Source organism: Amphiprion ocellaris, chromosome 7, assembly GCF_022539595.1.
Source record: "Amphiprion ocellaris isolate individual 3 ecotype Okinawa chromosome 7, ASM2253959v1, whole genome shotgun sequence".
NCBI lineage: Eukaryota > Metazoa > Chordata > Actinopteri > Pomacentridae > Amphiprion > Amphiprion ocellaris.
The window spans coordinates 958,880-1,513,908 of record NC_072772.1 but is presented as its reverse complement, the minus strand read 5'-3'; the positions used below and the strand labels follow the sequence as shown (position 1 = coordinate 1,513,908).

At 39.9% G+C, this 555,029-nt stretch overlaps 10 protein-coding genes and 3 long non-coding RNA genes across 20 annotated transcripts in view; 4 read left to right on the top strand and 9 right to left on the bottom strand.

The window, feature by feature from the left end:
- Positions 1–68,077: 68,077 nt before the first annotated feature.
- LOC118470412 (uncharacterized) lies at positions 68,078–94,056 on the bottom strand. Of its 2 annotated transcripts, XR_008602355.1 has the most exons (4): positions 89,820–94,056; positions 88,267–88,328; positions 88,066–88,107; positions 68,078–81,210 (listed from the first exon to the last, which is right to left on the bottom strand). It is a non-coding gene; the product is annotated as an uncharacterized LOC118470412 (long non-coding RNA). The 2 variants fall into 2 exon arrangements; XR_008602354.1 differs by lacking the exon at positions 88,066–88,107.
- Positions 94,057–96,432: 2,376 nt separating this feature from the next.
- Positions 96,433–164,468, bottom strand: dph1 (diphthamide biosynthesis 1). Its single transcript, XM_023272064.3, has 12 exons — positions 164,372–164,468; positions 160,810–160,959; positions 149,392–149,455; positions 126,082–126,203; positions 120,926–121,080; positions 118,490–118,611; positions 115,144–115,212; positions 114,287–114,443; positions 109,495–109,595; positions 103,186–103,264; positions 100,664–100,798; positions 96,433–100,312 (listed from the first exon to the last, which is right to left on the bottom strand). The coding sequence occupies exons 1-12, from the start codon at positions 164,439–164,441 to the stop codon at positions 100,232–100,234; spliced, it is 1,305 nt and encodes a 434-aa protein (XP_023127832.1). The 5' UTR covers positions 164,442–164,468; the 3' UTR covers positions 96,433–100,231.
- A 1,294-nt stretch (positions 164,469–165,762) lies between these two features.
- On the top strand, positions 165,763–322,613 carry rtn4rl1b (reticulon 4 receptor-like 1b). 3 transcript variants are annotated; one of them, XM_035948956.2, is made up of 4 exons: positions 165,763–165,979; positions 166,399–166,803; positions 318,968–319,419; positions 319,842–322,613. In XM_035948956.2, exons 2-4 carry the CDS (start codon positions 166,791–166,793, stop codon positions 320,727–320,729), a joined length of 1,353 nt encoding a protein of 450 aa, XP_035804849.1. In that variant the 5' UTR covers positions 165,763–165,979; positions 166,399–166,790; the 3' UTR covers positions 320,730–322,613. The 3 variants fall into 3 exon arrangements, with proteins under 3 accessions (XP_035804849.1, XP_054868365.1, XP_054868364.1); XM_055012390.1 differs by having other exon boundaries at positions 165,763–166,323; XM_055012389.1 differs by lacking the exons at positions 165,763–165,979; positions 166,399–166,803 and adding an exon at positions 192,670–193,182.
- LOC129349340 (uncharacterized) lies at positions 242,363–243,758 on the bottom strand. Of its 2 annotated transcripts, none has more exons than XR_008602323.1 (2): positions 243,499–243,758; positions 242,363–242,601 (listed from the first exon to the last, which is right to left on the bottom strand). It is a non-coding gene; the product is annotated as an uncharacterized LOC129349340 (long non-coding RNA). The 2 variants fall into 2 exon arrangements; XR_008602322.1 differs by having other exon boundaries at positions 242,363–242,550.
- Positions 322,614–360,930: 38,317 nt separating the features above from the next.
- On the bottom strand, positions 360,931–389,527 carry rpa1 (replication protein A1). The gene is made up of 17 exons (XM_023272036.3): positions 389,379–389,527; positions 388,952–388,999; positions 388,434–388,512; positions 387,877–387,985; positions 387,710–387,798; positions 387,504–387,578; positions 386,152–386,266; positions 383,511–383,613; positions 383,345–383,413; positions 382,832–383,024; positions 380,745–380,881; positions 379,394–379,542; positions 372,848–372,977; positions 369,100–369,276; positions 368,155–368,262; positions 367,798–367,884; positions 360,931–361,750 (listed from the first exon to the last, which is right to left on the bottom strand). Exons 1-17 carry the CDS (start codon positions 389,406–389,408, stop codon positions 361,646–361,648), a joined length of 1,803 nt encoding a protein of 600 aa, XP_023127804.1. The 5' UTR covers positions 389,409–389,527; the 3' UTR covers positions 360,931–361,645.
- A 3,148-nt stretch (positions 389,528–392,675) lies between these two features.
- On the bottom strand, positions 392,676–398,424 carry serpinf2b (serpin peptidase inhibitor, clade F (alpha-2 antiplasmin, pigment epithelium derived factor), member 2b). The gene is made up of 10 exons (XM_023272026.3): positions 398,285–398,424; positions 397,741–397,843; positions 395,502–395,570; positions 395,314–395,388; positions 394,917–395,190; positions 394,607–394,750; positions 394,312–394,500; positions 393,860–394,002; positions 393,573–393,777; positions 392,676–393,461 (listed from the first exon to the last, which is right to left on the bottom strand). Exons 3-10 carry the CDS (start codon positions 395,553–395,555, stop codon positions 393,109–393,111), a joined length of 1,437 nt encoding a protein of 478 aa, XP_023127794.1. The 5' UTR covers positions 395,556–395,570; positions 397,741–397,843; positions 398,285–398,424; the 3' UTR covers positions 392,676–393,108.
- Positions 398,425–398,975: 551 nt separating this feature from the next.
- Positions 398,976–413,199, bottom strand: wdr81 (WD repeat domain 81). Its single transcript, XM_023272022.3, has 12 exons — positions 412,930–413,199; positions 411,674–412,181; positions 407,394–410,971; positions 407,203–407,310; positions 406,856–407,055; positions 406,496–406,677; positions 405,632–405,797; positions 404,932–405,097; positions 403,993–404,808; positions 403,745–403,890; positions 403,405–403,587; positions 398,976–400,818 (listed from the first exon to the last, which is right to left on the bottom strand). The coding sequence occupies exons 2-12, from the start codon at positions 412,033–412,035 to the stop codon at positions 400,492–400,494; spliced, it is 6,234 nt and encodes a 2,077-aa protein (XP_023127790.1). The 5' UTR covers positions 412,036–412,181; positions 412,930–413,199; the 3' UTR covers positions 398,976–400,491.
- Positions 413,200–420,229: 7,030 nt separating this feature from the next.
- Positions 420,230–429,477, top strand: slc13a5b (solute carrier family 13 member 5b). The gene is made up of 12 exons (XM_023272017.3): positions 420,230–420,387; positions 421,268–421,396; positions 421,480–421,616; positions 421,846–422,066; positions 422,187–422,367; positions 422,461–422,583; positions 422,721–422,933; positions 423,036–423,139; positions 423,248–423,369; positions 425,372–425,533; positions 426,606–426,743; positions 428,072–429,477. The coding sequence occupies exons 1-12, from the start codon at positions 420,289–420,291 to the stop codon at positions 428,195–428,197; spliced, it is 1,755 nt and encodes a 584-aa protein (XP_023127785.1). The 5' UTR covers positions 420,230–420,288; the 3' UTR covers positions 428,198–429,477.
- Positions 429,478–438,268: 8,791 nt separating this feature from the next.
- On the top strand, positions 438,269–451,888 carry slc47a3 (solute carrier family 47 member 3). Of its 2 annotated transcripts, none has more exons than XM_035948965.1 (17): positions 438,269–438,539; positions 440,326–440,427; positions 440,502–440,570; positions 440,663–440,811; positions 441,224–441,266; positions 445,469–445,513; positions 445,956–446,053; positions 446,130–446,227; positions 447,737–447,850; positions 447,939–448,006; positions 448,104–448,212; positions 448,399–448,474; positions 449,277–449,346; positions 449,460–449,592; positions 449,739–449,833; positions 449,924–449,966; positions 451,364–451,888. In XM_035948965.1, the coding sequence occupies exons 1-17, from the start codon at positions 438,408–438,410 to the stop codon at positions 451,573–451,575; spliced, it is 1,656 nt and encodes a 551-aa protein (XP_035804858.1). In that variant the 5' UTR covers positions 438,269–438,407; the 3' UTR covers positions 451,576–451,888. The 2 variants fall into 2 exon arrangements, with proteins under 2 accessions (XP_035804858.1, XP_054868521.1); XM_055012546.1 differs by lacking the exon at positions 438,269–438,539 and adding an exon at positions 438,577–438,944.
- On the bottom strand, positions 451,882–457,581 carry LOC111569718 (multidrug and toxin extrusion protein 1-like). The gene is made up of 17 exons (XM_023272021.3): positions 457,435–457,581; positions 456,964–457,065; positions 456,671–456,739; positions 456,418–456,566; positions 454,424–454,466; positions 454,243–454,287; positions 454,030–454,127; positions 453,852–453,949; positions 453,649–453,762; positions 453,497–453,564; positions 453,285–453,393; positions 453,118–453,193; positions 452,958–453,027; positions 452,683–452,815; positions 452,501–452,595; positions 452,271–452,378; positions 451,882–452,184 (listed from the first exon to the last, which is right to left on the bottom strand). Exons 1-17 carry the CDS (start codon positions 457,540–457,542, stop codon positions 451,897–451,899), a joined length of 1,773 nt encoding a protein of 590 aa, XP_023127789.1. The 5' UTR covers positions 457,543–457,581; the 3' UTR covers positions 451,882–451,896.
- A 1,662-nt stretch (positions 457,582–459,243) lies between these two features.
- Positions 459,244–463,452, top strand: LOC129349242 (uncharacterized). The gene is made up of 2 exons (XR_008602165.1): positions 459,244–459,484; positions 463,051–463,452. It is a non-coding gene; the product is annotated as an uncharacterized LOC129349242 (long non-coding RNA).
- An 11,538-nt stretch (positions 463,453–474,990) lies between these two features.
- Positions 474,991–479,847, bottom strand: LOC111569730 (multidrug and toxin extrusion protein 1-like). The gene is made up of 17 exons (XM_023272042.3): positions 479,648–479,847; positions 479,216–479,317; positions 478,929–478,997; positions 478,685–478,833; positions 478,115–478,157; positions 477,965–478,009; positions 477,731–477,828; positions 477,542–477,639; positions 477,334–477,447; positions 477,154–477,221; positions 476,851–476,959; positions 476,664–476,739; positions 476,502–476,571; positions 476,264–476,396; positions 476,070–476,167; positions 475,803–475,910; positions 474,991–475,582 (listed from the first exon to the last, which is right to left on the bottom strand). Exons 1-17 carry the CDS (start codon positions 479,753–479,755, stop codon positions 475,295–475,297), a joined length of 1,776 nt encoding a protein of 591 aa, XP_023127810.1. The 5' UTR covers positions 479,756–479,847; the 3' UTR covers positions 474,991–475,294.
- A 10,024-nt stretch (positions 479,848–489,871) lies between these two features.
- pitpnm3 (PITPNM family member 3) overlaps positions 489,872–555,029 on the bottom strand; it is a 109,840-nt gene continuing 44,682 nt past the window's right edge. For 2 of the 3 annotated variants that reach the window (XM_055012250.1, XM_055012251.1), the window contains exons 4-20: positions 536,376–536,446; positions 536,003–536,223; positions 521,030–521,219; positions 519,154–519,276; positions 518,234–518,415; positions 514,579–514,736; positions 513,487–513,657; positions 501,888–502,079; positions 501,587–501,735; positions 498,844–498,960; positions 495,336–495,452; positions 495,084–495,232; positions 494,700–494,849; positions 494,290–494,473; positions 493,973–494,101; positions 493,460–493,826; positions 489,872–492,653 (exon numbers count right to left, since the gene is read on the bottom strand). In XM_055012250.1, the coding sequence (XP_054868225.1) occupies positions 493,515–493,826; positions 493,973–494,101; positions 494,290–494,473; positions 494,700–494,849; positions 495,084–495,232; positions 495,336–495,452; positions 498,844–498,960; positions 501,587–501,735; positions 501,888–502,079; positions 513,487–513,657; positions 514,579–514,736; positions 518,234–518,415; positions 519,154–519,276; positions 521,030–521,219; positions 536,003–536,223; positions 536,376–536,446 (2,615 nt within the window). In that variant the 3' untranslated portion in view covers positions 489,872–492,653; positions 493,460–493,514. Of the gene's footprint in view, positions 493,827–493,972; positions 494,102–494,289; positions 494,474–494,699; positions 494,850–495,083; positions 495,233–495,335; positions 495,453–498,843; positions 498,961–501,586; positions 501,736–501,887; positions 502,080–513,486; positions 513,658–514,578; positions 514,737–518,233; positions 518,416–519,153; positions 519,277–521,029; positions 521,220–536,002; positions 536,224–536,375; positions 536,447–555,029 lie in introns of all 3 variants that reach the window. The other variant, XM_023272056.3, reaches the window with a different exon arrangement.

The following is a 555,029-nucleotide window of genomic DNA, read 5'->3' as shown; positions in this document are numbered from 1 at the left end:
CATTTGTAGGTCTGTATCGTATCTAAGGAACCTTAGTCAGCAGGCGGTTTGTGTAGCTTAGTGTAAAAATACTAGAAACACGGGGAAACAGCTGTTTCCAACATTGTCTAAAGGTCAAATAATAAACCATCTACCTGCACCTTCAAAGCTCAGTGGTTCACTAATTAACAAGGTACATGTTGCTGGCTTAATCCATACTAGTCATATGTATTTTAGTTTATCTTTTATTATCAACAATACAAAAATAAATATCAGTTCAAATGTATATTTTTTAAACATTAAAACTAAAACATAAATCTACAACAGCGATAATAGACAGTAATAACAAAATAATGAACTAAACAGTGCCCAAATTCATGAGGTTACAGAAAGATACGGTGAATCACACAAGAACATGAAAGCAAAAAAGTAAAGTACCCAATAAAATAATAATAAATTAAAAGATTTACCTTTTGACTAATTTAGCTTTCTCCATAAAACCTGTCTTGAAAACAAGAGAAAGCACTTACAAAAAAAAATCTTCATATGTTAAGTGTTACATTCTTGTATGAAGCAAAGTTTCTTGCTACAAACAGGGTAAAAACAATATTTATTCAATTGTATTCACCGATTCCTCCTTTCTTCAAGTTCCAACAAAAGAGTTCCATTTCCAGTGACTACTTCAATACACAGTTGTGCTCCTAAGTTTACATACTCATGTAAACTAATGAGCACAACTATACATTCTAGTTTAAAAAAAAAACCTCTGATTTGTGGTTGTGAGGATGGCGGCTGTAACACAACGAAAGGTGAATGTAATCTTTTACAGAACCAATCAAGTGATTATGCAGAGCTAAAGTAACCATCAAGTTTTAAATTTAATGGAAATACTGTGTAAGTGGTGTCAATACTTTCTTCTTTAAGACTTTGCAAAAAATTAAAAGCATATTTTCCAGAATATTAACTTGGTCATTTAATTTGGATCCCAAGCTGAAGACAGCCAGTGTGATTCCGTGTGATTCGCTGCGTTGAGGTGTCTGCTTGTATACAGTGTATGACAGTCAGACCAGCGCATGGACATCACATCCAGCCAGGGGACATCTTCAGCCAGTTCTGCCCCAGTTTACTGGCAGCGGCCCCAACCGTCTGTGCTAAAAGTCACGTCGCGAGGAGAGAGAGGAGCCCGGAGAGGCAGCGAAGGAAGGAGGAGGGGGTGTAAGGGGCACAAGGAGCAGGACACAGGAAGTGGGGAAAGATGAAGAGCCGGGAGACAATGTGATGCACAGGGTGCTGAACCGGAGGGGAAGAGGAGGAGGGAGGAAAAGCAAGCAGAGGAGAGAGACGAGGGAGAGAGAGGAGGCAGGAGGAGGAATGTTGGGAGAGGAGGAGGAGAAGGAGAGAGCTCAGGGTGTGTGCATCTGGCACTGGGAGGCAGGGAAAGATAGCGTGGGCCAGGCTGGCCGGACGTGTGTGTTTGTGTTTGATTGAAGAGGGATGTGAGACAGAGACCCCTCACTGGCTCAGTTTTACTGGAATGCTGCCATGGAGAGATGGACACTGACACACATGCTTCAGACACACATTAGTACAGCGAGTGCAGAACACGGAGACGGAGGAAGTAACTGGAGAGCACAAGACGAGGGAGTGAAGAGCGAGGATGATTACAGAGGAGAGCATCTTTTTAAAAAAAAAAAAACATACGGTGCAAACATACAGAACTTTAATTTTAAATCCATAGGGAGATCCCGTAGTTTTCACAGATATCAGATATGTCAAAATTTTGGAGGAATGTATCTAAAGTGAAGTGCTAAAATACATACAAGTGTACTTTTTGGTCTCACCCAGAAACAAGCTCCCATTTTGGGGCCTAACTATATACTGTAAAGCCTTGTACCACTGTCTATAAAAACTGAAATGTTTGAAGCAATCAAAGAAAAAAGGAAAGGAAAACCTCGAGCTAGACACATACTACACAGGTGGCAGAAGCAGCTAAATGTGGCTTTGAACTGTTGCTTCATGCACCTTATTTACTCAACGTGGCACTGTCTGACTACTGTGTGTTTCACAATCTGAAATCCTGCTTGCACCATTTTCAGTGATGATGAAGTCATGCATGCTGCTGAGGAGTATCTGGATGCTCAAGATGTGACCTTCTTCTGCAAAAGGATAGTGAAGCTTGAACATCGGTGGATGTTAAAGGAGACAATGTTGAACAATAATGCTCAAACAATCTTTCTCCTTTAATGTTTTCTGGTGAGGCCAAGAAATTTTTCAAGTATCCTTGTACACTTGATGAAATAGCTTAAACAGCATCTAAAAACCTGGAAACAATCCAAAAAGAGTAGGTAGCTGACACTCTAAAACATAATGTTCATTAAAAATTTGTGAAGACAGGGTTGAAAAACACTTGTGCAACTGTTCACATCAATGTTGTCGAGTAAGGACAACCTCTAGTGAAATCATGTTGAAACAACAAACTACACTGAGTTGAGGGAATTAGTTTTCTCCACAATCAAAGGTATTTCAGGGTTTGAAATCCTGAACTCAGAGAGACGTAAACTCTAGTTATCAAGCCGATTTCAATAAACTAATGCAGAAATTTGAGTTTAAATTAGAATATGCCACAGAATATTAAGTTGATGCAACTGTCAGTATTATTATTATGTCAGAAGAGCAAATTAATGAAAAAAGAAAGAAAAATTCAAGCTGGCTGGCATTTTTTATTGTGCAACCTGAGAATTTTTATCTCACTTGATCATATTGGTGTGGCTCATGTTGGACAAAAATTAGAACAGACTTGAGGCGAAGGTTTCCACGCATTAGCTACCTGGTAAAGAAACAGTGAAACAGTACAAAGGTAGTTCTTTAGCTATGTTTAATCACTGAAGCTAACTCCTCATGTAAAAAAGCATTGTAATTGCAACTCTATACAATAGGTAATTATTATTATTACTATAGCGAATATAATATTATAGTATAGTCTTGGTGTTTCAATGATGTATGGGTATGTATTGTTAGATAAAATTAGACTATTGAGACATTCCTCCCAGGGACTGCATTGTCTTAATATGCTGGTTGTGTCGGGCCAAACTCTAGTGCTTCTTTAACGTCCCTTTAAACAGCTGGCCTGGCTCTATCCAAGACAGTCTTACAACACAAGCAACAAAATCCATTTACCAAAACCTGTAAAGCTCACCAATTAACACCAAAATGTTAAAATGTCATAGTCGGTTTATGCAAAGTGCAGTTTTTCAGGCAATCAGCAGAGACTGTGGGAAGTCGTGGTCATGGTTAAGATTCAGTTCTGCATGCTGGTTTTGCATTTGATTAAACAAACAAGATATATTGTATTAAGTTGTGTGGTTAGAAGGGGGCTAGTGAGCTGATTTTCTTACATGAACAGAGCCAGACTGGCTGCTTTTTTCTCCCACTACACTTACAGGCTATATATTTATCCCTGGAATATAAAGTGGTGTTAATCCACTCATCTATTGCATTTATTTCCCAAGTTGCAAGTTTTTCCCCTTTAAAATGCAACAACAAAAAGTGAAAACTGCATGTTGGGTGGTTGCAATGTCGGAACAGAGGAGGAGAGCGAAGAGGAAAAGAGAAAGGAGGACAGAGAGGATGAACTAATGAGCTGCCAGCAAGGCTTCCTCACAAACGGTCCATGATAACAAACGTTTTGTTTTTACCAAGACACTTCAGGAAAATGACATGTTTCAAGGTTGCGGTCGCACACCAAAACAGGATGAACCTGAGATCAGACCAGCAACTCCTGTTTGTGTGCTACTGTAGGCGGCTGTGCCCTTCCAGAGTGGCAGCAGGATGAAGACGCTCAGATAGGGTCTTCGACGCTGACACACGATGCCTCGCCTCTGGATATTCATGGCGCTGCTTACATAACCTGATGAGTTAATGGGTCAGTCAGAGTTGGACAGGATTGATGTAAACGTGTCTGCTGACAGGCACAGATATCCTGTCCAAAAATTTCACAAGCTCGCTTCTAATGGCATATTTTATACGTCACTTTGAGCCCGCTGTCTGAGAATTCCTTCGCCCCCGAGTGTCACTTCCTGTCCGCCGAGGCACGGTGTCCCCATCGCCACGGAAACGACACTGCAAAGCGAGTACAGGAGCCACTAAACACTCTGTTCTTCCTTATGGGACTCCAGAGGCCAGATGGACTCCAAGTGCACACACAGATGCACACCCAAATAGGGAGAGGCGGCATATCCAATAATGGCACAGGGTGTGTGTTGGTGTGTGTGTGTGTGTTTGTGTGGGTGGGGGGGAGGATGGAGGAGGGACATAGGGGGTCCATTGTTTCAGACTCGAAGGCAGAAGTGTTGGGAGGGGAGAGGGAAAGTCAAGGGGAGGCTAAATTTAGAGCACCTCCGCTCAAGTATTCCAAATATTCTTACGTCTATTCGGATGCTCACGTATACAGTTTATTACTTCATCCATTTCCAAGAATTACATAATTCTGCAGCCAGATCATCGTCAAAGATTTTTAAAAAATTCCCTTTGATAAATTTATTTTTTACCTGCTTTACCCTCAAGAAAAAATATTCTTTAATGATTGCTTTAGATCATTTTACTGATGCAAAATTCAAATCTGTGGCAATAAGTTTCGTCCACATTAGAGCCTCAGATGAGAAGGCGACATGGCACACACGGGGTTAAATCTTCATGTGCATGTTTTGGGTAATTTCCTGGCAGGCTGTACGGCCTTGACCTGCTGCTTGCAGACCTGGCCACACACACAGACAGACAGACAGACGCACACACACACGTCCAGCGCTGACCTACACTTCCTGTCAGACAGGGACACCCCCTCAGAGAGAGAGCCTGATCTGTCTCCGCTACGTCCCCTCACAGAAAACACTCGTCCAATTTTGTCCGCCTCATTGTTCTTTTCACACTTGGACTTGAACACTGGGGACCTCGGCTGCCTCTGAAGCAGGTGTGGATTGTGAGAGAAGTGTCAGAAAAACAATTCTACATTGCGTTTGTCACCTCATTAAGGACCTCTGAGATTCATCTCCCAAAACACTCTCTTGCAAAATAATATCAATAAGCAATGAATAAATGATTTTTAACATTACACAAATGCATATGAAAACAGAAAGCAAATTGCGACCAAGATACATTTAAAAATGGCCTATATGCTTTAATAGCCAATCACACAAACATATATCTTGAATTAAACACAAAGAACAAGGCTCAATATTATATTTTTGTCACTCTAATATTTCTTTTGCCTTGTTTCTCTGCAATTCTAAATCAAATTCTGGGTTCTGCAGGACTGTGGCTATGATCGATTACGGTTCATCGTGTGTGTCGTCTGGTATGCATGGGTGTGTTTGTCCGTGTGTGCATCTGGTTTATGCATTACAACTCCGGCGTCAAGTCTCTGACCTGGTGAGGGGCATAGATTTGCCGGTGAAGCTACGTGTGTTGCGTGTTTCCGTCCATTGCTGGGTTCTGATGTCACCCTGTAAGGTGTTAGGGTCAAAGCAGACAGCAGAAGAAGTCTAGTTTGAGAAGGTAGAAAATAGGGGAGAGTTCAGGGTCTGGACTGAGTGGAGGGAGATAGAGTGCATATATAGGTAAAGGGGCTGAGGAGCATGTTTTTAACAAGGTTTTAATGACATGCTGCAAATGACCCATGATCCTGAACGCAACACAGACGTGGTGGATGCTACTCACCTTGCCTGAGTTGTCATACATTGGTCCGCTGTTTAAATTTCTCTGTTGCAAATTAGTCTCGTGTCCCTCAGGCTCGCTCATTTCTACCTCAAACACAAGCACCTCCTCATCTCATTGCAGGCAAAGCGACCACATGCTGTGGTCTGTGATTACAGCCGAGTGTTTACAGTCCTCTCATATTAACACTTGTGTTAAACAGCATGGGGTACCATCCTGAGCTAGTGTTCTTTTTTTTCTTAAAAAATGCACAAAGTTGACACCAGCACCTTGATAACACCTGCCAAACTTGAAACTAAATGAACTTTTCACGAGGAGAGGTTATCTCAGTCAACATTATTTTGTTGCTTTTATTGGACAGAACAGTGTTGTAAAGAGAGAAGAAGAAAGCTGAGAGAAAGTGTAACAATTTCAAAGTGGATCCGAACATGTAGAACCAATAAAATCAGGACTTACGAGGAGAAGAACACTGTTTACGCCTTTTATATCAGGAATCCACTCAAATGGGCATCATAAATACCGTGTGGAAAGTGTGCTGCATTCTTTCTTAATGGAATGCTTTTCCAGCGCTACAGCCGCCAATGCCCAGTTTCATAATACGCAGGTAAATTAGAAATGGCACTGCATGAGATTGCACAAGTCTGCATCTGCATCTTTTAGTGTGTTGCTCATTGTGTGCATGTGCAAGGGTGTGTATGTGTGTGTGTTTCCAGGGTGTGCATGTACATGTGTGTAATGAGAACCAAATGGTGGGGTGTGCGAGTGCATGGTTTCTCTCCCCCATCCCTAATCAGACAGCCCCCAGGAGTACGGTGTGAGCGCGGACTCGGGGCTTAGAGCGCTGAGCTGCTTCATAAATCAGTTCTGCCCATGGAGAAACCCTGATACATGCAGACTCCACTAACCTACCAATGGAGCTGCAAAATGTTGTTCTGTTCTGGTCACTTTTTTTCCTTTGAGGGGTTTTGCTCTTATGTTGACCTTCTCTAGTGATAAAAGCTGTGAAAAAAGCTCTGATTCTGATCTTTGTGGATAATTATAGCAGTAAAAAAAAAAAGAGGTGTGAAGCAGCAGAAATAATGAATTTAGCAGTATTTGATGACTGACCACTCCGAAGCCTAGTGTGGTCTGGGTAGGTGGTCTCTAATGACAAGGCCAGGTACTGTCTAAAGAGGAATAATTTATGCTTGTTCTCTCACATCAGATTCCCAGCTATGTTATTGCATTTTTTTATGTATATCTCATCCCCTCTTTCCGCAACTTTCTCTTTCCTTCTTTTTTGCTCCATGTCTCTTCCTTCTCTGCTCTCTATTTCAATCCTCATTTCCCGCAGGAGGTGGCCTCTCCCTGTCCTCCGTCTCTCCTTCTCCTCCCTTTCTTTCTCTTTCACATCTGGTCAGGCAGCTGTGGCTGGCCAGGGTTCAGTGGGGTGGGAAGGTGTGGAGGGAAGAAGAAGAAGAGGAGGAGGACGAGAAGGGGTGGTGGTTTTTGAGGAGACTATCAATTGCAAAGCCCAGGGCACAGTAAAAAAAAAAAAAAAAAAAAAGTTTGACACAAATGTGCACTGTGAACAAAAAAAAGAGAAGTTTGAACCAAATCTCTTTGGTTTCTCTCAGTCTATCTATCACACTGTCTCCCTGTGCACTATTAAACTCTATTAAAGAGAGCAGCAGTGCAGGGAGAAGGGGTGAGGGAGGCTGGGGGTTTAGGGAGAAGCAGGGGAAGAAGGGGGAGGATGGCGAGGGCAAAGATTTCAATATCTGATTTCCACATCTTAAATACATTAATTTATCTTACCCTGGGGCTCTTTTAAAGTCAGGAGAAAGGAGAGGAAGGGATGGGAGGAGGGAGAGGAAAAGGAGCGAGGGTACTGACATTTTCATTGTGGAATCCTGTTTCTATTGTTTCTGTGGTCAACATATTGCCCAAAGATTCCACATGCCATCATGGCCACACAGGCTCCGAGGCTGCTAAACGGTCACAGATGGTATAACACGCTTTGTGCACATGCAGATGACTTGATTCCTGTCAGGCCTTAGATGCTTTTTTTTTTCTGCAATATGCCAATGTCAGCAAGTGATTTACCGCTCGTGTGTGCGTCATTGTGTTCCACATTCCAGGATGTCATCTGCAGCACCTTTGTGCCAGCTAGCCTGTCTTTGCCTGATCTCCACCCCGAGTGCCAGATCTTCTGCACTCCAACTGAAGTTCTTGACCCCTTTTAGAGTTCATGTTGGGACGAGGGCCTTTTTCTGAAGGGAGAATTGAACTCTTCGCCGTGGTCTCACGTGACTCTCGCATATGGTAAGTCACCCCGAGAGTTTTAGTTGCTTGCAGTTCTTTCCAACACATTTTATGGGCAGTTTCAGAGCATGAACAGCCAAACAAACAGAGAGTGATAGACGGTCGCAGTGAGGGGCCAGAAACAGAGAAACATACATGGACGCACTGGACTGTATCCACCAAGATGAGCTGGAAAGTGAAAGATTGAAGGGGAATCTGCAAGTTTGTATGCATGAGAGCATCTTACTGGTGTGTATTATAATTTCTGTAGGTGTGCATGCATGTGTCTCTGTTTGTATATAACTGCTAGGGTACGAGGGAAGGTGAACTCATGCTCCTCTCAGTACAGGAAGCCCCTGATTAGTGCTAACGAGAATTGCAGACCATATTAATGCAACCACACACCTCTCCCCTCCCTCCCACCCGCCTCCTTTTCTCTCTCGCTCCTGCCATCTGCACTCTCTACATTCTCTGCCAGACATCATAAACCCACTGCAGAGGCCTGAGACACACCAGAGCACCGACGGGGGGCAGGCAAAAGGGGGCTGCCACGCACTCAGCCTCCCTCTGTGCACGTTCGACCCCACAATAACACATCTTGCATATCACAACACGTGTGGGGAAAAAATACATAGTACACACTCCAGAGAAATCTTCAAGCGTGTGACAGATAGTCGAGTCCATAACACAAACATTTACGCGGCTAAAAAAACACAGAAAGTATAATGAAAAGTGAAACATTATACAGGCGCAAACATTCACAGCTTCACTGAAACACACTTTTCTTTTCTCCCAAGTTTCCAGAATACTTGATTTGCATAGAAAAGAATTTGCGCTCGAAGATCAAAGATAACGAGAGCATGAAGCTTGAGAGGCGAAGAGAGAGAGAGGATGGAAAAAAGATCTGCTGGTGTGCAAGTCTTATTAAATGCTCCTGCAGATGGACAGACAGGGCGTTTTCATATTGAGACATGGATACCCTCTCCTCTATTCTCTTGACTCCCACCCACACATTAACATGTGTTTCGCATTCAAAGCGGAGATGTGCAAACCAACGGCCAACCACTCAGTGTGACTGGCAGGCCGTTCTCTCACACTCACTCTCTCTCTCTGTAGTCATAGGAATGAACTTACAAAACAGCATTATGCCTTTGTTTGCGAATGTTCTCTTGAAATAAACGAGATCAACCTGCAAACGTCTGTTACAAAACGAGCAAAAAGTCCCAGATGAGGCGTATTGTGAATGTGAAGGTTGAAAATGAAATTGCTGAGTCAAAATGTTCTACTCAGTTCAATCCAGATTTGTAGACAGATGTTTGTTCTTTTGAAAATGCTAACCAGTTGTAAAGCTGTTAAAGCACTCATTGCTATAAATGATACTAGGAAGTCATATTGTTTATGTGACATCAGTCAGACATTCAATCTGTTGCTTATTTCAATTAGATTAAAAATAGCCATCAGTTATTGCATTACAATGATTTCTTTGGCTTTAGTTGACTAGGAGGTCGCTTGTAACCAGGAAGTAACATACTGCAAATGACCTAAAGAACACTTTAAATACAAATAGGCCTAATATAAGAAAATTGATTGCCATTGCACAGCATTCCTTTTCCAGACTGCCCTCTTCCTTCCAGTTTTTCTTGTTTTGTAAATGAATTAGTTTGAAGTTTTTTTTATTTGTTGTTGTTTTTAAAACTGTAATTAGGATACTGCCACATTCCTTTTATATATTGTATTATATGATGTATTTTGTGCCCTGTGTTCCTAAGATAACCTGTGGTGGGTTCTGTAGGATTATGGGGGTCCAGGGCTGTTGCTACGAGTCCAAAACTTCGGTTCTTGTACAAAGTTATTTTCATATTCTCTGCACAAGGTCAAACACATTTCCAGTTTGTGTTGGACTCCAGCGGGGTTGGCCCTCATCTCTGATCCAGTTCCTGGTATTCATAGATGAGATCTCAAGGTGTAGTGGTAAGGGAGAGTGTCTGGTTTAACACCTTAGTGCATATCTCTTGTTTCTGTGTATGATGTGGTTCTGTTGGCTTTATCAAGCCGTGACCTTCAGTGCACACTGGGGCAATTTGCAGTCGAGGGTGAAGAGTCTCGGATAAGAGTCAGCACCTCCAAGTCAGAGGCCATGGTTCTCTGCCAGAAACCGGTGGATTGCTCCCTCCGGGTTGGAGGTTAGTTTCTGCATCAAGGAGTTAAAGTATCTCGGGATCTTGTTCACGAGTGATGAGAATATGTAGTGTGAGATGGACAGATGGTTGGTGCAGCCTCAGCAGTAATGCAGGCGTTAAACGGTACTGTCATGGTGAGGAAGGAGCTCAGCTGGGAGGCAAAGTTCTTGATTTAGCAGTTGAACTACATCCAAGACTCACCTATGATCATAAGCTCAGGATAGTGACCAAAAGAATGTGATTGTGGATACACACAGTTGAACTGAGTTGCCTCAGTAGTGTGGCTGGGCTCAGTTTTAGAGATAGGGTGAGGAGTTCAGGCATTTGGAAGGAGCTCAGAGTAGAGTGGCTGCTTATTTGTCAAGAATGGAGGAAGCATCTTCATCAGATGCCTCCTGGGCACCTGCTTTTTTGTTTTAGGCTTTCCAGGCAACTTGAAGGTAGATCCTCACTGGAGGGATTTCATATGTCACCTGGCCTGGGTACACCTTTGCATCCCAGGAGGAGGAACTGAAAAGCATTGTTCTAGAGAGGAACAACTGGACTGACCTGCTGCATCTGCTGCCATCCAACCCTGGGTAAGCGGAAGAAAATGGATAGATGGAAGGACGGCCATCAATCCCAAAATCTCCACTCTTCATTTCACAAGAATGAAGACTGTGGTACTAAAGAGGACTATTTGCAGCCTCCCAATCATCACTTAAGATTTGTTAAAGCATCCTAAAAATATGCTCACAAAATATACTTGTCTATTATAATGTGAGGTGACTGGACAACACCAGTTATACAAAAATCACCAATTGTATTAGGCCACAAACTTATGTATTTAAAGAACAAAACTTTTCTTAAGTTGATGCTGTCTGGGCAGACAAGGACAAACTCTTCATGTATATACAGATGTGTATGTTATGCTTTTATGTGTACGTCAGCGGGGGGTCATTGCTGTTTGATCACATTCAATGGAGATGAGAGGCCAGAGTGAGCGGATGAGGAGCAGACACACATACATACAAACATACAGACACTCACATAAAAAGAGAGTGAGATAAAGGGGGTGACAGCATGAGGAAGCACATTATACTGTAAGTCAGTGAGTCAGAGAAGGCATGAAAGCAGTCGTAATCACAGACAGGAGGGAATCGAAGAAAGGGTGGTGGGCTGACGAGAAAGGTGGAGATGAAGTGGTTGGCGGATGAGTAGGTGGGCGTGGAGGGTGAGGAAGGGGTCTCTCTCTGTCTAGTTTACCCAGCTGGAGGACCAACAGACCCAGACAGAGCCCTGATGTCACCTAGCGTACCCTACCCTCCCAATTCCCCAACTTCCTGCCCCAGCCAGAGTGATGTCACAGGCCAGCTGGAGATGTCACGTCCACACCCCCCGATCCCTTCTGTCCGTCCCCTCTCTCCCCGGCTTCAATCGCTGGCGTCCCACTGTGACCCAGGACAGTCAATGGAGCACGTACCGAAAAACACAGACAGAAAGCCAAACATGCAGGCGCTCAACACACACGAACATGTCCACAATTCACACGCAAGTCTTCCCTGTAAATATAAAGCACTTCAATTACATAATACAAGCAGAGCAAGCAAATTAAATGCTAATAAATACAGCAACAAAACCCGTAGCACATTATAATTGGTTTATTGTTCTGTGTATTTCACTTTTTTCTGAGAGGTTTACACAAGAGAAAAAAGGGAAATCGCTCAATCCCAAAGATAACAGCGAGAAAACACTGTAATATGACTTGAAGCATTACACCGGATCCAGTGACCTCAACATCCTTTGCTCTGAAAACCTCCAAGTGCACAAATGATCTAAACCAGTCATAACTGCTGATTTGATTATGTCTGTTCACAATAACAGGTGCAGAGCAAGTGAACCAAGGTAAGAAAGTGAATCTGTGTTTGCTTATATCAGTTGTAACCATTTATAATTCCATTTGGCTCATAAAGTACTACTTCACAAGTCTTTTTTAAGTAAAAAAACTGATTACTGGTCACCTCACAAGCATTGGATTATTGTCTTAAAAACAGCGCCACTACTGGGAGGAAGTAAGTGACAGATTTATAGCCAAAAGTGACCATAAAGGGCTCTCAAACACATTCCACCTCTTTGGGCCACCTCAAACTAATGAAATGGCTTTGAGTTCCTGTTACAGGAGAAACATGGAGGGGAGCATCTGTCGTTTTTATAAAACCATAGAGTTTTTTTTTGTAATGTATATCTTGTGTCATTTCCATAGTGCGTTTTCCACCCGGTGGCTGCACTGAGAGAGGAGAGTTATTAGAGCTGACAGGTTTTTTAAAGTCATTACCGAGGAGTGGCGGCGAGCAGCTGACGCTGCTGCTTCCTCAGGGCTGGTGTTTGACCTGCAGACATTCACCTCTGTAGCACACTCTCTAAGCAAGAAAGGGGAAGTTAAGTGCATGATTACAACATTTGCAAAACCATTTCACCTTTTGATTAAAATTTGTGACAACTGGATTGGATAACAGCAGGTTGGTACTGAACTGATACACCAGAGTGATCATTACAAGGTCAAAACTCAGATTTGAATCATTTATTCCTTCATTTAAATCAAGAAACAAAAAGGAACCATTGTTACAAATTTCCGCCCTAATTTAAAAAATTATTTAAAGACAGATCTGTTTAATTTAGGTATAAATTGATTTAAACCATTTAGTCATAAATGGGCATGTATTTGACTTTAAACAGAGCGTGAGACTAAATTACAGTGCATGTATGTCAGATAGAAACATGGTTGAATTTATTCCATAAGTCATTCTCATTTGGCATTTTAAATATGCTGTAAATGATTGTCCAGGACCTTTATTATTGTAACTTTAACATGCACCGAAACAAGCCAAAAAAAAGTTTCAGTCCTGTCCTTTCCCATCTCTCATTTACTTTCAGAGCCATTCAAAAATACCATTAGAGGGAGAGTTCCCTCATTCATTCTCCTGCTCATTTATAATGAAACGCTGCATGGCTGTTTCATTTATTTGTTGTGTGCCTGTAGTTTGACGACTGATACTGCTGGGACATAAATCTGTTTACACAGTTACATTGTGGGGACAAATAAGTCCCCATAATTTATAAATGATTACATTTTAGAGTGAAGAGTTGGTTTAGAATTGGGGTTTGGATTAGGGAAGTAGTAGTTATGGTTAGTCTCCAGGAAATGAATGTAAGTTAATGTCATACGCAGTGATGGAAACAGAACAGTGTGTGTATGAGAAAGTGAAAGATAGGTCCATGACCCCCACCCACACCCACACCCACACATACACATACACACACATGCATGCACAAACACACGGTGTTACGTGCAGGCTGACTGGACCCCCCCTGTAGAAACTCAACACCATAATCTTCCTTCTCCCCTGGCCTGAACGCACCCTGTCCCCTGCTGGCCACTGTCCTTAACCAAACACACACACATGCATGCAAGGATGCACACGCAGTCCTCTCACACAGCCACACACACTGTACAAACACTCTCTGAACTTTAATATCGGATCATGTTTCAGTGATGCGCATGTGTGCGTAACATACAAACACACACATACACACTCCGCGCGCCGGCCCTTCTGCAAACACATACATCCTTTCACTTTCTTTGATGGATGAGGAAATGCTCACACAAACAAATAAACAAAACCTCCATCTCGAACCCCATTACATCTGTATGCTTTTCCTGGAGCTTCAGTTGGGTCTTTGGCGACCTGACGTATCCAGCGGCTCCGCCTCCCCTCCTGTCCTCTCTTTCTCTCTCCCGGCTCAGGCCCTACCTGATTGTCTGCTTGTTTTCCCTGGCGGCTCCCAGCTTCCGTTCCCAGGCTGGGAGGTGGGAGGTGGGAGCACGGCCTACGACACATACTTTCCACCCCTGAAGGCCGGTGGCCAGCAGTGGTTCCTTCTGTCCTACAGGAAGCACTTGCTTTTGCCCACCAAACTGCTCCTCTGGCTCATGCCCAGGGTAAAAGATGAGATGGGTCGTAAGAAAAGAGATCAGAAAAGTACAAGTACATCTGTATTCAGCACAAGCATGCAAAGCCATCTTGCTGCCGCTACTGACGTGTATTGTGATCACTCATTTTAAATGTCAGTATAGCCAATAAAATAGTACAGAGGGTTGTAGTATGAAGCAACTTTAACATAGTCAGGCTTTCTTTGTCTTAGCTGGATAGACCAAACCTAAAACCCAATCACAGATGATGAGGATCACAACAGTGGCTATCAATTTTCCTTCAACCTAGGTTTTCTTCATCAGGTTCTGAGTGCAACCCAGAAAAACAGGCAGTTTGATGCATCATTTGACTCTTTGACTAATGGAACGCTATGATGGATATCAACATTTATTATGGTGAAAAACACTGCAAATTATGCAAGTGAGGAATGTAGGTAGAAAACTGTTCATCATATAAGTTACCGTAATATATTTATTTTTACCAGTCAGTGCACTACCACTACAGCTGATTATTTCTAATGTGTTAGAGTTCCTAAACTTTCAGCTTTATACCTTTAAACATGACACTCAAGAGAAACATGTAGGTCTGTCACGATCCTATAATGAAGGATACGTGGAAATCAATTAATCTTCGAAGTGACTACTGCCTACTAACTGCACAGCTTAGTTTAGTGGCATTACTAATGCACACCTCAACAAGTCTGCAGATATAACGTGTTCCTTCAGCTCAGAATCTGCATCGTTCATAGAGAATCTCTAGGAAGACAACTAGTGAAAGGATGGTGCTTCTTACAGCAGACTTTAATCTCAAAGTCAGCACAAAATCTCCTCCAGAGCAAGTTGACTGTGCAGCATCAGTTACCATGGTGATCTAGCAAGTTAAAAGAGAGCCACACTAGCACATTAATCTCGCTTTGGAGTACATCTGTTCTGTTTAATTACTGGTGTTACAATATATACCATCTGCTTCATCTTTTTTATTTTCATAACTGCTAAAAGTACAGCTGAGATTGACATAAATCATAATCATGTGATGGTTAGAATCACTGTAATTATTAGGAGCAATGTCGTTATAACTCTGCGTATATATTTGTTAAACATTATGGTCAGTTCTACTTAGAAATGTGCACAAGCTTGTCAAAAAAAACAACCTTATTATCAGTCATTTCATGCACTAGATTAGTTGTGTGAACATTTAAACAACAGTATCTGAAGTTTTGGTCATGGAAATCTTTGAAAAGAATGTTGAGAAATGCAACCACAGAAGAGCTGAGTTTGACATAAATCCTAATATATTTATGGTTCTACGGAGGGGGCATGAGAGTCTGTAATACATGTCAATGGAAATAATATAGGACACAATGTCTAGAGCCCATGAATGTTAGAATTTTGTGGCATTGCATCTTGGTGAAATGAAAATTTTGTCCTCCTGGTGGCGCTCAATAAAAAGCCACCAATATTGCAGGGTTTTTTTCCTGTTGGCACGAAGGGTACCTTTTCCACGTCTCATTGTGATCCAAGAACCCACTCCCAGAGGAAATGGGAACAACTTTGTCGTGTGTGTGTGTGTGTGTGTGTGTGTGTGTGTGTGTGTTGGGATAATCAGGTTTTTATTTTGGTGTTTTAATGGCGCACCTGTCGGTCTCTATCCCCCACCTTCCCCAGTGGGACTCCCTGCATCTTGAGGAGTGCTTCTCAGAGTCAACATGACCTCTGTGATTGGTACAAATGACTCTCATTATGTGGTAATGCTGTAATTACATGTCACAAAGTGCTGCCCTGCTGGAGCGCGCCACAACTTCTATCACTGTAAGTGACAGCACTCGCACACCCACCAGGCTGTGAAACTTGTTACTCATTTGTAAAGAGATTAATTTTTCCCCAGTTGTTTGCCTCTGGGCTTTTTCATGCTGGAGATTGTTTTTTTCTTCTCTGCTTGGGGCTGAGCCATTCTGTCACTGTTGAGCGTTTGATGTAGTAAGACATGGAGGTGAACCCAAACAATGACCGTGAGGCTCTCATGTTAGATTAGTTCTGTTTTATATGAAATGAGTGCTACGGTAATCCACCCAGATCACATAATGGTAATTTGGTACCCATTTCCTCGTTCAACAAGCTTTTATGTAGGCCCAGTAATCATCTGCAGAGAACTTGAACTGCACGTTATACCACTAAAGCTCAAAACCAGCTGCACAGGCCAATAAAAAGACAAGTAGGGATGTGTTATTAGACATTAGGACTTCTCTACCATGCACTGGGTGAGCAACAGCACTGAAAAAGCAGATTTGTCCAAAATCTGACTGCCGGTTCGCCTCAGCGCTTGGATCTGTTTTAGTGGTGACTTTGGAGGAAATGCAGACACTTACTGTTTCTTGCAGACACTGCTTAAAAGCAAGAGTGGCTTTTGTAAAACATGCGTCAGTAATAACACACTTCAGCGGTGAATGATATCATTTGGCAGCAGATTTGAAATTCTGAGTAGCGAATCAACAAAGAAAACTCCTGGAAACTGCCACTTTATTTTCTTTGCAGTTTGATGATTAACAGCAGATAAATGCAAAACCACACGTGGACTTGATGATGCGAGGAAAGGATGATTGTCATGAGCTAATACTGTGTAATCTGATAAACGGTTATTACGGTAGCCAGATAAGATGCCGCGCATCATGTGACATAATCATGCCAATAGAGGCAGACTGAGCAGCAGCAGATCAACTGTTTTGACGCTTCCGCTCTGAGTGACTGCCTCACTGATACCAAGCAAACCCACAGAGTCAACGTGACCAGTGGGTTGGGTGCTATAAGGAACTACAGTACACCATGAGATGACAGAGATTTGTATACTAACAGAGATTGTTCTGTTTCTGTTATCTGAAGTAGCAACGCTGTAACTACTCCAGTCTGATACTATGAAGGCCATGCATCATACAGATGTCTTTTAAGATTTATTTTTCCTCCTGTCAGCCGACATCGTGAAAACTACGAAAAATGAGTACATACAACATTTCAAATACACAAAGTTTCATAAAAATATCTCTAATTAGACAGATTGCAAAAATAAGTCTTTCAAGCTAGTTTTCCGTCTTTAGACAGGACCAATGTGCTAGCTGTATTAAAGCCATCCATACAAAGCACTGCAGCAAATAATGCCAACAAATATGACAGAAATAAAACTTCAATGTCACATTTACCGTGTGCACTTCTCAGATCATGCAGAATAGTTATGTTTTTTAGGCCATAATGTTTCCTGTCCAGCAATGTGGGCATATCCCTCTGCAGCCGTACTGCATGATCCACTTAACCCTTAACTACGACTTGTTTCAGTCTCCATCAAATAAGCATTGTAAAACAGCATTACATTGTAAACTAAACATCAGTTTTAAAGTTGTACATTTTCAAAGTTACCTTTTCTTAACATCTTGCTTACTGTGCTTTTAATTAGTTTTAATGACCATATGAATTCAAATATTTATGAAATGAAGACAATAATAACAAACTCGAAACTAGAAATCTCAAATATTACTGTCTTTCGGACAAACACTTGAAGAACAATATATGAAGTTTTGGTGAAGGAAATCTTTGAAAGGAATGATGAAAAATTAAACCAGTGAATGCATGCAGAAAAAGGTAGAGCTTTATACAGAAATGTTGCAATGCAACAGAGCTAAAATAGACAGTCCCTGGAAAAGTTTAACAAAAAGATGAAGTAAAAACAACAAGTGAAACCCACAGCCTGTCAGGCTTCCATCATGTATGGGAAATATCAAAAATATTTCATCACAAGTTGTACCAGGACCAAAATAATCAAAATCAACACTGGTCTAGATCGTTACAATTTCTCATTAAAGGTGGATAAAGTAATCATGCAGGGCAGAGTTCTTCATCATGAATTTGAGGCGAATGCACCAATACCTTCACTATTCTTTCTTTTATCACTTAATCACATGCAGTTTGAAATATTTAATACTGGCATTATTGCTGCATACCAACTCGAAATACCTGGGTAGGCATGCAGGGCCCTTCATCCATGATAATGCAGCAAATCTTATTAGTGTATCATATATTTTGCATGTAAAATCAGGGAAACTGGTAACTGTAGTGACTAAATAAATGTAGTAGGATAAAAAAAAGACACTATTTCTCTCTGTCGCACTGCAGAGTAGAGTAGGAGTATAATATAGCATAAATTGGAGATACTCAAAGTACAAGTACCTCTAAACTTATACTTAAAGTGCGTCACTACATGCACACAGAAGCAGCAGAAAGCAAACAATGCATATAGAACACAGACTATTCACACATCCAACCTGAGTACAGATACTCTAAACAACACTTTCAATCCATAAACTGATATTTTGGCATCCTTCTGCCCCCTCCCAGCTGTCACTGTCTCTTCTGTTACAGAGTAATGAGCTGTGTTCTTGAATGTTTAAAAATTGTGTCACTGTGCAGATACTGAGGTTTTGCAGCGTGGTCCTACTGCTGAGTGGGATGGATTCCCTCTTTGACACTTGGGGTTTATCCAAAGTGCTGCAGCCTATCTGGTCTCGTGTAGACATAACCTCCCTAAAATTCTCCCACGTACCCCAAACATTATACCACACTGGGTTTTGCTTTCAGGACGACCAAGGACACAGCTTCACATGCCTTCAGGCCATGACTTAAACCTGAACTCCGACATGAATAATATATTGAACTGCTACTGTTTGACTGGCCGTCCTTTGACTCCGACTGTCTGGATTCATTGCATTCCCACACATCAGCTCTTAAATCTCTTTTTTTTTAAGTTAAAAATCTCTTCTCACATCCTGATACAGCCTGAAAAACTATTTATGTGACCCGAAGTCCTGTCCTCTGATCCGACCATGACCCCTTGGCCTCAAACTGAAGTTCATATTCTGCACAAAATAGACACACACACACACACACACACACGCACGCATGCACTCTAAAAAATCAAGTGATTGTGTAGCTATCATGTTATTAGTCTATTTCTTGATTTATGTTGTAGCACTCACTGGTTCACGTATTCTATAAACCTTACTTACTCAAATACTTCTTAAAGACGTGTCACTGACGAATAATGTTGAAAATTGAAAATAAAACAGGGAAATCTCTGTAAAGTAGTGCTAGCTATTTAAAGAGCAATAATCTCAAACTACTTAATTTGTGGGTAACCAAATGAAATAGATTAAGGCAGAATTGTGTGTCACACTCACCAGAAACTGATCTGAAGCTTGATTAAACCACATTTTACTGTATAAACACATTTCAAACATGGACACAGAACTACAAGTGAACAATGCAAGAACAGTAACTGGACAGTATTAGTCAGTTATACTGTTTCTACCTGGCTGCCATTTCCAAAACATGATCTAATTTGTTCTTTCGTCATTTTGAAAATGAAAGAAACAAATTCACCCAAATTCTTGTGAGCTGAATTTGTCACACGATTAACAGAACAAGTCTATTTTAGTGTTTTTATTACATTATAACATTTTATAGGATAAGAAAAGTACCTGTGATTTACACCACCTTCTGATTTAGTTAGTTACATTTTTCATTCTTTTGTAAGATTGCATGGTGTAGCTTATAAAAAACAAATCCATTATTTAAGATGGATTATTATTTATGACAATGATCTGAATAATAAGCAGCTCTTTTGCATTTTCTATTTTTTCTCTTTCTATTCCTCTCTGATAAAATATTCTGAGCTGTGTGTAGGACTAGCTTACCGTAAGCTCCATTAGATCTGTATCTTCATGCGGAAAGAAAACAGGAAACAAGTGTTATCGGTCCGTCAAATCTGCATACATTTTAATGTACATCCTATGAAAATGCTTAAAGCATAACTGGGTTACCCCCGTCGTCTTTATTTAGTTAAACAATTTGCAATTTGGTTGAGAAAATGCTACATTTTCAACAACTTTAGTTGCACTTCTTCAATCCTAAACCTTCGAACTGTTGCATTGAAAACATTCATGTCATCCCAATTATGCTTACAGAAACCAATGGGGTGTCACCTCCAGTATTTAAAAAATAGAAAATGTCCCTCCCAGCATTTATAATGAAATAAAATGCATCCAAAAGCAAGAAAAGAGCTGTTTTTTCCTATCACAATTCAGTATTAAGCTCCAAAGAACATTGGAGTCTTGCTTCATGCCACTGCTTATGTCATACAGCATCAGTAAACTCATCAGCCCCTCACAGGTGTCCTGTAAATGTAAAACAGCCAGTTTTAATTGTGGTATCACTTCATATTAAATATAAACCCGAGTGTTACTGCTGTGGCTGGTGATGACGTCCGGTGAAGTCAGTCACTCGTCATTTGAAAACTCTGTGGGCAACTGTGTGCACCAGAGCGAGCTGTCAGTGGTGCACATTCTTCACCCTGTGTCTGTTTCACTCAGCATCTTGCATGTAGTAGCTGGTTAACTATTTGCATTTTTTTTTGTCCTGCCACGTTTTTACTCACTGTGGGATCATCTTCCTGCAATATAAAGTCCTGCGCATCTATGGAAACAGTACAGCCATGGCAAGGAATTCAAAAATGCTATACACTAAAATTACAATGCTATAAATCATAAAAAGGGGGGGAAAGGTTGATAAATTGATTGCCTTTGAAAAATTGGTGGCTTTATGGACATTTTACTAGTTACATTTTTATTTGGCTTACACACTTGTCTCCAATCTGCTCCAAGTAAACACATCCTGCAGTTCAGCTGAGTTCAGCCAAAAAAATAAATAAAAAAATCTACATATTTTGTCTTTTGACTGTTGATCATAGATGAATCACTAATAGCTTCTTTGTTTTGCTGAGGAACAAAGATTTTTTTATTATCTTTATTTTTTTTTTTACAGAATCTGGTTAGAGCAAATGGTTTATTTTTCAAATAATTTTTCACTGACACATGCAGAATATAGTAATTTTGATGAAAAATCACCATTTTAAACTTAGGTTTGGTGAATCTTTGCATGTCTACAATTCTACAATTTCATTTAGGAGATGCTTTTATCCAAAGCGACATACATGTTAGAGTAGATGCAACACAAGCAAGGATCTAGTCAGCAGGAAACAACCTGGATAAGCCATAAAAGAAGTTCAAATGTGACAGGACCTTAGTGCCTACAGGCAGTGTGGGAAGTAATAGGAATTTTACTTCTTTTTTTTGTCATTGATGAAAAGTGCAACAATGATTGGAAAGTAGAAAATCTGATGATTCAATCTATTTTTTAATAGTTTCTGAATCTGATAAATAGTCTTTTAAACCTGCTAGTGTGTTTTGGAGTTCAGTGGGTTAAAGGGTTAATAATGAAAACACAGAGAAATTGTTATTATATGTTATAAGTCCTTACAAATCTTGATAACTTTAACACTACACACAGCATTGGTGGGATGGTCCTTGAAAAGAACCATGTCTGGATGTGAAGTCGGGTTGATAAGATTGAGGAGATACAAATTTAAAGTTCAGTCTGGCCGCCTCCCTTTCACTATTATTAGAGGGCATGAGTGAGTGGACTAACCCTGATTGAATTACATAGTAAACTGATGAGCTGGCGTATCCAGAGCTAAGACAGTGTCCTCTGTGTACCCTCCACACAGAACAGGAAGCTGCCAGCCTCTCTGAGATTAGGCCTGTTTCCTCCTCCACAGTGCACTCCCAGCGACCTCGTGGCCCTGTGACCCCGTAACCTTCCTCCCAGTACGTATGGCATAAACGCCACTGGCCGAGTGGGAGTGTGCCAGCTGGCCTGTGACACACACACACACACACACACACACACACACACACACACACACACACACACACACACACACACACACACACACACACACACACACACACACACACACACACACACGCCACTAAATCATTCCTCAGAAAACGACACTTGAGTTCAATTCAAAAACAATATGGGCTTTCCTGGCACAGCCGTGGAATGCTGAAGTGTTCAGCAGACACAACACAGTCACGTATGTCAATACTGTATCCATATACAGCGCCACTCTCCAGTGCACCCCCATCAAGCCTCCCCCTCCCACTCTAACAAATTGTGGCAGTAATTTTTCCCCTCTTGCTGAGTTTTACGAGCCGTAATGTGAAGCACCTGTAGCCACAGAGGGGCCAGACGAGGGCTGTACGAGTTTGTCTGTGACCGGACGTCGGCCTTGCAGGACACACACTCAGGTACACTTAGGCATTTTTATCAGAGTGGACTGCATACTTAAATATCTCAACAAGTTGTAGCTGGAATACCATTGAAGGCAGTCATGGTCTCTAGAAGATGAGTCTTACTTCTATGACCCTTTCAACTTTCCTCTGAAACCACTCTGAGGTTGGTATTTCTGGTTAATCTTTCTATCTTTTGTTAACAGCCTCGCAGGTAGCAAGCATAGTCGTCAACTGCCAGGCTTGTTACTGTAAAAACCTGGTATTTACACGAACTTTCAAGAATATGAAACCATAAGTTGTCAAAGTGAAAGTAGATAAATAAAAGAAAAATTTCTACCCACTAGCGAATAAGCGATAAAAAATGTGAAGACCTGATGAAAGGATAAGACTTCCTATGAAGTGGTAGATGCAGGGCAATGAAGAAAACATTCAAAAGGAAATCTATATCTCACCAGTATATTGCTGTCAGGATGCACAATGACTGTACATGGTGCATCTCAAAACTAACTACTGAGGTCACATTTAACACTTTTCAGTGTTCATAGCAATTGGCGTTAAATGGAGGTGAGATTCCTTTCATCTGACTCTGTGTATGTGTGTGTACTGACGCGTTCTATTGAGGCCACATGTAACACCCAGGCACTCGCCTTGCTATGAAAACAAGGGGTCATTAGTCAGAGTACAAGACTATAACCTGCAGTTCTCTGAGGTTTCAGGTCAGCTGCTTTCTATTACCAGGAGGGTTGACTCGGTGTGGACTGAAAGCTTGTTAACCCCGACCGAGTCACTAAGTTTGGATACAAACACTGATGCTATTGATGGCCTTCTACTCTGAGTCACCAGAGAGGAAACCCAAGACAAAAGATGGTGCATGTGTGTGTCTGAACACAAAACACGCTTAACAGACAAACACTTTGACCCAGTCACTGCTGCGGTAATCACATTCATAAAAACACTCTCACTGTAAAATAATGGCATACGCTGCTATTATTTCCAGTCAACCATGCAGTAGGCTTGTGCCTGCGGTTTCTGGACACATTGTCTTTAATTATCAGTAAGAAGTCACGAGCGAAGTGAGCACAAACTCCTATTTAATTTGGCTAATTAAAGCATGACTGCCAATTGACTCAATTGCAGCAAGGGTATAATTGTCTTAAGAAGGCTGTCGCCGTAGTTTCACCACAGGCGATTTGCAGAGCAGGCGCTGACTTTAGCATAGCTTCCACTATGACTTCTGCAAAATATACAGAGGTGTGTGTCTGTTTTTGCATGTTCTGAGAGTCGTTTTTCATGCCACTTTCTCAGAATACTTTATTTAAGTCGCAGTTTCTTTTTCTGAAAATGCACCACATTCCACCAGTCTGTCTGAGTAAAAGTCAACCATCTAAATATGTCAGGCTGCACCACAAATGTCATCGAGAACAATGAAAAATATGAAAGGAACAGAAGAGGCAGGGACAGCAGGAGATCAGTGGTAAAAGGTTAAAAACTGAATAAAACGGCAAAAATAAAGAGGATAAAACATTCTGTAAATACTGTAAACCCCACCAATAGAAATTAAATTCATGCTATGCATTTTAATTACATTTACAGGTAATAATGAATTTTCTAAGCGCTGTGCTTTGAGAAAGCGCACAAAACATATATGTGACAGAGAAAATACAGCAACTTTTCAATAGGGGAAAACATAGCTCTTTGCACCCCATTGGGAGATTCTTGATGAACTGCCATCACTTGCAAGATGAGGGTCATATTACCAACGAGGGGCTTAGTTAGCACTACCGCTGGCAAGCTAATCTATTACAGTTTTTAATGCAGGATGTGTGTGCTATTATTGCAGAATTATCTGGGTTTGAACTGGGTTTGAAAGTGTTTTTTTATGTTTTCATGCTACAATATCTACAATTGCAATCACACTTTCTAAACCTGCAAGACATTCCAGTTGTGTGAATAAAACTGGATGAAAATATGCCCACTAAAGCCTTTGTAAACAGTAAAATTAGTCTGATGAATGCACATGTAGAGGCTAAGTACATAAAGCCACTGAGATGCTCCACCTGAATGATCTTTTTGATGCACTGCTTGCCATTTTCCGTGAACCAAATTCTAACTTGCTGTGAACATTTGGTTGATCACAATGAATCCCAAACATGTTCCATATCTCTAAATTACAAACAAATACTCACAGAACCAGCAACTATTGCAACAACCTGCCGAGTCAGCAGTAAAAAACTTTTTTTTTTTTTAAGTGAGACAAAGATTGTGTCCAAAATCTGTCATTACACACTATATAGTGCACTATATAGGGTGTCCGGCATCGTGTAGTGCTGTCTGAATGTTCTTATACATTGCAGAGGATTAGTGGTGCTGTATTTCCACAGATTTTTGATGGCTATCTTACAGTGTTAAGACATATTTTCTATGGAATATATCTTTTCTGTAGCTTGTCACAATGACGACATGTAGGAGACAAATTCCTAAGGTATGGTTCAAAAAATATATACAAAAATTAATGTATTTGATAGAAGCAGAACAATGTATCACAACAAAGAAAAAAACTTATTTCCATTCATCAATTCTGGAAAATACGCTTAGGTATAATATGAATTTATTACAGAAATGCAGATTGGTTCACTACCACAGCCGTCATTGATCTGATATGTTTTACTCAAGCAACAGAAGGGACATAATTAGTCGACATAGACTTGAGTTGGTCTGAAAGTGTTACTTTTGCTGAGGAACTCCCTACATAATTCACTATATAATAATCCCTAGGTAGGGAGAAGGAATGAGTAGATGATTTCAGACACAGCCAGATACTGGTTCCTCTTTAAGAAGTGAGAGCTCGTAGGCTCCTACAGCACATTTGAGTGATTTTTGAGACTATATGACGATCAGGCACAGCATTTACCAACATATACACTGTTTCTGACTAAGCATTTCCTATGACAACAATATTTCCCTGATAGCAGCAGCTTGCACACTACAAAAATCTGCTTCAGGATGTCTCGAGGAGCACAACACAGAGTCAAAGGTGTTGACCTAGCCTCCAATCCAAACTCCAATCATTCATGTGTCAGAACAAGTCCAACCCATAGAGGCTCCATCCCATAAACCCACAGGACCCTAAAGAATCTTCCAGAGGTCATGTATCAATGGCTCGGTGGGTCAGAACTGTTTTGGCAGCATGGAGGGGGACTTACACAACACTAGACAGGTGGTTTTAATGATATGGGTGATCGGTGTAGTATGTCTTTTTCCAATTAGGCCCATAAGCCAAATTTTTCAGACCCCAAAGTCAACAGTTAATAATAATATCCTTTGACCTTCATGACCTCTGGTAGTTTCCACATATACAAAAGCTTCCAACTCACGAATATTCGTTGCTTTCTGTGTTGCCACTTTGAATACATATATAGTGAAGGAATTAAGCAACTCACTTGACAATAAGCCAAAACTAGCTGAACCATTTCAAATACCAACTGTACTGTCAGCTGGGAGATATACAGTCAGAGCTGTCAATGTAAAATACAGCGTCGATGTTGAAATGTTATGTTTCCTGGCTGCAGTCAAGAGTTTGCTGTACTGAAAGACTGTACTGTTGGTTAAACATGTTTAGTGACTTACTCATACTGTAAATTCTTTGGTTTAAATAAGGTTCTGGCTAATTTAGAAGGAAGAACCAGTGATTTCAGTAAACTCTGTAATTGATTCTTCTAATGTCATCTGGTATCTGACTGCATTACCATACAAAAATGTCCAGTCAAATGCCAATGTTTAGCGTAAAAAAATATGTGAAACCGCAGACTTTAAATTGCTAATTTCTATTTATCAGTATTGTCGATGTTCATTTCAGACATTTAGTGTCTCATTTCAGTAGTTTTTACTGATAAATTGATGACTTTTTCACTCAAACGCACCGCAGGCATTAACCTTTTTCTTTTTTGCCTCAGTGTTCCTTCACTACAGCAGTGAACATTGTTACACTTGTGCATTTTTACACACTTCCAAACACACACGGCACCTAACTCTTCCCTCTCACACCTGGTCCCAACCTTTGGTCTGCGGTTTCTTTGGCCCTCAGTAGCTGAGGTCCTGGATGGTGTTCATCAAAGACCTTTTTTGATCCAGGTCCAGTTTATTGCACGAGGAACATGTTCAGTCAATGAGGATCCAGCTGCGGGGCAATGCAGCTTGTTTGAAATGGAAATGAGCGCTGCTTCTTCCTCTCTTCCCCACTACCAGGAGTCACAATGTTAAATCCCCTACTAATTTATCAGTGTGAATCAATTCCAAATGAATAGATTATCCCCCCACCCCCCCCACCCCCCCACCCACCCCGCGGAAGGATGCCATCTGTAACGGATCAAAGGCTTGTGATGGACTGCAGAAAGTGTGTTAAAGTGAGATTTAAGCATAGAAGCGGGCTCAGTGGAAACACTTAAAAGCCTTTGATAAACATTCTTATCTAGAGGTGAGATGATGAAATATGATCTCCTCAGACAGAGTAGAAAGCCAAAAGCCTGAGGCACGTGTGTGTGTCTATTAGTCTAATGGCAGTTGTCCCCATTTTGCCTCTCTTTCCCTTCATGTGCAGCGCTGAGGGCCTGTTTTATCAGCTCCACCACTGGAGCTGACAGTAATGTGTGCCCACCCATGTAGACAGCTCTCTGTGTGTTGATGCACTTTGTCTCTGTGAATATAACTTTCCGCGCATGTGCGTGCATTTATGCGTGTGTATGTGTGTGCCAGCTAGCAGGCTGGAACAATACTCAAAATATCTTGGCTGATTTATCGAGTCTCCTCAGGCAGCGCAGAGATCCCCTTTATGACTGAAGACAGTACGGGGTCTGTGCGGGGACAGCCAAGCTTAATGACTTAGCTGCTGCCAACTCATGCACACAAACACGTACAGGTATGAATAAACAGACAAAGAAGGAAATCAAAGTAACACATCAAATCTCTGAAGGAACTTTGAATAGATAAGTAGACCTATTTCACTGACGAACATTTGATCCTTTTGGCACACAGAACCTCATACACTCAACCACAATTTCAACCAGGTGAAACAATGTGTTTCAGCCTCGTGTGAAGTTTCTCTTCCACATACAAAGCACCTGAAAACTGCTTGGGGGATATTTGAGGAAAATTTGCTTTCCAGGTAAACAGACATAAGCTGACCACTGAAGTATCATCCAGCATCTAATACACTCATAGCAGTAGCTAGGCTTCAGTCATGGCTTTCTGAAAGGTGTGCAGATTTTTGTCAAGTCATGCTACTAATGTCTTTGCTAATAAACACAAAAAGTGATTTGTGAATAGAAAATCACATTTCAGTTCATCTCGTTGAAGGAGATTTAATATCTTGGGCAAAATATTTAAGGCACACTCATTTTTCAGAACTTTATTAGCAAATTCCTGAGCTTGAAGCCCAGAAAAAGACTTTGATTTAGTTACTGAGGTTTAAAGAAAGGTGAAAAGTAGGGTATAATATGTAACAAAGGTGCCTGGACAGAATAAATCTGACAAATACAGTTATAGATGCGTGTCTGGTCAGTCATCACAGACATGTGCACACAACTAGAGGGCAGTGCTCTTTACAGCAGATCTAGCAGAGCCAAGCTCCAAAGCAGTGTCAAGGAGTTGCTGTGTGGTAAATGGCAGCAACGGCAAAAAAGATGGATGAAAATTTTTAATATTTTGAGGGGATTATGGATCCAGGCACAGTCTGAACTTCCAACAGTTCCAATATAACCGGTGCCAGCCATTTCCTCACAGTCTCAGACCTCGCTAGCTGTCATGTCTTGCTTCTTGTGCAGTATATTTTGAATAGCTGTGAAATTGCGCTCAGCCGCTATAATGCCCTGAGTTGACGGTATCTTGTCGCCGACTTCAATTCTGTTATTATTGGCACAACACCAAACGGTTACATGTCAGGAAAAGCTGGCAGAGCAGTTCTCAGATATGTTTTGCTTTACTGTCTGTCATTTTTTAAATGATGCAGCACCGGGGTCCAGTGAGTAGGACTAGCATGATTCACAAACAGCAGGAGTACATTATGGACATTCATCTCTGAAGGTAATCCACCTCCTGAGGTCTTCTGTGGTGTTTTACTGGAGCCATATCGATTCTCGAGGAGGGAAGTCGACCCGGCCAGATACGACCAGGACACTGAAGTGACGAGAGGCCGGTTCAGGGCTGGATTGAGGAGAAGGGGAAGGGGGTGTTTGAAGTGGAAAGAGATCCCAGAACTATTTTATAACTTTTTCTTATGCCCTTCTGCAGGGAAAAAGCAAATGGTGTCCTTTTCTTTTTTTTTTTAGAACACATAAAGTTTGAGATTTTGATGATTTATAGAGAAAGGAAGAGAGAGAGAGAAAGAGAAAGAGGGAAGAAGCGGGTGGTGGCAGGGGGGTTTAAACATGATGCAAACCATTTGGAGTGGGGAGCGGAGGTTGCCAGCACAGCCTGCTCTGTTTAAACTGGAGAGGAAGTGACCGTATATACAGCATGCCAGCAAACTCGCTCTTTCTCTCTCACTGTCTATCTCTTCTTTCTCCTTCAGCACACACACACACACAAAACACACACAAATCTGAGTTTCAGAAGCTCGGGAGAGATTGTACGCACAAGTAGGTACACACTCACATCCACAGAGGTCAAATGATGGCCAGTGGTTCGAGAGAGTGTTTGTTATTCTAATATTATGTTTCTTTACATCACCGTCACCGGGCCCATCACCATTATTATCATTATTTCTATTATTACAGTCTGGAAAGGCTGGAGGTACATGGGAGAGCGAGAATAAAAGAGCGCTGAGGGGCGAAAAGGAGCCAAGAAAGAGAGACTGAAAAATGAAAGACAGAGCAAAAAGGGAGGAGAAGAGGTCAGCGTTTTCCCTCAGCACCCGTCCATGACTTAATCTTATTCCTCTCTATTGAGACCTTCCCAGGAATGAGGATTTTGTTGTAAGAAGTGAGACACAAGGAGAGAAAAAAAGGATGAAAAGTGAGGGAGATGATATAGTGAGGCTGATGATGATGAGGAGGTGAAGGAGCAAAAGGAAGAACTGGAGGTTGTTGGTAGGTGTGATCAGTTACCTAATGTCACCTTTAGGGATAATTTAGATATATTACATCATGGATTGGAGTTTTGACCAGAATTCCTATCGGTATTAATGATGCCACTTCCTACTTAAGATGCAGTGTCATTGAATAAAAGACTGATTTAGTGAGTATTTTTTGCAGCTAAATGATATTTATGATCGACTCAGTGCAGTCCATTGCATTCAGAAGTTGTTTTTATAGAATTTTCTACAACAATGTAGACGGTTCAGTCAAGTCAATTCATTATTGGCTCCTTTGTTGATAAAACATATACAATATTGTCAGACCTACCTTTATATTTATGAGATGTGGAAATGTGGCCACATGATTAAATAGAGTTTCATAGGACAACCTCGCCAAGCTGGAAATGTTCCTAAAACATTGGCTAACATTACCTACAAGTTCTAATAATGTTTGAAAGAAAACATTTTAATCTAATGTTCACAGAACGCTTTAAAGATATTTATATATTTTTTCCAAATAATGTTCCTATGAGGTGAAGAGTTTACTAAGACAGAACATTGCAGAGAATGTTTGGAGGATGTTTTCAGGTTATGTTACATGATAACCAAAGAAGAATGTTTGCCAAGGCAACATTCAAAAAATGTTTTCAAGATGTTATTAAGGACAAGACAGAATGTGTTTTTTATAAAATGTTCCTGTAGTTTTATATATTAGTAAAGGTGGAGAATTTGCCTGCAATGTTGTGAGGATGTTTGTAGGATGTTGCTGTTGAGAACGTTCTTTTATCAAACATTCCTACAATGTTATGTAATAAAAATAAAATGGAAAATACTTTAGGAAAACTTTTGGAGCATCTTTAGAGAACTTCATTCTGCCTTTAGGGAGAACATTTTGGGAGATAAAGGAAAACTTCCAGCTGAAAATATTACTAGAACTTTGCAGAACTTTTGAAGAACATTTTTTAGAACAAAAGAAATTATAGATAGGCAAGGAGGAATAACAATGGAGCACCTACATATAGCCAGTTTACTGCATTGATGGAGAAAGAGAAAATGCAGCTTCAATTTTAACTTCAAAGGAGAATCAGCAAGACAATAAGTTTCAACATGAACATCATGCTTAAACAGTACAGCATTTCATGATGATTGTCCATTCAGTTCTATAGCCCTGTGGTTTATTTTTAGGTATATTGCATGTTTTCATGTTGGTACTGGGATAGAATTGATTGAAATCATAAAAAAAATAACAAAAATAACAAAAAGATAATAAAATAAGAGCTCCCAAGTCGTAATAAATCTGGAGTAAAAGTGGTGGCCTCCCTAATATGCATTTTGTCATTGCATAGTTTCAGCCATCTGCTGTAATGGTTCTCAATGAAGCGTGATCCAAACTAAAATAGAACTAATAGTCCCTATACTCTTGTTTTGGGGTTTTTATGAAGCGAACACAGTTTCTGTGGTGTCTGCTTTGGCTGTAGCGAGTCGGTCTAGACCTCAGTAAACCGGAGCACTGTGGTCTGGTGATGTCATCCTAGAAAAATACTGTACAACTAATTGGTTTATGATCACCTCCAAATTGGCTCCCGGCGGACTTTATCAGACTGAGAGGGTAACAAGAGTGGAAAGGTTACTTGGCAGTTCAGAGGTTTGACAATCTGCCCCGATCTTCTGTATTTAGTTCAGACTGAGCAGAAAAACAAGCAGTAATATACCGCACGCTCGTTTTTACTGTTCTGTATTTCCAAATGAATTCTTGTTGGAGGGTCATAAAACAAAACCTCATAATTGGCTCCGCATAGGATCTTGAAGTAAGCTGACTCAAAATGTAAAGTGAAAGACTGGTAAACATTCAAGCATGACTCTTTGCATTTGATATCTTTCAATTAATGTGAAACTGCAATAGTTTCTGGATTAGAAATAAACTTTAATGCTGTAATTATACTGATTAAAAATGACTCATTCATTATTCAGTTTACAATAATTTATTCCTATTTCACCATGATTGATGCGATTTTGCTTTTTTGTGCTAGAAAAAAAACAAACCATCCACCTCAAGACATCACAAAACCTCACAGTAGACATAAAACATGAGATGAAAACATAAAATTGTTATTATATGCAATAACGTATTGCTGTTCTCTGTATCGCTATGTCGAGGCAACCCTTTTATTACCGCATGTACACTCTTCCATTAAAGTTGTCTACATAAGGAAACACAACACAAGCTGTAAATGCTTCAGAGTATGCAAACACACGCCCACACGTGTGTGTGCTTGTGCGTTTGAGTGTGTCAGTATGTGTGCGTGTTGTGTTGCTGGTGGCACGGCTTCAGGATTGTGTCGAGGCTGTCTGTAATAAATGTGCCCAGGCGAGTGGGCCTAAAAAGATATATCACAAACAGGAGGGGAGGCAGAGTGCACAGGGAGAGGAAGAGGATGGAGCGGAGTGGGAGCAGAAGCGAAAGAAGGAGATGGGGAAGAAAAGGGGAGGATCGATTGGTAAGGAAAAAGAAAAAGGGGGGCAAGGGGCTGTTTCTCCTGGGTCCTGCTATGTTTCCCATTATGTAAGCCCTGGTCACCGGCAGCATGCCAGCAGGCAAAATAAAAGAGTCTCTCTGGCTTGGCACGGCTCGTATTTTCCTATCCTCGGCGCGGGGTCAGGGAGGGGTCAGGCAGCTGGATGGGGCGCTGGGGGGATTGTGGGGTCTGGGCTGGCCTCCAAAACCCAAAAGGCCCAGGGTTCAAGTACCAGCTGAAAGCAATCAGGGGGAAATCTGGGAGTGCCACAGCTGCTCGCAGCAGCGTTGTTCTGTGGCTCAACTCCCTCTCCCTCTTTCTGACTCTCTCTTGTCCCACTTCTCCCTTCTCCGTTTGACTGTTTCCCCCCTTCTACCTCCTCTTACTTTTCTTGACACACACAAAAAGCTGCATACCTTAAACATGAGAAGTACACGTCTACTGGTATGTGTGCGCGCACATGCGTGTGAGTGCGTGCACTGACGTTGTGTGTGTTTACATGTGTGTGTTTACGACTGTGTACGTGGGGTCACTGAAAAGACAAAAGGAATAGAAACAATAGTGGCGGTCCAGTCTGCTTTGACCACAGCGAACTGTACACAGCGACCACAGAGCCCGAACATATTTGTGAACGTGCACGTCTGGTGCTGTATTTTACATCAGCATGCATTCAGTTGACAAAAAAAATGCAACAGCACTGTAAAAGATGCTTAGTGCTGGTGTTTTTGTGTCATAACTCATTACATGCCAGCTAAACCCCTCGACATCAGAAGTACCAGCCTAAAAATGAGGGATAAAAAGGTATATTGAAAACAGGTGGGGTGAATTTTAGTGCTCTGGTTTCAGTCTAATCTTTCCCTCAGAGGGCATGATAAATGCCAACAAACACAATACCATTCTCAGTGATTACTTCCATCCTTTGGAAAGTTTCTAAGTAGAAATCTTTTTTCCTCTAAGATGATAGAATCTACATCCACAGGGCACCAGAGGTCACTGAGCAGTTTGATGGGCCTGAAAACAATGCAAATCTTACACCAGATCCAGTCAGGCAGTGACATCTGACACCACTGCACAAGTAGGACTGATTTAGAAGGTGTATTTAAGTGTATTTCTCAAAACATGTCTGCTAGTAAATGTACAATCAAAAGCCTCTTGGAAATTTGGAAGGAAAACTTCAAATGTGTAGACAAAATGGAACAGTTATATTAATGAGAAGTGATGCAATTAGCACAATAATTTTTTTAAAAAACAGCCCCAATATGGCAATACTGTGCCTGATTTTTTTTCTGCTACTGTTGAAAAAACATTCATGTCAAACTCTCCAATTCCAGGTTGCATTTTCTTTTGTCCATTTTAAAAATTTGCTCAAACACAGCCAATAAACCACATAAACACATGCTTCTGTCTCCAAGAGGTGCCGCTAGATGCATAAAAACAATAGGAAAAGGAAAATACGGCTCATTAAAATGATGTTAATGGCGACACCGCTGCTGTCGGCCATGTTGCCTATTATCTAGGTGTCAGGACTCCGGATCTGCACCTTTCGCTGGCATTCTGCTGCACCATCAATAAAACATGGATTAACAGGATTTGAGGTGGAGGAGTAATGCTGCATGCCTCTTAAAGAGTTACGGACATGTGTAAATTTTCCCCCAGCGTACAATGAAGTTGCTTTTGGCAGATTGCAGCAGCTAGACACCCCATTAAGACACCTTATGTTGTTGTTTTCTTTGTCCAAACACTTACCTGAGAAAGCCGACTTATTAACATGGTCTTATGAGAAACACTTTCCTCCAAAACCCCTCATCGTCTGAGAGATTAGCAGCTACAGGCCCATTAAACTTCCCTCCATTCATCTCATAATGGGTCAGAGATAGAGCAGAGCATTCAGCAGAGCCATTAAGCTTTGCATAATGTTTATGATGGGTCATGGATCTCCGTTATGTCTTGTTTAATGTGCACAGCAGATTGTCTCCTGGCCTGCTGCGTATCTACCGAGCTGGCAGGGGTGCTGCTGCCAGAGCAGGAACCCTCCTTAGAGATGATTCAGGCCTGCAACCTCCGTTATCATCTGTATTCCCACTGCTGGTTTCTGGACTCCCTCAACTCATGCCCCCCATCCAGACACCTGGGAGGAGGAGGAGGGAGGAATGGAGGCAGACGGATAGAGCAGCAGTGTGATTGAGAGTGGCAAAAACAGAGGAAGTGATATAGACAGAGAGCCAGCCAGCTGAGCAAGACCCCAGACACAAAGGGCTGGGATGACACACACACACATGCATGCAACACACACACACACACACACACACACACACACACACACACACACACACACACACACACACACACACACACACACACACACACACACACACACACACACACACACACACACACACACACACACACACACACACGCTTGCTCATGGTCCAAGAAAAGGGGGGACTGACAGATTAGACTTGTGCATGGGGCATGTGCTGGAAGAGACACCCACAGTCGTCCGTTGATTCGTTCGCTTGCTTGGAGTGACGGAAGGAGCAGGGCTGGCTGTCGTCAGCCTGGTCCAGAGCAGGAAGTGTGCTGGGGATAAGGCGGCCATGTGGCAGGATGTTATGGATTTCTAATTAGAGCAATTCATCTGTCAGCAAGGGCGCGCTTTCACTGGAGCTTTCTCTGGCCCTTCTCTCGCCGGACCTCAATACTTCACACTCCCAACTTCACCCACACTTTACACACACATTCTTCACCCGGGGCGAGCGTGAACATTCGTGCATTTCCCTGGAGACTTCACAGTCATTGCTTGTCCAACATACTTCACCTCGGACTGACTGCACCAGAACAAATCATTCAATCACCACCCCTCACATCAACCAAACGGCCCAAAACAGGCTGAGGGATCCCCTGAGAGGGCTCATTCTTCAGCAGCGTAAAACCATAAGTGAGATAAGGACTCGCCAGTGTGCAGGGTGGAAGGGGTGGGAATGAAACCAGTTGTCTGCAGACCTAAACACCCCATGATGTAGCATTCTCAGCTTGCCTCAAGGCAAGTGTTGCAGAGAGTGCGCTGTTCCCTGGACAAAAGCGATAATGCTACACTGGATGTTCCAGTTGCCTTACAGCACAGAGCAGAGAAAGCTCCCCGGGGAACAGACCCTGCTATTGTGTTACACCAGATATCCTGCTGCTGCTCTTTTGGACAGGAGCTGATAATCATACAAATAAACAAACAAAGGGAGGTGGTGTTATATTTCTGACATGTGTGTATGTCTGCGTGGGTGTGTGAAAAAGTGAGAGATACTATCATAATCTCATGATGACATGATTGGTAGATAAAAACAACACGGTACAAAGGAAACATGTTTTATGAAGAGCTGTGATTGTCAGTATGAGTTTTTTGATTTGACAGCAATTACAGCCTCTTGGATAAGTCTCTACACGCTTTTGCACACCTGGATTTGGGGGGTTTATCCCATTCTTCTGGAATCTGGAAAATCCTCTCAAGCTCTAACAAAATGAATGTGAAGTGTCTATAAACAACCATTTTGGGTCGCTCCACAGATGTTCAATGGGGTTACAGTCTGGGCAGCCAAAGAGTGTCCCAAGGCCGTTCAAGGATTAGCTGGGAGTAAGACTGGCCATCAACACCAGTCATCTGCTCTATAGAGAAGAGTTTCTTCAAGAACATTGCTCTGTTTTGTTGCATTCCACCTTCTCTCCCTGTCCCTGTCACTGAGAAGCACTCGGCCAGCATGATGACGCCAACGCCATGCTTCACCATAGAGAAAAGATTAGATCGGTGAAGACCAGTCCCATCTCTGAAGAGAAACCTTGAAGCTCTGTGAGAATGACTGTTGGATTCTTGGTTACCTCTTTGACCAAGTCTCTTGTTGTTCGGTTACTCTGTTTGGCTGAATGGCCAACTCTATGAAGAGTCCTGCTGGTTCCAATTTTTTCCCAATTCACAGTGATATAGGTCACTGTGCTCCTGGAAACACTCGATGCTTTAGAAATGGTACCCTTGCCTTGTCTACTCTATGCCTTACCACAAATTTATCACAGAGGATTACAGAGAATTCCTCAGAATTCATGCTTTGCTGTTTCACCTTACATGCAGTGCAAATTGCTGGACCCATATATACGTATGTATATTTATACACAAGTGTTTACCTTCAACAAAACTATGTCCACTCAGTTCAGTTTATCACATTTGAACTCCAATCATGTATAAAGCAAACAGAATGCACCAAAACACAATTCTGTGTACCACAGAAAGGCATCTAGTTTTGTAAATTGTAGATTAGTTTGCAATTTTTGATAAATTCACAAAAAGAAAAAAAGTCTTTTCCCTTTATCACCATTTGTTATTGTGTAAATTGATGCTATTTTATCATTTTAAAATAAATCTTCAACATAATTAAGTGTGTATAAAAACAAAAGCTCCAAATGTTTTCTGAATCCACTGCATATCTGTTTCTCCTTGATTAGATACAGGCTTTCCCTTTTCAGAATTTTTTTGGATTATATGGGAAATATCTTTGCAAATATTGGATGGATTGCCATGAAGTTTGGAACTGACATTTATGTTCCTCTCAGGATGAATCATAATAGCCTGAGGGACCCTCAACTTTCCAAACAGTGCAATAATCAAATATCAATTTATTCAACACGTTGTGTTAATACCAAATATTGGCAAAGGCAAGGACATTTAGCGTCAGCTGTACTTTGTGTTGAACGCTAACTATCAAATGTTTGCATGCTAACATGCCAAAGTAGGATGCATCATCTATTAACATGCATCAGTTGTAGCTGAGCAACTGTCAGTATGTCTGATTAGTTTGCTTCATTGTATTGCATGTAACATGGAAACAACAGGCACATCCAGGCAAAACTGATATTAAAAAACAAACAGAAAAAAGGAACACATAGTGGCAACACAGGTAAACAAGTCTTGTAGTCTTAGATACAGTAAGTGTATTTTGAATTCCTCCTTCACTAAATTTCCCCAGCTTTTTCTGTCTTCTATAGCAAAACAAATTCAAGTGTGAAAGTGCAAGAGAAATTGAATTATAAGAAAAAGTAGCAATGAAAGACAGATTGAAGCAGGTTAGAAGTAATGAGGAAAAGAAAGTGAGGGTCAGGGAGAAAAACGAACAGATGGACAGCAAGTGGGGATAATGAGAGGACCCACGGTGAAGGAGTGATAAAGCAAAAAGAGGGTGTGTGAGAGAGAGCAGAATGAGCTGGGTGGGGATGAGGCGGGTGGTGGTGGAGGATGGGGAGGAGGTGGGGTGGAGGCTGTGCGAGGCCGGGAACACAGAGCAGCGGCCGGGGGGATGTTTAGATAGGTGCAGGCTGCCACTAGGAAGTCCACGCTCCAGTATAAACAGGCCGCCACACAACCCAGCACTCCCAACTGTGGGAGAAATCTGCCCTGAGACGCTCGGAGTGGTGCTGGCCAACAAAGCGAAGGAGGGAGGGAATGAAGGAGTGGGTGGTGGGAGGCAGGGGAGGATGGGTATTCGGCCACTTTCAGATCCCTGTAGAATATATACACAGCTGAATCTGGCCTCTGGACCCATTTCCTCTCGCTTGCCTTGCTGAGGTCCATGCAGGACTCCTGAGGCCATTTTGGCTGCTCTTATCTCGATGTAATCTCTACCTCATATACCCCTAGTGTGTGCGCACACAAGCACACAATTGCAAAGGGACCACAAAAGCACACACTCAGAGGTACACACACACAGAGACATGTCTGTATTACCATACTTGTTAGGTCCTTTACTGAGAGGAGTCCTTTCAAACAGCTTATCTCTCTACTAGGTGCCGACGATTTTCCACTACTGCCTTCTCATTTTTATTCAAAATTGCAGGACAAATCAATAATTTCATATAAAGAATATAGAAAATAATTATAAAATTTGAAAGGGTGACAAACATGCAAAAAATATCAGCCAATTGTTCAGCTGTGCAAAATTTTAAGTGCCTTTTACCTTTGAATTTCCACATTTTTTTTTTGTTGCATTGCCTTGACACTCATCAGCATTGTCCCTGCCAGTACCAAACACACAGTCAAAAATAGAAGTTATCTGATGAATGTAAGAAAGACTTTGTAGCTAAAGAACCACATATTTCCCCTTCGAGGGTTGGTGGTGATGTGGAACTGAAAGAAGAGTTATTACTGGACGTACATTCATCACGTGGCCAGAAACATGGGTCAAAATGAATGCTAAAGTTTCATTTGTGTCTGCTGGATGTGCCACTATTTGCTAACACGTTTAACATAGCAGCTTCATAAGGTGACAATATGTCAGCGTTTGCCAAAAATATCAAATAATGCAGCTTTAAGTGGCAATTTCACAGTGTTAAGACTTGGATCATTCTGTCATAGGTTTGGCTGTTGTTTCTATCAGTTCTGATGACAATGATAAGATCTGAGAAAGCGATGATATTACTAGTTCAGAAAAGGACTGAAACATGAGCTGTCAGGTTGAAAAAGAAAATGTCAGCATAGTGAGAACCAAGACATTAAGCCAAGACAACTAAGGCAGTCTGTAAATAATGATAAATGTTTTCAACAGGCAATTTTAATGCTAGCCCTTTGTTTTCAGTGCAGCCTACATACCAAAATGTGTAATAGCTACATTGGTTGAATGCAATATGTATTATTTTCATAAAAAAAGCTGCAAAATTGTAACTTCTTTATGTTTTTCACAGACTATTCTGGTGGCTGGAATCATCACCCTAGCAACAGAGACAACAATCAGAGCTGTGCGGTTGATGTTTGCACCAGTGTATTTCAACCCAAACCATGATCTATTCCTATGTCTAACCCAGTAGGTTTTTGCCTAAACTTAACTAAGTACTTTTGTTGCAACCAAAGTAAACAAGGATTGAAAATGCAATAAAATGTAAAAGCAAAACAAAAACTGTGCCACACAGAACTCACACTCCTGTTTGCTTATTGCCTCCATGACCCCTTCAGTCTCCTAATGTTGCTATGTTGCTTTTTAATATGCAAAGCAAAGAGAAAAACTCTTTCCAGTCATGTTCTGTGAATTTTGCAAGTCATGTGATGTGGATGCAGACCTGCAGAAAATAATATGAAATATAAAATAGCTTTTATTCATTTTGTGGTTAGACAGCATGGTCCAAATACACTTGATTAACGTTAAAGGTTAATTAAAGGGATGCTGCTGTGGGGAACTCACAAATGAGAAAAATGTTATTATAAAATGTAAAAAACTGTCATTAAAATGCATAACAAGCCTTTATACCCCATTTTTAAAGACCCCCTCTGGTGAAAATCCATCTTTTTAATCTTGCTAACATGTCCAAATGGTGTCTTTTGTATGCTAGAAAACACATAATGAGTAAAATAAACAGTTGACACCATGGCTGAGCATTTACACCTTGAAACTTTCAGAGTTTAATACATGACAAACACAGAGAATCAATCCTGTCAGCTTGCAGGGTGGGGCTTTCTATGTCACTGATCTTCGTCCGAATCTGTTTCCAGCTTGAAAATACATTGCTAAATTACTCAAGTATTCCAACTTGCAGCGCAGAATGGCTTTACAGTAAGAATCATAGGTGAGCTGGTGTGCTGAAGTACAATGAGTGAATAGGGATAAAGTGAGGCAGGGACTACTTAAATCTATGCACAATAGAGAAAGCAACAGTGCAGAGTTACATCAGAGCCATTCTAAAATATTAAGTGATTATTTTAATGGAATAAACCTCTAAATATCTGGCTTTGCCACACTGAGATAAGTTTCTAGGGGTTGAATTACCATCCGGAAAAGACCTTTAAATTATTATAATCCTAACTTATACAGTTCAGTTCGACTGGAGCTCTAACCTTACAACAAAATGAACAACAGAACGTCATTGTGTGGGAGTTTCCTCATTTTTCCACCAAGAAGTGGACATTAGGTCCTCTAAAGCATATAAATGCAAAAACGCCCCCACATCTACCAGACCACTTACCCATTCGAACACACTAGCAGTCAGATACACAAGTCTTGTGGTTTTTGTGTTACGCAGAGGGTTTTCTGGGGAAATTCCTTTGAACATGAAACCCAGTGAAAATAGGGACAGTAAGTGAAGAGAAACATTCAACATTCCATGAGAACCAATACAGCGGCAAACCCCCTGTGTCACGCCGAACACTCTGACTCCCAACTGACATCACGTCCTGCGAGGTGTCAGGTTCCCCTCCACATCACCTGCAGGACAACAGGCACACACATACAGACAGTCACGCTCACGTACAAATACTACACCTTTCAAGGGAGTCCATCTGCACCTGGCCCAGACACCTCCGAGCTTAGTGAGGAGAAAGGCCAGTCTCACCATGTTTAGTCTGGTATTCTGGCCTTTCAAAGTGTGACAAGACCCATGAGGGGCCGAGGAGTAACTGGGGGGACTTACAGTGTCATGATAGATACACAGCTCTTCTCCTGTAGACATATATTCAGTGGAATATTTACTCAGTCTCTGTCACTGTGAAATACCGTAGGCAGAATTAGGCTTGGAAAAAGGACAAGTTCTTAGTTACGAGTTTTGGACTTTATACCTGCTGTATATTACCTGCTGTGTATACTGCAGGAAATAGCAGCAGAATCTCAGACTTTTGGACTCGCTGGTTCAGCCTCATCAAACTTACTCTGCAGGCTTCAGGAAAGTCACAAACCAGAAGAAAATCACAGAGCTTTATTTATGTTGTATTGAAGAATCCAAAGCTCTTAAAGATACCAAATATGACAGAGACATTTTCCATTTGATGAAACCGCACAACCACAAAAAAAGCAAAACAAAACAAAGAAAAAAATGGAGTAAAGCAACTATGCCTTTCCATGTAAACACCATATAGCATCGCTGAGGAGCTGTACCAACCTTATATTTATGTAATACTGTCAATATATGATTTCTGTTTGACTATTGAGAGTTAAGGGTGTAATTATGGTAATTATTGATCTAAGAATTGGCAAACGGGAAATATTTTAATCTTTATCAAAGTACTTTAAACAACTTTAATGGAGTACGCAGTCCTAATCCAATATACATTATGTCAAATTGAGTGACTATCGACTCATGGTCCACCAGCTTTCTGTTCTTTATGTGCACTAAATGAGAAACAAACAAACTGGCTTAGATTGAACCACACAACACTATTCATGCGTGTCCTGTGCACATTCATGCTCGTGCACAAGGACGGGGGAAAAGGGAGAGGGACGGGACTCGTGGGGAAAGCAGCAGTCAGAGGGAGAGGAATGGTAAATCTGGTACATACTAACTATCTAAATTGCAAAAATATTAACAATCTTTCCCCAGATTCCAAGTCCACACAACAAAGTTAACTTTCTGTGTGCACTTGTTGCACATTTCAAATGTCATGCTTTCATTATTGCATGTTGTACTTGCACAATATGTCACAAATTGCAGTTCATATTAAGCATAACATTTTTGCATCTGTACTGGAAAAATCTTGATCACGTCCTTAATGTTGGGCCTTGCAGATATTATGTCTGATACACCTATATCTTGCTATATGTTGATTAAATATGTATTCAACAAAAACTGAAATATTCACTCTGACTTGAATTTTGAAAAAAACACTGAAAAGCCTTTAGTCAAAACCATTAAAGTCCCTCTTTGGTTATTAATTTATCCCCTAAAACTCATCTTTATCAAAGTTACATATTTAGAACTTATCTCAGACAAAACAATCCCTTCATGCCTTGTCCTCTTATAGAATATGCAGATCTCTATTTTCACCCACTTGAAGCTCAAGCACACCAGCTTACTCTGCTCAAACATGCCAAAACCTCTCAACACTACAACTTGCAATTTTGCAGTATTACAGATATTCAAATTAAAAATTGATTCTAAGGAAGAATAATTATACAAAAACTCTGCAAGTTGATAGGATTAGTTCCTTAAGTTTGTTCCATATGAAATACCCTGCAGAGTGTTTGCTGGAGAAAGTGGAAATACTGTAATAATGTTGACTTTTTATTTAACTCATGGTGCATCCTCCAGTATATAAAAAGCATTATATGAACATGCAAACAAGGTAAAAAACAACGTTTATTGGAGGGGGTCGTTAAGATCATAACATTAACTTTTTGATGCTATTTTGGTGAAAGTTGAACTGGGAGAGTCTGACTGCCATGGAGGAGAGGCATCACTCTGTTGGAGGTTTTGGGACAACAGAAATGTGGCTCGACGCCACCGTGTAACGTTTTTGCGAAATTCAAAGGAAGACCATGAGGAGCGTGAGGGCAGCTGAGGAAGAGGCCAAACAAGAGTGGATCAACACCCAGCCTAACACATCGATTGCAAAGATACACACACAGACACACAAACCGGCTGCCAGTAAACACTAACAAGTCCAGCAGCTCTTCCTGGAACAGCACCATGAAACAGCTGTGAGTCCCAGCAGAGCCTGACTCTCCCACTCGTTGGGCCTCTCACAGGCAAACACACACCCATGCCCTCACACACTGATATACATACCACACACTCTCACACGAAAACTCACACGCATTTTGCATGCTGCTCATTGGGTTTTCTACAGGTTCCAGTTAAGGTTAAAAAAACATGGCTATTATTTTCTAAAAACTGATTTGTTTCGGTCTGAGCGACTGTGTAATCACACAAAAACGCAGATGCACAGACCGGCCAACTGTAAATGGACACGGCGATTTTCAGACCTTATCACAATGATTTTTAAAACGACAAATGAGCAGAACTAAAGGAATATGAAGAGGATAACTCATGCAGTAGCTTCAAATTTAAAATCGTGACAAAGTTTCCAATTCAGATTCCATACATTTTTGGAAGTTTGTGAACCTCGGCACCAGGCCCAAACCTCAAAAGCTGCCCTGAGCGTCATATGACCCAACAGTTGCACTTTATCATAAAAATTCAAGGTTTCTGTTATAATCCCTAATCTTAACCCTGTTTTTTTGGTCAAATTTGCCTCAAGTTAATCTGAATATCACCAAAGACAAGTTTCTTGTTCTGGTTTACGCCACTTGCAACCTCATTTCACCCCTGATCGATACGTGACAGACTTTAATTAGTGAAGTCTCAGTGTGTCTATGTGGGTGTTGACTACAGTGTTTCAGGCAGGCAGACAATGCCAAGGAAGTCATAAAGACATAACTAAATATATCTAAATGGAGCAAAAGTCTTATTATGATGAGTACGATGGGTGCTGTCCCAACAATCAGGAAATACTCATCAGTATGTAAATGAACTCTCGCTGAAGAGGTTCTAATTCATCTTAGAGCAAAAACTGAAATTTTTTATTACTGCTTTTTGTGTTTCTACTACTCTTTGTCTATTGCTTATGATTGATTGATGGATGTATATCTATTATGATATGTGACATTAAATATATGCACATACAGTATGTATTTTCTGCTGTTCAGGGATAGCCCATCAGTTGCTTTCTAATCACTATCCTGATTACTGTTAAATGTCACACCCACAGAGGAAAGCCTCGGTCTGAAACAAGTGCATGTGTTTCTGATGCAATCCAACTGTCAAATCACTGCATGCTTAATTGTGAGTGCTGACAACGTCATTTACTCTAAATGAACACTGTTACCAAAAACTTAAACAAAGTGATTTGTGTCTATTTCATTTTATTTTGTTCTATTATCTCTTTTGGCCATCTGAACCCCCAAGGAGTTTGTGGCCGTTTTTTTGTCGTCACATTTTTACTCACTGTGGTCTCATTGTTGCAGCATTGTGACATCCTGTGCTTCCATAGAAACACCACCACCATGGTTAAAGTAGAGAGAACTAAAAAATGCCTTCTGTGCAGGATGACACAGCTATAATGCCATAAATCATAAAAAAAGAACAAATTAAAATCGAATTTTGTTGATTATTTATTCAAGAGAAACTGAAAAAAACCTGAATAAACAAGTAAAACCTTCTTTCTTAGAGGGATTAGCATACTGGAGAAACTGGGAAGTCCTATATACATCTTACTAGTTACATTTTATATTTGTTCACATGCTTGTCTGTGTAAAGGCAACCTGCAGTTCAGCCCAGTGTAGCTGAATATCTAAGACTTTTTGTCACATGTTGGTCTCTCGTGACTATTAGTTTATGACAAGTAATGCTTTTTCTTGTTTGTTTTCACAGAATTCACTTACGGCAAACATTACATTTTTGGTGAATTTTTAAATCAGACTGAATAAAGTGATGAAATGTCAATTTTAAGCCAACATTTGGTCTTTTTTGTGAAAATTAACATCACACATGATTACATCAAGGATTGTCTTAGAGATGAAAATCCTAAAATTCTCTGTTTTTACACTTTCAGGCCCTGATAATTACCGCTATTTTGATTTAAAAAAAATTTTTTTTTCATTACAAAATGCCGTTCAAGGTTCACAAGGTTAACCACACCTAATGAGAGGCCTGTTAACCCTCACATAACACAACTCATCGTGGCATTGTTGCACAAATGCCTCTTCCTGCTTAGGAAACCAACAGTGACTTATTTTGTCTGCCTACCACGTAATCTACGTATGAAACTTCATGCTCACGTCTAAACGTTTACTGTTTCTCCATCAAGACACTCGCACACACTCACACACAAAAGTGTCACAAGTTCATAAATATGCTCCTGATCACACACCACGTACACACACACTATTGCAACAATCATTTGAGCAAAAGTCAAGATATGAGGATAATACTTCCCTGTATCATGTTACCAAAGACAGTTTCATATGCAGAAATACAATAAGGAAGGTCATGCAGTATACAGAAGAAGCTGAACTGAAGACGTGTACCCATTAAACTGTGAAAACACCTAAAACTCCCCGTTTCTGGCACATACTTGGCAGTAGTGATAACAGAGAATTTTCCAGATATTGTGTTATTTCCAGATGCTGCCAGTTACAGTGTTGACTCATGGTGATCTGTGCCTTCCAAGGAAAACACCTCCTGTGTCTGTGAACTGCTACAGTGTCTTTCTCTGAGTTTTTACACCAGCTGATGCCAATATGCCCACTGCTTAATTCAGTATGGGAAACTGTGGGAGTGGTGTATGGATTTAACGGCTTCATCAGAGGTCATCCCTTTACCAAAACCAACGCTAATCCAGAATTTAAAGTTGAGTCATGTCAAAAACTAAGCAATTATTCAGCTGCCTTAAATTTCAGTATTGCTGTGGTTGCACCCTCCTGCTTTTAATAAAAAGTCCTGAATTGCATCATTCTGTGGGCAAGTTCAGGAATGTATTTGGACAAACAAATAATCATTTCTGAATTGACTAACATCCAAGCTTTAGAATGTTTCTGTCAACAAACATAAATATGCTTCGTATGGAGTTCAGTATTCTGAAAATATCATGTGCTGGTTGATGTACAGTGAACTGAAAGTACAGTGACAGAGGTGACCCGTTCAAAAGCTGGGATAACTTACCACAAAAACTGTGTAACTTGCTGACACTACTGAACATAAATGTCCCAATGTTTCATTACCAGGCAAACAAGAGACTTGAGGAGGATGTAAGATGCACTGCTGCACTTTCAGTGACACAGTTTCCCAGGCTTTGCTCAGGCGCACATCTTGCGTCACTGCCTCTGGTCTCATGTGGTTTTTCTGTGGTTGCAACTGCTCCAGTTCACAAAGTGAGCACTGAGCTTCTAAAACAGCTCTAATGATCACAGATCCATCCTCACATACTTTCACGCTGCAAGAAGAAAAAGCAGCTTCTGGTGCAGACTACCAATCAGAGCAAAGAACACCTGAAAGACATAATTCCATGTCTGGCGTTCCAATGTGGGAAATCTCCAGATTTCCTTGAATGAAGCCCAGAGCCACTCACAGAGTTTGGGTTCGGGCTCAGGCCCAGTCTAAATGGTTCTAGCAGATGCTTCAGTAGGAATGCTGGAGTCACTGTGACACTGTCTTGTGCTCCGACTATCCTCCGTACTGCAGTCATTTCATTACATACCACACTGCCCTGTGGCACGCAGACCTACGGAGCACGAAGAGTGATGAAATCCTCCCCAGACTCTCTGCTCTCTGCCCATACTGTATGTGGATCCAGATCTACACGGTACGACAGTTCAGTGATGAAACATTTCTTTGACACTGTGATTAAGGAGCGAAGACGAATATTGATATATAATTCTGCAGGTTCTTTGCTTCCCTGCAGCATTAAAAAAAAAAGAAGAAAGAAAAGTAATCCAGATAGAGTTGTGGAAAAGATGCTTCAATCCAGACGTGAACAGTACCTGGAATTACAGTCTTGTTGCACTGAACTCTAAGCTAGTGCTAAAAGGATTAACCCATTAATCAATTAGTAATTTGATAGATACACACTACACAGCAATTTATTTATTTAATAGCTGCTAAAGTAATTTATTCATTAAAAACTCAAAATGATCCCTGGTTGTAACCTTTTTATGCATAAGGTTTTGCAACTTTACTATATCAATTTTACTTTTGTTGGACTGTGAGTTGGACAAATCAAGCAAAACTTTTTAAATTGGTCACCCTGGGCAAATTTAATCAAAACTTTCATTCTTCTCAAAAAATCCTTGCAGATTTAACACATTTTTTTCTTTTTTTCTTTTTTTTAATCACTTACCCTTTCAGTAGAAAGATGTGGTTAACATGACACTGGAAGGTTAGAGTTGTTAACTCAGGTTTAAGCCTTTTGCTTGTGCATCTTTTAGCTCACAAGGTCACATTAACATGACGGTGGTAGTAGTAGCTGTCGTCTTTACAAACTGAGCAAGCAGCAGGAATACTGTGCCAGGCTAACAAGTCCTAAATGTGGTGCATGAATGAATCTGAGTGCATTTTCTTCTGTATTCTTAAGCATACAGTCAAACATATCAGCAAGTATTTACTGTACCCGGTATCAGCAAGAGTCGAGTCAAAGCAAGCAGAAAATAATTCTCCCAGTTTACAGTACTGAATAGTCCAAGCAACAAGTGCATATCATTACAGTAAGCATATAACAGTCAGTAACTGCCTGCAGACTAAAAATCATGCTTAGAAAAGTAATTCTAAAAAGAATCATTTGTTTATTTTTGCACAAACACTAATTTGTGCAGCTAACACAGAACAAGTTGTATTTCCAGCCACATGGAGGATGTCTGTGTATTTTTGAGGAAAATCCCTTAACAGCATAATGAACGTTTATCAGAGTTTTTTTCCAATGAAAAGAGCTGAAAACAATGCTGATTAGAGCAGCGAGGCCAAGCCAAACGTTAAAGTTGTTAAAGTGGAATCCACACCAGTGACTGGAAAGACACAAAAATGCTGAGCACAACCAGAAATGTCAGAGTTGTGATCCATCAGAAACATACAAATATTAATTTGTGCAGCTTTTAACAAATTCTGCAAAATAACAGACTGATTAAATAATGGAAAAACATTACTGGTGGTCTGTCGGCATTCTTATTTACTTTATTTACACTGCCTAATATAAAAAACTAACATTGTAATTGCTTGAAGCTCAAATGTGAGATGTATAAATGAAAATGCCTCCCTCTCATCCCATTTGAGGCAGGCTAAATAATAATGCTACTGTACTGTGTATGCACAGCATCAAGCACCACCTGCTCTGACAGCTCAGCACCCATCCAGGATTAGCTATAAACTGTTCGCTTGATGAGTCCTTTGTCATATCTGTGTGTGCACGGACGCACACTTCAGATGAACCAAGAGTAAACACAATAAAGGTGCACCTCTGTCTTCTGTAAACAGCTTCTCTAATCTGGGCGCCCATTCAGTCAGGGCAGTCAGCCAGGATGAGCTATAACAAGCCTCGTCCACCAGCACCATGTGTCTGTCCTGAGCAGTAAAGAGAGCAGTGAGACTACCCAGTGACCGCTGGTTTATAATCAGTCAAACACAGGCGTGTCAGCCTCCTGCGCCCTGCGACAACTGCTCTATGCACACTACACAGAGCGAGAAAAAAAAAGCCCGCTGAGCTCTGACATTCGCCTTGCTTTTCGCTCAACTGACTCGATTCATTCTCATGACCCGTGGCAAATCAACGTGACCCATTTACGAGGCCGTCTCAGTCATTCCTGTCAGCGCAAGCCCGTCTCTGGTACACCAGGCACAGATACAGGTCCTGCAACAGATGACAGTGTGGAATTTAAACATTTCAAGCTACGGAAAGTGTAATATTCATTTTTTCTCGTAACTTGGGCCATATGGGTTCTGGCGCATTCATCACAGGGACAGTAGAGAAGGACTAATGCAGCTGTGGCATGGTGCTTATCACAGCTTGGATTATTATTGGATCCTGAGACACAACTCTGGATTACATCTCAGGTCTCTTACAGATGTTTATAATGTAAAACTTGGATTGGATGTTGAAAGACAAATCAACAACCATCCTGTTACATTTTAGACCTTCTGCCTCAGACACCTGCAGGCACAGATATTAGTATGATCAGGTTTCATTCCCCGCAGGCTGTAAATGGTAAAACTGACCTTACTCTGCAGTTTAGGGTCTTGTTTAAATATCCAGGCATCCATCACTGCCGATGAGAAGGACGAGAAGTAGAGAAAGCAGAAAGTGAACATGAAGAGGAGTGTAAAAGATAAACACAGTTAATGGGATATAGCAGAGAGGGATAGAGCAAACAGAACAGATGATGGCCACTGAGAAAAATGAGGTAATTTATGATGGAAAATCCCACTTTGTCTGGCAGGTTAGCATTCTGATATGCTGCAAAGCAGATTTAGATGTGTTTCTCATGTCAGAACCAGAGGAAGCTGCAGCACAGTGGTTTCAATGCATGTCAGGCAGGTTATCAACCTGAATAGAGGGAATTATTTAAAAGGAGAAAAGAAGAATTTGCATGTAGCCTGGCTCTGATGTGCTGATAAAAAATATACACGTGTACAACTCCACATCTTAGAATAGAGTTAAGAGCTTCTCAAGAGGAAACAGTGCGCACTGTACACGCACGCATAACGCATGTTGCAATGAGCGTTGTGTGTCTGACTGATTGGGTTTTGTGTGCTGCACATTCATGTGTTTGTAAAAATGTGCGATTAAGGGGAGGAGGTGGTGGGGGCTTTTTTTGCAGGTGGCTCGCTCCGGTGTTCTGCCAAGAAAGCAGAATACCCTGGGGTCAGATGGAATAAATGAGAGTGGGAGAGGTGAGGGAGTGGAGCGGGAGTGCAGCAGGGGGAGGAAAAGCGAGTGGAGAGGACTTGATTTAGATGGTGGTTATCATAATCGATTAAAAATTGTTTTCGCTTTAGTCTCAGCGCCCTGTGTCTCTCACTGGGGCTCGGGTGTGGCTTCCAGAGAAGGGCCAGGCCAGATGACTTCATTGCCATATGGTATCTAACCTCTCAGTCACACTCATTTACAACAATACAGCATACCCATTCTCTAAACACTCCCTTTGTTATGTAGCTCTCAGTAATTCTGTTACTGCCGTGCCCATACACAGTCAGTTGAGGTGGAAACTACAGTGAGTGACCTCTAACCACAGTCGGCCTCCTTGAGATAGAGTGCTTACTGGTATCTCCTGGGAGTGGACTCCTAAATACTCACACAAGTTACTCATCGATCACTTTTTGACTCCTTTTGCAATGTGTAGTGAGTGAAGCTGCGACCTTGGTTGATCTCAGAAGCAAAATTTACTGATTATCTGAACTTTTTGTAGAACGATGACCAGATACATCTGTCTGGAGGCCTCTGGGCAACAGTTTGCTCTTGGGCCCCTATGGATCCCCACACATCTTACACTCTTAGTGGTGTACTTGTACAGTACCTGATACCGTCGAACTCCTAACAAGTATGATGCACAGCATCAGAAAACAGAATCCCAATGCCGGAGTAAACATCTTCGCTACTTTGCATTTTTGGCTGTGGGTGTATTGATGCAAACCTGCAAGTAACCATCTTCCTCATTAGAAAACATTAAAATAAGCAACCTGCAATGATCTCCAACAGAGGGAACCCTCAAATACAGTGACAATCTTACTTTCCCTGCATCACTTTTTCATTCTCAGCTTTTCAACAAACACACTTTGGAATATCAAAAGTGTGAATATCAAAATCACATGCATGAATCGAAACAGTATTTGGGTATATACACCATCTGAGCACAATGTTAATATGTTCTTCAAACTAGACTGGACGCAAGAGCATTGAAAAAACACAATGAGGTAATAATATGAGTGATTAGTTGATATTGCACTCCAGTGAAGCATATTTTGAGACAAATTAAGCAATTAATCAAAATACCAAATGGGTTTGGGGGCCCCTGGAGTTCTTGGGTTGCACCAGTTGCCTGCCTAGTTGATATTCCAGTTTTAAAGTTTTAAAGATTAGTTCATTTTCCGTGGTTTTTGATGTCTTTTGTGTTTCATCTCTACCATCCAGCTGGCTACTGGCATCTATTCAACAGCCAGTCCGCCAGTGTTATCTTCATGATACAACACCAAAAACAAATAAAACCACATAATTGCACGGCACAGCATATACCTGAATATGACAAACACAGGGCCACATATCTAATCCAGATTCCAGCAACAACCTCAGCTGCAACCATAACCCCAAAACCAAAAAGATCCCAGTGTGACTGAGTGTGCAGTTAAAGTATCACATACTTGTGTAATTACTATGTGTTTTAAAGAAAATGTTGCCTCTATAGAAGTCAATAGAATTAAAGGTTACAGTAGGCCATATTGACAAGGTTATGCAGAGAGGAGAGAGAAAAGACACTTTAAAATGCTATATCAAGCCAGTAAAGTCTTGCTGGTGACGGCAAAAAATATGGAATGCATTACGGAAGTGACAGAGTTGAGGACGAAAACACAAACAAACACATAAATCCGCCATAGACAGACACATAGATGATTGTGGAGACAGACAGGCACCCTCTGCCATTGCTATCACTCTACATCTGCTCTGTCTCTGCGTCTTTCCCTGCCTCTATCACACCATCTTGCAACCTTAACTATTATTTCCTTTTCTTTCCCCTTTTGTGCCTCAAATCATCTATCAAGCCTTCCTTTGGTTTCGATCTCCGGTGCCCAGCGTGGACCGACTCCCAATCCTTCAGTCCATCTTCCTCCTCTTGGTTTCCAGCCTGAGGCCCAGAGAAAGAGAAAGAGCGAGGTGGAGAAAGTATTTGCCCTGTCTCTCCCTCTTCTCTGGCTGTGTCTTGGCTGCTCTATAAAGGTTAGTGAGAGCATGGTGTGGGTGTTGGTGTCTCAGGGTGAGTTATGGGTACTACAGCCAGGGGACCCCAGAAAGAACCCAGTGAGTGTACTGTTGGGAGAAGGATGAAAGAGAAAGAGAAAAGAGGGAGGGATAGAGGGAGGGCAATTTAAGGGTTCAGAATGCCAAGTGCTGATGTGTTTGTTTTCCATCACTGCTGTTCCGGGCAATGACAGAGAGAGAAAACAAACGGCAACACTGATATATTACATACAGACTTTCAACTCCATTCTCAAAGCAATAATTCTGCAATGAAAGTGCCTCACTGAGGGCCAATCCTCGGTTATCTCTTCATATCATATCGTCACACGTGGAATTTTGGAGACTTGCTAGAAGGAAGAAAGTAAAGGAATCTAAACGTAACGTATCAAGAGCATCTGTGGGCGTGTCACAACTGAATGTGCAGCTGCGAACATGAGCAGAAAGGTGGTGCAACGTTGCATTAGCCACCAATGAACCGAGAGTGTGCGCATATTCACCGCATGGCGTCTATTCAAAACCCATGACGCTTACTGTATCACTTCAGTCGTGTCTGTCAACTTTTACACTGTGCAGTGGCGCTTTATGCTAAGTGTGAATACCTGTCTTTATAAGGTAGTGTGTTGCTCCTGTTGCGTGCAGAGGCAGCCGCAGACACGCTGGATTGTCTAGTCCTGGTGCTGTAAGATAACGTACGGGACAGATCGAAAGGGGCGGAGGAGAAGGTGGAGGAAATAGCAGAGCGAGAAGATAGTGGCTTTCCTCCATCAGTCCCTGACAAGCATGTGGATGGAGAGACATGAGCTGTGCAGCTGAATGGAAGCGAGGATGGATAAAAAGAAGAGAGAAACAAGGAATAGTTCAGCCTTTTAATGACCTGCCAATGGGTCGGTCAGTACAAGCTCATGCTGCGTAGCCAAACACAGTTCAAACCCATATAACCATATTCTAAGCTGTAGTCAAGATCCCAAAGTTTCCAAGGATACCGAATAGTACAGGGTGAATATTAGGAAAACATGCAAAAAAAATGATGTACAAATATTAGGTTTGTATCAACATTGTCGAGCTTTGGTAATGAGCTTGAAACAGAATATATGCGGTACTGTCAGACGGAGCGGAATAAGGTCATTTATCTGACCTTAAAGCCCCTCAGTGGGAAATGAAAGGAGGAAAAGTGGATGTTAAATGATAGAAAAAAAGATATAGCAGAGTAAAAAGTCAATGGGCCAAGGAGACAGAGGAAGGGGAAGACCCCCAGCAGCCCACTCAGACCCAACCTGTTTGCTGTCTGACCCACAGCTTTTCTTATGAATGGAAGGAAATTGTCTCCTGAAAAAAAAACATTTAAAAGGCATGAGCAATAATAATAGAATGAAACCAGCTTCTGAGAGCAGGACAACAGTGTATGGGGACACACTGCAGAGGTGAAAACGGAGAAAGAACAAGAGATAGAAAGGTAAAACGACAACAAGGGAGGTTTATTTTATTATCCTTTAATAAATATCTGACAGATTTCCTGAGGAAATATCGCAGATCACATGTAAAATAGTTTAAGACTGATGTCAACTGCAGCAACATATGAAATCTATTAGCGAGGAGCCACAGCAGACACAGGGTGAGAGGGAGCGAGAGAGCAACAGAAGAACAGGGAGAGAGAGAGAGAGCACTGCTGAAAGTCATGCAGGAGAAAAAAATCTCACAGCCTTTCCAAATTCTTCGAGAGGTAAAAAAGTCAGCCAAGACGCAAAATCAGAAAAAGGAGGAAAAAAAGAACAGAAGCACATGCCCGTGCGCGCGCGCGCACACACACACACACACACACACACACACACACACACACACACACACACACACACACACACACACACACACACACACACACACACACACACACACACTGACACACATGCACACACACACTTAAGCACTGATCTCCACATCCTGCTGAGTTCAGGGCCAGCAGTGAAACGAGTGCCCAGACATTGCTGCCAGCCCCAGGGAGGGATGGAGAAAGGAGACACACACACACACACACACACACACACACATACTTGTATTTCTTTCCCCGTGAGACCCCCTGACCAGGACCCTCCTCATGGGATCCACCCTTTCTGAATGGTCTAGAGACACCATTTTAACTCCTAAATTTTTTAAAAATTCCTGTGAGGTTGAAAATCACTTGAAACTTCAAACACTCTCACAAAAATTTTAGACCTGAAATTTTGTCCCCTCTGGGGTCCAGTCACCTCAGTCAGATTTGTAGCCCCCCATGGGGACTAGTAACTCCACCACCACCACTCAGTCATGTTACGTCTGTTAGCCTCACAGAAGCAGAGAGAAGCAGTTCTTCAGGTCTCCACTGATGGAACCAGAGAGAACAGCATCTCCTGTGACCATTAGAAGGATCATTCTTCTCTGTAAGGAAGTGTTACTGAACAAAAGACAGGCTTCTGAAATCAATCTGCTATGATTTTATTTTGTCCCCCATGTTACTCATAAGTAACCATGGTGATAAGTCAGCCATTTCACAACAACAGCTGAACTGAAAGGTACTTTAACAACACTAGATGGTTTAAGTACTATATATGTCCATACAGAGCTTTACAGTACTGTAACAACATCTCTTCAGTCCTCAACATGTCAACCAAACATGCACAATCAGTGCATACAGAGCTACACAGAACTGTAGAGAGGAGAGAGGACAGACAGTGGAGAGGTGAGACAGTGGAGAGGACAGACAGCAGAAACAGCAGGGAGGAGAGACAGAGAAGAGAGACAGGAGAGGAGAGACAGAGAAGAGAAACAGAGGAGAAGAGAGACAGAGAAAAGAGAGAGAGGAGAGACAGCAGAGAGGAGAGACAGCAGAGAGTAAAGACAGAGGAGAAGAGACAGCAGAGGAGAGACAGAGGAGGAGACAGCAGAGAGACAGAGGAGAAGAGGAGAGACAGCAGAGAGGAGAGACAGCGGAAAGGACAGACAGCAGACAGAAGAGACAGCAGAGAGGAGAGAGGACAGACAGCGGAGAGGTGAGACAGCGGAGAGGACAGATAGCAGAGAGGACAGACAGTAGAGAGGACAGACAGTAGAAAGAGTAGAGAGGAGAGACAGCAGAGAGAAGAGACAGTAGAGAGGAGAGAGCAGAAAGGAGAGACAGAGAAGAGACAGATGAGAGGAGAGACAACAGAGAGGAGAGACAGAGAAGAGGAGAGACAGCAGAGAGGTGAGACAACAGGGATATCGGAGAAGAGAGACAGCAGAGAGTAAAGACAGAGGAGAAGGAGAGAAAGAGGAGAGAGAGGAGAAGAGGAGAGACGTAGAGAGGAGAGACAGAGGAGAAGAGGAGAGACGGCAGAGAGGAGAGACAGCAGAGAGGAGAGACAGGAGGAGAGAGGGAGAGAGGAGAAAAAAGGAGAGACAGTAGAAAGGAGAGACAGGAGAAGAGGAGAGAAAGAGGAGAGACAGAGGAGAAGAGGAGAGACAGCAGAGAGGAGAGACAGCAGAGAGGAGAGACAGAGAAGAGAGACAGAGGAGAGGAAAGAACAGAAAGGAGAGAGAGGAGAGACAGCAGAGAGGACAGACAGCGGAGAGGAGAGACAGCGGAGAGGACAGACAGCAGAGAGAAGAGGCAGCAGAGAGGAGAGACAGCAGAGAGGAGAGACAGTGGAGAGGTGAGACAGTGGAGAAGACAGACAGCAGAAACAGCAGGGAGGAGAGACAGAGAAGAGAGACAGGAGAGGAGAGACAGAGAAGAGAAACAGAGGAGAGGAGAGACAGAAGAGAGAGAGAGGGGAGACAGCAGAGAGGAGAGACAGCAGAGACAGCAGAGAGGACAGAGAGGAGAGAGGACAGACAGCGGAGAGGTGAGACAGCGGAGAGGACAGACAGCAGAGAGGGCAGACAGCAGAGAGAGTAGATAGAAGAGACAGCAGAGACAGCAGAGAGGAGAGACAGTAGAGAGGAGAAACAGCAGAAAGTAGAGACAAAGAAGAGAGACAGATGAGAGGAGAGACAACAGAGAGGAGAGACAGAGAAAAGGAGAGACAGCAGAGAGGAGAGACAGAGGAGAAGAGGAGAGACAGCAAAGAGGAGAGACAGCGGAGAGGACAGACAGCAGACAGAAGAGACAGCAGAGAGGAGAGACAGCAGAGAGCGGAGAGGACAGATAGCAGAGAGGACAGACAGCAGAGAGGACAGACAGTAGAGAGAGTAGAGAGGAGAGACAGCAGAGAGGAGAGACAGTAGAGAGGAGAGACAGCAGAAAGGAGAGACAGAGAAGAGACAGATGAGAGGAGAGACAACAGAGAGGAGAGACAGAGAAGAGGAGAGACAGCAGAGAGGTGAGACAACAGGGACAGCGGAGAGGAGAGACAGCAGAGAGTAAAGACAGAGAAGAGACAGCAGAGAGGAGAGACAGGAGGAGACAGCAGAGAGGAGAGACAGAGGAGGAGGAGAGAAAGAGGAGAGAGAGGAGAAGAGGAGAGACGTAGAGAGGAGAGACAGAGGAGAAGAGGAGAGACAGCAGAGAGGAGAGACAGCAGAGAGGAGAGACAGAGGTTTAGAGGAGAGACAGCAGAGAGGAGAGACAGGAGAAGAGGAGAGACAGCAGAGAGGAGAGAGGGAGAGACAGGAGAAAAAAGGAGAGACAGTAGAGAGGAGAGACAGGAGAGAGGAGAGAGGACAGACAGCAGAGAGGAGAGAGGACAGACAGTGGAGAGGAGAGAGGCCAGACAGCGGAGAGGTGAGACAGTGGAGAGGACAGACAGCAGAGAGGACAGACAGCAGAGAGAGTAGAGAGGAGAGACAGCAGAGACAGCAGAGAGGAGAGACAGTAGAGAGGAGAGACAGGAGAGAGGAGAGAGGACAGACAGTGGAGAGGAGAGAGGCCAGACAGCGGAGAGGTGAGACAGTGGAGAGGACAGACAGCAGAGAGGACAGACAGCAGAGAGAGTAGAGAGGAGAGACACCAGAGACAGCAGAGAGGAGAGACAGTAGAGAGGAGAGACAGGGAGAGGAGAGAGGACAGACAGCAGAGAGGAGAGAGGACAGACAGTGGAGAGGTGAGACAGTGGAGAGGACAGACAGCAGAGAGTAGAGAGGAGAGACAGCAGAGACAGCAGAGAGGAGAGACAGTAGAGAGGAGAGACAGCAGAAAGTAGAGACAGAGAAGAGAGACAGATGAGAGGAGAGACAACAGAGAGGAGAGACAGAGAAAAGGAGAGACAGCAGAGAGGTGAGACAGCGGAAAGGACAGAGGAGAGACAGCAGAGAGAACAGACTGCAGAGAGGCGAGACAGTAGAGAGGAGAGACGACAGGGACAGTGGAGAGGAGAGACAGAGAAGAGGAGAGACAGCAGAGAGGAGAGACAGAGAAGAGAGACATGAGAGGAGAGACAGAGAAGAGGAGAGACAGCAGAGAGAAGAGACAACAGGGACAGCGGAGAGGAGAGACAGCAGAGAGGTGAGACAGCGGAAAGGACAGAGAGGAGAGACAGCAGAGAGGAGAGACAGCAGAGCGGAGTTGATGTCTGAGTGGATGCTGGTACACACTTCCTGACTTTTGCGGCACCGAGTCAGAGGTAAGGGAGAAACACACACCTATAGCGGGCCCCATGCCGACTATGGGGGATGGGCATGGTCGGCGTGGGGCCCGCTATAGGTGTGTGTTTCTCCCTTACCTCTGACTTGGTGCTGGTACACACCTTTACTGTCTAGTGGTCCCCATGGTGACTATATCATCCTCCACTCAGTAATGACATGGCAAAGCTGTGTTAAGTTGCTGTTAAGGAAAACTTAACATTTCCTGTTGGTATTCCTTCACAATAAAAGTGATCCATCAGGGAACAAGTGGGATACTTCAGTTATGAAGAAAGCAACAGGAAATGTGATGTTTATGACACTAACTTAGCAAAGCTTCATTACTGGTGCTTTACTTACGTTAAAATGGGTCTAGTTATGTAGTTTTTGGCCATTTTCTGTTGTTTAATCTGCAGATCAAGTTAAATATTGCAGGAGATCATAGTGCAGTGGGGATGAGCTGTTAGATGAAGAGATGCATTAAGCAGATTCACACAGAACGTGACCAGTATTTTCAACGCGTCAAACAGGACTTATTAAATGGCCATACATGGAGTGGAAAAACGAACAACTGGCCAAAAAGGCAGTACACAAAGCACCTCATTGTTTAAAACATTGCAAGAGGAAGGATTAATGCAAACATTTTCTGAAAATATGAGTGGAGATATACTTCAGCACAGAAGCTATACTTCTCCAGTTGTGCAAGACAGTCAAAGGTAAAAACCATAGCCATAACTTCAAAGTTAATGTGGCTTTTCATGTCAGTAAATGCATGATGTATGACTTGGTGTGGATGAAATTTATTAACCAGTCAATCTTTTTACCATGTCTGAATGCCCTTCTGCCAGTGGCATGTCAGGACTCTCCTTGTTTACATGATATTCATCTTGACTTACAGTGTAAACTGTTAAAGCTGGCCTATTGAAAATATAAACCTCTTGTGGTTCTTCTTCACCACACCATCACTTTGTTCATAATCCCCCAAATTAACAACAATACACTGCCATTCCCAGAATGATTGTTCTGTTTGTCTTTTGATTGAAGACCTGCTAACTATTGTGCAAACTAATTTTCTGGTTGCTTCATTTAAATCTCGCAATCAAATGGAGTACACCAGTACACTGCTTATTGTCTCTTTGGTAAAGGACATGTTCTGCTATTTGCCATTTTCATATTTGTGGTTGGAGAAAAGATTTCTTACTTCTATAACCTTCATCAATATGCCCAGCTTGTGTGTCCATTTGTATTTTTAATAGACTAGTTGACTGCGTACTTGTTTTTAGTAAGTGTTTGATATGAAAGTGTCATTCTCCATTAGCGTAACCATTTCAATTCACTTCAATTCAGTTTTATTCATATAGCGCAAATTACAGGTCAAACTGTATCAAGACGCTTTACAGAAACCATATGCCTGAACCCCCAGAGCAGTCCTAATGGGGCAGTGGCAAGAAAAAACTCCCTTTTAACAGGGAAAAAAACCTTGAGCAGAACCCGGCTCTTTATGTGGGGGGACCCATCTGTTGCTGGCCGGACGGGTTGAGGGGGACAGAAGAGGTAGAGGAAGCGAGGTAGAGGGGTAGAGGGAGAGAGGGAGAGGTAGATGTAGAGAGGTAGATGTAGAGAGGTAGAGAGGTAGAGGGGTAGAGGTAGAGAGGGAGAGGTAGAGGTAGAGAGAGAGAGGTAGAGGTGGAGAGATAGAGGTAGAGGAAGAGAGGCAGAGAGGGAGAGGAAAGGGGAGAAGGGGGGGAGGGGAACAAGGAACATATAACATACAGTTGGATACATGTATGAATAGCTAGATGATACATACAAGGTACAAGCTAGCATTGAAATTGATTCATAGTTTACTGTTATGATGTATGACTTTGGCATTAAATATACAACGTATATAGCTGGTAAATAAAATTCAAGCAGTGCATATGTGTGTGAGCATATAATTTCAACTTCCATAACAAACCCACATTTGTGTTTAAGGAGCCTTTTTGAGAGGTCTGTAGTTGGTCATGTACTCTAGCTGTAATCAAGGTTAATTTTTACCAGAGCATTGTATTCAAAATCTGAAATGCTCTTCTTCCTGGTTGTCCTAATTGTCTGACATGCTCATACCCATAACATTATGACCCACACTCCTGTTTGAACAGCTAGGCCCTGTCCTTGTGGAGTTTGCTTCTGCTCAAGCTAAAGTAGCACATCTTGCCATTTCAAATAGATTTCTTCAGTTTGGCTCAGCATCCCAATCTAATGGAGTGAGTAAGATGCAGAGGTCCCACCACTATGTTCCATAATTAGACAATATTTTATAGGAACCAAAGACTTCACACCAGATTTCGGTAAACATTAGCAAAGTTACCATTGCAACCACAGCTGGCAGATGAAGGCTATGCTAGGTTGGTAGCAAAATTCAGAAACAACTCATGTTCATGTTCAATGTTCATGCTTCAGGGTTCCTTGCATAACGCTTACTGCACAGGAAAGGACAGGTAAATGCTACATGCAATTGAGGTTGGTAGCTGACTTGAAGTGAGCCAGAAGACCCTCATGCTAATGGTTAGAAATGTGATGCCCTCAAGTCCCTCCACTGCTGAAACAGCACACTGAAACACTGTTAGTTACTGATATCCTGGCATGGTTAATCAGATGATGATCAGCTGTGATAGAAATGAAGGATGGGACTGAGTCTGAGTCAGTCTGCAAACATATAGGAAATATGTGGGAAACAGGGCATAACTATGGCCTCCAACATCACATCAGACTAAGAAATTGGTCAAAAGGCAACAGAATCATTGCTGTTGTTCAGACAGTTACAAGTGTGACTCAAGCAGAGCCCTGTTAAAGTCGTACAGTTAATGAATCAGTGTAAAAGTTTAAAAATAAGTAAAGGAAAAGGCCAGGATATATCCAATTGCTTTTTTAAATCTCCCATCTTAGTTTTTTGAGTGATTCACCTTTTCCTTTGACATACTTTGATATACACTGTAGGTGACTATTGTTGACAGACAAGCAGTGACATTGTACAAATACTGAATACTCAGTCAGGGAGGAGAAGGGCACAGAGGGCAGATTTTCTGTTTACTGCGAATTCAGTTTGTAGATATTGATATTATGTATTCCCAAAGGAGACACAGAGACGGATGCAGGTTTAGAGTTAATTACAAAAACCAAAAACTATAACTGAGGGAAAGCAGAGCTTAGTAGGAGATGGGGCAGTGGGCAAAATCCAGGGAGGAAAACTGGGTCTAATGAAGGTAGCTTCATTACCTATATGGAATTCACATTCAAGATACAATAAGACACAAAACAATGACTGTGTCTTATGGATTTAATGAGTGTGGGTTTGAGGCTGGCATGTGCTGCCATGTGCAGCCATGTGCTGTTTGGTGGCTTCTCCTTGCAACATTGGGTGAAAACCCTGCTGAGGCCTACAAGGCAGAAAGCAACAGTTTGAGTACAAGGATTAATTGATTGGACTTCATTTATAACTGAATGCCTGTAGAAGTGGGTGTGGGGCATTGTTTTGATAATGCATAAATTGAAAAGTGTGACATGACTCACCTGTCTTTTGTCACTGCAGGTGTTCCAGCCAAAGAGTCCCCATGGGCTGGAACATCTTTTTAAAGGTTCCGGGAGGAACCAAGTGTAGGTGAGGAGAGGGTGAGAAGAAATCTCTTCAGGTGATAAAATAAATGTATTGCTTGATGAGGATGTTGGTAGTCGTTTTTCGGAAATGGATATCCAGTTTTAATGTTTGTTATTATAGTTAAAATTAAAGACATTGCGTTTTTGGGAAATTCTTGTGTTTGATTATTTTGGTTAACCCTTATGTTGGTAGGCCTGAGGGGCTGATTAGGGGGATGCCTATAAAAGACTGGCAGTTGAGTGAGAGCGAGGAGAGAGGAAAGGAGCGACACAACACACCAGTTAACCACCTTTGCTATTTGTGTTCTTTTAATGTGAATGTTGGTGAACAAATGCCAGGTTAACCTGCATCTTATCTCGCCTCAAGCCTCCTGTTTTATCCAACTGTAAAACAGTCATCCTAACACTGGGGTGTGATGGGGAAGCAGTCTGAGTGAGGATTTACAGAACTGGAGGTAATAGCAGGGCTACAAGCAGAAAGAAACACACGAGGAAAAGAAACTGAACAGATAGCATGAGTGGATTTACAATAAACTGGTGGAGAGCGGAGGGAGAGATTGGTCTTTAAACTGCAGGTGTTGGGAGTGGCAGTTAGTGAGGATGAGCTGCAGGTGTGTCAGGAGCATGTTAGCAGGCACTGTCAGCTGAAGATCAGGCATTAGACAGGAGAACAGGCTTAGAAATAGACATCACTCATGTCAACTGATATAGGAACATGAGAGATGTTGGCCATAAACTGACATAAATAGCATTTTTGTGAGACAGTGTTCTGTTGTTGACCTTTAATCTTTCAGACATTTGTGTGTTTTGTCATCATTAACAAATTAATTTGACGTGATCTCATAAAACAATGCCAAAAACATGTTTTGTTAGGTCACAGTGACCTTGACCTTTGACCATCAAAATCTACTCAGTTCATCCTTGAGTCTATGTCAACATTTATGCCAAATTTGAAAGAATTCTCTCAAGCCTTTCTTGAAATATCTGACTATTAGGAATGAGCCTGACCTTTGACCTTCAGTGTTATACCTTGGATACATGTCATCACTTAATAATTTTATCTCAGTTGGTTTTGTTTGACGCTTTGTCATAATTAATGTGAATTCTTGAGTCATAGACAAAAACATGTTTTGACATCATTTGACCTTTGACCTTCAAAATCGAATCAGTTAATGTCCAAGTCTAAGTGGATGTTTAAATTCTTGAGGTGTGGCATAAATGTGAAGAAATTCCCTCAGGACTTTCTTGAGGTATGACATTCACAGTTTGCCTTTAACTAGTACATTCATTATATTTGTAAAAAGGATTCATTGCAGTTCTTGTGAGCCAGGTTGCATCCTCTCTCCCATGTGAGTGACATGCTCACCCCTCATGTCACCTCAGCCAACAGCCAATAGGATGTTACGGCTATTGGTAGTGTATCTGACTGTAGTGGAGAGGAGACTGAAGCTGTGGGAGATACAGAGCTGCACAGAATATGCATGGAATGTGTTATATGTGAGGCAGTGCTCAATAAAGACGTCAAACTACAGTGGCATCTCCTCGTGTTTCTGACCGAACACATTGCAGTGGAACAGCACAACAACCATCCTAACATTGGATAGTGAGAAGATCCTAAAATCACTATGACAATATTTATATGAAAATATGTATTTATATTTACATATACATACTGCAAATAAAACGAATTGACTGCTTTGACAGGATGCTATAGTGATTAAATTGATTCCTGAATTGATTTTAGGCAAAGTAATTCAATAACATTCGAGTTTAATCACTTGAAAATGCATAAATCTGTATGAAATATGAATTTTTTTGTCACACACACTTACACACACTCTCCGTTAATGGACCCCACGGATGCAAATTTACACACTGCAGTACCCACCAATGACCACTGGGGACGCTGTCCGACACACACTTTGTGTGAAGTCAGACTCCATGGGGTCCATTTTTTTTTTTCAAGAAAATCGCACCAGGCATGTCAGGAGGCCATTTTCTATTGATTGCAATGCTTGTGCCTGTGGGGCCCCGGTTTTGGGCCCCACGGGAAAAATTGGACCCCACGGCGTGAGTGATTTGTCAGGTTGTGGACCCCATCGAGATATAAATACAAACACACACACACACACACACACACACACACACACACACACACACACACACACACACACACTGAATTAAAAAAAAAGAGAAAGAAAAGAGAAAGAGAAGGGGTTGGCAGGAGGACCAGCCTGCCAAGACTGCTACCATCTGTAAAATAACATGACTTCAGGGCAACATCTTGAAACTTACCTCTCCGCTCTGCTTAACCTCTTCAACTACTATTGTTTACCTTAAAATTAGAGCTCACTGTGCATCATTCCAATTTTCCCCCCTTTTGCAACTGATGCATGCCTGTGTTTGTAATTCTGAATGAAACCTAAAATGCAAAATCCAGGACAGGAAAAACACTCTGTACAAGACAGAGGAGTTTCTCTTTTTTTTTTTTTGCTCATAGCTGTGAGATTCTACATGCAACTCATGTAATTATGCCTGTGAGAAAAGTCATCAGCTTTAGACAGAGATACTGAAAGCCACACAGGCAATCAGTAAATCTCATGATGGTAACACACACTAACTCCCTCCCACACACACACACACACACACACACACACACACACACACACACACACACACACACACACACACACACACACACAGTGGTTCCGTATTTTGGAAAGAGGAACTTGTACTGGCTCAGTGGTGCCAGTATGTCTGTGGCAGTGTGGCAGTCATGGTGTTCCGCCACCCTCACCCTCGCTCTCCACCAAGAACCAAACCACAAGCCAATACCCACAAGCCAGAGAGGCCTGGATGAATGTACCCACCACACACACACACACACACACACACACACACACACCCACACATGCACATGCACACACACACACACACACACACACACACACACACACACACACACACACACACATGCACACACCTCACACACACACAGTCAACCAACCACACATACCAAGTAAAGAGGTAGAGTTCTGGAAAATGAGAATGAGTGAGGTTTCTGTCTTTCTCTGTCTTTTCTTCCCCCTTTTTAATCATCCAGGCCTGAAAGGGCACACAGAGTTCAGCGGGGACAAGGAGGCTTGTAGGCGGGGAGGTGCTGCTACAGAGATGAGCAACGGGGCTTCACTACTACATACTCCACTGCTGAGCATGGGAAACAGAGGTGATGACTGGTCTGAGATATGTCTGCCACAGGGCACGAGGGTAAGGGTGTGTGGGCAGTCGGTAAATATTCAGATAAACTCAGAGTTGCATTTTAGACTTTAAAGAAAGGAAAATGTGATACAGTCAAGTGGATTTTAGCATTAATCCTAATGCACTACACGTTTATTTATGGACAAATGAGCTAATGCTCTCATTTACGTGTTGCTCCGGCCGGTTTAACATCAATGTGCCTGAGTCAATGTCTCCTTGGTGGGGATAGGGGGTGTGTCATGCTGCTACTTAATCTCTTCCAAGTCAACCACAAGGGGGCACATAGTCAGAAATAGTCTAATCAGATCCATAGTGGTTTAAAGCACAGTAGAACTATCAAAAAGTGTTCCATAAAAGTGCAAAAGTAATGTTAAATGGAGAACTGAATTTGCTTATTGTTGAACCTAACCTCACACTCCGTTAAATGCAAAGAAAGCAAAAACGTTTGAATGGTTCAAAGCAAATAAACAATTTAAAAAATATATCTCTTTCAGGGTGATTCAACAAGTTAAACTGTGCAAAAGTTATGTTGTATGAAGAACATTTTAAGATTAAAACTACATCTAGCTAGTGTGAATGCAGTTTATTTTGCATTTGCAATATATTTACCTGCTAACTGACCATGGCAGCTAATCTGCATAGAAGAATAAAAAGCACAGAATTTGATCTGAATTTAGGAGGAGTAGAACAGAAATATGGTAGATTAGCTACAAACCCCTTCAAATTGTACTTAAATACAACAGTTGAGTAAATGTACTCAGTTACTTTCCACCTCCGTCTCTTGTTTGAATGTGTTTACAATAAGCAGAGCTGAATGAAGTCCGCCTGCAGCGAAAGCATCACTTCACTTCAGTGTGGAACAGAGTGTACGCTAACCCAAGTTGTCCATTTAAATCTTACACCCAGGCCTCCACATCTCACCACGCAGTGTGTATATGTGTGTGAGCGCGTATGCTAAGTGTTGAAGGTTAGGGTTCCTGTATGTGTTACCCCAGTTGTGTAATGGCCCAGCGGAGTAGAAAGTGATGAGAAGCTGGTGTTTGAGCCCAAAGCAGGCCCTTATATGGAATGCTGGAGCTGTTTTCTCTCCTCTCCGCTGTCTTGCTTCGCTCCAAAAGTGCTACAAGGTCGGAAGAGAAGAGGACATCCTTCCAAGTCAACATATTTACATATTTGCAGTGATGTGGGGATATTGAGGCGAGTGTTGGCAGGCGAGGCAGTGGTCAGCCAGGACAGCTGAAAGTGGACATCTGGGCCCGGGCCTTGGCTGCAGCTCACTCGTTTACCCTTATCACCCTATCTCTTACAAACAAAACATTATACATTTGACAGTCCCATACTGCTCATTGGGCGTCTTAAGATTTTATCTTTTGCGAAAACTTAGAATGAACTTACAAATACAGAACCAGACCTAATATATGGTTATCATCCATAATATACTGTGAAGCTATAGAGAGCATATTTTATGTGTAATCCCATTTACAAGTTTTACAACAAAGATTGTCTTTCATGATCAACACACCAGGTCATGTCATGCCTTTGTCATATCTTATACATCTTATGGCGACGGCTCAGGGAAGTGCCCTAGGGAACCCCTCATCATCTTCTTCTTCTTCACCCCCCGCCTCCACACACACACCTTCTTCCCTCTCTCTCTCGCCTGCCCCTTCTCTCCTCTCTCACCCCCATAGCTCTTGCAAGGAACACAGCACCATGTTTCTCTTGGCAGAACTCTGCAGGCTGTCCCTGCGTGCCTGAAAAACCAGCGTTCTCCCCCTCATCCCTGCAGCCAACGCGCACATTTCTCACATTTTCTGCCTGCTCTCTGTGAACAGTTCACTTCAGCCTCCTCACATCATCCAGGCTCCCAGGCAATGCAGGACAGGGTGGGACAAATACGTCCTCTCGCTTACATTACATCCACATCCTCCCTCTCTATCTTCTTTTGTCTCCAAAGTCTCTCTATAATTCACTCTCACTCCATCCAAATCCCCCTCTCTGGTGGTTACTTGCCCTTTTCTGCTCTGTATGAGTGAGCCAGCTGAGCGCAGGTGTGTGAGTGTATGAGTTACTATAGCTTGATGAGGGAAAGCCACTAAAATGAAAGTTCCTGAGCTAATAGGGAGGAAACCGGGTGTCTGGCAGGGACTGTCTCACAGACAAGTGTCAGTCTTGGGGCACACAGACGTCTGAGCCGGTTAGGAAAGTGACTTTCAGATTGATCCAGTTGCACAGGTGCAAGACACGAGGCATGTTAAAAGCAGGAAGTGGCGTACCCGCTATGAAAAGGAGGGCAAGCTTGCAAGAGTTGAATGAAATAAATAGCAAGGCTGGGTGAATGTGTGGTCACACATTTGAGATGCTCTGGGTCTAATTCAAACAGCTGGAATTGAATCCATTCGCCTTCAACTACAGAGGATGGACGTTTAACCTCCATCCCACACACCGGGCTGTTTGGCAGCAGATCACCATTTGTATTTATTATTTAATTTATTTCTTCTAAACTTCAATTTAAACTTTATTTCCTCTGTGAGTCTGGGGTCTGGGCATTGCTACATAATTGAACGTTCTCAGAAATCAGGGAAGGGGAGAGAAAAGAAGAAGGAGGAGAGAGGGAGGGAGGGAAAAGAAAAAAGTGCAGCCTGTCTCTTGGGTGCCCTTTTTGCCATCCCATTTCCTATGCATCTGGTCTGTGTTTGTGCGGAGAGGGAGAGGGGGAGTAAAAGGGGGACGGCCGTCTGGGGCCGATTAATAACCAGTGATTTATAGGAACTTTTATAGAATAATACAATAAAAATGTGTGCGTACGTGTGTGCTAGCGCATGTGTATGCATGCATTTGTATGTGTGCCTGCCTTAGTGAGAGTGCGCACAATGCTTTTCTAATTCTGGGGAATCAAAAACAAATTATCGGGAAAAAACACAGGCAGTGCTCTGGATAAATTGGGCACAGATGGAGGCAGGAAATAAAAAAAAGAGCAGAGGAGAAGACACTCGAAGAGCCCAAGAGGAGGACAGTGAGGGGAAAAAGGAGGGTACCAGAGAGAGTGACAGATCGAGGGCAGGACAAGGTGAGGATGCGATGGGGAGAAGTTTAGATGAGAGAAGAAATAGGGGGGACACAGAGAGGACAGCAGGAGAGAGGGTGAGCAAGAGGACAGGGGATGATGTGGAGGAAGAGGGGAGAGTGGGAGGAGAGAGATCAGGGGAGTTCCCATGCCCTGTGCAAAGGAAATGGGCTTAAGCGAGGGGGTTAGCATATACTGCATGTGTGTCTATGTGTGCGAGTGGGCAATGAGATGAGCAGACCTCTCTGGCACAGAACAGCGTTTCCTTGCCAAAGTGCAATCTCCCCCCAAAATCCCTGTTCATCCTCATCCATTCTCATCACAGTGGTACACGCGCGCACACACACACGCACGCGCACATACACGTATGACATCAAAAAAAAAAAGAAGCCTGCTGGTGAACTGATGGGTCCTCTTGTCACCCCCACATGGCTTTTACATTAAGCTCATTAGACTTGGTGTTGCACCACGTATGGCAGCAGGAGCTCTCTCATGCATGTGCACTTATGGGGTTTGTCAAATGCTAAGATAGAAGTTAACATTTCTTATCATGAAGTGAGTCAGAAAGAAATCTAGCGCAAGTCATTACATTTCTGTGATGGTTGTCGATGGTTGCATTTCACTTACTCTTTATGTTGCATCGTATGATAATCTGTGTGCAGTATTTTGGGTGTAATAGTTCTCTGTAGACATTTGGAGAACTTTATTAACTAGCAAACAGTAATTACTGGACTACATGATGAATTGTGAGTGATATCGAACACATTTTTGGAATTTTTGGTCGTACTCAAGCTTATGACAGACATTTGGACAGCAGTGTGCATACTTGTGTACAGTTACACCACATAAATGCTAAAGATACTCTGTTTAAGGAAATTTATAAACTGAACACCTTAGTGAACTACCTAGTTTATTTTTCTAGCTTCAAAAATGTCTTGCTCCTTATCAAAAAATATACGTAATTTCTTAAAATTAGTTTTGTTTTGAATCCAGTTCTGGTTGAACTTTACAGAAAACCCAACGTAAAGACAATAGAATGAGAACTCTAGAGGAGGCCCTACCTGCACATGATCTACTTACGAAAAATGACAATATGACTTTATCAGTGTGTATAGAGGAGTATACGTTGTCATATTCAGGTGTCAGTGACTGGTCTAATGCGTTGAGTGGGAGCTGTTTTGCTACAGGATCTTCCAAAGTTGGGTAACTCTCACTCTGGAGTGGACAGTAGGAGCCGGCAACAAGCGCTTCACAATATGAATGACTTCCTGTGCTGTGGGCCTGGACTGTGGCATCTGTCAGCCCTCCCTTCTCTGAGTCTCTCCACCTCTCCTCTACTCTCTTTACTGTCCACCAACACTCCCTCCACTCATGCTTCCTCCTCCCTCCCTCCCTCCTCTCCATCCCTTTGCCCTCTTGCCCAATTCCCCCCTCTTCCCCCTCTCGACTGGGGCCTGAATCACACAATGTTTCACTCGATTTGCTGGTAAATCCTCCCTCTCTGCAGGCCTCCTGAGTGCCCTCCCACCTCCCTCTTCTTCTTCCTCTTCATTCCTTTGTCTATCCCTTGGCACTGCCACCCACACATCAGTTCCTGTTGATCCCTCTGACCCCCCCGGGACCCCCTGGGCCTAATTCTGGTTGCCCTTGGGTGAGGGCTAAAGCCAGGAAAGAGAAAGAGGTTGGTGGTTATTGGCAGGGCAGCAGAAAACTGAGAGGACCTTCGCTGGAAACTCCATCAATGGCTGAATCACTCTCAGCTGTGCTTTGCTGAGAAGTCAAAGGCTGGCTACACACTTCCAGCCCTTGAGTATTTCTCTTTCTGTCCAATTTTGATATCTTTATATCTGCATTATGACCGAATACTGCACAGTGGAAAATACTGCATTGGATACTTACACTGAGGAGAATGCTGCTGCTTTGGATTGTACTGTTGATCCATTTAAAGTGTAAAAGCATTTTAGATGCTCTCACATTGTTAAACATGAAGACTATTATGTGTAACGCATTATGGTGTTGTTGAAACGCATTGTCCATCTCTAGAGAGAGCACAATGAAGATGATTAACAAGAGAGACAGAGACATCTAATTAGCTTTTTTCAATCTTTTAAAGGCTCATATAGTGTGACATTCTTTCAGTATGGACTTGGACCCTGAAGTCTGATGTGGGATATGACAAATGGTGTAAAATTTAAGTAGTTGTGATGTTTCTGTTTCTGTTTGCACACTTTCTTTTTTGTGTTTTCAGGTTCAAGGTTCAATTTATTCATTCAGAAAGATCCCACAATTCTAATCAACCAAAACTAACTACAGAGAAATCCCACCTGTACAAATAACCATTTGTGTATTTTATCCCTTTTCTGATATTCTGTTATTCCTCTTTTTAAGATTTCACTGTTCTTACTAATGTGTTATTGTCTTCTTTTAATGTTTTATTGTCACTTTCAAGCTTTCATTGTAACTCCAGTTTTGAAAGGTGCCAGAGAAATAAATTCTTATTATTTTTTTACTATCATTATGTTAAACCACAGAAAACAAACGACACAAATTTATTTCAAAAAGCAAAACTGATGAGAGAGCACTTTGCTTGCTTGAACTCTTAGAAACTAACATCAACATCTGTGTTGATATCGTGTCATAACTAACCAGTTGTCTTTTTAAGATAAATGTATCCTTTGGGTGAATATTTCAGTGCAGTTCAATTTTATTGATATAGCGCCAAATCTTATCACAAATCAACACCTAATAGTGTTATAGAGAGAAAGCCATTTCCCATTTAGTGACACCAGGGAGGAAAAACTGGGTTTCAATGTGAAGAAACCTCCACCAGAACTAGACTCAGGGTGGGCGGCTGTTTTCCTCCAGCGGTTGAGGTGAGAGGAGAGCGGAAAGTGAATAAATGAGCATCGACAGACAGCAAACAATGAAAAATGGGCAGGTCTTTAGGTCTAGCTCAGAAACATGCATCTCTGGAGTAAGAGATACCTGCATACTGCATGTTCACACAAGTTGCCTTAAAGCATGTGTATGTATCATTATATTAACTGGTTGATGCTTATTTAGGCTTCTAGCCAACCGTCATGTTGAATTTTACATTTCCTTCGCGTTACAGTCTCATAATGAGGATATTTTCTCTTTCGTTCTACATAACGTGTGAAAAAAACTCCCAAACAGTTGCACTCAACATTCTCTGTTTCCCACTGTTTTAACTCTCACACTCTTACAGACCAATGGACAGCTCATGTTTCTCCCTGCAAACCACAAAGACACATGACAACTGTTATCACAAAAGACAAATCATCCTGAATGTTAGGCTTACAGGTGCTTTCATAATCACATCCCCTAACAGTAAATATATCTGCGAGTATGTGAAATCGAACACATGTGCCTTCCCATGCACAAGGTGGCTGCTCTGAAAAAGGGGCAAAGGATGATACGTGCACAAATCAGGTTGCGTACGTGCCGATCTGCCCGTGTGTATACAAAAGCGTGTGCATATGACTCTTGGCCCCAGTGCGACAGCAAAAGTGTGCGTATATGTGACCACAGCAAAGTGAGCATGCCCGCCACAAAGTCAGAAAATGAGAGAGATTTGGAGAACAAGAAGAGAGAGGCAGGCGTCAGAGGTGCAGCAGCAGAATGCTGTCTGCACAGATGTGGGTATGAAAAGACACACATACACACGTATAGGCACATGTTTAGAAACACACGCACGCACACACACACACACACACACACACACACACAGAGCAGGTTGACACAAAGCCACACACCCACAAGTTTCACTTCTGCCTGGTGTGGCAGCTCTCTTGAAACACCAGCACACTGAGGTTAAGGTTCATGAACAGGTCAGGGCACAACACACACGAGTACAAAAACTTAGCAAGATTTTTACTTCATGTAATGCAATAATACAGTTAAAGGTTATGCAAGGTAATAAAATAACATGACATGCACCAAATATGGAGCACAGATGTCTTCTATTTTGCATTTACTATTACATGTGTTAATCTACAGTGTCTGTGGAGCATCAATGAGTAAAATAACTGTTAATAAAAAAGAGTGGGAAGGCCTACAGGTCATTGAAGGAGGCACATGCAGAGAGGCCTAAGAGGCACACATCCGCACTAAAAACACACACATGAAGACCAACACAGGAATGTGCAATAGTGCCAGTGTGTGCATGTTGCTCATTATACAGCAGGAGAGAACAAATCTGTCAGAATCAGTTTGGGAAGCAATGCTGATGAGAGTGCTACGACTTGCCCACATAGCTACAGGGTAAATAAGCACATGAGAAAATGTGTTTGTGGTGACGATACATAGCTAAACTGAGATGGGGAACTTGACCCTGGGAAATGAGCAGGAGATGCGCTGTGTCTCATTTGCATGGTCACAGTATCAGACTGTTTCCTAATCAACCCGCAGTGCTTATCTGTGACTTTATCATGTCTGCAAGCAACTGGCCTTTCTTTTCTTGAGATTTTGCACTAGTCTGATGCATATAAGCATGTGTGCACTGCTGTTTGTGTTGAGCGCATGTGACAGACTAAGTGTGTGTGTGTCAGAGCGTCGGCAGGGGTGAGAGCAGCGCTGGTTTTGGGGGGAGAGGTTGCGGGTGTTGGAGGGGTGGCCGAGTCTTTCTCATGGCCTCTGAGCCCTCTCTGGACCCTGTTCTCATCTCGCGATTGGTTAACTCCCAGACACTGTCACAGAGACCAGACAACACACACACATGCAATAACTCAGAGACAGAGAAGAAGAAGAAGAAGAAGAAGAGGAAGAGATACAGAAGAAGAAGAAAAAGGAAAAAAAGGAGGCCGGCAGTCAGACAGGCTGAGATAAACCCAAGAAGACAGACAGAGAGCGAAAGTGAGCTTAAAGACAGAGCGGGTTTAAATGAAGGTGACACTGAATGTCAAAGAGTCAATGTGTCAATCAGTATCACAGTGTTTATGCAGCAAAGCAGCCAGTGCAGCAAACACAACCGGAGGCACTGGTTTACTCTGTCAAAGGAAGAGTCTGCCCTCTGCTGATGCCGTTTCTAACTGCACATATGAACTTAAACTCTTCATTTGAGCATACATGTAAGACAAGACGGCCTGTTCGCATAAGTAAAGAAGCTGTTAACAGGAGTAGCAAACACAGAAAGGGCTCATCTGATAGAAAAGTCTCTCAGAAAACCAGCCACTTAACAAGGCAGCTGGCCTACACTATCTTCTTTAAGATGAAGAGGGGTTCCAATCATGACAAACTCATGTTTAACAATGTTATGATAGTCATTTTTAAACACAGAGTAAAGCTAAGTGCTTGGTTTAAATTTGATTGTTACCTTTTTGGCCTCTGTGGAGAGAAAAGACACATCATACATATCTGACTTTGACACTTTCACCAAAGAAATGTAACATTATCGAGTCAGTATTTGCCAAGCTGATTAGTAAGTGGTTCAGAAAGATATTTTGCACTTAAAGACTCAGTTTTAGCAGATTTATTGCCGTTTTGTTGTGTGTGTAAAATGGTATCTAATATCATACTATTTTACTGGTTCTCTTTTGCAAGCATTGGCAAGTAATACAACTACAATGCAGGGCGAATACTTCAAAATCTGTCAAATAAAGTTTTCCTGAAATGGATAAGCTGAGCTGAAAAATACAGTTTTTAAAGAAAACTCAAATGGAATATTCTTGTAGTTGTGGCAAGGTTACCCTGTAATTCCTGCCTTTCCAAAAGCGCAGTGCTTAATGCAACACAGAAACATCCTTCAGTGGAAGTGGAAAAACTTTAAAAAATACCCACCCATTAACAGGGAAATCTCTCAGTTGACTCAACAACAAGCGGGGCAGCCCATGGTGCTAAATACTGCACCTTTATGTGTCTGACACAGCTGAGCCGAAGCTGCCTCAGAAGACAGGAGGCTGTTTAAAGGTAGCCTCGGGCACAGAGAACCAGTCATTAGTCAAAAGCTAATGGCTGTCTTTAATATGCAGAGTCATATAGACAGACATTAACAAGGCGCTGACCCAGAGCAGGCAGGATTAAAACAATAGTTTATACAGTAGTCTCTGTTGAGCTGCCCATAAATCACCTTCAGTATCAACACACCATAAGAGTGTTTCTATAGATTATACACAGTCACTTGTGGGTGAGTATACAGATGTCCTTGAGCAGGTCTGGCACTTTAGTGTTAGTGCAAGTGGCGAGGTGTTTATCCCACAGTCAGCTGGTAATCCCTCTGTTAGGCTAAGCGCTGCCCTTCGAAGTAGGAGATGCACTTGCAGCATGTGTGGGCACACACACACAGAAAATAATGTGTTTAAACTGCACTGAGTGGGTGCATTATTCACTTCTAAAGGCCACTCTGGTTAACATGGGTTAAAGGATGAAGCTGGAGTTTTCTCATCTTTAACAGATTCCGTGGAAAACATCAAAACGATCAATGCTGCAGTTGATCGATCTGTACTTTCTGACTTTCTCAGTAGCACTCGGGTCCTTCCAGTACTGCCGAGGCCCCAAATCTTTGCTTTGGCTTTACGCACAAAACTTGTTAACAGGCTAAATTAGAGCAATCATTGTTGATTTTGCATCTTTTCATCAAAAATATAGAATATTTCCATTCTGTTCCCTCCAGCGCTGCCCTTGGAAGCACAGCTAGACTTGGACTTTCATGGACAGCATTCATTTCCTTATTTCCAACAATAACCTCGACTCCGTTCACCACAGACCCAACACCATCACTCAAGTCTAATGTTATGTAATGTTAAACCTCATTTTGCCTTAATGTCCACATTACAGAGGTGTAAAACTCAGCTTCAAAAGACTATAAGTACAAAAGACAGGCAGACAAAATGTGCAGAATACAGCGTCAGCCCTCACACCCACCCGCCTCCACCTGTCTTCACCCACCCACAAACGTGTACAAAACAGATACTAATGCAGCACAACAAAAACAGTTTATGAACAATGTTTCAAGGGTTCTCCAGTGTCCACCTCACACATTTTAAGAAGCGTGCTGGCCTTGCCTTTGTACGAGCAACGCTCCTGTGTGTGCTTGCCAGTGCTGACGAGAGGCGGTAACCCTGGCAACAGCTGCCAAGGTGCTGCTATCTCTTCTCCCTGCCTACTGATACCCATCGCTTGCTCAGCCTCTCTTTACCGCTCCCTCTTTCTGCTGTAGTGAGTCATGATGGTGATCATCAGCTTCCTGTGAGACAACTCATGCTGATCCCCCAAAGTGCACCAAGGACATATTTTCTGTCATGTACAAGTGTGAAGTAAACATGTGCTTGTGCGACACATGAAAAATAATCTGTATCCTTTTGCTTTTTGTTGTTGATTTATTTCTTTTATTGTGTGCCTTGTTTCATCGCTTACACAGGATACCTTGAAAATATATTATGTTCAATCTTTTTGAACTGGCACATAAAAGTCTCACTGGATTTTTTTTCTAATAGTACAATTGAGGAAGTCAACCTCAGACGTTTTGAACGTCGTCACTTCTTTTAATGTGGCTTTCACTCTGTTTGACTTCTCCCACTCGGTGACAAGTGGTACGTGTCTAGAATTGTACATCTGTGTTCCAGTCCCACGTAGGCCACTTATGACCATCACTGCTCTGGAAATAGACAATGTCAGAGCTTGATTTCTACTCCAAACACAAACTAAACCTACCAAAACATGTTTGTTACAACCTTGTAGCTTGTAACAAACATGTGTGGTCACATATTTTTGCAGTCCTTTAAATAATTGTGCAATTTTAATCAATTCACTACTTACAGCTCTGGGTTTCTCTTTTTTTTTTTTTTTTTTTTTTTTTATCAAGTCCAGCTGTCCATGTGTACAGGTAGAAGCTTTTTACATTGTTACAAGCCAACGCTGTGGGAAGATAAGGTCTGTTTGAAAAGGCTAGCCAGTTAGCCAAGACCCTTTCATGGCCAACAACAGCTGGCTTGGCATACACACACCTTCATCTGTCTGATCTGGCCCCAGAATCTGACAGTAGATCATAATCACATCCATTCAAGATTCAATCACTGTTTTCTGGAACTGTGAGAAGAGTGAATGAGAAGTATGCACCTTGGCTGAAGCGTATGTGTTTCATTGATGTTGAATGACTCTTTAGTGCAATGTGTATTTTTATTGGAATAGTAATGAAAGTCTAGGTCATGGGTACAGGCGCTGTGTCTGTGTGTGCACGTTTGTGTGGCCCGCTGCCACAAAAAGTGAGCGCAGTTCAGAATAAAAAAGCAAAACCGCAGAGAGGCAGAAACAGGTCACCAAATGCTACTGAAGATAAGCGAACATACAGAATCAGATAGAGATGGCAAAAAGCTGTACTGCTTCCTTTTACACAGAGACAGCCAGAGAGAGCAAAGTTGCTTGTTTAATGATTCTGAAGTCACATTATGTACCTTTGTGTAATATTTCTACATAGAAAATTAGACACTTTTTTGTCGTGGTTGACTCTCCTGCAGCTTTTCAATGTTTAAAAAAGTGATGTCTTACTCGTGAAAATAAAACATGCACATATTAAAGTGATACTAGTTATTTTGCAACCTAATTATATTGTCACAAACATATAAGCAGACTTGTGTTTTAAAACTGATAAAAAAGTGACAAATGTGGCAAAATTCTGATTTTAATTATTACAAAATAGGTTAAACTTTTCTCACTGGTGGGAAGTGAGCAAGAGGGTAAGACTTGAGACTTTAACTTCTTTCATTCTAATTATATACACCTTATATTAGATGGACATTAGAATTAGCTCTTTCCTGACACAAAAGTAAAACCAAAACCAAAATATACAAAATGCAAATAAAACTCCCTAGGAGAGAAACATGTATTTCAATTCAACACTTGAGTTGAACACAAACTGTTGGACACAAATGCACCGGCATGTACATGAACACGAGTGTCTTGCGCTGTGTGTTCATGTACATGCCGGTGAAGAAAAGAAAGAGGAGGCCATCTTTTAGGCAGAGTGTAATTTACATTTTTGGTTCATGGATGATGTATTAAACAGTTTGCTAAAATCAACATTTACGTTATAAAACACAGTGCAATTAATCTCATGACACCACTGCAGTAAAGTGAATATAGATGCATATCATGGTTTTTTGTTATGTTATATGATCTAAATTTTTCCCCCTGGAAACAAGGAACTGAGAAACTGTACATAGCACATTCCTGTGTCAAACAATAATTCGAAAAAATGTACACAGTCTTTACCACATGATCTGTAGCTTCTTTATTTTTGGGAAATTTGATGGAAACATCTTTTCTGACAAATGAATTAGCTTTAAGCACAGAAAATAAATTTTTTTTGTCAGTGTTAATGGCTGATTTAATTTTTATGATTGATTGGTTTAATTTATTTGCCCCACATGCATCTATCTCATTACTACTGTCAAAGCTTTTCTCATTTACAAAACACAAACACAGAGAAGGAGGCATAAAACATGTCTAAAATAGACACGTTTGCACAGATTCAAAAGCTCCGACTACATCCTGTGGAAAAAAGAAAAGAAAAAAAAAGCGAGCTGCAGAGCGATAGAAGGTGCAAGAAGATGCTGCTGATTTTAGATTATCTCATTTGGCTCATGGCTGCAGCTTCATTTATCTTGTGAGAGAGGATTGTGACATTTATGGCAGGAAGAAGGCCTTCCAAGGGTTTGAGGGCATGGCAGAAGCACAGAGATGGAGACTGCGACTGAGGCCAGGACAGCGCTGGAGCTGCCTGGGTTTGGGACCTCTGGGAATTGGTGAAGCCCTGTGGAGCCAGCGGTGGCTTAGGTTTCTCCCCTGACACATTCACAAATGCTACACAACCATTCACACGCAGACATGCAAACAATCCGAACATGTGGTGTCACTGTTGTACTCACGTAAAACAAAAAAAATGTGCAAAGAATCAAACATATTCAATTAATATGCATTAGAAGCATGCATGCAAATGTGAACATACACACTTACTTAGGCTTGTTTCAATGGGTTTAACTATGAATATATGGATGGGTACAGTGAGGTCTCGATATAGCTTCTTCACTTCATAGAAAATGAGAGCTGTCAGCAATGATCTACACTTGTGGTGCAGTATTCCATGGACTGTAATGATGCATAAAACATCCAACAACCACTGATTTACTTTTGCTTTTAATTATTGCTTGGCCTATGCACTGTGTGTGTGTGTGTGTGTGTGTGTGTGTGTGTGTGTGTGTGTGTGTGTGTGTGTGTGTGTGTGTGTGTATGTGTGTAGGTGCGTGTGTGTGTGTGTGTGTGTGTGTGTGTGTGTGTGTGTGTGTATGCGTGTGTGTGTGTGTGTGGGTGTGTGTGTGCGCGCGCCTGTATGAGTGTGTGAAAGTGTGGGAGCAGGACCCACAGAGAGTGCATTGACAGGGCAGAGGTACTTCCACCCTCACTTGCGCAGTGCAACCCAGCAGCAAACCACAAAGTCACTTCTGCTACCTCTTCTGGAACAAAAGGTCAAATATGATCTTAAACCTACTTTCAGTCGAGTCCAGTTCCCTTAAATTGAACCCTACCGTCTATAACATGCATAATTTCCCTATCTTTTTATTTATTTTTTTTATTTAGAATATTGTAGATTTGTTTTTGCAATGCTTTAAAAGTCTTGAAGCATGTGCATTGATAAAACAAAAGGGCAGTCTGAGCAAAGCCGAAACTTTTGCAAAATGTATAAATTCATTGCCTTGAATAGCAACTTGTGATTCCAGTTAAATTAGTAACTTCAGTCTTTTCCCTTTGAAGTTTCGCCATTATTTCTGAAAACTGAATCATCTATGTGATGCCCCTGTATGCCTTCATGGCTCATCTGTCTTTGTACACTGATAGTGACCTCAATATTGTACTGATCAGTTATTGTTTCCTTTAACTAAAGATATTTCAATATATTTTTTAAAAAATACCACCAAATTCTACTTTGTTGTTGCAGTGGGTGGTGAAGATTAAAAGAAATACATCCATAAGTAAATAATAGAATAAGTCCACACTAGCATACAGTCAACCTAGTTATAATTAGTAGACGTGAGAAAAAGCAGCTTTCATTAAAATCTAATTGTTCTCTGTTCAGGTGAAGTGAAACTGGTCACAGACACAGAACACCACAGCAGCCAGAAGCTAAAGGTCCTGACCTCTGGGTCAGCTGAGCTACAGCATGTGTGGGACTGAAAAAACAGCAGCAGTAGAGAGAAGCTCCTGACACTGGCTGCCTGTGTGGCTTCCCCATCGGTCGCTGCTTCCCTGTCTGCAGGGGAAGCAGGACAGTGCCAGGGTGCAATGTTTTACGAGCTGGTCTCAACCAAACTCCCCACATTCCCACAAGCATTGCACTAAAGGACGTGACTCTGGCCACGCAGCTGCTGCAGCCAGACCACAGGCAGTGTGCACTGAGCATGATAACACATACACATACACACATATACTGTATACTCACATAAAAAACTACGTGCACACTTCAGACTCTGGTAGAAAGGTTGACTCACCAACTTGCCATATGAAAACACAAGAAAATACAGTACTTGTGTTTAATTAATGAGGAATGATAAATCATCAGGCCCTTGAAGCACCGGATTTAGCCAATCTACCACACATAATAACATATTCTAAAGTTAGTTTTCACTTACCAGCTTTTTCAAGGCTTTCGGACATATTTTATGACTTTTTCAGCAAATTAAAACTTGTTCAGGGTCTACCACTTGGTTAGAATACACAACACTTTCTTAAAACAAGCTTCCTGTTCCCATGGTCAATAATAAACCCGAATTCTCAATGTACAACATTACGCAGGCTGTTCCTGGTTTTCTCTAATTCTTATTTGTGGCAGAACTCATGATTCAGCCCCTGCATGTAACTTTACGTGCTTCCCAGACTGTAATGACAGCCTGGGCTGAGTCACTGCTGATGTCAAGGAAAATTTTGTTCTCAAGGTTGATCATGTAACCAAATTTTTATAAGTAAGGAACTACATAAGTTTTACATGTTTCATATTGTAAAACGACAAAGGCCAAAGTAAGTGGAAAATTAGTCAGTAGAGATCATGTGATATATTTCAGAGCTGCATATGTGTTTGATATTCCAAAAAAGGTAGAGTTTCTCATGCAGATATGACACGCTGTAAATCAGCTGGCAAACAATTATTTCAATGAGTTGTCTGTATGGGGCATCTCTATTAATTAATTTTAATTCTAATCTTGACTAATCCTAAGATTAACCACAACTGATTACCTATTACAGACTCATTTCCACCCTGTTTTTAACCTGAAAGTTCTCCAACTGCTTTCTGACACCACAATTTACAAGGCAAAGGTCCCCTGTGGAATTTATGACCATTAGCATAGCTATGGAGCAGTGTGCATGATACAGACAAAACCGTTAGCCATTTCACTTGTAATAAAAATAATACATTTTATGTATAATGCACTTGTCATTTGAAGAAATCACAAAGTGCTACAAACACACAGTAAAAAGAAACAGTACAAACACTTAAAATTACAATTTTAAAAAGGAGTCCTGTAGGTAAGTTAAAAGTCTCCTGAAAAAGGAAAGTCTTCAAGTGTTTTTTAAAAGCGCTTGTAGTATACATACTAACAATGATGCCCATTCATGTGGTAGCGACAAATCACACAGTTGGTTTCATGCTATTGCACTGATCGGCAGTTGGTGGCAGTAATATGCCAACAAACACAGCCAAAGTGCACCAGTAAAGTCAGAGAGAAATGCAGTGAAACACAGACATGAACAAAGGGCAATTAAAAGTGTGAAGAAAATAAACTTTGCAAATGTTTTTTTCAGGAGAGAAATTTGTGCTCAGAGATTAACACTGAGCACACATTTAGTAAATATCTAAATAAATGATGATTCCTGTTTACTTTGCCTTTCTCCTGATTCTTTGGCCTTCTTTCCCTGTTTAAATTCTAAGCCTTGAGCTCCAGGGCTCTTTGGTCGAGAAGCAGGCCTGGTATTAAGAAAATGTTCATCATGTGAGAATCCTGTGTACCCTGACTCTGTCCAAGATAATGTTCCCTGCTAGCATAAACTAGTCTACAAATCTCTGAAGGGTGGACATGCAGAATTCCAGTGGCCTTCCTTGACCGTCACACAGTCAAGTGCCATATATTGTAGTAACAGGAAGGTTTCCATGTTCTGCTCGAGCATGGTACTCCAACACAGTGATAAATACTTGACATTGCTATGAAAATCACAAACACAAATCACCACAAACCTCCCCTGTGACTCAGATTGCAAAGTATAAAACAGATTTTGAGAAAGGAAGGCATTCAGCGGGTTTAAAGTGTGTGTTGGCATATCCTGTGTGAGGTTCACCAGAGATAGATTACACACCCAGAGTGTGTGGTGACCCGTGCTGCAGCCAACCAGCAGTGGTTTAGATTGTAGCACTAAATCATTTCATATCACAGCCATATCTGCTATTCCCATGGCAGCTAGGAGCTGCAATCTCAACCCACACAGTCACTACAGGAAATTCCAGTGAAACAAACTTTTCATCAAGATAGCAAATTTAAGCAATTCACATTTCCTATAAAGAATTAGTGTATGTTGCTTCCAAATAGGACCTTGGTGTGCACCTGCAATGTGAAGTGTTAAATATAGATAGAAGTGAAAGTGACTGCAGATGGTGCAGAGGTTTTGAGAAACGTATCCGTACATTGTTCATAGTGAAATGTACAATATTACTGAATAATAGATGTGAACTAGCAAAGACGAGGTTGTTTAAAACAGACGAACGCATGAAGTCAATAGCCTCTATTTATTAAATCTTTATCTCCAAGATGCGTGAGAAGAGAGACGGAGGCTTTGCAAAATCATTATGGCCTTCTCAATAGAAAGAATATGAATAACTAATCTTATATCGCCTAAGCATGTGTTTCCTGGGTGCTCATTGGGAGACTTGTTTTACAGAGATGTACTGAAAGATACATAATGTTCAGGAGATGTCAGTAAAATTTTGTCAGACCAACACTGACATCTGTTGGTGACCTGATCTCATACTTCTCTTAGATCACCTATCAGCCAAAACATTAAAACCACCTAAAAAATCCTCCTTGTGCTACCAAAACAGCTCTGACCATTCAAATTATGTCTTTTAATGAGGCGTGTCCTGCGGTTTCAGCACCAAGATGTTAGCAACAGGTCCTTCAAGTCCTGTAAATTGCAAGGTGGGACCTCTATGGGTTGTTTTTCTAGCACATCCAACAGATGCTCAATCAGTTTGAGATCTAAGGAATGTGGAGATCAAGTCAACACCTTGAACTCTACTCCTCAAACCATTTCTGAACAATTTTTGAAGGGTAGTAAGAAGCATTATCCTGTTGAAAGAGATCACTGGTATCAGTGAACACAACTGCAATGAAGGAACGTAATAGTCTGCGATAGTGTTTAGGTTAGTGGTGTCAAAGTAGCGTTCACCTGAATGCCAAGGACCCAGTGTTTTCCAACAGAACATTGTCCAGGACATCGCATTTCCTTCACCGGCTTGACCTCTTCCCACAGTGCATCCTGCTGCCATCTCTTCTCCAGGTAAATGACACACAGCCATCTATATGATATAAAAGAAAACATGATTGATCAGACCAGGCTACTTTCTTGCATTGCTCCATGGTCCAGTTCTGACACTCAGGTACATGCTTTCAACAGTGGATAGTGGTCAGCGAGGGCACTCTGGTGAAGGAGCCTCATACACTTAAGCTGCTTTCCATCACAGCTCTTCTGTTGGATCAGACTAGAAATTCTAGCCTTTGCGTCCCATGAGCATCTCAGTCAGTCTTAAGTACCCATGACCCTGCTGCTGATTCACTGGTTGTCCTTCCTTGGACCACTTCTAGTAGGTTCTAACCATTGCATACTGGGAAAAAAAGCCGTGTAAGTTTTGGAACTGCTCTCACCTATTCTTCTAGACATCACAATCTGGCCTTTGTCAAAGTCTCTCAGATCCAAATGCTGATCCGTTTTCTTGTAACCAACTTATCAACTGACTGTTCAATACCTCCTGCCTAAAGCATCCCAACCTTTCACAGGTGCCATTGTAACAAGATAATCAGTGTTATTCACTTCATCTGGCAGAGAATAATAATTAAATGGCATCAAGACAGTTTTAATGTCATTATAAGTACAACATATTGGATATAGTATAGCCTTTTGAAAAAACATGCTACCAAAAATTGCAGATACAAGTACATCAGAGTAGTTTCTGTTTGGTTGCCTAATTTTTGAAGGGACAAAAATAAAATAAACCAAAATAAATAAATAAATAATCAGAAATTATGTGAAATAAAGATTTCCATTGTCTTTGTCCATTGACATGTAATAAAGAAAAAAATCACGAGTTTGAGTAAATTTTATTATTAGGACATACAGTCGCTTTACACCTTCATTTTTTGGAGTTATAAACTCATTTTAAAAAGAATAAAACTGGTATTTTCTATGTCAATCTACATGCAATAACCCCTAACGACAAAGTGAAAATGTGTTTTAAGAATTTTTAGAACTGTAAAAATCAAAAGCTGAAATCTTTAATTCACAAAAGCACTCAGATACTAGATTTAATACTTTGTAGAAACCTCTAATTCAGGTACAGTTTTGAGCTTCTTCAACGAGTCTCTACAGGATTTTTTAAAAACTGCATTTGGGCAGGTTATTCCATTTACCTGGCAGAAGCATCTGTGCATCTTCAGGTCTGTCTACAGATGTTACATGAGGATTACATCTCAGCTTTGGCACAGCCACTCAAGAACACTCATGAACTTGTCCTGAAGCCACTTCAGGGTTGTTTTGGATGGATGCTTTGGTTCACTATCACGCTGATAGGTGAACTGATGCTCCAGGCTTAGGTCAAATGCACTCTGAGTCATATTTTCTTTAAGGACTGCTTTGTATTTGGTTAATTCATTCTCTCTTCAATTCTGACCAGTCTCCCTGCCCACGCTGCTGAGAATCACCCCCATGGCGTGATGCTACACCACCACAGTGGTGTTATCCAGATGATGAACAGCGCCTGGTGAGCTTGGAGTTCTGCCCAAATCTTCTTCCTCATGCCTTCAGAGTCCAGTAAATGCAGTGTGGCAAACTCCAAGCAGGCTGCCATGTGCTTTGTACTCAAAGTGGCTTCTTTGTATGATCTTATTGATGGAGTGCTGCTGAGGTAGTGGTCTATTTTGTAGGTTCTACATCTCTGCAGAGGACTGCAGAGCCACTACTGGGTTCTTGCTCACCTTCCTGACCATGGAGCTGCTTGAAGTTCGGTTGGATGACTGGTTCCACCACAATTACTGGTGGTTTTGAACTTCTTCCATTTCACAGTTATTGAGGCCACCTTGGTCTTTGGAACATTCAAATCACTAAAAATGGTTTTCTAGCTTTGCTCTGATCATTGCCTCACCACAGTTTTATCATGGAGGTGAGTTTCTTAGAGTTCTTGACTCAGTTTTTGTGAATTTTAGGACTTTTGCTGCACGCTGACTTTGGTCAGTTGAAGCATTGCTAAAGCAAACAGGATGCATCTGTGGAGTTCCACAGCAAAGGATCTGAACACTTCTATTCGTGAGAGGTTTCAGTTTTTGCATTTTAATGAAACTGCAAAAATCCCTCTAAACATGTTTCACTGTGTCATTATGAGCTATTGAGTCTAGATTGACAGGAAAATAATATCAATTGTATTCACTGCAAATGAAAATTATAACACACTGATGTGTGTGTGAAATGTGAAGGAATCTGAATCCTGTCTGAAGCAACTGCATGTTTCATTTTTTCATACATGCAGTTTAAAACTACCAGCTTTTTATTTGTGGCAGAAACTAAATATTGAATACAGATGCCCACACAGAACACACTTAAAGGAACGAAACAGTAACCATTTGGAACAACTGACACGTGGTAATGACACTTAATAGCACCTTATTCTACTCTGTTAGAATGATTGCTGGTTTGAAAAAAAGTACTGCGATTAAAGGTCTGAGTCATCCAACAAAAAGGGTAGATTTTTGAGGACAGAATAATTTGTGTTTCTGGAAATTAGGAACATATATGTGTGTGTGTGTGTGTGCGTGTTGTCTAGCATCGGAAAGGGGCTCATTGAGTCTTGTGGGTTTATTCTGGCAGGTCTGGGATTTGGGTTTGGGCTGGATTGGGATGTGGAGAGTCTGGAGGACAATGCTTTTGGCTCTTTGTCATGTTCCTCGAGTCTTTCCTGCACAGTTTTTGTGATATTGCAGGGCACATTTGCTGTGAGGGAAGTGTGTCTAGTCACGTTTGGTAGAAGGTGGTCAACACTTCACCTGCACCTCCAAGTGCTTTTAATTTTGTGGCTGATCGGTTTGTGTGTATGTAAGTTAGCATTTTATTTATAAGATGTTGAAGCATAGTCATGTGTCAGTAGAGGGAAAAAAAAAACACTCAACACTTCGCCTACAAGTGGTTTTATTGTTTTGGCTGAACAGTTCTATTTATATAGGGTGATGAAGTAAGTCATGCGTCAATAGCGAAGAGAAAGACTCTTCTATGTAAACATATTGGTTTAATATAGTGATTCACATTGTGCTGAGTTAGCCCTTGGTCACAAAGTATATTTGACTGCATAAGCTATTTTTAAAAGAGTGATGTTTGCAGATACATTTATAAAAAGGCTAATATTTTTGGGCCGGGTCCACGGGGCACTTATGTAAAACATGGAGGTGGCATGAAGCAGCAGAGATCCAGCTACGTCTTACAATACCAGCACCTTTCTGTGTTCCTCTGTCAAGGTTAGCCAGGGGAGATAATACAAAGATGTGTGAGCATGTGCATGTGGGGGAGGGGGTGTAGGGGGGTGAGTCATATGGATGAGTCATGTGCGGTGTGTGTGGACAACTCAGGGAAGGATGGATAAGGGAGGCAAAGGCTGGGGTGTGGAGGCCAGCGTGGAATAGCTAAGGTGTCACGGTGCCCGATGTGACTAAAGCGAGCCGCAGCCAAAGAACAGATGTTTTACTGTCTGACACGGTTCCATCACCATAAATGAGCGCACTGTATGTGTACTGTGTGCTGTGGATGATACATTTTTCAAGTATTCCTGAGAGGCAGAATGTCGAAAACAGTTCAATATCATATGAGCTCAAGCTTGCAGTAGGTGTTCACAGCCAGCAGGGGTCCCCTAAATATGCAGATTCAATGCAAGATCTCAAATGGAGCTACACTGTACAGTAGATGAACAGAGGGAGTGTGAGAAACTTTCACAAGAAAGACAGGAATTTAGGAAAAATAAGAGTTTGGAATTTAGGAAATGTTCATGGCTGCATTTTATTGAGCGACCACAGCCAGGGTTTCATAATTTTATTCAGAGCTCATCCTCACACTCTCTTTCTGTTATTTCATTCCCCACAGAGAACAGGCTCACATCAAAGCCAGGTGTATCTCCCTGATGCTACTGTCACTCCATCTTATCCTCGTAATCTACAATATTTTCTGCCACTACTTCACACATCGTATGAAGAGAAAACATAACATATTTACATAAATGACAAACTAACATATGATTACAGGTATTAAAGTAAGAAAGTAACTAGTACTCAACTGTTTTTGCCAAAGTGAGCTACTGAGCTTGGATCTCTTTGGTTGGAAGAATCGTGATCAGCTGAGTCAGACTGACGAATTTGTCCAAATTTATCTGATTTATCCTCAGTGAGTCACTGGAAGACTCCAGGTCTATACCTCGATCAAACAGCGCTCTGCCTTAGAATGATCAGTGACGAATGCACTGGATCCATGCGCACAAGGAAGAAGGACGGCGTCAACTTTCCACGATTTATCTGACTTCAAAGAAAATCAGTGAGCATCAGGCTGAACTTCATGATGCACTAACTAGAAGGATGGCGCATTCGGATTAGCTACAAAGGCAGTGATTTTTTTTCCTTCTCTTCTAATAGAGCACCACACCTGTACCGGTGGATGAACAGTCACGTCTGGTGGAATCAAACTACCTTCGGGTGATCCTGTTTAATTAATTCTCTCCCACTAACAGTGGCTTTACAACAAGGAGGGTGGAGGTGGGGAGAGGGAGAGCTGTGGAGGAAGAGGAGGTGGAGGGGTGTGTGTGGTGTGTGTGATGAAAGATTCATGAGCGGTGGTGATGTTAGAGTGAAGATAGGGGTTTTATGTCGATCTAAGTGAAAAGGATGCTGTAACCAAGAGAGAGAGAACAGATAAATATGCATGAGAGAACAAATACATATCACAATATATATAGCATAATTCTGAGGAATGAGTATGTGAAATGGCAGGCATGGAGAGAAGAAAACCTTCAGCACTGTCCTATATTCCTGCACTGAGCACAGGGTAATTCCCAATTTTAACTACACACTGTAGCACCACTGTTGACATGACTCCAGGCCCCTCAGTTCTAACAAGCCACAGATTGGAAACCAGGCTGAATCATTGTCAGTGTTGTGCCTCAGTGCATGTAAAACTATGCAGCTGTGGTAGAATGAGAGACAGGGATGAGGGAAGAAGAAGAGCGTGTGAGTGACTGGGTGCGAAGGAAAGAGGAAGAAAAAGAGAGAGATGGAGAGGGGAACGAGTAGGAAGAGGAAGAGTAGTAAAGCAGAATACTGATTAGCAGTATGTGTGTGAGAAAGAGGGAGGGAGGGAAGGTTTGGTGCCATGGGGGAGGTTGAGCAGGAGCAGCACTCTGCAGGTGAATGCTGAAGCCCTGAGGGGTCTTTCTCCCCTCTTCTTCCCCTACATCTGCTTGTGATGCTCGTGTAACCATCACACAGAGAAACGAAGAGATACTGACCGGATGGGAAGAAGATGATGAAATGGATGGAGAAGGAGTGTGAAGGACAGAATTAACAGTGTAGGTGGGGGGGGGATCATTTGCACTTGCAGGATAAAAAAATGACACAAGCAATCAGATAGTGGGAACACAGACATTCCCTGGACATCAAAGTGGCATCCTTGTTCCTCTCATCCTCTCCTCTCCCATCCCGCTGTATCTCTCTTTGCCTTTTTCTCTCTGTGACAATTGCAACTGCTGCATTGGAGAGCAGATTTTTATTTATTTATTTATTTATTTTTTATTCTTGGGGAAGAAGTTAAAGCAGCTATGTTGAGATGGGGGAGCTGAAGATGATACTCCTGTACAACAAAAGAAAAGAGAATCTGAAGTGCAGAGTTGTAAAATACAGCCTTAGGGTAAAAAAAAAATGAGGGGGAATCGAGGGGGTGAAATAAGCATAAGAACATGAGGTGCACTGAGAATTTCTCTCCCAATGACGTATTACTTTTTCATACTTAATTCATGATACCCTGGTGAGAACACTGATGGCTGGTTCTGGCATTTGTGTGAGTAAGAGTACTGACCAAAGCTACCTTTGATTCTGTATGACTTATTAATGTGCGGCTCATTAGTTTGTATAACTCATCACGTCTTTGGGTCTCTCCTCTAGATATGGCTCTCTGGACCTTCTGAGAGAGGTTGGTTTTAGGGTTTATAATGAGGGAGATGTGCAGGTGGAGGGATGGCTTACAAAACCTGAAAAATTGAATTATTAATACCATTAAATAATTAGCGCGATCTTCAGTCCAATTCACTGAATGAGAAAGTGAGTTTTTTGTTTTTTTGTTAGCTGCTTAGCCTAATGTTTTGGTTATGCTGTAAAATATTGATGCCAAAGTAAAAACTGTAAATAGATGATTTTGTTGGTACTTTCATAAGTATTAGTGCAGATACTGACCAGATTAGGAAAACTGGATCCTGGCATGAGATGATCACATTAAATACAGCATTTGTGGTCAGTGTCATTGAATTCAGTGTTTTCGCTATAAAGGAACAGGTGAGTTTTAGGTAGAACACAGCGCAGGGTCAGAATTGGTAAAAGGAAACAGCACTACAAAGTCTACAAATACAACCACATGTAGTAAATACATTAAAGTCAATACAATAACAGGAACACCACAAAATACTGCACCGTGTTTATGGAGCTCATAACGTTCAATTTGAGTCTATGCCAGTGAGACATTGGTTCAACTGTATTACAGTTTGTTGTGTTGCTGAATTGGGTTTTGATCATACTGTAAAGCATTATTTTGCTTAGTCCCTCGACATCCTGAACACAAAAGAATCCATTTACCTCAAACAACTGCCCTGGACACACTGTCAGCATCATTATCTGGAGGGTCTTGAGCGCTATATGATAAACTTATAGACTTCCTGTCCCTCACATGCTTCTAGCGCATCACGTCATGTGTTACACGTCTCTTTTGTGGCATTTGTTCATCAGCCCATCCTGTGTAACTCTTGTTCTTTAATCTGTAGATGTTTACCTCCCCCTTGTCGCTTTCCTGCTTACACTAAACTAGTGAATCATCAGTCGCTCCCTCCCTCTTCCGTTAACTGCAGTTTTCTCTTTTGTACACTCACACATGTAATATCAGCCATCAGCAGCCAATGAAAGAATTCCACCTATGAGAAGGAGAGATGCATGCGAGAGAAGGGAAGAAGAAGAAAAAAAAGAGGATATAGCAAAGGTAGAAACAGATCTTCAAGGATATAATTAATCACATGCTGTTTACATCCCTTTTTTCTCATTTAAACATCAGTTTTAGTATGATAGGCGCTTACCTTCTCGCTGTCATTCACTCTGGTTCACCTCCTACTCACATCTGCAGTAGAACACGTTTATCCTGTAAAGGTAGCATTCATTTATTAATGATAATGCCGCTGTGACTTTGATATAAACAATTTAAATCAGTAAATGATCCTGTTGAACCTCAGAATTGAATTTCTCTATGGACATTCTCTCTAATATAGTTTAGGATAAGAAGAAAAATGTGGGTAAAAGTGAAAAAAACATGAAAAGAGTAGAGGAGGTATTTTGTTTTAGGTTGTGAGAGTGACATGATAGTAAAAGATGGAAGTTGGAGGTGATAGAGTGACATACAGAGGGTGCAAGAAAGTTTTCATTTCGATTCATTGCGCTGCTGTTTGCTGAAAAATACTAAAGTCAAAGGGGAAAAATATCTCTTGCAAGTCATATTGTTCTATTACTGCATTAACTGTTAAACTTGTTACTGATTTGTGGGGATCCGACTTGATGGCGTGCCTCCACAAACGAAAAAAAAAATTATTATCCAAAACACAGACGTCACCTTCCACTATCTTGAGACATTAAACAGCTATTAGTGGCTATAGGCCTTGGCTTTTGAGGGACTTCAAACAATGACGCACTGAGCAGTTCTTCTCTACTCACTGCTCTTTCTATCTCCATACATTTGTATGCCACTTCATGTTTTGTCATCTCTTCAGAGCTGCACATTTCTGATTCACATTTACTGGCCTCACCATCGTCTCTAGTGTTTATTGTTCGCCAATACGTTGTTTGTTGGTTTTCAATCTGCTATCCTGTTTTAACACCCTCATTTACCCTCACCCTGATTGGTTGAGACAGTTGACCACCCTCACTGAGCCTGGTTCTGCCACAAGTTTCTTCTCACCATCGCCAAAGAGCTGCTCAAAAGGAATTGTTCGGATTTGTTGGACTTCCCATACTGCACCTTTTTAAATATATACCTGTTCTTTCTTTACAGATATCCTCTCCTCCAGCTAACTTTAAACTTTTCTCTATATAGTGATTCAAACATTTACAACCTTCAAAGCTTTCTGTAGTAAGATTGTTAAGGTGATTAACCTCTCAAGAATATGATTTTTAGAGATTCAGAGGTAATACAAAGCATTATTTCTTTTCCAAGGGCTGCATTTCCCGTGGCATTCTCCTGTATATATCTCACATCTCATATTAACTGTTCATACTGTCATTTATCCCTATTTTTATATTTACATTTATCCATCTTTACATTGATGTTTATCTGGCTCTCTTATACTACCTACAGCTTATTCTATTTATACACTTCACATGTTCATACCACTCAGTTTATACTGTCCATTCTGTTAATACAGTATCATATTGTATATACCCATACAGCATATATTATATACAATAATTATAAATCTAGGATATTCATATATCTTCCATACTTACATTACATACAGTGTTTTCAATATTTAGACCTCTGTCATTTTGCATGCTTCCCACCTTACTGTGTGAAGTGCCCTGACATGACTTGTGTAGTGACTTGGCGTCATATGAATACAACATACAACAGTACAAATCTCACCAAAGCTGGTTCATCTCCGCTTGACGTCCATTCACTCCCAGTTGTGGAGTCCCACTGCTTCATGGGGCCTCCTGGAGATGATCCATAGATGACAAAGACCTGTTTGATTAATGATTCTCTAATGAGGAGAAGAGAGCACTTATTAAAAAAAAAAAAAAAACAGGGTTAAAGAACAAACACTGATCATTCACACATGTACACAGGCTTATACACACAAACCAAGAAGACAAATTGGGGGTGGGTGGGGTTGGGGGGATCCTCGATGACTAATTAGTCAACTTTTCTTGGTTCCTCCTGTGAGATCTTTTGCTCCTGCCTCACTTTGGCACACATGCTTGTACACCTCCTAAGCAAGTTCCTGGGGGAGCAGTTAATCCACTGCTTTGTAACACGCTTGACAAACAGAAAGCAGGACTGAGGAGAAAGAGGGGTGTTGCATTACTGTACCCAATAAACAGTCAAATATTGTTCCCCTGACCCCCTTGTCATGCCTTCTTTCCCTTTTTTTTCTCCCCCCTCTTTCTTCCTTCCTCCCCTCCTCGCGGAACCCTGAGCGTCCTCCTGTTGACTAAATTTCCTCGATGACGTAAGAGTCCACGTACATCGTCCATGTAGGTGATGCTTCTGAATGAATGAGTGTCCCCTCCCATCTCCATTACTAGTACTACGGGATGTCTATAAGAGCAGATCACCGGGACAGCCCGCTGAATTTCATGAGATACCGAGGCGCAAGAACGAGATGTGAGATGGAGAATCAATCTAAATTCGAGCCATTTCTTTTTAACCGAGAATTACGCAGCAGTTCTGTTAGTGGTGTTAGTTAGGGCATGTTTATGACATCTTAACACATTTACCGTCAGTCAAGTTAGAATTTTACGCGGTGGAAACGGTCAAAACTGTGCCTTGGTCACAGTTTGATAAACTAAAGAAATCTCAGCTGGAGCAAGAAGACCAAAAAGGTAAGTTGTCTTTTTTTTTTTTTTTTTTAAATATGTCATGAGTTTTTATTTCCTCATCAAATTTCCAATGCCCCACGTGTACAGACACATTTCAGCAGTGATGAGCTCGTTAAATCAGTGTAAGGTCACTCTTTTAGTCTCACCTAATTTTCCTCTGCGTGTCGTTTCGTGAATCTACGGTAGATTACAGAGGCTGGAAGTTACTGCAGTGTGAGTCACTTTGGCGCACATGGGCAGTGACAACTGTGAAAAAAGAGGAGAATGTCTTGTAGGGTGTAGGCTACGCTGATTGCATGTTAACCAGGCTGCATCCCTGCAGACTGTAAGAGAATCACGACATGCGGTGGATTTCAGTTTTTTGTTTTTTTTTTGTTTTTTTAAAAAAAGGACATCAGTGTATATGGGACGCGTCCTAACCGGCTGCTTCTTGGACTTATTAATACCTGAACAGCAGCCAGTGTATGCAGTCGGGGTGGTATGGGACAGCGTGTACTCTCATGGTAAAGATGAAATTAAAAGGAACACCACATCATCCGTTTGTACGCATCGCTCTCGCAGTTAAACCCTACGCGCACCCGATGAAGAGACTTACTTTAAATAAAGTGACCTATTATTCAGGCAGAGATCCTCTTTCCATAGTTCCCCAGCTTTCCCCCCCCCCCTTCCTTTTTTTCCATGTTGAAATGACATCGTGACGCGTTCTTGAGATGAAGTCAATTTTGCGTCATTCCTGCGCACATGCAGACGGCTTCCAATCACCCGGCAGAGGGCTTTAAAGACACAGTGCGAGTCGCCTATATATGTCCACAACCTGCATTGCGATGTGTCTCTATACGAGGAGGGGAGATGAGGGGGTGGGAAGACCTGGGGGTCTGATGAAAACTCCCCAAGGTAACTCCTGGAAGGGGGCCATGACCAGAATTACAATGAGCTCCGGTTCGATAACCTCTCCCCGCTGTTTTTTTTCTTAGCTTTAATGTCCAGCTGCGCAGGGTATCCACGCTGGCTTTAAACCGCTTGGAACAATATGAGCCTTAGGAAATGACCTACATTACTCTAGGAGATCTTTCAACAAAACAGAAAAAAAAGAGGTGAAATAACCACCAGGCTCCTGGAGCTGCGTGTCGCTGTCCAAGGTGCTGATCTGACCTACATGTTGCTGCATTTAAACACACACGAAGCTGCAGATTTCTGTTACACAAGTACAAACAGCTCAGTGAAACATAAGAAATGTACTCAAGCAAATGAACAGCAGCCTATACGTGTAATAAAGTGTTCTAGAGTTTTTTCACAGCATAGCCTTGGAAGTCCCTTACTCTATCCTGTATGTAAGTTTTTGTAGCTTAACAGCAGAGATTTTTTAAAAACTCTCTGACCTTTACCAAACATGTGCCCGTCAATTACAAACAGACAGGCGCATCTCTAGCGATATTTACGGCTGAGGCAGCTGCAGAAAGTCGGCCAGCAGTGTTTGCCGTTGGTCTTCAGGACCATGGACAGCGACACACTCCACATACTTCCTCACAGAGCAAGTCGGCCTTCCAGTAATCAGTTAAAACCATTACATTTGTTTTTCCATAAGGGTTAGAGCTACACTTTGATGTTTGCTCTCATTGCTAGTACATAATATAGACATAGACAAACATATAAAAAAAGTCCAAGTCAGCGGTAACCTCTGATAACTTTTTTTTTTTTTTTTTTTACATTTTCCCTGTTTCTTCATTCACCTCCCCACTTTCCTAAATCCCCCCTATTCACGTGAAAATCACCACCAACAGTGACTTCACACAGCCTCAAACAGCCTGTATAAATTCACCAGATGAGTGCTGCAGTGTACTCAAATTTCCTGACTGCTGACGTCAGTCTTGGAGTTAGTCAGTTGAGCTTGCATAAGCCACCAATTCACACTGTGCTCCCGTCCATTCCAGTCTTGTGGCTGAGTCATAGATAATTGGCATAGAAATCAATACTACAAACACAACAAGTGGGATATGTAACTGCCAGTCTGGCCATACATAGCCCGAGGCCTCTCACAGGAAAGGCCATGTGGCGGTGCTACTGCCAGCGCTGTGTCATAGTATATGACCTGATTTGCCAAATGTAGCACGTCACACGGATGTTCTAGGTAAAGAGCAGTTTTTTTCCGTTTGCACTTCACACCTTGATTTGCTTATATAATGCAATTATAGATGGCATTTAATTGTTGAACAAAGGGCTGCATGATGGTGTCTGTCTCACTCTGCATCCCCCCCATCTTCCCCTCTGCATGTTGTATGCTTGTACTCTTCCTCACTGCAGCCTGATGTGATTCTAGTCTCTGTTCCACCAGTCAGTGCATCAATACCTTGGCTCTAGACTGCTTACTGCTAAAACTCCTCCAAAGTACAGTAACAGTCTACAGTCATGGCTACTGATGTCTGGCAAACCTCTGCACGGTGTGATAAAATCCACCTTTGTGACAGTGAGAGTTAAGATGAGTGGGACGATGCTGCCGCTGTACTGTATGAAGTTTCCTTTTGGAGCCCAGCACTACTGAAGGCTGCATCACCAACATCATAAAACCACAGAGGACGTCAGCGGTTACCACAGCCAATCATATTTCTCCTGCTGTCTCCATGGTGACCGTGGCATTAGATTGTTACTGTAGCAACAGCACCACTGGTAACAGTCTACAGCCATGGTCGCTAGGGGGCAAAACGCACAAATGAATTAGAGTGGTGCAAAAGAGCAAGTTGTGAAAAGGCAGAATAGACATGCAACAATGAGCAAGAAGTGACAGAACAGGATCATTTTTGCATTTGTAGTTTTAAACACAGAAACAATGTATCTTTTTCAGTAGTTGATGTGTGAAATGTATGATAAATAGAAAAAAAAGAAGACTTTTTAAAAAAAGGGGTTTCTTACCTGCTTTTAGGAAGGAATATTGCAATATCTTCTTTGACAGGCAGAAGTCTTGGTTTTTCAGTGTTTATCAGAATCAGGGAGATTCTACTTGTCCACTTCTGGTAAAAGCTGTAGGAAAAAACATCCTGAAACATCTGTGAATGCTGACATTGATAGTTATTAGTTCTTCTGTATTGTTTTCAAAATTTCTCACAAAACTAGCTTGCTTATAAAGACTCCTTTCAATGATATACATGCTTAAATTACATCTATGTCATGTCTGATTTCCTATCAATAAATGAATGAAATATGATCACGTGAGACTTTGTATTATTTCCAGTAACAATAATCTGACTTTCTTTTAAACAATCAAGTGAAAGCTCAGGGTCAGACACACAGCACTGACCTTGGACTTGGCAGAGATTCAACATCTTGGATGGATGTAGCCTTGCCAACATGGATCTACTGGTTTATGAATTCAATTAAATCTGATTTATCAAAACCTCATCTGGACAGTGTAGTTGTGTTCTCCTAAAGATGACTGCTCTTCGCCTCTGTACTGTAAGACTCTACATGCTGAAATTCTTACCAGCAGCACATAAACTTTTACTGTTCAGAGACCAAGATTTAGATCATGGAATTAGCACCGCTTATAATCAATCTGAGTTTAATATCTGCGACTCGCTTGGTAATTAAAGGCGTCACTATTTCTTTCTTACTTTTCAGCAGTGTTTGGCAACACACATTAACATGTGCCGCTAAGCCAATGTTAGAGCGGAGTTTGAAAGTAAAAGTGAAACCAAAGTTCAAACTGTACACTTAGTGCCAAAACAATTTAAGTGAATGAAATGATGTAGAACTCCACTAATAAACGATGTTTTATGAATTGGTCTGAAGTGGCCACAGTGGAAAATATTCCACAAGATAGTCTCAAGGTAAAACATATTTTTAGGTAACAAGAAGTAGTCTGCTCAAATACAAAGGTCTTCTGCAAAAGAGATAATTTCACATAAATATGTCTTTAATATGGCTCAGCTGGCTCGCTTATGTGGAAAAGGATTTTTTCATGGACCCAGCTTTATTTTGTACATATACATTGTACAGGAACCTTTTTTTTTAAAAGAGAGAAATAATATTTTGGGTACTTGTAAGGTAATTGTGAGCTTCTTTTTCTTTAGCAGGGAACAGAAAATATAAAACCCACTGACCATCACACTGGGAATTTATTTGGGAAATTCAATACTGTGTTTATTATTGTCCTTTTAAATCTTCTGCAGCACTAAAATCCCCCAAAAATTAAGAATTGAAAAAAGCATCATTGCTGAGTAATAAGCACACATAATTATGAGAATGACTCTATCATAAATTATTAATGCATTAAATAATTCTCATTGTCATTTTTATGAGTCTATTATTGGGTACATTTATAGTAGATTAATACATTGTAACACCTTTACTAACACATACTAGTAAAGGTGTCAGATGGTTTATATATAAGTCAAAAAAAACTTACCTGTTGTGTGGAAGATGCTAAAATAATGACCTTTAGTCATGACAAAAGCTGTTTCTATTAATATATATTATAGCAGTTCTTTCAGATTAAACAAATACTGGCTGTCTTATATATTTACATGTCCTTTCTTGTAGAAAAATCATGTTGGTTACCTTTTACAGTAAAATAATCAGCATTTTGAGCATTTACCAAAGTTATCAAACACACGTCTAACATGATAAATACTAGAGCTATAGATGTTTCTTATGGCTTAAATAAATCGTGGTCAGAGCTCCTCTTCGTTAATATTCACATCCATATGTTAAATTATGAGCGAACACAGCCACGATCGCAGCTGATAAACTTAGATGCAGTATTTTTGTGGCCAGTTACTGTATGAGTCCAGCACTTGCAAATGACTCATTTCCTCCCTGCTTTTGCCAGCTTCATTTCTAACTGGTGACTCTGGCTTTTTAACAATAGCCACTGCTCCCTGGAGGAAATTGGACTATATAGACGCTATTAAATCTAATCATTTAGAAAGGCTCGGCATGCTGATTCACAGATATCCAGGAACTAATCATTAGATACCACTGCATTAGCATTATACAGCTGTGTTATTATCTACTGTGTTTTCCTTTAGAATATTGAGGAACTTGGATGAAACACAGAGGAGAGTTTAGCATGTTTTGGGACTGAACTGTGGAGAAGCTAAATAAACGGCTGCTCATGCTTGGTGGAAAAGTTCAACATGTCACTATAGAATTATGTTATTATAATAAGAATCTTAAGCATGCTTTACTCAAAAAAGCATGCATTCATTTTTATTCATTTTGCTTTCTAAAAGTTTTCAAAGCTTTTAAGACTCTGAATGGTCCTCAAAGAATGAATCATACAACTATAAAAAGATGTGAAAACCTTCAAGTGAAGCAACAAAATGAAAATCAGTAACTACTCGGGTGAACAGGTTTTCCATTTATCCCACCAGGATGAATAAGAAAGGAGTAAATTAATGTAAATAGGAGGAAAACACTGACAGTCGACGGCAGGACAGTGCATGTTGAGGGAGAAGGTGACTTTGTGACAGCCCTGTGCTGGGGTGGCTCTTGGCCGGATGATCAGGGACAGGCTGACCTCCCACGCAGAATTAGTCATCTCTTTACACCACTTATTTTTTTTTCCACTAAAGACTCTTATTCAACCTTCTTGCAACCTTCCTTCACATTGTGGTTTAGCCGCCCAGGCTTCTTCTCTCCCACACACATAAAGAGTCAGCAGCCTCTAGACATAATCATTTATTGTTCAAATTTCCACAGGGAAGCCGATCAAAAGGTTGTTAAATACATGGAAACTAATTTCTTTTTATTGCTAGAATTTTAAAACAACATTTAAAACAACAATTTTAACCTTAATAAGAGGAAAATTAACTGTCCTTTTCTCTAATTTTTGCCCTTAAATGGTTTTATTTTGCATTTTCCCTTTAAGAAATGACTGGCATCTATTTAAACCCAGTGTACTCAATAACAAACTACATTTGGGTTGAAAAAGCTGCAAAATATGGATATATATGCCATCCTCTTCCCTGAAATGTCCAAATCATGAAAAAAGCATCTTGTACAGCATGCAGCTCTTCTTCCTATAGGCTCCTTTGTCTGGAATTGAAATTGTACATGCCACATCAGACATCCATAATGATAGCAATAACACTCTCAAAAAAATCTTCAAAAACCGCATTCCTCCACAGTTTAGCATTGATTTTTTTTCTTCCTTCATATTTTTTCTCTAAACAGTTTCTCACCCACCTACAGAGTGTCTTCACAGATGTAAATACAGGCAAGTTAAGGCAAATCAGTCGTCTTTTGTTGCCATTTCTGCTCAGTTCTAAGGTAATCCAGGATATGGCAGGAGGAACAAAGAGAGAGAAATGGAAAAGCAGATACTGAAACAGACTTAGTTTGGATCTTATATACTAGTCCTCAGCTGCCACACCTTCCACTGCTCAGCCCCAGTCACATGTGGCTGTCTGAAGTCACACTGTGTCTCAAATCTACAGTGATGGAAAAAAACATGCAAAAACAAACTTGGAAGAAAAAAAACACATCTCCTCCTCTTCTGTTTATTTTTGTTGTAGCGCCATGAGTCATAACTTGTGTCTCTTTTCTACCCATGCCTGATTTCCCTCATGGAGTCCAGTAATATAAAGAAACACACCAGACACATAGAAACACTATGGTATAAAGATTTTGGATAATGCATTTACTCAGAGAGGCGGCAAATGTAAAGCTGCCAGACATGTAGAAAAGTGTTAGACACATGGGGTCAGAGAAAATGAAAGGGAGGATGGGACAGAAAGAGAGTGCTGTGACTCAGCCTTTCCCTGGCCAGAGAAATAACAACTAAATACATCACGGGTGCTGACATGTTTTTTCCTGCTCGCAGGTACCAGACAAAGCCACAGAAAAACATTAACCCAGCCAGACAGTTCATAGTTACTGAAAATGTGTTATTTCTATCAGCTGCTGGTGGTTAAATGATGAGTGGTTGTTGAGAGTGCATTAACTGATGACTTTTGAGTCATATCACCGCTCACTGTTGTAGGCTACACAAACAAAGGCTGGGCACCTGCAATCAGCTAACCATGCAGGCAGGGTGCATCAATACCAGTATGTGACCTGAGCACCTGTTAAGCCCAAGACCTGTGGCTTCTGCAGAGTCATGATAAATAAGTTGCAAATTCTCCATGGTGAGCTCTGCCAGTGGGACAAGAACCTGGGTGCCGATGGGAAACAGTGCGGAAAAGGTGCAGGGGAAAAGAAAAGAAATGGGCAGGATGAAGCGGAGTAAAATTCCCACCACGTCTGGAAGAGTCTGCACACAGCAGCCTCAAAGTACACTGAGTACTTGCACTCTTCCAAGCACGCTCACGTGCAACCGTGCCCAAAACAGCTTGTCTACAGTGAACACTGTGTGACTTCAATGCTTCACAAGGCTGCAAATAAGCTATGAAAACAGTGCCACTCAGTGGTCTCTGTGCTGTCGGCAGGCAGGGAATGAATGTGAGAGAACAGGCTGGACTTACTGGCATTTACAGTACATGATCCACACGGATGACTGTCTGAAACTGGCAGCCTTAGGAGAGATCTGTGGATCAGAACCTCTAACTGACAGTGCAGACTCCCCAACTGGTTTGTTTCTATGAATTAAGCTACAACAAGAAGCTTTGAAATGGTTACATCTAACTACTCAGAAATTCACTTTCATTATATTAAATTCAGACGTATGCAGTGAAAGATACGATGCCCATAGCCATGTGTCAGAGTGACTCATAGTTAAGAAGTAACATTTATTTCAAGTTCAAATTTCATGTTTTGTGCATCATTTTATGCTCTTGAGTAATTTTACTGTGTTGTGTCAGAAGTATCTACACAGTAAGAATGACATTTGCTGCTGATATTGTAATTTTTCAATGCCTATGGATGAGTAGTTGTTGCCATGGTAACAATAAAGATTCCATTAAACAACAAGATATAATAACCTATGGGATCTCAAACACACTCTTTTGGTGTTTTCTTTTGTTTCAACATATAATTTTGCTCTCATTTTCTGTTCTGTATTTTATTAGCCTTCTTATTATTTCATACTTTATTTTGTATTTAAACTTATGCTCCTTTCAACTACTTTTATGTTAGCACTTGGAGTTGCATTTTATTCCATGTCTTGTGCTATATAAATTCAATTTGACTTATTGATGGGGTTAATATGTACATCCAAAAACTGAATGTATTCAATCTGATCTTGAAGACTTCAAAATAACTACAAAGACCATGAATAATAGAAATAACACAAACATCAAGGTTAACAATTTTGATAAAAAATTGCATTCTTTTTTTCCAATTGCTCATCAAAATAGCAGCCACATCGTGAGAAAGATGGATATCTGTCAGGATGGTTGAATCATACTGGCCTCCGTTGCCAAGGAGATATAATGGTGGATCTGACTCGAGAAATCCAAGTAGTTGAAGGCAAATAAAACTCTCCAAAGAAACCTACGAATGTGTGACAGCGTGATGCCACCTGGGGAAAGGTTCACAAGTTCTTCGGATCAGTTGAGGCCATGGTGAGCGGCTGTCAATCGCTTTTTTCGCTGTAGCAGTCAAACAGCAATGGTGTGTTTATTTATTTATTTATTGACAGACTCCACCATCAATAAATAATGAGGATGGAGAGCAGTTGTGACTAGTGTTGCATGCATCTAGGAACACATACCCCTCAGCTTTGGAAAACTGGCTCATCGCATCAGCATGCCACTGCGCTTATGAACAACTCTCACACAAGACGCGAGGTCCCATTTCAGATTCATTGTTTCAGAATCTGACTAAAGAAAACAAATGCTTAGGCAAGATGCGTCACAATCAGTAGAAAATGTTAAAAGTGTGAAATGTCACAAACTGTATATCAAAAACAAAGTGCTTCATACAATATGTCTGACCGTCTTGGAAACAAAGTATTAAATTAAAGAAAGCTCATTTGAAGTGTCGAACAATTTACAGCGCTTTATCCAAGGAAAAGTGGATTGCATTTGACTAAAGCCACCCACACTGACAGACACTTAGTTCCATACAGCATGCTCAAGGTCATCCTGCACTCGCTCTCTCTCTGCAACAGTCACAAAGGCAGTGTCTGCATTACAGAAAGACCCACACATTTCCCCTATGCAGGATGAAATTCTTTCTTAGTACTGCAGAGAGTCGCTCCTTCATGGGGAAATCTGACTCACATCAACATTTTTGAGCTTGAACATACAAGGTATTCTCTCAGTTGCATGTGAGCTCAGAATACACGTAGAAAAAAAAAGTGAATGAATTTGGTTTGATCTGCCGTGCTCGCTGTAAGATTAGGGATTATATATGGCTGGTAATCCATTTGAGGGGAGGCTGAACACTCCTCTGGCTTTAGCTCTGCTCTCTGATAGACTGTCTGGACAAATACCCACTTCTCCCCACCTTCCTCCAGCCGTTTGCAGGGGTGGAGGCGGGGCCAGGCATGAGACGAGTCAAGACAGCGCTGGTCACGACGTTTCATTCCTTTTGACAGCCGCAGGGGGCGCACTGGTTCTGCTCACACTGCTTGGTAGCATTGCTTGGTTCTGAGCCTTGTTTCTGCAGGCAGGCAAAGGGAAAGTATTAACACTTGGAATAGTGACAGTACCTACCTCAGACAGATTAGTGGTAATATTAAGCAAGGTGGCAACTGTGAGGTGTATTCGCAAAGAAATAACTAATATATCCGCAGTTTTCCTTCATAAGTAAGTGAGAAAATTTAGGATGCACATCAAGGTCAAGGTCACAGCCACGCCTTTAAAAGAGATGTCCAGATACTTGTCCTGTTGTCACTGTGCCACTGGGTGTCAGTGTGGTGACATACACACTGAATGCAGTTTGATTTCACTGTTCACCAACATCATCCTGTCCTCTCTGCCAGTCATTCTTTTATCTCGCGGCCTCGTTCACCTGAGTCTGTCTGCGAGTGGGCCGCACAGGCTGGTTGTCAGGGTGGTTGGGCGTCCATGACCCCAGGCTCTGGTTGGAATAGAAGTCCATGGGGTAGACTTCCTTCCAGCTTACCTCCTGTAAAGCAACAGCTGCCTGAAAGATAAGATAAGCAGGGAAGATAGATGGACACAAATTGCAGCAAAAACTGAAAAAAAGAACAAGAAACTTGACAAGTCAAAAGTGCAGTAACAGCACCCTCTGAGGTGCTATGGTACATGATTCTGCTGCGTCTCCATGGTATGTAGTACTGGATATGCAGTTTTTTTTTGGGCAAACGAGCTGTAGCGAACCACAGAGTGATGAGAAGACACAACAGGCTGACTATACAGACAAGACAGGTGTCATAATATTAAACATGGATAACAGGCAGAGTTGTCATGTTATCCCTATGCAGCTGCACTGCGTGACACAACAGCTGTTAGAGGAGTGCAACGGCACTGGCATGGCAGTGCTGTGACATAAGTGCAGACTGCTCCATATGGAGGAGAAGTGCCTGTGAATATTGATTCTGAATGAAAGAAAGAGAAGTGGAATGACTGAACAGATGAATAAACAAGCGTTCTGAATGAAGGAACAAATCCTTGAGTTTGTTTACTTATTAATTCACCCATCTCCTCACTCATCTTTCAAATTATTTAGATGCCAGAACCTAACTTTAGGTTAGTACAAATGAGTATGATTTATATGATGAATGGAGAAAAAAAGCCATAGAAATATCATAAAGCTAAAAAAAAAAAAAAAAAAACAGCTTGTGACTAAATACTGCTGTTTGGTAGTAGAGTGAAACATATTGGCTGAAATCTTCAAAAAAGAAAACAGCAACAATGCATTAAACAAGTAGTGATGACAAACTTAAAGTAGTTCCTTTTGTTTTCTTTGACTGTCAGACATGTTGTATATCAAGTGTTTATGTGCTGTAAAATGTAGGTTATATGCATATATCAGGTAAAACAACATTTACATAAGCCTCTTCCTTCGCATTCAGCTTTTAGATATACAATCTATGGGTCAACTCAATTCCATACATGATCGATCTTAAACAAACTGTATACTGGAATAAATATTTCATCATATACATTTTTTTTTTTGGCCTTTCCTTTCCCCAAACATCATCCTGCTGGAGTCTTCTTCTCTTTTCTCCTCTGCCCTTATTCCACACATCTCTCATGCCTCTAGCTTTTACCCACTGCTCTCCTCCTCTCCCCTCTCACACCAACTGCCTCTCTCTGTGGAAGCTAGCTTCTCTTGCTAATCCCTGCTCTGACAGGAGAGCCAAGTGTGTCTTATTGACTATAAATATAACATGAGACGCACTGAAAATAAATGCTGCTGGTGCTGCCCCCCTCTGCCTCTCCTCTCCTCACTCCACTCCACCCCTCCCATCTTGTTCCTCTTCATCTTCATCCTAAATACCACAGTGAAAAGCACCAGCACACTCGGATGCATAACACTCATAGGTACGGGATGTAGGGGGGGCGAATTAAGTACGTATCACAAGCGCACACATATAGACACAAGTGCAGCTGCGAATTATTTACATGCACAGACATTGTTCCCAAATAGCTGGCGGGGAGAGTGGAGCGAGCTGTAACAAAAAAAAAAAAAAAAAAAAACAGCTTAAGAAAACAGATTGCTGCTTTTCTCATTACAGCGAGGGGCGAATTTCAAGCTTTGCACGCAGCATTATAGACCTCAGTCAAAAACAATATAAAACAATCATTACTTTGTCTTCTAAGGTGAACGCTATCATTATTCTTAATGGCCTCATTCTGAAGTGTAAGTGCTCGACGGGCAGCACACACAGACGTGCACACGGAATAAAACAGCAACCATTTCAAATCACAAATCCAATATTCAAGACAGCAATTCTCCTCGCAGCCATTTCATAGGAATTCAAATCAGCAGTGCACATCTTTGAGGAAAATCATTGACTGAATTAATAGTTGCCATCAAAAGCTAACCAGCTAACAGCTCATAACTGCCAAACTAATCACAAAGCAAGCCTGTTTTTCTTTCTTTTCCTTTTTCTTTTCTTTTTTTTGATACAACAGCTGCTGCGACACACACACAAACACTTGCTTTGAAATGGATCTTTATGGGCTTCTGTCCGATCTATCTCTCTCCCTTTAGAAAAACAAGACAGCTAAGGGAGGAGGTAGAGGGTGCTTGGTGGGTTTGAGGGGGGAGACTGCACTGTGTGGTCCTGTAGCCAGAAGGGGGCGCTATTCTGCTGCTGATGGTCTTTTACATGCATGTAAGCTGTTGTTGGAGGAAGAGGGATGCAGGAGTAGGCACGAAATACCATCTCCAGCACAAGCAGGCCCTGATAAGTCCTACACAGATTCACCTCCTGTTCAAACACACTTAGCTTATCTCCCATGCTTTGATGAAAACACCAGCAGGGCATCCGTCGAGGGCTCTGTGCATGAACATTGTCTGATAAGTGAGTGGCAACTTGTTGAGAGCCTTGAGAGGTTTACCTCATATGGAGACAGCAGGGGTTTAGAGAAGGCAGTGCCCCAGTCAATGGAAAGACGAGGACAAGCAATCTGGACCCACCTGTAAAGAGAGATGAGGTTTAAATTCAAATGCAGTCACAGTGAGAGAAGGCGAGAGACCTATTAGAGAGGCAGGGCACATATTCGACTGCACGCTGCATGTGGATACATGATGCAGAGGGGCTGCGCTGGGGAGCCTCCCTCCACCTGATCTCCAGCATCTGTTGGAGAGATCTGTCCTGATTTGCAACAGTTCTAAACACAGCCATGCCATACTGTCTGAATGCACAGTCGGCTACCGAAACAGGGAGCCCTAAAAGAAGGAAAAGAGAGGGAAGGCTGGTTGCAGAGGCAAAAAAAACAAAAAACCTCCCCAAAAAACAGGAAAAAGAAGTGAACAGAGGTGAAAAGAGAAGAAACGCTGTGAAAGAAAAGAGGGAGAGGTTAGGTGAGTGTGAATAAAAAAGCCGCACCAGCCGGTCTCCACGGAGGTAGCCTACATAGCTCGCAGACAGGGTGGTGGTGGTGGAGGGTGAGGGTTTAGTGGTGCTAGGGGGGCTGTGTATTAGAGAGATAGGGAGGGGGCAGGAGAAAAAAAAGACAGAGAGAGAGAGAGAAGGACACAGATATACAGCGATAGGGAGAAAGCAATGAAGACGAAAATGGGAGGAGTGTTGTGAATAGGCACAAGCAAGAAGAGAGGAGAGAACAGAGGAAAAAGATTGGCAGGGAGAAAAGTGTTTACTCTGGAAAATGCATGAGAAAGGGATGAGGAGGGTGTGGATGTAAACAGCTGCAGGGAAAAATGAACAATGGGAAAATGGAGACAGAAAGCGGCTGGAGCTACGGGGGTTAGCTTTCATAGATCAATGCTATCCACAGCTCCATCTTTACTGAGGCAGTGTACCCTCCCCTTGTCCCTAATCCTAATGATGGAGCACCGTAAGAAATATTGACAAACATGAACTGAGCTGCAGTGCATTTAAAAACTAACACAAGATGAAGGTAAATATCAATAAGAACAGTGGCTTGAGATTTCAGCGCAGGACTGTGAGCAAGGACAGATGTGCAGATACTTTCAAGTCTATGTTACTGTGTCAAATTCCCCTTCAGTCTGTTCTTCATTTTCCAACTTTCACAGTTTCTCAACTGCAGAATTGATTGCACCGCTGACTCTCCCTCCACTCTGCTTTCTGTCACAGAAATATTTTACCCCCTCTGGGCAAACGCATGGCATTTTCTCATTTTCAAATAACACTTTTTTTTTTAAATGTCTCCCCCCTAAGAGTGAATTCTTATTCATCCTCCTAATTTGAGAGCCAGCTGAGTCAGAGACATTTGCACTGAGCACAAATCTCCTCAGACTAAAGTTTGCTGAGTTTAGATAGAGAGTGGAATCTGAAATGTGACCTTTAAGTCTATCAGCCGCTATTCATAATCAGAGCCCTTTAAAGTAGCCAACCACTGAACATGCATCAGAACCACATCAGCCCAAATACACAGGAGGACAGGACTAATTACAGAAGCTTTCTGTGAGTTTGTGTGCACATGCATGTAAATAGTAGACTTCTGCTGTCTGTATCTATGTTTAGCATGTCTTTGCATGTGCACGTGTAGTCAGAGATGCAAAAACAACACAGGGAGCGGTTAAAAGAGGGAATGTGATTAATAAGCAAAGACTCGTCTGCCTAAATCCTTGGGGCTAGGCTCTGAGAGTAGAGTCTGAGAGGAAAGCAAGACAAAAAGCATGAAAGGGAAGGCATAGGAGGCATCTCTCCTAAGGAGCAGATAGCTGATTGCTAAGGCTTGAAGTCCCTTTACACTGCCTGTGCCAAAGAGACTGACTGAATGGTGCAGTTCTGTAAAATGCATAGTGCCATGCCAGGCTTTGCCCCCAGAAAGGAGTCCAAATTTTATTTCCAGGCTTTATCAGTCTAACCAGCACAGTAGAGAACCCACATCATGAACTGCAGTGAACAATGAGAGAACTGGAGGAAAGAGACAGAGGAAAAGGCTGGGTTTTGTCTCAAGCGGTTAAGCCTCGCTTCACAGCTAACTCGCAAACAAAAATGAACTGAAATAAATGCTCATCTGCTAAGACTTTGATGGACGTTTGTCTCTTCAGTCCGTCTTTAAAGGATGTCTTTACTTTAGTAGAAAGCAGAGCCTTTCAACACAACAGTATTCAAGGATTAGAGGTGCAGGATGCAGGACTGTAGAGGTTTGCTGTGATATATAAAGGACGACATTTAGTACAGCTAGGCAACGTGAGCTCCAGCCCGGCCTCACTACATTACCTGCTGTGGCCCATTACACCCTGACATTGTTAGGAGGACCTCTACCTGTGCGGCTCTGCTTCAATTACACTCACAGTCTTGACCCACCAACAGCAAGAACAATTAACCTTCCAGAACAGCCAGGAAAAAAAAAGAAGAAAGAATGCCCTCACCTTTAATGGCACACTTAATTGAATTAAAACAAACAATTTCACTTCAGTGGAGCTAGAAATTAAAATTCAAACAGAAAGATAAAAAGGCAGAAATACACTGGATGGCATTTGCTGTCGCACTGTGATAAGTGTGTGTGGTGTGCAGATATCTGTACAATAGTTTAAAACCTGCTTGGGGACAGCCTAATTACACACTTAAGAGTATATGCTAATGGTGGCTCTCTCTTTATATGAGTGAGTATGTGTGGGTCTAATGACAGAGAAAGCCTGGGGATGGCTTCTGTACAGTGTGCTGCGTCAGATGATGCTGAGCAGTGGCGTGTCCTCTACCATCCCTCCGACTAGTCTCAATCTTCTCCTTTCTCTCTGTTTTTCCTTCCTTTCCTCCTTCAGCACAACCAGATTTAACAGAGTTTCACATACCTGGTGGTTTGTCTTGTCTATTATAGCCTCATGTAGAATGCCTGTGTTCTTACAAACTATTCTGAGCCAGCCAGGGGGCGAGAAAAATACAATGAAAACACAAAATTGATAAATAAAGAAACACCAAAAATATTACCAGCAAAGATCCCCTGGATGGTGTCCAATCTCACATACTCGCAGTAAACACTTCAGATTAGTAATGTGAACAATGTTGTTGGTACGTTGTATCTTCAAAAATGAACTTTCAACAATCCCATCTAACCTAGGGTCATTAAGGAACACGGGAAACATTATTTTTAACACCGCCAAATGTAACGGCCTTCAATAGAGCTGGAAATTGAACTTTTTTCCTGCATAGACGCATTTCTGGCACCACTCAAAGAGGACTTTGCCAGCACGAAAGGGAAATCACCAGCAGCTAAACGATTAGCAACTGGGAATAAAAACAGCATTTAAGTTTTTTAAGCAGTTTTGCAAATTGGGGTTTCATTCACTCAAGCATATTAGATACTTTTGTTGATCAAATTGTCAGAGACAACAAGAAAATGCAGGGATTTTTGTCAGATATGGTAATACAGACTCATTGCCATTACTGTAAATGGACTGATCATGCTTACTGACATGTACACAACCAGTCAAAAGTTGGACACACTTTCTCTTTCAATGGTTTTCATTTAATTATTTCATACATTGTAGATTAATAGTGAAGACATCAAAACTATAAAATAACACAAATGGAACTGCATCATAAACAAAAAATGTGTTAATCTTCAGTAATAATCTACAATGTAGAAAATAATAAAAACAAATAGAAAGCATTGAATGAGAAGGTGTGTCCGAACTTTTGACTGGTAGTGTACATTCACCCCCAAAGGCTCATTGTGAGCCAGGAAAAGCACGAAATTCAATATTTTTGCTTGAACCAAGATATGTTGGCAACAAGCATCAAAAAACTGTCGATGCTCAACTGTCGATGTTCTTATTTTCTAAGGTAAATGAAAGTTTACCAATTTTAAACAATTTTCTTCAAACAAAACTCCTGGATAATGTCTTTGTGTTTTGACTGTATTTAAGTTTGTGTTGTTTTGTTCAATAATAAAGGGCTTTGTACAGAAATATGCAAGAAATTACAGTATTAGTTCTGAAGCTCAGCTATTGTGTTGACAACCATTGTCAAGTGATAAACAGCCTTAGTGTTCAACAGCACAAAGACAAAATTGCTCTTGAGCTGTATTGTGATGTATTAACACTCAGTGGCTGGTTTATTAGATACAGCTAGCTAAAACTAATACAGACTAATACAGCAGCACTGCAATAAATTATACTTTCATGAAAGGTAATAATATTCAGTTTTTGTTTGTAGTTCTGTTTTAGAGTGGCACCAGTTCAACTTTATGGTCACTTTAGAGGCTGTAGTATTGTGTAATACTGACAATGTATTTCTAATAATTTGCATGTTTACACTGCATTTGTATAAATAAAACAAAATAAAAGGAATATGTCACAGTAAATAGGATTTATTACAGGGTGGTTAGTTCGATAAGAGTTCAAGTGTATTCCTATCTGATATATACTGTATACAGGCCTGAATTTTGTATTCAAACTCTTTGGTTTTCGTGACATCAATCCCATAAACACTACTGAAACAGATCTTGCTGCAAAGCTTTTTGTCTGTAATGAGAGTTTGTTTTGGTCGGGAGAGTCGTGCCTGAATTACATAATTTTCGAGTTGCACCCGTACATCAGTCTGAAGAGGAGATGAGCTGCAAAACAAAGGAAAAAAAAATCATTTTTACCACAATCGCTTACTTTCCAAACACGGCCCCCTCAACTACCTCTGCATCTCTCTCTCCAACTCACTCTCAAGCTCTCCCAGACCTTCTGTCCCTCTCTCACCCACTCCTCCCTCACAAATCGCACCTCTCATTACTCCACAGTGAGAGGCCAATCTGAGGGAGTGCGAGTGCCTCTGCGAGTGTGATTGGAGCTGTTGCACATCAGTGTCTCACTAACCCCTTACCCGTCTTTAACTCTGCTGCTCTGGTTCGAAGTCAGAAATTTCTGACAAACTGAACCTTGATGCAAGAGTACTTGAGGATTCATTGAAGAAACCTGAGGGTTTAATTTCTAAGGACAGGCGATGAATGCTACTGGGCAGGATAACAGTGCTACAGTGGCAATATCTAATATAATATTTCAGCACCTGCCGGTATGATTCTCAGGAACATGCATCGATGGCAAGATGCATGTGTGCACATCACTAGCATCACACTCCGCGAGCAATTTAGGATGTGAGGGAATGAGTAAGTATTTATCAAGTTAGATGGGTTCACATTTTATTGGTTTCAGGTAAGCCAACATATTCATAGACAAACTAAGATGATAAAACACAAGAGCCTGCAGAGAAAAAAAAATCTGTAAAAAGCCACCTTGAACAAGGGCAAGGCTAATGCATTTTTTCTATTTTTTATTATACTCTGACCTTATTGAAGAAGTACCAAGTGAAAAGTAAGCACTTTAATGGATTATTCATGTATAAAATTTCCTCTTGCTGAGGAAATTGTGTAAAGCAGTCAAGTTCATCAAGTTGGGAAGATTTGTTTTTGCTACAAAGGCAAAACTATGAAATCTCACCAAGACCTGAATGCCAATTTAGTTTATGAAGCTATAAACTCTAGACTACTGTTTGTCAGCTCCTTGTTATATAGTGCACTGGAATATTATGCTGACTCCCCAATTATGTGTGCAGTGATGCTTACAGAATACATTTTCAAATGTTGTTGATTGCAAACTTGTAGGTGACTTGTTGCTGCTGATCATAATAGCTCTACCATGGTCCATGATGTGAAAGATAAATCACCCATTCTTTACATCTAAGGGACATAGCGGTGATTAAGAATGTGCAAATCAAGAAAAACAAAGAGTTAAAAGAGGGGTGTGTGAGGACAATGAAATCTCCACTAGAATGCTGCTGAAAGTCGTTTGATGAGAGCAAGGAAAAACTGCCAAATACACTGGATGAAAGGCTCTTCAAGTCTTTGCAGGAACAAAAGTAAAATGGCAACCCTTTTACTGTATAAGAGGGAATCTCAGCCTTGCACAAGAATGCTTCATGCATTGTAATGTGGCTCAAAAGCATCAGAGAGGTTGTTGGGAAAACTGACCAAAAACACTCTTCAAGCAGCAGCATCAGCCTCAAACCAGCTATAGCCCCAACCTAAATAATGGGGTGATTTGTTTTTGACACTGCAGCTAAAGCTGAGAGTAAAACAGTGGCTTCTGGAAGGCAGGAGGATATGGGGAATTGTTTTTTTGTTTTGTTTTTTTTACCTCATCTGCTATGGTTAAGCAGTTGTGACTCATTCAATAGCATGTCTGAATTTGGGAATACGGTAGTGTGTGTGCATATTAATACTTACGCATCTATTTCTGGCATCAAATCCAGCTTGCTTGGGAAAATCTCAGAGAGGAGCACTCGAGTGAAGGACTTGCCCAGTGACTGGAGCCTTGATTCCAGGTGCTAAGACGCCAAAGAGATAAAATAAAAGGACTAATGTGAACACAGTTCTCTCTAGAGTTGTGAAACTCCACTACACAATAAGTTCCAAATCAATTAGCCAATGTCAATCACCTGTGCTTACAGTCATGTAAACAGTCTAGTCAAGGGTTATCCAGAAGTTTTACTCAACTGTTAACAATCTCACCAGGAAGCATCCAGATCGCTGAAGCCTCATACATCCACCCATCTTCTGTGGCTTACCCAAGTCTACACAGTGTTGACAGGAAGTTGAGCACAAAGAGGCTTCTCCTTATCCATGTCCTCCAGCTACTCCTTGCATTCTAAAGCCAGATGGGATATGTAATCCTCCCAGTATGTTCTGGGGCTTCCTCTAGGTCTTCTTCCAGTTGGCTCTGGCCTCCACAGGGAAGCGTCTAGATTAGGTGCTGAAGCCAACTGGCTATTTCCAGAGCAAAAGATCAATGGTTCCACTCTTACCTCGACACAGATCTCTTCCTCTTGGTGCTATGTGTCCAGATACACTGTGAAGGAAACTTAGCTTGGTTGCTCAAAACCACAATCTCATTGTTTCAGTCTCTACAGGAATTTCTTGCAGTCACTGAATGAATACACCTGCTAATCTAATACATCTTACGGTCACTAATAAGCAAGACAATGTAATTCAACTGCCCCATTTTGTTAAGCAATTCATTGCCAACCCAAAGGAGGGAATCCTTTGAATGGAATCAAGTCTCGTCCCATTAGACATGAAAGTGTCAACTCAAGCAGTTACTTCACACCCACCAGTAAACTGCTACACTAAGTGCAGTAGTTCACAGTCCTATGAAGCCTACAGAATTATATCATCAGCAAATGTGCAATTCTAAGATGCAGTTTCCAACAGTTTTTACAGCAAGGGTCAAAGACACTAAAGCCCTCAATTTCTTACCTTTCACAAAGCAGACCACTACACCACCCTGGAGATTAGAGGCCCCACAGGGAGCTGGCCTCACTTTCCTTCCTCAGGGTGAGTAGGATCTGGCCCCATGAGTACCAGACCTCATAGAATATATCAAAATGTTTAGCCAGTTCAAGGAACTCTGCTCTCTTGCCAACTCTGCTTTTGAAATTGTGGGCAGTGGACTGAGGTATAATTCACAGAAGGCAACCGAATGCAACCAGCGCAAGTGAAGAAATCCCATAAATGTTCCTCTGGTGAGATACTGGTTGCTGATATCCACTGTCCTTGGGAGTATAATGAGAAATTTCTCTGACTGTGCTCTAATCAGACACAGTTCTGTCCCTTTACTTGAGGGGTTATCTGACACTACACTTTGATTCTTCAAATCTGAAGATCTGAAAAACAGGAGAAATTGGCAGATATAAACCTAAGAATGCATACTAGCTGATGAAACCTAGATGTGCTGCGGTTTTAAATTTTTCACATGTACACCGGTCAGCAACACATTAACAACACTGATAACAGTATAACCTTAATCATCTTTTTATGATGCAATCTTCTGCTTAAAAATCTCCAAACTTGGCATTTATGTGTGTGGAGATTATAACAAAACTGTTAGACGGCAGCAATGTCCCCCAATAGGACAATGCATCCTACAACACCCCAAAAACTGCTCAGGAATTGCTCAAGAAACATGACAGAGTGTTTACTTGACCTCCATACTCCCCAAATCCCAATCTGATCAAGCGTCCATTGGGTATGCTAGAACAAGTCAGATTCACAGAGGCCCCACCATGCAACCCACAGGACCCCAAGGATCCACAGGATAGTCCAAAATGTCCCATGCCCATGACTCGACAGGTCAGAGCTGTTTTTTGCAGCACAATGGGGCCATACACAAAATTAGGCAGGTGGTTTTAATGTTGTAGCTGATCGGTGTGTCATACAAGCAGCATACCACCATACACAATTACAACTGCACATACTAACTACAGATACGATCATGTGAATAAGGCAAAGCTTGTGAACAAAGTTAAACACACACTGAAAAATAAGTTGGCATGTCATAAAATGGAAAAAGAAAAAAGACAACATTAAAGAATGGGTAATAGATGGGAAAGCAGGGGCAGGTTGAAGGTTAGGAATGACCAATCTATTCTTGGTATAGATTGTGCACATGCTGACGCATAAAAGCTTGTACTTGCACAGACTTTGAGTTTCTCACTTATGAGTCTGCACCTAATTGACCAGCATGTGTGCACATACATGCAGTAGCACTTATGAATTCTGAAGCCACCAGCTCTGTCTGAGGGAGTGTTTCCAGTTTCTGAACTTAAACTGAATGTTGATACAACTGACGAAAGTGTGCCTTACGTACTAAGAGCAACTTAGTGCCTTGAGCACCAAGTTGTCCTCTAATTTAAAATCTTAAAAGTCCTCAAAGGGTACAAGTTTCACAGAATTATTACAATTAACCATCTGATTTCTGCCTGGACATACTCGCTGAATAAAAACATGAGCATTAAATTTAGGATAACATTATTTTTTATACCGACAAATCAAAGATAAGATGGTTTTTAAACTTAGCTGACATGTTTCAACTGCAACTGCAGTCTTCTTCAGAGCGTCATCTGACGTGTGCTGACGTGTCCTTTTTATCATGTGATCGGTCTGACAGATCTGTCAGAATCTGTCAGATAGGCCACGCCCCCCGCCGTCCGCTGGTCTCTGGAGGATGGAGTCCCAGGTATTAGAGGGTGTAGTCCCCCTCGTCCTGGTTCATGGAGCAGCTCACCTGCTTCCTGATCTTGATGGTCTCCTTGATCCATCATTTATGCTTGTTGGTCTCCGATGTTACAATCCTCCCCCTGTCCCAGTCCATGATATGATTATTTCTTTTGCAGTGATCCGTGATGGCCAATTTTTTGTTTTCTTGTTCGGCTTTTTCTTTTTGTGTTCCAGTGAGTTTTCAGTTCAAAGGAGTTATTTACAGTCAAAAACAAGGTTTTGCAATGGGAGATCAACTATCTGCAATAATGAGTAATTTTTTCATGGAGGACCTAGAAACAAAAGCCATCCACACAGCACCCACACACTGCAGACCCACACTCTGGAAACGATATGTTGATGACATCCTGGAAATAATAAAATCTGGACACACACAAGAACTTACCGATCATCTGAACAACATGGACGACACAGGAAATATACAATTCACACATGAAGAAGAAATAAACCGGACCATTTCATTTTTGGACTCAAGCAGCATTAAGCAGCATTAAGATCACAGTTTACAGGAAACCTACACATACAGACCAGTACCTCCTCTGGACATCAGAACATCCCACAGCTCACAAACTATCAGTAGTTAGAACACTTTATGAACGGACCAGTATCATAACAGACGATAAAGACAGACAGGAGGAGGAAAAACACATCAAGAACGCACTCATACACTGCCAATATCCCATATGGGCCATAAACAAAGGAAAACAACAAGCTAAAAACAAAGTAAAAAAACCAAAAGGAAACAGAAACAAAATGCACAACAACCAGACAATAAAAACAAAGACATAATCACCATCCCATATATCTGTGGGATAACAGAACCCATACAGCGCATAATGAAAAAACACAACATCAATACAGCAGTAAAACCACATACAAAACTCCAGCAGCTATTAGTCCATCCCAAAGACAAAATAGAACCGGACAATAAATGCAACATCATATATGAGATTCCGTGCAAATCTTGCGAGAAAACATACATTGGAGAAACAGGCAGATCATTCAACACAAGACAAAGAGAACACCAGACAGAATGTGAAAAGGAAACAATCGGACGACTCACAAGAACACAACAAGAAAAAGGCGAACAAGAAAACAAAAAATCAGCCATCACGGATCACTGCAAAAGAAACAATCATATCATGGACTGGGACAGGGGGAGGATTGTAACATCGGAGACCAACAAGCATAAATGATGGATCAAGGAGACCATCAAGATCAGGAAGCAGGCGAGCTGCTCCATGAACCGGGACGAGGAGCTACACCCTCTAATACCTGGGACTCCATCCTCCAGAGACCACCGGACGGCGGGGGGCGTGGCCTATCTGACAGATTCTGACAGATCTGTCAGACTGGTCACATGATAAAAAAGGACGTGTCAGCACACGTCAGATGACGCTCTGAAGAAGACTGCAGTTGCAGTTGAAACATGTCAGCTAAGGTAAAACCATCTTTGATTTGTCGGTATAAAAAATATCGTTATCCTATGATAATTAACGACAAAATGAACATCATTCAAATAGCATTAAATCTAGGTGACAGAATTTTTAATTTATTCAAATACTCAGTTTACTTGGATTGTGCTGTGAATAGGTTCCAGTGAGGGAAAGTTGGAATTTTGTAGAGTATTTTTTGTATTTTTAAATATTTATTTATTGTTGATTATTTCTGATTAGTGTTGCTGTAAGAACAAAAGGAGTTCCTCAGAATCATGCATCCCTAGAAACACTCCTATACAGCTAACCTTCAGGCCAACAGCAAGATCAAGGGTAGGATTTTCTGACATTGTTTAGCTGCATCATCCTAAATGTGAAATAACAAGCTCCCAGTGTGAAGATGGTCCTATTAGTACTTCATGTCACCATATCACTTGTCAAAAGAAAGTCCCACTGAAAAATTTTACAAGCCATTGCACAAGTGGCCTCAGGACATGTAGACTGTTGAAATGAGGATGCAAACTCACCTCCAGGACTTTGGGGCTGCCCTGTCGGCCTAGCGTGCCCAAGATGAGTCCCCATCTTTGGGCCAGTCGTGCCTTGTCAATAGCCTGGAGCCTTAAAGCACGCATGGCTTCATGGTCATAGTACTCCCTGGAGAACACCTTACTATAGGGGTCATATCTGCCAGCAGAGAGGAAAAAGGCTGAGGCATACAGATGTGAATGGCGTATATGTGACAAACCACATTATACATGTTATCATCTATTGTTCAGGTATCTGTCTTGAGGACAGGAATGCAAGAAAAGACGAAAAATCCAATCATGAAAAGCCATCAAGTATGACAGGAGTTAGTGTATCTTAGGGAAAATGGAGGTATTTCTGAGCATCTAATCTCCTTTTCTCCGGTACAAGGGGTTCACTTGAGATTAGTATCTTGTTTATGAGAGAGACCTGTGATCTGTGCGGCAGTGCATATGTGTATAACAACACAATTTCACTTTGCATGCAAACAAGACCTCATCAAAACAGAACTTCATCCTCAGAAAACATTATCATTGCACTGCAGTAAGGTGAAGGATCATGAATACAAGCAATTTTTAAAAATCTGAACAGCACTAAATAGCATTAGAAAATAATGTTCTTTGCATGCCAAAAACCTAATTTTAAAATGTGCTTTTATTTTCTATATCAGTGTAATTGCTTGCTTTCTCTGTGGTTTTCCAAGTATTTCATTCTATCAGACGCTCCTAAATCATGTGTGTAACACTGGAATGGTATCGTTAATTGACTACAATAAACATTATATAGATGAGATTAGGATATAAACAACAGAGATATGGAAATATCTGAGTGCACATGGTTTCATTTTGTTTCACAATACCTGTAGGCAGGGATATCTGGGTTTGTAATCATGATCGACTCCAGGTGAAATCTTCCATCTCCGAGATAACTATAGAAAAAAACACCAAATCAACCACTACTTCAGGTAAATGAAATGGTGGGAAAAATTATTTGAACAAAGGAAAATCTCCTATAAGCAATCAAAATTCTCTCTTAGCCTCTCCATCAGCTTTTTCTTGCATTCTCTTTTAAATCTATTCATCTCTGTATCCTAACAGAAGACCAAAGTGTTTCCAGGCAGAAGGCCTAAGGCTGAGGTTGAGGGTCCACCCACTGCTGCTGTCCAGGAACACGACCCCAACGATCGGAGCATGCCGTTTACAGAGAACACGAGCTCTTCCAATTAACCCGAGGTCTAGTGCTGGGGATTCACCAAAGCCCGAGTCGAGGCATAGTTCACAAACCATAAACACACAATGGCATGTAGGTGCCTGAAAACACAAAGTCTCTTACATAAATCTAGCTGAAGGGTCAGGCTGAGAAGGATCTCGCTGTGAATGTGAGTGGGCTCAGGTTGGATACCCCTATTCATTACTGTAAAGTCTCTGTAGACCTACTGAGACCCGATGTGCAATTAAGCCCACTAATTGGTCAGTGTTTAGAACAGCTTGAAACAGGCAGTGGGTGGTTTGCCATATAGGTTATACGGAGACATGGCTCACCAAGACTTTACTTGCAAGCACATACATACACTATTGGTCAAAAGTTTTAGAACACTCCAGTTTTTCCAGTGTTTTATTGGAAATTATACATGTTAATATGTCATTGTACTCTGAAGTGAAAGCATAGAACAAATAAACAAATAAGGTTTTAAAAAAAGTCAATTTAGAAACCAAAATGTATTCTAAACTTTTGACTCATCAAAGTAGCCACCTTTGGCAGATCTAACAGCTGAACACACTCGTGGCATTCTTTCCACAATGGAAATCAAATATCCTTCAGAAAGTTCTTCCCAACTCTGTAGCAGAAGTTCCCATAAATGTGTGGCACTTGTAGGTTCTTTGCTTTCACTCTTCTGTCCAGTTCATCCCAAACCAGCTCCATGGGGTTTAAGTCTGGAGACTGTGCTGGACACTCCATGTTTTCAAGGTTACCATTTTGTTCTTCTTTCCTAAGGTAGTTCTGGCAGAGCTTGGACTTATGTTTTGGGTCATTATCTGCTGTAAGATGAACCCCTGACTAACCAGGAACATACCAGAGAGTACTGCATGGCGCTGCAGAAAGCTGTGGTAGCCATTTAGGTTAAGGGTTAAGTCACCAAAAAACCTGGAAAAATTGGGGCGTTCTAAAACTTTTGACTGGTAGTGTATGTATCAGCTTGGATTTGCGTATCAGTACTCAACAGTATTAGAGCTTCTGTCACTCTGCTCTTTGCTGAGAAATTTCCAAGGCCCTCATATAATTGTACTCTCAACAATAAGTCTCCTGCACTTCAGCTACAGTTGTCCTCACCAATCCGTAGCTTTAAGAGGCTCATGTCCTCAATTCACAACCAGTCCTTCCATCCACATTTTATTGTTCTTTGCGAAAGTGCTCTTGCTCTAATGGAAAATGCTGTGTCTTCCCTACATGCAGCCTATCTTCATATGCACATCCTGATCTTGTTCCTTTAATAGCGAGAGTAGAGGCAGTAGATGGAAATGGTCGAATGATCATTTCTCAGAACTCTTCTCCATGCACTTTACAGCTTTTATAAATTGCTTTTCATTACAGAAATGACACAGACCAGGGCCTATCAAAGCCTCAAGATGGGCCTCAAAGAGTAATACACACTATTCATTCTCTATAATGCTCAAGAAATTCAAAACCTAGATAAAATACAATTACAACTTGTGCATATGCTATTTTCGGAGTACTGACTAATTTTTAATTAATGTAACATAACCCAACTTTAAATATTAATTTATCGCTTTATTGAAGGCAATGAACAGAACTACACAGTGCTAAGAGGAAGAGTGAATGTAAAGAAGATTGGTGCTGCTTTTCTTAGAGATGGTGAATAATCAGTAGTGTCATTACCTTAATAGTATTTCATTGAGGTAAAAGAAAGCTCATAGAAAATGCAAAATGAAACACTTCTTCTCTTTGGATTTGTGATTAAAATTGCACATTGTTTGAGGGGTGATGCAATAGCAGAGAGGGAGATATGGATTATTTCAGAAGGTTTGATATTCTCACTGCACCTGTATGTTACTCATGTGTACAACATAAGCACGTGTGTTAAATGTGGATGTGAGGAAGAGAGAGAACGAAGCATAGCAGCTCTCAGGCAAGTTAATCGATTCTCTCTCCCAACACACTCCTGACACATCAAAGACAACGCACATTGAATTAGTAGGTGAACCACACTCTTTCACACGAAGAGAGATGCACACAATAATACACGCACCACTTTTGTCTCCACTTATGCATATAGCAAGATTGTCCTTGTGTAGCCATTTTAATGTCATGAACTGCGAGGTTTTTAATCACATGGACTAACACTGGATGTGTGCAGATCAGATATATGGGGTGATGGACCTCCACATAATTATATCAAGGGAATTACATCATCTCGCCGTACATCTCAAAGCTACATAAGTTTCCTCTGCTGCAAAACAGCACGAGATGTATAGACACAAAGTGGCTGCGGAGGTGTTGTTTGTTGCTTGGACCTGCTACATTGCTGGAGTGCTCGCCTCACTGCAGTACAGAGGATAAGCATCACTCTGACAAGTCTCAAATGTGGGGTATTTATGTGAAAACACAGAAGAACTAGTTTTGTAGGACACATGCAGCTACCAAATGGATTCATCTTTTTTCCATCTCCTTTAGAAGAAATGAAAAGGGAAATAAGAATTTTAAACAGGCAATCACACAAGCTGTAAAACATTTACAGAAAAACTGTGATGTTGCACAATTTATCAATTCTCACTGTGTACATGCCACCAAAGGTGTCATACTTAGTGGAATAATTTCCTTAAAACTTGGAAAATTGGGTGCTGTGGTGGGTTTGGAACAGGCAAAAGCTTCTGACTGTGCAATTCAATACTTGTCACAGTGCAAAGGTGTTTTATGCCTTGCTGTTCTGGATCACCACTGGACTGTTACAGTAGGGATATAAAAGCAGCACACATACATGCGTGACCCGTGTATTGTCATACTGATTATTACACGAGTGGACATGGCATTGGCAGCACAACTGTGGAAGATTAGCGGGGAGGAGACAATAACTGGATGAGTCAATGCTGGAGGTCTGTGGTTACCTGGATAATCTCTTTTGACTTACAAAAACAGGATTTCTCCTGAGACTGTGAGGTAGAAGACAGCAAGAAGAGGTTTCTTACATGATGGCATTGACGTGGCGATCCAAGCGAGGGGAGGTACACCCCAAAATTTCTCCTGGTGACAGAGGGCGACACTGTGGGACAAACATGTCGTACTCTGGTTTGAGGGCTGCACTCACAGCCTGGAACATGGAGGAAGGGAGAAGCAATCATATGTACAGCTTATATTCAGCAAAATGTTCCTACTATCCTATTTTCCGATCCTATTTAATTTGAAACAAAATAATGGATACAACACTAAAGTGACAAGTTTCTGTTTTCATTTTAGGAGGTTTACATCATTATATAAAGATCTCTGTTGGAAATTTAGCCCTTTTAACACAATGTTTAGGAGCTTAAAAATTATTAAACAAATACACATTAGGTCAAAGAATATTTCACAGCAAAATCTTCAATTACAATAGAATCCTTGCAGTTTTTCAAAATTGACCTAAACCTACTCGAAATAAAGCTGAGAGTTACCACTTTAATGTAACATTCAGTATAAATTTCAAAATGAATGTGCTGATGCACAGTCTGTGGAAAAAAAATGTAACAGTATGACTACAGTCTGGGCTGTATAAATATGTAGAAGAGAAAATGGTGAGAAATGATAAAGGCCAGAAAGGATTTTACTCAAAATGTGGCTCTAAAGTGATTTTGAAAGGGTCATGCATAAAACTCATTCTCCCACAGATTTGACTCTCAATGCAGTCACCTATGTTTAAATCCTCACGATTCTGCAAAGCACTGAGAAAGAAACGGTCTACCACACTGCAAAGCCATAACAATAAAAATAACAAAACCTAAATGTAAATAAGCAGAGTATCAACACACTAATAGGAAAAAGAAATATTTTCTGAACTGTTCTCTGATTCTGAAGAAAAATAAACCTCCGAACCCCAAAACCTATCAGCAGGTTTGACAGACATGTCATCTTTACAAAATCGCAAAATGACACCATTTATAAGCATTGTAAAAACAGAGAGAATTCTTGGATTTTTAGCTTTCTGACAATCGTTTCACTACTCATCTGTGATGTGTTGTTCAAAATACATAATCAGTTCTAAGCTTATTGTTGTGATGTTTCCTGAAAATCATTTTCTTATATATGTCTTATTTAAAAATTCTCTAAAAAAAATAAACTGTTTGCTCTAGAAAAAAACAACATAAAATTCAGCATTCCTCAGCACAACTATGAAGGCATTAATGATTCAGCTACAACAAACAGTTATGAGGCAAATATTCAGGGACTTGTTGGCTGAACTGCAGGCAGTGTTTATAAAGTGGAGAGAGGAGACAAGTATGAAAGAAAATTAAAAATGTACGTAGTACACCATCTATAGTATATAGAGCCACTGCTTTTTCCCCAAGTACTGATAACTCCTGTGGACAGTTGGATAAATGATAAATGTTGTAAACTTTGTTTCTCGGTTTCATTCATTTTTGTAAAAGAAACAATCAAATAAATTCAACTTTGTTTTTTCTCCCTTTTTTATGAATAATTGAATTATAAATGGGTCATAGTGCACAAAAGATATTTTTAAGTTCTCTCTACTTCTAGTCATAGTTGTGCTGTTTCAACAGAGGTGAAAGACTTTATATTGCAGTGAAAAATGAGTCCACAGTGAGTAAAATGTGACAGGAGCAGAAAATGCCTAGAAATTTCTTGGGGTTCAGAGAGTTAAGCAAAGTGAGAACATGGGAGAACACAATTACAGCAAAAACAAACAAACACGTGTCAGTGTGTTCTTAGGTGGAAGGATAAATTGAACGATTTAAGGCTAATTTAAGGCAGTCTGCAGGGAACATGGGTGAACTCCAAGCTTCTCCCGCCCATACTGTGTGACCTCTACAAGCCTACACACAATAAGACTTGGGTGAGATGGAGGCACACATGCATACAATACACAGCTGCACACACAGAAACATGCACTCAAACAAAGCATAACATCTAATATGACCCACAATGGCAGAACATCATGTAAAAATAGCTGTGGTTACATTAGTGAAAACTCAGTGTTGGTGCAACACAGCAATTGAAAGCAGCAGCAGCAGCAGAATGCATTATAGAAGAGGGAGGCAGCAAACCTGAAAGAAGGCTGTTCAAGTTTAATACTATAGCTGCTGCCACTGCTTATGTAAAGAGCAGCACCGAGCACGATGCTGAACCAAGAGGCCTTCCGAGTTCATTCCACCTTTCAAATCCAAAATAACTGCTGCCGGATTTGTCAAACCCACACTTGAACTGAGCTTTAGAGTGGAGTGTGATCTTGTTCATAAAAGCATGGAACCACAAAAAGTGGTACACAAATGCAGAGAAGAATGTATATGTGTGTATCCCTATATTGTACACAAATACACACACGTGAATAAACACGTGAAGATAGAGAAACAATCTGCCTCCCATACTTGCCCACATACACACAAAATCATACAAAACCCATGCTTAATCACCTGCAGCGCAGCCACGAATTGAATAGTGCTGACGAGCGCCAGAGATTGTCCAGGAGGGAAGTTGAACTTGACCGTGTCCAGGAAGTGTGCATTGTCCATCTGGATATCCACAAACACATACAGCATCTTAATACCTGCTGTCGAGTCTATGGGGACTGCAGAGAGACAAAGACAAAAGAAAGACAGATGAATAATTCAGTCTATTATGTCAGGTAAATCTGCGTTGCATACACTATTGATGGGACGTCAAATGTGCTGCACATGTTCAGCGATACAGCTATATGAGAACACGGTGCATGCACATACAGTGTATAGCTAACAGCAGCTGCCTGTAGGATATAACTGAAACTGATTCAGAACGAGTTTCGAGCCCATGCAGGAGCTGATGCAAAGACCTCAATTATTTAGGGAAGTAGAGGGACACGTGATTACTATTAATGCCATTAATTTCACAGGCCATTTACTACGCAGCAGGGCCTGGGAGATCAGGACGTGACGAGTTAGATGCTGAACAAAGTAGGCGAGAGTCCAAGAAACGAAGGGGGAAAGGGCATGGATAAGAGACAGGAATTATTGTTGGTGTTGGTCATTAAAATTACTCTTCCTCTTGTGTTAATTTGCAGATCAGGAGCGAGGGGACTTTTTTGTTATAATTAAGCAAATTGCTCCATTATGATGAAAACGTTATACGAGCAAGTGCAGCTCACTTGATGGCCTAGATTAAAGCAACGCTGAGGGAGAAAGAGATGTGGGAGCAAAGCATCTTAAGGTGCAGAAAATGGGGAGTGAATGGAAAAAGGGATGCTGGGAAAACCGAGAAGCTGTCTTTACAAAGGGCTGAGGGAAGATGGGATTAAAACAAGAGTGAAGAATGAGGAAGTAGGCTGGAAAACACTGAAATTCAATTCAGGGGTTGGGGGAGGAGATTTCATAATCATAAACTCCAAATGATTCGGTGAGGAAGACAGGAGTGGAAAAAGTAATAGGATACCGAGTGTGTGTTTGGTTGGAGTGCGAGGGGTAGGTTGTCAATTAACTGGGAACAGGGGTGATGGATGTGTTCACATCTCAGCGGAAAGAGAGGAGGGAAGGAGATGGATAGGCATTTATCAAGGTGGGCTTTGCTGCAGGTCACATATTTAGTGTAAAAACCAAGGAGTTAAATATATCATGAGCCTAAAAAGGGTTAGGGGAGATGAGTAAAAATCTAGACAAATAGCTGTCAGTTGTTTGTTTATAGGTGCTCCTAAAATGTAAAGGGCAGAAGGAAGTGACATTGATCTGTGTTTGCATTAGCATGGTAGCCTGAGAGCACTTAGGCATTGCAATTAGAGAAGCTGTCAATGAGACGGACATGACTCACTGAGGTCACTTAGCATAGCTGCTTATTAATGGCCATGTAAACAAATACACAGGTACAGTCACAGCAAACAAAACAAGGAAAAGGCTGAGCATAATGCTATACTGGCTTGTACACAAATGCTTTGTTAAAAATCAATATGTAAAAACAGAATCTATTCTATATTTTACTTGTGCAGAGTGTTAATACAGCAGCCATTTGGCACCTTCAACAAGTGTCCTAAACCAATTTGTGTTTGATATATAGCAATATATAGGCTGAAAAAAGATACAAGACAGTGATAATGGAGTTGTTCTGTGGATGAAAACAAGACTTTAGACTCCACAGTTACTTGTAGTGTTTATTATCTTCGTAGGTTTTCATTATAGAAACAACTGGGTCACATATACTTTATGGAGTTCACAAATAGAACACTGAAATAATTGATCATGCATTAGTCTCACATAGTCAGACCATTCTGCAGCAGAGACTGTTCTGGCTGCACCTCATTAGCATTCTGCTCTAGGGGGAAAAGCTCTGCTTGTTTGCATTTCTTTAAACCAATCACAATGGTATTGGGAAAAGCTAAGTGAAAGTTGCAACAACATTCGACCCTCAAAATACTAATGGGTGGAAATGTTTTGGCGGAACATTCACACAAAAGGAGGTGAGCAATGTCGTTAAAATACCTAAATCAGGTAAAAAAAATAAAAATAAAAATAAAAAAAGCTAGCAGGGCCACCTTACTGCTCAATCCAAATCCCTGGCAAAACTTGAAGTTTTTAGTGTGTAGGTTGCCTACTCAGCTGTTGTTTCTGATGTGTCACGCAATCAAATGCATGGCCAATATCAAGTTTGTACCTTCAGCATATAGTGCCTATAAAATGTATTCATCCTCTTTGAAAGTTCTCCCTTTTTTTAACACTTAATCACAGTACATATAATCTGGCTTTTTTGATTATCATTTTCAAAAAAATGCTTTTGCATCAAAGTGAAACCAGATTTATACAAAGTAATGTTAATTACATTTTTTAAAAAAGTAAAATAAGTACTTGCGTCATTATACACCCCTTAAAAGTGACTCAAATAACAACAGCCAAAGCTTTAAGGGAGAGAGGCAAAGAAGAGCCACTGTTGAAAAAAAAACAAAAAAAAAAACAAAACTTGACGACAGTTAGCCAGAAGGCATGATGCAGAATCTGAGGTCACCTGGAAGACGTTTCATTGGTCCGTTGAGACCAAAACTGGGCTTTTTGGCTTCTAGACTAGACACTGTGTTTGGCGGACACCAAACACTGCACATCACTGCAAATACACCATCCCCAACGTGAAACATGGTGGTGGTGGCAGCATCATGATATAGCGATCCTTCTCTGTAGCAGGCCCAGAAAGGCTTGTAAAGGTACAGGGTAAAATAAATGCAGTAAAAGAAGACAGGCAGACACAGGACAACCTGATGCAGTGTGCAAGAGAACTGTGACTTGGAGGGAGATTTATTTTCCAGCAAGACAATGAAGCACAAAGCCAAAGCTACACAGAAATAGTTTCAAGACAAGAAAGTGAATGTTCTGGAGTGGCCGAGTCAGAGCCAGACTTCAATCCAATTGAGAATTTGTGGATAGACTCGAAAAGAGCTCGTCACTCATGATCACAGTGCAACCCGACAGAGCTTGAACAGTTTTGCAAAGAAGAATGGAGCAAAATTGCAGTGTCCACATGTGTCAGGCTGATTGAGACCTAGCCACACAGGCCTGATGGGCAATTGCAGCGAAAAGGTGGATCTAGCAAATTCTGATTTGAAGGGGGTCAATACTTATGCAATCTCTTATTTAAAGTTTTGTATTTCATTAATTTACAATACTTTGCAAAAATCTGTTTTCACATGGATGCGGAATAGTCTTTTATAAGAACCCTGATTATATTACCATGATTCAATGTTGAAAGGCTTTAAAAGGGGAAACCTTCCAACGGGGGTGAGGACTTTTTATAGGCATTGCACATCCGGTGAGTCAGACTAACACATACACTGCATATATTTTCTATAGATTTTTTTTCTTTCTCAGTGTGACCATTTCACAGGATGTATATATAGTGTGAGCGAGTAAGTGATAAATGTCTTGTTGTGTCATATATATATATATATATATATATATATATATATATATATATATATATATATATATATATATATATATATATAAATATAAAAATAAAAATTTTTTGCTTAAGCTCTTGTAAAATGATTCATACCACTAAAAGAGTAAGGATCTGCTCTACTGGTCTCTCATATTGCACATATCTGGCCTCCTTTGCAGATGTCTTTTTAAATATTGTTTTGTGATATATGTACATTTGATTTTATTATTTAATGTTGATATTTTATATTACTTATTGCTTGTTGTTCGGCACCGTCCAGTGGAAGCTATTCATATTTTCGTCATGCCATGTATGATGACAATAAAGCCATTCTAATTCTAATTTTAATTCTAATGATGTTTAAAAAGGTCCAGGAATACTTTGCTATAGCAGCTGGCCTGGCATTATCTGAGCAAAGCTGCTGTGTCCTGCCAGTTTAGTTTTTTCCTGGAGGCAAAAAACAAAAAAAAGTTTCATTTTGTGTTCTTTATTTTGCTTTTTCTCTCCTGGCCACTCACTCTCAGTACTTTTTCCTTTTTATCTTCGTCTTTTTTTTGGTTTCAACTGGTAAGGTATTCAGTTCAAGCGTCAACAAGTTTAAATAAAATTTCCACCACTCATATCTGCAAACAACATAAGAAGTTTAAAGCATGGCCCTATGATGTTGCACATACTGTTCTGCAGAAAATGGAGGTGCCTTATGATGACAAAATATGAGAGGACGCGAATACTCAAAAGCAGATACTGCAGAGGAAATGAAAGGTAAAGGAACGTGGGAAAGACAGTTTCTCTGAGTCAGTCAAAACACAGTGTCTTTCATCTCCCACAGGTGGCTGACATCTTGGAAACAGTGCAGATGATGTCCTCATGACTGAGTGATGAAAGTCAGGACAGCATACAAACTGGCACCCGTACACACAAATTCTCCAGGAATCTGTAGCACGTTTGATTGCTTTGAAAATCTCTTCCATCAGTTAATATCTGATCTAACTTCACAACCCACACAAGACTTTAGTGCCTTTATCTTTGCATTTATTCAGTTCTTCTGAGCCTAAATGGGGAATGTGTACACATCTTATCTCTTTTGTAAACATACATGCCTGCACTGGCATAATTCCTCTATGATTATCAAATAATGAATGTGCCCACACACGCAAAGACAAACACAAACAAAGCATAAACCGAAAGATCACAGAGTTTTTGTGAAGTCAAATTAAAATTCTGTTGGCCATTTCTGGTATTTGGGAGAGGTGAGGCTGTTCTGGCAGAGATATTTCAAAAGTATTGATTTAACATTTCCTTCCATGTTCTGCAAAAGACAGACAGCGGGGGCGAGGGTGAAGGTCCTCAAGAACTGCTCGAGGTTTTCAAAGGACGGCTCTAATGCATGTTCCCCATTGATCTGCTGGGTAAATGTGATGTCCGGGCTTCCAAAGGTCTGATATTCTTCCCATACTAGAGCTCAGCAGACTGCACTAACTAGTTACGTTTTCCGTTGATCAATAGCTCCGTCTGTCCATCTCTGGTTGTCCATCCGTTTATGTTCTGATGCTACTTTTTCATGCAGCCCACTCTCGGTAGGTGGAAGTCCTTGATGCTTGCTCGCTTCATGTTCCTACAATCTGCATGCAGAGTGTTGGAGAGACAGACAAACATGCACATAGATGGTAGAGAGACTTACTTAGACAACTGTGACCATAGTGCACCATGAAATCAGCTCCCAGGGCACGGGCGGTGAAGTCGTCCACGCAGCAGGCTCCGTAAGTCACATCACCCATCACAATGGTATCTGCTTCTGTGAACCTGGGACACACAGAGGAGCTAATCAGTGAAGTCACAGACCACATGCACCACTTGTTTGTTAGCCTAATGATCAACACACATAGTATGCCAGGCACGGTGTGATTATGAGAGAGCTGAATAAGATCAATCCCTATCCACTTGCTGCAGATGGAGTACACTATATCGTATCTGACAACGTTGCCGGTCAGTGACTGACTCAGTGCATCGGGGTGACACGCTGCTATTCTTTTGCTCTCAATAACCAGCAGCTATGGCTAGCTACAGTCACAAAGGGAGGAAGTATAAGAGGAAAGCTGGTACAAATAACAAGATTAGACTTTGCAGGGGCCTTTTGCTGGTCTATCTATGGCCGGGATTTACTGTACATCTGCTTGGGAACAGGACAAAACAGCTTCAGCAAGAGTTGGTGATTGCCGCATGAGAATAAACTATACAGACTAAACGCTTTATACCACAAGTAGGTTGTGAAACCAAAGTGCAGACCATGTGGGCCTAATGTTTCACTTTGCAGCTGTAATAGAAGAAAAAAATCATGGCCTCCTTGAGAGGAAAACTAACAAATTACACAGGCATCTATGGACCCAGATCTGTTCAAAGGAATTACAGATTGCACTACTGAAAAACAAGCTCTTTCTTTTATCGCCCTTTATGGGCAAATAAAATGCTAAGTAAAGCCATAAAGGCTAAGTAAAATGAATAAAAGCTGAGAGTAACAGCGAGAAAGAGCAAATGAACAGAAGCTTGAGGCACTGTAGGGGAGGAAAGATGGGGAGACAAGGGGGTGGTTGTTGCCAGGTATTTGTGGCTGTATTCTGACAGATTTAGGCTAGACAGAAGGGGTAGAATAGAGATGAGACGGAGGGCTTGGGGAGAGAAAAGAAAAGTGATAAACAGACATGGCTGCACACAGAAAAGATTCTGTAGCAACCAACAGACTTTTAGTAATGCATCTCCTGCAGCCCAATCTTTCAACCTTCAGCCACTCCGTTTATTCCTCGCTCTGCCGCTTGCAAGGGGCCTCAAACAAAGTTTCTACTTAGCCTTTCCTACCTCGATTTCTTTGATGTAATCTCTAGTTTGTGCTCTCTCCAGGCTCCACATCATTGTCCTGTTTTCTTTGTTGTTTCTCCTTCTTTCTCTCCCCATTTCCCTGTCCCTTCTCCTCTAATGGCTGCTCTCAGGTGAAGAGCAGTGCAGGCCAGCTGAGCCCAGGAAAACACACAGAACAACTCATCCGGTAAACAAATATTTACCTTCGATGGTTTGAATCAATTACCCTCTTGTCAGGCTTTTGATTTTGTCTGCATGCGTCTGTTTATACTGAGTACACGTGCATATGCAGCCAACAGCAGGAAGGTAATTATGCGTTGCTAAAAATGATAAAATCATGGGGATAGTTGGAGGTCTGTGGGCTCATGCACAAGTTTTCCCATTCACCGCAGCCCATTGTTCTTTCATTGCAGTGTGCTGACTTTGTTTGGAGTCGCATAAATGCGTATCAACCTTTTAGCTAAAAATATACAGCCTGCCCACTTGGAAAAAAAAGAAGAGAGACTATTCCCTGCAATCCACTGCAGACCACGCAGAACCATCTACAATGCAAAACACCACACTACAGAAGATTATTGTATCTAATCAGCCATCTATCTGTCAAAAATATCATTATCACACTGTCTCCGCTGCAGTGCAAAGCAGATCTAGTTATTTCCAGAGTGAGTACACTGAAATTTCATGGTAATAAATGCTAAGAATCTGATTAAGAGGCCGAGATGAGACGTGTGATACCACTGGGATATAGGCAGAGTAATTACTGGCCAACGTATAGTCCCATATCCCACTGGGAGAGAGGAAAAGATGGAAGAGAGATGGTAAAATGAAAAAAACATTAGAGAGAGGATGACAGAATGAAAAGTTTATCAGTGTTAATCAAATCCTATTTCTAGCACACTATCTCCACACAGGACATAGAGCTCGACTGCTGTGCACATACAAGCCACCAAAGTCATCCAATCTCTCGTCATTTACATCTTTTCCACTTTCCATCTCCTCAACTATCACTCCTTCTCTCCATTCCTGCTCACATTTGTCTCCAGTGTCAGTATGTCCTGTTTCTAGCTGCATATCAGCACTGGTGTTGCTTCATCTCAGGGTACACAGTTGAGCCATTCCAACTGAAATGTCATTAAGATCTAATTAAGATGTCAGAGGAGCCTGTGAACTCCATAACAGACCTTGTTAATTCGCTCTTTAGCATAGAGCTCAATATGTGTGAGAAATTGCTAGTTGATTTGAATCTTTGTCATAAAAACCGCTACACTGGCCTGTGCTGCAAACACAACTCAACAATCAGACTGGAATATACATAGGTGCACGCGCACACACGCAGACACACACATGCGCACACGCGCGCACACACACACACACACACACACACACACACACACACACACACACACACACACACACACACACACACACACACACACACACACACACACACACACACACACACACACACACACACACACACACACACACACACACGCACACGCACACGCTGTGGATTTATTGTCAGCTGATTGTATCACCGTTTATCAACAGGTTAAGGAGCTGATATGTTTTACATAAATAGCATCTCACTCGGCTACATTTCTGTCCAAGCATGGCAGGGTGAGCATGAAAGCAAATTAATCTCTCTGCTTCGCCCTCTGGAGATGATATCCTTTTTGTGACTTTGACAGGAATTCTTCTGATGCCGTCACAAAAGGGGAGCTTGTTGGGACCAGTGCCTTACAGCTCAGAGATGTTGCAGCAGACAAAGAGAATGAAAAACTTCTCCTGTCTGTGAACCGTCCCATTAGAACACACAAAGCTGTTCTGTTGCAGATGATGCTTATCTGTTGATGAAAATTACCAGACTGGATATAACTAACAGGCATCTGCCATCTGTCTGAAACACTTGATTTAAAGGTTTGTATCTTGGAAGTTGCAGGTATTTTTCACTCTGACACTTGGGAACGCACTACAATTTAAAAGAGATTCCAAAACTACACTGAAAACTGTACACTCCTCGACTTTATATGCCAATACTACACTTCAAATACTTACTTTTTTTGTGAGCTAGCAGAGCAATAGGAATAGATGATCCACTATACTGTATTACATTGCTTCTGTTGTACATTGTTTCTTATAGCAGTGCATTCAAATAGTTGTGTACATACAGAGTAGTGTCCATATCACAGTGAGGGGACATTTCTGCTAATAATGTCAAATACAACTTTTGTCCTTTACTTTATATAGTTGTGTTTCAGATATTCACAAATGAAACAGCTGCAACAAAGCCTAAAGAGTTACTGTAAAGTAGAGCAACTATGGATGACAAATATTACATGATTCATATTCATGTTGCAGACATGGTAACTGTACTGCAGCATAATGTACACACCCATCTTGCATATAATGCACTTTTACTTTTAAAAGCAATAACAAGACCTACCTTTTAAGTTGGACTTGTGATTAATTTGACAGATTTCATTTTTTTGTTACTCTTCTTTGAGTGAATTTTATTTGACTTCTCTATTTATTCACCTATTCATATGTCTTGGTCTATGTAATTACTTTATTGCTTCATTTATATAATTTCTTATTCTGTTTTATAATTTCTGACTTCTACTTCTATCTCTATTTTAACAATAAACACTCGTTTTATTTATGCAGCTAACTTCATCTTATTTTATTTGATCTCATCTGGTGTTTCCTCATTGCCAGTGTTATATAGGGTCACTATTTCCTCAGTTCCTCAATTTTTGTGTTTTAAAGTTCTTCCTTGATAACTTGACTGTTAAAATGGGGGCAGGGTGGGGGATGTTTGTACTGCTTTATTGCTCTTTTTATTTTTTTTATCTGTAAACAATTTGTTTCATTTTATCTGTATGAAAGGTGCTATATAAACAGTCTGACTGATTGATTGATCAATTTGCTGCTTCTTTGGAACTTCGTGTTCGATTCTTAACTGTATTTTGTCATCTTAGCACTTGTACTCTTTGCAATGACAATAAAGTTGAATCTAAACTAATCTGATGCATTTTTATCTACAATGACAAACCAGTAACACCAGTAAAAAATATCAAAGATTTTGAAAATTTTGACTCTGACACCAAAACAAAAGCAATTCGGCCATCATGTTTGGGCTTCGCTTCTCAAGTCCTTAAGTTTTCATGTCTCCAGCTACATGTCTAGTGTACCTGAAAGAGAGTTAAGTGCCGTGCTCAAGGGCAATCTGGAATGAAGAATGAAAGCAAAATGTCACTGCTTATCTTCCCAGCCCACATGTTTTCCTACTGATTAGCGAATGTAAAGGAGACAGAGGTCTAGAAAAAAAAAAACCCTCATATGACTTTTATGATGCTTCGCTATACTTATATGTAGAGTGCAATCAGGCCCACTTAAGTAGAATAGCAAGCTCTTGTAACCTGCATTAGTGCTGCTTGTCATGCATTTATGCATTTGCTCAGCAAGTGTGCAGATGGTCAACAAGCCTGTCCGATGAAAAAAGGGGGAAAAACAGCAATGACTGAACTTTTCACAGTCATCTGCCATCATCAGGTGGGCTAATCAAATTTGCAAATTTGGCTGCCTCCTTATTTCCCTACGGATGTGATTTAATTTGTTCAGCGGTAGCTCTACTAGGCAAGAGAAAAATGGGTAAAAGGATGATGTCTCCAGATTTCAAGGTTTCAAAGTTGTGCATCCTCTGGGGTCAATGGTGCACATCTTAAACAACAGTATCTGTATGCATCCCAGTGGTTCATTTAAATGGCATCTAATGAACATTTGTCCCCTAATTAAGTAATTAAAATGATGTAAAGCTATGACAGGGAACACCAACAACCAACCACATGTTACATTGGCAGCAGAGCAGCTTGGTAGTTAGCGCTGTCCTCTCACAAAAGAGGGTTCTGTTTTTAATCTTCAGCCAAAGCCTTTTCTATAACTTTGCATGTTCTCCCAGTGGGTGCGTGGGTTTCCTCCTGGGGCTCAGAATTTTCTCTCAAACTCCAAACACATGCAAATGGATCTGAGACTCTAAACTGCTGAGCACAATTTGAATATGTTGACCCTGATGGATTCAATATCTGGCCAGACTGTTTCACTGCCTTCCACTAGGTGCTCGCTGTGATGGACTCCTCTGGGTTGTAGTTAATACGATACACATGCTGTGTTCGTTACATGTAAGGTCGACCTATAATCTTATGCAAGTGGCATTTCCACAATGACTTAATACACAGTAAATTTAATTTTATTTTGCACATAATTAAAACTGCAAAACACTATTGGAGAATTTCTTGCAGAATACAACTGGGGAATGATTTCCTTTCTCATAATAAAGTAAATGGACAGCTGTTAATAGGCAAGACATTATTTTGACATGCACATATTAGCATTTACAGTGTGTTAAAACAATACTGAATGGTAAGTGACAATAATAAGTGAGGTGTTTGCTGACACAAGTGGATCACAAGGACATATCAGATGAATCTAGCTAGATATAAAGTATAGTCACACAGATGTGAGGTAGTGCGCTCTGAGCTTTAACTCTAATTTATTATAATCTTAACTCATCTGCCTAAATTTATTACTTTATTCAAGTCATTATTATTTTCAATATATTCTTAGATTACAGCAGCCAGCTGTTCCTTCACAACTATTCAACCCTGCATACACGTTTTCGTATTAAAAGGAAAGCCATCAACTAATATCAATAGATGCCTAATTGGTCAGAGCATCTTTATAATTAGCTTGTCTGTTTTACAAGGCGCTTATGTCCAGCGCATTAAATTAGTGATGCAATGGGGCGATCCGGTAGCTGAGTAGTCAGGCCCATTTGCAACATTCCATTTCCTGATTCTCTTCACCCCGCATTTTCTGTTTCTCTCCGCTGTTGGTACAATAAAGGCATAAAATACCCCCAGAATAACCTTAAAAATAATAGCTAAAGAGCGGAAGTTTGAAGTTTTAATGTTCTCGCTCCAATTCATACTGTGCATTTCTTTTACTGCCGCATTAAGCTGCATTTTAGTCCTTACACTGCCTATACAGAGCAGGATTTTTAACAGCTCCACTTTATGTGTGAGGGAGCATTCAATAAGCATCTCAGCTAGTTTTTGCTCTCTCTCTAGACGTAATCTCCTCCAATGAAGAGAATCTGATGTGCCAGACCTGTGTGGGCATGCTCAGATTATTCCTTTAGCTGCTCCTTCACTTATTTATAATATAATACGGAGTGTTAGAAGTTTCCAAAAGATCTACTGAGCTATTCTGAATCAGCTGGCGCCACTTCAAAGAATTTCTATCTTCTCTGCCAGTACCCCAAGCTCATAAAAAAAACTGATGTCTCAATAAAATGTCTTTTAACTTTGTTGTTAAACAGTATATAGATTATTGAAGATTTTTTATGAGACCTTCATAAACATATGAGGGTCTTTATTAAATGCCTCTTAAATGGTCCAAGGTCTAACTGCTGTACGTGCTGTGGTTCCCTGAGTACCATGTTTTCATTCAGATAGGAGTCCTTCTAAACCTAAGAGTACTTAATGTTCAGTGGTTAATGTGCCGCAAGAACAGGTCAAACAACTGGAATTTTGAATTACTATAATAATGCCTGATGTAGTCTTTTACCATTATTGTAAATACTCAGGATGTGAAAACAATATGAGCCTTTAACACAGGCTCAACAGGAGTTTTAACATAATTCAAATATTTTGGTATATGCAGGGAAAAGCAGACACAAAAAACTTTGCATGTTTGTGAGCACACATTTGAATGATGTGAAATTTTTTTTATGAAGGACAAGGGCAAAGCAGCATTTTTTCTGCTCTTACGGATTTCATTATAATCTGTACAACTAAAAAACAAATGGATAACAAGTATGTTTAGTGTGACATGTTTTGACTAACACTGTTGAATATATGGACAAAAAGGACTAGACCAAACCAGAGATGCTGCTCTTGCTCCAAAAAACAATAGTCTGTGTTGTTATTTTTTCTTCTAAAAGTCAGGGAAAAGCTGCTGTACACTCCACAGTAAGGTGTCTGTCCATATGGCTGTGTTGCCAGCAAGACTTTTAAATCTAAAATCTAATAATAGCAGAGGCAGCAGACTGGCCTCACAGGAAAAAAAGTGACAAGCAGGTCAGCAAGGTGAGTACAGGTGCAGCAGCAGTGCTCTTGCAGACAGCTCAAATAAGCCTATGTGTTGTGTTTGCATCCCAACTTGAAGCATAACTGCACTCAGACACTCACACATACGCATGAGAACACACGCTCAACCTTTCCCTGCACGCAAAGCACACGTGTGAATTGCTTCCCACATCTGGCCAAGGCTCCATCTTTTATTCCATTACATTGCAGACATCAACCCCCATCAGCCCATTGTGTTGTCTGTGAGTGAGCTTTGGCAAAGGGAGGAGCAGATTGGGCCAGGAAAAGAGGCTTCTCCCAAAGGTAGCCAGCAAGCTCAGCATAGATGAACCGTCATTATTTCCTCAAATGAGTTCAGTTTAGGTAAATGAGAAGGAAGGAAAAGATGAAAGCGGAGCAAAAGGGGCAGTCCAGTGGAAGAGCTAATATTGAAAGGAAAAAGGAAAACAAGAGAGCATGTGAGATGAAAAACAGAATGGGAGAACAGGAGGAGTGACTTCTACAAAAGCCCACATAAGATGGGGTCAGAGAGAGAAAAAGGGGAAAAAAATGAGGAACAGGGCGGACTGGGTAAGACAGATGAGCTGTCTGCTGCTGGGTTTGTAATATTAGCAAATCTGATATCTATAATCTGCTTTCTGTACATGCAACATAGAAAATATCCTGAAAAATCTGCTCCCCTCCAAAAATACATTTGGCAAAGGTTCACTGGGCAGAACGATAAAATGATCTCCACTCGGCTGGATGTATTTTCCGCTAAATGTCTCCCCCCTTTCTATTTCATTTTGTTTCATTGTTATATTGACAGAGGAAATTTGGAGATAAAACCCTTAATAAATGATGACAGTCAAACTCGAGCCATTGAACATCTGCCAGCAATGAATGAACAGAGACACAGTGAGTACAGGATGATGCTTAGACAGATGTTTTCAGTAATACCATTAGATAATCCTTTAACTCCCAGAAAAAAACAAGATCATTACCGCTATTTCTATGAGTGTATCTCCTCTATTTGTCATGGCATTTATTCAAAAGCCGGAGCTGGAGGTCATTATGGAAAAGCCTACAGCTTTATCAAGATACAGCTCCAAACTGTACAGCATAGCAGTGCTCCCCTAAAAGCTGCAATCCAATTTCCGAAACAAAACAAAATGGTGATATGCCAGCAGCTGGTATAAGTTACTGCTGATTTTGCTTTAGGGGGTGAAAACTCAGCGCCAGGGCTACAACCAGGAGCATATCTAATCTCTAAGGATCTCAACAGAAAAAAAAATAATACAGAAAACTAAATCGAGTTTGACACAGTGGTTATCAGATCTGTGAGGGCATAAAGACAGGGATCAGGATAAGGACCAAAGAGGACAGATAATGGAGGTATTAAGTGCTACTACAAGAACAGAACACTAAAGCTTCCTTGAAGCTGCTGTTGCTGGCTGAAACTATTTATTCATCTCTTCTTCAGCCTCATGTAATTAAATTAAAAACAGGTTTTACGGACTACATTAAAGGCCCTAAAGCTTCTCTTAGTTAGTTGGTTTTTAAATTTTGACTATTTCTCTGAAAAAAACATTAAATATTCATGGCTAAATGAGCAATGAATGTTAATCCTGAGAAAAATAAAAATTGCATTTGTTGTAATTTATGAAAGCAGAGATAAGTACTTTTGTTATTTTGGTTTTCTGACTTAGCACTTAACTGTTGAGTGTAACAGAGCATTTAGAGGCTGAAGAGCTGAATATTTTCTTCAAGGAGAGTGAAAATACGAGTGAAAAACTACATTCCAAATGAAATGCTGATGTGATTTGACATCCTTTTATCAGAATGTTCTTCTGAAACTTGCCTTGCATCCCACTGCGTCACATATAGAACAAAAACTAAACAAAACAAATACTATGAGATATATTACATTAGACATGACAAATATGTGGCTACAGCGCTTCAATTTATTCACTAATTCTTCTGTTCTCTTCTATATCTGCTGGATTTGTAAATTGGCATTATATTATGCTTATAAGCTGGCTGTATTAACCTTAAAGATGATAATTGGTGCATTCCAATACCCACACTACCACATTATATAGCATGCCAGAAAAGGATTAGCATGTTCCACTGCATAGTATGTTAAACGAAGTATGCTTTTCTGGCCATTCTGACCCAGGATGCTCTGCGTAGCATAAAAAAATGTCACGGTGTCTCACTAAAGTACCAAGCTTGAGCCGCCAACAGCGTACAAGCAGCTCATTCCACACTGCAGACTGCAATGGATATATGGCCAAAGCTTAAGATGCAATATTATGACAAAGTAGCATGTCCCAAATGTATGCATACTTTGTAAGGGCAGCTGTAGTACAAACTGAAAGGTAAAGTATGCAATTTGGAATGTAGGGAATACATCAGAGTTGGGTTTACAGTTTGTTCTCACTGCCCCCATATAGCCCTAAAATCTGCTATTGCAGATGTAACAGTTGAACATTCAAAAATTCTGCTATTCTGCTTCATGCAGACTGTGTAGGTGCGATATGATCAGATTTGACTGATACTGTTGGCAAAACAAACAACCTACCCAACAACTTTCAATAGATTTTGATTAAAGTGTCGCTAAGCTGTGATCCATGCAGGGAAGTACGCCGTTCCAGCTGAGCTCCATCCACCTCCAACCCATGAGACAAGCCGGGACAAAAACATGAATCTGTCATCATCGTGATCCAAACTGTCTCAACTTTGGCAGAGGACTTGTAGAACTAATGATGAAGCACAAAAATCTGGGCCTTGCACATATGCAGCCTCAGTGGGATCCACTTATACATAATACATGGATTGTAAACTCATCTGTAATGGTTATTTTGATAGTGTGTCAAATGTTAAACACATTCAAGAAAGTCTTCACAATCTGAAGTCAAACAATTGATTTTTGATGTGAGGCTGTAGCAATGAGGTTTGAAGAAAATTGTGGAAAGCCATCTTACTCTGGGTCTGACACTAGGAAAGGGATACTGAATTTCAAAATAAAACAGTACAATGGATCATGTTTAATGTGCAGGTTCCAACAAGCACTTGTGCTGGCCATTGCAACATAGCGATAGCGTGATGACACTTCAGAAACATAAAGGTGCACAGCTCAGATAACCACAAAAAGGACTGCGAGCACTATATAAAAACTGAAAATCTAGGATTAGCCTACAGTAATAGCTAACTTATCATGCAATTCATTTAAAAGGGGGTTTTAACTCGTGAGAGCTCTACACGTTGTGGCCCCAGCAAGTTAGTCCGACTATTCCCCCATGTACGGCCCCCATTGTTTAAAGCTGTTTGAGAAAATACGATTTTCAAGGGGCCTGAACATGTACAACTCGCATATGACCCCAATGTATGCTGTTTATTTTAGGCAATTTACTACCAGGTTCAATCCCACTGGACAGAACGTGCTGCTTCTGCACATTCCAGTCTGGACACCGATATTTATCAAAAACGGCTACTAGACTGCATCTCTTGCAACAATCCTCATGACATAAAAGTCAACTCTGAAAAATAACGATTAGAAGAACCTTTTCTTGTAGAGATTGATGAGGTCACATCCACCTAATCCCTCTTTCATTTACCCGTAAGGCTTCCCTCCATCATCTGTCGCTCGGCTCCCTCAAGTCATTTTCACAGTCTTTCTCCTCTCACTTCATTTTCTCGAGCTTTTTGACTCCTTTCATCTCCTCTTATGCTCCTTGTCATAATTTCTCTGCGCTGCTGCCTATCAATACATCTTACACTTAATTTTTTGGGTTTCTCTGAATGCTTGACTGTAGATGGATCTTAGAGATGTGTCATTTACTTATCCTATATAGCGCAACATACATTATATATCCACTACATCTCTCCCCCTATTGTCTTAATAGCATCAGTTACATTACCTTTTCTACTATTTTATTATGTCTGGCACTACTCATAGAAAAACAGAGAGAACGCAAAACTTCAAATTATGCTCTCATACTTTTTATTGGTTGTTGTTGTTTTCATTCTTTCCAATTTGTAGATTTTGTGCAACCCCACTCTGTGTCCTTCAACTGCCACAGCAATGTCAGTGGAATTACTGTGAAAGGACATTTTAAAAGCATATGTAATATTCTTCCAATACATTCTTTCCAGGGCTGTGCATAATATTACACAGCTCTCTGTGAGTGCAATTACATGGCCATGTGCCTGGGATTCTGCCATCCAAAATGAGAACGATTATGGCCGGTCTGAGTGGTTATGTTGGAGAGAGAACAGAGGGGAAAAGAGGGACTGTAACCTTCAGCACTAAGCACTGCTTATCTCTTCTACACACTGCTGAGGAGAGGGAAAAAGTGTTTATATCATTACCTCATAAATAACAATAATCCAATGGAAGATAACACCAGTTCTTTACTACCACCTTCACCGACGTGCTCGAAACTACCTTCAGATTCCATTGAGAAGTCAAAGGCCAGATATTAAGAGTACACACTCCAACCTCCATTGGATTTGCCCAGTTCTGCCGAAGTGACAGCTGAAGTGACCATTCCTTTCTCTTGCTGTATCTCTAGAAGGAATCAATTGTACTTTTTGTGACAGCTAAGGCAATTTCCGAGGTGCTATCGCCCCTCGATATGATATTACATGGTGTCAGCACCTTTCAGGAGTTCCAGTCTGTCGGGTCATGATGGCCCCTTCATGAGATGTAATTAAGGTCAGCAAAGACAGAACCGGCAGGTATTTTTCTGGTCCTCCAGTCTGTGAGTAAATGTGGCAGATTTACTTTACACTCTCCCACTCTGACACTACAAGCAAGTTCACCGGGGGAAGGCGTCGGCATCACGTCATCATTGGCAGGGGATGCACGTGCTCCAGTAAAACAACACAGATTTGTTGTGAGGAGAGTCTTGAGTTTCTTTCTTAAATAGTTTCTGCCAACTCTGTATTTAGCAAATTTACAATAAGACTTCAATAAACTTCTACAATCAGAACTCTTGTACAACCTGCAGTTTAAAAATATTTTCATCCTTAACATTTTAGGCACATACTGTATGATTGTGCAATTGGTTTAAAATCATTAGAAATGGGAGAGAATAAGATAAACTCATATCTACATGCTCACTTTCTACAAATATATTCAGTTAAAATGATCCACTCCAAAAGCACATTTGGAAATGGTTACTGGGCAGGAGGTTTTCTTCTTCTCGTTTTGTCCACAGGTCTATGTCTCCTTGTCTTCATTTCTAGGGGATGACACAGAGGAGCCAAAAAAAACCCTGACTGACACTGACAGGGTTCTATAGTGTCTGCGGGTGGTCGCTGAGATATTGTTACAGCATAAGTTTCAAGTAGGCTGGAAGGTAAAGCTGGCAGGGGAGCCAGCATTAGACAGCACATGGCTGAATGAGTGAGCTAGGAGATCATATATGAATATCTCATATATGATCTAAAAAAGTCAGCAAACACAGGCGATCATAGAGTACATAAGTGTAAAAACTCACACATATGCATATACAAACGTGCTGACACATACATACACATTCACTTCTCACTACTGCCCAGATCTGTTGCTACAGCTCAGCTGTGCTGTGGGCGCTGTGAAGACTGTGACGAGGGCACGAAAGCGTTGGAGGCTCCTACCAGGCTTCATCCTAATGGTAGATTTGACATTTACCCTGGGAGGCTGTGGGCTGTGGCTGCTGCTCCCACAGAAATGATTCAACCTGCCGTGCAGAATATCAAGAATCTGTTGTGACGGATGGAGACAGCTATGGTGAAGGACCTAAAGATGTCTGGGGGCTGTGTGTGCCTACTGTACCTTGATTTACCAACACACTGCATCTGACACAACTGTTACTAGAGCCATCTCAGGGCCTCTGTTGGCAGTTATCTAGGGCAGTACATGATGGAGAGAGACAGAAAACAGGTACAGTGTGTCAGTGGGATCAGCAAGTGAGCGTCCTCCATCACGTTTTATTGATTCATACATACAAGCACACAACTCCTCCAGACGGCTTAACAATGAGAATCAACTGTCTCCACAAAAGCTCCCCTCGCTGGTCAGATCTGACTGAATCCCACTTTTGTTCTTAAAGTATTGTAAGCAAGGGCCACATATTTTTCAGACATTTGTCTTTAGATTTGTTTTACTGTTTTATATTTCCAAACAGCTGCATTACAAAAAGGCCACATAAACGTTCATTTGCCTGTTAAACACACTCTAACTGTAATCAGGCTAAATGCAAGAGATATCAAATGTTAGACTTTGACCCGATGATAGCACTAGATGAAAATTTTAACTATTACTAAAGTGGTTACAATTCACCCTGAAGGGAATGTGCCAAATTTCATGGCAAACCACTCAACACTGCTGAGATATTTCACTCAGAAAGTGCAAACCTCATGGCGGTGTTGTAGAGAAAGTCAGGGGATCTACTTAACTCCTCCAGATGCATTGTCTGGGAACATGAATGTCTGAGTTCTGTGGAAATCCACTGAGAAGATATAGAATAATTTCTCTGAATAAATAAAACCTTCGACCTGCTGACAGTGCCATAAGAGAAGCAAAATCAATCTGCTTTGGCTGACTGTATCAAAACATGAATATTCTATTAACTAAAAGCCAGAAATGGTGCACGATGTAAAATTCGGAGCTTACTAAAATCAATAGGATGCATCCTCTGGGAACCATGAACATCTGTAATACATTTTATGGCAGCCAATCTAATAGTTATTGAGATATGACAGTCGGGATCAAAATAGTGGAAAGAGTGACACGCATCAGTCTAATATTGCCCTAAAATCATGCTGCTGTAAGGCTTTTAAACGTACATCAAGAGGGAAGAATAGAAGACAAGACTGGTGTCTTCTTTCAGACATGTAAATAAAAGCCTGTCATTTGTTGTTTTCAAGCCTCACTGAAAACATTGTTCAAGCAATAAAGCGTGCACAAAAGCTGGTGTGTTTCACAAAGTTTTTTTTTCTTTTTTTCTTTAAGGCCTAAGAGAAGTGTTTTTTGCCCCCATTTTTATTAATATTATGGTGATTTGTTGTGACTCCACCAGCTCAGTTTCTTTGGATGCCAGACACTGTTTATTACGGTGCTTTGAGATGGTTACAAATTGCAAATCCCTGACTGTATGCTCAGCGCCGTGGCTGGTTGGCTATCTCTGTCGATGTGTAGGCTCAGTCACTGGTTTATCTTATTTATAAGCCCATTTTTGGGAACACCTCCTTCCTCCTCTTGTTTCTATAATAATCAGAAATGTGGGTCTCGTTATATGAGACGGTGAATACCCGGGTATGTTTATTTTTTTTTGCTTTTTTGCTGACTGTTATTCTGCAGAAAGATCTGAAACTAAAGGAACTGGTGAATGGGGTTAGGGTAAATGCTAGATCTAAGGGAAAATAAAATTTAGTTAAGGCTTTCACTTAGATCTTACATATTTGAACTATCTCGTTCAACTTTCCTCCTCTGTTTTTTGTGAAATATGTTTTTCTTAGTGTTAAATTTATTGTTTATCTACTGATTTTTTAAAAGATTTTGCCCCATATATCACACTGTATATTATCTCTTTACAAACCTATTCTGAACATATAAGTTAAATAGGTCGAAATATGAGGATAACTACACCTACAGTGCTCCAAGAACCCCTATCGTTTTTGACTTTAAACAGTGCCATAGTACAATACTGGGTCTCCAACAACAGGTGCCATCTTGTTGTTTCAAATAAAGTATATGAAAATATACTGAAATGTCAACTAAATTAAATTTGTGGTATGCAGTCACAGCAATTCAATAATTTGAGAGCAGTATAAATGTTATATGTATTATTAATATTATTGATTTTTATCAATAGTTTTTTAAATCTATGTATACGATTGTGTGTGATTATTATTATTATTATTATTGTTATTGTTATTGTTATTGTTATTATTATTAGTATTATTATTATTATTATTATGTGTATTTTAATATTATTGGACATTTTTTATTTGTTTTTGCTTTTATGATACTGTGCATGTCTGAAATAAATCGCATACATAAAACAAAATTAAAAAAAGGCTCAACAAGGGGTACACAGTCACTTCACTTGTCACATTTTGGATTTTTGGGAAATTAAATTAATAAAAACATAATTTATTACAACAAACTATACTAAATAACCAAAGGCTGATCAAGCAAAGGCAAGTTTTTACAATTTTTGTCAATTTACTTAAAAAAAATCTACTAAGAATGTTTTCTATTTCACAAGGGTAGCTCATTCACTTGTATCAATGCTGTTTTACAGGGAGGAATATTCAAAATAAACAAGAAAACAGTAGCACAATTAAAATACACACATTGTATCTTGTGGCTTATGATAAATGACATTCTGAAGACAGTTATTCAGTCATGTAAATTACACTGTTGTTTTATGCCTGAACAACAACTGCTCCTTGGCTTTGTGTGCTCAATAAATCTGGCATTTAACCACTAAACATGCGAAAACAAGACCTCAGATTAGTTTACAGGCCAACATCTCCCTGTATAGGAGATAAACTCTTTGCTTTCTGCTAGTCTCTGTATTCCTCCACCGTCAAGAAAGCAAACAGCAGTAAATACTGCTGTGAGTTCATAAAAGTATCTTTCAAACCTAGAACAAGACAGCTGGCATAGCATCAAAGGCAATAAAACATATGGTACAGTGACAGCCCATACATCATTGCCTGCCTGCACACAATTCTTTCTTTTGTTTTGAAAGCTTCTTCTCTCGTTTACTTGTGAAAGCAAAGTTCATAAGTCTTTGAATTCATGCAGCAATGTCAACACTGGAAGCGAATAGAGCGAAATGAATTGGCACAGAGAGGATCAGATAAAGGAGAATAGCGCAGTAATGAATGGAGTGTTGTTTTACAAATGGTAACATGGTTATTTGAACTGTAAGCACTACAGAAGATCAGTATATTTTCAAATATCAAGAGGGATACCATCTGAAAGCTGTCAGATTTCTGTAGCATGCAATGCATTAATTGAAAAGCAGTATATGATCTAGACTGCTACAGCTGAAAACATTTGTAAGTTTGTAATGAAATTTTAAAATCCAGGATTGTTATGGAGCTGTGAAGAGATTCTACATTTAAAGAGAAAATTGCGTAAAAAATACTTCCTAGATATATATTTGGGCTGCAACTAAGGATGCATTTCATTATCAATTAGTCTGTCTATTATATTTTCAATCAATTGATTAATTTGGTGTATAGAATGTCAGAAATTGTTAAAATAAATGTAGATCAGCATTTTCAAAAGCCAAGAATGATGTTCTTGTTTCATCCACAATCCAAACATATCCCATTTACTGTCACAAAGGAGTAAAGAAACAACAAAATATTCAGATTTGAGAAGCTGGAATCAAAGAATATAGAATGATTTTCTTTAAATTTAAAATTATTTAAATGGACTAATGATCAAAATAGTTGGTAATTACTAAAATACTTGACAATTAATGGAGTAAATGCAGCAGCTCGAATAAGAAAGCATACTAAAATTTGATAATTATAGTAGTATACAAAGCAAATGCATCTAAAGGGAATCATCTACTGTCATCATAATAAAGATCTCATTTGTACTGTTATATAGAAAATTATAAACCAAATATCAAACTTCTGATGACTTCTCACATCTTTTAGAAGAATTATAATAATAATAAATTTATTTATAAAGCGCTTTTCCAAAAGCTCAAAGACGCTGTACATAAAATACAATAAGATAGAATTATCTGTAAATAAAAACAACTCTAATTAGAGGAGAGGTGGCAAGACTTTCTCCTGCCCTGACTAGTGCCTGCAGCTTCCTCTCAGGCTGTTTACAACCACAACAAGCTCCACCAAAGAGGCTGGAAGGAGGCTTCTATTCCAGCCTAGCAATGTGGTTCAGTCACAGTCCACATTTACTTGGTAGTCATGGACAGGTTAATTTCCTGCCTGGTAACGCTGAAGGTTACTCAGATGAGCGACATGAACCCCTCAGAGGGTCATTTTGGCAGCTGGACAGTGAGAGGACAATGTTTAAAGAGATTCTAGTAACAGAATCAAACAGAAAATGTGCACATTTGAGTGGGGACAAAAACCTCATTCTGAACAATAGGCGGGATGCGTCTATGCATCCCCAGTGGAAATTATGCCTCTAATCAAGGCACATATTGGACTGGCTAACCCCACAGCCACCAAAGTGTAGTTTGGGATTCTTCAGTGGACATTTATTAACAGTTCTCAGGTCAAGGCTGGTGAAAACCACACAACTCTTTGCAGTCATGGTCACGCTGTAAGACAGATTTGTTAAATTTTACTTCATTTTGTCTTATTTATTTGGTACTGACTCTGATTCATGCAGTTTTAAGCTTTACTTCTGTCATTTTAAATGCATAAATACGAGTGCAAGGTCATGTCTTTTCTCCTGGTTGCTAGTCGGAGTCTGAATAAAAGAAAAATGATAAGGAGAAAAAAAGGAGGCCAGAAAGACAGAAAGATAAACAGACCAACAAATGAGCATACCTGTATGCAGAGAGAGAGAGAGAGAGAGAGAGAGACACTGCTTGGAAATGAACTCTAATGCTTCCCTTTAAGCATGGTACACTACTACTGTAAAGTGTGTGCATTTTGGTCAAAGTGTATTAACTGCAGCATGGCCATAATTCAGAGCCGCTTGTCCTCATTAAGACTTAGCAGTCCATCCCGCTGAAGCGCCTTACTCTGAGGGCAGCTTAGCCCTTTCATCCCCATTTTGATGTGGACCTCAGCCCTGTCTCCCGAGTAAAAGGGTGGTAGTGATGGTGATGGGAGAACCGCCCAATTCCTGGGACCTCTTCTAACCCTCAACATAAGCTGGGTGACACGAGGTCGGGTACAAGCTGCTGCTGTCATTCATTTACCACCATTCAATCCTGTGCTACATCTATTTAAGCATGAGTATAGCCGTTTACTGGATTTTGATCAATACAATATTTGTCTCGCTGCCACATATTGCTCTGAAACGGCAGCTGCTGCAACTACTTGTTTAAATATTTCTCATTCTCTATCTCGTCATCTTAAGTTTTTCATGAGATATTTGAGTTGGGAGCTATTTCTTTTCCATTTGTTGGCAGTTCATACTGCTGGCAGGCTTCTCAGCAGAACATCCTGGGTTCTCCCTAGCAAGCAATCTTATCTGGGGTGGGGTCAGATTAAACATCCAGAAACAGACAGCTTTCACCTGCGGGTTAAGGCTTTGAAGGGATCAGCCAAATTCAGAATGGCGTGTGGAGATTGTTATCGAGACTTTTCTGACTTCCAGGGCATCACCTATCCCTTTACTGTATGAAGGAGAGACAGACTTGAACCAAGACCTTGAGTTTCTTTAGTTCCCCCTTACAAATGTTGCAATTTTATTCCCACATTGGGATCAAAGATCAGACAGTAAGGATCCACCAGATGCTGTTGACCTGAGATTCATTCTTTGCTCCCATAAGCCCTTATCAAAAGCAGACATGGTGCAGCTGTCAAATAACACTGCCACTTTTCTTTACTTATGCCTACAACATAAGAAAAAATAAAGCTTTTCTAGGATATAAATGGACTCATTGGGTATTAATAAATGACTTGTGGGGCTCATCATACACTGCAGCTTCCTATTTATGGATACAATAATCATCTCTTGTATTTTCTGAGGTATGTACACAAATTTAGGGTGAATTTGTACAACTCTCAAGCAGTGTCTATGATGGTCAAAAGAAAGATGAAATTAAGCTGGAGTTAAAGAACAATTCTTGCTTGTCAGAATGTCATCTTTTCTGAATTTTTGGCCACCAGTCCTCGGTAACTAAACATTATACCCGAGCTTCGGTAACAATTATACATGTTTTAATCAAACTTAATGTATATGGTAGAAGAAAAATATTTAAACTGTAAAATTATGAAGCAAAAGAACACATCAGCTATGTTTTACAAACCTACAGCAACTTCAGATCTGTGATTGCAGTTAACTGAGTTTACGTTTAAATTATCTGTCGAAACTTGTGTATTGTTTAATTTTCAGTATGACAAACATGGGCTGAAGTTTTCTTTACAAGAACACTACATCAGTCAGAGCCACACTGTAAAGACAGAAAGAACTGGTAGATTTTGAACTTTCCATCCATCTTTGAACTAATTATGCATGACATGCCATTCGGTCTGAAAACGTGTTGACATCTTTGGTTAAAAACAAGATATTTCATCACATTTATTTTGTTCTACATATCTTATTTAAAATTAAGCCAAAAATATATAGTTCCCAGTAACTAGATTCAATAAAATATAAAAAATTCTGCGCTACCCAACACAACTGGCAAGACTCAGCTACGACAAACACTCGCGTGACAAAAATTCTGGAGTTTTTCGGCTGAACAAGGCTACATTGCGGGTTGTGCTCACACAGATTGATTAAGTTTATTTTTTTCAATTTTCCTAAAATAAGCAATCAAAGAAAGTCAACATTTTATTTATTCTAATATTACTGACTTTATTTTGGAGTGAAAAAATAGCCCTCAGTAAGTACAAATGTGACAGAAGCTAAAACAGGTTGAAATTGCTTCACGTTGAGCAAGGGCTCTCATTTCCTGGCTCCTTGATTCTATTCTTTTTTGACTTTGTTGCAGCAATATTTCCGTGTTTCCAACTCTTAGCTATTAGTTTGGCTGGTAAAATGTTATCATAACTAGTATGAAGTAACAAAACTGCAAAAATAAGACCCATGGTTAAAGACAAAAATAGGGGTTGTATGTTACTTAATGACGGATATGACTGTCCATCGCTGAATTGTTGACAGCTTCATTGTTTTATGAGGAGGCAATGTCACTAACACTCAGCTGGTGTTGTTCAAATGATATAGTCAACTTGTCAATCATCACTTCAAAAATGAGAGACACTCACTACTGCATAGGCTCTGATGTTTATCCAGCATTCAAAGAATCCATCTGTTAAATCTGCAAAGTCTGGAGCTGCAACTCCTAGTAAGACAGCATGTACAGAAGAAAAATATCTTAAGGGAGAGAAACTGTACAGCAGAACCTAATGAAGGGGAAACCATGAGAACCATCTTCTCTGCCGCAGTCTGGGAGGGAAATCGTATGGATGGAGAAGGGAGAGTGAAAAATACACTGCGATGAGTGTTAGAGGACAAGGTATGAATGGACCTGAGAAAAGCAGTTAGTATCCGCTAATTGGTATCATTAGACGAGATGGTGTCGATTTAGCAGGCGCTGTGATGGACAGTGATGATTCAAACATAAATGTGGACTGCAGTTATGTGGTTTAAAAACCATACAGACGGTAGCTCTTAGGCTGATAGCAGCAGAACTGATAAGACCAGAACCTATCATCAAAACTTCACTCCATCATCTTTCTTATGATTAAAAAAAGCAGAAATGACTGTGAAGAGAGTGACAGAAAGATGAAGTGATAGAGGAAGTCTGATCCAGCAGGAGTACAGATGAACAAAATGATGATGTATGAAGAGAAGAAAGATAAAAAAGGTAAAGTAGAAAAACAATTCCCTGTATAATACTTGTTTTATCAAGACCAAAGTTTTATTATTTATACAGTAAATAACCATGTCTAGCCATAGTAATACAAGCGCATGCTATCATGAAGAGCACAATAAGAGAGTAAAACTGATGCGATCCGAGTTTTATGCGTGAAATCAAATATCCAGCCAGCCTGTAAAGTTTATGGCAGCTCGCAGCACTCTATTCTTCATCCTGTCCATCTCGTAATCAGGTTGCTATTGACTAAACAAATGTGAAAGGATCCACTCTGGGCGTTTAATGATAGCAGCCGTTTTCTTTGAGAAAACAGCAGACAGTATTCCTGAGAAACGCAGGCCATGTGAAGGTGAAATGAGACCAGAGGGACAACAAACAAGGCGAAAAATGGAAGAAAAAAACTGAGATTTTCCGTAGTAATGTTTTTTCGAATGTTTGTCAGAGCTCTAAGAGTGAGACAATTTTGATCGACCAAAAATCTATCAAATGAGACTAAACATTTTAATTGGTTGCACTGTTGAGCCCAACTTAGCAGGTTTTTATCTGTACGTTTTTTGTTGTTGTTGTTTTTTTTACGACATATTGTGTTAAATTGTAGATTCATTTGTTCTGTGAGTTGCTTCAGTTGATTCCTCTGCTCCTCTCTGCTGCTCTGGACGCTATGAGCTCCCTTTGGCTACTCTGTTATGCTCCGTTACACTGCCCTGTTCTTTGACTCATAGCTGTTTTTAGAGTTCGTGGCTGGCCAGTAAAGTTGAGTCCCTGCACTTTGGTGTTCATTTTAACCTTACTGATATTTTGTGTACACGTCTGTGTAGAAGCTCAGTCATCCAGGTCATGGTAATCCTAGTAGCTTCAGCAAAAAGCAACTGGACTTCACTTTTAGTTCTCAAAAACTGAAAAAGTGCCTTGGATAAGAGGTGAAACATCTTCAAGAACCTAAAAGAGAAGTTCAGTTGCTTTTTACCAAAGCCTCTCGGATTTTGTGTACGAGCCGAGTACTGCTGGGTTTTTTCTGGCTTGCTTTGTTTCTTTTTCTTACTATTTGCCTTAAAAGAAACAAAGGTGAATACCAAAATGTGACGCTTTTATGTTTATTTGGACGGTTCTTCATGCACTTAATCTTAATGGTGTTGATCTATATTTGCGAAGGTGCTGTGCTTTGGCTGTTTCCATCCCATTTGAAATCCCAGTTTGACCCACCAGAAGTGGATTGTATGTATAACTCTGTTATTGGCTGCACATTTCACATGGTTTTCTCCTCCCCCTCTACTACCTATGTGGCACCGTTTTCAAAATCTCCTTCACTGTGGGAAACAACAGCAACAATCTACCACACTAAAAGATTTTAAGTTTAACAAGGATTGGGATTGTGCAGTAAGACAGCACTATTTGTTCAGTGAATTAGCCACTTTAATGATAGTGCTCTCCCCCCTGCATGCAAATGTTCCACCAAAACAATTCCCCTATCACTATTTTGCAGGAAGACTGCCACAGCATCCTCCACTCATCCAATACGACTGTTATTGGTTTAAAGAAACAAGCTAGTGCATTGTTTTCTGCCAAAACCAGAATGATAATGAAGTGCAGTGGCTGCTTTCTGTAGTGCAGAATGGTCTGGCTATGCAAGACTATGCCAGCTGTAAACACCATTGATGCCAATACCATGTCTGATGGGGCATCAGATCACTTTTGGTTTGGGCAGGAGTCAGCAGACTGTTTCGTTTCGGAGGGGAGGGCAAGCAGCACCCATTAATTATAAATACATTGCTGGTCAGTCAGTAATAAACCTACGACTAGTCCCTGTTGCCAGTGTCCACTGTGCATGCACATTTTTCAGCCTTCCTGAACTATTCCCTGTGGGAGAGGAAAACAAAACTTTGGAAGCACTTAGATTATGTACTGGTGCACTTAAAAGAAAAAAGATTAGGCACACCAGTAACAACCAACGTAGAAAGTCTGCCAAGAGACCCGTGTGTTTATATTTAACAAGCAAATTTAACTTAGCACAGAGCAGCCCAAACCACAGAGTAGCATAAAAGATAAACTATTAGGTCTATATGCACCTTAACCTAGAAGCACTTCTCACTGCAGGATAAAGAAAAAATCCTTGCGGTGTCTGTGTGGTGGAGTGCTGCTGTGCAATAGGGCATATGCAGACTGAAATGAGATGTCATTAACAAGAATAATATCTCTTGCCTCCTCCAACTTTGAGCAAGAGGAGCTGTGATATCTGCTCTGTCCAAAAAACTGCGTAATCGTGTCTCATTTTCTGCTGAATCCCTGATTGAGTCGAAGGCGGGGAATTGCGATAACACTCTCGCTGTCCTAATGAGCACCAAGTGGCCACGGCAGTTAGGATTCATATGCTGCTGGCTTGACTTCCACACCTGCTGCTCACTCACGGATTCTCAAATATCTTAAGCAATCAAAATGTAAAAACCTCTTTTCTTTTCTAAATTTTACCTCTCAATGATGTCAGAGATGGTACAGGCAAACATCTGCAGGCCCTCTGGAAGCTGCAGAGCGACTGGAGAGAGAAGGAAAAAGCAAACAGAGAAGTTACATACTTGTGTTAGAGTGATCTCAACATGTTATTTAATAAATCCTCGACAGCGCCTGGTTCAGAGTGCTTCACTGACAGCAAACAGTGACATTTCGGGGCAATTTTCTCCCTGCCACGGTCACGCTGCTGGGTGTTTTAGTGAGTGACGGGTTGTTGGAAGTACAGTCCAACCCTATAGCCATGGGTCTATCTCCACAGATGGGTCACACTTTCACTCTTTCTGCCTGCAAAGCCAGAATTTATTATGGACACAACCGGTCTGGAAATTAAATCTAGCAACCACTTAACTTGCACTGGACCTGCTGTGGCTGTTGACAGCAGGAGACCCATTGATCTACTGATATGTGACACCAGTCGCCGATTGAAAAACCTTGCTTAGGGCAGCCTTTAGTAAGTGTTTTGTGCCTCGTTTTGGATTCACTCTGCATTTATTTTTTCCTCTTTTTATCAAACGGGGCAGAAGGGTCTGGAAGCAGCTTGCCTGCCTACAATCAGTGAAATGTAACTCTTTTTATTTATGCATATTCATTCAAAGAAAAATGATTGGAGATTTGCTACACATGTAAACACAAAGACCAATATGAAAGACTGTCCATCTCTAAAAAGCAAATGCACTGTAGTGGGCAAGCAAATTTAACAACCCTCAATAATAAGGACTGTGTCTGCTCGCTACAAACAAGTGTGAAGGGGATCTGAAATACAGCAGCTCAAATGAAAGTTCTCATGAGCTTTAGAAAAGGAAAGCTATCAGCAGTAGAAAACACAAATCCAATAAAAAAAGGTTAAAATACATCTATCTGGGTTTCATCCTAAAAGACATCAAGCATGTCTGACTGTGGTTCCAAACCACAAACACTGTCTAAAACATTATCAATCAGCTCCTATTACCCAACTACCCAACCACTGCCAGCTGAGACTATACATAAAAGTAACAGAAATAGACAAAATACTGTGTCGTGTCTTATTTAAATTAGTGGTTATAGGGCAAATATCCTCATGTCTCTTTGGATCTAAATGTCACTTGGGGATTTTTGGCAAATCTGTCTTGAGGTATTAGCATCAAATACCCTATATGACTTCCTGTAATAAGAATGCTTTGGTATGCATTAAGTCCGACATCTCATCATGAAATAAACACGATGACATCTTGGCATCAGAGATTACTTCGATATTGATGATGCCAAGTATAACCCGTCGAGGAATCCAAGAAAAAGCACCAGAGCATGAAGAGCATGGGAGCAAAACGACAAGCGTGACAGAGATTAGTGGTGAGAGCAAATGTGGTGCTCTGGAATCACACAATCTGCTCTATCTTCTCCTTTTTACATAATTGGTAATTTCTGCATTTTTTAAAAGGCACAATCACCAATTCAGGATGCAAATAATGAGAGTTTTATTAGTTTTGTTGGCAGAAGATGGCGGAAAATGTTTCCCAGAGCTCCATGTGACACATTTAACTTTCTTGTTTCATATGATCCACTGTCCAAAACTCAAAAACTCACAGTATTCATTGATATAAAACAGAAAAAAAAGCAGATAAATGATGGAAAACATTTAATTAATTATTAAAAATACTAGCCACTTGAATTCAGTAACTGAATGTTTCAGCAAGGAAATAGAAAAAGACCAAATTTTATTTTCAGTTTTCGAACAAGTGTCAAAGACTGGAGAAAAATATGAACATCACCAGGTAACGGATAATATAAAATCAGGAAAATGTGTACTCAAGGAGTTATTTTCACATCATGACCTGTCAATACAGTCCCTTATTTCAGGTGCAAACAGACTAAAATATAAAACACTGATGAGTAAACTAAGCTTTAAATATACTTCTCCTGTCAGCAGATCTCCTTTTTTCCATTTATTTTCATTTGTGAACTTCAATCTGACAAACATGCATGCACGGGGTTTGGACAGTTCTGTGTGAAGTGGCCGCCGCCAGGTCTGACACATTGAGTAAGCACCTGGGGACAAAGGCTTTGTTTCAATCAACCATGACATTTTCTCCCAGTCAAACTCTGCCGCACCTTCAATAAATCCATCACTGTCTCAGTGGACACTTACAATTTGAAAACAGTGAATTCGGCGCACGTTTTCACATGACTAGGCCCGAAACAATTTCGAGACTTCAGTGCCAGACAGCATTAAACAATAAAAGCTGGGACAGACGAAAGGCCAAGCAGGTTGAGAGGAGGATGGTGACGAGATGGAGTGATAGATGCAGCGGTGCTAAGAGGAGGAGCGAGACCACTCCTTATTGATGAAAGGTTAAGGGATCACCAAGCGCTCATGCAGAAAGTGAGAGACAGGTCATTACCTGGAAAAGGGCAAGTTTATTAACAGAGAAAGGTTTCAGAGCAGACCTCTGCAACAGCTGACAGAAGCAAAGAGCCCTTCTTCCAGTGAAAGGTGAGTCAGAATCTGCAGATGGGCTCGAGTGTGTGGATGCGTGTTTGAGTTTGCACGCAAGCATGAAAAGTTAACACAGATCACCGTGACAACATATACATTAAACAAGGTCAAATGAATTCAAGAAACAAATGTATGGAACTCATACAGATGTGTCACTGTTGCACAACTTTCCCAATATGCAGAGAAAAGTTTGGGAGGATACATAAACTGTCAATCACAAATCATCGAATTTGGTTGCCATAGCTATTGTTGCAACACTATTGGCTGCACAAAAAGCTACGAGTGGGATTATGTTAACAAAGAAAGACAAGAGGTAAACTAAGAAAGTGCAGCAAAGACCAATTTGCAAGTGAACGGAAGACTGAACGGACAAAGCTGAGGGATTACTTGGAGTTTTCCGACAGGTGGTTATGCCTTAAAACTGAGAATAAGGCTATAGACAACAGTTATCCCATAGAAAATTAAACGCTAGACGTGAAAATACATAACATCTATCGGTGATGAACTGTCAAATGTCAATTAATATGCAGTATACAGTAATAAATGGCTTCTGTGTATGTTTTCAAACACTAAAATGGCCAAAATTGGAAAATGGGGACATAATGAAAGGAGAGAATGAGTAAATATAATACACGCAGTTTCACATTTATCAGGTAAATCTAGCTAGAACTAATGCACTCTAATAAAACTGTCCTGCAATGAATTCTACTATCATGAAGCACATACAGTATGTTCAGCTTTTGTTGAAAATGTTTCATAACACCACTGATTCAACTGCATGCTAATTTTGGTGGCTACAGTCTGTGGCGCTATTGTGCCGTAATACACTTTGCAATTTATGTTTCATCTAAAATAATTTATATATTAAATGTAGAAATGACCTTTTTAAAACTCAGCTCATTGTAACGACTTATTTTAGTTAATTACTATGTGTTTGAATCTGGACATAATAGGTACAGTTTCAGTAAGGCATGATATTGTTTTATATGCTTTTTATAGCAAACTCATACATGTGATTACATATTAGTGGGCAATCAATAGATAATTCTGAATGATTCTATGATCAGTTTGAACTTTCTATCACCAGCCAGAACTCTTACCACTGTCATATTTTCTATAAGTAAATGCACATTTTACATTTATGCTTATAAGGTTTCTGCTTGTCTTTATGTTTTCGGAATATTTATCGACTTGTATTTACATTTTTAGGACATATTATTTTCTACTTATGTTTATCTATAGAAAGTGTTTCTGAGTCTGAAAAGCATGAGCTATGCATCCAACTTGCCATTTTGTATTTTGGAATGATAACAGTAATTTTGTTATTAGGGGAGGAGCAAATTAGAACCAGCAATCTGCAAATGGCAAAACCATATTTTATGTAAAAATACTGAAACAAATGGGATTTTTGACATTTGGATGAGCAAACATTTGATCCTCTGTGATAAATGTGGTGTATTTGAACAACATCACAGAGAAAATTAGCTTTTTCAAAAATGTATTTAATGAAAATCTAAATAGATGTAATATTCTTCTGTGGAAAAGTAAATACACCCTTGGTCTCAGATGCTAGTCTTGCCCTCTTTACCTTAAATGCCTTGCAAGTGTTTCACATGACTTTCTGCAGTCTCTGACATCCGCTTGCTGGAATTTTTGACTACGTTTCCATGCAAATCCCTTCCATTGCAAGATGTTTGAGGGTTTTCCTACATGTACTGCCCGTTTCAAATCCACCAACAACATTTCAATGGGATTCCAATCTAAGCTTTGACTAGGTCATTGCATAACCCTCCAGTCCTTCTTTTTGAGACATTCCTTGATGGATTTGCTAATGTGCTTAGAGAACCATCATCCTCTTGAAAGGTCCACTTCCGGTTCAACTTTCAGAGAGATGGCCTCACATTACCTTCAAGAATGGAATGATGCAGCGTTCATTCCAGTCCTGGAAGCAGAAAAGCAACCCCCAACAAATAACATTTCTATCACCATGCTTCACAGGTGGTACGAGGTTATTCCACTGAAAAGCTGCCAAACTGTCTCCTGTTACTGTGGCCAAAAAACTCCAGCTTTGATTTGTCCGTCCAGAACATATAATAACAGAAGGTCTGCTCTTTGGCTACATGGCCACTGGCAAAATGTAGCTTTGCTCTAATGCTATTTCTAGATAGCACAGTGTATTTCGCTGGCATGCTTCACATGCAGGACAAATTTGTGCAATTGTTTTCTGACTGTAGATGCATACACTTTCCTACCAACAGCTGCAGAGTTACCTACAGATGACAGTTTGGGCCACGTGTGGACTTCTTTTTGCATCAAGTGATCTGCTGTTATGCTGAATTTTAAGGGGCAGCCAGTCCTGGAAACAGTGTAACATCTTAAATAACCTTTTTATAAATCCATTGCCAGACTAAGGCATCTAGAGTGCTTTAGATCTTGGTATGGTAACCTTAAATAGCAAATTTTAGATGTCAGAAGCTTCATCCATTGCTCCTCAAAAATATATGGAATCACTGATTCTAATTTTATGGACTTAGTGTCCTAAACTCATTTTTTCCATGTGATTGACCAGTCTTGTTGGTCTGAGATGATAAAAATGTCAATTTCATGTGTCATTTGTTTGTTTATCATCTTATTCTGTAGTCAAAATGATCAAATGTTTGCTTCACACATGCTGAAGAAGTCAAGAGTTTCCATGTGTACTTATTTCTTTTATATAACTGTATTTTTTTTAATAATCTGAACTTAAGTACTTCTGTTAAATCAGAAAGCTTAGTTAGATGTGAAGTTAACATCGGCTGTGAGGCAATTCTGAACTCAAAACATAATTTAAGATTTTTACAAATTTTATGATTGTACCATTTTCAGCTCTCCTCTTATTCCCCCACATCCTACTCTTTTATACAAGTAACTGCACCATTACAAAGAAAAAAAACTGCAGAAACTAAAAGAAGGGACCCAAATGCTCGACATGGTACTTATTGTCTTGAAGCTCAAGGAAACATCTAAGAGAAAATGTCAACTGTGTGAATCATTTGATTATCTCTGGTATAGATGTGAGAAGACCTTGTAAAACAGAACAACTCCCTGGGAATTCCACAATTACCCCAGGGAAACACATTCACAGATTCAAGGCCTCTCAAGACACTCAGGACTGGAATGCTTTTCTTTTTATTTTTTTGTTTTGTTTGCTTTTTGGCTTTATCTCTATGTTTCATCTAAGTTTTGTTTTTTTTTTAAACAGGATTAAGAAGACACGAGCAAGGCTAAAGAACTGCTGTAAGACAAAACTAACTTTAACTGGGATCCAAAAACAGTCATATTGTACATCATCTCTCATCTCAAAACACAGGCTAAGAATTATTATGTGGAAGCAGATTGTTTCTTTCATTTAGATGCGAGTGAAGAATCGGCTGGTTCAGCACATATCTTAGAGACTTTTTTCCAATCAAATGTAAGACATACTTATGGAAACCTTTCGTCTTTCCATTTAAATTTAAATTTAAATTTAAATGTTAATAAAACCTGTCCACTTTTCATCTCTCAAAAGTGAAAAAAGAAAAACTCTACTACTCTGGAAATGGTTTCAAATAATCATTTATGGAAGTCTAAAAAACACAAAACCACTTATTTTCCTAATTTCGTGAGTTTTTTTTTTTTTTTTTTTTTTTTTAACCTTAAACTAAACACCAAGGACATACATCATTACCTGGAAACACATATAGTACTTTCAGTGGAATGAAACAGAGCAGAAAGGAGCAAATGTGTCTGTTTCTACAAATACCCACAACCATATTTTCAGTAAAACATGGACAAATACATTGCTTACATCTTATCTGTGCATGCTAAGCACAAACAGCCCACATCTAATGCTTTCGCTCTGAATTCTTTAAAGGCATAACTCAGACAACTGCTTCCCTATAGACAAAACACTAGACTCAAGTCAGTGAGTTATTTTCACCTAACTGCGTCTGTGTTAATTTGCCTTTATTTTAACTGAAAGTGTGATGCTAATTGAGACAGCAGACAGCCAACAGCAGAAAAAGGTGCGAAAGAACTGAAATGCCCCTGAAAGTAAGTGGGATGCACAACAGATTATATTATAACAGCACACAATTAGATTCAAATGATAAAATTAGGCAGAACACCACACAACCCTGACTATTTATAAACTCAGAAAAAAACAGACTGGGCAGGAAAAATAAAAAATCTACTGTATGTTCCTCTGTCCTTCATTTCAAAAGAACTGTATGAGACTCAAGAGGAGCTGAAAGGCTGACAAAGACAACAGATGGGCACAAAGAGGAACAGAGAGAGACTGGGGTGATAAGGTGAGTTATTCTCTCTGAGTTCAGACAGAGAGGATGAGCTCTGACATATTTTTTAAAAAAAAACTAAAAATCGTCACACAACAGAAAAAGCAAAGCCAGCAGGCTGCAGTAAACCACCCGCTCCCCACAGGGACATCCAAAAAATGAGTCAATCCTTTTGGCGTGTCATCTGCATACATCCACCCAATGCAGGCAAGGACAGACAGACGGCACATTTTGACATTTAAATTGGTGACGGACAATTTTTTTCTTAGGCCAGAGGCTGCTATTGAAACATCAGGAGAAAAAAACACATCAGGAAAAGTGGATATCTACTTGTAGCTACATGTAAGGACAGAAAAGTATGCATGATATTAAGTGCAAAAATACTAATCTTTTATATCTAATCAAAATAAAAATCTTTGGATGCAGGTCATGGTAACTGACAGTAGAGGACAACTGTCCTCAAAGTTACCTCATTGTAAAGATAAATTAATTCTCCCCTGAAACATCATTGAGAAGCTGACATACCCTCATTTTGTCCCACCTTGACTACTGCAACTCAGTATTCACCTGCTTCAATGACTCAACAATTACCAGGTTACACTTTGTTCAGAACGCAGCAGCAAGACGTCTCACAAACACTTAACGCAGAGAACACCTAACTCCAGTCCTGACACAATTACACTGGCTCTTCATGCAAGACAGAATTCAAAGCACCATTTTTTTTCTTTCACTGTTTTTATGTAATGTTTTCTGTATCTTAATGCATTGTGAAGCATTTTGTAACTCCAGTTTTAAAAAAGCCAATTCAACTCAACTTTATTATTTGTCCCATGAAGAGCGATTTGTTTTGCAGCAGTTTACACCAGCATTCCAGTAAGCAAACAGTAAAAACAAACAAATTAAAAAAGTAAAAACCATAAAACAGTAAAAACGCAGTAAAAAACAGTAAAAACTCAATAAAAACCATAAATAAAATAAATGAAAATAATAAATACCACACGAAACAGAAGATTGACATGGACACTAGCAGCAATCTTGGTCATTCATGCAGTCAAGTATAATTATAATTCAGTGCCAACAGTCGGCAGCAGCAAGCCAGAATAAAGTCAAGTGAAACAGGATAAAGTGCATCACAGTACATGATAAAGTACAGCACCAAAAAAACCCCACAGTTTATTACCTCCTCTTCTCGGCGTCTATAACTCTAATAGAGGTAAGCACAAAGGAGAACTTGTACCTGTTTTTTGTGGCCTGGGGTTCTGCCAGACGAAGGCCAGAGGGGAGCAACTTTTACTCCTGGTTAAGAGGATGAGTAGCATCCATCAGAACAGACTCTGCTTTTCGTTTAACTTGTGTATAAAAAATGTCATCCAGACTGTTAAAACACACCCCAGCTATCTTAGAGGCTACTTTTACTATCCTCCCGAGGGAGTTCTTGTCCTTGTTGCCAAGGTTACCATACCAGCATATGATAAAAAAAACGAGATGATTGACTGGATGAAGGAACAGTAGAAGAGCTTCATCAGGGTCCTATCAACCTGAAACTTGGCGAGCTTTCTCAGACAGAAATAGTCGGTGCTGACCTTTTGAACCAGCGTTTCATAGTTTAAATCAAATTTGAGTTTGCTGTCGATTACAGTACCCAGATACTTATAGTTAGGTACCAGTTCCACTGGCTCGCCATGGACCACACTACACTGAGGAGCTGGAGGAGACCGTCTAGAATCACTGCAGATCTCCTTTGTTTTAAAAACATTGATCTGAAGGAAAGCTTCTTTGCACCATAATATAAAATCATCAAGAACCTGTCCATGTCCGACTTCATCACCACCAAACAGGGTGACGATTACCGAATCATCAGCATACTTGATGATGAATTTGTTATCGTGGCAGCTGACACAACCGTTTGTGTATAAAATATATAAAAGGGAAGATAAAACACAGCCTTGAGGTGATCCGGTGGAGGAGGTCAGTATACTGGACAGTGTTCTGTTGACCCTGACTTGTAATCTATTCGTAAGAAAATCAAGGATCCAACCCACAAGACATGCATCAACACCAAAGACATTAACAAGCTTCTCTACCAAAATGTGGGGCTGGATTGTGTTGAAAGACGTCATAGAAATAAAGATTCTTATTATTATGATGATGATTATTATGGATATGACCAGGGTAGGTTTTATGAATTGACAAAAATTATTAACTGAGTGCCCACATTTAATTTCTCCTGAAGCTACAATTGCACTGTAGGCCTTGATGTTCAATTTCAATTTTCTTCTCAGATCGTATTAAATGTGTTTGTTTAAGAAATCCTGAATTTAGAACAATAATAATATGAAGAAGAACGAGAAAGAAGAAGGAACAAGAAAGAAGAAGAAGAAATAGTTGTTGTTGTTAGAACTTCATGTATATAGCCAAACGTTATGTGTTGTGCAAAAAAAACTAATTTCAAATTGGACAAATAATTATACTATTTTCAAAAAATCAAAAACACCACAAACATGATGCAACATAAGCAAGATAAAATAGTTAAGTCAAGACCAGAAAAGGATTGTGAAAAGAAAAGGATTATGACTGGTATGACAAAAGCAACCTTACATGATTAAATATTTCTGTTACGACCCTGCAGTATCATGTAAGGTGTGATTATACCTGAGAAATTTACATATTAGGGAATAAACCCAACAAAAATTACATAAAACACTAATTTACTTGACTACAATACATATCTAGGTGGAGACACTACATTGCTATTATGATGGGGAATAACCTAACTATTATACTAATGTAGATAGACTATAGCTATAATATATAATAAATTACAGAAATTAAACTAACTGAAATAAAACCAATGAACAAATACCAGACTTCTAGGCAGTCTGTCAGACAGATCACATTAATTGCTGACTGTTTTTTTCAGTTCTTTTACTTATGAATGCTTTTGCAATGTTTGCTGTTTCTGATATCAACTTCTGCTTTCAATATGGCTCTAAAACAAATTTTAAAGTCTTTTTCAATTTGTTTGTTGATACACAAATCTGTTTGCATGGTTGGTGAGAAGAAATCTGAGTTCGGGCGGCACTTAGCAGCCACAGTGCGAGTGCAGCCTTCCAAATCTGTCAATAACACATAAGCACAATTCCTGGGGGAACTGCCACCCACCCAAAAGATCAAAGAAGCCTAACACATTCCCTTCACAAGTTCAGACTCCAAAACATGCTGGACATGAAGTGCTTGTGAAAAGCTTCACTTTGATGTCCACTCTGACCAATTAAGAAAGAACAAACCACAAGTTAAAAAAAAAAAAAGGCTTTTTCTGAATCACATTACCACAGAGGCCCCTTCTCAAGATTCTGCTGCTGATGTATTGTTTTAAATACTGTTCAGTGATGTTAGATTTTAATGTCAGAGTCACTGTGGGATGACCTAGATGGCCTTTTGAAAACTGGGTCTGTATTTGATTTGTCCCAACATGGGATAAACCTGTACGGCCCTCGCAGGTTAACAATCGTACAATAGGCGCCAAAGTAGGTCAAAGCACAGATGCACTCATGGATGACATTTTGAATGAATGCTTGCACACACACACACTGTCTTTCTGTTTGTAATGCTTAACACTCTCCATCCACTGCTTGCAGACAACATCACATTTTAGGACAGTTTCTTTACCAGAACGTTTAATTTCTGCTCAGCTCCTGCTAGTTAGTCTCACTGTAAATTGGAATCATTCCACTAATGTAAATACAGTCTGTTTAAAAGACAGATGAAGATCTTTTACTTCCAAGTAGCTTCTCATCCAATTCAGCTAATTTTAGTTAATTCAGCAGCAAGCCGTGCACTTCAAAACCCTATAGCACGAGTAATTTACACTTCAGTGAGTCTGTGAGTGGACACACTAGGACTGACTGTGAGTGTTCTTGGGATTGGCCCAGGTTTCAGATAATTTCTTGTGTTAAACTTCCACTTTTCTTGAGTGAGGACTTGTTGATAAAGAGTTTTCAAACTTAGGTCAGAGTTGCAGAAAGCTTTAAGCAACATACATCCAAGTTTAAGACAGTCGAGACACATTTTAAGGCTAGTGGGTGAAATGTAGCTGTTTCCTTGCAATCGGTTTTATCAGTGTGACCCCTGAACTCTGATCACACCAGAAACGTGACATCTCCTGTGACTGGGCCGGGCAGAACACAACTAAGACAGCTGATCCATTTTTAATTTCTCACTCAGATGTATTCCTACATACACATGAGTTGTAGAGACTATGTAGTGGAGGAAAATGAGAGAGATTGTGTTTCTATTTCGACCCTGATAGCAAATTCTCTGGTGTAGCATTATTTCTACAGCAGCAACACTCTCTACAGCAGTTAAAATCACCATGACAACCATGTCAACAACCGGGACATAAGCTGCATTAATCCACAATCATCTGGGGACAAGATCGCTGAATAATCTCCAGCTCCACTGTACATTAAATGCCACTAACAACAGCAAAATGCATTTTATCATTTAAAATCTGGTAACACCCTCATAGCAGAGGCTGGTTTTGGCATCATGTGCAACATGAATGAAGTGCAATAAGAAAGAAAAAGATCTCACCTCTCTTTGCATTCGCTTGTCTCACTCGCCAAACTGTCTTGTGGATCTCAAAGTTGTAATTTGCAGGCAGGGCTTTGATAGCCTCCTGTAACTCTGGGTCTTGGAGGATTTCATCTGGAATCTGATTGGCTACTCGCCGTGGTCCTCGAACTGCAGAGAAAAGGTGAATTATTGAGCTGTTAGCGATGCGCTGAACACAGGGTGAAGCATTCAGAACGTGCCAAACTCCACAGCAAAAGTTCAGGAAAGCGGTTTTCACCTAATCCAAACTGTATAAAAGTATGGGAAGCCTGAAATGCCGGCTGAAATTGAAGAAACTGAAGATATTTGGTTCAGATTGTACATGCAGAACCTGAATTGAATGCAGCCCCACTTGTTCTTAGGTTCAGGCAGGAATTCATTGACCATCAGAGTGTTTTCTAAAATGTGCACTCCTCAGGCAATTTTAATGAATTGCCTGGTACTCCATATCCTTCTGAAACTGGGCATTTATTATGTTCTGGGCTTCTGTCTGCACTCATTAACAATCTTACACATTCTTGGTTAATTGCAGGAGAATACTTTGCTCCATATAATTAATATGAGTGATTCGGTGTTGAGCTTAATAATTCAGACATTCAGAAAATGTATTATGTTTCATTTTAAGATCATTTTGTCTCCAAAAATGTAAATGTACAACTTGACACATTCGTGAGCTGTGGTTGCAAAAATTCATGTAGTCACTTTTTATAAAAAACATTTCGCCTCCAGACACCAAAGATCCTGTTTTGCTTTTCTTCCATAACAGCTGTGAGAATGAGAAAAATCCAAGCTCATTTGAGTTATTTTTGCAGTTCAGTCCAAGGAAATTACTTATTTCAATCATGAATTCAAGTGAAAAAAAAAATCCCATGTAAAATATTGAAGAAACTGCACTCATTCAGAATCGCTGCTCCTGTTCCATCTGTCATCACTACAAACGACTTGACAAGTTCAAGAAGACTTCTTGGCTTCCTTCTTAGAATAAGCTTGATTAGAAATCATCTTTCTGGGTCATTTTTTTCACTACTTCTTTTGTAAGCCTCTCTAAAATGTGAGCCACAGGTATTAACACCACCTCTGTCAGTATCCCTGCACCAGCTCACTTTAGATAAAATTTATTGGCTGTGTGAGACTTCCTGGCAGATCAAACCATTTTGTCCTGTAAAAGCCTTTTATCTTGTTCATCTTTGAAAACAGGACCCAACTAAAAACTGTAGTTTCAGTGCTTCCTGCATGCAAAGTAAAGAAATGTGCCCCGACTCAAATAACTGTATTTTTTTGGTGTCTTCCTTTAAAAAGTCACAAAGTGGAAACAAATTTAAAAGTGCAGACTCATTAAAAAGTTTGTTGAAACAGTGGAGATCCCAGTTTGTTAAACTAGCTTCATATGCATGTTATCCTGGAGGAAACGCTGTACGGATGCCAAGAAAAAAAACTTTCCAGTGTCGCGTAAACACCATTGTCACTGACAGGATATCGCAATATTCTTTACAATGCACTTAACTGCAGGTTCCTTTCTCAGAGGACCATTATTCCAGAAAGTTTAAAGAAACTCCATATAAAACACTCAGTATAGGAACAAACCCTAAAACCCTGTGATTCAGTCAAATAAAATCAAATTATATTAACTCAGGTATAATACTCACCAGCTGACTGTACTGTGATCAGGGGCAATGTTGCGTTTTTCAGGTGATAAATTAATCAAATGGTGACAAACTTATACTGACTTTAAAAACACTTACCCACATGGGCAGGATACAGAAACAAGAAAGCAAGCAAATACATGACACTGTATAGAGATGTAAACGCATTATATCAGACAAACTGGACAAAAGAAATGTTCATGGCATGCATTTAATACAAACTAATGCACATCAAATGTCTTATACAGTGGCCGGACACACGTAACGTTCAGGACGAGTTCTGGACATTTCATCCTTGCAGAACTGCTTCAGCTCACCAGGATATGTGATGTACATAAAATCTAATTCATACCACAGTGTCGTTGTTTGGTTAATGGTTTGTGCTTTGACTGAAAAAATCAACTTCAACAGTTACTCTCAGCCATCCACACATTATCCACAGAGATACTTTGATAAACTTGGGGACTTTATTGTCACCTTGATTAGGATGCAAATCATCGTTATCATTCTACTATTGTAGAAAACACTTCTCTGGCTTGTTTCTTTTTCTGTATACCAGTCAACATCATATTGCGTTAAGCTAAGCAGGGGACGCAGCAAAGACATTCCCTCGTAATGGTGCTGGAGAAATTGTTTTGCTGGAGTATTTGCACGCAGGGAGGCGAGTACTGCCATTTTTTTTAAAAAAAACAACAACAACCTGTCTTACAAATGCTCTGCAAAACATAAAAGTGTCAGTGAGGTAGAGTGCTGCACAGAGCTTATTACTTTCAAAGCAATTCAGAAAATGCTCAGCCAATGGCAGGCTCATACCTACAATCTGCATCCTGTGAGTCACACTAGCAGTGTCCTGCCTGCATCATGATTTCTGTATCTTAAACTCAACAAAGGCTCCAAGGACTGTTCAAGCCTTTAGCTATTACTGAAGGCCTTCACAAAAACCTCAGTATTCTGTATTGTGTAGACACAGTCACCACAGTGGTAAATTTCTGCATTTAGAGACAGATAAAATCTCTGGGATCACTTTGTAGCTATTCTTTATTATAAGTATTTAAAGATTATTTTTGTTTTTCTTTGCACAGCATAGTTTCAAACAGAAAATGTTGGAGTGTTTTATAGGTCAAAGTAGGTTTAACCCACAAGTCTTTCCTTGCTACATTCATTGGACTCCAGGTTACTTATGTCTGGACTGAAATTAGATTTTGTTGCTGCCTTTAGCGTAGACATCGACAATGATTCTTGAAAACTAGACAGCAGCTGTTTGAATGATCTTTTTAATATGGGCAAATGTGATCAGTATGATTTGCATAGTAGTTAAAACAGCTTAAATCTACACATAGATGTCAGAAAGGTAAAGATCTGACCACATTTAAGACAAATTTACACAGAAATGCACATTCTCTTGCCTCTATATGTGAATGCGTGCTGTACTCGACATTCAGGTGAAGAGTTCAACACAAAATCATGAAAAAACTGACAGTAGAATATAAAACGTATTTCATTCTTCTTAGAAAAGCGCAGAACTTCTTCTGTACTTAATCCAAAGTCGTGACTGAGGTGCTGCTCCTGTTAGTATTAATGAAATACATGATTTCAGACATCTGATTTCTGACAGCCTGCTCGATAGATGACCTGAATCATCTCCACAACTATGAACGCACACTGGATGAGAATAACTGCTCAAAAATGACTAGAATGAACGAATACAATGATATAGTGTATAAAGTCTACGCACACTGGATGACGTTACTCATTTCCTTGCTTGCATCAGTCAGACTGCTCAAAACACATCGGTGTAACTGCACGTCATCAATGCGGAAGCCCGGTTTCTATGACGTCCTTACAAAAGCGAAACATTTCTCTGTTTTAGATATTCAATAACAAACGGTACAATTTACCTGCAGGCTTTTTCACAGGAACAATCCGCACGTCAGTCGAGGGCGCAGCCATGTTTTCTCTCCCAAACATGGAACACGTGAGGACTAAAAAGGCGAAAGCAATCGATTGAAGAGAACAGTGAAGAAAAGCCGAGCAGCGATGTAACCGATGTCACCGACGGGACAGGAGGACAAGACGACAGTTTCATTCAGTCCAGGGTCAGAGAAAACCGTCCACGTTAAACGGAAATGTCCAATGTTCCCAGTGACAGTAATGAAACCAAATGAAAGCACAACATGCAGCTTACAAATGGCATAAAAACCAAACTCCTCAAACCAAGAGGGTCACAGTCTGCTTTGAATGCCATGTGAGTAAAACGGCAAAGTAAGAATGAAAATAGATATAATAAAACAAATAGATATAAAACAAAATATCAGCAAAGCATACAATAAATAAAATAACATATAAATAAAATCATATATTTTATTTATTGTAAAATAAATAAAAATAAAATGAAATTAAAGAAAATGCTTTATATACTACTATAAGTAAAATTTTAAAATAATAAAAAAGGAACAAAAACAAAATGAAAGGAAAATGTACAATTTATAAAATAGAATTAAATTAAACAAAATAAAAAACACCAATGTATAATGTTTGCAGTGCTTTATATACTACTACAAGTAAAATTTAAAAAAAGAAACAAAAACAAAATGAAAGGAAAATGTACAATTAACAGATAGAATTAAGTCTAGATAGAATTAAATTAAAATTTTTCCATACAGTGAAGTAGTTTCTGTTTCTTCTATATGTCATGTAAGCTGTTTTTTAAATGATAAAAAATAAATATACCTAACAAAAAGAAATCAAATAAACAGAGTAAAACATAAAATAAAATAAAATAACACTTTAGGGTGCTTTACCCATCTACCTAAAATGAAAAAAAAAAGATGCAAATAAAAATGCTAATAAAACAACACAAAACAGAATACATGGGGGAAAATTATCAGGGAATGAATTAGGATTTGTTTTTTTTGTTTTTTTTAAAAAAAAAACACAACAAAAAAACAAAACAATTTTTAAAAAACAACAACATAAAAGCCAAACAGCCAAGCAGACATGGTAATTTATAAAATCATGTGCCACTTTCAGAGTGCTTTGCATTCATATTCCAGAGAGAATCAATGAGAAATTATACATATAGGCTATTTATAGTGGAAGTGTGTGCGTGTATGTGTGTGCAGGAGAGAGAGGAAGAGACTGAGCTTCTCTAATGCACTAGTTGGTTCATTATGTGTACGATATTGACTGGATGGAGGCTATTTGTTTAGTCAATCAGTCTCTTTTCTGAAAGCTGCCTGACAGCTGAAGTGCCTGACAAACCTGCAATCTCTCTGCAGATGTGTGCGGGCTAAAATTAACCTACTGTTGTTGAATCAATGCAAGTTGTTTTGTTTTTCTTTCTTTCTTTCACCCTCCCTGTGTCCCACCATATTTCTTATGAAGACCTCTGGTGTCAGGGAGCAGCAGCAGCGTGTTTGTGTGTCAGAGGCTGGCAGCAGCAGCAGCAGACGGGGAACAGAGAGAGATGGAGCGGTGCGCTGCCCGGTGGCGGAGGGGCTGAGGCGGTAACGCACTTTTTTACATCCCATCCCTTCCCTCTCCTGAGCGCATCAGCGAGCTCTGATCCATAGGTTGGAAAAGCAGAGAGAGATCATCACAGACAAAGATCACAGAAAATGTAACAATTACGAGTGGAGGAGAGAGCTGTGAAAAAAAAGAAGGAAGAGAGAGTGGAGGGATTTTAAGGAAAGCGACGGCATCAAAGTCTACATTATTAAGGAGGATTTGAGGAGTCTGCGTTTATAATCCGACATCAGAGGCGGAATGTGAAGCCAAATAACTTATGTTAATTAGAGATTTTAACGAATGTGATGCGATTTGAACGGCTCTGAAGCACCGAGAGGAGAATGTGAGATTGGACACTTGAATTTGAAATATCTGTGGATTTTTATTTATTTTTTAATTTATTTTTTTCATTTTTTAGGGGGAGATCTGCCTGTGTTCACCGTCGATTTGCACTCCCAAGAACTGATTCTGAATCCGGTCATTTTTGAAAAGGCGGCCAGGGGTTGTGGCTGTGTCCGACTCACACTGGAGTTACCACGATTTCAGACTGAGGGGATGATTGCACAGAGCGCCTGTTTTTGCCAGTGATTGCCGCCTCATTTCACAGGTCCGACTGAGACTTTGTGAAGAAAAAAAACACAGGGAGAGATAATTATTTCTCAGCCTGCAAGTCAACACGGTGGATCGCGAAAAAGAATCCACAGGAACCACGATAAAGCTCAACTTCACAACTAAACTTTTGCGTCTGGAATATAAGAATAGATGATTCTCAGAGGACATAAGACGAAAAACACCTAAAAGGCCTGCAAGATGTTCAGAAGGGGTGAGTCAGTGTCAACTTTTCCACATGCAAAGTGATTATTTTTTATCCTGCTTGTACTTAATGAAACAGATGCTCAAAGCCCTGCAGATGTGTTATTAGAGCTCACAGACAATGCGCCATTCTCGGTGCGCATCTTTAATTTGCACGGCGCGCACCGGAGAGATTTCTTGGATGAAATATTCATCCGAGTATAAGGATACATGGGGACGACTGTGCGGTATTAATACAGCTGATGCCGCACTGCAGTTTATGAGTTGCACCCGGGTCACAGGGCTATCTTTCCCTCTCTTATTATTTGCTGTGTTGTCAGTACATGTGGATGTGATGGATCAAATCGCAGCTCGCAGGATACGAACACCCCAGACCTTCAGCACCTCACAGGCTATAAAAAAAACACAGGAGGCGCTCCTCAAACTTTTAATATCAAGATCCCCCCCTGACAGATAGCTCCACATCAGACCTTTCCCTTATTTGATGATCTTTGTCCCAGGGAGCCGTTTCTTTCATTCCTGCGCTTTAATTGGCCATATACAGCTACACTACTGGATGTCTGACAACAGTGGGAAGAGTAAAAGCCTCTAATGAGAAAGGATTACAGCACTATATGCTCCCACTGTGCTATTACTGAGAGAGGAGAAATAATACTGAAATTAAACTGTTTCTTATTTTGCTGTGGCCCCTGGAGACCCCTCAGGGACTCCAGTTTAGCAACCACTGCAGCACCGTGGTTATCACTTTGTCATGACATAGAGCCAACCTGCTCTGTTGTTCTTTTTTTGCACAATTTATGTCAGAGAAAAGTAATATAGGAGGTAGTAGAACACATGCTTGGTGGGAGTCATCCTACAACACTCGCGTTTGTATTTATCTAATCTGTCTTGCGAAAAATCATCTGTTTAGTGTGTTTGTTTCTGCTACGTGCCTCAGGGGCTGAGAGAAACAACGTTTCTCTTGCTGCCATCAGATCGATTATTGCTGTTCCAACAGTCGAGATGAAACACACCACGGTAATGGCTGCGTGCAGCTACAACAGCTTTTGAGGGGGGGTTTAATGTCTAAACCTGCATCCTGACAGGTTCTCATAGTTGATCTAACTCGACAAGAAATGAAAAGCCCATGTTGCATCTGGATTTTTTAGAAGAACTGGCATGAGTCATGATGTACTTTGCAGAAGAGGCTCTTTAGAGTTTAATGCATGAGCAAATATGTCTGTCTCTGCTTTGAATCTAGGTGATGCTGGTAAATGCAGGAGTGAGAGTACATTGTTATCATGAGCACATTCTCAAGGAGATGATGTCCCACAGCACTCATTCACTCTGCATTCAAACTGAGGCGTCAGTAGAGAAATCAAAGGTGCAGAGGTGACTGGCATCCAAGAATTTTTGTACTCCAAACATGCACCACCCCTGCTCCGTCCAAGGTTTCTGCATGCGAATCAGCCGTCTCACCGCCATGCAGTGCCGGACAGAAAATCACTTAATTCAAGACAAATGACTTCAAAGTACAGATTTCACCACGTCTGCCAAAAAGACCCGGTATGCCAACATGTCTGAGTCTACAATAGGGAAGCAGAGATGCGTCAGCTGTGGCAGGAACAGCACAGAAGTTCTCTGGTGAATTTGAATGTTTTATTTGCACCTAAAATAACTCATTTGAGGGAGCCTGGCTGATGCATCAGACACAGCATTTACTGTGACAGATCCACAAGATAAAGGAAGTGTCTTTCCTTCTAAGTATCTTAGTTGAAACATGTTGGCAACAATTCTCAGGTTGACTTTGCACAGTGACTACGTGCATCTAATTATCATGTTAATGCAGGTTCAGTAGATGGTCTGACAAGTGTCTGGATAATGATCTCTTCATCTCTGGTCCATGATTTTGTGCAGGATAATTGCTGTTGCGACAAGGTATGATCATGTCCATACAATCGACAAATATGTCCGGACATGTACAACATAAGTGTGTATTCAACTGCAGGTGGGAAAACAGAGTCCTCATATCTTTGTTTGAACAGTCTGAGTGCTGTTTGCGATTCTGTCTGTGTGCATTATTATACCTTTTCTATGGCTTATAGAGCAGCTACATATGTGACTGTGTCTGTAGCTTGGTACATTCATGGAGCCATGAAAGCATAGCTGTCACTCCATCACTGTCATCTTGACTTTTCTGTCTGTCTCTCTGTCTCACTTTCACAATCTCTCTTTTTCTCAAAACCAGTCAGCCATAGAGTGGGCACAAGGGACGATCTGTCAGAACAGCTCTGAGATGGAAAGGACAAGAAGTCCACTGAATATGCCATGCTGTGGCATACTGTAATTGCTACATGTTATTCAGAATTATTGGAGGAGGCTCAACTGAGGCTTTTTTTCTGTATAGGCACGTAGAAAATGATCCATGCAGACAAACATAGACAGGTATGCATCTCACATAGTTGCTGATTCACATACTTATGAAAAAGGAGCCACTTGTGTCAGTATGCGCCACTTCCTGCCTCCCATATTCACAGGGATAAATTAAGATTCATATTCTTGTACTTCTGACATTATGAGGATTCATTTATTCCATATATCCATGTTTTAGCCTGTTCAATATGTATTGTTGACCTGTATGTCATAGATTTTCTTGCTCACCAGCCACCGGATTCTGTTTCATAACAGCATAAAAATCAATTTGCAAAGACTTGAAACATGCTTGTGAATACACACACACAACACACACAACATGAAATAATCCGTCTTTGTGAATAACAGCATTATTGCATCGTGATGCTGTTGCAGGTACAAAATATTTTTATACTATATTGATGCTTAAGGAGGAATTCCACTTGAATTTGTCTATGTAATGGAAAGGTGCAATTATTTTTAAAATTGGTGGTCGAAGATCAGAGAAGAAAAAGGAAAATGGGGATGTGTTAGACCCTACTGCTTAAAAGGCAAAAATCCCTACAAGAGCTGGAATGTTTTTCCAGTTTGATGACTTCTGTAGAGGCAGAAAACCAAAGAAGTACAGTCTGTAGTTTGAAGTAGAGCCTGGATTCTGCGAAACTTTGCAGGCAAAGCGATTTCTCAGTTAGTTGTACATCATATAGATCTAATCCCCATTTTATAATGATATACAGCCTGCTTGAAAACTTAAAAAGTTCTTCTTTAAGTGACAAACATTTGATACTTCAGAACCATCATAGCAACCTTTTAAAGAAAATGGGCTATCATTGCATCTGTGTTTACCACACGGTGACACGTAACATGCACAAAAATGTAAACAACTACAGTATCAAGTCTCTGCAAATAGATCATATCATACAGTGCTGTCAGAAAATGAAATGCATGACTGCCAAGCGACCAATGGAGTCACTTCATGCTCTGAAAACTGATGTGCTTTGGCTATAATGTAACATCTACTGCACATATTTAGCACTTAACAGGCTATAAAAGACAAAATAAGCAGTTTTAAGCACCAGTACCACATGCCTTCCCCCAGGCTTTAACTTTAACCTAATCCATCACGAACCATAAATCCAAGGTCTTAATCTAAAATAGGACTCTGGTGGTCTCACAACAACAGTTAGAGTGTATGTACACTCGCACGCGCATACACACACACACACGGTAAGGTTTGCCTTTTGGAAGTATAAGGCTCGCAAGATAAGACTAATTAGGAAATGCTTTGGCACTGACTTCATTTAATGTGATGAGCATTTTTAAATGGAATTTTGCTCAAAGACAACAAATGGGATAGTAAGCACACTACAAATCATGCAAGCTTTATGTTTGTGCGCACGTGTGCACATTAGCAATTGTATGAATGCTAATTAACTGAAATTTCGAACATTCGTGTCGTAAACATATCATCTAAGCAACAAACAAAAACAACTAAAATGCAGCCTGTTCCTTAATCCTCCAACAAGAGTGACTGACAATATGCCGAGATAATTGCTTGTAGCGATTATGACATTCTGTGGCGTTTTGTAATCATATTTTCAGAATCAGCTGCAATTACAAGCATTGACTTTAAAGTGGCACATTGCTCATGTTGTTTTCTGTAGCTAGCAGACGGAGTTGGAGGATTTGTCATTAATGAGTTCAGCACAATGAATGCAGCACAAGGGAAACACCTGTGGCCTCTGCTCTTCAGCTTTACAACTCTGCTACTTGTGCAGGCCGGATCTCACGGACCTGTGTCAGCAGCCTCAGAACAACTCTTCAGCTCCAGCTCCAATTCTCTTCTCCACAATATCAAATAACTACAGACGTCAAGGGGCTCCTCTTTTCTGTCAGGGAGATGTTTTTAACCACAGGATGGTATGACTCACAGACATCAAGTGCAATGTCAATGATTATAAAGCAAAGTACTGAAGTCATAAAAACAAATTGTCTCTTTTTGTTACCCACAGAGAGAGATGTCTCCTGAGTAAGAGACACAGGCGGTGCCCTAAGCAAACCCTAAGCGTTGACGCAAATTTGCACAAAAGCAATAAATGCCCATCTGTCACAATGCATTGCAAACTTTTAGCCATCATCAAGGTCTGGGGAGACTTCTATTTAAAGAGAATAGATTCCTCGCTCATATTATCACCTTCCTAATCCTCCCACAGTGTCAGCCTCTCGCTATCACTCCTTGTCAGCGCCGCATTGTTGTACTTTTCAGTGTGACTTGTGTTTCTGAGCGGGTGAGAGGCAGCGTGGACCAATGACTGAGGGTTTGGAGGAGAGGAGGTTTTGAAGGGAAGTGAAGAGGATAATGTAGAGAGGAGCAAAAATATAAACCTCAAACTGATCCCCTAAATCTTTCTAAGCTGCCTGAAAAATAGAAAGCAAATCTGAGCGGAGGATGACATTTCTACTCCTTTCTGACACTTGTTTAAGAATGTAAATTTTAAAACTGTCTACACTTCTGTTTAAAATGTAGAGTTGGCTAATCGAAACATCGAATAGATGCATGAAAATAACTTGTGTGTGTTTTTGCATGAACTATGACAAACTAGGAGAAGGCAAACTGACCCATTGGTAGTCTTCAGCTCTTTCCCAGAAAACGCAGTCTTGGGTAATTGACAGAGGAACATTACCAATTATTGGATGGTTGAGTCACATTTATTATACTGCCACACAGAACACCTCTGGCTCTGTCAGTGCATCCCAAATATCTGATTTAGCCAAAGGACACTGTTGAAACCCAAAAGTCCTTTATTTAGTGAACCAATAAGTAGTGTTTTCATGGAAGACTCTGACTCTGTTTCATCACGTGACACCTAATAGAAGATGACAATTAAATATCTGAATGTGTGTGTGTGTGCAGAATGGACTGGTGTGCATGTCACTTCTTTGCCATGAAGTGTTTTTTCTGGGAGCCATTTCACACTTCCCTGTCAACCATTTCACACTGAATTAGGTCATGAGGGCTTTGAGTTCAGAAGTGAATGCGGTGCTCTTATGCAGCTGAAGACTCTCTTATTAATGCAGTCTGAAGAGACATCTGAGCGATCAAATCTATGCAACATTTCGACTTTGGAATAGAAATCAGAAGTGAAAATTATGGAACATGCATGAAAAAAAAAATCTGTCCATCTCCTCTCGTCCTTTGCAAAAATATATATCACCTGATTCTTGTGCCAACGCCATTTTCTCAGCCTTTTGTTGTGGAAATGAGATGCAAGGATGGTCATTAGCGGATGATAATGAGGTGAAAGAGACAAACAACCTAAGCCCTGTTGGTTTTTCTAATATTAATAATTAATTTGTGATTAAGTGGCTAATTGGAGTTTAAAGGTCAATGTCAACAAGAATGCCATGGATCTTAGGAGACACGGGGGAGGTGGGGGAGAGAGGCAGGAGGAGACAGTTTGGGAGACTGTTGACAGTAATCCCAGGTGCTCTCCTGTTACCGTGACAGTTCTCCCCCCTTCCTGAACCATCCTCCCCAGGTGACATTGCCTTTGTGTGCTGAGGACAGCAATTCAGTTACACCAGCACCTGGGCATCTGCCCTTTTGGCATTGAGAGTTAGCAAGTCCTCAAGACGGAGTGGCATATCATCAAGATGGAGCAGAGGTTAGGAAAACAGGAGGGGGGTGTCTGTCACACACATATGTTGTTCTTCATGTCAAATAAATAAAGGGACAGATTAGTAATGTTGATGGTACGTGAGCTCACCAGCACTGGCATGCACTGGGCTGGTACTAACTGGCATGCATAGTCTCCTGTGTGCCATAAAGCCTCAAATGATCTGACTCCTGGCATTGATTCATCTCACTTATTATGCCTCAGATTATGTTCACACTCCATCCATATCACAGTCAGAACTCATTTATTTCAAGATGTTTGACGTGAAAACAATGACTAATTCAGTCCTCAGAGTATGCAGATTTAAAGATGCTTCCAAATAAAAGTTTCTGCTTGGGCTGCTCAGCAAAATTAAAACATTCAGCGGGGAATGGGAGGGGGGAAGCTAGCAGCAATCATCTTTCCATTTTCCAAACCTCCTGTCTCTGGTGCTGTGGCTTCACAGCTCCACTAGACCTGGCCTCCTCATCCCTGGCATTAATGAGACAGGCTACTGTCACAGTCACATCTGAGCTCACTGCTTGTAATATCTGCCGTGTCTGTGTTCGGGCTAATGTTATCTGTTCTCATAGTCTGTCACAGCTCTGGCTGACTTTTAGGAACAGCCAGGGTGCAGGTAATTGCTGCAACCTGCTAGAATTAATTCCGCCTTGCCATGTTAATGCATGCTGTGGCCCTGCGATATTGCAACTTATTGCAACTGTGAGCCACTTCAAACTCAGTACCACTCGAACACACTGCAGGGTAATTAGACAAATTGTGGCTAATTCTGAAACAAATCTACCTTAGACTTTTCATTGCACTCGTGCACTTTTTAGGATTGCTCAAATAGCCCTCGATAGCAGCGTGATTTCCTCGTATTAAATATTTCAAGAGCGAATCTGTGAGATACAGTCTGGTACCAGATGTTGTCTCATATAATAGCTTGAGGAGGACAAGAGGATTTGCAACAGAGTCCAAAAGATAGTCGAGGAGAGAAATGGATGAGTATTATTTAAAAGGCTCGACTGAGAGACAGCTGGAGTTGTAGTAATTACAGAATATAGGCCAAGGTCTTTTCAACAATCACACATCTTTTTATATGCAAATCCCTGTCAATTGTCTTAGAATGTTCTTAAATTCAGTCATCTACAGGAGCAGAGTCATGTTTTGACCTTATTAAGGTTAATACAATGGGGATAGAAAATGGACTAGAATTACCAGTTTCAATTTACCTTATACTTCTTCATGTCTGGCTAAATCTGAATCAAAAACTGTCATGCTGTGTGTGCAGCCACCTTCACCAAATTGAAATCTATTTCTGGTACAGAAAGGACCTCTCGCACACTCCCTCCTTATGTATTTCAGTGCTCTGAATGAGACTGAAGTCCTTGACATTTGTCTGTTTTCCTTTGCTAACACACATTTCTCTTCAGCATTGGCCCTCACTCACAGAAGCCATTCAAGCCATTAAGACCTTGCATCATAAACACTGGGCATCAAACTCACAATAGAGGTGCAAGGTGCAGTTTTGTGTGGCAAAGATAAGCGTTTTAATAATTCCAGTATTTGCTAAAGAGAGCAAAGCCCCGAGTGGATTCAAATGACATGCTGAGGTGGGTTGTGACACACGGTGCAAGCGGGGGACTGTTTAAAATGTGTCAGTATTGTGCTGCATTGCATCTTGAGCCTCCTTAACTGATGTTGCGGTGCCTTTTTTCTTTTTTTGGCAAGAGGTGTGGTTGGGAAGATTCTGCTTTAGGTTGGAGTAGAAGAAACAGTAATGAGGACTTGTGAAATCGGGAGCAGGTTATTTTACATTCAGATCACCTTGATCTTGCAGGATTTCAGTTGTGCATCCTAATGAGGCGTCTTTTCCTTTGCACGCTGATCAGGTTAAAATCCAGGTGCTTCTCTGTTTCAGATGAAACTACCTGGAAACAAACTGCACCGAGGACATCTTGTTCCTGACCATAATTTTTGGGAACAACAAAGAGACAGATGTCACAATCATGTGTTCTAAAGTTGGAGTAAGGTGGCTTGCATGAAGACACCGTCAGATATGGGTTTTCTTCCCTTGGCAGTGCAGGAGTAGCTTTTTTGTTGGGAGTTTAATGGTAAGCAAAAGGGGGAAGCTCAGAGCTGTTTTTATGAGGTTTCCACCCATCTGCTATGGTTGGCAAGGGACCTTGAAGAGAAAGCTGCATCCTGCCTTGCCTGCAGTCAAAAAAAAAGAGAAAAGAGCACGAAGAAAAAAAACATCTGGCTAATAGATAGTCACTACCATGTATGCTGCTCTCAGTCAGGGCCTCAATCACACACTGCTCTTCTCCCATGGGTGGCCTGGGAACACAGAGATGCCATAGTCTGACAGTGAACACTGCCATGGCTCTGTCCCAACACCCCAGCATAAGATCACTGTCTGAGCCATGTGTGCACCTCTGACAGCTCCAACTCTTACTGAAACTACAAGTCTCTTTATTCCCTAGATGGCTGGGAACAGCCTACAGTTTGCCCTCAGCAATCACACTAATATGTCCCCAGCCCCAATACAGAGACCTGCCTGATGTGAAAGTGTTGTTTAGAAATGGAGCGTAATCTAGAGGGTAAATATAGCAGATGTCATCTGCTGCCAGCTCTCCAGTGAAACAATAAACAGAACACGCTGGCGGAATACGGACTTGTTATATTGCTGAGCTGGGGTTACATAAGATTTATGAACTGCCATGGCGGTAACAATTCTATGTCGGGGATTGATAGTGTTTGGTACTAAAACTCCTCTGGCTGGGACATTAACTCAGCAGATTTGTCCCTGTCTTCACAAGCACAGCCTTGTCAATTATTTAAAAGAGCAAAACAACAGCCCAGAAAAGACAGCACTTGGTGTGTGGAGCTCATTTACACATCTCTATTCCCAGAAGTGTGCTCATGCGTTTAGGCCATAATAAGAGCTGGTCTTTCATCCCAATGTGTCTGTCTGCTAATTCACACCATTGCCAATGTGAGTCCCCTCATTCCTCAAAGATGAGGGCATCAAGGGAAAACAAAGAAGCACTGAGGAGAAGGCAACAAAAAAAGGTATTAAAGACTTGTTTAGTTGCTCATTTCACAGGAGTAGAAGGAGGTAGAAGACTTCATTATTGTAACTGAGAGATACAGGGCTGAAGACAGTGAGAGAGAGAGCACGAGGACAGGGATTAGGCTCTGTCAGGGCTCTAATGGAAGAAGCAGGTTTTTTGTGTCATGGCTGCTCTCTCTAGTGATGGATGGGGAGGTTAACAGTCGCTATGAGTTAGGTAGCCCAGTGCACAACATCCTCTGGAGCCACTTTTCCTGACAAAGCACTCTTGTAGTCAACCAGTCTGAAGCTTTTCCTTTTTTAGCCTGTTATGAAAACTAACTATAACATGGCCATTTTGTCTTAATGGAGTGTTTGGACATTTGAACATGGTTTATATGGAGATTATGTGGCATTCAGCACTGTTTGCTCTACTTGCATCATTCTGCATATTAGTTTCACTCACTGGGGAATGTAAGACATAAAGTATGCCAAAGAAATATAAGGTAGATGGTTGCATGCATGTCAGTAGCATTAATAACAAGCACAAAGAGTTGCTGAAATGGAGTGGGGGCAAATTGAGAGACTGAAAGAAGAGGAGGAAGGATGGGTGGGAGGGAAAAAGAGACAGGCTGTAATAATGTCTGGGGGAATTTATGTTAGCCCGAGATATTGTCATTGACATGAAAAGTCCATTGACCCCTAACAATGATGCCATTTCCATGGACCAGGGTGAATGAGGCCATTCTAATGCAGACATTTATAATGAGCATGTGCTTATATAAGTACAAGATCATGTCGAACCAGGACATAAACACACATTTGCTCACACATGCAGTAAAATACGCAACTTGCTCAATTACATTGACACTGACATGGAGGTATTAAAGTCATGAGACACAAGATGACATGTTGGGCAGATTGTTGATGATTGACGATGGAAATAAAATAAAGGGCTGGACTTTCCAAATAGACTTATTCTACTGAATGACCTTTGTTGTAATTATATTCTTGATTAAAAATTCTACACATTAGGATGTCAGTGTGTCATTTTATTTCATTGCAGCATTATAGATAGCAGCAAAAATTATAGCTCAGTAATTAATTTGGTTTTGGGGTCAAAAAACCCAAATACATAAATTTAAGCTGCTTATTTTGGCCATTGTGATTGAACACTGGTTTAGTGAGCATGCTATGTTTGTGTCCGTTACAAAATAATTCAGTAGAAACCCATTCTATCCAAATAAACACAAAATTATAAGATAAAAATCCATTAAGTAATTAGAGAACAGAAGGAGCTGGGTTTGCACAGAACTCATTTTTTCATTTATTCGAGTGGCGCTGTCTCAAATGAGTAAACAAGTTCAACAACCAGCTACATACCTGATCACAGTTGAACAATGCCGGCATGTAGCATTCATCCGATCCACCTGTCTTTGCCCATCATTGTTGTAGTCAAATGAGAAACTATGAGGGGAAAACAGAGTTTAAATTGAGTTCTGCATTCAGAAAAAAGTTCCACAAATGCAGTGGTTTAATTCATGCTGAACAGCCTGTACCAAATATTTTTAGTAGAAAAACATTTATCGTTACCCACTTACGGATTCTCTGTGATGTAGCAGAGACGACTCATGGAGTTCCTATTGGTCACCAACCAATCACTGATTGCTGTCCTGAATGATGTCATCATGAAGGAGGTATCAGGAACCGATTACTACTTGCTGTCCAAAGAAATGTGGTTGTCTTGTGTTCGGAAAAGCCTAAAAAAAAAAAAAAAAAAAAAAAAACATTAATAGAGGTGTGCACCAAGAGGGCAGGTTGTCTGCTGGGGTGGAACACCCCATAATATATGAAAAGAATACCAGACCGGTACAGTACAAAAGTCTTTATTACTTGCAAGCACAGGTCTGAGCTCTCTTCAAAGAGTGAAGCTGCAAAAAGCAGACACATTTGTCATCTTTAGAATCCTCTAAACAGGTCTACACCCACCAGATGCTTCTGCTATCTTCCTGTCAACAAATCATCTCACAACTGAAAATGCTGATCCATTTATTTGGAACCGGGTGCAGACCCTTATCCCTCTCAACAGTTTGTGCAAGCAGAATTTTAAGGAGCTGCATGATCTTTTACAAATACAAAACAAAGTGATACAAGTGTACACGAGTTCATTTGAGATAAAATCATGAAGGTTGTGTCTTTGTGTAGTTAAATCTTTGAATTCTTTTACATCTGTTCTTCAGTGTCTGACTGGTTGAGAGTAAAATAAGAGGGTTACACTAAGCATAAGGTCTTAGGGATCAAAAGCCAGCTCAAACATAGTCGTCAGACTATATAAAGAACATTTTAAAATGCTTAAAACATGCAACACCTAAGAAAACAATTCAAATCAAGTAGTTTAATGGACTTGTCTTTCGTTGTTTTTTTTAAGAATGGTATAAATTAAAGATTGTTTATACAAAGCTGGTATGACTTGGTGGCTGCGATGTGGATAAATTCACTTGAATATGTATAAAATCCATGTTTTTAACACCAGAGGTTACATATCTGCTGCTATAAAAGGAGCTACGGTATGTTGTTAAGGGTTCAGTGGTGCTCAGGTGCAGGAATGAGGAAAGAGACCAAATGAGTCTTCAAAACAAGGATTTATTCATGTCCGGAAGACTAGAACCAGAAATGACGCTAATAAAGCGCAACAAGAAAACTACCGCTATGAGAGTTCCCCTAGAGGACTGGCGGAACTCTAGAATAACTAAATAGACTGACCCACATTAGGCATTACCTAGGTAGGAAAGCGAATGATAACTGAATTCTAGAAAGAAGATCAAATAGCCAAATACTAGTGAAACAAGAACCAGACTATAACTGGCAACAAATTATCTACGCTGGAAACTAACAGCGAATACAACAACAATTCCTAAACTCAATAAGAATCCAAAGACTAATTAAGCAAACTAGAGTAGAAATAAACTCAGGCATAAGAACAATGATCTACAGAAACACAAACTCACTAGTCTGGAAGGCTCGTGCCAAGGAACAGCATGAATGGACGGGGAAAGGGAGGTGAGGGCTGGTGTGCAGCTGGTAGGGGGAGTTGGACACGGGGGGGGTGGGGTTCTGGGTTGCAGGCAGCTGTACTGGAGGCTGCGGTGACAGGCGCATGGTGGTGTGGCGTCTGAAGATGGAGGAGACTGACCAGGTGAGTTCCAGACTTGAGTGAGAGGAATAGTTGCAGCCAGGGTTTCTTGATCCAAGTGCAGCAAGAACAGGTGGGCACAAACAGGCAGGTTCCAGACTAGGAGGAACAAAGATAAGAGCTACCAAAGGTCTACAGACTTAGGTGGCTGAATAAACAGTACAGTGACTGACTCCTTCACGGTCCCACACACAATGATGAGTAGAGTCAGACTTTATTGTAGAGGAGGGCTTCTGATTGGCCCGGCTCCATCTGTTCCCACTCCGCTGCTGCTGATTACAATCGTTCACACCTGCCACCGCAGCCTTCATGCCCAGCACACCTGAAGAGCACAGAAAGGGAGTGGAAAATGGAGAGCCCTATCTAGTGCCTGCTTGGAGCAGGCCTGACATATGTGTGCTGTTCACACAGTGATATCTGAGAAAATGATTAATCCAAGAAAGAAAATTATAGATGGAAGTAAAAAATTAAAAACATCCTAAAATTATCAGTTAATATATGTATAAAAAACAAATCTAGCAGTGGCCCTTCCCCTGCTTTGCAAGTGAGCATTTCAGAAAACAGTTTCTTTTTCAAATGGCGCACCTTGTTTTTGATGTAAACATCACACTTGTCCCAAAGTCTCCACGCAGTACAAGTTACTTGATGTGCTGAAGTGAGAAGAAGGTGTGCGTCCATATCCCAATCTGTCGGGGCCCCTCACAGCAGGGCCCACCACTCACACACACACTGCACACACTGCACAGGTTTGCAACTGTCTGTTAGAATGCATACATTTAGTCAGTTTCTCATCTCTGCACGGAGCACCTCGACTTATGAAACCATGTGATGATGGCACTATTATCCTGCTGATCGGAATAGCTCTTGGCGCTGTGTGGGAGCAGCTGGGGCGATCCGGCTGCGGGTGTGCACACACAGACGTGCACACACAGACACGCACACACATATGTACGTTGACACACTCTCTCTCACACACTGCTGGAGATTCACACAATTGTTGTTACATCCGTGTATGTATGAGCCCTCTTCAGCTCTGCCTCCTACCTAGCAGGTGGAAGCACTTCTATAGAACTGAAAGCTTCAGTTTTCTCTCTACATACACTACTCATCTGCTCATCATGGCCCACATAGTCCTCCTGGAGAATGCGATATTATCATGCATGTGGGAAAATAAACAGTTTGTACTATGTGGTTCTGTTTTGTTTTGGTGTTAAATGTTGAGCTGTAGCTTGAATTCTCGACGGTGAAAGCAGCTTAGAAACTTTGTGTTCAAATGACGACTGCTGTTTTTTACTGTCCACCGGTTGTTGAAGATGCAACAGCTTAGCTTTAACATGTTCAAATTTTTGATCTGTGATGCTTTTTGCACATCTTGAAAGTGCAACACTAAGGTCGTCCTTTAAGTGTAAAATGTGACAGAAGGTTGCAAATTGTGTTAAGTTCCTCTCAGCATTCTGCCAGCCAGTGTGCATGCTGGCACAAAACGCTCAGTCAGAATGGATCCTTGATTATTATATGATCTAGCCTGAAAGGTGCCATCAAGTCTGATACCGCTGTCTTCACAGATACCTACTGTAAGTGGCAAAACAAAATAAGTTGAAGTTGACATGGCAGAAAACTGAGAGACATTACAGATGTCAGACACCTTCATAAAAGACAGCTCTGAGAAACTATACTATAAGATGAAGTGTTCCCCTAAAATGACAGTGAAATACTGGCAGGTGTGGTCACTAATATTTACTGTATTTTTATAGTGTTACTATAGTCATTACTATACTATACTATACTATACTATACTATACTATACTATACTATACTATACTATACTATACTATACTATACTATACTATACTATGCTATACTATAGTCAGAATGCGAAGTTACTGTTCAACACTGTGACTAAATTTTCCACTTAAATACTATATTTACATAATTGCTAATGAACAATAATTGAAACTTTTCTGTGAATTGCAGACACATACCAAAAACAGCAATATGTCTTTAATCTTTATGATGGAGAACTGAGATCTAACGACTGTTTGAGATTTAAAAATGCATATACCATTAAAACACCTACAATAATGAAAGGTAAAGGACGACAACTTACAATTTTTATGGATGTGGAACATTTATTCAAAGGCAGCAGTGTATGACAAATTGTAGTCTATTAACTATATTTGGGGAATAAAGAAAAATAATATAACTTCATGAAAAAAATTGGCAAAATAAAGTAATCAGTGTATAGTAGCAATAATATTCTTAGCTGCCTAAATCAAGTCACTATTCTTAAAAGTGCTTTGTTAACTGTTATGAAAAAACATTGTGTTTAATTCACAACATTAGTTTTTAAAGCAGCCTACTCTTTATGGTCATTTTGTTGTTGGCCCTAAAAAAAAATCAGATTTCACAGAATTTACCTATCTTTTGAAAAACTAGCACACTAATGTTAGAATTTGGCTGTATTTTTACAGCAATTTATTACAGTGCAGAAGTATCTACAGTATATATGTTAGAGAACAATAAGCACTAAAATGTATTGGAGTTATTATCTTGAATACAGTATATGAATTGCCTCTGATGAATGCAAAAGTAGAAGACAGCAATTTTGCCTTCTTCAAGATCAACATTCAGTCTCTGATGTGAATCAAGTGCAAAGTGAACTTTAACAATAAACTGTAATTTATCAGACTAGAATGTCATTTAACAATGAATATTACAATTTCCTTTTGATTATAACAATGTTTGAAACTTTTCATCAGAGTAAGCGATAGACCTGTTCCATCTCCAATTTGTACAAATTAATCTGCTGTCTTGAGGAGCAACAAGTCCGTAACATCTGTCTGGGCTGCTGATGATTCACTGCCTGGTCTGCAGTCAGTTCAGTCCTGCTGTGTGTGTGTACCCTCCCTCTTCTTCGGCTTGTGATTAATAAGACACGTCAAAGAAGTGTGCTTGTGTGTTAGCATTTGTGTTTGGACTTGCGCTGTGCAAAGAAAAGCGACTTTCCCTTGTGAGTGTGTCTGAACACAAAGGTCGCGACCTACGAGCAGCAGCCTTGTGACCCTGCAGCTCAGCATGCATGGCCCCTGCAGCCCTGTAAACACTCACCAAGCTCCAGCTTATCTCCAGTCACAACAATAAACAAGGCCTTGTTGAAAGAAGATAGAAGTATGAACAATGAGGCAAGGTGTTTGCTGTCTGATCCGCTGCCTCTTGCTGACTGCAGGACGGCTGGAACTGTCTCATTCTGAATACAGATGTACAAGGACGGAATAAACATGCAGCAGAGGTCACAGAAAAAGCAGCATTTGGTATGTGCTCATCCAAGAATTTGTTTGTTTTCTTCCATACTAGATGCATTAAGGTCCCATTTGTCACAAGACAACATATAATAGATTCAAACATGCTACAATTATCCACATAGTCGGACATAAAAAGTACGTGCTGAAGCAGGACAGCGTCAACACGAACGATTACATCTCACTGCAGCACTTGCACTCTCCTTCTGGCAGGGACTGTGTGTGTGCGGCCTCAAAATGAATAATTAATGTAAATTGGAATTGTTAGCAAGAGTGGCAAAATCACAAGGGCTCAGACTAATTGGCAAATGTTTTTTTTCCACCCTCTACCTTGTTGCCAGTGGTTAGAAATTAAGAATAGTGGAACATAATGAGATGTGGTTTGGGACAGGGGTCGGGTAAAGTAGAACAACCAAATAGACTGATTCATTTGAGACAAAATTCAATTCGAATTTAATTCTCCGCAAAGAGGAATTTGTTGTCTGAGAAAGGTGATTTGACAAATTAAAAAATCAATAAATGTAAAGCTTTTCGCTTAGTTTAGCACTTGAACTGTGTCCTCAGGTGCAGGCAGAACATATAGTCCACCATGTTTACAAGGTGAAGCTGATAATTGTTAACTTGCAAAGTGAATTTGAGATTCTTAAGCACAGCGGAATAAAATTTAAGACATCACGATGAGGTAGACGGTTGCTTGAGAACATGCGAATAAGTCAAGGCCATAAATAATGCTAAGTCTCTACATGCTGACATATAACGCAGGCCTATAGCAGTCATTCAGACGTGTCCAGAATGTGAGATTTTGTACAGAGCATGATGTTGGATTCTTTCCCTCCTGTCATCTCCTTGCTTCCTTTGCTTGCTGAAGAAAATTTTCTCCTCTATTCATCCTGAATTATTAAAAAGTGTTGTGATTCCCAGTATGATTGTGAATCTGGGGCTGCAGCTCTCAACTGCGCAGTCACATTTGCTTGTTTTTCTCTCTCCTCACAGTGTTTTCCCTGTCTTTTCTCGTGCTTTCTCACCCTGTTCACAAGCTGAAGCATGATGCTGCAGTCCCGGCGCCCCGAAATCTCACCTTGAAGGGGCAACAGAGAGAGGAGGTGGGTGGGGGGGATTTAAGATGATGAATACTCAAAAAAGTCGTGTCTGCCTTCGTCGACAGGCCAAGTGTTATTCGTCTGAATCTGTATTCAGGTCAGAGTTCTCTTTGCAGGGGCGGGGAGTAGAGGAGGGAGGGATATTTTTCTTTCCCATCATGCACCAGCGGCAGGACCCAAATTGGCACAGAGGGTTGGACAGTTTCTCCAGGGATAAGCATCCTGTCTCTCGCCTGACTCCCTCTGAGGGAAACCTGCCAGGGACATCCATTCACTGCAAAACACACAAGCCCGTTGTCTTCTCAGACATAACCAAAAACCCGAGAGACCAACACGTTCTTCCCACCTGCTACCGTGGTCAGTGACCCCACCTCTTCTGTTTTTCACCCTCCTTCAGATTCCAGTTGCTGCCAAACTTGATGTGCCAGTGACTCCCTGGCACTGCAGAAAACCACAGTAGCTGCCCTGAGAAAAGGTTATGAAAACAGCTGCTGGCGGATGAAAAATTCATGCAGTGTTACCATATATTTGAGTATCCCCGCCTCATCCCTCTTCTTCTGTCTCTCTGCCTTTCTCTCTTCCTTGCCTCTTTCTGGATGATGCACAGATGACACACCAGTCAGTATAGCGCATGGGTCTGCGGCTCTTTTGTCTCTGATCTGTGGGAGAATATTAATGTGCTGTGTGCTGTCTGAGATGGATCAGACTATTCAGTGAAAAGAAGGATCTTTATCTGAGTCCACAAGCGATGGGTTGTAGGGATTTTAATGTGGCACTAGCTGGATGTACACTCTAATAGGCCAGTGCAGAAAACATGAGAGGGATCCTCAGAGAGCACGATGGTAGGAAGATATGGGGAGAGGGGAAACAGAGGGGAGAGACAGAGATACGGATGGATAAAGAAGCTCTTTCTAAAGCTGAAAGCACTAGCTATAGCTGAGCTACTGTTGTATTTCTTTACAGTCCTTACTCACTGAGTTACTGCCAGTGCACATGTATCTCCTCAAAAATTTTTCAGTCTAGTGGATGTTCACTATTTAATGAACTCAATTACTAGTACCTGGGAAGAACTTTAAGTAGAAACACATAACTTTCATAATACTTTGTGATATAACCATCAAAAGCAAATGAGCTGCTTTATTAAAATGCTCAGCCAGCCCTGTCAGTATGAGATTGCAAAGTGCTGCAAGGTGCCAAAATGATTATGTAGTGTCGTTCCATCTGTCTGTCTGAGCCTGAGATGTCGAATGATACTCATCAGGCAGATGCTTGAACTTCAATCTTGCAGGGCTTTTCTTCGCGAGAATCAGGGTTCAGTCCTTGGAAATGTGATGTTTCTTTGAAAGTACAGAAAGTTCATGTTGACAACTTGATTCCGTCAGCGCAGTGTGTTGTGCAGACAGTCCTCCAAAGGAAAATACAACAGCATCAGTCATTTGAGCAGCTGCCCCTACAAAACATTTGCAGTGCACTGACAAAGACCTGGAGAAGCTACAGTGTAATAAAGGAGGAAGTCAAGTGACAAGATAACAGAGTGACAAGGTTCTCATAGGAAGGAGGTGGTAGGTGGATGGATTAACAAAACGTCTGACTTGAGAAACAGTGTCAAGCACGCTGCAGGCTTTAGGGATTTTATGCAACACAAACAAGTTTTATGACTTTGGTTGATTTATACCTTGAAGAAGGAGACATCCATGCATCCATTAGCTTTACCTGCTTTTTCCTGTTGAGCATCTTCTTGCTGTGAAGTGGCAATGATATACACTGCAGCACCGTGCCGCCAAGAAGACAGTTCTCTGAAAAGAAATGGAGATGACAGTGAGATGGAATCATGTTGCCATACTGAACATATTTTTTCTACTTTTAATGCAATTTTAATGCATTATTTTATCGATATTCGGTAGTAAACAAATACAAGACCCCGAAAAAGAAGCAGGAGCACTTAAGAATGATGGATATGTGGTACATATATTGTTTCAAGAGATGACGTTTTTGCAGCAATAGGCTTTCTCTATGCTTTCACATCATTACAACATAGGCTTTCAGAGCCGTATATGCCGTAATCAGGGAGCCTGCCTTTAAAGAAAAGGCGTAATTATATTTATCGTGGGATATAATAGAAATCACATTTGCTTCCAGTATTAAATTGTTCAAGTGCTCAGTAATGGGAGGTATTTTACCAAAAAACACAGAGGGGATGAATTTAACATTAAAGGCCACAGGGATTATGAATACTACTTTAATGAGGCAGGAGCTGGATGTCGTGGGATTGTGCAGCCCAGAGCGTCTCAGAGCAAGAGTCCTTTTTTCCGATCAATGTATGGTAATGAGGGAGAAACAGAGGTCATCCAAGAGAAGGATTGGAAAATGAATAAAGGGTTACAGGTTGTTAAGGCAGCTACAGTAAGAAACTGGCAGCATAATGATAATGCTTGTGAAAGAGCATTGAAAGACTCCTTGTAGTGTCGAAAGTATCCACCTCTGCTTTTGTAGTAGTCGGAGGATATCATGAAGGATAGCGTTTTTAGAAGTGGCCTGTCATTAAGCACTTCATTCTTGCCTTGGGAATCGCCTGTGGCTTTGCTAGCCCCCTGAATGATAATCAACAGGCTTCTCAGACACAGTTGTGCATGTATTGTGGCTTTCTGCAGCAATATTAGCTTGCATCTGTCCACGCTGGCTGCTAGTGGCATGTTAATGTGAATACATTCTGCCCATGTGCACCTAATCACACCCCGAGAGGAGCAGAGACTACTGAGCTGGATCATCAGAGGACCTGCTAAATCAGAGCTCTGCAATGAAATCCAGTGGTCTCTCCTCCCCAGAGCATGCCTCCAGGGCTGGATGTGTCCACAGTGAGACAGTCTGTGATCAGCTTCGGTTCAGAGAAGACTACTGTACAGAGACTATTGTGTGATGGGTGGAGCTGGAGCAGAGGTCATTTTAGATGGATGTGGTGTTAGAGCTGAGCAGGATGTCAGAAATACATCAGTTTCGATATTAATCTTTGCTCTCAGATGATTTAAGCACTGTTTTGTCTTTCTCTTCTCTGTTTGGTCACACTTCTCTCCATAGACCACCACTCTGGGCTGAGATTAGCTCCCTCTCGCCCACCTATCTCCTCTTCCTCTCCCCCCTTGTTTCTCTACCACACTATCACCCACTGCGCGTTGCAGAGAGGAGAAAACACTTGTTTTGACACCTATGATAACTGACTAAATGTCACGTCTGCCAGAAAGGGATCTATGTAGTACTGAAATTGATTGCACTTCTTTCCCCTTCTTCTGCTGTGTTTTTGTGTGTGTATGTGAGTGAAACAACCCCAGCAGTGAGTGTTGCATTGACTATCACTGTGTGTGCTTGTCCCCTTAATATTTGCCTGCATTTGCCTCAGACGGAGTGAACACATGAGCAATCATGTATGTTTGAATTCGTAGTCGTGTGTGTACACGGAGCTCAACAACAAACGGTCCCTTTTTGCGGGAGATAAATGAGGCCTCTCTGCTGTGACTTCCGCCTGTGCCTTTTTATTTTCACTGTTTACTCACATGCAAATGTAAGCTTCCCTACAAAATAATGTAATAAAAAAACAAACAAAAAAATAAAACAACCCCACTCCATTGCGAGTGTCATAAACCCAGGCTTAATATAAGGATAATAGCCTTTTAAAATTCACACTCTTTGATGTCTCATGAGAGACAAGTTTAATAGGAAAGGCCAAATGCAGAATACATTATTTCACTTACAGTATTGCTGGTGTATAAACATGCACTCCCCGTTATTAAAACCATAGCCAGATCTGTCAGTCATCGAGTATTCGGCAAGCAGTGGAGAAACGTATTTGCTGACACCAATGTAGAGAAGATATGTGGCATGACATTGAAAATGGCCTCAGCCTTTTCAAATACGGAATTAATGTGCTCCAATATTCATCATATGCCTAAATATGGGATGGTAGAAGGCATCTTTGAGTTAAAAAGACTTTGTGTTATTGCCATGGATGTCTTTTCGGTGCAGGCTTGCAAGGTTGGAGGACATATAAAGGTCAGGGAGTGCTGTATTATTAACTAGCATCTAAAATATTCCCTTAAGGTATTTTTAATGGCATCCTGGTGGTCAGAAATGCAGAAAATATTCATTCAGTATAGCATTAATTGCAGCTCCAAGTTTTGTTTTGATTCTCCACCAATCTGCTGATACTATCTGGTTTTATTTTATGGCGATTTCTCCAAGACCACATAATGATCTTGCATCAAGGGACATTGTTGAAAATGAAAGTGGTCCTTGAAGACTGGATGATTCCACACAACAAATGTGTCATGAACAACAGGCACACGCACCTTATCAGTTTCATTTTGACAACTTTACATTGTCTGATCCCTGCAGAAATCTTTTAAACTTACCGTTTCCCCAGTGTAGACACACATTTTAACAGGTGTTAGGAAGAATCCACTGGGGTGATGTTATATTATCAGCATGCAAAAAACACCTGTACTTTTGAATCTGGCTGCACCTTCTATTTTTAAAATGTGCTTCTTCACAAAAGAGATAAAAAAGAGAGGTGTTGAAAAACCAGATGATGAAGAGAGTTTCTACGGAGAGGGAAACCAAGCATAACCATCGTTTTCAGTGCAGCACTAGGTAGGGATATAAAAAACATTTGGTTCTGCCAGATGAGTTGGAGCTCTATTCTAACTACACTACACAGCTTGCTGCCACAAAAATAAAACTTTCTTCTCGTGTTCATGACTCACTGGGAGTCAAAGTTGACGCTGCTTTTCGTGCCGTTCTCTGACAAGAATGGTTGATTACAGCTCTGTGTTTTCTGCTCGAACTCCTAGTTTCACTAAGCAATTCATGATGCAACACTTAAGGACCTCGTGACATGATTACCTGGCTGTTATCTCAATACCAGATCGCTTACGGCTGCCGAATACAAAAGGCAGCGAGGATGAGCAAGTGAAAACTGTGGATGGTTTGTGAGAGACACTAGTATGAAGTGGCCCCACGTCGCAGCCTCCCCAAATCGACTGGTTGGCTGTCTCTGTTGTGGGATATGTGAGATCAAGTGCCCCTTCACAGCCAAAGATATGACACTGGAGGATGGCACAAGAACAAAAAGGAAGCTGTTTGATGAATAAAGAAGGTCTGGCACTGGCCTGTTACCATGACGACTACCTTGAAGTGTCAGTTGCATGTCTGCAAAGTGAAACACTGTGACTTCATGGTGTAGTGTCTTCAAGATGTGCAGTTAACAGCATTTAGGGCATTTTTGTAATCATGACATTACCAGGGAAAGATATTTTATACCAAAACTGGGATGATTCAGACTTTGTCCTAGCAGGAAACACCTGAAGATGTAACTGACTACTGTCCTTCCAATCGATTTAGCCCTCTGAATGAAAGGAGTTTTTTTTTTAATGCTACTGTCACAATTTTGCTTTCATAAATATAGTCCAGCATCTCTATGGAAATAGTACAACCATGGCTGAAAGTCAAAAGAGCTAAAAAGTTGTCTTTTGTACAGTATGACATATAATCCCATTAATCACAAGAAGAAGAAAAAACAGAAGTTAAATTCCTTCTCTTATATAAAAAAGAGTAAAACTGGAAAGTAACATGTACAACGCTTTTTACAAGTACCTACAGATGTCACCAATACTTGAAAAAACAAATCACAACTCTACAAACTACAGATATTTCCAATATACACTACATTCTGTTCTGTTTGGTTATACACAGCCTGCAGTTCAGTCAAAAATCTTTTGTCATGTGACTGTTGTTTGCAGTTAAGTCATTCATATCTTTTCAACTTTGCCGATCTTTCTTTCTTTCTTTCTTTTTCTTTCTTTCTTTCTTTCTTTGTTTTTTTTACAATACAGAATTTTTACAGAATCTGGAAAGAGCAGTTGATTATTTTTTGTTGAATTCTTAAATGAGACGTTTTAATTTTGTGTTTTCCAGCTCATTTTCGCCAACAGAATGGCAGATAGGTAGTTCAAGGAAAATCACAAAATTGACAGTCAGGCATCTACAGTTTCTGGCTCTGATGAATAGTGTATATGTGTTGTGTTTTTGTTTTTTAACGATAAGTTTTTCCAACCTGGTGGGGGATATAGGGATTGAAAGGGTAATTTGGGCAACTCAATCTGAAGGTCTGAAATCATTTGATGAATCCATTGTGATTTTACATTTTCTTTAAGTTGACAACCAATGCAATATTTTTCTTGTTGAATATCCCTATTCTGTGACAAACCCCTTAAAGCACAGCTCTAAGTTTCATGTTTTATTTAAAACATCCCTTACTGTTTTAAAATGGTGAAGACGTAACTCTGAGCTGTTGCTTCCTCTGTAATGTGCAGATCTATGAAGACCTTTCCTCTCTAATCCACCCACCCCTCCACACTTGCTGCAGCTCAAGCACATCAGCTTACCTACATCTCTTCTTAAACAGTGTAAAAGTACTCTTTGCTACACAATAGCAAGTTGTAATACTGGAATCATTCGGTCATGGAAGTTCAAATTGGAAACTGATTCTGAAGAAGAATACTGATACAGAAAGCTGAGATTAATTTCCCTTAGAGGTCCTGTAATACCTTCTCTTTTGGTGCATAATGTATTTTGCTTTCACCGATATTGGAGAAATGTTTGGTTTCATTTTAATACCATTTTCTATAAATTAGCTACACAAAAAATACTGCTGTTATTCTTTTTAAAACTCACACAGTATGTAATAAAAAGAATCAAACTTTATTTGTTTTGCTTTCTTTTACTAAGTTATGATTTACAACAATATTTTTCATACCAGAGAATGAATGAAAGTTATGTGTAACACATGTTCATCATGCGAATCATTACAAATAAATACACATTTAAATGGAGCAGACTTGAGACAAAGCAGACATTTGACATTTGTGTTTGATGGAGTCATTCCAGTAACATCACAGGAAAAATATGATGCAAAATGTCCACTCAAAAGCCCACCAGTCCTTCCACATAGATTCCCCAGATTTTATATGGCCTTTGGTGTCCACAGTTTTGGCTGGCTTATCCTTCTTATGAAGGCTAGACATTCTTGTTAAAGGCCAAACGTGTCTGCAGTGTCAAATCTTCTGTCTAAAAGGACAGTGTACCTTGTATTTTTTTTCTTACAGGAAATCCAGCAACATATTTGTCAATAACCCTCCAAAACTCATTGGTTATAAGAGAAGGAAATCCTTCAGTACTTTGACAAACCAACAGCTTAAGTGTCTTGGTGCTTGTAATTCCACCAGGCTATAGTTTGTGCAAGCAAACTACATTTCCTGTTGATAAATACTTTAACAGCCACTTTAAATTCATAGCCTGTACTGAAGCTCATTGTCTCTGTTAACACCTGTCATTCAATGAGGAAGCTCAACATAGATATTAATCCAGGTGTCAAATATTCTTCAAAGCGACTCCTAAAAGCCATAAATGAAAGCTAATTATTAAAGAATTATTAGCACATTATATATGAAATCTGGACATTTACATAAATTAGCCTTGGGAGCTTGTGAAAGTCTTAAAAATTAAAATTTCTGGGAAGCAGTCCTGCCCTGTAGCATCAACATCCTGCTGCCCCTGGATGTAAAAAAATGAACCAAAAAGGAAAATAGAAATGTTTTCCTGCCAGCTCAAATTGCTCAACTAGACTACCTGGTTGACCCTGACGAGGAAGTCACTTCCTAGGACGTGAGGGACCAGATGGCATATGTTGGTGGCCAGGTCTGTATCTGGCTGGAACACAGCAGGAGGCAAAGTGTGGAGGATATCAGGAAGGAGAAGGGGGTAGCGTCCAAATTCAGGCATGTCCAGACCTCTCTCAAGGAGAAAAGTGTTGGGAGGTGGATGTGAAACATGGCAGCTGTGTTAATCGACAGATAGGAATTTAATAAAAGGAAGAGTGACAGACAGCTGAGACCAACATGACAAGAAATGTCTCTTTGTCATTGCCTGTTTTCTCTCTACTTTTAAGTACAATCTCGAGGTCATTTTAGGAGGAGAAGGACAGAAGGTTACACAAACAGGCGATGGCTATGAGAGCTTTAGTGCACTTATAACAGAATGCCCTGTAGGGACGTGGTTATAGATTTTTCTGTGCAGAAGTTAAGATGGATCCAGCAACTACTGAACAACCGATGCACCTAACTGAGTGCTTGAATACTCCACAACCATTTATTACATTTACAGTTACTGCCGTTAGTGCTGTGTTTGCTTGTGCTGAAAATAACTCATGTAAGTGCCCAAGAGCTGGGTTGTGTGTCTTAGTAACAAGTCCTTTTCAGAAATGGAATAAGTAACATTAATGGATGCATCCAGCTGTCAAAGTGATGGCAATGTGTCAGTCAGACACATTTCACTTTTCTGTTAATGCTCATAATGGCTTCATTCAGGCAAAGCCACAACCGTGATGGAGAAAGCCATGTCACCCATGTCCTATTTTACATCCATGTGAAATTGGTATTATGCATAATAATGCACTACTAAACCAAAGGCATTATCTAACCACAGCTCATCAAACTATCCAAATAACTAGCTACAAGAGCTTATTTATCATTTCTTTAGTCGCTGTAAATTCTGTTCATATGTGATGATAACCGAACTTGTACTTTCCTAACAGTGAAATAAAAATACCCTGACAGTTTTGATGGAGTCATCCTGAAGACAGGCGAATATGTAATAAATCATTTAACTGCAGCTTATAAACTGACTGTGTATGACAGCTCAGTTTAATTCAATTCAATTTTATTTATACAGCGCCAATTCACAACATATGTTATCTCATAGCACTTCACATAGTAAACTCACGTCTGATTTGAAGAAAAGTAGCTGTCATTAGATCCTCAGAAATCCTGTCTCCATGTTAGGAACAATTAAAAACCATAAGCATCTAATGAAATTACTGCTGTTGTTCTACACCAGCCCTATTCAATTAGCGGCCCGCGGGCCACATGCGGCCCGAAAGCAACCCTCGAGTGGCCCTAAAGCAACTGTCGAGTGATTGGGACTTGGGTCCGAGAAAAACAGAAAAACATCTTTCAGTAACACTGACAAGTTCTTACAAAAATTCCAACATTATTGCAAACATTGAATGCAACACTTACCGTAACCTAGCAACTAACCCACAGTGCCTTGTGTTGAGGAGACCCGTTTGAAAAGTTAACATTAGCAGTTCTATACAGGCGAAAATAGCAGCATGTCTTTTTCTATCCTGAAACGACAAATCGGCGAGGAAAACCGTCGGTTTAATCCTGCGTGGACTGACAAGTATTTATTTATTTACCACCAAGTCCGAACGCCAAACCAATGCGTTTACTCTGCAACGAGTGCGTTGCAGCGCTGAAAGATTAGAATGTCCGAAGACACCACGTTGGAAAAATATGCCGCGTTTCTGACAAACTTTCCCGAGGGACGTCATGAGAGAGCGGCTATAATTCAGAGTTTGACTGCATCTTACAACCGGAGCTGTACTACAATGAAGCGGACCTGCACAGCTCAGGAAAGGGCCACGAAAAAGAGGCCGTTCACAGACTCAGAAACTGTGAAGGACTGCATGTTGGCTGTCGTGGATGAAGTTTTAACGGACCATAAAGTTAAGACGAGTGTGACATCTGCTATCAAACAGGTCTGACACGTCAACACATTCTCGCCACAGATGTCTTCGAGACATGGTAAGTGCAACAAAGCAGCGTGCTGTAGCAGACACTAAAGGTAGTTTTATGTATTTATGTGACTATTTTATGTTCACTTATTATAAGTTTAATATTTAAGAAAGACATTTTGTTTTGACAGTTATTTCACTTAGTTGCACTTTATTATGCACTTTGATGTCAGCTTTATTTCGTTTCAAAGGGATAGTAACTATCACTGTGCCTACTGTTTATTTTTTTGATTATATGCACTGAAGATGTGACTGTCTCAGATGAGACCAAATATGGACAGGGACAAACTCTGTTTTTTGTTATTTCAAAAGAAGAAAAGTGTCTCAAGTTCTGAAAAGTTACTGTTAAGCAAGTTACTTTTTAATGCACTTTGAGATGTGACCAAAACAAAAGATGGTGTTTCTAATCTGCACTTAATTTTTATGTTCATATGCACCTTAACCTGTGCTTATATTTACCTATCAAAATGTGTTGAAGTTGTGTGTTTGAAATGTAAAATTTAAAGAAGCAGTATTTCAGCACAGGTTTAGTTTAAGTACTGCTCTTCTATTATGTTTATGTCCTTTTGGATGTGGCAATACGTTTATAAACATCCAGTGTGTTTGTTATCTGATCTGTTTGTGTTTATTTTAAATGGTTAACTTTGCTCACTGTCTGCTAAAAACATCCGGCCCAGCTCATGTTCTTAGTCTGAAAATCCGGCCCGAGTCCATTTTTAATTGAATAGCCCTGTTCTACACGCATAAATGCATGCTACTCTCTTGCTGCGGAGACACTCATATAGATCCTGCGGCTGTTTGATGCTGCAGATATTTAAAAAAAACTCAGAGGAAAGACTCCTACAAACAGCTGGAAGTAACAAACCAAACCTCTGCTCCAGGTAATGTTTAGTCAAAAACAACAACCTAAAAAAAGATTACATCCATTTTTGAATGAGTCAATCAATCATTAATCTGAGTTCTTAGTGTCTGTTTTCATTGCGGCAAAGTTTTACTTTAATATACATGTCAGTTTATAGCATACTATATGTGAAATTATAGACCAAATTGAATTCAAGAGGGTGTTTTGGCACACAAATTGTTTTTTTTTTTGTGCTTGCTGTGATGTTTTTAGACTGATAGTAGAAATGTGGAGAAAAGTTTTCCCTAAATCACTGCTCAAAACTTGAATTACTGCTGCTTGTGCATGCCTATCTGTTGGTGCGACAGCCTGCAGTTCAGACTTGTGTCACAGTCAAAGTAAAACAGAAATGTTACTTTGTTATTAAGATTTCCACCACAGCTTTTACAGAAGCATGACCATTGTGCTTAGTCAGACATGAGACGCTCAGCTGCTGTCGGATTAATGGCACATCTGAAATGTTCTTTTTTCTTAATTACCTATAGGTATGTATTGATGAAAACTGCCTTAGCAAGGAAAATTAATTTTGAAAGGTGGGAAATAGCAAGGGTAGCCAGGAAACAGCATCTTTTCACAAACAGTACATTTGTAGTTTCTTGTGAAACATTCAACTGGAATTTTTCTTTCACTTAACAGAGCAAAGCAGCACCTTCCCTCCCCTGCTGTTTGTATTATTCTGATATGAACTTGCATAATATGTGCAAGGGCACAGACAATCAGTGTTTCCTGATTTAGAGGGTGGTGTTTCTACTAACAGAGTAGATATTGGAGAGCCACACAGTTTTTCAGGCAAAATTTCAAACAAACTGAACTGAAGAGTCAACCACTCATAAATATATCTGACCCAATCTTCATTGAAATGAAAGGGGAATGAATTTAGGCCTGACCATGCCTACAAATTGTGCTGCAACAGGATACCTGTAGCATCCCTCTAATGCCTGCTTTGTCTAAAAGCAGTTTTATTTTGGAAGTCAACAAATATTTATAATTAGTTACTTGCTACCTCTGCACTGCGGACTGCGTGACAGTACAATTTGTTATTGATACAACATGAAGAAGTAATGAGGAGGAGCTGGAATGTGAAAACAAAAAATGCTGTTGTTCTCTTGTCTAATCAAGCATGCTTGTGTACAAATACACATCAAACGCTGCCTCCTGTTTTTTATTTCCTGCATCCTCTCCTCCCATCCTGACTCACTCTCTGCTTTTACATGACAGCACAGAAACAAAGAGCGAGCAGCCGAGCAAGTCCTGAACCTGTTCCCCCTCTCTGTCCTCTAGGACGCTCCTACAGAGACCGCAGGGTTTCTGCTGATGTATAGTTACATCCAAGCCATTCACTATAGAAATATTGCCACAGCTCATGAAAGAAAGTGTGGGCGATGAGAGACCCACAACAGCTTGTGCGGAAAAGGCCATGCCAGGGAGGATGATACATTACAGCTCTGTATCCTTTTCCCCTCCTGGAGCTTTATGTGTTTGTCTGTGCATCTCTGTGGTGTGCCTTGTGTTGGAGACTGGACATAGTTTCACAGAAGCGAAATAAACCCGTGATAGCAAATTCAGTCTATTGTGGGAGAAGCATGGCCTCTTGTGACTCTGGGCTGACTAATAGGTTTTGAAGTATAAACAGGGCAAGGTTGTGAGCCGGTATGAGTGGTGGGACGTCAGGGCAAAGATTGTCGGGAGGAAAGAAAAGCAATCATGACTGACATTAATAAGAAATGGCAGAAGTGCAACAACAAAATATACCTGGAACCGCTGCAACAATGTAAGCGTAGCATATCAGCAGAGGTACAGGGATAAAAAATAAACACCACATAACAAATTGTTTGTCAAGGCAAACTAGTAAATGGAAGCATGACTCCTGAATCAAATGGCTGCTTCTATTTAACAAAAATGTAGAGCAGCTAGCAGTTAAAACCCATGCTGATGCTCTTTTTCTTTTCATGTGTTCTTTTTTTCAAACAGCAGGATGTAATTTGCATCCATTACTAAAAGCGTACCTTATAGCATGCCCTTTTTCATTTTCTCTTGCTTTGTCTCACCCCGTCGCTGACCTTTTCACACATTCTTGTTCTAAGTGTCTCACCCACACCATATTTCATACTACAATATATAATTCGTGAGCCATTTCAGAATCAGACAACATAACACATGGGTTCTGACTGTTAAAAGGTTTTGTGATGGCATGGCATTTGCACAGTAATTTCCCCCGCAATCACAGGAAATCAGCAAGGTGGAGTAGGCTGAAAAAGCTCACTGTCATTGCTGCGCTTGACCCAAAGTCCGATGTAATGTCTTTACATTTACCCACATCCTTTAGACATGTTGCAGCCTGAAAACCAGCCTGTACTCTGCTGACCCAGCAGCTCTTCTCTACACAGCCCCTCAACAAAAAATGCACTCAAAAGGAACACTTCAATTTTGAGGCCTCATTCCAAAAAATGTTTGGCATTTCTGATATTGCCCAAGATTATTGCGATCTTCTTTTTTTTTGGTCAAAGTGGGCCATATGCTTCTTAGTTTCCTTTTTTCCAGTAAGTCACTTTACTTTTTTTTTTTTTTTTTTTTTTACTTTCTTTGGTGGTGCATTCACATTACCCTTTTCAATGCCTTCCCTTGCTTACTTTTTGCAGTCAGTGTTTGATTGAACATATAGCTCATGGATGCAATGCTTTTGGAAGCTGACTCTGAGAGATGTCCACTAGGCACTGCCTAAGCAAGGTTGAAAACTTCCCCTGCACATAACTGGGGCCACATACTGATCAGCCATACAATATCTGAGAAAAAAAATTAAAATTTGCTCACTAACCTGCTGTGGAAAATGAGACAATGGAATTAACATTAAGGATGGAAGGAAATCGCAGTACAAATCCCACAGACGTATAAAAACAGACCAACAAACAAACAATTTTATAATGATTAAAGCTGTAGGTTTGTCAGGCTGCCTTTGTGTTAGCAGGCTCAACAAAAGAAATAAGCCACAATCAGAGATAATAGGCATCACAATGGTGGTTATCAACTTTCTTTGTTAAACAAGGTTTTCTTCACAAGACTCTGTGTGTGCTTTCATAAAAGCTGCTGTTTGATGCATCATTTGGCAACATGAACCAATGGCATGCTTTCTACTTTCGTCAAGAGGAACAGGTAGTTATAGAGGTAAGCTGTGATGGACATAAAACAGTAAAAAGAGCTGTCATTGTAAATGATGCAAGAAAGGAATGCTCGTAGAAAATTGTTAATCGTGTCAGTGCGCTATCAATGTAGCCGCTTAATTCTAATGTGACAGCTGAACATTAGAGCTGTTAAACTTTATTTATCCAAACATGAAACTCAACAAGTGCATTTAGATCTGACACAGTTGCATAATGAAGGACATCACTTTCATTTTTGGCCAAACTAAAGTGGAATTAATGTTATTGATTGAAGATTTTAGGTGCTAAATACCAACAGACTAATCAGTTTTATAATCTGTGTTCTATTAGCTACTATGAATATGAAACAGACTGGACAGCAAATCAGTGCCAAGCATAAAAACATGTTTATGCATTTTCTACATCAACAACTGAATGCATGTAGGTTCCTATGGCAATGCGGCACATATTGTGTATGATTGCAAAAGAATTGGAGAAAGTGTGCCTCTTCTTACAACTGATTTCAATTCTACATTTTGAATAGAACCTCCTCTGGAGCAGGTTAGCTGTGCAGAATCAGTTACCATGGTGATCTAGCAAGTTAAAATAGAGACACCTGTGTAACATTTGTAACTCTGACTTTAGGGTATACACACTTGCTCTACACCAGTAAGTTCTGATACTGAATAATTAAAACTGGTGTAGGCAGAAAACTCGAGAAAAAAAAACAGCAGCTTGAATTTGAACCTACATTTGCTGCTTTACATTCTCTCTCCCATGTAAAATTTCCCCATCTAACTGTACTACCATATACTTTGTTGCTAATTATATTATTTCACCTACTTTGTGAAAAGCACTGTGATTGGCTACAACCTTGAGTCATGGGCTAGGATAGGTAAAACGGAGGTGCAAAAATCTACTTTCCATTCGGACCACATGTTGACCTATGCTGAAGGTTTGAATGGCATTTTTTTTCCCCAACGATGCCAATAAAGCACTGCCTCCCCCTGCTGTAATGCACCACTGATAGTTACAACAGTACCAGACAGACATGGCAGCCAACAGAAGTCAACAGATGGAGGAAAATGCTGCAGCTATCTTGAAAGTCATTCATAAGACTTTAACAAATAGTTTTGACACAGCTGCCCCCTGATTAATGGTTGTAGAGTTTAAATTGTCGTCTTGTAGCCAGCGGTTTGGTTAAAATATACTAGTCACCAGCTGCACACATCTGACTCAAGGTGTTCATGCAGACATACAGATGTAGACACATCAACATGCACCGCAATCTTTGACGCAGTTTACAGGATCATTTTCTTGTTATCCTATGATGATAGATATTCCATTCAGTAATGCCTCAAGCTCTGCAGTTCCATGATTGCAGTTTCAGATAGACGGCCATTTATTCCCCTGTTGTTCGTGAGGTTTTTTTGGAGGGAGAAGGTTTCCCAGCGATTCACCCTATTTTCCAGATTCATCATTGTTCTCTTCCAGCCACGTATACCTCATGACACTAAGTGGAAGAATAATAAACCCCTTTCCCTCCTCTGTGCCCCCTCACATTCGTGCTGCTCACCAGTCACTTATTTGTATTTTTTCTTCTATTTTTTGAGAAATGGAAAAGAAAACCAATTAATTTCAAGGCAAGAAATACAGGCTCTCACATTCTTGATCTGTGTCCAAGTGATTGAATGAGTCTGCTCCACAGCTGGGCTGACCTCGAGACACAGTCTTTCCTGTCTGCTCCTTTATAACTATACCTCTCCGGTGCTCTTTACATTCCAAATGGCTTCTCCATTGTAAGAAAACCCTAGCTAGGGATAAAAATGTCTGTCTTTGTGAGATAAAGGCCTAATGAAGTAAACATGAGAAACTAATGTACAAAAGTGTAAGAAAAAAATAGTATATGCGTTGGTGCCAATTAGTTCTTAGTTTAGAATATTAAGCCTGTTTTCCTCTTGAAGGGTGATGATGTAGGAATGCATCGCATTTATTCTGTGTTAATGCTCTTTATGATTATTATATTTATGATTATATAACCAAAAAACAGACAAATCTGAGCTTGTAGCTTGAATTTTAAGCAAGAGCAATATGAGCTGTTGCTGTCAGTGAATCACAATGTCCAGAAGGAATGCCTGGATTTTAAACCCCATTGTGCACATTGTTAAACCCACACAGGTTCGTTAAAATAGGAGCACTATGGCACAGACTGCCTGTAGGGGTTGAGGGTGTGGGACTCTTTGTAGTAGTGGTATTTGTGGTATGTAAACTGTGGATTACTGCCTACCCTGCATTTCTGTGGCTCAAAAAATGGAGTCATGTGACAGATTTTTGGTCCTTCTTCCTTCCCTCTCTTTTTTGTCTCTCCTTACATTGCTATGCTAGAATTCAGCCTCTAGAGGATGCAAACTGGGGAGCAGTGGATAGGAAGAGCCACTGATTATAAGGGTGGATTTGAAGTAGATGGAGAGATCAGAACAAAGAGAAAAATGAGAGAGAGGTTGATGAAGTGAGGACAGAGAGCTAGAATGAAGATAAGAAGAGGAATAGCTGATATATATATATATATATATATATATATATATATATATATATATATATATATATATATATATATATATATATATATATATATATATATATATATATACACACACACACGTTACCAGTCAAAAGTTTGGACACACCTTCTCATTCAATGGTTCTTATTCATTTGTATTATTTTCTACATTGTAGATTAATACTGCAGATTAGCATTTTTTTGTTTACAACATAATTCCATATGTATTCTTTTATAGTTTTGATGTCTTCAGTATAAATCAACAATGTACAAAATAAGTAAATAAAAAACACTGAGTAGATGGTGTGTCCGTACTTTTGGCTGGTAGTGTGTGTATATATATATATATATATATATATATATATATATATATATATATATATATATATATATATATATATATATATATATATATATATATAAAAACAACAGGAAACAAAAGCAACATAGATAAAGTGAAGTTAAACAGTGTCATATGAAAAAACAGCAACAAGAGAAAGAGAGTGAGGGAGAGCGAGGACACATGAGAACTCAGCTCTAAATCCATTTTCTGTTGTGTTCTGGCAGGCAGAAAGGCAAAAACAATGAATTCAGGAGGGACCTGATTGTATGTCAAGACAGATGAGCCACAGCTCATCCTGTAACTCTAACCATCTCTTTATAAACACCTATAATGGGTCTGAATGGTCACAGTAGCTCCCAGAGGAAGCCAAAAAAAACAAGGCAGATTTTAATTAAAATACTGCATAAGCAAATTTCTGAAAATGTTGCTAAATGAAAAGTGAATTAGTGTATTTCCACTCCAAATGGATGTTGCAATATGACAAAATTAAATGAGGTATTGTCTTTCTTTTATTCCTCATTTTTACACATTTTTGGTGGTGAACAAGCAGAGTAATGGCAGCATAATATGAATGTTGTGTTTAGAATTGACAAAGCAGAAACCAGAAACACCAAGTTGTATTTGAAAAATCTGTTTCTATCTAGATTTAACTGCATGCTTTATTTCCCTGCAGTCTTTTCTTTCACCTTCTATCAGTTTTTTTAAACAACATTTGATCTTGTTTCAGATTGTTTAGAAAATGATTCAGTTTTATTTCTGTGCTAAAATTGAAAGTACAAACAAAACCAGGTAGATGGAAGCATACCTTTTATTATTATTGTCTATCTGGGAGTTGTCAGGTTTTACATTTTCAATAGTGACTTGACAGCCATCAGTGTTGAAGGTCTATTTTCCAAATGAACAGATTTAAGCACATCAGCAGGCTTTTTTTAAAAAACTCCTCCACTGCTCAATTTCATGGCATTCAAACACTTGGAACTGCAGGTAATTGAAAGTAGCCTGTTGTTTGACAAGCTATAAAACCATTCACAGTCATTACCCAGCCAATGAAAAGCATGTTTTCCCAATTAGGCTGCTGATAATAAAGTCACCTGGCTGGAAGCTGAGATTTCTCTGCGGTGCAGGGGAAGGCAGGCAGGCCACATGTGAAGGCAGTGATTGTAGTCTGACCTTAGAGACCTTGCTTCCCTCTGGGGCCACAGCTCTCACTGAGCCTTAATTACAACTGCATGCAGCCCTCAAACACAGCAATATCTGATTCTAGATTAAACCACTTTGACACACTTTATTGAAATGAGAATTTTCTGTGAAAATGAGCCTGGCTTAGACTCATAGGAAATACTTAGGCCAGGAAATCACAATGGATGTGTGGACTCAGTGATGATTGTGGCCCTGATAGGATGCCTGCTCTAGCTGCCACAGTGGTTTAACCAATTACTTGTTAAATGCAGGATGGATCATAGCAGGATAACATGGGGAGTTGCAGATAGAGCTGATGGGTTTATAGGAGAGGGAGGGAGACGGAAGAGGTTTTTCTCTGTCAGAAAACACTGTTTCTATGTGGACACACCTGTGACCGTTTAGCAGTGATGTTGTTCTCATCAGACCAGTCACCACAGGTACTCAAATTATTACACCCTCTCTCACCTTGTTGCGCATCCTCTATTCAGGCTGTAATCCCGTGCAAACCTTCGATGGTTGGCTTCCTCCATCTTCCACCTTTTTTTGTCGATTCCACAACATCAAGACGTGACTCAGCTGTGTCGCAGTCGGATCAGTTGAAGAGATCCTGTGCTGAATAAAACAAGACAGAGAATGTCAGCGTGTGACAGGGTACAAATTGCTTTACTTCCTCGATCTTTGCTCGGCTACAGGTGCCGTGTTACAGACATGTGTTGCACCTTCAGGTTATTGTGAGCTGCAATTCACCAAGGCCCTCGATTCCCCTTGATAATAGCTGTGACTCGTGTCATGTGGTTGGAAGATGTTTTTGCTCTTAAATAGGAGCAGCAGAAGAGATAATATAGTCTCTCTGTACAAAGTGTTACTCTCTTTTTCTGTAATCCTTCAGCTCCTTGTCTTTTAAATGACCTTGAAGGACTTTGGCTCCATGGATCCACATGGAAACCCTTCTGCAGTGAGCTTATTTTATATGCAACCCCAAACTTTAAATATAAAGCATTCTGTAGAGATTGCTAAGGCCATTACTTCCTGTGCAGAAATGCAAGTTCCCTCACAAAACCTGGGCACTACAGTGTCTGCACAGTATCATTCACATAATTGACATCATGAACCAAACGGCAAATTGGAGTTTCAAAGTGAAAACAGACTCTCCTGGCTTCCTGCAACCTGCACTTTCTCAGTCTTTGTGTCCTTAACTAGGTTGTCCTTCAAAATTAAAACATAATTCCCCATTGTTTGTAGTTTTAGAATCATGAAGTTTAAAATCTTTTTCGTGTGACAGAAATTATTCATCACATCATCATAAAAATGGAAAACGTCAGCTTCAGGGTCACTTGTCGGCAATATTAGACACATGTTCCATCAACTTTAGACATTCTGTGTCTCTTCTTTCTTGAATCTGAACCACCCCTCACATACATGTTTCTAAATCCAATTTTCCATGCAAATCTAAGTCTGATAGTTTTTATCCCTGCAAAAATGCAGCTTCAATTTGCTCTAAAACATTTGAAACACCATTAAAAATCCTGTGTGCCCTGTATTAGTGCACAGCAGTAATTTGCTAAATTGGTCATGCCTGCTCTTACAAAACTCTGCGGTGCAGCCTCCAGCCCTTCCCTCAGTGGTCTCATTCCTGTTTCTTACTGAGCTACAGAGGCTTCTGAATCACTTAAAACAGCTTTGGAATGAATGAGCCAGATGAACTAGCTAGCCAGAGAAAAGATGGAGAGCGGAGGAGATGTAAGATATATATATGTAAATGGCTGAATAAGTTAAAGCCTTGCATGCTAAAATTTCTTGCATTGTTGGTTGTGCAGTTGAGGCACTGTCTGCCACTGATCACCACTAAAAAATGCAGAGTGAGTCAGGGAAGAGGGCGAACTTCCAAAACTTTCAAAAATTTGAATATGTGCTGAAATATGAGTTTTGAAAAGCAACATTGTCTGCACCTGACAAATGAATTCCTGTGCTAGTGATACTGATTACTGACCTAGCCTCAGATACACTGTGGTTACTTTGTGCTGGTGGGCAGAAAAATACAGAATAAAAGCGAAACGGGCAGTGACAGGAAATGTTTCCCACTAAGGCAGAGGCAACGTTAAAGAATGAGTTTGCCATGCAGAGTGTGTAGCAGTAGATGTGTTTTGGCTGGAGCTTCCAATCTGTCTTCTCTGTGTATGTGAAAAACTAATGAAATACTAAAACAAAATGGCCTGCCCTTTCTAATGGTGCATTGGATGCTGATTCAGGGAGGGAGGGAGGGGGAACAGCGCCAAGGGAAGATGGTGTGAGGAGAGCAAGTGATGAGCCCTGCTGAAGTTGGACTTTAATTCATGAAATATGTACAAACACAGCAAAAAAGCCAGCAAAGCCAATGAAGCAGTCACTGCTCAAACCATTGCACACATAGTCTGACAGTAATTAATCTCGTTTTGGGCTGCAAATGGTTGGCCTGTTCCTGCATTAACCTCCGCCAGGGCTGACACTGTACTAATCTCTTCTCCTCTCTGACATTCACGCTGTTGCTGATGAATACAGGACACCGATCTTGGAGTTGGACAGAGACTGAGGAGGAGGGTCCTTCCTCGGTCCTCCTTCACCCTCGTGCCATTGGCTCTTTCCTGACAGAGTAATTGAACAGCTGAGACTGTCCCATTTGCAGTAGAAGAGAGCAGGTAGAGGGGAACTGCTGGCAGATCCCGGCATTGACCTAAATGCTAGGTAGCAGCAACTGAAGCAGTCTGGTAACTGTGAGACGTGCATGGCTAAAGGTTTTGTTCAGACAGCGAGCAGAGCAAATTTTCACCTCCGGGTATTCACATAAATTTGAAAGCTGCGCTGTTACTCTTGATTCACCCCCAATGTACTGACTGTACACTGTTAACTATAGCTTGTTAGCGACATACACAATTACTGTGTGCTGGTTGTCTCTGTGTATTGTGTATGAGTGACACTGATCACAAAACCTACCAAGATCTCCTGTTTTTCTCCTTTTCTTCCTACATTTGTACATCAATGCATTGGCTATGTAACGCTTCAGAACACACCACTTGCAAGATTGCATCCTAACCTTGTTTTGACCCACCATTTTGAATTTATTCGTTTGTGCCTTTGCATTGGCTTTATATCTGGCTGTGCCACCTTTGAATTCACTGTCCATTTGGGCAAAACACATCTTAATATGAACCAAAGATCAAAACGTACCGTGCGCACCACTCGATTTAAATTGCTCCACAATTCGGGATCTTTCCTTATTGAAATCCCTGAATAGAGAAGAACTTGCTAACCCCACTGTACTGTTCTGAGCCCCTGATATCATCCTATAAGTCCAATAGTTTTATTTTGCCAGAACAAGACTTAAAGTTTAATGGACGCACACGACGCAAAAGGCTGCATTGAATGCATGTCCGTCCTATTTTATTTTGTTGTCTTCACCTAGGTAACCTTTACCTTTTTTATGTAGGGAAAGGAAATAATCAACATCTCTTTTTAAGGCAAGGAATTTGTTGGTATGCAGGCCATCTGTAGTGAATGCAGGGAGCTGGATGGAGAGCTAAAAGATTAACTGTGTGTGTTTATGTGTGTAAAGGAGGGTTTCTTCTCTTTATGCCTGCTCTTAGGAAAGAGCTATCCATTCACAAACCCTCTGGGACATTCAACATGGCAAAAGTGCTTCAGGACTCACTTCCGCAAAATCCATTTCCCTTTAAAGAAGGGAGTGTTATGGCCCATGCATGTCAATACAACAATGTGTGTGGAGAAGGGAGGGAACGGGGAGAGAGGCAGGCACGTCATTGGATTATGGTAGGAGAGAAAGGTAGAGAGGGGTAACAGGGAGGCGAGCATCAGTGAGAGAAAACCCTTTCATCTCTTTCTGACGTCTTCAAAGACAATGAAGCTCATCCACTGCACTCTGTGTTGATATTAACACATTCACACACTAAGGCAAACATCTGAAAGCACACACACGGTGCAGGCACACATGTATTGCTCCTCACATGTGAGCTACTTTACCACATGTCCTTTGCGTGCATGAATGTCACAGAGGACGGCATTAATAACCTCCACGGTATTCACACCGCTGCTTCCTCCCACAGAAATCTATGGCCATACGCATGCATGTAAGCAGTCGAGTGTAGTTACAAGCAGTGAAGGTTGTTAAGGTATATGTCAAGATCTTTCTTCACGTCTTTGTCACTCCAGTGCCGACTTCAGTGATGGGAGAGTACATCAAAAGGGGAAATGTTTTGAAGTAAACACAGGATGTGGGTGGGAGGCAACACAAAATCCCGCTTGAGGACGGTCTGACAGATGGATAAAGAACTGTATCAGTGTTAAATTGTTGTTTTCATTTCCACTAAAACATCACCATGTTAGGTGTTTGACTTTGCAGACATAGGTGTGCTCAGTCAGTGCAGTCACACTCCATTAATTAGACACAGTCCTGCATCTCAGTGTAGCCGTCTCCGATGGTTTGGCTTGAAGCACGTGAAGTTTCAATAAGCTGTAACAGATTTTTTGGCCACTTGAGCACAACACTGACTTCGTGAAGATGTTAATGTGAACATGTCAGCAAACAATAACTAAATGGTATGTCTTTCATACAACCATTTATCCATCCATCACTTTAGAGTCACTTGTCTGACTACTTGATGAATCTAAGTCCAATATTGAGCCTCTTTAAGCTCTGTTTTGGTCTACACCAGCTCCATTACAGCTCAGTACCTTACTATGATCATCAGCTATTCACTTTTTCCATTTGGTGATGTGCAGGTATAGTTTCAGTTCTTTCACATCTACCTGCAGCAACTGGAGACAAAGTTGCAGAGAATGAACCAAAACTGTAGAATTAGGTATTGTTAAACTCAAACTATGAGCTGAAAGACATTAAAAACTATTTGTAAGGCTGACAGGAGAAACAGACTCAGATGTTAAGTATCTGATGATTCATCACTAAGACCCATGTTGTTAATTGGTCCAAAAATAACAATCAATATAGCTTTCCATTTTTCTAACCATCGCAAAACCTTGTTAAGGTAGAAACCTGGATCAAAGGCTTGTAGGCATACCTTTCTCAGTGGTAGATTTTTCTGCAGTCCACAACCACAGTTGCTGCTTATTCATTTTGCATTCTCAGCATGAAATGATAGAACCACATCTTGTTCTGTGAGGCGATCCTGCAGCAAACAGACCAATTAGAGTTCAACAAACCTAAACACACACAAAGAAATCTGTTGCAGCATACATTATTTACATTGCTAATGTAAAGAAGTATGGACACATGTAATTAGTCAATGCTACTCTATACATGATTTAAATAATGCAAGTGTGTCAGTACTTTCTCAAAATTCATTTCCCTCCCTTTTGTTTGCTTTCTGGTGGCTGCATATGAAGAATTTCATTTTGTGTTTGTCTGTGCTGTAGGCTCCATGCAGTTAGCAGTGCTCTATGCTTGTTATTGTGAGCAAAACGTCTTCTAGCTATGTATCTCGCTCTCTTTCTTGTCTCCCTATCTGCCTTTTTCTGTCTCCACCGCAGATGAAAACGCTGCAGGGTGCAGGATCAGTATGGATTTGTGGCTACATATGTTTGACTGTGCAGATGTGTGTTTTGAGGGGATATCTCAGTGCGTGTGACGGACAGAGAGAGCGACGTGTTGCGATGGGCAGGGGGAAGATGAGTGGGTGACACTGTGGGTAAAATCACAGCATTTGCTGACATAAACAATTTGCCAGTGATGTTTGTTTTTATCCTGCAGTAATGATAAAGCAGATAACTGCAGTGAAGTTAGATAACTGACTGTGGAGGGATTTTGTGGTTATTCTGATCACAAAAGTGTTAAAATTAGTGGTGGGGCACGATTTTAAAAAATTATCTAATTAATTAGAGGCTTTGTAATTGAACAACCATGATTAATCATGTTTTTACAACATAGCAATATCTGACACAAGAAGCAAAGTTTTTCAGTTCAAATAAATTTTGGTTGACGACTGAATCAATGAATAGACACACATTTGAGCTTAAACAACACAAATGTTTGTTTCCTTTATATTTATCTGTGTTTTTCATCTGTCTACTACATTCACAGATTACTGCAAAATCAAAATCCAATTACAGCGATTATATTCAACATTTTAAGACTTTTTGTAAACTCAAGCACTTTCAATGTCTTGAAAAGTGGTCTATTGTGGGCTGGCTACACTGTTTGCTGGCTACACTGTTTGCCAGTCTCCCTGGAGCTCATTTGCATAAAGCAGACTTGACTTCTACTTTATGCAAATTCGGAGGTCTGACGCTTCGCGAAATATATGTAAAACATCTAAACTAGCCGTCGTTGAACTAAAACGAGGACAGATTCAGCAACTGCAAAGCTTATTTCTCACCTCAGATGTTTTCAGAAATTCTTTTTGCTGAAGTGTTTGCGTCATAAAAGACAAAGTTTGCAGCCGAACTACGTTGGTCTGACATGTCAACCTGACTGAAGTTAAAGTGCTGTCATGTGACCAGCTAGTGGCCCACTACAGTGCACCCTGTGCTTCTTCATCACGGCTGGCAAACAGACTTTAGGTGCATTACTGCCACCTACTGGGCTGGAGTGTGCATCAGTGTTACCGATGTTCCAGAAATTAGGGAACCGAGAAAGGTGCGATTAAATGTGCTATTTTTTTTTTACATGTTATCTTTTTAGTGCTTGATTTTTTTCTGTAATTCATTGATCAAAATTAAGGTGTTAATGTCCCAGCCCTAGTTAAAATACAAACTACTGGTGTCAATTAGGTTTAAATTTTGAACAAAAAGTTTTTACTGTTTATTTATATTAACTGTGATCACCAAGGTATCCCACTTCTCATGTGTAACTAAATCTTAAGTCCTCTCTTGTTTTGTGTGTATCCTGTATTTTCTTTATATAATTTCCATGAAAACTAATGCTGGACATCAACTAATGTGTGCACAAGAATCAACATCTACATTATGAGAAAAGACAAATATAAACATTTACAATCACATACAACCTGCATACATGATATTAATTGTATTTGTAAGGGTTGTTATGAAAACTGTTTTTCAAGATGAGGTTAATCATGTCTTAAGTTAAATTAATCTGCATTTACTTTACTGTGATGCTGAACATTTGATCGATTTTACATTAAGAAAAGTTAATGAAAAGCATAAAATTTAAGAAAAACTGAATAAAATACAACTTCCTTCCATTGGCTAAAGAGGACCAATGATTTTTATAGGCTTTAAAGGGTGGGGACAGACATAGTCATTCAAATATATTACCAAAGTCAAGCACAGACACATCTGCAGATTGCACAATTTCCATTTGACTTGCAGATGATCAACATGACTTGCTTTCTCAGAAGTCCACTTTCGGTATTCCATATGGGTCTTTAAACTGACTGGTGCTAAAGAGGCGTGCATTATTTGTTGTGCATAAAACTGATATTTGCATTTGAGGGATTTATAAGTGTATTGACCAAAACTCAAGTGAGTTGTGTAAGAGCTTCCCCAGCTGCACAGAGGTGTGCCCAGGGCTGCTGGGCACATGCCAGGTCTTCGTCCTGTCAGTTGGCTGTGTGACTGGTGTGTGTGAGTCGGAGGTAACAAGGTGACAGCGATGGTACCTGGGTGAGCAATGAGCAGCGAGGCGCATGCAGGCCATCTGTAGTGAATGCAGCGTTACTGCTCAGAGGTCAAAAGTAGGAAGGGATGCAAACCACGCAGCTGCTTTCATTCCTAAGGCCTGAGCGACCTGCAGTATCTCTTCTCATGCAAGTCCTCACCATATCCCATCGAGAGCAGCACCATTCGTCCATGTGATCCTGCATCTTATCGGCATCTCTAGATCCATGGAGACTAACTAAATTCTACCTCTCAAAATGGACTCAGAGAGAGTCTCGGCTTACATATAAGGACTCACGGCTTAGTTAGAGAAGGCAGGACTAAAAAAATAAGGTAGTGTTTCCCAAAGTCCAATGTAATCCAATCCTTCTGTCTCGAATAGAAAATAAACTGCAGTGCTGTCTTTTAGTGGGTGCTGGAGACTTGCAGATATGATAGAAAACACCCCCTGAAATTGACTTACATACAAATGAATTTGTAACAAGCAATATTTGTCCACAGTCCATGATGCTGATACACAGATGCACAATATGATGTTGATGAATGACTGTGATAATCAGGAACCAGTAATTCTCCAATGTCACTGTCATTGCAATCAATGCTGAGAAAATTTTCTCCAGGTTCATTCTCATGTAATATCTGTAATTGCTGATGGTAATGAACACTGATGCTTGAGAGCAGGGGACTCACTATATAACGTAGAAGGAAATTGATATATAACAGAATCAGTGGTAAATAACTGGGCTGCTGGCAATGATTCAGGGAGAGATAGAAATCGTGATTATCCCCTCTACAGGAATGCCAGGAGGTTAGCAGGATAGGGCAGGTGCTGAAGATAGGGTGCCACCATCAAAGCAGAGATCTGTGACTGTTGTTGTCACAAGCAGGGTAACAGATCCTTTCATCTGCCCATGCCCATGCATGATCTCCCACATGTGCCATGCCTTGGCTAAGTCTGTTTGCCTATTGCCCATCCATACGAGCCATGTCAGGGAGAGGGACTTCAAAAGGCAGAAACGCAAATGCAGCTTTATCTGCCTCTGAAAGCCCACCAGTCTTACATTTGCCCCATGAACCCGAACAAAACAAGGAGGAAAGACCAGCATCGTGCAGTTGACATGTTTGTTCAGTAAATCAGAACAACAGAAAACAAATGGCATATGATGCAACACAACAGTGGATGTAATGATAGCTCCAGGTCAGCTCTTGTGTCCACATGTCTGAGGACTTGCATCAGCCGCTGGCACAACAATAGCCTTGTCTGGATGTAATGGGATATTCAGGCTGATTGCAAATTTCAAACCTTAGTCTGTGTGGCTGTGTGTGTGACTTATATATTTCCCATTACCACGTTGAATCCTGTAATTACTTTCTAGGCCTTCTGAGAGGCTGGCACAGAATTGTGTGCACACACCAGGCAGCCCCACTCAAGTACACTTTCACTCCTGCCTGCCCTCCTTGGCATGCAACATTGTTCATATCCCACAGAGAAGTACAGTATCTGAGTGCTGCATGATTGTTAATCTCAAGTAGCCAGAACCCAGTCCTGTAAGGCTCACAGTGGTCCGGAGAAAATCTCATTACAAAATGTGATAGTGAGATTTCAGGTAATCCTGAGACAGCTATTCAACGGGCTGTGAGTTTGAAACGTTCGCCTCAGGAAACAGCACCTCGGGTTGGGTACAAACACTCTCCCTGCAGGGTAACATCACCGGTTAAAATTTAAACATCGTCTCCACTGTTTTTCCCCACCTCGTTTTTTGTAAGACAGACATCTGTCTATGTAAGATTATATGATAGCAGCCTACAATTTCCCTGATCCATCATCCACATCCATGCATTACACTTGACCCTCTGCACTGTATGTTTATTTTGGCACAGCCGATATTCAGCTCCTTTGACAGCAATAGATCTCTCCTCTAATGGCATATCGGCTTTAACGCCCCCTCCATAAGCACAGGGTGGCCCCTGCAGTGGTTCACTTCAAACAGGTCAGAGCACTGGTGCTGCACTATCCGGCGTTAGACTCCATATGGCTGAGTTTGAAATCTAGTTTGTCCTGGTGGAGGCTAAACGGAGCAGAACTGACCCCAAAATGGACTCATCATAGGTGTGATGGCAACAGATGAGGGATTTTAGTCCACATGGTCTCCCTTTGCTCATTAAACAGGCCTGCACCTGTGTTCCTGCTGCACAGCACATCTGTCAGCCATGCCCCGGCTCCTCCTTCCCTCTGCAGCCCTCTCATGGGGGAATACACCCCATTCATGAATATTGACATACATATATCTTACTTTAATCCTCTCTATCAGAGTTTGGGTGCACCAGCTCCCCTTCAGCATCTGTTCATGTGTATGGTGCTGATTATATGATTTGCAATATTGTGCAGACTTCAGTCACACCTGATGAGAAAGCAGACGGTGTTTCATATCTCCAGCAGCACATACCTCCATCTCAGAATCTTCTATCACATGTTTCTTTCTATAGTCTACACTCTGGCACACTGACTCATTATCCACATTCACAAATCTAAAGCAATAAAGTTTTAGTTAAATCTTGGACTTCACAGTCAATGCTATTATAATCATAATCTTGTTTTCGGCTTCCGCAATTATGGTAATTTTACTTAGCCAGCTATGACATTGCCTTGTTATGTTTGAAGTGTCTGATCTGTTCTGCTGAATGAAAACAGGAAAAGTGTCTGACCTATCGCAGCTATTTGTTTGGAGCATGCTGTGATTAACTGGTCTGTGCTTCCGAGACACAGCTGCTGCTACAGGCGAGAACATTTGCACTTCATGGGCAACCTGCATAGGAATGAATCCTTCTCATTCGGTGGCACACTGTGAGAAAATGATTGCCACGCTTAGTTTTATTTATATTTAGCTTGAGATGCAAGCTATATCTCCACAAGGAATAATTTGAATATAGAGGGCAATTTTAAACTTAAGCACCACACTGTTTCTGCGTCTTGACATATTAATGTAAGAGTGTGGAAAGAGAATATATGGAAAAGTAACATTCAGTATTATTCAATTAGCATTTATTGTTCAGGAGCTCTTTGGTCTGGCACAGTCTGCTCCCAGCCACTCATCTCCCTGTCTCTCTGAACTTGGCCCTTCTAGTCTTGGAAGAAAGCCACGCCAAGCTTCAGAGCTTAAATTAAATGCATGTCCAATATTTTTTTTTCAAAGTATGGCACAGCAGCAGCCCAGTAAGATATTCACATTAACTTTAGCTTTGCATGCATCAAAAAGAGATGTCTGCAGCTGCCATGTCCTTGTTAAACAGTAAAGACTTGTTTTTTTTCTGTTCTTTTTTTTTTTAAAACATTGATCGTGGTTACTTCCTTCCTTTCTTAAGAGTGCACTTGTTTATCTGCACCGGCGGTAATTAGACAAAGCTATACTCATCTGATCTGAGTGCCACCAATTTACCAGCGCTGGACAACACTGCAGACACATAAAATCCACTCGCTCATTCAGTGCTTGTTTTTATTTTTTATTGTCAATTTCACAGTTTGCATTAAGTCGCTCCCAGCCAATAATGATGTGTTTTCCAACTGTTTTCATGTTATTTCACCTACTTTCTGTATTTGTGTTGAGCTCAGTCATATTTGTCCTCCTCCGCTGAGTGCACAGGACAGAGCTTTATAGACCGGCTGAGCAATTAATTAATTTCAAGTAGCAGTTTGAAGCAATGCAATTAGTAAATTGCAAAGCCTTCAATTACATTTTTATTGTTATTTTATTATCTTAACACAGCTGCAGCCTTTAGGAGAATTCTTTGCTCTTTACCAATTTGAAAACTCTAATGAATACATGGTGGATATATTTCCTATCTATAAGTTTTCATTGTTGCGTCAGAATATGGAGTAGTTCCTGTTTTAGTGGTATTTCACATAATATCACACGTTTTATCTCTGTAACACTGTGAATACTGAACTAAAATGTCTCTGAAAAGATTGTAGCACAAATCAAATCGCAATATCTGTCAGAAAGAACGCAATTAGATATCTTTTGCAAATCGTTCAGCCCTACTTTTTTGAAGCCATACATGATTCACAGGAAAGTGCTTTTCTTCGAGACAGAAGGCAAACAGTAATTTACGATCAAACTGCCACGATTATGTCAAGAGGCACTAATTTCTGTTTTCTCCCTTTTTTCCATAGGGCTTTGTAGTTGATATCAGAGCTGCATGAGGAAAGCCAGACAGACATGTTTATTTTTCATTTATGGCTGCAACCCTCATCAAGGGCACCAAACAATGAAGTCTGCATTCTTCTTTCTTCATCCTCTCACATGGGCCGAGGCAGGGAGATACTAATGAGATGAGGAAAAATGCTGCACAAAGATGATAGCTGCAGTTTGGTTTATTAAAAATATGCTTTTCCAAGCATCGTTAGGAGACGCATGTGAGGGTGTTTGTGTGGTTACCATGGTAATGAAGGTGGTATCTTTCAGGACATGTATGTTCTTGTGTGTTTGAGAGGCAGATAAAGCTACGGAGGGCAACAGAATGAGAAAAGAGGTTCCTGAAAGATAGAGTAAAAGAAAACAGGAAGCCATTTTAGAATACACCTCAGTGGATTGTGGTACAAGCTGTAGTTGCCACGTTACTGACCTCTGTTGAACAATGAAAAATAATCTGAAAACATGCAACCTGCAGCAGGAAAGCGGCCTTATTTGTACGGCAAGATACGAAATGGGACTTTACCTGCTCCGAGGAAGAAATGTGTTTTTAGATTACTATAAATGTGACAGCAAGGATAATAGTAGTAAAGCGTGCTGCAAGGGTGTCAAGTCAATATTTATGTGCACAAGCGTCATTCCTGTGTGCTTCCTCCAGTTGACATTTTCTAATAGCTCAGAAATGTGTGTTTGGGCAACTGAAGGATTGAGCAGAAAACGAGGGAGATAGAGAGAGAAAAGCGTTAAAACAATCCGAGACGACATGGTGCACATAGCTGCCTCTCAGACTCCATTAATGCTGATGGCGCCCCATAAAGCTTCTCTGTGCTTTTCCTGCTTATGCTTTTCCCCTCATTCAATACACAAAGTGACGTTTAAACCTGACACATTCAGGCCACAGCTGGTTTAGGCTTTGATACACATATTTCTGTTGTGTACAGTGACTCACTGAAATAAAGACCAAAGCATCGCAGTTCTTATTCAGCACTATGAAAGGACAGGACCTCAAATCCTCTGCAGAGCGTTCATGACGCCGGCAGAGACAATGAAACTCCTGCATGACTCTAAAGATTTTTCATTCTTACCTCCTGCAGCCATTATTATGCCACGAGTCCAGAGCCTGCCTGGTTCAAGGTGGTTGCTTATGCAGTCACAGAGGGTAATAATAAGAGCTGGCAGGGCCCTGATCTCTGATGTTCTTCTTTCTGTCTCCTCCACTACCTGTCACTGTTAGCAAAGACTGTCGAAGCTTGGCAGCAGAGTTTGCATAACACACACTGCAACATTTAACATGCTGACAATAAGTCAGTTGGCCAACAAAATGACTTTTGCCTAAGTGAGTTAACATTTTACAGTGCACACACGCGCAGGCGGGCATCCATATGAATGAACACCAGAGAGGAAATCAATGTTAGTTATTCAGCCGGTCTGGAGATCAAGTGGGAGGAATTGGGTCGGCAAAGAGATTGGACTTTACAAAGGTGACTGCTGTTTGTTTCAAACTAACAGTCAGTCTTTCTTTTAACAACAAACATTCATTAACTCCAACAAATATTTATTATTAACTCTCTGAACCCCAGAAACTGAGACATTATTCTTGAAGTATCGACAAAATTGCACAATTCATCGGAGCCAGAAACTGTAAAAACAGAAACAATTGCTAAATTTTTAACTTTCCAATGATTCTGAATCTCTTTACTCGGGGCATCTGGATAGCTCAATGGGTTAAGTGGGCAACCCATGTAAAGGGCTGGTCCCTGATGCAGCAACCTGGGTTTGATTCCTGCTCACAGCCCTTTGCTGCATGTCTTCCTCCAACTCTTCTCCCTCCTTTCCTGTCTGTCATCACTGCACTTATCCAAAAAAATCTCTTTACTCAGGCGAAAAGGACAAAAAAAATCTCATCACTCTACATGTCTCTTTTAAAAATTCAGCAAAAGTAAACCATTTACACTCATCGGATTCTGCAAAAACAAAAAATATGCACTCCCCAGTGCAACTGTGGAGCTATCAGTGACTCAGCTGTTATCAGCGGTTTAGTAGCAAAAATTTTCCTCTGAACTGGGCTGATATGCAAGCTGTGTTTACAAGCAGCAGAAATAAAACAAGTATGGAAAGAAACTACAAATGTTAGTAGTTAAATATCTATAGTATGTACAACTCCCCCCCCCCAAGTATTCTACCTGTGGTGTCCTTGCAAAATAGTGTGGATTTGAAACCTTGAGACAATATAGCTGTCTCATGCATCGCACGGAAGACATTTTTAATCCTCTCGACTTAACCTACCCAAACCCAAACAAAAGTCTCTGCTGTATTTGGCTGCTATAGGTTGTATTTAAGAGACTCGGGTCAAAGAACGTATGCGGTTGCTCAAGGTTGAGGACTTCCTGCAGTTTTCAACTAAAACAATTGTTTCAGCACAAGTAAGAATAGCCCCCAGAAAACGTTATTGAATCCGACGTTTTTGTCCTACAGGAAAAACTAATGCTGAAGTAGAATGTAAAGCTGTGACCGTGAGAAAAGGCCAAAAGGAACAGTAGTATCTTTTCTATAGGGGAGCAGGGTGTTGAGTAGAACAGGGTAAAAAAAAAGGACACAAGCAAGAAACAAAAGGACAAAAATACATCCATCACCCCTGAGGGGAATGAAAGAGTTGAAAAAAAAAGACAGATGGACAAGAAATGTTGTTTAATGATATTAGGAAGGGAGACAAGCATGCAATAAGTAAATGTGAGAGAGAGGAGTGGAGGAGGTGAGCAACAGTCCGGTGGGACATGTACCACATGGCTAGTAGGTCTTTACTGGATGCAGTCTTCAGTCACTAGTGCAGTGTGCATCTTTTTGCTCTTTCTGCAGGTCTTGCAGCTTGTTTCAATTGCTGTTGTCCCGCTTGCCCCTGCTGTGGATAACAGCTATTAAAACAAGTTTGTTTCAATATTTACACGACATGACTTATGTTATGATTTTGGCGCTGAATTTATTGGTAGTTGTATTATTTTTCAAGAATGCAGTGAGAATAGGAAGTGCTAGTTTAGTTGAAATTAGCAGAATTCTTTAAAAGGCATCAAACAGGCAGTTTATTAGCGATTTGTGTCCAAGCACCTGTACTTCCCATCACCATAAACACCATCGTAATTTCACTGCAGAATGAGCGAACCTCCATGACTGATGCCTATTATGCAGCAGAGTGCAGCCTTGCACTCTCTGGGATAACAGAAGAGTGGACAGAGAAGGACAGAAACATGTATCAAATCCCAGGGGGTTGATTCTCAGTCTATGGGCATGGACCATGGAGTGAGGTGGGAACCACTGACATTTATAGCGCCCTGTGGATGAGGCAATAAGGGCGAGAGATGTAGCGGTAGGTTGATGCAGGGTGATGATGAAGTGACCCTGGTGCAAAGCACTGCTTCTTCTCCTCCCTGCCCCTTTGCCACCCGCTGTAGCCAGGATTGATGAACATGAACTGGTGAGGAGACACTGGGCTAGATTACAAACATACCGCTTTGTCTTGTGTGCAGCACTTCTTCAAAGTGTTGCAGCGCTCCGTTTAATTGGTTGCAATCCCTCCAAAGCTATTTTCTCTGCACAGCCAGCACATGTTCTGTATTGTTCTGAGGAGAAAGGGTCAGAAAAAGGGGGAATCATGGGTAGGAAAGCAGAGGGGAATGAGAAGTGGCATCTGTAAAACTAACATCTGCAAGTGTTGCTTGAGTTTTTTAAATTCTCTTTATCGTCTTCTCGTTACTGTGCATGTGTGTGCATGTGTGTTTTCCGAAAGCAGAATATGAAACATTAAGATTTTGCATGACCTAGTTTCAGTGTTTTTTTTAAGTCAGTCCAAAAACATGAAAGGTTGAGAAAACCAGTTTAAATCCAGCTTGTTTATTAGCGCTGGGATTGATAGGAATATTTTGGTTGTTGTTGCAGAAGGAGGAAGGATGGAGTGTGTTTGCAAACTATTTGAATTACTCTGAATACTGAACCTGTTCTCATCAGACAAGGATGAATAGGAGAAAAAGATTAGAGAAGAGGTGCTGGATTAGATTTTAATATTTCCTCCCTTCGAGTAGCAGGTGCAATTCATACACAGGTGCTCGCTTTTATTACATCTCGGTGTTGTATCCTAGCAACCTGGCTGTGGGGATAGGCGGGTGCCCCTCCCATATCCCAGGGGCAACTCGTGCCCCGCCCATGCCTCAGGGGATGGGATTGCTGGGATTGCAATCCGACTGGCTTCACAGAGGGGATTGCAAATCATCAGTACAGCTCTTAAGAGTTGTGGGAACCTGGCAGCACTCAAACCTTAAGGGTCCAAAACCAAATCCAGGGACGATTCAGGAGAAACCTTCATGAATCAGCGGGCTACGTCCTCACCGCCTCATGGCTTGATGATCATACGCTCTGAGGAGAATTCACAGAGTCAGGAGAGAGAATTCAAAGCATGTTTGGGCATATTCTTTCACAGCAGGAGGGCTTAATTGTAGAAAGTCCGTGAACTTGTGTGTGTTGAAGAGCCTTTGAGCATGGGACTTTGTATGTATTTTAGTGTATTCCAGTGTGTGAGTGTGAGGTTATGCAGGCAAAGTGTGTACTCTCCTGTGAGCTTTTGCATTTATTATTTTTAATGTGATTCCTGAATCACAGTGGAAGGCTGCTAATGAAGCTCATTGGGTGTCTGGGCTGCAGTAATCTACTCCTGCTGTTTACTGGCTACCTCCACCCATTTTGCTCTTGCTCCCCCTCACTTTCTCAGCGAGGCTACAAGGGGGAAAACTACAGAGGTGCACCGACGATGAGGGGATGATCGGGGGACAGTGAGGAGGAGAGGGACTGGAGTGATAACAAAAAGAATTAGGTTGGTGTGAAAAAGTTTTTCAAAAAAGAGGATAGAAGTGGCTAAATTGGCAGGGATAAGAAAAGGAAAAGGGGGAAACGAAGATATGAGCTATGTAGTGGAACACATGTCAGACGGAGTCAGTGTTAGTGAAGGGCTGCATGATGAGGAGAGTGAGATAGTGACGGAGGGAAGGAGAAAACGAGGGAGGTAGATAATATGCTGACCCACTTTGCAGACACCATGCTGAGATCCTAACCAGTGCTGCAATAAATAACACACGACAGGCCAGCAGAGCTTAACAGCTGCTTGGTGGCAGTCTGTCCCTTCACTGCCCCCTCGTCCCCCACCGCTGCCTGCCCTGCGGCCTCCACCCATAATATCATAACTCTAACCACCACTTCTGATACCACTGTGTGTTTTTTGCATATTTGCATGTCCACAATCCAACATGCCTTCAGGCGTGTGAGTAGACATGGGTTAAGGAGACAGTAAGACCTGTCTGTGATATGTGCAGGCTCTGTCACACAGATTGATGGAGATGTTTGAACTGAAGAACAGGCACAGGGGCAAAGGTTCAAAAGGTAACAAAAGAAAGATGGAAGAAAAAGGGAAAGATAGTGGAAAAAGTGAATTGACACTAGATAGACACACATACATACATGTGGAAGTGAGGATCTTCCTTTAAAAATGACTGTGTCCATTGTGTATACGTACACAATATTTCCAGCAGGAAATAAATGCTGCTTGATGGTACAAAGATCAATGTAAAGTCACAGTGTACTGAAAGAAAAATACTGTTGATTCACTTCTCAGGAAAAAAATATTAGTTATTAGCTGCAGCTCAGCATTTTTGCAGAGGCTAGAAAGTTGTTCCCCAAGTAAATTCTGCTGTAGATTAAACATTATCGCTTTTGAGAGCCACTGATTTGCAAAGTTTGTATGCACCTGTGTCATGTGAACAGGGAAGGCACATTCATCTGCATCTGGATACTTGTTGGCTGTGGTAGGTTATTTGCCTGTATCTATTGGCAACTACATGTACACTGAAAAATGACAGTGTTTTTCTTGGACATCTGATTCCTAAGCTAATGGGCTTCTGTACCAACCACAAGATTTTGGATTTGGATTTCAGCCAGAAGACTGTTCATGGCTGCAACTGTTAGACAACAGAGTCTGGTTTACAGTCAATGTTTAAGATAATTACGAAGGTGCTGGATGAGTTTGCGGTCAAGGTTCTATTACAGTATGTTATAAATTATCTTGCATGCTCTAGCATCAAGAATTCCCTTCATCAGAACAAAGAACACCAAAAGTAAGGTTGTCTACATGTTTTTTTACGCACCTGGCCTTGAAAGTTCACCTTAAAACATACATTAACACGTGTCCTGCAGCAGCTCTGACTTTGTCAAACCCTCTTTCAGTACAAAGGGTGCCTCAGTGTTTGCAGCTGCTCCTGTATTGAATTTGTCATCAAACACAAAGGTGAGCGTGGTGTACTTTAGAAACCTGTTCAAAGCAGAATCAGGGGATTTGTGTGTTTGTGTACGTGTGTGCGTGTGGCTGTGTGTAAGTGCTGGATGGGCATGTGAAGCCACTTGTCCTTGCAAGGGGGTTTAGCCCTGCTACTGGCAATCAATCAATAAGTAGTGCTGTGTGAAGGGGTCATGGAGACATGGCCTCTCTCCCTTTCTCTCTCCATCATCAAAAGGAGGCTGCCGTTCTTTTCTGGAGCACACAAAGGTGATTCTGCAAACATTAGAACAACCACTGCTCCTGTTTGAATAAGGCTTTCATACCACAGGAACAGTGGACTCACACATTCTCACATGTGCAGTCAACAACTTTAGAACCTGTTAATGCAAATTCCCAAATTAAAAGTCCCATTAAATGTAAAGGTTGAGTGGGTGTGTTGGATATTTCTCTATTCTCTTAAATAAAGAGTTGTTGCTTTTTTTGCTGAATAAATATATACTTGGATGTGCTTTTATCATTTAAATTGGATTCCAAATGTACAAAAGAGAATGGTATTTGAGAAAAACAACTTGATACTTGAATTACAAGCACATAAAATAAGCCATTTGTACAGAAACATTCAGGAACGTGTCTCAACTCTTTCATATAAACCCCTTTAAGGACAGTTCCCATATTGTGCGAAATATAAAGAGGATTTTCTGCCATCCATTAAGTCTATAAGTTAATTATTAATCTTTGTGATTACAATAACACAATACATGGAAATACAATAGGCAGTCTGAGATATTGTAATGTTGAACAAAAGCGCTGGAGAACATAATCTCTGTGTTATTAGAAAACTCTATATTGTTAGATTAGAAAAATGAGACATGAGACAGCGGAAAGTAGCCACAGTTCCGGAGAGAGACAAGAAGAAAAATCGGAGCGATGCTTCTGTGCTATGAAATGTCAAGCAGGGACAAGCGAAGTGGGTGTGGGCCTTTAATTAATCCACTTTATAAGAAGAACCATTGCCACTGACCCACACACAGGAGGATCATCAAAGTTAAATCCACTTTGCAGAGATTGAATTAATTGATCAGGTCACATAAATGCAGATTGCTGAATTAATACTGTGTGTTAATTTGCTAAAAGAAAAAAAAAAAACTTTTCTGTATGACCCAGCACATAAACGCTTTAACTGGCGGGCAAAAGAAAGAGTCTGAACTTCTTGGGTCTGAATTCTTGTCAGCTGTCACCCCTGCTGTGAAAATATCTGATCATATTTGATCTTAGCTTCTTTTGTGTGTCTGTGTGAGAGAGAGGGCAAGACAAACTACTATTGCAGCTTTATATGGCTCTCAGTTGTGCTCTTTGGCAGTCCGAGCTACAAAATATCTAAATTATTTTATCCAAACATCTGGGCAGCATCTCTTGGCCCTCTATTTGTAACCAGACACAATTAAAGAATTCAAACTCACATTTTATACAGCACTCCATTTATTTCTTGGCTTCCTAGTAGGGAGGTTAAAAAAAGAAAATGACATGTCTTTCTCTTCTCAGCAGTGTGTGTGGAGACAACATAAATCATCCAGTGTGTCTACATCACTTTGATGGATGGCCAGAAAACGTAAGGCAGTCTACAGCACTTTTGATCTTTGCCTTCAGACTGAATCTAAAAAGTTATATATAGACATGATTTTTTTCTCGAGTTTCCCCCTCCACTCTTGTTATTCATCGCAGGAGATACAGGTATTTTGGTGGCGGTATATGCATTGTGACACGCTGTCTTGATGAGCTGGCTCAGGGCTGGAGATAAAGTGGATACAGATGACACGGCTGACTGTGCTGGAGGTGAAACACTGAGAGAAAGTGATGTCAAGCAACTTAAAGTCATCACAAGGCCACGGATCTACAGGGTGATGAATGATGCCGTGCCACCTGTGTAACGTGCCGTAGTTTTTTGGAGAGCACCTCTTTTGATTTATGCTCCGATGAGTTCCTTAAATGGCATTTTGTTTCCTTCATCACGATCATAAAGGTGTTTAATGAGGGCAATGTGCACGCGGCAACTGCTGACGATGCACGAGGTGGTCCTGTGGGCCGTGAAAAGTGCAGCGGTGGGAGAGGGTAAGCGGAGAAGCACAAGTGACTTGGACCCATTTGTTGTTTACTCTGAACAGCAGGATCAATCAGTAAGAAAATGCCTCATCCTGTGATTTGTGAAATGTGAAATGTTGACCTTTTATTATACCCATCGGGCCAATCAGCGTATTTCTTTGCTCAAATGCCAAAATGCAGTGCCAAAATGCATCATCCCACCAGCTTTCATCAATAGGGAGCAAATGGTGGATATTTTATGACTTAGTTTTTGCTCAGGTTTGCCAATGACTGTGCAATTTTCAAGTGAGAATATAAACATGCCACATTACTTGCTCTTATAGCAGTCACACTCACAAAATATAAGTAGAATTCCAGCTGGTTTGAATTACAGTTCCAGGTATACCAATTGCACGTTTGAAGCAGGAGTAGTTTTAGTGGAATAATTCATCATCATTATCATCACCATCTACTATCTTACTATCTTTCTTTCTTTGATGCTGCACAGTGATGCTGAAACAGAGACGAGCGAAACAGATGCACCACATCTGCAAATGAGTCAAGATCACATAATATTCTCAGGATGGCATTGCTGATTGTGTTAATGTATCTAATAGTTTTACAATTAATGAGGCTTGCCCCACCTGGAGAGAAGGGAATCATCCAACCCTGGTATGTTTCTGTTGTGTTTCCATAGCAGCTGCTTAAAATCACTCTGGGAAATAACTGACTGAGGAAGAAGTTGATGAGGCAAGTTGAAACACTAAAAAGATGGGGGGAACAAAGAAAACTACCACATTTCATTACAAATTAAACAGCACAAATTAGTGGTATCTAACAGTGCAAAAGCATCAAAAGATGGATCTTTTTCCCTTTTTTCTGTAAAAGTGTGTGTAGTAATGAAAGGAACAGGAGGAATGAAAGTCGTGTCCTTGTCAATCTCATTGCCATCAATAAAATAAAACAAAACACCCTTCTCTTACTTAGTTTCTATGAACCTGCATAAATTTATGAATACATTATTTTCCCAACCACTGACCATGGTCGGCTTAAATAATTGAGATAAATACTGGAATAAATGTTTAATTCCCTAAAACAACATGAGCAGAGGATACACCTTTATTGGCTAAATACAGTATACAGTGAGCTTCTGTGCCAGGGAGAATGATCCAGAGGGGGAACTAGTGCTGTTTTTAAGGCCCATACACACATACTTATTGCCTCAGGGGTTGCTGGCTCAAGCTTGGTTTTTCCTCCTCATACTGGAGGCTATTGACCCTCTCACTGACTTTAGAGGTTACTTCTGTGGTATCAGTGTGGGTGGAGGTGAGCTTTTCACTCAAAGCAAGAAATGCTCTAATCAGGATTCCCTATATCAATATTACTCACACTTATTTTTGATTGTAAAATAGCACTTATAAAGACACGATTTAAAATATAATTGTAGAAATAATCATTGTGAATTCTGATATTTTATGTGGTACATAAATAAGCTTCTCTTAGTCTTTAACAGTAGTACAGCGAGTTGTATTTGGAGTAGCAGACATTCTTCTGAAAGAAACCATGCAATGTGAGTAAAAATAATGAAAGAATAAATGAAGTGCTTCTGCATGTTTGAGTCTGAATCTGAAATCTTACATTGCAGTCAAGCATCTTTCAAAGCACACTACAACTATATACTGCTGTAGAAATCAATGACAGCCTAAAAGCTAAAGAACACAAATATTAAATGAAGGAAAAGCCAACTTAAGAGTGATTATCTCCATATGTTGGTATCAACATACACTATATACCCACCAATCCATCCATTAGCTATAGCAGCTTCATCCTGTGAAGGGTCACAAGAGACTGGAGCCTCTCCAGATGACACTGGGCATGAAATGGCTTGCTCATCACCCTGGACTAGTCAATCACAGTGCCATCACGAAAAAACATTCAAAGGTACTTTTAATGGGTCTTGGTTGTATAACTGTATACTATAAAGTCTTATATCACTGTCTGCAAAAATTAAAATGTTTGAAGCAATCAAAGAAGAAGGTAGAGGAAAGCACTGAGCTGGTGTGCTGTTGCTCCAGGACGATGTGACCGTCCACACAGCATCAGGTGTTAGAATCAGACAGAGGTGGCTTTGAACTGTTTCCCCATGAACCTTAGTCACCCGACCTGCCACCGTCTGATATATATCTGTTTCCCAAACTGTAAACACACATTTGGCTTGCTATTTTCAGAGTGATAATGAAGTCATGCATGCTGTTGAGGAGTATCTGGAGGTTCAAGATGTGACCTTGTGTGCTTGTGCATTGAAGTTAAAGGAGATTTTGAAAAATTATGCAAGAACAATCTTCCTCCTGTGACATTTTCTGGGAACTTTTTGACGTACCCTCATACAGTCATGTACAATCACACTCAGACCTACGGCCATTTGGAATAACTAATTTACCTGCTGTGCATGTCTTGTGGGGAAGTTGGATCACCCAGAGAAAACCTACACAGGCACAAGAAGAGCATCCACTCAAGTCCACACCCTGATCCTACTTGCTTACTTTTTCAATACCGCCATTAATACCAATGAGTATAAATCCACCAGTCTATTCTACATAGTCAGAAGCCACTGTCTGCTCACTTGCATATTTTCTTTATACCTACCAACATCACAGGTCGCTGTTGTTGTCAAAAATCCATTAAAAGCTCCGCACAGAGACACACCGCTGCCTGAACTAATGCAATCTGTCAGGCTGAAAACATGCAAAGTATATTTTTCCGAGCTTGACTCTATAACTTCAAAATCACTCCAGCTGTATCAAAACTAGCTCTATTCTGCCAGAGTTGAACTGCAGTACACATGCGTTTCAACATGATATGTTACATCACTCTCAGCAGCAGTGTTTGTCTGTGAGCTATTTCTTTTAATTTTTGACAACAATGGAAGCCTGTGACTGGCAGGGCTGCAGACAAAGAGAAAGTAACATTAGGAACTTTAGTTTTACGTGAGCTGTAATAAGTAGAGGACAAAAATGCAGTGGATATTACCTCCAAATTAAGAGAGCTTTGTTCCTTACCTAAATCTCTGTGCGGTCAACAGTCCGTATATTTTAAATGCCCTCAAAGTGCTTGTCTGCAGTCACACAGGATATAGTCTGGGGGTCTGTCTTTTCATGACTTTACACCAGCACTGGTGGACTCTGTGGTCAGTGGTTTGTGAAGATCTTGAAAGTTTAAAGCTCTCTACTGGGACCCAGAAGAAAAGCCTGCAGTCGCTGCAATGCCCTTCATCCTTTTGTAGTGGAAGTGTAGTACCACACAGGCATAAGAGGCAAAGTGAGGCAGAGTTTAAGGCCCCTTGTAGACCACTTAATGGCCTTCTACCCCCCAGGACCTCCCTGAGATTTTTATGGTGGATCTTTGCTTGGTCAATGTGCAAAGGCTAATGTAGCGGGTGGTGGCCTGAGAGTTGACTGAGAATGCATGACATGATCTGTAGTTATGGAAAGGGGATTAGGGAGAGGAAGCAGTGCCATTAGCAAGTAAGAGAGAGCAGAGCGAGAAGAGAAGCAGAGGAAAGATAGGTGGCATCAGGAGTGATTAATGCTCTCAATTGTTTTGGCTGCATGATAGTTTTAATGAGAAACTAACAGATAATAAAATCTGACTGGTGACCCAGAGAGGACTCAAATTTATGACACGTGGAGCGAATAATTTGCGGTAAATGTATGATTTGGAGGCAAAAATAATGAAATGATACAATATCCGTGCTGCCAATTTGCTGACTGAGGAATGAGGTCAAGGTGAAGATGAAGGTATTATCCCATTTGTTGCACAGCCAGCAGTAAATACAACCATCATTAACACACACACACACACACACACACACACACACACACACACACACACACACATTTCCCACAAAGAAGCACAGATTTACACCATGTTATTCAGAAGGGCCAATAGCAGCAGGGACAAATGAGTTGTTAAATGTTTTGGTCCTGCATCTTCGGCCAAGCAGCTCGAGAGCCACACTAACAAAAGGAAGGTTAATGCCCCTGACGAGCTAATAAAAGACTAAAGGCGAAAGCAGTGGATCAAATCCATTGCTCTCTGCCATGGTAGTCGCTGTTAATGATCCTTTGAGGAAAGCAGTGAACCCACAATTGCCTCAAAGTGGCGTGGTGACTAATAGCAGAGGTCTTTTGTCGTACCCTGCAGGTCCCAGGTGTAAATATGTGTAGCTCTTTGACTGTTTAGCAGGGCAGTGTGGAGAAGGGTAAGCATGCTCAGTCAGCTTTCTCCGGGTAAATAAATGTTTAAAAATGGCAGGAAGCACAGTGAGAGCAAATGGAGGGAAATAGAGCACGTCAGGGCCAACAGCTTTAGATAATATGCAAAAATCATCTTGTAGGGAGGTAGTGTTGAGAATTTCACCTTAAGATTTACATAGAATTGAATCTTGCACTCAGAGGAAATCAGCAGAAAGTGACCCAGTCAGTAAATATTCGTATCTTTAACACAAAGACAAAATCAGAAAAGAGTGGCTTGGGAAGGAATTTAGCAACTTTGTGTTTGTATATGTTAATGTGTATATATCCATATTATAGTGAAACTTGTGACGCAAAGTTTAATGAAGGATGAAAATATCAATAGAGAAGAAACAGACATATGATTTGTTTTTCTATTATAGCCTTTCTTCCTCCTTGTCAAACTCGAATAAATAAAAAATATGTTGTGCACTCTTTTTACACAAGAATACACACTAAGAAGTAGAATGAAAATGGCCCTGTGGCTAAATGTGTTTTCTTCTTTTGCAAATTCTTGAAAGATAAAATGATATTGCCCTCATCATTTTTATTCATCTAGGTGTTAAACAGCTCCATTTGAGAACTGGAGATGCTCCAGAGATTTCGTATCACTCTTGGTGGAATCATGATGTGAATATATTTTCCTGAACGACTCATTGTACAACTGATAGAAATGTCTGTTGTTTGTGATAAAGGTAATCACATCTTCCCCGTGTACAGTTGACACTTGAGAAATGAAATGTTGAAGTTGCGCAAACTTGAGACAAGGGATATGAGAATAAGCCCGAGTGGACCACCAGTGTATCTAAATGTAAATATTCCTATATAGTACCCATATGTTCATACATTTATGTATATATTCAAGGTCACTCACAGGCCCGGCAAAAGCTTGTGTGACTGAGCAGAAAGGATTCTGACAGCGGTATTTTGTAGCTTTAACTAATTCCAGCTCCACTATCATGCTTAAATACCTTTTCCATGTACCTTCCCGTCATTCTGGAAACACTTCAGAGGGGAGAACAGAGAACCATAGATGGAATACATTCAAATTCACTCTTTTTTTTGCCTCTTTTCAGTCCACTAATCTGAATGTTGCCCTCATATAATGCAGAGTTTTTCCCTCCTCTTTGACTGTACAAGTGTAAAAATAATGAGTATTTGCTGGGCCGCATTTTAATGTGGCCTCTCTCCTGCTCATATCCATGTGAGTTTTTGCCTTTCTAAGGTTCTTTTTTGTTTTAAAAAAAAAGGATATATTATTGAGTCATCGCTGAACAGTGGATGAAACCTTTTTAAGTTCTCTGAATGTGGATTTTCTTCAAATTGTGGATGGCAGTTTGTCTGCTTTAGCTGAATTCCAACAATTTTTGCTTCATTTTGGTCATATAAAAGTTATGTGCTTACATTTGTGTCTATAAAATAAATCAAGGTCATTCTATTATCTCAAATCAGTTTAATTTGTTCCTCTAAACTCTACACATCTGTGGCTTCCTTTGTTTACACTGAGTCACCATATTATACCGCCATGATGGTCACCATGTGAGCTCATTCAGGCGAAATAGCAAACTGCAAGGATTCTGAAATAGCTTGTCCAGATGCACACGGGAAACTCTTGTTTTCTCTTTTCTCCATGGAGGAAAGAACACTACAAACTCTGTATGATGCCCCGCTGCCCTCACTTCAGCAGTTTTTAACTGTTTGCAACACAATTCAAGGGCTTCATTAGCAGTCCAGGGTGGTTACAGAAGGAAATAAAATATGTGACAGTGGAAAATGTTTCCCTTAGCTGTGAGCTGTGAGTCCTCTCGCTCTTGTTGAGGGCTCTCCTGTTCTAATTACCCAGCATTCAGAGCTACTCAGTGCAGCTTATGCTATAACCATCCATCTTCTTTTTCCAGTCCTTTATTCATTTATTCAGTTATTTTTGCAGCTCGCACAGCCTCAACACTCGTCCTTACTTTGACTCAGATGTAGTTGGCATGGTGACCATCCATCTTATCTCTTCCCCATCAAACAGGACTTCCCCCTGCAGGCCCAGGCACTTTGTAGTTCAGTGCCAGTCACCCTGTCTGTTTTAGCTGTCCTGATAGCTGAGTGGTCCTACTGAAGCTGGACGTTCAGTCTCCCACCCCCTGGGCAGCCACTGGCTCTGATGCACTGCTGTGGGTCTGGCTGAATGTGGATCTTGGTATGCATTCCCTCTCTGATCTTTCCTACTGTAGTTGGGAGCAGACACACATAAGTAGATACTGTATTTATTCCTAAGATCCTCTGCCACAAGTGTGCTGCTTAAATTCATCAAATGCACACAGATTCACTTGAGAGATCCCTATGTTTTTATCTCTAAGACACATTACGAAAGCGTGAAAATATTGTAACAAGCAGGTTCGCTATCTCATGAAAGTTTTTCTGTCTCTCCTGCACTCTGACCTCTGTTTCTCCTGGCATTTTATTAGCCCATATGCAGAGAAAGCAGCCAAAACACAGCGCCAGGGAGATGCTGAATTAATGATGCAAGAAAACTCTGGCCGGAGCTACAAGCCTACCACACTGGACACCGAATGCACTGATTGGCACATGTCGACCCAGCCACTGTATCCATGCTGCTCAAGAAGCCTTGTCATATTTCATACCTCTGTCGTGAAAGCCTTATGGCTTATCTGCCAATGCAGGCTTTTCATTTCATTGAATTAATTCCTCCATTTGCCTTTGTTTTGCAGTGTGCTCACATATTCATTTATTCACAATGGAATGTGTATCATGGTAAGCGGATGTCTCGTCATTGTCATTCGGCTGGAGACAGAGCATGTACTTAACAAGCAAAAGCTCGTTAGATTAATTTTCTTTTCCTTTTATTCCAGCATGCCACTCTCTCCCCATCCATTTGTGTAATATGAACACAAAATGACTCTGTGATGCACCATATCATGGCTTTTGAGCTGACACCATGTCACCAGTAATAACGGCATTACACTAAAGATTATGGCGTTAAGCCATTTGTTGCCATTGCAAAGCCCTTGTGTTGATGTTTTTCAGCCTTGCAACAGCAATTGTGGAAATGGTTGTGTCAATGTTTGTCATATTTGCATCTATTAACCCATCCAATCTGCCCAGTAATCCTTAAAGGGTTGTGATTCCAGTCGGGAGAAGACCAGATGTTGTGTTCTTCAACTTACGTACAACTAATGTCCTCATTTTCTAATGCAGAATGAAGCCAGTTAACCTGCAGAGAAACTTTCATTCTCTGGCTCCTGCAAAATGTCATGGTCATAGATGACCAATATCAACCAAGAGCAGAAAATTAAGCGCCTCAATCTGTGGACCGCACTTTTCTTTCGCGACTTTATCCCAACATAACACCTGCAATAAGTGTAGCTGACACCCTCCATTAATCCTATGATCCTTCTTACTGTCACACATGAGTAAGACTTAGAGGACATGTTATTCCCTCTCACATGATGGAGAAACCAGAACACTTTTTTTAAGGTGCCAGTGCTCATCATCACTCATCACACTGAGCTGCAAAACGTGCCAGTGTACACCGAAGATTAAAGTCAGTTAAGCCAGAAAAATGGCTTCATCTGCAAAAAACCACTCAGGCATAATCAGAATGTTATTGAACAGAACACTGTAACATACACCTCGATATCTCCATTAGTATTGCAAACAGAGACCCAACAACTTCTCTGCAGCAATCGAAGCATCCAAAGCTTCCAAAACCACAAATTACATCAAGTCAGGTAGAGAGCAGTTTCTCCTCAATTAAATAGAAGTATGTTCCAGTAAAAGCTGCTGCACTGTCCTTGGGTCAGACTTGCCCTCCCAAACAGAGGCATCCATGAGGGTTTCTAATCAGATGCCAGAACCATCTCAATTAGTGCTTTTTTAATTGCTAAGGAGCAGCATTTCTCACCTCAGCCCCTCACGGTCTCCTAAGGATCAATCGAAACCTCTTAGTGAGGTAGGAACTGAAAATAGATGACCTGGTAAACAGATATTTGCCTTCAGGCTTGTCTTTATTTCAAACTTCGTCTGCTTTAAGATCTGCATGACTACAGCTGCATCACCAGTCTTCGAACCATATTATCTTCACACATGCACAATGCTGTAATATTTAGACTCCCTTTGGTTGGCTTTATATAAAAATGGGAACCATCACCTCTGCCTGTGGGTTAAAAGCATGACTCAAAAAGATCAAATGCCATTTGCAAAGGTTGTTTGCCCGTCTTCAAAGCTTTTCTGTCTATTTTCTCTTCTTTTAATTGGTATAACTGTGTTCTGAACATGATGGCAGATTCACCCAAGTATTCCTAATGCAGTTATCCTCTCTTATATAGTGAGGTTCAAAGATTTCCCCACAGAGGCAAGAGAGCTGAGGTGGATACTGATGTATCCTGTAATTGAAATTAACAATCTCATATACATGGACCCTCAGAATCACAGCCTAATTGCCTCCCTCATTAAAAAACATGTGTTGCGTCTTTGTGATCTGCACCAGGTTTCATATTAAACTGGATTATTGCCGCTGTCACATACAGTACAGTATATCATTCTTTTTTTTTGTCAGGTCATTTGGCAACTACATGGTGAAAATGAGATAGCACTGTTTGGCGGCACGCTATATGCTTTAAATGAATAAGCTTCATTATAGAGGTCTTGCTCCTCTGAACTTCAATCCCATTCAGTGTCCAATCCCCCCTTCGTTACAGAGCCATTAGAAAATTTAATTACAGCTCCTGAAAAACTTGAATCAGATGGATTTTTCACAGTAGCCAAAAAGCTTTGTTTCAGAGTGGGGGGTTTCCAGGACATTTCCAGCATGCTGTTAAGATTTGCTAGCCTTCATTTAGAGACAGAAGTTAGACAAAAATGCACCATTAAACAAGACCATTTATTGCTGTGCTGGAATATGGCCTTCACAGCTGTTCTGCTGCTATTATACTACATTGCAGTAGCACATGTAAGCATGGCAACCAAGCCTTTATCTGCAAGAAATACCTTTTCTCAAATCTGATTATTGTAGCTCATTGAAAAGGGTTGAAATATGAGCCTGCAAATCCCCCACAATAAAACGTCTTCTTGATAGAACTTATTTCCGTCTAATAGCAAGAAAATAAAATTTCCTCATCACCGTGCTTGTGTGATACAAAAAACAGCCAAAAGAGTGTGGTTTTCTCTTTGTTAGACTTCAGTTTTCAGATTTTTATGATCCTTTTTTCTTTGTTACACAAACTCCACACACATAAATATGTGTTATGTGTTATTAATAATGCATCCTTTAATAGAAGTGTTGAAGCCGGGTATCAAGAAGAAATGGGTCATCAGTGTTCAGGTTCAAATGTGTTGATCTCACTTTCAAGTTGAGCTATTCTCAATCACAGACTGACAGTTCCATTTGAAATGCTGCTCAATATTTGATGAATGCACCTTAGATCTCAGTAAGCAATCATTGTACTAAGCTGCACAATCTGCGTGAGATTCTCCTCTGTCTTTATAAATATAAGAGTTGAACTGCTTTATTCTCATATTATTTTATTTCATCAGTTGCCATGATGATGATGATGCACATTTCTTTTAAGTATTAAAACCTTTGATTTGAAAATTTCTTTGATAAGTCAGGTTCACTTATATTTATCAGTTCGGAAATCCTTTTCTCAGCACTCTAAAAAAAATATATTTTGTTTTGTGTTGACTCATCAGCAGGCTTCAGTCCAAATAGTAGCACAAATCAAGGAAGTCCATTTCAAGAGCTCGCAGGAAGACATTTAAAATCCTGCAGAATGACAAATCTGGCCTATGATGCTAAAGCTGAGCTCGAGGCGCATAATCCATTTGTTCCTCAAATATTCTCTAGAGATGCTTTTCATACTTACTCCATAGTTATGCTGAAATTCGAAACAGCTGACAGCAACATTTACGGGTTTGATGTTGAAGAACAGGCAAGGTTGTCACTTACTAAAAAAAGTTACAAAAGGCTCAGGTGTCTAAAGATTCAAAAGTTTCTTTGTCACATAGCACTGATTCTGATCACGCTACGGGTGCGATATCTACAACTTTGATCGTCTTGTATCTGAAGTAACTGAAGTACGTAGTCACTCTCTGCAACATATAGACAGAGAATAGAATAGACCAGTACTTTTGGAATTTGAAAAAACTTCTTTTTTGACAACAAAGAGAGTAAAACTGCAGGAAGTGAATATACAGTAATACCTACAATGTGATAATTCACTGATGCTATTGTCTAAATCAGAGTTATTGGCTATACTGGATTATTTAATATCACATATATTGTTATTTAATGAATTAACATTACTTGATAGATAGATAGATAGATAGATAGATAGATAGATAGATAGATAGATAGATAGATAGATAGATAGATAGATAGATGTAAATCTGGTCTTAGGACATGTAAATTAATGAAGAAATGTTGAGAAATCTGCACTATTTCGGCATCATCAATCAAACTGAAGCAAATTAGTGGCACTGGCCATGTTGACTTCTCTGTACAAAAGGTCAGACTTTCTCAAATGGTACCTCTTCCACTGATTCATGCATACAGAAGACTCTGATGGATTTGATCAACTCATCACAAGGTCGTTCATGTAAATCATCCTGCCGTCATTGTTCCCCTGTTATAAATACAACCGTGATTCAAGTTTCCAGCACAACATTGCTCAATAAGTAGCACAGAGATAGTGGGAAACAGTGGCATTAGAACTAATTGAAAGCGTCAGAAGTCAAATTGATATTCTAAGCAAAGAGGGGCTTTCTCAGCATCAAATCACGGCTAGACTGTAAATGTCTTAGGGGGCAGTGCAAGGCACTCTAAAACACTTTGTGGAAACCACCTCAGCTGCACCCAAGGCACGATCAGGCAGACAAAAAGTGAGCACACCATCAAATGATCAATACATCAAGCTTTGCTAGTTGAATGATAGAAAAGCAGCATCATCACAGACACAGAATTTGCTAAATAAAGAAAGCGAGACTGCAATCAGCAATGCTGTCTAGAAGTGGTCCTGGAAGATGAGTCGTGGTCTCTAAATGATTTTAGGAGGTGAGATTTGCCAAACATATGGGGCGGGTTAAGACATAGCAGCATTTTATAGTGGAAGATGCAAAAAAAAAGTCTAATTTACTGATGAATCGAGATTGGTTTGCTATTTGTGGCACTTACGGAACAAGGACAAACAGGGAGAGAATGATACTGCAGTGTGTCAAACCTACAGTGAAACATGTTGGTAGTAGTCAGGTCTGGTGACTACTTGACTTCACAGTGGCCAAGTTGGAGCAGCACTCCATTCTTTAGAGGAAAGCTCCACTCTATGGTTTGCATCTTCATATTTAAGCGAGAAAATGAGCCCAAACATGCAACAAAGGTTTGAGAAAAATGCTTGGAAACCAAAAAACAATGAGTGATGACTGTCATGATTCTGACCTCAACCAAACTGGACATGAAGGATGAAAAAGCCAAACATTCCTGAAATCACAAGAAGCAAAGAAAGAGGCAAAAACAGGGACATTCTGAAATTATTATACATTTTTTTTATAGATTTACTTTTTTACTTAAATGGTTAAGTTGATATTATCATCGATAATGTATTATTTTTGTGTCAAAATTAAATTAAGTACCTTTAACAGTGGTGTCAGACTTTGGGATTGTACAGTAGTTGCTACAACACCAGTTACAAAAGCCTTACAAAAGGATTTTTAGCGTACTTAAAACAACACTTAGAGTAACCTTCATTTTGGCTGTATTTGCTGTGTATGTTCATAAAGTGGTGGGCTGTGAAGGCTGTAATTCTTAGGAGCAATTGTTATCCTTTGAGCCAGCCTGTCACTCAAAACGGAGTATAAGTTTACGAAGAGTATCAAGGTCTCTGATAGTTCAACAGGGATGGGAATCAATGCTTGCTGCAGCATCTCTGCCAAAGAGTTTGCTTGGCTGTTTACTCCTCCTTCTTTTCCTTTAAATCACAACCTTTCCATCTGTCTGTTTTACACGTGCCTACATTTTATCCTCACCATCTTGCAGACCAAGATCACATTTACCTTTCCAGCTTTCTTCATTGTGTGGGCTCAGGCTAGTGTTGTGCTCTGTGTGTGTATCGACCCCGCACACATCCATCCACTCCGCCTCCCCATGCTTTTCATTCCTCCTCTGTACATCTGTTACTCTGTGTATCCTGCCATTGAGATTCTGCTCACACTGGCCTGTCTAATTAGAGTGAGGCAGGGAGAAAGAAAAACAAAGGCCTCTCCTTTTTGCTTCCCTCCACATGTCCTCTCCCTCCTTCCAGTGCCTCTAGTTTTCTCTCCCCTCCCTCTCACTCCTCAGTCAGCTGGATCACAGGGAGATAGTGCTAATTGATTTGTTAAAAGCCACTCAGTTTCTTGCGGTAGTTCAAGGGACTTTTCTGCTGCGAGATTAAGCAGACATTATATTTTTAAAATATGACAATACCTGTGAATGGTGCTCCTCCATCTTCCTCCCACCTACACCTGTATAGTGTGTGTGTGTGTGTGTGTGTGCGTGTGTGCGTGTGTGTGCATGGTGGCAGATATTGGGAGATCATAAGCTGAATAATTTATTTGTTTGGAAATGCAGGACTAGCAGCTACACTTCCCTTTACAGCACTGTGGGTTGGCGATGTGTTTATTTATTTAGTTATACTACATATCTGGACCCTCCATATATGAATTGTCAACACTGAATCTATGAGAATAAATTATGCACCGCCTATTGACACTGCAGCAAATTATCAGTGTAGGGTTCAAAGTATAGAATAGAAAAACATGTTTATGCAATGCTTGGCAGCGCTGGGAGATTTTGTTGAAAATCCTATTCCTTTATATGCGCATTGCTCTGTTTCATCTCACTTTCTTTGTGTTTGCCTGTACATTCTTCCTCCGTCGTAGAGGAATGATCAATATTTCAGCGACGTGTCACTTCCGTTCCTGTATATATCTTGTCTGCTTCAAGGATTTGAGATGAGATGCCCCCGATTGCGTCCACTCTTGCAGGAGCTTATGCGCAGCAGTGGACATGTATGTATGGACACGTGTGAGTTATCATGCGACCCAGACCAATTTTATCACCTCAGCTAACACAGCTGGGCCAACAAACCGCTCCCCGACAACCCTCCAAATTACCCAGCTGCCCCATGCTAGGTCCAGCTGCCCCGGCGAGCCACGCTCATTTATAATAGTGCCTATATGACAGGGTTCCAGCACCAGCCACAGACACACATGCACAGAAATTCCACTCTACAGGAAAGCATGAATTCCTCCATATTTGTGTCTGTCCTGCTGGTGACTTCCCAGCAGTGAAGCTACAGTCTCAGCTGGACCAGTTCTCCCTCAAAGCCTGCCACCTGCTGCCACAAACCCATCCTGATCAGTCACTGTTAATAAGAAAATACAATCACCAGCCCATCACACGTCTCAGCCACCCCTACCCACCTCAAGCTATAAGAGAAAGAGAAGAAATTGGCGGTATAGGACGTATGCATATCGGCACTGTACAGTTGGGTTCCAACCAATGTTCCCTCTAATTTTTCATGAGTGTGAGCAAACACACAAACTCCCTGAGCGTCCCTTGGACCACTGTGAGCAACATCAGACGTGTGCACTGTGGTCACACCAGCATCACATCCATTCAAGTTACATGGTTCATTAAAAGAATCAAATTACAGCATTTACATTTCTGTTAAAACACTTTGTCAACAGGAGCCAGTTGAAGGCTGCAGTGATTTTAGTGACACTACAATGTATAAGAGTGAAGTTATTGAATATTTGTCTCTCTTTACTGTTGCAGCGGTTTTGCAAATTGCAGATGGACCCTGTTCACTCCATAGACACCAATGTTATTCCTGTAGCTTGAAAGACAGCTACTTTTGATAAAACTGGGCTTGTAGCACATTATCTGCCTTGCAACAATGGGAAAGAGGCACTGTTTATGTTTTGACAACCTATATCTAATGAGTTATTGATGTTGGAAGTCCGAATCTGTGAATATCTTTCCAACTTTACTGAACTTGGGGCCACTACCACCTAAGGAGTGATATATTTAATTTTGAAAAAAGCATTTAGCCATACTTAAAGCTTTAAGTGCTTTATTAACACAGAACTAAAAATTTTGTATTGTTTTATGATCACAGGTTCTGTCTGAAAAGAGGTGGCATCATTTTAAACAGTGAAATCAAACTAACAGAATGTAATGACCAACCAGTGAGCAATACTGGATTCTGCAAAAACATAAACAACTTTTTAAAAATCTAAATCTTAACACAGTTAATGTATTAACTTATTTTTGTGTGTATGCATGTATTTATTGATTTATTTAGAACTGTTAACATATCAGAGTTCTGAGTGAATTTTTCTTAAGATAGGCAAAGGCCATTTATTAATTACATATAGGCTGTTAAATGTTTATTAAAAACTAAAAAGCATTTAAAAAAAAAAACAACTTAGGCATTTATTGAGTCACTAGAATACTGTAGAGTACAGACCACATCAGCATGATTATAAGCATCCTCTGGTAAATGAACAACCAGATACTGATGTCTCTCACCATATGGACTTCAGGAGATGACTGGGGGATGATAAACTGTGACCTACTGGTTGGATTCTCTCTGTTCTCATGTTTCTTACATGTTTGTCTCCTGACAGCCGGGTCCTAATGTTTTTTGAGCAACACACCATACTATGACGTTTTTACAATGAGGGTTCTACTATGGAACCAATTTGACATGTTCAGGCGTTCTTTGTGTGAAAACTCAGAGATTTCAGGGATCAGAAGGTGGTTTTCAACTTTCTTTGTTAACTTTCTGCTTCAACTTTAAACTAAATTTCCTTCACTAAGCCAGCCCTCTGGACTTCCAGGAAGCTGTGTTCCTATTGGCTGTCCAGGTGGCTGCTTGGTGTTATCAGGAACACCTGAGCAGCTTGGTGTTATCAGGAACACCTGAGCAGCTCAGTGTCTTCCTGCTTTATTTAGCTGCAGACAAACATTTCCTCTGCTTCTCTTCACCAGTAAATCGGGTTTGGCTCCATTGCTTTAGTTTGTTCTTTAGGCGTTGGCTTGCAGCTTCCAGCAGTAAAATCGTCTTTAATGTGTTTCTTGGTGTGTTTTAGGGCTTTGTACTGGATAGTTCTCTTGGTAAATGTGGTTCTTTAGCCACAGTTAGCACATGGTGCTAATGTGTGCAGTGATTAGTGGATTTGCTGCAGCTGAGTTGTGTCTTTATCTTGGCTGTAGTGAGTCTTCAGAGGTTTTTGGTCAGACACATTCTCTATTCCTGTTTGTGAACCAACGTTGGTTGTCCAGAAGGTAAGAGTTCCTGTCCTGATTCTCTGTTCTCAGAGGTTCTCTGGAAGGCTGCAGGAGACTTTAGTGTTTGGGTTGTGCTAGTTTGGTTTTTGTACGGTTTCATTTGGACGACTATCTTGAGGCTCCTCCATGGGGTTTAGTGAGGTTTTCTGGAACAGTTCTACAAAGCAACCTGCAGCAGAAGAGACTTTGAGAGTTTTTAGGAAGTTCTGGAGAGCAGACTTTAGAGCAGCAGAAACATTTGTCAGCAGTTTGAGCAGGAGAAGGTGAGCTTCAGAGTAGAAATTAGACAGAAACTTTCTTGACCTGTGTGGTGAGGTCCTGTACCAAGAGTTTGAGCAGGTTGTGAAGAGTCTGTAGTTCTTTGGTCTGAAAGTACAAGAAGAGTCGACTCATTAAAGGAGAAAACAGGAGATATTGTTGGTTCTTCTGTCGCTCTGCAGTTTCCTTAGACTGAATCTCAAGTTTATATTTTAAATGATTTCCCATGTGAGCCCAAGAAGACTTCAATAAACTCCCTCCATCCCCTGAACACAACATATTTTATTACCATGTTAAATTTATTTATTTTTTTTTAATGTTTTTAAGTTTTAATCATAGTTTTAGCATAGTTTTTTAATTCTTTGCTTGTTTAGTTTTGTCATGTGTGTGAAAGGTGCTAAACAAATAAAGTTGAAATGATAAACTGAATAACTGACTAACTCATGATTGTGACAACAGAAGTATTTTCATTGTGATTTAAGGGTTTATTTCATTCTTAAGGTTGGGGTTAAAATCTTTACAGAAGAAGAAGATTGAAGAAATAAACTACATAACAAAAAGCAATTAAATCAAAGGGAAAAAAATGTAATACAATAAAACTTTCAAAAAGTTTTATTATTAAAAAGATCTAAGAAATTTAAGATGTAATTTTCTAATTAAACATTAAATTTTTTAATTAAATGTTTTGTCTTTTAAAAGGTTTAATAATCTAATTAAATGTTTTGCATTTTTTAAAGTCTTTAATATTCTTGTTTAATTGTATTTTTTTAAATGTTTAATTATGGAAAATATTTTATCAGTAATTTTTAATATTTGTATTTTTTTAAATTTTGTTTAATTTCATAATGACATGTATTGTATCTTGTTGAATTATCTCATTCACTATTTTGTCTGTTTAATATCATTTAATTGTATTTAATGTTTAACTCTATTAAACAGACAAAATAGTGAATGAGATAATTCAACAAGATACAATACATGTCATTATGAAATTAAACAAAATGTTTAAAATACAAATATTAAAAATTACAGATAAAATATTTTCCATAATTAAACATTTAAAAAATACAATTAAACAAGAAGAATATTAAACACTTTAAAAAATGCAAAACATTTAATTAGATTATTAAACCTTTAAAAAGACAAAACATTTAATTAAAACATTAAATGTTTAATAAGAAAATTATATCTTAAAGACAATAAAACTTCAAATAGGAATTACACAGAAAATACAATGAAGCATTTCAAAAGAAAATTAAACATTAAAAGGTGGTAAAACATTTAAAAAGAAAAACCTTAAAGATTTAATTGAAACATTAAATATTGGGAAAGAAAAAGAAACTCAAACAAGCCGATAAAACATTTGAAAAAACAATTAAACATTAAAAAGAAAACATTTGGAAATCAAATCAGACATTAGAAAAGAATAAAAGGTGAGAAAAGAGCAAAACTAAACATTTAAGAAGAATCAAACTAAAGACAAAACATTTGAAAAGACACCAGTTAGACTTTAGATCATCAAATTAAACAGAAGAAACAATAAAACGATCAAAAAGAGCAAAAACAGATAAAGGTCAAAGCGTTTTCTAGTCTGAAACGAAAACATCAAGTTGTTTCTTCATACATTTCCTCTTTCTATGTTCTTGGTTTGATTGTGGACAGATTTACTAAGAACTCATTTCAGAAAACTGCTTTCCAGATAAAGTCTACTAGTAGTTGAAGGCATCGATCAAACTAATGTTACCTTCTGATCTCCACAAACTTTACTGTTCAGTGAAGAGATCAAAGTTTGTTGAGGATTTTTAAAAAACCCACAGGTGAAGGTCTGAGAAGAAGTCAGATGTATGATCTAAATGTGAAATCAAGACTCATGGTCACAAGTTTTAAGGCTTCTGTTAACCATAAAGTTCAAACTAACAGAGAAGTACTGAGAAACCTTTAAGATTTCAGTCCTCAGACTGTCGAAAGGTTCAAACTAATAGAGACGTACTGAGAAACTTTTAAAACTTCAGTCCTCAGACTGTCTGAAGGTTCAAAGTAACAGAGAACTACTCAAGAACTTTCAAGATTTCAGTCCTCAGACTGTCGAAAGGTTCAAACTAACAGAGAACTACTCAAGAACTTAGAAGATATCAGTCCTCAGACTGTGTGAAGGTTCAAACTAACAGAGAACTGCTGTGGGACTGAGAAAATTTCAGCCCTCAGACTGTGTGAAAGCTCAGGTCCTGAAGACTCGGGAGGTGTGGAGGCTTTGGAAAGTCTTGGAACTGAGGGTTCCACCCTCCAGCACAAAGGCTGAAGTCCAACCTCCTGAGAAAAACGGTCGAGTCGAGACTCGAGTTAAAAAAAAAACTCGAAATGGCAAAAAATAGATGATAAATGCGCAAAAAAAAGAATATTTAGTATCTGAGCGAGTAGCTCAGGGGGATAAGAAGAAGGACTACCAACTGGAAGGTCGCAGGTTCGAGACCCGCCAGTGGCACTTTTCTTTCTTTGTCTTTGTCAGAATTTTGAGAAAATTTAAGCAGTGTCTGGTCTTGAACCAGCGACCTGCAGCTCCACAGGCAAATCCTTAACTCACTGAGCTACAGATCAGATACAAAGAAATAAATTCGTCGTCCCTTTGGCATCGCAGTTCCTGAAGTGACCGCATGGGCGGAGCCAAGGCGGAGTCTGGGTGGAGTCTGGGTGGAGAGTAGGCGGGGAAGTGGGTGGCGGCCTCCCCCCTCTACTCCCCCACCGCCCACCACACCTTCCCCCTCCCGACGAGTTTTTCGAGTCTCCACGAGTTCTTCGAGTCTCCACAGGTTTTCCCCAGTTTCTGGAGTTTCCACCAGGTCGGAGGCAGAACAAGTTGTCATGAAGAGGTGCTGAAGTCGACCGGGTAGAGGACTTTTTACAGCGACTAGAAGGAAGACAACTAGAAGAGCAGGCCTTTAACCACCATCCATAAAATCCATGGAGTCGCTCCAGAGAAATGAAGGGAGGTCAACTTTTATCAACCTCCATCCAGATGTTCAACTTCATATCTTTACTTGGACATTTTTAGCACCACAAACCTTTAGTATCACACTATATTATCATTTATTAGGACTTTAATGGAATCCACCAGCATATTTACTTTTTGTTGACAAACTTTATTCTTGTCGTCGTGGGACTGCAGTATTTAAAACTGTTCCTTCTATTTGACCTCATGTTTATTAGTTTTAGTGGAGAAAGTTATTTTAATTGTTGATTAATCTCTTAAAAATCAAATAATAAATTGGGTTAGTCAAGAGCTATAAATTTCTTACTTTGTCATATTTTAAATATGACAAAAAATATAAAAATAAAGCGTCTTGAGACAATTTGACCTGTAACTGGCGTTATACAAATAAAATAGAATTTAAATTGTATGTATCTTGTACTGTTGGAGTAATTCAGCCATATATGTTGGAAAACACATTTTCTTTGTCCATTAATCTGTCGTTTTCTCCAGTAATTCATTTCTTGTTTTGGTTTATAAAATGTCAAACTCAAATATATTCAGTTTACTGTCATAAAAAGATTTACATTCATGATGCAGGAATGAGGCAGTTTTTCACTTTTTATCTTAGTTTAGTCAGAAAGACAGTTGATAATGTGTGAATTGTTGCAGCTTGTGAGCCGTAAAAGGTTTTAATCTTTGGGGCCGAGTGCCAGAAAACATTTAGAAACCAACATCAACAAAGCACTCAACAAAGATTTGAACATCAACAAAGGGAAATCCAACTTTTGCATGACAATGTCTAATTAAAGGACATTAATTTCCAATTTAAATGTGTGTTATTCATCCTCTGGAGCTTTCTCTTCACATCGTCTTCCACCTGGACTGGTTTGGTCGGGAGCATGTGCAACAAACATTTGAAAAACTGCACTTTAACATCAATGAATGACACTGAAGTTTAATCTCTACATAAATGAGACTGAGTCTGGATGTGCTGCTCTGTCATTAACTCCTAAGTTCAGGGAAAGTTCAAACAAAAGAGGACAGTTCAGATCAGACTTGAGAATGAGCTTATTTTGAACAAACATCTCAGACTTTCTGAGCTTCAGCACCTCTAGCAAGATATTTTAACAACAAGCAACTCAAGAGATCCACAAGTTGGCGAGAGCTAGCTTTAGCTGAGCCAAAGAACATGTGGGACGCTAACCGAGCAAACATTTCAGACTTTTCTCTGTGAATTCAGAGAAATAATTTCCTATTTAATGACAGAGCTACACATCTTAACTCAGTCTCATTAAAACAGACTCTAATTCAGTGTCATCCATCCATATTAAAGTGCAGTTACCCAAAATGTTTGTTGCATGAGCTCCAACAAAACCTGTCCAGGTAGAAGGCCACTTTGACAAACAGGAAGTGGAAGATTCCAAGCAGATTTATAGAAGGGGGAACCGGACTGTACTAAGTGTGGTCCAGTATAGAGGGGTGTTTTGTGGGTTTTTAAGGCTGTTAATGATTATTAGTGAGACATTTGGAGTAGATATTCATTTGCAGTCAATGAAAGTATTTAAAACCTTGGAGTTAAACTTAGAAGAACACAAACTCTAACAGAAAACTTTGTTGATACGTTTTTGTTTTGTTTACAGATGTTAAGTTAAAGGAGTTTTATTCGTGACGTCTAACCAATCAAATCACTCCAGAAGACAGAGCGACCACAGGTAGATAAAGGTTCAGAGCCAAAGTAGTACCATTTTTAAATGCATTTATTACCGTAAATCAGTAAAAAATAAAATACTGATAATCAGTAAATCAGTCAGCCCACAATTACTACAATTCTACAATGTATGTCTCTTTGCTCTGACTTGTTATTTGTACAATATATGATGTATATGATGGCGTTTTTTCATACCAGAGGCTATACTATGATGTTTTCTAAGAGACATACGATGCTACTCTGGTTGTTCTGGCTCTGGGCTGCTGCACTCCTCCTCTGTTGTTTTCTGGATTGTACTCAGCTGCATGCCTTTGTCCACCCGGCCTCCGTTGACTCGTCCCGCCTGCCGTCTCTGGAGCTGAAGCTGGATTGGAACAGACCAAAGTACAGTCCAATCACGATGCCAGCTGCCTCTCAAAAGGCTCCTTCATCTGGCAGGTGGCAGCACTTCTTCTGAGGGGAAGCTGAGCTGGTCCAGCAGAACTTTGGAGATGTGTTCCAGTGGTTGGTGGATGTGTGGAGATAGAGAGGGACCTTTGAATTGTTCACAAAGGAAAACAGGGAACTCATTGGTAGTTTTAGTTTAGGGTGCTACTGCGGTGTGTTTTTGGGTTTTAAGAGGTGAACAGGGAGAGTTTTTTTTTTGTATTGATTATCTTTTACATTGTTCCTGGTTGGAATGCCCATCAATGTCAACATGAAGTTCACTTTTAGTTCTGTTGATTTATTTTTATTTTACCAGCACCCATTTGTTTTTAACCCCCTCACATGTTGTGTTGTTGTAAACTTACTCTTTCAAATAAATTAAGCCTCTGGAAACCAGCGTTTGGACTGTTTTTGTGTTGCTCCTCACCTACTGACAGCTGTGGACTAAAGGCCATACTGTGACATTTTTAGAGCGACATGCTATACTATGATGTTAGATGGGCGACACGCTATACTATAGGCTTTTTTAATTGACATATTACTGACTTTTTTTTTGTTTTTTTTTGTTTTTTTAGCAACATATAAGAATTCGAACAGTTTTAAAAGTTACTATACTTCTACTTGTGCAATGAAATTATTATTCTATGGCATTTTTTAGATGATATACTCTGTTTTCTTGAATTACATACTATTTTGACAATATACTGCACTATGACATTTTTTAAACTACATATACATAATTTTAGGCAACATCCTATCATTTTGTGCTTTTTGAACCACATAATAATCTGTGGGGTATTTTTGCCGACATGCTATACTATGAACTACAGGCCATACTATGTTATTCTTGAGTAAAGCATACTATGACGTTTTCTGAACTACATCCTATACTATGGCATTATACACAGAGTGCTTTGGTTACATGTTGATTTATAATCTAGATTTTTTTCTTTGTTTTTTGACGGGATTACCACAGACCTGACTGTGAACACCGTTGACACCCACCTTAGGGAGACGCTGTCTAAGATCTCAAGGCTGCTTGGTCGTGGTCTTTCTGGCACGTACTCTTCAAAGATGAGCCGGGAAGTTTAACACTGATGGAATGACACCAGGTCTAAGCCGACAAACTTCCAATTCCTCCTCAACCCATAGTCTCTGGGAAACCTACATGGAGTAAGAAAATTAGACAGAGAAGTAATTAAGTCTGTACACAACATATTAAAAAAGAAATCATGCTAATAAATTAAGTACAAAGAACCGAATTCTCCAATATACTGGAGACCAGAGCTATTTAATTTGATAAGTATAACCTTGTTTGGTAACATTTCAATTATTTGAGAGCAGTCCTAAAGAACTGCCTGTAATCCCAATCATAAAATGGATTTGGAGGAAGAACATGGTAATCTGGATATATATGAGTTAGGCTTTATCACTACTATTGGTAGTATTGGTGGTAGTAATAGTAATGTGACTACTACTAGTAGTAGTGGTAGTACTCACTACTGCTGCTGATACTGGCACTGCTACTACAACTTGTAATACTATTACAAATGCTGATACTACTTCTACGACTCTAACAGCTGTTTATACTACTACTGCTGCTTGTACTTTTAGTATTACTACTACTGCTTGTACAACTATACTACAGCTACTATTAATCGTCTGGTATTTGGTTATCAAGCTGCTAGCTCGCCTTAGCGTTTTGCTAGTGGCTAACTAGTTAGCTCTCATAGACTGGAAGCTCTCAACAAGATTTCATAATGAAAAAAGAGCCAAAAACTATTCTTACCTCTGAAAAGTCATTCCAAGTTTCCTTGTCTCAATCCTACGACGTAGTGTGTAACTATGCAGCACAGTGAGACGGCATACTTGTTGTTTCCGTTTTCACGCCGTCTACATCAACGGAACGCACTGAAACTTTGCCCCCACTAGCTTAGCCTCGCTGTAGCCGCAGCTCAAAGGGGCGTGTCCTATCTACTCATTCATATCTATGAGAACAAAGGTAGCTGTACATAAGGACGCCTGACGTTGATTAGCTGCGTAAATACCATTGTATACAGTCTATGGTAAATACGTATGTGAATCGCATCATTGGCTGCAGCAGCCAGTCACCGGTCACTCACTGACTCACATTGAAAAATAGCACAGAATGAATTGTTACGTGTTTATTTATAATTTAGGTTGGATTTTTTTTTTTTTTTTGTGCGCAGCGCAGATTTTCTGTGCGCGGAGACCGTGTCAGCAGTGCGCAATTGCGCACGTGCGCAGCTTAGAGGGAACAGTGGTTCCAGCTAAAAATATCTACCTTGGATCCCTTCCCTCAACAACATGCGTACAACAGACTGTCAGATGTATTTAGAGAAGTGCTCCAGATGGTTGCGTTGTGTTGTTTTGTTAAAGAAAACAGACTTAGCGGTGCTTTTATGCTTGCCTTGTTTTGGCTGTACAGGGGCTTCCGCCTAATGGTCTGCATCAGATTAGGAAGATAAATCATTAAACAGCAGTTTGTTGCCATCCTCAAATTGACCTCCTTAGCCATGCAATGGAGTAGAAACTGTGTTTTTGAAACAGTCATTTTCTATATTACATTCCTGATACAAACCTCTCCCCTTTGCTATCTATTGTTCTCCCCCTCAACCCTCTCTCCCACCTCCCCCACTCACATTAATTGATATTGTCTCACTTCATTAGAGCCATTTTACACTGGTAGAAAATTTCATATTCATTTTCTCAGCGTGTTTCATCATTGCTAATTTCAACCTTTACTGTCACCCATAAAAATCTATTTCAGTTTTATCTCATAATCTGCGTCCTCTCATCATTTTTTGGTTATCCAAATTCAGGCTCTAACCTTTTGCTACCTTGTAGCTGAGCTGGAAAAAAATAGCTTGAGTCACTGTGAGCTCGCTGTCGGTGTAGATGGGGAGACGCTGTACTTTCTCTGGTTAAGGCACCTTCTGTTGTAGCAATTACCACCGGTTTGTGAGATTTATTTTTCTTTTTTTTTACCGTTTCTGCAGGAAGAGAAAAATTAGTTTTTAGCAAATGGGTGTACAAAAGCCTTTGAGTGTTTTTACGTTGCTTGATTGGGATTTTTTTTTTCTTGCAAGTCCTCTCCCTGTGTCGAAGTGTGGGCCGTCACTTCTCGCACAAGATAAATGAAACACTTTAAGAAGATTTCCCTTTTAAATTTCTCCCTGCTGCTGCTGCTGGATTGAATATTACCCAGACATTCACAGACTTACTGTGGTTACACTGTCATGTTTTATACTAGCCCAGACTAAGCCAAACGCTTTGTAAAACCCAAGACATTGCAATGCTGTGACAGCTTAGAAAAGCAAAACAGAAGAAGCAGATAATCAATAATAAATAGATTTCCAACAACAGGTGGGTCTCTTGGAGGGGAATGGACCATCATGATGATGTGAAAACAGGAATGAAAGGCTGCCCAAAATGACTGATTTGTTTTCCATATACATGCCAGTTGCCAGTATACATATAGAAAGCAACACATCATGACTGTACTGCAGATGGGAATAGTGCTCTTATAATGGCAAGAGCACTTATGATGCTGTAGAGCATTGCAGACAGATGATAGTAGTTTGGAGCTCATAACTTGCCTGTGAGATCAATTCAACAAGAAAGTTGATTCAGGAATGGTGGAGTTGTGGGTTTTTTTTTTCAGTCTTTAAAGGAATCATAGCTGTGGCTTATAGGACAAGACACTTGGCCACTTACTATTTGTAACCGTTGTGTACTGTTCACGGTTTTGGCTCAAACAAATCTTTTTGTAGTGATTTTTTAGAAATGCTCTATAAAAAATGGATTGATTCCTGTCAGTGGAATATTAATTTATTCACAGGTTGTTGTCAGAGACGTGTAACAGGAAGCTTGATCTCACAATAATGAGGTGCTGTAGTGACAAAACAAACAAAACTAATGTATGGTATATTTGTTAATGAATAATCTATATAACCCATTAGGCATTACTTATATCCTTGTATACTTATTTATATGGCAATATTTTTTGGTCATTTTCTTCCTAGAATGAATGCGGAAGAATTACCACACCGATACTGTTCTACATATTCAGTGTTTTTAAGATCAGAATAAAAGAAAACAGAATTATTATTATTATACACATATCCTATTTGGGTTCAGGAGTGACATCTGGAAGAAGGTAAGATGTTTTTTAGTCATCCATTTCACATTGTGCTAATAATAGATGATTTCAATTGACTGGGACTCCAATATTTCAACTGACGCTCATTTTGTTTAAAGTATTTAACATTTTACAATCACACAGGTAAATTGCGTGGACCTGCATCAATGGCATTTTAACTAGAGTACATTGAACAATCTGAAAAATGTCTCCCACAAATCCAATTCTAATCAGAAGAATTATTGACTCCGACAAACAAACAAATGAAGTGAATTAGCCGGCTGGTGGGGCAAAGTCAAGTACATCCGCCCGACAATATTTATTGGATTAACAATGGATTCCGATGTGTCTTCCAGTGCAATCATTACAAAGGTTAATTGAAGCCACTCTGAAATGCAAAGGCTTAATAGCACTCGAGGATGCTATCCTCATTTAACTTTGTGAAAATCAACTGATGAATGCAGAAAACATTGTTATCACAATGCACACTGCTTTGATGGTTGTCAGAACTAAACTTTTCCAGTTAAAAGCTGCAGTGTTTTTGCTAAAAATCTACACACAAGCATAAAAGTATAGCTGTGCTTTGTATAGGCTAGATACTACCTCTTTTTTTTCTTTTTGATGGCAAAGACAACCTAAAAAGCAAGTCTCAGATCGTTTATGTTCTGTGGCTGCCCACAATATTCTGACTCTGCCCTGGGGACACTCAACTCCATCAAACAGGAGAAACAAACAGAATCAGCAACTGAGTGTCTGCTCCTGCTGTGTAGTAGAGTAAGTCCTCATCCGGTGGAGCTCCAGATTTTCTGTGTGTGCTTGTGTGGGTATGTTTCTGTTTGAAGTAAGAAGTGATGAATGAGAATTGATGCTCATTAGTTTTTCCTGACAGTAACATTGTAAGGTTACACCTATAACATATTTCTGACAGAAAATAACATTCCTGTTTTTGTGTTGTGACTGGCTTTGAAACAGAAAAGACATCAGTCATGGTGTATTCTCTGACAGCTGACAGACAGCCTGAGATAGCCTCAGTGTTTGTGTGTATTGGGCTAGATGAGTAAAGAAGGATCAAAGTGCTATGTGGTTTCACTGGCGGAGTGAAACACACTTCACCAGCATGCTCCTCCATTCTCTGTGCTCCCTGTTGTTGCTGAAGCGTTCGACACACATGCATGCATTGACTGTGGCCAAAATATCTCCACTGACTGTGGAGTGCTGTGCTGTTTTGTTGCTGTGCGGAAAGACAAACAGGCTGAACTCCTCTGGTGTTCATCCAGCAGACCAGAGCGGACCAACCCAGCCCAGTTGGCTGCTGCAGTTTGTCTGCGCTTGTTTGGACCTGGCTGCACTAGATCTGGCAAATGGCCCAGCTCCAGAGCCACCTTGCCTTCACAGGCAAATGTCCTGAAAGATTGATGAGCAGCTTGAGCGTGCAGGTGCAGGAAACAGCTAAAGGAACTTCTAGACATACAATGACAAAACTTGTCTGGTCCTGACTCAACAGATCCTGATCTGAGATATTACTCAGGCTGTTAAGTGTTATGCCCCATATCTTGTCAGCATGTGCTTCTTGGCGATCATTCTAACTTTGATCTACAGATGCCCCAGTGTCCTCTTTAGGAATTTAAGCAGACTTGAACTTTGATTAACCCTAATTCAGCCACAGAAGGTCACTGCAGAGGCTGTGTAGGATGTCAGTTGGCTTGAATAAATTAATTTAATCAATTTTTTGTTGAACTTTCAGTTTAATTGTTGCCACAGGGAAAAAAAAACACAAGGTCGAAAAGGCCATTTGTTGGCCTCATTTGGTCTTTTACTGACCTTCAATGTATAGTGTATTGTGTGCTCGTGCATGTTTTAAAGCTAGATATCTAGAATAATAAATACTTGCAAGAGTGTAGTATCCTTCTCATTGTAATGCAGAACCGAGTTCCCACGCAGAAGATGAGTTTCCATTACTTGGGAACAGGAAAAAACCAAATTCATCCCCTTTTGTGACAACAGTTTTAGATATTTTGCACGGTCCAATATGATATCAAATAGCCGTTACATTTCATGGTTTCTGATGGTACTATAAATGCCCCACAACTAAAAAACTATCAAAACCAAGGCCACCCTGAAATAATGGAAAAAGCATGCCACATTACACACTGTTCCTACCTCACAGAGGGATGGATGATGTAGGTCACTTTTTACCAGACTTGATTGAGTAGAGAGCCAACCACCCATGCAGAGCAGAGTGCAGCACGTATGCAAAGCTCACTTTAATGAATTTCAATCTATAACCCTGTCCCTCCAACTTCCCACCCACTTTTAAAAATGGGTCCAAAATGGCTAAAGGAAGTGTTACAGTGAGAAATCACAAGGCTGCCAGATACGGCAGTGATTTTGATGAATTTCCTCATCAAAGACTCGTCACGCCATATGGCAGATCTCTGTTTTGCATCTGACCTTCTCCTGTTAAATACCCTGTTTCATAGCAGCAAGGTAAGCAGATAATGGCCTTCAGTAATACTGCAGGGACAAGAAAACTGCTGTCAAACTCTTTCTGCTGTGCACAACAAAACAGAACAAAAGCAGCAAAACAAAACCTTAGAAAACGTTCTCTGCGCTAAACCACGTCCTTGATTAGTGATATGTGCTATGCCGCTGATGTTCCTTGCTGTACGCTTTTAGCCATTGTAATGACAATTGTAGTGATAAAGGGGTTGGAATGAGATGCATATTCAAACAGATACTGTAGCTGGAAGTAAATTATTAAAGGCCGCAGCAGGAAATGGAGATCTTTTGATTGTCTAAGAGCTGCTTCTGGTCTGGTGTATTGGTCAGCACTGAGCACTTTTAAATTCAAGATGTAATCTTTTTCATTCGAATAAATTATACCCTGAAGACATCCAGCAAAAAGGAGATAATTTTACCAATTGAAATGGGAATCTTGAAATGAATTTTGAAATGAAAACCCATTTAGAAACATTTCATTGACAGTTGGGTTCCCCTTTTTTTCCCAGCTGTTAGATGACTCCAGATCTAGCTCTAGTTGCTACACTTTCCATAACAATGTCTAATCCTTTGTCATGGAGATGAGGGGTAATGGATGTGGCAGATTGGTATATTGATGTAACATATTGAATATGGGCATGCATTGAAGAATTTCAGGGACAAATAACTGATGAGTGCTGGCATTTGCAACAAGCTCTTTCCCCTCACCCATAAAGTAATGTAGAGCTGGTAATTATTTGATATGAGATCAGGCACCCATAATAATTCCCTCCCACCCTCCATGAAGCAACCCCAGGCTGCACATAACCTCCACAGCAGAGTATTGGGGGACCAGGGCTGGACAGGCTGGGTGTGCATGGGTGGCTTTGGAGAAGTAGTGTTTACGAAAGTGGGCTTTGAGAGGAGGGATTAGTCTTCTTCCACTTAAGTAGTGGGCAGTGGGTTCTGGCTCTGCAGCTGGAGCAGCCAGCACTCCACTCAAGTCAGATAAGGCAAAACAGAAATGGCTCCTGAAGCAGCTCACAGCATATGCTAACACACTGATAGTTACAAACATATAGGCAGAGTTTGTTTGTGCAGATACAGACAGAAACACTTTATAATACTTTAAAATACTTACAATATTACATGAAGTCTTGTTGTTTTCTGTCACTTTTGTTTGAGATATCTGATGACAGTTTACAGTATTTCCTCCGGCTTGATATACAAGGAATAATGACAATGCAAACACAGAAACTCATAAGCGTGAATTAACTGGCCTACGTGTGGGTGGGATTAGAGACAACAAGGGGAGTCATAAACGAAGTAAGAATAAACGGATAAGGGGGAGATGAAGAAAAGAAGAGTGGAGGCGCCAGACGTGCAGAGGAGCCAGAAACGGGTTCCCACAGCGTAATGTGAGAGCAGAGGAGGTTGTGAGAGGTATGATGCAAGGGATTGGATCTTTCAAACGGTAATCGCTTAGCTACCCAAAGGGGACAACTCCCTCTTTCCTGCTCTCTCTCGCTGCTCGCTCCGCTGTCAGGACGAGGAGGAACAGGCGCCGGATTGAAATGTAAAAGAGGCAGAGGATCAGAGACAGGTGGAAAATGAGAGGAGCAAAGGGCAGAGTGGGGGAGAGATGAGGCAGAAATGGTGCCGGTCCTGTACTTGAACAGAAGTGGGGAAGAGGCAGAGCAGTTTGTGTATTTTCGGTTGTGTGCTTGCTTACATGTGAACATGTCCATTCTTGTTTATGAGCAGGCCTTGAGAGGAACTGTGCAGATTATTGTTAGACAGGACCTATCCTATCAAATCGCTCCACAGACCCGCTTCAGGAAATGTCACTCATGTGAATATCTCCTGGGAAAGGGGAGAGAAATAGAATAAGCAAAAAAAAAAAAAAAAAGGTAGAATGATATCCATCAGTAATATAAACAGCTGGAGGTAATGCTGGGACGAGGAAGTACTCAGCGCTCTGACTCCCCTGAGGGGCAGCTCAAGGGAGCTCCACCATATTGCTAACGCATGAATCTTCTGCCCTTATAAGACAGAGATTATGGATTGAGTGGAATTAGACCAGCTGCTGAAGCATTAAGATAAACAGCCAGAAAGATTAGAGAGATGAGATTAGAAGTGAGAGTTGATACAGCGGCTACTGACGCCATGGATTGTTATTTTTCAAGGCTGGAAATGAACTTGTATTTACAACCTAAAACATGAAACTAACAATCTAATCATCCTCTGTTTTAGCAGAAGACTGTTGATATGAAATTGGAGTTTATGTAAAATTCTCCACTGAGACGTGGAGAATCATTTCTTTCAAACAATTGTTGGACAGTTCTTTCCCGCCCCATCTGAAAAGAAATCACTTATCATGACATCCTTTCATCATCCTATTGTAAGGGAAAATGGTGCATAAGAGTGCCCTCCGACCTGTGTGCTTGATGCATATATCATGTGCAGGCATTAATTTTTGAATATTAACAGCATGAATTATTCATTGATCTAATTACAGCCATGACTCATTAACATACATGTGGAGTATGCGTGATAATATTCAAAGAAAGAATGGCTATGAATCATGGATCGCCCACTGTGAACACACATCAATCAGGAATGTCTTGTTCAATAAATAGACAGTAATTGGGCCCAAAGAAAGTTAGTTATTTGCAGGCAGACCTTGTTAAATCTGAAAAAAAGAAAAGGTTGTAGTTGGTCCCCAGCTGGAAATGATATTTTTTTCAACAGTGGTTTTGGCCTATTTAAAACAAATTGAAGGTATACACTAATTTGCATCACTGCACTTCATTAGGTTTTCCAACGCAGTAAACCAGTAATCCTATTTTTTGTGTGTCAGCGTTGAAAAAGTCCCTGTATTCATACAAGAAAATACATTGTAACATATATTATAGTCAGGTTGGCTTTGTTTCTGTGTGCTTTCCAAAACTATTTAAAATTTTGAAAAATTAACCTGTTTTCACTCTGACTACTCCATAGTTAAAGGTGGAGTGTACAATTCCAATCCAATAGACTTTTTTGCCAAATTCAGTGAATATCTCCTCACAGTGCCCATTGTGTGCATGTGCTGAAAAAAAATATATATCAGGTGTTCATACACTGCCCCGACTCTGTAAATGGACCTTGATGTTTGCATGTTAGGGTTTTCAAAATCATCTGTACTATAGGAAACAACAAAACCCAAACAGCAACCTGTAATGCTGTAAATGGAAATTTTTTAGTGATGATTTGTATTGTGCAATAAGGCAGAGAGTTTTTTTGTGGATTACTCATTTTAATGGCACCACTTGCCTTCCTGAATGCAAATGTTTCATCAGGACCATTACTAATTTGCAGGGGCATCATTGCTGCATCCTGGGCTCAGCACCACTCGAGACGATGCTGATTGGTTTAAATAAATACACATAATACGGCAGAAAGATGATGAGGTGTATCCAGACCATTCTCTGTCACTATGGAGATAGGGCTGACTATGTCACTGCATGAAAAGTCATATTATTTACCCTGTGAACTGCTGAAAACCTACCAAGTTCCCAGCAGTTATAAGCAGTTCACAGGCTGTGAACTCCAAGTTTGCTGGTGCCGTAAATTGCCGTAAACAGACACTGTTTGTGGGGTATGGGGGTGGGTGTGTGGGGCAAGGGGGGTGGGTGTGTGGGGGGGGGGGACTTCACACTTAGGACATGGCAGAGGTGTGAAAACTAATTAGCAAGGTCTAATGAGGATTAAGTACAAAAAGGACTTGGTTAGAGTATGGAGTGAGATTGTGGTCATGGCTATTAGTCACAGTCTTCAATGCCAAAATCCAACCTGCTATAAACCTCAACATTTTATTCTGCAGCTTTTTTGTTGCCATAACAACATCATGCTATTTCCACTTTTATTCTTGACGTAACAGAGTCATCATTCTTTTGACTGCTAGATAACTTTTTCAATTAAATCTAAACAACCTTTGTTTTGGGTCATTCACTGAAACAACATTTGGAAACTGTCTCAGCAGATGCAAGCAGGAATTAAAACTCAAAGTCCTCTGGCATCTATTTTTTTTCCCATTTGCTGCTGACAGCAATCCTTTTTGGTGGAAAAAAATCTGACCAAATTCATGACATCCTTTTCACAGTGTCAGTGTCAGTCTGCCATTTGTTTTCAAAATTAGACTGCCTGAAAATAGCACTCCTCAGTTCTTTTAGTCAGATGGCTAAATGTAAGTTTTCCAAAATTCATTGCTGGTGCAACTGTTGGTACTGATGGTCCCCACAGTCAGCTGTATTTTCACACAAAAGAAGCTATATTAACCAAAAAAATGAAGAAGTTCGGTTGTTGACTGTGATGGATAGAAGAATCTCAAATATCAAGTCTGTTCAAGCCGAGTTTAATAATGTACTAAAATAGGCTGAATTGCTGCCTGCAAGGTAGAAAATCATTCAAGCAACTTATGATATTCTTTGGAAATTGTTCACAGTAATGTAAAGCCTCTTCTGTGCATTACTTGAAAGTTTTCACAGAGGCACTTACTCAGAATGGGCTGTGCTCTCTTCATCTCTTTATCACCCTCGCTGAAGTCTAACACACATGTGGTGAGCGGATAGAGGCTTCTCCTCCAGGCTCATCATTAGTGCCAAACATGGGGATTGGCCCATTTGATCAGATTTTCCCCTCTCTCCACTCTACATGTTCTCACCCGTCTCTCTTCCAGCATTTCCTGCACCAGTCTTTTCTTGCCCATCAGCCACTAAAACAGTGAAGTTCTATTTTCAGAGGAATGCCTGTGAGAAGTCATCAGAAATAATGGCAGGAACATTTAATAACGGAGGAGAGGAGGATGGCTAAATGCTTTGTGGCAGCCGCAGGGAGATAACATCAACCCAATCATATGTCTGGCGTAGTAAATATACAATAAGGAGATGTGTATATTGTGTTCAAAGTGTTGAGTGTCTTCCTGCTATTATGAGCTATCACTGGAGGGAGTGTGGGAGGGGTGGATGTGGTGGAGAGTGTAGTTATTTCTAATGAACAGATATATTTCCTGTGGCGAGCGTATATGTATGTCTGACATGTATCCTGTATATGCTTGCTCACGTTTATTGATCAATAGCCTTGGACTTCCTGACCCCTTTTAGCACTGTCAGTCAGGCGGCTTATTCTCACCCAAACGCTGCCTCAGTGCTGATTGAATTTCAGTGTTGAGGTCATGTGGCACTGTGGTTCTGCTTGACTTAGCAGGGGCAGCCTATCTTGGAAGTATTTTATATTTTTTAATTTCCTGCCTGTCTCATGCACGCCAATTCTGCACTGCTGCGAAAGGAAACACTTCAGTAGAGCCATGCAAGACTGCCCTCTCGCTGAATAAAAATAAAACAGGAGATTTGAAGAACAAATTGCACATATGACCTGGTACTTCCCTGCACAGACAGACAAGTGACCTGATGTAATTCCCTTTGTAAAAGGTCCAACTTGTTGTGCGATGCTACCTGGGGAGGCAGAGCTCTCAGGTTAAATCACGTTGCTTCTACTCCATCCACCTCGTGTGTGCTGTTTTGAGCTTAACTGATTTATGGCACCTGTCAGCAAATAAAACTGTCACTATTTCAGGGGCTTCCAGTCTTGTTTATTTAATTGGACTTAATGGGCCTGCTTGGAAGCTCCATTTCCCTTCGCTCGTGAGTGGGAGCCTACATGTTGAAAAGTAATTTTATTGCTAAGTTGCCGTGAGCCTTCATTTCCAGGACAGCTCGTTTATATCCATCAGTAAAAGTATTTCATTTATCATCTTTGCGAAACCATCAAGTGGAAGAACACAGCAAAGCTCCTAAGGTGTTAAGTTATTATCTGCTGATTTTCTGGTTAAATCAATGCTAGCATTTTAACTGTGTAAATCATTTGTGAATCGCTGCAGAATTAACAGTTTACCTCCCTTATTTTGTATATGCAGCAGACAAATTAAAAATAACAACTTAGCATCATTTAGCTATTTGTGCTACCTGGTAGATTTCAGCAGCAATAAAATGTATTGTGTCCTCCCCAGTGATGAAACTTTGCAAGGGAATGGTGAAATTGCTTCTAAAACTGACGCAACATTTGGCACTCCATTAACTGCAGTCGGCAACTGCATTCGTTCTCAGTCAACAAACCTTTTGGGAATCAAAGAAAGTGGTTTTTTTTCTCCTATCTGAATTTTCAAAGTACTAACAAGCTTATCAGAACAATCTAGTCCAGATTACATTATTCTGTTGTATTGATGCGACCCAATTCTGTCAGCTCCCACTTTGCAGTTTCTGTGGCTTGTTTGCAACTTATTTCACAGCTATAAACTTCTACAATCACACTAATTGACACACTGAGTAATTAGACAGAAATAAGATCATGGAAAAACTGCTTTATTGGAGTGATGGGAAACCGGTGATCATTAGCTAACATTAGCTGTTTATCCGTTTGTGTGACCCAGTATTGGCAGAGAGGCCAAAGTGCTGTCCCTTTGGAACCTGTTTGTGGTTTGTTCAGCTCTAAGTGAAAGTCTCAGCGGTTCTTATCGTCTCTCTTTCTCTCTCTGATTCAGGTTTGATTCACACCTCCTACTCCATCAAAACCACTAATGAACTTGACTCCCTCATGAACTTCATAAGAAAGCGCTTTATCCCTTCTCAAATAGGCTTCAAGTTCCACAATAGATCGATGTAACAGTCATTTTGTTCAAACTACAATGAAGCTATGAGGACCAAAGAGCTTAGACATTATGAACATTTGGGTTTCCGATTCTGGTACGGCTGTGTTGCTACTAATGTAATTGAATGACTTCGAAGACAGTTGTTTTAACTCTGAGCATTGCTTTGTGTCCATGTGTGCACTTCCTCTATAGGACTGTATTAAATCAGTTTCGACTGTCCCTGCACAATGTCTGGTTCCAGTCATTTTAGCTGCTGTTCCTTAGGGAGCCGTCCAATTGCTCAGACCTTTCAGATTCAATTCTGTTTGGATGAGCAACGTTGTTAGTGCAGTGCGTCTCAGCGGCTGTGTCGGTGAAGGGGACTACAAAAGGAACCAATGGGAGTGGTTGATAAAGGGTGATTAACCGAGCTGTACTTTAATTCTTTTATCTCAAAAATGCTTGTATATAAAAGGCAGTCCGCTTGGTCCCCAACTCCACGTCACACCAGCCAGTTTTCATAGAAAAAAAACATACATAGTCCCCTGAATTTTCACCAAGGACAAGATTGTAAATTGTTTTGTATTCAGAGGAAATTGTGGTTATACTGAATATGAGTCTGCGCGTGTGTGTGCATTTGTTTGCGTAATTTATTTTAACTGACAGGATGCACTACCGGGCCTTGGAGGACATCAGCACACATAACCTACTGTACATCGGTTTTAAGGTGTCCTTGCCACAGTAATGTTTTGAGCATTATCAGTGCCAAACCAGCAACTGTTCCAGTCCGTCTTCCCACCCAAAGAGCCAATCTGCCAACTCGTGCTGCCTGACTACACTGAGTAAAGTCTGAACAGAAAAGAAAAAAACAGCAAACAGAATTTTAGATGCAGAGCCTTTGGTGTTGCATTCCCCTTTATCAGTAGGGTGTTTGTATTCATGGATGACTGCGGCAGAGGTCACAGTCCCGCAGAGAAACAAAGAGCAAATAGATGACTGGAGAGAGGAGTGTTTGTTGTGCTGTGAGTCATATTGTAAGGCAGGGCCATTTCAATGTGGGGATTTACCTTGGTAAAGACAACCACGGGGAAGAATTAACTGAGAGCATAAGAACAGAGCAATTGAAAATGCAAACAGAAAATGAATGCAATTAATTCCATTAGCCGGACCTTCCCAGAGGAGTAGTGATAAAGCCACTTAGGGATGTGTCAACAGAAAGCGTCAGCAGAAACAGGACAGAGATACATTTGTTTTGGGTCGGCTACACAGACGCTTTATGCATGGTGAGGCCTCTGAACAGGCTCTTCAAGTGTTTGATCATTATTTTGTCAAACTAAGCAAGATTTATGTGACTTTTTGAAAGGATAAAAATATATAATCAACCTGCAGATTGTGTCGCAGGTGGAGAATGATGGCACTGAAAGACATGTGGTCTGCTTGCTTTAATCACATTGACAATACCTGCACAAAGAATGATTATATATAGTTTGGTATACTGTGTTTAGCAAAGAGGCCACCTCTTCAGAGTTACTTCTTACAAGTCTTTAAAATTACCATATGTCTTGCCAGGAAAATACACATTTGATTTAACATAGTTTCCCATTTTCTATGGTTATTTGTAGCTCTGATCTCATTTCATGTCCCTCTTTGACTCGTCTTTGACAGCAGGAGAATAGCTTCTTTAGATGAAGGCCACATCTGTTTCAAACACAAATGTGCAGAACCAAAGAGTAAATGTCCCTGAACGCTTGTATCTGCATAGATCTCCTGCTCCGTATTGATCTTAATTCGGCAACAAATAGCGGTATGGCGAGGCCTGTGGAAAACTGCACATTCGTCACAACAACTAATTTTCACTTTGTGTGGATAAAGCAGCGAACCAGCTCGGTGTTGAACGGCAACAAATAATGGTGTGCGCTCTGGCATTTACGGTGGTGAGCCAAAGCTTGAAAATGACCCTCCATTACCTCATCTGAAGCCAGTGAGGCACACTAACCGGCCGGGATGTGTTTATTTGAGTGTCATGAGCAAAATATTGGCTCCTGTCCTTGCAAGCTGAAGTGCTGCTGAAGTGAACTGTAAGAAAAGGGAAAGTTGAACATTTCCGTGATAAGACGCAAAGACGTGCCAGGTGAGTCAGTGAAAGCTGGGTTTTTAAACATCCCAAGCTCACATAGCTCTTGATGCAGTCAGCCCATTGACCAGTGAGAGGGAAAGACGTGATTAGAAAGCTCTCCATTACCTGACCCTGCTCTATGAGTGAGGGGTGGCGGCGGCGACTCTGGAAAATCCTCCAATAGGGCTGAAGAAATAGCCCCTGTCAAATCCTCAGATACCCTCTTGGCTTGCACCTTAGAGGGAAGTGAAGGAATGATGAATGTTTTAGAAGCTGGCGCTCCAGGAACTGGGATTTTACAGCTGATCAGCTCTGGGTTGAATTGGACCAGACAGTCGCCAGGGAGACACCAATCTCAGGAGGAGGAAATCTAGGCTGCACACTGAACAAGAGATGCAAGACTCTGCTTGCACCACAGTTGCCTCGCCAATCTCAGGAGGTTTGTCAAAGTTGGGAATCGAGGCAATTATTAATTTTTACTTTTTTCTCTTGAAAGAAGAACTAAGAAAAATATGCTCACATACTGATGGCTGAGAGGTTTGAAGGTAACTTTATCCGATTTAGGCACTTGTGTTTCCAGTTCCAAGGCACAATCTACTTATGCAATAACTGGCTCTATCAACTATTCAAAAACTAAAGTTTAACATACAGAACAGCCAGAAGAGAAATGATAATCAAGTATCTAGATAAAGTGTTAGTCATTTCTTCTTACATCAAACCTCAGTTTGTGCTATTGCCAGCAGACAATAAGTTATTTCTAATTTTACTGTTCTCTCCACACACATATATATATATATATATTTCTTTTTTTTTTCTTTTTTTTTGTCTGCATTTGTTCTCATTGTTTGACTCCACAAAAGGGGAGTCAACATTATATGAGATTGATGCATATTTTAGTCTTGCAGCCAAGTATTTTAATATTTAGTGCATGTGTGTGTGACCATCACCGGCCCTCCCTGAAAGCTAAGCAGATATTCTTTATTAGAATTCCCTATTATGAGCCAGGGAGGGCAGTGCTACACCTCAGTGATGTGTGGGGGAAACAAAGACTGGACAGGACGAACAGGACGGACAGGATGAACAGGGATAGAAAATAACAGGCATTGCTATTGCAATTAAAGATTGTAAGGTGGTGTGTTATGCCCAACTACTAACTGTCCATCAATAAAAAAAAATAAATAAATAAAAATAAAAATTTGAAAAAAGAAAAGAAAACCAAACCAACACAAAAGAAAAAGAGATTCAATAATAAATGAACAAATGGTACTGAGCACCATAATTGTGGGTGTCTTGATAGTATAGAATAGAATAGAATAGAATAGGCCAGAAAAGGATACTAGTGCGAGAGAGAATGAGTTTAGGGTAGAGACTGGAGAAATTCTCAGCACATTCTGGCGGGACCCATCAATCGCTGAAATGGGACTCGGCAGTAGCTGGCAAGACCTGATCAAACATGCAAGTGTGAAGAACCCCGAAGCCCAGAACAGCAATCACGGCAAGGCAGGGCCAAGTCAACAGGGCATCCCTCCCCCCGGGCCGTAGGAGCCACAGGGCGGCACCCCCAGAGAGCCACCGGGGCCCCCAGAGAGCCACCGGGGCCACCGTGAGCCACACAAACCCAGAGAACAAGAGGGAGCAGCTACCAACACCCCCTGCGCGCCCAGACCGACCCAGGCGGCCCGGGGCACGAGGACCCACCCGCCACCCAAACCCTAACCCCGCCCACCCCAGTCCCCACCAAACCCCCCACCCCACCACCCGACCCGCCCACCCCCACCCCCTCTCACCCCCCCCCCCGAGGGGGCCAACGGCCCCACACAGCGGGGGGTAACCCTAACCCTAACCCCAGTGTGTGTGGTGCATTAAAAAGAAATTAGAGAGCAGGGGAGGCAAGCAAGAGGGTGATGGGGAAGAGACAAGGCCGTAGAGCCCTGCCATCCGCCCCACCACAGAGCCCATCACTCCTGCCCCCACCTGCTCTCGGGGCCCTAGCTGTTGTTATATATATATATTTCTGATTTATTTAATGTTGTGTAGACATTGTTAATGTGGTAAATGACTATTGTAGCTGGAAACAGCTGATTTTTAATGGAATATCTCCATAGAGGTACAGAGGAACATTTCCAGCAACCATCACTCCTGTGTTCTAATGCTACATTGTGTTAGCTAATGCTGTTGAAAGGCTCAGTGATGATTAGAAAACCCTTGTGCAGTTATGTTAGCACATGGATATGCATTTTTCTGCATATCACGTAAATCAGTGCAGTTGTGTCTCTATTATGGTAATCTGACAAATTGATGTCTCATTTCAAACTATCATCTTCTGAAACCGTACAAATGTGTGGTTCATGGCTATATGACACAAAGTGGCTTTTCTCTGCAAAAGCTGTCATTAGAGGAGAAAAGAATAAAGGAATCACCTTGAACAAGTCCTTGATCTTGGATGTGTTTCTTTTCTTTCTTTGCCCTGGTGAAATTGCTCCACTGCACATCCGTCTTAAATTTTTCAATAGGTACGAGATTACGGTTGCCACATGTTCTCTGAGTATTTGCGCTGCTGATTACTTACATCCACACTCTCTCTTTTTGAATAATTTCATAGAGTGAGCCTAAGCTAAGACACCTTTCTACCCTTAAGCTTTCTTCTTGGAGTCGGAAAGGAAAAACATATTGACTTGTTCATATTATTTACACTCTCTTCCCTCTCACTCAGTTGTTCCATTGTCTTGTCAAATGTTGCCTCTCCATCTATCTATCTCCCCTCCCTTTCACATTCCTCATTCGCTCCCTCTCTCATGCACAGAAATACATGTCTTTGCTCTCAAAAAAAAAAAACCCTGCGCTTTTGCACTAAAACTGACACCATCCTCTAGTCTTGGCATTCTTTTTCCTCAGCTGATGAAATATTTAAAGCAACATTTCTGTTCTTATTTAATTGCATGTCAACTTGCTCTCCACTAAGACTCCAGCTGGTCTGTGGGGTTAGGCAGCAAGGCTGCAGTGTGTCTGGGTTCAGGGATGTCTTACAACACCCAGTAGACTCTGGAGAGGGATGGGCTAAGCATGAGAATGTTGAGTGTGGGAATGCCAGTTGCAACAACACCATAAGTAATTCATAAGTTGTTTTCTAACCTACTGGGATAAAGTTGCCCTTCAGATGCCCTTTTCCTTGAAATTCCATCCTACCGGCATTCCTCACATACAATAGTAACATCGCAGCAGGACGTTTTGCATGCGGTACATTGATTTGTGAACAGGAATGCCTGGAGGGATGACATTCATCTATTACAGTCTATGTAGACTCAGTCAGGGACTATGTAATGTCAGAATCTTTGTCCATACGTGTATTTGTTTGTGTATGCGCGGCTGCAAGGAAAACGACACTGCCAAGCTGTGCTGCGTGTGCTACCCCGGGTGGTTCATCGATCAGTGATATGGCAAAGTCTGCCTCAACAGCAACTGTCTAGACATGGCAGAGTGGTGATGAATACAGAGATAAACAGGATTACAAAAAAATATATTAAAAATGAGACTGAGGAAAGGTGTGATGAGTGCGCAAAAGGGCAACGTTGAAGGTGAGGGGGTGGAGCTAGACCCTCCAAATGTACTATAACATGCATTACTTAAACAGAGAGACTGATAGATTGACACCTGCCTACATAATTATTCATAGTCACCTCACTTCTTTGCCTCCTACCTTTTTCTCACATAACCTCCTGCTGCTCTGGCAAAATCATAATGGATGACAAGCCATGAAGCATGTAATCTCAACATACAATCACAGAGTGCACCCACGTTCGCTCTAAAGTGGTCTGATCTGCAGGTGAAGGAAAAGAGGGGAGGAGATGAGAGGGAAGGGAAGAAGACCTTTATTTTAGTTTAACAAACACACAACCTCTGTACACACTGTCATCCCCTAAAAAATAAAATGAAACACCAAAAAAGATAAGATTCTACTTTGTTTCCAGCGATTCTTGAGCTACATTATATGGACATCTTCAACTCTATATAAAAATAGGTTCTTCAAAATCTGGCACCATTTCATAATATGTGAACTCTTTTCTGAACATGAGTTCAACATCCACAGATCCTGTCCCCTTCATTTTGTTTTTTTTTTTGTTTTTTTACTCAGCCAGATGCTCGTCTTGGCTTGAACTATCCAAAATTTTACCAGACAGACATTCCTGCGCTGTGCTGCAGAGTATCTGGGACCAAAAATATAAAGCTTGTCCTCTAAAACTCGCCCTAAAGCAGCAAGGAAATGCTGCAATAAAGCAAAAAGGGTAGCCAGTCTGAGAGAGTAGAGCAAAAAATGTTTTAAGGTTTCCTTACTTTTCTTAGGAAAGACACAGTGACCTCCTGCTGTATGGTCTAAACCACTGTGTTAGCCACAGCCTCATGCACCACACTGCACTGGAGATCTGCTCTGAGTTTTTATGTGGGAGGTTTGGACCTCCAGGAACCTCGGGGAGATGCCAAAACACCAAACCACCTTGAGTCTTGACTAATGCTGTTCTGTTGAGAACCTTCACTGTTATAGAAAACAGGCCTCTCTTTGGCACTTTGGAGGAGTCTTGTGAAGAGATAAAGAGAAAAAGAGCCCTGCAGCACAGATGGACAATGATGGAAACTGAAGCCATATCATCAGCTGATCCTCTGCAGACCCTGTCTCCAATGCCTCCCTAAAAGGACCAGGAAGAATACCCATCACCCTCTCCAACAGTTTTGCCAGAAGACCCGGTTTCTTTGCTCACTCTAGCAGCAGTTTTCCACTGCCCTGCCGACCTCATGCAGCCAGCCTCACGATCACAGCTCATTCCTGCATGCTAACAGCACTGAGCATCTTGGTTTGCATGAGTGGGTTATGAAACAAAGGTTGCTACTCAACATTACCATATAGCAAAGAACAGCACTGAGAGCAGTTCTCCAGGCACAGACAAGATAAGTAGGTGCTCGCTGTAGGTGAGGATCTTGCAATGCAGAGGAAGAAAGAAGGAAGGAGAGGCGAGGAGAAGAGTTAGAATTAAAGGAGGTTTTGCTGTAATTATTTGCCCATCTAAAACATTTCTGATACATGAATTAGAAATTTGACCTTGGGCCTCCATCGCACTACTTTTGCCCTTAATGCAGTTCTGACTGCGTAAAGAATACTAAGCTTGTCTGAGAGTGAGGACGTGTGGGATGTGGCCGGCTATAGACTCATCTCTGCAGACATCAAATCATTACCTGCACACATCATTCTGAACCATAGGCCACCCACTATCCGTTCCCATTACCCTCCTATATTAGATTTCCATTTGATTTGATGAGAGATTTTTTGAGAAGAGAAAGAGAGCCACTCTCTAGACACCAATTTAAAAAGGCAAAGCAAAGTAATCAATTCACAAACCGGAGACTGCAAACTGAATTACTGGGATGGTGAGCCTAGTGGTGGTAGGGATCAGCAATGAGAGCGGTTTCACACCTATCCATATCAAAGGCTTTCAGGGCAGGAGAAGGAGCTGTGAGCTCCTGAATAGTAGCAAGGAATCAGTGATGATTAAAGCTAACCTGAGCATAGCAAGAAGGCCATACAAGAGAGCTGTGTGGAACCCATGCTTACGTTTCTGATTGATATTCCAAGCTTCAGGCTTTTGGAATGTCCACCTTCTTCTTTGGTCATTTAAAGGCGAAGCAAAAGGAGATTTTGATGACTATCATCCTTGTCTTGACCTGCATAAAAGACTCTTTCTGCTGTCCTCTTTAAATGTGTATAAGTCATAGAAAGGTTGCACTGACCTTTTATTTTTAAATCCCTGTGGGGGTTTTTCAGCAATAACAGTCTGACAATAAAAAACATGGAATATAGGTGCCAGGTTTCAAGTTAACCCTTGTATTTTGTTTGTATTTTAAGCTTGCAGACCTACACTGATAATGATTACTGAAAATTCAACTATTTCTTTTCCCCTGACTGTATATAAATTTCTGGAAACCCGAATTTAATGAATGGGAAAAATATGTAAACACATTACAGGTATCTTCTAATTAGTAAATATTTAATGGGATATGCATTAACAAATAAATATTCATTTTGTTTATTAGAAAGTAATTCCTCATCAAGTATAGGATGTTGTCACATGTCCACAGGTCTCTAACTCCAACTCCCTATTAGACTTCTTATAGTCAGTCAATTAGGCAATTAAATCACAGGAACAAAAAACCAAATAGATTATTCTCAACTTTGTGTGGGGTAATGCAGCATAGAAAAAATTGTGACACCAATTACAGATCTAAAAGCAGATAATCCAATTAAGGTAAGTGTGTTTCATAGCTCAGGTCTCTGAGAGCCCAAACACAAGCAATTGTCATTTTCTAAACAGCGTCATCAGTTCATAATCATATTCAATTAAGTTTTTATTAATTAGGATAATGCATCTGATAAAATGACGTGAAGTGGATGTTTTGAGCTGCTAAAGAGGGTTCAAGCGGTGGTTATGTTTCGCTGTAAAAGCACAAATGAGAAGCAACTTGTCTTGTTTGATATTTTAAAGCTGAAGCTCTGTCTGACTTCTCCTTATTTAGTTGCAGGCACTGTTTGTCTGTGTATTAATCACCATTATGTCATGTGTGCCACTTGCTGTTGGTGTTTTCCTTGAATCTGACAGATGTGATCCTATCAAATGTATTTCACACAGGCACATATGTGCATATTAATGAGGTGTTGTGCCTGCTGGAGGACCTCAAAGGTCTTAATAGCCTTCCTTTCTTTCGCTCACTTTCGCTCTCCTTCCACTGGTAGCAGGCAACCCATCGCTTTATGTAAATCATCTATGATTTGACACCGCCAGCCATAAATCTTCATTAGCAGGTAGAGTAAGAGGAAGGAGCTATTTTCTGATTCTTCACAGCTGTTTTATTGTGTAGAAGGATGAGTCTGAAGTCATGGTGCAAACACTAATCTACACCTTGCAACCAACTAAAGAGTATTATTGATGGCTTTTACCCTAATTTGAATAAAAGTGCAACCCCAACTCCCAGTCATTTCTCGCTGAGACACTGTTAGACACTCAGAGTTCATTAGCTACCAGGCTACATGAGAAAAACAGTCTCCTAACAATTCCTCGCTTTTCCCTCATTTTTCATTATGTAGCACACTGGGCTTTAGAAGAGCTGTTTGGAGAAAGCGCTGGACATCTTTGTTTCAGCCCTTAATAAGATAACAAGCACTGTCAAAGACAAACTTATTGATTTCATCACGGCCTTTTTAAACACTCAGGATAAAATGCTTCAAAAATAGATCACATCTATGTTTTATTTATTTGCAATAAGGAAAAAAGCACTCTCTGACTCAATGTGACATCCATCACTGCATATTTTAAAAGTCATAGCACATTCTGTTAAAAAAAAAAAAAAAAAAAAAAAAAGAGAGTTAGCCCTGCATTAAAATTTTCTGGAGTAGGTGCTTAAAAATAGGCACACTGAATCATCCCATTGACACTGTTATCCCACCAAGGAAGATAGAGCCTGGATTGGATGTAGACATTTTAAAATGCCAGCCTATCTGGGTTCCTATCTTCCAGAGTCCTTACTCAGTGCGTACCAGAGGAAGTCCATTACCCACTGATACAGTGTGTGGATCGCACAGATGCGTAGCCTATCACAGAAATTATTTCAAGGCATTCATGATTCGAGAACTGACGATGTATTATGTCAGCACATTCCCTTCATACTGTATATCAGTGAATTCTATTCCTCTAAGTTTCACTCTATCTCTCTTGAAACATTTAAAAGTGGAGACACTGCAGAAATAGCAGTGTGCCGAATGATGTTTATCGCGAGCGAGCGTTTCAGCACATAATCCATAAGGCTATTCTTGAGAGTATTGTGTGTGTGTGTGTGCATGTGTGAGTGTGTGTGTGTGTGTGTGTGTGTGTGTGTGTGTGTGTGTGTGTGTGTGTGTGTGTGTGTGTGTGTGTGTGTGTGTGTGTGTGTGAGAGAGAGAGAGAGAGACACATTTCCCTCCCCTGAGTATCAGATTCATCTCATCTCTCTTCATTACCATTACACATCCATCCACAGTGAGCTAAACCCCTGGCTGTGGTACTTCACACAGTATTACTCTGCAGTCCCCCATCTGCCCTGGCAACTTCCCCGTGCCACTCAGGCCCAATCTACCCATATTACTTCCCCTCAGGCTTCATCTAAGTGTGACTGATAGGGCCAACACAGGGAAACAAACAGCAGGCCTAACTTCCAATAGGATTAGGGGCTGTGAAGCATCAGCACAGTCTCTCTCTTTCTCTGCCTCCCTCAACAATAGACCAGTTCACTCCATCCGCATGCATGTAGGATTGACTTTAGAGATTTGCTGTGGATGAAATGGACTTGAATAAATGTGGGTCAGAATGAAAACCCCTAGAGCCAAAGCAGATTTTTTTAGCTGGTCAACAACTAATGTAGTAAAACTGTTTGAGCGGAGTGAGAGGACCAGTCTTTCAGTGAACAGAGTCTGTCTCTCTCTTCTTTATTATTCACGCCCACCAGTGACGCCATGATACAGAGGAAGTGCATGCTGCTACAAAATGAGATCAGGGTTAGATTTCATGAGGCTCCTGAGTGCTCTTACTGTACAGCCCAGTGCTGCTCAGTTCAGGGTCATTAGGAACGCCTGCTCCTGCCGTGCACCACACCGGCCCATTAGCTGGGCACCGGGTGCAGGCTGCTGGCTGGGCAAAGCTAAATAGATGTGGAGAGGTTTCTGGTCTGCACGAGATGCTATATGGTATAGAAATACAATGTGGAACAGTAAATCAGGATTATTGAAAAGTGGACATGGGAATATATTCAGAGTTTTCTTTTACTCCATGTGGCACCAAAAACTAACGTGTGATACTACACCGATTTCCACTTTGAAAATTAGCTATTGAAAGAAATCTCATTTTAGCAAGGCAAATTCTGACTAGCGTGGTGGCTTAAGCTTGTATTATGAAGTTTGGTGTTAGAGGGCTTTTTTGTCTGTCTCTCAATCAGGGATGTGTGTCAGAAAGTTGCAGATTTGCTAGACTGTCAAGCCTAGATATAGTTGAGGTACACAGAAGGTAGCTGAGAGGCCTCTAAAATTAAGATGTGCAAGTCCCAAAAACGGTCTGAACACTTGTGCAACTCCAGCACTGAAATATTGCACTATTAAGTGTATCTTTGCATGTTAGATAATGTATGGGAGTCAGAATATTTTTGGATACATTTGTCCTTCTCCTATGCACCTGCCTCATAAAATAGATGTACAAAAAGTTTGTTTGGAAGACTTCAAACTCAACATAATTCATTCCACAATACTCTTAGATTGTTGTAAATATTACAGGTTTAATAGAATGTATAATATAATTTCTTTCATTCACTGCTGTTATAATTAACTACCTGTGAAAAAAGAAAGACATTTTTGTGGAATAGACGTTTAAAAATTAGTACAATTTTTCATGAAGCAGTGTCTCGTACAGTGAGAGTTTGCGATCATGTACATTCTAGGCAATCTGTCTAAACTGAAAAAATCAATGAGCAGTCCGATCACCTTTGAGACAATAAACTTTAGCTCATCACTCCTCGGTAATGGCGGCAGCAGTCACTGGCCCATCTGCAGGGACTGCACAGACGACAGGGATCCTCGGTGCATGCTGAGTGTGATTATCTCATACATCCTCTCTGTGAAACATAGCAGCAAATCTAATAAGTGAGAAACAGGATGCTCCTTCATATATAAGATTCCTGAGTGTATTTCATGGTGAAAAAGTGTGTAATTGCTGAGAACACAAAGGAATGTGTAGCAACGGGAGGTGCAGATGTATTGATAGTAGTTCAAGGGCAGTGTGGCGCTATTTTAGGTATTCTGTGAATAAATATTATATTATATATATAAATTTGTCCAACATCTGTTGTCTTAACACGAGTGAAGTAACCTTATATGAGCATGTCAACATCCTAAGTCCATCCTGGGCTGTACTTATCATGAGATAAGCGAAACATACTTTCCAGACCGTATGCAGACAAAAATCACACTGTATCAGCTGCATCCAAATGATCTCTCTCTATGGGTGTAACTTTCAGTGAGCGTGGGTTTCAGGGCTCCACATTTCCTGCACTGCTGAGTTCATGGATGGTTGAGGGTATTTTACTCCATGATGCTGCGGTTTCTGTTTTCATTACTGGCGGAAAACAAATCTAAAAACACCCAGTGAGGTTCGAGGATGTCATGAAAAATTGATGAGGCCTTTATCCATTATACAATAATCAGTTACTTGTACTTCCAAATACCATCTGTTTAATATGTGGTTATACATTCATCAAATAAAAACAGATTTTCTTTTTCAGTATTATCTTGTTCTAGGCATGATTCTGTTGACATCGGAGTCTTAGTGCACTTTGCATTGGTTTAAATTTTCGGATTTGATGGTTGTTTCTTGCATAAAACTTCTCACTTCAACAAGAATCTTTATGTCTCATACAAAAACAGACCATTCAGATAAGCACCATATTTCTTTTTAATGAATTGTTTTTCCATCCCACTGACTTGCACAAGCACATTTTTTTGGGCAGAAAGGATTCCAAACTGATGATGATGAACTATCCATTAGAGGTCAGCAAGCAGGAAATGAGCTAATAATAATAACCCGATTTAAATGCAGCTTTGCAATTAATGTGCTGGTCAGGCTGTTTAATGGCTTTTACTGGCTTTGTTATATTCATCAATTATTTATTTACGGAGAAGAGTTAGGGTTTAAATGTCAATGTTAAAATGTAACAAATCACTAAACTAGAATCCAAGCTTGACATTTAAGCATTATTTAGGTTTAATAGAAAACAAAGAATGATGAATATAATGCTAAAAATAAAATAAAATACATTACATGTGTTGTGTTGGATTGCAATTCCTGTGTCACATTTTAACACGAACTCATCATATATCTCAGAGAAATACTCACACATGGAATCCTCTCAAAAAACCTGACTAGAATAATGAGACGCTACAGTAAAATATAAAGAGGCTAACACTTTAGTTGAGACTGTGTGATAATCTGCAGGCCATTAGAGGTAATTATGGCCGGCCTTTAACATGTATTACATTCCCTCATCAGCAAATTATAATATTGCATTATTGATGGTTTGATGACTGGCTGGACAAATGGGTCGGTGGGTGAAGAGCTGCAAGTTGAGTTACATCTAAAACATGCTGTATTGTTGTTGCGACATATGCTATGTAATGAGCTTCTCTCTGCCCGACCTGCATCATTTTATTATATTTTAAGACCTCACCTGATCCCATCAACCTGAAATTGCCTGCCCTTGTGCTCTGCCTCCAATCAAAAAGAGCAGTTTGGAGATAATCTTTCAGTTATTGTACTACATTGCATCAATGAGGTGAGGTATTAAGTGGTTGCATGAGATTCATGAGTCTCATACATCTGGTGATTAACCTTAAGACGCAGTGCATCAGAGACTGCAGGATCACTTCCCCTAACAAGAGGAGAGGGTGGAAGGACTGGATAATATGCAATACTTATCAAACACCAAGTTATTATTTGTCCCTGTGTTTGCATTTTAATATCATGTAAAGTATATTTCGACAAGAAAAGTGATTAAACTTGACATTGCACATGTGCCAAAGGTTATGAGAAAATTCTTTCTGATTTGACGAAAGTAGGAGGGAAAAAAAAAATCCAATAAAGCTTAGCCGTGCCCCAGAAAGAGAAGATGTTAAACCGAGGCTGGTTTTTCATTTAGGCTTTACCTCTTTCTCTCTCTCTCTCCCTTTTCCTGTTTCCTTATTACCCTGCAGCTCAGAAAGGAAGGGAAATGATTTGGGTTGAGCCAGCACAGTGGACTGAGGACAGACTGACGGAGACCTATAGCAGGGGTTGAGTCTGAAGCTGAGCTGGAGTGGGAAGATTTAAAATGGAGGGAAATATTACTGTATCCATAATTCATTTTGAGCGTCCCTCTAGCTTCATCGCTGCATAGTTTGTTTGTTTCACCCCAGCAGCGTGCTCATAAAGATGCTGCTGCTGTTGCTGCTGCTGCTGCTGCTGCTGCTGCTGCTGCTGCTGCTGCTGCTGCGTGTGCTATGAGTGTGTGATGGCCTCACGTGTGCACACGGCTGTGAATGCTTGCAAATGTCCTGTCCCTTGCGGGTGATGCGAGGGCTGTTTCCAGATGGCTGCCACTGAAACTCAGTCTTAATCGTGGCCCACACCTGTCCTCTCAGGGGTAATGACAGCATCCCACTTCTCTCTCTGCCATTTGATGTCTCCTTCCGCTATCCTCCACACCTCTGTCCTCTGTCACTGCCCATGTTTTTCTCTTCCCACTGCGGTGCAGGTGAGTTCTTTGGCTCTCACCGCAAACCTCAGCATCCCCAGACGGCTTCTCCTTTCCTCTGTGTCACAGGACAGCGACCGAATCTATTCATCACCTTATTAACATTAAACAGCACTTCTGTTTCTATACTGTCCTAATTATGTGAATGAAAACTGCATACACCAGTTGTTTTTCATAGGTGTTGCTGTTCAAAATACTACACCTTCAAAAAGGCGTTATTACAGACAGATGGTGTGAAATGAGCACAGAGTCTCTGTGGGATCCCAAACATGACAAACATCACTGGCAAGCTTTTCTGAAGAATCAAAAGTTTAATTACAGATGCAGTTAAATACTGTTAGTAGACATATAGGAAATATCAGTGGTTTCAGCCTCCCATCCCTCCATAGAACATTTGCCTTTCCTGTATATCATTTACAGCTCCTCCTTAAGTCTAATAACTCTTTGAACTTTGTTTAATTAGCATTGTGAGGTGTGTTTTAGCAACAGACTTGATTTACGTCACAACAAGCAGGAAGCTGTTTTGGTACCTGATGATACCTTGTGAAAAACTGCAGGGCTTTTCAGCTTTGCCACAAAGTGCTAATACACCAAGTGTAAACTAGCTATATTTAGATGGGGGGTTGGTGCTCTTTGCCCTGGAGCAGATCAATAAAACTAAATTACATCTCTGACAAACCACAATAAAGGAGGCAGCTTCAGAAAACCCGACTGAAGCTCTTGTGTATTGCATGAAAAGGAGAAGAAGTTAAAAAAAGAAGAGTCAAAAAAAGGTCCCCAATGACAGCAGCAGCTACTTTTCAAGTGAGTTCACACTGCGCATGCTTTTTTCGACACTCGTCTCATTACCATAAAGACTAAGACAAAGGAAATATGAAAACATTATGGAAATGTGGAAACAGATGACTGATTTAAATGCAGAGCAGGGTCCAGGAAATAGCAAAAGTTGAATAGTAGAGCAAAAACAGTGCAAACAAAAGTTATTGTAGAGTAAATTAATTTTATTAATAATTTATTTTAAGGTTTGATTTTAAGGCAAAGCATTCATTTAATTTTGAAAAAGTCAATCTGTATTATTCAAATCACTCATCCTGTATTTACTTAAGTATACTTTGATTCATCAAATTGTTTTTAGTGAAATTCATGACTTGGGGATTGCATAAATCTCCTGTGGCATGCTCTTTTTTTGTTAGACTGAGCAACTATAGAGCTAAACATAAGATGTTGTTACCGTTTTATGTATTTTCATTGCTCTTAATAGAAGTCATAGTTCTACAAACAAGACACTTCAATCTGACACAACACTGTGTCCAAAAAATATCTTGTAGTGCTACAGTTCAAAAACAATTTAACGGTCTATTTCCTGTGACCATGTTTATTTTCCATGGTCATTTCTCCCCCATTTATACTTAATAATCAGGTTTCCTTTATAGTCAGAGGCAATCCTTTCGTCCTACATGTAACCATATCATCTGCCTGGGGACGTGAGCAGAGAACCAGTTACACTACAAGCCATATATGCTTGGATCCAAATGTATGTTAAACCAATTCTGGCATGTCTTTGAGTCGTGGTGTGCATCAAGGTGGCTAATACCAGCACAATAATGACTGATCCCTCTTTAAATGGGACATAAATGAGCTGGTGCACTGGGCTGATCTGCTGAGGAGAAAAGAGCTGGTTGGTGCCTAATAGGTGGAGGTGCTCCCGGTGTCTGGGGACTGGCTGTAAAACTTTTGGACCACAGTGATCCTGTGGGATGCTGCATGAAATGCTGAGCAGTATTGTGACCTTTATGTTCACCGCAACATGGAACTAACCAAAACCGTAAATTAAATAGATTATATGCTTGTCTATACAGGTCTGAATAATTCTTTGGTGTTACAGCTTTGCCTACAGGTCAGAAAAGAGCCGTATGTGAGCCACTTTCCTTGAGACTGTGTCTGACCAGAATGATGTGACTGGCCTTCACTTCATATGAACAGTCTGTGTTTAATAGTGTTAATAAGCCAAGAGTGAAATGCCATCTGTAAAGTAGCCATTAGTAAGGCTGTCAGCGCCGAGTCCAGCAGGCCTGCACCATGGTTTAAATGTCATCTGTTGGCTGTACACACAGCCAGGACACTTGTGCCAGTCCAATAAGGGGACGGTATAATATGGCCTCTGACACAGCAATCAATAGGCCCTGTCTGTGGAGGGAATACTGTGTTCCTCTCAGGGCCTAGGTGGGATGGGCAGAGCTGTAACCAGAACCCAGTGCCAGGCGAGGTGGATTACAATAGGCTGGTTGGGAAGAGGCATGACGGAATCTGAGACCATACTGAGTCACAGCTTACCGAAACAGCATGGCCCGGTATGGCCTGTCTAGCATTTACTCTCTCTCTTTCGTGGACCACACACCCATAATGCTGACATATGTATGCAGGGATTTCCAGGCATAATCTGCCCTGCTTTCTGCAGTGCTTCAGCGCTAGTCACATCTTTTCTGGTTTCATCCCCTACCCTGTGCCCGTGCAGATACACATAAACACAAATGTGCGACCGTATACACAAACATATGCACGCTCATGTCCACACTGTCACTCTAACTCTTTCATCGCTAGGTTTATCCCTCACTGCCGTTTTTTCGCCAGTGTCGCCAGTCATAGCTGTCGCTCCAGCTGGGACCCATCCATCCCAAGTATCCTTCCCATCCATCTCAGCCTCTGACTACGAGCCAGGGGGGATGAGCTGCCTGTCAGTGGAGGACTTGGTACAGGGCTTCATAACCTCTTCAATGCCCTCTCAATTTCCCTTCACTGTCTTGTTCCAGACAGGCTCTCTAAAGTTTTCTGTCAGGGCTCCACGGCCAAAGTACAGTCTTGCTCAAAAGACCGTCGAGTAGGGGGACTGGGTCTCCCGACTCAGTCACACTGAGATGAAAAAAGATAGACATAGAGACAGTTCATCTTGATAGATAGGTCCTGGGAGACAGACAACGCATAGGGACTCTCTGACAGCAGCAATATATGCACACATTGAAGATCGAAGGTGGGACAATGGAGAGAAAGGCGGTGCAGAGGTGCAGCGAGGAGCAAGAAGGCAGCCGTGACGGAGAACGGCAGGCAGGATGGAGATGGATAGAGACAAGGCCAGTAAACAGACAGAGGCAGATGAACATATGATGATAAATGATAGACAGGAAGATACAGGAGAGGGAGCGCCTACCCCGTCCTAGTCTGTCTCTGTCCTGTCTGAGAGGGTTAATGCAAGCTGCACACCAGCACTTTAATAATATACCAGCCATGGAGTTAAAATGGATAAACACATAAAAGATTCATCAACCTGTCATAGAAGAGGGCTATGATGTGTGTAAGTGAGTATATGTGTGAGTGCAATCTCGCATAGTGACCTGCAATGTGTGTCTTTTAGTGTTAAACACTATAGCGATTGTAATGGAGATATCAGAGTATTATTGCTATTAAAAACAAACTCCTCACTGAGATCTCTGACTGACATATAGGCCTAATAAAGTCAGCTTTGAGGGTGCTGATATATAGCAAATGGAACATAGCATTGACTAAAGCTAGAGCTGTCAATGGTGAGGCATGGGGCCTCGGCACAGCCTGTCAAAAACAATTCACAGCAACAAAGAAAAATCTCAATCAAGGCAGTCTTTCTTTATGGCAAACACAAACCACACTGATGCTTTGTCATAAGCCCTGACAGAATGCAAAGTCATTAATAAAGATATGGCTGCAAGAACGCACATTAGGGGCACACACACATGCATTTAGACACAACAGAGGCGCCGTAACATACCCTAAGTGAAACTAGCGTTCTCCTTTTGAAAGCTTCAGTGGTCTCACGGTTCAATTAGTGGAGCCAAATCCATCTCTTGTCTAATCCCAGTGGGCCTGTCAATCTCACAGTCAGGACCTGCCACTGCCCTGCTTTCAGCCTGACAGGCCAGTACACACATATATGCACATACACACATCAAACATGTAAGAGGCTCACATGTCATTCCTTCTCCCACACATACGCACAAACTTTCCACATTTCTGCAAGGCCACACCATATAAGTAAGTTGTTTTAGTGGCAGGTGAGGTTGAGCTCGAGGCAATGAACAGACAGTTGATTTGGGATCGGTGTTATGCCAGGAGGTGTGGTACCAAGGACAGCGGGCATCAAGGTGGAAGCATTGCTTGATGAGGCTTCATGGTTTTATTGTGCCCCATGTGGATCTTGTAATGAGAAAAAAAAAAAAGGAGGCTCGAAAGCAGAAAAGATGTTGTTTGCAGGAAGAGAGCTGGCTAACACCTAATTAGATTAGAGTGAGGCTTGGTCTTTACTCCTGAACCTAAAATATTTTCATAATACTATTTTTACCTGTTGTTGGAGGTTTGTTATTTCAAAATTGTGACAGGTCTAAATGGTTATTATACTTAAGATTGCCGGAAAGCAGAGCACAAAACAGCTGTGTGTTCATGTGGACTGCTGCTAATGATACAAAAGTGTAGTTTGGCATTTTGGAAAATACACTTATTTGCTTTCTTGCGGAGAGTTAGAGGAGGAAATTGATGCTGCTGTTACATCTGGCAGTTCAGTACAAATCTACAGCTAGCAGCCAGTTAGCTTAACACGGTGCAAAGAGTACAACCAGGGAGGAACAGGTGCTGGCTAAGTGGAACTTTGTCTCTTCTGGACAGAGCAGTCTTTTTGTTATGCTGAGCTAAGTTATGCATAACCCCTCTGGTAAAAATCTATTTTTTTTTCCCTTTAACATGTCCAGATTGTGATTTTTACATGCTAGAAGACACATAAGGAGTTAAATAAGCCTTAGCTGAACATTTTCTGCTAGAAACTGCAGTGTACAAAATACGGATTCAGACAACTAGGGCTTCATGCATAATAAAACTACATAACCAATCCTGTCAGCTTGCAGGATGGAACTTTTCTGTCGTATTGCTCTTCATCGAAATTGGATTCTGGTTTAAGCATGGCAAAATGCAGGCTGAATTATTCTAATATTACAACTCATTGTGTAGCACAGAGCAGTCAGAGTTTTTTCTAGTGTTTGAGTGGAGTTGTAGGTGAGCTGGTCTGCTGAGCCACAGCAACAAGTGAAGGGCTGGGTGGAGAAAGACAGGCGGGTACTTGGTCAACTTACACATTCCAGACTTAGAGTCACATCTAAGCCATTGTAAGGTGTGAATGCACTATTTTAAAGAAAGAAATTTCATATATATAATTTTAATATAAGATATAGATGTATACATAGATTTTTTGAGTTCCTGCCTTATAAATGTGGGAATTGTATACTGGTGTTCAAATGACTAAATATTAAAGCAACAAGTACAACTCATTCCTTTTCTTCATGTCACTGATAACTTAAAACCCTGAGACATGCACCTGGAATAGCCCCACATTAACACCACGTGGAGGGCAAGTTCTAAGTGAAAGAGATAGAGTGTCTGAGAAGTGAATTTCATGTCCTGTTTTCCTCACATCAACCTTCTCCAGCACCAGCTACAACTTAAAGGCAAAATATCTGCGGGTAAAGCTGAAGAGTTCAGGGGGACACATTTGAGGGAGACTAAACTGGATGGTGGCTATAAATGTTATTGTCCCATTAATCAAAGTGACAGCTCTTGTGCCCATCACACATGCGTGAATTGTCTCTGGTGACATAAGTAGGTGGTACAGGCTTGGAATGAGCAACTCGTATCAGCGGATGACAAAAGTGCAACTGACCCCTTGTCTCTAATCTATTTTAGGAAGAGCCAGTTGGGCCTGCGAGCTGTAATTTAGCCAGAGTAATGCATCTGCAGTTTCATGCTGGCTTTGCTATATTTCGAGGACAATGGAGGCAGCGTGTAAAAAATTAAATAGATAGACTCCTGTGTCATCGTGGATTTGTATGGGATTGTGGCTGTAGTTAGAAGCTATTCAAGAGAATTGTGTTTAACAATGCTGCACAAGCCCTTTGCTGTTTTTCCCAGAGAAAGGAGTTGCCAGAAAATCAATCACGGGAAGCATGACTACAAATAAGTATTTACGTTGAGCGACAATCTCCCTGCATAAACACCACTTAATGCCCCACAAGCAGAAGGCAGACATTATTTATTCCTGCAGTCTTGAAGACAGCAAAATTGTTATGTATATGCTTTCCTGTGTCATCTGTTTGGCTGTTGTGATGCATATTTCTGACATTTCTTCTGGTATGATGACAGAGGACCGGAGCAGAGAGAGTTTGAAAACTGTGCAGACAGGTTGCTTGATAGTTCTATAAAATAAGAAATCAATGAACATGTTTGCCTTAAGTTGGCTGATGCCAGAATGGGCAGGTCTTCATATTAATGCAGTTTCATTTTTAATATACGACAGTTCTGCAGTGGGTTTTCTGAAGGGCTCTATTCTCCAGGGATTCACCTGATACCAAACGCATGCACCAGACAGAGGAGCGGTCCAGTGCAAAGCTAAATAATACTCATTAAAGATAGACTTAGGGGGGAAAAACTCATTCATCAGCAGGAGCAGAGCTTCCACAAGGCAAATCAACAATGCAACATTCTGCATTTTTCTGACTAAAGTAGCAAATTAAAAAACTATAACATGTTAGCGTCACTTCCGACAAACCCTCCCTGCTCTGTAATTTCTCTTCCTGCTCTATTCGGTTCTCCTATTTATCCATTCTGCAGCCTCTTCGTCTGCTACCAACAATTCCACAGTCATTGTGCCTCCTGAGGAGGGGTTTAAAGGGCTTTTCTGTCTGCCTTGGGGGCTACCTGGTGCCCCAGAGGAGCACCCTGTTATTTTGCCTCCTTCTGCTTTTATTGTGCCACCATGCAACAAACAAAAAGATCAAATATCGATCAGCCACAATAACAAACCACCTGGTCCCACAGTAATACAAAAACCCTATGCACTGCACAGTGCTCTAATAAAAGAGGTTGATTACAAGAACTGACTCTGACACACACACACACACACACACACACACACACACACACACACACAGGCTTCCACTTGCTCACATAAACAAACCGCCACATAAGACAGAAGACGCTTTTGAGGAATACTTGTGTCAGATTAATCATCTGTCCTCACAGAGGTTAAATTCGCTAGAAAACAGCTCACCATCAATACAGAAGATGTGAGATGCTCACAATAATCCGTTCGCACTCATTTGTAAAATGAAATTGCGTAATATGAAAGCAAATGAAAACCAAATTGATGATCTCCATAACAGCATTGTTCTCATGTAAATTGTAAACTGCGTAAAAATTCTACAAATAATGGGAGGTGACACCTTCTGAATGAGCACAGAGAGTTTGTGTTATTACCACTCACACAATGAAGTGAATTCAGCACAGTCAATTGAATTACTTTATACATTCCAGTGGGTGTGCAAAGTGCAAAAACTATTTTAAAGTAAAGTTGCCAAACACTTACCCACTGCAGACTTGGGAAGTCATAAAAAATTTTAACATGATCAGCTTGAATTTATGTCCATTACATCTGCGAGAGGTGAAAAGTGGAAAAACGCATCAAACATAATAAACACTCACTGCTTAAAAGACAGATTATAGGTCAGGTATCAGTTAAAGCAGCAGCCTCTGCAGGCAGCAACATTCATTAAAACCCATCACCATAATCTGTCCATTGGATTATGAGATTTCTTGTGTGCCAAGGTTACATTTTGGCTTGTAAGTGGCAGTGCAGGAAAGCTTATGGCATGCTAAAATGGAAGCTTTTATTCTTCAGGCGGCCTGAATGTGCTTAGAAAATGTCATTTCAAACTGAACTGCCCATTGGGTTTTGATTTCTGATATCACTCACAATATTGTTGTATTGTTTTTAGGTGTCTGGCTCTAGTGTTGCTGTCTTGTGTGCTGTAAAACCATCCAGGCACAATGACATAGTTTTAACTATACAAGTGGCGCTGCAGTACCCAACACAAAAATGATGCTATGCAGTTGTTAATGTGGTTTTTTTTTTATTGTATATACAATACAAAGGAATATATTACAAGTGTAATAGCCCTTCCTGTAGTCTCTCAACATTTTTTTAGTATGGGCAAAGGACTTGTACAGTACATAAACATATTTCTTTCCAATATTGCAGCAGATTGTGTTTCTGTATTTTTAATGGTGCTTTTGTTATTGTTTTGAAGTGGGTGGAAAGCAGTGAAATCAGGATTTGATCTAATGACTTTTGGTGAGCCTGTTTGTATTTGTTGCCAGCACAAATGGAACCATACGTCCACAATACTAATAATGTACAATGGGTGAATTTTCTAGAGCTAACTGTTAAAGTCTCTCTCTCTTTGCTGATTTCAAAACAAAAAAATAACCTTTGTGTATCAAAGTTACACATTAATATGCCACACGAAAACAGTCCCTTCCAACTTTAAAATGGCTTTGATATGATTCTACACCCTTGCTTCCTCTATAATATGTGGATCCATGTAGTCCTGACTCTCTCCTCACCCCTTCTCACTCATACAGCTACATCTCTGCTCAGACACTGAGAAACTACTCTTGGCTACACAATAGCAAGTTGTAATATTGTAGTAATTCAGCAATAAACTTTCAAACTGGAAACCCATTTAAAGAATGATGATATGGAAAGTTCCAGTCGTAAGCTGACAGGATTGGTCCCTCAAGTTTGTTACACCCTGGAAGTCTGGATCTGTTTTAGAGACTGTCATCATTACGCTGCAGTTTCAAGATGTTGGCTGCTTAATTCTCTCATGATGTGTATTCCACTAGATAAAACACCATTTGGACATGTTAACAAGGTAAAAGAAAGCAAACAAAAAACTTATTTTCACCAGAAGAGGTGTATATAACAGCAGCTTAGCTTAGCAAAGCAGGATACAAGACTGGCTTTGCTCCAGGAGAAACAAAATTCCACTCAGCCAGCACTTGTTTCTCCCTAGTGATAATCTTTTTTATTCTGTTTAGTTAACTGGCTGCTAGCTATAGATTCTTGTTTAATTGCCAGATATAAGAGCAGCATTCATTTTTTCTTTCGGGTTTTTGAGACTTTCATCGCTACACTTCAGTTTCAAGGTTGAAATGTTTAGCCATGGCAAAGATTGCTCATGATATGTCTTCCAGCATTTAAAAAACCCCCATATGAACATGTTAACAAAGTAAAACAAAATAACAATAACAACAAAAAGATTTTCATCTAAGGGGGGATTTCATAATTTTTTTTCTTTTTTACATTTTTGCCCTGAACTCAGATTTTTATTACTCATCTGGACACATGTTAATATTTAAGATTTTACTTTAGTGTCAGTACTGAGGAGTGTTGAATGAAGCACTATCGTTAGACGTATGAAATTTTCCATTTTATTGCTTGTTGCCAATGTCTGTGTAATGTATATTAAAAGCATTGAAACTGTTACAGAAGCTGCATGCCAGCATTACTACCTCTCACTCTTCCCGACTCAAGTATAATTGGACCAGCCAGGCCTGGCTGTCCAGACTACATTGATGCCAGCCAGCCTCAGTTTTACTCCCTTTCCTTTCCACACACACACACACCCACACACTCCTTCCCATTATCTCCTCAAGCTATCTCAGCCTTGCATTATGCTTCATGTATCTGCAAACAGTGAGCCATTTCAGCAAATAACATTGAGCTGCATTTCAGCACGCCATTTACAAATATTAGCATTAATGCAAAATGTATTAGGGAATAGATAAACAGAGATGAAGGTGGGTGAGATGAAGGTGGGTGAACTGTTGCCAGTTAAACTAACTCCACAGTGTGTCAGGTTTAATGGAAAGGATGAGCACTGAGAATTTCTATGAGGTGGAGTAATTAGGAATTTGGAATCCGGCTGGTGGGTCTATGCAGACTGAATAAAATAAACTGTGCAGGAGTGTGTGTGAGTGTTGAAATGTCACAGAAAGTAATTGTGATGAAGCAAAGTTAGACAGGGATGAAGAGGTGAGTCTGTGGAGGATAACTTCAAGTTAGGTAACCCATATTAGGACACATCATCTCACGGGAGGCTCATCCGAATCCAATCCTGTCTTTGAGGCATATCAGAGTAGTGCAGGTCTCTGTCTCACAGCTTTATTATCACCTGCAAAGTCCTAAATCCTCATTCTACTGAAAAAAATAATCTGGTAAAATATCTTTCTTTGCCTTTGGAACATTAGGATTACACGTTTAATCTGTAATTATCTGCTACTTAAATCAGTCACAATCTCATTATTGGGACAAATATGCCTCGCTTCCCAGCAACCAGTTTCCCCGGGAGCCTGTGTCTTACTGTATTCAGGTCCCACACACAGAGAAAGGCTCAGGAATAGCTCTGATTTAAATCCTGACAAGTCACTTTGAAGAAGTGCACCTAGCCACAGCACAAATCTTTAAGACGGAAAGCACAACGCAAGACACAAGTGGAATAAGCCCAGAAACCACAGGTGGCTCCAGCGTAAATCTGAATAACAGCTCTCCAAAGACCTGTCCCAGGAAGCTAGCTGAAGAAAGTCACCCGATCTTCAAAATATCTGCTTTTATAGACCCTGTGACAGCAGCAAAAGTAATAATAAAAAGAAGATATACAAATACTAGAAAAATAAAACAACCCACTACAAAAAAACCCAAAAATAACATTTCCAATATGTTAAAGGTCCCTTGTGGAGTTTTTGACCACTAGTAGTGCTGCAGAGCAATATTTGTGTCTCTGAATGGGTCCCTGTTTTATCAAGATCTTGTGCACACATACAATGACACTCCTGTGTGCAGGTGACGCTATACAGACTCACACTAATGGTTTCACACCCATCAGCACTCGGTGATAATAACATGACAAGAAATATATCAAGGTGCCAACAAAGGCAAACACAAAGAAGATGGCTTGCACGTAAACATGGTAATAAACAATATAGGTTTCCTTCCTTTCCCAAAATTGGCTCTGCAGATGTTTTATGAGAAAGGAAATGCATTCATTACATTTATTATGCCTCAAGGATACACAAAATGAGTGCTGGTGACAGAAAAATGAATGTAAACAGAACTCTGGTTGCATAAAAATACGAAAGGGTACCTTTAAGTAATATATTCTAGACCAGTCACATTAGGTTTATTCTTTTGGATTTTTTACAGTGTTTGCCTTATGTGGCCCATATTAACTTTAACTGAACCTGTCTCAAACTCTGCTGGTTACCTGTAGTGATGATGTAATGAGTGGTCAGAAGATTTTATGAAAAGAAAGCAGTAGCATGACAGAGTTAGGCAAACCTTCTATTGCTTACAGCTGATGGAAGGTTGTTGTTGTTTTTTCTTGCATCCTTAGATACAATAAATAAAAGTTTTCTTTTTATAGTCTCTTTTTGATGTGACTTCTTTTTCTTTTGTGGAGTTTTTCAAAAAGTCCCCCCTAAGGCTCTAGTTTGTGGTGCAGATTCCCAGAAGGAGCGTGAAACGTGATTCATCCACCATCCCTGAATCATCCATCACACAATAGTTTTATCAATAGTTTATCATCACCACAGTCTCCATGAAGGGCAGAGGGACTGGAGGGGCAACCAAAAAAGTTGGGAAAGTTTTAGGATGCAGAGTAAATGTTTTTGCACATGAACGTGCTGCATAGCGCTGAATGCATTATAGTCCCATATAGCTTCCAGTTCTGCATCCTGTTACCCTAAAACTTCAAACTAAGCCGACTAAATCTCTCAGTCTAAATTGACTTTGATTGCATTTTTATTGAGATCATGTTTTTCTTCAGATGATTGAAATTTGAAGTAAAGAGGACAGAATTAATGAAAGCACTGTTCAGTCACTTTGATGAAATGCACACTTGAAATTCCAGCTGCTGAGAACAATAAAGATTATTTGAAATTGGTATCCTTGATTATATCACATCCATATGTTCAGCAAGAACAAAAACTTGATGCCAGCAGTCAGGCACAATATTAAAACTCAAGTTTGTAATATTTGGGGCAGCAAAAATCCTAGAGTCCATGATGTTTGATGGCACTTTAAGAACAGATAAGGCAAACCTGGGGTATGAGTAAGCCCAAAAAATATACTTTTGCTCTCCAGGTGTGCCACACACCTTGCCACCTTGTCACAATTTTTTTAAAATTTTCTTTCTCATTCTGAATCTTGTCAAAGCAGAGGAGATTGGGGAATGAAAGCAGAACTATCAAGAAGCAATCTCGGTTCAATGAAGTGGGGATCTAGGCCACAGAAAAAATGGGTGGGTGGCAAAATACTCATCTGGGAGAGCAGACAAACACTACACGGTCTGCTTGTATACATCGTCTAGAGTCAAATGTGTTTTACCTCTTGGGCAATTATATGGTTACACAAACACCGCACCTCTGCCAGAGATAAAAATATAAAGTCTGGTTCAATGGCCAGTAACTGCATCTCTGCTATATTAAATAAAAGCAAAACAGGGAATTGGCTGTTTTTCATCTCAGCTTGCAATATTGCCTCAAACCGTTTGTTTTCTTCTCTTTTGATGTCATTTATGGGGGTGAGCTTCAGTCCTGAATAGACATTTTACAGTTGCACTGGGTAATTTTGGAATAATATACCTTCTAAACTGCATTCCAATGTCAGCGAGAATGGCACCCAATATTCCCAAACACTTCATTATATTTCTGTCAATCTTCATTCTTCGCCCACACTGAGCCATGGTATCAAGGTCATTGTGTTCAGCTCATTTGCTGAGATGTCGCTGGCATTGCACAAGTCCACTGATCACAGCCGGCCCATTCATTAGTCACAGAGTCATGTGATCAACAAAGGTGGCAGTGGGACCGGCGGTGGCTGACGCTTAATGATGAAACCGCTCAATGTAAATATTCCTCTGACAAAGATAACTGACCTACTCGTAAATGGGATACGTAGGACAAACTGTATTTCTCAGCAGTGCTTTTTCAAAGCTCCAGATGACAATGTTGAAAGCCCTGTTTAATGTAATGTAATGCATCAGAACATAATGATGCCCAGTTTCCAGCCTGGTGTCAGTGAGAGAGCTGCCTCACATTCATGGCAATGTTTAAGGCTGAAGTTTATCTTTTAAAAGCAGTGCTGGATTGCAATATGTTGAAAGCATTGATGTAATGCAACAAATTTACTGCAACATTTTGTGTGCTGCCACTTTATACTCTGCTACATTTTAAAGGGAGTTTTATTTGCCCCTTTATTTCAGTAATTCAGCATTATTCAACAAAATATAAAGTAGTTCAGATCATCTTCATCTTAAGCTGCAAGCATAAAATCTTGTTATTTGTGCTGTTCATGCAACAACAAAATGCGTTTATCATATATATTTTCTGTATGTTTTATTGGATTGATTAAGGAGAACTGTTAAGATGCCACATAACCCACAATTTACTTTACATATTAGAAGGCAGAAAATTATCATTTATTATCTGTTAGCGGGAGACGAATTATAAACAAACATTCCACAGTGTGCAAATTAGCAATGATTTTCCTTCAGGTTCAACAAGCTGGGGATTAGTGGGTAAACTAAATAAAATTAAGGGTGAGAAAATGCAGCTTTTAAAATGTTTGATTAATGTATAGAATCAAGACAAGTTCAGTAGAAATGATGGATGAGTTAATGAAATATGCAAAATCTGAGCTGATATCTCTCACGCTTTTGTTTGCATAGGAAGCATAGCAGGATGGTTGTGTCATTATACATGGAGCATTTTGCTAAAACATAACGTCAGTCATTCTCCCACTGTTCTGCAGAGTCAGAGGAGGATGATCGTATGGTGCTTTAATACATATTGTACACAGACAATTCTGGATTACCAGTTGGATGAAATGAGCAGCTGCATGCCAAGTGGTTGCTGGCAAGTGTGATAATTGGCGACTAGTCTGAGTATTTGCACCACTATAGTCGAATATGAACAAAGGTTGCTTAAATGATTACTTCATATTAAGGCTCTGTCTTGTAGAAAGACCCTTTGTTCAAATCAATTAGTTTGAACTCTTTTATTATTAATTTTATGTTGCAGTCATGTTACATATTTTTAAATACGTTTGCTTAATCAGCTGGAGCCCAACATTAAATATTTCCCAGAAGGCTCTTTAAGGTCCTATATTGTAACCTTTTTAACAAATTAATGGAAGTCTCACATGTCTCCAAAATGTGTCTTTTAAAGCTCATAATACTGCAAAGACGGTTAATTTCAACACGATTTTATAACCCATGGTTTTTGCCTTGTTTTAAACAGGTTGTCTTAGTGTCTGTAGTGTTAAATGCATCTGTGATTAACAGGGCAAAGCAAACTGCAGCTGATACAGGCATGAATAATAATAATTTGGCAATAAGTATGGCACCTTTCGAAAACAAAGTTACAAAATGCTTTACAATAAAACAGCCGTTGTGTCAAAGTGCCCAAGTGAAGTGAGTCAAGGGAATGAGTGTGTGAGACCGAGACTTTCTTTTGCTTCTAACTTTCTCTCTGAGCAATGTTTTTAAACTGAAATATCACCAAATTCACAGCACAGCTGTTGTTTTTTACTCATGTGTATGATGAGTTTGTCAGACAACGCTACAGTTATAAAATCAGTAGTTTAGCAAAGCTGCAGCTTGAAAATAACTGCCAGTTAACATGAAGTCTTGACTGGATGCATTTTAGTCACTATTTCAAAGTTGTTTTGTTGTCTGACAACAGAAGCAGAGAAATATGTAAATGAAAACAGCTTTATTGAGAATCGGCTGTATTGAAATGCAGCATATGAATAATATATGGTAAACTACATTTCCTATCAACCCTACACTTATTAGTTACAAAATCACACAATGTTTGCAAACTGCTGAGTTGAGATACTTTGATATGAATGTGTCAGACAGCTCTTCTCTGCCATCTGACACTTTTGCGGCAGATGTGTTTTGGGTGATGCATCGTCTTTCACCAACTTCACCTCTCACCGATCTCACTGCTATTGTGCACAGGGACTGTGGTACCTGACGGAAATAGTTTACAGCTATGTTAGCTGCTGCATTCACATCCTTCTTTCAGTCAAGTGAAGCTCTGGCTACAGCATGCTGCAGTGCTATAGCTCTATTTCAAGCTCCTTAAAGGATCTCTTAGGCCTCTCTGTGTGTGACACCACTGGGCAGAGCCAATACTGTGAAATGTGACATGAAAGCTATTGTGAAGCCCTGCAAGTTATATTAATCGTCAGAATGACATGTTATGGAAAGAAGCAATAGTACTTTGAAGAGTTTTACACATAGTTTCTCAGAAAGTCATACACAAGAAGGAGTCAATTTTACCGCAGTGTTTATATCACTGCTTAAATCCCTCCGAGACCAAGAACATAATGCTCGGTTAATAGCAGCCTGCTATGGCTGCTCTTTTTATATTGCTGCTGACTTCTGCACTCCTCTCTGTAGTAATGCATTCACAAATGCGTGCAATCCTTATTCCCCTCCTTGAAGATTGAATTGGGGAGAATTTGAATGATTGAATGAGATTTGATTAGATAAATGGTTAAGACATTCATCAAATATACTGCTAAAGCTTCTGTAAAACTCCAATGTCAGTATCCTCCTTAGAGACCGTATGTCTTAGACATATGGATCAAAAGAGATAAGAAATTAAATATGAAAATGCAGACAAACTGGAAAGGGCTGAGTTTCATTCACCATGTGAAGTCCAAGTCCACTCAAATTAGTCAGCAAACTCAGCAAGATATGTAACATTATTTATGTTCTTTATGTATTAATTTGAAATTTGTGCATCTGAAATATATGTATATTAAGTTAAGGTACAGTTTTTACAATGGTACTTTGATTAACCCCTTGAAACTTGTAATATACACCCAAAAATTGCTTACATCTGTAGGGTTTAGTTTGAAATTCTAGGAACATCCAAAATTTCCAAAGATGCTAAATACATACTACCAGTCAGAAAATTTGGACACACCTTCTCATTCAGTGCTTTATATTTATTTGTATTACTTTCTACATTGTAGATTAATACTGCAGATTGGCACTTTTTTGTTTACAACATAATTCCATATGTATTCTTTTATAGTTTTGATGCCTTCAGTATTAATCTGCAATGTAGAAAACAATTAAATGAATGAATGGTAAATGTGTTTAAACAAATACATCACGAATTCTTGAGTATCTCCATTTGATTGAATAGTGGAAGACTAAACAAAATGGACTCTTGATTTGAATATTAGTAGTTGAACCATTGTTTAACCTTTTAAAGCCCAAATCTCACTGTCAGGTTAAAAAGGCATATTAAAATAAAAAAATGCAATAATTACATCATTTGTCAGGCAAGAAACTTTAAAAACAGAAGCAAACAATAGATTATCAGCTTACAGATGGTCCTTGAACTATTTGTGTGCGATGTATAGGTCAATCTGGAAATTAATTAAATCTAAGCTTTAAATGATGGTCTTTCAGCAACACCACTTTACTCTATGTCAATTTGAAAGAGTCCCAAAAAATTAACTATTTGCTCGAACCACACTCTGTGAAAAACAAAAAAATGATGTGCTCCTCTGTGCAACTAAGAAGCTATTACTGACTCAGCTGTTACTAACAGGTATGTGACAAAAATTCTGAGAGTTTTTGGCTGAACTGCAGGCTGTGTTTACACAGACCAAATAGGAGACAAATACAGAAACAACCTGTAATGTAAGTCCTGAAATACCTATAGTAAGTAGACTCACTATGTTTTCCTTTTTATGATTTATTCATGGCTGTGCTGTTTCCATAAAGGTGCAGAACTTTATATTGCAGTGAAAAATGAGCCCACAGTGTGGAAAACTGACACAAAAGCACACAGAAAGTACTTGGAGTTCAGAAGGTCAAACATCAAACAAAGTAAAACACAGCGTGTTTGTGGAAATTTACTCGTGTTTGTTGTCGCACGGTCCTGATAAGGTTTGGGATTTTTTTTAGATATTAATCGTGATAAGCAAAAGCACAGTATTTTTCAACTCTGCACGGCCACACAAGTTCGTGCATCTGTGTGCTTGTGTGCTTCTGTCTGTGTGTGAGTGTAGGCTGTGCTCCAGGAGGCCGGCTTCCAGCTGTCAGGAAGTGCAGCCTGCAGTCAGTCAGGGGGAACAGGTCTGTGGAAGCTGCCAGTCAGGCCCAGCTCTACAACTGCTGTCCCTACAGTAATGATGATGGGGGAGCTCATCTACCACTACGGGAGCTCATTAAGGGGAAATAATTGGAGTTTGTTAAAAACTGGGGAGACAGGTGTTTGTCCACATTTGGAAAGACAGTCCCCTTGCTAGGATTTAACTCTGCCAGCCACTGGATGGATGGATGGACGGACAGACGGACGGACAGATAGATGGTGCCGTCCAGCTATCTCATCCAGTCTCCAACCCCTCATCTTCCAAAATGCAGCCTCTCAAACATGCAACACTGAAAAGCTTCTTCTGATTCCCTGCTTTTACCCAACAGTGACAATCACCATAATTATTACTGCTCTCACAAATAAGTGAGAGACAGGAACTGTTTAATGGTGCAATCTAAAATTAAACACAACACATGTAAACACGGCCATGGGAGGAGAAACATGTAATTATTGGTAATTACAGTGTGGGATTCTACCACCACAAAGTCAGTCAACCTCCAGTGCCGAAGAGGAAACTGCAGATTGCAGAAGAGCCCAGATCAAATGCAATTTTCTCACTGTGGCAGTGCCAGCAAGTTAGCGTTGTATATGCCTCAGAGTGTTTGATTTTAAAGTCTCTGGGTCATTATTAAATATTCATTTTTGCAAGACGACAAATTTGCCCATACAGAACTGGAGAGGAGCACTTTTTTGATTTCATAAAATGGCACAAAATTTCAGTCCCATGAAGATGCTATAAACTGGCATGAAGGACCCTAATCCTTCTTAATGTCTGGGAGTGAAAACTGCCTGTCGTGTGGCGATTACTTCGGCTCCGGTGTTTCACATGTTCCTCCTTGAGCAGTAGGGGGTTAGATCCCCTGGATGCCTGACTCAGCTGTTAGAAGCCGAGCTCAAACTTTTACCTTGACTCATCAGAAAAGGATTAAGCAGACTACTAAAATTTGACATAAGTCAAATTTGACAGTTGAATAACTTAATAGTTGACAGATAACACTACATATGATTCTGTATGTCCATTTTAGTTAGAGGATGCACTGCATTAAAAATGACTGGCTGTGTGTGTTTTTGCATTTTTGTGTATTATGGCAGCTGGTGAGTTGTGTTACTTGCCTTCCACCCTGCATTTCACTATACATACCATGCAAACACCAATTATACTCAGCAGTATTTTGTATAAGATGTGAATAAGGTTTGGAAAAATTGTTTTGGCTATAGGCAAATGTTTGTTTTGGAGCTGGGCTGCTCTGGTCTGTGGTGAGTATTACTCATTAATGCTATAAAGTCTCCCCTAGATACTGTCTCCCTATTCAGTTATGAATGCAAGCTATTTTGCATTCATATTTATATGGCAGCGTCAGCAATGTCCATACCGGTGAGACATTTGCATTTGTCAGAGATGCTTAAGAAAAGAGTGAATGAACTAATAAAGTCCTGCTCTGTAGCTGCAGTTATTTGCAATTTTTCAGGCACTTCTTTCATCTGTATAATTAGAGCATTAGATAATGTATCCCAAACATGTAAACATGCAGATAGATTTGATTTTTGTTTCGTTGCAGACATAAATAAAAGCATTAAAGGGGTTTGCATGTGTATGTTAGTGCAATAATAGCAATTTTGAAAATGAGCTGGAAATGTCATTGCCCAGAATGTTTAGCTGTAATGGACCATGTCATCATCACCACCAACATGTTATCAACTCACAGAGTCTCATTTATAAAAAAGAAATACAGATATAATGGTTTGCATTACAAAAATGAAAAAAGAAACATCAAGGGGCGATGCATTTACAGTCTTTCATCAGGAATACGGAAGCTGTTCCTTGTGTTGATTGCTTCTGATAAGATTAAATGTCCATCCTCTGGCCAGTGATCAGAGCGATGTGACTGTAATTACTGCAACGCTGTCGCTTTTAAGTGGTTTTTTTTTCCAGATGTGAGAGGCCCCATGGTTGAAAAAGAACATGGGCTTTGTGTCCACTCATTTTTGACCACATCATATGCTAAAAGTGAATAAGCCCGGCTCAAAGAGAGCTGCTGTCCAGGGGTAATGATAGCCTGTCACATTTTAGGGCAGCAATTATGCAGATTTTTTTTTTTTCTGAAATAGCTTCCAGAGCAGAAAGTCACTCAATAACAGACTCTCACTCAAACATGGCAAGACATTCCCTCCCTCAGTGCTCCCTGATTGGTGGTTAGTATGCAATATGGCCCTGATCACAAAGTGACTCCAAAAATTGGACCATTCCACGATGAGAGAACTGGTCAAAATCCATCATGAATACCTGTAGCGACTCATGCATGGCATTCCAACAGATGGTACATTTATATACATATTAGGAGTTCATTACTTCAATGCCATGAAGGGTGCTCTCTCCTCAAAGTGAGAACTTCTCCTCTGGCTGCATTTCTTTTTTATTTGCAGTCAAGTTCACTGCTTTATCTGCTGTAATTGATTGATCTCATTAAGCTTGTTCAGCTTTTACAATCTGCACCATGCCAAAATGTTCTTTTAGATTAATATATTCAGTGTGTAAAATAAGAAAAAGTGTTTCAGATTGTTGTGACAACCTTGTCTAAACCTGCTCTGTGAGTTCTTGATTACTGATTTCCGTCAACTCTCAGGGAAAGAAAAGACACATTCAGCTCAGTTATGTGCACCAGCATCAGTAACAACAGCAATAAGAGAGGATTTTTTTTCCGCTGAGGATATTTGAGAGTCACATCTGTAGCTCGAAAGGCAATATATTTTGTGGCTGCACTGCATTTTGCTCTTATTTAAGCTGCTACTGTGAACAAATTGGCGTCTCTGCCTCTGGAACATCTTTCTTCCTGTATGAGTTTTGAACATCAATGCAAATTGTGAGTCAAGAAAAGATAATTTGCAGTTTGACAGCATGAGACTAGGACCAAAATCTGTTCAAACAACCTAGATATTCTGCTGTCAAACTTTGAAACAATTGACAAAATGTTACTCTGCAGTCATGTGTAGTGTTTTATTATAAGCTTTTGCATTGTAATTATAGCTCTTGAGGATTGTGAAAAGAGCCCACATGCATGCGTAGCAGATCTGACAACAACTGTGTGTAATTTTGTTCACCAGTGTGGTCAAAAGTACTGATTTATTCTTTCTAAGCACATTTACTGAAGTGACAAACTTAAGTACAATTCGAAGATATTTTATTTGTTTAGCTGCATTTTATACTTCTGCTCTAGCATAGCAAAGCATATTAAATCATTTAAATTAGCTCCACCATGATCAAACCATTATCAAACTTTTCTAAACATTTATCAATACTTAAGTATTAACAGTTCAGTAGTAGAGACAGTTTTACTATATCATACTAGTAGTTGTTTCACTTATGATACATTTTGCCAGTGATACTTTCCCTTCAATACATTGGTGTGTGTGTGTGTGTGTGTGTGTGTGTGTGTGTGTGTGTGTGCGTGTGTGTGTGTGTGTGTGTGTGTGTGTGTGTGTGTGAGATGTTATTAGGTAATCTATTCTAGCCACCTTGCCAGTTAACCCTATGAACCCAAGGCTCTTTCTGGGTGTTTTTGCACCTGTCAGAGTTCTGCAGCTCACTGGAAACAGCAAAACCATAGCTAGAAAGAGTGAACTCAAAAATGTCATGTGTGCATAATAATATAATACACTAACTGATACAAAATAAAGAAAAAAAATAAAAAATCTATTTCTTTGATAATTTATTTTTCAAAAATTGAAAAAAAATCTGAGCATTTTTGAAAGAGCCTACGTGTGTTACAAACACTGGAGAAAAGACAAGAAAACATAGAGCCTCTACATACTATAGTTACTTTATCACTTCATTCATTCATTTTTAACTTATCACTCATTTTTATCTGTTCTGGCATAAACACAGCCTGCAGTTCAGCCAAAAAGGCTCAGAATTTTTGCCACGTCACCGTTTGTCACAGCTGAGTCACCCCTGGCTTATCGTTTGTACTGAGGGGCACAGAATTTTTTTTATTTTTATTTTTTTTAAAAATCTGATTTTATATATATATATATATATATATATATATATATATATATATATATATATATATATATATATATATATATATATATATATATATATATATAAAAATAAAAGTTTTGGCAAAATTTTAAATGTGACATGTAGACTGAAGTGGTTTTGATATATCTCAATTTTAAGCTTGGAATAAATAAAATTTTACTGTGATACTTGGGCTGTTCAAGGGGCATCTGACAGTTCTGTTTTTGCAGTGTGTGACTGATAAATGGTGTAATTTTGGCAATTTTTAAGAGACAGCTTGCCTTTCAAACCCATGGGCGGGTTTTGAGGTTAAGAAAGGTTAATTCAAGTAGCCAGGAGATGTAGCCTGTGATGAAAGCACAGCATGAAAAACTGATCAGTTGAACTAAGCAAAGAAAACAGTCAGCAGTCTGGAAGCAGCGCTGAACCAAATGAAACATCTGAGAGTTAGGAAGTAAGTACCACCTACATTTGACATTTGCTTGTCTGTCATGAATAGTGAGCAGGAAATTGATGAAAATGCCATCGATCAATGACTCCTCTAGAGGATGGGCTTGTTCGTTTTGCCAGTGAAAGTACTGTGACATTCTGTAACTCTTGACAACAGGGTGGATGAATGAAAAAGGACAGTCTGGATGAGAAGAGAAATATTTACTGGTTATAGCACGCTGCTAAAAAGGAGAGGTTCTTCAAGTGCAGGGCACTAAATTCTTAAAAGTATGAGATACGGTATGTTTGCAGATAGAGGATTCAGGGTAGAGCAGTCAAATCGTAATGATGCTGCTGAGAGGGAAAGTCAATCCCTGGCACCGTGTTTTCCCAGCATACCAGATGAAGTTAGCCTGCGATTCAACTGTAACAATTTCTGCAGAAATAGTTCACAGGTTGCCATTTTTGTGAGTACAGGTGACTTGCCAGCTTCTCTGTGTTTTCAAAACAAATTAAGAGTCCAAATGTGAAGCAATGCTATTAACACCGGCTGTACTGTCACGGTCAGCGCTACTGTGTGCTGTTTGTACAGCACAGGGGTGGTTACGGTCCTTGTGAAAAGAGGTTAAGCAATGTGAATCTACACTGAGCTGGAGTTTTGTGATCAGTGTAGAAATACATCAGTGGTGATGGGTTCATATGAAAACACATGTTAAAATGTGCTTCTATTTTAAACAAAAGGCTGTCATAGAGTTCCATTTCTTCCTGCTGTGGAAAGTGAAAGAAACTGTGCAAGAAAGGTCACTTTTTCAAAATTGGAGGAGATTGGATCAGTAGGAAACACACAAAAAAGGGTTTTGTGACTTGTATCACATGAAGCTACACTATCAAGCATTCAATTAAAGTTCCCATAATTGCCTCCTGTTAGGGTTTAAACATTTGCAAAAACAAACAAATGGCATTCCACATTAGTTGTTAAACGCTGCAGATGAGATGTCAGTGTGATATTTAAAAATGGATAAATTAACATAAACTCCAACTAGCTGAATGAATAATCTGTTCTGCTGTGCTACGAGTGCTGTGGATAAACAGAAGACTGACTGCTAGTCTGAGACGATTGAGACGAGACACGAGTGATGCAGCAGAGCAAATAGCAGTCACCGAAGACGGCAAGATGGGACAGATGGCAACATAGTCATAGGCCCGGCTCTCAGACTGGGGAGCAGACATGCTGGCAAGTCATAGCTGTACAAAAACAGCAATGGGCAGCTGCAAAACCAACCATTTCTGAGAGTAGACAAGACAGACTCTATTTTTCCAGCTTGGCATTCACAGACTGAGTGTTTAACTCAGTGAGGCATTACTCGGGCAAAGGGCAGTTCCTACATGAACTTGCTGACTCCCATTTGTGAAGTTAGGAGCCATGATTTATGTGAAAGAGCTGTTAGAAAGTTTCTTTTGACTTCTCCTAAGATTTCTCTGGCAGAGCAGCAGTTTCATGGACTGGAGTTGAAATTCACAGATTATTCAAAAGATTAAAACTGTTAGCACAAGAGGAAACAAGCATCTCTCATTATTTTAGGAAGGAGAAAACAATATATAATGAAACACTCAGCAACAAAATAGCCTAACTGAGCATCCGTGCATTCATTAACTATAGCCAGTTCATCCTGCAAAGGGTGGTTAAAGGCTACAGTCTGACCCTAAAGAGAAAGCCAACTGTGCATTCTCGTATTTGCACCTGTGGACCTCCCATGGATGTCTATGGACAGTGAGAGGAAGTCTGAAGATGCAAACTGCACAGAAACATCGCAGCCAACCTGAAAGTTCTTGCTGTGAGGTGACAGTGCAGCACTAAGGTGCATCTGACGCTGAACAAAACATTGCAAATGGCTTTGCCACCTGCATATATGGCATGTTTCATATTTATTGCACCCGTATAGTTTCATACATAAATATAAAGACAGTTTGATAGCAGAATCTAGTCCTGCCATCTAGAACATGCATGATAAACATCACTGTTTCATGTGGTTTCCTCAGAATTAAAAATCTTTTCTCAGTTTTCTGGGGGAATCTAATATAAATGAAGCAGATATATGACAGTATAATAGAGTTATGAGGTAGCGTCTTGAATAGGAATGAAACAAGGGTTAATTTGTACGTCGATGCAGGTCAGAAAACACGAAAATAAATCAGTTGTGCCATTGTACCATGTTTTACTCACTCGAGTCCTGCAAGATAAGCAAGAGCTTCTCTCTGCAAAGTTTGGGCCAATGTTTACAACTTCAATGGAAGGATGAAAAGCAGCTATTCTTCCGGTCAGGAAAAAGGAGGGCTGCAGTAACAGCAATCAGGTAAACTTCTCTCAAAGTTTGATGTCAGCAAAAACCAGTAACATTAAACTAACGTGGTAGCTTGCAGTGTCTCTCTCTTTAATCTGTCTGTCTCAGTAATCTAGCTGGGCAGCACATTTCATGGTCTGTCTTTGTCTTGCTTGCTTGCCTGTGGCCACTTCCAGGTCTGTGTTTGGTGACTTTGGGCCTCACAAAAATGAGAGTGAAATACAACTGCTTACTATCTTATAATAGATAAAACAGCAGCATGGAATGGTGGTGAGAGACTGCGGCTTGAAAAGGATAAATCTGCCATGCATGAAGATGTAAGTCCTCATTGGTGCACGGAATTTAAAACAAGTTGATGATTATCTCTCAGTCAAGGTTACAACTCTGGATGAATTCAAGATGGAAAGCAATGGATTGATACAGACTATTGATTAATAATTAATATAAAATGTTGGTTAGCTGGGTATAATGGGCAATATGCACGTCTTTCAGTAAATAATGAACATCAAGTGTTCAATCAAGCCAAAGTATAAACAGGATTTCATATTTTAAAATGTATTAAAGGAATCTGGGGCAATAAGAGTAACGTCACCTACTTATTCTGCGAATGACAGAAGGAGCAAACCGACTTTAGTGAAACTACATTGCCTCCTCAGGTAGGAGGGTCCCTCAGCTGAATTCTCCTCAAGGCACCAGGGAGGTCATTATCGACTCTGATGCTATGTCAGGTTTGTGATTCCAGATCAGCAAAATGGTCCGTAGCAGATTCTATTTGACCATAAACGGAGCTGAAAAGAGGTCTCTCTGCTTTTGCAGCATTTAACGTGAATGTGTTCATCTGTTTCTCACTCATCGTTGCAAACATCCGTGGGGCAGTTGGACTGTAAAAAATCTAAAATGCTCTGAAATGCCATACAGGGATCCGCTCTCCATTCTTCAACACATCAGTGCATTTCCTGTCACTTGGCAGTCCGAGCTCACTTATTTCTGTGCTGAAATATTACTCCAACTTCTGTTTTGTCATTTCTAACTGGAGCAACCCACTGAATGAACTCCCAGAGTACCAAAGTACATGTCAGAAAGAGAGAGGAGGGAAAAAAAGACGAGCAGGATGCAAAAAAAAAATATTTCCCTCGCTTAACAGGAAATAATTCTTCTTGACTGAGAAGCATTTGCTGCACAAGTTTTTCCACCATCACTATTTCTCAAAGGCCCCTAGCGTCATTAGTCTTTGGGTGAAAAAAAGAAGTTCATTTTCTCTTTCCCTCCAAGTGCAGGGCGCAGTGCATTATCTCTCTGCAGATTTACACTTTCAAACACGCTGGCTGTCATTGGTGGAGGAGCCGCCCGGAGATAATAATACTGGGGCGGTGAATACAATGAAAGTAATGCCATTTGCTGCTCACTCACTCATTCACTCGATGATTCCATGTGTGTGGCAGCTACACTCACAAAATTAGTATGCCAGCTTCATACTAAGCACTGTTGCAGCATGTCACAGCATTTTGTAATTATCTCACAACAGCAAGTAGCATCACAAGAACAGCACAAACACTTTTTTTACTACCACAAAAATAAACAATAAACTAGTATTTATTGCACAAGGTAATGATGGAGAAAAACAACGTCCTTGTGCCTTTCATTTTATCTTTGTTTTTCTATGTTTTAGCCCATTAACCATGTTTCATGTGTGCTTCTGACCACTTTCCAAAACACATATTTTTATTTATTTTTTTTTTTTTCTTGTCAGAGCTACATTACCTTCTTCTTGTAAACAGAGACAGTTTTGGAAACTTGTTGGTGTGCTCGAGCAAATGCTGTGATCTGATTTTTGAGATGCAGCTCAAAAGCACTGCTATGTATTGTGAAATCAAACCCGGAGGACAAACGGTGAGCAAACATGGCTGCTGCTGTTGCTGCTGCTGCTGCTGCTGCTGCTGCTGCAGGAAACATCATGTAAATTTACGCTTCTCGCATAAAAAATGTTCAGTTCCACATAGTAGCTTCCTGCTGGCACTGGAGTGCACCAACATGCATGAGATTTCAAACCACTTTTTGCTCACAGCTACAAGAATAGATTAGAGTAATCAGTGTTTGAGAAAAATATTCGAAGCCAACGGTTTACTTAAAGGTAGAAAATCTAACTGAATTTTAAGATTTAGTCTGTGTTAAATGGGCAAAATGACAGATGTGATCCACAAATGGCTATGAAAAGTCTATTCACGGTGAGAAGTACTCATGGAGTATTCATGGAGTGAGTGAAACTATAATGACTTTAAAAACTCCACCTCTGAAGGAGGTGCTCACTGTAACATTAAGCAGCCGACATCTTAAAAAGTTTTTCACATGAACAAACAGGCGCTCACACTCGAAGACGCACAGCTTGGCACTGCCGGCGAGGCTCAACAGAACTCAGAAGTCTTGAGATGTAGGGAGGAATACTGTAAGAATTCTGAACTTGAAGAATAAAAATGAAAATGTGTCATATGCAAATGACTCGGAGGCAAACTGAAAGCAAGGAGAAGAACAGCGTATAAGGAGTTTAAAACTGAACACGTCCTCACCTCCAGTTCATCAAACAGCTGCATTTTTCTTTATCAGGTGGGGAGGCAGGGATGGAGGGATTCAGGTGATCCTGGTTAACAAGCCAATTTGGGCTGATTGTAGCCGAGTGTCTGTGGTGTTTCTGGCACCAGATGACCAACAGCGAGTTGGGTCTGGCACATTTATTGTATGTCTGCCAGTTCGACTCCATTTGGAGGCAGTTAGTGAACAATGTGGGAAAAAAAACAGCTTGGTGTGAAAGTTTCTTTCCTCTGTGTTCATGAAATGTTAACTTAACAAAAATAATGTGTCCATTTCACAAGAGCGCATGCCACTGATGTTGCCAACGCTATCTGTGTGAAAAATAGAGATCTAACTGATAGACTCTATTATAAATACTGGGGAATTTAAGAAGCCCACAAAACTCATCTTAAAGTTCCTTTAACTTAAAAATTTTAATTGGATCCTTATACTGAAACAGAACCTCATTTGAAAACAGAAAAAACAAGCATTATACAACCATACTGTCTACATTTTTTAATTATTGAGATATTCTGTATGCTTCTGCTCCCCTTAAACCACTGGGTGCTGTCTATTAAAGTACTTCTATATTCATTACTGCAGACAGCTAATGCACTCACCAGTTATATGAAAAGGGTAGAAGGTCATCACTGGCCTCCAAAAGGCATCAGCAGATCTGTGTGTTTGCTGCCTATAAGTTACTGAGATATTTAGCATCTTCAGTGCAGTTCAGACTTACTAACCCTGACTCCAGGTCACAGGACTGATGTAGACTAGTTTTAAAGTTCAACCATGTGATGTCAATTTTCAGGATTTACCATCATTTGAGTCACATTATTTCCAGTTATGAGTTTGTTTGTTTGTTTGTTTGTTTGCTGGGGCTGCCAAGCTACTGGCTATTAATTTATCATCAAGCGACACCCACACAGTCCTGATGAGGCAGGTTTGCTTGGTTTTGTTTTCAGTTCTTAGTTAAAAACACAGAAGGATTTTCTTTTCAAACTTTGACTTATGGCCTAATTGTCGCTTCAGACCTCAATATATAGTGCTGCAAAGAAAATTGGACTATTTGAAAGCAAGTTTTCAGGGTTGTTAATTGTCTATTCCAGACACACTGTATTTTTAAAGAACATTATACTGAACTTAAGCTGCATAACAAAGTCACACTGTACTGAATTCAGTGGAAGTTGTCACAGACTGCTTAGCAGCAGACGGCCACAGCACTAAATTTAGGTGTCTAATAAACTGGTTACTGACGGTCTCAAGCTGAGAAAAAAGGAGAAGGATGATTATATTATGTCTCTGTACAGGAAAGATTCATTACATTCATTGCGAATGGTCAGGCTAACTCTGTAGTGTGATGGATTTCAAGTAATAGAGAATTAGAATTAATACAGCAGATATAAAGTATTAAATGTTGAAATTGATAGCTATTAATATAATGTATATTAAATTTCATCATAATTTCAGCTGCAAAGATTAACATGGTCTCTGGTGGAGTACATCAAACAAGGTTTTTACTGAAAGAGGAGGAGCATTTGGGTAAAGCGCTTTTTTACTTGTACTTTCTTTATTCTCTTTTCTACATTCGCAAATGTGAGAGGTCGTGCTTTAACTATTGTTGCAAGGTTGGAAATCTCTCAGCATGGTACAAGAAGTGTAGATTAAAGGAAAAGTAACTTTGATTTCAAGCCTCTTCTGGAGCAAATTCACATTTTATTCCTGTTAGAATATAAAATGTATCGCACTATCAAAGGGAAGGCAAAATACACAAAGTAAGAAAAAACTACACAATGCAATGTTTCTACAATCACAAGAGCTGTGCAGAAGGAGTGGAAAAACCAAAAGACTGAGCATATGTTTCCCCTATAGCAGAGGTGTAGTGTTGCATACATGCAGGTGTGGGGTGTGCAGCCACCTCTGGGCAGTGTGATTTACAGTACAGTGTAGTTGCCTAAAAATAGCCGACATGTTGCAGTCTTTGATGAAGTCTGTTGTGTTTACTGTGCACATAGATTTTTTCCCCTGATTTCAACCTTTAGGGTTGTGCATGAATACCTTCGTAAAACTGCTGTAGACGTTAAATTCTAATGCTCTGACCAATCAGGCCAGTCTCCACCACATTTCAATTTACCTTCCCTTCATAATATTTTTGGTTTTTCAGTTATAGCAACAGCAGGATGTATTTATCCTCTGGAAAACACTGTTTAGCAGTGTGTTTACAAATAGATAATACTATACAGTAACCCACTGGAGATGGTATATGCTCATACGTTCAATCAAAGATGTGGAATTCTAATTGGACAGGGAATTACAGGAAAGAGTTCAAATGAATAAAGTGTGTTTCAGAAGGCATTCATGATTTACAGGATCTATAGCATTGATTTTGGAATCAACCATGTTTGCCGTCTTGTTTTGTTTGCCTCTCTTTTCCCTCTAATTATCCGTCACACTGTACTAATTCCAGAGTCTCCAGACAAGATAACCGCATGGTGTATATTAATCAACCCCACCATCACTTCAGGCGATACCGTGCAGACCCCCCACCTCTCTACCTGCAACCCTCCCACTCACTCACCCACACGTCCCATTTTCAGTGCAGCCAAATGTGGTTTTCTTCTCTATAAAGAATCTCGGGCGAATTCCACCAGGGAAGCCGAAAGAAGAACATCCAAAATCAGCTCGGAGAACATCAAGAATTGGCTGATTTGCTACATAACTTTGTATCACGCCATGTTGTGCCCCTCAGAGGTTTGAATGACTGAACTCTATCTCTTTCATGTCTCGCAGCCTTTGCTTGATCTTTTTGTTCACCACATTCACTGCAGAAAAAAAATATAGGTTGTAAGCTCAGGTTTCTTGCATAATTTCTACAGATAGGTGCTGGATGTTCTATCATTTGTTTCTTTTCATGAAAATAATCCTTCCTAAGATATCTTTGCAAAACTAGGAGGTTGGTAGTTGGTTCTGCAAAGCTTGTAATAAAGTGAGTGCAGAGAATGTACATCCCAAAAAGTCTGAATTAAATCAACTAAATCTGCACATGTACTGATATTTATTGTATAGTGAAGTTTTCAAATCTTTCACCAACTTTAAATCAGCAGACTTTTTTTCCTGCAACAATGACAGTGAGTCCCATAAATAAACCAAACCAACACTGTGTTGTGTCTGTCTCAAGGTGATACTTTCTGACTCTGATGGCGGCACTCAGTCCCAAGCTCATTCATTATTGAAGACCTTTAAAACAGGTAGTAAATATTGTACAGTTTCATTCTTTAAAAAGTCTCATTAATTTCCTAAAACACCTGGCTGCTGTAGTCTCATTACATTTTACTCAAACAGGGGTAAATGTGAAATTTTTTTCTGGGACTATTTTCAGATTGAAATACAACTGCAGCTCAAAGTGAGCATTTACTGCAGCAGGACGGCACGTTGGATTGACTCAAGAATAAACCGCAGTGCCAGTGTTTATGGTAATGAAGGAACACAGTGTAAGAGTGCAGCTAAATTATGTGATTTTAATGGTGTTTGGGCAACAATAGAGGTCATGCCACGGAGGAGTAAGCTAGGCAAACAATATCCATTCATTGTTGTTTTCTGTCCTTTCATGGGATTTATTAACTGTAAGAAAAATACTGAGTATTGTCGGGTTTGGCCTTTCAGTTGCCCAAACTTGATGTGACTTCACTTCAGAGATTGTAGATGAGAAAGGTTGTATTGAAGGACACTCACTGGTGCAAGTGGGCCCACTTTGTTTAGTACAATTGCTGGATTTAAGTTCAAATCAAGACATATTTTTTGCATTTTGTAAGTCTCTCACTCTTTGCAAAGTACATTTTAAACCTTTTTTTTAAGTGCCATGTGCACATCAAGTTTGCTGTTTTGTCAACAGTGTGAGTTCAACAGAAAGAATCACTTTGGCAAACTTGGCATATTTGAGTTTGGGCTTTTGCCATTACAGCTTCCCATGGTTGACTGGGGCCCAGTTTAACCTCTGAAACTGCCCAAACCAACAATGCCGCCTGAGGGAAGAGCAGAATAGGTGGGTGAGAGAGGGTGACACGGTGAGGAGGTAACATCTGCAGTGGTGAGGGCAGAGAGGTGTGAAGATAATAGCCCCAGTGGGGAGATATGCAAGGCAGGGGTGCTTTATGAGGCTTGGGCAGTCTGCTGTGAAGGAGTCCTGCGTTGCACACAAAAACTAAAAGAGTAATCTTCAACTTTTTCATTTTTTTTTCTTTACTTCTGGAGGCTTAGGATTTCTCTCTTACTCGTATTTCTCTCTTTTCTCACTTTGTCTCCCATTTATTGGCATCTCACATTCAAATTTGCTTTATTGACATCAAGGATATATACTGTATGATGTGCAAAACTCCATTACTAAAAAATAAATGCTACTGCTTGAATATGCATTAGAATCTTCTTGTATATACACTGCATGTGGAGGCTCTGCATGTATGAATCTACTCTCTAAAATACCCCCACTGTAAAGAATAATATCACTAATTTGTGTATCATTAGAATAAAGAAAGCGACACAGTGAGGTATAATTGAATATAAAGTCAACACTTTGTTTGGCTCTTTGGTAAATAATTAGCTTTTATGGGTTTTTAAACAGGCTGCAGAGCAGGATGTGCTGCTCTTTTTCCGTATCTTGTTGTTGGCAGACAAAACTGTGTGTTTTCTCTCAGTTGTCCACCAGCCTCAGTGGCCAGACTCCGGTCACTCAGTCAGTGTCTGTGTTTCTCAGTTTAGCGTTGCTCACTGCATTCAGATAATCTGTCACTTGGAATTGTCTGTTTGGTGCTAAATGGCTCAGAGTTCTTGTCGGTGTCCACTCGATGAAGCATGTTGTTGTTGTCTTTGGCTATAATGTGGTTGATTCAGTGGGAGTATGAACTGTGCTACTGTGAGAGAAGCTGAGGCTCAAGCCGAGCAGGATGATGGGATTTTTTTTTTTTTTTGCTCCTGGCAACAAGGAGCTTAGAGGAGGATGACTGAGCTAAAAAAAATTCTATCAGTATAACCCTCTATGTCACTGGGGTATTTTTTGTGAATAGCAACAAATCAATCTAAACCAGAAAGTTCAGGTCCAAAATTTTTTATTGCCATCAAACTGGATGATTTTTTTCTCTTTGAAAGCTCCAAAAAAGAAAGATGGTTTTTTTTTAGTCGTTAAAAGCAGGGCAGTGTTAACACCCGGTCTACAGATATTTACCTCAAGAAAATACAAATTACATATTTTAACCCTGCTCCATGGGCGTTCTTTGCTCTTGTCACATTTTTGCCCACTATGGGCTCATTTTGCACTGCAGTATAAAGTCTTGCACCTCTATGGAGGCAGCACTGCTCTTTGCCATGAAAATAAAAAATAAAATAAGTGAGATTTCCTTGTTACTATACATATTTTACTACTTACATGCTCAGGACATTTTATGACTCTGTGGTAGCGTCTGCTATTTTCTATGCAGTGGTCTGCTGGGGAGCAGGGAGCACTGAAAGGGACAGAAAGAGACTAAACAGAAGGTCAGGAGGGCTGGTTCTGTCCTGGACTGTTCCCTGGACTCCATAGAGGAGGTGGGTGAGAGGAGGATGTTGTCAAAGCTCACATCCATCATGGACAATCCCTCTCACCCACTGCATGACACTGTGGGGTCTTTAAGCAGCTCCTTCAGCAGCAGACTGAGACATCCACCCTGCAAGAAAGAGCGCTATCACAGGTCCTTCATCCCATCTGCTATAAGACTTTACAACATCAGCATCACTGGCTGATGTTAACATAAACTGGACTATATCATTACCACCCCAAACCATAAAATTTGCACAGACATTCTTGCACTGCACATCTTTGCACTTTTAAACTTTATTTTTATTTTTTCTGTTAAAAATTTTGCCACCCTTGTATATATTGTAAATAAAACTGCTGTAACAATGTAAATTTCCCCTGGAGTGGGGAGAAATAAAGAACTTTATCTTATCTTATCTTATCTTAAATTTTCTCACCTGTTTCCTTTTTGCTCTGTGTAAACACAGCCTGCAGTTCAACCGAAGTCAAATTTTGAGAAAATATCACGCTTTTAAGCTTCGATTTGGTTAAGTTTTCAAACAGAACACCAAGTCAGCAGTTAGTATCACAAAAGCTGTTGGAAGTTTTAAAAATCGAACAATTGTTTCTGCTTTCACTGTTTCCAGCTGTGATAAATGGTGTAATTTTGGTGATTATTATTAAAGCAACATGCTTTTTTCAAAACTGCCAGCAGGTTGTGTGATATTTGTCACATTTTTGTTTTGCCAGAAACTTTAATTATGTCTTTTATCATGTTTTCTACTAATGCAAATATGTCTAGTATTTACATGTAAGCATTATGTGTCTATACTAACTTTAAAAGGTCAACACCACTCCTCACTGTAATTTTATTGCTCCCTTAGATACTAATTAAAATTGGAAATTGGCTTAATATAGCTTGGTAACCGTCGTTTCCCCTGCCTTACTGTCTCTTTATCTCTTTCTTTGTCTCTCTACTTCGTTTCTCTGCCTCTCCTTCCATCTTTGAAACACCACACTTGCAATTTCTTGTGTAAACAAATCCCTCACTGCTTCTGCCTCTCTGTCCTTGACTTTACTTCTCGTTATCCGTCTTCAAGGAGAGATGGTGGGAAAGTGGCTGGAGGGAATCATGTTTCATCATCCGACCATATGAACCCAGATCGAGGCTGACATCTTCTTTTGCAGCTGCTCGTCTGAATATCATTGTTGTGTATGACTGTGCTGCAATATTCAGGGGAAGGCTCTCTTTTTGGTCATACAGTACGTCAAGCGAGTTCAAGGGACCAAGTCATTACATGCAATGAAAATTAGTCTCAGGCCATCGCTGTGCAGGAGGGGGAAAAATAAACCACTTATCTGTGGAACGTCTGCAGCAAGGCATTTGGCTTTATGAGGAGAGAGAGGATTGGGAGCACTCACTAGTGAGTGGTAGCTGCATGCAGACAAGCAGCTGAGAGGGAGGGGAAAGCACTCACAAAGCTGAGTAGTTTGTGTGGTTTGCCTCCAGAGGTTTCAGGTTTACAATGGAGAGCGGAGGAAAGGAAAAATAGAAACTTCAAATGGCAGAGTTGTGGCAAAAGCAGCAACTCTCATGACACGATAAAACAACAGAATGTCTTGTGAAAAACTATTTATTTTTTTATGATCCACAGATTTCTCTTCAGAAACATCTGGGTAAAGTAGTAAGAAATTTGTTATTTCGTTGAATGCTTTTTAAGCTTTTGGCAATGGGACACTTTGAAATGAATCTTTGGTTTGGTATTGTGTTTTTCAGTGACTTCCTAAATCCCATAAGCTGCTATAGTATCTCTAACGACCAGACCAGGGTTCCTTTAATCACAACTAGACAGTGACTGTGTTTTATCCAGAGAAAGCCTCCTGCTTTCTAGTTTTGCGAAACAACAGCAGAATCAATTAAACAGCAGGGGGGACATGGCATGAGGGAGGAGAGGAGTAAATAATTTGCGGAGTACGGGTCGTAAAGAGAAACAGTAATTAACTTATCCATTTATAGAAATGTAACTCTTGAATTATCACTGTTTGGACTTTAAAGTGAGGCAACTTTACAAAGGTGTGTGCAGACTCAGTAAACAGGCAGGTATGTGTGCGTTTGCTAGATGGAGACACAACAGGGACTCAAGGGCGACTCTAATACGCTGCAGAGGATTGAGCGAATGAAATGATGATAAGTTATCATCCTCAGGTGGAGCTATATTATATGAAACCAAAGACAGACTGAATGAGGACAGACTGGTGGGAATTTTTTTTTTGAAAAAGTGGAAAGACTGAGATAGAATCCAATCAGCAGGAACCAATCTAAATTTAATTAGATGTTGTCCCCCCCCCCCCCTCTCTCTTTGTAAGAAAAAATTACAGTAAATGCAGAGCGTGTTTTTTGGGAAAGCATGTTGGAGGCCTTCAAGTTGATAAGCCCTGTAGGGGCCCAGTACATTAATGAATTGACATTACACAGAGATCAATGGTGAAGCTCTCAGGGTCTGAAAAACTACACTTAATGAAAAGGGATTACTCTCTGAAGATCAAGGTCTTCCACTTCCCATCTCCCTCCACCATTCCACTCTTTTATTCGGCTCTTTTGTATTCAGCTGTTTTCTTTTCTCGCTCCCCTGTCTTTGTGAAGAAAACACACGCAAACACATGCTGTAGTTTTCAACCTGACAAGGCTTTTTTCCAATGGGCTGCTTTAAATGGGCAACGGTTGAGGTTCTGGGTTACTGATTAGAAGGTTGGAGGTTCAAGTCCGAGCACCACCAGGCTGCCACTGCTGGGCTCTGAGCAAGACTCTCAACCCTGTCTGCTCCACGGTTACCTCCTCACAGCTGACCCTGCAATCTGACCAAAACTGTGCTGTAATGGATTTGTGACAAATAAAGGCGACTGCTTCTAAATGTAAACTTTCAAGAAATGGGCTTGAATGCAAAATTCTGAATCTATATCCATGCATATTTTGTTAATTAGTGGGAATTGTCACTGCTCAAAGAGATAAATGTGGCACTAAAAAGCTTGTAGCTTTACCATTCAACAACGGCAGCATCGGTAGCCAAATGATTCACAGCAATGGTACAATCTAATAGCAAATCAGAGTCAATAGAACAAACAAAATTTATCAACATAAACTTCCTAAACCATTTCTACAGTATTGTCAGCAATCAATATACTACATGTTAAACATAATTCAGTTTCTCCGCATAAATACAAAACATTAATGTCATGCTGTTGTCCCATCATAGCTGCAAAACACCAAAGAAGCATATTTAGTAAGGTATTGTAGATTTAATTGGTTGCAATGGTCTGTAAATGCTAAAATTACACCATTATTAGAGCATGAAATTGCAAAAATCAAAAAGAACCACTGGATTTTAAACTAGTCGTGTGTGATGCGGCATTTCATGAGGCAAAGTAACTAAATCTAAGCTTGAAATAATGGTAATTCATCAAAATCACTTAATTCTTCTTGACTCATTTAAAGATTTGCAAGAAACAAACAGTTTGCACTAACCAGATTTTGTAAATAAACAAACAATACTCAGCACAGTAGAGAAGCTGTTAATGATTTACCTGTTACTAAAACTACTTCTTACCAAAACTACTCAGCTGAACTGGGTTGAAATGCATGCCATGTTTACACAAAGTAGATGAGTGCTGAGTATTGAAACAAACTGAAAATATGACTAATAAGATAGCTGTAGTATGTAGAGCCGTCCTTCATTTCTAATTTTGGTAATAACAATGTGCACTTGCTGTTTCCATGTTTTTAAAATTTTTGTTAATCAAAGAAAGTAAACTTTTTCTATAACATTTTTATGATATATGGCATAATAACTATGTAATACTGCACAGAAACTGTTTGGTAGAAGACAAAGAGTGCTCTTTACTTCTAGCCATGGTTGCACTGTTTCCATAGAGGTGCAGGACCATGTCACAATGAAAATTGAGCTCACAGCAAGAAAAAATGTGGCAGGAGTAGTTCAGAAGGTTAACAGCCACGTGGATTGTGGTGCAGAAGTTGTTTGACAGGTTTTTGTAAATGTTCTGAAATGTTTTAAGCTGGTTCATCAAGTTTAAGCTAACCATGTCCTTTGAAAGAATCAACTTTTGTAAATCCACATCTTCATTTGACACTGGAGAGATAAAATTTTGATGGAGTTCCTTTATTTAGTGAGCTCATGTCCATGCATTTGGACACCGTGTGAGTAGATACATGTAACACTATACACAGTATTAGCCTCTCTCTTGTCTGGACTTTGTGTTGCGACCTCCCTCGAGGTTGTCTTTCAGTTCTGTCTTCTACCCAGCGAGTCCTCTCCATTCTTCGGTCATCTGACTAGCTCTTGAACTAATGAGCCACAATACATTGCTGTTCCTTTGCACGCTTTTCTGCTTGATTTCGCATTTTTCTTTGTCTCTTTGAAGCCATTAGTTGAGACTGTTGAAACTCTTTAGATGTGTGTGTGTGTGTGTGTGTGTGTATGTGTGTGTGTGTGTGTGTGTGCCATTACGTACATGGAGCACCAAACTCTCACCTGCTATGAATAATTGATCTGTTGAATCTAGGGCACATGAGGTTTGTATGCAATGAGGCAGCTGCTGCAGGAGGAAGATACCTTACACTTTGTTTTAAAAGAAACATGTAAGGGGGCTACCAGGAGGTGGAGAGCAGTGAACTGGAAAATGCCATCCCCTCTATGCATGTATACGTCTATACTGACCTGACGGTTGCAAAGGAGACCTATGCAACTTCTAAATCATTTATCTAAATGCTTTTAGTGGCATTCACTGTATGCAGAATGTGTGTCTACAAGGTCGGTGATTGTAATATTTACACATGTCAACATGATGCAATTTTTATCAAGTTTCAAGTATGACTCAGAACAGTGTTTGATGTTAAAAAAAAATAAATAAATAAATAAAGGAATTTTGAAAATGAGATGGTGGAACAAAGATTGTCGAAACTGGGAAAAGCCTGTCTTAGAATTAACAAAGCACTGAGCAACATTTACTCTAAAACTATGCAGCAACACTGGAATCGCTCCGGACCTAAAACAAATTGAATTTAAAATTACCAGTAATGAAATGAAATTATTCATGTTAGCACATGGACATTGTTAAATCATGCAGTAAACTGCTCTTGGGCCATCTGCGCAAGGATTATAGTGTTTCAGCTGACAGGTACGTATGTGAAATGAAGGGCACGGAGATAAAAACGCAGGGCAGATTGAGAGAAATTGTAGGGTACATCAGCATGCAATTACACTGATTGGAATGTTATAAATAATAGCTTATTATATTTTTCCACTGCTGTAGGAATCCCAAAAGGAAGAATAAATCATTTCTACCTTTAGCTGCAGTCCTGCAACGGCCATCGGCCATTATGCCCTGCTTTCCAAGACACTCTGTTAATTTATTAACTCCGTGGGGAAATTTCAATATTTTGCTTGGCCCCGTCTACATTCACATGAAAGCACAGGGTCAGTTAAAGAGCAGCAGCCCTGGAGCTGATAATGATTCAATGCCTTGCTCAGATTCTTCATCGGACAGATGCTTGCTGACACGAGGCTTGTAACCAGGTCCTCTGGTTCATAGAGCAACCACAGTAGCAGTCCTGTAGACACGTTTTCCCATGTGCATAGTTCCTCCTCCAACAACCTCCCACAGATGTCCTCCTCCTTCTCCCTTTACTGCTTCTATTAAGAGAGGAAGAGTCACTACGGTATCTGATTGTCCGGGAAACTTTCTTTTCCCTCCTTCTGTCTGCTCGCTGTCACACATCGTCAGCGCAACTCAGCTGTCACTGTGACAAAGACATCCAGTGATCGGCTGTGCAGCAGTCTGTCATTGACATACATGCGCATGATTGAACAAGACGCAGCGCCTGGACCAGCAAGGCAGGCTGACAACCGTCCGGTCAGCTGCTCAAAGCTATAAAATCAGCTAAAAACTCTGCGAAGCACAGTGTAACTCGGATATCAAGTGCAGAAGACAGAATATTAGACTGTATGATCAGAGTCCTTTGTGAAAGACTTAAGTGTATATTAAATGGAGTTGGTCCTGCTATAAAATGACAACTTAACAGCTAAGCATTACCTTATCTACATTTTATCCAAATTATATTTTCTCCCCACTAGTTCAGAATAGGCTGCACAGTGGCTTGGTGGTTAGCATTTTCACCTTGTAGCTAGAAGATCCACAGTTCACATCAACTTCAGCTTCAGCTTTCTTGTCATTCAGCAATGTATGTAGCACACAGTTAAACGAAATGACGTTTCTCACATCCATTTCACAGTGCAGAAATGAGGGTAACACAGTAAAAAAAGTTAAGAATAAATATAAGGTAAAAAAAAGATAATTTAAAAAGACTAAACTAGATAAGAAAACAAAAGCACAAGCATACATCAGACAATCATACTGGCTACTGGGGTGATAATGAGTGAGATTAATGTGATGCAGGTTTGGGTATGGAAGTGATGGATGCAGGTTTGGGTATGGAAGTGATGGGTGCAGGTCTACATGTGTCGTAGCTGCAGGGTGTTCAACGGTCTGACTGCCTGTGGGAAGAAACTGCTGCAGAACCTTGATGTGTGGGTTCTGATGCTATACAGTCTCTTTCCTGATGGAAGGGCAACAAACAGTCCATGTGAGGGGTGGGAGGGGTCCTTCATGATGGAGGTGGTCCTGCGTATGCAGCGTTCTTGGTAGATGTCCTGGAGAGCTAGGAGGGAGGGAGGCACCGATGATCCTCTGCGCCGTCCTGACCGCACATTGCAGAGATCTGCGATCCACTTCTGTGCAGGTTCCAAACCACGCCGTGAAACAGCCAGTCAGGACGCTTTCCACAGTGGCCCTGTAGAAGGTGGTCAGGAGGGGAGCTGGAAGGCTGGCTCTCTTCAGTCTCCTCAGGAAGTGAAGGCATTGTTGTGCTTTCTTCACTGTGGAGTTGGTGTGGAGAGACCAGCTGAGGTCATCGGTGATGTGCACCCCCAGGAATTTGGTGCTTTGACCCTCTCTGCCGTGAAGCTGTTGATGTTTAGTGGATGGTGGTCACCAGGTGGCGTCCTGAAGTCCACCACCAGCTCTTTAGTTTTGTCCACATTCAGGGTCAGGTTGTTGTTGCTGCACCATCCTACCAGGCGTTCCACTCCTGCTCTGTAGGTTGTCTCCTCGTTGTTGCTGATGAGGCCCAGCACTGTGGTGTCATCGGCAAACTTGATGATGACGCTGGAGTCTGTCTTGGCAGTGCAGTCGTGGGTGAGCAGTGTGACATCCCGGCCTTCCTGGAATCTTTAAGCATGGAGTTTGCATGTTCTCCCTGTGCATATGTGGGTTTTCTCAGGGTACTTCGACTTCCACCCACAGTCCAAAAACATGCTGAAGTTAACTGGTAATTCTAAATTGTCCATAGGTGTGAATGTGAGTGTGATTGTTTGTCTATATGTGTAGTCTTGTGATAGACCGACAACCTGTCCAAGGTTTCCCTTCCTTCACATTAAGTCAGCTGGGATAGACTCCAGCCCCCCATGACCCTAATGAGGATTAAGCAGTGTATAAATAATGGATGGATGGATAGTTCAGAATAGTTCAGTTAGAATAGTCAAAAATCTTATTAGCTCATTGGGTTGTGATTTTAACAAAAAGATGAATGTAACTGATTGTTTAATAATTTAAAACAGCCACATTCTTTGTGGCAGTGGTTTGTCCTCATTTTGAATCCACACTTTGTAGTAGATTACCACCATTGTGCCATTTGGACAAAGAGTACGATATAACTGTCCCCACTGTGTTTATATAGACATTAATTAATGATTCAGAGTCACTTGATTTCCTGCTTAACCTCTGAACTGTACGTAGTTTCATTTTTTGTCCCTCCCACATTTTCACTCACTATGAGCTCATTTTTCACTGCAATATTAAGTCCTGCACCTCTATAGAAGCAACACCACCACAGCTAGAAGTAGAGAGAACTCAAATATGGCTTTTAGGTAGTATGATACAATTAAGATTCCATAAATCATAAAAATATAATGGCAAAAGTTGAAATTCTTTGATTATTAATTTAACAAAATGAATAACAAAAATTAACATTCACAATATTTTTCAAAGTGCTCACGTGTGTTAACGATATTGGGAAAAACAGGTGACTCTACATAGTGCAGATATTTTGCTATTATATATTTACATTTGTTTCCACATTTGTCTTCTATCTGCTTTGTATAAATACTGCCTGCCATTCAGCACAGCTTAGCATCAAAAACATGTCCAAATGTCATCACATGAGTGCTGTTTGCAGATGAGTCACTAATGCCTATTTAATTTTTCTTTTTTTAATATATTCCAGCTAGAGCAAATGGTAAATTTTGGATTGCTTCTTTCAAAAAGACAAGTATAGTAAAGTATTTTTGGTGAATTTTGAAACTCAGATTTGATTTCATTTTATGACAGAACTGCAAATCACAGATGATTTGTTCAAGGGCACCTCCTATGATTCTAGTTGTTTTTACCTGTTTGGTAAGACGAAATTACATATAAATAACAAGCCACTACTGGCAATTCGTGTGCAATTTCTAGGCATTTTATATGTTTTTTGTGTGTCATTTTACAGCATTAAAATAGAATGCAATGCTTAAGGTTAGGACAAAGTTCAGAGAGGAGCAATTGTCATAAATATATGGTGTGCAATGCCACATGCAAAAGTAACAGCTGGCTTTTGCATTTTCTTGCTATGATAAATGGTGTAATTTTGGCAGTTGTCTAATAAGAACATATTTTTCAAACACACTGGAATGTTCTAAAGAGTTAAAATATGCCACATCACTCATTATTTTGTCCTACGTTTGTTATTGCTGTACACGTGGTAAAAAGACTATTTGAACTTATAACAGAACTTATAAGAATTAGAACTCTGTGAGGAGCAAAGAATACTAATAAACTTGCTGTTAAACAAACAACCTAGTTGGTTGATTGACTCTCATTCATAATTCTATCACAATGAATGGCTTTCGAGCCCTGTGCCCCTGGAGGCAACGCTGCTTGACTTCTACAAGTGTCATTCAAAGCAAATTGCTCAGTTGTGATTCATGAAGACTCTTGTTCCAGAAATCTTGATAATTAGGAAAGTGGCCTGTTATCCCTCTGGAGTCTCATTTGTGTGATACATGTAGAGTTGCCCTTTCATTCACAAACTAATTTCACTGGAATTCGCCATATGTTGTGATAAGAATCTGAGTATAACTGACTTAAGTTAAAGCACCTAAATAACTTTGAGAGCTACAGGCCATCAATAGGAAAGATAATTATTAGCCACTTCACCAACAGGAACTGCATTATAAATGCTCTTTATCATTTTAATAGAACAGTATATGAATTACATATGGATACACTTTGGATGATTTATAAAGGTTTGGCAGAACCATTACTTTATTTTGGCCAGTGCGGTGCAATACTGCCACAGGGAGTGCAATATATTTAAATCATTTGGCTTTGTGCTGTCATAATGAATGAATGCAGTTGGTGGCCGATAGCGGAGCTCCCAACAGTGGCGGCTTGGCTGGTATGTCTGGGATCATTTGTACATGACTTGTGTGCATTTTGTATGTATGTGTGCATATGCAGCCATGTGCATGCAGGGTGTCTGGTCTCTATCAATGTTCAACAGCCTGCTCTGAATTCATGAAAAGAGCAGCAGGTACAGATGTGTCTCTGAATGTATGCAAGTGGAATTAGTACTTAAGTCTGTTAATTAAAATGTCGGAAGTAAACATCTGTGGATAGCTCAGCCACCAGCTATGCCGCCTCTCTGCCTGGATCCTAAGCATCTTCAGACTCCATCTTTGGAATAAATGACATTTATTCACTTGAACATCTTCCTCTTTATTCTGTACATGCTTCATATGGTGCCGCTTGTGTGGACGAGTTATTTTTAGGGCCTGTGAATGCTCCACCTGAGAAACACTGCTGTCACTCACTTCATCTGTGCCTATTTTATGTTTAACTTCCCTCTGCTTTGCTGGCTTCCTTTTATGTGCTTGCCTGTGGAGTATATAACCAATAAGATCCTCAGTTGGAACTGTCTGCTCTGCTAAGTGCCACTGTGTTCTATGTAAACTTATTATTCATTCAGCAGTTTTTCTTATTCTCTCACTTTGTCCATTTCAAATCTAAAGAGATTTGTCAAGGTCCATTGCCTGAGGAGCCACCGCTACTAACAATATTAAACAGCTGGACTGCTAATATACCACTTAGGAGGTCATAAATATCAATAATGTGCAACATTGACTGTATATAAAGATGGACAAACCCTCTCATCACCCACAGGTTTCCTTAACGGTGGTTATTGAATTAAACGTAGTGGCTCTAGGTTCCAGAGTGCCTGACTAATCAAAAGTGAGTAAACAGGTGGAGCTGAGGCACTCTATCACTCAAAGCACCCTTAATTATGTAAAACTTTAAGCCTTTATGGAACTGAAACAGGTAAATTCTGTAAATTCTGTAAATAAATAAATAAAACAATCACCCCCCATATAGTTGTCTTCACGGGGGAAATAGTTTTAATGACCAAAAAGAGTTTTGGTATCAAACAGTCAAGATGTTTATTTTTGCAGTAAAATTTAGCATTTTAACATGGAGGTCTATGAGGATTGACTCACTTTTGGAGCCAGCCTCAAGCGGCTATTCAAGGAAGTGCAGCTTCTGGCATGACTCGTTAGCTTGATTTTTCCTCCCTGGAGGCTGCCGCTTAGGGAAACACAGTGGTCTCCTTAACTCTGACGTGACTTGGCATGACTCTCCATGCCATCCTGCTATGTGACTGGGCTTCAGCTCTCACCTGCTCTCTTTACTCTTACTGTTCTTGTGCCTTGGCAAGGCTGCAGTCAGAAACATGAAGCCATTCTGTCCCTTGAAAAGAAGCCAGACTGACAGAAGAGTGATCAAATAATAATTAATGTGCAGAAAGTGGTGACACCGTTGAAGAGCGTTGACAGTTTACAGTTTCGCAGCACACACTGTGCCGATACGCACAGAACAAATCACAGGAATGAAACGTGGAATGGAACAACCGAATGCAAATCAACAGCAAAAAAATGCCCTGCTGATCTGAAGTGCATTATAATTTGGGCCTCTGAGTATATTTATAATATCCTGACAGTCCAAAGTATTAATGCATTTTGTGAAGCTGTGTGATGAGGTGAATTATGGTGAAAGCTGACTCATCTTACTGATCAAATCTACTGTATATCAAGCACAAGGAATGAGATGGAGATAAGGAAACAGATTAAATTAAATGGAAGATACTATTATTATTTTACAAATACACTGAACAGCATACAATAATTAGACTACCAGCTCAGTGTGATAATGTATTTGTAGTGTGCCAACATGAGATAAGAGCTGAGACCAGGTACGATGCTGCTCCAATAGAGATAGAAACCTTGAGCAGTCACTCAGTTTCCTGATGCCTCTGCACCAGAAGAACATCACAGCACCACAGTGCATTTCTGAAATATTTCTATTCTGCCGCATTTCTAAAAGATCTCAGCATTGTCATTATTCTTGCCCATTTTCCTTTCATTCACTAGAAGAATAGTCAGGCAACCTTATGAGGCAATATTGCCTGCAGTGGGGCCGGGGAATGGCAAATGAGACAAAATCTATAACGTTCTGCAGTCAACTGTGGAAAAAAAAAAAATGAAAAAAAAATATTCCCAGACAAGGGATGCTCATGTGTGAGTTTGCTGTTCAGTCAGAAAATAATGGCAGTAATCAGTATTTTTAACAAGTCAACAGAGAAATTCTTTAAAAATGCTAATGAGAAATAACTCCGGTTGAAGTATAATTTTTGTATCATTATTGCTGCTTATTTGTCCTTTAAGAATAAATGCTTGCAAATGTGCTTTTGTTTCAACCTTGCTAATTAAAATAAATATGTAATCACAAACCCACTCTGTAAATGTCAGGAGCTGCTGTTTTATTCACAGTCGCATTGTTCAGCTGGCTGTGAAACCACAACAGATATAAACTAATATATACAGAAAATGATTTGATATATGATTGTGTGATCGTCATTTATAGACATTACCTTTTATTGTAGTCTTAGAAGTCTTATTAATATTGTTTGATTTTTCCAGGTCTGGTAGAGTGTATGTTCCTGATCTGTTTATATCTAATCAGGTATCCATGTGGCAATGTGATCAGAATCCAAATTAGTTAACAGTTAATGTGCTTATTTTTACCACATGCTCTCACATAGAAGTCTGGCACCTTACATGACTTGGCAGTACTGTCTGAATTGCTGGAAAAATGCATGCTTTACACTGATCTGGGCCTCCTGTCATCAGATTTACAGCCTCCAAAAACACATGCAAAGGAATCACTGTTAAAACCTGTTTAAACTGTCCTCTAAAGTTTTAGAAGATGTGGCCAAATTTTAAAAAACAACATTAATCGTTGAATATATTTAGATAGATAGCACATAGCATGATATTTTTATCAGGAGATTCACTTACGCTTGTACATATTCTTTGAATAAATGGTAGTAGATAAGCATGTAACACAGAAAGTGAAGGAATCCTGATGATTATCGGTGAACTTGGTGACCTTCTGACTGAACTTCTGTTATGATGCTTGCAGCATGAATCCAAATACAGATATTTTTGTGACATAAAGAAACAGATACAAATCAGCATTGTGATACAAAACATCTTCTAGAATAATACAGAACATAATATATAGTTATCCACAGCTCCATGGAGAAATAATAACACTATTTGTCAGAGGAGTTTTAAGCCATGCCCCTCTGAAGAATGTTCCCATTTAATCAATAATCTAATATATTGCTCTACCACTGTGTGCATGAGCATGATTGCAAACACCTTTTGAGTGTGGAGTGAGTCGAGACATTATTTAGAAGCAGCCAATAGTGGGAGCAAAAACACCAGGGTGCTTATCGGGGTCTGCGGAGAGACACAGGAAATTGAGTTTGTCCAGTCTAATGATGGGCAGAGTCACGCAGCTTTACAGACGTACCATTTCTCTCCTATTAGCAGAGATGTGTTATTCATGAGGGCAAATAGTGTGAACTATGTTCCATTGATATTCCACACAGTCACTTCTCATTGTCTGTCAGGGGACCCGCACCATTTTGTTTTATTCATTTATTTATCTATTTCCATTTCTACACCCCCGAAATGAAAAAAACGGAACTCGGTGATGATGGGGTCGCGGGGTCAAACGCGATTCTCCATGTGAAGAGATATCAGTAGTTTCTGTCATCAGTTGCAAGTAGGGAGGGGAAATCAGTGATGGGAAACTTCACGGGGAGAAACTTGGAGGTGGAAGACTTATGATGAGAGTGGTAATACATGGGCCAGACTCCTCGCAGAAATAGCGGCGCCTTTTCCTTTCCAAAAACACATTATCTCTCTTTTAGAGCCTCTCCTTTATTCTGCCAAATTCCAATAGGCACTATTGGCATATATATGCTCCGTCATGTCCAAAGCTATTTATATAATACAATCTGAGCTGAATGGCTTATTGTGTGCGCATACAATGCAGTTATGACACACATTAATTTCTTACATTTTCATTTAAGGACAGCATTTCCACTTTAATACAGATTTTACCCTGTGCTGAAAACCAGTCTGTCTATTCAAAGCTGTGTAAGCAGGAATCAGTCAGCCTTTTTATGCTTGTCACACTGACATGATCTGCCTCATTTATTCCTAAACCCGATGCGTGTTTTAATGCTTGAGAGTGTCCATATATACATGCAGTAAACCCCTTTTATGTGGTGTTATGTTGGGTGATGCACATTTATGGTAACATCTGTATTTAATGTAGTGTTTAGTGGTGCAAAAGCATGCAGCACCGAGATCAGTGAGCTGGCAGGTATTTGGGTCGCCAGTGGAAGTGCATGTTATGCCAGCTGCAAAAGAGTGTCTGAAAACAAGGAAATAGGTGTTTTATGCTCCTTTGATTCTCAATCTGCATGTAGAAGAGAGTGCTTAAGATATTTCTTTTACATCTAAATAGCATCCACATCATGTGTCTTTGTTGCCTCATCTCAGGTGAAGATATAAAAAAATGTTGTGATGGAAGGAAAAGAGCAGAAAACTGCACCTGCCACGATTTTTTCCTCCCCCTGTAATGTTTTTCTCAGCGAATACAGGTACAGTATTTGGCAAAGTGGAACAAATTCAGCAGCGTAAAGAATCTATTACTTTGTCCTGACAAGCTGTGGAGAGTGAGAGGAGAGGAGGCGCATCCTTATGTGTCCAAAATGATTAGCAGATCACTGATTCAAATTGTCTCACTATCAAGGCAGCATCTACATTCTCAGTGCCTCGCTTTCCTCCCGTATCATACTTATCACTGTCTGCCGCCTGCTCAGATAATTTTCCTTTTAGAAATCTGCTCCCTAATTCTGTTGAAGACATGCATGAAGTAAGGTGTTAATGGAAATAGTTTAGAGCCTCAAAAAATAATTACAGGAGTGAGGAGATCAGTTTTATGAATAATGGAATCTCTTGGATGAGTTCCTGTTAAAAGAGATGATTGAAATCTAACCTCAATATAAATATAAAAGCACAAAAAACTGATTACATTTGTTTTGTTTTGCTTCTACAGCGTGCTTCTTCAGTGAGGGTCATTACACTGATAAAATGTGAACCAAACCAAATTAAATGAATAGGAGGCTGCTTCTCTAGTACCTGGTGGATGCTGCTTAATGCAAATTTACCTCAAAGAGCAGCTGGAAAATTCACTGTGTCTCGTCCTATTCGTCTGATAAATAAAGCAAAACCTTTATTTCCCAAGAGCAATGCAAGACATTTTCACCTATTTACTCTGTCAGCAGGTGCAATGCTTGATACATCTTCATGGAAATGGCAAGCAGGGAGAAAGATTGAGATAAAAAATAAAACACCTGTGGAGCGACAAAATAGTGAAGCATCTTTGTTGTTTGGTCGTGACGGTGTGACAAATCTGGATACAGCTGGTAATATGCTAGAGAATCCATGTCCTAATGCGGGTCATGACAGTGAAATCAGAGGTCTAAATAAAGATAAGGCCTTTTGGAGCTCTCTCGTGGCATGTCATAGTTTGACTAACACAACATATTCACCTGCATACCAGCACACATGAGCACACACTCACATTCAACCTTTTGACAGTGTTCAACCGTGAAGAATCACCTCATTTACTGAGCACATTTCTGGTTTAGGAGGATGCATGCATTTCCATTGTTGCCCAGTGGCAGGGCTTAACAAATAGGATTAGATCCGTGCCCGAGAGAGCACACTCCTGTTCAGGTGGCACACAGCTCCCTGCTCCAGCTCTGCAACTAGACACAGAGAATTACTGTTAAAGGTCAGTGGAGTCAGACGCTGAATGTCACAGCTTAGCCACAGTTTGGCAAGAAAATACATTCAGGTAAATAGGCCTGTCTCTTGGTGGAGAGTAATTCTGCTCCTGAATTTCCCGGCATAAAAGACCCAGGATTATAGGGTGAGTTAAAAGGCAACAGAGGCATATCGATTAGAGGCAGTGAATCAAGCCTTCACTATGCTGTGAATAATAAATTGAGTGGGAGACAGCCAGGGGTTGTCAGATGGAACTTTCATGATGGGCTCTGAGTTGTGCTCATTTTAGATGAGACTGGGGCTAAGTCACATCTCCCATTTCAAGGATCTGGGGAATCATGTCACTGATCAGAAAGCGCCTCAGAGCAGCTTACTACGGGTTTAAATAAGCATTGCACGCCCCATTTAACAACACAAACGGACTGATCACAGCCTCCACTCCCTGCAAAGAACTGCCAATGGACTCAGGGAAGGGTTTGGACTCTTAATAGCACATCTCCCGAAGGTGGCAGAGGATTGGAAAGGGTAAAATTTTTGAAATAGCTGCATGTGTTGAATCAGACAAGAGTGTGGCACCAGGGATCCAGTCAGCTTCACTGAGACATCTTGTGACTCAGTGGAGCAGGTGTTATTGTTTGCTGTCTTCAACAGACTCCTCATTGTGGGGCCTAAACACACTTAGTGAATTGGGGATGTAAACTGTGAGCGAGAAGGTCCATATGTGCAGCACGCTCTGGGCCATGAGTCGAAACAATGTCGCCGCTTTGTGAAAACAAAGCACAAAATGGAGTCCTGATGAGCGATGCATGTGCTTGGCTGGCACGGAATCAGATGATGGATTCATTTCAAAATCAGTTTGCTGTGGATTCTGTGTTGCTTCTTGGCCAATATTGTTTGATTTCAATACTTAATATGATGTTAATTTTTAGTACTTAGTATTTAAATGAACAGACTACTATTAAATTTGCTACAGATGTTCAAGGTCAAGAGGATAAACTCTAATGAATTTTATAATCTGTTGTTTTCTTCTAGCACCTCCAGCTTTGGTAGTTTTTACATTTCAAAACAACTTTCAGACACTCTCATTTGCGTCGGCTGTACTTTAAGTGCAAAAGAGCAAATGTTAGCATGCAAACACTAAAAGTTGCACTGTTCCTCCTTCATGTGAGCATGTTAGTATACTCACATTAGCTTTAGATGCAAATACAACCTCACAGATTCAAGGCATAGCAGTGAATCATTCAACCTTTTTAATTCTGGAAGGAACTGAGTCTAAATGTAAAATCAAAACTTTGCAGTTATTTCATTCTTGCTTTTTCTTTCTTGCTCTCTGCAGGCTGTGGGCTGGAGTTCCTGCTGGTTCTCTGTGGGCTCGAGCTTTCCTGGTCCTGCCCTCATCACTGTATCTGCTACGCTGCACCCAGCACAGTCTCCTGCCAGTCCCACAACTTTTTGTCAGTCCCTGAAGGCATCCCTCCCGATAGTGAACGCATTTTCTTACAGTACAATAAAATCCATCGCTTACTACGGGGCCACTTCAGTACCAACACTGTGACACTCTGGATCTACTTCAACAATATCACATACATCGAGCCCTCCACCTTCCATGGCTTTACATTGCTGGAGGAGTTGGATCTGGGAGACAACCACCACCTGCGCTCCTTGGCTGAAGACACCTTTCACGGCTTGACTCGGCTCAGCTCCCTTCACTTGTACCGCTGTGGGCTCAGTTCGCTTCCAAATAACATCTTCCAAGGCCTCAGAAGTCTACAGTATCTCTATTTGCAGGTACACCTTTGCACAATCTGTTTGATTATTTCTCCACTCATCTAAAAGCTTAAAATTAAACTTACACACACCTAAAGTCATCCAAGCACAATTTACACAGCTTAACCTTAAACTCTGGTGCAAAATAAATGTTGCTCTGTTCATTCCTTCTGACTGTGGTGCTTCAACTTTGCAAAAAGCTAATCTTAAAGTAGATTTTTACAATGCTCCACTTGTGTACAAGATATAGATGACAACAGATGATCACAGGAATATCATTTGGTCTGTTTCCATGTTTGAACAGTAGTCTGACCATGACACACTGTGTGCATAATGTGGATTTACAAAATGTTTTAGTGGTATGTAGTCAGAAGGAAAGATTACAGTAACACATTACCAAAATGTCAGACTGTTGTAATTGCACACTCTCTGCATCTCTTCAGGATAACCATCTGAAGTTCCTGCAAGATGACATATTTATGGATCTCCACAACCTGAGCCACCTCTTCCTGCATGGGAACCGTCTGTGGAGCCTGAACCAGAACACCTTTAGAGGTCTTCAAGCTTTGGACCGTTTGCTTCTGCACCAAAACCAATTAGAGTGGGTTGACCGTTTGGCCTTCCACGACCTGAAACGTCTCACCACCCTCTACCTGTTCAACAATTCCCTGATAGAGCTGTCCGGACAGTGCCTGGACCAGCTGCCCGCCCTGGAGTACCTGCGCCTCAACGACAACCCTTGGTCATGTGACTGTAAGGCCTTGTCGCTATGGGAATGGTTGAAACGTTTCAGAGGTTCGACGTCTTCAGTGGGTTGCCAGGCACCAGCTGATATGGCTGGGAAAGACCTCAAGGAGCTCCGCAAGGAGGACTTCCCCAACTGTTCACCAACTGTCCCTAACTCTGAGTCCAGAGCCCAGACTAACAATTTATCTGGAACAGTGAATCCGAATCGTGGAGTAGCTGTGGGTTCTGGAGGGCAGACCCACATAGTTCACCCGTCGAGGCCCGGCCGTTCTCGGAACTGCACAAAGCCTCGCAACAGGGTGAGCAAGGGGAAGGGTGACAATGAGGTTCACCACTCAAAAGAGGTCATGGCAGACAAGGAGGATTCCTCCCCAGATTTCACAGAGGGGGGAAAACATGACCACACGTCCCCAGATGGCACGGTCACACGGAGGAAGCATAAGTGCACTCCCCGGACCACTGTTCGCCCCCCTAGTGGGGTCCAGCAAGCCAACAATAGGGCAACCTTATCCCAGTCCTTACTATATGTCTACGCCCTCTTTGTGGCCTTGATAGTGACAAATACTGACTACATTCTCCGCTGACCTTCAGACAGCTTAGAAAATGCTGATCGCAAAAAGAAAAAACACAGCCCTCAGACCCTCTCTTGCTCCTGCACTACAAGGCCTGGGTGTCTTTTAATTATGTGCGTGAGTGTGATTATATGTGTAAATGTCGTGTAGGGAGCTTTACTGTTCAGACTGAAACAGGTATCAAAGCATCAAACATCTACAAGAGAAAGACTCACAGCACAGGAATCGGAGGGACTGAGAAAGACAAAAGGTGAATGCAGACCAAGCTTGCACTGCCAATGCCAATATGATTTCATCACTGTACATCTTGGTGTCTTATCTATTTTTGTTTCCTTTTGTTTTTCACTCAGCTGGAGCTCAGATAACCAAAATTTGGTGAAAAAAGAGAGCAAAAGATTAAGAGATGACAGAGAAAGCGAGGTAAAACTTGCTAGCCAGTTGGCTCTGAAACAAATGAGCTAGCTAATTTGGAGTTTGTTATTAAGAAGGTATAAATGGAAAGTCGATCAACCTGTGAGGCCTCCAGTGTAAGTCTTATCTCAATCTCATCCTTTCCTTCTGTTGCATCCTTTGCAAACAACATGTCCAAACAATTGGTTGTGTTTCTAATAAATAGAGGTGAGCACGGCAATAAACTGTCAGTCAGTAACAGACACAGCAATTCACCATTCTCATTGCAGAGTGAAAATCTACAGTCACAGATGTTTTAAGGCCATAAAAAGAACAAGCAGTCAGCTCATACACTGTATGAAGCCGTAACAAATCGTAACACCTACTATCTATATAATGCTGGCTTTTTTCAGGTACTATACCTTCTGCCTAACAGTCTTTCTGCACACAACTCTTTCTGACATCTTCATTCACACCACTTCACTCCTTCTGTGCAACTGAAGATTAAGCTGCTAATTGTTTCAAGATGATGATGACTGCCATCCACTACTTTGATTTGCTTGGGAAACAATGTGCGTCTGTGGGAGATAAAGCTGTGAATATTGAAGAAGTCTGTCTATATCTCGTGTCAGATGTTGTTCATTTGATTTTTTAAGACACAAAACGGACCTACAGATGGATTCCCTGCTGCAAGGGGCCGACAGGAGCCTTAGAGGTCAATGGTCATGTGGGGGGGCGGGTTTCTCGATTTCCTGGTGAGGTTGTGTTGAACTGATCCCTCCTCGGTGACAACTTCCCGCCCTCATTGAGAATGTGAGGAACAGATTTTTTTCTCAATCACCGAACTTCAAAAGAGAACAAGACTCTTGAAAAAAATGTACCTTAAATGACTCAATAACGAACAATCTGAACAGAGTATGGCAAAACTGGGGTAATGCAGCGAGAATTATGCCTCTTTATTAACTGACGCGATTGTCTAAGGATGTGGGGATCCAAGACCAAGACAATCGCTTCTGAGGTGATAAAGGATGCTGTAAAATGCTGGCTGTAGAATGGACTATTACAGGACATCTTGCTGTACTTCTGGAGCTTTTGTGCCTCCCTTAAATGTACTGATACAATTGTGTTTGTATCAATGATGTGAACTGTACCAGTGGAGACAAGAGGACTTCTTGCAGTGCTGATATTAATCATTTACTGTATTACTATGAGAAAAACAATATCGGTGACATCAATGATGATAACAGGGTTTTCTGCTCCTCCTGTCGGGAGGAGCGCTTTGATTTCTGATTTTCTGGTGATTTGTTTATGTATTTTTCATGTTATATTTTTAGAACCTTTTATTTGTCAATGCACAACTCCTCACCACCCTATTTCTTGTTCTACTGTATGCCTACCCATCTTTTTTTTCTTTGCCATAATAAAATTGTTCAGTAAGTTATCATCAGAGAACAACAGTACAAAAATGTTTATAAAGATATTAAAATCTATATCTTCTTATGTCTACCGGTGTAGTCTGCGTCTGTTTATTGCCGCATATAAAGCTTGTTGTTTCTTCGATCCCCTTTTTGTTGCACTCCTTTCTTTTTTGATTCATTTAAAGCAGAAATTGAATCTGTCAGCAAATTTAGCCCCCCCTCCTTTTCCTGTTTACCCTCTATCTTTGCTGTACTTTGCAATCTGTCTCCCCTGATCAGATGCTGCAGGCTAAACTATAGCTGCCTCTAACAAATGGATCTCCTCTTCCTGTACACATCAAGGATTTGAACAAATATTAACCTTTTTTTATCAGCAACATATACAAGTACATGAAATAAGTTCCTGCCTGAGAGGGAAAAAAGAAAATGCAAAGGTGACATGCAGTCTGTGGTGTGATACATTTCAGGTCAATAAATCATTTAAAAGCACCAAGGATATTAATGAAAGTGTCACATGGAATCTGTAGATATTCCAGGCTATTATTATTATTAATGGGCCTTTAGAACATAAATTCTATTTCCTCTCTAAATTCCTCTCACCGTGATAGAAATTGATCCGCAAGTAAGTGTTCAATTTAACTTTTTTTTTTCAATTTTTGCTCAATGATAAATGAGCGCAGAAGGAGTGGTTGTATGCATGGATGGGAGTTCTGTGTAATTATATTTAAATTGATAGCAGGTCTGGCATCTGGTATTTGATGCTCCTCTGCTCAGCACTACCACCAGTTGTCACCTCTTTTCCTGCTCATTCAAACACATAACTGAACGTCTAATAGCTACCTTTTCTCTGCTTCCTTCATATAGGTCACTAAAATGCCTCGTTTGGTTACTTAAATGGAAAGAAGAAGATCACTAAACTGAATGAAAGAGGTATACCAGATTTGATCATGCTAAATTTTACCACAGTGCTGCTTTAGCCTGAACCCACATTCAGAATTCTGTCACATTTTGCAGCTTTGATGATGATGATGCACACAGTTAAATTACTTCTTCTTATTTCCAAATCTTTGTTTAAATGCATCCAATTGTACTGTGTGTATGTAGATTTTTCTGGACTCCAAGTCAGACTCATGAATAACGATCAAGAACAAAGTCAGCTAAGAGGATTTTTCTCTTTTCCACGTTCATGTTTGAATGACCTGAATGAGAAGTTAAATGATAAACAGGGGAAAAAATACGAGGCATCTCTGCATTCATTTGTAACTATTTGCTGGAGCTGATGGGGTGTGGATTTTCTAATAAGCTTGTTCACATGCACGCAAACATCCATCACTGTAATTTGGAAGAAAAAAAGGGGGGAAATCATGATGTTAGTCAAGTGACATGCTTAGAATTGCATAAATCGGTGATTACGTTGCTATTTTCATTATCTGCTGTGTTTCTAGCTTGGGCAGATGGAACATTGTACATGTTTATGTAAATGTTATGCTGCACACTGACTGTAGTGCAATACAAGACAAGCTTTCAAATATCCTCGGAAGCTGTACTTTGTTAGAATCTTTCAAATGGAATTTGTTTTAACAAGTTAAGTTTAAATGTTTAAAGTCAAACTGTCTGGAAAACTGGTAGTTATACTGCGTTGCCTGAACACAGAAGCTCACTTTTGACATTTTATGATCTTAAAACAGCATCATGGGTTACAATTTCACACATCCACCTTTTGTTACACTAAATCTGGGATACATAATAAGACAGGTCTGATCACAGATGAAGACTCCTTAATTAAAGTCAAATTTTGTTACATGTGGACAGAACCATTTTTACTGCAGGTCGTACGTTAGCATTTACCATCTAGAGCTTTTCATCTACACGACAGTGGTATTGATCGTTGCATCTCACTCGTGGCAAGAAAGTTTTTGAAATGTTTTATAAACGTATTTTTGTATTTTCCCTATTGTAGCACTTTGAGATTCTGTATGTAAAGTGCATTATGAATTAAAGGCATTATTATTATTAAAGTAAATACAGTTGGAGCATTTACAAAACATCAACCCAGCCTCTTAAGCACTTGAAAAATGTGTGCTAAGTGCTCACGTCTTGTGATTTTAAAAACTGACTACATGTTCCAAGTATCAGGGTAATCTGGGTACCGTCACTTCGACACAAATCAAAACATTCTGTTCTTTGTTTCAAACCCAAAAACATTAACACTGTTTTGAGTGACAGAATAATAAAACAAAACATTAATCAAACACTGTCCTTGCTTTTTGCTTTGTAATTTTAAACCAAAATCATGGTGTGTTCAAAAAACTGTCTAATGTAGTTTTTTTTCCCCAAATTCCTCTTATTTAAACATCAAAATGAGAAAAACTAGGGTTAGGGTCATTGAAAAAAACATCTGTCTGTCTGTCCGTCCATCTATCTATCTATCCATCTATCTATCCATCTATTCCATTATTTTAAACTGAGACCATTTTTGATTAGTTTTTTTGATTTAATTCAATTCAATTTCACATTTCACTTATAAAGCGCAAATTCACAGCATATGTCATCTTACAGCCCTTAAGCAAGGTACAGACTGTATGAATTTTAAACGGAGAGCAGAGAACTGAACAATCCAAAGATGCCTTTGGATTCCCTATGAGCGAGCAGTCGGGGACGGTGGGAAGGAAAAAAAAACAAACTTAAATAGGGAGGGGAAAAAAAACTCTGACAGAAGCAAACTCAGGGAAGGCGGCCATCTGCCTAAACCGGTTGGGGTGAGAGTGGGGATGAGGGGGGTGGGAGATAGCAGAAGGGGCTGGGGTGGGTATAGCAGGATAGCAGATGGACATCTCAAACAGATTTTTTCCCGTTGGGGGGTTTTGAAAAAATTAATCGTAATACATTTTACTGATGATCTGATGACACCTACACAGATAGGCTGTCTATCAACGTTGGGTATAAACAGGTCAGAAGATGAAATGCAACGACGTCAGAGTTGTTTATGTTGGAGAAAGATCGAGGATGATATTTACATCCGACACCAGAAAGTCTCATGGATCATCTGTTCTAATGTCTCCACACCTTGGCACCACTGTAGCAGCTTATCAAGTTGTTTTTGCTTTGGGCAACTACAAGGTGCAGTTAGAAACTTTGAAAAAGCTAGTGAGGTTGAGGTAATGTGATACTGATCCACCTCGAGGATAACTTTTGGAAAATCTGTTCATATTTCAAAAACTAAAACATCACAGTCAACATTTGCACTTGAGATGTCCTCATTTGCCAGAATTAACTCGGTAGAGAAAGAGGCAGGTTACTATATGATTGCCTGCTTCAATCAAGTAATCACAGGAAATCTCAAAGCCTTTTTAAAGCAAGTGACATTGCATCCAGTGGACTGATGAATTCAGACAAGATCTGAAAATAATCAGCGCTCAGAAATTGGGCAGTAAGAACTGTGGCGAACATTTCCAGCCAGCGATTTCATGTCAGTGGAGAGTTTTACACAGAATTGTTTGATTTTCTTCAACTTTGGGGCAAATTAGTATCTGACTCGCAGATACGCTCATCTGAGTTGACCCACTTATTTGGAAAGCACATCAAAGGCGGGGACGTAATTGTAATTGTCTCAGCACAGAGGAAATCTAGGAGCAATCAACATACAGTGGAGGCCCAATTCAGCTGGAAGATTCTCCGTATGAAAGCAGGTAGGACACCGACTGTATCGTTAGAAGCCGGAGCCAAAATGCTGCTGCATAATTAAAAGATGGGACGAGGAGAAATAAGTTCTAAAATGTGGAATGCAGTATCATTAAGGAAATGAAGGAAGAAGCGAGAGAGGGAGAGGGAGGCTACAGTACATCAGTAATTGAGCAGTTAGAAGGAGGGGAACTGGCTGGGATTCACGGAAGAGGAAACGACACACAAAGGGAACAAAACCAGACGCGATACCGCAATAATGAAAGTGAGAAGAAACGAATTGGGGAAAAAAGCAAAGAAACTGAGAAAAATAAATAAAAATAAAGAGGTGTGTGTGTGTTATTTCACAGCACTCCAGGAGTCTTCTTCCTATAAATACATCATGCATGCAGATGCAAAACATAAGCACCACAAATCCCTTATTACACATCACCAAAAAAAAACACTATGGGGCCTAATGTGGCACCAGCATGGGAGATTTCACCTCAAGTATTTATGCAGGAGGGAGGCAGCTTGTTGATTCATCCTAAGACTTGACACTATTGTGGATAAAACCGAAAAACAAGTTAGAAATAGCACCTGGCTCCCCCAAAAAATATGCAGGCTTTGACTATCTGTGCCCATTTCTTGGCTTTTAATTGACTCGCTGTCACTGCTGTGTGGCTTTAATTAAAATCATGCAATTAGAAAATTGAAAAGGAGATGAAGAAAGTGGGTGAGCTGGGAAGAGAGATGGCACACTAGGGGATGTGATAATTAAGAGCCGAAACCACAAAAAAATGCCACAACACTTGCACCAAGTGTTGCTCTCCGTTCCCTCTCCTTCTCCGAGTCCCACTCTCCCCGCTCAATCACAAAGCTAATATAACCTCTTTCTCCGTAAAACTCTTTCTTATTCCAGCTCTTTTATTTTGTCTATTTATTTAGCCTAAAATCCCCCCAGAGCGGTGGTGTGCTCCAATTCTCTGAACCAACCAGCCTGCATACCAAAACCAAGAGGACTGGAGCAGCCCAAGGCCACCCCACCACCACCTGCGTGGATTAAAGGCTTACTAATCCTCTCCTGTTTGACCTCCAGTCAGATGCAAGATACAGAAAAATTACTGAAAGTCGGTGTGGCATGTTTCTCTATGACAATACATCTAGGTTAAATGATTTTTTGTTGGCAGGTGGAGGAGAGGCTGGTTGGAACTGAGAGCTACTTTTCATGAGTCATACTGCTGATTTTACAGTGGTGAATTCTGACTGTTGTGTGCTCTGTAGAGCCCCTGGCTTGACTTAGGGAGAGACCTGAGCTTTTGGAAACAGCTCAAAAGAGCATTTCTGGTCCACATGGGACTATGCTGACATTATTTCTACCAGTTTTGAAAATTTTGTACTGACTAAAGCAGTGGCTGGGATTTGGGAGCACAGCACCACTGCTAGAACAAAGACCCAACAAGGCAGGAATACAAATGGTCAAACCATCAAGTTTGTGAGGAAAAAAAAAACATTGCCAGATTAATCCATTTGACTGGAAGCTGACTGCAGTTGCTTTCCAGCTGCACCATTTCTGAATCACAGCTCAAATGTCCACTTTCAGAAGTGGAGAATCTTCAAAAAAGCCCCTTTTTTTAATCAATCTGCCACATTTCCCGTGTGCTTTAAATTTGATTTTGGCAATATTCTGATGTCTTGAATAGAGCATATTTGCATTCAATCTCCTGCTTCAGAGTTAGAAGTACTACAGCAGCATGTAAGAGCTTGTGTATGTTCAAAAGTGAGTTTTATGCATCAGAGATGTGAGCTGATGCTGTGTGTAAAGATAGAAGAGAAGAGATAAGAGCCATGTGTGAGCTGAAATGAAGACGCATTATGCATTGGTAATAAGCACACCCAAGGCTGAACCTTCCTATTTCAAATACGTGAAACTAATTTGGAGGTTTGCTTATAGGCTATGCGATCATCAGGTTTAATGTTCATTCATATTTGTTGTTGCGTTTCCAGATTTCAGTAAATCACTTGTTGAAGCCAATATTATTTTTATTATCACCCACAATATTAAAACCATCTCATATTGCATCAGTCCCTCTTGTTCCACCAAAGCAGCTCTAAACCATCAAAGCATGAATTCCATCGGGCCTCTGAACATCAGGCACCAGTGGACCCTTAAAGTCTAGTAAGTTGCAAGGTGAGGCTTCCGTTTAATCAGACTTGTTTATCCAGCACATCACAAAGATGCTCCACTGGATTGAGATCTGGGGAATTTGGAGGCCGAGTCAACACCTTGAACTTCTTGTTGTGCTGCTCAAATCATCCCTGAACAATGTTTGCAGTGTAGCAGGGAGTATTATCCTGCTGAAAGAGGCTACTGCCATCAGGGAACATCTTTGCAATGAAAACGTGCAACGATGTTTGGGGAGGTGATACGTATCAAAGTAACAACCACATGAATGTCATGTCTCAAAGCTTCCCAAAGGAACATTGGCCAGAACATTGCACTTCCTCCCCCAGTAGCCTTTTTCCCACAGTGCATTCTGCTGCCATATCATTCACAGATAAATGTGTACAAAGTTGTCCACATGATGTAAAAGGAAATGTGATTCATCAGACCAGGATGCCTTCTTCTGTTGCTCCACGGTCATGTTTTGAAGGTCACATGAGCACTGTAGAGTGGTTACACAGTGTTATACATGCCTTCCATGTTCTGAACTATTTCTATTACAGCAGCATTAAAGTTTGCAGCAGTTTGTGCTGCAGTAGCTCTCCTATGGGATTAGACCACATGGGCCAACCTTTGCTCTCTACGTGCATCAATGAGCCTCGGGTGGCCACGACTCTGTTATCGGTTCACTGGTTTTGGATCACTATGTACTGGGAAGACCCCACTTTGGAGAAGTTCTGACCCAGTTGTCTACACTTGTCAAACTCTCCCAGATCCTTACACTGTGTCTTTTATCTGTTCCCAATACACAACATTCAAGAACTGACTGCTGACTCGATGCCTAATACATCCCACCATTTGACATATGCCATTAAAACAAAATAGTCAAAGTTCTTCACTTATCCTGTCTGTAGTTTTAATATTATGGCTGATAGATGCATATTATTAGTAAAAAATGAGAAAGATGGATATTACAAACCTCATGCTGCATTCCATTTTTTTTCCTTTAAACACATTTTCTTGTTTTAAAAAGCTCTTTGCTCTGCTTTTGCTCTGATCAATGTCCACAATTAACACACAAAATCAACTGTTAAGGTCTGACAGACAGAAACTTTACCATTTGAGTGTGAAGCAGCCGTAAAGCAAATCGCTCTTGGAAGGGTCCACGTTCCAGTCAAAAGGCTAATGACACACCAACCGCCCCCACATACACAATTAATCACTCCTCGGGTGGATCTGACAGAAGGAAAACTCTTCACAGCGGCATTTTAATCTCTGCAGGCCGCTGATGAGATGTAATTTTGTGCGTGCTGCACTGAATGTATGCAGATATTCAATTATCATAATTACAGCACAGATAAATATGTCAAATGGAATGTCAGCAAAGCTACAGTATGTACGTAGAACATTAAATTCAAATGGTAGCATGTATCTTGGACTATGTCTAAAAGTGATTATGTTGGAATTAGAGGAACCAGAAGGCAGCTTCTTATTATGTATTCCTCTACCCATTTCTTTTTAAGTATTTTATTCAAAAGCCTACTATACAACTTATTTTCACACAAATCAGTGCTCATCTATCAGTCTTTAAAATTATCCAAATATGTTGTAGTTCTGTGATAATCCTATGATCACAAGAAGTCAAAACAGAAGTGAAAATACACTCGACAGATATTCAAAAAGGATGCAATGACCTTTCTAATCTCCCAGAAATAAAAGAGACAGATAAAATCTTTCCTTCTGAGAGAATTTAAAATATGAACTTCTATTTGTCAAAATTCAGCAGTTAGAAATCATAACGCTCATTAATAGAGTAAAATCATCTGTGAACTAATAAAAAAAAAAACAGTATATTGTTGCACAGAAAATAAATTGCAGAATGTTGCAGTGATGCTTCTGATTACAGCCTGGAGATTACAGTGCAATTATGCAATACAGGGACTCAAAACTTAATGTCTGCCCCGGATAAAGAAAATAAATTATAGTTCCTTATGAATGTCTGACTGATATATGACTATACATGAAATACATCTTTAATACAACCACCTATAGCCTTTAAATTAGTGCACAGCAAATTTGATAAATATTCAAAGTTACAAAATTTGCCTACAGATGTATAAAATGACAGGCTTACAAAACAAATGAATAATAAATGAATGTCGAATGTCTAATTTGGTGCAAACTAAAAGTTCTGCATTGAGGGAAATATGCTTGTTTGTTTGTTTTCTTGCTGAGATTTACATGCAAAATCTGCTACTACTCTCTTGTTTGATTGCTGAACATTAAGCTACTGCCAGGAGACAGTTAGCTTAAATAAAAGGACTGGAAACAGAAAGAGTCTGTTAATCTGGGTCTGTCCAGCAGTTACAAAATCTGCTCATCATATTTGTTTATCCTGATTTTTAAAAAGTATAGAATAAAAGGTCAATTGCAGAAGAAAGGTCATTGGTCAATTAATCAGCAAGTTCTTACTCAACATAACTTCATAGAACTTTGTAGTTTCCTTATAATTTATATCAAATTCTGCAAGAAAATTCCTAGAAAGTTAATTTGTAGTTTTGAACTCACAGTGGAAACCAACTACAACTGCATACTGTGTAAATGATTTTTGGCTTGCCTAGCTTAGAAACACAGGTTCACCTGCTGCCTTAAAGATCTGAATTAATTAAACTTAGGTTGAATAAATATGTCAACATCACCTTATGAGTTCTGAAAGTAGCTGACTTTACCAAACAAATTTATTCAGGTTAAGATTTTAAATTGAATTTGAAATAAGTAAACACAGGTACTAAATTAAATACTAATCTTCTTTGTGGTTTGCACTGTTGATGTTATTTTGTGAAAAAACATCCAGGATTTAATACGTCTAGTGAGTTTTCATTGTGAATGAGTTCTAGCAACAAAGGAAGACAGTTCTAACTTTCAAACAAGGCATTATGGAAAGTCTGTTAACATTCTAGTTGTGTTGCTTTAAGAACTTGATTTACTATTTTGATTAAACTCGGTGGATTCATTCAACTCGTCACTTTCAGTTGGGAGACCTCAAACCAAAGACTGTTTTTAAAGTCTAAAATTACATAAAATGTTCATAATAGATATTTTAGGTTGAATTAGCTTGAAATTAGAAAAAAATCTGTATTTACTTTTATTTAATAGGGAAAAAATCGGTAATTTGAATAAATTCTTGTTTAAAGTTTTATAGTGTTATGAATTACTGGATTAAAATGAAATTTTGATCAAGTCATACTTTTCTATCACATCATTGAAGAAAGCATCAAAAAGAAAATTACATTCTGTTGGTCTTACTTTTGGCAAGGCCACAGTGTTTCTGTGTTCGTTTCTAGCAAGATGTCATGATTTAAATCCATCCTTCAACCTTCTGGTGAGCTACAGGGCACCGACATACAGCTCCTCTCCTTGAGAACAAAGCAAGAAAAGAAAAATTAGGGATTTTTTTTTCACTGCACATTTTGGGAGTCCATGTCTTGATATCTCCTAGTTTTTAATTTGAATAAAACTCTGTTCTGATCTACTGACAAAGTGGCTCTCTGGCTCTCTTACCACTGGGTACAAAGAGAATGATATATGCTGATGTTGTAGTGATTTTGTCACTCACCTTGAGGCTAGCCAGTGACAGACCCTCCCAAAACTCACTTAATCCTCTCTGCCTTTCTGAGTACAGAGAAATAACCTGAACTGACTGCAGCAGTCAGGAAGCTTCCCAGTGCTTGGGCACGGCACTGTTTCATATGCAGTGAAGGACGTCAGTTGCCACTGACAGGTGTGATCACTGGGCCAGCAGTGATGTCTAATTATGTCGTCATATTCTGCTCACATTCTTACCACACTGGCAGCACTCCCACAGCCAATGCTGTGAAGCTGTGTACTGATTAGGCACAACAATGAAACAGAGGTTAACAAGCTAAGAGGGGTTTGTTTCTTTATCTTTATAAACAACATTAGAATCCACACTGTTGCACAGATTTCAATACAATACAAGAGAGATAACAGAGATAAACAAATCACGCAACCTCCTGTGTATCAGCTGAGCCTCATTTTCAAAATACGACTGCAGAGAGAGGAAGTGCAGGAAGCTCTTTGTCTGAAGAGGCTTTTCTGCTGGCATCCCCAGATTACAAGTCACCCAGTTTTGCCACTCCAACAAAAGAAAACTCCACAAGTGTGTCCCCTCAACACTCACATGCTCCCACTCAGTGGGAGGCTGCAGGGGGATCTGAGGTTGAGTTCAAGCTCGTCTCCTTCCTTCGCTCGATGCTCCTGCCTCGCAGCACAGGCATCACTCTGATAAACACACTCCCACACCGACAACGCACATCACAGTAACACAAACAAGCTCTTAAGAGCACATATTTTTTACATGTGATGCTCATCGCTCCTTTTCTTACATACACACTTACACCAGCATACATGGGTGTATTAATGTGCCTGTATGACTTCCAAGTAGGTATGTGCCACCCACACGAGTACAAGACCCCAGCTGTGTTTACTGAAAACAAACCCCGCTGATGAACTCAGGGACCGTAGCCAAATGCCAAGCAGCTGTAACACTATATCGAAATTTATACACAGCATGCAGAATTCTTCAGTGCACAAGAGTGCTGTGGTTAATATGTAAGAAGTAAACATACCAGCAGTGCACATATCATGATGAACTGGAACTCTGGAGCCAAAAACTGCGCACTGCATTTGTTAGACAAGCCTGTTTATCTCTACACCTAACAAAGGTTTAGTTTACAGATTAGTGTTTTACTTTGAAGTATCCTGATAAGTCACATGAGTTGTTTATTATATGGTAATTACAAGTTAATGACATATTCGCAAGTTTCCTTACATTTCAGAGTCCAACACTTTGATGACAGGCTCACTAGACGCACTGAAAGTAAGATCAAATCCAGAAAGTCCCAGACAAGCCTCCAGCAGCACTGGGCTGTGAAACACTCTTTCCATAATGGTCACAGTCAGATTTGTAAGCATGATGCTCTCTGACTTTTTCTGTTATGCAACAATTAAAAAAGGATAAAGATTTCAAAAAATGCCTATCTTCACATTTTTGGATCTGAAATACCTTTTCCTCACTCAAGGCCAAGCAGTAAACAAAGATGTAAGCTACAGCCATTTGTTATGCTCTGATGCTAAAATCATTTGAAGGTTTATTTGAACAAGATAAAATTTGGCAAATGTGTTGCACAGTCTAAAAAATTCACAATATCAGCAAGAACTAGCAAAACCTTTCAAGATGGATGCATTAAAGTCTGATAAATGTAATTCTGAATTTCTTCAGGAAACATGTTATTTCTTCATCAGGGTGCATTGGGTCACTTTCAATTTCAGTGTGTCATCTTCTAGGGCTCACAGCATCTAATGTCCACTTGGATCGGTTGAACATTGATGGTAAAAAAAAAATACCATGCCACGTTTAAGGTCTTATATGGCATGAAATGATAAGAAAATAGCAAGAATGCCTCATGATATCACGCAAAATGACTTGAGAAATAGCCTGTTATTTATATGTAATATGGTGAAAACATGTCGGCCCCCTGCAACCCTCTACAGGATAACATGGGTATAGCAAATGCACCAATGGATAGATTTTCCAAATAAAGCCAATTTTAAAACTTAAGTAGTGCTATTTCAGCAAGTTGGTTATTGCTTTTAAAAATAAGGTATAAGGACTTTCTGATCTGACAAGCAGGATAACAGTCTCCAAATCTGATCTGACTGTTAAAGAATTATTCATTTGACTGTGGGTAATGAATTCAAATCAGACACAAAAACTACTTGTTTAACATTAGGAAACAATCATCATGGCTTAAAGAAACCAATGCAGGCTGTTGGTAAAAACAGGATACGGGAAAATCTCTATTAAGTGATGTATCACAAAGTATTAGATTTATCTGCTGTTTATGTTCTTAATGAAGCAACTTCATTATGCCTAAGACAGAAAATCTATATTTGGTTTCATCAATAAAGGGATTTGCTAAGAAACAAACATAAGCTGAAAAAGCTAACAGGACAAGTGGTGTCAAAAGTTAAGTATGCAAGCAGTAAAATAAATGTTATATCAAACATAGATATTCCTGTTAGTCTTAAAATGTGCCAGACTTGTGCAGAGAAAGAGAGATGGAAAAAAACAGTTACGAAAAGATTTTGTTTTTTGTTTTGTTTTTTTACAAAATACAACCATTTCTACAAGAACAACAAAGCATATGAAAGACAAAATACTTGCCTGTGATCCACTGCATTGCTGTAACAGTTCATTTGCCTCTGCTTGACAGTACTTCAATACCGTTAGGCTGTTGTATCACATTCGGCGTGCAGAGGCATGGAACAGGATGGTAAAGGCAGGGAAGACGTCACTTTGTTCACATCTCAGGCACCGCTGCCTCTCGCATAAGGGGACAGATCTGCATTGATTTTGTGGCAAGTGAATCAGGCTCTGCTTTAATTGGATGTGTGCATTTGCAGTCCTCCAAGCTAATTGCAAAAGGCCTGGACCAGCATGGTACTTGACAGTTTCTGCCTGCTTTTATAGCCACAGAAGTCTTTACCTCCTTTCAGAATAATCACTCCAGGTCGGCGGCAGAGGGCGGGCCCTGTTTTATCACTGATGTGTCTCTGGTGTGACAACACTGGAACGCCAATATCATCCTGGGAGGCAAGTGTTTCGGTCAATAGCTGATGTGTGAAGTCAGAAAAACAGTCTTGTTAGTGTAGGTGGGCTGGTGCATGTCATAGTGAGTAAACAAATGTGGTAAGGTTGATCTGGTGCTTATCCCACCATATACTTGTAACAGATGTACAGTACATGTACATCAACTGACAGTTATGGCAATATTCACTGGTGATGGTGGATGTGGTTAAACTGGTGAAACAATGACCTTTAGCCTGGTATTAATATTCAGGTCCCATATTGTGTCCTTTTGCAGCAATTAATGAAAGACTTACATGTTCCCAGAATATATCTTCACATTTTTTCATATCAAAATACTGCAGAGATGGTTCATCTTCCCATTAGAGTATAATTCCTGGTTTTAGTCCTGATCTAAACAAGTTGTTTCTGTGTCTGCAGCTTTAAATGTATCTCTGTTGCTACTGTTTACGAACCCTTCAGGAAGAAGACTCTCTCTGTATAGTGATTGACAGCACAGAACAAAACAGTCGACCACGTCACAGCTGACAGACATGACCGTATGCGTGAGATCAGGACTTTCTATCACTTCTGACTCTCTCTCTCTCTCTCTCTCTCATGTCACGTGGAAGTATGGTTAAACTCACTGCACAGATGTTGATTTTAAAATGTCATGTTTATAAAATCAGCAGCTTAAGTGGCTCTGAAGTGACTTCTAGTTAAGATGTAGTCTTAATGGCCCACATTTCAGTCACCACCCATTCAGTTGTCTGACAACAGAAACAGAAAATCATGTAAGTGACAGCTTTACTGGGAATTGGGCAGTGATAAAAAGCAGTATATCTGTGCACAGAGAGCAGAAGAAAAGCAAACAGCGTAAAAACACTGGCTGACCTTTGGTTGCACTGAGGCAAAGAAAGCAACATTCAAAAAAAACATAACCCACCCAGTTGGTGTTAACGTTTCCATCCTCCCTGAAAGTAATCAATGCAAATAATAGCTTAGCCACTTTAGCTGCACAAAGTGTCAACACTAAGGATTTTCCTATCGTTGTAGTGGCATTGCCCTCAGTAATAAAATGAATCCCCTTGGTTTTCAGTTCCTCAGATGCTAGCAGTGCATTAAGACTGTTGTGTTCACTCTTGCAAACAACAGCAGAACATTTGATGTGCTTTGCTTGTAGCTGAGAAATTTTAGAGTTAGCAGAAGCAGCGCTGGAGAGTAAACAGACATGGCAGACTTTGAGGCAGCTGCTCTTTCTGATTATTGACTATTGCTTCCTTAGTTCTTATTCACCAACTGAACACAATTCTGACTGGCTTGCAAAGCTGGGAGGCCATCTAGTTGAGGGGTATTTTCACCACTTTTACTTTAAACAACCCAGTTTTTCTTACTCATCATTGAAACAATGTCAAACCATTGAGAGGAATTTGTATGTCTTCATGCAGGTGCAAATAAGATGAGGTACACAAAGACTGAACCCACTCATTGAAACATTAGCAGCTTCAAAATTGGTCAAGAATTCCAAGGGCATCCCAAAGTCTCCTCCATGACAGATTTGGACTGTTGCCTCTGTTTCCACAGTCCAGCCCCTACTGACCTTGCTCATCGTCTCTCTCTTGATTTTAGAGGAGCACAGCTGGCCTGAACAAATGTGCAACCAACATGTAAGGGAGTTCTCTGCACTCCCTAATGTCCATTAATGCACTGAGTGATAATTGTACTGTAGAGGAATGCCAGATGGTAGATTTCTATGGCACCTCACTAATGGAATAATAGCTTACAAGCTCCATTTATCTCGCATAGATCCTGTATATGATAATAACAATTCACCAGACAAAATATCCCATCATCTTTGTATCTTTTATAAAGTTGAATATTTTGTCATTTTTAATTAGGTTTTATCCTGCATTGAAATATGTTATGACATATTTGTGTTGTTTTGTCCATTCTTAGGATATTTAATCATACAAAAATGCATCATTTTTTTTCTTAAAATGAAGTTTCCTCACTTTCTTTTTTCAATTTCTTGCAGTGCAGTTTCACTGGACTGCACAGTAATGTTTATTAAATGTTGCTATAAAAGGTGTTCAACTCTGGCAATGACAAATAATTTGCCATGTGTGTTTTTACTGCAGGCGGCTGGTTAACTGGCTAAAGTGGAAGCCCGTAAAGAAAAATAGTGCAGGGAGCCTCCGTGGCAGGTGTAATAAATGGAAAGATAGATGGAAAGATACACAGAGCGCAAAGAAAATGAAAAATGGTGAGGATTTCCATTTTTCATTTTAATTTAATGGCAAGGATTGGCCTGCTATCTTTTGTAATAACGTTTGTAGAGTGTGCTATAAAAATGTAAAAATGTACCAAGCAGAGTCCTTTGCCATCTCCCTGGGGGTTTGAGCTGGAAAATCAAGCTCCCACATCACATCCCGGCAGCACTGACAGCAAACGGTAAGGCAGCGTTGTGAGTGCCACTCCATCACAGGGGACTAGTGCAGCTCCTCATGTTAGCCTGCCGTTCTCTCCTTGCTGCTAAAAATAAGATGTTAAACCCTTCGAAAAACGCCTCCCATCTCTTTTGGTTTCCTAAGTTGTTTCAACGGGGAGACTCTAAGAGATTCCATCTATCCTATCAGCTTTGGTGCAACTCTTTTCTATTCCACAAACACCAGGGAGGCAACCGTCGGAATCTAAAAACGCTGTGTTACACATGGAAATTATTACCTCTGTAGAGCGTCACATCAGTCAGCATACAAGGCGGTGTGCAAGAGATACATCTTTCCGGGGTCTTTTCATGAAGGTACGTTTCTGATCAAAGAATTCAAAATATTTCAAGATGGCTGTGATGCTGTGAATTTGTAAACCCAAACTAGAAAGAACGCAGAGATTCCTGTGAATACAGGTGGAAAAAAACTGCCTCAGCTCTCTTTGTTCGGTAACAAAACATTTTTCAGGTCCACCTGGGGGGTTTGTGGTTGGAGATAACCTTGACTTCAAATGTTTACAACCCACACTTTAAGGCTGTGGTTCAAAGTGACAAGTGCGATCCCAGTCTTTGCACTCCACTCCGCCGACACCGCGGAAGAACTGAGCGAAAATGAAAACCACCTCTGCTTCTTGTCCATCCTTCTTCTCGTGTCCTCTCTCACCCCATCACAGTCAATTAAATTCAAACTTGTAAGATCAAACGAGCTTACTCTGCCTTTCCATCTCACACACACACAAAATAACAACCCCCCACAAGGACACAAGGAAGGGAGGTGATGCCTTTAATTCACAGTGAGGAGAAGAAAGCTGACATTTGTGGACAAGCGTCTGTGCTGCCAAGACATGCTGCGATGAACATGCACACTGTCCAGTGCACTCAATTAACAGCATGCCCCATGAAAGTCTTTGATCTGCTTTAATATGCCCTGTACATGACTCAGCATGTACTGTGCACCCGTTACTGAAGGCTCACACAATTCTGTACAACAAAGACTAGAAGACATTGATACTTTCAATGGCAATAACCTGTTTCTTTGCAAGATTTCTCCACTCCTGCATCACTTCTTGTGTGTTTGTATAATCTGCTCTTTCCAGGTCTCAAGTGGCATCTCAAAGATGCTCACATCTTCTCTGATGTATAGTTTCACTCAGACTTGGCGGTTTGATCCATAGCTGCTGCTGTCCACATGTGAATGTGTCCTTGAGGAAGACACTCAGCCCAGAATTGCTCCCGAGAGCAAACACAGAAACTTTATCGGTTCAATAGTTCAACAGAGGCACACAAGAAATATCTTCAGTTTTCTCTGTTAGTACTTGATGTGCTTTTTATGTGTGAATGACTTCATTTGACCCGAGTGCAGATGAGTCTGTTCTTGTGGGTTTAGTGCATATGTAGAAATGTCAGTGCTGGACTAGAAACAGGCCTATCTATTGAGATTATTACTGTATTTTAAATGACAACACTGGCAAAATAGCAACTTATAAATTGCCAGATGTTGTACATAATGATTTGTCTGTTATCTTGACAAGGCTGGAAGATGAGATCAGTGGACAGTGAGACATTTATTAAATCATGACTGCCTAAAGTGTTCCTGACAATGAAAAAAAAAAAACATTTGGTATCTGCTGTGATTCTGTTAAATCAAATTATTTGACTTATAATCAAACAAGGGTAGCAGCACTTCTCGTCTCTTCCCCTGAGCTTTATTAAATCAGCAAATTAAATGTCATAAATGGTAAGAGGAAAACAAAGAAACCACAGCTTGAAAAAATGGTGTGACAAAGCAAAATTAATATTGCTTTTGGAAGCCAGAATTTGGTTTTAGTACATGACCAGGAATTTTAAAAATTATTTTGATTAAAGCCACCACTTTCAAATCGAAAAAAAAGTGACAAATCTCCCAAACTGGCAACTATCAAGGTAAAAACATAATAAATTGCACACACCTGATGCAGAAGAAACAAGAAGCATCCTCCATAGCTGTCAAATTTAAAAAACCCAAACAGTTCTAAGGTTGTGGTTGACTGTATTCTCCCCTGCAGCTCATAGGTCTATGCATACACGACAACAACAACAAAAACCCAAGGGACACGAAGGAACACTTTACTTTAGTGCCATGTTCAGCTCACAACTGACAGAGATCAGGTCAAATGTCTTTCTGCATTTTTGCCTAGCACTAAGCATTTTGTCAGCATGTGTCACCAATACATACATTCAACATGACAGAGGCCTACAACCCAGAGATGAGAGGTTTTCTCTCTGCCACTCATTAGTCCCAGTGTGCCCTCTTTAAGATGTATGGAGTCAGAAGGGCATCATATGTGCTTATCGTGATGCTCATATTAATCAGATATTCACCACATGTGAAAGGAGAGGACAGGATGGAAAGTGAGAATATTATCAGAAGGCTGCACACTTTAAAGTTCTAATATATTCCCAGATGTTAGCTGTAGCTTATGCAGCATCTTTATTTATCATTCCTCTCTCTGAAGGAGCAGTGATATGTAAACAGTGAGTGAAGAGTTCTCTGTATTCCCACCCTACAAAAGTGAGAATCCTCAGACCTCCTCATGAGCCGTTCAGCAGAAACGCTATCAATGTGACGACCGTTTGCACCGACTTCAGAGGAGTCTACCCCTCCTCTACCTATTTCATGGAGCCCTGACATCAGAAATACGAGGATTAACATTTTCTTCCTCAGCATTGGGGGACTGAAATGAAAAGTAAACAAAAGCGCATTCTCAGCTCACTTTTCTGTGACAGAAAACAAAGCTTTTGATATTTTTCCACAGGAGCTTTTTGTAAAGCCGCACCAATTCAGCTAATTTATTTGTCCATGTTTTAATAGTGAGGAGTGCCCAGATTGTGTCTGTGTGTTGCGAATGTGACTGCAATGCAATTTTAAGCTCACCAGCAAAAGTATTTCGCCTTTATGCAGTTGCATTGGTGCAAAACTTTTCTTTAGAACTCTCGACATGGTTACTTAGGTTTGTTTACAAAAGAAGAGGCATTAGTATGTGAACTAAAAGCTTTTCTGGAGAACAGTAACTCACAGATACAGTCGCAACCCGAAGTATTTGAACAGTCGTACATTTTTGTTCTTCATGATCTGTGCTCCAGCATATTTAATAGAAAATAAAATGATGGATGCTGCATTAAAGTGCCAAGTCTCAGGTTTAATTTGAGTAGGTTTATATCACTATAGAAAGAATTGTGTGGGAGATATAGCTCTATGCTACACATTATGCCCTAAAGGTTTAGCAGTAATTGAACAGATACATTTGAAGTCAAACAAAATCGTCATATTTTGAGGAAAATCCAGTGCAGTCAGTGGCTGCCTGAAGTCTTAGATTAATTCAGCAGATGCTTTGTATCTCACAGGCCATCACTGCAGAGTAAAGGGAGTTAAATGGCTTCCTGCCACTGTTCAGTGTGCAGTGGTTTTTAATTTTAGACCAAAAAAGCTTCAATTTACCCAGAATTCATAGCATATTGGCCTTATTTAAAGAGCCCATATTATGCTTTTTAGAATCTCCTTTCCCTTAGTGTCTTATAGCTTTGTTGTGCATGAAAAAGGTCTGTCAACTTCTTTTCCACAGAAAACCATGCCCCTTACCTGCCTGAAACACCTTGTTTAAAGTCCAGGCTTTTCTTCCTTTACTTAGTGACATCACCACATAATGCATTTGCATAACGTCTGCCAAGTGGCTAGTTTGGTACATCCTGACAAAGAATGCACAGCTGAGAGCCATTAGACTAGGGGTATATCCCTGTACTCATAGATCTGAGGTTAGCGTATGTACCCAACTAGCTTTTGGCAGGCCAACTGACCAATCAGAACAGACTGGGGTTTTGGAAGGGGGCTTTAAAGAGATAGTAACTAAAATGGAGCATTTCAGGCAGAGAGTGCAAAGATCTGCTTCAGTACAGTACAAGAAAACAATACAGGTTTTTATAACAATAAAGTTTGTAAACATATTCTAGTAGACCTCAAAAATAAACTTCTGCGTTTGTAAATTTGTATGTTATGGCCTCTTGAAGATAATGAGACATCCATTTCAGTTCATTATTAAAATGAACAGCTCTTTCGTTGCTTTGGTCATATGTTTTATGATCTTTGTTCTCCTGAATGATTAAAATGTTGTCTAACTGAAGCTGAGCCACAGAATGCTCCTGTATACCTCTGCATTAATTTTGTCATTTCCATCAGCAAGGAAATCCTCAATAAATGACACTCTGTCAGCTCCACTGACAGCCATATATGCCAAAGCCGTAACAGAATCACCATCATGTTTAACAGATGAGTTATGGCTCAAGTCAAAAGCTGCTCTTGTTTTTCTCCACATTTTCACTTTTTTTTTTGTTGCAACATTTTGACAGTGGTGGATTTTGTTGCATCACTTTGTGGGGCATCGTTCCAGGACTCAGCTGGTTTGTTTTTGTGTGTTGTTGTGAACTGTAACCTGGCCTTTCCGTTTTTGTGGCTTACCAGGGGGTTGCATCTTGTGGTGAATCGTCTGAGGTTGTACGCCTACATCCTGGAGAGCATACTTGACTTGCTGTGCAGTCACGAGGGATTTTTCTTCACTGCGCAAATGATTTTCTGGCTGTCCACAAGACTTGTGCTTCTCTGTGAAGTTTTTCCTGTGCACAACTGCTTTTAATGAACGCAACTGCTGATTTTGGCAAACCATCTAACTTTGATATTTCTGCATTTTTATTTATTAGAGCCTAATTTTTATCTCCTCACTCGCATAGTCAACTCTTTGGCCCTCATATTAATGAGCAACTACAGCAGGACCTTCACTGATTCACACATTCTACTGGAAATAATGCTGTAGAATTGCATTTAAATGGTTTTGACGTAGGAAAGGGTTATTTTGATGGGGATAAGAAACTCTAATTATGAAAATGTGATACACAAATATGACTTTTTTGGGGTTAAATCAATGACCAGAAGGAGACTTTAAAGCTGAGACTTGGCCCTTTAATGTAGGGTACATTATTTTATTTTGATTTTAATGTGCTGAAGCAATGAACAAAAGATATGCAACTGTCCAAATACTTACAGTTTGTAGGGTGACTACTGATTTTCAAGAAACTTTCAAAGTCTAAATGGGATGCATGTCTATACAAACTACATCTTACTTACCTCCCTGTTCATTTGCCTGCAGAGCACACATACTAGATGTGTAATTTTGACTCCTATTCCAAAAATGCTCACATACTCACACAAACAGCAAAGCCACTGATGAATGGCACAAAGTAATCAATTGGTGCAATGACTAAGGATCAGCTTTGGCAGTGTTTTCCTAATCCTGTGCATAAATGATTTTGGTTAATGACAGAGCATTTACAGTAACAATACAGACACAGCCAGCCCAATGCAGGCGCCTGGCGGCTGCCAATGAACACTGCATGGCGCTCAGCTCCTATTGATCAGCAAGGTCAATGTGTGCTTGAGCATCTCACAAGTGGAGGCGTTGTATTGTAATCAAAGAAAAAGGAGAGGGAGGGCGGCATGAGAGTAGCCACCTTGCGTGTACAGAACAATTACAGGGTGTCGGGTTAAATTACGGTAACTCGTATTAGGTGAAGACATCAACTAATATACGTGTGTGACGCGGTGTTCATGAAGAAGATTAAATGTACTAAAGACTCTTTTTTTGCATTGATTCATTGTTTAAAAAGAAACTCATCACCACCTGGGCTGGACTGTTTGTGTAAATAGCGGTGTCTGTCTGCTTTTGTGTTGTCCTCATCATTCAGCCGTTGCTCAGGTCACTCACAATGGCCTCAGCTCACATGCCATCTTGGCAGGAACATCTCTCTATTCAAACCTAATAACCCATTATACATCCTAACCCAATCACTCCATTTCTACTTATCCCATAGTCCACTGAAAAGCCATTTCAAGTCATAATCAATTTTTGCTGAATCAATAAGTTGAAGAGAGGAGAATGAGAGATTATACCCTCACTGAGTTGTCACTCAGATGGTTTCCTCTAGCCGCCTCTGTTGTCTGCTGCTTGATCGTATCTCATCGATGAGTACACACACGCACAATGTGTACAATTATGTCAGCGCAGCGCTCTGTCATATCAGTTTTTCATGATGAAAAAAACCTTCTTAACATGCTGGTTTTAATTACATACCACCTTGAATGCTGCTTCCTGTTGATTAACACTCACCTCACAGCTCCTTTGAGCACAAGATACTCTTCTAAAATCGACATTCCTGGTAAAACCAGCAAAAAAGTGATTAAAAATGATTTAATCACATCTATACATGTTGACAATTGTTGGTACAACTGCATTACAACAGCAAATACTAAATATTTGCATTTCACGCCCGCTGAGCAACACAGTGTTACAGCTGGAGATTTAGCTTCTGATTTCATTTGTTCCTGATAGTCAAACTGGCAGGCAGGAAAAGCAGCAGAGGATAATTGAAACTGTGTCAAACTATTTTAATATTTGCAGGAAGAGTGTTTGTTTATCATATTTACCACTGGAGTATTTCAGGGACAGATAGTGTTGATTTTGGCTCCTGTGATGCAAGTTAATAGTTAGTGTTTTAGCCTGCATGCATGAAGCTTCTTGAAGAAAAAGAACTAATCTAATACTTGTGACATAAGACATAAGATACAGTGTGTATACACAGTTTTATATTGCTTAAACAAAAGTCTATCCATTTTTAATTAAGATTAGTGGTTGCAAAAGTTGCACTATGTGGCATATTGGCTCGGGGCAGTATACACAAAATACAAGCAAAATTTCTTGCTCTGTAGCTGCCCCAGAGATGATACAGCCTCAGACCTGCTAAATGCGTAGCATCAGCATGGCTGGAACAATTTGTTGCCCATTGATATCATTAGCACTGCTTGACTGAACCTGCAAATAAAATTAGTGACGAAGTGTTGTCAAATCCACACCTCTCTCGTTCCAGTTTAGCTGCATTTTCCACCATAACCTGCCATGTGCTCAGGTAAAAATGACATCCCTATAGGCTCAGAAAGCCATCATTAAGGATTAGACAGGCTGACAGATGTCAATATTTGTAAGGCCATTTTCAGCAGCATGCGGGATTCCCATTTATCCAGAAAGAAGCAATATCAGCCCCAAAAGGCAGCTCTTCAGTGGCAGCTCTTGATCACTGAGACATGCAAGTACTGATTTGTCAGATCAGATTCAGAGTACTTTTATTGCAAGAAACAGGTTTGATGAAACTGATCTTTTAAGACATTTGGACCTTCATGAGACCTGTACATATCAATGTAGTTCAGCCCTGAAATGAAGCCCTACTCAATCTCCTAATGGTCTCTGTTCTGGCTCTGTTAATTCAGTTGTAATTTTTGAAGCTTTGCTCTGCAGTGGGGTGTGTTTGATGGCATAATAGTAAAAATAAAATCTGTTCATTTTTTATATATTTATATGTTGTCCACTTTCATTTGCACAAATGAAAGGTTAACAAAACATTCCACAGCCTCCCCAAAAGACTCATTTCCCGCTTTTCTGATTATTGCTTTTCATCTTGACATACTCAGCAACAGATGTGTAAAGGGTCAGTTAACCAAATCTCACACACACAAAAAAACATTTCTCCAATTTCTCTGTGTGGTATCTATTTATTCAGATAGCATTCCTTTTATTCCCCAGGTTTTAAGATATTCACTATTCACATTTATGCCTCACACCAGAATAACGGGGGTGAATAGAATTTGCCTTGTGATCATCTAAAAAACTGATAATGAAATCCAAACTCTGCAGCAATATGTCTGTCCAAAAAAATACTGCTTGGGTTACTGTGGTTAATCTAAAGACCTCGCTGTGAACTGTTTTATTCAAAATTGTTTTCCCCTGTCCCCATTAAATATTCACAGCAAAGTCAGTGGACACAATGAATAAAAGTCTGTACACTGCACATCTTCAAATCACCCTTAAGTTAAACTGCATAATATTACAGAAAATTAGCTCATCCTTCCTTTTACAAATAAACCACAGTAGCTCAGCTTGATATACCCCAGTAGGAGGAGTAGCTTATGGTGGCTCACAATAGAAATATCGCTGTACAGCTCACATTCCTGAGACAGCTTTCTATCGTTACATGATTTAGCATATCATAGGTAGGTCATTTAATAGTTTTATCACAAAAATACAAAAGCAGGTATTTTATCATGTCCTTGTGCAGTGCAGTGTTATTATTCAAATGTGTAGCATTAAGAATGGCTCAGTTTCATTAATTGTTTCATTAGGACACTCCAATATGGCAGCATAGCAAGACCAAGGCCCTGGCACACCTACATATTACATTATGAACTGCTATTAGTTACACCGGAGTCTTTTCTGTTACTGTGTTAAAATGCCTTCCTAGTAAGAACTTTCAAGACTTTGAAACTCACATCAGCTTCATTGTTGGGTATGGTGAGAAATGGGATTTATAGAGTCTGTAGCTACACTGAGCAGGAATATCACAGTGTCCCGGAATACAATGCTGCTTCAAGACAATGAATAAAAATTAGGAATGTCCCAAGCCAGATCCTAAGATCAGGCTTGGGGAAGATCACAACAATTTTACTGACTGGTATCAAGAGGAAGACCGATTTTATTTAGGTTTGTTGTCATACAAGGCATGAATTTAATTCACCTAAAAGGGTGTCTCATTTGCCACTGGGATATAAGAATGTTGTTCTCATTTATCCCAGCTTGAGTTAATAGTTGTGTGTGGTCGACGGTCATGAAGCATCAAAGACGACTTTGTCATGGTGCCCATCTTCTCTGGTCTCTCCAGTATTAAACAGTAAGTGGCTTCATCTGGTGGTGCAACCAGGCACTGCAGCTAATCTACAATACTTGAAGCATATAATATCTAGGAAAATGGTATTGGTATCGGCAGGTACTAAATGATAATTAACTCGGGAGCAAAGAAAAACTTGTCTAGGACATCCCTGGCTAAAACAATGCAGGTGAGCAAAACAAAGTTCTCAGAGGCTGTTTAACTACTTATTAAGAAGCTTTTAGTTTGCTGGCATGTCCATATAATGTTTTAATAAGCTGGAAAACACATCACGAGTGAAATAGGTCAGAAAACGTTTTTGTAACATTATTCTTCGCCAGCATCCATTTCCATTTTAAATACATGTGGTCGAATACTCTAATGTTACAATTTGCCATTGTGTAGTGTAGAAGTTTACATTGTTTAAGCAGAGTCAGAGGTGAGCTGGTGTGCTCCAGGCGCAGCGAGCAGGGGAGGGGTGAGTGGACAAATGGTAGTGGTAAATATAAATCATATTAAAGTAGGCAGGAATGTTTTTAAATAGAAAAAAAATCTGAATATGTAACTTTACTACAAAGAAATTCATTTTAAGGGTAAAATCTAAATCCAGAGGGACTTAAAGGCAGCTCAATTCAACAGAGTCCTGAGAAAGCAAAAGAAATTCAAAAGAGCTCAAAAGTGGGTGGAGCTGTTTCAGGTTTCGCTGCTTGCAGATGTAAAAGTCCCATATTGCCATAAAAAGCAATAAGGACTCACAGTTGCTGCACGTTGGCTTGAATGAGCAGAAACTTTCCAGGTTCAATCATGTGTGAAAAACCATTCAAAATTGCATTGTGCAAAATATTTGGTTTCATGATTAAAAAGTCATAGGTAAAAGTTTGTGTTCATTAAAAAAAAAAAAAAAAAAAAAAATGGCCGGAGAGCTAATTTTAATGAGGAAACATGCAATCACTGAGTTTAAAACACTATTATATGCACTGCTGACAGGCAGAAACTACACATGACATTCATGAAGAAGCTGACAATTTAATATGCATTTAAATTAATTCATTTTCAAATTCGGGGTCAGATTTGCATGAATTCAGAAAGTATGGCACTGGGCTTCATTTTCCAATTCTGCAACAAAGCATTTTGTATTCCTCACGACTCTGATTTGCACATTTCACTGGCTTCTTTTCTGTAACAACAGCAGCCAAGGCCTAAAAGTATTAAAGTATTTAAAACCATCGACTGGAACACAATTTCTCAGAAATAACAATAAAATGATCACAACTGGTGGCCAGATTATAAACCTATAGAAGCATTACACAATCTGGAGAGTCCTGTTAAATATACAAAAAGAAAAATTGAGGATATTATGGAAACAAATGAAACGCAGATACAGAATGAGGAAATACATTTGCTGAAGCATGTATGATTGCAACAGTGGGCACTGTTGTGTAAAATGTGCATAGATTTGCTTTAAACTGCATATTATATAAGATGATTTACAAATACTGTATTACCTCCCCACTCAATTTTTCTTCTCTGTTCCTTTTTGAACCACAATTTGTGTCTTTCTTCTCCAGTCCTCTAACATTAGCTCTTGTACTACACTGTTTATTCATAACAGAAAAAAAAAAGAATCCCACAGAATCCCCAGTGATTGAAGCAGTGCTGCTGGCGACACCAGATCCTGAGCTTATTTCTTTATCAGGATTACTCAGGGTATACAAGATGGCAGGGGACAATGGCAAGTCCTCTGTCTTTACAGGCAGCGTAAACCCCAGTCTTAAGGGGTTGTTGTCGATTCCAGAACTGACAGGCATGAAAGAAGGGATTTAGATGTTGACCCAAACATCTCTCCACCTGGCTTTGAAGGCTGCGAGTAAAGGCCTGGTATCACACTGTCCCACCACCTTATTTCTCTGCTCTGCTGTAAAGCTTCCAGCACAGCTCCCAGTCGAAGACGTGTCCGCCGCTTCGAATGTGACACATTTTACTTCCTACTCTTCTACTTTTACTGCATGTTTTCAAAGGCGCAGCCGCTGATAGGATAAACAGTTCAAAAGCTGACCATTAAATTCCCCCCAGAGGCCACCTCACCACGACAAAAAACTTCAAACACCGGTCAAGAGCAGGTCACCGCATGGCCAAATCAGAACTTCAATTAGGCAACAACAATGGCTGCTGGTTCAGGCTACTACTGGCTTGAGGAGACATTCCCACCCACACAGCAGCGTTATCTCCCCCACTACAGACATGCGTGCAACGCCTGGAGCTTCTCAGAAGACACCCAGTTGGCATTGGTTGTTCTTGTTTAATTATAGCTCTACAGAGTAATGCAGCACATTACCTTAATTTTCCCTCATGATTGTCATAAAGCATCCCTTGGCTTCTCCCTCTACCCGTATTTTCAGTTTGTTGATTTTATTACTCAAACACAAGGCACAATGGCTTGGTATGTAATGATGTGAAATGATCGCTGCAGGATATCTCCTGAATTAAAGCCACGCAGTTGGCAGGGCAGAAGCTGAAGCACCTTGACAGCTGCGTAGTGCGCACTATCTTCTCTTTCTCGCAGATGATAATGTGCAACTCAGTTAGAGGGAGAAGCAACTATAATTGAAGTCCTCCACCAGAAAAAGAAACAGCCGAGAGTCACTGGTGTTGCTGAGAATTCCCCACTTCCTGCTCTGCTCACCGTGCTGGTGGGAAGACAGTGCTAATCTCTCAAACTGACACACTGAGCCTCTGACCAAAGACCTGACAGCACAGTATGTGACACAAGTGTTCCTTTATCGTGTCCTTCAACCTGGGTATTTGAGTGATGGTAGGGTCTGACAGTAAATAGATTTCCCACTAAACTCTAGTTTTTGACCGTCTCTCGGAGCTCTAATTGTAGCAGTCTGCACAGTGCGGTTGAGAGTTTCACTTCAGTAGCCGCAAACACATACATTCCCCCAGTAGTAAGCTCAAGACAGTGCATTTCTGTGGAAATGCTTTAAATGAGACAGTGATAAGAGCAGAACAATGTGACAAAAACTGTGATTTCAAGAGGATTTTTTCCATTTAACTTCACCCTTCTTTCTACTGCAGCTTTGCTTTTTCTTTTTCTATTGCATTCACATGACTGACTAAAGTGTACTCCAAGACTAAAGGGTTTCTCCAGCTTTAGCCTCATCTTTAAGGGGTCTGTAAAGAGATGTCAAAATATCATCTCCAGCAGGAAGGGTGTAAGGCTGCTTGTGCAGGCACTCTGTCAGCTCCTGAGACAGCACAGTCACTCTCCCTGACTTCCCCTTTTTCGTCTCTTTCCAGAAACAGAAGAAGGCTCCACTGACAAGTAAGTAAATAAGCCAATTGCATTTCACTTTGGTAGGAGAGAGGCAACTCCAAAAGGGTTTGTATAAATGGAGCAGTGTGCAGGGGATACGGGGGGGGAATTACTCTGTCACCACAGTGTATCAACCTGAGCATCCAGAGGGCTGGACTACTGGGACATAGCAGGGCCTGAGGCTGTGGTCTCCCCTCGAGGGGTCTGCTCGGCCCAGTCTGCTTGACATGGAGATCTAATCTGCATCCCGAGAAGAAACAGAGGAGCAAGCAAATTGTGTTTACTTAACAAACATGTTTGAATGCACAAGTTCCCCTGGACTGCCTCTTGCACTGAGGCGATAATGTGTAGGCACTCGCTGAGGAGAGAGATTGAGGAAACATAAGATAACAATGTAAAAAAACAAAGGAAAAAAGGAAAATGCTAAAAGTGAATCTCTACACTGAGGAATACTATAAATATAGAAATGGAGTGGTGTGTGTGCAGAGATGAAGAAAGTGTAGAGGATGGGAGGGAGGGAGGCTAAACAAATGTACAGTCCCCATTCTGCAGATGCTGTGTGCTCAATCACGTGCACAAACACGCAATCACAAGCCATAGAGGTCACACATTTTGAGACTGAAGGTGACTCCACGGGCATTTCTTAACAATTGAAGTCCCAATGCATGAAAAAGTGAAGTTGAGAGTGAAAAGGAGGCATAGAAAGAGCACTAGCAGGGGCCCAGTTATGTAAGTAAAATGCCTGTCCAAATCCAACTCCATAGGGACTATTACAAATGTCTCTGTATAGAGGCTGGAGAGGACAGGAGAGTGGTGGAAAAGTGGACAGATAGGGAGAGAAGGAGCTTGGTAGAAAAGGGGGATAGAAGGATGAAGCACAAAAAATCCAAGAATTGAACTATGTACAGTAGTGTCATCATAACATACTACAGTTTGTCTGCATGTATTCAGGGAGATAAGTGTTTCCGGAGGCGAGAAAACAGACTTTGGTATATTCAGTGTGGTCCTGGGCTCTGACAGACTCACACCGTTTCTCCTTGGACTGTCTAATCACTTGTTATCTTGACACTTCAATGAACTCAGAGATGATACCACTCCTCAGCATTCACTGATGAGCAGCCCTTATTCAAAGCAATGGGTCATCCAATTAAAGAGAACGTAGACAAGGTCACTCGCACCTGTACATACTGAATGAAGACCAGCCGATCTCAAAGCGTGGGGTGTCAGTTCCTTTGTGAGGTTTACAAAAGAGCAACATGAAACTTCAAAGTTATTTTGATATTGGAAACCATACTGGAATAGTAATTTCAGTGACGTGCAGAACCTTTGATGTTTCCCCTTTTATTTTTTCCCCCCTCTTTCAATGTAATGAGTATGTGGAGAATATTCCACCGACACTGTTCAAAATGCCCCTGTGGTTCAGATTCCTTTCCTTAAAGAAAAAGAGAGGAAAAAATAGACAGCTACAGGACAACCATCCCACTAACACGATCGTCATTCCTAATACATATGGAAATTAAAAAAAAAAAAAAAAAAAGTGGTAAGTTTAGAAAATACAGTTAGATTAAAATGCTGCTGCTTTAAACATGCATGCTAAAAGAGATTCAAATTCACACCTGCTCTGCATGGTATAATTAAGCAATTAACATCAAATTATGCTCAGGGTCATGTATAAAAATTCAGAGAAGGCAAAGTTGATTCTGATTTTGTATCAAGATGGCAAGAATAAAATGTTCAAGTGATTTTAAAAGGCGATTCATCATTGAGGCACGGATGGCAGGAGCTTCAGTTACAGAATACAGCTAAAATGGCTCACGTATCAAGAGAACAGGGACTAAAGTGTTGCTTGCATTTAGATTCGTACATTTCTTGACTGTGATGTCTGTACATAGGCGATATGTTGGAAAAAACAGACAGAGAACATCAATGCAGGAAGTGATGGAGCCGTCAGCAAGAACAATCTGTCAACATCAACATAGAGAAAGATATTTTAGAAGGGTTTCAGTGTTTAAATTAGGGCTATACCTAAATCCACTTATGATATGCAATATATCAGTATATTGATATGATACAGATTTTTTAAAAATCTTATTTTATTTGTTTATTTTTTATTAATTTTTTTCTATTTTATAGGTCAAAATGTATGTGTATATATATATATATATATATATGTGTGTGTGTGTGTGTGTGTGTGTGTATAGTGTTTATTTAATATCCTCTGTTGCACAAAGACAGAGTAAGGTCATTTCTATCCTTGACATGTTATGTACATATTGAAGAATTGACCATAAAGCTGACTTTGACTTGAAAATATGCCTCTTTTGTTGGAACATACAGTCCTGTCTCCCAAACCTTCTAAATATTTTTTTAAATATGTTTTCAAAAATTTTTTTTGAAAACATATTTTCTGCCAGATTACTTCTGTTTGTGCTGTATCATAACTATATATCAAATATAACATATTTTTGCCATTTATTTCATTGCTTTATTGTTGCTCTTATTCAACCAACCAGTCAATGGGAATCATCGTCCTGGCAACACAAAAAATAGAGCAGATGCTTGTAATGAAACAGTTGTATTTTCACCCAGACTTTGCTATTTTCCTAATCCATCAGTCTTTTTCCTCGTCTAATCAAGTTAATTTGATGCCAAAACATAAGCAAGCTGCTAGCAATCATTGTTTTTGTGAAAGTGTCAACCAAACTATGACAATTTACTACTAGACATGTATTTTTGGTGCCTAGCTAAACAGGAGGTGAAAACCAAAAGTAATGTAGTTTTTGTATGTCATAGCCTTACCTTTTTGGAGGGAAAATACATTTCTTTCAAGACACAAATGTCTGTTTAGTGCAGTTTAGCTACATTTTAATACATTTTTGGGAAACAAGGTCCACATGGGACATTGATTTTGCAAACTACTGGTTTCACTGAGCGCACAATATGGAAAAGTCATCACTATATTCTTTAGTCGCCCCCACCAAGTCTGAGAGCTGACAGTTTCCAGCTATCAAAATAAATATCAAAATATAACACAATATCTTGTGGTTATTTAACCAGACAGCAACAAGTTCAGTTACCGCAACAAGAGATTTCTGAAGCTTGTGATGGACTCTACAGCACTCCAAGCAAAAATGGACTGGTACTATCAAGGAGCACTTTACAGTTACTGATAGAGCTAACTTTATCTGCAAACTTTGAAAAGCCACAATAAGTAGAGGCAGTAATGTGAAACACTTACCAACATCTGTATTGCTCAACCATAAACATTTCAAACAGATACAGAGATATAATTCTGTGAGCTGAGCAGAAGTTTACACCTGCAGCATAAACCCCTCTTTACAAAAATGAATTTGAGAATTCAGTGGTGCAAAAACCACAGCAGAGAGAGAAGTGGAAAAAAGTAACATGGTGATTATGAGTCACGATAAGTCATCCTTCACCATATTCTCAACAAGTGGGCGAATGTGTGGACCAAGAGAACGGTACAGGCCTGAATGCTTGACCTCTACATCGAGAGGATCCAGTGGTTCCATTATGCTGTGGGGGGCATTTTGCTGGCAAGGGTTGGATCCACATGTCAAATGAGGGAATATCATTTGGAAGAATGGTGATGTATCCTTCCAGAAGAGTTAGAGAAACTTGCAGAATCGATGCCAAGGCACACTGAAGCTGTTCTCGCTCCATGTGGTGGCCCAGCACCTTACTAAGACACTTTATGCAGGGTTTCCTTTAATTTATCACCCGTGTGTGTGCAGTAATTATGCCAGGAGACTGCAAACTCGACAGAAACAGCCTCCTTAGAGGATCTTTAAACAGCGGCCAGGGAAGTCAGTTAGTCAGTGGCAAGGGCACTGATTTAATGATAAACAAATGAACAAAGCAGATGTTGTGACAGAGAAAAGGCATAAAAAAATCAATATATAGAAAAAAAATGTCTACTGTTGTCATTTTCAAAAGATTATGTTACAACTGTTTACCAACTGGGTCTTCTCATCACTATTTAGCCAGTATATATACTATACATATATGTTGTTATATGGCATTATAAGGTTGTTTTCACAGCTCTTGTTGTATTGATTGTGGACACAAGCAAAGAAGCTTTCAAACAGGGCTAGGAGGCCAGAAAAGAAGATGCATAAGAGTGGTTTCATAAAAGTAAACCATTAACCCATCAGTATAAAACATATTTTTGGTACTTAAGAAGAAAGTGAGCATTCAAAAAGTTTCAACTGCAAAAACTCTTCATAAAAGTCCTTCACTTTGCTGCTTTAAATTGTGGAAGGATCTGAAAGCAGAGCACTATTTTCTTGTACACCATGGGGGAATTTGACCAATTACAGCCTTGTATTCCTTTGGCCCAATTAAACTCTGCTGTAAAGTTGTTGTGTTTACAAGCTATAGGAGTAAAATGAGAAGAAAAAGGTTGCACAAAAGAAGCAAAGAGAACTAAAACATTGAAGGCAAAAAGTCAGACAAAATCTTACAATTCACCTGGACAACAGCAGGGTAGGAAGTGTCCTCCACACAGACCAAATTGCCACATTCTCACTCCCTAAAATATCGAACAATTCCACCTTGCACGCTTTGTAAACAGTCACCTAAACTGTTCAGTGCATAGGACAAGACTGTGGCGACTAAAACTATATAATCTTTGAACTACAGATTGCTACTATGCTTATCCGGGGAAATCTACGAAGCAGATAAGGCCTCAATCTGACATTTGGCACAAAATAACTGTGAGGAACAAACAAACCAAAGAACAATTTACTGAAATTGAATCAAAGGCAAGTTTGTTTTTCAGGACTTCTGGCTCTGACCATGGCAAGGATCACAGCAGAGAAAATAACAATACAAAGTCGCTACATGGCCTTATAATCTAGTGCTTGTGAAGACAAACAGAACTTTATCTATAACCAAATCCAATTAAAGTGGAAACAGGATAGGGGGCCGGAACACATTTGTGTCTACAGATTCAATCTGCAGCGCTTTTCAGAAGCAACAATGGATTATTACTTCATTTGATTGCAACAATTATTGTAACGATCAGCTTTCCACCTGCCAGACATTTTGACTGTCAGTGCAATTTTCTTCACCCCATTTGAAGACAGAGCACAGATGCTGCCAGAAACTCTTATTCTCTCTCTCTCACCAGCACAGCTCTCAGAGAGGCCACTCAGAATAAAAAGCTTTACTGCATCCACATGACCAGTGTTTGGACAACAGGTCCCTGGACTTGACTGCTGCTCGTGTGAATGCACATACACAAATAATGTCTTGCATGTGTCAATGCTGGACTGAACCTATATAGAGCTTTTTTTTTTGCCTTAGCTGTTTCCAAAGCACTTTGAATTTTTTTTTTGCCTATTCATTCAGTGTCTTGCCTAGGATCTCTTTGGCACGTGGACCGGGGGAGCTAGGTTTGAACCGCCAGCCCTGCGATTACCTGCTCTACCACCTGAGCTGCGACTGTCCCTTCACATACACCTGGAAGGGAATAATACCCATGGATCTTGAGAAACACACACACTGCTCACTCCCATTCATTACCGCGGCACCCCAGGAGTCTTCCTCGTACTCATTTGTCTCCTTGGTGTCAGGGCTGCAAGCTTTAGTGCACTCAGCACAACCCCAACCTGCAGCCGAGGTCCAAAGGTCCAGACGAGAGGCACTGGCAATAAAATTAAGCAACTGGCAGACTAGGCAAGGCCACGGCTGAGGCGCTGCTGACTGTCAGTGACTGCAGTAACTCTAAATGATTTGCAGATATGATCCTCAAAGAAAGATTCTCCAATCTGTAAATGCATTGTCAGTTTCTCAGCACTCAATAATGCTTGGACTCAGGAGGACTGGTTCTACTTTCAAGTCACTGCAGCACTGACTGCCAGGACGTTAAATGTCTGTACTGACACCATTACATTGTATGAAATACAGTTTGTTTAAAATGAATTGCTCCTGCACCTTAAATGAATTCTATAAACTACAAACTAAGCAAACACCTCAGACCAAGAGAATTTTCTCAAAAATGCTCTAAGACAGAGCATTGAAGTATGTATAAGAATCAAGAATCTTTATTGTCATTGTGTTTCCACACAGCGAAAATTCCGTTGGTGAGTCCCAGGTACAGATAAGTATGTGCATGTACACTACCCGTCAAAAGCTTGGACACACCCTGTCATTTAATGCTTTTTCTTTATTTTCATGACTATTTCCATTGTAGCTTCTCACTGAAGGCATCAAACTATGAATGAACACATCTGGAATTATGTAGTAAATAAAGTGTGAAATAAGTCAAAACATGTTTTATATTCTAGATTCTTCGAAATAGCCACCCTTTGCTTTGATTACTGTTTTGCACACAATTTACTGAAATAGAATAAATGAACAGTCAGTTATAAAATTTTCCTTTCATTTTTAAAATTGAAACTCCTCTTTGCAACTATTGACCATTTATAATTGAGCCTGTTTGGATGAATGAAAGCAGCATCAACTCCAAATACGAATTCATCAAAATCTCAGCATATGAAGCTTAACAACGCACCACAAATCCTTGTTTGGACATGAAGAAACACTGAAGAAATTTGTCCTGGTTGATCCTAAGGTGCTTGGCAGTTACCACTGGCAACCAGTTATTTTGGACCCCATTCCCACAACCTTTTTTAAACTGTCATCATGTTTTTGAAAGGTTTTCAGATGTTACAGTACAGAGACAGTCCAGTCAAGACTGTAAATGACTTGGGGACCGACACAAATATGAAAAAAAAACATCTGTCTTAGTAGCACTTGACTTAAGTGGCGCCTCAAATTCTGGTTCAAATGTTATCTTACCCATACAGAATGTTTTACAAGCACTGATGAATGTTTGTCTAAAAATATAAAATTACTTATGGTGATCCTCAAGGTTCAATTTTTGGTACTTTAATCTTTTCACGATGCTAAATCATCAGGAAGCACGGCACTGATATTTGTAGTTATGCTGATGACACACATATAGACATCACTGCTTCTCCTGATGAACTCAGGTCAAACAACACCATCATTAACCATATTTTAGATGTCAAGCTATGCATAGCAGTGAACTTTCTGCAGCTCATTCAGAACAGAACTGAAGTCTTGGTTATTAGCATTAAAACTTCATGTAAAACTTCATAAAAAAAAAAAAACCTAGGTCAACAAGGGAAAAAAACTCTGTCATCTTTGACTCAGAGCTCAGTCTTGAGCCTCACATCATAAACATAACTGAGAAAGCTTTTCATCATTTGAAAAGCATTGCCAGACAGTAATTAACGCCAATACAAAGACACTACTACACGTTGTTTTTTTTGTTTTCCATTCCTTTTGTTCTGTAAAGCATGTTGTCTTACATTTCATTTGTATGGAAAGTCCTATACAAATAAACTCTGCCTGACTGATGCACAACATGAAGCGAGTATTGTTGTTACATAGCATATACATACATATTACAATAGCTGCAAAATGCTGCACATCTTTCAGACTTCTAGGAATTTGATGTCATTTGCTAAATTTATGTTGTTCAGCAATTATCGGACATGGGATACATTTTAAAAATTATTTGTTGCTGTTTGTAACACATGCTTCTCTTGAGGAAGGTTTAGTAAAAACTGTCATCATGCAAAGTTTAGATTTTCTTTTTCATCATACAGCATCTGATCCCACTGGTGAAGGTGAAGATAGACACATAGGAATTCAGAGCCAAACACAGCCACGGATCAGGAGTCATCAAGAATTACAACATGCCCGAGGTGCTCAATCTTACAGGCAATTGCATTCAGAATTAAATTTATGTCATTCTTTAAGGCGGCCGTGTAAACTTATGAGTGATATTTTCCTGCGCGAAGACAGAAAATGTCAAACCCATAAACACCTCAATAAAACAAATGAGAGCACCAATGTAGCAATCAATGGCTCTGCAGCAGCAGCAGCAGTTTACCAACGCATTCAATGCCTGGTATAACTTAGAGCAACAAGCATGCTTTCTTCATAACTCAACCGCACAGATGCCCCAGTGGTGCTTTGCTATACAGCTGCTTCCTCACTCTGTACGTATCCTCATGCACAGCGGTCATAACTTTCTACGGTCCTGACAGTTTCTAATAACTGCACCATAAAAGTGCTCCACCTTTTCAGGAGAATGATTAAAATATCTGAATCACTTTTTACTCTTTTATAAGAAAGCAGCTACAGAATATATTCTTGCACTCAAAATGCCAAAAACTCTCTGGCTAGATGGGTTTTATGATTAGATGCAATTTTAAGCATCATGCATGTCCAGTAAATAAAGATTTACTGCTATTATTAGCTGCAGGTCTTTTATACTTCCCTGTAACTGCCAGGGCTGCATTAACCTGTTAGAAGGTCCCAGCTGACTGTCAACTAATTGGTGCTTTGTGTGTTTCCACTTCCAAATACATGCACACAACAACCCACAACCCAGTCTGTATTCCAGAGCTGAAATTAAACTCACTGGCTCCAGATTTTAAGAGTGTCAGGCTGTTGGATTACGTGAGCACAATGTAAAACAAAACTGATATTTGGGTTAAATGTAGAGTTTGACAGCAGGACAAAGCTGTAAATGTTAAGAGGTTGCCTTAATTGGTATTCAGTTCTACTGAGCCAAGTTCCCACAGCACTGCAGTTAATGAAATTACAAAAAATCCATAAATTAATTGTGAATCTAGGCTTTTCCCCCCAGAGATTTTTGCTTAGTTGGAAATCCAGCCTCCATAACAGCAGTGGACTCTATAATATTCTTACCTGTTTTAAGTTGATTCCTGCGTTATGGAGGCACCCAGTTTCTTAAATCAGTCGAGGATCAGGTCGTCTTTGAGACCAGAAACTTTTGATTCCAGCATCCTCAGTGAAGTGGTGAAGCTCTGAAGGGAAAATCAGACACTGTTTTAAGAACATTAGGTCTTAGAAATTACACTGAACAAATGGACTACATAACACTGCAAAACTCTACTGCAAAGAAGTCGCTCCTGCAAGAACTCAGTCTGACAAAAATCATTTCAGCGATTTAATTGTTGGTGGATGAGCACAGCCATTTGCAGGGTTGTCAGACTGCGAGATGTGATTAATTCAGTTCAATTCTACTAAACAACTGGGCCACCAGAATAGGCCGAAATGAAAAATTAAAGACAGAAAACACACTAAACAAGAAGTCAATATGCTAACAGATTCACCAATATGTTTCACAGTGACAAGGACAAGCTGATCTTACCGCTCAGTTATCTGACTTGACTCCAGCGCCCAGATGTTCAGAAGTAATTGGGCGGATTTCAGCTGTTGAACTGGATCACATCCTGGGGGGAAAAAAAAAAAAGGCTGCTGAATTAGATCACAGAATGCAGCATTGGTTTCGATGTGGATCAAACCTTCAGTATATGTTCAAAACTTTTCAGTATGACTGACATACCTATGATCCAACAATCAGGATTATCATCATTTCAGCAAAAGGGTTGATTTATCCCTGTAGGAAAATATAATTACACTTTGAATTGGTCAAATAGTGTCACATTTGTCATGATTTTGCAGGTGATTTAACCATAAACATTACATTAACAAAGTAGATTTAAAGCTAACTTTTGAGACTTATTGTAAAAATAATGCACCAAAAAGCTGTTTCTACCAAACTATCTATTTAATCGGAACTGTCATTTCTCATTTCTCACTGTATAATAATTATAATTGTTGACTGTGCTATTGTGGTGTTTGAAATTAAAGCTTTAAAAGCTTGTCTTGCTGATAATAAAGAGCTCTGAGTGTTCTTTGTCTTGTTAACTGTTGGACATTTAGCCTTTCAATAAATTAAAACATGTACAAAACATTCAAGATGTACATTATAAGTATGAATGTAGATTTTAAATTTGCTGTGGGCAAGGACAGGGTCTGTTCAAAATAAATGTAAACATAGAAGGGGATGTTTGCATTGATTTATTGTGCAATTTCTAAGGTGACCTCTTGTTGACTATTCTGTCAGCTGTTTTCAAACGACTGGAATTAGGCATTAAAAAAGCAAAGCGCATTTTCAACTTTTTAAGGCTCAGTTGTTGTTCTTACCTCCTTGTATCTGCAATCTTTGTCACTGCTTCTGTGAAACATTTAATAAAAGATAAGTGCAATTACACATTTGATTCCTAAAACTTTTTGACATCAACACAGGGCTTGAGAAATGATGATGAGAAATCTGGTCAAACTCAAGACCTCAGCAGAGATCCACTTCACAATTGATATTTTACCTGTATTACTGTATTTTGTATGTCATTTAGCCACACTTACCCACCACTAACAACACAGCAACTGCAGAGCAAACTGTTCCAGAGTAACTAATATAATTCAGTCCAATTAGTCAGCCAAGCTCATTTAACAAGTGCAAAATCAATTATAAGCACATGACAATCTAATCTTTTTCCTTAACTACTTGAGAAGAGGTGTGAGAACTGGATTCAAGTGACTTCGCTTTGGTCAAGATTTAGTTTTCCTGCTTCATAAAAAGGCTTAGGGGATACAAGACATAAATAAGGGGAAAAAATAACTCGCTAGACCGGAGTCCCAGGGGAAGCTGCTAGACAACCCTGCAGAAGTACAAGCCTTTTCTCCTCAAATGTGCCAAGTGCATCACTAAATAAAACATTCCAGTTCAGAAAGCTAAAGAGCCACCATGTTCTACTGCAACAGGCCTCATCTGTCGTAGCTAACTGACCAGGAGTATGAGGCAGGTATGGACTGAAACGCTGCTGCAGCCTGTGACAGCAGCTGACCCCATGTCTGGCTTCTGGCATAGAATATGTATAGATGAACTGCAACATACAGGAATTCACAGGGAAGGACATTAATACCTAAAAATGGCAAAATCTGTTCATAGCGAGGTGTAGAGGCAATTGCAGTTAAACTCAAATCAATATCTCCAAGCATGGTGAGAAAAAAGCAGAAAACGTACCTTTCCTTACCGTTTAAGACAGGTCTAATCCATCTCAGCACACTACAGGCAACAGATGCGGCGCTCAGCAGAAACGAGATGTTATCACAAGAAAAATGGGAAGGTGCGGCCTCTCTGATGTTCTGCTTTAATACAACATGAAAGTCAAGTTTGCAGGGAATCTGTTGCACATCTGAGCAAAACCTTAGGAAATACGGGGCATTGTGTGCCAGCCCTTGAATATATCCCCTGAACATCACCCAATGCCAAAAAGTCTACATGTTGTTGTTTACTTTCAATAGGAACAAGTTATGATCAAGTGCTGGAAACTAAACAGTTTTTCACATTAATTATGTGCTTCACTTACTACTAATACACTTCTGACAGACCGGCAAGCATCCAGTGCAAAACGCACAATAAGGTGATTACAAACATCTTTATTTTTTGATTATTACCAAAAAGAAAATAAACTACAAAACAGGCACTGAAAACACCAACAGCACCTTGTATCTTCTTAAACAGAACGCAGTACATTTCCGATTAGGTCTGGACTGTCTCCGTGTGTGTGTGTTTGCGAGTATGTGAGAGACGGAGCACAAAAAAAAAAATTTAAAAAGAGAGTGGGAGAGTAAACGGTCTTATCAGGGATGTGCAGGTCCAGCCCAGCCATTTTGAGTGTGCGTCAGAGGGTGAAAAGAATGCTAGCTCCAGTGCAGGTTTCCTGCCTAAAAGCAGCCACCGTCCCCACATGACCACAGTGTACGCACCAACAACTGGTTGACTTAAGACAGACACAGTGATGATTTCTTTTGTGGCTTACTGACCCACTCTCTGCTCTGCTTCCCCGAATAACAAAAAGGGAAAAAAAGAAATCATATTTTTGTTCTGTTCACTGAAAGAAAAAACATCCAGAATGAGGCAAATAAGCATTACTTGACAAAGTAAAGGTGAACAGTTACTCCATTAGTACTCTATCAGTATTCACTCATGGGGAAGTAAAATTACAAACTCAAATACCCATTTGGAAGAAAATGGCAAAAAAAAAACTAATACATTTAGAGCTGTTTGTTGGCTGTACAGAAACAAAGACAAACAAGGGAAAATCAGAACACTCCATAAAGGTCACAGCTTCCTAGTGGACAGCCAGTTTCCTTATGTTCCCAATCAGCCTCTTGATGTAGTCCTTATGGTCAACAGGCTTCACATCCATCACCGTGGCCTTAATCCTGGACTCATCCTGTCAGACAAAGAATGAGAAAATCCATTTGTATGACATATATTCACTTCCTTCGCAGTACAACTCAGGGTCATAGGACAAGACACTTCTTGCTATTTAACACTTTGTGTACAGCTTGTGTTATTTCCCTTTTACCAAAAGTGTATTCGACAGGGTACAAACTGTTAAACATAAAAATGTAACAGACTTCATTGCTCAGGAAAAACATCTTATGCAATATATTAATTATCAACATGAGCCAAGCATCTTCCACTCTCCCATATGAGATATTTGGATGAGGTATCAGAATTGTGTTTGCATTCAAATGAATGTCTCACAAAAAAGACAGCTTTTTAAAGCCTTAGCAACCTCCACAGCTGTCTAGACAGGGGAAGGTCATTTCTACCAACGCTATTAATCTCTGCATTTAAACAGAGGTTACACTCATTTTGTCTCCATTAATCCTCTGCTGCTTAAGAGGGTGAAATGTAAACCGTCTTTCTTTGGATTGGCGCCCACTTTCTTAGAGAAAATCCTGTTGCATATCTTGTTGATCGTGTCAGAGGCGCCTCCACAATAGTGGATTTTTTTTCCTAATTATTAATTAATCTTTGCCATCTCGCTCATCCTCTTCAGGGCCAATTGGTCAGTGAAGCTGATCTGCAGTAGATATAAAGCCAGAAAGGGAGGAGCATCACTCTTTTTTCCACCAACCTGTGTCGTAGGTGCAGTTTTTTGTTTTGTCATTCATTACTTTTACTGTTGATTGGTACTTTTCTGGTTCTGTTTAATTTCTCTTTGGCACACAGATAAACTCTTCATATGACTGGAAAGGTTAAGCTGTGCTGTTTAATTTCATATGCAGCAGGGATTTTAGAAAAAAGATGATACTTTGCAGAAGTTTGATCCATCTTTATAACTTTATGAGTTCTATATGTGCAAAGATGTATCCAACAGCATAATTACAAAGCTCTGGTTTCACTATTTCTTGTGTTATGATAACACACCATTGCGCAGATATGTTTTTTATCAATGGCTGCATTGCACAGATATGACGATGTCAAAGTTTTAAAATGGTACATCACAACATCACTGCAAGAACTCCAAACAACTGGACAAGAACTAAACCATATCACAGCAGAAAAAGAGGAGATATTCATATGACATGACGTAGTTTCATTCATCACTAAAACCCCGTAGACGTCACATTACACATCGTACAGGAACGACTCATGAAGGACAGGACACTGAAAAAACACACAAACCTCCCAGTAGACGACATCATCACATTACTCCGGTTTATTGCCAAATCCACCTATTTTCAGTTGAAAGGAATAATCTACAGTCAGAAACAAGGTTTTGCACTGGGAGATCCACTGTCTGCAATAATGAGCAACTTTTTCATGGAGGACCTGGAAACCAAAGCCATCCCCGCTCTGCAGACCCATCGGCCACCTGATAAAAAAGGACATGTCAGCACACGTCAGATGACGCTCTGAAGAAGACGGCAGATGCCGTCGAAACATGTCGGCAAGGTAGAACATCTTTTCTTACTGAATTGTCGGTTCAAAAGTAATGCTATCCTATAATAACAAACGGCAAAATGAACATAATCCAAATGGACAAACGGCTGCATGAAGGTTGTTACGGATTAAATTTTATTTAGGTTCCTAATTATTTTTTCCTTAACGACGCTGTGCTGCGCAGATAAGCCACTAAAATATTGGAAAGTTAAAGTTGTGCAGATTTATTTTTAAGCGTTACACTTTGCTGCAGCAAATACTTCTAGAGCAATCCAACAGAGAAGAAAGGATTTGTGAATTGAGGAAAGGAAGAGTGACAATCTGGTAATCAGAATAAGTATTTCCGCTACTTGATTTTGCACAGTTTAACAAGGTTGAATCAATCAGTCCTTTCAGTGTACACAGCAGTCTGCCAGAAAAGACACCTATCAATGCTGTACAGACCTTCAAATTAAATACATGCACTATAAAAAATATCACCTATGAGAACTAATGTGGTTGCAGTAGATGGCACAATAATACTCTTTTCCCCCTACAATGAATAAGACTTAAGTAAAAAAGGGACACATTAAAAAGCTCCACCTTACCCCAAACAATGATTTTGTAGTATCTTGCATAAATTGCATACACTGACTGCAATGTTGACTATGGCTGCAAGTCAAAGAGTGGGTGTGTGTATACAGGATGTGTGTGTTTGTGCATCTGTAAGTAGCCAACATCACACGTTTGGTTGTTGATCTAGACTTGGCAACTAGAGCTGTGTGTGTGTGTGTGTGTGTGTGTGTGTGTGTGTGTGTGTGTGTGTGTGTGTGTGTGTGTGTGTGTGTGTACAACACACACATGAGCACAAGAACAAAAACAACACACAAAAATTTGTTCCGCTGTGACCTTTTTCTAACAGCTTTAAACATGCCAGGAACACTTGCAGCAAACAGCAGCCAAGGAAACTAACCATTTCCAACGTGCAAAACAAGGTATTTTATCTCCTATACAGCCTCTAGAAAGAGAGCAGCAGCGATGAAGACCTGACAGAAAATTCACACAGACACTCATTTACCAGCAACTAATGACTCACTTTAAACCTGCCAAATCTTCACTTTAAATCCCTGACATACACGTAACCCGTTTGATCCTTGCACGGTGCTACACCAGTAGTTCTGATCCAACCCTGGAAAGCTGCAGCTCATCTGTGGTGGAACAGAAAACCAGCAGTGCTCAGGACAACCACTGCCAGGAACCACTTTACTACTCTCTCATCCAACGCCCTTGTCTTGCACTGTAACCCCCAAATCGTGCGATGAGCGATGTTCACATCACATCAGAAAGATGGATTTTTTTCAGGGCAAAATGAGAAGATATTAGCCAACTAACCACTTCTTTTCAAATCCGCCTACTTCTGTTTAGGCTGCAGCTGTCAATGTTGACATAATGCTACAATGAAAAGCCTTGTATGTTCAATCTTATCTTTTTCCCATCAGTGTCATCTTTTGATACGCTTTAATCAGTTAGAATGTCTAGACAGCCTACAGGGACAATAACAGCTTAATACCCGCACAGCAGTTTGAATGTTACAGCCTCAAGCAGACATTTCTTTACTCCAGACGAGTCACAGATTTAACAGAGTCAAGTACTAACCAACAAAGTTAAGGAGATTTGACAATATAACACATTTAAAGTAATGAAATAATTCACACTGACATTTTGAGAGTTGCAACACAAACATCTACCAACATTATTTTGAATAGGTTTGATTTCAGGGCAAAAAAATACAAAAATTACATGATGCGTCTCACCCGCATGAACCAGCCGCACCTCGCATTTTACAGTGTAATTAATCTGTGCTTTGATTTAAAGTGTGCAATATTGCTTTCGATTTGGAACGACTCCCCAGATTTTGGCCCTAAAAAGGGTTCAGGCTCATTAATTTAAGACTTAAATGTATAAATTTGACATCAAAGTGAGAGTAATTATGGCTTGACAAACCTAAAAGAAATTCTGACTCCACTCTTGATTGGACAGTTGCAGCCTCTTTCAATAATGTCTTGATTTTTTTATGTTTATAAGTATTTGTTCGGTATGACGAATAGCAATAAATGTGCCATAACACTCAGATATGATGAATTGTATTTACTCTGTATGTCAAACAAATCTGCTCTATTCATTCACTATTAAAACTGTACAATCTTTTATTTCTATATAATACAGTGACTGCGACCGAGTTGTAAACTTGACTTCACTATATGGAATTAAAAAGTTAAAGACTATTTTCTTTTACTTCATCTGTCATCTCATTTCTTTATTAAGTTATTAAATACATCTTGTGACGTGTGCAAGCTTCTCATTTTGCTCCACTAACCTTCGAAAACCCAAAGACAATAAATTTACTATGATGTAACAGAGAGAAGCAGAAAATCCTCATATTTTAAAGCTGGATTTGGGTGAATTTTCAACAGTTTATCAAACATGGGTTTAAGTAATAAACTCATTAAATTTAATTCAAACAAGTAATTGATTACTTTCATCAGTTTTACATTACATCTGTGTGCATATGGCTAAAATCCTGATGTCTACCTTCCCAACATAAGATCCAGACAGAGTGACCTTTAAAATGTGCTGACAATCTATTTTAGTACCTTGATGGCATTACAGGTGATAATTTCATTATATGCCTCAAACGATTAACATGATCCAGGTAAGATGTGGATAGTATAATTCCCTTAACTGTTCAGATAATCTTCATTAGAGCAGTGCTGTCAAAAGTTAAAGCCCTTTCAGTCATGGGCTTCTTTTTATTAATCCGATGGCATCTGAATGCAACAGCTTCATATCTGAATAAGCACTGTGATCACTTTTACAAAAAAGTCGCAAGTGTAATCTCACTAGGTCGGACCTGGTAGTATTTGCCGTCACTTTTAACAAATCCAAGCCGCATGCACTCATATTGACAGGCAAATTACAACCTACTTCTATTTGTGAGAAGCGACCTGGTGACTGATTTTTCCACACTGCAGCGCTAACATTGGTCCTTAACCACCACAATTGCAAAAGACACAGTTGAGCAAAAATCACACAACACACTTCAAGTAATTTAATAAAAAGGCAAAATAGAGTATCTAACTTTAGGAATGACAAGTTTTGCCTCATTCACTTGGTTCTGTCTATAAAAGTGCAACTTTACTGCGATGGAGACAGATTTTATCACATCAGATCAGCGACATTCACCTGCAATGGATGCAATCTGGTTTTTGAGAGAACATTAAGAGGAGCTGTTTTTGTCCTTCAGCTGTTTTTTTTTTCCCGAGTTTACTAAATAACTGCAGCATCAAACAGCAGAAAGATCCATAAGAGCATCTTCAAAGTGAGAAGGTTGCACAAATTTACACACATGGAACTGGACTACACTAATTAATTTTAATAATAAATTATCCAGAGCATGGAGGACAGCATCGATCCGGGTCCATTCTTGAGACAGGTGAGCGCTTACACAGAGTAGTTCACATGCAACATTAAAGTTGTTTGTACACAGTTGAGCTCCAACTAGTTTTACTATTAGTCTAAGTCCATTTACTGAAGAATAAATGGTTCTCTGTCACATGAAGATGTTTATGACAGTTTCGATTTAGTGTGTTGTTTATTAGTTCATTCTGTGTCACTTGATACTGTCTGCTCTCCCTCCTTGTCCCGGATAGCAGTGAACAAAGTCGAGAGGAAATTTAACATAAAAGCGATCGATGTCTCAAAGTCAGAATGTCATCATTTTAAAAGACTGAGGCAGCAATTTTACACCTCCCCCGCCTGAAAAAGCCTCAAATCGCTCTGTGATACGAGAGGATGGATGAGTGTCATCAATTGTTAGGGACTTGCTTTGTGTTACATCAAGCCTATACAACACTGTACACACAACAACGTGCGAGACTACAGCACAATGGCTGGCTTGTAGTATTGAGAAGGAGAAAATCAACTCAAAGAGGGGTTGCAGGTGTCTCTGTTGAAGGAATATGGGGTTTGGAGACAGAAGCCAATACATGCTTGTAGCAGTGCCATTGGCAGTTAGGATGCTGAGCTGAATGTGACAGACACAGTGGCCTCTTCTGTGTGTTGAAGGCGGATGCAGCCTCTGGCTTGGCTCCAGACTTCCTGCTCAGAGTCCCAGCCCAATCAATTCTTTTATGTGCTTCCCTCAAAACAAACCTCTATCTGTGTGGCCTACAGGAAATAGTGACCGTGGCTAATCTGTGTGTGCACTCTTCACAAAGCCACTGAAAACGAGCAGCGTTCGAGGACAAACACAGTTTTTTAGAAGTGCTTCTGTCAGTCAAAATGAAAGCTAGGTAGTTTTGTTAATGAATGGGAAGACTATCAAAGGGGGGAAAACACAGCTAGAACATAAAGCACCAGTTATGTTTCTGCTACGTACTTTCAGCCTACAAGGAAAAAGTTGGGGGATTTGAGGCGGCCTCTTTTACATATGGTCAGTCCAAGCATGCTGCAATGACAAACCCCTGGGGGTTTTATCGAACTAATTACAATTCCATTTTTACTTACATTATATGTTTCCAGCTTCACTCTGTTGCGGAAGACAAAAGTATTGAAGTTGGCTTGCTGGAAGATCTCATCGAAGGCAGCTTCATTCTGAACATCAACACACAAAGCACACATTTTCTTTAAATTAAAAATTAGTACATTTATCATTGTCTCAAGTATAATGTGTTTGATAATTAAACACTCAAAAAGAACTAGTACCATTTTCAAAGTAATTATGTCTGAAAGAAACAAAGTACAGCAGATGTCTTTGACACATTTGTATTCATCTATAGGAGTGTGCGTTGTCTGCAGCAACAAAGCCAGAGGTTTAGCTCACTTCCTGAAGTCAGTATTCTATTCAGGAAGGAAGAGTCTCACCGATTCCTTGAGCTGCCCCAGGTAAGCTGCATTCTGGCCTAGAATGGCCTCTGCACTCTCCTGGAAGCAAGTCACCCACTGGTTGTCCCCATAATCGGCAATATTGGCCTGACGGACAACACAGAGAAGAAAGGCTAATAGTAAATAAAGAGGAAAGTTACCTGAATGAAGACATACTGACCAGTGTACACTAGCTCACATTTTGTACAAGGGTGCTGTTTATTTTATATAGCAGGCAGCGGACAGAACATATACTGCTGGCAAGCCTGGAAACATGCAGTCACGGTGCACTTACACATACATAAATAGAGTGGAAGCAGATTCACAGCTTATTCTACAGCTTGTGAAGAACAACATGTCAACTGGCGAATGGTACAAAACAAAAGCCGCTTATTTCAGATGCCTGGCTCCCATTACTCTGTTGCTGACTAAGTGAGTTTTTGTTTTCTTAAAGAAAAACGCTTATTTGGAAACAAGCTGAAAAAACGTGCTTTATGTGTGTTCTTCTCTGCATTCTCTGTAAAACGACAGCACTGTTTTGGAAGCTGCAGCAATTAACCCAACATGGCTCTAACCGATTGTAGAGACGATCGAAAATTACTCTTCATTACAATGTGCCACAGAAACAGAAGAATTGGCTTTAAACAAATCTAAATTTAACTCCAGAGAGCAGATTGGGACATTGTTGAAGCACAGGGAGTGAGCCATGAAGAGGGAGAGTGGCTCAAGTTCCAGGACACAGAAAGATGAATAAAGAGTTAGTTATGAGAACACAAATAGAAAAAATCTCAGGATTAAGCAGAAACAACAGGCATGTAAAATATGTGCATTAGCATATCTGCTTGTGTAAGTACATACGTGGCACAGCTTAAAAAAAATAAATAAATAAAATTTTAAAAAAAAAAGTGTCACAGGCTTTAGGGAAACCAGTCTTGAGTCACTTACAGAAAGGATGAGGCGGTACTTGAAGTTTGGAAACTCTTTGTCACACTTCTCACAGCGGAACATGCCATTCTGTTGGTCGATCACTTTTTTATTGCAGTCTTGGCTTGGGCAGGCTTGATAAAGGCAATTTTCCTTGCGAAGAAACACGACAGTAGCTATGCAGGTGTAGTAGTCAGCCTAAAAAAGGAAAATAAACCAGAATACATGTAAACAAAACTTCAGTGCCAAATAAAGTTACTCTTCGCTAGATGCAGTTTTCTCACTCTAGTGACCGTAGTGGTTTCTATGTTAAATATGTTGACTGTTGAAAACTAAAAACAAAACGGCAATAAATTAACATTAACATGACATTTTCAGGAGTATGTAGCGATATATGTGAACAGTCAGAAGGCAACATTTATGCAGCAGATGTACAAGTTACACACCAAACCAGAATCCTAGCGGCTGACACAAATGCAAACTAGTGAATGAGATGCCGTTTTTATAAGGAGGTGAAGTTCAGAAAAATGCTGCATGTAAACAGCCTCCAAGATGCATTCCTAGCTGACATGGAAAACACCCAAACAACAGACATGAATCCACACTGAACAGAAATAGATGCACACAAGAAGAAGCTCAGGATGTGCTGCAATAAGTCCCATCACCTCTCCTCACATGATAGCGTTTTCCTTTGTCGCACCCTAACAGTTGACAGGTTTGGACAAAGGCTAACCACTATTACTAACTTCAGCACAGGCTGTCACAGCAGAGGGGAGACTAGGCTGCTGCACGCTGTGATAAAGGATACAGGTGCCTCTTCAGGGTCAGGGAGCAGAGCAGCAGACCTGCCACCTGCCACCAAGTCAGAGGTTAGAAAAGTTTGAAAAATGCCCATTATAGTTTGCTATAAAAAATAACAATATAATAAACAATGAAACTGGTGAAGAGCAACCAATAAAACGAGGACTCAGACAGGGATGTGTGCTGTCACCTGACTTGTTCTCCTTGTACAGTGAAGACATCATAAGGAACATATAAGGCTTACCGGGAGTAACCATCGGAGGTTATAATATAAATAACATACAATATGCAGATGGCAAACAGTGAAGAAAACTTACAAACCATAGTATCCATAATTAATATAGAGAGCCAAAAACTTGGTCTGTCTTGAAACAAAAAGAAAACAGAAGTAATGGTCATTTCAAAGAAAAATATCATCTCAACCTGTAACATAGAATTAGACCAAGAAATACTGAAGAAGGTTCATCATTTCAAACATCCCAGTTCATGGATAACATCAGATGGAAGATGCGAAGCAGACATCAAATGTAGAGCAGCAATGGCAAGAACAGCATTTACAAAAATGAAAAATATACTGACAAATTAGAAAATAGCAATTAGCATCCGTATGAGGACTCTCAGCTGTTACATCCTACAAGTTCTGATGTACAGATGTGAATCTTGGAACTTGAATAATAAAATGTAGAATAAAATCACTGCAGCAGAGATGTGGTTTTACAGACGCATGCTGCGTATATCTGACACGGACAGAATAACCAATGAAGATGTTTTAAAAACACTAAACACAAAGTATACACTACTGAACAAAATTAGGAAACTGCAAGCAGCATTTTTTGGACACATCTTAAGAAAGGAGACCTTGGAATATATTGTCGCAACTGGAAAAATTAACGGGAAGAGAGGACGAGGCAGACAGAGAATGAAAATGATAGATGGACTCACATGGCTACACATGGAACAGGCAACAGTCACAATTCAGAGAGTAAAAGATCTGAGGAGCTGAACAGAAATGATCATCTATGCTGAATGGCATGACACTTGATTGGTTGATAAAAAAATAAAGATTGAAAGCAATTCATTCAAAAAATAAATCATATCTGTAAAATAAAATGGCAATCAGTTCTTTACTCTCTCTGTTCTCCATGTGCTGCATGTTGCATTTATATGCAAAATGCGTTAGACCTCAATTAACTTCCAGAACAGAACAATTGATAGTCCATGTCACTTTGGATAAACAGCCCTTGAGTGTGTTAAATGACAGCAACAAAATAAGCAAAAATCACCAGTTCCCACACACACAGCAGCGTGCTTTTTTAATGACTGTTTTGATTCACAGAACAATCCACACATCAACCTCTGCTACTTTTTCAAGAGGTCCAATTAGTGAAGTAAATACCTCATTAATGAGCACATGACTGACCAGCAGGAAGAGGACAGAAGTACTTGTTTCTTGCCTCTGCCAAGCCAGCAGGAGGAGGGTGACCACTTACTGTCACGGAGGGCACAGGAGCAATGTGGAAACTTGAGATTGTGACACAAAGACTTTGTGATGGTGACAATTAATTGCTAAAGAGTTTGGTTGGTGGGGTCTCGAGAAGCCTGACCCCTATGCCCTTGTGTATGGGATGTCTCAGCGGGTTTGAGGACAGCTTTGGCTCAGCTCCTTTTGTCAGTTCCGGGTCTTATCACAGACAATGCTGAGGAGGAGCGAGAGCCTCCGGAGACTTTCAGGATTTCACCTGAAATGGGCTAATGATTATAGTGTGAAAGTTTATAGAAAATAAGGAGATTGAATGATTTAAGATGCATTGTTGGATTTAGGATTATCAAATAGCTGAAGTGGGTACAGTAAGAGGGGCATAAAGAGAAGCGATAAGACAAGTGTTGTCTGTGACTGGGATTCATATAGCTTTGGCCATAGGAGAGAATTAATAGAAGTATAGTGAGGTCAGAAAGCCTCGAGCAAACAGCATGAACAACACTGAATTCAGAAAAAACAGAAGTAGTCATTCAACAAAACATATTGTTCTCTTAATTGAAGCTCACAGACACCTCTCGCTCCATTTTTAATCCAAGCACTTGAGCCTCCCTTTGTTTTTAAGGAATAATAGACCCTCCAGTAGTTTTGAGCTTTCAACTAGCTGATATATCCCCCACCTCGAGTGTGTTACACTTGTCTTTTACAGCCACTGCAAAATTGTCCATCCTGTGCCTCTTGGGGGCCCCATCATAATGGCTTGCACCTATTAATTGTCCTGGTCTTAATGGGATATTTTCATCATACTGTTATGGTTTCTAATATGCAGATCATGTTCAATTACACAACTTAAGATCTCCGTACAGGTCACATTTTATGCTCGAAGCAATTTCTACACTTCTGTGAGTGCCAGTTCCCTCAACATTATACATTTAAAAAACTGGGGAAATTAAAGAACATACGCTACATATCTGCGGGCAGTAATTCTATTACAAAAGGGCAAAGGAAAAGAGACTAGGTAATCTTCGTAATCGATACCAGAGATGAATGCGACTTTCACCAAGAACATATACCAAAACTATAAGGGGGGGACACCCACAATGCAGAGGGATTAATGAACAGTATAAGACCAGGAAGCCTTGCAGGGATGCGATTTTAAGCACACATACTTGATGGTGCAGTGATTTTATGAGTCACTGATTATAAAGATTCATCACACAGACTGTCAACTAAAGGAGCCTTTGCAAAGCAGAGCCGAGAGTGACAAGGTTACACTGTAGAGACTATAGATTTGCTATGTGTACCTCGGATTTTTATTAACAAATGCAGCTTGACTGTGAGCACTTTCATATTTGTTGTTTGGGATTCAACAGCGGTCTTTCAGTTTGTCCTTGAATATCTTCAAAGCGTTATCCTTGAATAACAATATATCTGGGGTTACCATATCTTCAGTGTTTGAGTGTGTCAAGACAAAGCTGTGCATGTGTGTACCTTGTCTCCGTGTCCTAGATGCTCGTTCTTAACGTCAGACAGAGACTTCCAGTTGGTGTTTCCTCCCCCGCTGCCACCTTTCACCTCCGTCAGAGACTGTCCATCCATGGCATGGCCCTCCTTGTCATACCTACATGGAATTAAATTAATAACATTCACTGCAGGTTTAACCCCTTTCACAGTAAACCAGGTACAGCTTTAAAAGGGCACCAACACTGTACATAAATTCATAATTCATTAATCTTTTCATGGGCTAAATGGCAGCCTTGCATGGAAGCTCTAATGTGTGTGTATATGTGAATGAAAAATGTATTGTAACGCGCTTTAAACCTATATAAATGTGGGATATTTACCATTAATCTGTTGATCGAGCCCTTTAGTCCATAAAAATATTGTAAAATGTACACTGAATTGCATATTATGTACAAAGCATTGTTCAAAAATAAGACATTTGGTTTAATATTACAAAGGACAAAAACAAAATATTCACATTTGAGAAGTAGAAAACAATAATATTTGACATTGTTGCTTTAAAAATTACTTAAAATGATAATCTATTATTATATTTTCCAAATAGATGTCATTTAATTTTCTGTCAAACTGACTCATCCATTCTTGAATTTCAGCTCCATGATATAGCATTAAATTCCTATAACATCATCTGACTCACGAAGAGTTAAAGAAGAGTCGTTTTTTTTTTTTTTAAATCAATACAACATAAACAGAAATACTGTTTTCTTCTCCTTTGTCAAAACCCGTCAGTGTCTTACACAATAAGTCTCTAATGCAACCTCAAACAGCACCAAGGAGACAGAGGGATTCTTATAGCCTATCTTTGTTGTAACTCCAAAGTCTTCATCCCTTAAACACAGGCTGTTATGGAAGGACATACTGATGTGTGAAATCTGTGAGCTTCCCCTTTAAACTAAGTTAACTCACCCTGTTTACATGACAAAAACAAATCAAAAGTATTTCCACTTGTCATAATATTGCTTTTCAGAAGCCCACTTATGAACTGCAGCATTATTCATACAAACACATCCAAACCAGAGCAGGAGGCACAATACGCTGCTGTTCACATGGCTGTCAACACACTGCAGGCTGTCCATTTAACAGTTAGCCTTAAAAAAAAAACAACAACTTTGTTCCAAGCAGAGAATCCATTTGTGTTTGTCAAAGCAGTGATGGCTCATCCGAGAGCAAGCAGGCTGAGAGGCTTGTGAAATGAATCAACAGCAGAAGGACAGATGAGCCAGCCAGGGTCAGGTTACTGCTGTTACGGTGATATCAGAAACCCATTTTCATCCAATGTTCCCAGTAATTCAGGGAAGACAATAAGAAGAAGTAGAGGGAGTACAAGGTACAGGGAGAAGAAAGCTGGGTGGAGGAAAAATGCAGTTGTAGGGGGGAAAAATGTCAGTTTGAAATGGTCACAGAGATCAATAGAGCTTACTAATCTGTTGGCCACAAGGCAGAGCAGCGCACAACGGGGAGGTTGGGTTGTAAATATGAGAAGAGCATGCCTTGCTCCTGGAGGCATGACTAATTGAAAATACCCCATTAACGGTTCAGACTGTGGCCCGAGCAACACACAGGCTGCCTATTTCCCACTCCTACTGACAAATACAAGCAATTCTTTACCGTGGCACCAACTTCCTCACCAGTGAACCTGCACAGATTTGCTTTAATTGTGCCTGCATCCAACAAGGAAGATATTCAGAGAAATCAAATCTGACAAAACAGAGATGCCATTTCCTGCCGTAACTTAACAGCTCCTAAGACAGATGTTCTACAGAGGAGAAAAATGTAGTGCCATAGCTGAGGTGATTAAAAATGCATGACACTCTAAAGGTAAAACTGCAGAGCAGTAATGATTCACATGGCTGCTTTGGACATCTGATTTGACAGATACTGAAAATGGCACCAAAGATACCACAGTGACAGCATTCTGGTGTTGTTTCTCATCATACAGACAAAGAGAAGCGAGGGAAACCAAAATGGCATGGAAAGTGTTGACTGTGATGAAGAAGACAAAAAAGGGAACAAATTAGATCTGGCAGAAAATGTGCAACAATCAACTGAAGGCAGGCGGATCCCAGCGTGGAGCAGAGCGGCTTCAGAGAGGCAAGCGATCTGCAGGAACACCAGGATGGTTGACTGGAGGTTTGCAGACACATGCATGCTACAGACGTGTCCAATGTCAGCGTGTCAATGAACAAGGACAGTACAGGAGCAGAGACGTGTCAGAGGAGGAAGCATGAGAGGATGATGGGAAAACCCTCGATAAGCACAGTTCTCAGCTCCAGGCTGAGACTCTCATGCCAGAGCTGAAACTGGCAAACACACCACAGATTACCCCATGTTGTGTGTGACATGGTGTTAGCCACTTCATCAGTGGTGCCTGACATGCTGTCAGATACGGAACTTGAAGCAACTTTTTATATATAAAAAAGAAATGACACAATTCTACTTCTTTTTTTATGTAAATGAAAATGAATCTATATTTTTCTTTACTCTCATTTTGGCAAAATCACAACTAAGTGTTAACTTCTCCTCATAATGAACAGATCAAACAGGCAACAGAGTAAATATGCATAAACACAGCAGTCTAACATTTACATGCTATTCTTGCACCTTAGGAACATTTCAGCATGCATCAGTGGACTCTCACTGGTGCATCACAATAGTTGAATTTTAATGAGTTTGTCTTAGAACTCCATAGAGAAAGTATATCATGGAAAAACAGTCATTAATATGCCATAGTTTTTTTCCTTGTATAAACAGATTTAAATAATGCAGCCATAAGGCAAACTGAACTGCCTGTTAACCTGTTATTTAATGAATAAAGTTATTATTATCAGACAAGTTGATTATCTCTCAGAGCAACAGTTTACAACTTAAGACTAAAATATAAAAAACCCAAATCTTAACTTTGCATAAGATGTATTTAAATACACAGTCAGTATAGGTAGTACTTGAAACTGTCAATTAACTTAATATAGGTTTTATTATCTATCAACCAGTCTATTATTTTCTCAATTAATCACTAATTGTTTGGCTACAAAACATTAGAAAAGAGTGACAAATGTTCATTATAAATTCCCAGAACCCAACCTAAAACATTCAAAGTGTTTATTTTGTCCAACCAAGCCCAGAGATATTCCATTTATTATAATAAATGACAGAAAAATCCTCACACTGGAGAAGCTGTAACCACACAATATTTAGCTGTTTGCTTGAAAAATGACAATTATCAAAAAAGGTTGCATTTCTATCTGTCAACTAATTGGCTGAATACTGCAGCTCTTGTCAAAAATAAAAGCACAAAGCAGCATAGTGCTAATTAAATGGTTTTGTACAGCACTGTACAGACCCAGCAGAGCAGCTTGTGGTTTAATGCAAGATTTCCTCACCATTACCAAATTTAGTTTAAATCCCTCAGTAGGTCACTTACTAATTAAATTCAAGCTAATAAATCAGTAATTCAGCTAGTAATTATTCCATTTTTTTCCACTGAAACAGCATTGTGAAGCATTTGGGTAAAATAACGGCCAATTGAGGCATCGTTTTCACTAGGCTACTGTGTTGAAGTTTGTTTGCTTCTTAGCTGACGTAATTATGGCCCTGGCTTTGTGCCGTGCCTGTACAAGTGGAAAATACCGGAGTCCAGATAAGAAAGCAGAGAAAATGTCAGCTTGGATTTGTGTGACTAAATGAGATAATGGTGAATGTCTGAGGTTGACAGAATCAAGAACTGAGAACAAATCTGGCCAAGTGTAGCTCACAGAGGAGTGACTGCACTGCCTGACAGCACAGAGAAAGGCAGCATGACCAACTTTAAATGTGCTGTTGCCACCTAATGGACAACTGCTTCTGCACAGTTAGATGGATGGAAGTGTGAATGTAGAGTCTGATTTGACACAAATAATTCACAAAGGGGAACCTACTGTAGATTTAATGTCAAGTTTGCAGTCTGAGTGAAGTCAATTTAAAGAGAGTGCACATATATATTCACATGTACCACAGCAATGCACTGAAACTAGATAAATGAAAGAGCAAGATTATTAGTGCATAGTGCAGCAGTCTTATTAAAAGGAAGTTAAAGCTATTTTCATCTTTACAAGATTAATAACTATGTCAAAACAGGAATACAACTCAGCTTTCCATAAAAGCACATCAGTAAATGCTGAGTAGTACCACTAATACTGTGCCTGAGTTTGAGACAACAGCCCACCTAGGATAGACTATTCATTTGGGCAAGTCCCAAAGGTCTGCACCAAAACACAATCAAATTAAGATTGTAACTCCACAGGAGTAAAACAATAATGTTTCAGCAGCCTTGACTGTACTGGAAAGACACCTTTTTTGGTTTAGAGAGAAAAGGCTTTGGGATCTTTTGCGCAAGCTTGAATAAATAATTATTGACCAATTGATTCAAATTTTAATTGCTTTTTTTCATAATTCAAATTTTAGCTCTCAGAACAATTATTAAGGGACACACCACAGACTGAAACCATCCTGAGACGCAGCCTTATCAACACCACAACAAAACACGCATTATGTATTCCACAGGTAGCAGCTCTCCCATGAAAACACATGCTAACAACTTCCATATAATTACTGTGATGTCGCTTCAAAACAAGAATAAATAGCTCAGGAGGGTATTCTCCCTACTCCCCTTCACAGCGTGAGGCTGGCTGGGCTACAGCTCTCAACATGCTACATAATGATGCCGTCTTTGCGTCGGGTCTCACTTGGATTGACTTGGATCGAGAGTAACGAGTCAGGTCTGGCTTCCTTCCATGTGTGACTTTTAAACTGTTCGTTAGTGGACGTTTGCAAACCTGCAGAAACCCACTGTCCCACGTGGACCGACCCCTCTTCTGCAGCGCTGAATACCAACACAAGGATTTAAGGATCATTATCTCTGGCTGTCCAAGTGAGAAGTAACTGAGAGTGAAGAGCAAACATCTGTCATTAAACAGAAGAGAGCCCAAGAAGTGCATAAAGTCTGTGCTACTGCGGTGTGGAAAAGTGATTCAGGATTTAATGGAGTACAGGTAAAATAAATCTGAACACCCAGGAGTGATGTTGATAGAAGAGCATTTCTACCACTGAGCCAATGTAAAATAGTCCAATTACAAAAATAAAACTTGAGTCATTGGATTTCTGAGAAATCAAATTTTAAAAATTTAAAGAAAAGCCAGAAGCTGGTACTGAAACTATCATAAAGAAATTACCATCAGACAAGATATCTGATTCAAAGAGCCACATTTGAGCATATTTTGTGATGTTCCTTTTTCCCACTTGCAAAGCAGAGTCACATTTCATTGCTCTGATTATGCAGATCAAGTCCTCTGATCAAGTCCAAATACTCAGTGTCATTTTTCACAGCCCAGGACTTACCACAAAATAAATGTGAACTGTTTACTGTCTTATTTCTTATCGTGGAGCAGCCACTGGTATTGAAAGGTAAATAAATGAAACCCTTTGGATAGAATCGATTGGATCTCCACTCACAAACACAGACATTTGCCTTCATGTCAGACAGGAGGGGTCAGACACAGCCTGCTTAAGTAGGATCTATAAAGAGGACAGATCAATCAGTGTGCCACAGTGCTGGAGTGAGGTTAAGTAGCCCCCTCCCTCCCTCAGTCCATGTGAGTGCCGCCTCGTCTATCAATCACGTGCCAACCCAGCAACACAGCCTATATAAAAGGCTTGATATCCTCACCTCTGGTGCACAGAAAAACGTATATACAGTGCATATTTATTCTTTGTCATTTTGTGCCCCTGGAGAAGAAAAAATGATTAATCAAGGAACTGACATATGAGGGCAAAAAAATATGAAAGCTTGAGTATAAAATTTTTCTCTCTTCCCAGGCAAGAAAGGCAAATAATTGGTTGGGTTAATGTACTTTCCTGCAAGTCTGCATTTGGCTGCTTTACTCTATAATCGTAACTATGCTACGTTACAGATGGCTACATGTACACAGATAACTACTCTGTTTTTAAAGACAAAGAAGACATCTTGACTAATTCTATGAGTTCAAGTGAAAACAACATGAGAGAAAAGCGTGTAGAAACTGCACGACCACACACACACACATCAAGAGAGCAGAAACGCTACAAATCAACATAATCATACAGAAATTAGTCGGGATTTCATTTCGTCTGGAAAGGCGATTAGAAGAGTAAAAAAACGCATTTCCACAGATTAAGTATGATTTCCATTTATATGTAACGCTTCGCTGAAGCGCCCCCCGCATTGTGGCTAATGAGGGAAGCTAATCTTGATAATGAGAATCAGAGCATGCACTCCCACAACTTGGGAAATGGAAACTTGTAATTTAAATCCCTCAATTACAACCATATTATTTTCATGTAAGAGGCTGCCTTCCATTCAGGGAAATAAATAAGAATAGCCTTCTGGCATAAGATGGGTACCGTGTTTAACACCTGCTGTAAATGCACTTTGTATACAACTGCTATAACATATAAGCAATTTTCTGCACTGCTTTATCTATGAACCTCAGGCTCACTTACCAGCCTCTGAGCTTGTATGCTTCAGGGATGTCTGGGTTGATCATTATGGTGCTGTTGAAGGATGCGGAGAGTGACCGACCTCCGAAGTCTGAAAGCTTCGCTGCCTTAATGGCTAAAATGGGTTGTCCAGAGCCATCAAACTTTTCTGCCTATGCAAAGACACAAACATGGTATTAAAATGTTGCATGCATTTATCTTTTGATTTCTTCTCTGTTTTGCAGATCAAGATTAGCAATCTACAGTCACACACATGGCAGTGCTAATTAGCCTTATACACAAAGTACAGCTGAGGCTGTTACAAATGGAATTTAGCTTTGCAGGTATCTGGTAAAAAGCCAAAGAAGTGGACAACCTGAAATTCTGAACCTCCGGAGGCAAAATGAAAAGTCAAGAGATCCCCAAACATATCACAATTCATCCAATGAAGAACATGAGCATGTGCTGAATTCCTTGACAATTCAATATTTGACAAAATGTCAAAGTCACAGGTGCATCGGGGGGGAAAAAAGTCCTATCTCACATTTATTCTTCCATCTGTGAGCACATTTCCTGTTGGTGTGTTTACTTGATTTTTAGTTTTGTGATCTTTCAGTATTCTATATTATAATAGCCTGAGGATGCTAAGTGGGAAAAACAATAACAGAGGAAGGAGGGGGGCAGTAACATATATATGTATAAGGGGAAATATTCCCAGCACTTTGTTTGGCTTTGCCATTGTTCTTTATAAACGATACATCTTGTGTACTTCATCAAGTCCCATCGGAAAAAGGGTATCTGTCGAACAAACAAACACGGAACACTCCAGAAAAAAAAATCATGAACTCAGCACAGTCCCTGTGAGCCACAGGTATAAGTCAACTGCAGGAGCACACTTATTTCATCACCTGGCGACAGGGTATTCAGACAACAATTTCAAAAAAATCTACTTCTTTTAAACGCTGTGCAAACTGTTGAATGTCTTTTGAGCTGTTGAACTGTGACCACCAAACGCATTCAACAACCTTACTAATTAAACACCATCCTGATATAATTCTCACCCAAAACTGAAGATTAAAAAATCCACAAAAGGCAGCTCTTACTTAAGTCTGGAGTCAGTCATTTACAGTAAATGATTTAACCCTCCTACATCAAATAAACAAGGTCTTAGAGGTTCCACTGAAACATGGATGTACTCAGATGATGATTGACACTTGGAAAGAGAAGCCTTCTAAGAAAAAAGCTTAATCATTACCCTAAGCACGCCAATGCAATGCAAGCCCAGTATTGATTTTCACCACTTATCGAAAAGGCTCCAGACACAACATCACTGCTCCATTACACATTTCAGGCTTTCTCTTAAGACGATACTCACTTCCTCTCCCCACAGTGTGACAGTCACCACCTTGCCAGACATGTCTATTAGATTGAGTGTTCTCTTGGACACTTCACGGTTGGTCTTGGTTGTGAGGCGGGTCATCTCATCCACACTCTTGCACACTCCAATCACATCTGTAATGAAAAACAAATCAGTGTTTCACATCACAGAGGTCACTGGATGTATCCTTCTGTGTCCCACCAGACTGATTCACAATTGAGAGGACGGTTACAGACATGTGGATTCTGTCATGATATGACCACAACATATCGCAACAAGATTATGATCACATTTGCTTTAATTTTCCAGAGAAACACAATCCCCAACATACACATATCGTACATGTTGTTTATGCTTTATATACCAATCGGTCACTTTAGGTCCAGCATAAAATGGTCCTTGGAAATGTTTGATTCGCTCATTTCAAAGGAAGTGTGAGGTCACAAGCCTATATATCAGGCACTTGCATCCAAAATACTAAATAGAAACCATGAAACGGGCTTTAACTGCTTTCACAAATGCAGTTTGTCAAGCATAGTTTGTTGACTAATCCAACCAAGCACAATAGACGCGCAGTTATTATTTGCAAAAGAGTGGCATTATCAGCACTACTCGTCATCTTACAAGCATTCAAAAAAAAGTGATGCCAACTGGAGGGAAATTACTCAAACAGCAATACAAGCTGCAGTCTTCCTTAACAGAATTACAAGCAGGCTCCTTATCTTTACCTCATTTTACCTGTGGCAGCAAGCTCTCACTTTGTCATCGGTGCTGACACGGGCCCCAAAGTCAATCTGTACTACAGGCTATTACTGTCATCAGTGGTATTTATACCACTTTTATCTCTCTGCTCATATACTGTAATTACCTCAACCTCCCAGCATATCCGGCTGTACTTTCCACTACAAATTCTATCCTCAGCTTATAATAGCTTATTATTTGGTGCTTGGGAACACCTCAGTAGGAGCTGGGCTCTGAGCATCGGTTGGTTGGTTTGTGCTTTTTGCAATACACAGTGCCGAAGAGAATTATGATGCGTTTAGACCTCACTGAGCCAAAAGGAAAATAATGTGCACTTGTACACTGGGAATTGTAGAAGACACCTGTAGGTTCGATGCACCGCATGTTCACTGATGGGCAATTACATTATCACTCCCCTGTGCAGTGTGTTATGCAACTCTTCCATCTTGTTTAGTGCACAGAATATAGAAAGCAACATGAGAATTAATGTCTCATAAAATGGAAAGGCACCATTTAAACAAAAAAATATAGCTTTAATTAGACAAAATTGCTACAACAATGTAGCATAGGAATAAAACGAGCTCTAAGCTTTGCCTCAAAAGGTTTCATATGGCCTGATTCCGAGTGATGAGACACAGACCTGAGCTTGGTGGGTTTTCAGCATGAAAATTTCAATCACCTCATGTAATGTAAATTGTGCTTCCATATCTATGAGGGGAAAATGCTGCCAATTTATTATCTATTCCTTACTTTTGGAGCACTTTATGAAAAAAAAACAGCCATAGCACAGCTTCAGTCTACCTGGCACTTTGTAAAATATATTTTATACTTCAAGCTGAGATTCAAACGCTAAGAAATAAATGGCTTTATTTAAATGTGCTGTTCACTGCTACAACATTGTACTTGGAGGGTTTACAGGTTTAAAGTTGGCAGCTTCATTTGTTTTGTTTTTTTTACCCACTGCTTCACTGTATAAATACCTATAACCACTTCTAAAAATTACAAACAGCGACAAGCTTGTGAAAAAAAAAAATAGCAAAAATTGAAGTGTCAAAAGACTTCTTTTCTAGTGCGGATATCTGACTTGAGCTATACTCTGCAGATTGTTTTCCTGATTAAATTTCAACACTAAGCAAAGAGAGCCATGTTTTATCTTTGATAGTAGGCCATGTCTTTGTATTTGCAGTTAAAGCTGCAGGCTGTTTAGCAACTTTCCTCTCAAAATAAAGTCTGATAAAAATTTTTTTAAAAAATTGAGAATAAATGATAACTTTTGTGAGGGACCTGAATGACACAGGTTGGGTTCAGAAGGGCCCAGGAAGCTCACTGCTGTTGCTTCTTACCAACAATGGTATCTGGATCTCTGCTCTCCAAGTCAGCGATAGAGACAAAGTCACACTGCACCATGGGAACATCACAGCTGTCTTCACAGGGGATGATGGAGGACTCTCCATTGAGTGTCATCTCATAGTCATTCTTCACTGATGTGTACTGCTTGTTGGCCATCTTCAGGGAGCCCTTAGAAATGTAGTAGACCTGGGCCACACAGATAGATGAACCGCATGTTAATCAGAGATCTGGGGAGCATTTCACCTGACTGAACGGTGCAAACAAGATAGGACTTCAGGCAGTTGAGGGGGGATCAACAAAGGCTGGCAGATGATCATAAGCCGCTTATTGTATGGGTACAGTGCAGCCAGATGACTCATTCATAGTCTCTGTGGTTTTAACTCACAAAGTACTGGCAGCTGTTGATAGAGCAGTCTGCAGCCAAATCTGTCTTTAACAGCACACTGAAAGGCAGTTCTGGCAGATAATTAAAACATACTGAATCATTATCTGGAGGAATGTCTCACCTTCCCAACCTCAATCAGGCTGAAGAACTTGTCCACCTCTTGGTTAAAACCAGTTACTCGAATCTCTCCCTGTAATCAAAAAGAAAAATGTGATTGATATGAAAATTAGGCCAGACACAGTACAAGATATCAAGAGATCTTGGAGTTACACAACAACAATACTTACACTCTCATCAACGAGCTCCATGGAGAAGAGTTTGCCGTCACCCCGAGAGTTGCTCCATGTACGAATGTTGCTCTTGTTGGTGACACGGGCACGGATCGTCCACCTGTAGAAAAAAAAAAAAAAACAGACAAGTCTGAGCTAATTCATGCAATTTTTCTTCATTTTTAGAGGACCTCGTGAGCCTAATATATCAGGCTACATATATGCATCCATTCATTCACTAACTCAAGGTTTTAATAATCTGCCCCCTGGTGGTGCTTCGGATGAATGTGTAAAGACAACACTAAACCTGCATTACTGACTTGCCTCCTCTGTAAGTTTTCTCAGGGACATTTTGAGAATTCATTCCAGATACAAGCACAGGTGCAGCTCATGACATTAATGACTAAGTCTGCAATATGAGCCCTGACTGGTATTCCTCAACACACGCAGTCATTAGTAATCTTATCAGTAACACCTACAGCAGACAAATTAACTCTGGAACCAAGGCCTGTGGTGTTTAATTCCCTCTGCAGTCACTGATTAAACTCCTAAAACCTCATCAATAAATAATAATTAATAATAAATTAATTATTTTGTACATAAATTGATCAAATCAAAATATAAACCAAAAAGGCAGGCTGTTCAAGTATCAGACAGCCTAATGTAGATTTGCTGTAGTACCTGGTTGCTCCTCTTACGGTTTATTTCGGTGGAGTTACAGGTGTGTTTTCTGACCACCCTTAAGAATTGCATAAAGTGCACTTTCTTGCTTCTTACTGAAAAATGCCACAGTTGTGCTGATGAATTCTGCAGCAAAAACCTTTAAAAAAAAAATGGTTTGGGTTAACTAGCTCACAAAGGCTCATGCTAACTATAAACTACAACTTTAAAATGCTAACACAGGCCAGGAGCAGAGCCTCCGGCAGCAGAGAGCGGCTGTAGTTGTAAATGCTGCTAACATGCCTCCAACAGTATTAAAACTAAAAGGATTTAGTATATCAGCGACACTCTGCTCTGAGCATAAATCCACTTTGAAGGTGGCAGTAAATACTGACAGAATTCTCGGACTGATAAAGTTGATGCAACCATATTTGTGGACATCTGTTTCTGCTGAGCAGCTGTTTGCAGCAGCTGGACTAACGTGACCTACAGTGAACAAGTCACTTCATTGTTAAAACAGGTATGAGGATTGTTTTGACATAAAACCTCTGAAATTACATTCATAACATTAAAGGTTAGCTTACTGTTAAAGGCTGCAATTTGTCTGCTGTGTTTAACCTTTCTATTTTGTTTTGTCAATTGTTGAATGGCAATTTTAAATTAAGGTTTGTTTTTGCTATTTAATACATAATTGAAGTAAACCGGTGTTCATTTACAGGTTGTTTACATTTGTAATGTTTTTGAACAGATTTTGCGACAACCTTTGAGTGTCAGTGATTAAAAACTGTTTTATCAGCATTTGGAACAACTTCCACTGAATTTCATTCAACAATTAATTGACTTCATGGTTAATGTGGGTGAATATCAGTTCAGGAAATTGTTTTAAATTTGCATTCCTAGTGTGGCTCTAAGTCACCCCAAAACCTGCCACAGCTAAACCACATGATTCTGCTCAAACACTATGAAACTACTCTACTTAATGGCAAGATGCAATATTATAACCACAAGGAGACATAACTGGTTCCTTCAGTTTGTTATGTATGAAACCTTGGCTGTCTGAATCTGTGTTTTTGAGGCTGTCCTCGGTATACTGCAGCATCAAGGTGCAAATTCTGAGTCAAAGCATTGACTACTCATTTTGCTCATGTGTCTTCCTGCATATAATAAAAAATAAATAAAAACACCTTATGGACATGTCAACATAGTAAAAACCTTGATATTCACTAGAGGGGGTCTTGCAGGATGAAAGTCCATCTTTTGTAAAAAACAAATTGCCTTACACATGCATTTACAAAAGCTTTAGCACCACTGTACATATCCCAAGTACATATTTTAAGGCTGACTCCTCCAAAAACTTCTCCTGACATTGTAGTTGCACACTTCAACTGCAGGCTGTTTGATAACAAACAGCAAAACCCAACCGATATGGGATTTCTGTGTACAATACCATGCTGACATTTGAGAGTTTGATAAATCTGATAAAGATGTATCAGCTAAAATTCTTAACATAAATAAACTGTTTTCAGGAGTAGTGACTTCCATCTGTCCTAAGGTTGACATTTGCAGGCTTTTCTAAAGTTGAAAAATAAAGTTGTGAAACTATATAGTGGAGACTGAATTCATGCATGTCTTTGACCTTCTTCTTCTTCAGTCTCTTTGTCAGACAACACAGAAACCAGGACTCATATGTCTGCAGTAAGGTCATATTGGTTGATCTGGTCTGGCTCAATAAAGACTTGCTGCAAAGCATACAATGAAAAAAATATGTCTACTAGGATAGTCCAATGTAAGACAACAAACTAAAGCTTTACAGTGGGCATGTTGATTCAGCATTTCTCTGGCAGTGTCAGTTCACAACAGAAAGCTTCACATCAGCAGAGCTACTGTATATTGTCGCAGCATACAGTTATTGCAGTTTGTAGATTGATTTTGCAGTCTCTATTATGCATGTATGCAGTATTTTTTGTGACGTTTCTCAGTTATTAGCAAACAGACTCACTTGGACTGGTAGGGGTTGAGGCTGGCAATGGGCACAACTTTGGAGCTGCCCCCTGGAGTATTGGGCATGGAAGGTAGAGCCTTCTTTCCAAAGTCTCTGCTGAAACCTCTGTTCACTGTAGGAGGAATGAAGAGAAAAATAAATGATCCATGAAGAGCAGTGATGGAGAGGAGTCAAGAGAGAGGCACATACATTATTCATCAGAGACAAATTACAAAAATCCAATTTCTTTGGATTGCAACTGCTTCATCACCGTAATTATCTCACTTCATGAGGGGAGTTTCATCAAAAAAAAAAACCTATCGAGTTAAAAAGTAAATTCACCACCGTTGACTCTCGAGTCTGACAAGCAGGAGAGATTTGTACAGGAAACAAAAATCTTGTCAACCCAACTTGGAGATGTGTTATCCAGCATTTTGGTGAGAAGGATGATTCACATTTCACAGAATAAGGGCAGAGTGTGAAATGCTATAACAAACTGGAGCTGCTCTTCCCCGGAGAGAGGTGCTGCCTGACTTTGAGATTTTCCGTTTGAACAAGCGCTGCACATTTGATTTGTGTGCGTCTCATGCGGAGGATTAGAGTTCAAAGTGTCCACTTAAGTCCTCCCACTTTGCCAACCACTGCACTTCTGGTAATTAAGCCCCCAGATCAGGAAGCACACACAGAGAAATGAACAATGACTGTGCTGATGAGGAGGGTGGTTGCCACAACCTCAATTCCCACACGGCAGATTAGAGGGATGAATACCTGCTATGACACACACTAGAAGACAGTGAAACCCCTCTGACAGCTGGTTGGCACATCTCTCCTGGTCCAAGTTATCTGCTGCACTGTGATCCACCGCTTGTCTATGACATGAACAACTGATTGTGTTTCATAAACAAATTAATTTGTTCATAGAGCAAATCCACACTCTCCAGTGCTGCTATGTGTTTGTTCTTTTGTGTATTCTGTGCACTTAAAAAGAAAAAGATAAACATAATGACTGACACAGAGTAACAGAGACAGCTCCACATCAACACAGGCTCATAGCTGTTGAGGTTCAAGTTCATAAAATCAAGCACTGACATGAAACAAGATAGTTCAGGAGAACTGGGAGAGTCAATAACACTGCAAGAAAAAAAACTCTTGAGAAAGGTCTGAGAAAGCTAAAAATGAAAATGTTTCTCAACAAGCCTGTCAAAATTACTCCCGTAAATCTGAGTGACCCAAATTATTATGGGCAATAGAAAAATGCTGCCATCTGGTGGTTATTGATGAATGATATGTTCACAGTGTTTATCAGAAAAAAGGGACATTCTTAACATTTAAATTCGTGCTGAAAAGTTCAAATAAAAGCTTTCACTCACTTTCATTTTTATTTTGTGGCTGCAGTGGAGGTCGGCTCTCAGAAACTGGAGCCGATTGTGGAGCTTTGGCCTGACCTGCAAGGAAGACTTGGAATTAACACTGTGACCCATTCTGTGTAAATACATTCATCTCCATCAGTCTAACTTTATAAGCATATTCAGTGAGCACAGCTGCACTATTAACTCAGTGTATTCTGAAGTCTCACCTTCAGTGTAAGGAGTAGGGTCTCCTATTCTACCACCAACTTCTTTAGCAGTTTCAATGACGTCAATTTCCAAAATGATGACCACTCGCCTGTAAGGAGGAATCTCCATAAACAACAGGAAATAGCCTTGTACGCATATTTGGTACTTGTTTTTATAATCCGCATACCGTCCATCCTTCAGTACATTGGTCACATGCCTCCTGAGGATGCAGATGCAGTTTGGGGCCAGTACGTTCTCTTCAGCCATGCTGTTCAGCTGAGTGGACAGCATGAAGGCTGAAAGGGTGTAGAGCAATGAGGGAGGAAAAGTTAAGCAAGAGAAGCCCAACTAAGGGACTTTTGAGAGCAACAGCTCCTATAAACAACCTTAGTCTTCAATCTGATCTTGCAATGAGTCTCAAGTTTAACGTCTAAAGCTAATGAAGTCTCTGCACACCATCAAACTGCGCTGGACTGCACTAGCTATTTAAATGCTAATGAAGTTTACCTTTAATGAGATACAATTTACTGAGGGGACACACGATGCAAAACAAACAAAAAAAAGAAACTTTTAATTTAGAAATTTTGGCATTTAAGTAAATACTGGTTCACAAGCAGTTACAGAATTACATCTTTTTGTCTGCTATGGATCAAAACTTGCTCTTCCTCTATATTTAGGAGAAAGTTTTGTTGGGAATTCTTTTAAATCAAAGAAAAAGAAAACATTAAAAAAAAAAAAACTTACACGACAGAGAGTGCTGTCCGTCACTCATCATCACCCGAAAGCGAGCTGGACCACTTCCTCCATCAATTTTGCGAATGTTCTGAAAGAAATAGTTTTCAATACATTCAGGGAAAAACAATAAATAAATCAAGCGTTATCTTCCTGTGTATTATGGTCCTCTGAGCTTTCATTTTGTTTGAACAGTGCAATCAAAAACTGAAGTACATTCAGCTGTGTTCGCCCCCTTTTGTCTCAACTGGATGCAGTGTTTGGAATTATTTCCCGGAGTCTGCTGCTGTCGGACACGTACAGCTTGTAACTGCAAAATGAATATTGCAATGTTTTGCAGATTCACAAACTCAGGTTCCACCCTAATCGACTAAACTAGATTTGATTGTACAGATTTCTTCCAAACTCTTGACAGAACCTGTGCATGCAATTTCAGCCTTCAAAAACAGACCAGGTGAACTAATTAGGTCAGCAATGAGTTCCAGACTAATAAAGCCTGTGCGGCCATAGTTTTAGTGAATTCTACTCACCACCAGCTGAAGCACTGCATCGCTGCCACCGGTGCCATTTGACAGAGCCTGTAAACACAAACATTTTGTTAGCTTATCTTAAGAACTTCGATATTTAACACCATGTTTCATCTGAAAACTGACAGAAAAACACCTTTTCACAAAGGTAACTCAACCCTTACGTCCAACTTCGAGCTCAATTTCGACTTTTGCAAACATATTATGCTTTAAAAAGACACGAACAGTCATAAATGCTAATGTGACATTAAGCTGGCTTCGACAAATGTCACATTTTTTACATTTCACTGGATAAACAGCTGACTGCCAGCTAGCTATTCCAGCTTAACAAAGACACCAGTAAACGGACCCCATTTCTGCTGAACCTAAACTAGTTTGACTTCAAAATACATATTTAGCAGATTAGTCCTTCTGTAAAAATCAACCTTACCTCTATTGCGCCCTCTGTGAGTTTCGTCATGGCTGTGAAGAGGTGATTTAGCGACAAAAAGACAACTTTAAACGTTAGCTGAACAGCCTGCTGTCTCTGCTCCTGACTGAACTGAGTCTGTGGCGCCAACCGCTCGTACAAACGCGCCAAGTGTCATGTGTTCCGCTCCAGCTTCCGTCTCCGCTCACAGATCTGAGGTCAGTTTGTTCTCTGCCAGCGCTGCCACTGTACGGCGTCAGTGTACTCTGTTACACTGACTGGAGACCAGCTGGGAGAAAATCAGCGCCAAATACAACGTGATGACATCAGACGCTTTGGCGATGCGTTCAATGAATATGAAAACGTCAAACTTCAGCCGCCACCATAACATTTCTTGGTTTTATGAATAAAAAAAACCTCTGACAAAGTTTTCATGTGATTATGTTTCTTGAACTTGAATCAGATATAATAAAGTTTATTTTTATAGCACGTTTAGAACAACCCGAGTCGACCAAAGTGCTGTACAAAAAAACTTACAAAATCAATTTGAGAAAGAAAATAAAATATCATAAAAAATTATTAAACAGGGCAAAACAAGATAGCAACGTGTAAGATCAAATTCTAAGATAAAAATAAATGTAAAAGCTGAAACAATGGGCACTCAAATCTGAACAATAATATCAATATGATTTGAAATATTACTTTTCTCAATAGTTTGTGGGTTATTATAGTTACAATATCATGTTTAATACCTCATTTTTAGGTGAAATTTTTCTGTTTCATGTGTAAGATTCCAATTTATAGTGCAACATTTAAAATTTTATTTTCAATATTTATTTATTCTGTGTTATATTTCAGTTTCCTGCATAGTATGTCGTTATCACATTTGATATTACTTTACTACCTCAGAATCATGTCCAGTATTACTTTTTCTATTCTAGTCTTATTTTAGCTTAGTTATTTTTATTTTCACTAATGCATCCTTCTTATATCTTATTGCTTTTCTACTAGGCATGGCATTTCTTATGTTATTTAATTTAGTTGTCTTAGCAATGTCTGGCAAAAAGAATTTCCATTAGAATATATGAAGTTTATCTTATGAAAATACTAACAATTAACATAATTAAGAAAGCCACTGAAAATATGTATGGCTTAAGATTTTTCTTTTAGAGGGGGATCTTTTCAGCCTTGATCATGGAACAGCAGCTCTTCTGTAGGATCTGAGAGGGCTTGAGGTAAAGTAGAGGCAAATAAGTTCAGAAATGTATCTAGATGCTAACCCATGCATTGCTTTAAAAAAACTAGAACTAAATGTTTTATTTACCAGGTAGCCAGCATCTGGATGCTAATACAGGAGTAATTGTAATGCTAGTACCATTTAGAAGTCTTGCATCAGCTGCAGATGAGACAGGGAGGAGTAGGAGTGGCTGATACCCGGGTGCAGTGACTAACAGCAGTCTAGCCTTGAGGAAATGAATGCAGTGATTACAGTCTTCAAGTCGTCCAGACAGAGGGTGGACTTCAAGTAAGTAATGATACCGGTTGTCACTTTATCCCTGAGTTCATCTGTTTTTCAAGATGAACATTAAGATTCCTGATGTGGGGATGTAGACTGGGTGTCAAAGAGTGGTGACATGAACTGAAATATAGCATAGTTTGTCTTTTTTCTAATGGTAGGCTGTATTTATTTTTACATTTCTTTCAAAATTAAATCAACATTTGTTAAAGTGCAGCAACAATTAATCAACTAATCAATTAGTTGTCAACAATTAAAATTATTGCCAGCTACACTGAACAAAACTCATGCAAATGGTCCTTTTTTCTGACTTAGAAAAAGGTTACCAATCTCCTTTCTAGTGTAATAGTTTGAAAAAGGTTGAATTTAGCCAGTTGTGAGAAAGATAAGAACGCTCTGTTGGTATACTGGATGCTGGTGTCCACCTTAACCCAATTCCTCATTGAGTAATTAATGTGTATAAATACTGGGCACACTTGATTTCAGGTCCAGCTTCTTAAATGTGAATATTTTCGGGTTTCTTTCCTCCTCCATGATAGTAAACTTAATATTTTTGGGCTGTGGATAGATAGATAGATTGTTGGAGCTGATCTCATTCCAACAGGAAAACAGACTATGTGTGAGATAGCTCCTGCGCATTCATTGAATGAAGTGATAGGAGAAGGTATTTAGGTCTCATTAAACATGTTTATTTAACAGCAGATTGAATATAGCATACAGAGCTCTGGGTCCAAACTTCTATCCCTGACAACAACAGGATTCTTGTCAGTTCATGAAGTCTGACACACTATTCTTCCCCTGACTCAGCCTTATATCTAGTTTCACAGGTGCATAAGCATTCAGGGTGTGTCTTTCTTCTGATTGGTCGTCTTCTGCGCATCTGACCACCTCCTTTGCATATGAGCAGCCGTCTTGTTGTCCTGGTCAGGATGCTCCGAACCTCTCAGCCCTGATGATGGTTCCCCTCTCTTTATGGGGGAGGATGAAACCTCAGCAGTTGTTCTTATCTGTGGAACAGAGTCTCCAGCACAACCTTGAAACAGAATCTCCATCATAACTTTTCACCTAGTTCTTTTCCACTCTTGCATACCTCCCTTATCCAGTGTTTTTCCATCTTCATAGACAGTGTAAAACATTAGGAATATGATTCTATAAAAGCAAGCAGTTAGTACAAAAACAGTTAGTATAAAAACTCCATTTAGAAATATAATGGAAATCCCACAAGATCGACAGATAGATCGACAGATAGATCGACAGATAGATCGACAGATAGATCGACAGATAGATCGACAGATAGATCGACAGATAGATCGACAGATAGATCGACAGATAGATCGACAGATAGATCGACAGATAGATCGACAGATAGATCGACAGATAGATCGACAGATAGATCGATTAAACCTTTATTGATCCCGCAGCCGGGAAATTTACAAGACATAATCAATTATTTCAAAAAACATTCATTGCAGCCCTGTTTGTTTAAAGAGATTCAGACTGCAGCCCCTCATTCTCTTTCTTTTACTGCAGCCAAGCAGAACTTCAATCACTTCTATTTTGAAACAAAGACAAAAAGAAAAATGCTGACGTGCTTAGCTATTTGAAAAAGACTGGACAAAAGCAAACACATTAGCTACAACCACTCATGTCTGAGGTTTGGCTTGAATCACTGATTTGAGAATTTTCTGTTTCTTACCTGATCTCCACTTTGTCTTTTCCGTCTTTGCTGAATGCGTCAACGTACATCCAAATACAACTTTTTGTTCACTCAAGATGTGTCACAGTAAAACTCATCATCATGATGTAATTTAGATCAATTCCATTTATTAACCCATTTGATAACAAATTTAAACATACAACATACAAATTGATGCAGTGGTACTCAGAAATTGTAACAGATTAGTTTGGCTTGGCATGTTGACACCATGGAAAATGGATCAAATTAAAGATTAGCATCAACATCTGCAAATATGACTGGAAAACCTTTTGTGTATTTAATCCCACCTTTGATTTCCTTCTCTATTATGTGTTGTCTAATGCAGCAAACTTATTTTTAATGGAATATTCAAGTTCTAAAGGGGATATTGGGCTCCTTGCTGTGTTTATTTTGTAATGAAAGAAACAAAAATAACGAAGCATCTGTTTTCACACATATTTTGATCCAGCTAATAGTCTGTACAGTCATAAATGTACTGGTCTGAGTTTCCCTGGAAGAGATGTACAGGTTATCAGTCCCTACTTAGGTGGGCCTCCAAATGAACCCATGTGATTCTTGTCGATCAGGAATCCCACTTTATCTTTGTTACCGGAGTCTCCTTTCTGCAGGATTGGAGCACCAGGACTGGGGTTGTTGATGACACCCATGAAGACTGGCACTTGAGTCACATCGTCCATAAGCGCAAAGAAGAAAGGTTGAGTGAGGTGGAAAACTGGATTGGATGCTCTTGAGATGACCACAGTGGTGGCTGCAGCTGCTTCTGCACCCTCCTCGTTTATCTCCATGCTGGACTTGTGCATCACACTGGACACCTGCAGGGGGCCGTCGGCCATCTCAGCTAAGTTGGGCCTGGAAAACATCTCTCCAAGGCCTAACAGAGCAATCAGGACACGGTCAATTCATGGGAAACATATTTATACCTTTAGCATGTCCAAAATCTTCATTGAATAGGAAGAATTTGTGGAAATCAATAAAGTCTTACCAAGTTTGATAAAAACATCCTTTAATTCTTGAGCATACTCCAGCTTGAATTTGGGGACTTTAACCTGGACAGCTCTCTCTTTGGGCAGACGCTTATACAAATCAGAGATATTCAGCTTTGTAGAAAGTGAAGACACGTTAACCTTGCCAGACAATGGCATGACCACCAACAAATTCATAAACTTCAGGAAAGGGAAGCTCGCTACCTGCTCAAGGGAAAGAAAATGAGGTTATGTGAGGAAGTTTCTGTTTAAACTGTGCATTTGCTATTTCATAACTACATTTTACCTGAGCTTCCAGCTCATTATCAATAAATAAGCTCAAAGGATGTTTGGCATCTTCCATCACTTCAACGTCTACCATGTGCTTGTCGTCGAGGTAGAACACACCTCTTGAGGTAAAGCGCGGGTCGAAGCGAGCCTTCCATTCTCCTGGAAACATAAAAAGATGGTCAAAGTCTTTCAAACACATAACATTTCACCATTTATTTCCATTCTCAGAAGATTATTATTCCAAGCAAACACAAATATTTTAGAAAATCCTGTGGCTGCTTGTTTATCCTGTAGCTCTTCCGAGATAATAACATCATTTTCAATCGCTGATTTTCTCCACTACTGCTCTTCCGTTTTGCAACAGCATGATCAACACTTTATCCTTCCCCCTATAGCTCTTCCAGTGTCACATCATCCATTAACACTGTTTTACTTTTTCTACAGCTCTTTCTTTCACTTCTCACTCACCTTTGAAATGGACAGCGTTAATGAGCATCAGGAGGACATTGGGTGGCAAAGCAGGCAAGAAGTCTGTCATTTTTCCTTGTGTTGCGTTCTCTACCCAGTCGTTTATCTGCTGCAGGCTCTCCAGGAGAGCTGGTTCTGAGTGATACAATCGGCGAGACTCATTGATAAACTCCTGCTTTGGCTCAAACCCTGGAACACATAAACACACACAGACTCTATATTTCAGTGAAACAAACTCTTGTGATAAGTTCAGTGAAAATGGACTAAATCTGTCCATGTTTTTCTTGATAGTAACCTTGGCGCAGGAAGATCTGTGTGGCAATGTGTAGATCATTGTTTCTGAGCTGCACTAAGACATTATGCAGAGCCTGGTGGTAGCAGGGGTGAGCGTTTTCATGGAGATGACGCATCAGCAGCTCCTCTGTCTCGTTTACTGCACCTATAAAAACAGAGGGGTACAATAATTAGAGGAGAACAGTGGCGTTCTCCTGACAACCATAAACTGGAGCAAGTTGCTGACACAATTTATCAGCATGATTACATGTAGAAAAACAACCTGCTTATGTACAATGTATTACAGAAAAGCTGCAGCAGGACATGCGTACCTAAAGCCAGTTGGGAGAGTGCTAGTGATACACTTAAAGGAGATATAATAACATTTGGTTGCTCTGGCGTTGTCTCCAGGTTCTGTAGCAGCTGCACACCCAGTTTCTGAATAGCAGCAGCAATGGTCTCCCGGGACTTTAGGCTTCGACCGATAGAAACACAACCCTCATCTTCTTCTTCATGTGGCGACGTGTTGGGCCTGCTAGTTGTAATTTCAGGTGCTTCCGTTACATCTGCAGCTTCTGGTTGTGCCGTACTGTTGTCTCCTCCTATCTATGGACAGGAATAGTAGAACATATTAATAACAAGGCTTTGCTTGTTTTCCAAAATGTTTATGTGACCAGAGCACGATGATGACAGAATGAAAGAAAAAACTTTCAAAATGTTGCCTCTAACCTCTATGGGATGACTGGGCATTAAAGGAATAAGAGGCACCAAAGGGACTGAATCATTTTCGGTCACCTCAGCATTCTGTTGAAAAATAGCACAGAATAATAATCTATACAGGTTTCATAGAAGTAGCACAAATTATTTTCATCTAGCATAAGTGTCAGAGAGATTTATAGGTAATTTCAGTGGTTTACAATGGCTCCTTGGCTGCAGAGACAGATGAACAGGAGTGTCAGGCAGCGGTCCATGTCCTTACAACGCAACTGTGAAAGAGAAATGTTGGCTTGAAAACTGTGTATCCTGACCACTTTTCTGAGACAACAAATATAGGGATCATTCCATGAAAAATCAATCAGTGCCTCCCACGCGACCCCCTCAGATCCAGGTGTGTTTTCATGTACAATAACTTTCGTTTATATAATGAAGCCATGCGAGATTTCACCTTCATAGTATGAGTATTTTACAAGTTACAGGCTGAAAATTTCAGGATTGTTGCAGTACTTTTTACAGCACTATTCCTTTTGTTCTTTTTAATTTAAGCCCTCATAACTTCATAAGTACAGGAGATTGCCACATGACATTTTCAGGGATGAAAAGCATATTTGAGCTCTGTTAAAAATAAAAAGCAAACAAGTTTTAGATCCATTGCTGATGAAACAATCATAAGCCAAATTCCCTTTTTTGTTCACAATTTTTTCTTTGACCAAATCTCCAGTTTAATGCCTACGGAGTCATACAAACAAGCTTCAGCACAGATTCTGATTATTCATGAGAGGAAACTTTACAAAGTGCATTTTAGGTAAACTTTTAACAGTCGTATCAGCAAGTGAGACAGGTGCTTGGTCAGAACAAGTTACAACATATGAAAGTCGAATTTTTATCTACAGGGTGGGCCATAAGTTTCCATACATAGGAAAATGTATAATGTGTATTTTTTTATGTTTCAGATATCCTAGAAGATGCGCTTGACGCTATCTTTGGGGGCACTTGAAGGCCATGGTGTATCAGGTGAAGATACGAGACATAAATCGTCTCCAGGAACGTATCACCAACACCATTACAAGCAGAACTTCAACTGTGCTAATGCAAGTTCATCAACAGTGGAAAACACGTATTAATATGGGTTTTCGAAACAATGGTAATCCTATAGAGCACATTATATAAATAAAAACGGTTGCCCAATATAAAATATTTATTTTTCCCATATATGGAAACTTATAGCCCACCCTGTAGATTTTGATACCAGGCTCTGCTTCAAGCCACGATTCCTCATTTTTAAAAAACATTTCCTAATATTTTAATATTGTAACAGTCAACAAATACAACATAAAGCAGAGAAATGGAGAAATAGCATGGTCGCTCACATATTTTATTTCATAGTCTGTTCACACTGATCAAATGGGTTTGGGGAATCCTTTCAAATTCTATTCTGATCATGTTCAGTTCCTTTTGTCTCAGTTTTGGCTTCTTCCCATCATCACATTGTGATAATGTGAAATCTTGACATCCAATATTTGTCTTTTCTACATGGCCAGAAAATGATGATGCAGGTATTAGCATAGTTATAATTCCTTGAATAAAGACATTTGGAAATTTTACATTTTGCAAGTGTTAAATTATATGTTCAAATTATTTTGACACAGAGTGATAATGGCTAGAAGGTGAGCCTGGTATCAAAGTGTAGGTACAAAAGAGATCTTATATATGCTACAACTTGTGTTGACCAACCACCTAATCCACACAGTGATATATGATCCTTGGACGTTTACCCAAAATGCACTTTTGAAAGTTTTCTCCAGTCAGATATCAGAAAACAGGTAACGCATACACTGTACCAACACTTGTTTCTAAGAATCTATGTCATAGATATATATGGTAAACTGGTGCAGTTTTGCTATTGAAATTATAATATAACTCATTATTTTGATGCTCACAATTGGTTGTAGAAAAAAATGGCAAATGATATGACGTGGTTTAGAACTCAAATATGTTTTTTAGCCTTGAAAAGTTCATGTGGCTGTCAACTGTACGAGTATGAAGGTTCAAAAATGCTGGAAAAAATACAAAAACAGAAATTGAGCCACTCCAATGTACCTGTAACTCAAAAACCGTTCATTGTAAGAAGGTAAAATTCTTCATTGCTTCATCAAATACACTAAAGTTATTCTAGAGAAAAATAATCAGCTGACTCTAATACCCGGTACAGTGAAACTGCGAATGGCTCATTAAATCAGTTATGGTTCCTTTTTTGTTATGTTATGGTAGGAACTTTTATCAGATTTGATTGAGTATATATATATAATGACCTATATACTGACCCTCTTGTTTAAAGCACCCAAATATATTGTGCAATGATCAATATCCCTCAGAAATCCACATATTCACGTCGCCAGCTCGCAGCTAGAAGTTAGTAAAATTATTAAACATTCTCACCTTTGTTGTAATTTCTTTGTTGTATTGTCTGCAGGTCTCAAACACTTTCACGCTACTTAGTCGCCCTCTTTTTAAATGGAACTCAGATCATCTGGAAATATGCCTAAAACATGAGTCACACAAAAGTACTCTACATCATACACAAGCATTTCAACAATAAAACTGCAAAGAATATGCTCTCAGCAGTTTACCAGGCTCATGAAGCACACTATATTGTTAAAAAAAAAAAAAAAAAAAAAAAAAAATAAGGGCTACAGTCACCATCTAGACTACACAAACTCCTTCTTCTGACAGAAGCAATTTTGAGTACAAGCATAGTGTGTATAGTAATTCTGTAACGAGTCAAATCCACATTAACAATGGATTTTCAAAAAGTGTGATGTCAACACTTTTAGTTTAGCACTGTTACCTCTTCTGCAGACTTCACACAAACAAGAAAAATCCACGAATAACTGGGTAATACAGCATATTCCATCAGGTCTTAAAATTATTCAAATGTGCAATACTGTTCCAGTAAGTTTAATTAAAATATAGCTGACCTTACCTTATATTTAAATCAGAAAAAAACTTGCTGCCTTGTCCAAAAAAGGAGCGACTAAGTACTGTGAATGGCACAATTCCTGAGAGTAAAAGATTGGCACTTGCTCAGCAAGCAGTTAAATATCAACTTACATTGATCGGGCCTCGTTTAAGCCTCTATTTGTTTGAAAAATGTAGCTACTGAGACTCTTCCAGGGTTAAATATTGAAGCCTGACACACGCAGCTATTTTGCATATAGGTAGGTGACAATATCATGACACAACTAAATCCTTTACAGGAAGCATGACAGCTTATTCGTAAAAGTGTGATTAATCCAGCTGTGTGTGCACAAACAAATACAGAGACACTCATTTGATTTCAGAGAACACCATCCCATGTTTCCCAGAAACCCCCTCAACTTGACATATTACCAACTTAACATTCAGCAGCACCCGCCTGCTCTGTCCAAAAGTCAGTTTGATGTTTTGACCAATGACATCTTCAAGAGTTGTAAAGAAATACGCAAAGAGAAACATATTTTGCACAATTCACCGCTAAGCAAAAATGATATCTTGAAGGTCACATGACTGCCATTTGCAAACACAGAAGGGACTTTGTTCAGTCTGAGCTCCAGTGATTCAGCCAAGATCAGAAAGTAAAGCCTAGAGTCACGATGAGTCCAGGTGAATCACAGAGAACAACTGCAACACACAAATAACTTGAAAGCAATTTTTATTAATCCAGTTAATAAATACGTGTTTTCATCGACTTCTCTTAAAATGTTCAGACACAGAATATCAATTGTAACGAATTATCAATGTGCAACTACTAACTTTCCTTTTAAAACAAAGTTGGTCATTTTGTGACTGAACCTTTACTCTGGGTTGACTAAAAAACACAAAATTTCAAAAGGTGTTGTACACTTATCAGAGCATTCTGAGCTTGAGGAAAATAATTAGAAAAGTAGGCAAACTGTGTTTCACAACATGAAAGCCCTGAAAACCTACAAAGAGCAGAGCTATGATTGTTGGATGCTACCGGGCTTTGAGAAGAGTCAGATTAATCAAAGCTGGACTGAGTTTAAAGAGCAAACAAAAACTACTGTGTATTAATTTGCATTACACAATAAGGAGTGAGTTAAACCATGGTTTGTTTTTTAATTGATTTATAATTTCTGTTGGATTTTTTTCAGTTTATTCATCTGCAGTTACATATAAAGGTTAAAATACAAAAAAAAATGTTTATCTTAGCATTGACTGTTACTATGTTAGTTTTTGGAGTCAGAAATTAGAAAGTGGTGAGTCTAACAACTGGTATATCCAGTCAGACCAGCATCTGCCAGGATACACTCCCAGTATATTGTTGCTACATGTTCTGGGTGCTAAATCAAGAACACCTAAACATGGTTTAGAAACTCCCGAAGCAACTTCAAGTAATTTATTAGTGGATAAAAACATTCAGTCTTTAAAATCTGAGTGAGAATCTAAATGTTACAATTCAGGCCATACTTGTGCAGTAGATTAAAGGCTGTGCATCAATAACTAACTTATGTACGTGATGACAATTGAAGTGTCTCCTCTGAGAAGGTTCACCCAGACTGTCAACGTTTATTGTTCATGATGTATACAGAAACTACTGTGAACCAGTTGTCATGAAACACGGAGTAACGCTAACACAAACAATTTGATCTACAAATACTGCATAGTTTAATCAGTGCATTTGAATACGCATGATGATTCTATCATTAAGGGAAATGGAAGGTGAGGTCGATGTATTTTTGGTTTTGTTATGCATCTATTTGGAAAAGTGTAAACACTACGTAAAACCTTCCTGAGCATATCTTCCAATTCGTTCTTTTGAACAGAATATCTGACCTAGACAAAAGAATAAACTACCTTGTCAAGATGAGAATTTCCCATTATATACTATACATCTATAGCTTTTTTAAAAAAAAATCAAGGACTTCATTTTCAATATACATGATGAATATTAATAGCCTGGCACACGTTTCTGTCCATCAAATTCAGTGCCAACAGCCAGACTGGCAAGATTGGGTAGATATGAAGCTTATACAACGCCTACTTGTGCTGCCTCATTAAAGAAACAATTTAAAGGAACTGACAACCTGCTCTACCAATACAACCGCTCTCGAGCACTGAAGGGGCACCTGGCGTCTTCAGGAGTAAGACACTTTGAAGGTCAGTGGAAAGAATGTTTAGAGAGCTATTGATTTACGCTAATAACCTAATGGCACCGTTCTCAGAGCCCAGCAGAAGAAGCCTCTTAGTGGGCAGGACTGCCAGGCTGGTCAGAGTGCCGCGGAAGTTCTCTGAACTCAGCTTTGTGCTGCTAACAGGACTCAGAGAGATGTCGGCCATGGAGTACACCCCAATCTTGTTAGCCACGGTTCCAGATACAATCTCTGAACCATAGAGGTCGAAGGCGTGGATGGGGTCAGACTGAGACCTGTACTGGCGAAGAGGCTTGTGCTCAAGATCTTTCCATACAGTCAGTGTGTAGTCGGTGGAGGAGCTGATGACCAGGTTTCCTTCTGCAGCCTGAAAAATAAAATCAGAAACAAAGCCAATGACTGTTGATGTCATATCCAAGTAAACACCGCCCAAATCAAAGTTTTTCCCCATCATTTTACAAGATTTGAGATTAAGTGTCAAGCAAAGCAATCAAAATAAGTTAACATTAAAAACATGTCAAAGGAAAACGTAACTAAATATGAAACATTTAAAAGACACACTTACTGAAACTGAGAGGTTGTTTATTTATACTTATTTATAACAGAAACATATGCCAAGCATATTCAGACAAATAAATCAGCAAAGAGCCTAAAAATCTTTTTACTTAGATCTGCTCCTAATCATTGTCTGAGGTTACCGACTCCCACTCTAAAGCACACAGCTTGAGATGCAATTAAAAAAAAAAACTAAATGCAACTAAGTGTTGCTGTTTTCACAGAATTTGAATTTTTAACTGAAAGTAAGTTCTTTGTAATATTTGTTTATGCCAATTCAACTGTAATTTTGTAGTTTTTAGCTTTCCTGCTAAAAACGAAAACAATTACGGATTGCTAGTGGTAAGAACTAAGGAGAAGAACTTAGAATCTGAGTAAAATAAATGTGCCAATGACAACCACAGTGGTCTTTCTAATGAGTAACCTGTGTCCATATTTGCCTAAACTTGGGCCTTTAAAACTAGAGATACAATCCTTGACCTAAATTGGGGTTAAATAAAGTTTGCACTCTGTTGACAGCAGACTGGGTACAACTTTCACCATCTCTGCACAACTACCTTTAGGAATTGTCAAAATAAAAGGCACTTGGCTCATTGTCTTTTTTATTATTTATCACATGACTACTGAAAAGTACAGACACACCTTCTGGCTTGAGTATGTCATTCAGTTGAGGAATACAGTACCTGGGTTAGTGCAATTTTCTGGGAACATTGTCGTGCTGCTGTCATGCAATAGCAGGTGTTTACATACATGGTACTAAATTAAGTTAATACTACACCTATTAAATCACAGCCTAAATGCACATCAAACAGCAACATTCCTCTTCCAGAGAATCATCTTCTGAGTCACTGATAACCCTTGAACACTGAGTTCTCAACCTGAATCAGGCAGTTTAAGCGTCAAAGTAAAATTATTGAACAACCTACGTTGACAGCTCACAATGAGGTCTAGGTCAGACATGTGATGCATGAGTATAATGTGTGTCGCTCAGAGACAAAGGGTCAACACAAGTGACTAACTAAGTGATCAGTGGCTGATGTGCACTGCATGAGCTGTGGCCTTTACAGATATGGTCATCCAAAAGTGTCCACTGTTTGTCTGATTGTGTCAGATTTTGCTGATTGATGCACAAAAACGTACAATTTGGCAAAAAGACAGCTAAGTACTGTCTTCCTTCCGTCTTGTTCAAAAGCCAGTTGAGATTGCTGAATATGTTCTTTTTTAAATAAATAAAATAAACAACTAAACAGAAATAAATAATATCTTACCAATAAATGCTTCTATATCTGCTGGATTTGATCATATACCAGTCATCCAATCCTATACAAGCATCTCTTATTTCAGAAAATCACACTGAGAAGAGACACTGGGGATTTCCAAAAAGTTTAAGTGGCAGAATACAAAGTTTGGCCATAGCATAGAATGCAACTGCCAAGTAAAGTCACACACTGCACAGCCCACGTTTTCTGTAAACAACTTGGCTGGTACTTGGTGTAACCAGAGTTCAGGTTAGTGCACACTTACTATGGGATAAAGCTGTTATTTTCATAACTCATAAAAACAATCTTCAACCTAACAGTCAGTAGATCAGATATCACTGAATACCTTAAAAGCTGTATGAATATAGAAAGACTATAAAAAAAGTATTTAATGTTTATCTGCTTGGACATTTTTTTTTTGCATTACAATGTAAATTTGTTGGGGAAAGAAACAAGATTATTTGTTTTTTACAGATTGACCAACTGTAACATCAAACGCAAAAGTATTACAACATCATGCTATGGTAATGTAGTAGAAAGGAAAGGACTTTCTGTCCTTCTTAGTACATTTAGAGACACTCCAAAATGTTGGCTGCTAAACTCACAATTTTCCCTTCATTCATCCCTAAATCATATGTCACGTTTCAAAATGCTTAAATCATATTCTTACATTTTCTCTGAAGACTGTTCCAAACAGCAATTTTATTGAAAGACACAATTTTTAATCCATTCTAAAAGCATCCATTTTTTTATGCAATCAACAAATCGACTGAAACTAATCCCAGTTTGTCACTGTTAATATTTGAAGAGATGAGATGCATATTTAAATCTTGTAAACAACTATCACAAATTGATACGATAATAATCATGTTATCACTCCTCCCTCTCCCCTACTTCTTGGCTCTTCTCTGCTATCCACTGTTTGAATAAAGGCAAAGATTCCAAAAAATACAAATGAAATCCTATTTTTTTTCCAACTGCCAAAGCTTCATAGAATCTGCTTTACAGGCAAGTTATCTTCCAGTCGTCAAAACACTCCTGACTATTGACTGAGGGTGTTAACCAGAGGTGGTCTTATTCAGTTACAAAGATGTAATGGAAAAAAAACTACAAACAAAAAGCTCACAGTGTAAGCATACCTTCATCTGGAGGACATCTCCCTCGTGTGCTGGCCAGCCCCTCAGTACAAGTCCTGTGCGTGCATCCAGCAGAATAATGAAGCCAGATGAAAAACCTGCAGCCACTGTACGTCCTGAGGGGCTCACTGCCAGGTAACGAATGAGCCCAGCACTCACATTGTTGTACGCCAGACGAAATTCATGCTGGGGACACAGGGGAAGACTTGTCACTGTCAAGCCTGAAACAACTCTATAAGAAGTGTAAAAAGCGCTACCATTTTGAAAACACAAAGCCTAATAATTGGTGAGTGGTGTATGGCCTAAGTCTCGGCAGAATGAGGTTTCTGAGTGAAATTGTTACCTGCAATCCTGGTTTGCGAGGATCAATGAAGCGGAGGACAGAATCTGCACTTCCAAACACAACACTGCAGTGTGGAGCTGGCATGGTGGTGACAGCTGTGATGGGACTCTTCCCATCCACAGCATCGTATGAGCGGATGTGCTTACCTAAAGGCCAGAGGTAAAATACACTTACATAAAGTAACTAAAAACTACACCCTCCTAAGTTCTAATCATGAGACTAAATGTATTGTGCTTGATGTTCCTCACCTGTATACTGGTCCCACAGGTGCACAGTGCCATCACAGCTGACTACCTCCTGTGAAGCCTCTAGCTGTCCAACATAGAAGACAGACTTCCGATGCTCACTATACGTCAGTCTGGGCTCCACCTCTTTTGTCCCATCTCCATGATTATACAGGGGCCAGAGCTTCACAGTCTTGTCTTTACTGCCAGAAAGGAAGTAATCCTCTCCTGCCAGTGGTGCCAAACACTTTGTGGTGCCTGAGTGACCCAGGAAACTCTGCAGCCTGATCTGGTGGAAGTGGAAATGTGGATCCTGTTGATTGAGACCGATCTCATACTGCCAGTATGCCAGCCAGTTGCCCTGCAGGGAGCGGCTACTACGAGGCAGCTCTTGCTTCAGGGCACTGTCCTCTGGGGTGGGGCTCGTCACCCAAGAGGAGGAGAAAGACATTGTGCCAGTGGATGGAGTGGTGAAGGTGGAAGCAGTGGTTATGATGGGAGTGGTATGACTGGAGCGTCCCCAAGAGCTGGCCAAGCCAGGGTTGGGGCTGCCACCATAGTCGTTGTCTCTGGAAACTTGGATACGATTCCCTACAAGGCGACTTCCAAATGTGCCCGACTCGGGGACGGAGTCTCCCACTGGGTTGGAGCTAGTTGAAGGTGCAGGAAATGGGCTACAACCCATACGTCTGCCAAAACCAGTGGATGCAGGTTGCTCCAACCTGGATGTTGCTGTGGCGTACGTCTCTGAACTCCCTTGACTCACACTCTGATGGTAGGACTGGGCCAACTGCCAGACCAACTCATGATTGGGAACCAGTTTCCGAATTGCTGTGTCACCTACAGAAAAGCATAACAGATCAGATCTGATTTTCAACGGAATTGTAAAAAATTAGCAGAGTATACTGCCTCCTTCCCACTAGAGGGGGTATTTTGTATGACAAAAGATGAGCTAATCCCTACCTATGAGGCAGTAGAAAGGGATGTAGGATGCATGGGCCATCTCAGGGTTAAATACAGTCTGCAGCTCCTCCAAAACTGCCATCTCATATGTCACATTCGACTCTTCAGGTGTACAGACATCCACCACCGTGACTTCTCCCACAACTCTGCGAGGCGCACTGTCCAGCTACAGATGAGATGAGACAATCATTTTTGTGTATTTTCAATTCCACTCGCTTTTTTTTCCCCAAGAAATATGCGTAGCTGCAGGGCTAAATTTACACCTGACGCAACCAGAAAAAAAACATCCTGCCATGCTCACAAATACATGTACTTCTATTCCTTCCCTCAGTTTGTATTCAAAGTCTCCTGCTCATTTTTATTCATTCATATTTTTGTTTGGTTTTGTGTCATTTGTTTTTCATAAAGCTCTTTGTGACAGATTTGCTTGTTGAAAGTGTTCTAAAAACAAACTCAATATGACATTTGTCAGATTTTATTTATTGTATATGTATATCTTTGTTAGGACCAATCTGAGTTTTAGACCCTGAGAGTGAAAACTGTTTTTGAAAAGATTAGTGAAAAGTCTGAGGGCTGAGATGATGCTGTAGTTTAATGGTAGGAATAAAGCTTCGGTGAGCATTTAGTTATAATGGTTCAGGTTATTGTAAAGGGCTACAAAGGACTATGTGTGTGTGTGCTTGTGTGTGTGCATAACTACCTGGGGCTGCAGAGAATGCAGCAGAGAGAAAACAGCAAAGAACCGACAAAGAGTGTCAGCCATATGCTGCTGCACCATCTCCTTCCCGATGCGCAGACAGATCAGAGCCATCAGGCTGAGCGTCTTGAGACAGACAGCAGTACGAGTTTGCACCCCACTGGGGAATCTACACAGTACAGCAGAAAGGGTAGAACCAAGCAGAGAGTGAAGGACATATCTACTGTAGCATATTTGTGATTACACTCTATTTCGACACAAAAATTAAGACATTGTACTTCAAAGTACAACACTTAAACGTGTTACAGGAAAAAAACAAACAAAAGCAAAATCTCCAATGTTTTGCAATGATTCTGCCATTCAATCTTCTGAATTCCAAAACTTGCCAATGTTTTGACACAACTTATCAATCCAAAATGTATATATCTGTAGCATATAGAATATTTCTAACACAAGCGGGCACTTGGGAAATTTTGTACATGCTGATTCCAGGATTTTTCAATCTTTGTAAATAATAATAATAATAATAATAATAATAATAATAATAATAATAATAATAATAATAATAATAATGACAATAATAATTAAAGTAACCCTTTGTTTTTAAACTGTTTATGGTACTGTAACTGTCATACTGCACAGACAATTTTGAGTTCTCCCTACTTCAAGCCATGGCTGTGCCATTTCCATAGAGGTGTAGGACTTATATAGCAGTGAAAAATGAGCTCACAGTGACTAAAACTGTGACAAGAGTTAAAAGTTGGGGGGTTATGCTGTAATTGAATTATAAAACCCTCAAGGGCTGTCATGTGTGATACCTTTATATGTGTGTTTGAGTATACATATATTGGTTTGTGTGTTAGTTACCCCATACGGGGAGTGGTAAGCAGGTCCAATAGTGGTAGCAGCACATCCTGATTGATCTTCATAAGCATGTCCATCAGATTGGTATCAGATAGAAAGACGATAATCTTCTGTGTAAGTGCAACAGCACCAAGCAGACTTGCTTCCTTGCGTGTGTTAAGACGCTGTGAAGAAGGTGGAGACACCTAGAAAAAACAGAAACAGAGATAAAATAAAAGCACATTCTGGTAAAGTCCTGAACTGAAATATCATTTTAAAATTTTCTTTGGTACAAATATTAGTTCCCCATGAAAAAGAAAAATTTGCTTCATATTGCAAATGGAAGATTTATGCACGTGTGATTTCTATAGGCTTTTTTCTTACCAAATATCCTATATAAGGCAGATACTGGTAAGTGAGTACAGGCTCTCCATAAAGTTGAGCTATGTAGATGAGACAGTCTAACACTGGCCCTGCTGTGTGGTCGCCAACCACAGGTTTCTTCTCATACACACTGCCCATTCCCACACTCTCCAAACTGTTCTCCTCAGACACTGGGGCCACAAATTGGTGGTTTTCAAGTCCTATAGACATAGAACATGATAAGGAAAAGGGTGGAGAAAACACAAGCAGCAACACATAACACTGGGAGGAGAATGCAAAACTCCAAAGTATGTTTTTGACTATAACAAGTAAAACAATGAAGCTTTTCAGGTAAGAAATGTACGCACCGATATAACAATTTGTGAGCAATCGCAGCAAGTTTCTGGCTACATATCGCGATGTCACTGTTGGTCCAAGTTTTGCTGATAGCCATCGAACAGTTTTGCAAACTGTATCTGTGTGTGGAAACATAATTCTAACATTAGACATTATCGGTTATTAAACAAATGTTTCATATAAGCCTCTATCATTAACTCACCGAGAAGAATCTTTTGCTCTTTCTCCTCAGATTCTTCTGAGGGATCATGGTCCTCCTCCTCCTGTCCTGTCACCATCCCTTTCTCAGTCTCTTCCAGTGTCATTCCATTCACAAACTCTCCCTCTAGAGTGGCAACCGTTGCTCCTGAAGTTTGTGTACAACCGGAGAGAGTGAGCTCAAGGTTGAGCACAGAAAGGTCATCTGTCCCCTCTTTACCATCATTAGTCTCAGTCACCTCTTCTTCCTCCAATTCTCCGCCCTCCTCTCCTTCACTGGCATGTTTCAGATCTTGGCTGCTGTCAGCTGATTTGAGACTGGCTCTGTCCCGCATTGAATCATCACCCAGTGAGAGTTCACTTGTGCTGCTTTTGTCACTTAGTTTCCCCACACTTAGAGACTCCTGGTCCTGTTCCTTGGCTGCAGAGTTCTGGCTCTGCTGTTTCCCAGCAGCAACCCCTGCTCCACTGTTGACATAGAAGCCATTCTGAAAGTCCTCTGCCTCTGACAGAAACACTTGATCACTGAGACTGATGCCAGAGGAGTAGTCAACCAGTCCAGTGTCTCCGACCACCCCCACTCCTCCACTGGCCCCACTGCTGCCTCCCATATTGCCGCCAACAGACCCAGAGGATGCCCGCATCTCTCCACACTGAAAATCCTCCTCCTCCTCCTCCTCTCCTAAATTACACATGCCAGTCCTCAGCCCTTTACAAGCTTCCCCTCCAGAGTCTGACATGCAGCTTTCAAAGCCTGTGATGACCTGCAGTACGTGGGGCAGTAAGCTGGACAGAAAAGCCTGCAGGCCGAGCCTCACAATCAGCTGCAGAATGAAACAGTCTGTGTAGAGATAGAAACGCCCGCGTAGGCAGTGAGGGTTTTCATAAACGTTGATCAGCGGCTTCAGTAAGTACTTGCTTGCATTTCTGGGACCCAGAACTCTTGAGATGGGCTCAAAAAGGTACCAAGCTGCATAGACAGCAGTGGATTCCTCAAGCATGAGAGCAAGGATGAAGGGCAAGAGAATTTCAAGACCCTCCGCTGTGATCTTATTCCGCAACAGGGCTTCCAGCTGCTGCCACAGGTGAAAGACAACATCTCTTCCCTGAAGGCTGCACATAGTCCCCATCTTGTCGTGGTAGGAAAAGATAAAGCGATGAAGAGCTGCAAAATAGGAAGGGAAAGGAAAAGGAGTGATGATGGAGTTCAGTAACTGGTGAGGGTTTGGAGGGGGGAGACCATTGCAGATGGGATCATATTTAAAAAGGAGTGGATTTGGGCAATCTGGTGTTTCTCTGTGTGCTATTCCAGAGTGCTTTTCTATTAGCAGCAGTGTGTCAAGAGCATTGTGTAAACACAGTGGCACATCACGGAGGTTGGCAGAGCATAGCTTCATTACTGCTTGGAAACGCTGCCTGAGGGGCACGCCTGGTTTAAGTCCCCTCAGTTTTGCAGAGTAGAATATCTCAGCGATGAGAACACCAAGGGCCTGCATGTCTCTTTGGTAGAGTTGTGTAAGAGCAGGTAGAGATTCAATTATCACACCCCCCCTCATACAGTCCCTAGATGCTGCAGGATGCCAGACTTCAGCATGAAGGCTTTTTACTAGGAAATTGTTCAACTTTTCCAGCTCTTCCAAAGGTTGCAACGGGTTGAAACCCTCAGGGAGAATGAGTTTAATTTCCTCCGCATTGGGGGCAGTCGTACTCGCTTCCCCATATTTTTTGTTTGTTGGCCCGCCTCTTTGTAACATGGCACTTCGTAAACCAGGACCTATGCCACTTGTGAAATCACCAGGAAATGAACTTGGAGACTGAGATACAAAAAGTGCTGTGTGCTCTCCTCCGATCTTTCCTGCCACTGTGCTGATGCTTGGCAGTGGAACAGAGCATGATGCAGAAGAGGATGAGCCAGTGGATGCTAATGAGTCCAGAGCTTCTGTACCTTGTTCAAGCTCTTCATCTCTGTCAACCATAGTCCAGCCACTTGTCTCACACCCTGTGGACTCTGGCACCATCCCATCTACAGAGTCACTCATAGTGTCTATTGGAGGGATCTGCAGAGAAGGCACATTAAGAGCAGCGAGGCCGAGGAGGGGAGGCTCTGCTGGGGCATACTGCGAAGGAGATAAGCGTGGTGGGTGGGGCTGGTCAAACAGCTGAACTACACCATATGTAGTCAGATTGGTGTGGTTGTCCACGAGGTGCAGGCACACATTCTTGGCCTTGACAGCTTCTTTCCCTGACAGCTTATAGCCAAATGTGAGGTCTATCCAGTGATGTAAATGCTGGGACACCTCTCTGCTCTCCAGAAGGCGCCGATGAACCTCAATGAACTCCTCACAAGACTTGCACCAGGAAGGCACATCCAGGTCTGGCATGTCGGGGTGGATTGAGCGGAAAATGGAGGAGTCTGTGTAGAACTCTGGAATGCACTCATCTGGGGTCCAGCTCTGCATCCGCTCCATACTAGCTGGGTATTCATTGGGCTCCCACTGGGATCGAACATGGCTGCAAAGCACTGACTTAGGTGTTTGCCGGGCTTTGTAGACATAGTAGGTAATGTCTGAGAGCACGTCAGATATGTGATGAGGTACGTGTAGGTGGTCGGACTGTCCAGCACCACCAGCACCCGCAAAGCCACTGAGGTCTCCACCTACACTGCTTCCACCAACCCCATTACCCACTGCAGCAGCCAGAGCCTCTTTGGTCATCTCATACGTAAAGTCGAGCTGCTTGTCTCCCTTGTTCAGCCTGAATTTTGACCTCCTGAGGTCCCGGAATTTTCCAAATGGCACAGTAAAATCCACGACCCAAGGCAGCACCGGGTGATAGTTTGGGTCTCCTTCTCGACGTCCAGCTAACCTGTTCAGCTCCATCAGGTAGCGGAAGTTACTGACTCGGCCATGAACCCAATCCAGAGCCAGTGTCTTCAGCTCATCAAAGCAATCTTTGCACAGTCTTTTGTTGTCTTGGCTCACACATGCACTTTCCCTTGGCAGCATATTGTTTGGCTTTTGTCTGCCACCACTACCATGCCTGTCTGCATTTCCTTCTGTCCCCAGGTCCTCATAATGGGCTAGGTTGAGCTTGAGACGGCTGCAGAGCTGCTCATCTACTGCTATGTCCTGAAGAGACAGCTCTCCACAAGACAGACCTGCTGCATGACAAGCTTGCAGAGCAATTAGTAACTGGTAGAGGATGAACAACACTTTGGCATGGCTGTTTGCAAGCTTGGCTGGGCTGAAGGAGACAATATCATGAAGTGAATACTGAGCATAAGGTAAAATCACATACAACATCTCTGCTGTCTCCAGCAGACATTCTGCAGGCAGAACATTAGGACAGAGGTGGTCTGACTGGGACTTTGAAAAGCAAGATGAACTCGATGGCAAGTAGTTTTCTTTCTCCTTCTCTCTGGCTGGAGACAGAGAAGGCGATACTCTGTCAGATGAGATAAATGTGGTATTGAAGAGCTTCTGTAGCGCATGACGCACAGCATCTACAGCTGCAACATGCATCTGTTCACTGGCTCCTGCATATGCCTGGACAAGTTTGTAGTGAGCTTCACGCCACAGATTCCTGAATAAAGGGGAAAAAAAGACAAAAAAAGCGAACATATTACAATACAACACATGTTCTACATAAGGACTGTGTTGATTTTCTCAACAGTCTGGTTAGCCATAACCTTTAAGGCTGACTGATTGATTTTAGGATCTTTCCAAAAGCTATTAAGAGTGAATGATTAAGCAACCCCTTTAACAAGGAATGGCCTTTCTTAAGCATTAAAAATTACAGCTGAATACAGCTCATATATTTATAAAAACAGCACACTCTGGAAAGTTGTAGTTAATCTGAAGTGAGATTCCAGGTAATATTAGTGCTGCATCTAACAAATATTTTCATTATTTAGTTAACCACTTTTTCAATAAATCATTTACTTTATAAAACAAGATTTAAAAAAAAAACAAAAAAAACATGTTCATAAAGTCCAGTGCCATTTCTTCATATTACTTTTTTTGCAGCAAATATTTTATTTTCTGAGTCAAACTGGAGAACGGTAGGCACTGTAGCTAAACAAAAGAATCTATCAAGTAATCAATCATCAAAATTTCTTAATCAGCCATCAATTTGTTAAAGACTGAGCACTACCTCGCAATCAGAGAAAAGTATTTTTGAAGTTTTTGGATGAGTTACTTGTCAGAGGAATGATTGTATTTTGCACTTAAGTAAGGTGAAAAACACAGCTGCATTTTACAGTATTATTTAAAGTATGTACAGTACCTGACATTATGCTGTGACACACACTGCATGGTTTTGACATAAGAATCCTGTGACAGGAACTCCATCTGCTGATGGCATGAGTCTCTGGCCAATCTGTAGCTCAGCTTGCTTTTCCTCAGACCCTGAATACACACCCGAGTCCAGCCAGGAGGCAACTTCGCCTGGGAGGACTGAAGGTATGTGCAAATTTCTGCCTCGCTGATGCTGTCGAATCGGGCACAACGCATGACCCTTCTGTCCCTCAGGCCCACCAACCAGCGAGTAGGAACAAGGGCAATGAGCTCTCGAGGACGAGGACCCGGGCCTTGTTGCCGCCGGTCGACCCCCAAGTCTCTCTCAACTGCGTGCATCAGCCAATCCATGGCAAGTCTCCAAATGCTCGTTCAGAGGTACACTTGTCAGCTGCGTTCACCTCGCCGTCTCCTACCGGGGATAATTTTCAGGCATCCATGGAGGAAGAAATAAAAGTCATCAAGGACAGAGATAATCTCCTCTTCCACCTGCCCCTCTGAGGAAATACAGTAATTGAAAAGCATAAATGGACAATTAGATGAGCAACTACTGTAACAGTTATATAGCTGTGCAAAAGTGTAATGAACAATTGAACATTTCAACAGAGGAGTAAGATAAGTTGCTGCAATGTAACTGCCGAGCAGAGTGGTGATGGTGAAAAGAGACCATCTTTCTCCAAGTCCCTAAAGGAGAAGCTCAGCTCACATGACTCAACTGCCTCAACCTATTAAGTGCATTTACTTTAAGTTTCCTGATGAGCCAGTAGGTTAATTTTATTTATTCAAACTGCACTTTACCATAAGGAAACTGTCAGTCACTGCTTTTGACCAAATGTGCAACTCAGCAGTGGTTAAAATGAATTTTGCACCTATTGTTAGCTAGTTGACAGAGATAACATCCACGACACAACAAGACGACAATAGATACTGTAAAGTATAGAAATGTGTAAATGATTTAGATGGGAGCAGCCTCTTTAGCTTTATAATTAACGGAAACAGAGTGGAAAGCTTGAAGGAGATTTTTAAGGAAGTAACGTCGAAAGTTATTGCTAGCTAATAGTTACCTCAATAAAGACGCTAACGTTACGATACCTTGTCAAAGCAGGCAAAAGCCACCAAATAATTACAAACATTAAAAAACAACGCGTAACAACGTCAGTCAGCTCGTTTATACGTAACTCAATTGTAATTACAGAATAACAGCCGACAACAGCTGTGCTAATTGTTTGATTTGAAGCCGCTCACCACTTGTAGCCGCTGACAGCTAGTTAGCGCTAAGCTAACGGTGCGTCCCGGTTTAACGCATGCTGAGCTCGTACAACATTAACTCGATAGAAGTGGGAGATACTGCGGGGAGACACGGTCCAGCTCCATGCCCTGGTGGTTTACAGGTGCGTATCAGCAGACGGACGGCGGTCGGTCAGCCGATTGTGTTTTGTTCTCAGCTAGTTGGAGCCATGTTTTAGAAGCGACGCCTCACGTGACACAACAGCAGCCCCATCTCATGTGATCCATCCTGCATCAGACCGAACTGCTCAGAGCACCTTCCTCAATAACATCTGATGAGCAGCAGCAGAATCTCCCTGGTGGTCACTTGGTAGAGAAATCAGACATTTCAGTGCGTTGTAGATTCAGTTCAGCTCAGTTCAGTTATTTTTATATAGATAAAGATAAAGAGACTTTATTATCATTGTGCAGAAGTACAACGATTTTTTTTGGAAGAACACGACAATTAGCAGCAGTGCAAATAAGAATAAAAATAGATTTAAAATACTCTTAAAAAAGGAAAAAAAGAATCAAACAAAGTACTATATACAAAGTAAAGTGGTCAAGTGAATCGCAGGACTGAGAATATAAATAGTGCAAATAGTGGAGGTACAGTACTAAGGTAAGGCTGTTATTGCACAGATGGCATGACAGTACTAAGTGGAGTTCTTATTGCACAGATGAGCCGTGAGAGGGGAATGTCTGGGTGGTGGGCAATGGGTGGGGGGCGACCACAGCTCTAGGGAAGAAGCTGTGCTCCCACAATCCAACGTGCAGTTTTTACGACTCAGGCCAAATCCCTTCTGTTTCCAGCGGTGCAGCTGGAAAACCAGACTGTGCTGCAGTAGCACAGAATGCTCTCAGTTGTACTCCTGTAGAAGTTCATGAGAAGCTGTGAGGGGAGCTTGGTCTTCCTCAGCCTCTGCAGAAAGAAAAGTCTCTGCTGAGCCTTCTTCACCAAGTGGGAGGTGTTGGTGGTCCATGTGAGATCACTGGTGATGTGGAGACCCAGGAACTTGATGGTATAGATTGTATAGCACCAATCCACAACTGAAGTCATCTCAAGGCACTTTGCACAGTAACATAGAGACCTTACAGATTATATTATGGAGAGAAACCCAGCAAAGATTACCTTTAAGCAAGCTGGAAAGAGAAAATTAAAATTTAACAGGAAGGAATCTTCAGTAGAACCTGGCTCAGGAAGAGCGGAAATCTGCCTCAACTGGTTAGGCGTTAAAGTGAAAAGAGGAAATTAAAAATAAATAAAAGTCCAACATCTCGATTCACTTTTTTTTCCATACTATGTAATGTTTGCATCATAGAAAATGCAACAAGCTCAACCAGACTGTCAGTCTCCTTACAGCTCAGATTCTTAGTTTTCACTCATTTATATATTTAGTGAACATTTTTACTGTTTATCTTTTGTGTTTTTTATTATGGTTTTGGTTTTTTTTCCTTGGTGGGTGATACGTGTGTTTTGTTTGTTCTATAATATAACTGTCAGTCTCCTCCAAGCTCAGATTCTGGCTTTTTGTTTATTCATTTATTTGTTCTTTTTTTGTTTTTTGTTTGTTTACGTATATGGATCAATTAATGCACATCTTCACTGTTTTTGTTTCTTGTTTTCAAATATTTGCTGTTTTTTGTCCTTGATTGATGACGTGTGTTATGTTTGTTCTGTAATAAAATTATAGACTTTTCCTTGATGCTTTGACAATATTGCTTACATGATTTTCATGCCAATAAAGCAAATTTAATTTAAATAAATTGAACTGAATTGAATTGAAAAAATAGCACGTAGAACAAAAACAAAGCATTAGAGAATAACAAACACTGGGAGGGCTGGTGAGGCCAATAACTACAGATCAGAAATGTGTCATTCCAGAGCCTAAGCTTCCTGCAGAGAGGATAAAACACAAACTACAGGAGAGAGAAGACAAAAAGTTAGTGATATGGAATGGTGGTATGTAAATGTATAGAGGGAGAAAGTGTGGCGTGTAGGGGAGAGTTGCTCAGTGCATCATGGCAAGTCTCCCAGCAGCCTGGGCTCATAGTAGCATAACTCAGGGGTAGGTCAGAGTCACCTGTCAATCTAATCTAACTGTAAACCTTATCAAAATGGAAAGTTTCAAGGCTAATCTTTAAAGTAGAGAGGATGTCTGCCTCCTGAAACCAAATGGAGAGCTGATTGCACAGCAGAGGAGTCTGATAGTTGATGGTTCTGCCTCCCATTCTGCTTTTGGAAACTACCACAAGTAAACCTGCAGTCTGAGACTAAGTGCTCTTTTGGGAGAGTATGGGACAATAAGGTCTTCAGGATGCGATGCAGCTCGGTCATTAAAAGCTTTGTGTGTGAGGAGAAGGGTTTTAGATTCCATTCTGGATTTTACAGGAATAGGGGTCAGTATGGGAGGTAGATTATCTCTCCTGTCAGAACTCTGCCTGCAGCATTTTTGATCATCTTGAGGTTTTTCAGAGTTACTTTGATATTCGGATTGAAACGAATTACCATAGTCCCACCTAGAAGTAACAAATGCATCTTTAGATGTAGTGACAGCCCCAGTGGGGGGAAAAAGAGACATCTGTAGGTGATTTAATTTCATCTGATTTAACAATAAATTTAAGTTAGCATAGTCTTAGTGGTAAGGGAAGGGCTTAAGTATAGCCTATTCTCTAAGCACACTAGCCACACTTTTTAAATTTATGTTATCTCAGAGTGGGAAAAACACAGTTTTATACCAAACACTCTTCTGCAAAGTCTTGTGCTTGACATCTCATGTTTCACAGTAAATCCTGTGATTTCCACCTGACAAAGAAATTTTAAAAGAGCTTGAATGTTTCATTTAAAGTAGCATTAGCAATTTACTGTGTAAATCGCTAATATGAATAACATCTGGCCACAATTTCACATTTTGGAAGTACCTTTTGATAGACTACTTTCCAAACGTAAAGTAACTGAGTACATTTACTCAAGCACTGTACAATTTTGAGGTAGTTGTACTTTCGTTGAGAATATACATTTTATGCCGCTTTATATTTCCATTCTGCTACATTTTTTTTGCGGCATTTGTTACTTATTAAATTAAGCTATCATAGATTGGAAGCTTTTATAGTAGATGGCTTTGTTAAAGATTAGCCAGTATTTCCAACAAGCTCATAATCAGTGTCATATCTCAGATGAGTTGTAAAAAAATTCTCACAAATGATAGATTGACTGTTCTAAATAAACTTCTCAAATGGTTTCATTTCAGTAAATCAAATCTCTGGCCAAAATAGAAGATGAGAGAAAAAGTTCAAATAATAAAAACAGATCTGTGTATCAGAGTTTTTTTTGTTCTTCTCTCCTCCCCAATTAATCATGTAATAAACTCTCAGATTTTGTCCTTGAATATCAAACTGTTTTTACAATAGTTCATAGCTGAAAATGAAGTATTTTTATATTGCTGTATTGGTACTTTGGCTTAAGTAAAATATTGAATATTTCTTTCCCTCAGTGCCAATTTGGCAGTTTTTCAAGTTTACAGTCTCTGTTCTGCTCGAAATAAAACAATGTTTTCTGGTTGTACCTCTCTGGGATGTCGTTAGAGTTTTCTCCACAAGGTGGCATCACATCTGCAATTTCACAGACGAACCCTGCAGCAGTTTTGTGCTGACTTTTAAATTTGCAGTCGTTTGATCTTTTTATTTCGTCTAAGTGGCTCCAACTTTGACTGAGTCTTTTATAACATCCCATAAAGTTTAATTGCATCAGGACCTTCATAGATCAACGTTATGTTTTCATGCAGTTGGATGCTGACTGGAGTGAAATCAGGAAATCAGCTCTGACACTGCCACAGCAAACCTGGCAAATTGCAGTGATTTCAAGTTGAACCTGTTCATCGGAGGCTAAATAAGATGTATTTACTTCTCATTCTCAGAATACAGTACATGCCAAAGATGGAAGTTTAAAAAGAAAATAACTCCTTGTTAATACAGACAACATAGAAATTGCTATCTTTATATTTAAATATTTTTTGAGATAGATTTTATTGACTTTAACTTGTGAGGATCAAGGTAGAATCTATTCTAAAGATTACAGTTGCAAACTTCATATGGATGTTGTTATAAGAACTGTGCTAGCTTATGCGTTAGCTTTGGTTTTGTTGCTGTGTATGAGTCCTGATGTTGTCTGCAGAGGGAATGCTGTTCTTGTGAATCTTGTGCCCAAATGACATTTTAAACAGCTTTTAAGTACACATACTTTTATGCATTGATGTGGCAACCTGATTGCACATCAAGCCGTTCATTTTGAGAGGAAGGTGAAAGAAACTAGCGGCACAGCTGAGAATGCAAAGTGGCAGAATTAAGGTAGTTAGTGTAAAAGCTCAACAAATTGACTGTCCAGATTATAACACATTTTGCATGTCATAGAAACTGGTTAAAAATGAGCCTATATGCATGACCACAGCGGGATGGAGACGCACAATTACAGGGAGACAAATTAAAAGCTTCTCTCATCCTAGCATGCCACCATTGCAGCATAATTACTGTCAGCACTTTTGCAGAAAAGATACAGCCAAAGAACATGACATTCCTTGGCTCAGCATGTAATGTTCCTTCTTAGGTCCTGCTCTCAGTAGTTTATAGAAATGCCAGGCTGAATGTGCATTATGTCCCAAGGCCCAGTGTTGGTTTTGGTTTATAGCATTCACTGCAATGTCCTGAATTTACATTACATAAGAAGCGAATGGACACAATGCGGTATCCTGAGCACTGCATTCCTGTCTGTAACAGCAGCCCAGCAATGTATGTGCTTTTGCATTGTGTGACATAATTTGTGAGTACAATTGTATAAATTCACCAGAAGGGCTCTGTGGTTTTCTTTCGGCTGGAAAATAGCCTGATGTGACCTGTGATAAAGTGGTCACTTTTGTGTAATATGAAAAGCTATTTTCACATTAACATTCATTTAATCTGCATTATTTCCTCAGCAAGTAGATTCTGTTTTCTGTCTGTCTGTTGGTAAAACTTGTGTAACAGCAGGCTATGGTTCAAAGAATGCCATCTATAAAACACTTTATCCTCATAAAACAATTTTTCTTTTTCTCATCATCTCTGTCATTCATGAACTTGTTGCCTACTTCTTGTGGACAGCAACATTTTGTCCATAGCTCAGTGGTTTTGAGTCTGAAGCTGGTTTTAGGTTTTTGAAAAGAAAAAAATAAGTCTGAGATGTCAGGGGTAGAATTAAATATTTACATTTTATTTTGTAAAATTATATTATTTTGTGTCAGCGTGACAAAAGTTATCATGTCCACTGACTGGTGAATACACTGATTTGGACTAAAATGTAGCATTTTCTCTGAAACAAGTACTTAAATTAAGCATTTCCTGTGCAGTTGTGTGGTATACACAAGAAAGGAAAACCTACATTACTGTTATGTTGAAATAAGTGAAGACTGCTTGCCAAGAACTACCTATAAATAGAATTTATTGAACAACATTTGAGGAAGCCAAGCTTGCTAATGCAGCTACTTGAATGCAACACATTTTGTGAGAGGTTGCTCAGGTAACAAACCCATTTGTGGTCATACTTTGGTGACAGAAAATGACAAGCCTCGAATGTGAGGACGTTACTTTCTCCCATCTGCCTCACAAGGTTGTGGTTTCAGATTTGAGGTCTGCAGATGGGCTTTTCCTTGATTGAGAGTTGGTTCTGTCCACTGCATCTGACACACAGACCGATGTTTTTTTATGTTAAAATTTGACTTATTTTAGACAAATATATTTAAGAAAATCATTATTTTTGCCTCTACAGTTGTGTCCTAGATAGATAGATAGATAGATAGAGAGATAGATAGATAGATAGATAGATAGATAGATAGATAGATAGATAGATAGATAGATAGATAGATAGATAGATAGATAGATAGATAGATAGATAGATAGATAGATAGATAGATAGATAGATAGATAGATAGATAGATAGATAATGCTAATATTTACAATAAAGGTGCAAAATTGTTGTTATGTTGTTTATTTCTACTACTAATAAAGTCAACAATGAGCATACAGGAGAGGTGCAGGATTGCTATTATTGATTTTAATACACAGCTGAGTTAACTTACTGGAGTGTGGCAGCGAACAGTCCAGGTCGGAATGAGATAAGATCAGATTGACAGGAAAGTTAACTGAAAATCCAATAGTCTTTTGGGAATTTAACATTTCTTGGACCTTCTGCTGAACTCATGACCGCAGCATTTTCCAGGCAAAGCCTCTGCCTCAAACTCTGATGAAAATTAGTTCAGTTAACAGCCAGTTCACCAAAATAAGGTGAGGCAAGAATGATGCATAGGGTGTCATCAGAGGCCGATTTTTTTAAATTTAACTCCAGTAAAAGTAGTATAAGTAGAAATACTCAGTTACAAATAAAAATCCTGCTTTCAGAATATTTTTTGAGTGAAAGTATCAGGGTACTGGAATTAAAAAATACCTACAGTACTGAAGATGGAATGTCACGTTTCACAGTCATGTTACTGGATTACAATGCATTCAAATGTTCATCACTGTAAACTGGTGAAGATGAGGCTGATTTAATTTATGTGCTGCTGCTTACAGAATCCCACACTAATATAACATCCTTTATGAGTTATTGTGAATTTTGTAATAATAATCTTAATTTTCATAATAATTTCAGTAGCAAAATAAATCTAGTCGAGTCTAGTCCTCTGAACTGTACAGAAGAAGAAGCATATGGAAATACTCAGTTACTTTCCACCACAGGGATCTACATGGAAAGTCTAGCATTTGTGCTTCCGAAGAAAAGTATATGGGAGGAAAACGGTTTTTAGTGACTTTCCACAAAATATTTTACATAAAAATCCTGTTACCTCTTCATCACCCATTACATAAAATCTACTCTGATAAAGGGTTGTAAGTATTTATCTCATCATTCTTCGAAAGCAGATACAAATATGCCTCATGTTGCTCTTCCAAATGACATTACTGATAAAATAAAATAAAAAATCTTTACAAACTTAAAGAGCCTGTAGCTGTACAATCTTCCATTTGCAAATCTTTTATTCATGGGAAAACTGCAGCATTGTGATTGCAATGCCAGAAATAAAATAAAAATGTGAAAACATCTTTATTGCTGATCATGTTAGATGAGCTTTTTCTCTGTTAATCAGTAATTCCTTTTGTTTTGTTGGCTCTACCCCCCCTCCTCATTGTGATTTGTCTCTCCCTCTCTCTCTCTCTCTCCTTTATTTGCCGTGGGACTCCCCCCTCCTCCTCTCGTCTGCTCCTCAAAAGCGCGATCCATGGTGCGAAGCCTTCTTTTCTACGTTTTCCTCCAGGATGGCATTCTTCAAATATCTTCGCTCTGTTAAGAACCAGCTTGTCCTCTTCTCTACTCCGTTACTTCTTCTTCCGCTGCCTTTGGTGATCGGGACACGGGTATGTAATTCTTCTAAATGGAATGAACTTAGATTAAAACTTTGCCACTGCAACAAAGTTTAGACTGCAATATTCCTTTAGTATTGGATCAAGAAATGTTATTATTTGACCACATATAATCCAACCAGTATGTCTTTAATTATATATTTTAATTAAGAGAAATATTTCTTACTTACATTGCGCATCAGGTGCAGTTCTAACACTTGACCGAGCCAAATTACGCGCAATTTACGCACAGCATAGACATCAACAGCCATAAATGCGAGATGAGAGAAGGTCTGCACTGCTTTTCTCCTGCACCTGTTGATGCAGCTCACAAGTGCACCACGAAAATGCATGAGAGCAGCCCAGTGCTGCCTGATGCACCCTGAAGTCCTGTTCTTTTAACTGAAAACATGAAGAGTCATGTCCAGTGTGGGAACACACGGTCGCAGGGGGCTCCGTCCACATTGTTACCTTCACATGTGACAAGCAGACATAAGCACACGGACTGCAAGCATGTCATGATAAGAACACAAAGCAAAGTAGGCATGCAGAGGCACGTGTAATGTGAACATCAGCATCAATCAGCTCTATTCAGAAAGGGGAAAGAGGTTTGTTGAAGTCAAACAATAAAACATGACAAATTATAATGTAATTTTGTAATAATGGCAATTCAATGGGTGTTTCCGTAACCAGGTGATAAGAAACAATAGGACACTTACTTTCACCCTTTGAACCATCATAACATCCCATTAAAAATTGTGCAATTGTTTCAGATTGTAATACTTTAAAGAGGTAAAGTGACACTTTCATTGACGGACTGATCCTATCTAAATCTCATAAAGTGAGATTAGGTGTTATAAGTGTGAATTTTTTTTTTTTTTTTTTCTAAATCCAGGAGGCAGAATGTGGCTATGTTATCATCCTGATGGCGGTGTACTGGTGCACCGAGGTTCTACCACTGGCAGTGACTGCTCTGCTCCCAGCTCTCCTTTTCCCCCTGTTTGGCATCATGCAGTCCAAAGATGTGAGTAAAATAGCCACCACGGTGGCAGCACTTTGGAAATTGTGGCTGCGTGCACCTTACTCTGTGTTGCTCTGGTTTCTCAGGTGTGCATGCAGTACCTGAAGGACACCAACTTGCTGTTTGTGGGGGGACTGATGGTTGCCGTGGCCGTGGAACACTGGAATCTGCACAAGCGCATCGCCTTGAGGGTGCTGCTTTTAGTTGGTGTTCGTCCAGCGCTGTGAGCGGCTTGCTTTCATCATAAAGACTTACACTTCTGTAGCCTATCTAATCAGCTGTGATATCAGAAGTATCAGTAAATGATACTGCAGATAAGGAAATTGCATTCAAGGGTTTAATTACTGTCATAAAACATTGCTTTTCCCTTTTGCTATTGATGCTTATATAAGATGCCTACTTCCAATCCAAGGCCACTAACAGTTCAATTTTTTTTCCAATCTTCCTGACAGGTTGATGTTGGGTTTCATGGGTGTGACGGCGTTCTTGTCTATGTGGATCAGCAACACGGCCACCACAGCCATGATGGTTCCCATTGTCCAAGCAGTGCTGGAGCAGCTCAACAACACCGATGCAGAAATCCCTCAAATCCTCAGCACAGATGAGGAGGTCCAGACATCGGTGACTGACAGCAAACCTCCTCTGCAGACAGAGAAGCAGAGTGAGGGACAAGGTGAGGTCTTGTTGAGTACAATGTTCTATCTGTTTGGCAAAGAGAAAAACGTGTACAGCATTATAAGCTGTTCCTGCTTGCTGCTGGTAACTCTTTTCATCCCCCGCTCTTTGTTTGAAGGCCCAGTGGTGGTGACTTTCTTAGATGCCACAGTGGAGGCTGCTAAGCATAAGGAGGCAGCAGAAAAGTTGAAAATGTGTAAAGGGATGATCCTGTGTGTTTGTTACTCTGCCAGTATCGGAGGCACCGCCACACTAACAGGAACTGGTCCCAATCTGGTGCTCAATGGCCAAATGAACCAGTGAGGGCTTTTTAAATCAATTTCCAATGTATGATTCCATTATTTGTAATCTTGATTTTTAATATATTTGCTCTCTGTTGTTGTTTTCAACAGATTGTTTCCTGAAAACGGGGATGTGATTAACTTTGCCTCCTGGTTCGGCTTTGCCTTCCCCAACATGATCATCATGCTCACGCTGGCCTGGCTTTGGCTGCAGTTTGTCTTTATGGGATTCAAGTGAGTTTGGTGATGGTTAAAGCCTAATTATAGCGACAGAGACTTGAATCAACATCAAGAAGCTTTTTACCGCATCAACAGTGTGATTGAGTGCAGAGGTGACACAAAGATATTTTGTTCCCGCGTAATCCTTCTAGCTTTAAGAAGACGTGGGGCTGTGGATCAGTGCAGACCGAGAAGGACATTGCTGCCTACAATGTGATCCGTGAGCAGTATCGTCTGCTGGGGCCGATGTCCTTCGGAGAGATAAACGTCCTGGGTATCTTCATTTTGCTGGTGGTTGGGTGGTTCACGAGGGATCCTGGCTTCATCGACGGCTGGGCCACAGTGCTCTTCAACTCTGAAGCAGAGTCTGTATACACACTTTTCGATTTCTACTTTTGACACCAAGTTTTCATCCACATATTAATCTAGTTTAAAACTTTTGTATAACTGGATTTTCTTCCTCTCAGGTATGTGACAGATGCCACAGTGGCAATCTTTGTTGCCATCCTTCTCTTTGTTCTGCCCTCTAAACCCCCACGTTTCTGTTCACGGAGGACAAGAGCTGACATAGGTGAGCCATCATTCTGAAAGAGTTTACACTATGTGTTCTACGCCTACAGCTTGAAAGGAGTCGACTGCGCAGTGATTTACTCTGATGTCTAATTTGTTGGCTCTGTAGCACCTCATCAAAGTGCTGGCCCAACGCCACCTCTCCTCACATGGAAAGTTGCCCAAAAAAAGTTACCATGGGGCATTGTGCTTCTTCTTGGAGGAGGCTTTGCTCTGGCCAAAGGCAGTGAAGTAAGTGGTCATGACAGCAGTAAGGCTGAATAATGTGCTTTCACACAATATGGTAAGAATAAAAATATCTGTGGTGGAGCAGCCACTGTCAGTTTTTCAGTAGTTTTTATTGCAAGTGATTCACAAGAACAATGCATGTATGTAATCCTTTGTTACTGTTTTTAATTGTATCTCATGACAGCCTCACGTTTTGTATACTTTTATGCTGTATCAGAGCTGCATTCATTTACTGCTTATGTGGTACTATTTAAAATGTTCCTCAAATGTGTTGCTTTTGTTTCATTAACACATTAAGATGTGTGTTCCCAGATGGATGTTTAGAGGACACCTTAATGTTTAATTCCTGCATTTTCATGTAATGTTAAAGGTTTAAATGTATTGTGCACAAACCCAAACTAGTGTTTATAAGTGAAGGCCATTAACTGGTCATCATGTGAAATCAGCTGTTATTTATCATATTTAAACCAAGTAACCATCAAATGTAAGCTTATTATTGGGTGTTAGTTTATTTTCATTTTTCCATTTTCTGATGTCTGTGCAGTACGAAACCCAACTGCACCGAATAAAAAATGGACTGTGATGAAGGGATCATTTTTAACCTCATACACAATTTTATAAGAATGACATACACTACCAGTCAAAAGTTTGGAAACACCTTCTCATTTATTGGTTTTTCTTTATTTTCATGACTATTTAGATTGTAGATTCTCACTGAAGGCATCAAAACTATAAATGAACACATCTGGAATTATGTAGTAAAGTGTGAAATAAGTCAAAACATGTTTTATATTTTAGATTCTTCCAAATAACCACCCTTTGCTTTGATTACCTCTTTGCACACTCTTGGCATTCTATCGTTGAGCTTCATGAGGTAGAACCGGAAATGCTTTTCCAACAGTCTTGAAGGAGTCCCAGAGATGCTGAGCACTTGCTTGACAGTGGGAACCATGCATGTAGAGACCATCCATTCACATTTTCTGATCTCACAAACACACAGTGGTGGAACCAAAGATCTCACAGTTGGACCCATCAGACCAAAGCCCAGATCTCCACTGGTCTAATGTCCATTCCTGGTGTTTTTTGGCCCAAACTAATCTCTTCTGCTGGTTGCTTTTCCTTAGTAGTGGTTTCTGAGCAGCTATTTGACCATAAAGGTCTGATTGGTCAGTCTCCTGAACAGGTGATGTAGAGATGTGTCTGCTACTAGAACTCTGGGTGGCATTTATCTGGGCTCTAATCTGAGGTGCTGTTAATTTGTGATTTCTGAGGCTGGAGACTCAGATGAACTTCTCCTCAGCAGCAGAGGAGACTCTTGGTCTTCCTTTCCAGGCTCGGTCCTCGTGAGCCAGTTTCGTCGTAGCACTTGATGGTCTTTGTGACTGCACTTTGGGATACATACAAGTTTTTAAAAATTTTCCGGACTGACTGACCTTCAGTTCTTAAAGTAATAAAGGAGTGTTGTTTCTCTTAGCTGATTGGTTCTTGCCATAATATGGATTCTAATAGTTGTCAAAAAGGGCTGTCAGCTGTTTACCAACCTGACTTCTGCACAACACAACTGATGGTCCCAACCCCATTAAGAAGGCAAGAAATTAACCCTGACAAGGCACACATGTGAAGTGAAAACCATTTCAGGTTCTACCTCATGAATCTCATGGAGAGAATGCCAAGAGTGTGCAAAGCAGTAATCAAAGCAAAGGGTGGCTACTTTGAAGAATCTAAAACATAAAATGTGTTTTGACTTATTTCACACTTTTTTGTTTACTACAGAATTCCAGATGTGTTCATTTATAGTTTTGATGCCTTCAGTGAGAATCTACAATGGAAATATTCATGAAAATAAAGAAAAAAACATTAAATGAGAAGGTGTGTCCAAACTTTTGACTGGTAGAGTAGATGCATACTCTTATTACTTAAACGCTCTGTTTTAGAGCATCAACAAACTTTTGACTGGTTTTGTGCGTTTTGTCATTTATATGTAATTTAATGTTGTGTTTTTTAGGTATCAGGACTGTCACAGTGGATGGGAAATCAGATGACTCCCTTGCAATCCATCCCTCCCTGGGCAATTGCTATCCTCTTGTGCCTGCTGCTTGCTACCTTCACAGAGTGCACCAGTAATGTGGCCACAGCGACGCTCTTCCTCCCTGTCTTAGCCTCAATGGTAAGAGCTCTCACAGAGAAACTGAAATGTGTTTTAAGAACAAAAAAAGTAGCTGCAGGATCTCAGAGTGCAGGAGACAGACAATCCTGCTTGGCAGCAGCGGCTCAGTTCGATGAAGTGCTCCTTCGTGTAATTTCTCTTTAGCTGATTTCCCCAATTGGAGTGCAGCATTGAAACTACTCCCAGTGAGAGCCGGCCTATTTTCCCATGTATGGTTCCCCATCGAGTTGCCCATTCAGCCTGAATATGTTGGGTACCCTACTATGGGCCCCTCCTCCCATTAATCACCTGCCAAACACACCACTTCAGCCCAGTGCCTTGTAACACTGCCCTCCCCGCTTGCTGCTGAAGAATAGCATTACTGTGCCTGCTAGTTGAGCACTCAGGGGAATGCAAATGATGGGTTGCGAAAGACAGTGCCAAGTAAGAGGCATTCAGATTGATATGGTGCATGAACAAGTGCATCCAACCCTCATGTGAAGATGGAGACCAAACAAAAAGAGAGAGAAAAAGAGAGATGACACTTTGCGGCAATCATAGCTTGCGGCATGTTACTTTGTGTGTCATCCTGTCAAGAGAATCTTAAGCGTTTGATTTAAACAAAAACGATCTGACAAGACAAAACACTGTCATCGTGGTGACTTGATATACAGCCGACAGTTTAAAGAAGACTAAGTATAAAGTTTAAGTCTTTTCACCCTTAGTTTATTTTGAGAACCAGAAATTACTGTGCACTTGTAAGCTACTGTGCTGTGGGATATGTAATTCAGAAGCAAATTCCACAGAGTAATGTTTTCTGCATCTTAGTAGTCTGCCATTATCGCTACATATGTTGTGCTTTTCTATTTTGGATATCATGACTCAGCACTGAGCTTGCAGGAATTACATCTTATTTACACCCACCTAATGAGCGTTTTCACTTTGCACAGAATTGCACACAATTCACTCTGAGTTATGAGTCAGAGATTACGGTTGCAGAAAAATAGCCAGATAGAGGAGTGGAGGATTTTGTGATCAAGGCTGTGTTCATCCCTGCTTCAGACTGTTGAAACCTTCTGTGTGATTATTGCAGTCTCAGTCTATCGGAATCAATCCTCTGTACATCATGGTGCCTTGTACTCTGTGCACCTCGTTTGCCTTTATGCTGCCTGTTGCCACCCCTCCAAACGCCATTGTCTTCTCTTATGGATACCTCAAGGTTGCTGACATGGTGAGTATGGGAGTAGTTTTTCATGCTTATTGTGCAAATTATATGTTGAACATGCAGTGCTGTGACTTTAGGGCCATTGTTACACCTTTACGACTGCAGAACCTGTGGTTATTGTCATTTGCAGATGTGTAAAGTCTCTCTCTGGTCACTGATTAAACCCATATAAACTTGCATTCATTTATTCAAGTTATATATTCATGAAATTAATGGTTTGGATGTAACTCTACATCACAACTTCCTCTAGATTTTGTAAATCTATGAACGCCCTCCTCTTTTTCCATCCACCTCTGCCCCTTGCTGCAAATCAAGCACACCAGCTCACTTCATTCTGTTCTAACATTATAAAATCTTTCTCTACCACACAATGGCAAATTGTAATATTTGGAAGAGTTCAGCAATGTGTGTTTGCACCAGAAAGCATTTCTAAAGAAGAATAATGATAATGAAAGGCCCAACTAAACACCTGATTGGATTGATTTGTTAGGTTTCTTACATATGAAACCCTGGAAGTCTGAATTTGTCTTTTTATACACTTGCAGCTTGAGGGTGGAAATTTTCAACCTAGCAATGACTGTTTTTTTCCATCCTGGTGTGTCTTCCAATGAATAAAAAACACCACATGGACACGTTAACAAAGGAAAAACTGCAACGTGAAAGTATGACAAAGCTAACAAAGCTCAAATGCCTGTCTACCAGTATACCACTAATAAGCATGCTCTAGCTAGTTTAGTCCAAACCCCAAAGGTAAAAATAACAAGACTTTATCCCACTTGTAGCTGTAGTATTATATCTGCCAGACAAAAATGAGAGGTGTAGAACATGCACATCCAAAAATCTTATCAAATTAGCATTTATGCCTTGTGATTACAGGCCTCTACCAACCAGTCAAGTGCAGTTTAAATCCATCAGTCCAGTCTTGACTTTTGACCTTTTGGATAATAAAAATCCTAACTTTATATTTTTACACTGGAGATTTATGTTGAATTAAATGTCATAATTAGCCTATGGGTTGTTGCTATGTTTTGTAAGGTCATAGACATGGTGATCTTTAACCACCAAATTCTATTTAGTTTATCCTCAAATCCATGGAAACAGTTGAATTCAAAGAAATTCCCTCAAGACATATTGTGTTAACAAGAATGGTCAGATAACCCAAATACTTAGAGGCACAAAGACAAATTCAGGGGAAAAAAGTCTGACAAATCACTTCACTGATAGATATAACAATATTTGTCAGCTACTGATAATAACTTTGGAGATATTGGTCTTCTCATGTAATTCCCAGCAACACTACAGATGTTGACCTGCTGTTCCTTCTCCTCCACCAGGCCAAGACAGGATTTGTCATGAACATCATCGGCATCCTTTGCATCACGCTGGCCATTAACAGCTGGGGGAGGGCCATGTTTGACTTGGACACTTTCCCTGCATGGGCCAACGCCACTGGGGTATGAGTCCTGGTTCTGCAGCAGGAGAAGATCCATGCACACCCTGCCCTCCCGACAGACAAAGACCAGCGGTCAGAGCGACAGCAGCGGACCACACAGTGAACTGCATGTGTCTGTTTGCTGTTAAGACCTCACAAGACTCATTTTCATGGACACCTGAGACTTGCTTGCAGAAGGCAGAGGTGATTAATATAATTGGGACAAAGAGGGGTTAAATGATGTTAAAATATTTTCTTATTTGCATTGTATGATAATGAAGTTATATTTTTGAGAAGACCCTTTCTCACTTTACAATGGTACGACAGAAATTATATACTGCTGGTATTTATATCCCAAAATACAAAGAGACTCAACAACCAATTCTATAAACACCATTCAAAGCAACTCTTTCTTTAATCAAAGGAAATCAAAGAAAATTCTATTCATATGCGCCAAGTTATTATTGACATTTTGCATACTCACCTGTAGCCACGTGTAAATAGCAATAAGCCATAATGTATAATATGAGAATGCAACTTAACTAAAATTTAAGGTACATTTTGTGCAGCTTCTGCTTTACTTAACTTCATTTGATGTTATTTTTTCTTGTTAAGATTTTACACTGAAAGAATATAATGTATTTGTAAATTTATGATGCATTTATACACTGATACTGCATATAACATTTGTCCAATAACCCCTGTCAGGACCAGATGCAACATTTCACTTAGAGGAAGATCTGTTAGTACGTTAGTAGTACTAATCCAGTGAGCCAAGGGCAATTTAGCTGCCTAATGACTTTCACTACTGATACATTTTTTGTGTCAATATCTGTATTTTCACTAAAGTAAACTATTGAATATAAGACTTTTGACATTGTGGTTCTGGTACAAATCTAAAACAATTTTTTTCCACTACGGCTGCCAAGTGTCGAGAGTATTGGAAGGAAAGGCTGATCATTCCATTTTCCATTTAGTTATTTATGGATATTTGGCTAATATATGTAGTACGACAAAGATCTGATCATGAGTAAACTTGTGCTTTTCCCTCCTTTGCATCCAAACTGACCCTGACACAGACCTATAGATGAAATACGACACTTCCAGCATCAGTTGAACTTTGACATGTATCATGACAACAAAAGCAAGAAACCCACATGTGCCTTGTACAAACACACTGACTTACTGTACTGTAAACACATTTTTATTGTTTCAATCAATACCATCATTGCTGACATTGTGAAATGTCTCCTTGCAAGAATGAATTGTATATAACTTGCAATAAAGTGGTAATAATCACTGTATAAATATGGTCGATTTTCTTTAGTTTTGAGACTTTTGCACATGATTCCAAAAATTTTAAAAAATGCGTTTTGATGTTACTTTGTGTGACTTCAGTAATTTCCATATACAGTAATGAACAGTGATCCAATAATCTCTTGTTGAAGTGATGCACACAATGTTTTTTAAATTTGACAAAAATACCCGGTTTAACATGTAAGCTTCTGATTTAACAGTAAGATCTATCTATCCGTCTGTATCCTTGCACAGGGTTTTAAACAATGAGGAAAGAAAAGTCGGTCTGATCTGTGAAAACAGCACTGTCATCCCTCGCTGTCATCCAAAACAGAATGATCTCACTTTCATCACCGGTTGGCTCTTTCTCAACTTCACATGACTGCTACCTGCACTTCAAAGCGCACACGTGTTTCCCTGCCTCTTGCTTACTGACCTCTAGTCTCGTGCAGAAAAAGCTAATATAATCCTGTAAACACAGTGTGGAAAGCCGCGGTAATCCTGGGTTGAAAGGCCACACCTAATGTATGTAGGCAAGTGCTCTGTGTCATTGTCCTCTTGTGAGACTCTGCGTGAGCCAAGGGTCAAGGCAGTGATATTGTCCAGCGTTGTCCTGCGTCAGAAACATTACGAGCTCAAGGAAGATGTTCCACATGTCTCCATCTAAAGACCCTAGACAACTTTATTACAGCCCTGTGAGAATCCAAAGGAGTATCTATCATCATGATGGGGTTTATGTTTTACAGCCACGACAAAGGATCATTGTCAGAGGCTACATATGTGGCAGTAAACAGCACAGAAACCATGCTGGTGGTATGGTGTGACAGCAGAAAACATGCCAGCAAAGGTAGCAGGGACAGTAAAAAATGAAAAAGATCACATCAAAGTTCTGACCTCACTTCTGTTGGACAATTAAAATGTTAGATGGTTGCTGGTTAACAAGCGGTTGGGCGCATTGAGTACTTCAGATGACTATGTTCTCGAGTCCCACTGGGGAAAAAAGTTTATGTAATTACAGTGTCTTTCTCTCTCTTTGCTGCCTCTGAGCCACCCACTCATCATCCAATTGAAACACATTCTCATGCATCATAGCCTGCATTATTGGCTATATATACACGTAAGGCTTCAGTAGGAAATTGAACCTGCTGCCTGTTGGGATTTCATGCAACTGGCAACACGCACAGGACCTCTGGTGAACCCAAAAACTCCTTACACACGGGCTGCAGAGTAAGCAAGAAGCAAGCTTAATGAATGACTTCCACACAGATCTAACGTGATCAGGGAGTCAAGTCACATAAGAAGTCAAGAAGCACATTTTGTATTTCATCCACCTGTTGCATTTGAGAGTATTTTGCTGATTGGAAGGCTTTTTAAAAGCACATGGGCCTTCCACATCTTCTGTATCAGTTACACACCAGCACAATATGCTGCCTGTCTGATACAATCAGTCCATACTGGTGCATAAAGACTCGTGTTTAGAGATGGTTTCAGTTAGCAATCGGAGTATCCAATTAAGCTGTGGGCAGGAGTCAGGCCAAAAGCTAAAAGATCCAGCAAAGGACAGAGGGCCTTTCTTTGCACTTTTTAGGCCAAAGTACATTCACAAAGCAGGCTAAACTAACAGTGCCCTAATAATCATTGTCTTGCTGGGATACTATGTAAATCATTACCCTTTAAATAGCTGAAAGTTGCCAACAAAATCACCTGTATCAGTGAGCACAGATGAAAATGTCTAGTACATTTCAAGGCTCTACAAGAAAAGCATAAATACAGATTAATACAGGTTAAACAATCAATGATTTGGGGGAAAAAAACAAATTGGTAGCAGACAGGAGGAAGATATCTCTAAATCAGAGATAATAGCAATATAAAATGTTGATTACATTATAAACACTTTAATAATTTTCTGTATGTCCAACTGAATGAATCTTAATTGGAGTGATCTGATAATTTTAGATATCTAACCCTAATTTCTCTTGATTTCAGGAGTTGGAGGAGAATTTTGTGTTGTTTGGGTTATCACAGGCAGCAGGACTAAAATGATTCTGACCTTTAGTCAAGCTCTTTTATCTATCAATGGCAAGTTCTGTCCTCACATTCACTTCCCCGTTTAACATATATTACAATGGTCAAAAATATATTTTGTTCAGTTAGTAACTGCAAACTAACGACATTTACACCATCTCCAGCTTTATATTGTACAATATTTTGCTAAAAAATAAGTCGTTTAAACTCTCGATGTGCAAAAAGTTGTACATGCTTCTCTTTATTCTCTGCTCAATCACTGCACTGCACTTCATTGAGCTATCAGTCAGGGCTCCCTCCACTGTCTGCAGCTGGTATCAAGTGCTGCTGCTCCACTCTCACCTGGACAAAGAGATGTGATCATATTACTCTTGTGCTTGGCTCTCTACATTGGCTGGATTTTGAACTGATTTCAAAAATGTATTCCTAAGTAGCTTTGCTTCTTAATGCATCAGTGATTTGTTGACCTTTCATATGGCCCCTTGACCTTTCAGATTGATATGGAGCCCTGCTGGTTATCCCCAGGTCACAGTTTGGGACAGAGATGGACTTACTGTTAGCCTCCACATATACTGAGTCTCTAGAGACTTTTTGTGAAAGCTTTTGGAGATGTTTCATGTATGTCCTTATTGCTACTTTTTATTTCTATTTATTTGATCTCATTTATTTTGTTGTCTTTAGTTCTCTGCTTATGTGTTTTGGCCTTAATCCCATTTTATCTGGTGCTAATAATATGTTGCAAAGTACTTTGTTAATAAACGTGCCTTATATATATCAAGTTTATCAGTACATTTTAGTATATAAACATTAGTGCTTAGTGCTAAATGCTAATGCTAACAAGCTAACGGGCTTGAGCAGCCTCACTGAGCTGCTATGGTTGTAGATTCCTAGTTTTACTTAATAATTTTGCTACAGCACATTCCACACCCACAAACTGGTTCCTATGCAGAGGTTCAAGAAAGTTTCCATTAATTAAATTGTAATAGTTGTGAAAAATACCATCTCACAGTTAAAGGATAGTATCCAGAATCACTAGTGTGGAATGCTGGCTTACCAAATGGGTAAAGTTGGCACCTGGAGCCAAAAAACAGCACCCAAAAGTGACAGTTTGGAGTAATTTAATTGACTATAGCTTTATTCTGCACGATGAGAATACATCCAACTAAACATTATCCACCAACCTCAGGAAGGTCTTGTTTTATTGTGAAATCTTTCAGTTCTGTGTCAAAATCTAGTGTGAAGATCTTCATTATTTTAATTCGTACAGTGCTTACATTGTGTGTATTCCTGAGTTAACATGAAGTCATGTTATGAATGTAAGAAACTGTGCAAAGAATGCAAAGACAAGGAAAGGAACTGAATCTTAATACAAAGCCAGCAGTTCATTTTCAGAACAGAGCATCTCAGTAGATTAATCTGGGCTTGAATTTTAATTAATGTTTATACTCATCAAATGCTTCAGTGACTAGCCTTGTAGTTGGAAGCACCATCATTCACTGCGCCTGTGTCCTACCATGAGAGACATGTTTACAGAATCCTATTTCATTTTTAGCTTCTTCATGTTTATTGGTCTTCAGTACCTTCACAGAGATGCAGTGGCCTCCTGCCAGAAACTTCACCCAGAACCCTTCACCTTAAAGAGCGTTCCTGTTTTAGATGTCGGCGTGGCGTGCACCACACGTGCTCAATAACAGGATGAAGCATGAGTCATTGGACTGTATGACCACAGTTCATGTGTTCTTTGTACCGCTTCACTCACAAAAAGGGCGTTTTTAGGTGTAATAAGAGGTTGAGGCAGTGCAACCCTACTATTGTGTCCCTTTCTCTGAAGTTCTCAATAGACTGTTTTGATGAAACTGCGAGGTCAGTTGAGTCCCAGATTGACATTCACAGTTCAGCTCAGCCAGCTGATTCAGATTCGCCTGCCTGTTTTTTCCCCCCTGCATGTTAAACAAAGCAAAGACATTTTGGCGCCCAAACAGCCTTCACCTCCATCCACAGTTCCTCCAGACCTGCAGGACAACGTCACCTGATACTGAAGCGGCTCAATGAAACAAACATGTTGGGAAGTTTTCCACTCTGAAGCTGTTCAAAACAGATCTTTGTGATTGTTTTTAGGCCCTCGTGGACAGAATACACGTGAGTCCAGCCAGCACTTGATCCAGCTTTTGGCAAAGGGATCAAACCAGCAAGAGCATTCATTGTGCTTTGTTTTCTTAATTAGCTGCACAGTGAATTTAAAGAGGATTTGTTGTCACTTTGCAGAACTTCAGAGCTCATTATTGCTTTTAATGGACCAACATTTATCATCATCTACACTTGGTTAATATTACACCCTCCTGATACCAGTTAAGAGGATTATTTCTTAGTTGTTGCTCGGCTCTAGTTTTGCTTCCTTTGTTCTTTTTTGCCCTTTAATATCTTATTTTCGAAGTGTTTATTTAATGTCTACTGTTGCATGAAGAGAGAGTAACGTGATTTCGATTCTTGGTGTGTCATGTACATATTGAAGAATTGACAATAAAGCTGACTTTGACTTTGGCTTTGACTTTATGGCATAGGAGGACAGATAAACTGGAATCCACTTTTCATTATCACCTCAAACGCCTCTTGATTTGTAGCTAAGCTGCAATATAATTGGATAACATAAAAAGGCAGCAACATCCCATAAAACTTACTCTTAATACACTTTATTACCCATATCATGGGTGTATTAGAAGTTACTTAGAGTCAACAGTTCCTATGAAGAAAGTGGAAAAGAAGTGAAGAACCGTGTGCATGCAGGTTGGAACGGGTGAAGAAAAGTATCAGGTGTGATGTGTGATAAAAGAGTGCCACCACAATGAAAGGAAAGGTTTACTAAACAGTGGTGAGACCAGAGATGTCTGGTTTAGAGACAGTGGCACTGAGGAGTCAGAGCTTCAAGGTGGCAGAGATTAAAATGTTGAGGTTCTGTAATAGTGACCAGGATGGATAGGGTCAAGAATGATGACCTCAGAGGGAAAGAGCATGTTAGATGTTTTGGAGATAAAGCCAGAGAGGCCAGGCTGAGATGATACAGAGGAAGGATAGTGAATATATCGGTAGACGGATGCTGAATTTTGAACTGGCAGGCGGTAGGCCTAGAAGAAGACCACAGAGGAGGTTTATGGGTGTAGTGAAAGAGGACATGAAGTTAGCAGCAGATTTACTGTGGCGACCCCTGAAGGGAAAAACTGACAGAAGAAGAAGAAGAAGAAGAAGGTATATTAGAAGCTTAATGTCCTGTGCATTTATCACAAAATGAAGGTTGGCCGTATAGATAAGGTGTAATTAAGCTGGACTAAGTAAGATGTACTTTGTGCTCATGATCCAAATTTTAAACTCTGATTTAATTTTAATCTCTGCTACAAACCTGCAAAGTTCTGTTGCTGTATTTTGCACAGTTGTGATGCCGTTGCATTACCAAAATCTGTCCACAGACAGTCATACAGGCAGACATACTGTACTTGCCAAAACACTCAAACTGCCTTTGTTGTAGGCCTATATTATAGTAGGTTTATACACGACAGCATTTTACAATGACGACATGTACACACTCACAAGATAAAAACAACTACTATTTAATGAATTATATTTAAAAATCCAGTATTTTACATTGTTAAGAGAAAAGAGAACTCCCATGAACAGTCCCTTTACTTGCATTAAATTAGTTTGACACTAGCCTGATTAAGTTAGCTTGAGAAATTGAGAATTGAGAATATTCGTCATTAAAATGGGTCTATGCATAATTACTGCTGCTTTGAGAATCTATTTTTGATTATAAAGCTTTAAGAGCAAAATTAAAGCCATTTTTCAAAGACACTCGCAGAGCATCTCTTAAGTAAATCATCAGTGTTTAATGAGTAATTTTTATTTCATTGTCAAGATTTTCATTGTGAGAATAAAAGCTTTGACGCTTTGTGACACGTCATGAGCAAAGTCAGTTTATAGTTAAATAGCTCCATCTGTTGGCAAAATGCAGCAACAAAGACCAACCTGTTCAAATGGAAACACTGTGTAGAGACTCTTCAGATTTGTCAGCCTATCATTCAAGAAAGAAAGAAAGAAAGAAAGAAAGAAAGAAATGTGACTTCATTGTAGTAAAAGTGTTTTAATGAACACGCATAGACTAAGACTGCATTTATTCCAGACACTGTAAAAAAAAAATCTGATTATTAGGAAGCAAGTGTGCCAAAAAAAGTAAAAGAAACAGTTAAATACTGTAACATAAAAAAGAACTGTAAAAAGCTGATTTCAACAGAGTTAAACAGTGTAGTTTTACTATCATACACTGTAAAAGAACCAATTTTGTGTTTTTTGTTTTTATTATTACAAAGCTTTTTATATATATTTTGTATTTTGCACTGTATGGCCTGCACCTTACCTTTCGTTGCACTTGTTGCAATGACAATAAAGTGAATCTGAATCTGAATCTGAATGAATAACATCTGTAAAAATACAGATTTGTGATGTGGATAATATGTACAGTTTTAGTCTGTTTTCGTTGGGTCGGATTTTAGAATCAATGTGTAAATTATAGTTGTTTACTGTGAATTTTCCTACATTTAACTGTTACATATTATCATTGACAAAACAGGGAAAATCTGGAAAATAACAGATTACTAAGTTATTTACCATTTTTCAATCATTAATACACAATGTTTTAGCAGCTAATATCTGTAAAATAATGACATATCCTGCTGATTTAAATACAGGAAGTGGTGTAATGTTATGGTCAAATGTTGTAAAAGAGCAAATTACCACTTATAACAACTTTTTTAAAATGTGGACATTAGTTACAGTTTTTGTTCTTTTTCTTGTTAAGATGTAAATAAATACTTATCTATTTAAAAAGTAAATACTGTAATTTTACCAGATATTATCTGTAATTTCACCAAAAAAGAAAAAATCTGTAAAATCACAGTTTATGAAATTAGTTTTGTAAACATTTCTAATTCTTAATATATACATTTTTGATTTGAAATATCAGCAAATGATTGTACTATAATGACATTTCATGCTGATTTATACATAGCAAAAATAGTGTAAGTTTACCATCAAATGTTGTAAGAGAGCAAATTTGTTATGGCCCCTTCTCCTGTCCCTGTTCTTCTCCGTCCTTTCTTTCTCCCTCCTTCTTCCTGTCTGTCATCCATCTCTCTGTTCTCTCTCCACTATATCTCTCCCTCACTCGTCCCATGTCTTCTCTCGCTCCTTGTCTCTCTGGCTCCCTCCGTCTGTCTGCATCTGTTGGTCTCTGTCTTTCTGCCTGTCTCACTCTCTGCACTTTCTGCCTGCACTCCTGATTACTGCTATCTGAGTCAGCTGCACTGATCAGCTCATTTAGCTCACCTGTCTTCAATTACTCCTCCACTATATAAACCCAGCTCAGTCCCTCACTCTCTGCTGGACCATAGACTTCTGCATCATCCTCCAAGTGCCATGGCATCATGGACTTAATTCTGCCCCTGTACTCCTGCCGATTTCTGTTTAGTTCTCCACCTGGACTCACTTTCCCCTTTTTTTGGATTTCCACCTGTTTTGTTCTGTCTCAGCCTGTGGTAACTCCGTCTCATGTTCTGCCACCCCGGATTCCCTGAGCCTGCTTTCCTGCCCCTTCAGTCTAGTTTTTTCCTGTTGTGAGTATTCAGTTTTGTTGGATGGGTTTTAGTTTATTCTTCTGTGAGTTTCTTGGTTTTTCCCCTCTGTAGTTAGTTTAGAGTTTTGATGTTTTTGTGGTCTCATCTGGTTTCTCAGTTATGTTTGGTTTGTCAGATTTCAGTCCAGTCATTCCCCCTGTTTCTAGTTCCCTGTAGTTTGTGTCCTTAGTTTTGTTTATAAATAAAGATTCCTTTTCTTGCCATGACCATTTTGTCTGTTTCTGTGCCTGGGTTCTCTGACCCCCCCCCCCCCCCCCCCGAACAAAATTACCATTTATACAAATAAAGACATTAGATGTGGACATTATTTGTAGTTTTGGCCCGGTCAAAATGTAAATGATTATTTCTGTGACTTCACTTGAGATTTTCTGTTTTTCTGTAATTTCACAAAACATGGAAAATGTGAAATAATAATTTACAAAATATTTACTGTTTTTCCAGTTCTTAATAAACATACTTTCAAGTAACAGCAACTATCTGTAAAAAAAATGTAATTTTATTATATAAATATACAGATTTTGGTTGTGTATGACATTTACAGTTTTGGGCAGTTGTATTTATTTGTTTATTTTTATGGTTAATGTATAAATAACATGACGTTCTGTGGCTTTACCAATTATGATCTGTAATTTAAGAAAAATGGAGAAAATCTGTAAAACAGTAATTTGATCAAAAAAAATATGGTTAAAACTTTTTTCACAAAACATTTTTTACAGCGTATATGAGCGGCTGCTGGATATTTCATCCAATCTTCTCAGGCTACTTTTTTCATTTAATGAAAACCAAACTGACCTTTAGAAATATTTCAATGCAAACATTTACTTGAACCTTGTGGCACCTTTTGATTCCAGTGTTGTTCAACAATATTTTAATTTTACTCACTCTCCATATGAACTTTTGAACAGGTGTCTCCTCACCTGTGAACTCTAGATTGATGATGACTGAGTTCTGTTGATCAAACCAATACAAGTTAATAATAAACAGTCTGTCAGGTTTGATCCTATCGTTCTGAATGGTAAGGGGTGGGAATAAAACACATACGGGGCGATTTAAGATTAAAAACGTGACCTTCTAGTCTAGACCAGCTGACTAACCGGAAGTGACTGACATCCTGAATTCACGTGGGTCCTATGAAAGCAGAGTTATAACGGCTTTCATTATTTTACTCTCTCGCTGAGATCCAGGACTGAGCTGAAGGGATTCAACAGCAGCACAGCGCCGAACACACCGACAGTCATGGATGGTTACGCACAGAGCGCACCTCTCTCCTCGTGGAAAGAGTGTTTTCTGTTGAAATGGATCCGCATGTTGATCCCTGTCGGCTTCAAGAGCGAAGTCTTAGAGTTGTCAAAACTGGCTGTACCGGTGGTGAGTACTATGTAATTAAACACACTCTCAGTCAGCACGTTTTCATCCCCAGTACGTCAAAAAGAGCCGTTTTTCTGCGGGTCTTCTGGCGTCACCAGCGTGGATATTTGACTCCTCTCTCCGAGACCACAGGCTGATCAGATGACAGACTTCTGGACTTCACCTAGTTTCAGTTTCACTCGGTCAAGTTTAGACACTAAATATACTCTGTTGGGTTTAGGAAAAGACCTGTTTCGGGTTAAAAGACAGCCTTTAAACTGGTGTTATAAGGAAAACTTCTTCTCATTCCCTGAAAAAGGAGCGACGATACCAAAATCTGGCTGCGGTCTCATGGCGTCTATTTGTGACGTTGTGGGAATTTTACAGGCCTTTTAAAGGTCTAACGGACCTCTCCTAGACTGTAGAGTGAGTATTGTTAAATGAAACACCCCTGCAAATTAGGTCAGTTAAACTTTCCAGTGAGTATATTTTCAAGGAGTACATAAAACAACCCAAAACCAGTTCTTATGAGCTGCTGAGGAGAAGAAAATCAAGTTCCGATAAAGTCTTAAAAGTAGGCGCGGCTTCACGTACAGTCACAATTTATCCCATTTTAATGTCCATCCAGTCATTAAAATTGTGAAATTTATAAAAATCAAAGAATATTCATCACTTGATTCCACTTTATTTTGGAAGGGGATGTAATGATTTATCAGAATGACTGAGAATCACTTCTGAACCTCTTTTGCCCTTTTGGAAAATGGGAATTATGTTGGTGTCCCATTTTGCCAGTTGCATATAGTTAATATGGGACCCTTCTCTTAGTCATTTTAATAAATAAAAATGCTTTTTATGATCACGAAACACATGCTGTCTTAAAAGAAATCATATTCCTAAATTGGTGCAAATGTAATTCATATAATTACCTTGCTGGAAATCCAAGAATGTGTTAGTGTTCCTATGGAAGAGAAGTCACGGAATGAGTCTGTAAAATTTTCAGGAAGTGTCCCATTTCACCAGTACTCGCTATGTACAGTCTATACCTCTCTATACAGTCTGTAAGACTTTAGGCTGTAGTCTATAAAACTGCCCAGTGCATTGAAAAATGATGCTAAAAAGTACCCAGTGCATTCAGATGCGACGCCAAGAGACAAAGCAGCTGTCAGTGATGTCTTAAGAGCAAGACTGAGTTGGTCAAATCAGTATGGAGTGTATATTTATGTAGGTAAATCTGTCCTTCAAGGTAAAAAGTAATAATAATAAATCTCCTCTTGATCACAATATTTTCTCATTTCAAGTCTTTTCTTGTATGGCAATGACCAGATCTTTAAAAAGCATCAAAATCATTTCACTGGTTGAGGAAATCAAAAGCAGTAGCAGATATGTTACTGTCATAGTCCATTTCGACAATTCAGAATCAGTCTTTGGGATTTTTCAGGACAATGTGTATATACAAACTTTTTTTAATTCTTTCACAAGGGTTGTATGGAGATTTATCCATTAGTTTGAACAACAAATTACCTTTTTTTGGTAATATATGACTGTAAGAGTAAACTTTTGTCTCAGGCCCATCAATTCTACTTTAATTTGTCAATAATAATTTCAAATATATCATTTTACATGATTACACTAATTTTCCATTGCTTAAAAATGAGTGATGACATCAACTGAGAAAATGTTTTTTTAGTTCAGTGTTTTTAAGGGGGCCAGCAGTTTACAGGAGAGACTGAAGGCCAGAAAGACTGCCAGTTCCCAGTGAACTGATACGTTTGTTTTTTGTTGCTCTTGTTTTGACTTTTCTCATCAGATTCTCTCCAACTTCTTGGGTTTTGCTGTGAGTTTTATCAGCACAGTTTTCTGTGGCCATCTGGGGAAGACGGAGCTGGCAGGAGTGGCTTTGGCCATTGCAGTAAGTTAATGTTTGCACACTGTCAAATTAAACTAATAGAAGAGCAAAACTTAACCTACCTGTTATATCGTCAGGTCATTAACGTTACAGGTATATCTATTGGCTTTGGCTTGGCGTCAGCATGTGATACTCTGGTCTCTCAGGTATGAATCTCAATTTATCATCACATATGACGAGTATAGGGAAGAGTCTGTGAGGACAGTAGCAATACATAAAAATATTCTTATTTTTGTAGACCTATGGGAGCGGAAACCTCATGAGAGTTGGAGTCATTATGCAGCGAGCGATCCTCATTTTGCTGCTGGCGTGTTTCCCCTGCTGGGCGATCCTCATCAACACGGAGCCCATTCTGTTGGCTGTCAGACAAGAACCAGATGTGGCCAGGTCAGCCGCTGTCAAAATCCACTCCCTTCCTCTAGTTTCTTTTATTTCAAAGTGTAATTAAATCTGCTATAAGACTTTACAACATCAGCATCACTGGCTGATGTTAACATAAACTGGACTATATCATTACCACCCCAAACCATAAAATTTGCACAGACATTCTTGCACTGCACATCTTTGCACTTTTAAACTTTATTTTTATTTTTTCTGTTAAGCCACTTTATCCTCATCTCTCACCCTTGTATATATTGTAAATATTATTACTATTGTTCTATTATTATTTTATTCTTATCACTATGTCTACTGTTACATAAGCTGCTGTAGCAATGTAAATTTCCCCTGGCGTGGGGAGAAATAAAGAACTTTATCTTATCTTAATTCCTGTGAATTCTGATGGAAATTCTCTCTCCAGGATGTCTCAGATGTATGTGAAGATCTTCATGCCAGCACTTCCTGTGAGTCTGTCTAATTTTAGATACACTATTAAAAAAGAACGTTGTTAACTGATTTTTTTTTTTTTTTTTTGAACAAATTCCTGTTATTTTTCAGGTTACTCTGGTTTGGGTAAATTACAGACAATAACCAGTAAAATTACAAAAAACTAATTCTATACATGTTGACCACAAAACAGGCTAAAACTCTAAATAATGTCCACATAAAAAGGCAGTATTTTCATAAACACTAATTCATTCTGTTACTAGGTTGAACAGTAAAATTACACTAGTTTTTACTGTCGATCCATCGGAAAAAATATTTTTTACACAAATTTGCTGTTATTTGAAATAAAAAATTCTATATTTATGATTAAGAAATAAAAAATAGTAAATGTTTTTTTTAACTGGTATTTCACAGATCTTTCCACTTTTGTTAAATTACAGATATCTAATACAACTACAGAAAAAAATATGAATTTGCATTTTGACTGTACCAAAAAACGCAGACAGTGCAGGTAATGTCCTCATCAAAAATCAAAAACTGTGCTTAAATCAACATAAAATATCACAAAATATCAAAATTTTTGTTGCTATTTGACATAAATTTCATCTATATTAAGGATTGAATTTTTTTTTAAAATGTAGCTGCAATTTTACAGATTTTTCCCTGTTTTGTTAAATTACAGATAATATATAATTAAAAAAAAATTAAAAAATAATGGTTTACATGTTGACTGGCCAAAACTGCATAATGATCACATAAAAAAAATTATATTTTAGCATAAAGTAGTTTGTTATGGGTGACTGTATATTTACAATGTTTTATTGTACTTAAAATAAAATATCATTATTTAGCACATATTTGTTATTTGACATAAAAATTCTATATATGAAGGATTAAAACTAGTAAAAAAAAAGTAAGTTATTTTACATATATTCCTTGTTTTCTAAAATTACAGATTATATCTAATGAAATCTTCTTTTAAAGTGTTAACTTACATGTTGACTGTAAAAGAAAAAAGAAATAAAGACAAATAAAATTTTTAAAATGTAGCTGCTATTTTACAGGTTTTCCCTGTTTTGTTTAATTCCAGACAATATCTCATAAAATCATAGAAAAAAGTAATTTTATGTTGATTCAAGAGAATAAAAATCCAAAACAGGCCAAATATGTTTTACTGTGTTTAAGTCAGTATAAAATATCATTATTAGACAGATATTTTGAATTATTTTCACAGTTTCTTATAGTTTTTTTTTTTTTTTTTTAACATTGCCTAATTCAATTATATTGTCATACTTTTTTCTGGAACCTTTGCTGACGGATATTTACTACTTTTTGTAAAGATTTTTTTTTCCTTTTTTTACAATATAATCTCTGGGTGAATACTGAATACTTCCAGTGGTTTCCATTTTTGTCACAAACTGCCTCAAATCTCTGTTGAGTCTTTTGTACAGAATAAACTCAAATGCACCACACTGACACATGGGTAAGGGTTTAGGTAATTTATTGCCAAGAACTGAGCCTTTTGGAGAGCACTGGAGACTGAGGCTGAGCAGGCAGAAGATCAGATTAGTTCGTTGACTGATGTCTAAACGGCACACCAGGAACAATTTAAGCACAAAGACAACATAATTACCATGGGACAAATCACGCAGAGACTGTAATGAACTCAGAATGCTGGTCTGAAAACATGTCGCTGCTACAGTGGGTGATGGATCGGGCTGATATACTGCAGGAGCTGATGAGGTAATAAGCAGGTGTGCCAGCTGTTGTTCACGCATCCATGTCCAAAGACCTACAAGCACAAACAACACTCGCACACAAATACAGAGACAAAAGAAGGTACAACTAGCAAGCAGACAGGCCCTGCTTACTAGGGTGAGCACCATGACAGGCGGGACAAATGAGGCAACTGACAGTAAATTTATTGTAGAGACTTACAAAACGGAAATTAACCCAGGAACAAACAAAACATATTCAAACAAGGTGGGAGAGGGAGGGACTGGCTGACTGTCATCCTTTTATACAGTCCAGTAAGATGAAGTCCATGACAGCCTGACTCAGAGGGTTGTCAAGGAAAGTAACAGATCCTTATGATAAAATCTGATACAAAACAACTGAAGTTAAGCTAATATTTGACTAATTAAATTCAGTCCTAGTCGTTAGGTGACAACAAATGGGAGGGTGGTGGCTGTACCTATTAAGTGAAAATCAGTGGCTCCACAAAGTCTCTGTTGTGTGTTTACATTAGATAGTTGTGGATGTGATATCGAGAATATAGCTGCACCCACTTTCACAGTTTTTTTTGTTTTGTTTTTTTAGATTTAGGCTGCTACAAACCTGTCCACAAAGCTAATGGGAGAAACTCCGGTGACTAAACAGACACGAAATTGCCCAGTACCAGAAATCTTACCAGGTTTCGCCCAAAACGGAAACAAAAAGGATGAAGGAAAAACTCACGTCACTCATCTAATTTTATTTTTATACAATTAAGCAAAGGCTCCAAATTTGAAAAATATGCTTAGTATGTGACAAGCCTCCTCTGTTACATAATCAGGTGATGAGCGGGTTTGTTTTCTGAGATAGAAGACAAACCACTTCTCTCCAATTAAGCTGTTTATTTTCTAATATCAGTGTCTCAAAAGAATCTTGTACAAGGACCTTTTCTGTTTAGAACAGCCTCCCAGAAAAAGATAAAGTCTGATATGAACAGAACATTTTAAACCGTATGGTGAAATGTGATTGGTTATAGAACACAAACATATAATTCAAATATTGAACAGTGATTGGCTAAAGGTGGGGATAACTGTGGTGTAGACTTAGCTCTCCCATTAGTTGGTGCACAGATACGTCCATATCTCTTGGCACACATTTCATCCAATCCCCAGGAGCCGAACCCTGTAAGAAAAACCCTCCTGCAAACTTTTTCCCGCTTTCTACCAGTTTGTATTATTCCACTGTTAGTTGGGATGTGATGCAGCCATTAGTGGTATCTCATAGGGAGGATGCAGGTGTTCCTCAGGGAGGATTATTATGGTTTCTCCCTCAAACAACCTTGAGCTAGCAGTTTCAGTGCAATTAACTGTTACATTATATGAAAGCAGGAATGTGCTGTGTATCAGGGCCAAAGCTCTATCTTTGTTAGTGTGTGTGTACGTGCAGAAGAAGAAGCATTTTTTTAAGTGGCTGTAACTTTCCAGCCTGACCTGTCTGTATCCATCAGAGCTTGGAGTTAGTGCTTAGCTCCATCTCTTCCCTTTTAAAGGTCAAGCACAACTCATGGATTCATTGCATATTAAATGGTTATTATTATCAGTATTATAGCACTCATATGTAATATCAGTTTTAGTGTTCAACTAGCAGTACCTTAAAGAATTAAATCCTAACATGGGTCAAATTCCCACAGAGACTAAACTTCATCTCACCAAGATAGATCATTGATTTGTTGTGACGTATATTCGTAACAATGGCAAAAGAGTGAGACGCGGGGGGGGGGATATTGCAGTGACAGATGTGATAAATAACAAAAAACTGTAAAAAAAGTGCCCAGGGTTTGCTCACAACTATGGAGAAGGGCTATTTCCTATTTGGCACCTTAATCATTCAATAACCTTCAGAAAAAACACTACAGTTGATGATTGTGTCTCTCTGGGGGAGTTCAAAGTTCTGATCCAAACCTATGTTAGTGAAGAGGGAAACAGCTGTTCCTAAGCTGGACTATGTTTAATGTATCTTTAGTTCATTAGTTGTTTTAATGAGCTTTATTTTTTGTCCCATGTCCCAGTTCAGTTTAAACTCTGGTGATATTTACAGATATTTGTAGTTATTTGTGATGCTGCTTGTGGGTACCTGGCTCTGGCTACATTTCGTTCAATTTAACTAATTAAATAAAGGCTATATTTGCAGTTTGTGGTCTGACGCCAAAACACCTTTAAAGGCGAAATGAAAATTGGCTTTGGTTCTATCTGTGTGGAGTTCAGATTGTCTCCACTTGTTTGCATAAAATATAGATATGCAGTTGCAAGTGAAGTGATAATCTAACATACCAAAATATGAAAATGTTGTATGTGTGGTACTCAAGACAGGCGTTGTGTCCAGTATATGGTGGCAGCTGCTGTCCTTGATCCTGAGTAGGACTAAATGTTTCTGAACATTTATGTAAATGCAAAAATGTGCAAATCAGAGATTAATGTATGCACTCTGTCTGTCGTTTCTCTTACAGGCTGCATTCATGTATTCATTAGAAGCAAGATTTCTGCAAAACCAGGTAAGTTCATTATTTTTCACCATTGAGTATCTCTCTGATGAGCTGAAATAAATGCAGTCTGATTATACAAGTCGGAGCCTGTGATTTGTTTTCTTGTATCCACAAAACAATAGATTGGCTCAAATAAACCACACAGTTCAATTAGTGAACTTTCAGGCCTCTCAACTACTGTTATTGATTAATACTGTCTGGATTTAGGTGGCAAGGAGGTCAGGATTCAAAAAACTAAGTAATGACCAAGTCTTCTCTGCTTCCCAAGAACTCATAACACAACAGAATACGACTTTATTGTCAAAATAATTAGAGTGTTTGAAATCTTGAGCAGGTACAGAGGTGTTTATGATTTGGTAAATGATATGATACTTTCCGTTGATGGAAAAACCATACAGATCTGAGCTCTCTCTTTACCTGTGCTTAAGAAAAAGTGGCACTTTTCTTGCAGGGAATCATATGGCCACAGGTAATCACAGGTGTTGTGGTGAATCTTCTCAACGCTCTCATCAACTACATTGTCATCTACATCCTGCACATGGGAGTAGCGTGAGTATGTTTTATTGGCTTCTTCGGTATCATCCTGACTGCTTATGTGATATAACTAATTTTACTCTTTTTACAGAGGTTCTGCTCTGGCAAACACCATTTCTCAGTTCTCCATGGCTGGAATTCTTTATACTTACATCATGGTGAAAGGTCTTCATAAGGCCACCTGGGGAGGTTAGTCAAACATTTGTACTGGAAGATGGTTACAGAACCAGAGGCTCCAATGATTTACATGTGTTATAATGAGTTTTTACAGAGTGAGAGGATCGAGCTGAGAGCCTTACATGTCACTGATTATACATGATCATCAAATGAACCTCGTTAGCTGTTAGAAGAACTTGGCACACATCTTAGGAAAAAGGCTGTCATTGTTATTTTTGTCATGCTTCAATTATGAAACAAAAGATGGAGGATTCAAATGCAGTCCAGTGGGTGTTGTAAAGTTGCTTAATGAAAGATAAAGGTCAAAAAGCTTACACATGATCGGACAATAGAGTCCAAAGGACACAGCTGGTAGGCAGGTCAGAGCAGGTAGAAGCAACAAAACAGGAACAGGTTACAGGCAGAGTAGCAGGAGTGGGACAAAGCCTTCATGTAATACTTTATACAAACTAAAGATCTGTTGTTTTGGTTGGATTGAAGGGTGATTCCATATAAAATAAACAAAAGCTGAAGAAAGTTCCCACCTGACCTGCTGAGAACGAGCTGTTTTTTATGTCTAATCACCACATGAGGTTTTCGGGCCTCTAAAAACACGTCCAAGCTCTGTTAAAAACTGCAGCTAAATGAATTTTACATCAATTCCAGGTGTCACAAACTAAAATTTAAAAAAAGAAAATTGCTGGGTTTTTTTGTTTGTTTTTTTTTTATGTAACCAGCTTTGGGCATCATTAACGTGGGATGTATCTTATTTTCAGGAGCAAAACTGCACCATGTTGTAATGTCCATGAATTACAGTCATAGAAACAAGCATCTGCTTTGTAGAATTTCACCAAAGAACATTTCTAAAATTACATTTTGAGAAGGCCCGTATGACCACATGTGTGATGTAATAAGCAGTTAGTCCAAACAAGTTATAGCAATTAAAATGTCTTATTTTAACCTACGCTTTGACACCAAGCTCATTTTCTAGCTATGATTCCTTCTGTGTCAAAATAATTTTCCAATATAATCATATTTTGATGCTGCATTTGCAATTCAAAATTTGTGCTGAACAGAGACGATTTTTTTTGCTTTAGATTATAGCCCCTACACTGGATGTAAATCTGATTTGGTAGCAGTTTTTAACACACCTCAAATGTGTTTGATTTTTTCCCTTAAAATGTCATATAGCGATAACTTGTACTTAAAATCGCACAAAAATGCAGGAAAAAATTATGCTGATTACAAAACGTGATTTTTACCAACCCCTATGTACTTCCTTCGGCCTCTAACTCAGGAAATATATACAGTATGAAGGTAAAATTTTGCGTGGCTTCATTAAATATCCTAAAGTTATTCGCGTAAAAAATCAGCTGATTTAGTGGGAGGAACTGATTGATTTTTCATGGAATGTCCCATTAGCTGACTTAGCGGTTTAATAATTCATTCTGTAACTACAGCGTTATTTGACAGTATCTTTTATTCTTATGCAAATCTGTTCCGATATATATGCATACATTTTATTTGATTTGTTATACGCAGGCTGGTCTAAAGAGTGCCTCCAGGACTGGGGCTCATATGTCCGCTTGGCTGTCCCCGGTATGGTCATGCTGTGTGCCGAGTGGTGGACGTATGAGATTGGAAGTTTTCTAGCAGGTAACGTCACAAACCACTTTGGGTGTTTTTGAAAAATCTGTGTGAACTTCAGCTGGTGTGAAATCTAACAGCAGTTTATCCTTAACAGGCATAATAAGTGAGGTGGAACTCGGAGCTCAATCGGTTGTATACGAACTGTCAAATATTGCGTACATGGTGAGCTCCACAAATAACAGAATCAAATTCTCATTGTGTGGCCTGAATCATATCTATATACATGTTATTTATGTTAATACAGTGTTTCTGTTGGTAGTTTCCTTTGGGCTTCAGCATAGCAGGCAGTGTAAGAGTTGGAAACGCACTGGGAGCTGGAGACACACAGCAGGCCAAGCTGTCTGCTAAACTTTCAATGTTGTGTGCAGGTCAGTTTGCATTTAAATGCTGATACCTCCTGGAAATGTTACACATTGGATTGAAAGATTATACTTGACTTAAATTCCGATTTCCTTGATTTCCCTCATTATCTATGAAGCTCTCTAAAGCAGATAAACGGCAGGAAACAGTGGTGGTTCTGGATATGAATTTAACTTTGCTGGTTTTTCCCACAGTGTCGGTGTCTGTGTGTTTGTCGATCCTTATTGGGAGCCTGAAGGACCATATCGCGTATGTCTTTACATATGATGAGTGAGTATCCATTCAGCATGTTTCTTATTTTTTTAATCACTGCTCTTGTTGCTACGTAGAAAAACATTGCAGGGTGTGTTACATTTACACTTCCAGTCTAGGAGAGATAACTGGTCTCTTAAATGACCTTTCACCATTATTCGCACCATTGCCAGCACAGAAATCTGTGAGCTCTGCTTACATAATCTTTTACACATTAACTTGAGGTTAAGGTGAGTCATACTGTGTAGGATTACTAAGAATAACAGAAACTTTAACTGCACACAGAGGTCTTTCAGTCTCAAGTTGTCTAAAATATTGATAGCATAAATATGGATATTTGTAAAGATGTTTTTGGGAAAAAAAATTGTAGCCAGATATATCAAGTGCTTTTAGAGATGTATTTATTTTTTCTGCCTGTCGACCCACTTACAGCACTTCTTTCACACATTGAAATTTGTGCTATATATGTGTGTGTGTGTGTGCGTGCGTGCGTGCGTGCGTGTGTGTGTGTGTATACGGACATGGAAAAAACTATTAGACCACCACAGCTTAACTTTCCACAATTCACCAGTAATCAGAGACTGGTTGATCTACTTGTCCAACATTCCAGATTCTCAATCAATGACATAATGACAGATACCAGTGAAAATTTTATGCTTTTAACTTTAATAGTTCCTGAGGTATTCAAATGTATCCTCAAATTTCAATGTGCGACGAAACATGCAAAAAGTAGGTTATCTTGGAAAAAACTTGATATATCAATATAAAATTTAAAGATACCATATGTCAAATTCTAAACTTTGAATCTCTTTTGTTTCAGACAAATCAGACAAAGGGTTGCTGATGTTATATCCTTTTATGCTCCGTTTATCCTTTTGGATGCGACAAGTGTACGTATCTCTGCCAAACATGGTCTCATGACTTTTTTCATGTATAATCGCATTTTCAAAGTATACCGCATCCTTTTTTTAGCGAGCCAACCACATTCTCTTTGCGTGAGCAGGCTTCCTCGGGTGGCGTTATACGAGGAGCAGGTAAACAGAGAGTCGGAGCAATTTGCTACTTTCTGGGATATTATGGTGTTGGTCTTCCTATCGGAGTGTCACTAATGTTTGCAGCCAAAATGGGAATCAAGGGTAAGATTTACAGCAGAGAGGTTTTCAGCCTTCAGCTGTTTGTTACCACATTTCTGCCTAACTGGTGCTTAAAGTTTTGTCCCTGTTTTTAGTTAACATCGACATCTGCTTCCTCTTAAAGCAAAATGTGATTTTATTTTCTTCAGGTCTGTGGACTGGTTTGTTTACCTGTGCGTCACTGCAATGCACATTCCTGATTTTCTATCTGATCAGACTGAACTGGAGGAAAGTTACAGTCGAGGTTGGTATTCAGAGGTAGATCTTTTCATTCTAAATGGACCAAGTCTGCTTCTGTATTAAATAAAGTTCACACTTTGTTGTTCTCTTTCAGGCTCAGATCAGAGCAGGAGTGCACAAGAGCACCACAGACGATGGTAAGTATGCTGCTAGAGAAGAAACGCATTTCTGATGTTCAGGGCAAGAAATAAAAGTTTGAGTACAAGCATAAGTCTGAGAATATTAAATAACGGAAAACAAGGCCAAGGTCTTTGACCCTGGACGTTATGTGTTACTACAGGCCATAAGAATGCTTTGTAACACGTGAAGGAAAGCTGATGATTTTAGTTAAATGTTATAAAAGTCAACACATTAACTCACGAGTGACTTCCTCAGTACTTCAGGCTGAAGTCTTTTCCTTAATGCTGTGAAGTCAGCTGCCACAAACCAATAATGTAGACATAATAAAAAAATAAAAGCATAATCTGAGTCAACTAGTGCTGGCAGAAGCTGAGAAAGTCACTCTGAGTTTACAGGCAATGTTTCCGCCGACGTATAATCACTGTAATGGGCTTACAGTATATATCTGAAACTAGAAATCTTTCATTTAATATTCTCAGATTTACTGTCTGTATTCTTGATATATATTTAGGCTTTCACCCAGTACTCTTTCTACTATTGTTGTTTTAAGTTTTTCTCCTCTCGTCTGTTTACTGCTCCCAAATTCTCATTTAGTTTTTTGCCGAGACAAGATTGTGGTCATTAGTGTCTTTCTCTGAGCTTAATATGCAGTCAAGTTAAGTAAATGTCATCAGTCGGATGAATTTCGAAGTCACAAACCAAATTCCAGTTTGAACATGGTAGCATTAAATCTAGGGCTGCATTTAACAGCTCTTTGTATTTTCAGTTAATGTGCTATTTTGATTTACTGATCAATGATTTTTGGCAATAAAATACCTCCAGATTGCTGTTTGCTAATTCAGTCTATGGAATAATAATCCAAACACAAAACAATTCACAATGTACAATAATAGAACATAGAGAAAAGCAGAAAACTGACGTATTTAAGAATAGTTAGAACTATTATTCAATTATTAAATTCATGTTTTCCAACAAATTATTCAGCAACTGGGGCTGATCATTTCAAGAATATGTAGACCAGTAAAATGTTCAACAGCTAGCTAGTTAGCTTTACTGTTCTGACTTTAATACGGATTCCAAGCTGGCCATAATTGCTGCCATCTCTAAATTAGCAGGTTTGAGTTACTAATAATGATCATTACCAGTTTAGCTGTGTAATTGGCATTCAGGCTTGCGGTCTGTTGTAGTAGGAAATTACTATTTTGGAAAAGAATTTGTTTTAGTGTGTTAATTAAAGTGTATTTGACTAAACATTCAATTGTGAGCTTTCGGAACTTAAGTTTTGTGAAGTTTCATGATCTTTGGGGCTCCTTTAACACCAGTCACAGAACAGTTTGATATTTGCCATTTTTTCTCGTCAGTTGGGGCCAAATTAAGAACCACAAACATGTGACATTTCCGCCAATATGTGCAGGTCCCCAGCCAGGTGAACAAGAGGACTCCGAGGGCCCGACAGATACCCTTGACCTGGTTGAAGGTGCTGAGGAACCTGACGTTAAAACAGCGACGGTGCAGCTCCCTTACAGGACCGTGATCCTGCGTAGAGGCCTCGCTCTGGCTTCCATGCTCTTCATCTTGGCTGTCGGAATCATTTTAAACTTAATAGTCACTAACTTAGTTACATGAACATGATTAAAGTCTGTTGTAATCAGCGGAGTACTTCCTTACACACCAGCGCTCAGTGCGATGCAGGTGTTTGTGATGCAGCCGGATGTCAAAGCAGGACGGTAGAGAGGCACAAGAGCGGCTGAGCAAAAAGCGAAGAAAATGAAAAGAGGTGAAATGGTCCATAATCAATGAGTTAATCTCTGAAGGCAAAAATTCTACTCTTAGACCACAAATTTCTGTGAATGTGTTCAGTTCGATTTCTGTCAGGTAGAACTGAGAGAGAGTTTGTCAACCTCAGCGTTTGAAACATTAAACAGAAGTTTCGTGGTTATCTTTGACTCACTCTGACTCTTCTGTTGGGAGCAGCACAGTGGAGAAAATGTGATCAGGGGTTTTCGTACTGTTCATCCAGTCTGCAGTAAAGTTTACAGACGGGGTCTCCGGTAGGGGCACAAGGAAGCGAACAGTGGCTCCCACGGCGAGAAGTGAAACTGCCATAAACATGGTGAGGCCTCGGCGGAGGATCAGCTGGGTGGTGGAGAGACGACCACCCTTCAGCTGCTGGACTCCACCCTGAGGCTCAGCAGACCCATCGCAGACACTCACAGACATGTAGCCATCCACAGACTGGAAGACAGTATCACAATCCCCTTTACTTTGGTAAATTATATGGCATAAATACAAACTGTAATTTAGATTAACAGGCTACTTACACTCCCATTACTTCCTGTCTGGTCAGCAGTGATGTTACCCGCATCATCTGACAGAGCTGCAGTGCTTAATAATGCTACATGAGTGTTTTTCTGAGCTCGTTTCACAGCCTGCAAACAAGCACATGTGAAAATTCAATTTGTCTTTACCCTTACATGTAAAAATAGCTCTATAATCACGCCATAGTTCATTAAACGCAAGCACAAATTAATCTTAGTATCCAATAACACACCTCCTCTGTCATTCTCTCCCAGTTCAGGTTGAAAATGACAACAATGTATAAGGTGGATTGTAAAATGACACAAATGAGCAGCCCAAGCCAGAAACCTGCAGAGTGAAACACAAATCAATAAAACACAGCAGCCATCACTTTATAAATCTGCTTTTTAAGAAAAGTTCACTTCGTGCGATTACCGAAAACTCTTAGTTTTGCAACAAACATTAAAGTGATGCTCAGTGAAAGTCCTATGCAGTAGTAGCCAATGAAATTAGCAACAGCTGGTATCTTCTGTTTGCCCGTGCCCAAGAAGATGCCTGTGCACACACCCTGAGGATGTAAAGAGACAAATCTGTCATTATTATGCGCTCTCACTCAAATGAGCTATTCATGTTCTACTCATTTAACATGCTTTTGGTAGCATAATGCCCATACATTTGGTGTATTCCTAAGAAAAAGTGTAAAATCTCACCACAAGAGCATCAAAGAACTGAAGGAAACAGTAAGCATTCATCAAGTGTGACACCAAACCTATGATCTTCCTGGAAATAAAGTTTTATAATTAAGATTTGCTTTGCCAACAGTATTTAAAAAGATTATTACTGTTATTTCGTGCAGCTGTGCAGACTCACTCATCAGAGGTGAAGATGAAGCCAATCACTGTTTTAGTAGAGCCGAGCACAATACCTTCAACAACCGCAATGCTACCTGGAGAAAAAAAAGAGCTGTGAAATCTGTCAGATTAGAAAAGCTGCAGAGGAATGACTATAAGTTGCTGTATGATTCATTTCTAACTGACCTGCAAGAGTGAGGGCCACCTTGGTGGTGAGGATGGCCCTGGCAGTGTCTCCTGCACCCAGAGCGTTACCCACCCGGGCACATGCTGCAGCTTGGATACCAAGGGGGAACTATGTGTTCATATTTATGGAAAAAGTGCAGGAGAAAGTTTGCTCTTAAAAGGATTCCAACATGATTTGAGAAAAGTTTTAAAATGCCATTAAATCACAGTACCATGTAGGTTATGAAAGCCACCATTATCACAGCATGTTGGGCTGCCAGCTCATCCTCACTCAGCATTCCTGATTGTTAGAAACAAAGAGAAAGAAGAGTTATGATTCAGAATTTGCATCTGATTTGAGAAAAATGTCTAACAATTGGATTACCTGCAAAGAATCCGCCCAACTCATAAACCCACCACTCAAAGCACTTCATTAATGTGCTGGGAATGGCCAGTTTCATGAAGGAGCCCCACTCCTGCAGCGACTCTACAGACCAGCCTGCAGGGGGAGAGAGACGTTCATTTATGCAGAGCAAAAAGAAACCAGTAAATGAGATCACAGTCACCGCTATAGCAACTGTCCCTCACCTCCCCATGTCGTCACATGCAGCTTCTTCCACCAAATGAAGGCAAACAGAAACGTAGAGATGTAAATCTGAGACAGAGCGTTGGCTGCTGCAGATCCACTGTAAGACATGATCAGGGTGATGTGTGGTCATTTTATTCAGATTTAAAATGCTGCACTAAGACGTGTGAATGCACCTACCGCACACCCAGATCCAGCCAGTAAAGAAAAGTGTAGTTTGTCAACACGTTTGCAATATTTGCCAAAGCAGCAGCATACATTTGTGGCAGAATTATACCCTGAAAACACCAGAAAATGTCATAACCACGACTTTAACCTTATTTTAAACTTCCTTAAATTAGACTCAGCAAGATAATACAGAGCTGGATCAACATACAGAATTGGATTTGGTACCTGGTTCTGCAGGTAAGACACCTGAAGATGATGTAGAAACATGGCCTGGAGAGAAGATTTATTTCAGTAAAGTGTTAATCATCATATTAGAATTTGTTTAACAGCTTAGAAACTACAAAATATTAATTGTAAATATGTGGAATTTTGTTTGATTAAAGACGAGAAAACAGAAATGACTCACTGGTACGGCAGGAATGTAGGCTGTGATGTACAACTGTGCTGTTCTGAAAACAACAAGCTGTTTTTAGATCAAACTGAATCAGCTCAGTCTCAGAATGTAAATTTAGTTACTGGGTGGCTGTGAGTGATGTCATTTGAAGACTTTCTTCCCTTCTTAGCTGCTCTGCACTTTCAAGTAATTATCCTGCACATTTATTGCAGTCTTGCTGTCTTGTGCAGTTTCATCAGCAGGCAGCACAGTTCACATTTGTCCTCTGCTTGACCACACTTCAAAAAAAGGTAGTGAGTAGAAGCAAATATCCTGGAGTCTAGCAAGTTACTCTGTGAGCTCAGATATCTAATTACACAATTCCCTTACAGTGTACAATGATGATTTAAGTTTCAATAAATGTAAACATATTTTACTAATTTGTAGATGTATATGAATGTGTAAATAACTTTAAGTGACAGGGTTTAAAATGATTAAATTTTAGTTGTGATTGTATCTCTTTATTCTCCATAGAGTTGTGAAGGAAGCACGATTGGAATATTAGTTTTAGGTGCAGTATTATTGAGCACAGACTTACAGGAATTTACATTTTTATCTTATATATTCTATATTTTTTCAGTATGATCTTTGAGGAATCATGATTTTCTGTTGATTTAGTACAAATATGACAGTATGGAAGAAGTTTTCCTCAGGATTTTCTATCCAGAAAGGCTTTCAGGTAGAAAATCCTTAGTCTTAAGAGTCCACATAGTGAAGAGCTTGTGGTGGATAAATGAGGCAAACACAGGACTCTCTGTCAATGCTGATTTAGTATTATTTAAGCCAAATTAACTTTGTATTTAGTGTCTTGAACTTTCAATAACAGTTTGAGCTGTTAAGCATTTAAGTTAAATTCATTCATGTTTACACTACACATCATTTTTAACTTCCTCATTTTTCTTTTTAGTAATTTCAAGTCATCTGGGCTCATAGTGTTCAGACTGAGGAGTTGGTATTATGGTGAGGACTGTCCTGTAATCATAAACAAGCAACAACTGGGCAATGATGTTTGTGTATTTGAGCTGTGGTTAAAGTAAAGTACTGTTTTTATATAAATCTCACTTATCTTTCTGCTTTGGTGAAGGCAGTTTACTTTTGTGGATCCTTTTAACTTGAAATTATATATTTTTTCCCCCTGCTTTAAACTGGTATTCAAATTATAGGGAAAGTACAAAAAATAGACTTATTACTCCTTCAGCACTGTGCACGTGAAGGTCTCAAATTTTTCTGCTGTGACCTACTTTTTTTGAGTCGGACTGCAGAGTAAAAAAAGGAAAGAAGACAAAGTGTAATAAAAAAAATCGTGTTTTACATTTAAAGCTTAGGTAAAGTGAATACTAAAGTTGGAAAATTGGCAATTTTTAAGTGAACGTTCCTTAAATGAAGTTGTGGCCTTTCAAATTGTTAATTTAAAAGGAATCAATGATTTAAACATTTTACATAAACCAGCGTCATTAATATTACTTGTTAGCTTCATTTGATTAAACTGAATTCAGTTATGTGTTATCAATTAAAGCAATACATTTAAGTTGGTCCTAAAATCCACCTTATTTCAGTCTTTGAGCTTTGTGTCTGTGAGCTTTTTTTTGGAGGTTTGTTGCACCCTGGTGCCCAAAATGTAATAATGCAGCTTAAGAGGCCATTTTTTAACCAGCAGGGACACATAAAGATTTCTATGAAGGTACATTAAATATTTTAAATAGAGAAACAGAGCAGAATTAATGTAATAACTGTGATATTGACTGGTAGAGATCCTTTTGTCACTTTGCGGAATATGAAACTTTCTTTATGCACCTGAATTTGCATTACAAATGTGTTCAGTGAAGACTAGAACTGATTTCAATGCAAAGCTGGTCTTACTGCTGAGATGATGAAGCCTCATGTTCTGACAGATTATAATTCCAGTTTGTCCATACGACAGGTAGAAGTCACAATACCATGCCTGCATGTTTGCTGCTGTTAGTTACCTGGCCACCTCGGGGTCCTGGCCCACACATAACAGGATGACCTGGGCGTTAATGAGGAGACCCCAGCAGGGCAGACAGAAGAGCAGCAGGATGATGATGCCCCGCTGAAGGATCACTCCCACCCGCAGCAGGTTCTTACCACCAAATGTCTGTCAACATAATTAACATTTTGCAGAGAGGGTGCTATTAAACAGTGGGGGACCAATGAAAATTTCAGTGTATTTTATCATCTTATCAAAAGGGTTTTCCAGACCTGAGACACCAAGGTATCACATGCCAGTATCAGACCGTATCCTGTAGCTGCAGTGGTAACATTAATGCTCTGAAACGAATGCACACAGTTGTAAGCAATATTTCTATGACTGATGAGAGGAGATGTACTACACACTGATTGAATTATTAGGAGTCATTCCCAGGTGATTGTGAGAGAATCATGAATGTGAGTTAAGTAATCTTTCCTTTTCCTTTTACCGATCCCTTTTTAAATCACGTCCCCACATGTCATTTCCTCATGGCAGTCTGTACAGCACACAGATGACCACTTACAGCAGAAGCTAATCCATAACCAGCCATCACATCGTTCCCCAGACGCCCGCAGAACATTGTAACCACAAATGGAAGCAGGTAATTGAGGATTCGAGAGAGCAGCTAGGAAGACAGACATCAACACAGGTGCAGGTGATACAGCCGATATTATTGTAAACACGAGTCGCAGTTAATTATCATGGCACAAACACTGAGTACTGACAAATGAGCTACCAAACTGCCACTACTTTGGCAGGTTGCAGGCGCTGCTCAGTAACTGAAAGCTGCCAAACACTGTTTTAGGTCTATTGATTTCTGCTTCTCAGTCCTAGACATGAAAGTCTGTTTTCCTGACATTCCTAACCTTTCCACTGGCAAAGAAAGAAGATCATTAATCTCTCTTTGTGTGTATCAGCTTTTCAGCAAAGCCAACTACAGTCCACACAGTCTCTTCCAGACAGAGCAGGGCACATGAACAGTGCCAGTCCTTACCAGAGGCCCAGTCATCCTCAGGATGTGGACCAGTTCCTCCCAGTGGGCTGCAGGAACCCTGCGGCGCGCCCACCTGCTGCAGAAAAGCTTTTCATTAGACTCCTCCATGTTTGCAACACGAGATGCTAATGTAGATCCTTATACTAAAGCGCCTCTCTTTTCTCTCATGTACTTATCCTAGCTGCTCTCTAGGATGCAGCAAAGGATGGAAATCTTGCTGCGGTCACAGCTGCCCTGGAAATCCGCCAAGGCCAGCTGAAACAACACTGATTGTGAGAGAAAAACAAGAAAAACCCTGCAGTCACAACAGAGATTAAGATGGACAGCTTGAAAGCAAGAATGTTGACCTCTCAGACCATTTCACATACTTTGGAATTGTTTAACACTCCAATATCCTTAGCTATTGTAAAAGTAAAAGTATTACTAGATCTAGAGATCTATGGTAACTTCAATAAACTATGTTTAGGTAATATAATAAAACTTCATGGCAAATAGCTTGAAAATAGCCTTTTTCTTATAACGAAAAAACAAAAACCAAGAAATTAACCATTAAGATCAGTGTATATTTTGGCAATTGGATTTTCTGTTCTGAAACGTGTATTGAAAAACAAAAAACGAGTGGTTATTTGATTTTCGTTTTAAAATACAAAAATTAAAATTGAAATACAAGGCGTTTTTCCTTTTCATGATCAAAAAGGGATATATGAAATTTTAAAAATACTTTGATTTTCATTTTATATTTAGAACAACAAAAAAATAAAATCAGTAAGAGAGAAACGAAAAAAGACCCGTTTTTTTTCATTTTCTGAGATCGGAAGTGGTCATCAGCATGTGTGGAGCCAAACGACAAGAAGATTCTCAGAGGGCGGAGCCAGAGAGCAGTGATTGGTCAGACTGACTGAGAGCCAGAGAGCAGTAATTGGTCAGACCACAGACATACAGAAGACAGCTCGCTAGCGGATCCAGTCTGCTATATATATATCTATGGTCGGCACGTCTGGTAGCATCTCTGGCTGCTGTTGACCTGCTTTTCGGAGTAAAACACGGTAAGCAGATAAATACTTCTAACCAGTAGCGTTGTTTTGTTGTACGTTAAGTCAGCGACTTGTGAAGAGTTGTGTTTTGTCGTGTTTCAGCAGTTGGTCCGGACGCGTTAGCTAGCTAAGCGGCTAAGTTAGCTAGCGGGCTAATTAACACAGGTGGCTCACTTACCGCTGAACACCTGTGTTAGTTGCTGCTGCAGCTGTCCGTCGTTATTAGAACAAACTTCTCAACCTGTATTTCTCTGCTGTGTATTTTAGCTTATAAAAAAGTTATTTTACTTTAAGGTGAACTGAAACCCGTTCAGCTGCACGGAAGTTTAACATTCAGCTGGTTTGAATTAAACCGCGCTTAGCTTAACATTGCACAACGTTACCTCTCTGAATCTCCATAATTTCATTAAATTCCTTCTCTCTTCCACTGCTCAAGTTCAATCCAGTATATAAAGTGACATTAATAGTGAATAAACTAACATTCAGCCATTGTATTTATTTATTATTGCATGTATTTGTAGTAAAACATGAGTTGAAACATCCTACTTTTGGATCTAGAACTGCACAAGCCCTTCATTTTCAGTCACCTGACGAGTTAAACTCCCCTTTTTATGTGAGGTTGAAGCAAAAAGTCTGAGTTAACAAAGAAAGTTGTTTATAATTTGCGATACCTGTTATCTCTGACTGAGGCTTTACTTTTTGTTGAGCTGATTTACACGTAGAAACTTTGTTCAGGAAGATTTCTCAGTCGCTCAGAGGACAGGCTGCTTTTTACACAACCTTGTAAGAGAATGTCTGTCAATGCTTTCAGCAGAATTTAGAAACACAACACTTCCTAAACAGATATTTTGAGGCTGTGAGGTTGAACGTTTGAGAGTATATCAGTGTGTTTGTTTGTGGTCTTTCTGTTTCTAGGTGGAAGCTGAATTAGTGAGGATGACTCCTGCTCCTGTCATCTCTAAGCTCCTCACACATCTTTACCTGCACATGAGGAAAATCACTCCTGTAGAATGCAGGTATGTTTGTCATTATTATAAAAAGATGTTGCCTGGTGACCTGTCAGAAACCCATCATACAGAGTCAGCCAAAATAATGTTTACACACATCAGGAAAAGAAAAGCTAGCATAAATATTTCAATACCAAATTTATTCAGACATCACCAGATTAATAAAAGTTATCTCTGGCCTCTACAATTACAAGAGGTGCTCAAAGTGGTGGCCACTGGCTTCTAGACATTTCTGTTGTGTTGTAGACGTCACTTGATGATGCTCCATTCACGAGGGTAGCGCCATCTGTTGGGAAAACATCGTGCAACAGGACACAGAGTTATCGTGATTTGATCAAACTTAGAAAGAGGAATCTATATATATAGAAGTACTTATACAAAGAAAATATTTATAAAAGTTTTTCTTTTCCTCATATGTGTACATTATTTTGTCTGACTCTGTGAACTTAATGAGAACAAAACTGTCATTTAATTGTTGCTCTTAAAGCTTCTTTAGTGAAAACCAGCTGGTGTTCTGCTTTGAAACAAACTGCTGTTGAGGTCTGTGTTTTTAGGTTTAACCCCACAGTTTCTGAATGAACTGATTGGTTGTTTTTTTTTCCTGATCAATGTGGACGTTATAATTGATGGTAACATTTACTGATCATATAATCAGCATGACAATATAACGGTAGAACATTGTGACCACCCAACTAATACTGTGTTGGTCCCTTTATACTGCTAAAACTCCTCTGACCCAGTAGTTCATCAGAACCTCTGGGGATGTCCTGTGGATTCTGTGGATCCTGTGGGTTACAGGGTGGGTCCTACCTAGACCAGGCTGATCCTGGACCATCCCACAGATGCTCCATCAGATCTGGATGTGGGGAGTGTGGAACCCAGGTGAACAGCTTAGCTCTGTCGTGTTCCTCAGACCACTCTTGAGCAGTTTGTTTGTCCTGCTGAGGGTGGAAGCTGGCATCAAGGACTGCTGTTGCCATGGAGACTAGGGGGTTGTTTGTCCTGCAGTGTTTAGGTGGTGGTACATGTCAAGCATCCACATGAACGTCAAGGTTTCCCAGCAGAACGTTGCATTAGAACAAGATGATGGATGTTGTTCTCTTCAGCTGTCAGTGGTCAGAATGTTGTGGCTGATTGGTGGATCTGTCTGCCTTTACTCTGACATCCAGAGTTATACAAAAGTAGAGTATGTGTGCAGTGCAGAAGAGATTTACTTTATTGGATGCAGTTTTAGTGGTTCCATCAGAGAAAATCATATCCATATACAGATTTTTATTAATTCCAGGGCTGGTTCAGTAAAGATTATAATAATAACTACATTAGATAATTCTTTGTCACAGTTGGAATTTTGCAGACTGAGAGTTGGTTGAGAAGGTTTGCAGTTCTTGTTTTAGCAAAATATGTTATAATAGAAGATCTTTATTGTCATTGTACATGAAATTATCTGCAAACCAGCGAAGTCCATCAGTCTGAGGTATCTAAAAATAAATAAGTAAAGAAAAATGCTTCTAAAGCCAATAATAAACAGAATATTTTGAGAGAATATTCTAAAAGGAAAGAAAAGCTCCATTCTCACTCCTCTCAGGATAAACTGTCATTAAAATTTACTTTAAATTTAGCTTCAACATGAGATAAAAACATTTACTTTCATTACTGATGTTGTCAAGTTTTAATAAAGTTCATGCTACTTTTATAAAATGATGAAAGTGAATAAATTGTATTTCTGTGATCTGTGTTTGATTTCTGTCTTTTCTCCTGTCATCCAGATGTTCAGAGGGAGATGATGCCACATCTGGTCCAGCTGATGGAAGGTCTTGAAGTTCTCTGACTGGCCTGGACTGAAGATGGTCGTCTCACTGGATTTAAGGTTCAGATGCTCAGTAACAAACTCCACCAATGAGCCAACAGGGAAGCTTTAGGTTTATTAAATGTTGCTATGAAGGTTTCACTGTTTTTCTTTGTGAATGCAATGGGCTCCAACTGAAACTTGAATTAGAACTTAGAAGTAAATCCTTCCATCTGAAAGCATTTAGTTGCATTAATAACCTCATAACATTCTAATTTTTATTCCAGTCTTGGTTGGAAATAGAATCTCTGTATTGATTCAGGTAAAAACTGAACTTCATAGCATGTTGGAGCAGAACAACCAGATGAAAACTGTGATGGTGTTGGATTGTCAGACTGTAAAGTTGCAGCTCAAAGCAGCTTTTCTATCTCAGTTCATTCTGACATTCAGCTATGAATCAACACAGCAGATGGTGATCCATGCTGTGGAAGTCTCACATCTCCTGATTTAATGGAGCTGCTTTGCACTTTTTACACTGTTTATTCACCAACACTTTATTTAATAAAAGTCCCATCTAGTTTTTATGAGGAATGTGATGTTTTAATTTCTCTGTGAATAACTGCAGTCTAATGGAACAGCTGGAATTGTAACATCTGTCCTGATATTGAGCATGAAGTATTGATCAGAATGCTTATGGTCAGCAGTCATCCCTGAAGTTTTACATTAAAATCTTTACTTGTGTTGTGAACTTTGGTAAGAAGCAGAAACATTAGCGTTGCCATGGATACATGAGTGTTAAATTCTGTCCATGTTTCCATTTTGGGAAATTCAGTCCAGCAGATGAGTTTGTTTTTACTGCCAGCTACCATTCAGTCTGAGATATTAAGAATAAATAAATGTGCATAATGTGGAAATGAACAGATTTTATTTTTATTTATTCCTACAGCTGCTGTGTGGAAAGTTCCAGAATGTGGAAGAATTTAGTCTCATAATCACAGACAATAAATATTATCAAAAAGTCGGGTTATTGTTTATCAGCATAATACAAAAAGATTCATGTTACAAATATTCCAGTTAAGACTCTAGAATATCATGATTTATGTAAGTTTACCTCAATAATACGAATGTTCAGGTTAAGATTGTGCAGTGATATTTATTATGTAAGTTTAGCTGATTAAAGTTTATTATTTAAATTGACATCATTATTATAATATTTAGGGTCAGACCCTCCAGTATTGAGATTAAGAAATCAAATATTCTATAAAATGTAAATACACTGAACTCATTTGGATATATTTAAGTGAGACTCTACAATATTATTTGACTCAAATCTATCTAAATCAACATTTTAATCATTTTTACTCCAAACATTTACTGGACTGATTTAAATATTAAAATCACTCCTTTCTAATCCTCTGCTGTACGTTCAAACCTGAGGCCTTAAATAGAAACACACAAGTATCTGACTGAAGGAACTTCTGCAGAGTCCTGGTTCCAGAACATGATGATAGAATTATAGACAAACTTTTAACAAAAGCTGCCTGAGAGTTTACAGCTTTTTATGTTAGATTTCTTCAGTAATTTAATGAGTTATCAGCAAAAATCAAGTGTTCATTTGATGAACTTAATTTCCTAAAACATCCAGAATTGGAGCTCATATCTTTGGCAGCTGTAAAGTTTCTGCTCCTTCAAAGTTCACAACACAATGAATGAATTCCTAAAACACTCTCAATGCTGGAGAGCATTTGATGCTGAAGCAGGGAGCAGTTTTTCTGTTTCTTCTCTGGAGATGCACAATGAGGGACGTCTGCAGAGACTGAGAAAGAGTCTCACCACATCCTGACATGAGGAAAAAGATTTTATTGAAGACTACAATGAGAAAAACTATCAGACAGCAGACGGCTGCATTCAAGGTGAGCTCTGAACATTTGATCTGGAACAGGAATTCAATCACGGCAGCATGAGCTTCATTTCAGTCTGTAGCTGCTGAATTCATGGATGAATCATCTGGCACTAGAGAGGAAGACCATCAAACACCACGTCAGCTGATGGAGGTCCAAGAGTCTCACCCAACAAACAACCTACAGAGTGAAGACCTCCAATCTGATTGGACGGCCTCCTATTCAGCCACGTGTGAACAAATGCCTCTAAGCTGATTTGTTTTCTAAAATAAATCTAGTTTGAGTCCTAATCTATGCCTGTGTTTGCTTCTTTACACTGCTGTGAACAGTTTAGGCTGTTGGATTGTTCCAGATAAGACAAGTACAAGATTGTTCAGAGCCGTTCTACCACGAGCCTGACAGGAAGAACTCCAACAGCTACTGAATGTTCCTGTGGTCCCCTCAAGGCTACAGGAGGAGTCCTATGAGGACGAGCCGGTCCACCTGATGGTGGCCAGTCGCTGCGGTTCAAAGCCAACACTGACTACGTGGACTTCTACTGGACCACACGGAGGCCTTCAAACCGGACCAACAAGTTCAGCGACTCCCCGACTCGTGGGTCTGAGGACGCCGCCGAGCCTCGGTCCAGCCGGCCTCCTGTCTGTGGGTGTTTGAGTGCTGAGAGGTTTGTGGAAGCGTGTGAACGTTCTGTGTTGAAACAGCAGCTTTGGACTCAGTAACGCCCGGAAAAACCAAGAGCTCCTTTATTTGTGACTGCCACTGAAAAAACTGATGAAAATAAGTTTGCCAGGGTTCTGACTGATAACAGATTATTAAATAATGAAAATAACAGTTGAAATATTCCTTTAAACAATCCTTTTAGGTCTACATTTCCTTTACACTGACTTCTTGGTGTATGTACAAGTATTTAGGGTGGAATATACCAATAAGCCCAATGTTCAAGGGTTCTTCTGGGAATATACCATTAAACCAACCTTTTAGGTAAATGTTCCATGATGTTGGGTAGAATATACCATCAGGTAAACCTTTTAGGTCTACATTGGAAGATTTTAAAGTAGAATATTACTCCAAACCTTTAGGTCTACATTTAAGGTGGAATACTCCTTTACACCAAAATTTTTTGTTCTACATTGAAGGATTTTAGGTGGAATATTCCTTTGAATGAACTTTTTAAGTTTATGTTCAAGGATGTTGGGTGGAATATACCATCAAACCAACCTCCAAGGTCTACAGTAGTGAATTTTAGGTGGAATATACCATTAAACTCACCTTTTAGGTCTACATTGGAGGATTTTAGGTGGAATTTTCTTCCAAACCGTCTTTTAGTCTACATTTAAGGATGTTTAGGATGGTATATTCTTCCAAACCAACTTCTCAGATCTACATTTCAGGTGGAATATTCCTCCATACTAACTTTTTTGGTCTACATTGAAGGATTTTTTCGAAGCCACCCTTTGGGGTCTATATTTGAGGTTTTAGGTGGAATATTCCTTTTAACCAGCCCCTCAGGTCTCTTTGAGGATTTTGGATGGAATACTCGGTTAAACCAACATTTTAGGTGCATGTCCAAGGATTTTTGGTGGAATGTTCCTTTAAGGTGGATGTTTGAGGACCTTGTAGGTGGAATACTTCCTGAAACCAACCTTTTAGGTCAACATTCAAAGATTTAAGGTGGAATATTCCTTTAAACCAACCTAAATTTCATGTCTTGATCATTATCAAGTGAGAAACCTCAATCCAGACTCCTTATAATGATGTTTGAGATTTATGCTGCTGTTATTTGTTTCGTCCAGACTAAATGACAGAAATCCACAACTGTAATTTTATTTCAGGACTCAGTTATTAAATGTCAAAACAATCCATGTGACTCTAAAAACTCAACAGCTTTACAAACTCTAAGATTAAACTCTCCACAAGGATCCAAAATAAGTTGGACTTCTACATGAGAGCTTTAATTATTCTTCATCTCCTTCCTGAAAAGTTTGGTCAATAAAAAAGACAAAAACTAATATTTTCAGCTGAACTAAAGACAGACTTTGTGATTTTTCTGCTCACATGTTGTGTTGTTGTAAACTTCCTCTTTCAAATAAATATCCTCCTAACCCCCTGGAAACCAGCATTTGTCCTGTTTTTGTGTTGCTCCTCGGCAACCCTAGACAGTCGGGTCCTAATGTTTTTTGAGCAACACACCATACTATGACGTTTTTACAATGAGGGTTCTACTATGGAACCAGTTTGACATGTTCAGGTGTTCTTTGTGTGAAAACTCAGAGATTTCAGGGATCAGAAGGTGGTTTTCAACTTTCTTTGTTAACTTTCTGCTTCAACTTTAAACTAAATTTCCTTCACTAAGCCAGCCCTCTGGACTTCCAGGAAGCTGTGTTCCTATTGGCTGTCCAGGTGGCTGCTTGGTGTTATCAGGAACACCTGAGCAGCTCAGTGTCTTCCTGCTTTATGTGGCTGCAGACAAACATTTCCTCTGCTTCTCTTCACCAGTAAACCGGGTTTGGCTCCATTGCTTTAGTTTGTTCTTTAGGCGTCGGCTTGCAGCTTCCAGCAGTAAAATCGTCTTTAATGTGTTTCTTGGTGTGTTTTAGGGCTTTGTACTGGATAGTTGTCTTGGTAAATGTGATTCTTTAGCCACAGTTAGCACATGGTGCTAATGTGTGCAGTGATTAGTGGATTTGGTGCAGGTGAGTTGTGTCTTTATCTTGGCTGTAGTGAGTCTTTAGAGGTTTCTGGTCAGACACATTCTGTATTCTTGTTTGAGAACCAGCGTTGGTTGTCCAGAAGGTAAGAGTTCCTGTCCTGATTTTCTGTTCTCAGAGGTTCTCTGGTAGGCTGCAGGAGACTTCAGCGTTTGGGTTGTGCTAGTTTGGTTTTTGTACGGTTTCATTTGGACAACTATCTTGAGGCTCCTCCATGTGGTTTAGTGAGGTTTTCTGGAACAGTTCTACAAAGCAACCTGCAGCAGAAGAGCCTTTGAGAGTTTTTAGGAAGTTCTGGAGAGCAGACTTTAGAGCAGCAGAAACATTTGTCAGCAGTTTGAGCAGGAGAAGGTGAGCTTCAGAGGAGAAATGAGACAGAAACCTTCTTGATCCGTGTGGTGAGGTCCTGTACCAAGAGTTTGAGCAGGTTGTGAAGAGTCTGTAGTTCTTTGGTCTGAAAGCACAAGAAGAGTCGACTCATTAAAGGAGAAAACAGGAGATATTGTTGGTTCTTCTGTCGCTCTGCAGTTTCCTTAGACTGAATATCAAGTTTATATTTTAAATGATTTCCCATGTGAGCCCAAGAAGACTTCAATAAACTCCCTCCATCCCCTTGACACAAAAGATTTTATTACCATGTTAAATCTTTTTTTTTCAAATATGTTTTTGAGTTTTAATCATAGTTTTAGTAGTTTATTCTCTTTGCTTGTTTAGTTTTGTCATGTGTGTGAAAGGTGCTAAACAAATAAAGTTGAATTGATAAACTGAATAATTGATTAACTCATGATTGTGACAACAGAAGTATTTTCATTGTGATTTAAGGGTTTGTTTCATTTTTAAGGTTGGGGTTAATATCTTGACGGAAAAAAATAGATTAAAGAAATAAACTACATGAAAAAAGCAATTAAATCAAAGGAAAAAATCATTTACCACAATAAAACTTTGAAAAAGAAAATTAAACATTAAATACAATCAGACTATATTAAACAGACAAAATATTTAATTAGATAATTAAACAGAAGCTACAAAACATGTAATTATGAAATCAAACAAAATTATTTTAAATAAAAATATTAAACATCAAAGATGAAATATTTTAGATAATTAAACATTTTAAACAACACAATTAAACAAGAAGAATATTAAACATTTAAAAAAGACCAAACATTTAATTAGATTATTAAACCTTTAAAAAGACAAAACATCTCATTAAAAAATTAAATGTTTCATTAGAATCTAATCTTACAGACAAAACTTTAAATAGAAATTTGACAAAAAATACAACGAAGCATTTAAAAAGATAAACATTAAAAGGTGGTAAAACATTTAAAAAGAAAAACCTTAAAGATTTAATCGAAAAATTAAACATTGGGAAAGAAAAGGAAATTTTTCAAACAAGCCGATAAAACATTTGAAAAAACAACAATTTTAACATTAAAAAGACAAAACATTTGGAAATCAAATCAGACATTAGAAAAGAGTAAAAGGTGAGAAAAGAGCAAAACTAAACATTTAAGAAGAATCAAACTGAAGACAAAACATTTGAAAAGACACCAGTTAGACTTTAGAAGATCAAATTAAACAGAAGAGACAATAAAAGGATCAAAAGCGCAAAAACAGATAAAGGTCAAAGCGTTATCTAGTCTGACACGAAAACATCAAGTTGTTTGTTCAAACATTTCCTCTTTCTATGTTCTTGGTTTGATTGTGGACAGATTTACTAAGAACTCATTTCAGAAAACTGCTTTCCAGATAAAGTCTACTAGTAGTTGAAGGCATTGATCAAACTAATGTTACCTTCTGATCTCCACAAACTTTACTGTTCAGTGAAGAGATCAAAGTTTGTTGAGGATTTTTAAAAAACCCACAGGTGAAGGTCTGAGAAGTCAGATGTATGATCTAAATGTGAAATCAAGACTCATGGTCACAAGTTTTAAGGCTTCTGTTAACCAGAAAGTTCAAACTAACAGAGAAGTACTGAGAAACCTTTAAGATTTCAGTCCTCAGACTGTCGAAAGGTTCAAACTAACAGACGTACTGAGAAACTTTTAAAACTTCAGTCCTCAGACTGTCTGAAGGTTCAAAGTAACAGAGAACTACTCAAGAACTTTCAAGATTTCAGTCCTCAGACTGTCGAAAGGTTCAAACTAACAGAGAACTACTCAAGAACTTAGAAGATATCAGTCCTCAGACTGTCTGAAAGTTCAATCTAACAGAGAACTACTGTGGGACTTAGAAAATTTCAGCCCTCAGACTGTGTGAAAGCTCAGGTCCTGAGGACTCAGGAGGTGTGGAGGCTTTGGAAAGTCTTGGAACTGAGGGTTCCACCCTCCAGCACAAAGGCTGAAGTCCAACCTCCTGAGAAAAACGGTCGAGTCGAGACCCGAGTTAAAAAAAAAACTCGAAAATGGCAAAAAATAGATGATAAATGCGCAAAAAAAAGAATATTTAGTATCTGAGCGAGTAGCTCAGGGGGATAAGAGGAGTGACTACAGAGTGGAAGGTCGCAGGTTCGAGACCCGCCACTGGCCTTTTCTTTCTTTGTCTTTGTCAGAATTTTGAGAAAATTTAAGAAGTGTCTGGTCTTGAACCAGCGACCTGCAGCTCCATAGGCAAATCCTTAACTCACTGAGCTACAGATCAGATACAAAGAAATAAATTCGTCGTCCCTTTGGCATCGTAGTTTCTGATGTCATCACATGGGTGGAGCCAAGGCGGAGTCTGGGTGGAGTCAGGGCGGAGAGTAGGCGGGGAGGTGGGTGGCGGCCTCCCCCCTCTACTCCCCCACCTCCCCCCACCACCCACCACACCTTCCCCCGCCCGACGAGTTCTTCGAGTCTCCACGAGTTCTTCGAGTCTCCACAGGTTTTCCCCAGTTTCTGGAGTTTCCACCAGGTCGGAGGCAGAACAAGTTGTCATGAAGAGGTGTTGAAGTTGGCCAGGATGGACTGACGTTTTACAGCGACCAGAAGGAAGACCACTAGAAGAGCAGGTCTTTAACTTCCATCCATAAAATCCATGAAGTCGCTCCAGAGAAATGAAAGAAGGTCAACTTTTATCAACCTCCATCCAGATGTTCAACTTCATATCTTTACTTGGACATTTTTAGCACCACAAACCTTTAGTATCACACTTTATTATCATTTATTAGGACTTTAATGGAATCCACCAGCAGATTTACTTTTTGTTGACAAACTTTATTCTTGTTGTCGTGGGACTGCAGTATTTAAAACTCTTCCTTCTATTTGACCTCATGTTTATTAGTTTTAGTGGAAAAAGTTATTTTAGTTGTTAATTAGTCTCTTAAAAACCAAGTAATAAATTGGATTAGTCAAGAGGTTTAAATTTCTTACTTTGTCATATTTTAAATATGACAAAAAATATAAAAATAAAGCGTCTTGAGACAATTTGACCTGTAATTGGCGTTATATAAATAAAACTGAATTAAAACTGTATGTATCTTGTAATGTTGGAGTAATTCAGCCATATATGTTGGAAAACACATTTTCTTTGTCGATTAATCTGTTGATTGTTTTCTCCACTAATTCATTTCTTCTTTTGGTTTATAAAATGTCAAACCCAAATATATTCAGTTTACTGTCATAAAAACCAAAAAGATTTACATTCATGATGCAGGAATCGGGCAGTTTTTCACTTTTTATCTTAGTTTAGTCAGAAAGATAGTTGATAATGTGTGAATTGTTGCAGCTTATGAGCCATAAAAGGTTTTAACCTTTGGCGCCGAGTGTCAGAAAACATTTAGGAACCAACATCAACAAAACACTCAACAAAGATTTGAACATCATTCAAGGGAAATCCAACTTTTGCATGGCAATGTCTAATTAAAGGACATTTATTTCCAACGTAAATGTGTGATATTCATCCTCTGAAGCTTTCTCTTCGCATCGTCTTCCACCTGGACTGGTTTGGTCGGGAGCATGTGCAACAAACATTTGAAAAACTGCACTTTAACATCAATGAATGACACTGAAGTTTAATCTCTACATAAATGAGACTGAGTCTGGATGTGCTGCTCTGTCATTAACTCCTAAGTTTAGGGAAAGTTCAAACAAAAGAGGACAGTTCAGATCAGACTTGAGAATGAGCTTATTTTGAACAAACATCTCAGACTTTCTGAGCTTCAGCACCTCTAGCAAGATATTTTAACAACAAGCAGCTCAAGAGATCCAGAAGTTGGAGAGAGTTAGCTTTAGCTGAGCCAAAGAACATGTGGGACGCTAACCTAGCAAACATTTCAGACTTTTCTCTGTGAATTCTGAGAAATAATTTCCTATTTAATGACAGAGCTAAACATGTTAACTCAGTCTCATTAAAACAGACTCTAATTCAGTGTCATCCATCCATATTAAAGTGCAGTTACCCAAAATGTTTGTTGCATGAGCTCCAACAAAACCTGTCCAAGTAGAAGGCAACTTTGACAAACAGGAAGTGGATGATTCCAAGCAGATTTATAGAAGGGGGAACCAGACTGTACTAAGTGTGGTCCAGTATAGAGGGGTGTTTTGTGGGTTTTTAAGGCTGATAATGAGACATTTGAAGTAGATATTCATTTGCAGTAAATGAAAGTATTTAAAATCTTGGAGTTAAACTTACAAGAACACAAACTCTAACAGAAAACTTTGTTGATACGTTTTTGTTTTGTTTACAGATGTTAAGTTAAAGGAGTTTTATTCGTGACGTATAACCAATCAAATCACTCCAGAAGACAGAGCCACCACAGGTAGATAAAGGTTCAGAGCCAAAGTAGCGCCGTTTTTAAATTGATTTATTACCGTAAATCAGTAAAAAATAAAATACTGATAATCAGTAAATCAGTCAGCCCACAATTACTACAATTCTACAATGTATGTCTCTTTCCTTTGACTTGTTATTTGTACAATATAGTATGTATATTTTATGCTATACTACTATGTTTGTTTCCTCCTCCTCTGTTGTTTTCTGGATTGTACTCAGCTGCATGTCTTCGTCCACCCGGCCTCCGTTGACTCGTCCCGCCTGCCGTCTCTGGAGCTGAAGCTGGATTGGAACAGACCAAAGTACAGTCCAATCACGATGCCAGCTGCCTCTCAAAAGGCTCCTTCATCTGGCAGGTGGCGCCACTTCTTCTGAGGGGAAGCTGAGCTGGTCCAGCAGAACTCTGGAGATGTGTTCCAGTGGTTGGTGGATGTGTGGAGATAGAGAGGGACCTTTGAACTGTTCACAAAGGAAAACAGGGAACTCATTGGTAGTTTTAGTTTAGGGTGCTACTGCGGTGTGTTTTTGGGTTTTCAGAGGTGAACAGGAAGAGTTTTTCTTCGTATTGATTATCTTTTACATTGTTCCTGGTTGGAATGCCCATCAATGTCAACATGAAGTTCACTTTTAGTTCTGTTTATTTATTTTCATTTTACTAACACCCATTTGTTTTTAACCCCTCACATGTTGTGTTGTTGTAAACTTACTCTTTCAAATAAATACTCATCTAACCCTCTGGAAACCAGCGTTTGGATTGTTTTTGTGTTGCTCCTCACCTACTTCAGATAGCCAGGACATAACAACATTTTGTGGACTGAAGGCTAAACTATGACATTTTTAGAGCAACATGCTATACTATAGGCTTTTTTAATTGACATATTACTATGACTTTTTTATAGTTTTTTAGCAACATATAAGAATTTAAACAGTTTTAAAAATTACTATACTTTTACTTGTGCAATGAAATATTATTCTATGACGTTTTTTAGACAACATATTATACTCTGATGTTTTCTTGAATAACATACTATTTTGAGAACATACTGCACTATGACATTTTTTGAGCCACATATCATACATGACAATTTTAGGCAACATCCCATCATTTTGTGCTTTTTGAACCACATAATAATCTATGGGTTTTTTTTGCCGACATGCGATACTATGAACTACAGGCCATACTATGTTATTCTTGAAAAGCATACTATACATTGACATTTTCTGAACTACATCCTATACTATGGCATTATACACAGAGTGCTTTGGTTACATGTTGATTTATAATCTAGATTATTTTCTGTTTTGTTTTGTGATGGGATTACCACAGACCTAACCGTGAACACCGTTGACACCCACCTGAGGGAGAAGCTGCCTAAGATCTCAAGGCTGCTTGGTCATGGTCTTTCTGGTCCTGCTCCAGAACGCCTTCATCAACTACGTCTTCTTTTGAAGAGGCCCTCAGATGCTGCAATCTCCGACCTTCAGGAGGAACTGCTACTTTCACTCTGTAACGAGACGGCAGTTATTTTAAAGACCCAGCTCCTGGCGGCTTTGAATGAAAGTTTAACATCCATCAAAACGGAACTACAGACAGTTAAATCTGAGCTGTCGGTCAGTATTTCAAACATCAAGTCCGACCCGGCTGTCCTAAAGCATGCTGTGGGTGAAACGGAAACTTCATTCTCCACATCAACGACGACATTGTCACACTCCAAAGCAGAGCACCTGTCTGCTGAACTTTTAAAAGTGGACAATAAATGTGAAGAATGTGAGCAGCAGCAGCCTGTGAGCCTGTCTTTCTGGTTGACTTGATGCTGTCAGATGCAGATGTTGGAGCTGATTCTGATCTTTCAGGATAAAAAGCTGCTTTTCCTTCACAGGAAATTATTCTCTCAGGCTTTCTCTGCTATTTATATTTGTATGATTTGATTATTTCATTATTTCATTATTAACTGTAAGCTGTAGCTAAGTTTCCTGCAGATCACAGCTGATCAATCATAACGGATCGATAACTGCTATTTTAATTATCAGCAGATATAAATGTACCACATTACACTAACACAACACACTTCAGCTGTTTACATGAAACTCAACACAAACATCGTTAGCTTAATGCTACGTTAGCTTTAATCAGGCTACGACTGAGCAGCTAGCTCGGTTAGCATTGCTAACATTAAAACTAATATTTACTGGATGCTAACTCTCTTCTCTGGTCAACACACAGAAATAAACTCCACCAACATCTGGAGTGCATGGCAAACATTACATCTGACACCAAAGCTGCATATAAAGTGGATTAAAAGCGGCACCGATACGAAAATAAACATTAACTTACCGAACTATCAGAGTCCGTTCAGTGTCTGCTGGTAGAATCAGCCGAAGGCAGAAAACTGGTTAAAACAAGCCAACGGGCAGGAAAACTGTCTGTGGAAAAGGTTCTGCTGCTCCACCGATAAATAAACCAACAGTTATTATATCAGAATTAATCCAAACGAGGAGAGCAGAATCTCTGCTGCTTCCTCCATAGGACCTGTCAATCATTCCAGACCAGACTGTCAGTCAAGTAGCCCCGCCCCCTGGCTTCGCAAAACTTTAACGCTTTATAAAAAATTCAATATTGATTTATTTTAAGATCGGCCACCTGCTCTCTCATTTTGACCATGAAAACTAACGAAAAAAAAATATATCCAGTCTATGCACCGTACTCTGTTTGGCTCCACACTTCCTGATGACCACTTCCGGTCTCAGAAAATGAAAAAACCGACCTTTTTTTATTTCTGTCTCTTACTGATTTTATTATTTTGTTATTCAAGATATAAAATGAAAATCAAAGCGTTTTAAAAATTTCGTATATCCTTTTTTTATCATGAAAAGGAAAAATGCCTTGTATTTCAATTTTATTTCTTGTATTTTAAAACGAAACATCAAATAACCATTCATTTTTTGTTTTTCAATAGCCGTTTTAGAACGGAAAATCCAATTGCCAAAATATACACGGACCCATTAAAGAACTTATAACAAAAGAAGAGTGGACACTGATTTTAATAGAAAGACATGAGGTGAAGGAATGACCTTTTTAAGACTCTTATCTAAGCATGTAGTTACTCTGGATGTCATTTTCCTGCTCTCTAGGACTACTATGAAGACCTTTGATCATATTTAACCTGGATATTTAATCCACACATGAATTAAGTCTCAAGGATGACCTTCCTTCACCTGTACAATACTGTCAACATCAGGAACATCGTGTCTCAGATTGATGCTGAAAAACTCATCCATGTAGCTGTTGCTTTCAGAATGGACTATGGTAATTTCTTATTGTCAGGATGCCCCAATAATTGTCACCAAAACCTCCAGTTGACCCAAAATGCTGTAGCCAGAGTTCTGACAGGAACCAGGAAGAGAAAGATCATGTTTTCCATATTAGCTTCTCTTCATTGGCTCCAAAATTTAGAATCCTTCACTTAACGTACAAAGCTGTTAAACACCAAACTCCATCTCATCTTAAACAACCAACAACCTTATTGAACCAAATTGTCAAAACACAACAATTTACTCTCAGAGTGTAGGATTCTTTGTGGCTCCAGTAGTTTCCAAAAGCAGAATGGGAGGCAGATTCTTCCTCTATCAGGCTACCTTCATGTAGAACCAGTTTCAGAGGCAGACACCATCTCTACTTTAATCTTAAAACTTTACTTTCTGATAAAGTTTAGAATTAGAGCTGCCTCAGGTGACTCTGAACCATCAATCAGTTATGCTGCTATGGTCAGACTTCCCAGGATGCACTGAGAACCCTTTTCTCTCCTCTCATTCTCTCCCCATATGTTTATATACAACCATTGTATGTCTCTCTCATAGTTTGTGGTTTGTCCTCTCTGCAGGCATCTGTGGCATATTTCTGATCTGCACTGACTGGCTTAACCGACTTCCCCTGTGCTTATTGTTCTCATATTCAGTGTTTGTTTGTTCTCTCTGCTGTCCTGCTCTCTTTCCCTTTTACTCTAACTTAAAGCAGTTGGGGGAAGCTGTCCTCCCTGAGCCTGGTTCTACTGGAGGTTTCTTCATGTTAAAGGGGAGTTTTTCTTTCCACTGTCACCAAAGAGCTGCTTAAATGGAATCATTGGACTTGCTGGGTTTGTCTCTATATTATAATTTTGTAAGGTTTTCAACATCCTATGTAAAGAACATTGAGAGGACTTATGTTGCGTTATGCAGCATAAAAATCTTCAATGTTATTAAATTGAATCGTGATGATAAATTTGTCAGATTTTGAGCAGGGGCAAACAAATACTAAATGGAAGCACTGAAGGGTTCAACTCACAAAACTTCACCATTCTTCTGTTCAACAAAACATCTCCTGAGATATTCATTAACTGAGTTTTATTACGTTCAGATGATGCAAGTACCAATGACAACAAAGGCAATAAAGTGAAATAGTCAACAGTCAAATAATGAATTAATTATATCTTGTTTTAATGAATAAATTAAAGAAAATATTTATGCTACATCATTAACTTGCTTCACTTTTCAGCCACAGTTTGACCCTGAGTCACTCAGAGATAATGAGTCCACAAGAGTCTAAAATTCAGTTGCTGTTTTTTTTGTTTTTGCTTTTTTTTTTTTACAACACTGAGTCCAAACATTGATTTTATGATCACAGCTCTCAAGGTTATGCTGACTCTTGTGTCAGGATCAGCACAGTGGAAAAAATTTGATCTGGGGTATTTGTAGTATTGATCCAGTCCGTAGTAAAGTTGCCCTTTGCCAGGGTCTCTGGTAGGGGCACGACGAAGTGAACAATCACTCCCACAGCCAGAAGTGAAACTGCTGCAAACATGGTGAGGCCTCGGCGGAGGATCAGCTGGGTGGTGGAGAGATGACCACCCTTCAGCTGCTTGACTTCACCCTGCTTCTCAGAGCTCCCACTGGTGACCACAGACATGTAGCCATCCACAGACTGGAAGAAAGCATCAAATTCTCCATCATATTAAGACAGATGAAGAGCGGGAAGTATTTAATTTAGATTAATAAAGGTCACAAGTCAGGTTTGCAGCATTGTTTAGAAAGTATCATACAAAAAACAAATGAGAAAAGCTAATTAATAATAGAGTTTTTTAAAAAAGATATGCAAAAGCCATTTAGACATTTGTTATTGTTGGGAAAAACAGGCCACTTACATTCCCATTACTTGCTGTCTGTCCTGCTGTGTTGTTACCCACAGGGTCGGACAGCGCATCACCACCTAATAGTGCCATGTACGTCTTTTTCTGAGCTCGTTTCACAGCCTAAAAAAGCAAGAAGATACAAAAACAAAACATCCACTTTTTCCTTAGTCACACACTTTAATAAATAATTATTGCATTTGGCCAGATTTGTCTCTGTAACATACGTTTCAGAAATCAAACTACTCAAGTCAGTGATTGTGAGATAAGTCCGTAGTATACCTCCTCTGTCATTCTCTTCCAGTCAAGCTTGAAAATAATCAGAGTGATGTAAAAGGTGGATTGTATGATGACGGCAATGAGCAGTCCCAGCCAAAAACCTGCAGAGAAAAAGGCAACATCGCATGATAAAGGAACAGAAAGCTTCATTTGTGCTCTTCTTATGACAAGGAATATGTCAAAATACATATAGTTACCCAAAACTCTCAGTTTTGCGACAAACATTAAAACAATGCTCAGAGAAAGCCCTATCAGGTAGTATCCAATGAAATTCGCCACAGCTGGTATCTTCTGTTTACCCGTGCCCAAGAAGACGCCTGTGCACACACACTAGGATAAGAGAAAAACACATTTCCAAGGTGACATTTATCTCTTGCTTTGGCATCACACTGCAGAAATATTTACTTTACACACAATAAAGGCTGATGGACTCACCACTAGACCGTCAAAGAACTGAAGGAAACAGTAAGCATTCATCAAGTGCGACACCAGATCTACGATTTTCCTGAAATGATAATGAAGTGCACATCTTTATGTGTGATCTAACGGCTCTAGTGTAAAATTTTGTATAATGTGAGAGCATTTGTGCAGACTCACTCATCAGAGGTGAAGATGAAGCCAATCACTGTTTTAGTAGAGCCGAGCACAATACCTTCAACAACTGCAATGCTACCTGGAGAAAAAAAAGAGCTGTGAAATCTGTCATACTGTAGAAAACAAGGAAAAATCGAACATCAAATGCTTATTTATTGATGCTGGATGAGGAAACAGATTTATTACTGACCTGCAAGTGTAAATGACATCTTGGTGCTTAGGATGGCCCTGGCAGTGTCTCCAGCACCCAGAGCGTTACCCACCCGGGCACATGCTGCAGCTTGGATACCAAGGGGGAACTGTGGGTTTATAATTATGAAGACAGTAAAAATAAATACATAAAATATAACCACAGTCATGGAAAACAGCTTACTCCTGAGTATGTTGAAGCTAAACTGCAACTATAGTTCATGACAGTTACTTTTTAACCACCTAAATCTGAGACTTTATATGAAAGAAGTGTCAGCACAATGCTCTGATCTGCACTCAGTACCATGTAAGTTATGAAAGCGATCATTATCACAGCATGTTGGGCTGCCAGCTCATCCTCACTCAGCATTCCTGATTGTTAGAAACAAAGAGAAAGAACAGTCATGGCAGACTGTGTCACAAATAATTTCATCACAGAGTTCTCATGTTTTATGTAAATGGGGTAGACATAAGCACAAATTACCTGCAAAGAATCCCCCAAACTCATAAACCCACCACTCAAAACAGGTCATTAATGTGCTGGGAATGGCCAGCTTCATGTAGGAGCCCCACTCCTGCAGCGACTCTACAGACCAGCCTGCAGGGGGAGAGAGACGTTCATTTATGCAGCCTGGAAAACAAGGAGGATGAAGAGAGTCCTGCACAGGGAGACTGAATATTAAATCCCTCACCTCCCCATGTCGTCACATGGAGCTTCTTCCACCAAATGTAAGCAAACAGGAAAACGCAGATGTAAATCCAAGACAGAGTGTTGGCTGCTGCAGATCCACTGTAAGCGCACGGATGTGGTGACATACCAGTGTGTGCACTCTTAAATGCAGATTTAAAATGCTACCCTGACACAAGTAAAGGCAACTTACCTCACACCCAGGTCTAGCCAGTAAAGAAAGATGTAGTTCGTCACCACGTTTGCTATGTTTGCCAAAGCGGCGGTGTACATTTGTGGCAGAATGATTCCCTGAGAAGACAAACACCAGATGATACGTGGAGTACCATAGCCCTCCCCTCGGAGTGCAATTACATCAATTAAGACAACAGATTTCTAATTCTGAGTAATGAAAGAAACAGAATATGTGCGATGAACATTAGTGCACCTGGTTCTGCAGATAAGACACCTGTAGATGATGCAGGAACATTGCCTAAAAGATAAAAAGAAATATAAACTGTTGACCTTAAACAATGAGAGAATGTGTAAAATCTATTGAATTTATGCATCAAGGGGAGAAAAAAAAGTCACATCTTACTGGCACTGCAGGGAGGAAGGCTGTTATATACAGCTGGGCTATTCTGAAAACAAGAAACTGCACTCAGAGCCAATTAAAGAAAAGGAAATTGCAGTTTAAGGTGGCATACACTGTTCAGTCTTGCTATTTATTTCTGCTGGAAGCCAAAAATTCATTATGGCAAGAAGTGTTATATGGGGACCAGAAATGATGTTGGTGCAGAGATAGCATTCATTAAAGGGCCCATACTGTGTCATTTTTTTTACAAATTTATCAAAGTCTCACATGTTCCCAAAGTGTATCTTTGAGTTTTTCAGCTCAAAATACTGCAAATGTGGTTCATTTTTTAAATCATAAATCTTACACAAATGTGGGCTGTATTCTAACTTGTTTTTAAAGCTAAGAGGCTAACTAGTTGTGGGGGAGCTTGAGGAATGGCAGAAGTAAATGTCTTCATATCTTAACAGCTTACATTTTACACCTTCAAGTTTATTAAAAAAAAACACCGTAAAAAGGTTTTTTCACCACATGGGACCTTTAAATCTTAGGATAATGTTTTGTTTCACACGATAATTTAATGCTGTTAGTTACCTGGCCACCTCAGGTTCCTGGCCCATGCACAACAGGATGGCCTCGGCGTTAATGAGGAGACCCCAGCAGGGCAGACAGAAGAGCAGCAGGATGATGACGCCCCGCTGAAGGATCACTCCCACCCGCAGTAAGTTCTTACCACCAAATGTCTGCACAACAGCACACAGACAGCACTAATCGCTTCATGAAAAAGAACAATCTGGATCTGGAGAGAACGAAGCAGAGCCAAAGGAGTTTTCCAAACCTGAGACACCAAAGTATCACACGCCAGTGCTAGGCCACATCCCGTCGCTGCAGTGGTAACATTAATGGCCTGAAATAAATACAAAACATAATGAATCTGATGTAGCCGACATTTCTATGAGTCATGAGAGTAAATGCACTACATATTGATTAAGTCATCAGTTTTGCGGAAGAACTGGAAAAGCTTGTGAGTTTATAGTTGGATAATTAATCTGAAATTACGTCTCCATGTGTCATTTCGTCATGTTGGTCTCCACAAGTCTGTACAGCACACAGATGACCACTTACAGCAGAAGCTAATCCATAACCAGCCATCACATCGTTCCCCAGACGCCCGCAGAACATTGTAACCACAAATGGAAGCAGGTAATTGAGGATTCGAGAGAGCAGCTAGGAAGACAGACATCAACACAGGTGCAAGTGATACAGCTGTTAACACACATGCAATATAAATGTAAGACAGTAAATACAATCTAATTTGCATGGCACTTTTTTTCTTTTTTTTTTTTAACAAATGAGCTACTGCACTGTCATTGTTTTGGCAGGTTGCATACACTGTTCAGCCACTGTTGATGCTTTATGTTGACTGATTTCAGTTTTTAAATCTCAATCACTCTATTTTTCCTGACATTTTAAACAAAACACTTGTCAATCTTCCACTGCATAGATTGAGAACCCCTCGCAGACAGATGAAGTTCTGTAAACAGTGCCAGTTCTTACCAGAGGCCCTGTCATCCTCAGGATGTGGTACAGTTCCGCCCTGTGGGTCAGGGGGATCTTGTTGCGCACCCATCTGCAGCAGAAAAGCCTGTCACTGGAGCCATCCATGTCTGCAGGGCCTGAAGCAAATGCAAGTTTCTCCACTGAGGTGTCTGTCTTATCTGTCAAAACTAATGTTTGATGCTCTGCAGGGACACAATTCACCCCCACTGCTGTGTGGATTTCAACATCCTAAAAAGTTACTAATTAGTTCACTCGAGGTCAGCTACAGAAATGCATTTTCAGGTTTGAAGCTGTGGGCAAAAATGAACACACAAAATCTCATTATGTAAAACAACTATATTATGCAGTACAGAGTTCAACTTATGAGTTAATTTTTACTGCAGTGTGTGTGTAGGTGGTCACCAGAGGTCCAAACAAATGACGGTTACAGTTTGATTAGAAATTATATTTTATTTTGCATCTCATTGCATTCACTGAGAGAATGATTCTATGGCCAGTAGCTGCAAGCATACTAAATAAGCATAACCTTTTGTGGTTCTGTCTCTGTGTTGTCAGAAATGATATGTGAACAGACAGACAGTGTGAAGTAATGATTATTCATGAAAACCTTCTGCATTTTAATGGCTGCAAGAGTTTCTTTTGAAGAAGTGGAATCAGTCCAGTACGTCTCCATCAATTCAGGTTTGGGAATATGAAACATTAACATGTCATATGGCTCAGTGTCCCGCTGAGGAGCATTAAGGTTAACCAGTCAGTGCCACGGCAACATCCAGAATGAGATGCAGCCCTCTGTTGTCATCAGGCAGAAAAACCCATTCAATGAGCCATCTGTGAGTGAGAGCGATAGCATTTATCATTGCAAGTATGCTTCCTGTTTTATGCATATGAAAATATATTTTCACATAAGGTGCCTAAGCTGCAGCATAAGTCTCTACAGAAGGAGAAGTAAACACTACACTTTCAATTCAGTGAAGGATTTTTTTGAAGAGTTCTGCTTCAAAAATTACCCCTATATACAATCCAAAGACACCGTTTTACTGTTGATGTTTTTCAGCTGTCAGGGAAGCAACAGTTTTTGTAAGTTGTGGTTCACACTTGATGGGACCTGGAGATTAATACACAAACATGAAAGTTGTTTTCACGAGTGACTGTTTTTCTCATTGAACATGAGTCTTGGACTGAAGAAACCCACTTTGAGCATACCAGCTCTCTCAACCCAAGAAAAATGTGTGTTCCTGGTGGTTACAGTAAACATCCTAATTCTTCCCAACCAGTTTGTTGCAAAAGATTTTCAACAGAAACATGTTTGAAAGTCAGATCCTGTAGTTTCTAGTGTCATCTCACATCTAGAAAAACCAAGATGTTGACTAGGATCTGGAGAGCTTGGAGGCCCTGGCCTTTTGTGTTTGTCCCACTGCTCTTGAGTGGTGTTTGTGATGTGAGGTGCATTGTCCTGCTGTTGTTTGTGTTGGAGAATACTGTTGCCATGGTAGATTGCACTTAAGTGAGATATGTCAAAGTAACATCCCCATGAATGCTTGGACACAAGGTTTCCCAGGAGAACAATGAATAGTGACAAGATAATCAATGTTATTCACGAGTCTGTGATATTAATGTTGGGGCTTATGGTGTTTATGTATGTATGTGTCTGTGTGTGAGAGACAGAGACTCTAATAGTCTACAGCAATGAAACATGTCAACATTGAAAAAAATAAAAAGCTCTAAAATGATTCTTCTTGAATAACAAGGTTGTACTGTGTAAGGCAGTACAATGAAATGTAACTGAACACACTGGGACCTAACGCACTATTGTTCTCACACGACTGTATTTTAAACAAATGTAACAAAGAAATATATTAACAATTTTGCAAGACAGTGAGAATAAAGAAGGAGAGTAAAAATGGTTTATCACTTTAAAAGATTAAATAATGACTGAGAAGGACAGAATGAATGTTGTTTGATCTCACCCTATCAGAAGGGAGGCTATAAATGTGTCTCTGATAACAAGCGAGGGTGAGCAAAACATGGCATTTCTGGTTATTGTGCATGTCCTCTAAGAGGCTTTCAGTCTCACTTTGAGAAGCAATGAGCTCCGTTAGTGTGACAACCCGAAGCCCTCTAGGCTTTATGTTGGCTAAATCAATCAGGCTGCTGGAATGAGTGCCTTGGATACCATGTGCTGCTCTGCCACTGATTTGTATCTGCCACTTATTTTCACTAACACTATTCTTGCTTTTGTGTTTGCTTAGTTCATCGGATGGCACCTCATACCTCTGTCCCTGTGTGTCCACACCTCTGAACTGTTTCATCTATCACACCTAATCATCCTTGTTTCACTGCTGTCTCTGCTCATCCAGACCTCTTTTATCAAATAAATTTCTTTCTCCTGTTTGCTTGATAAGGCACAGCTACTTATCCTGATATTACTTGTTCATTGATGCTCTCTAGGAATTGTGTATCACTATGTCAACATTACTGAGCCTGTCAGTGAAAAACAGCAATACTGGTATAACTTTAAAACCAATCAAACTTCTGTGTATATGATTATGTAAGAGTGGAGGACAAAGACTAAGCATGACAGTGTCGGTTTTGGCACTCTTTCCAAAGCTGTTGTGCAATATGAGTGACAACAAACACAGAGACTTCAGAAGTATAAATGACTTAAACACAATGGAAAACAAAAATGTTGAATCTGTGCCAGAAAAAATGTATGTCCACATAGCAAAGTTGGCAGAAGCAGCCAAACGTGACTTAGAACCGTTGCACCCTGAACCTTTCTCACCCGACCTACACAGTCTGATTTATGTGTTTCCCAAACTGAAATCCCATTTGCACGGTCGTGATTTTTAGAGTGATGATGAGATTACGCATGTTGTTGAGGAGAATCTGGAGACTCAAGATACAACCTTTTCCTACAAAGGGATGTCGAAGCTTGAACATCAGAAGGACCAAGCATATTGAAGTGAAAGAAGATTATATTTAAAAAAAATAATGCAAGAACAGTCTTTCTCCTGTGAAGTTTTCTAATGAGGCCGATAACTTTTTGAAGGACTCTCATAATAATAGCAGATATAATAATGGAACAGTCAGAGAGACCAAAGCAGAACTTTGACTTAATACTACACCTACAAAACCTTGACTATGAATGCCTAAACATTTACTTAAGTAGAATTTTACTTTATTATTACTTGTGATTGAGCATTTTTTCATTGCTGCACTGGCACTGTTACTTAAGTAAAGCATCTAAATACATTTTTAACACAGCAACCCAATGCTAACTCTTCCTAATTAACACTAAAACAATCTACAGCTGAAGCTAATGGAAATGTTTTGGGGTATTTGGTAGTAAATCAATGTTTTGGACTAATTAATGTTTTGATCTGATGAGGGTTTCACATGGAAAATTAAGGGACCATCTGCATTATTGTCTTGAGTGGGAATTGAATGTGTGCCCCAAATGGCAAAGAGTTACATACATTTTATCCAAAACTACAACTGCGAATTTCAGCACAGGACCAATCTGCAGACAATATCCTTTGGAAACCAAGAATTTTTGCACAATATTCATTCAAGTCCATCTTAGTTGTTGAGATATTTAAGTCTGGATCACAATGAGACATCAACCCACAGATCAACATTGCCATCCCTAGAACAATGCTACTACCTACTGCACATGCACAACAAAACACATTTATGAAAAACAGACAGACTAAAGACCATAAGCTGAAATTAGTAACACTCCCAAAAACAATGTGGGATTTGTCAGATGATGTAACGAATTACAAAACAAATATTTTTGGTGGGTTTCTTCTACATCAGAGTCTGTGGGCTGAGGTCAGGCTTTGAATCCTCTGGAGGAACTAAAAGCACTTCACAAAGACCGTGAATAATCTAGGAACAATTGTGTGTTCTTTGTTAAAGCGTGTGATTATTGGACTGAAGATTTAAATGGCGTGGGTTCCTGTTGTGTTTAATGATCTCAGTTTTCTTGCACGTGCACAAGCAGGTGTGATATCATGCAATGGTTTTACATGATGCCAATGATCTACAGGTGGTGGTGGTGCTCCAAAGGGCTTCTAACTCTTATATAACATATTGTGGTTTCTCTGGTCTCTGTTAATGTTTAATAAGAAACCAAGTGTATTGAACATATACACACCTCATCTGTTTTTTAAGATTAGCAACAATTATTTAAAATGTATCACAGTTTCATCGTGTATTTCTGTTGATTGCAGCACAACAATTTCATCAGAACCTTCATTTCAACCATCAGGGTTTCACTGAGTTCGCTCTGAAGTCTGTGACTGTTCTCAGTGACATTTTGCTGTCATGCACCCTGTATGCAACCCATCTGTGACAGTAACACACAGGAGAGAGAGAGAGGAAAAAACCTCCACACTGTGACTGGTCATAGTATTGCATTCTGACCAAAGGCGATAAAGTCATCTGAGTCACCTGCAGAGCAAACAAAGTCATTTAGTGCAATGTTAAAAGTAAGACTGGATTTCCACATTTTTATCTTTTTAATGCTTCTGCCCCTTTAATCATGCAGAATACAAAACTCCAGCTCCTTATCTCCGAGCACATGTAGCCCAAGACACTTTTCCACACCCAACCAACTCCAAGTTAAAAATTAATCTTCCAAGTCTATGTGCTTATCTTGGCTAAACATTTTTCCAGCCACAGTTTCCCATTTTAATCCTGCTCTTTCCCTTTAAAAGCTGCTCATCTTGAAAGACAGCATCCCTGCCAGTGGTTTACAGGTAGATCAAAGGATCAAAGAGCCAAATCTTTGTTTGACAATTTATTCCACTGATGATACATATTTGAATGAGTTGCACCCCTGAGGAAACACGGCTGATGCATTTGGCTCTCCTTTGATTATTCACTTTCATTTTCTCTTTCACAATGCTGCAAGTAAAAACAGATGGTGTTAATGAGCTACTGGGCTGATGATATTTAGCTAGACAGCTTAAATAAAAGATGGCAGTGTTTAGCATCTTTAATTTGAAATTAATTACAAAAGCAGAGAAAACGAATGAGATGAACCAGCTTTCAGTAGAATGTGTTTTACAGTTACAGCTGGTGTTAAACTTATTTCCTCTGAGTTACATAATAACCTCCAAACATGAACAAGATAAGCCTCCTAACGCTGGTTTTTTGCAGACCTGTCAGACCATTAAGTTCAGTAAAATATTGATGACTATGGTTAATAATGGCAGAGAGAGATGTGAGCTCTGCTATGAAGGGACACTACCTGTCACATCTCATGTCACCACTAGCAGTGATATGTGGCTCCGGCATCTGACCCCGTCTTCCTCAGGCCATTTTAGATAATTGCTTTCTCAAATGTAATCTACAGATTGTTTTTTTTCCTCCCTTAATGTATTCTCAGGCAGCAGATTTCCAAATTCTTTACAATTTCTTGCTACCCACAGCTGTGTTGCAGGGGACTGTAATAGGATTTTGTATGCGTGGCCAAACTTCAAGCCACTGCTCTGTCCTCCGGAATAATTTTGAGACCTATTTTTAATCATTCTGCTATTCATCCCTTTGGTCATTTCTTTGACTTTCACCAAACAGATAAACCATTTTTCCAAGGGTCACCATGTCTGCAGAAAACTAAGATTAGCTCATAAACTATGATAAATCTCACAACCAATCTTGTGGCAAATGTAAAGCCACAGCAACTGCTTAATCAAAGTCACCGTGTGCAGAATGTAAAATAAGTCCAGCATCAATCTACTAAGATGTAATAGTACACACACCTTGAACGAAACATTAAATTGTTTCCATACCGGTTTGCCAGAGGTGCAAAAGTTTAACTCTCCTCTCTGACCTGAAGATTGTGTGCTGGTTAAGAATGCATGCGGCGATATTTAGCTGATATCTGATTCTATTCCTGTAGGGAAGAAATCTCGTTGCTTGACTCCCAGAAATCTCTCTGTACATCTCCAGCTCGCTGTCCCTGAGCTGCTCTCCACTGTTGATCTATTCAGATTTTTAATGCCTCCTTCATTGATGTCCCGGCATACTGAATCACCTGCCAGATCACAGGACACATTAAACCCGGCTGCTGTTATGGAACAGCAATAAGGCAGATTCAGTCGTGCTCCTGCTGCTGAGCAGAACTGGAGGTCATGGTTAGTGTTAAGTCGCTGCTAGGTAACTGACTTGTTTTGAGATGGAGAGCATAAATTGCACAAACTCAGGCACACAAGGAGGTCAGTTTCTATCCTACATAATCACTGCTTTGTACTGTCAAATTCTCAGTGTTACGTTACACATGTTCAATACAAAGTGGGCACTGATGCAGCGTGCCTGAATAGCGCAGCGTTATCAGTGATCCTCAGCGCATCTTCACTCTGTATGCTACACTTTGTGTGACTGCACCCGGTAGCTGCAACACAACAAGAAAGCCGCTCAGTTGTGCTCAGTAAAAACTCTCAGCAGTCGTGTCGTACACTGATTCACAGCTCAGGTCCATCCATCTTTAACAGGACTCAGACTCTGTGACCTGAAATAACCTACAATCTCCAGAACAGTAACAAAAAGCAAATATTTGTAATTAAGGGTGCACCAATCAAATCCCTTGTATTAAAATTAGCGATAACACAATTGTATTAATTGATAAATTTACTGTATCTATTAGTTTAATTAACATGATTATTATAGCTAAAGGCAATGCAGTGTTCATAGGACATCTGGCTGAAGTTAATGCGCAGCAGTTTTGGTTACAGTTAGAAAAATTGCTGCAAGGTTATTCCATCTTAAATCATCAGGGACCTTCTGCTCGACCTTCTCTGATTTGTGCAAAACTTATTTTTTTTCCTCATAAACTAAAGATAGTTAAAATGGTATCTGTGAAATTTTAGCTTGATGTATCAAGCACTGTCTGAGATAAAAAATGTTAGAAAATAACTGCCCATTGAGTTCAGAACAGTCTTTACAAATTGTAAGACCATATTTGGATGGCAATATCTCAGGAACTATTAAGGATAAAAGCCTTCAATCAGGGCATTGATCTAGAATCTGCAATATTAGACAAGTACATCAAATAATCTCTGATGATGGGTGAGTTGATATATGAAAAAAAGCATTCAAAGCCATCATGAAAAGTTTCATCTTTGAGGACAAAAAATTGAAAAAAATGTGGATGTCTGCTAGTGATATTTCCAAAATTATATGTAGTAGCATGTCAAAAGAATAGAAAACAAAACATACAGAGTGTTTTTAATTATTAAGGGTTATTAAGTGAATAACATTCTTAATGTCATTACAGTACAATGTTCAGCAGGGAAAAATTAGTTTCTGGCGTTCATATGGATGTTACCGTTAAATACACCATGAACCTAAACACATATCTTCAACTGGAAACAGCCCTCACTGACAGCATCTGCTTCCCCCAGCAGGACTATGCACCCTGACACAACACTAAAACTGCTCAGGATAGCTTGAGGAACACGACATAGAGCTCAGTGTGTCAACCCAGCATCCAAACCCCTCAAATCCCAATCTGATCCACGGAGGAACTGCCCACAAGCCATAGTACCCAAGAGATCTGCTGCCAACATCCTCTTAGCAGCACAAGAGGGAGATTCACAATATTAGGCAGGTTGTTTAAATGTTGTGGCTGCTCAGTGTGTGTTCATGTCTTGTGGATTATTGCATATGCACTGACACATACAGTAGATGCAGAGTGTATGTTCTGTACGTACATGGATGTGTTGTTGTCTAAGCCACTGTTTCACTTGTATATTAAAAGCCTTTGACCTTGACTCAGAGATGTTCACTTTGTCATCAGCTCTGTCGCTAATACATTTTTGATCACTTCCCAAATCAGATTGCAACCTGACAATCAGCCAGATATGGCCTCATCTACACTAAATACAGCCATTATAAATATTCATTATAAAATGAATCACAAATTTCAGTGTTTCAGCTTTCAGTTAAATTCATTTAATCACAGTGGGCCATCACTGGAGCTCATAACCTTGGCTTATTTATCACATATGGCAGGTACTGAATTAATATCAAAACTGGTGCAATCATGCCACAAGGTCAATTCATGAACTGTTCATGGAATCCAAACACTGCATGCTGCCTGAATAGAGAGCAGATTCTCCATGTGAGCAGGGAGTTTTTCCAAACATGGTTCTCGTTACTTGAGCTCCGAGTTGATTAATGAAGTCGTGAGCATACGCTCTTACTAAAGCGCCTCACAGGAAAATTCACCTTGATTTAAAATATTGATCAGTTGAAGTGACTTATGGTGAAGAAAACAATTGGAGGAGAAAAGAAAAGAGGGAGCATTTCAGCCCTGATTGCTTCTGCACAAGTGAGCACAGCGACTGGGAGAATGGGGACTCAAATTAAGAGAACTGTGAGCCAGAAAAATTTAAACCTTTTAAATTATGGTTCTCATTGTGGCTGACATTCTTTCATGTGAATCGTGACACCTTGGGTAAGAAGCCAGCAGTTCTTGCTTCTGCAAAGGAGCAGTTCTTTCCTGTTTTCCCAGACCATATGCTACTAATGATGTTTAAATGTGGCCTGGAGAATCATAGCTTCAGCTCATTATGCCAAACACCTGGGGTGGAATAACACCCTTTAAACAGGGCTAACGTAGCTAGAGTAATTGTCCTCATCACATTCACTATGATCAGAGAAGAACATACTTTTGCAAATGAGTCATCTTTTCAGGATTTGTTGGGTGAGTTGAGCACAGGCAATATTTCTACAAAAAACAGGGTTTAAACTGTTACAATAGCTGCAGTCTCAATGGGTGAATAGTAAAAATACTTCCACTGCTAACATATTCTAACTGAGGAGTTACATCATTTCGGCTCTTCATAAAATGATTGCATATATTTAATTGAACAAATAAATTCTGGTTATATGCAGCAAACAGTTACAAGGCAGAGTTAATATAGTAACTGTATAGGTTTAGGAGACAGAAAACATGTTAGGGAGACTGAGCAAAATAAAGCAGATTTCTTCAATAAAATAAATGCAGCATGTTTCAGAAATGGTATACAGAAGACTTCAAGTTGTTGGAAGACATATTTTAGAGCTGATGTGCTGAGCAGTGTGCAAAGCATCTAATTTGTTAAGGTTGGAAAAATATAAAATCATTTTTAAAAAATGATTTATGGCATTATAACTGCATAGTAGACATTTTTGAGCTCTCTCTGCTTCTAACCATGGTTGTGCTGCTTCTATAGAGGTGTGGGATTTTATATTGCAATGAAAAATGAGTCCACAGTAAGAACAAATGTGACAGGATCATTAAACAGCCAGAAATCGCTTGAGGTTGTGAGGGTGAAAGTTAATCTAAATCTATGCAATAAATAATATTGCATTGTAGTAATATTTAAACTTGTTTGGCAATTTGTAACATTAATCATATTTCTCTATTGAAAAGCACTTTGGGTCAACTTTGTGTTTTTTTATGTGCTTTATTAATAATAGACTAAAACTGGATCAGTCTGAGTTATATTTTGTGTTTGGGGCTAATTCACAGACCAATGTGGCGACTGTGGTAATCATTATAACCGCTAAACATCAGCTCGTTTCGCTGAAGGCTGAGCATGGCTGTTGATTTCTGGTGGCATCTGTGAGTACTGATGGCTTGAAAGTTCATTCTTGACTTTGGACACACTTTACAAAATCTGCTGCCATGCAAACAATCACCAAGGAACAATTCAAATCAAAGAAACCTACATTTATGTGAGCCAGGAACCTTCTAGTAGTTCCTTCTAGCACCATTGCAGTACGTGTTGCAGCCCCACAGTGAATGGATGACTGGATTGATTTCCAGAAATCAGGACAGGCGTGTCGCCGTTCATTGATTAGGCAGGAGAAGCTCTCTGATCATTGTGGAGGCTGAATAAGACCCACAGCTGTGGCTGCTGCTGGACCTGGCAGTCTCTCTAAGGTCTGTAATACATCAGCACTGAGTCAAACTGACTGATTTATAGGCCGCATACTGTAGCTGAATGGTGAAAGAGGGAAAGTTGGAGTGAGGTTTTCTAAGTTGGACTCACATCCCAGTACAAATCCTAAGTTAGTGGAAACTGCACTCAGTTCTGATGCCCTGCAGTGAAGCAGCTGACCTTGAAGAGAGGAGGGGGGAAAAAAGCTTATCGCAGGTGGTTCAGCCTCCATCTCCAGAGATAAGGGACAAGTGGAATAAATAATAAGATGCTCCTGTAGCCCAGATAAATTCTTCAACTGTGAAATATCTTTATTTATGCAATAAGGAAAGATGGACTGAGTCCATTAAACACAATAACATGTTCATCACAAGAGATCTGTACAAAACAATAAACTCTGCAGCAGTGAAACCAGGTATTTTTTCCCTAACTGGTCAAAAAGACCAAAAATAAAACTCTAGAGTTTTCAAAAGAAGTTGTTGCATTGTGTTAGTTAACTTACTAGTCAAATGAAATTGTTAATAAATGGCAAATTAGGTCAGTACCCAACAGTTAGTCATAATTTGACAATATTAATTTGGACTAGTCCGGCGGTAATCATATTTCAGAGACTGTTTGTGTGATATTTAACAGTAATTTAACATTATTTTGGACATTGGGATTATTCACTTTTATTATTTACCCACAAAATGAAAACTGGTACCATTTGTCAGCCATTAAATGAGAGAAAGTCTGACGTTAAAGAGGTAATTGCACATATTTCTAACAATTTTCCATTTCGTTGAGTATTTTACTGTCAAAATTCCGCTATTCATGATAAATTTGAGTACTAATTTAGATTTTACTCATTGAGTACTAGTTTACCATGAATTATTAGTCATCACTTATTCGCAATACTTCATGTTCATGGTTAGATTTCCACAAATATAGCCATTTATAGCAATTATTTAACAATATCAAATAATCAACATGCACAAAACCACCACCATTGAACCATTAGATCATTATTTGCCATTTACTAACACCGTTTTGCTAAAATGCTGCCCACCCTTGAATATTTCCCTCTTATGATGTGTTACAAAAATATACAGTACGTGTTCTAGAGACAAATGGAGTCACTTTGACTACTGTGTGTACATTGGCTGGAATGGTCATTTTTGTTGGTTGGACAACAATGTTTCAGTATTAAGTATCTAAACGCAAAACAAAATCGAGTTAAGTATTTCAGTATTTTCCACAATATTATACAATTACCAAGGAATGCTAATTTGTGCACTGCAACTACATGGGCGGCACTACAGGGAATCATACACAGTAGCAATCAAATAGCTAATTACTGGAGGTGAGAGAAAATGAGCCGAAGACGGCTCCCACTCGGCTCGTACGTTCCACTTCGCTATGCAGATTTTTACTTAAAACAAGACACTGTAAGAACTCAGAAGCCCCCTTTTCCTTTCATAGCAGGTATAAAAACCTCGGCCAAGTAATCCTCCGATGCTCTGCTTCAGTCTAATACAGTAAAAATATATGTTCCGTTCTGAAAAACCGGCAGTAGTGTGCTGCAGTGAGAACATGCAGATATGCTAACACTGGCCTTTACAGTATTTGTCATCACTGTCTTCACGTTCTCCGCTAATATGACTATATAGCAAATACCTCACACGCACACTCTCGTACACACATATACAGTATCTAAAACATGTTAAAGCAAAAATACCAACTAGATTAAATACACTTTAGTCATGAAGTAACAGTGAAACTCAATACTTTGGCCAAACGAATGATTTCTTATATCTACACAACATCAAATACAGTTTAAGGCAAAAACTCAACCATCCAACGAGTCAAATAACAAATGCTCCAAAACATACATTGAAAATATTCCTATTTACAGTATTTGTTCTTAGAAAAATATGTTCAACTTGCACAGATTTTTAAACATGACCACAGTAAGACTCAATTCAACCTCAAGTGCACAAGATGGTGTCAGATTTCATCACAAATCTATTGGTTCCAGTGCAGCTGTAGTTAATGGATGCGAAGTGGCATCCTGGCGGAGTTTGAACTGTCTATTGTACAATATCCTGGAAGCTACTGCAACTACCAAGCAACTAAACTAATGCTGTCTAAAATGCTAATAACACTGTAATTATGTGGGGAAACAAGTTCTGATCACTCTCAACATCTGTGTGTTAATCTGTAAACATTTTTGGTCAAATAAACACTTTTCTATTTCTATTTCAGCAGTTACAGTAACCAGCGAGCAGCGGCAACATTGCACAACGGGCGAGGAGAAACAAAAACTACAAATACCATTAAAATGCAAGTCTTTGTTTCTGGAGCTAAATCCATCACGGTGTAGTGCAAATGTGACCTCAGGGGCTGAGCCATGCACACCGCAGCACTTCGGCGGCTGTCGAAAGGCATGTTCTGCCTGACTGGTTTAAGGGGAAGGGATGTGTGCAGTAAGCCAACCAGGAAACATCCAGCAGTGGGAGGGGTATATAGGCAGAGGCAGGCGTTTGGCAAAGGTTTAGCTGTTCGGGGGCTCCAGACTCCAACCTAAATGTCACAGTGCTTCTGTGTCCAGAGGCCCACACAGGTGTGATGTGCGGTGAATATTTACATTGGTTGGCGAGTCAGTGCAGGAGTCCTTCAGCATGACCACCTGTCAGCGCAGCAGTCGGAACGGCACCAAATGGTCGTGCAACATCTGTTAAACTGCTGCTCTAGGCTGAGGGAAGGTCTCAGAAGCTCTAATGTAGCCATCATCGTCACTTTTTTCACCGCCTCGAGCATGTGTGCATGCATAAATATGTATGTATGTTTCCCCATCTTAAGTACATTCCTCTGGTTATACAATTAGACACTATTTGACATAGACATTCGCAAAAAATTGCTGCCATCCTCGACAGAATTTCCAAAGACCGAGTGACGTTGTCCACTGAGCGGGTTCGGGGAAAAGAACCGAACAGGTGTCAAAGTGTAGAGGGCCAAGCAGGAGGTAAAGCAGAGCTGTGAGGAACACCGGAGGATCCAATGTACATTTACAGTAGGCAGAAGTGACACTGTCGAATGAGAAGAAAATTAGTCAAGACTCTCACGTTTGAGGCAAAGTTTGCACACAGAATGGTGCTTGTGGGTGCTGTTTCAGCATATTTGTTTCTACAGGCTCTCAGAATGACTCAGCTGCAATCTCCATAATTGCACTGACAATATTTCCAAATCTACCAATGAGTGGATTACAAGCTTTGGAGGACATTGCAGATGTGCCTGCATGATCATTATCATGGGGAAAATTTACATTCAGTCCTGCTAGGGAACTGCTGCTAATAATAGCATCTCTTACTCAGGTTGGCACTTGAATATTCAGTCTCAGGGAAACAGCCCAAGTTGCTCTTTACTTTCCCTCTTAGCTTCTGTCATTATTTCCTTCGATTCTTTAAAGCTCTTAGAATTATTTATTTATAAAAATAGCAATGCATCTCTGACTTAAAAACAAACACTGTAATGCATCAGATGCACAACAGGATATAATTTAATGAAGGTGGACATTTATTGACTTTGCTGGAGCTCGACAGTAGTGAGCAAAATCAATTTGTGTTTGTGTCAGGGCTTTGCAGAGCCCCGGGCTTTTAAAGGCTTAACAGACAATGCAGTGAAGTAAAAGGTGAAAAGCTACATCATGAGGTGAGGATTTATTATGGTTATGTTAATGTTTACTGTCATGACGTTGCAGGTGCAGCAGCATGAGGAGCATTCTAGCAGCCTTACTAATTTGAGGAATGCATTTTGGATAAGAACAGAGGTCAAAAATAAGACACAAGTTGGAATCATCCTTCAAATTTTCTGTATTCACACAGTAAGGTGTCACCTTGGCCCTGGACACTCTTCTGTCCTCCTGTAATCCTTCCATCTTTTTTTTGGTGTCAGGGAGTGGTGTCTCCACGATGCATGGAAGCCCGTCCCCATGCACCTTGTCCACCACCTCCATGGTCCTTATCCGACTCCGGTTGGCTCTGGGCTCGCTCAGGCTTGGGGTTGGGTGTGCACGGCGGGTCGGGCTGTTGGACCGACATGGTCCTGCGGAGGTGGGTGCGCTTACACAGGAAATCGGGCTTTGCTGAGAGACCGAATGATCCTTTCCTTAAGACCATACGAACTGAGGGGGATTTCTTCGGTCTGGCTCTGTGGCCAAACTGAAGGGTGGAGAGGTGCGCTGCATAACCCTCGCTCAGGAACTACGCATAGCACACCAAAAAGAAAATCAGACAGAGAGAAAGATTAAAGCAAATGAGAAAAAACAGGAGAAAAGCCTAAACCCTTCAAGTGAAACAGACAGACAGAAAAAACATGAGATAAAGGACACAAATAAAAATTGAGCTACCTGGCACTGACTTTGGTACTTCTTTGAAGGTCTGCCGACAATATAAATCTGCGAGGGGCTGAGGCCTAGCATGTTGTAAACAGAGATGTCCTTCATGGAGCCATAAGCAGAGTTGATCTTAATGTGACACTGGTGAGAGACAAAATAATCAGTCACACATGTGGGTAGCATTACAATGCTGCACGACCCGAAGCTGCAACACTGTGACAAGAGTGAGAAAGAGCTGACTGCAGGGCAGGGAACAAAATGTTTCACGTGCTGTAAAACAAAGATTAACTGCCCAGTTAATGTCACTGTGGTTCATCTCAGAGGTGTACCTCCTGTATGAGGTTCCTGAGGAAGATGGTCTTTTGTCGCAGGGGATCATGAACGAGGCCTTCAGAAAAGAAGATCATCCCGTGGGGAAAATTGTGCTGCGAGAGCCAGGATACAACACGCTGTTTCTGCATATCGGGGCGGCCTGTGATGTAGATGATCAGATATCCCAGGTCCTGCCAGTGCCTGCATGCGAATATGCAACATCAAACACACATCAGAAGGATTCAGTTTGATCGGTAGTGGCATTATCACGGAGAGGACCTGCTGAGAGGCTGAATAAATGCAGCGCAAGCATATGCATTCGCTACTGAATTTGTACATTCATCTGAACCCCTTTTAAGTTCTCAAAAGGTGACTTTTGTTGACAGAAATATATGCACACACACTTTTAGAACTTTTCGACAGGTACCTGACAACATCAACAGCTCCAGGGCGGACCTTCGGGTCACTGCCCATGATTGACACGCTGGCAGCAAAAGAGCCGTCAATGCTGAAGACCACACACTCCATGCCCCACGGCAACACAGTCAGGTAGGCCTCTGCGCTGGTTTGATCCCCCCTTGGGATTGAAAACACAGAGATTACACGAGAACTGAGAAACTTCAGCTGCTGTACATGGTTGTTACGCCCTTCAAGGCCTCCCTTTCATACTGCAATCTCTAGCAAGATGCTCGCACACCAATCCAGAGCATGGACATACAACGAAAATCGATAAATCTCTCTTTTGCCACATATTCTACATACTACTACTTATTTGATAATACAGCACTCTGGAAAGGGAATGGATGCTTACTTGACCACCATTTTAATCGGATACACTCCCAGACCAAGCTTCTTGCTCTTGGGTATGGTGTAAGTGACTCTGCCACTGCTATTGGTCACCTCGGTGTCAAAGTGCACCCAGCGGCCAGACTGAGGTTGTGTCATCAGCAGAATGTCCACCTGAGAAGGGACGGGGAGGGTCAGCAGGTACAGATTACCATGAGTCTCAGACACAGAAACAGGCAGTACATCAGCAGGAATAAATCAGGCAGCTGCTTTTCACCTTTTCTCCAGTCAGCGTGACCATGTCCAAGGGGCCGTACATGAAGCGACCGACCAGAGTCTGGGGGCCGTCCTCGGTGGCAATGACATCATTCACTCTGTGGTTGGATGTGACGTTCTAGGACAAGAAGGAGCACTACATCCATCATTCAAGACACTAAAAACACAGTTTAAAGCCTAAATCGTAACAATAATTTGTCTGTGGTGCTCTCTGGAATAAACCTTAGTAATCACTGATGAAGATCATGAGATGTGGTTCAAAGCAAAAAAAAGGAGAAAGCTACTTAGTGAACTCTGAGGTGAGATTATTTTGTCACACATCAACAACAATCCTAATTAACTGATGATTAATCTTCCTCCCTTGTACTCAAACATTAGCAAGCGTGAAGCAGACTGACTTCACAATCAGAACCAGAGATATGACGCAAATTTCAAGCTGTTATGATAAATACTTTGATATTAACAAAGAAGTAAATGACTGCAGTACAGCCTGAGAGACTGTGTTGGAAGAGGAGGATTGTCTGCAGGATCAGAATGCAACATGTTAGTAAAACATGAGTCTGACTCAGCTATAATATTGTATGGGGTGCCTCAAGGATCTATTCTTGGACACCTGTGCTATATAATATCCACCAAATATCTCTGACACAAGATTGTTGAAATGTTTTGCAGATATTTCAAATCTCATTATTTCACATCATGTTGTAACAGTGCTTTAGTAAATTAAATTACTGTAATATTACATAAGCAAGTACATATTGGTTAGATTAACTACCTCCCATTCAACAACAAGAACAAATATAAATGAAAAAGATTGCCTCAACCCTCTCAAGCCTTTAAAACAGCATAAATTCCCCTTAGTATACGGTGTTTTGTGCACAGGTTGTTCCAGGTACTTTGGAGAAATTGCCACAGTCCCTCTGTGGATTTAAGCTGTCTGGATCACTTGTGTCTTGTCATGTCATCCCAGATGGACGCCATCAGAGTTCTGTGGGGGTGACATCATTTAACAGGACTCTCGCTCTGCTTGTCGCTAAGGGATATTTCTTTACATTTCTGGCTGTTTACGGTTCTTGGTATGTGCTGTAGGATGAATTTGTGACCAAATCGGATGCCTACATGATGGTTGATACAAAATGGATAAGAATGTAAACATTTAAAGGGCCTAAAACGTAGACAGTGTTGTACAGGATTATACTGCATGTAGGCTAAGTATGAAATGATGTCTGTGTCTGCCTGAGCTATTGATAAGCTCCACAAAAATCATTGCTGGTGTTTGTCCTTGCATGACATGTCTTTATAAGCCTTCGAGCCATACAAGGACACAATGAGAGGGAAATGGCTCATGTTTTCCATGCTTTAATGTGTTGCATTTCCACATTTTGATGTCTGGCCAAATTCCTCTAAAGTATGCACTGTGGGACCTTCCAGAAAAACACGTTAACTCCCTATTAAGCGTCCTTGTCTTGTTCTGGCCTCCATATTGCACTATTCAGCGAGCGCCTCCAAATGAGCCAGCAGAGAAACACTAATCCCTAAATCTCTTCTCGCTGAGATGGTTGCATTTTAATAGAACATTATGAGCACACTGATGTATAATTCACAGACTCTGTTGTGGGCTAACATGATAGAAATTCTCATTTTCCAACCAACTTCTCTTCTTTACCCTGATGTTCTCCCGAATGTGGTTTTTGCCCTGTAGATAGTGTTTCATTTCTCATCCACATTTCTGGATTTATAATTAAGAGGCAATGATAAAATATGAACTATTTCAAATATACAATCAACAAGAATGACTTATGTAAACATAAAAATATCCCAGATGTACAATTTTATGAGTAAACAAGGCAAAAGCAATGAATGTAATTTGTTAACTCCCTCTTTGGTTATTGCTGCAGTTTCATCAGAAGTAAGAGGCTTAAATGGCATTTCGTTTACTAGTAAACGCTCTCCTGTTTATTGACAACACTCACTGAAAGATAATGGAGCATCTGCACACAACAAACACAGCTAGGCGCTAATGCAGTTAACAATGTTGTTGCTGTGCTTTACTGTTTCGCCACACTAGCTAATGATAATTGATTTAAAGGATGTGACATCTAACGGGGAAGTTCAACATTTCCAGCTGCTATCCTGCATAAGCTTTGTCAATCATTCATTGTGTGCCGGCACGTGGCCTCGCTAACTGCTCCTGTGATGGCAAGCATGCAAGCAAACATGTATGTGGACACCTGTGTGTGCACATACACTAATAAAAAAAGTGCATAAAACAGGACAGTCTGTTGCTTTGTGACTTCAGGAGGCATAGCAAAGTTTAGCATCTGGTCATCTGTCCCTGACACAATCCACTAAGAGCTCCCTGTGTGGTCATATGTGAAAATGACACAAACAAGCAACATGTGGCTCAGTATCACACAGCATCCTCTGGCGCACAAAAGCTGATGTGTGAAAGTGCAGCATACAGCACAAGCAACAGCAGCCGCACCAGTGGTCCCTCTCCAGCTGCAACAAAGACCTCTTACCAAGCCAAGGAACATCAGAAATAGATGCCAAGTCTCTCTGAATAGTAGCACTTTGCAGCAGATGAACTGGCAGTGTCCAGATAGAATCAGCATGGACCTGCTCCATACTGAATTCAGGATAGAGGGACTGCTTTAAGCTCTAACATAAAAAACACATCCCTTAGCAGAGGTGAGGCACGAACAAGATGGAAATAAAAGAAAAACCTTCAAACTCAAATATAGATATGTTTCCTTGTCACTCTGCTTTTACAGTTCTATTTATAGCCTCGTGAAAAGCAAGCAGTCAGTAACTTGGTGTCTTTAGAAAACAGACAGCATTGTGACCTTGATTGTTCTACTCGGCGGAGCTCAGAAGCATCAAGTAATTGTGTGTCTGCCTGCTTCTGTGCTTCAAGGTGAAAGTGTGGGAGTATTTTAAGAAATGCAGGCCACAAACAACAAAAGCTGCACAAATTCAGCATTTAATGATAAATGTATTTTTTAGTTTGAGCGACATGCTTTGGTGGCAGCTTGGAATGTTTTCCAGCTGCATTCATACATTGAGGCAGATAAATTTATGAGTATTAACCTTGACGGCGGAGAAACCGCACAATGTTTACCTCAAGGTATATGAGAAACTTTCACATTCTTGTCATTGTCATTTCATCCGCAACAAGCACAATGAGTGTTTTGATCCAAGGATGTTAAATAAACGCCTGAGCCGACCCTCAATCTAAGAATCTTTAAAGGTGGAAAAACAGCGGGTGAGGATGTGTAGGTGGGTATATTTCTGAGAATTAGAGGCACCTTGGAGACAATATTCCAGGTGATGTAATATCTTGTGTCTGAGCCAGTTCCTTTGTTGTAATATTCATGAATTCGTCTGCATAAAGTTTCAATATGTGTCTCTAAAAATGAACAGTGTCCATGAATTCACATTTCTGTTGAGCTTGATTTTTGTGTATTTTGAGTGTATTTATACAAAATAAACACCAAATAATTTATTACCCTTAGTTTGACATGTGTCCTCCTTCTGAGCCATTTCTCGCGTGGGCTGGATGGAGAGAACGGAGCCGAGTCCAAGTGATCGGCTTCCTGGGTCTTCACACAGTCGCATCGCATGAGCTGTCAGTAAAAGACATACTTGAGTAAGAGCTGGCATTTTCACACATTTCCCTTTGAGAGCGCATCAAACTGTCTGGCAAAAGGAATAGGTTTGTCTGTCAGCACTGATGTAGCACGAAGTACAGACAATAACAGCATGGAAGAAGCCTTAAAAAGTAAATCTGCAGACATGTTTGAGGATCATAAACCGCTATTCCAATGGAAATCAGTCACGACAAGAGCCACACTGACACAGATAAAAGGCTAAGGGGCGATTTGGAGTACTTGTGGAAAATTACAGCTCACTACTTGAAAGAGGTCCTGAATGTCATTTTTGATTCAGTCGCTGATTCGCTTGGACCTTGGGATGCTCCTAGTTTCAAAATATCTTCTTAAACACACTGAGCTTGGGCTGAGAAAAGTACAGAACCAGCTTAACAAATAATTTCCTGTGCAGCTCCTACAGTTCATGAAAATCCTTTAATATGACGCTGCATATAAGTATATTTGGATATTTATATCCCTTTGTTCCCCTTACGTTTTCTTATAAAGAAGACATGACACAGCAGATACTTACAGGTTAAAGAAGTCTATTTGCTTTTTTCTTTCTGCTTCTTAAGGATCAACTCAGCATTTCCATAGGATTTTAATAGGACGAGTAGTTTTATGCTCAATTTATATATTTTTTTTGTCCTGCTCTTTTCACACAATTCTGAGAATATGACAACTGTACAGGCAGCTCATATGCTGCATTTCGAGGGCTTATGGTTTCCAGCTTTAGTGCTAGAAATATACTGCATGCACTTGTGGCACTACAAGAGGCTTCTGATCAAAATTTGGGTCTGTACAGCTGAAGAAAGTTGATGATAGAAATATGGAAATGACCAGAGACTTAACCCAAGCTAAAAACACATTTGCAAACCTTTGAAATTCTAACCACCCGTGAAAAAATAGTTGGCTCCACGCATTTCATTTCTGACTTTTGCAGATTAAATTCATGCCCTTTTGCATTTATTCATAAACCAGCCCAAACTACAGAATGAGAAACAGTTTTTGTTCAGGTTTTAATCGTATCCAACATGGATGCTAAAATAATTTCCACTTGTCTGAGGCTCAGATGTGATGTGAGATGAATCCTAAAGAGCTTCGCAGAAGATAAAGAGTGCCAACTGCTGACAGTGACCTTGCACTGTTTTGCAGACTATTGCACAATCTCAACAGTTCTGACCATCACTCATCAAGTCTAATTCAAGGTAAAAGTCGGCCTTTATATCACATACAGTGTTCTCAGCTGTAAATACAGGTCATGACTTGGCTTTGGGTTGAGGCTCAACATATTATAAGAGATCCAAAAATGACCTCATACAATATTTAGGGTTAAACGCAGCAGTAAATCTCTGGCTACTCTATTTATTTCTCATTCTGGCTGGTTCTCTCCACAGTCACAAACTATAAAGCAGAGTTGGCTGCCACGCTTCTGCTACTAACATATTCTGGGTGTCACATGTGGTACAGAAGAAAGGGGCGAACGAATAAGAAGCGTCTTTCTTTTCTAAGCTGTGTTGTTTGATATGCAAGAAGACATCATTAAAGGGCAGCAGCTGTTCCACAAGTAATGCAGTTTTGTTCAGAGAAATGGCAAGAAAGAATATACAACATCACAGAGTCTCATTTCACTGCTTTAAAGACTGCAATCTGAAAAGTCAGCAAGGGTGCAGCATTTAAGCATGAATTAAAGAGCAGAATCTGATTTTTATTGGCTTGGACTTATGGAATTATGAATGAACTAAGTACTATTACAAACTAACATTGTGGAGATTCCAGCATCCCAGCTGATACTGACGCACTTTTAATTCCACAACAACATGCTTTCATTAGCTGAATTTCTTCACCTTTTCCTCAAATTTTCTTTAAAGAGCCCATAATATGCACATTTACATGCCTATAATAATAATTTTGGTGTCTACTAGAAAGTGCTTGCATACTTGCATGTTCAAAAAACCTATTATTTTTCTCATACTGTACATTAATGCAGCAGCTCTCTCATGCTCAGCATTTCTCCAGTTTGATCTTATTGGTCATCTGCCCTGTCAGGACCTGTGCAGATATGAATTCATTCAACTAGTTTCCAAAAAATGCCACCGCAAGATTCTAAAAACTTCCCAGTTTATATGAAGGCACAGAAAAAGAGAACGCCTCTGTTTCTTTCTACCTCCTACAAATGTCTTGTTGGTGGTTTTGTTATTTTATACAGTATTATACAAGCTCAGAAAGAGGTCAGTGGATGATGCACTGGCTTCCTGCTATTCTCTGGATGTAACACAATTTTACAATGATGTGGATTTGGAGCAGAACACAGTTGTTACATCAGGAAAAACAGGGTACATATGCAAGCTTAAAATCTAAACAAGAGACTGGAGGCATACTGGAGTTTGCAAACGGTTTTGTTGTGAATTTACATTCTGATCTAGCCTTCAGATAACACTTAGTTGAGGGAAGAATCCTAATCAAGCCCAGAGAACAATCCGTAGTATGTTAATTTAATCAAGGGTTTGTATTTATGCCGTAATTGTGCAGAGGACACTTCTCCCAGTTTGTGAAGCATGCTGGGGAAAAGGCAATAAAGCTGTCAGCAAGACTCTCCTACCTGCCGGAGAACAAAAGCTGCTACATCAGTGGACTCCCAGTAGGAGGCGTGAAAAAGGTGCGGCAGAGCCACTGTTGGGAATGCGGTCAGCACATCGGGGCAGTACAGAGCATAATCCAGCCTCTTGGAGCCCCACCAGCTGCTGGAAACTGAAGCATAAACACACATACGCTCACAGGAACATGTGGACATCCATGGTTAACACAAAAGCTGTGAAACTTCATCAACTCAAAAGTGGTCTCCAGGAGATTAATCAAAGATGACAGTGTGGCCTTTCGATCTCTATTTCCCTCCTACTTACTGTTAGAGATAGTGTTTCCCAGCTGGCCCATGGAGCAAATCGACATTTCGCTTTCCACACTGGTCACGCTGGCTCTACGGCCTCCCTCGTCTCCGCCTTCGGTCTTTGTCTCAGAGGAATGCTGTGAAGCTGAACCTCCATGAAACTGCTCACCCTCCAAAAACACATTTGGATGGCCTTGTATGCTCTCGCCTAGGGAAGGAGGAGGGGAAAAGGCAAGGACAAACAAAGAGAGGGAAGAAGTAGGGAAATGCTTTGATTACACAACAATTGACTGGCCCGAATCTTTAAATCAATGCTGTTATTAGCCTAATAAGGTAACTTCTCACTGTGTATTGACTTGCTTTGTGTTGTATAAAGGAAAACCGCAGACGAGTGCTAAGCAGGAGAACAATGATAGTCGAGAGGCTGCTTCTACTCTTTACGGAACTGCCAATTTATTGGTTTTGTATTTTCCATTCTCTTTGCAAGTCCGAAAAGGCGCCTCGCTCCTGGGCTCCTGCTGACAAGTAGAATAATTTATCAGGTTGGGTTCTTCTTTCCCACCGGCAAATCTTTCCACAGCTTTTCTCCTATTTGTTCTGTGATAATACTGCATAATGAGAAAATGCGAATTTTCCCTGGAGATCTGATTTCACTAGACATCATGGATCCAGTTGTTATTCTCTGTGTCACTGAGCCTGGAAGGAGCATATTTCATCAATAATTCAATCATTGGAGAGGCAAGTGTCTACCAGCTCAGTTCAATGGCAAATCTTTCTTAAAACCTACAACACATCCCAGGGACAAAAGGAGACTGTCGCTGGATGTGATACAAAATTCTGCCAAACGGTATCACCAAACATAGCAGAACAGCAAGAAGCCAAACAACGCAGCTACTGTAGAAGGCCTGTTTTTTCTGTGAGATGTCCCCCACACTGCTTCCCCTCTTCTATCTGTATTATGAAACTCAGAGTGTTTTTCAATGAGACTCTGGGGACTAGTCATTATCCTGTTAGCCTTGCCCGGTATTTTGCTGTGGATCTATTATGTAACTGGAAATGGCTTGACTCATGTCTGAATGAGTCCGCCATTGTACCTCACAGTGTGCGTTAAGATAAAAAAGTTGACCCTATGGGCCAATTAATGTTCAGCGAAACAGTCAAATGGGATGCAATCTTTATATTTGCATGTATGTCACAAACAAGAGGAGACTCGACAAGCAGATGACCCCACTTCTGGAGAATGTCATTTAATCATTTGAATAATACGTATCAGTCCAGTGAGATGTGATGGAGTGGATGTTAGGTAAATGAAACAGGGAGCTGAGATAAAATGAAAACAAATGCGCCTGCTTGCCTCCAAATGTTAATGAGAAGACATCAGGTTTTACTGGAGAGGATTCGGCTGCATCTCTAGCAATAACAGATTCTCCATAGCTTCCCCTGTCTGTGTTTACATCTCCTCTACTCATACCAAACACTAACATTAGCATTACAGACATTGCCACCACTCATGGATGCTCTGTGCACCTGCCTGAATTCTATATCTGTAAAAATGTCCATCAGTTTGTATGAACATGTCACATTTATCACCCAGAATAGTCATTTTGGTTCATAAAGCAGCCAGTTACTTGCAGCTTCACCCTCTCTCTGCTGACTGCAAGGCTGGTTATAAATAAACCCTCAGATACAGACACATGTTGCACGTTTGTTTTGTGAAGGATGAGCCACTGCAGCAGAATACAGATTAACCACAGCTTCTCTCAGACGATGAGGTGAGGGAGAAGCAATCCATATGAGGTGGACTGTCGGAATATGAAGGTGACGATGGAATCTCACATATACTCTGTACGCCGTCAGACTGGTGCCAGACTTTAAATAACAGTTCTGCTTGTGAATATGTTATCTTTGTATAAAAGGATGAACCTAAATTAGATTAAAACTATGGTACCATATACCAAGGAAAAGCAGTAAATGTCAGTCTGTCTGCTGGTGTATGTACTTGTATTACTCATTCTGTGGGGACAAAAATCTGATTAGCTGCTCTCTAATAGTCTACCGAGCCTTACACTACCAGTCAACAGTTTGGACACACCTTCTCATTCAATATTTATTTGTGTTATTTTCTACATTGTAGATTAATACCAAAGATTAACACTTTTTTGTTTACAATATAATTCCACATGTATTCTTTTATAGTTTTGACATCTTCAGTATTAATCTACAATGTAGGAAATAATTAAATAAAACCCATTGGATGACAAGGAGTGTCCACATTTTTGACTGGTAGTGTAGTTGATGAGGGAGTCTTAATCAACAAGGCTGCTTCCTGCAATTACTGTGTAGAAATTAGATATGGGGGATGGAAATTCAACATATGGGATCATTTCAGAAGGCAAAGGCTAAGGAAATGACATGCAAACTCAGGGTTTCTGTCAAAAAAAGTTGTGTTCTTGCCAGTACCAGTCTGGTGGCAGCACTAAGGAAGGGTCCTGTGGTTTCTGTGATAACTGACTGCTGACAAAGTGCTCATCGACAGCACTTTGTCCACCTGAGGCCATGATATGATTAGACTTATCTGCCAAATGTTCTTTGGTCTTGTTGCTGGTTTTTCAGATACTTTGGAAATCATTAGCTTACCATGTTTTCTAGTGTCACTGCAGCTTCCTTCATGCATGCACTTGTTTTATTTAGCTACATTTTAATGGCTAAATATTTGCTAAGGTTTTGTGCGACCCAATGAGATTACATGATGTCTTTTTCAAAGGAGCCTTGGCCAAGATGGCAGCAGCACCAAGTTACAGTTACATACAGAAAACATTAAAAACACAGACATGTGGCACAGTGTTAACAATGTTAGCCTACTTATAACACTCTCCCACAGCCCTGGAAGTCAAATCATTTTCTGATTTCCCCTCAAAATATATATTTAGATTAGATAATAAATATCATAAATGTGCAACAATTACTCAACTAGGAAAATCTGCTGACTGAACAAAAAGCTACACTCCATAATGTGAATCATTAGATTTTAGGGTAAAAAACTTGGTTTACGATGAGGGTAAAGTTTAGTTTAGGTTAAGGTTAGGATTAGGGTTGGAGTACACTAAGTCTAAAAAGTGATTACTGGCTAAAATAATGTAATCTCTGAAACAATGGAATTACAATTGTGTGTGAGTCAGAGTAAAAGTAGTGACAGAAATTTAGGGTTTTTTTCTTACATTGTTCAAGCAAACCCCATTGGTTGGCTGTTATGGTCTCTGAGTTGCTGTAGTATTTGTTTTTAATTTTGTCTTCATGTGTCTCTAGTTGTCTTACATCTTCCTTTTGTCTGTTTCCCTCCTCTTTTGATTGTTCTTACTAGTTCTGCCTCTGTCTTGCTTCCCGGATTATTTCTCTGTGTATAAATAGTCTTGTGTTTCTTCTTATATGCCAGTTCATCTGTTTTCTTTCCTTGTGCTCTCCCACTTGTTCCGATTTGTACATTTGTTTTTTTGAACCTTTTTGTGTTACTTTACTTCGGCTTAGTTTGTTCCCTCACCTTTGTTACCTTTTTGGATCCTGGCCAGCTGACTGTGCTGTTGATTTTTCTTGGCTTTAGTTTCTTTTGTAACAGCCTTCTTTGATGAAGGCTTGCCTTTTTAAGTACTTCCCTCTGATGTCTGCATTTGGGTCCCTTTCCAAACACCCCCTTAAGAATGGCATTGAATTACACAAGATATATGGAATGTTGTGTTGTATTGACGCACATGTGAAAAAAGTTGCATTACTTGTGATGTATAATACAACAACATGGTGAAACATTTGCCCCGCTCCAATCTCTTGTCTCTCAAAATTCTGAATTGATATTGATTTGATGTTTTTTTTTTTGTTTTTTTTACTATATTCTGCCTTTCAGTTTAACATTAATCATCCCTAAAATTAAACAGAAAAATGAAGAAGAAAAACGTTATTTGCAGTTCTTCGAAATCTGCTTTCACCCCTAATTCTGATGAATTGAAGTGACTGGCAGAAAATGTGGTCACATTGTAGAGGCTCCATTTTTACAGCTACCTTGGAACGTGACAGATGAGTTTATATGAAGAGCTACTTCTGGAGTATTTATCCAGCGCTGAGGTACAGTCAGAGCCTTGAGTTTTTTACAGGCTTGGGTCATCTTGTTCTGGGGTTTTTTATGAAATGAGTAGATTTTAAGAAATAACTGGATGGGGAACGGATGATGAACGATCTGGATCCTCATCTTTCTGGTGCCAACATACCAAGAAGGAGAAACTTTTCTGTTTCTTGGTATGTTAGGTTAATTATTGCTTGATGCATCGTAAAAATCACTCAACAACCACCAAGACTTTTTCTCATAGTTCAAAATGTGGGTATAAATCCATCTGAGTTTCTCTACGAAGACAAGCAACCAACCAACGACTTCTATTCATTTGAAACCTTCTTTCCCTGCACCAGGTGACAAACCAAATGGATGTTTACAACCAGAAGACAATTCAGTTCCATCTTGCAGACAACCGAAGGTGCCTCTTAGTACCAAAAGGAAACAACAGGCTTTTAAAGTGCCAGATCTGAGCCTCCACAAACCACCTCTCAAGGGCACAGCAGCTGCCTGTTGAGCTCAGTTCCAAACTCTCTCCTTTTCCAACAATAAACATCTTAAATATCCCAATGAACTGCATAGTTCATTCCACAATGAAGGCAATCTGGACTTAATAATCCTGTCTATCAACAATCTACAAGACAAGTATCAAACAAATATCATCACTTTCATACTCACAATAGACAAAAAAAAACCCTTTTCATTGTTTTTCTTTCAGCTGCTCTCAGATACAGACTTTTTGTCTCAAGCATATATGATCCAAAAAGTGTTTTTGGTGAATTTATACGCTTGTATTCATACTTGTATTAAAAGTTATTAATTAATGACACAATTTATCATTTAAATCACTTGTGCATCAGGTTATCAGATCTTTATTCAATTTATTTGTTGAGTAGCCAGATTTAGATCTTTAAGTTATTATCTCAAAGTCAGTCTTAAAGGTATTTGACCTCTGACCTCTCAGGGACAGAGTATCTACAAGGACGGGAGTTGAACTTTTTTATAACACCTCTGGAAATGAGTGCAGCCATGACTGATGAGATTCCAATCTGAATTTTGCTCCAAAACTTTCCTATAAATGACAGCCACTGGAATGCAATCAGCGGCACTTTGTGTGTGTTACGTGGGCATAGGGCTTTTTTCTTTTGCAGTTTGGATTTCTCTTCTACTTTTTCTCTCTCTAGTTTTTCTTTGTGTTAATCCTCCTTCTGTCTCTGTGTTTCTGAACCAAACTCAACCAGCTGTCTTCTTCCACACCACAGCTGCAGCAATCTCCTCTGTCCTCTCCTGTTCTAAATTCTAAATCCATCACTACTGTTACTCGGTTTGTTTAGCTGTTGCTTACCTTTGTTGGCCAACTACTGTCTTGCATTCATTTACTTTTTCACATATTCTGTTTGTAGGTGTAGTTTAACATGTTGTTGTGTAGTTGTGTTGGAAACTTGAAGGTCAATTATACAGATATGACTTCTTTTTTCCAGATAATATAATGTAGATGAGTGCAATTTCATCCTAGTTATGTCACAATAGAAGCAAGTCTCTCTGTTGACTGTTATGATGGCAATTTGTATGAATGTCATACCTAGCTGAAGGTGAGGCCCTTATATATACTGTATACTGTCTGCAGTAATTTCAGCAATTATATCTGTTATTAGAATGCATGGTCACGCACACATACACCAACACACTCTACAATCCGTTATCATTAATGAGCCCCTGCCCCAAAGCTCTCAGAGGAGCCTTATTCCCTTCCAGTCAGCACAGCTCTGCCTTTCTTTCACAGCACAATGAGCAGACAGAGTCGGGCAGAGAGGGACTCTGACACATTATCTGAAACACACAATACTTCTGCAGATGTGTACTGGGAAAGAAGAGGAGCATCGCAAATCTGTGCGGGTGAGAGGAGGAAAGATGGGACTAAAGACCAACAGGAACTGGGGCAAAAAGGGCAAGCGCATGCATAGTAATGTGTCCGAGAAGAAAAGTTAGAAAACTATGAAGATAGAGCAATTAAAGTGCACACACGAGTTCCATTAAATGGCAAGTACGGACACAGAATGATTATTTTTTAAGCATGAGGCAGGGGAGAGTGAAACAGCTGATGACGGTGGTTACAGGAAGGATGAGCGGAGCATTCATAAAGTGAACAATGACCATTGCACTGTGGCCTTGAAATGTCTTTGTGACGAAAACAGACTTTGTAACTCAGCGCCATCCCCTCCAGTCCTTGACACGCTCTCCAAACTAGCATCTTCACTGCAAATAATCTTACAGTGAGCGAAAAAAATACACCACCATCTTTACATGTAAACAAAATCAGCCATGTGATCAATACTGATGGAAGTTATTATAATTCCTATATAATTACTATAATATTTGCTGTCTTAGGTGGTCATATTTCCCACTGGACCATAGCTTGAAAATCAATAGGAAGAGGCCTCATTCTCTCTATATTAGCAGCATTCATCATCATAACAGCTCCACTGTTGACGGGTGTTGATGTCAAAGTCGTACCCACAGGAGCCTGATCTGACTGGCTCCTCCATGCCTTCATACCAACTAATTACCATATTACAGAGCAGGAAATGTGCGCCACTGTTTCTTCTGTGCGTCTATGTCTGCACCTGTCTGTGGTTTTTAATTTAACACATAATTTGACAGCATCCAAGGCCTGATCAATAGAACATTGATGCAGAACCATTACTAAAACCTGCTCTAGCTGCAAGCCAGTGCTGTGTGTTTCTGCTTCTCCACTCCATCGCCTTTATCGGCGCCACTGGCTCAAAGAGGCGTCAAGCTTTGTGATTGACTGAACATGATTAAGTTCATTTAAAAAACAGCTCGGGCAACCAGATTACACTGGTAAAACAGACGTGTTCGATATTGTTTGCACAACAGTCCCATAGGAAGGAAACACAACACAGGTTCTGTGTTTGAACAACTAATAAGCTGGGAGAAGCTGATGTATTAAAGATTGATACAATAACACAAAGACTGAATTCCATTGTATATCATTATTATGCTTTCAGTGCCATTCATGTTTTAGTTGGTTTGACTGTCAACAAGATTACAAAGAAATCACCGGACTGAATTACATGGAATTTGGTGGGAAGGTGGAGCAAGGGCAAAGGAAGGACCCATTAAATTTTGATGCGGGTCCAGATCACTTTCTTTAAAATTGCCAGATAAAGCCTTGGCTGTGGCGGAGGTTTGAGTTCTCTGAGTGCCCTTGTAGCTGAGTACTGTGACCGTGAGGGGTAAATTCAATGCTTCTTACAGTGAATCTGTCATGTTTTGGGGTTGTGGTTTGTTTTTATTCTGTTTCTCCCTGTTTGTCTATGCGTATGCTCCCTATCCATTTTCAGTTATTTCATGTTTCATTCTAAAGTTGTCTCTGGTGCTTCTGCTTCCTACCTTTGTGTGTGTTCCTGACCTTTTGACTGCTGCCTTTGCCCTGATCTGAGGGCTGCACTATGTTCAACATATCCAGTCTTTTATTGTGCTAACTGCCTTGAGCAAACCTTAAACCTAACTATCATAATAGTGGTTATCAACTTCCTTTGTTAACCAGGTTTTCTTCACCAGGCTCTGAGCACACTCCCTTAAAAGAGAGCATTTGATCCGTCATTTGACTTTTCTTCTGCACAAAATGAACTGATTGCATGCACTTTTTAGATAATTGGTATTGTCTATTGGCTAATTAGTGCATAAGACATTAACTTTAGCGGGCAAAAAAAAAAAAAAAACCAGAACGGAAAAAGATGAAGAAAACAGAGAAGAAAGTGTCCCGTGACACTCAGACATCATAGTTATATTAGTATTGTATAGTATTCAGTGGACCTAATCCTTTATAAAGAAGAAGCCTCCTGTAAATGGCAGGTTTTCGGTTATCACATGTTGATAATATGTAATGTTTCATGTATGTACAATTTCTAAAATAGAAATCCTTATTAATGATTACTTACTATTAGCTGCATTATCTGTGCAACTAATAGTCCAGTTATGAGTGACAGGTATGTTCTATCACACATACTGTTAGCAAAAATCTTCTCATGATGTTGGTTCAAAATATTGGTTGTTGAGTTTCTCAATTGCTAAAAAAAGATGTCGACATCAGCCCTAAAAAGCCCATATTGGTTAATCCCTATTTCTATCACACCCTACTACCCCCACACTCTTTCTATTCCCCCTTCCCTTTCCTTTCACCTCAAAAAAAACACATAACTAAAAATGAAACAAGAAAAATCATATATGTCTGCATATGTGTGTACTAGATCTGAAGACTTCATGTCTCACTTCAGAGTTTTCAGGTTTTTGAAGATTCTGAAAATGAACTGAATTTGAATTATTTTCAGGTGATGCAGCTTCTGAATATTCCAAGACTTATTATCAGAGGAGACAAATGACATTTTATTTTATCTTAAATGTCAAGTTTTAAATATTTTTAAGAGGAATTTTTGACAGTTCATTGGTTTTATGAGTCTTCACAGATAATCCGACTTTTAACTTTTCATAATGTTGGATTTGTTTTGGAGTGTTTTATGCTGTGATTAGTCCTGCTGTTTTATTCTGTAAAATATGATGAATACCCTGTACTTTTATAATATCCTGTGCAATACTATTTTGCATACATATACTAGGAGGACATATGCTATGTATTTTTCTGCTTAAATAAAATTTGTGCAATATAGATAATTTGTGCTATATTAACACTTAGATCAATATTTCCATTTCTGAAAGAATCTGTGCAATACCACTGGCATGAGCAATAATGTTATTTCTATAATCAGCTCTTATGTATATCTTGTATTGGTTTGGTTATTTTTTTTATTTCTGTACTACTTTTTCAAAATGTTTGCACTATCTTTGCTGCTGAAACAATGCAAATGTCCACACCGCTTGATTGATAAAGGCTTATTTTATCTTATCTTCTGAGACATTTATTCCAAATATTTCCACTGAATCTTGACAGTCTAAGTGAGTCAGCAAGCATTTACAATAATATGACTCTTTCGTGTCAAAGTGAAGACAGATGTCAACAAAATAACGTCAATAGACAAACAATATAAAACGGTCATATTAGTGATTGCATCAGTATTTACCTCAAACAAACCAGTGTTTAGTAGATGCATCAATAAATTCAACACGGTACTTCCTCGAAGTCCCAGAGACTCACACATCGAGTGTGAAATGAATCGGATGAACAGTGTGCACGTGTGCGTGTGCGTGTGTGTGTGTGTGTGTGTGTGTGTGTGTGTGTGTGTGTGTGTGTGTGTGTGTGTGTGTGTGTGTGTGTGTGTGTGTGTGAACGGGTGAATAAGAAACACATTGTAAAATGCTTTGTAGAACCTGGGTTAAAGAGGCGCTATATAACTGTGCACCATTTACCACAATGGCACCATTATGGAAGCATTTACCAGCATGGTTTGTTCAGTGGGAATTACAAATGCACAGCTCACCAGGTTTACAGCCATAATGTATTCCCTCAGCTGAGATTCTGTAACCCTCATAGAGAATATGGTCAGAAGAAGCCACCTTTGTGACACTGAAAACTGACTCTAGGCTCAGCAAGCTGCACCGTCCCATTAATCTTGCTTCGTAGTACAGCCTTCTGTTTCTCCTCTGTATATATAGATAATCTTGTTTCTCCATCTTGCAGTTGCCAGTTCACCTGCCTGTTTACTACTTCTGCTCCCTTCATCTGCTCAGCTCGACGTGTCTTTTGGATTCACTTTGCTCTGGATATGTTCTTCATTTATGGACTCTATTTATTCCCTCCAGCCGCGTGTTCTCCGTTGTTTTTTTTTTTTCTGAATTACACGTAACAGAATCAACAAATATTAATTATTTTATTCATTAAATTGGATTAGAGAGTTCTGCTGCCTATTTTACAAAGTCCACAGATGCGTGAGCATACAGCAGAATATTAAGTTGGGACTTTCTCAGGCGTGCCAACTGCATGGATGAATGTTTTAACATTAGAGCGTGACTGTGATGTGATGATTATTGTGGTTGTTCTAATGTGGTTATGCTTTTGGCCATAAGGGAAGAAAACATTTTTATACAATCAGCTGAAATTTGGCTTGTTCACAGTGCTTTGTGTTTTTTTTAACAGACAGTTCTTGTTTGTAATAGTTTGTGAAATAAGATGATTATTATTTTTTAAATTTTTTTAGATTGTCATCAAGACTTATGTAAGATTTATGTAAGATTTCCCTCACTAGATAGTGCATGTCTAGATCTACATAACTTAGGTAACGCTTTCTCATGTACAGATTCTCAAATAAATCGTGCATCAAGAGCTGAAAGAAAAAGCAACAATCCTGTGTTTTGTCATAACAGCGGGCGTCTTCATTCACCTCCAACCCTAAAACTCATTTCTATGTTTAAATAATGAATTTCTGTTCTTATTCTACTAAAAATATCACAAGATTCCCAGTAAACAGGATGGTTGAAAGCAAAATAAATCTTCTATATCACTGAGATAGCACATCTGATGAATCTCCTTTTAGTTAATCAGATGTATAATGACTGCATATTGAGTAAAATGCTTTTAAATTTTTAAAGGCTTTGCACCAAACAGCAAAGCTTTATCTTCATATTGAAGGTTCGTGCTCGTAGGCTGTTAGCACAAGCGATCAGTCCTTGCCCTACTTTCTCTCAGTGAAGTAGGTGGATAGAGAGGCAGGCGAACCGGGCGATGCATCATAACTGCTGTTTAGAGAGCGTCTCCATGTCCCAAAAGTGGGCTAAAACATGCTCCAAATAAATCTGTGGCTCATCCAGGGCTCGTTCCCTACAACCAAGCCTTCTAGGAGGAATACTGTGGTACTGTGCCACATCTAGCAGACTAATATCGTGCATACTGTGCCTGATCCTCAGAGAGCAGTGTCAGGCTAAAGGTACTGCTCCACAAGAAGATCAAGTATAATTACTTCAAACTTCAGGCTTTGGAGGCAGAATTTAGTTCCGCCTCTGCAGGACAAACTCACAAAAATATAATCGTGGCGCTGCGTCTGCTGCATCCATATCTGTGGACAGATTCAAGAACTTTACTGTCATATACACAGCAGAAACACAGTGGTTACCCTGAGTACTGTTCCCTTCACACACCTGAAAAAAACACATAAAATAAAATAAAATTAGTTAAAAATAAATTTTGTGCAATACTGTCATATGTAAACAGGCAACAGATATGTGCAAAGGCAAAATATTGCTATTTATAGATATTGCTGGTGAGTCAGTGATTTACTAGCCTGATGGCCTGTGGATAGAAACAGTTTTTAAGTGCTTTCACACTCATGTAGCGTCTGCCAGAAGTGTCAAAGAATCTGTCTGTCACTGTGATCTGGTCCCACTAACATAATTCCTCAAAGGTTTCACACCTGCTTTGAGATGCAAAGGTTATTAATATGGCAACACAATTACACTGGAAAATGGATTAAGCGGTTAAATATTGAAGAGAAGCACCTCCCCCACGCTAATAAATGCATTTTTTAGGATCCAATTACCGTCCTACCTATGAGCATTGAGCGTCCATCGCCGAGAGGGTAGCGTTGGTAACGCGGCACAGCGAATGGTGGTAACTTGTGGAAGAGAGGCTGAAGCAGCGGCTCCAGTCTGGAGGCTGAAGGATCCGACGGGTAAAACAGGTTGAAAATCTGAGAACAGGCCGGATGGAGCTGGCTCACTGAGGGTCAGAAAACACAACAAACAGGCAGAACCAGTTAGGAAGGGAAGTAGGGGTTTTAGTCTGCTGAATCTGATCTAAAACAAAAACCCAGGTGAAAAGAAATAATTCCGACTCTGATCTGTGCTCACCATCAGATGACCTTGTTTACAGCTTACTGCACTGAGGAAAAGAAGCGGAGAAAAAAACTTTCCTTTTTCTTCTTGAACCAGCAAAAAACAATCTTCAGATACGTGGAGTGATAAAATCGATGTGAATATGTGCTTAAACTAACGAGACCCTATTAAAATGATGGAGTCTTTTTGCAGAAAATAAATAAAAAAGAGGAAAATGATGAGACCATCCAACAGTGTCACGCTGCTAACTCATATTTCAAACTATCAATTAGATGTAATTTGTTGGCCTTTTTACACAGTTTGGTCAAGTTCATTGTGCATTACAACTGACAACTGTCAGGCTAATAATAAAGAATCTGAAAAACAACAGAATAGTCTGTCAGGGCAGGTCTGTCTGCTGTGTCTATAAAAAGTAGCATTTGGAAGTTTTCAGCTTTCATCACTTGTTAACATTGATGATGTTTTGTGTGCTTCAGAAGAAGAACTGCTTAAAATTGCAGTGTCTAGATGTGCACGGCTGATTGAGACTGATCCACATGGGTTCAATACTGCAGCCACAGACAAAGGTGCATTTAACGACTTCAAGAGGGTGAAAACTTGCAATCACTTATTTCCCATTTTACATGTTTAATTAACTGACATTAGTTTGCAGAAATCTGTTTTCACTTTGACATGAAAGAGTCTTTTTAGACAAAGCCAAATTGAACTGACCATTCAGTGCTGAAAAGCAATAAAAGGGTAAAACTTGAGAGATGAATAGGTTTTATAGAAAGTGTAAAATGCTTTACAAATGTCTGATTCTTACCCTGGACTGCAGGCAGCACAGTGCATCTCATGGCCAACACGAGGCCCAGCGGACAGCCCAGCAGGAAACAGTCTGACACCTCAAAGTCAAATCTGCCCGGGTTCAACACCAGACTGGTGCTGCTGCCTCCACGTACCTCCACACTCTCCTTCATCAGACTGGAGATCAGACATGGACAGAAAGCACAACATGTCATTTTGATTGCAATTGCAACACTACGCTGCTTTTTTTTTCTCCTACCAGTCAAAAACTGTGCTTTATTTGCTTTCTTTGACATATGCCATCACTTGGCTGTCTTGATACTCACAGATGTTAATTCAGTAACTTTTTTTTTTTTGCAAAATGGGATGGCAGCTGTGAACCCAGACAAGCCAAGGCTCAGTCTGCTGCAGGCATGTGAAGATTTTATGGAAGTGATTACTGACTCTGCAATAAAATTCTAAAAATATATATGATTTACATGTACCTGACATACAAACAGACCTTAGATTCAGTAGATTACGTCGCGGGAAGTATTTTTGTGTTGCACTGTGTTTGTTGTGTCACTGCTTTCTATGAAAAATATGACAATGTAAGTAATTAAAACAGAAAAAAGAGAATTATCTAGTCTAGACTACGGAGTTAGAGTAGAATAAGGCACTATTTTAAAGCAAAGCAGGGATAATGTGCAATTCTAAATGTCAATAATATGTATGCTGAAAACCTGGAAAGGAAACTCTGGGTCCTGACACTCGGATGAGTCAGTGATCCTTTTGCTTTGTCCTGATTCAGACGTAGGCTGGCTTGTTTTAACATTCTGGGGTCGTAGTCAGCAGCAGGCCTTTATGACTCAGCCCAAGCAGCTCTTCACTCTGCTCTGGCTGCTTCGCCCTTACAGCTGATTGAACGGCACAAACCCCTCGCTGCTGCTGACTGGCGAGATCCGTCTGCTGACTCGAGAGCCGACATTTCCCCATTAAGTCCTACGCAGGGAGGAAGGATTAGCAAACCGTCTCCAGCCATCTTTAAAAGCCGAATCAATAGTGCTTTGATTGCTTTCCGTTTCTGTTTTGTTTTTCATTCTGTCTCTGATACCATGGCTGCTTCTTAAGTTGTTCACCTTTTTGCTGCTGGAAGTTTATTACTGCAGCGTAACATCCTCACAGCTACTAATATCCGCTGAAATCAAAGAAAATAGCGGCAGTGTTTGGGTGGGATCCATTCAGTGTTGTGCTGTAGGGATGATGTACAGGCACGCTACTGTTCAAAAGTTTGGGGTCATCCAGACAATTCCATGTTTTCCATGAAAATTCTCACTTTTATTCATGTGCTATCATAACTGCACAAGGGTTTTCTAATCATCAATGATCCTTTCAACACCATTAGCTAACACAATGTAGCATTAGAACACAGGAGTGATGGTTGCTGGAAATGTTCCTCTGTACCTCTATGGAGATATTCCATTAAAAATCAGCTGTTTCCAGCTACAATAGTCATTTACCACATTAACAATGTCTACATTGGATTTATCATTCATTTCATGTTATCACTGAAAAAAATGCTTTTCTTTCAAAAATAAGGACATTTCTAAGTGACCTCAAACTTTTGACATCAGAGTTCATGTACACCACTTCTGTAAATGATTGACATGTTTATACGAGACATAATGAGAAATGAACGCATTTTGAGCCTTTTACGGAAGCAGCAACAGACAGATGTGACACTGATTTGTCCATATTAAGCTGAAGCATTGCTGCTGGACTCCCTAATAAGCATTAATCAGGAGCTCTAAACATACATAATATTTTTTTCTGAGCACTTTATTCTAAATAAATCTGTACATGCCAGCATTTATGTCTATTTAGATGCATAAGTGTGTGTTTTTCCCTCAACTTCAGAAATTAGTTATTTTGCTGTCTGTAAAAGCCTCAGTGACCCTCCTAAGCTAGAACAGATTAGGGAAAAATGAAGAAATGTAAAGTACTAGAAGCATTTACACGTTCTGCACTGAGTACACCTTCCCTCATTTTCATAAGTGCAGGGTTATAAAAATTTGCACCTGATCTCAAGGGCAATTTGCAATCAGAGCCAAAGCAGACCAAGGTGCATGTGGAAACATTGAGAATTAGAAGCAGAAGGCCATTTGAGAGGGGGTTTTGATGGGAAGCAGTGGAAAAGGAGATTAAATGAACCCTCCTGATGACTGGGAATAACCACTGGGACTTGCAGGAGAAAAGAGCACACCCAGGAGCAGAGGTTACTGTCCAACACAGCCGAGCCCGGGCTTAATCTGGACTGTAACGAGAAGTGAGAGGTGAGAGGTGCACCCTCCTGAACTATGTGGCACAACTGTGAATTGATGGGATCCTATCTTCAGCGCCGAAGCCTAGTAGAGCGTGTGATTTGGGATGGGAACACTGGTTGCTTGAAATGAGTCAACATGGCAGTCGTCACCCCCCCCTTCGGCCCTCTATGGCCGCCTCTGACCCAGCTAAATTCACCCACGGCGCTCGGTTTCCCTCGCAAAGTGGCTGGCACAGGCACAAGCAGGCTATTTATAGTCCAGCAGAGACAGGTAGGCAGACAGGCCAGTCAAGCTGCAAATATTGATAAAAAGCAGGGCCGAGACAGGGCGGCACATTCTGGAAAAACCTGGATGAGGGCCGACGTGCAGCATCTGGGTCATCGCATGAACCCGTTACAAACTCATTACTGATTGACAAATGCTGCTTGATGGACAGAAATGAAAGCAGAATCTCTGATAGAACTCTGTACTGCTGATATCCAATGTGCTCCTTTGTAGCTATTATATGACCTGAATTTTGTTATACAGCAAAATGACTAATAATTAAATTATCCAAATGTTGCTTCTATGCTTTAGGATGTATGCAACTGTGTACATAGCACTTTATATTGAATAAAATCACATTTATTTGTAAAATGTGTTTAAAAACAACCTTAGCTGACCAACACATGCTACATGTTATCAGATAGGCAGCAATCAGATTGGCAAAAGCACAGGAACTTGTAAGATCAACTCCTAAAATAAAAATGAAAATGAAATATAAGACCACTAAGAGCAGCCAAAAGCTGTAGAAACATTGAAAGATCACATCACAATATTTTCTTATATTTGCTGATCTGATCCCAGCTTTAGATTATAGTGAGCTGAACAAAGCTGTTTCTTACTTACAGTTTCTCAAATGTGCATGTTGTGTATGTTTGGACTTTTGCGTTTATATTTAGAGTTCAGGATTAGGCTCTTCTTCCAGAATCTGGACTTAAGGGTTTTTGAGGTGCAGTGAGGTATAAAATGAAGAGCAGTAAGGTTAGCTTTCAAGGTTAGGAAACTCCTGTAGACACTGAAGGGCCTTATGCTGTAAACACAGTGTGTGTATATGTGGATAAAATCATCTTTTACTGTATACATAATGATATATCATTAAATTAATTTATGATTCTGTAAAAAAATATGGGTCCAACAGGTATACCTGAAAAACTAATCAGTCCTGATCAAGTACAAATTGCTAGAAGTATTAAATGGAGATATATTCAAAATGCTTACAAATATGTCAAGATCTTGGATTGCAAACAAACCTATATTGCACACAGTATATTGTATAGCATCACATGGATTGTTCTTGTGTGTGCATTGTGTCCATGTGTCCTGCTCCACCTGGAGAAAAAGCTGTGCTGTCCCGTGGATGAAGTATCTCCATCGTACGAGTCGCTCTGCTTCCTGCTGAGCGGCGGGCCTCCCTGTCCTTCGTTGGGTGCCGAGATGTCGATGTTGCTCTTGCTCAGCCTCTTGCTGGAGCTCAGACCTGAGCCTGAATCTCCCAGGAGGCCGGAGTTATCCTGAGAGGAAGGAGGAGGAGAACTTAGTGTAAAACCTGCAGTCACAGCAGCGGTTGCATCAGGAAAACTACACACAATATGATGGAAGATGATGCGTTTCCCCAGGTGAACGGTTTAACGTGGGAGGGAAAAAAACTGTGTCTGAATCTATTAGATGTGATTTGAATGGCAAAGGGGAGGAGGGATAAGAGACAGAAAGTGGGGATTATGCATGAGAAGAGGGAAAGGGAGCTAAAATAAGCCTCTTCTGCAGCACAAATGTTATCATGAATATGTTACATGAACACAACAGAAACTGCTTAAAATAGAACTCAGGATGATCCAGATTCTCACAAAATCAACCACTGAGCTAAGATTAACCCTTCCACTGTGTCTTGCTGCATATTTACAGCATTCATGTAGGAGAAAAACATAACATCAAGGACATTTCCACACAGTGACATAACTAAAAGCCATATGTAGCTTGAGGTGTTGCACTGGGGGAAAAAAATCACTGAAAATAGTAATAGCTGAATTTTGTGTATGAGAGTTCTGCTTGTTTACAGAGGAAGACAAGGACATTGCTGTGGGTTTACATGTGCACACTTGCAGTAATTAACTCCACTGTTGGCAACAAGGTATAAAACAGGCATATAATCTTGATGGTTTGCATAATGGTGTATCATCAGAAAGATTTCCGTTCAGCAGCTATAAACAGTCCCCAGTACAGCATCACTGTGTTCTCCGCTGAGCTCCTACCTTCAGGCTCTCAGTGCTGTTGTTCCTGCTGCTGTTGTTGGGGCTGCCGGGCCTCTGGTGGTTACTGAAGCACAAAGCGTCGAAGCACAGCACTCCTCCCACACAGTCGCCCATCAGGCACACCTGCTCGGAAAATGTAGGATTTAGAAAGGCTCTACATATGGTGCTTTCAGTCAGTGAAAGTGTCAGCGGGGGAATAATTGGATTGGTGAGTTTGAAAAATGAGGAAAATGACATGTTTCAGTGACACGAGGGCACATCGTTCACTGTGTCCAAACTATGTATGTGATAAGGTATGTAATAATTATTAAAGTTTTCCTGTTTTTGAAAGTTTTTTTTTTCCTGCACAGTATCTACCAGGAGCTGTTTCATCATTATTTACAATTTATTCTGAAGTTCTGCAGCAATGAACGTCTCTAAACATTATTTACTTCTGTCTTCTTATATAGTTTGATTACCGGCACCCAGCTGGGAAAAAACGGTGCCCTGCATCAGCCTTCAAGCTGCAATTGTGAGTCAGGTATGCTGGGAATTTCTGAAAACCACAAAATCCTCCACTTGGTGAACAGAGCTACAGTGAGGTCAACAGTCTGCTGATGAAATAGCTGCAAAACTGCAAACACTGGCAGACGTATCTACAGTAAATGAAGTCCCTGAGCGATTTCTCAGGATGCCTTTGTTTTCTTTGAATGTCTGCCTTTATGTCTCATGGAGTTGCACAGTAACTTTACAGATGATCATATCCATGAAGCGTAAAGTATAAGTCTAGTGAGAAATGTAGCCCAAAAGCTGCTTTTTATAACAAAATCAATCCATTCAGCAAGACTAAATCAAAAAACCTAGAGAAAACCTGCTGATTTAAAGATTTTTTTTGCTGTTTAGATTTTCTACATTGCAGAGCAATGCTGAACTGTGGTTCTGTGTGTGATTTTTCTTGCTGATCGACTGCTATTTAGATCTGGTGGGACTATAAGGAGAGCAGACAGGCAAGGTTTCCTTGTTCTTTCATTCTGCTGACGATGTATTATTGCTTTATTAGTATGAATGCTTATTTGAGTATGCAGCAACACACAACATACAACCCTCGTACAATTAGTCTGTCATATGAAATTAGACTCCTGCTTTCTAGTTCAGTGCCAATCCACGTTTCTGACGGTGTATTATTAAAAATATGAAGTGTCTGATGCAAAATTTCCACAGCTAAATGCAATTAAGGAAATTAAATTTGTTTTAAATTTTAATTTGTTTTCAATGACCAAATCAAACTGTAGACACTGAAGTAAGGCGAGGAGGTATACATTCACTACATTCTACACACAACAGCAAAAACCTAAGAATAATGGATATTGATGTAATTACGTTTATTGTAATCGGCCTGACTGTTGTGTTTTTGCTTGTTGCTGTCTGTCCAATTAAGATGTTATTGACCATTGGCTCTAAATCACTCCAGCACCACAGCAGCTAACAGTAAATAATATATGCACCAGAGAAAAACAACATGCAAACAACAACATCATCACGTGTTGGACAGAGCTATTACACATTACACTTACTAGCTATATTTAGACCATGTTTTGAGTTTTAAATTCAGCTCCGCTGTGAACAGTCCTCTCGCACATCATTGCCTCATTATGAAATGCAGCTCGTTACCAAGAGCCAAGTAGTTGTTATGTACATGAGAAGCGTTTCAACATGTGAGTAAACTGTGCTTCAATCAAACAATAGACCTCTGGAGTCCTCTAAGGCCCTGAGTTCCCTACAGTCTCCACGGATTTTGCAGCCCAATCAAACACAATCTTTACTACACCGACAGCCCATTATTCAGTGATGAGAGTCTCGATCCCTTCCTTCCTAGACAGGAGAAGCCACAACCGACCTGACCCGTGAATCCCTGGCCGTCTTCCGACTGCAGGAAGCTGCGGTAGACCTGATTGGCCCGGTCGATGACGGTTGCCACGGCATCCTGGTAGCGCGGGGAGACGATGGCGAGGAGGGGGAGGGCGGCCAGGGGAAGGTGGTCCACGCTGCTGGACACACAACTCTCATCGTAGCTGTACGGGTTCAGACTGGAGAGATGGATGAAGGAGAAGAAGCGTTTCATCATCGTTTCATGTCGTAAAACAACCTTCTGTTTGATGCTTCCAGGCAACTTCATAAAACGCCTGTTTTTAGATTCTTCTGCTCAGTAAAGTCAACATATTTGAAATTCATGACATCGAAAACCAAAGCCTCAGCAAGAAAAGGGCTTGTATTACACTTCCTTCTGAGTATCCTACATCTAATAATGTCTGTTCATGATGCACTCTATCTGATTTGAGGTCAGTATATGTGTATATATATATATATATATATATATATATATATATATATGTGTATATATATATATATATGTGTATATATATATATATATATATATATATATATATATATGTATATATGTATATATATATATGTACATGTACATATACATATATATATATATATGTATATATGTATGTGTGTGTATTAGGGAGATTGTGTGTACACAGACAAGACAAGGAGAATATTATGTCAAAGTAGTAACATCAACGACAGTTTTGCATCTTTGCTGATGTGTAGATGTTAATGGATGTGTGTGTTGCTCATGTGTGTCGTCGTACACGCGTCTCAAGCGAGACACTTCATGTGACAGCGTGGGGAAACGGTAAAGGACGGCATCGCCCTGCTCCGTCTCCTTGAGCAGTAACCCTGTCGCCATCCATCAGACGCTCTGATTACTGGAAGAAGCAGCAATGCCACACCAAGGCTGAAATGTGTCAAGCACCATCTCACCTCCACACAACGCAAGAAGGGCACAACCTCTGTGCTGGAACAAGAGCTGGCAGTCTTCATGTAGCACTGACACAAAAATTTACAAAATTTAAGATTTTCTGAAGCAGGAAAACTTCTTCAGAAAACATTAAAGGACAAGACCAGTGTTAATAATTATCTCCAAGCTGACAAATCCCTTAAAGAGAGCACAATTCACTATTTGAAGCTTCCATAAAGTCACTGTGGCTCTCAGTTCCATGCACATCCACTGCTATTGTTGCCAAAGTCAGTTTAGTTTTCATAGCCTAAAATCACAAATTAGCTGCAAAGAGCTCTATAGTCATTACAACAAATTAATGTCACCCAGTGCAACCCAGTGTGACTGTATATGGATCTAGTAAGCTTATCTAACAGTATTTGCATAAACAGATGAAGAACTAATCAACATACTATCAAATGGCAATCTGGCCAAGTGGAAGATCCAAATCACAGGAGCTGCAACTTTTAAATACAAGCAAAATGTGTCACAACATGCTATTATAAATGAAGCTTTCTGGTGCTACTGAGATGCTCAGACCTACTAATCAGAGAAAACATGCTTAATTGGCACAGGGCAGTAAAGACTGCAACATCCCTTTTTTCTTGAATTGAAATGTGGACAATTGATGACTCTCAGTACAATTGCAATATTTGTCAAAATAATTAGAGTATTATTTTTTACTCATAGTGTTCAGCCTTACCTGCATAGTGTTTTATTAGATAGTTTTGTTTTGCCATGCATTTTAGTATTTTTATCCTTTCAAGTCATTTTAAATTGTTACTTGACATCAATTAATCCTCTGAATTGCAAAAACTGCAGTATATTTGAAATATTATGTTTAAAAAATCCCCATTTACCAGTTTGAAAATGGAAAGATTCACCTGCTTTTCTATTTTCTGATCCGTACTTGAACTCATCTCTGTTCCACCATTCCATCAGAAAACCTCTGAAATTTTAGTCATGATAGTTCATTTCCCAAAAATATGTATTTGTACTAACCAGATTCTGTTAAAAAAAAAAAAAAAAAAAAAAAAAAAGTTAAATTCTGAGCTCCTCAGTGCAGCCTTGAAGTCATTAGTGACTCATCTGGCACCAACAGTCACATGAAATCCAGGAACTTTTAGGTTGAACTGCAGGCTGTGTTTACACAGAGCGGAGGTGAAATAAATCTAAGTTATAGTACGTATAGCCATCTTTTGGTTTTCCGGTGTTGGCTACACCTGTGGGCACTTGGGAAAATGTTGAACATGATAATTCAAGGTTATTTTCACGTTCTGTAAAAGAAATGAATAAAAAAGTCAACACTCAATGTTTCTTTTGTTAAGATTTACGACAAACTGCGTCAAACTGTACAAAAGACATTTTTGAGCTTCTCTCTGGTAGCCATGGTTGTGCTGTTTCCATAGAACTGCAGGACTTTATATTGCTGTGAAAAAATAATCCACAGTGAGAAAATGTGTAACTGGTAAAAATAAAAAGCCCACAAACTGTAATTAACTGTATTTGTACCTTGTTTTTTGGACTGTTTTCTTTCATTGTGTGTATTTGTTTATTGTTTATTGTAAGGCCATTTAAACTGTTACTACACATCATTGTAAATAAGGACCTGGCCTCAATTTTTCTAGTTTAAATAAATGAAACTAATAACACAGTTAAATAGGATATATACGGCTTTGAAAACACAGGCAAGAGTTACTCACCAGAAACATTCATCAGTGGTTTTGCCTTGTCGTGAAAGGCAAAACACAACAACTAATTAGTTCATGGATATATTTAGCTAATGACCAACACCTGGTCACAGCAGCAGGTTCCATCCTCATCATTAACTTTCTGCACACTTTGACTTACACCTGTTTGACTGTGTTTTTTTGGCAAGCTTGAGTAGCCTACATTTAAATAATACCTTCTACAGATAATATTCTACATTTTCTAATAAGTTGCACTGTTTAAATAAAACGCAAGTGAAATAACTATGAAGTTGACTTAAATTTAAACACATTTTGGAGCACTCTCTCTACTGAGCGCACCCGGATTAAATTAATATGGTTCTTCCAATATTATCTGAGTGAGTAAATGTGTTTATTTCTCAAATGCATGAGATGTGCCTGTTGTTCTGTTAATTGGACTGCGATGAGTTGGTTTATTCGCTGTTTGTTGCTGAAGCAATCTAAATTTCCTTCACTGACTGTGATCGCTGTTACCTTGATTATTTAAACTGACTGTGCAAATATCTCATTATATTTTTATTTTCTAAACCAAAACACTTCAAATCCAAATGCAACTTTGAAAATTTGAGAATTTTTAGCTCCATTAATGTCACATCTTCCTGATTAAACACAGGATTCTGGTCATTGCCAGTTTCTGTAGCAAAGACACAACACTATGCTGCACAGTTTATGAGAAATCTGCTGGAAAGAAATGAGGTTTAGGTGTGATTGTTGTGTTTCTAGCAGCACCGCATTCAGCACAATCCCTGCTAACAAATCAAAGCAGTGACAGATCTGTGTTGGAGGGCAAGTATTTACATCAGCCACTCGTGTAGGTGGTTTCACACATGGACAAATATATGCGACAACTGAACAGGCAAACTCATCATCCACAGAATCGTTGGTAAAATGTTTGTTTCAACATGCACAGAACTCATGTGGCCTTTAATTTTTTCTCTGCTCTGAGCAGGTGGGTTCTGCAAGTACAAATGGCGGCAATTTTTGACATCAAAGTTTCACTGTGCTCCAAAGTGCAGTCCTTCTTCGAATTCAGCAAAGTGAAGTTCACAGTGAGTCGACAACATATCAAGCTGGCGCAGGTGACAAAACGAAGGGTGTGAGACCAAAGAAAATGCCACTGTGCAATGAAGTGTCACAAAAACAAAGTCTGCAGCGTCACCCCTGAGGGGAATAGAGGGGAATTATAAGTAGGAAGCTGAGAATATTTAACCAAGTCAAAAATCTCCTCTTTGTTTCTGTCTTTATGTAGTCTGAAGCAAAGGTGAACAGTGAGCTTAAGGGAGCTCAACTCCTGCATGTCTGAGCAAATAACATGCAGCGTTCACTGCCACTGGGAACACAACTATAATATTAGTTAAATCCTCTCATCTGGATGCACACAGCCAAAGCTAATAGGAAAAGGAAAAAGCAGGAAAAATCAGGAAAAGCAGGGCTGAAACATGGTACACACTACTTATTCTTATTTTCCGGATTTTTTTTTCGCAATTTTTTGAAATATTTAGTAATATCAGTACAATTACAAAACAAAGTCCATTTTGACTTCATAAATATTTCCTTGATAAATATATTTGGAAGACGAAACTGTTAAATTCAAGCTAAATATCATGAATATATTTCTAAAATTAGTATTTGTATTGGTTGTCATTTTACATAGATTTGTTTGTTAAATGCAAGATATCTTGTATAATTACATCATTTTGAAAAGTGTATGATCACGATTTCTATTGGTATCTACATATTTATATGTACTATTATTACAGAAACTTTCATAGTTTTCATACGTGTAAATATCTTTCATCAAATCATTAAAATGCAAAGTAAAATCCACATAACTGCAAATGCATTTTAATGACAGAAATTTGCTCTTTTTTATGACATGGGTATCTTCTGTTATTTTACTGTATTTATTTAATTTCAATCATAAAAATGTCTCTTACAAATGCCATTGAAATGTAGAAACGCTATCCCATTTCAGCCCCGCTTGATGGAACGTGTGCAATGGCTGGAAGTCAGTAAGCGTCACTTAAGACTTTGTCATGGTGCCCCTTGATTGGCTAAACCCCCACAAAACTGCCCACCTCCTCTGGTCGATACGGTATTAACAACAGTACAGCTAACATATACTATAAATCAAAAGCTTGATCACACCTTCTCATTCAATGGCTATGATTTAATTATTTTGTACATTATAGATTAATACTGAAGACATCAAAACTATAAAAGAATACACATGGAACTATGTTATAATCAAAAAAGTGTTAATCTTCAGTATTAATCTACAATATATAAAATAGTACACATACATAAAAAGCATTGAAAAAGAAGGTGTGTCCAAACTTGTGACTAGTAGTGTGCATTACTCAAAGTGTGTTATGTTCAAAAATGATATCAGTTCACTAAATATTAAATGATTAGCTGGAACTTGATTCTGAATAATACTGTTTCTATTGGCTGTGCCTTTGATTTCAGGCCTTACCCACATAATTGCCATAATCTGATGAACATGTAAATGTGGGAGGCTAAATAAGGGAAATAAATATAGCTTACAGAAATAATATGACTCACTCAGATAAGTAGCTGGTGTTATTTTTAAATGTTCAAGTGGGCACAATGCATTTACCAATTTCATGGCCACTAGCAAAATTATTGAATGGAGACAGAGAAAATGTGCCCATCAATCGCAGTGTTTTTGCACTCAGTCTGTTCCAGTGCAGTCTGTGTGCTGTAATGCTTTGAGGGAGTGCATTTTAAAGTTTAATTAATGCTATCATGTTTAACCCATTCCATGTCCTTAGTTAGAGGTCTGTAGCCTCAGTGACAGCAGCCCTTTGCGGTTCAAGCTGCTCATAAAGAGTCCCAGCGCAGGATGTGGCTCTGATGTGTCAGTAGGAAAGCAGATCAGCTCTTCAAAGGCTGTTTGCTTCTGCAAGTGTTAACTCTGCAGTGTGAGAACGATGCTCTCGAGGGCAGCGCTTCGAGACAGCTTCTGCTCTTTGAGCTGCCTCGGTTCAGATTTGTAGGAAAAATAGGAAGCCTTTGTAATATATTCGGTGTTGCCAGAACCGTACTTTGGGCGGTTATTTGCATAACAACAATGTCACTCCGTCTACAGAAGCTGCTGTGTGAAATATTCAGCTTAGACAACTTGAGCACTCGATGCAAAAAATGCCCTGTTAAATTTAGGGCCAAACTTTGAGATAAAACCATGCTCTCCCTTAAAATAAGCAAATGTGACTGCCAGTGAATGAACTTTACTCGATGAGATAAAGTACATCCGGCTGGTGGTCATTATGGCAAATAAAATACTGAAATGAGATCAAAAACTGCAATTTTGATCTACTTAAGTGTATTCAATGCAAAAGAAACCTGGAGATAGACATGTTCCTTGTATGTAGTTAAAAAGAACTCAAAGATAAAGTTTCTAATCAGCAAGGCAAGTCTTCCTTGGAGAGCACTAGACAATCAATTTATACTAAAATCCGAAGCCATTGAGGTTTGGGATTTGTAAATATAAGATAATTACACTTAGTTATATCTATTGGCATTAAATTCCATCAGGTCACCTCATAATTGAAACTGTAATGACTTGCTTCTCAAGTGGTTGTTTGTTGAGCTCTGGAAGTGAGAAATCCCAGCTAAGATTTTCCGTGAGTTTGGTCCAAGCTTTGCATTCGCTGGGCCTTGATCTTATTAAATTCTTGTTAACATCTGTTCCTCTCACACACTCCCAAAAACAACACACACTTGTTCACCGAGAACTCCAACAAAACTTGCACTTAATATTCCAAATGCAACTCCACCTCTGAGCAGAGTTCACAAGTCGCGGGACAGGAACAGAGGTTTAACACCTGCTGCTCCGCTCGACAAATGTCAGGTGAGGTGCTCATTATTTGCGTTGCATAATTACTTGATTAACGTATGATTAGTATGATTAACGCCAAGCAGTCACTGTTTTACATTCAAGAGAGCGCACAAAAGTGATTTGTTTGTTTGTGTATGCCTGTGCATGAGCTAAACAGTCCTCCGGTATATCTGTGGTGGCAGTTTGATGGGAAAAACGTCCTCGAGGGCTGCAGGTTATTCTCTGCCCTGCATCAGTGGTGCTAATTAATCTGAGGCAATTGTTAATATCTTGGTCTGTACAAACATGTGCTTTGGAAAGCCTCCACCGAAACAATCCCATCTGTATTTAATGGCTACAATTAATCTTAAATATCCCAACTATAATTTCCTCCACAGTTTTGATGATCACAAAGTAGGAGCAAACTGTTTGGACAGAGCAATGCTGACACAGATGCTGCTCTGTAATCTGGATTTTATAGTCCTCTAGATTTAGTTTCTCAATGGCAAACTTGACATCCATCGACCAGCAAAGAGACAGCAGACAATTCAAATGTGCTACTTGGGAGGCTTATGGCTCGTCAAAAAAAGAGACACATCCAGAGACAGTCCAGCTGACCATCGCTGAATAGCAGAAGAACTTCCTCGTGTCACTGTGACGAGTCGGCCTCCATTATTTCAAGATATGAGTCATTGGCTCATGATGTTTACCTAGTTCATGTCTTTCTGCTCACATTAATACAATGCAAGTGATACTAACTGGGAAAACAGAGAGGTCATCCTGACGCGTCACCAAACTACACGTCTCTGAAAAATAAGAGAATAAAGCCTCTTTGCAGCCTTGTTGCAGACGTCAGCAGTAAGGTTATCCTTTATCTCTGAACCAAGAGAGCTTTTTCCTTTATCACTTTGTGATTACTATGTTAATTTTTCTTCAAAAACACTGCCGGAGATGAACTCAGTGACACCTAAAGGCAGTGTAATTACACTGTTCTATACTGGGAGAACTCTTCCTCAAGGTTTGGTAATGTGATGAAGAAGAGACGCATTAACAACAAGCGGGGAGAAAGATAAAGCCGAGTGAGCCGATTAAACCTCCAATCAGCCTCATCTCATGCAGCATAACCTTGAGACAGACTATTATGCTCCCCTGCCACCCTCTCGCCCATCGTCATATAATAGCAAACTATGAAACTCTGAAGTCCGTCAGATTCCTGCTTAATTGCTCTCTCCTGTCTCCTAATGACTAGCTTAGCGCCGCACAACGTTTGCACAATTAACACCAACAGCAAAGGCCCTCTGCAGAGGCTCCTTAATTAGGGAGAGGGTCTAGAAATAGTAACGGCATGTCCCCAGCAACCAATGGCCGGAATAATGAGCCTCTACCTCACCGACCTCGGGTCACTTGCTGTGGAAACAAGTGGACAAGTGGGCTTGCTCCTGCTTTTCCTGCTTCGCTTTTCTGGACAGAAGACTGATCGTGAAAAATGACACTGACTCAGTTGAAATAGTAATCCATTACATTTTCTATGTCCCGCTGCCGAGATGAAGTTTTTAATAGCTAAAATGTTTTTTTCTCCTGAAATTGTGACAGCAGTGGCTGCTGGTTGTGGATGAAATCAATTTAGAAGCCTTTTCCCTGTTGCTGTTAATTGGATGTGCTACTGTGCAATAATACCCGTTCGGTGCTCTTTTCCGACTGTTTCTGTGTGGGATGTATTTGTACAAGTGTGTTTATGGATTACACGTGTTTTTATTTTTGACACACAGTTCCTAGCCGGTGCTGTCAGGTACATTCATTAGCAGACAGAGCTAATAATGAGCGTCCCTCGGGGGACAGTAGGCCTTCTCCACACACAGCAACGGGGACAACACAGGCTGAAAAACATGCTCACGCTCTATGGGGATCTCCTACATGGGGAATTATCAAGCGCTGAGCCCAATGTGGTTTGTTTATGTGAAAGTTTGTCTTTGAGGTGCTAAGAGGTTTTGCCACCTCTATTTCATGGTGTGATTTTCAGCCAAGCTGTTACCCAGAATGAGAGCAAATTACCCACACAGCAGCAATTCCTTTCCGTGTGGCTGCCTGTTCCTCAGATGTTTATGTTGGCACGCAAATAAATGAGTCTCCGCACACTCACAAGTCCAACACTGTCATTAGAGCAAACACTGTTAACTGACAAAAGTTCAGTTGAATAAGTGTTGTGTTTGTTGGTGTGTGGGCGTTTATGAATGCCTACTGACTGCACATATTGTGAGAGTATGTTCAGGACCAGGAGCCATCTGGGCTTGAGGTGGTTTTCCTTAATTTCACCGGAGAGCGAAAACACGCATTTGCTACTCATTGTTGTCGGGAGATTTCCAACTAGCTGATTAGCTTCACAAAGAGTTCACAAAGTATAAAGGGCTAAACCAATACATTACCCAAAGAGCAATCTATATGTATGTGTGTATGTGGTCTGACAGGTAACAAAAAACTGCAAAACAGGCATACCAAAATAAGTGCCATTTAACCGTTTTTTACTCCTGTCACATTTCTCTCACTGTTCTCACTCATTTTTTACTGTAAAATAAAATCCTGCACCTCTATGGAAACAAAACTACCATGGCTAGAAGTAGAAAGAACTCAAAAAATGTCTTCTGTGCAGTCTCACACAGTTACAATGCCAGAAATCTTTAAAAAAAAAAAAAAAAAATACTTGGCATCAACATATACAACAGTTAACACAGCTGTTACCAATATTGGAAGGAAAAAAACTGTGACTATGTTTTACCACTTACATTCTCAGTTTCTTTCCATATCCGTCTCCTATCTGCTCTGTGTAAAGACAACTTGCAGTTCAGCCAAAATCCCTGAATTTTTGTCACGTGGCTGTTGGTCTCAGCTGAGTCAATACTGGCTTCCTGGTTGTGCAGAGGAATGAAGATTTTTTAGGATTTTACAGAATCTGGTCAGAGAATATGATTTATTTTTGCCATTTTAAAAAATGAGACTGTATAATCAAGTGATTTTGATAAAATATCACAATTTTAAGCTTAAACTTGGTTGCATTTCCTGTTTGGAGAGTTACAAAGGCAATTCTTTCTGTTTTTACAGTTTCTGCATCTGACAAATAGTGTGATTTTGGTGATTCTTTGAAAGATGTGTGTGGTGTCATCATTATGTGTGTTTTAAACTGCACTGACAAGTTTGTCACTCGAATGTAAAATGCTCTTAGCTTGTATTTTGGTCAATATTCTCAATAGAATTTAATCAATAAATAAAAGAAATTTTAAAAATATAATTAACTGGTTCACGGTTGTTGTTTAAGTTATATATTTATGGAAAAAAGTCAGGACATAGAAATTAAAAGTTTTTATAAAATAATTAATGACTACATTGAGAGATACACAAATAAAAACATATAAACATACATTTTTATGTCCACTATTGTACCATTTATAGCCAATAATTGTACAGTACAATCTTGTAAGATGCTACTCATTAATGGAGCTCTCACAGAAACAATTAAAATACTGAGAAAACTGGTTCTTATGGTTCTAAAATCAAATAAACATTGGCTGTGATCATTGTTTGCCTTTAACACAGCGTCAATTCTCTTCCAAGTGCACGTTTCTTCTAGCTACTTGGCATGTAGATTGTTCCGAGCATCTTCCAGTTTTTCTGTGGATTTAGTGTGTCTCAGTGTATTCATGTAATCCCAGTCAGACTCCATGATGTTGACATCAGGGCCCTGCTGGGACTGAACCATCTGTTGCACAACTCTTTCTCATCACAGATGAAGGCTCTCTATGACTCTGACTGTATGTTCTTGCTGTTGTTTTTTATGCGCTGCAGAATGAATTTGGGACGATCATGCGTCTCCCTGATGGTCCTGTGTGATGATTAAGAGTATAGCCTATATAGTCTTTCTTTCTTTCTAGTTTGGCCAGTTTACTGACTGGCTGCTTGAGAACATGGAAAGGATTTAAGATCAATCTCTGATCATTGATTAAACCACTAAATACTCATCTTTGCGTGTCGAAGTTAGATATTTTTAAGTCACATGCATGAATATCATCCCATTCTGCCTTAAAAAGTCCCCATACAATCCACCCGTTCACCACTGCCTGCAGCTGGAGCACACCTGCTCACCTACGATTCTGCTCAAACACTGTAAAACTACTCTGCATTAATGTGAGAGTAATTAATCCATACATGTTTGAACTGGAAAGAAAGATTATGATACAGAAAATCCCACCCTGCAGGCTGATAGGATTGGTTCCTTGTGTCTGTGACCTACGAAACCCCAGGAGTCTGAATCTGTGATTTTGAAAATGTCATCAGTTTGCTGCAGTTTCAAGGTGGATAAATGTTCAGCCATGGCACTGACTTCTTATTTGGCTCCTGATATGTCTTCTAGTATGTAAAAAAAAACACCATGTAGACATTTCAACAAGGTAGAAAATTTGCTTTTCACCAGAGGATGGGGTTGAAAAAATAAGATGGTACTTCTCTTATGTATTTTGAATTCAAATCTTAATTGATCTTAAGTCCCCTCCTGTCATGTTAGTGCAATCCTTTAAAGTAGTAATTAAATTCTGTTAACAGACACATGAAAAACCTCCTGCAGGAAAAGAAATGCTAACATAACAATTAATGACTGAATAAATAATGTACAATAAATATATTACACATCACATTTGTACATTTATGCATTTAAATTGATGTAATTCTCTTTTTATTATTAATTTATTTGAAAATAAGACAGTTTTGTTCCTTAGTGACATACTGTTTTATTTGAACAAGTGTCTTGATGAGCGAAATTTCATGCATGTCTGACTTGTGCATGTTTTCATGCGTGTGTGTTTGTCCAACCTAAACATGCAATGATAACTCAGTCCTGCTCAACTCCAAAGGGAAATTGTTGTTTTTAATATTTTATCTCGGGCTGTGGTGAAAGCCAAGGGGATGTCAAGCTGCTGTACGGCTACAACACTCAAAACTCTCTAGTCACCGCTTCACTACAGCGAACATCAATCACCAAACCAGACAGAAAGCTCGACTTGACTGCCAAACACATTCTCTGAGCCACAATGATTAGTGACAATTCAGACAAAAACATCCTCAGTATGTAATTGGAGTGCGGTGAAGACTAAGTGACGCTGTCAGAGATAAGACTGGTGACCACTGGGACATGTGACAGTAAATGTAAAGTGAAATCATTAGTTACGCTCAAGCAGCTTCCTGCACAGGCAGAAGACTAAAAAGAGAAAATACAATCATGATTTTTATCTCTGAAATATCTTCCAGCCAAGCACAGAACTACTTTACTGAGACTATTGAAAAGAATAAGACCTGTGAGGTTTAATGGAGATAATGCTGTATAATTTATCACGAGGGAAGACTTATCTGCTGACTGCTGATCATCACTGAGCCACTATCACGACCAAAATCCAAAATTAACTCTCACTTTGAAATTGGTGCCACAAATGAAACCTGAATACAAAGTATCTGTATCTAATTAACCAAACAGATCATTGCAGACTTTTCTTGCAGAGGCCTCAGGATCAGTGGAAACCGTAAAATGTCATTTAGGCATTCATTTTATCCACTAAGGACTCACCTCTAATACTAAAGGGGTGAATTAACAATTAAAAACAAGCACATGTAAAAAGGTTAGGAGTTTAATATTCCACATGCCCACATTCTTGTGAGGGCTGAGAAATGTCTCCAGCATACTAATGAACAGGCACTGTCTGTTTAGTGGGCTTTGGTCAATGTGTTTTCTCAATTAACCTTCAGCATGTTTGCAAACTGGGCAATTTTTTGCATCAATGTGCTCATTCCTGCAGGCACACACTTCGTGACATGTCTCGTTAAACAACAAAGCTCTGTGTTGCCCATTTATCCTCTTTTATAGTCAAGGAAAGTGTCAAACAGTCATTAGTGAGAATTTTAGATACAGAAGTAGGACTGTTTCTTTATTTCCACTTTTATTTTTTGCATCCTGGTTGCTGTCTGGTGTCAAAAGAGTCAACTACAATTGAATATCTGATATAAATCAGCATCGCATCACTTTGCGTATACACCAGCTAAGCTGATCTGTCCCATAAAAGCTGCAAAAATACACTGACAATATCAATAAATAAACTATTACAGTAGAAAGAAATACAAGACAATAGCTTTAATTACTCATCTGTCAGATATTCAGACTGTCGGGGATGAAACATCTGTACAGATATTATTTTAAGAATCCTTATGCTAAATACTTCAAGAATTAAATCAGTCTAACATCACAATACAAGAGACTAGAACTTTGTTATATTTTTTGCAGTTTACTGTCTGTAATCTGAATGTTTTCAGCCTCTCTTGGTGATACACGTCACTGTCAACCATGCAATGTTTTTTTTTGTTAACAGAGTAAACCCTTAAAATCAGATCAATGAAATCTAAAATCTCTCCAATACAAGTAAAATGAAAAGTTTCTAACAAATGACATGTTGTTGAGTCAAAATTACAACCAATAAGCTGTTAAATCAGATGTAAATCAGAAACTGTGGCCACTTTGTTATAGAATAGAATTACTTTATCTCATTGTACACTGTATAACAGAATTAAGAAGCAATCCTGTCAGTGTATTCACAAAATCAGACATTAGGAGATGTGCAAATATAAAAATCTAGTAGAAAAATCATAAGTATGAATATATCAATGAAAGCAGAAGAAAAACTTATTCTTGTGAAGATAGCTTTTTTGGTGTAACTGATCACACATTGATGAAAATGTACGAAAAAATAATAGCTTAAGGTAGTGCAAAAATACCATACAAGGTGCTGTAGCATGTAAACATATGTCAGCATGTGCAAGTTCAGCAAGTCAAGATCAAGTCAGATAAAAATCTAACATACACACTGTGTGCCGATCATCTATGATCCATCCAATCAAACCTAATTCTACTCACTAACACCACCTTCTTATGTGCTTAGCCTTTGGTACTGTGGACTTTAATAAAATTCATTGGTCATGTGTCTGTTTGTTAAGAGACCTTTCATCCCCTCATAAAGTCCTTGCTGCTGTTTGGAATCTCTGAGAGCATTTCCACCAAGTCCACCAGAATGACCATTTGCTATGAATGATCATTTAATTGACACTGTGTTATTTTAGCTGCTCCTAGAATAAGCTGTTTATCACAGCTGCCTGAGGCGTGCTGTTCAGGCTGTCCTGCTGTTCCAGTAGTAGCAGAAGGCAGACGTAAGATGACATTATCCTGTTTAAGGTGTGACAGGCTGTTTTCCCATGTCATATGTCAAACGCAACATTGGTACCTCGGAGAGATTCTGGTTCAGTGAAAGGAATAAGTCAAGAATTAGGGAAAAAGTCTTGCACACAAGGTGTCCTGGTGCTACAAATCAGTAGGATGAAGTGTATTTTTGGTGTTCTGGGACAAAATTTGTGTCTAGTTTTACTTCTAAGCCTTATCTTTAAGAGGGGAAGCTACACATACTGTAACTTGTCTCCACATTTTCAGTCATTTGATGCAATACCTGCAGATTTTTTATACTCTATATGATGTTTTTACATGTTTCTCACCATAAAGTGCTGTCAGTAGAGATGTTTCTTCATAATAATTGTGTGGGAGAGACTGTGTGGCCATATCAGAAACATGATAATGGGATAATGTATGATTTCAAAACTGAAAAAGTGTATGTGCTTCGTGCCTAATGGAAATAACTGCCATCATTTCATTCACTCAAGTGTTCATTTGCCTACTTGCAGAGGTGGCAAACCAGGAAAATGTAATATCTATGCAATGAATCCATTTCATGCTAATTAACGTAACTTGATGTTAACATATCTCAATATTGACATATTTATGCAGTGACGAGTTCTGGAGTTATTCCATCAAGAGTAATGGATGTGGAGGTTGACACAGAGCTGAACGCAGGTTGTAGCTGTGATTAAATCTGATATGAATTCAAGACACTTTGTTGCACAGATTAGCAACTAGCATCGTTGGAAAGGTCAGTTTGTGCGGTTTCATTTGAGGTCTCCTCCAAATCACTCCTCTAAATTCGAGAGCAAATCTACTGAGAAGATGGGATGCGAATTTGGATGTGAAGTGCATCTGTCGGACTCTAAGAGTTGATGGTCATTAACATCAATTATTCCGTTTCAATTACGTTGGAGGGATGAAGTCATACTTTATTAATACTTTCACTTCATCTCATGTTTTGATGATGTGAAGGCGCACATGATACAAATCACTTTCAGACTTATCAAACCATTCACTGAGCCCTTGTGCTCTTCTCCAGTTATGTAGTCATGCTTTTCTATTAGTCTGTCACCAGTGTGGCTAAATATAAACGCAACTGTATTAAACCACTTCTAGGTTTTATCCACATGTGATCCACTTGAAATGTCAAGTGTAAATGAGGTCGGTGCAACTCTGCGTTTGGCAACAGCACTTACTTGGACACCAGGGAGAAGGCTTCGGCGCACACAGCCGGACACGGCACCAGTTTGATCATTACGTGTTCGGCAGCGGCCTGGAAATGCACCCGAGTCACCTTCTCCAGCACCGAGGCTAACGTGGCCACGTCACCCGCCTTTGTGCTGGGGTCTCCGCCTGCCGTGTCCAAGATGTTGCCTCCGTGCACCACGAGCAGCAGCACATGCGTCTGACATTTCCTCTGCAAGGTGGAGATGAAAAGGAGACGCTTTTCAGAGGAGAGGCAGCATTTTATCAAAGCGGTGGAGCTGCATGAGAAGATGAATAGCTGGACACGGACAGTGGTGTTGTCTGCTGGTGAACACAGTGACAGGCTGCTCATAATGGCTTTACCTCTAAGTCTTCCAGTCCTTCGACGCTGCTCTGAGGGGCACAGTGTGGACCTCCCAGCTGGTACAGACCCTCTGCATTAGACAAGTAAAGGACAGAAACGAGAGGAGGTTGGAAGGAAGGAAAAAATAAAGAGAGAAAGAGTCAATGCAGGAGCCACTTCACCCAGAGAGACTAATAACAGAAGCATACAGCGGTATTGATCCAAGAATATGGTCAATATCACTAATGCCACTTCATCTCTCTTAATTCGGAGAGATGGTTCTTTGCATCCTTGGGCTAAAATGGAACAACCATAGAGTCACTAGTGACAGTAAACAGCCAGAGTATTGGTTGTTTCCCTGCTGCAATAACTAGAGCCACAGCATGTAATTAGGTTTTGGCTCTTCTGATCCAGGAAAAACACAACACACTTCTTATCTAAAGATAAAAGGATAGGGGGGCTTTTTCTTTTCTTTTTTTTTATTTTATCCCAATGGTGACCACAAAAATCCCCTCTCCCCCTCTCTCTGTGTGTGGTGCAGAATTTCATGGGAACCTGGCCAAACTCATTACCCTCTCCAGAAGCCTCGGCATGCTGTGTCATCTTATTCCTCAGCACTCTCCTGTCTTTTTTTTTTCTATATTTCCCTCTCCAGGCTCAAGGCTCGGCACTGTGCTCACTCGCTCGTTGTTTATTTGGCCTCCATGTCTGGGACGGACTGTCATGGGAGGCTCTCACAGACTCACGCACTGTCGGCTCCCGTCTACTTGGTTCCCAGCCCACAGCCTGCTTGTCTAGAACAGATCAGCACACACAAGGGACTCGGCACACTGCACAATTTTGGTCACAAAGTAACAGGAAATCAATGGAGGGAAGTTATTGTTTTTTTGAAACAGGGAGGTAGGGCAGAAAAGCTCCTCCAAAAGCCTTGTAAAGTATTTTAGTGTGCAAACACTGCTGGAATCTGACAGCTAGCAGCAAAACTCTTTGCTTTGTTTGATAAGAGGGCGTTTGTAGTTAATTGTGACTCAGTCATTGGTGTGTTTTCGAAGCCGTTTTTTTGTGGAAGCTACTGATGGAAATATTCATTAGATGTGATAATTGACACAGCAAGTTTCAAACATGATTTTCCCTCATGGTCGACGAATGTGATTGGCGGCTATCAGATGGATTCAAAGTATACATTCTGTCAGCGAACACGAGGGATTGGTTTGCAGCATACTTTTTGAAAAATAGTTTTTTTGCTTTTTGCAGTGGTATATATACAGGCAGTCATTTAAATGGATTGTGTGTGAAGTCATGAGCAGGCATTCCTGGTCCCCACAGTCTCTGACAGTAGATGAGGGTAAAAGACTCCCACTGGCTGCTCATTTTAGGCAGATTTGTCTTCTCCTTCCACTTGTCTGCCTGCCACAATGAAAATTTCAAAATTTGGATCATGCAATAAGGCAGCCGTGCTATTTTTTCCCCAGTGGATTATCCATTTTATCCATGCAAATGCTTGTTTCCCCGCATGCAGTAGCTCCACCAAAACAATTCCACTGTCATCCTTCACTTAGCCTTGCAGACAATGACTGTGATTGGTTTAAGGAAATACAGACAAACCAGAGTAGTTTTAACCCTATAGCAGAAAAATAATGAGGTGCAGCCAGAAAATTATCTTCCAGTGTCTCTAACTTTTCCTGTAGTGTCACTATAAACTTGACATTTTGGCTTATTTTCACAACAATTGGATGAACTGTTGGGAATCTTGCTGCAGATACTGAAAGCCCATAGAGAATCAATTCTCGTGACTTTTCTGATCTCATGATTTTTCATTTAGTGCCATCATCAGGTCCAAACTGCATCTTTATTTTCACAAAATACCCACAAAACTAATAGCATTTGTATTATCCTGAGCAGCTTTTGTTTTTAGTGCTTTTGTGTAAATCATAGCATGCCAGCTTCTTAACTAATATGGAAGTCATTTTAATAGTACCTGGTAAACGTCAGCATGGCAATTTACCAAAGATTGTGCCTGCAGCTGTGTCTAAGTACAGCCTCAGTGACTCAGCAGCAAGAGAGTAGACTCTTAATTTTGTTAAGTGTTTGTCCTGGGAAATGGGATCATTGTAAAATCTGCCCCCAGTGACTGATGTAATACCTTAAAATCTCCTCCCTTTATGTCAACATTACATATTTAGAAGGGTTTTTTTTCTCATGACAATAATCCCTTCCTGCCTTGAAATGGTTTAGATGTATCTCTGCACTGTTCTTCCTTGGAAAATGTGGGGATCTTTCAAGTCCCCACCTCTGCTGCAGCTGGAGCACATCAGCTCCCCTAAAACATAGTAAAATTTCTTTTAGCTGCACAATGTCATGTGTAACTCAACCACATGTTTAAAAAGCAGAATAATGACATGGAAAAACCCAGCATGCTATTCGACAGGGTTGCTTCTTTAGGTTTGTTGTGTATGAAACTGGCTACAGTCATCAGTACACTGCAGCTGCAAAGTGGAACTATTCAGCGAAGGCATCGACTGCTTATTTTGCTCATGACGTGTCTTCCACCATAAAAATAAAACACCAGATAGACATGTGTACAAGGTAAGAAAACTTGACTTTTAACTGGAAAACTGCATTAAAGTATGAGCTAAATCATGATTTACTAGAAAATGGTGTTGTTGATCATCTAAAGTCAACAAATAGGTGATATTCAGTATCTTAAATAGCTAACTTTTTATGCACAAATTAAATAATAAATGACTTAATTATGACTTTTGTGGAGAGATTTGATGGAAGAAATCTTGAGAAACACTGATTGAAATTACCAAAGCATAGTAAAAATCTGCACTAGAGTTCTACAAATAAAATCAGGAGGCACCTTAACTGAGCCCAATCAAGAAATTGGACTTTCACCATTTTCAAAAACAGTGTGTGTGTGTGTGTGTGTGTGCGTGCGTGCGTGCGTGCGTGCGTGCCTGTGTGTGTCACATAAAACTCTTGATTGAAACCCAGAGAAATAAAATTATTGTGGGAGGGTTGGAGAAGTGCCTTGAAGCAGAAAGCTGAAATAGGTTTCATTACAAGTTCAAAGACTATAATTCCTGTGGCTGATTGAGTGAAATATGATTTATTTGATTTGAAGGAAAGGAAATGTTGCAGCTATATCCAACCTAGTTCAGATTTATTTTATTATATTTTCATATTTTTAAAGAAAGTCTGTCATGTGACTGCTTTATCACTGACCACACAGACAAGACAATCACACTACACACTCATTGAAACAGCCAATACAAAAAGTGCAGCATCTTAAACATAGCTTTGTACTGGAAAATGAAGTGGCTGCCAATCTGCAGCAAACAGCTGCGTTCAGCAGATTGTAGGAAAGACAGTCAGAGGAAATAGCAGAGCTTCACTCACCTCATCATTTGTGAAAGCAGCACACATGCTGAGCTGCTCCTGAATTCAACGTGAAGCAAGGCGATTGTCTGATATTGTGGCAAATTGACAAAATTATCTTTCTATTGGTGCAGCTCAGTGGAATAAACCACCTTCCTGCGGTTAAAGTCAAGCCATTTTTTTCCCATCTGCAGCAGACTTAGCTGCTGCAGGGGGATTCTGACAATCTGTCTGCGTTTGTGTTTTCATTTTCTTGTGTTTCCTCTCTCAGAGGTCTGAGAGTCCTGCCAGTCAATATGTGCTTTATGAGGTTTAGTGGCATTTAGCAGCTCTCTCTCCCAGAAAATCCTCCTTCTCCTAACAAAATGACCTAACATAGAAAGCACCCGAGGAAAGTTGACAGCGCCGTAGCTCAGCAGCACCGTTTGGCCAATTCCAGTGGCTTAAAGCCCAGTCAGGCTGACAGACAAAGTGCATCAGCGCATCTGTTGGCATCCTGGAGAAATTTCATAACTTATCTACAAGCAAGAGGAAGAGAAAATTGACCCCAGAAAGATGAAAAGGCTCTACAGAGGAGTCTACTAGAGCTAAATGTGGACGGATGAAATATTGATCTATTGATCTCTGTTCAGATCCCTCCAGTGTGCCCTTCTGTCAGTGCAACTACGATTTCAAATGTCATCATCTGATAAAAGGGTTGCTTCTTTTCTGTTTCCAGCATGCTTTTGTTTTCTGTTTATCTCTCCCTGAATCGCCTTCCTCTCGGGTCTCGGCCACTTCCATCACACTTACACGTTTATCACCTTCGATTGAGCAGATGGGAGAAAGACAAGAGCAGCAGGATGAGAGCGAGAAGCAAAAGACTGCATTTGTCATCAAGAAGATTGTCTTCCAGACGACAGATTTATATCTTCCCAGGGACTATGAAAATGTCAGAATGCCCTCAAACTTTCCTGCCTGCTGGAGTGTGAATCAACTCATTAGAGAGCTCCGGTATCATGGTGAGTTATCTGTGTTCTCGCTGCAGAAAAACAGCAGCATTGTCTTCTCGTTGCAAATTATTTTTTTCAGCTCAATTCAAAACGACATGCTACAAGGAGCAAGATGAAAAGCATGATATTGAACGAAGTCTTTCATTATATTTGTGGGACTTGATTACGAACACGTCGTTCCACACAGGTGTGGAAAAACATTCAACATAAATGTCACTCAAAAAAAATCACAGCGATAACCACAGTGAACAGGCTTGTAGTGTTATTACAAAAAATATCTTTTAGTGGATCGAATTGTAACACAGTTTTCTGCTGTTTTATTTCTACTTGCAAATAGATTTTCTGGGAAAATTTGTGCAGTACAAGAAGATGTTAACACAACCATTTATCATGTTATCAAGTTGTTAAGGTCAACACGTTGTCTAAAAAAACACAAAATTGTCAGTTGTGTCTCTACCTAGTAAATGAAATAAAACTATAAATCTTCCTGATTTCAGTCTCCACCAGCTCCTCAGTAAAATATAAAGTACTTTTAAATCTGGTGATCATTGTCAGAGTGACCCTTCACATGTTCAGTCCATCCATTTATTAAATTAAAATGCACGTACGTTGCAGCAGCTTCAAAGGGGTCTTTCTTTTTTCATTTATTTTTTAAGTGAGCTGCAGAGTGTTTTGATGAATTAGTTATTAGAATAACATCCAGAGATTTGGTGCATGATAAGATTTGTTTTGGATCATTGGGGCTGAGGTAATTACCTGGTTTCAAGGCCTCCCAATTTACAGACAGAAGGTCACTCAGAATGCAGCCACATGAGTTCTACCCAGCACAAAAAAATTACACTCCATTACTAGGTGAGCTCCACTGGATACAGATTGCTTTCAGAAAACAATTTAAGAGTCTCCTCTTGGTATATAAAGCTGTTAATGGTCTGGCTCCTATCTGACAGACCACTCAGGTCACTCTCCTCAATGGGGCAAGAGCATTTTTAAAGTCTAGTGAGGAAGCATTTAGCATTTATGCACCTAAAATACAGTTCAAACTCAGTTAAAGACCTATTTATTCGAGCAAGCATTCTCCTCAACAAATCTATGTGAATGTTAGTATTGGTGTTTTTATGTTGTATTTGTTTCAGTATGTATATGTACATATGTGCGCCTGCACATCATACTTGTTAGACCGCTGTGACCACATATTTCTGCCTCTTAGTTTACGGTTGTACAAGGTTGCTGTTTTCTTAAAGGCATTGTTGAGAGATAATTTAATCTGGATTATCTGTTGACTTTACATATACAGTTTATGCACAAAATTAGAGTGACTAGAAAATGTTTCTCCTGTGAATTTTGACATTTTCAAAGTTTAATGTATTTTAATTGTGCTGTATATCAGCCAGTCTTGAGTTTCGAATGATTCCTTTCACTCTGAATTTTCTAAAATATAATGACTAAAACTCATGCATGTTTATCTCAAAAAGCAAGCATGCATTTTGGCTAGTTCATAGATTATGTTATAGATTTTCTAGAAATATGACAAGATTTACTGGGTCAAAAGTATCCAAACAGCAATTTGAATCATCAGTTTTGGTGATGTACAAAGTTGTGTCGATCAAATTTTCTTAGTGGCATGGCCTCTTACCTCTTTGTGAGTGATTACAGTTGACTACAGCTGGTGACTCAATTTAAATGGGTCCATTTCAAACATTCATCAGACTCTGCCATAAATACTACTACTGAGAGGCTGCTTTCAAGAAAGAAGCCCTTCCACTAGAAGCAGCACTTCAAGGTTTGACTAAGTTTGCTGTTGATCACATGGACAAAGGAAAGGTCGTCTGAAGGAAAGTTCTATGGTCAGACAAAACAAAAATTAAGATTTTTGGCCACAATGACCAGAAATATGTATGGAGGAGAGAAGGTAAAGCCTTTAACTCCCAGAACACCAAACCTATCGCCAAGCATGGTGGTGGCAGCATTATGCTCTGTGGCTGTTTTGGTGCCAGTGGAACTGATGTTTCACACAAAGTTTATGGTATAATATAGAAGGAGGACCTAAAATCATCAGTCAGAAGGTTGGATTTTGGACGCAGTTGGGTGTTCCAACAAGACAATGACCCAAACACACATCGACAGTGGTAAAGAATTGGCTAAATTAGGCTAGGATTAAAATTTTAGAGTGATCCCCTCAAAGTCCTGACCTAAACCCCATCAAGAACTGATGGACCATGATGAAGAAACAAGTCTGTGTCGGAAAGCCAACAAATTTACTATACCAATTCCATGAAGACGACTAGTCAAAGATAGAACCAGACGCTTGTGGACGACTACCAAAAGTGCTTAGTTAAGGTGAAAATAACCAAAGGACATTTACCAAATATCAGCATTGCCGTATGTATATTTTTAACCAGGCAGATTTTGTCATATTTACAGAAGACCCTACTGCTCACTACTCTCAGCCAACAAAAGGCACCTGATACAATCACCACAGCAGGACTGGTTGATAGCTAGACTCTTCTCCTCTGTGGTTCCCTGGTTGGTTACCAAACTCTGCTCGATCTGCAGAGTCCCTCTCAGTCTTTAAGAAAAGACTAAAGACCCAGCTCTTCACTGAACACCTTTGCACTTGACAGACTGCAAAACAAAACAAACAAAAAAAAAAAAACATCCTCTTACCTCCCACCTGAAGGCACCACATTCCTATCACACTTGAACTTGGTTTATGGCTTTTATCCAGGCTGTTTTCTCCTGACTAGATCATTGTTTGTGTCGCATCGACTCTCAGATGTACCCACTTTGGAAAAAAGTGTCCTCTAAATGACATTATAGAATTGTAGAAGATCTACTCATCACAGAAAATTAAGTTACAGGAGCCATTCAAGACTAGTCTTTACAAGTGCATGTAAACTTTTGCTTATGACTGTGTATACGTATATGTATGAGTTAGTATATGAATGTATTGTATGGATGGGTGTTTGTGCACAGTTAGCCTTTGCCAGCTCTATTTCATTGCTATATTATGATGTAAAGCACCTTCTGTCTGTTCAGTGGGGACTCAACTACAGAGGAAAATACATTTTCTAATGATAAAACTGTGAGTGAATACAGATTTTAGTGGTCTAAGTGCTGGCAGGGAAATGATGTCAGAGGTGAAGAAGCTTTGTATAACTTGGTTGTAACGCCACAGTGGGTGCTGTGAGGTAGCAACAGGTTAGGGTGCTCATTTGGAGCAATGCTGTCTCCAGACTGGGTGAACAGACCCACTGACCCCTGGCACTGTATAGGCATGCTAACACACTCAGCCATCTGTTCACTGCTGCTGGCATCAGGGTCTGTCACATTGTCTGACTGCAGAAAGACTCCAGGAGACGCCACCAGATACATCGCATGTCAGACAGGAAAAAACATGAATACACCACGAGGCCACGCAGCAGATAAACTGACTCTGACTTTACATACAAACACGCATAGTCTGTACCTAACAACCCCAGTTCACAGGTATGTATATATATATAGCATTTTTGGCCGAGTCTGACGAGTATCAAAGTGATCCTATTTAAATTGGCTTACAGGAGTTACCAGCTGTAGTCAGTCGTAATCACTCAAGAAGTTAAGCGGTCATTTCTCTAGAAAAATGTGAATAACATGATTTTCAGCAAACTGATGATTGACGTTGCTGTATGTATGTATTTGACGTAGCAGATTATGCAATATTTCCAGAAGATCTATAATAAAACTAGGAAAGAACCAAAATTAGTGATCGTTTTTTGAGAAAAACAACAGTAGTCATTGGAAACTCAAGACTGCCAATATATACATGGTCTTTAGAAGTGAAAGTAAAGTTTTTTTCACAACTGTACATGTTGGTGCAAGTGAGTTCATCTATTGAATTTAGAGTTTGTAAAACATAAGCGCCACTATACCCTTATACTGTTGATTAGTAAGGAACATGAGGGAGGGCAACAAAACATACAGTTCAGTCATCAAGAGTAATAAGTTGTGGAGCTAAGTGGAACTACTGTCGCCATGGCAGCTGCTGTACATGCCACTGTGCAGCACATAAACACTAACAGCAGCAGTCTGTTAATGTTTCTGTGTTAACCATCAGCAGGGGAAATCTATGCTGAACTGAAAGGTGTGGCAAACGGCACAAGTTTATTCTTTTTCCATTTCATACACTCGCTCTCCCTCCCCCTTCCTCCCTCCCACTCTGTGGAGCTCCAGGCGGCAACAGTGTTGTTTGGGTGTGATTATCTGTTCTCAATGTGCGATCACACAGCATTTCTTGCCTCATATCCTGTCAAACAAGCGTGCTCGCATGCACTCAAATGCAGACTTGCACGCACACGCGAGCACAGACCTGCAGATAAACAATTTTCACACGCGTGCAAGTACAAATAGACACAGACAGACAGAAATACAGACACAAAAGAGCCTCTGGCAACAAAAGCAAAATAAGCCAAAGGGCTGCGACAATTAAAGACAAGGCTTGTTAGCCTAGTCTTTAAGGTCAGTCAATTTTAATCATCATTTCACCCTTGTATCTTTTTTGTTTGCTGCCAGTTAAAATGTGTCTGCTGAAAAATTGCTTTTCAAGAGAAAGACAAAAAACGTTAACAGGAATTAAATTGGAAAAGAGACCGTGCCTATGCAAGTATCGTGTGTTAAAAATGACTTGACTGTGGGGGATGCATGTGCAGAATACAGATGAGTCTCAGACCCTAAATTTCTGTTTTCTGTCTCTCCCTTTCTGTGGTTCTGAATAGAGCTACAGGGGGATGCAGAAAAGAAAGCTGTGGTGCTCCACAGAAAATGAAAAATCATTCTCCCATTCAATCTATTTCTCTCCAGGTCACTTTGTGCGGAATTATATTTTCATGCTATATTATGTTGCTGGGGGGAAGGAAGGGAAAAACAGTGTGTGCTGAGTTGTTTGGCGAGGCTTATCACTTAGTCATCTCCACCTTACCGTCTGACGAAGCCATTTCAGCTAATGCTATGCCAGCTTGGCAGCAAAACAGCAAAGACGCAGCCAAGAAGGAGTCAGGAGTTCTTATTTATCGAAGGAGTCCGTAAATTTCAGAAAAAAAATCTGCTATGTAATGTGGCTATTTCGGGTCTGACTGTTTTATGCAGCATCAGTCGGTGAATGAAGTGGAAAAAAGGTGAGCGATGAAAAGAACTCAGCATAAATACAGAGATAACAGTGTTTGCATAGTGAACAGATGGGGAGCCTGAAAGACACAGCGGCTGATGTTGGATCAGAGAATGTCACAGAGTAGTACTGTGGAAAATAAGGGTCAGTTGTGCTCCAGGCATTCCTCTGTGTTGCTGAGGTTTCACTGTAAGTCACCTCTACTGTGAGGAGGGTGGTGATAGTTGGTTTGTGGAGTAACAAACACAGAGACAATTGAGGAGAGGGAATAAAAGAACTTGTGGGGGAATGAATGGTCAGGAGAAGCCGAGGAGAAATATGAGAGAGGGTGAAGGGATAATTGAGAGCAGAGGGAGAGATGTGCTTTTGAGAAGCCAGAAATAGATGAAGATCAAAGGATAGTGGATGTCACAGCTCAACTGTTACAGAGGATCAGACTGACAATAGTCCAGCTGCAGCTTAAAGGTTTGCTGATGATGAGAGATTCTGGGGGAAAACCAACCACAATGTCTTCATCTCACATTTATTACAAACCACTGACAGTAAATCAGAAGAAATGAGCTGATTAAACAAATGGGAAGCTACAGCTGCTGAGGTTCATTTACCTGATATTAGAATTCGTAATTACATCTCAGCAAATCTTCAGCAAGACAATTTAGTCGCATTTGTCGAGGCTTGTTACTCCACGGTGTGTACAGATGCTCAAATGAAGCTGGATTTTTTCAGAATTTTTCTGATAACACACAACTCTGAAGTTTCCCTCAATGCTATGGGCTTTTATAAAGTCATCTTACAAAGTGCTTTTGTTTGGTTGCTTTGGTTCATTCTCACTACTCCTCTAGGTGTCATTTACAGCTACATTTAAAAACCTGAACACCATACAGACAGACAAAGGTATCCAAGATAGTGGTGCATTATTTTATGTGTATCATGTATTTTATTGTCTGTTTAATGTATGTATAAAAACTGAGAATGAGAAACTGCATAAAAGTGCCATTATTAATTGGGTTATATAATATAATTTTAACAGATTTTGTTAAAAAAAAAAAAAAAAAGTTGAAATACTGTTATAAAGCCAATAATTCGATTTCTAATTACCAGAACCTACTGTTAACATTAGATCGCATCAAGTGTAATATTGTCCGTTTTTACAAGTAATTTTACATGAAAAAATCTTGTATATTTGATTTGATCTTTAATGTTTAAAACGTATGCTCACCTATAAACTAATGGATTTAATGTCAAACGCTAAACCATCGCAATTAAGAAAATACTTATGCTTATAATTACAACAATAAACTGCTAATTTTAGATCATATCAAGTTCACATAAAAATCTTGTACATTTAACAGATCCAAATTTTTTATGTTATTTTACAGTAGACATGTAACTTCATGGTCTATTTTTACAGTTTTATTTCAGATTTTACAGATAAAAATGTGTAAAACAAAAGGAAAAATTCTGTAAAATTTCAGACTTTTTCTAGAGGAGACCAAACACGGAGCAAAATGAACTTGAATATCAGATTTATATTCGTCAAGTGGGCATAAACAATTCCAAACTATTGCAAATGTTGCTCAGCGTCTTCAGATATTGTATCAGCTTAATAACACAGGTATCTTAACAGCGGTAGTACAGCTTGTTGCACTACCACCTGGTGACCAAGAAATCACTGAATGCAGGTCGAAAAAACTGTGACAAGACAATATATAGTGCAGCATGGACTGAAAAGGACATTTTTGCAGCTAAGTACATAAACTTGTCAGGGCTTTCTTGTGCACAAACTACAATATGTTATATTTAATTACTGTCAAATATACCCGTGGTATGGGGCAATCTATAATTTAGGAGCTAAAATGTGAGCCTCAAACTACAATGTCCACTTCAAATCTGCTCTGGGAGTTTTACTGTATCTCTCACCTCCCCAAAATTTATGAAGGATTAAAATGCACACTTGATTACACTGACACACTTGAATCTAACTGTGCTGCGTTGACATCTCGTTTATTGCTATTGCCACTTTTTATAAGCTCAATTTATATCTTAAATATTCCTGTGGCCCCTTAAGTGCAGGATGTAAACAATCAAACAATACAGAGCCTCAGCAGGCACATGCACATTTGTATGCGCCATCAAGTTATGGAGTGTTTCTATTTTGGGTAATTTAGGTTTTGGTACAACTCAGAATAAGAGACAGAGAGAGGACACGAGTGAGAATGTAATTTCACATTCTTAGACTGTCCAAATGAAATTCTCAACAGTGTTCTGGACCAGAACTCGAGTATTTTCTATTTGTCTCATGGGGTCTTCGGGGGAACAATATAGCACAGAATGCATTCATGGCTCGATAATATGTTTTCTGTAAAGCAAATTTATGCAGTATTACACACATGATTTCAGTTGTGTGGTGTGACCAAAATGGAAAAAAACCTGCTACACCAGAGACACAGCCTCATACTGATTTTCTTACAGCAAGAACATATAATCTGTGCTGCCCTTTGTATTGCATAGATTTACTACAATGCTACCATGCATTATAGAACATAAAGACGGACAGTCTCAGTGGGTGTCTGCCTGAAGAATGTAGGGGCACATACAGTTAGAGAGCAGACACCATGTGACTACAAAACGATGCAGCATCTCACACAACGCACACAGCAGCTTTAGGTCTGTCCAGACTGGATGGACTGTACATCACATACTGCACCTACAGCAACACATCCCTGCTCATCTACAGCAGGGCTTTTTTTGTTCAAAGGACACTTTAACTTCTGAGCACCGCAGATGGAACAGCTCAAACACCAGACATTCTGCCATTGACGGTGAAATGGGGCGCAAAGAAGGCTCTCATTTTTTGTGATTCGACTTTTGTCGTATGAGGCAGCAGTTCAGAGATTTACAGTAACTGACTGCAGTGGCAGCTGGAAGATATTGACTACACTATGCTGCTGTCCTATATAATCAACCACTTTCTGTGGTCACCTTCACTGCCAACAGCAAAAAAGCTGAATATATCAGTATGGGGAGTGTTAATAGGCAATTGTTTCCTGCCAAACATTCATGTCAACTTTAAAACATGATTGGATGTCAGTGTGAAGTTGTTCAAAGCTCATTTCTAAAGCTGTCACATAGCTTAAAAAAAATTGTTATTGATGATGAGAAGGAAGAATGATTGCAACCTGACATTATATGAAAGTATTGTAGCACGTGATGAAGGCAGAAATGTCAACAGCTCTGATAAAAATACCAAAATCAACAGTGTCTTAGACTCCAAACTGATGCTAAATCAGTTTCAGTCAATGTTACATTCTGCAGTGTGACACAGTGCCAACACAAGCTGCAGCCTGTCCATAGCAGCTAGTTCGACTATAGCATGAAACAACTATTTCAGTTGGTATCACTGATGCTCACCAGCTCCAAAAGCTCAGGCTGAAATTTGAGAACTTTCAATCACTCCTTTGTGAGCAAATCAGAGATCGCATATTGCATCAGCAGTGTTTCTTTGTGTCCCTATAGTCAGCAATGCAGGGAGCACAGCAGTACACACTCATCTATAGACACCATGTTTGTTTACCACTACTGTTACAAGCAACTGTTGCCTCCCTGAAGGTTGAGATTGATCACCGCCACTAAGGATGCACAATCTACTGGGACACTGACTATGAAACTGAGCCCTAATGCTGTTCTGTAAAGTTGGGGACACTAATATTAAAAGTCAGGTAAGAAATACATAGTTATTTTCACTGAGGCTAAAATATTTCCTGGCTGTATACGTGTGAAACAAAAATTAAAAGTATATTTAGTCACTTCTTTGGAGACACAACAGCTGTGTTTCCATAACGTATTTTTAAGAGCGTTGTAAAGTAATGCATTGGACAAGGTCGATCAAAACTGAACAACCATTTGGTGCTGAGCAGTAGTAGTGATTGAGAACTTCTAAAAAATTATGAAAAGATTTAAAAAGAACGAGTTGCAAGTCAATAAACAGTAAGTGCTACAAGTCAAACAAACAAAAAGTGGTGCAAATACAAGGAATCTGAAGTAATTAAAAGCAGTAGAAGTATTTACAGTGCACCAGCGGCAGCTATCTGCAACAGCATCCATTTCTCCTGGTATTCATTTAATGGGAGACAGAAAGACCTTTATCAAATAAGTTCTGCAAACATTTAATTCACGTTGCTCATCAGCTGTTTCTGCCTCTTCTGGTATCTTCACCTCTTGTAGACATTTGAAATGGTTGAAACTAACTCACATGAAAGAATAACTAACTTATCCTATTGAACAAAATACCTGAAGCCGTTTTCCCCTCATAGATAGATAAGGTTTTGTTTGTTTCATCTTTTCTTCTTTTTCTTCTGTTTTGTTTCTTTTTGCCTTCTTCTACCCTGTTTTTTACGGTCATGCATAATGTAGTCTATACCTCCACTGCCTGGTTTATTTGCTCCTAGGGAGGTAAAAGATCAAGACTAATTTTCTTTGTTTCATATTTTTTGCAACATTTCAAAAATAGCTTCAGATCCGCTTGACAGTTTTTTAGAAACATGACAAAGGTTTATTTAATCGGATCGTTTCATTGTTAACTTGAGTCTTCAACAAAAAAAAAACCAACTTCAACAAATAGGACAGCTATTCACGTTTTCTTCATAAAAAATGGAATTTCATTTATTCTGACAGACAGCGGTGTTGTTAAAATGATTGTGGAGCACTACAATAATAAATGACTGTTGCTGCATTGGACCACTTCACAGGTCATTACTGGTCTAGTGAGTGGCCTGTTGATGGGGTGTGTGTGGGGTGTAAAATATTCACAGAGCGCCCACTCCTTCAGTTAGCACCACATGACTTGGTACAGCATCCCTGCAGGAGCAGCTCCTTTCATCTCTGCAGGACCAGATTATGCTCCCACTGAACCGCAGTGATTAAAAGCATCCACTCCAGTTTGTCAAACCTCAGAGCTGACCTTTACAATGAGAGCTGCTCCATTTATCAGTAAACAAAACCAAAAACAAATGCCATGCTATCGGCAAAGGTCTGACAGAGGAATTTATGTAACATTTAATTTAAAAAAAGATGTAGTTACCAGTGATTTTGCCCTAAAAATAGCAACGCTGCCATCTAATTTCATGCTTCAGATTATTTCCCCCACTGTTTTCATGTCCAATAGTCAAGCCCTTTTTTTTATTCTAGCCTGATTAACGAAGAAAAGCTAATATGGGGACTCCTAGTATAAAATTTCATACATGGATCTTTATTTGTGTATATTATATGTTTATAAGTAAAGGTACCACTTAACCTTCACATAAAAACCCTAATTGAGACTGATGTAAAAGCAAAACTTTAATAGAAATGTATTTCTGACACCTTTTTGAATCATCTCTGACTTGAACTTCCCCTCTATTAAAAACCTGCATAAATCCCAGCACTGACTTGCGATTCTTGAAACCACAAACTGAACCTTTTTTATTGTCTGAAAAATGCTGTTGTGATAAATCTCAGGGCAATATGTAATTCAGTTGCTCTGGTTAGATAATCACACTGGAGACTTTGACAAATGGATGTAATTAAATAACTTTCTCACAGGGAGAATTTGGCAGGAGGATCACTCCATTTAAAGTCTGTGTTGAGGTCTAACACGAAAACCTGATGAAATGTGATATTCTTCCTGCATTTGTCTACTGCTCTGTACAGGTACAGCATATTTTTTATGTTATTGTGCCTAAAATAAGACAAATGTAGACATTCTTTGACTTACTGGATGATGTGAGATGCTTACACTATGAGAAAAAGGTTCAAGAAGAGACTTTCAATATGGAGCTGAGGGAAAAATAAAGAGCAGCAGTTGCCATGTTAATACCCAGGACCTTCAAGTGAGAGCACAGAGGAAGGGAAGACATGAAAGAGGGAAGGAGGTTAAAAGAAAAAATGAAAAAATCAAAGGAAATTCTGTTTATTGAGCACGGAAGAAACTGCTCCCTTATTTACTTCTTCTTCTCATTAACTCACTTTCCCTTTAGGGGATGGATTGGACAAGAAAGAGCAACACAAAAATTAAAAAAACCAACAAAACGAAAATTGGCATATCTGTGCTCAGCTTGTTTGTAGTCTTGTCAGCTTTTGTTTGAAATATGATGGCAGCCTTAAATAGAAGTGAAAAAAAACATTGTGTTTGCAAAGCCTGAATTTTGTTTTCACTGGTGTTTTAGATGTGCATAAATAAGCTGGAGAGCAGAAAGAGCAGAGGATGAACGCTGACATGTTTCGAGCTCGGTGCTCTTCCTCAGGCATCACCAAACATGAAGGAGCACTGAGCTTCAAACATGCTGCATCTCCGTTTGGCATATCTCAGTAACCCTTATGTTTATCTTCTGCTCACCATGTCATTTCATTTACTCATGCTCATCTAAGGGATCAGTAATGAAATGTTCCCCCCATGCGAGCAAAGATCGTCCAGTGTTTTTCACTTTAAATTATGCTCCCGGCTGCGTAGGAGGAGGCTGTTTTTCTCAACTGTGGAAGCCTTAACCCTGGACTAAGTAACCATTTCAACATGGTATCAAAGAACCCAGTGGAATGTGAAAAGGGTCACTCAAGGGTCTTCATTGTTTTGGTTTCTCGACCCACATGTTCATTGTATGGCTCAGTGTCAGGGTGATGGTGAATAAAACATGTACAGGCAAATTTTTAAAGTGAACCGACTATACTGAATCACTGTTGCTGCTTGCCAAATCAGTAGCTTTCATCTCGGAAAAACCACTATGACTCTTAAGACCTTAAAAACACATGAAACACTTTGCTGGCTGTTGATAAATATTCTATTACAGTCTGGATAAAGAGAAGCACAGCAGTTGCAACTTTCAGTCCATATATGAAGTACTCACCTCCCTTGAAAGTTTTCTCCTTTTAATGTTTTTCAACATTGAATCGTGGTGAATTTAATTTGGCTTTGGTGACAAGAATTTACAGAAAAAGAGTCTTGCATGTCAAAGTGTAAAGAGATTGTGTTCATCCCCTTTAAAGAGATGCACTCAACTCAAAACAGGTGCAGCCAAATGGAGATCATCTGAGTGCAGTGAATGTGCCTCAAGTGATCACAGTATAAAAACACCCGTATCTAGAATGTCCAGTCACTGGTGAATTAGTGCTCCTAGCTATAACTACATTTCCAGGTCACTGAATGTGAACCAAACACTGCACATCATTACAAACACACCATCCCCACTGTGAAGCATGGTGGTGGCAGCATCATGATGAGGGTAGCTTCATAGCAGCAGGCCCTGAAGATTAGTGAAGGTCGAGGGTAAATGAATGTGGCAAAGTATAGGGAAATTCTGGAGAACAACCTAAAAATGTCTGCAAGAGAACTGCACCTTGGGAGAAGATTTGTTTTCCACAATGACTCGAACTATACGGCTAAAGCTACAAAGAAATGTTTTAAAGACAACCATGTCAATGAACGACTCAGAATCAAGACCACAATCCATTTGTGAATTTGTGGCTGAACTTGAGAAGGACTGTTGTCTCCGATCAGCCATGCAACCTGACACAGTTTGAGCAGTTCTGCAATAAAGAATGGGGGTACTGCTGAGGTCTGTCCGCACAGGCTCATACTGTATGGCAGCCAAAATGCAACTACTAAAAACTGATTTGAAGGGGTAAATGATTGTACAGTCACTTGTTTTTAATTTCATATTTTTAATAATCATCATTACTTTGTAGAAATCTGTTTTCACTTTGACATGAAAGATTTTTTTCTGTAAATTCTTTTTTAAAAAGTTGAATTTAATTATCCATGATTCAATGTTAAAAAGCAAAAACTTCCAAAGGGAGGCAAATACTTTTTTAGAACTAATGCATTTACAGAACAACATTGAACACAAAACTATTTTTCTATTGTCATGTTTCAAGTAACTACAAGCTTAACCTACAATTCTTTTGACAATTCCAAGCATTCACTCAGGTGTCTTGGTGTCACTAGCTTGTCCCCAGTTCCTTGTGTTTCTTGTTTGTCACCTGACTCACTTGAGACTCTTCCACTGATCACCTGCTGCGATGCTTAAACCCCAGCTTGTCACTCCTCTCCTTCTCAAACTGTCCTGCTTGCCCCCGTGATAATATCGGCCAACTCTCCTAGCAGAATCTGCTTCCTCAGGTGAATCCTTGTCTCAGTCGGCGACTCAATGCTCCTTCATCTGGAACTCACTTGGCCCACCCTGTCAGTCAGCCACCTATCAAGCCAGAATCGGTACCAGCCCTTCGTTACCAACCCAGGTTTCTGCTTTCATTGTACAGACATACATCTTAACATACATCTTTAAAATGTGTACCGTCTCTGTGTTCTGCTTTTAAGCTCAGTAAATTCGTCAACCATCACACAAGGAGCTTCCCAGATTGGAACCACATTCCTCCTGAGGGCCTGCAGTCTCTATTTTTGATGCTACTTATGTAACACACACACACATGAGCTGGAAGCAATGGTCAGCTGGAACTTGAGAATACATAAGCACTTTGTTTCTCTGCAAATGGAGAAATGTATAAAAAACTGATTAAGAATGGATGATTAACATATAAATAATTGATAACCTATGAGCAAACGACGGGGTTTGTCTTCGTAGGAGCTCCAGTTACTGTTGACTGAGAGTTTTTATAGACCTCAGACTGCAAGACTGTTTAAACCACAGAAAACATAATCTGGTAATGTGGCTGTAAATAATAGGCTGCTGAGCTATTGACCTCATTTACAAGCTAGTTTTCCACTGAACTGAACGTGATAGCAAAATACTGAACTGAAGAAGTCAGACTCAGTGCGAAACATTGGGTCACATGAGTGGTGATGCATTCAAGTACTGTTTTGGGTACTAAAGTCTATTGCAGTGATGCAGCCACTAAACTTATAGGGGAAAAAAAGCAAACTACATAGTCAGTGTTTACAAATCTTTGAGCTGATTTGAACAAAGTGATTAGAATTGGCAAAGTTATTTGGGATTCCTGCCTCCAGGTCACGGCTCTCATTTGCTCTTGTAAAACTAAAAGCCATTTCCTGCAAACAAACTCACAAAAAATGAGTATGCACTACCTGCCAGGCAGGAAAGGGCACAAACACAAAGTAAACAAGTGACAGGTGAAGAATGTTAAGCAGTCTATGATCTGATATTTTTCTG

Coding starts and splice junctions, on each gene's coding strand:
- LOC111569730 (XM_023272042.3), bottom strand. CDS start 479,755: ATGGATGGCTCCAGTGACAGGCTTTTCTGCTGCAGATGGGTGCGCAAC. Junction 478,998..479,215: donor GTTATGGATTAGCTTCTGCT/GTAAGTGGTCAT, acceptor TATTTATTTCAG/GCCATTAATGTTACCACTGC. Junction 475,583..475,802: donor AGACAGCAAGTAATGGGAAT/GTAAGTGGCCTG, acceptor GCTTTCTTCCAG/TCTGTGGATGGCTACATGTC.
- dph1 (XM_023272064.3), bottom strand. CDS start 164,441: ATGTTTGGGAGAGAAAACATGGCTGCGCCCTCGACTGACGTGCGGATT. Junction 121,081..126,081: donor CTATGGTCACAGTTGTCTAA/GTAAGTCTCTCT, acceptor GTCTCTCTGCAG/TCCCCATAGACTCGACAGCA. Junction 118,612..120,925: donor AATTCGTGGCTGCGCTGCAG/GTGATTAAGCAT, acceptor TCCATGTTCCAG/GCTGTGAGTGCAGCCCTCAA.
- wdr81 (XM_023272022.3), bottom strand. CDS start 412,035: ATGGATTGGCTGATGCACGCAGTTGAGAGAGACTTGGGGGTCGACCGG. Junction 407,056..407,202: donor GCTCACAAATTGTTATATCG/GTGCGTACATTT, acceptor CTATGTCTATAG/GACTTGAAAACCACCAATTT. Junction 403,891..403,992: donor CCTGTGGGACCAGTATACAG/GTGAGGAACATC, acceptor TCTGGCCTTTAG/GTAAGCACATCCGCTCATAC.
- rpa1 (XM_023272036.3), bottom strand. CDS start 389,408: ATGACGAAACTCACAGAGGGCGCAATAGAG. Junction 389,000..389,378: donor TCACAGAGGGCGCAATAGAG/GTAAGGTTGATT, acceptor TTGTGTTTACAG/GCTCTGTCAAATGGCACCGG. Junction 383,414..383,510: donor TGGAGCTCGTTGATGAGAGT/GTAAGTATTGTT, acceptor TTTTGATTACAG/GGAGAGATTCGAGTAACTGG.
- LOC111569718 (XM_023272021.3), bottom strand. CDS start 457,542: ATGGAGGAGTCTAATGAAAAGCTTTTCTGCAGCAGGTGGGCGCGCCGC. Junction 454,288..454,423: donor CCTACATTCCTGCCGTACCA/GTGAGTCATTTC, acceptor TCTTCTCTCCAG/GCCATGTTTCTACATCATCT. Junction 452,185..452,270: donor AGACAGGAAGTAATGGGAGT/GTAAGTAGCCTG, acceptor ACTGTCTTCCAG/TCTGTGGATGGCTACATGTC.
- serpinf2b (XM_023272026.3), bottom strand. CDS start 395,555: ATGGACCGCTGCCTGACACTCCTGTTCATCTGTCTCTGCAGCCAAGGA. Junction 394,003..394,311: donor TAACGCTGTCCATTTCAAAG/GTGAGTGAGAAG, acceptor TTATGTTTCCAG/GAGAATGGAAGGCTCGCTTC. Junction 393,462..393,572: donor GGATGTTTTTATCAAACTTG/GTAAGACTTTAT, acceptor TTGCTCTGTTAG/GCCTTGGAGAGATGTTTTCC.
- slc13a5b (XM_023272017.3), top strand. CDS start 420,289: ATGGCATTCTTCAAATATCTTCGCTCTGTTAAGAACCAGCTTGTCCTC. Junction 422,067..422,186: donor GAAGCAGAGTGAGGGACAAG/GTGAGGTCTTGT, acceptor CTTTGTTTGAAG/GCCCAGTGGTGGTGACTTTC. Junction 423,140..423,247: donor GAGGACAAGAGCTGACATAG/GTGAGCCATCAT, acceptor TTGGCTCTGTAG/CACCTCATCAAAGTGCTGGC.
- rtn4rl1b (XM_055012389.1), top strand. Junction 319,420..319,841: donor TACAGTATCTCTATTTGCAG/GTACACCTTTGC, acceptor GCATCTCTTCAG/GATAACCATCTGAAGTTCCT.
- slc47a3 (XM_035948965.1), top strand. CDS start 438,408: ATGGATGGTTACGCACAGAGCGCACCTCTCTCCTCGTGGAAAGAGTGT. Junction 440,428..440,501: donor GAGTGGCTTTGGCCATTGCA/GTAAGTTAATGT, acceptor TTATATCGTCAG/GTCATTAACGTTACAGGTAT. Junction 448,475..449,276: donor TATGTCTTTACATATGATGA/GTGAGTATCCAT, acceptor CTTTTGTTTCAG/ACAAATCAGACAAAGGGTTG.